Genomic DNA, 478465 nt, shown 5'->3' with positions numbered 1-478465 from the left:
TTTAGTTCGTCGCTACGTTTATATGTAATATTCGTAGCCAAGAGTGTCGCTTTTTTCGTTTCACTTTTTCTCAAATCACTCCCAACGATTCTAAAGAAGTTTTCACTTCAATAGCTAGTTTTACTAACAGCTAATTAAATTTTGGGCGGGGGAAATCACAAAAAGTACAAAAAAGTTCAGTTGAGCTACCTCGTATTGAATTAAAAAAAAAATATAGAGAGAAATAAAATGCAAAAAATGAGCTCAGCATCACACGATTTTATTTTGCCTACAATACTTTGCTTCATTTCATTTCAGCTAAAGAACATTCCATTAGCTATTGCGTTGTTGTGGCGTGGCAATCAAAGCTTTCTTCATATTTTCCTTGCTTTCTTCTATTGCCAAATCAATTCATAACCAAGAAGTACAAGCATAGAACACAAAATATACCTTCAATGCTTTGATTTGTGTACTCACCTCTACTTAATAAAGTTTATCTAAAATATATTTACTTACATTTTACATTTTAATCACCATTTTGGTTTAAATTTAGAACTTTGACGCAATTCGCAAATTTTAATTCTTGTTATTTTTACTTTGCGATCACTTGCGAATTCTTACAAGTAAAAATGTATCCGGTAAGAACTTGCAACTTCCCCTGAAACTGAAATGCCATTTTGCTCTCTCACTTTCCCCTACTTTGCAAGTTTTTTGGATACCTGAACGGTCGATTATTGAATGCCTATTAGTTGAAGAGTCGATGATGTTGAGATATCGATGTTGCAGGTTGTTCAGCCATGCTTTGCGGTACAGCAGCAATACTCCCAACAGATCGTCCAGTTTCTGCCAGTCCTTTTAGTATCCTGGACAGAACCAGTTTCTCGATATTGTTTCACCAACCTTTGAATTATTCATTCATTTGAATGATTATTTCCACCAAAAAAGTACGAATTTTGCGAACTTTGTTGTTCTTAATGATCAACGAATTTCAATAAATTTAAGGCGTTGTTATATCGTCTAAAATTGTACAACTCTTAACTTGACAAATGTCTAAGATGACATAAAAAAGGTACCAACTAGGAATTATCCACTACTGACATCTAGGCGCCACTTTTGAAATTCACTTTGTAAGCAGTAGAGGGTCTACAGTTACGTATGTACGTATTCTTTTGTTCAAATTCGCTATGATTTTTTCGACTGTTATCTTTTAAAACTTCAATCGTTTCTGGTTTATTCGGACAAATACTATTTTTGAGATAGTCTCTCAAGAATAGTCCAAAGGCTTCAAATTCTGCGGCCTTGGCGTCCAAATTGCAGCGATTCTGAAATTATTCTTCCCGGAAATTGTGTTCGCTATAACTCGATTGTTTTGTTGTCAGTCTGGCGTGTCACACCATTCTTTTAAAACCACACATCAACAATAGGTTACGATAAATGGCTGCCCTTGGGAGGGGCCCACTTGGATAAATAATCAAAATTCGTCCATTGTGATGCTACACAGAGGAAAAGTAGCGGGAAAAGAACTAAGTAGGGGGAAAAAGGAGAAGGGAATTTAAATTGGATGAAGACGAGTAACTTTGGCTAATTACATTTGATGCTTTCCATTTCAATTCAACCGGGCTATTCGGGTCATGTTCTTCGATTTCGATGAAACTTAAATATGTTGCTCTCTGGTCAAAATAATGAGACACGTATTTTTTTGTTCGCCCGAAAAAAAATTTTTTCAAAAGTTATCGGCAATTTTGTTTTTCGGCTCAAACTCGATTTTTTTTAATTATATAAGAAAAATTTTTTTTTAAACGCCCATAACTTAGTCAAATATGAACCGATTTTAATAATTCTTAGTTCAAAATGATCGTAATTACTTACACGAGCGACTTCATGTACAAACAATTGCAAAAAAGTAGTTGAAAATTTTTTATTTAGCAAAAAAGAAAAAAATTGAAATTTTTTTGAAATTCAATATTTCAAAAAGTGTATTTTTGTTTTTTTTATAACTTTTTCCAAATCAAGAGGACACCTCAAACTTCAATTAAGCTGAATGCCCAGTAGCTAAAATGAGTTGTTATTGAGTAATGAATTTTTGAGTAAAAAACCTGTTTCGCACTTTTTGTTTTTTGCAAAATAAAAAATTTTCAACTAATTTTTTGCAACTGTTTCTACATGAAATCGCTCGTGTAAGTAATGATGATCATTTTGAACCCAAAATTATTAAAATCGGTTCATTTTTGACTAAGTTATGAGCATTTAAAAAAAAATTTTCTTATATTATTAAAAAAAAATCGATTTTGAGCCAAAAACAAAATTGCCGATAAAGCTTGAAAAAAATTTTTTTCGGGCGAACAAAAAAATACGTGTCTCATTATTTTAACGAGAGAGCAACATATTTGAGTTACATCGAAATCGAAGAACATGTCCCGAATAGCCCTTTTGAATTGAAATGGAAAGAATCTATATAAGAAAATATTTTTTAATTACTCATAACTTAGTCAAAAATAAGCCGATTTCAATGATTCTGGGTTCAAAATAATCGTCATTACTTACACGAGCGATTTCATGTAGAAACAGTTGCAAAAAATTAGTTGAAATTTTTTTATTTTGCAAAAAACAAAAAGTGCGAAACAGGGTTTTTACTCAAAAATTCATTATTCAATAACAACTCATTTTAGCTACTGGGCATTCAGCTTAATTGAAGTTTGAGGTGTCCTCTTGATTTGGAAAAAGTTATAAAAAAAACAAAAATACACTTTTTGAAATATTGAATTTCGAAAAAATTTGAATTTTTTTCTTTTTTGCTAAATAAAAAAATTTCAACTACTTTTTTGCAATTGTTTGTACATCAAGTCGCTCGTGTAAGTAATTACGATCATTTTGAACCCAGAATTATTAAAATCGGTTCATATTTGACTAAGTTATGGGCGTTTAAAAAATTTTTTTCTTATATAATTAAAAAAAATCGAGTTTGAGCCGAAAAACAAAATTGCCGATAACTTTTGAAAAAATTTTTTTTCGGGCGAACAAAAAAATACGTGTCTCATTATTTTGACCAGAGAGCAACATATTTAAGTTTCATCGAAATCGAAGAACATGACCCGAATAGCCCGGTTGAATTGAAATGGAAAGCATCATTTGTATTAAGCGCTTCAAGCTACTAATGAAATTTACCGAGTGTGTGATAACTAAACTTGCTACATATATCCACAGGTGTAGCAAACAAGTGAAAGCCCAGATGTCTGAATCTTAATCCGGCGAGAGCACAGGGTAGCTGATCAGAAGGTGCTGAGATGATTCCTCTTCATTCTCCATACAGCTGCTACTGAAAGGATTTGAAGCAATACTCCGAAAAGAGTCTCAGCGCATGAATACCCAACGGACAATGCACGGTAAGGAAAGCCACCAAATTCGAACGCACCACCCAGCGCTCCATCTTTCAAGGAGTAGAACACAGGTGTCATTGGCGTACAATTTACAAATTTTGATCTTTTTCAAAGCTTCTCAATTGTACGGCTGCGATGAATGTGCACTGGTGTTGTTAGGGCACCTTTCTCTTCCTCTGCTACCACCGCATCTGCTGTACCATCTGCTGGTACCACATCGAATACTTTGAGAGCCGGAGCGATTGTATGCATTCGGACGACATGACCCAGCCAACGTACCCGTTGGATCTTTATTCGCTGCACTATGTCTATGGCGGCCGCCGTAGCCGAATGGGTTGGTGCGTGATTACCATTCGGAATTCACAGAGAGGTCGTTGGTTCGAATCTCGGTGAAAGCAAAATTAATAAAAAACATTTTTCTAATAGCGGTCGCCCCTCGGCAGGCAATGGCAAACCTCCGAGTGTATTTCTGCCATGAAAAAGCTCCTCATAAAAATATCTGCCGTTCGGAGTCGGCTTGAAACTGTAGGTCCCTCCATTTGTGGAACAACATCAAAGACGCACACCACAAATAGGAGGAGGAGCTCGGCCAAACACCTAACAGAAGTGTAAGCGCCAATTATTTATTTATTTTATGTCTATGTCGTCGTAAAGTTCATACAGCTCATCGATTCATCGCGTGCGATACTCGCCGTTGCTAATGTGCAAGCAGGTCTAAAACTCTTCCGCAGAATCTTATTTTGATTTTCTTCAAGGCTTTCCAATTGAACGGCTGCGACGAATGTGCGCTGGTGTTTTTATGTCTTGTATCGAACCAGTCCACTCAACATTGTTTTGTCCACTTTTTTATTCCTGGTTCTGTCGGGCGACTATAACAACCGAAAATAAATATAAACAATTTTGCAAAATTTTCGTAGTGGTTTTGGTTTTTTACTTTTTTAAAGCTACCGAATAAAATTGAACTTAGGTAGTTTTAGTAAATTTGTAATTTTTTTAAATAACGTTGGTTGAAAAGGTGGTCATTAAACTGTGGCAGCTGTCAAAACATAACATTACTAAAACAGAAACTCTAATTTGCAGCGCCCTGTACACGCCAGGCTCTGGCGCACCGCTCGCCCTTTGTTGGAAACATTTTTGTTCGACTAAAATGTTCGACAACAATGTTGTGCTCGCTCAAACGTGTTCGACAGTGTTGCAGCGGAGCGTACGCACTAACTTTGGGTGGCTATGCAAGAAATATATTTAGTCAGCAGCTCCGCCACACTGATACTTTTGTAGAGACGTAGGATTTTCTCTGCCAGATACTCGCCACTGAGATGAAACCCTTTTACCCCACAAGAGTACTTTTTTCACCTCGAGCAATTGGCGCTCTCAACAACAGCCAGCTGTATGGCATAGATACTTTTGGCGTAGATAAATATGTACATATGTTCGTACTCAGTTGGAATGGTAAAAGCGGCAGGTAGTACCTGCATATGTACACACATACATATCTACGTATAAATTCACGAGTAAAATCATTGACTTTAGTCAATCTCTTGCAGGTTTGAGTTAGTTTGGGTTTAGTTTTACGAGATCTGCTGCCGTCGACGGACGAGTGTGTACGGACCAATAACGGGAAATAAGAAAATTCATTGTTTTGTGGGCGTAACGACGAAAACGATTTGTACAGCGTGCGTGTGAATGTGTGTGCGCGCGTATATTATTTTCTATACGTGTTTTTGTTTTTGCCTTTCAGTATCATTTGAAGTGTAATTTGTTTAGCCAAATCATTACCTAAAATACAATACTTTAACACTTTTCGTTAAGCCAAACGACTTTTCATATTTGTCCAAAAATGCTAAAGTAAAAGGAAGAACAACAAATGTTGTGCATATACGGAGCAAGAAGATTATAGCAGCCGAATATGAGTAGCGAAGAAACGGATTTCATAGCAGAAAATTAAAAAAAATAAATATAAAAAAAATTATTGCGAAATTTTTAATTAAGAATCGAAGAATACCTACATATGTACATACATAAATAAATCAGCTTCAAGCCTAGTTGATATAAAAAATTGTTAAAAAAAATATATGTACATCATAGAAGAAAAAATATTTATAAAAAAATCATTTAGAAAATCTGTATGTTGTGAAAAAAGAAACGTGCAAGTGCTAGTGTTGAATTTCCTGTTTGAAATTCTTTGCTTACTTTTTTCTCTCGCCAACAACACAACTACGTTTTACGGTATTCTTGGCTTGCTGTGCCGCTTTCGGAGTGCAACTTATCTAGCCAACAGCTTCATCAGCTAGAGCCGAACGTGGAAGCCACCTAAAAGGTAGTTAAAAAAATCTATTTAGTAAAATATATAAAGAACTACGTAATATAATAAAGTTGGGAAAAACATTTGGAGAGAAAATAGATAGAATTAGACTACAATTTATTTTGCTCTTCTGTCTATTTGTTTAGTGGAATACTTGAACGTGTTTTTGGGAGTGGGGCACAATTGGCAAACAATGAGAAAAAATTATGAAATTAGATAAACAAATTTCAGTAAAATAAAATAAATAAATAATTAACGCGCACACTTCTGCTAGGTCTTCGGCCGAGCTCCTTCTCCTATTTGGTGTCGTGCGTCTTGGCCATTTGTTCTATAATACAAATGGAGTTACCTACGGTTTTAAGCCGACTCCAAACGGCTCAGATTTTTTTATGAACAGCTTTTTCATGGCAGAAATGCATTCAGAGGTTTGCCATTCCCTGCCGAGGAGCGATCGCTATTAGAAAAAAACTTGTGACGACCATTCGAGAGTGCGTAGGTTCGAATCTCCGTGCTTGAAACAACAAAATGATAGAAAACAAATTACAATATTGACAGACTTAGACCAAAATCCTGTACCAATGCTTGGCTTTTCTTGCATACATAAACGGAGGATTCTGCACCCTTTTGGCGCATCCCAGAGGCAAATGATTTTTTGATGTGGAAAAGCAATCGGAAATCTACTTATGACTGTGGTTGGGCAACTGCTCTTCGATTACAATCTGATAGACGCATTTTGATGATTAATGAATGATTAATTAATGATTTGATACATAATGAACGAAGTAGACTCAAATCCAAATATTGTAAAGGGTGATTAAAATACAATATAAGTTGAAATAAATCAACGAAAATTCAAATTGATTGGAGAATCTTTATTATTCTTGTGTAGAACCATTCATGAACCATTTTTTAAAGACAAACTCCTTCAAATGTTGGCCGCAACTGTGCCAAAATTCGGCCATCCGTAAACATAAATTTTGAATGACTCGCTGGAGCACTTCGGTCGATATCTCCTGAATAATTTTGGTAAATATGGGCTTCCAATGCCTCAATCGAAGTTGGTTTATCCTCAAAGTATTTAGACTTTGCATACACCCACAAATAAAAGTCCAAAGGTGTGATATCACACGATCTTGGTGACCAATCCACTGGTCCGAGACGAGCGATAAATTGGTCATCGAAATAACGACGCAGTAAATCCATCCAATTCTTGTGGAGATCATGGATTTCAATTTGCAGCATCAAAAAGTCGTTTGTCATAGGGCAATAGCGTTCGCCATTCACTGTTACTTTGGCGCCAGCCTCGTTTTTGAATAAATATGCGCCGATGATTCCTCCAGCTCATAAGTCGCACCAAACGGTAGTTTTCAGTGGATGTAGTGGCTGTTCTTCAGTCCACATCAAGTAATTTTGCTTATTGACGTAACCATTAAACCAAAAATGGGCCTCATCGTTGAACACCATAAGTTGGCCTGAACGCGCGATGAAGGCTTTGCACAGAGCGTTGATTTTCGTTATACATTTGTACGATTTGTAAACGTTGTTGAGCCGCAAGTCTTTGCATGATTAAATGTCAATGAATACTGAAAAAAATTATGTATTTAGTTTGATAGTAGTCACGCGTGATCTGTCAGAAAAACCTTATTGGAAAAAGTACCTCCAATCTGATCTGAATATCGCTACCAAGGTTTGAATAAAAATTGACATATTTTATTACAGGAAAAATTTAAAAAATGTATTTTGAACACAATCGAAATTGGAAAAATCTATTACTTTCAGTGAGAATTGTTATTGGTCAAATTTTCGTCGACGGGCAAGGTTCCTTCTAAAGTGACGTGTAGATGTTAGTTGGTTGGTGGTTAAAGTGGTGATCCGTCCATAATCCAACTAGCGCTTCCGCAACATCTCCACATCCATACCCAGGCCCGACGAGAGGGGGGGAGGGATCGGGTACTTTTTCCCCCGGGCCCGGAGTTTTCAGAGGGGCCCGGACTCGAGATTATACGTATTTATATGAATTAGACATCATTGGAAAGGGCCCGCATTTGCAACTTTGCCCCGGGGCCCGGGTATGCTCTCTACGACCCTGTCCATACCAAATCCTCGCTACCAACTTGTTTAATACTTACTTACAGCATGACTGTATCCTGTCTGTGCGGTTTAAGAACCTTATTAGGTTGTTGACGTATAAACCAGACAGTTCCTCGAGACTCTTGAGCAATGATTTGCCAAGGGTTGTGAATAATTTCCAGACGTTTGACATTTGCCAAGAAGACAGATGTACAATTTTACACTATAGCTAACGCCCTAAATTTATTGAAACTTATTATAAAAATTGTCGATCTTTAAGAACGCCAAAATTCGTAATTTTTTTGGTGGAAATAATTGTTCGAATGAGTCGACAATTCAAATGTTGGTGAAAAAATTTGTAGAAACTGATTCTGTCGAGGATACAAAAAGGACTGGCAAAAACTGGATGATCTGCTTGATGTTGATGTGTCCTCCGCCGCTTCAGTAATCGACATAAATACCGCTCTGCAAAAGGTGTTGAAGAAGTCTCTAATCGCTGATCGTTTGGTTCATGGCATGCAAAGCTTTGGACAAGCGCCATCCGTTCTATGCATCCTCACCGATTCAACGGATGTCGACTTGTACTCGTACAAGAAACTTGTAACAGCACTCTGCCACAAACATCAAATTTCACTTGTCCGTGTGGATTCACACAAGAAATTGCGTGAATGGTCTGTACTTTGCAAGATAAATGCCGTTTGTTTTTTGGGCCGTAAATCTTTTTATAAATAAAAAAACTAAAATATCGCTGCTGTAGCGCAAGGCATGGCTGAACAATCTTCAACCTCGATATCTCGACGTTCTCAACAATTAGGCATTCATGAATCAACTGTTTGGCGGATTTTACTTCTGGACGTGTTCATGGTAGACATTTAAATTATAAACTTTTCACATATAATTGTTAAGAGTCGTAATTTGAATGGAGTTAGTGGAACCTGAAATAAATTTTTACATTTTTTATTTTAAACCAACGTCTATGCAGTCTTTGAAAGACCATTTACAGGATTTCATAAAATTATTACATACCTTACAAGAAAAAATTTTTTACAACTGACCTATACATTCAAATAAAGTCCAAAAATAATGCAAACACTCCTTTGTGATTGATCAGATCCAGTCCAAGACAGCTTTGGGATTTTCAATTGCCGTGTTTCGAAAACCTTTTTCACCACTTGTGGTGACTGAAATCTGACTTGTCATGTAGCTAAACAAAGGTAATAATCAACTACACACTTTTGCTCACATAATTAATTCATTTAAATTTTTTTTGAATATTAATTTTCCAAAAATGTGTTTTATATGGTGGAAAATTCTCAATAACGTAGAACAAAAAACATTTTAAAAAATTAACGCAATTTTTGAGCAACGTAAAACTTTCACCTTTCACCACTAAAATTAAATGGACTATAAAACTGTATATCCAGAAGTTTTCCTGAAAATCCTGATTAAATAGTGAAAATTGTTATGACATATCTTTAAAATTTGTTAAATTTTTTTGAATTTTCTACAAAAGCGGAAATGGCTTTATATGCCTTTAAACGTATGCTTGGAAAAATATGGGGTCTTCAACCTAAGCATACATTATGACTGTTTAAGGCGGTTATACGACCTACATATTTTATCGTATTGTTCGGTAGTTTGGTGGAAAGCTCTAGGGAGAGCTTAAAATACCAAATTACTCGGCAGAATACAAAGATCAGCCTGTGCAATAACGGTCGGCGCAATCAGATCATGTCCTAGAGAGGCTCTCAATGCACTGACACACGTTATTCCAATAGACCTATATATAAAGAAGACGGCAACCATGAGTGCATTTAGGCTAAATGAAGCGGGTCGCAGGAGAGAAAAACTTATGGTCATGCCAGTCTATTATTGCGACAAACTCAGTTAACCTCGGTAAGGACTGGCTACATCGTCCCGACGGTAACATTCAATATGAATTTTGCCACTCTCTTTCCATCTAAGGAGGAATGGAATAAGGGATTCTCACTAAACAACTTCGACACTACAATCTATACAGATGGTAGTCAAATGGATTGTGGTGTTGGAGCTGGTATATATTATCATAGACTTGGAATTGAAAAATCTGTGCGTCTCCCTAATACCAGCAGTGTCTTCCAGGCGGAAGTACTGGCAATTGGGGAAGCTTGTAGGCTACTAATCACAGATTTCTCTTTTAAGGGCAGTATCGCTATTCTTACGGATAGCCAAGCTGTAATCCAGGCACTGAATTCGGCTCCGACAACATCTAAAGTGGTAAAACACAGCGGAAATAACCTTACCACCTTGAATGAAAACCATAACGTTACCTTAATCTGGGTCTCAGGACACCGGCACATTGAAGGTAACGAAAAAGCACATGGGGGGATCTGCCCTATTAGATGCAGTCAAGAATGCAATTTCCCTAAAATACTTTCGGATCGCGGATTGTAGATGGAGAGACCAGACGAAATGCAAAATAAGCAGGACGTTACGGCCCGCCTACAACCTCGAGCAATCGTCGACATTGATAAAAATGAAGCGACGGGACGCTTGTAGACTAACGGCAGTCATAACTGGCTTTTGATTTACCGGAGAACACGCCTCCAAAATGGGCATCCTTCACAACACATACTGTCATAGTTGTAAATAACCGGTGAAGAAGGGAACAATTTTCCATTTCCTCTGTGAATGCCCGGCCTATGGAAGGACAGAATGTTAACCCTGGGCAAACCGCTGTTCGAGAGTCTCGAACAACTGTCTGGCTTAGACGTCAACAGCCTAAGAAGGTACTTTAACCATACAGACTGGATATAGTCTTGTTGTAAATAACTGTTAAACAAGCTGGTAACGAGGATGTGGCAACAAAATGGTGTGGAAGCGCTAGTTGGATTCTGGAGGAATCACCACTCTAACCAACGAACCAACCAACAAGGAATGGAATTTTAATTTATAAGGTTTTTGTTATCCGATGAGCTAAATTTGTACATTTCTTATTTTAAAACAACTTCTAGACTCATCTTTTGCAAGACTCTTTAGGTTGTTTAAATACTTTAAAAGTAACTATTGACAAGACTCAAATTAAAACTTGCACATTTTTGCAGTTCTTTGCAATTTTTTGTTAATTGCTTTGTTTGCAAAATAGTTATAAAAATACCTGTGAGTGCACTGCGAAATAGTCAAGTAAAATTGTACTTAATTCATGAACTTGTTTTTGTTGTTGCTTTTTTGTTATTATATAAAATATGTTATATAAAAAAAAAATAAAATGAAGGTTTTTTTACATTAAAATCTTCAAAAAAAGGTATTCCTAAAACAGATTTTGCCAGTTTCATTGATCTTTTATTGGTTGTTTTTTTGAGATTTTATCTTCATTTTATCATTTTGAACGTCATTTTTCTGGCAACACTGGTCGTAGCATCAAAATTTAGAAAAAACAAATTTGGTTTTGGAGAACAAAAGAAGTAACGAAAAACAGGTGAGACGGTCGGACGGCTACGTAGCTGGACAGCCAGTAAGCCATGTAGACACTCTGTGATTCAGGCACTCACTCAATCAGACAGTGCGTCAGTTTTGTGTGCCGCTTTGCTTTTGGGCAACAGGCAGGCGGCGAGCAGCAGATACACAAATAGCCAAACAAGCAACGACTGGGCATTAGCGTGTGTAAAAATATAACATATGTATGGGTGTATGTGTGTATGTATGTATGTTCTCTGTATGTGCTCTAATGGTATTGTATTTAGAACTGAAAATATCGTTTCTATAAGAAAAATTATTTCAATTTTAATGATGCAACACAGAAACGTATAAAAATCAAATTTGATCGAATGTTGGCACCCATATGCACATACGTATGTACATATGTGGGCAAGTGTGAACTACTTAAGTAATATAATATAATAAAAATTATACAGAATAAATGTAAACTACAACTTTTTTGAATGCAGTTATTAATTGGGGATCTGTTTTGTATTACTATTTATACATACATACGAAGTGCATAAAATATATACATACATGCATACAGTTGCAAAATCCATATTTCATATCACTGTAGCGCTTCTCGTTTCTTCAGCCAATAGTAAAAATATGTTACGAAAATGTTGGGCGAATCAATAAAAAAGTCAGAAAGCAAAACAGGTTGCTTTTAAAACGGCGATTCCAATCGGCTATTCGACGCGAAATTAGAAAGGATGGGAAAGGATAAGTGTTGTAAAACTTGCTGTGATTTTACATTCCCGCTTCGAAATATGGATGGAAGTGTTATTGCGCAAACAAATTACAATCGAAAAATTAGCGAAATTACATTCAAAAAATGAGATTTCGATGCACAACAACTGGAAGAAAATCATATATGTACATACGTATGTATGTACTTGTATAAATAGCATTAATCGAAAGCATCGAATAACTTTTGCAAGGCGGTATACAGTCACCCACACCTTATTGATACGGATACAATTTTTGTTTGCGAAAGTGCAGTAACAGAGTAAGCAGGCTTCTTATTTATGTTTGCTTTATTTAATTTCACAACATAAAATACAAAAACTGTCCACCCATTTCATTGTAATGAACAAAAAAAAAAAAAAAACGAGAGGATTGACGCCACAGTTTAAATGACACGGCTAAAAACGAGCAACTATTTATTTCTAATTTTTAAAATTTTAAGAAATTTAGTATTTTGTTGGGTATAGAAATTCGTTACTTTTAGCGATGATTGCAAATTTTAGTTTAAAAATATCAGCTGGCCGGACTAAAGTGTGAATATACATAAGTGGATACTTGATTAGATCGACGCAGTCTCCTATCCACAAATAAACACGGAGTTTCACCTCACGGGCGGATTTGGGGATATCTTAGTGCCTCGGGTGTAAGAAATCTGGACTGATGAAATAATAAATACGACACAATAAACATATATACAAGGTGGCGCAAAATTAATCATCCAATTTTGGTTTGGAATAACTTTTTTACTGAATACAAAAAATATGATTTTGTTACTCTGCAAGAAACTTCTGTGTGCTTAAATAAATAAATAAAAAATGTATAATACAAGGTGGCGCAAAATAAATCATTCAATTTTGTTTTGAATAACTTTTTTACTGAATAAAAAAATATGATGAGTCTGAACGAAACTTCTGTAAATAAATGAATAAAAAATGTGAAATACAAGGGGGCACAAAATTAATCATACAATTTTGCTTTTGAATTACTTTTCTACTAAATAAAAAAAATGATTTTATTAATCTGTAAGAAACTACTGTATGCTGAAATAAGTAAATAATTAAAGAATATGTATAGGGTTTTTCAGTAAGAGCGCCTCAACTTTTGAACTTTTTTGAATAAAACACAAACAGTTTGACTTTTTTAACTAATTTTTTTTTTATTATCGAGTTTGAACATATACATTTAAGTATGAAATTCGATTTCTTTTGCATGACCACCACCTGCACATTTTACGAAGTCCAATCGTTGAACCAAATTTTCGACCACTCTTTTGCATAAATCGGCCGAAATTCCAGCAATTTCGCGTTCAATATTGGCTCTGAGCTCACAAAACGGGACGGCTTGTTAAATGGACCGTAAAATGGCCGTAATGCTCTTAAAGTAGTAGCAACAGAACGATTATTTTCATAAAAAATTTGCACGATTTGCAATCGTTGCTGAAGTGTGTAGCGTTCCATGATGAAATGTATGCTAATGAAGTTTACAAATGACAAGCGAAAAATAAAAAATATTGCGTCGTTCGCCCTCCCTATCGGAAAAAAGTTGAAGCGCACCTATTGAATAACCCTATAATACAAGGTGGCGCAAAATTAATCATCCAATATTGGTTTTGAATAACTTTTTTTCTGAACAAAAAAAATATGATTTTGTTAGTCTGCAAGAAACTTCTGTATGCTGAAATAAATAATTAAAAAATATGGAATACAAGGTGGCGCCACACTAATCATCCAATTTTATTTTTCAATAATTTTTTACTAAATAAAAAAATGATTTTATTAGTCTGTATGAAACTTCCGTGGGCTCAATAAATAAATGATTGAATAAACAAAAAATGTATAATACAAGGTGGCGCAAAATTAATCACCCGATTATGTTCCTGAAATTTTTTTTGTATTTAGTAAATATGCTTATATCTCGAATAAATAAATAAATGCATTAGTAAATAAAATATGTACAATACAAGGTGGCGCAAAATTAATCATACAATTTTGTTTTTGAATAAATTTTTTACTGAATACAAAAAAATGATTTTGAGTGATGGAAACCTTTATTTTCATCTTTCCGCGCTCCATTCATTAATAAATTCGATTCAATTAATAAAGTTTTGCTTACTTGTGGCATTCGATTTTTGACACACCCTCACAAAAGGTTGCATTTAAGGGATAGCCAGAGGACCGAAAAAATGATGACTTTCAATAATTTTTTTTTGCAGTAAATTTCTTTATTTTACAAAAATAAAAACACAGCATTAATACATCATGTTTCGACTTGACTTAAGCAAAAATTCAACAAAAAAAATTGGAAAAGTTATCGATGTTTGTGTGGAGCCCGTTTCTCCAGAAGTCCCTTGCGGTGATCATAACAAGTCCTTGGAGATTCAGCTAAAATCAATCAGACAAGAGAAATTAGTTTTATTAATAGATAATTTTGTGCCTGACCGAAGCTTGTTTTCAAAATTAACCACATGGCGGCCTCAGGAAATATTTTTCAGATTTTCGAGAAAAAAACCGACAATTAATTGTTTAAAAAAATCAAAATCTTTGAAAAAATAATTCTTCGATCAGGCACGAGTTTTTCATGTTTTTCAAAAGCAGTATACATTTTATTGAAATCTAGCAAGCGGCTTTTAAGTTACAGTGATCACCAGTTCTAAAAACATAGTTTTGAAAAACCTCCGGAGCGCCCGAGTGCCCTTTGTTAATTGTTGAGCAACTCGAAAAGTATTTGTCGGATTTACTTCAAACTTTCACAGAATATTTCTCAGATATTATACTTTAAGAAAATGCAAAAAAACGAAATCCAATTTTTTGAAAATTCTGATTACCCCTAACCGCTTAAAGCCTTCGGTTGTGCTTAGTTTCTTGTTCTTGATTTCTTTTTATTTCAATTACAATTTCTTTGTTATTATTTATAAATTCCCAATCCAGTTTTAGTATCAAACCCACAGCCTGATTAGCACAGCGGCTTTGATTCCCTTTGGCCTGAGAACTTTGATTATTTCCTAGTTGACTTCGGTGCTTTGCTATATTTTTAAAACAAATATTTGCTGCTCTTCTTACAATTTACACTTGAATCATCCAAAATTAAGAAGCGCTAAGCGTTGAGTGGCTGCATGGAAAATGAGAAATTGTGTTCCTATGATTATTTATAGGTCAATGCTTTAGTTAAGTATATACAGTCCAATAAACAGTAAAGCTGTATATATGTAGATATGTATGCATGCATTGTTAGTTCAAATGAGTGTATGAACTAGAATATAAATATTTTTACGTGTATGTGTGTATATATGAGATGCCTCAACCGAAAACGCTCGTTGGACTTCTACTAAATTAAGCCAATTAAAATCAAGATCACTGAATAAGCCAACGCCATAAATATAGTATTGTGCTAAATTCATTAACAATACATTTGCCGATAAGATTATTTTATTTATAATTCACGCACACACGTACACATGAATGTACATACTTATTATTCTGAGTCAACAAATAATAATCGAAAATATTTACTAAAGCAAGCCGGTCACAAGCAGACCAGAGGAGAAAGAGAGAGAGAGAGAGAAGAAGATCATACAGAGACAAACTTTTGAAAAGGCATTCATTTGATGCAATCATTTGAAAATAGGCAAGCATGTCCCGTATAAACACGACCGAGTCAAAAAAAAGTTTACGTATTACGTCATATAGTCAATTCAACTTCCTGACTATGCCAGCGTGTTCCAGGAAGAACTTTTAACGATCAGAGAAGCATGCAAATCACTGAAACTCTAGAAGGAAGTTAGTGCAAGAGTAGCTATCAAGGCCTTAGACTCCAACTCCATTTCATCCAAACTAGTCTTACAGTGTAGAGAGGAACTAGAATTGCTTAGTTATTGGCTTGAAATTACTTTGATATGGGTTCTCGGTCATAGAAACCTACGGGGTAATGAGATAGCGGATGAGCCTGCAAGAAAAGATTCGACACTAGACATTAGAGAGGCGGTGGCAGTCTCCACTCCACTCAACACAATAAAAGCATCCATTGCTTCACACTACCATGCCTTAGCCGAAAGAAGATGGAAACAATTAACTACATGTATTACAACAAAAAACACATGGCCGTTGTACAAAATCCAAAGGACGAATCACCTGTTAAGATGTGCTCGACCAAACATTTCGCGCATCACTGCAACCCTTACAGGTCATTGGAAAGTAGGGGATCATGCAGCCAGACTCAACCTCCACTTCAATCCCATCTGCAGAATCTGTCAAGCGGAAGGGGTGAGGGAAAGTCTTTTCCACTACCTATGTGAATGTCCAGGACTAGCTAGGGCACGACTTCGCTCGTTTGGTAAGGCTTTCTTACAGCAAATTAATGAGATCTCAGACATCGAGATAAAGAAAGAATGAGATAAAGAAACTAATTGGATCTGACTTAGAAGCAAAAAAGAAAGAGACATCATCAAACGAGGACAATGTTAGTATGTAAAACGGTGCTGGTCAGTAATTAGAATTATTTCAGTGGAAATATTCAACCACTTCAACAACAACAACAACAATAACAACAACAACGACATTTAGTACCGGTATCCAGCACCTCGAATACCGCGGCTCCTTTGCACTTTTCCTCATTCCGAGATCTCAGATTTAAGCCTCCGGTATACCGGAATTCGTGAATGCGTAATTTGTTTTAAAACAAAAGTAAATTTTTCATTATTTAATGAAATTTTTCATTATTAAATGGAATTACCACCTTGAATAAAGTGAATATTTTATTCTAACTCTTGTAACTCTTTGTGTTCAATGAATAGAGATTTTGATAAACATATTTTTAAATTGTAATAATTCACGAGGTTCAACAAGATGCACGGGTCACGAACGGGAATTTTCCGGTGTAGCTACTCGCAAATATTGTCCTTAGATAAAAATTAAAGTTAATGTTAAAGATGCAATGGAAGAATGCCTCTCTGCGTTCTTTTACACGGAGCTGAACTGTGGGCAAATGCGCCGCAGGCAAATCACCGGTGTAAGCTCCTGGCATCTACCATCGACCAAATATTTACAACACATCAAATCTTGGAAAAGGCCTATGAAAGGAGGATCGACACACACCATCTTTTCGTCGACTTCAAAGCTGCATTCAAAAGTAGGAAAAGAAGTCTCTGTATGCCGCGATATCTGAAATTGGTATCCCCGCAAAACTAATACGGCTATGCAAGATGACGTTGCTCAACACCAGCAGCGCCGTCAGAATTGGGAAGGACCTCTCCGAGCCGTTTGATACCAAACGAGGTTTCAGGTGACTCGCTGTCGTGTGACTTCTTTAACCTGATGTTGGAGAGGATCGTACGAGCCGCAGAACTTAATCGCTCAGGCGCAATTTTTATAAGAGCGTACAATTGTTGGCGTATGCCGATGATATTGACATCATCGGCCATAACAACCGCGCTGTTAGTTCTGCCTTCTCCAAACTGGATAAAGAGGTAAAGCGAAGAGGTCTGGTGGCGAACGAGGACAAAATGTCTGTCTTCAAACAAACAGTCGGCGCACTCGCGTATCGGCACTCCCGTCACCTACGTTGACAATTATGATTTCGAGGTTGTATTTTCTTATGCTGGAATCTGGTGTTGCAAACTACCATGTTTCGGGCCCCGGCAAAGTCGATCCACCTCTGTCCGTTACCGGATGCTTCGTTGTGCAGGCTGAATTTTTCGACTGTGAGACTAAAAATTCCCTCCTTGCCCACCATGGCGTTGAAGTCGCCAAGCACGATTTTTATGTCGTGGTGGGGGCAGCGCTCATAGGAACGTTGCAAGCGCTCATAGAAGGAATCTATGGTCGCATCGTCCTTTTCTTCCGTCGGGACGTGGGCGCAAATGAGACAGATGTTAAAAAATCGGGCTTTGATGCGGATTATTGCGAGATGCTCGTCCACCGGAGTGAACGACACTACTTGGCGACGAAGGTCCTATCTAATAAAAGACTAAAGTGTCTTAATAATACAAAATATGTAACTATAAAATGAATTGAAATTAAATTGAAAGGAAAACTTTGCAATATGTCGCAGTGCTATTTATGTGCCTGCCACTGTAAACGGAATATCTACAAGTAAAACTAAGAAATTGAGCAGCAGATAATGAAGAAACTTGGAAACGTGTGCGACGTGTACGGGCTTCTCTTGTTGCTTTTGTTGAATGGCTAGCCTTAATACTGGCTAGCGGTGTTAACGCTGGTGATATACCTACCATAATCACATTAGTAATAATGACGATTGCGATGATGAACAAAAAGATGCTGCTACTGCTATTCTTAATGCTGTCCGCTGGCTTCATTTCATCATAATGATGTGCCATGTATAGTACTTATGTATCTACTATATATAGATATGCATGTAGATACAATATATTTTTAGTAAAGAAAAACGCGATGTATGTAAAAATGGAATAAAAGTTTTTCTTCAAAGAAAATGATGCAAAAGTCGACGACGAAATAATAGATTAGTAATGTTTGTTTGCGTCGAGGCTGAGAGAGAGAGAGAGTGAGAGAGAAAATATTTATGTTGAGTGTTGATGGATGGATGCGGTCCTATCTAAATACATGGAAGCACGCGGCCCCAACACTTTGTAAATAAGTATGTATGCGTGTGTGTATATATGTGTACGACAAAATGTGTATGGAGATGCACCTATGATGCCAGCGTTGAAAGCATGAATTAAAAATAGTGAAAAGATCTGAAGATGTGTGAGGCAGAATAAAATGAGTTGCGCGTACATAGAACAGGCAGATAAGTTGAAACAAAAATTTATGGTTGATGCTACTGCCGTGTTAACAAAGACGATTTGTACATAAATATGAGCATGAAGTTGAAAATGAGCGGAGTTGGTTAATGAAAAGCGAATAACAAAAGTTAACGACATCAGGTGGCCTGGCAAATAAGAATAAAATTGATAACGCATGAATCTGTGTGAGTAATATTAACACATACGTACATACATATCCATGCATATGCTTGTGTGTGGTAGAAAAGAAGTAATTAAAGAAATTTATGATGTTAACTTCGCTTGGTGTTCTAGTTAATAATACTTAATTTTATAATCAAATAATAACCACAATAAAATAAAAAAAACGCATCAAAATTTAAAATGAACTTCTTAAAAAAAAGAATATTGCGATTGAATGAGTTGAAATCTGCACACAAATCCTCACATAATATTAACTCAAGAACCGTGGGTGTCTAAGGAACAAATACAGAGCTTATAGAGGTATAAAGTGGGAGTCTAACCGTTAAAAAGAGGGAGACGTCCGTCCGCGTACGTGTATTATTATGCCAAAAGCGATTGATTGCATTTTGTTAAGACAATTCTGCGGTCAAGACGTAGTTGCAGTCGAGATAAAGTATCGATTAGAGGGGAAAGAGGTAGATACAATCGTCATCTCGGCCTATTTTCCTTGCGACTCCATTCTTCCTCCCCCTACGAGGGAGTTGGTGGAAGTTGTAAGATATGCTGAATCCATGGGATTAGGTTTAATTGTGGGATGTGACGCAAATTCACAGAACACACTCTGGTGTGTAAACTCATGGACTTCATTCTGTTATCTCGCTTGGTTATACAGAACGTTGGTATCAGTCCGTCTTTTGTAACCACCAAAAGGCAGGAAGTGATTGATATGACATTATCTAACAATAAAATATTAGATCATATCACTGGTTGGGAAGTACTCAATAAAGATTTCCCGTCGGACCATTGTTATAAAGAGTTTAGGCTTGCGGCCGAGACAACCTCGACCCCGCAGGGCGGAATCCCCGAAAAGCGGATTGGACACGATATGAGGATCTCACTAAAGAGCAAATCTTTGATGCTCTCGAACTCCGAACAATAACTGCATTTGAAGAAGCCACAAACTCATTGGGGCGAACTTTAATCGAGTATGTGCCCGGAACGTAGGAGAAGAGAGGGTAAGGGACTGCCCCTTGGGGAACGCGGAACTCTCGAAACTCCGGAAAACTTCCAAGAAACTTTTTAACAGAGCTCTTAAAACTCAGTTGGAAGCGGATTGGACTGGCTACCGTAAACTGAACTCTTATAGAACCTTCTGCAGTGAACTGGAGGAACGGAAGAGTTCAGCGCTGTTATGCGAGGTCCTCCAAAGGGACCGGACAGGTAGGCTGGCCTCGCTGTTCAAACCTGATGGTACTTAGTGTTTTGTGGATTGTAGATAATACCTTACTTTGGATGACTGCAGCGCATCGTTTAGGCATTAAAGCTATTAAGATGTCAATAACGTCTTGCGATATGCCTTCCGATGCTTCTTTTACAGCTTCAAACAGTTTGTCACTGGTGCTACGGTTTTCCCTATTAATTTTCATATTAACGACATCCCATAAATTCTCAATGGACTTAAAGTCAGGGGACTTTCCCACTTTCCACTTTAAAACTTCTATACTAATACGGGGCAACCAAGTTTTAGAATGCTTGTTTTTAGGATTGTTATTCTGCTGGAACCTCCATCTTAATGGCATCTCCTCTTCAGCGGTTTATTATTCCTATTATTCGATGAATTGGTCCGATCTCTTGGCTTGAAAAACGACTCCATATCATTATGTTACCACCACCGTATTTGGTAGTTGCAATACAATACTAAGGGTTGAGTCGGTCTCGGCTTGAGTCGGTCCTCCGACATGTCTTATAGCATTGGCATATTTTTTATTGCACTTTCATTCAACCGAGAACCCAGTCTTCGATTTTTGGATCGTCCAATCAAGTTGAGCTTTCGCAAATTCTAGTCTGGCCCTTCTATTTTTTGCTGAAATGAATGGTTCCTTAGCCGGCCGCCGACTGAGCAACCCTGCTTCAACTGCTCGCCTTCTAATAGTTCGTTCACTAACTGATTACGTCTTGTTCAACTATTATTAATCTACTGCAGCGTGAAACTGCTTCCTACTCCACTTGCGTTATCTTCATCAAGCGAAAAATCGTGACCCCAAAGGTTGGAGTCGCTTCGATTACCACTCTGAACATCCAAATGGAAGGTGATGTATCGATTCGAGCTTTTGTTCCAGCTGACAATTTCCACAGAGTAGATATTGTGGGTATGTGTCATTGGATCTTGGCTCCGTTTTACTCGGTCTTACGAGAACGTTCGCCCTTTAGCGCTTAACCCAGAACGTAACAACACTGAGACCTAGCAATTACTGCGTTTAGTCCACGGGTTATTAGCCGTGGTGGAGGAGTGCACGAAATTCTTTTAAAGCTCTTGGTTTCTTTACCTTGGATTGCCTGTAATGCAGCTTGCCTGTCAACCAATATCTGCTCCTTTGCAGAAGACACATCGGTTGCTTTAAAAACGATGTGACTGACTAATCTGCAGAACGTCTGAGTAGAAAATGACTACTTTTTCTCCATCTTTCTTTAATGTATATGGTAATAACGCCTGCTGGAATCTGCGCAATCGTCTAAGCCAACTTTTATAGGTTGGATTCCTTAAGCCAGCCGGCTTCTTTAGACTTGCAGTGGTTGAAAAGTCCATATACCATCGCTGTACACCGGAAGTGAGATACTGTGTCTTTCTAGTTATTTTCCGACTGGTAGTCAATTTTGCTAATGAGCATTCAGAGGCTACGGGTTTTCTTGGGAACAAGCTCAGTTTAAGTTCACGAAATCTTAAATAGTTAACTTCTAATCCATCCTGCATTATTTCCATTACCCCATTAACCGTTGGCGGAACTTCCCTGAGATTAGTGAAGTTAAATCATAGAGGTAGGCGATGACTTTCGTTGTATGTACCTTGCACGGTTTCAAGATTTCATTCACAACTAAATTTATTGGGAGATGAGATAACAAGCCCACATAACGTGCATCCATAGCTGCGTTCATAACTCTGCTCTAGTTGGTGTCCCTAAAACAACCATTTAGTGAGTCTGCTGGTTACCAAAAGGAATACTGGTAACTGGTTCTGGGTTTGATTCTATTCAGCGAAAAAGTCACATGAAGGGCTCATCGACTGCTTAGTGCTTCTCCTAGGGCAAAAACCACAAATCAACTTCAGCTCCTTCCAGTCTAACCCAGCCTCACTACCATATTTTCTTAAATCTAGCTAAGATATCTGCGTTATTTTTTTGGTTCGACCACTTTTATATGAAAATATCGCGAAGTTGTCTTTCCAGATCTCCCTGCTTTCCATGACAGCTATTAGCTACTGGATCCGCAAGTTTGGTGAAAACAAAATTCAGACTTCAGTAAGAGTTCCTATGAGATGCTTTAAGATTTTTGCGAGAAGACGGATCTAAAACTTCCCATGTTTTAACGGAGTTTCATAGTCTGCCGTAATTCTATTCAAAGGGGAAATACGTTTGCGGACAAATCAGTTGTCATTTGTCAAATTAACTGTCACTTGCCCTAAAGAAACACCCTATACATACATATATATGCGCATTAATTTGTGTACACCCATTTAATAATATTACAAAATTAAACAAATTTATTTGAGTGATAAGCATTTGTTTGTTTAACAACAATAACAACAACAATTAGGTTAGCTTTTGCACCGTATCTGAGGTAAAAAATGTTGACTCAACTCCTAGCGGGTATGTGCGCTTGCATGCTGTTAAACGTGTTGTTGCCGCTGAGTTGTCATTTAGTCAGTTGCTTCAGTAAACAGATAACTGTCAAATAAACTGATTACTTAGAAAAAACTAACAATAAGTCAAACAGCGTACAAATCCATCATTGGAAAGTTGTTGTGGTTGCGGCATACTGGTAAAATCAACAACAACAACAACAACAACCGCAACAGCATCAGCATCAGCAAACATATTTAGTTGCGGCAAAAGCAACAGCAGCAGCTGCTGCGAAAAACTGCATTGAAAATGTCGCATGCGATTTTACAGACACGATTATCGCCGCTTCAACAGCCGAAGCCACAACCGAAGCCGCAGCCGCAGCCGCAGCCGCAGCACTAAAACAGTATGAGTGACACAGCAAAATGTTTTGCCATCAATTGCCAGCATTATCGGGAGCATTAAACAACAGCAACAGAGTAACTACAGCAACACTAATCTGTTGCTCTGGCTGCGAATTTTTTTCCCCCTTTTTGTCCAAATTTGAACTTTCGTTTTTCAACATTCGTGTGATTTGCTCTTAGGTTGTTGTTGCTGTCGTTGCCAACAAAGGTGCTCCACCACCTCTCGCGTCAGCCCCACTGATGCTGCTTTTTGCTGTAGCGCAGCAGGGCGCGCCGCCGCCGCTGAATGACTCGGTGGCTGCCCCATTATGTTGCCACATTATTTTTCTGGTATTTCAACTTAATTTGTTTTTCCATTTTTTCTTCAATCTTGTGCTTCTAGCTCGCTATTTGCTGTTTTTTCTACTTTTTATATAAAAAAAAAAGTTGCGACTGTCGTACATAACTGCTTACAAATCTAACTGTTTGGCTTTTGTTTTTGGCGATGGTGTGTTTTGTTTTATTATTGACTGTAAATTAGCCGCAAATTGAAAAATTTTGTAAACTTTTGTTTTGTTGTATTTTTCTTCTTCATTGTAATCCTCATTTTTTTTTCATTTTAAATGAAAAATTCAATCACTTGTTGTGCTGCCTTGGATTCTTCTAATTGTTGTTGCTAATTTTTTTTATAATTCGTTTGCATTAGTGAATTTTCTTTGAACATATTTGAAAACTAAATTTTTCACTCCAGCATACAGCAGAAAATTTGTTTAAAATACTTTTATCAGTGAACCAACAGCCATCCCTGTTAGCATTTGACAGACCAGCATACAGGTTTACAGACTTCAAATTACGAGACATAAAGGGCCACTCACAGAAGGACAATTAAACGACACATCAAGTGAGCCAAATATTTGGTCAAGCACCGATATGAAACACATAGAGTCAAATTTGAAAATACAGTGAAGACTATAAGTAACTGGTATTACATCTCAAACAAGTTGGGATTCGCATTGTGTGCATATCTAGTGGCCGCGAATCTGTTTACTACAGCAAGACCTGCAGACACTAAGAGGAAACTTAACAAAAAAAGTGTCTCAAAACGTTGATAAATTCCTTTTTCGAATTTTTCTACACTCATGATGAAGAGTATTCAGGAGGTGTGGCCAATATTAGACCGTTAACCGTCTCTCAACGGGTCGTGACGGCGGTTTGTTTCCGACAAAACTGAGGTTATGTTGGTGATATGAGAAAAAATCAACACATCCGCTACTCAAATTACTGCTTCGCCGTCTGACGTGTGAATGAGCGGACTGAATTCTGCTGCCGAATACCCGGTGACGTGGCAGCCGAAGTTATGAAGCTTTGAATGGTCAAACGCATGACGGAAAAAATAATGAGATGGCGCTTATCGTGGTACCGTTAGTTTGCTCTCAGTGAATTTGATAACCAGTGTGGCCAGATTACCATTTTCGTAACTTGATTTAGTTTTTTTTTGTTATTTAGTCTCGGAGTTTTAGTTCTTTCTTCATGACATTTTTCTAGCCTGTTCTAATTAAAATGCAATGTTTATATAATAATTTTGTAAAATTAATTAGTTCAATAATTCACTCAGTTTTTTACTTTTCTTAACATCTAGGCACACTGCCCGCGATTGCGGTTATTGTTGGTGTTCTTCTGTTTTCAGCAGTCAAATCCCTCTCTCACTAGCGCAGTGTTGCCTAGCTTTGGATCTAAAAACGCACTAAAATGCCCATTTAATGAAAATAAAATACCAAATTTGTATTGAATTACTTCAAGAATTTTGTATGCGTGACAAATTGTCTTTAAAATATGCTTTTTTTTTAATAAAAGTTTTATGGTTATGTACAATTTAATTTATGAGCTTTTTGTTAAGAGAATAACTTGTTTGCTATATTTGAGATTATGTAACAAGATAAGGTACTATTTTTCAAAAAATGTCGTTATGGTTTCTTCAGTATTTTCTGGTATTTTGTTGCTTATTTTAACTATGAATACACCTCTTGATGCCCTATGCCCCACTAAGGATTGAGGACCGGACGAAACGATTACACCTCTATGGTTTTAATTCGCATTCAGTAAATTCAAACGCTTTTTAAAATGTGTAAAAAGGTTTTCAATGTTAAGAAGAGTTGAGAGAAGAAGATTTAATATTTTAACATAACCTTAAAAGGAGCAAACAATTAAATTTTCACTATCAAAATACCAAATTTTATAAGAATTAACACATTTTCATTAACACTAAAATCTTCTCAGAGTGACCTTTTTAACATTCTTTTTTTTAATAATACAGTTTTTTTTAACTTACAGTTTCAGTAGTTTTATATAATATTAAAAAAAAAAAACTCCAAACTTAAAAATTTTTGTATTTTGGGTATAAAAAAGCACTAAATTTATTGCGAAGAGCAAATGGTTGGCAACACTGCTTAACTCGGCCAATGTGACGTCACGCACTCTCTGATGGGCGCAATCTTTATTTCTATCATTCTTGGGTCAAACCTGGTAATCTATCATCCTTGAATGAGATACTGATCTAAGCGGCAGAGTCAGGCGTCGTCACGTCGCCACTCTCACTGAGAGAGGATCGCAGAGTTCCAGACCAATGAAATAGGGTGAATTTTTTCAAATGCTCTTATTTTCTTCACATTTCATATGAGTGACTCTGTTCAATCTGATTTTAGTTAAAAGCTCGTTTTATTATTTACAAAAATATAAAATCGCTTTTGAGTTAAATTTTGATGCAATGGCAAATAGCATCGGCTAGTTTCTGAATGAGTTTTGCTGCCCAGTATAAGCATCTCGTTAAACTTTCCAAAGCGAGATTGTCTACCAACTTTTTGTGTTCGGTTGGTTATCATATAAATCGTTTTTTTTTTTTTGCGACTTTCAGATGTTAGTAAACAGCAAACAACTCCAATATGGGTACGCTCAAAGTACAGTTAGAGAGCAACGAAAAAATTTATCTAATTAAAAACGACTGCGGAACTTTTACGTTCCAGTTAAGCGAAGAAACTGTGCTAAATTACCAAAACCATAATAGTGAATTGTAAATGCATAAATACATGTATACATGTATGTATGTGTGTGTTATTCAAGTGGCAAACGCTTTTTCTCTCAAATCAATTTCAAATGAAATGGTGCTAATATTTCTTTAGAGCAAAAAACAAGAATAGGAAGAAAAAATCATTTCCAGCCAATTGGCTAACTGGCTGGCTGGTTGACTGCTTGGTTGACGGAATGTCTGCTTGCTTTATTGGTTGAATAAGTGGCAGCCTAAGTGCCAGTTACTTTTGCCTTTTCTGCTATTTTTAAGTTGTATTCTTTTTTACTTTATTGTTTTTTTCTTTGAATCACTAAATCTGCGCGTTGCACGAACAAAATCATCGGGTTTTTGTTTTTGGTACAGTTTTTCTTTTCATTTTCTTTCATTTAGTATTTGGCACTACGTAAACCAATACATACATACGAGTATGTACAGCCACACACATGTCGGTATATTTTCTTTCATTTGTATTTCCATTTCTCTTGTTAAATGTGGCCAACTTAAAGTTATTGCCTCGTTTAAGCGAAATGTTACACAAATTTTGCTGCTGCTACTGCGCTGCTGCGGCGATGCAATCGGTGAAAATACACCAGCTCAAGAGCAACAACATTGGTAACAACAATCATACTAATATACCATTCATTGCCTTTCCTTTCTCATGTTGCTATTCATTTTGAAAATAAATCGTAGTCGCGTGCGAAGTCTTAGAAAAAAAATCCGACAAAAACTCAGCTTTGCGAACTCTTAGACTGCTTACTTCCCTATTTTTTCTATTCGGTTTTAGCCAAACTAAATATTTTCCAGTTTCACATTTTTGTATGTTTGCAGTTCCATTTTTCCTTCTGGAACGCATTGTTTTATTTACAGAAATTCACAGCTTTGGGAATTTGAGCGCGTCCCTCGGAAGTGTTGCTTTCCTACATAGAAATATACTCACACGAGAGAAAAAATGCAAGTAATACCGTAATAAGTAGGTATTTTATTAACTCAACAGAAGTAATGAAGCAGAAATTGCAAGTGTAAAAAAATATGTGAAGAGAAAAAAAATATAAGTAGAAAAAAAAAGAAAATAAATTTAAAAAAAATAGTAAAAATAATAACAAAAACAAAATTAAAAAATAAATAAAAACAAGTAAAAATAATAACTAAAACAAAATTAATATAAAAAAAATTAAAAAATTAGTTCACCATTATTTTGTCACACTGTTGTTTCTCTTTTCTTGGTTCAAAAAAACAGAGCTAAGCAAATATGTCAGTAGTTTTATTGTTGTAAAAATCACAAGTGGCGCCCATTTGTGCTCCTTTCTAACATTTTCCATAACATTTTGGAATGTTTCTCTCTTCAAAAACTCGAAAGTTTGAGTTTTTTAGCGTACACCTTTTCCTTTAAGGAGCTCCACACGAAAAAGTCCGTTGCAATTGGAGCAGTTGTTCACAGGCGAAAAAACGACGTTCAACATCCCTTGGTTTTAACTCATAAGGAACCCAAGTCCCCTGTTTCTGAATCATTCCCAAAGCATGCAATCGCTTGGAAATGGATTGGCGGTTAACTCCTAATACTGAAGCAAGCTCTTCTTGCGTTTGACATGGATCCTTATTGAGCAATGCCTCCAATTCAGCGTCTTCGAAGGTTTTTGGCCTTCCTTCACGCGGACAGTCATCAACATTAAAATCACCGTCTTTGAAGTGACGGAACCAATCTCGGCACGTTGTTTCACTTAAAGCAGCATCTCCATAAACTTTTTGTAGCTATCGATGCGCTTCAGCCGCCGTTTTTTTCGAATGAAAGAGGAAAATCAACACTTCCCGCAAATGACGATTATTTGGCACAAAATCAGACATTTTCACAAAACCAAAAGTATATGATACCGAAACAAAATCACTAATGTGTCGAAGCAGTTTGTTTACCATATGTCTAAGCTTGGTTTATGATGTTTAGGTTAAGTTAGAATTGACTAGCACTCACTGCTGGCGACATCTATTGACAAACAGCGAGAACTTAGTTGTACACCTAATAATTTTTTGTCGAAGCCAAGCATGACTTTGTCATACGAGGGGTGCCTTTTATAGGTCGGGATTAGAGAACAAAAACAAATTTTAATTATCGAAAATCACTTTATTGTTTTTCAAAATATTCTCCATGAAGATCTATACACTTTTGCATGCTTTTGAACTAATTGTCGAAGCACTTTTGCCACTCTGAATGAGGTACCTCCAAAACATGCATTCTGAATGCCGCAACCGCTTCTTCAGGTGTCGAAAAACGTTGACCTCTCAGTTTGTTTTTTACGTACGGGAATAAAAGGAAGTCATTCGGTGCCAAGTCAGGACTATACCCATTAATTCGATGTTTTCGGTGCTCAAAAATGCAGTTGTTTCAGCCGATGTGTGAGAGCTCGCATTGTCCTGGTGAAGAGTGATCCGTCTTTTGCGATTGGTTTTCCTAATTTCTTGGAAGACAACTGGCAAACAAATGGTTGTCTACCACTTAGAATTTGCTGTTCTGCATTGTTCTAGTGGTACGGTTGCGACATGTCCAGTTTTTCCGAAAAAACAGGCGACCATTTGCTTGGAAGTGCTTCGTGCGCGAACAACTTTTGTTGGATTTGGCTCATCTTGAAACACCCATACAGTCGACTGCGGTTTACTTTCGGGCTCATACGCGTAAATCCATAATTCATCACCTTTCACGATGTCATAGACGTGTTTCGAAGCCCCGCGATCGTATTTTTTGAGCATTTCCTTCGACCAATCGACACCTGTTTTTGAGCGATTGACAAAATTGTGTGGGATCCAACGCGAACAAATTTTTTTGACAGTCAAATGTTTATGCAATATTGAATGTATGCTGGTCCCACTAATGCCTAAGATTGTCTCAATCTCACGACAGGTCACATGACGATCTTGCAATATCAGTTCGCGCACAGCATCAATGGTTTTCGGAACAACAACTGATTTTGGACGACCTTCACGAAATTCGTCTTGGAGTGAACTACGACCACGATTGAATTCACTATACCATCGATAAACACTGGCCCTTGATGGAGCTTCATCGCCAAAAAATGAATTAAGTTCATCCATGCAATGTTGCTGAGTTAATCCACGACGAAAGTTGTAAAAAATAATCGCACGAAAATGTTCACGATTTAATTCCATTTTTGGACCGAGATGAATCTTTTAAGTTACTGTAAACAACACAAATAGCGCTGGTATTTCAAAACGTTCTGAGTACGCCAAAAAATGTCAAACTTTGTGATACAGCTGTCAGTTGCCAGATTGCAACACCAGGGTTGCCAAGTCCCGACATATAAAAGGCACCCCTCGTAGTTATCCGTACCTGATGCTTGTAAAAATGTTGAAAATTTGTTCATCCATAATTTGAGCAAAATTTCGAAAGTTATCAAAAATAATGTTCAATGACCAGCTGACTAAAACTTTTATAACAAACAACCACATAATACATTATTTTATATGATTAAGTATTATAGTTTATGTGAAAACTAAACTTCCACACGCACTTCCCAGCTGCAACGGAGCTGAAATGAGCGTTTACTGGCGTTAGAGATGGCGCGAAAAATGGCCGGGGAAATGGAAAAACAAAGAGACTAGGAAAAATTGTTATATTGGAAAAATACAAAAGCAGTAAAATAGGCAGAAATAAAAGGAAAATAAAATGAAAAAAGGAATGGGTGTGCAATAACGCTGAAACTGGTCTCGACTGACGCGGCAATAGTGCAGGTGGTGGAGGTCGATGTCGCATAGCACTGGTGGCATAGGCAAGTTTATGGCGTGTTTAGTGGCTACCCCACTCCTGCTCTGCCACCGAGTCAAGTTAGTTTTCCAAACCACGTACATACATATGAACACACACACATAAGTTGGTGCATATGTCGCAATGTTGCACGAACAATAGTAAAGCCGAGAAACATGAAATTCAGTCTCTCGGGCAACACAAGTAAACAAATGCATGTGTAATAAATAAAATAGTAGACTATGAACTTTTCATAAGCATGGAAGGGTTTATGAATAGGCGAGAAGGTCGCTAGAATTGTATTGACATGTTTGCAGTGTTGTAGACTTTTTTCCGACTATTTACTTATAATTTTAGATGGATAAAATTCGAGTTGCTTTAGCTGACACTAATGAATACATTTAAAGTGGCAACGTTTGAAAAGCCAAATCGAAAGTAAAAAATTCTCACGTTTATTGGGTATATTTTACCACTCTTTCTCTACCACCAGTCTTTTGCCCTCTCATTTCTGTGCGCTCTCCTCCGCTCATATCAAAGAATGCCGTAAATGAGGGGCAGTCCTAAACTGCAAATATTCGTCATTGCTTTTATTTCACAATTTAATGGTTTTGAGGATATCTTCAGTGCAGCAAGTGGCGCAACGAATTAATGTCTTTTGTATAATAAAAACGAAGGTCACTACTAACAACTAAGCATCTGTTAGAATCCACAGCCAACTGACTGCCTAAGGTGGAAATTTAGAAAACGCTCGCCCAAATGCATTAATAATTGCAGCAGAGTATTTCCAGGAAGACAACTACCGAGTTTATATGATTTACTATCCCTTTATGTGCGTGAGAATTTTCCTTCTTATGAGTGACTGAAAATTTTCGTAGTACATAATCGAAAACAGCGGAAAACACATACGCGTACAAATATATAAGTATCTATGCACTTCAAGAATGTTTGCTCTTCGAAGACAAGCCTACCACTTATTACCTGTCTGTATTGTGATTTTTGTTTTTTGTTTCGTTGGTAGTCCTACGATTTTCATTCATGTTTTTACTCTCGTGTTGTTTTTTTGTTCATATGCGCCATTTCATGACGTTGTCGAATTGTGCATTGACTAAACGGAAATACCGTAGGTTTGTTGTTTTTTTTTTAGGCTCAATGAGATTATCATGCCTTTTCTCCTACCAAGCACATTCGTGTGAGTATCGTACACAACAAAAGTGAAGGAAGAATCAAATGCGGCTTAGTTCTATAAAACCCATTACATAACTAGTTACATACTAGTGCTAAATGGTTGATGAATTTTACGGAATAATTAGTGTATGTTTTAATGATAATAAGTTAATAATAAGAACCACAATTACACAATGCAGGGGCGTGGCTAAAATCAGACCGTTAACCGGCTCTTAGACGTAACTGGGTTCATGACAGCGGTTTGTTTAAGAAAAAATTGTGATTGTGTTGGTGATATACGAAAGAAATCAACGCAGTCACCTCTCATGTTACTTAGTTGCCGTCTGAAGAATGACAGATTCATTGTACTAAATTACAAGTAAACACACTCTTCTTCTTCGTATTTTTTTGACAGGCACTTGGGGGTGTATGGTGAGAATGCTTGGCCTTTTTGCTTGAACGTTTCGGCGGGATTGGTAATATTAAAAATAATAGAATATCGACAAAAAAAAAAAAAAAAAATAGAAAATAATATAGGTATTTGATCTGGTAAATTAACAATAACAAATATTTTTGATAGATTACTCGGCTATAATAATCCTTGTTTTGAGAAATATCTAAATGTATAAGACATTTTTTAAACTTTTTGACACGATTTTTTATGAGATTTTATCATTTTTCGGCAACTTATGTTTTTTTCGTCTGTCATCTGTCACCAATATTCAGTTCATTGTTTGTTACGTTTCATACCACAATGCATTTTTGTCGCTCTTAAAAATATCGAATTTCCTGCCTTCAAAGTACGATTTGCAGACATCGAAAAACCACTTGTGAAATGCTGCTCTCCCGGTTCAAAAGGAAGTCTTTTTTGCATCGAATCGTGACGGTGATGAAAAATGGGTGTATTTCTCCAATCCCAAGCGTAAACGAGCGTATGGTCCGCCCGGCCACAAGCCAAAAACAACGGCCAAACCAAATCGCTTCGGCCGCAAGGCAATGCTGTGTGTTTTCTGGGATCAGTGTGGTATGATTTGGTACGACCTATTAAAACCAGATGCACGCTACCAACGACAATTGGCCGATTTGAACAGCGCTATACACTGAAAACGCCCAGAATATGCCGATCGGCGTCACAAAGTAATTTTTCTTGATGACAATGCGCCCCCACATCGAACAAGAGCGACCCAGGAATTGGTGGAGACGTCCGATTGGGAACCGCTGGTGCATGCGGCTTCCTCACCAGACTTTGACTTCAATTCTCACGATGAAGCTAAAAAATGGCTCGATGATTGGATCGCGGCCAAAGACGGCCAATTTTTTTGGCGCGGTATCCACAAATTGTCTGAGAGATGGGAAAAATGTGTCGCTAGCGATGGCTATTATTTTGAAGATTAAATTTGTAACCATTTTTTGTTAATAAACGTTTGAAATTGAAAAAAAGTCACATTTCATAAGTACATATACATCTAAGGTACATAAAAGAGCGTTTTGGAATTTGGTGATCTCAGCTGTGGGCATTTTTCCACCAACAGCTGAGAGTGTTTTTACTAATGGATCTGTACAGTCGTCTGATTGGACGAGTGTGTGAATATGAGCGGGCAGCACTCTGTTGCCGAGTACTCGTTGGTCCGGCAGCCGAAGTTACTCTCACAATTTTGCTTCGGATGGCCAAACCAAAAACTATTTCTCATCATCATTGTAAAAAAGGGGCATAATGAAAAAAAAGAGGTGGTAATCTTGGAGTTTGGAGAGTAATTTAGGTATTTGACCCCATGTATACAAGAACAGATCGTTACATAAAACTAGGCAGTGGAAGGTTTTTCTTTTTCATCTGAGCGCACTTATTCGTTTGGTTTTGGTGCTACTTTTGTACACGTATATTCCAATTTACTGCAGGGTAACAGCAAATAACTAAATATTTGTGTGTATTCGTTATAGACAAATATCATTGTGTTTGGCGCTTTGTTTTCTCTTGTTTTTTTTTTTTTTTTTTGCTTTAATATTTCTTTCGCCCTAAGAACAAATGTTATCCACATAATACTCGCTTCAAAACCAACTGGGCAATAGCCAAATGGCAGTCTTGTAGGCCTTTCAGCCACTTAAGTATCATACCAACATACATATGTACGTATGTGTGGCTGTGGTGGTTTTGCACGTGTATACTGTATGACAGTTAACATGGCCTAGATGTCAGGAAAACTGTCATTAGCAGTGTGTTACACCCTTCACTTTGCACGTTCATATTCCACGCTGTCTGCCCTTTTACCGAAGCGATTATCTTTGAAATGTTTTTTTCTTCTTCTTTTTTTATCGCACTAATTTATTTCTCGTTTTTCTTTTCCTTGGTAGTGTTTTTAGCTTCTCTCTTCTTTTGCTATTTTTAGCCAATATGCTCGTACTTTGTATGCGATTTAGTCAAAGTGAGATTTGTGTAGTTATTGCACTTAGCTGGATTAAAGACATCGGCTGCGGTCTGATCAAAGTCGGGGTATTTCGTTCGTTGTTGTTGGTACTGTTTTGATGTTCGTCAGCATAAGAGGATATATACTCGTATATGTACATAGCTGTGTGTATTTATTGCTTTTTAGATGTCAAGGTGTTGACAAAATCGTTAACAGGTCGTTTGTTTGACTGATTGCCCTTAAAATCGATAGTTTTTGTTTAACGAGTTTGTAGAAGCTAAAATAATATGAATAGTTTTGGTATGAGATGATATTCTCTCTTTCCTAAAGTCAGAAGGCATAAACTGACATTGAATGAGTAGCAGCAGTTGTAGTAAGTGCTTTAAGAACGGTACTTCAGGTATTCCCCATCCACACTCATTTCTCCTCTATTCTCAGCATAATTCGTGCAATGAGAAAGCATTACGTCACCAGCATACCTATTCGCTTAGCTTGCCAGTGATGGCCGAGCAGGCAGTGGTAATATTTGTGGCTAGAACCGAATAACGAACCGAATAACATGCCAGGTGTGCAATTTCAGCTTTTGTTCTTACAATTGGCGCAAAAGCCTAACACATGTCGTGAAGCAAAGCGCCATTAGGTAGTTTGCGGAGAAAATGTTGTAGAGACTGAATTTTTGGAGTTACTACAGAGTTCTTTCTGGTGCGCCCTGATGTTAAATATAGTACAACACTGTCTTTTTGCCGTTGGATTGTGAGTGGAATGAGAGAGTGGACTCATTCCCGCATTACTGCGAATCAAGCTGAATGCTTATTATTTAAATCATCTGATACTCAAATTAAAAGGTTTTCGAAATGATTTTTTTATTTCGGGGATTTTTTAGGCTGCATGATGGTTTGGACAGTTGAGAATGTCAAATTGTGTCGACATTTCTGTTCAATAAGGTTTGGCAAGCCATCAGGAATCGTTTAATGCCAGAACAACGTTGCTAAATGGTGGAAATTTACTTCGAAAAAAAAAGAAATCTGTTCGCGAGGTTTTTAGAGACTTTGGCAGCCTCAACGGTCATTATTTCCATCGAAATGAGGAAGGAGCTGACGATGAATGGCGAGCGCTATCGAGATTATATATGATTGAGAACATATTTTGTTTTATTAAAAGATTTAATAATTATTTTTCGCTGCATTAAATTTCATATGAAAATCGGCTTACTTATTATGACACTTAAGTGCAATAATAAAGGAATATTTTGTGTTTTATTTTCCCTGCAGGAAAATCCACTAGTTCTGAACTGCTTCTACTCAATTTGGTAGGTGAACTGCTCTCTAGATTTATGATATAAGTCCTAGCACACTTTTCATGCCTTTTCTAATTGCTTCGAGAATTGCAGTTCACAAACCATGCCAATGAGAAAAAACTCTAGTCCAGTTCAAGATTTTACTGAGGTAATATTCTACAGAAATATACGAGGGGCATTCCATAAGTCATTTGAAAAATGAAAAGGTGACGTCTGTTTGCTTCGAGAGCTGTTAGTTTTTACTCTTTACTTGGTTGGTTAAAATTTCAGTTACATCGATCACAAAGTTTTATTGAAGGGAAACTTCTTAGGCGTCGATGGACGAGCGAGAATGGAGAGTAAAATTTCAAGGCCATGCAACGTTTTGGGCATTTTCGTTCCGCGAGAGAGCAAAAAGAAATATAACTTAGAGGAAAAGGAGAGAGAGAGCTATAACTTATGTATATACATATATCTTAGATACACTATAGGCTATCTTTCCTGAGTTTTTCCTTGTGGTTGCTAATTTCTAGTGAGAAATAACACTGCCTACTTTTTGGTGCTTGTTTGTTGGTGCAAACTTGTAGGAAATATATTTTTGGTGCCTACTTTTTGGCGTTATATTTCCTTGGCTCCAACTGTTTGGGGCGTTTTTTGGGGCCAATTTTTTTGGCGTTATATTTCCTTGGCTCCAACTGTTTGCCATGGTTTGTGTCCGGCGTTTACCTACACCGGTCGATCCTTCTCCGTTTTTTGTAAATTTTGTCTATTTGTATTCTCTGGAAATGTTGTGAATTTATTTAGACATATATTCTTTCTCTCTCTCTCTCTCTCCCTCATTCTCTCCAGGGGTACTCCTTCTTTCTCTTTTTGCCTTGAAAGTTTCACTTCTGTTATGTGTATTACGCTACACGCACTTTTTTTTATTGTCGGTTGAGGCAAGAAGCTTTTGCTTATTTTGAAGAATGGAAAAAACTGAGTTTCAGGTGGTGATTAATTAGGCCTGTGCAGTTTCAATGACTCAAATCAGCGATTTAGGGTTTGAATTATAAAAGCATCCATTGGATTTGGCCTTAAGCGGCTTTTTTTATTTCCAAACTTAAAAAAATGGGCGCAGTGGACAATGGCTCATCGCCCAAATAAACACCTATTTCGACGACCTTCCGAAATCTTACTTTTTAGATGGCTTACAAAGTTGGAAAAGCGCATGAAAAACCGAAAACAGCTAAAAGGCGATTATGTTGCAAAAACAAAAAAAAATTATCTAAACCAATTTGATTTTCGAACTTTTTCCAAGACTTATTGAACGACCGTCGTACATTTTTGAGAGGAAATTTAAATCTTAAAAAGTTTCGAATTTCATTACCCACTGAAGAACTAAATTTTATACAATATATGGATGTATGTGTGTATGCATGTAATTTATTGGAAAACTTATAGCGATGTTGGACAAGAATAGTGGACATAAGGAAAAGCTAAATTAATACTCTTAAATTCGATATCTCTACGGCGCTCCTTTTGGCTAGAACTCTTTATACGTATTTTGATATTTTTTATAGCTTTTTGGTATTACCGTTATACCATTTATACAGATTTATGTAGCAAGAAATAGTTTAAAGAAGAAATAACAGCAATAACCCGTCATTAAATGTGACATTGCAGTAATAAAGGGGAATAGCGCTTGCCAGATTTGACTACAGAGTGCAGCCGTCAAAACGTTAGATTGACGACAGAGTGGGACAGAAGTGTGCGCGCCAATTATTTATTTTTTTTATTTGTTTAATCAGTACAAATTAAAAAAAAAAATCTTTCGGAAATAATCTCAATTCACTATACGTGACATCAAAATCAGAAAATACTTATGTAAGAATTCGTGCAATCAAAGCACTTTCCTCCACCTAATGGAGATCTCATTTAAACATTTGCATTTAACATTAAATTTTATTTATTTATGTTTTTTATAACATTAAATATGTAGTATCGACTTACAACTCGCATGACATATAGCGCCCACTCTGTCGCTAGCCTTAGACTGTTAACTTTAATTGTAATGTATAAAACTCAACATGCACAGGCGCAACTCGATAGCATAACGTGCTTGAAAATCGTAAATCTCGCCTAATACTATGCTTAAATAACAAATTTATTACTTTTAAGTTTCAAATTATATAATTCGTTTTTCAAATAATGGATAGCGCAAGACCATGTAGGAAATTTCAAGGGGAAATTAAACAAAAACTAAACTGAATAAGCTCACAGCGGCTGTGGCAATACAAGTGACAAGGCTTAATTTTGCGGCTTGCTTTGTTGCTGCTATGCTCGCGAACATAGAAGTGCACGAAGTACAAGCGCTTGAATCGTAACTCGGCCAAAGGGGAAAATGTATTAAATTGGCGCCCCCTCAAATGGTGGTGAAATCTGATAGATATGGCAGGCCTCATGATTGGCTATGCGGCTCACCTCTAAGCATTCCCGCATTGGCTTTGGCTTTTCTCACAAGAACAAGAACAAGAAAATCAGATACTCAGAGTGCAATCTTTATTCCCCCTTCGTTAGGGAAAATTGTCACTATATATATTTATTAAAATGTCCCGGTTTTGATACGGAAAATGGTTCGCGGTATTCAGGATCAAATTAACTATTTCGGCGGCCGCTAGGCAATGCAGTTCTTCTTTTACTCTTTTCTAACTTTTCTAAAATAAATTTTTTCTTTTACCATGTAATTATATTCATAATTACGCAATTTTTTGAAAAAAGGTGTTTCGAATATTTTATATGCAACGAATCGGCAACTCTGATACTGATAGTTTTGCCAACCTTATAAAATTGACGTGGCCACAGAGCAGATCAATACGTAGTACCAGTAATTGTGCACCCACAATGTAGAACTTTTGAAGTGGTTTCCGTTAAAAAGATGCTTTTGTTCTTGCTTGTCGTACTTTTGCCTGATTGGCAGCGAAAAATCGAATATCATTCTAAAGTAACTGGAAACTAGAGGCAGCCTTCGACAACGCAAATTACAAATCCATGGAAACAGCACTCGAGAAAAGAGGTGCAAACCCTATACTAACACATTGGATAAGCCAAATGCTTAATCAGAGGATTATTAAAGCCTCGCTAGGCCGAGCTGAACTTAATGTAACAACAGTAAAGGGATGTCCGCAAGGAGGAGTTCTTTCTCCACTGATATGGTCCCTACTAGTTGATGAGTTGGTGCAGCACCTAAACAATAAGGGATTTATAACCATTGGTTATGCAGATGACATATAATATCTGTTATAATAAAAGGCAATCATGAAAGGACACTAACAGACTTAATGCAAAATGCCTTGAACGCAACAGGGGAATGGTGTAAATGGGGCTGTCGATCAACCTTAACAAAACCACAAGAAAAAGAAAGTTGGAGTTTCCTATATTGAAAATAAATGAAACAGTGATAGAACTAAAGGAAGAGGTCAAGTATCTAGGTTTAACCTGAGATAAAAAACTCACTTGGGAGTCACATATAAATAATATAACAAAAAAAGCCACGAAATCTTTGTGGACAACCAAACAATTACTAGGGAGATCCTGGGGCCTCAGCCCTAGTATGGCCCTCTGGATATACACCCGAATGGTTAGACCAATCATACTGTATGGGGCACTAGTATGGTGGAGCAAATCTATTCGAAAAACAGCGGCAACCAAACTGGGAAAAGTACAAAGGCTTGCTTGCCTATGCATCACAGGGGCTATGAGAACTACCCCAACAGCTGGCATGGAAGCACTCCTTAACCTCCCACCACTTCATATAGCAATTCAAGAGGGAGCAGCTACACGTGAAAGAAAATTTCAAATTAGGCAACCTCACCGGTCACTTAAGTATCCTAAATAAAGTCAAAAACACCATAAGCATGGCTCAAGTTTCAGGCCACTTTGGCCCAACCCTCTGTTTCACAAAAGGATACACAGTTACCTTTGCTGAGAGGATCGAGTGGAAAACAAACCCAAAATGGATGAATGATGATTCACAAAAATTGTACACTGATGGATCAAAAACACCTTATGGTGTAGGAGCAGGAGTAGTGGGGCCTAGAATCCACAAATCATTCACTCTCACCAGGGACACCACCATCTTCCAAGCGGAATTATACGCAATAATGGAAGCAGCAAACATCATGCAACGTAGAAAGCACAAGATGGTAAAGATTAGAATACTCTCGGACAGCCAATCAGTTCTAAAAGCTTTAGATAGCTATACTTACAACTCAAAAACTCTCTTAGAATGCCACAAGGCACTCAATAACCTGGCATCCAAAAAACAATGTCTCATTAATTTGGGTACCAGGACATGAGGGATATATGACGGCAACGAAAAGGCAGACTTTCAAGTCAAAAAAAGGGCAGATGTAAACTTCATCGGACCTAGTCCCATGTTTGGATTTAACAAAAACAGCCTAAAACAAAAAGTAAAATACTGGGCCCAAACTCTAATAAATCAGCATTGGAACAACGTAGAGGGTCTTAGACACTCCAAAAAGTACACCAGCACCTGCAGATTTTGCTGCGAAGATGAGGAGTCTATAGAACATCTCATCATCGAATGTCCGGGGTTGGCGCATAGAAGGAAAAAGTTTTTAAACCAGTTCATGCTTATAGATGAAGACCTTCAATCACTCCCTCAGAAGGAGCTGGTACAATTCATAAGCATACTTAACAGTCAATAGACAGCATAGGGTGCACAATAGATCAATATGGTCGCAGTGCTAAAGGCCCATACCTTAACCCTTTACTACCATTAACCATTAACTGGAAACTCACAAGCGAATTTAGTAGGCTGAGAGAGACTGCAGATGGACAAAACTGGTGTTACCTGCCATGTCTGACAGACTGTTGCAGATCCTCCTGTCATTAAGTAGAAGGGACTGTAGGCAGTTGGTTGGACCTTATGATGGCCACTTTCTATGGGCGAGGCATATGGAAAAAGTAGGCATCTCAGACAGTGCACTCTGCCCAGCATGTGGAGAAGAGGATGAGACGGCGGACCGTTTTCTGTGCGTCTGCCCGGCCTTCGCTCGAATCAGGCTTGAGGTCTTTGTCACTGATCTGTTAAGAAGGGACCACCTTGGTTCCTTGGAAAGAGTTACTTCCGCGCTCAATTCTGCTTGAGATTAAATTCAATTTGGTTAGAGTGGCGATTCATCCAGAATCCAACTAGCCCTTCCGCACCAATTTGTTGAAATTCAATTTACTTCACATTAAAGTATTTTGTAAGTTTAAAAATTAATTTTTTTTTTAATTTTTTTTTCGCTGGGGGCTCTAGAGTCTGGACGATTGCTTTATAGAAAATTATGCCCTATTGCTATGACAGCTGGTGTAATGATAGACTAAATAAAAGTGATTTTTCGCAGGCGATGTGGCACCGCTGATAGATGTGAAGTTTTTAGTAATTCATAATTTTTAGAGCAAAAGGACTTTGACATTTGGTGTGCGGCATATCAGATTACTTGCAAAGGCACGTATTTACACTTGTATAAGCACATTTGTAAGCAAATATCTCAAATATAAGTGCACATAAATGTATACACACATACATTTGTTGAACAGACTTTGAGCACAAGAATAACAGTATCTTATTCTTGCTTTTCTCAGCCCCAAATTAATTAAAATCGAATTGTACTACAATCTACATTCGTCACAATCAACAATATTGATTTATGCTGTTTTTTATCGCTGCCATTTTCTGTTTTTTGCTTGTCCAAAAGCAAATTATGTACCATAAATCACGCGGAAAATTAGCTCGCAACGGCAATGAAACGTACCGCTAAACAATTTCCCCACCTCACAACTCCTGAGTGGTTCTAATTGCAACTATCAAAATTTTGCAGTTAGGAATTTCCCCTTTGTAACGAGAGCCATTCAAACGACATTTACCGCTGTGAGTGTTTGTGGACTCTTCATCGTAAGTGTTGATAGCAGCGACAAAATGACTGCATTAATACTATAGTTATGCTTCGCAGTAGGTGCCGATCTAAATTTCGCTGCGTGCCGATGTATTTACATACATATTTGGTGTGCAGTTGTGGGTGAGCATTGTCCGCTATAAATTCTGTAGGAACTGAACAGCTGACTAATATGGGTGGGTGCGGCTGTTGGTGATGTCGGATTTTCACTTTCAAACATCGGGCGGTGTATGTATGTGTAAGTAGCACAGCATTATTTACTTAGGCAAATATGTGCATACACTAGACATATACATACATAAATTTATATACAAGTATGCACTTACTAGATGGCACACAGAAGTACATATGTATATGTGTGTATGTAGGGGAAACTTTCCGATATTGCCAACATGTTGCTATCCTGTTGTCGGCTGTATACCAACTGTAGCGCAAAGGATACACCAGAAATGGGGCAACAGCACTTGGGACGAGAGCGCAACCTCTGGGCAAGCGACGTGTTGAACGCGTTGGTGCCGCGTGGGCAGTTGGAGTTCGTGTACTCAGCAGCCGAAAGATGATTGACCCAGTTTAAAGCTCGCTAAAATGTTGGTATATGGTTGAAGATGTTGACGCCAACATACTCGTATGTACGATTATGTGTATATACATATATATATATATATGTATGTATGTAGCTACGTAAATAGTATATATGTACGAACTCGTACATAGCTAAGAACATATTTATAGGCTCTTCTATTCAAATGTGTATCCAACACTCGAGTACTTAAACGAGTGCACACAGTCTGATAGCTGATCCAAGTTTTGTTTTTCTAAACTTCAAATATGGAAAGTAGAGCAAATTTAGATTAATATACAAATTCATATACATACTTATACATACATACATACTTAATGTCTATGTAAGCAACTTCTATATAAACTTAGTTAAATTTTTAACAGAGTTGAAATTACTACATACAATAAAAAAATGAAGAAAAATTAAAAACAACATTAAGAAAAAAATAGTTCTGGAAATATGGATTCTACTATCTCCACTTTCGATGGGTTTTAACTTTTGTCGATCTATCGATAATTTTTAGCACTATCGCGACCTTTCTCCTTCTTGTGTTTTTTACTCCGAAGCATTTAGCATTATGTATTTACTTAAACTGTTTAAATGGGCATTCCTCAAATCAAACTGGAGAACACAAACATTAATTCTTCGTTGTTTTTGGAACGTACGTCGGCATGTCTCTCATTTGCTTTTAAATTGTTGGTGGCTACCAAACAAAGCACTTAAATTACATAAAAATTTACGACGGAAGCTCTTTACTGATCACAATGTAGGCAGCTATCGGTCATAACTAACATTCATTCATATTCACATAGGATTTTTGCAATGCCATTTTCGTGAGTTATGATCATCGAAGAAAAAAAGTTTGAAGTTGATAAAAATCCGGTTGATTTTTCATTTTTTTTTTCTGATGGTGTTGTGCACCTTCTTTCATATAAAAAAATTTAATTATAGATAAAACTGCATACGAAAGGTTTTTCTAGAAATTCTGTCTATAATGTTTGACATTTTGTTGATTGTTTTTTTTTTTTTTTAATTTTTGTACAACATTTGAAATGTAGATTTGTTTTGTTTTGTTATAATATGAGCTTTACATGCATAAAAAAATTAATGAACGCTCAGCAATCAAAATTGGAATGAAAAAGCGGGTAAATTAGCCGGGAAAGAAGCGACCTCCCCATTTATAGGGCTAGATCTATTTTTTGGCCTAGGAAAGTGTAATTTTTTCTCCGTTATTAAGTAAGTAGAGGAAAGACAGTAAGGCGGAAAGAGAGAAAATAGTAGGAAAGATGGCCGCCGTAGGCCTGCTGCGTGATAGCCATTCGGTAGGGCGCGAGCTCGAATCTCCAGGCATGAAAAACCAAATGATAAGCATTTTGTTTTCTAATGGCAGTCGCCTCTCGGTAATCAATCGCAAACGTCAGACTGTATTTCTGCCATGAAAAAGCTCCTCATAGAAATGCATGTGCCGTTCGTAGACGGCATACAACTGTAGGTCCATCTATTTGTGAGAAAACTTAACGACCCTCACCAAAGTAGCATCTGCCTACACCTTTAAAAAAGTCCTAAAACTCATGTACGTCGAAATTTGAGTAAAAAAGGAATACATTTAAACAACCCTTAAATCATGATTAAGTGGCAACACCTCGCACGAGTCTCATAACACTTTTCTGTATAAATATTTTATGTCTGCATAGTGCAAATAATAGTTAGTAAAGAATAATCAGTCCATTACACGCACACATCCACACACACCTGCACTTCAAATTCCTGTAGATTATTGCTATGTATGTACATATGTATGTATGGGAGTAAGTGAAAGCCCAGTGTTAGTTTTATGATTTTGCTATAGTAAACAGTTGATGGTGTTGTTGTACTGCATTATTGTTATTATTATTTGTTCACGCATGGGCTTAATCTTTTTAGCCTTCAATAAAACTTTGACACTGCAATATCATAAAAATGTTGAAAAGGCAAAAAATTAAAAAGCTAAGTTAAGTGAATATTTGTCGCATTATTTACTACGTTTTTTATATGTATTTCACTTAATATCCAAGTATACATTTACATATATACAGTGCAAGTGGACACTTTTGAGTTTATCTGCACTTCTCAGAGTACTATTGTATTACGTTATAGGGATGCGAAGGGGAAAAATTACAACACTACAACATGCAAGCTTTATATGTATTTGGTAGGGGTGCAGCCCATACATTTTTGACTGCACTAGCTTATCTGAATTGTTGGGAAGCATTAAAGCGCGACTGGACGACTGGCGCAAAATTAATCATCCGATGTTGTTTTGTGAATAGTTTTTTACTAAAAAAAATATTTTTTATTAAATTGGAAGGAAACTGCAGTATGCTCAAATAAATAAATCAATAAATAATGTATAATAGAGGGTGGCGCAAAATTAATCATTCAATTATGTTTTTGAATAACGGTTTTACAAAATAAATATATAATGTATAATACAGGGTGGCGCAAAATTAATCATTAAATTATGTTTTTGAATAACATTTTAACAAAATAAATAAATAATGTATAATTCAGGGTGGCACAAAATTATTCATCCAATTTTGTTTTTGTATAACTTTTTACAAAATAAATGGATAATGTATAATACAGGGTGGCGCAAAATTAGTCATTAAATTTTGTTGTTGAATAAATTTTTTACAAAATAAATAAATAATGTATAATACAGAGTGTCGCAAAATTATTCATCCAATTTTGTTTTTGAATAACTTTTTACGAAATAAATGGATAATGTATAATACAGGGTGGCGCAAAATTAATCATTAAATTATATTTTTGAATAACTTTTTTACAAAATAAATATATAATGTATAATACAGGGTGGTGCAAAATTAATCATTAAATTATGGTTTTGAAGAACATTTTAACAAAATAAATAAATAATGTATAATTCAGGGTGGCACAAAATTATTCATCCAATTTTGTTTTTGTATAACTTTTTACGAAATAAATGGATAATGTATAATACAGGGTGGCGCAAAATTAGTCATTAAATTTTGTTGTTGAATAATTTTTTTACAAAATAAATAAATAATGTATAATACAGAGTGGCACAAAATTATTCATGAAATTTTGTTTTTGTATAACTTTTTACGAAATAAATGGATAATGTATAATACAGGGTGGAGCAAAATTAGTCATTCAATTTTGTTATAGTAATGTTATAAATAATGTACATATAATACAGGGTAGCGCAAAATTAATCATCGAATTTTGTTCTCGAATAACTTTTTACGAAATAAATGGATAATGTATAATACAGAGTGGCGCAAAATTAATCATACAATTTTTATGTTGAACAAAAAGTTTACTAATTAAAAAGAATAATTTTGAAAGATGGAAATCTTATTACAACCTTTAAGCGCTCCATTGCTTGTCTGTTTGTATGCTGCAGCTGTCTAGCTCACAAGTGTCAAATATGATTGCCGTAGGACGATATATGCAAAAATTATACATCTTTCCATAGGGTGATTAATTTTGCGCCACCTTGTATAAATTTAATAAGTTATGAAACTGCATACCAAATATTTTTCTAGAAAAACGTTGAAAAAGTATTGTAAGTTGAAACGTTTGTGAGATTTTCTAATTTTTGATTAAGTTTTAAAATTAGATTTATATGGGTTTTGTTAGACAAAGAGCTATACTTTTATACAAAAATATTGAACAACGAAAAAATAAATGAAAAATCAAAATTTGTGAAATTGTTGAAGTCCATCGAATATTTAAATATTTTTTTTTTAATATTATTATTTTTATTTTTAATTTTTAATTTAATTTAATTTTATTTTTTTTGCGTTATATATGTCCATATGTTTTTGGCGGTGTTAGGGGATTTTCAAAATCTAGAAATCTGAATTGCTGTGTGGAAATTAATCTTGCAATATTTTTCTTTCAAAACCCTTGCTTACTAAAATTTAAGTTCAGGAAACCAAGAATTGGGTTAAATGTAAAACATTAAAACATTTTTTTTCCATTTGAGACATAATTTATAAATAAAAAACAGAAAAACAAATCTCTTCAAAATGTCATGCAATTATTTAGTTCTACCCTGGCTGAGCTACCCAAATTATTAAGTGCATTTACGGTCGCTTGTGGCGGGTAAATATGCCAAGTAACCATAGCAATGACTGCCGTGTTGCGCCTTTAGAAGGGCGCCTACTACTTGGGCCACGCGCCTGTAATTCTGCCTCAAGAGTTAACTGCATTTTTCATCCGTTTTTTCTTGCAAAAAATACAAGCAAGAATTAACAAATAACGCATAAATCAAACTCAAATGTAGCAGCTTGTGGCACGTTGAATGTTCTGTGGCTGCTGTGTGGCAGCAACAACACAGCGCAATTAATTTTTATTGATAACCACAATTAATCGCAGTTTGCTGCTGTGCGGTCGATAATTTGTCAAATGTGGCCTCATTTCGACAAACGATTTTTATTTTTCAGCAACAAAGAATTTCAGTTTCCTTTTGTAATTTGCGATTTTTCTGGTTTACTTGGTTTAGTGGTGCACTCGTATATATATAAATACATATCTACTATTTACTCGTGTATGCGTTTTAGTGAGTATTCTTAGAAGGCAGGTTTCCTTTTCTTTTTTTTTAAATTAATTTTCATTAACTTTATTTTTGTTATTTATTTCCAACGAATAGCCTGAAAAGGTCCTCTTTAAAGAAAATCATTTACTGGTGCACATTTTTTCATTTAAATAAAAATAAGTTACCACAATAGTTTTTTAAATTTTACAATTACTTCAAGTTTGTTATTATGTTAAAACTTTAAGTTTTAAGTAATGAATTCCCATACTCTCGAAATTTGGTTGCCTTACTAATTTGCATTTTTTACTCTTTTCAGGTTTGTGCGAATTCGTAATTTAATTATCAAAGAAATGAGAATATTTAAAGCGATTCGGTAACGTAATAATACTTATATATATAATTATATAAATATGTATGTTTACAAGGTGGCGCAAAATTAATCACCCTAGATAGACCTTTGAGCTATATACGTGAGACAAGTATTTTACCTTCAAAATAAAGATTTCCATCACTCAAAATAATTTTTTTGTTTAATAAAAAGTGGCGCAAAATGAATCACCCTATATAGACTTGTGAGCTATACTCGTGAGACAAGTATTTGAACTTCAAGATAAAGATTTCCATCACTCAAAATGATTTTTTTATTTAATAAAAAGTTATTAAAGAAACGGATGATTAATACGGCTATGCATTGCAGGCATCGAAATCTTTTAGAGCAGGTTTTTTAGTTATAAAAAGTAAGCCTTTTAACTAATTGAATTTTGTTATCCAAATTTTTTAGTTAATTTAAGTGTTTTTGACATTTAGCAGTCCTACTCGGGAAAAGTTTAGTATACTACGAAACTACTTGTTTGTCTTTCCTTTATTGTAGAGGTACAATTCTAGAATTGTTCAGGTTCAGGGAACTAGAAAAGGACATTCCAATGGTAGCCCGTTCTATGTATCGGAATGACTCGGATTTTTACCGACCAAAGGAAACTAGACCTGTGGAGGCTGAGCCACAAACTCTGGAGGGTCGAGAGGCATTTATTCAATTACAGGATAGAATACGAGAACGAGATCCAAGACAGAATATAACTGCAACTACTGGATCGTGTAGTTTTTTTCTCCTTCTGCATCCAACTCGGCGAAACAGCGTATTTCCCCTGGGCCTACCGTTAAATGAGATATACGGTGATGATCGGTGACTACACCGTACTCTCAGGGCTTTATGGACTGCTACAAGAGCAAAAACTACTCGTAGGAAAAGAAAGAGTTTGAGTTTCATGCATCGGTTTTCGGGCTGGGCAATATGCTGCAACTCTTAATACATCGTCCGACCTACCTGGTCCACCACAGACTGTGATGCTAAAGGGGGAAGAGAGAGAGAGAGAGAGGGGCTAAACCTTGTAATAACTACATACTGCAGAACTAATATTTACTAGTACAAGGTGGCGCAAAATTGGTCATCATTTTGTTTTTGAATAACTTTTCTACTAAATAAAAAAAGTGATTTGAGTGATGGAAATCTTTATTTTGATCTTAATTTGCAAAAAATTATAAATGTTGTTGGTGTAGTATATATATAAGGGGAATGCTGCTGAAGTAACAATCCTTGCTCGAATATAAGCCGGGATCGTATCGGTTACGCATAATCAAGTGTCGAGGGAACATTGATAAATTTTCGGATAGGGTGATTAATTTTGCGCCACCTTGAACTTGTACTTACGATATTTATTATCTATTCCTCATAGTGCTGACTCTGAAAGGCTAACAAAGCTGGGAGCCCAAAAAAACTTAGTTTCCATTTCAACCAAAATAATTGAAATTAATCGCAGCTGACTGTATGAAATCATAGCCGGTCTCCTTCTTCCTTATTGGCGCGCTAACCGCTTATCGACTCCGAACGGCAGATATTTTTTGCGAGGAGTTTTTTCATGGCAAAAATACACTCGGAGGTTTGCCATTGTCTGCCGAGGGGCGACCGCTATTAGAAAAGACTTTTTCTTAATTTTGGTGTTTCACCGAGATTCGAACCTACGTTCTCTCTTGATTCCGAATGGTAGTCACCACCAACCCATTCGGCTACGGCGGTCGATTTCAATTTAGTAATTGAAAATACTTGCAAGATTTACGAAAACAATCTTTAATGGCATTCCTCCTGAAATATGTTGTAAAACTGAAAATGAAAAACTGTCTACTTTTAAAAAAAGCGATAGGCATTAAACATTTTCCCTTCCATGCAATTGAATTGAATCGGGCACCTCGTTCATACCACATTTTTTACATGCTGACTATCAAGCAAAAGAAAAATGCATAATTTTCCACGCGTCTTAATGCCATTAAAAGGAAAATTTCACTTTTTACTAAAAAATCCCGTACGACGACAACTGAACGCCAAAAGTGCAGCAGTTGCCAGTAGATGAGAGAGGCTGGAGCAAGGCAGTGCAGGGATGGGGGCAGCAGTTGCGTCCGATTATGATGACTTGCAATAAACGCGTTAAGTGGCAATAAAAAAAGTTTGGTAACGGCAGCGCTTTTGGGAGGGAAAACTCGATGATTGAGGCGGCGGTGGCGGCGGCGCCGGCGACGACAGGCATAGGGTAGGCAATCTGATGCTGGCGCTTTCAATAGACTTTAGCGTGTATTTGTGGCGCTTGCTGAAGAGGCTGGAAAAACATGTTACAGCTGCACAACAAAGTTTCAATGTTGCAACATTACCAGCGCTTGCATGCGTCTCCTCACTAGTCATTATTCATTTTTGACACCCCCATCCTCCCTTATGCCGCACGTCGTCCCGCAACCCGTCCTATGCACTAGTACGAGTATTCATAGCTAACACGCGCGCGAAATGATGGCAGTTGCTCATGTTTTTGTGACTGTTGCCTGTGTGGTGTGTCGCGTTGTGGCAACATGAAAATGGTGAATTGCCGCTGCTGCTGGTTGGAAAATGCAGGCGATTCGAGTTGAAGTTGCTCTTCTGCCACTTATTTGCTTTTACTGGGCCCCCCCTCACTCCTGCGGCCTGTGGGTCAACTTAAGTGTAAACGTGGATTACAAACGTGCCGTTGTTTGCAAATAGTGTTGCCATGTGCTTGACGGCGATTTTTTGTTTGTTTGTTGTTTTTATTTTTGAGCTGCTAACAGCCTTATTATTTTTGTTGTTGCTGTTGTTTTATCTTAAGCAAAGTGACTGTGACGCCAAAGAAAGGGCGCGAAGCAAATCAAAAACTGTGTAACTAAGAAAGTAAAGAAATAGCAAAAATGCCGCAGACATGCAAAGAAAAAGCAAAGAATTGCCAGCATAAAAGAAATAAAAAAACATTTTTGGTGCAAATACATTATTCTGCCGCTGGTGATGGCTGTTGAGAGTTGCGCTTTGTACATAGAGGGTGCTCCATTGCGGCTGATTTGGAAAAAATGGTAGTGTTTATTTGAGAAATTCGGAATTTTTTTTTTGTTAAAAATAAAGAGTGTGGAGATGGAGGTTATTTATGAAGGATCTTTCAACAGACGCGCCCAGGCGCAATTTGAAGGGGTTAGGGGCAGTCAAAGGCCGGAAAAAATGATGATTTTCAACAATTTTTTTTTTTGCTAGTCAATTGTTTTATTTTACAAAAATTAAAAACATAGCATTAATACATCATGTTTGGACTTGACTTTAGTAAAAATTAAAAAAAATTAATAATTGTAAAAGTTATCGCTGTTTGTGTGGAGCCCGTTTCTCCAGAAGTCCCTTGCGGTGATCATCACAAGTCCTTGGAGATAATCTTTTTTTTTCAAAATTAACAATATGTCGGCCTCAGGAAATATTTTTTAGATTTTCGAAAAAAACCGACAATTAATTGTTAACAAAAAATAGAAATTTAAAAAAAAATCCTTCGATTAGGCACGAGTTTTTTATGTTTTTCAAAAGCAGTATAAATTTTATTGAAATCTACCAAGCGGTTTTTAATTTACAGTGATCACCACTTCAAAAAACGTAGTTTTGAGGAAAACGCATTAAAAGTTTTGCTATCAGCTCCGGAGCGCCCGAGTGCCCTTTGTTAGTTGTTGAATAACTCGAAAAGTATTTGTCGGACTCAATTCAAATTTGAACACAATATTTTAAAGGTATTTTACTTTAAGAAAATGTGAAAAAACTTAAATTTTTTGAATATTCGGACTATCTCTAACCCCTTAAACTATTACAGTTAACTATTTTTATTCAAAATACGGCTCTTGACAATTTGTGAAAATTGGCGTCATTCAAAGATGTCGTAAAAAAGCTACGGTCTAGAAACTATTCACCACTAACATCTGGACGTCACTTTTGAAAGGCCTTCACATAGGTGGACAAAATTATTACGAGGCTTTTACCTCGACCTCATGACCGTTTGTGCCCTCTGCTCATCACATTACCTCATCCATACCCACTCTTCTTATTAAACTCAGGATGGAGCTGGGATGGGTTGGGCGTTTATGTCTTTCTTCTGGCTGCAACTGGCCGAGAAGTATCAACCTTTTTGCCGCTTTAGCACTACATTCGAAGGTGTATTGGAGTTTCCTGGGACTGGTCGCAGAAATGACAATAATCAGCGGTTCATGTACCGATCATGTGCAGATGACTATGCAGTCTGCAGCGGCCTGTGAAAATGTGTGCGACCATTCTCAGTTTGTCCTAGGGGAGGGTTATTATTTTTTGAAACCAATAAGGATTTCACCTGGCGTAGCCCAATAGTTTGTTGCCAGCAAAACTCCCTTAGGCTTAGCTCTTCACTCCTAAGCATCTCCTTGATGGTGCGCAAGGAGCGATAGCAAGGAACGGCTCGGGTCCTTTAGGACACCATATCTCTTTCCTCTTTATGACGTATTTTTTATCGAAATTCATGACGAAATTTAGCATAGCGCCATCTTAGAGGCCCAAAAAGGGAACGAGTCCATGGAAACTCGTTTATCGGAACAGAAGTTGTTTCTTGGGTTATTCGAAAAACCCCAAAGAAAGAAAACCAATGGCAAAAATTGCATGAAACTGGCTTTGCGTCGTGAATATCCATGACTCAACCTGACGAAGTTCCTACAACAACGCACAAAGTAGACAGTCTTAATGGCACACCGAGTATTTATGCACTCGTTTGTGTGTGTGTATGTGTGTGTGCATATTTCTTGGCGCATTTTTGCGCGACGAAGTAAGCGCCGCAAGGCGACTATAAGCTCGACATGACCAGCTGGTTGAAGAAAGGCTGCAAAAACAACAACAATAACAACTACTACTACGATACATAACAACAGCAAACCCTGCTAGTAAGCTGCGACAAGCCGGCATTTTTATTTTTACTTTTATTTGGCTTTTTCTTTATTTACTAAGTTTTTATTTTTTTTTTATTTTTTATTTTTATTTTTTTTTGTAAGTGCAAAAGTATGAAAAAGCGGGAGGCGCGGCAGTGAATGTAACGTTGGCAGTGCTTGGATAGCATGGAATGTGGTTTGCTAGTTATAAAATGCGCATTTTTGCAATTTCGTTGCGCCTCAAGCCGCCTGACGCGTCCAACATTGGTGGAAAAAAGTTTAAGAGAAGTAAAAAATATTACAAACGCATCTGAAGATGTGTGAAATTTCTATATTTGTTACGATGTGTATGTATTTATGCGCAAATGCACACTGGCAGGCAGGTCTGTTGTTTGGTATGCGGTCCAGGAGGTTAAATCCGCTAAAGATACTTGCAGCCCGTACAATAAGCATGCCCTAAAATCACCCATCCACCGCTTAGTCCCGCTGCTTCTTCCGGGGCCGTCAGTTAAGATACTTCATGCTAAGGCGGGCTATTTTGACGTTTCATCCCCTCAGTTGTTTCTCAGACATTGCTCATCTTGTCAAAGTCTCTCCATTATTGTCTTCACAAATTCGTTTCCTCTGCCCCGCTTCTCAATCGAGGAAATCATTTGTCGGGCTTGTTCTTTGGCGCTCATTGTACACTTAATTGCGCTCCTCTCTAAGATAAACTCAGAATGCTCAGACATCTGCACAGGATTGATCCACTGACTCTTGAGGTTGCTGTGACAAATCCCCGGAGACTCCAATACACCTTCTTCTTGAATGTGGCACTTTAGCGCGGAAAAGGTTCATACTCGTTCATCTCGGCCAGTTGCAGCCAGAGAAGAAAGGCATATACGCTCAGTCCAACCCAGCTCCATCTTAAGTTTATTAAGGGAACTGGTTTTTGATGAGGTACTGTGAAGAGTAGAGGAGGCTCGAAAGATGCCCATGAGGGCAATGTGCTAACCTCAAGTTTTATTCTATTCTATTCTATGTAAGTGATATGCATTAATGGTTGACCTTCGTCGATTCCACGAACGCTGATGCTCTTTTCTTAGTTTTTTTTGCATACGCTTGTCTAGTGGACTCTCTGTTCTTTCTTGTTATTATTGCTATTAAAAGTACTGTGGCAAACTTTTATGCTACATTTTTTATAAAATGAAAAAAAAAAAAAATAACTACGACGCCGATATGACGAAGATTACGTTTAGAATACATAAAATACGCTAACCAATAGGGTTAGGGTTAGAAGCCAAATCCGGCCACAAATACGAATTTTATAAGTATCTCGAATTTAGCGCTACCCAGCCGGTCCAAATAAACTTACGAACCAGAAAAGTTTCATCAAAGTCAATTCAGTGGTTTTGGAGTCCAGGCATTCTCTGTGCTCGTTTCCGTGTTGCTGCTTTCAGACAAAAAATTTTAACTCGGCCTAAGGTCTGAAGTGTAATTCCATAAAGAGATTCCCTCGCTGAAAGAAATTGATCGTTATACTCATATAAGCATCAATGCCGGAGGTGAGGACAACTCGGCTCCTTAACCGTCATTTAGTTTTCCTCAGGATCATCATTCTAATGTGACTGATTGTTGACTTTATGGGCCTCTTAAACACACATATATCCTCAAAGGAAGAGCTGGCCGTAAGCGTTTTTGAAGAATTTCCATCGTCCTCTTATGCCAAGAGCTTTTTTCTTTTCTGCGCATTTTGGGCACGACTTTTAATCTTTACTAAGATCTTTACTAAGATAGCTATACACGCTAAAAAAGGTGCATTTCCACTAGAGTGAGTACTATTTCGGCTTATTTATAAATATTATATATATATAACACATTTTTACCGGTATCGTCACTACTTCATACTGCCGAGTCAGTGACTTGTAAATCACCATTTTGTAGTCTTATCTTCAAATCTTTAGGTGCTCCCTATAACTCTCATTTTGATGTAGATTGTCCACCTCCAGTTTCGGGTTGACTTCATACGAAGCAGAACAGTATAACATCTAGAAGTTGCTTTGGAGTACACGTCACTTTGTTTTCAGACCTTAATTGTGGTGCTTCTACTACTTGTGGTACTAAAATCCTAAAAGTTCGAGTCCAGGAGCTTCTATGGTACCAAAACTACTTCTAAAGTACCAATCCTTATAATTCTACCTTTTAATGAACACAGCTTCACAGGATCGACGCAATTAAGTTCCTTGTCTAAGACTTCCTCTGCAAACCAACACTTTTTGCGCCTAACAGAGGAATGCTTGGCATGTGAGCGGGAAACTTATGAGTTGTTGCTGTTGTTTTTGCATAGATGCGAGCTTCAAAGCAACTCAGTAATAATGTTGGTTGATGGTTGTTGTAAAGGGTGTTTTTTTTAGAGGTTAGGTTTTCAAGATGAAATAAAACGTATATAATTTAATGTTATGGCCAAGAATTTAGCTTTATTATAAAGATAAGGGTTTGCCATTATGTTTTAAAAATGATTTCGGGCAAGTGGCCGCCGCGGCTGGCTCGAATAAATTCCAGCCGAGAGGCCCAATTTTCGACCACTTTTTGCAGCAATTGGGGCCGTATGTCAGCAATAACGCGCCGAATATTCTCTTCCAAGACGTCAATCGTCTCGGGCTTATCTGCGTAGACAAGCGACTTCACATAGCCCCACAAGAAATAGTCCAGCGGTGTTATATCGCACGATCTTGAAGGTCGCGCCACAGGTCCACGGCGCGAGATAATGCGCTCACCAAAAGTTTCCTTCAATAAATTGATTGTTGCGTTGGCTGTATGGCATGTAGCGCCGTCTTGTTGGAACCAAAGGTCGTCCACATCAACATCGTCCAATTCAGGCACGAAAAAGTCATTAATCATGGCTCTATAGCGCTCTCCATTGACTGTAACATTATGGCCGGCTTCATTTTTAAAGAAATATGGACCAATGATTCCCTCTGCCCATAGAGCACACCAAACAGTGACTTTTTGAGGATGTAACGGCGTCTCAGCAATGGCTTGTGGATTATTGACATACCCATTCAACCAAAAGTGAGCTTCATCGCTGAACAAAATTTTCTTCGATGCGTCGCGCGAACCGAACCATTATTTTCGTAATAAATTTGCACGATTTGCAAACGTTGTTCAGGTGTAAGTCTATTCAATATGAAATGGCAAACCAAACTGAGCATAAATCAAGTGACAGCTGTCAAAAAGACCATCTACGAAAAAAGTAGTGCCAACTTGAAAACCTAACCTCTAAAAAAAACACCCTTTACACGATGCTAGTGCTGCTGGTAAAGATGATGATGAAAATAGTTACTCTGTTCGCCTGGGAATCCCAAACTAAGCAGGCGCGCTAACATTTGCTGGAGATCACCGGAACACGCCACCCTGCAGGGAAAACACCATTAGTGATCTGTGTTTAATACGGAATTGAATCCTTATATTATACTCGTATAAGGTGGTGCAAAATTTATCATCCAATTTTTTGTTTACTAAATAAATAAAAATATTTTGAGTGATCGAAATCCTTATTTTGAGCTTTACGCTCTCCAGTGATTGCTCAGATAAGCAGCGTGTCAAATATGAGTGACGTACGACACCATTTGCAAAAATTATAAATCTTCCGATAGGGTGATTAATTTTGCGCCACCTTGAATAATTAGTGCATATACCCTTTTTTTGGAGTTTCACCGAGCTCCTCCTCCTTTTTGTGGTATGTGTCTTGATGTTTTCCTCAAAAGGAGGGACCAACAATTTTATGCCGCCCCCAAACGGTAGATGATTTTTTTTTATGAGGAGCTGTTTTCATAGCAAAAGTACACTCGGAGGCTTGCCAAAGCTTGTCGAGAGCAACCGACATTAGGGAAACTCTTTCTATCATTTTTGCTGTGCCATGCACGGAGATTCGAACAGAGGCACTTCTGAATGGTGAGCTCCGCAGCGACGGCGGCCAAACAGTGATTTGCAAAGCAACATTATGACCAAGAAAAAGCGAGCTATAAAATTTTCATGCCAAAATAAATCTTCTGATAGGGTGATTAATTTTGCTTTACCATGTGCATATTACAGCATTATACAAGGGAGTTAGAAAGCTTCGAGAGGAGGAAAGGACTTTGCTTTACTTAGCACTCATTGACGACTCAATACACCTCCATCCTGCATACATCCTCAAATTCCTGCATGAGCAACTCGTTCGGTGAATATGGTTGTAAGGAAGGAAAAACACCACGGATGCGAGGGTCGTTTTAAAAGTCCATGCAAAGTCAGAGAGATGGTACTACTGGCGCATAACGAGGTTTCACCAAACTTTCAGCCAGATCGGTCTATTTCTCTGTGCTTGGCATTCGTTTGAATCGCGGAAGTCGAATGATTTTCCATTCCCATCACAACCACGCACCAGCTCACGCCTCAGCAGTTGTGGTCTCAAAATTAATGGAAATAGGACTCCAACTCGTTTCATATTCCTTCTATTCTCCAGATTTGGCTTCCTCGCACTGCTAGGCGGAGAAAAGATTTTATTCATAAGAGGGGGTGATTTCAGACACAACTGGCTATTTTTCAGACGTGGGCAAATCCTTTTATTCGAAAGGGATCAACAAACTAGAAGATCATTGGACGAAGTGTGAAAGGAGACTAAGTCGAAAAATAAAAAAGGTTTACCACAAATAATTAAGTAGTTTTTTGAAGTGAAAACTTCTTTAGAATCGTTGGGAGTGATTTGGGAAAAAGTGAAACGAAAAAAGCGACCAACTTGGCTACGAAGCGTTATATTATATGTTGATATAAACGTAGCGACGAACTAAATAACTTTTAGGCCAGCGACGACAGCATGACGCGGTAGCCGAGCGACTAGCAATGTGAGCTTCCGATCCAAAATCCTTGGTTCGAATCACAAGAAAAAAATTTTTTTAAACAGATATTTTATTTTATTTTATGATATGTTTATGAGGAGCTTTTTTTCATGGCAGAAATACACTCGGTGTTTTGCCATTGCCTGCTGAGGGGTGAGCGCTATTAGAAAAATAGTTTTCCTTAATTTTGGTGTTTTCACCGAGATTCGAACTGACGTTCTCTCTGTGAATTCTGAATAGTAGTCACGCACCAACCCATTCGGCTACGGCGTTTGTTTAATTTTACTGATGCAAAAATGAGGGAAAATATTTGAATAAAGTTTGCTTACTGTTTACACATTTTCCAAAGGTGACGGAGAACCAAAAAAAAAGTCGATTTTCAAACAAATACGAGTGCATATGTGTAATTGTGTTAGAGTTTCGGTCACGCCCCAGCAAAACCTGCGTGCATATGTGTTTGTAACATTCAAAAAAATGTAATTGTGTTAGAGTTTCGGTCACGCAGGTTTTGCTGGGGACGCTCATAATAGCAACCGCGTGTGTATTTTTATATTCGTAAATATTTTCATTTTTAAATATTTACCGCAATTATGCCGAAAAACAATGCAGAAAAGTGTCGTGAATATCGACAGAAAAAAAAATCAATAAATAGCATCACGGAATTCATTCACGAAAATTTAATAAAGTATACACCAGAAGTATCGCGGATACTTAGAAAAGATTACGATAAAGTTCCAATGATTTTAAGTGGCGATTTTAACGTAAATTTTGCATTAGACACAGCGGTTCCTTCAATTGACTTTCTCAATACAACATTCAATTTAAAAATGTGTAACAATCGCACTGAATCGACAACACGATCAAAAACAACAATTGACGCGGTATTTCAAAGATATGTTGACTACATCGAAACCAAAGCATTTGTATCATATTTTAGCTATCATAAGCCACTCATATCATTTGTTGAAATTGAAAACATTGAGGATGAATAATAATAAAATAAAGAAAATAAAATATGAACTTTATAGCAATATTATATTATAATGAACCTATAATTATCCCGCCCCTAATGCTGCTTTCGTCTCATTCTCTCTCAGTTTGTCTTACGGAAGGTTTCACTTCTATCCCGTCTAACCGTTAGACTGGTATTTGTTTTTTTTTTTTTTGGACATACTTTTCAAACGATTCTTGTGTTACAATCCGTCTGGTTACGGTGACTTTTGACTTTGAAAAACAATGATTTATAAGTGGCATAGCTTATTGAAGCAAGTTAGAGAGTCAAGTGAAGACAATCAACATTCCAAGCAGATTTATGGTAAAAGGCAAAAAACGTGGTCCAGAAGTTATGCGTTTGAAAACAAGCAAATCGTTTACTAGCATTTGAAACATCCCCCATGCTTATTTTGATATATCTAAGGCCAGCACAAGATGCCCGTCGAGAATGCGAGTTTTGAATCTGTGTAATGAGGGCAGAGATGAACTTATTAATCGGATTATTTCTGCAAGAGTCTATGCAGTGAAACCAAAAGTTGCATCAACGCCTAAGTAGTTCAAGTTGTTTAAATCGGTTGAGAAGATGACAGCTACTATTTGTTTGGGATGCAATAGAAATCTCAATGTAAAATAACATTACATTAAGGAGAAAATACTATGCAACCAACAATACACAACACCAGAAGGGGACACCGCGCGCCATCACAATCCTCTTGTGCATCACATCCTAAATAAGGATGCCATGAATAGTGCAAATGCTTCGAAATAGTCCGAGTGCTGAACCAGAATTTTCTTTCACTGGCTTAGTTATTTCCTGCTGGGTAGGAGATACGCGTTCGCCCGTATAGTCGAGTTTACTGTTTATGTTTTCATTGCTTACAAGCTACCAATATTTGTTAGTGGCCGTGTGCAAATACATACACATGTATGTATGTATGAATGTTTATGTGTGTACTCATTTGTTCATGTGATTGTTGTTGCATTCTAGCTACTGTTTTTTATTGGCGCTGCCTAGCTATTGCTAAGACTCCTGTTGTAACTCGATATTGTGCATGTTTTGCAAAAACAATGCATGAGCTGCAAAAAGATGCTGCAAGAAAACACTGCACTCTTTGTTGGCTACCCATATGCGCCTAGAAATGTGTACATATGCGTTTGTATGTATGCATGCCAGTAAAGTTGCTCCACTCTCAAAGCGCATTCAAACATGACAAAAACAACAACATGTCAGTCATTAGAGATATGTTGCAGAAACCTATGCAGCACCACTGATAACAACAAAAGCTGCTTTTGTCGGCCATACACACATGAACATGCATACATATCTACATACATACCCTTTTATGTACGCCCGTGTATGGTTAGCCCGCTTCTGGTAGCAGAGTGTGACGCACCAGTGCCGACTCAGTGCAGCAACAGCAACTACAACTACAACTACAACAATAACTAAAAAACACGTCGCACCAATCTGACCATATGTGATTTTTCCGCCTCTCAAACCTACACCCCTCTCGCTAACAATATCCGAAAAGGAGAAACGTCAGCTCACTTCAATGCGATCTATTGGCGTGCTCTGTTAGCTGATCCGCCAGCATTGCAACAGATGTTGCTGTATTTAATAATAATGATGTTGATGTTGATGTTGCTGTTGTTGTTTTTGCAGCTTCTTTTGTCGATTGCAGTTGTTGCAAATTTCGTTGGAATTTTGCAATTTGATGCTGCAGTTCACTAGCGTTCACATTCGCCTCAACACACTGACAGCCAGTGCGCTGGGGCAAGGGGTTGACGGCAGTAAGGGCGGCTATTGCTTCAGGTCGATTATTTGTTGCTGCTGCTACTGCTGCTGGCTTTGCTGGCGGCAGTGTTAGCAGGAGATGTGCATGATCGGTTGCTTGCAATTTTCCTTCACTCATAACAATTTGTTGTTCTTTGTTGCTTGTTGGCTGTTATTTTACGTTGTGTTGTGTTGTGTTGTACTTGTTGCTGTTGCCTGGCATCGGATACATTACAGTAAAGTAAACAATAACATAAAATTGTTTGCCGTTCACCACCCAGAGGGGGAAGAGCGCGTTGTCGAAGTACAACGAGTGGGCGAATAATAACAATGAAGAAGGGTATATCGTATGAGCGCGAGCGGAAAGCAGAGAGTAAGAGAGTAAGTGCAGAAGAGGTGCGTAAGGCCGTTGTGTGCTTCGTTGATGTGAAGTTCATTGCACGATCGTCATTATACGCAGCGGCGCCGGCAGATATAACAAAAATTGGCTTTTTTCGTATTTATATGTTTCTTAGCTGCTGCTGAGCATCAATAACAAAATCACTGCGCAAATGTTATGCTTCATTGACGAAGATAAATCTCGGCTTCACTATTTTGTGGCATAAGTTCATAATGATCGCATGATCGGTTCATTAGTTGTTTAGTTATTTGGTTGCTCGCTTGATCGTATGATCATCGAAGCATCGAAGTAGCAGTTGGCGCATAACTAACTAAATGCTTTTCCTATGTTCATTGACGCTGCTCATCATGAGCACATCATTAATGTTTGCGGTTCGGTTTCAGTTCCCAGCTGTCTTTTGGCATGCCCTTATTTCACTTACATACATACATATGTACATGCACTCGTATACAAACATATTTCCATACATATGTATATGTGAACACATATTCATATCCGAACACATTCCTTGAGTATCTTCTCATACTGAGCAAATGTTTTTGCGCTTTTTCTGCTTTGGTTTTTTGGTTGCTGCCTGTAGTTGGGTTGCTGACTTGTAGGTGGGCTTCTGCAACTGCCGTTAGCCATGATGGGTCATTTGATCTCGGCCGCTTGTTGGTGCGTGTTGGGAATTCGGATTACAATTTTTTAAATTCTTATGTACGTATATTCACACATACATATGCGCATAATATAGGCGCGGTAAGAGCTGCCCCTTCTACGTTGCTTTGGTTGATTGATTTCCGATTTTGTGTTGTGTATCGACTCGCATATTTTTAGTAATTTTGTTCTAGTTTAACTATGACTACACCGGAAGGGAAGAATATTTATGCGCGAACATACTGGAGATTTGAAACCATCGTTGGCATTGTCATGACTATTTATGGTATTTTTTTATCGCGAATCCATCGACTGTTTTCAGTGTTAAGCTCCACCTTTATAGCTGTTTATTTTTGGCCTTGATCACTTCTAGTATTGTCAGGCGCCGTCTTGCTTCGCCAAAGTGCTTCGAAAATTTGTGCAAACGTATTCAAATCATCATAGAGAATATTTTGGAAAATAAAAACATAGTAAAATAATAATTTTTCAATATCAACCCTCGTAGCTTAACACAGGAGAGGCTAGAACATTGACATGCATAACCGAAAAGGTGAAACAAACGCTAGAAAATTGCAATATTTTCATTGACAATTGTTCTACACCCTTCATTTGAATACCGTACTTTGATTGCCATATTAGAAGGCTTCGCCCTCCGATCGCCGAATTTTGTAGACCCGATCCTATCGTAAATTGACAGATGTAAGCTAATCAAAATCATTAAACTGCAGGAATACTATTCTCTTCCTCTTATTTGTCTTCGATATTATTAATGGCATCATTGATTGCCACTTTTTCCTAGAATGCAAACATTTTCATATCGGATTAACGAACTGTTTTTTTAAAGTGGCCTTAGTAGCAATGCTTCAATTTATTGAGTCTTAAGAGACAAGAATTCCTTCTCAAACCTCTAGCTTTTGATTTATTTGAAATTTGTAATAGTCTTAGACGAAATTTAAAGTTAATTTTATGGAATAATAATTTTAGTGGTACATTAATTCTCGTAGCTTAAGCAGAGAACTCTCAATAGTCTGTAGGTGAACTAAAAAAATAGTTTTCAATGAATGTTGGAGAACCAGTTCAAGTTCTTGAAGAGCGGTGAAATAGAAGTTGGTACATTAGAAGAAGTTTATCAAAGCTCGCCGCTTGGCAGTAGTCAGTGAAAACAGCTCAGTTCGAGCCTTTAGGCCGACCAGAAGCAAAGCCATTCTGACTATGACAAATAAAATACTGAAAGACTTAAAAACAGCTCATCTTTTAGCTCGAAATAGAAGAAATTGAAGAAGTGGAGATTGTTGAAGACACTGGAAGTTTGATTGAAGAAGAGCCTTACCATCAGATACCTACATATGGCACTCTCCTAACAAGAAGTGATCAATGTGTTTTTTTCAAATTCGTTGGAAAAAATTCTTTGTGATTTAGCTTGAGATTTTTCCATACACAAAGTGGCGCAAAATTAAGCAATTTATTTTGAGTAACATTTTTACTAAATCTAAAAAAAAAGGATTTTATTAGCCTGTAAGCAACATTATTATGCTAAAATAAATAAAAATACAAGGCAAAATTAATCATGCACATTTATTTTTTTATTTACTTTTTTACTAAATCACGAAAAAAATGATTTTATTAGTCTGTAAGAAATTTCAGTACGCTCAAATAAATAAATAAAAAAATTATAATACAAGCTGGCGCAAAATTAATCATTCAATTTTGTTTTTAAGTAACTTTTTTACCAACTCAAAAAACAAAAAAATGATTTTATTAGTCTGCAAGAAACTAAAATAAATAAAAGATGTATAATACAATTATGTTTTTAAATAACTTTTTCACCATATAAAACAAGTTATTTTGCGTGATGGAAGTCTTTATTTTGACCATTACGCGCTCCATTGCTTGTCTGTTTATATAGAGCAGCTGTATAGATGACAAGTATCAAATATGATTGACGTACGACGTCATTTGCAATTATTATATATATTTGTTTAGGGTTTTTACATTTGAGTCACCTTGTATAGGTATGACGTGCCCTACAAAGAGCGTGATAACTTGAAAATGGGTGCAGCTTGACTTCAAAATCAAATAAGTAAAGGGAAAATGTTCTTGCTCTCGAATTTGCTAACTCCAAAGTAAATTTGTATTTCGATCTTAGTATAGCTTTTATACTTAGCTCTAACGCTCGTAGGAACAAGGGAGGTGTTCGGATTTTGAATTTTTCATATGTGCAATTTTATCATTTTAATATTTACTTATGAGGTTTCGCGAGTTGAAGCGGGTATTAACCAGTAATTTTGCTAAAATTTTGCTTGTCACGAACGACATTACCCAGTTACTTGAAGCTACTTTTTAGTGTTGGCTACTGCGAAAAGTGTAAATGGCGGCATCTTTTGCCTTTTGCATAACAACCTGAACGAAATTCCATTATACTATAAAATACTACAAGCGAATCTAAAAATATTTTTTAATTAACAGCCATTAATGGCATGCCATATGTGTATACATACTCGTATATTCCCATTTACGCAGCGAAATTATTGGAGTTTATTTGTTTATGCACGTACTTTTATTATATTTGCTTTTAAAGTAAAGAGTTTCGTTGGCCAGTTGTTTGACCCTCTATTGAAGACGTTAAGTATGTATTTATAAAAGTTAATTTGTTGATTGTTGCTTTTTTTAACTGCCTCTTCTACTCAATTGGCTCATTGTGCCTTTTGCTCAGCTCTCCTGTTCGACATTTATTGTTATTAATTTAATTTATTTGTAGCTGACACTTATTCACACAATAAACTATTTATTTTTACCTTAATTTGCTTTCGTTCACTTGCTTGTTGGTGTTCCACTTCAGTTTTTGCCATTTTGCCACGCGTAAAAGTGTGTCAGCCTTATTATTCGCCACATTCATTAGCTAAAGAATGTTTTATTTCATTTTTTTTACTCTCTACACTCTGTTGTAGTTAGTACTCTGGTTAGTAGCTGGCGGAGTTATTCTGATTCTCCGTATTCTACATAGGACGTCGGATGATTGGCTGGCCTTTGTTAGCGCCAAAGCAACACTACTTTGCAAATGTTTTTGTGAGTACTCACTTGTATTTTGGTGGTACTCTATTTAAAAGCAATAACAAACTACTACTTTCTATACATACACATACGAACATGTAAATGTGTGTAGTAATTGTTGTTGTGTTTTGCTCTTACACTTCGCTGTATTTGGAATGCCCAGAAGCGCGCAGATGGACGCTAATTAAATGCTCATATTACAAGTGCTCGAGTGGACAACCCGTCGGGGCAGCAACAACACATATAAAAACAACAATAACAATACATAACAGTGAGCGCACAAGTTGACGCTCGGCAATAATAATAATAATAATGAGGTAAAATACACAAATAAAATAATTGTATAAAAGAACAACTACAACCACTCACAATTATCAAAGCGATCAGCTATTTTAACTGATTGTTGCAATTTCAGCGTGATTGTTAGGTTTTCGCGTATTGTTGGTATTTTTGCAACTATTTTTATAAACTAGAACTGTGTATTCTTTGCACTTCACAGTGAAAGCCTGCACATTGTGTTGCAAATATTATCGAAAACTTCGCCTATAGAAAGTAATAAAATCGGCGTTGAAGAAAAGCTTAAATTTTCATTATTCCAGATTTGTATTCTTTGATTTTGAAATTGTTTTTTATGCCGACTTATTTCATGGCAATTTGTGTGAAAGTATTGATGAAGCAAAATTTTAGAAAGAATTTAGTAGAATTAGAAATAAAATAAAAAATATCGTTCATACATAAATAATTAAAAAGTTAATGGAATAGTTGTGAAAGCTGCACTTTCTAATTTAAACACTTTTATACCTACAACTACATATATATACCATACATACATGTGTTTGTATGTATGCACATTTCATTGTAAATATCAAGTCATAAAGCAGGCATATTGGAACGACTTGGCAGTCTAAATTTTTCATTCCCAACTTCTCGGAAAGATGTACAATAGTTATACTAAAATATATGTACATACATACATATACAAGTATGTTCACTAAAGAGTTCGTCGAGTAGTTATAAAAATAAATGAACCCGATTTTCTTCGATCCAACTTATACGAGTATGCATCCATATGTCTGTACCTCTAAGGATGGGTCAATAATTCGCTAAAAAACTAAATTGAATTAAATAAGAAACCAAGAAGTCAATTTTTTTCAATTATAAAGCCTCTAGATAGGACGACATCAGTTAAGAAGCTGGAGAGGGTCCAAAGGCCTGCCCTCATCGGAATCAGAGGGGCGCTTCGGACCATTCCTACTCTAGCGCTTAACACTATGCTGAATGTGGTACCCGTGGACAGCGCAGAGAAAACTGCCGCTGCACGCGCCGCAATTAGATTGAGGTGTTCGGGCCATAAGCTCCTAAGCGGACACTCTAATATTCTCAAAAACTTTGAGTTCACCCCTATGGTGCTGGATCACTGTACACCCTCGCCAGCGATATTTTTTACATTTATATTCCCTCAAGAGAGAAGTGAGAGGGGTGCAACATATTGAGACAGGGCACGGCAGACATGTTTACGGATGGCTCGAAGTTGGGCGGAACAATTGATGGGGGAGTATTCTGCGGGAGCTCCGCATCAAGCTCCAATTTAGGCTTCTAGACCACTGTAACGTTTTTTAAACGGAGATGGCCGCAATCAGGGAAGCAGTGGATTGGTTGCTTACTGTAAAGGACGTAAATATTTACTCTGATAGCTAAGCGGCAATTAGGACCTTGGGCACGTTGTTTGTGTGTTGGAAATTAGTCGAGCAATGCCTTGTCTGTCGATTACAGCCGAATACTTCGATATTTTTGATATTAGGGTCAGTTCGGTTCCCGGTCACAGCGACATAGCGGGAAACTGCTAGTCTGCTAAGCTGGCTAGACATGGAACACTGGGGACGGGTTGATCGCAAAACGAGAGGATTGGAGTTCCCTTGAGAACCCGTGTACTACCTCTGGATGAGCCTCGTTCTAACAACAGCGAGCGCTCGATCCTTCTGGTTATGCGGTGATCGGGGGCGCCCGAGAGAACTTCTGAGGCTAACAAAGGTCTCGAATTTGGTAGGTATGCTTAGCGGACGTTGTCCATAAGGTGTCCATGCGGTGAGACTTGAGATTGCCTCAATTAATTGCTGCAGAAACTGTCTGGAGGATGAGTCCGAATCATCTTAGCATCTTCTTTTCAGCTGTCCTGCCTTTTCGGGCAAAGATTTAAACATCTGGGCGCTCACTTTTTGGCTACACCAGCGGATATTGCGGGTGTAAATATCACACGCCTGGTGAAGTTCATCAGTAGATTGACGCGGTTACTAAGATTAGATTAGATTTATGGGAGGCTGGACAAGTCCAAGCACTCAGTCAGTAGACCATTGTACTACACCCGAATAGATATCAGTAGAAAGAATAGAGATAGGAAAGATAAAAAGTGGATGGTTAAACGGACAAATAAGTTTGAGGTCACTCTTCCACAAATCTCTTGGATTCATTGATGAATTTTAAGAGATCCGGAAGAGGAAGAGTATGAACTTTGACCATACTCAGTGCATCGCAACCCAATATCCTCAGTCTGATTCTGGAAAATGTAGAACAGCTGCGGAGAAAATGCTCTGCAGTGTCGTCATTCTCAAGACAGGCTAGGCATATCGGGCTGTCTACGACCCCCATGGTAGCCATATGCTGATCCCAGACGTTGTGCCCTGTGATTACACCTACCAGTACTCTCAGGTCCTTTCTGCTGAGTTTTGGGAGAAAGGTCGCTGTTTTCCTGTTTGGTTCTTTCACAAAGCACTTGGCTACTCTGCATGAGTTCAACTCAGACCAACGACTTCTGTGGGTAGGCCTCATGAAGTCGTCAATCCATAGTTGAATCGATGCAGAACTAACGCCTAGAAAGGGTTCAGGGCCCAGTGGTGTGCTTGCTGAGCCTTCATTAGCCAATTTGTCAGCTAACTCGTTCCACTGTAATACCACAATGTCCAGGCACCCAAATAAGACTAACTTTGTTGTGTTTTGCAACACTGTTCAGTTTTGTCTTAGCCAGTACGCCACATTCAAGATTGCATAGACTTCCGTAAGGAATACCGTGGCCGTCTGTCCTGTGGCATAGGAGCACTTAGTGTCTTCGTCTAAGTACCATCCATATCCGCTTCCATCACTGGTTTTGGATCCGTCGGTGTAGAAAGTATGCTGATATCCCATTAATAGGTTCTCTGGACTTAACCATTGATCTCTATCTGTGATCAAAACATCATACTTCCTACCGAAGCCAACGACAGGCATCCGATTGTCCACCGGCATCGAGAACAGTGTGCACCGCTCCGACAACTGGTGGTATAACTGACAGTGGCCAGTGCTTACTTCATTTCCCCAGAATCCGTTTACATTGAGCCTGTACGCCACCTTCATTGCTTCCTTTCGAATTTGAAGATCTAGAGGTTGCAAGTTCAGATTGGCATTAAGGACATTACCAGATGTACTCATGGCACCTGTGATACCCAAGCACACGCACACCCAAGCGGTTACTACAAACGTAATTAGCCACTGTTGGTCGTCATCCTCTAATTCAAAGTCCCTTCTTCCTCTTTCCACCTGTTTGGTTTTTTTTCTTGGCTCTATGAAAATCTTCTATTATTCCAAACAGCGCTGGAATCCTTCTTCTTTTGACCGCCCCTCCACGTGTGCTGCTTTCTCTTTCACAGCTTTGATGTACTCAAATCGTCTTCTTCCTAACACAATTTTTACTATAGAAAAAAGGAAGAAGTCGCGCGTCACAATATTCGGCGGGCAGGGCGAAAGGGATGCTACAGTACTTGACTCATGTGAGCTTCAATTCGACTTGTAATGCCAAGTTTGTTTTTAGTACCAGCTGGCCTAACGACGCCGTATGCCACTTAAATTCTCGTAATGCATTCTTCGACATTTTTTCAAGCTTACCTTAAATCACTGCCTGCCGCTTACAGGTAATTCTCCATTAAACAATTAACTGCAGCTGTTATTGGCATCGCTAATTGTGATTGCTGACTAAGCCTGTGACTACGTCGACTAGGCACGCAAGGAAGATTTACAAGTACCCGCAGCAGCAGCAAAAGTAATTGCAATTTGTAAATTAATAGTATTGGCATTTCTAGATAAAATGAATATAATTGATGTAAGTAAAGTAACAACCAACAACAAATTAGGAAAATGCAGTATATTTAAGAGATGTAAAGAGTTGGAAAAAATAGATAATCACAAAAATAAACGCTACACTTAACTTTAAAATCTCCGCTAATGAAGAGCAAACAAATGGGGAAGCGAGTGTTAATTACTTAGAAATAAAACTTACACACATACACACGTCCGAATGGAAGTAAAAATATGAGAATAGAATCTTACTGATGTGCGTGAGTGTATGTACGTATATGTGTATGTGTATGTATATGTGTACATGTGTAAAGACACGAGCAAAACAATTATCCCCTTGTTAAATGAAAAATAAATCCTAGTCAACAACTTTCTGAGCAAATAAATATTTTTTTTATTAAAAAAGAAAAATATAAAAAATAAAATTTCTAAAATAGTGCAGAACAAAGCGAAGTATTGCAATACTTTTCTATTTGACCCTGGGCGGAAAATTACGAGGTTCTAAATATGAGTACGTCGCGTGAACTGTGTTCCCTGTGTAATTTGGGTTGATGGAGTGCATCTGTCGGGTTTATTTTTATCATTAGCGGACGAATTTCGTACACTTAAGGGGTTATATACAGTTAGAAGGCCGAAAAAAGCGAATTTTCCAAATTTTTTTCTGAGAAAACTTTTAAATTTATTGATCTAAAATTTTTTACACACTTTTAACTGTATTTTAAGGTTTAGTATTAGTAAACATATTTATTTGGAAAGGAGCTACAACTGATCTCCGGGAGCTCCTCTCCAAAAAGACGTTTTGCGGTGACCATTATATCACTGAACTGGATCCTCTGAATTAAAAAAACCAAACAGATTTCATTAAAGTAATGTTAAATCTAGTAATTAATCGAAGGAATAACAAAATAAATTTTTTTGACAAAATCGCGGTTTCTCCAAAAAAAAAATCGATTTTTGACCAAAATTTCGGCCTTAAACTGTTTATAAAAAAAATATTTCGGCGAGAAAAAATCTTCAATTAGTTACTAAAAAATATAAGAAGAAGCTCGCGTTAAAATTTGAGACTAATCGGTTTAGCCGTTTTCGAGTAATATTGGTCCCCGACTTTGAAAACACCATTTTGAGAAAAACGCGTTTAAAGTTCGGCCTTGTACTTTCAAGCACTCTGAAACGCGTTTCCAAATTTGCGTGTAATTTCGAAAATATTCCTCGGAACGATATTAAATTTTCTGTGTGTATTTTTAAATAAAGGGTTTTCCACTAACAGGTATTACAGGTGAATAGATTGCGCTTTTTATGGCCGGATGGTATTGATCTGGACAACGTTTATTTTCAACAAGACGACGCTACGTGCCACGAAACCATAAATATTTACCGGAAAAGTTTCCGAACCGTCTTATCTCTCGAAGAGGTGATCACAATTGGCCACCGAGATCTTGTGATTTAACACCTTGAGACTTTTTTCTTTGGGGCCACGTGAAAGAGAAGGTCTACGCCTACAGTCCAGGGTCGATTCAAGACCTCAAAGATGGGATTCGTGAGGCTATCGAGGACATAGGGCAGCCACTTTGCAATTCGGTTATGAAAAATTTCATGAAAACGATATTGTCCTGTAAGCGTGGTTTAAATTTCAAGGGCCGGAGTTGATTTTGAATAAAATACAATTTTTTTAAGAAATTAATAGGTCTATGAATAAATTCGTGTGGTTTTTTTTCGAAATTTGAATTTCGGATCATTCCCATGGCTTTTAAACGTTTGGAAATGGTTGATTGATCAACTCCCAAAGTTTTTGCAACCTCTTCTTGCGTTTGAGCCGGATCTTGATCGAGCAATTCCTCCAATTCGGTATCCATGAACTTTGGCGGCGCGGCGAAAATCACCACTTTTAAAGCGTGCAAACCACTTCTGGCACGTTCGCTCAGCTAGAGCATGCTCACCATAAACTTCCACCAAGATACGATGACTTTCGGCTGCTTTTTTCTTCATATTAAAGAATTCCCCGCAAAAACACATTATTTGGCACGAAATTCGACATTTTCAAGTGTGGTAAAAATATTGTTGTTTACGCTTCAAATAAAAAACTTATACTGACGTTTGTGCCTTACGACAGTAGCTCTCCAATGAATGTTTGGAAATGTGGATCGATGGAATAATAATCAAGTTACGCCATCTGTTGTAAAACCGCACGAACTTATCCATAGACCATTATTATCACATCTCTTTATTATGATAATATTGGAATGACTCAATTACGTACGCAACAAAATATCGACCAAATGGCCGTCCCGGCCTCGGCGGCGCACCTCCGAGGCCCAATGGTCCAAATTTTCGATGACTCGGAGGCATAATTGAGGTTCTATGCCGTTAATGTGCCGAATTATCTCATGCTTTAGCTCTTGAATTGTTGCTGGCTTATCGACGTACACCTTTTTTTTCAAATAACCCCAAAGATCTTGGCGGCCAATTGACATCGCCGCGACGTGAGATTATTCGGCCATCAAATTTCTCGCGCAAAAGAGCCATTGTTTCGTTAGCTGTGTGACAAGCGGCACCGTCCTGTTGAAACCACATATCGTCCACATCCATATCTTCCAATTCGGGTCATAAAAAGTTCGTTATCATCTTACGAAAGCGAACACTATTCACAGTAACTGCCTGACCGGCCTCATTTTGGAAAAAATACGGTCCAATGATGCCGCCGGCCCATAAACCGCACCAAACAGTCAGTCTTTGTGGGTGCATTGGTTTTTCGGCAATCACTCTCGGATTATCATTCGCCCAAATGCGGAATTTCTGCTTATTGACGAATCCACTGAGGTGAAAATGTGCCTCATCACTGAAGATGATTTTCTTCACGAAGTGCGCGACATGCATTTTGATTTGAACGCTCGTTTTCATAATAAGCTTGAATAACCTTAACGCGTTCCTCGATTATGTATCTTTCCATGTTTGAAATTGAGTTAATCTGAAATTGAAAAATGTCAAATGAAATGCAGAAAAAAGCTTGACGTTTAGGTGTGGTTCACATTCAACATCGGCCCTTAAATTTTAACCACCCTTTACATATATACATATTTTGCTCCTTTTGTTTTTGTGTCAAATTTCTTCTCAGAGTCGTCAAAAACAAAAAATTGTTTTTGCCAATAATTAAATTATGTTTTAAGAAAAGTTAGTAAGCAAAAATCCATTTTTCTGAATGAAAATTAAAATATATTTTACCTCGAAATAGGTTCTAAATGAAAAAAAGTTAAGCTGTAGATTTACATCTATTTTACCTCGAAATAGGTTTTAAATGAAAAAAAAAACAATTTTGTTTGTGAACTTTTATTAATAAAATGTATTTAATTATTAATAAAATTTCATGCTGAAACTGTTTTCCCTTTTCAATACCTATTTTCTTTCATTCTTCCAGGTTGTTATGGGAAGAATTTCTCTAATTTTGTTCCAATTTTGTTTTTGAATAACTTTTTACTGAATATAAATCATGATTTTGAGTGATGGAAATCTTTATTTTGACCTTAACGTACCTCATTATTTGTTTGTTTTTACGCTGCAGGTGTCACGACGTACGACGCAATTTACAAAAATTATAAATCTTCCTATAGGGTGATTAATTTTGCGCCACCTTGCATTTGGTAGTGTCTCTTTTCTGCAAAGTTCAATGGTTTTAAAGAATGTTTTTATCTTTTGCCTCGAACTTCATATTACAAATAGTTGTATGCCAAAGATTTAATTCCATCTGTGTTGCCCCAAAATCTCCGTCTCAGTCAGCGCTATAAGAGATATGAAATTATACATATAATATATTATTATACACACATACATAATTCGCGCTTACCCCTTTTTGGGTGGCCGAGCTCTTTCTCCTATTTCTTGTGTGCGTCTTCAAATTTGTCTGCCAAGCAGCGACCGCCATTAGAAAAAAATGTTCCCCTATTTGGTGTTTGGTGCCCGATGTTTTGAAACGGGACTCTTCTGAATGGTAGTCACACAAAAACATCACATCGTTAGCGTTGTTGTAAAAACACGAAGACAAATTGCAATATTTTTGTCCGGCACAATTTTATATTTTTCGGAGTACGATTTTTGAACTCCGAAAATTCCCATTGCTTGCGCGCCTGGCCCATTCCCATTGACCTTAAACAGCAGTCTGCACTTAATACAGTTGGATATCGCTCTGAAATGCCCATACAGTTGTTGTATTAGTGCTCGTAAACTCACTTTCAGAGCGGAGTTAATTCAATTTTGTAAGTGAGAGCCGCATTGGAAATATAAGCATATTTTACAAAAGCAAAATGGCGTAATAGACAATCAAAAGATGTTCCCTAATTTCTTAAATTTTGTGTGAAAGAATTTTTGTGCAGAAAATTACTTTCCACTGTATTTGTAGCAAACATATGCATGTATGCCTGAGTTTAATAACAAATACTCATTAAACTAAAATAAAACTAGGTTAGGTTGTATCGGACGCATTCAGGCTCATAGACCTTCGTGATGCCGCGTAGAAAGATGAAATTTGCATATGATCTTCGTTATTGTAAAATTCAAGTAAAAAACAAATTGAAATCTGTTGTCATAAAATCTCAAATTTAAACTAAAATTAGCTGTTTACGTAGACTCTTTTGCTATGGAAAGATAATAAGTGCGTTTTCTTCATGGAAATAAGATATGTTTTATGTTTTTCTCGGTTGTTTAATATATTAGCATTTTTTAACATTAGTATAGCCTTCCTACAGGGTAGGCTCACACATATTCTTAAACGCCTTCACGCCTGTACTTGTGTTTACTTGAGACAGAGCTTAGTACTCTGCTATGTCGTTGAAGAATGTCAAGTGCACTTAAGGTTGGTGATACTCGAGGGAATAGACGCAAGGACAAATTTCTTAGAACGAAAGTATTGCAAGAAGATAAACACTTGCATGAACTCAAGTTCATAAAATAATATTTTTATTTCCACAGCACCATACCAATTATACATTTTTAGTTTTAATTTGTGTTTGTACATGAAATGCAAGACTCATTTCGAAGTAGACAGGACTTTTTAATTTGTTTGAAAGACAGGTTAGAGGAAAACGTGAATAGCTCAGCGAAATCTTTAGCGACTTAGACTGCTAAAGCATCACTGCAAAGGGATTTCTTCTAAACTTTCATTACTTGGATATTTAACCCGTTTAGGATCAAAATATTTATTTTGCAAATATCGCCTTCATTCTGTGGATAAAATTTGTAAATATTTGTATGTACACTTTTTAAGCTTAAACTCTTCTTTAAATTCTTTTTAAAAACTAATTTCATTCATATTTCTGCCATGAAAAAGTTACTCATAAAAATTTATCTGCCGTTCGGAGTCGGCTTGAAACTCTAGGTCCTTCCATTTGTGGAACAACATCAAGACGCACGCCACAAATAGGAGGAGGAGCTCGCCCAAACACCCAAAAAGGGTGTACGCGCCATATATATGTATATACATATATATAATTTGATAAAAACTGGATTTTTGGTAGTACTGTCAAATCGTTCTAGCATACATAAATCTCTATATCTTTCCGAAATTGTTAATTTTATAATTCCACTGTATATTCCGTTGCATTGTTTTTTTAGTTAAGGGGGGTGCCTGCTTTAGAGGCTTCCAAAAATTGATATTTTCGTGGATTTTTTTGGGAAGGAAGAAATATTCGATTGAAACGAAACTTTCTGGGTTTATAGTTAAATATTTCAACAGTCTTCCCAAATTTTTTCATTAAAATAATATATATGTCATATTATGCCTGGTACAAGCATTTTGCCGAGGCGCCTCGAGTGTGCATGTGTCGTGCGGCGGGAATGATGCATGTCGCAATTTTCATCTGAAACCAAAAACCCAAAAAGTTTTTTATTTTGGTATAGTATAGCTTCTAGTTAAACCAAGAAAGTTAAACAAAAAGGGAGAAATTCAACAATTTTTCGCTAATTAAAAAATTTAATTTTTGGGAAAAACAAATTCACTTCAGATTGTGTAAAAAGTGGGTTAATCATAACTTTCTTAAGGCTTTTTAGATTCAACTAGAAGAGAATTTACTTCCGAATACAATCAATGTTATCTCATTTCGATAGGACGTTTAACTTTTTCCCCATCTTTCCCGCCAATTAGGAAAAATCGCAAAAATAAAAAACCGAGAAATCACACTGCGAGCGATTCGGCCGCTCGTATACCTGCTCGACGCTTGCTCACAATTTCTTCTGTAACTCCGAAAATATTTTGAATTTGCTTCTGAAATTTTGAGGACACATTCTTGGATAGTTTGGGAAGACATTTATGCAAAAAAAAAATCGATTTTTTGAAGCCTCTAAAGCAGGCTCCCCCTTTAATGTGCTGCATTCTTACGTTTAGATTTTGCCAGTTCATATAAAAAATCTGAAACTGAGTTGTTAATTAAATAAAACAATTTTATGTCTCTACTAAAAAACTCTTTATTTGAAATTTATTTAAACATATTGCGTTATACTTCTCTCAAAATCAATTAAGAGCATGTAAAATTTTACAAAGTGCTTTTGAAATCCGCTATATTTAGACGTCATGCGCATACACATTTGAATACTGAAAAATACAATAAAAAATTTCAAAATATATATTTGTTAAATGTATCTCTCGATTTCTTAAACTGCCGCACAAGAAAAAATATAAATAATTGCATTCAAAAACTCACACAACGTTTTAATTCGACCAAAATACACATGACTCAGGACAAATGAGCTATAGAATGGCGAAAAATATTTATGTCGTGAGTGAAAACGACATACTCAGTTAAATTGATGCTACAACAAAATAAAAATTCAAATCAAATTTAAAAATAAATTTCTGAAGCAGGCATAACGAATCATCACACGGTGCATTATCATTAGCGACAAGCCAACAATTCGAAACGAACACAACAAAACCACCCACACTACTAGAAGGATGAAGAAACCAAGAAGATAACAGTTGTTGTAGAAAATAGCAAATAAAAACAACAACTGCTGCTAATGCATGCATTGAGGAATTTTGCCTAGAATTAATAGCTTATTTTAATATTTCTACATGAAATATAGACGTGCGTGTAGGCACAAACATAAATTATGCGAAATGCAAAAATATATACATAAATCCATACATATATTTAATGTATGTATGTATATTGCAAAACCGAATAGATTGCGTTTATTAAATTCACGCAATAAATGCATAATGAGAATGCTTCGTCGTCATGTGAGCGCCAAGTACCGTTATAATGCGAAGCCAAATTGCGAAACGCAACTATGTATTTGTTGGCGATGTGTCTGAGAGTAGAAGAAATTTTGAATACTATATATTGAGCTGACTAATAGTAAAGAGCGCAAAAACTAGAAATATAAGAAAAGTAAAAAATAAGAACAGAAATAAAAAATGGAATAAACAATGTTTACAGGAACGCATAAAATTGGCGGGGAAATTGAAGATACCTTTGTACTCATATACACATATACATATATATGTATGTACATATGTATGTACATGAATGTATGCATGCAAATACGAGTATGAGCAGGCTAACAAGAACAAACGGGAGCAACAAATCTTGGCATGTGCATCCCAGAGTTTAAAGAAAAAAAAAACAAAAAAAAAAAAAAAACTACAATATATTGCACGCACACTATTGGGCATGCCAGGAATCGGGATGCAGCTTTAGTGCATTAATTCTCTATTTTATTTCTCTCTTTTTCTGGGTATTTTTCAATGCTGAAAATGCGTATAAATCTGTATTGGGCTCTGTGGTGTTTTTTGTGCTTTTCTTCGTGTTTTTGAGGAAAAATGTCTGATGTGCAGATGTTTGGCTGCTGTTGCTCGGAAAATGGGGAAATGGCGCAGCCCCTTGCTGCTCGAAAATGTGCGTTCAGCATTCGGCAGTCGGATGTGTGCTGTCTGCTTTCAACTGATTTTAGAACTTCTTTTAAAAAAATTGTCAGTTTGAGCGATTCGAAAGTTTTGTATGTGCGTTGCCCATGATAGTTTTGTTGCTTTGAGATGTTTGTATGTGCGTAAATAGCAGAAATTTATTTCTGGATGGATTTTTTTATTTTAGAATTTGTTTAAGGAATAACATTTTTATTCTATTATCTTGCGTTGAATTATTATATGGAACGAGTGAATTTATTTTCAAATTGTATTTTTGATTATTTCGCTTGCTGGTATTGCCCACGCAAAATGATGAAATTAGGATTATCGGATTTAAATTAAATAGCCACCGTTTTGTTCGATAATTTGTGTCCATTTTAGGGGCATTCTTCGTAGCTTACTGATGGGAGAAATTGGTTAAAAACTTGGCCAGTTAATTTTATAAGAGATGTAAGGCTAATAGCATCAAGCAAATACTTGCAAAGCTAATAGCAGCTTGGTGCGAAGCCTGGATGGTCGTGACTTAATGGAGCACAATACCTTTATTATTTGCCTATTGTAGCCATTCGATATTAGTAGTCCGAATAAAATCGTTTCACACGTCCAATCAGTCATTGTTCAGACGGCAACTAAGTAATATAAGCGGGGTCCATGTTGATTTTTTTGGTATGTCTCAATTTTTTTTAAACATTTCTCCTGTTTCGTCAGCCCTTCCTCTGATTCTGCCAAATTTGCTGAAAGCCAGTTAACGATCTGATATTGGCCAGACTCTAAAATATTTTCACTATGCCACGATCGGTTGTCTTCGGCTTTTGTTCTCGCATGCTCTCCATTTTTCATTCCCCGTTACCATTCGCTTCGATTACATTTCGCTTATGAGCTCTAGGATGGCTTAACAAAACTAAATTATTCTGATTATTTATTTGTCGTTATTTCAACCTCAATTAGAAGTCATTTCAGGAACTCTTGTGTTGTGTGACACGCCCGAACAGAAAACTGATTTGCCTGTCTTGCTTAGAGGGCCCGGAAGCAATGAGCATTTTCTCTGTGAGTGTTCTGTCTATGCTAGAACAAGGCTACGAATTTTGGGTGCCGATGCCATGAGAATGAATAAAATTCGTTTTTTCAAACTGGAGGATATTTTTAGATTTGCGAAAGAATCTGAAAAATTCTCACAGGACTAGCTATCTCTTTCTCTGTCTCTGTTCTATCCTATCTCTCCCTCTCTGTCTCTGTTCTTTGCTATCCTATATCTCTCTCTCTCTCTCTCTGTCTGTATTCTATCCTATCCTATCTCTCTCTCTCTCTCTCTCTCTCTCTCTATTCTATCCTATCCTATCTCTCTCTCTTTATTCTATCCTATTTCTTTTTCTATGTCACTTCTCTTCTTTCCTCCTTGACTATCTACCCTTTTACTTTACTTGGTTATTTGGCAGGCATTCCTTGAGACTAGAAGTTTTCGCCTAAGCATATTGTAGAAGAAACAGTTAAGCACTTCCCTTCCAATTGTCAAGCCTTAGTTAAAATCAGAGGAGGTTTTCTGGGTAGACACTTTTTCAATTCTCTTATGAGGGTGGACCAATTCTGCGCTTTATAAGAGCCACAAAATGGTTTCACGAAAAAAACTAAATGAGGTTCGCGCGTCGCACAGTGGTATCACAGTGGACCGGTAAGGTCTAAGTGAGCTGGTCGTACAGACCGATTACAGGTGTAACCTAAACTAACCACGGATCTGAGAAGTTTGAGCTTTTACGTCTAACAAAACCTAAGGTTCTGAAGTTGATGTGACTCAAGAGCGAAAATTTTTGTCAAAAATTACGCCAAGGTTCTCGATTTCAAGCAAAAGTATTGAAATACCTCTATTAGAGTTATGGGATGACCATTGTAGAAATTTTACGAAATTTTAAAATATTTCTTTAAACTTAAAGATAATAATTAAGGTCAGCCTGAAGCCTAAGTACATCCTCTGATTTTCTTAATGTACCACAAATTTTCAGGTTGACTACTAGTTGACTAGACTGTAAAGTACTAATATCATTTCTAAATATGACGCAAAGTAGGGATTAGTTGTCCCTACTCATGAGATAAGTAGACAGGTGCGGCCTAGAAGGAATGAACACAGAATTAGGTTCTAACTTTAGAAGGTTTGACCTTCCGTTAGTACAGTGATTTATGTCACAACCGGATACTGCCTAATCGAAGCACATGGGAAGGAGTTTTTCTCTAACGAATTCTGTTGCAGCTGCTGAAACAAGGCGGAAGTGTAGAGGGTTGAACACTTCCCCTATCACAGCTTCACTTTTGCCAGAACACGACACATTGTCCAAATTTCCACTTCTGTGAGTGTCTGGTAGACTTGGAACCGGAAACCATCCATAATATTTCATGGCTTATCAGTGAAATGTAGTGGTTTCACGAGATCGGAAATTAGATCGGACGACTTGAGCCCCAACAGGTGGTTTCACAATGGGCGGCCTAGCTGGTCCCTTCTATATACCTATCACAAAGTCAGTAGTTCTAGGTGGTTTGTCGTTGGTATCATAGTTACTATTAAAGCAATGCGTTCTCCATAATACATTGGGCATCGCTTATGAGCCAAGCTACTCATAAACAAATTAATATATTTTTCCAATAGGCAGATAGGAAATTTAATCAACCTTGTGCCAGTATATATTCGTGACGTTTTAACTCATTTATTGTATATATTTAACTACTAGTCTCCCCCTTTTCAGTTCTGCATATGCAAGGTTGACTAGGGCCCACCTTGTAAATTGTGCACTTAAAGCCTCCTTTAGGTCTTGCATTTATTAAAAACCTCCACTTCTGAGTTGTTAACGATATGAGTGTATATATGCAAATGTATGTGTCATACTTAGGTATGCAGGTATATAAATTAGTTGCAAACCTTATCTGCACAAGGCAAATGTTGGCCTTTTTATCGATTGCTTCAATAAGCGAAATGCAAATATTTACAAAAAATAAGAGCGCAAAATATATTGTACATCTGATAAAATTCCTTTGCAGTTACATAAACTCATTCGTAGATGAATTTGAGTACATGAAATTGCTTTAAAAATAATAGACAGGCATGGAATTGCTAACAGAAAGATAAGGGAATAGTTGGCGAATTCACAACAAAAGTGTAAATATTAAAAAAAATGCTAAAAATATTGACTTGCGTACAAAAATTTATTTGCACATCGCGCAAAAATATTAGATAATCGATAGAAAAACACTGTACGAATGTGTACATATAGTACATACAGGTATGTTTATGGCACTTGTAACTGATAGGTTAGTCACGCCCTATTTTCACAGGAAATCAATCAAATTAGCATTTCGGTTTTTGTTTTTTCTTATATGGAAAAGCAATACCCACTAACGAGTACTTGAGATAACAAAAAAAAAAAAACGTAAATTTAGCAAAAAGCAAAGTTGTATGAACAGTGAAGGAAGATCCATCATCTCCAAGCACTGAAACATGCGATGCTTTTTATTTATTTATTTCTTTATTAAGCCAATGAATATAGTAAATTCTTATCGGCTAAGAAGACATATTGTAAGTTTTATACAAGGTGAAGTCCAAAATAAACAAGACTGAGCTAAAATAGAAACGACGGGAGCCTTGTTCTGATAACTTCCAAGTTCTTCATACAAAATAGTCCCCTCTGGCCTCGATACACTGTTTTGCGCGATCTAAAAGCTTTTCAGAAGAGTGTTTCAGGTCATTGACAGGAATGTCCTTTAGGATGCCGGTACAATTTGACCTCCTTTCATGGCCAAATGCAATTTTCCGAATAGGTAGAAGTCACAGGGAGCCATATCAGGCGAATACGGTGAGTGATTGATGGTTCAAATGCGATTTCTAGTCAAAAAAAATCAGTCACAAGAGTGGATCGATGAGATGGTGCATTATCATGCAATAAGCGCCAGTTCCTCCTTCGCGGTATTCACGGTGAATTCGACGAATATGATGTAACAAACGCTTCAAAACGCCAAGATAGAAAATTGCATTGACAGTTCGGCCCATTGGCACGAACTTCTTGTGGACAATTCCCTTGGAATCGTAAAAACAAATGAGCAGCGACTTGATCTTTGATATCTCCAAACGCGGGTTTTTGGGTGGTGGCTCGTCTGGGGCCTCCTATTTGGCACTTTGACATTTAGTTTTAGGTTCATGTTGGAAAAACCCACGTTTCATCATCAGTTACAATGTTGTAAATGAAGTTCTCGTCTTTTCTTGCCTCTTTAATGAGGTCTTTCGAATGAGGAGTTCTGAGCAATTTTTGGTTCTCAGTTAACTTGTGCGGAATGAAACGTGCACAGAACTTTCGTAAGCTCAAATGATCAGTTAAAACGCGATAAATCGATGTTTTGGAGATATTCAACTCCGATTCCATGAATTTCAACGATGATTTCAGTTAATTTTTGATAAATTTATGAACAATTTCGATGAAGTTTTTGGTGATTACTGATTTTGAGTGGCGCGTATGTTCATTGTCATTTATGTCTTTACAACCACTCTGAAACGTGTAAACCACTCATGAACTCTGGCACGAGATAGACAATCGTCGCCATAAACTTTTTTCATCAATTTATATGTTTCGATAAACGTTTTACCGATTTTAAAACAAAATTTGATATTAGCTCTTTGTTCGAAACTCATTTTTTACCGATGACACAAACATACTGACACTTTAGACGCAATAACTTCGCTTCCACTAAGCCGAATGTCACCAAGCTTTCACTGGAAATCAGCTAGGGATGTAACTTCCAACGCACTAACTCATTAAAAAGATGGCGTCATCAAAATCATTTTTATGACGCCAGTCTTGTTTATTTTGGACTTCACCTTGTAGGCATTAAAAAAAGTACAAATACACTTTTTATGTATAATTAATATTCAAAAATTTCAATAGGCGTCTTTTGCACATGCGAAATCTATCTCAACAAATTCTGAGATTTTATTGAACTCAATTAAGGCTTTAGCAATAGGAACATTTCCAGTTTAAAGAGATTTTGTGAGACCAACCTAGAAAAACTCCGAACTGCGAAGAGCTCTAACCAGAATATTGAAGAAAATCCTCTCAAGAAGCACCAGGCAGCCAACAGCACCACGGATCAGACTAGTGGAAATGTTTTTTTTTTCTAAAAAAAAAATTTTTCTCTAAATTTTCGGCATAACTTGAAGGGACTCCAAATTTTTAAACAACTTATTAGCCTTTAATTTATTGTTTCATACAACACACTCTGTGCCGTTTGTGTGTTTGTTACGGTTCCGGAAGTTCCGATCATCTGACAGTTGCGCTACTAGGAAACGTATACTTTGACAATTGTTTTAAGTTCTGTTGCGCGAAAACGTCTTTCTGTATATTTCATCTTGGATCGTGAGGGCGAGGCGATTGCAAGTTTGCGGAATATTTTTCCGAAACGGAGCGGCGCAAAGATTCATGCAGGTATTTTTTTTTACGAAGGCTTTTAGTAACTTTATTTTTTTAATGATGTGTATAATTTAAGGTGTTTTCAGTGGTCCGGAGATAAAAAAATAGTTGTAAGTTATGAATTTTCATCAAAATTGAATGCTATCGAATAACGTGCATGGAAAGGCACAGTTGCCGTTATTGAGTAGTTTCTTGGCAACAAACGAGCTGACAATTATAAAAATATTGTTGCAGAAATGATTTCGGCATATGGCGAAATGGGCATATTAATGTCGCTAAAGATCCATTTCCTTCACAATCATTTAGATTGTTTCCCTGGTGATTTAGGAGCTGGTAGCGATGAACATGGCGAAAGGTTCCATCAGGACATTGCGCTTTAAGGACAAGACATTACGCATGCTTGCCGAATACTGTTGGTCTATTTGTCTAAAAGGCCTAAGTTTCTTTAAAAGCATTAAAATTTTTAATGTAACAATTTTTAATTTTAATATAATAAAATTAATAAAAAATTCGGGGTTTTATATCTCTATTGTAATGCGGGGTGAAATACCTTTCTTTTGATACCCACATCGGCAGATCTCATGCAATTTTTTATTTCGAACAGGTGGCAACCCTGTGAAACATTGTCAGTGGCCACACCTAGGTGATAAGTCTAGAAATGTGATACACTATCTGTGTGCCCAATTTCATTCAAATCCGTTAAGCTAATCCTGAGATCGTGTGGCTATACAGATATGCATACAAGAATTGCTCGTTTAAAGTTATAAAAAACCAAAAAAAAAAAAATTATGACGTGTACATGAAAATCGCCGATAGACGTGTATTTTTATTTTTTATCCCCTTTCCGAAAAAGTATATTTGGTTCATAGGACAGAATGTGTGTAACGCGGTGTAAGTAATGCACTCCATAGGTATGGATAGGATCAGAGAAATGTAGGAATACTTTTTGCAAAAGCATTATGAGACATTCACACGAAGCAATTCGAAAGAGCTTGTGGAAAAAGAACTCGTGGACTTTGCATCAGGATAACGCATTATCGCACAGTGCATTTAGTACTCGCGAATTCTTGATTAAGAACGAAAGGAATGCCAACAGTCATCGAATTTCCCTGATAGTGGTTCCTTGCGATTAATTTCTGTTGGATCAAGTTAAAAAACCACTACGGGAAACGAGTTTTAACAGCCGAAATGAAGTAAAGGAAAAATTGAGGACAGTTCTTTTGGCTATACTGAAAATAGAGTTCCAAAAATGTTTCGAGATTTGGATCAAACCCTGGCATAAGTGCGTTGCAGTTCATGGGGAGTACTTTGAAGGCGATAATATCATTTTTGAGGACGACCATAAACTTGCATTACAGTTTTCCGAATATATTCCGAGAACTTTTTGATCAAAGTGGTATTTCCAATTGTCTTCAGAGCATTTTTTTGTGTTACAAGGTAAGACAAAAGAACGCAAATAGCCATACAGTTGATCCGCGTTCGATTTCCGGCCTATGCACAACTCGCTTTTTTTTTTCTTTAGACAGAAAGGAGATTTAAAATAACAAATAAAGAAAACGAATCACATGAAAGAACTTTTAATTATTAGTTCACTAAACTAATACCATCATTTTTCGTATCGGCTGTGAGAGAAAAAAAACTTGAACTTCAGTTGGCATTTTTATTCAGATAACACTGGGAAAAATGCTATCGAAAAATAGCCTAAATAATGGCAAAATAGTGATATTATTCGCTTTTGATTAATGAAGACAGCAATGCAGCGCTAAGATCTGGATAGCGCTTTCATTGGCAGCCTCCTGAAACTCCTCCTGTTCACAGCGGCACAGAGAGACGGGATGTCAAAGTGCTTTAGCAAACAATCTGTCACTTTAAAGAGGAGAGTCATCGACACCCAAGAGTCTGATATAACACTCTGATGAGAGTGTCGATGCGCAGTGAGATTAACCCAGTCAATACCGGTAGGGTTTCTCAAATGACCCTGTTATTTTGTACACAGACAGGTTTTTGACGGAATTCTGCTTTGTTATCACACGAGGTTGACAATTGAGCAAAGTCTGTATAATCTTACCATCCGCGACACTGAGGAAATATCGTTACATAAAGCCAAAAGTTGACAGTACGTCTGGAAGCTAAGTCGGCAACCGGACACCAGAATCGTTAAGGTAGGATGTTAACCTGCTAATCTTAAATTGATTTTGCCAACGAAACGCTAGGCGTCTTTTGCTCCCCCGCGGAACAATAAAATGTTATAAAAACTACTTTGTTTAATAAGTTTTGCGATTCGATAAGAAAAACACAATTTTATAGTTTGAAATACACTTAATTATTCAGTATAGTTTCCCTGAACAGCAATACACTTTTTCCTACGAGATTCCATTTTATGAATTCCAGTGAGAGGTGAGAATCTGGAAGGCTTGTAAAATTCGCTTCACAGCCTCTACGCCTTATGGCCTCATCATTTCATGAAAAAAGCTTTTTACGCATGATTTTTTTTGGGTCTGGAAACAAATGGAAGTCGCTAGGGGCCAAAAACTGGTGAATACGGTGAGTGCTCTAACAATTCGAACTTCAATTCATAGATTTGAGCCATTGTCGATATGCTCGTGTGACGCAGTGCATTGTCCTGATGAAAAATAATTTTTCCTTCGCAAACTCGGTCTTATTTCAAAAATTTTTTTCTTTCAGCTGGTCTTGAAAGTTTCAATAATATTCAGAATTTATTATTTTAACAGTTTGCAGGTAATCCACAAACAAAATTCTTCTTGCATCCCAAAAAACTGATGCTAACATCTTCTTAGACGATTTCTGGTCACGAACTTATTTTAGAGCCGAAGCATCAGGTTCGGACCACTTTTTAGTCTCTTGTTTTGATTTAGAATCTCATCAACAGTGATGAATCGGCGCACAAACTTCACTTTACCCTTTCGAAAAAGTTCTAAATGTTGCTGAGAAAGTCGCATTCGAATGTGTTTTTGTTCCATTGTTATCGAATGTAGCACCCTTTGTGCACACAATACTTCAGTCAAAATATTGCAATGAGATGCCTAGGGCTTCTACTAAATCTTTGTCAGCACTCGAGGATTTTCCAATGCGATATCCTGTATTTTTTCTACGATTTCTGGTGTTGTTACTGTTTTTGAACATCCTTGGCGTGGATCGTCTTCGAGCCGTCTTAGAGCAATTTATTCGCTTCTAGCGGTCACATCAAGCGTTTAACAAGCTTTTTCTAGAAAGTGAATGTACTCTTCGGCGGTTATTTGGAGGTCGAATAAGAAAAAAAGTACTTTTTGCTGATACGAATAACAAAGATTTGGAGCAACAATTCCTGGTTTATTTCTAACTCCTTAGATGGTTTATATGTTCCGTAGTTAACTTAGTTGTGGTCGCAATGGTCACCATTCTAATTGTGATGGATTTGCTCTTAAGGTTGCGTTTAGAGTAAGAGTGGTGCCTTTATATCCCATTCGGAGAAATAAGGAACAGGGCATTGCCATTGTCCATACGACACCACGGATGCGAGATGATTCGAATATCGTAGGTCCTGTATCCTGCCCTCGACCATCGTTGCACTGGAACCCAACACTGCACTGTTTTGCCAATCACGAATCAATTCACTGAAAATACGTCCCTTGATCAGCCATTTTGGACCTTCCTAAATCTTTTCCAGATTACCTCGTCGGGCCATTCTGCACATATTTGCACTTATTTTTTTGTTTTTTTTTTTTTTTTTGCATGCGTAGGCGCCAGAATCACATACCTATTTCCGAGTCAATTAAGCCGCTGACATAATTCAAAAACTGAAATGTAAGAAATTGTTTACCCCAGCAATAAATACGCGAACACTTCAGGTGTTTTTATGAAGCCATAAATTCACAAAACATTAAATTAACTGAGAATGTGTATAATAACTAGATTTAGAATCGTGTTTTATCTGGCAGCAATTAAATTTTATTGCAACTTGAAATATGCATTCAGAGAGAAATAAAGAAGAAAAAAAAAACACACCAAAGCGATGTTGCAAAGACATGTTGCAAGTGAGGCGACACAGCAGAAGCAACGATGGATTCCATCCTGCATGTGAATGGCGCTGCACTTCGGAGTGCGGCGTGGAGGGGCATGCGATACGCTTTGAAATACTTATTTCATAGACGTTGCAACGTTGCATGCGAAGCTGCGAGTGCTGCAATCGAAAGCGCACAATAATTCTTCTACTTTTCGGCTATGCATTAAACATTTTATTTAGAGTGACGCGACTGTGGCTATAATTCAGTGAAATTCCGCGCAGACTGAGGAAATTCCTTAGCGAGTAGAGGCGCGAAGGCGCTGAACGAGAGCAAACGGCTGATGGCTGCTGAGTGCTGGCCACTATGCACATGCATGTGCGTGTGTGTGTGTATGTAATAGAGTCAAATGCATGCATATGCAACGGCTTGTTGCCACCAAAATTTGCCATCGTCAGATGTTAGCGTAGCATGGAATATGCGAGTGTATGTGTAGGTATGGCTGTAACGCACGGCTTCGAATGTGGATGAGAAGAGGTGTTTGCCGTAAAAATAGTTGCATTCGCCGCTATTTTTGTTCATCAGCCAAGCAGCCAGCGCGCAAGAGTGGCGTTAGGAAAATACTCTAAAAAATTTGTGTATTCATTTTTAGAAGGGGGCAAAACAATGCAATAAAAATACAAAAAAAATTAAAATTAGTGTAATTGCATTGAATGCGTGTGCATGTACAATATGTATGTATGTGTGCGCCACAGATGCTGTAATCAGACTGCCGGCATAGCGATTTGCTTTTCTGTTGGCTGAGATTATCAAATCGTCAAATTTTAATTCCAAATAATATTTTTTTATAGCTTTTTTGGGCAGCATTAATTCAGAAATTACTCAATACCGTTCACTGAAATATTTGATGATGCCATAAAAAATATTACACAATAGGAATTGGAAAAGTAAAGGAAATTTTTATACCTTCTACGAAGCGGTTTTTAATGAGACGTTATAGCTTGGCATTTGGAAGGGAGTAAATGGTGGGAATTTCTGGCCTTTAATGAAGTAGTGGGTTTTGAGGTAGGAACTCAAGCGATTGATCGATGTAGTTAAACTTTAAAATTAGCTTGAGGCAGTAATGAGTTTAAATATTTGCTGCCTGGAAATTTTCTCATCAGTAGGCGTCTTGATATTTTTCCACAAATAGCCGACTCCGAACGTCAAATGTCGGCATGCAAATATGTGACATGTCCCGAGTCCCTCAAAAAGCACTGAAATACCTGGACATTCAATTTGATTACAGGTTTACGTTCTGGGCCCAGATACGGCACGAGGTTACCAAAGCGGCGAAGGTCACGGGAGTGTTAAGCAGACTAACGGCGGACCAACACGGAGCAAAAGAAGGCTGATCATGGCTACCACAAACAGTATTGACTGTTGTACGGCGGCGAGTCATGGGAAGTTGCGCTAAATTGCAAAACTAAGTGCAAAGCACTGAAGGCTGTACAACGAAAAGCGGCATTAAGAGTTGCTTCAGCCCTGCGGTAGGATGTCCCAGTCGCGGCAGTTTTTGTAATCAGCGGGGAGATACCCATCGACCCTATGGCGCGGGAACAAATGGATGCGTGGGACTCCAAGAAGAAACACGCCACCACGAAACAGAGATGTCAAATCATGCAACGGGGGCAAAGCCGATGGGACACTGAATCGAGTGGCAGATGGACGGCGAAACTCATTCCAACAATTGGCGAATGGGCTCAATTGGAACTTCGATAAAGTCAACTATTTCAACACTCAATTCCTCTCGAGCCATGAATACTTCCGGAAATACTTATACCGCATGGGTAAGGTAACCGACCTCAGGTGTATATATTGCGAAGCAGCGAGCGATGATGCCGAACACACGTTCTTAAGTTGCGACAGATGGCTCGTGGAAAGAGATGCTCTGAGGGCGCAGATTGGCGACATCGCGCCGAACAATATAATCAGCAGAATGCTTGAACGCCAGTTTAGTTGGGATGTAGTTAAAAGATACATTGAAGATGTATTACGAAAAACAAGATAGACCTCGACACAGTACAGCAAAGCGAAACCTCACAGACAGAGACATATGTAAGAAGACAAGTCTATAGCATGGGGAGGGAAAATTTGTACCAAGTGTGGTACCTCTGTCTTCACTGACGGTTCCAAGATGGTATCGAGAGTCAGACCAGAGGTTTTCTCTAAATCAGCCAATTTATCTATTTCCTCAAAATACTGCTAGTATTTTTCAGGCAGAAGTCTTTGCGATCGTGCAGGCATGGAAAATGCTTAGGGAACGTGGGAGCGAGGAAGATATTAACATTTTTCTGATAGCCAAGCCGCGATCAAGGCTCTGACGGCACCAAATTAGTCAACTCTTATAAGGAGGAGATCAAATCTCTTGGGTGTGCGGGTAACATTTCTCTGATCTGGATTCCAGGACATAGCAACATAGAGGAAAAAGGGGATTGCTGATGAGCTTGTCAGGAAGGGGACTGAGTTGGTCTCAGAGATCTCTTACCTGGTCATCGGCATTCCACAGACTGTTGATAAGGGGAATTGCACCACTTATTTGTCAGGAAAGCGCGGAAAAAATGGAGCTCCGTTTCTTCATGTGCTATTTTGAAAACACCTTGCCTCTAGTACAATAGATGCAGGACTCAAAAAGTTCTAGGGACTCCACGCCATTCAATTTCCAAACTCGTAGCTGTGTTTACCGGTCATTGGACGATCGGCTCACTCGCGGGAAAGCTAGGTCTATCATATAGCTGCGGGAACCTTTCGGAGAGGGTTCCTGTAAATGTCCAGTTTTGGCAACTAGACGATTAAGGTCAATGGGTGCTCCTTTCTTCGATAGCCTTCGGTAGTGCACCAACTAAATCCCATCAATTTTCACCATTACATTAACGGCTCTGGCTGGCTGTAGATATCTGCTTATTGGAGGTCTCATAACGGCTAGACTCGTTGGAGATATTTATTAGGTTTGCCAAAAGTTCGTAATGGTTCAGCGAAAAGTATCATAAGATACAGAAACGTACTCATGCGGTATTGCAGTGAACCTTTGATACCTTTATACGTTTTTCATCATGAGCGCTCTGCGGTAGGAGGCGATCGTTAGAGAGTTCGAGAGAAAAGGAGATTTATGAACCTTTGCACTTTCCAACGGCGAATAGCGTAAACGATGGAAAAATTAGCTTTACGGAGATACAGCCAACGTGCAGTTCATATATATCTAGCAGCTCTAACCCTAGCAGTGTGAATACGTTGCCTTCTGATGGTAGCAGTGGTTGAGGAAGACCTTCATTTCATTGGAAAAATCAAGCAAGAAGTACTTGGCTTCACTTGGTGTGTCTAATTGGCGAAATTATTGGCTCGCTTATGGAAAAAGTTCATATTGACTTAAGCGATTGCCGCGCCAGTCAAAGAGGAGTAGGAATTCTAATCACTTTTAGCAACAATTTGGAATTCCTATACGTTAAGGGCATAAGAACTGAGATTAAAACACAAAAAAATATAAACAAAATAATTAAATATTTTCGTGTGTACACATTGAGTTCAATATGTACGAGATTACTTTTCAATTTTTTAATATATGACAATTTTTTGTAATCGTTTTTTATGTCAATTTTTTATATTCAATTTGTATGTCAATTTTTTATATCGGTTTTTCTTTTACAACTCACAAATGTCTAAACTATTAAACATAATCAATTTTAATTGTCACCAGCATAACAAGTTGACAGGCTGCGTATAAAAAGAGATGAAGGCCCGAAAAATGGTAAGAAAAAAACCAATAACAAGTAGAATTAATCGCTCCTTTTGGACAATTTGTTGATGTCATCAAGTCGCAAAAGGCGTCAGTCAGTGCGCCAACAACACGAACATACTCGCACAATAGGGCTCTTCAAATAATGTAAAGCTTTTTTTGTTTTTTTTTTTTATTTTTTAATTTTTTTGCCTTACACCCACCCTTCCTCGCTGTCTACCGCTATGTACTGCTGGCTGGCTGGTCGTTGTACCCACATAGAAAATGATTTAATCATTAAATAGTTGCCTGGCAGCATTAATTACTCACTGCGTTGTTGTTGTTGTTATTGCTGCTGTGTATGCTGTAGCTGTAGCTTTTAGCGGCATAATGGCGCTTTAAAGTGAGTGTCTCTGATGCTGAAAAAAATAAAATTTGAAAAAAATCTAATGGCGCTTTTATGGCGCATTTGAGGCGCCACTTGATGCTCACTTGCATTTGGCTTTTTCGTATTTTTTTTTGTTTTTTTCGTTACGAAAAATTGTTTGCGGTGTCTTTGTTTTTATAAATTGCTCTGCGTTTCAATTCGTTCGCTATTTTCACGCATTTCAATTATTAATTGCATGCCATTTGAAATTTAGCTGTGCTAAATTGGGGAGTGATGACTTTCTCAACTATTTACGATTATCAATTTTAGCAAATTGAATAGTTTATATCGTTTTTATTGCTTTTAATTTTTTATAAAGTTGCCGCGTTTTTATCGCTCGCCTCTGGTAAAAACCTTAGACAACAACAAATTTAATCCCATAGAAATACTTTCGTTTTTTTTTCTTAAGGAAAAAATTATCAATTTATGAGTTGTACGGCGCATTTAAAAATAATTATTAGTTAAAAAAATTAAACTCAAAATAAGACATTTCTCGCATAAACGTAGCGTTCAACATGCAATGCGTCGTGCTTGCTAATAGCTGCCTGCCATTTGCTGTGGCCAATTCTTGCCGCGTGCAATTTCGTCTATAGGGCGCGCAACATAAATGTATGTGTTGGGGATGTCAATCCTGAGGTTCTGGTGTTTTCGGGATTTGTTGTTATAAGCTCGGGACATTTTTAAATGTTAAATGTTTTATATATGTATGTATAATGTTTTTTATACTCGGGATCCCGAAAATTTGAAAATATTGAAGTAAACGCAGAAAAAATGTGTTCATTACAAACCTTGATTGCAATAAAAGTTTTTTAATTTATAAGTTGCTTGTTTTAATTTACCTACGCAATTTGCTACAAATTGATTTGAACTGAAAGCTGCATCATTCATATTTATGAATAAATCAACTCACTCCGTGAAACTGATTACTTTAGGACTTGTTTATATGTGATTTTTATTTTATTAATTTTTTTTTTAACAAAACTGGTAAATAAAAACAAAATTAACATACAAATTAGAAAACGCAGCGCTAACAACGAAGGCTTTCAGCTGATTGGTGATTTTTTAAATCAGTTCAAATTAACCCAAATTGTGAAATATTGAAATTTATTAATGCAAGGGTTGCCATTTACATTTTGCGCCCGGTATTAATGAAAATACACTTTTACATCCTTTAAGTCCTTTTGCCACTCACAAGTGGATACCTGTAAAACGAGCTGTTTAAAGGTACAACAGCTTCTTTAAGCAGTGAAAAACGTTGATCTCACTTATTATTTTTGATGCCTGGGAGCAAAAAGAAATAATTAGGTGTCAAATCAAATCTGTAACGCAGGCGGTCCCTTAATTTGACCTTTTGAGTGCTCAAACACTCTTTTGTGTGAGCCGATACGTGAGAGCTCGCTTTGTCTTGGTGAAGTATGATTAATTTCCGGCGGTGGTTTTGCTTGAGTTTATGCGAAAAAACACATGACAATTTGGTTTATGGTGTTTCTTCCGTGAACAACTTTTGTTGGATTAAGATTATTAGGTCGAAGGTTGATCAATGCACTCCTGTCCCGATAATCCATGTCGAAAATCGTAATAAGTCATCACGAAAATGTTGACGAGATAATTCCATCTTTTCGGCGAGATGAATTTTTCAACTCACTGAAAAAAGAACAAATAAAGTTCGTAAGTTAAATCGCTATATTTAGGTTATGCTAAAAAATACCAAACTTCTCGATAAAAATATCAAATTACAGCTCATCACACGTAGTGTTGCAAAGACGACCCTGTTAATTAACAAGTTCCAACTTCAAGAAATTATACATTAGTATTTTCTTGCTACTGAATAAAAATAAACAATTTGCAACTCGAAAGGCAATGGTAAACCTCAGGGTTTATTTTCGCCATGAAAAAACTCTTCATAAAAAGCTATTAAAACCAGAAATTGCTGGAGGAGTTCGGCCAGTGTACTCTCTCGTACTACCTGAGTATGGACACCTGAGGGCATGAAAAAAGTGTCTGCAAATGAAAGATGCCCGGTGAAGTCCAAAATAAACAAGATTGAGCTGAAATAGAAACGACAGGAGCCTTGTTCTGATAGTCCCCTCCGGCCTCGATACACTGTTTTGCGCGATCTAAAAGCTTTCCGAAAGAGTGTTTCAGGTCATTGACCGGAATGTTCTTCCAGATGTCGGTACGAGCATTTAAGATGGCCTCCACGGCCGCAAAACGTTTTCCTTTCATGGCCAAATACAATTTTCCGAATAGGTAGAAGTAACAGAGAGGCGAATACCCTGAGTGATTGATGATTTAAATGCGATTTCTAGTCAAAAAATCTGTCACAAGAGTGGATCGATGAGATGGTGCATTATCATGCAATAAGCGCCAGCTTCCTTCTTCGCGGTATTCAGGGTGAATTCGACGAATGCGATGCAATAAACGCTTCAAACACGAACTCCTTGTGGACAATTCCCTTGGAATCGTAAAACCATATGAGCATCGACTTGATTTTTGACTTCTCCAAATGCGACTTTTTGGATGGTGGCTCGTCTGGGGCCTTCCATTCGGCATTTTAACGCTTTGTTTCAGGTTCATGTTGGAAACACCTCGTTTCATCATCAGTTACAATGTTGTAAAGGAAGTTCTCGTCTTTTCTTGCCTCTTTAATGAAGTCTTTCGAATGTTGAGTTTTGAACAATTTTTGGTCCTCAGTTAACTTGTGCGGAATGAAACGTGTACGGACCTTTCTTAAGCCTAAATGACCAGCTAAAATGCGATAAATCGATGTTTTGGAGATATTCAACTCCGATTCCATGAATTTCAATGATGATTTCGGTTACTTTGTGATAAATTTTACGAACAACTTCGATGGAGTTTTCGGTGGTTACTGATTTTGGGCAGCCCGTATGTTCATTGTCATTTATGTCCTCACAACCATCTCTGAAACGTGTAAGCCACTCATGAACTTTGGCACGAGATAGACAGTCATCGCCATAAATTTTCAAATGTTTCGGTAAACGTTTTACTGATTTTAAAACACAATTTGATATTAGCTCTTTGTTCGAAACTCATTTTTGTACCGATGACACAAACATACCGACACTTTAGACGCAAGAACTTCGCTTCCACTCAACCGAATGTCACCAAGCTTTCAGCTAGGGATGTAACTTCCAACGCACTAACTCATTAAAAAGATGGCGCCATCAAAAACATTTTTATGACGGCAGTCTTGTTTAGTTTGGACTTCACTTTGTATATCTAATTTCAGCAAAAAATTTTTAATATCATGACATGCCACGTAAAAATGAAATCTGCCTATTGAAGTTTTCATGAATTTAGATAAGTAATGTTCCGATACAAATTCCGTGATCACTTGACTAGATTAGCAAATAAAAATCGGGACTCACAGTTTGACCAACAGCTCATATTTGCATCCCTAGTGTATATGTATGTGGTCGTATGTTGTTTCTGCATTTGTACAAAATCTCCAATTCTTTAGTGATACAGCGCACATTCGGCGCCAAGCAATTTCTTCAAATGTTTTTAATTTATTTATTTATTAAGTCAATTTTTAATTATGCGCGCTAATAATTTCGTGCACGATTATAAAAATAAGTTTGCTTGCAATAATTTTGATTTGAAGTTTTTGTCTTTATTGTAGTACAAATGCGCGAATTCCGTCACGTAACGGTTTAGCACTGCTAACCACGTACTCGTATTAAATATATTTCAGTGCAATATCTAATTTTTCTTTCTAATGTTGAACAGAGTAACTAATGAGGATTAACTGTTTTAATATTAATTATTCAATTATTAGCCATTTTAATTGCAAATAAAAAATACAATAAAAAGTTCTTTTAATACGCAGCAAAATTTGTAACGATGATTGCTTTGTATGAGCAATTTATTTTTCGGTATTTCGTGTTAAAAATGTTTTTTTTTTCACCGTGGGCATGAAGCAAAAAATAATAGAAAAATGTTTTACTAAAAGCAGTCGTCCCCTGCAGTCAATGACAAACCTCCGATTGTATTTCTGCTGTGAAAAAGTTCCACATAAAAAAACGATCTGCTGTTTGGAGGCCGCATAAAACTGTAGGTCCCTCCGTTTGAGGAAAAATATATTAAGACTCACAACACAAATTGGAGGAGGAGCTCTGTCAAAGCTCTTACAAAGATGTACGCCCAACACATGAAAAATTAATCACCCTATTGGAAGATTTACAATTTTTGGAAGATTACAATGGCGTCGTACGAGGTGTGTTCAAAAAATATCGCGAATTTTGCGTTTTTTTCAAAAATTATTTATTTATTCATTAATATCTACTTTGTCCCCTTCAAAGTAATCCCCATGAGATATTATGCACTTGTGCCAATGGGCCCATGGGCCTCTTCAGTTTCGGGAACAAGAAAAAGTCAGGGGAACAGGGGGCCAGATCTGGGGAATACGGTGGCTGTGCCATCATTAGTATGTTGTTTTTGGCCAAAAAGTCGCGCACAAGCAACGATGTGTGAGCAGGGGCGTGATCGTGATGCAAGAGCCAATTTTTGTTCTTCCACAAATCCGGGCGTTTCTGGCGTATTGCTTCGCGCAAATTGCGCATAACTTGCAGGTAATATTTCTTATTGACCGTTTTACCCTGTGGCAAGAACTCATGATGCACAACGCCCAAGCAATCGAAGAAAACGGTAAGCAAAACTTTTACATTCGACCAAACTTGTCGCGCTTTTTTCGGACTTGGTTCGTGCAGCAGCTTCCATTGAGATGATTGAGCTTTGGTTTCCACGTCATAATCATAAACCCACGATTCGTCACCAGTTATGATCCTCTGGAGCAAATTTGGGTCGTCGCGGGCAGAGTCCAAGAACTTATTAGCAATGTTCATGCGATGCTGCTTTTGGTCGAAATTGAACAGTTTTGGTATGAATTTTGCATCGACCCGTGTCATGTCCAAATCATTGGAAAAAATCGAATGGCACGAGCCAATCGATATGTCTAGGTTCTCAGCAACTTCTCTAACGGTGATTCGATGATTGGCCAATACCATTTTCTTTACTTCATCAATTTTTTCGTCTGTTGTTGAAGTGCGAAGAAATCTGTTGTTGAAGTGTTCGGGCGTCCGGCACGCGTTTCGTCGGCCTTTTCTTCTCGGCCTTCTAAAAACATTTTGTACCACCGGTAAACGTTGCTTTGGTCCAAAGCTGCCTAGCTTCTGCATATGACACAGTCAACATTCAGAATGCATCCGCGCACTCAATTTCGTTTTTCACACAAAATTTGATACAGGTTCTTTGATCCATCTTTTTGCATAGATAAAAATCGAAGACGAGCCGAAACACGTGCAAGCAAAGCAGCTGTGAACAATTAACTGAACATTCAAAATGGCCGAACTCGTCGGCATGACGCCACAAAAAAATCGAAATTCGAATATACGTAACCTGCGAAAATTCAAAATTCGCGATACTTTTTGAACACACCTGGTATGTCAATAATATTTGACACTTGTGAGCTGGACAGCTGGTGTATGTTTGTAGTGAAGTGCGCAAAGGTAAAAAAAAAAAAAGATTTCCATCACTCACAATCTTTTTTTTATTTAATGAAAAAGTTATTAAAAAAAGGATGATTAATTTTGCGCCACCTTAATGATAAAATTCAGTGTCGGCACGAGGGATGTTCAAACCGTTCAATTGAATGGAACGTCTCTTCGTAGCACATCTGTATATGTGTATTTGCTTTTTTTTTTGGTTGCCTAAGCCGAAGAGAACATCTAACAAGCAACGAAGAGGTGTTCAAAAGATTTCTCTTGAACCTAAAGAAATGAGAAAGATTCGATTGAAAGCCGAAAATCTGATATCGATTGGTGCAGTTTATTCTTTGATTCGAGAAGCAACGAGGAGTACTTCAAAATGAATCAGAAGGTTGTTTTGAACTTCAACTTTAAAAATACATTCGAAGATTTGTACCCCAATATTTGTATTTGTCTGAGAGTATTTTTGACTACTCCTACCATTGTAGCAAGTGGGATATGATGATTTTCAAGTCAAGCCATTTAAAGATTCGTTCTTTTCCGAATAAAATGGTCCGAAGTTGTGATTTGTTAAAAGTTTTGTGGTTGTTGTAGCAGAGTTCTTCAAGACCTGCAAATCTTCAGCGTCTATCTCATCAAACAGTAGGCCGTGAAAACATGCTGTTTCGACGGGTTGGGTCTAAAAGGGACGGTGGCCTAGGTGAGTGGGTCTAAGCGCGCATGTGTTTACGTGTTTGGTATCGTGCGGGTTACCTTTACATACCAGAAAAGGCGGGGTCACTTCTATAAAGTTAGGATTTTAACCTTCTACAATATCGTGAACGGAATTGGGTCAAGGTAGCGCCGCTTAAAGCATTCGAGATTTTTGCTATCCAGTAAGCGAGCAGAAATTTTTTCGAGCCTTGAATGCAAGGCGCATTTATTAAAGGTAGTGGCACTAGAACAACAACACTGTTCTGTACGTTTGATTGTCAAAGCTTTCTGAGCTGACAGCCACATGGACACGGTGAAAGAAAAAAAAAAACAATTCAGCTGATTTACCAATACCCTGTTTAATAGAATCGCCTTGCTTGAATGTTTGAAACAAAAAAACACTCATGTGCTTTATATATGTACAGCTGTGTTCAAAATAATACTAGCGCAAGTTTTTACTCTGTACAAAATTCACACAAATTTTAAAAAATGTATTAACATTTTCAACTTTTAAATCAGAAACTTTAGAAATCTTCTGGTTTTGTATGGGCTATAAACCATTAAATTAAAAAAAATGCAACAAAATTTCGAAAATTCTGGGTATGCAGTTTTATAGCCCATTCCATTTTAGTATAATAAAGTGCAAGTTTAAAGCTACTAAAAAATCGTTGATTTTTTATGATTTTTTTTGGCATGCGATCATGAGAATTTTCTTCCATACAAAGCAGATAGAAGAGAATACTCAACACCTGTGGGGGGAAAATTCTCAAAAATCAACGGGAATTTCGAGCTATTTAAAATTTGCACTTTGTTATACTAAAATTGAATGTTCTATAAAACTGCGTACCCAGAGCTTTCGAAATTTTACTGTAGGCATTTTTTATGCTTTTTGAAATTTGTTGAATTTTTGTGAATTTTGTAATAAGTTTGAAGCTTTGAGTTACGTGATTTTTTGTTATAAAAATATGACAAAAAGAATAAAGTACAAAATAAAAATAAAAAATTAAAAATTAAAAAATAGTCGAAACTCGGTAATTCGTCGTGGTAAAAAAATATTGGCGCAGCGCATTCATGCTCCTGTATGTATAGTATGTACTTTTTTGTATGCATGAGCATGCTTTGGTATGCGAATGAGAAACGAGTTTGCAAGAAATATTTGAATAGCATAAAGTTTATGACAAATTACTTGACAAACTGAATGACACGTGTGTGAGTCAACAAGCAAGTCAGAACGCGCAGAAGAATCGCAAACAAATGCGGAGAAATTGTAAACTATTTTGTAAGAAGAGAGGAAAAAATTAAACAATGCCCTGCGCAAATCAACACGAAGGCAAAACAAAAAAATACAGACAAAACAGGTAGTCACAATGAATTCATATTTTTATGTGATTCATTAGAAAATTATGTTAATAAAAACTCATATTCAGCAGCAGTAAAATTAATAGTGAGAATTAAAAAGATTCAACTTTAAAATAAACAAAAACGCGAAAATTCAGCAAAAATTATACCAAAAAATATTAATTGAACAAAAATGAACAAAAGTAAAATTGAACAAAAAATAAACTGTAGTCGTTTGAAGAGTAAGAAAAATAACAAAACAATAGAAACGTGACTCTGGTGGAATTTCTAAGCTTTGCGAAAAAGAAGACAACAAAAGTAAAGCTTTAATTTTGGTATTTGCTGACAGTTTCTGCTGTTTTTTTTTCTTTTTTATTTTACTCACTTTTGTATTTAAGAAACAGTTTTTGGATGGGTACTTAGAAAAAAAAAACTTTTACATCAACAAATTTTTGAAAATTCTAAATTTTTGTGAGTTTTACTGAATTTTAAAGCCGTCATATGTTAAAAGTGGCAAAATTTCCCTATCGGGTGATTAAAAGTTACAAGTTTTTCAAGAAAAAATAAACTAATATAAATAAATAGAATTTACAGTAAATCCTTCAAAAATTTTACTAGAAAAAAAATTAAAAAAAAATGAAATTTTCAATAAATTTTATTAGAAAAAAAAATTTAAAAAATAAAATTTTCAATAAATTTTATTAGAAAAAAAAATTAAAAAAATAAAATTTTCAATAAATTTTTCAAAAACTTTTGAAGAAAATGCAAACTTCAAAAAATGTAAAAAATTAAATTTTCAATACATTTTTAAAAAACTTTTCAAGAAAAAACAAACTTTTTAAAACCCTTGAACAAATTTTGAAAATTTCAAAAAAATTTAAAAAGTTAAAAACTTTTCAAAAAAGTACAAATTTTTCAAGAAAATAGAAACTTAAAAAAAAAAATAAGAAAATACAAACCTGAGAAAAAATACAAAAAAATTTAATTTTCAATAAATTTTTCAAAACTTTTTGGTATGAGGCACATGGTCTATACATTTATAGAAAAAAGTGCAAGTAAGAAAACCTAAATTACAATAAACCGACATTTCTTGGGGCCGTTAGTGTCATGAGTGTAATTGGGGTCTCTTACTATGGCGTCGAAATTTACGACTTAGGAGGTTTTCAGCTGACAGCCCTGCGTATTTCCACTTCACGCAAATAAAAAGAACATATAAAAAGAAGAGAAAAGTTACTATGGTAAATATGGACAAAACACACAGGACTATTTAAAAATTTACAATTTTTTTTTGAAATTTTCTCGTGTTTTGCATGTTTTTGAAAAAAATTAGGAATTTGATTTATGACGTTTTTGTTAGAATATAAACCAAATTTTTAAAAATAATAAGTAAAAAAATGTAAACATTGCAAAAACAAAAGTAACTGCACGATATTCAGTGATACTGATATTTAACACCTTGAGTGCCACCTGAGTGAGTGCCATTGGCTGAGATCACTTAATTTTAATGGGATGACGAGGGAGCCGCCGGCAATGAGACTTATAGCTAAATGCAAAGCTATTATTTTCGGTAGCACTATGCGGATATTGGTGGTTAACACGTTGAGTGCCATATGAATGGTATGAGTAAAGTTTATTTTTACTAAGGTGACGTGGCATGTTTTATTATATTATTTTATGCAGCAGTCACTTAAAAAAAATACAGATACAAACAAAAATTAAGTGTATTTATAGGCTTCAGAAGGCAACGGTGAATTTATTGTAATTTTTTTTTAATTTTTTTTAATGTCAGAGACAAGATTTTATCCTATTATTTTCTGGAAGCCTTAGAGATTAAGAAAAAAATATATTAATATAGTTATCTGCATTTATGGTCTTCGGAAGGCTACGGGAAATTTATTTTTATTTTTATTTTTTGTTTTTTAATTTTTATTTTTTTTCAATTTTTTTTTAATATCAAAGAAAATTAGATATTAGATATACAATAACATATTATAACAACACAAATCTATTATTTTTTGCAGTTTTTTACTGATATTGATGATTAGCACGTTGAGCGCTATGTGTATCGCCGGCTCAATAAACTTTATTTGTACTAATGTGACGTCACATAATTTGTTCCATGCAAATAACAGTTGCATTATTCAAAAATACAAGCAATGGAGCGCGTAAATCTTTACCCAAATACATTTTTTTTATTTAGTAAAAATAATTTGGCGCCACCTTGTATTATTATTATCAGTTGTTATCCGAAACAAATGTTTGCCAAGTTGTTACTTCTCGCCTTCGTCTTAATTTGAGTCGATGAGAGAAATTCGTAAATTTCTAAAAATGTCTCATTAACGCTGCGCCGCCAAGATTCTTTAAAGCGTCCCCTGCTGCGCGATCCTTGTGGCTGGTTCCAGTCTAGCGCCATTCTACTTATGTCAGTCGCTGGCTTGTGCAGTGTATGACCAATCCATTTGCATTTTCGCTGGTTTTTGTCTGTTTCGCTCAAGCAGTTGTTCGTTTAAAATCCAGTTGTCGGGCCACATCCATACAGTAGGACAGATTTAACATTCGAATTAAAAATTCGTAGCTTCGTGCGCCATTTGTCAGCGCTTTGGAAAACCAGATCTTTTTGAGGCTTGCAAAGGCTAGCTTGGCTTTTCTGGTTCTGGAATCAGTACCGTCTTTTGCTTCACCATCCAATGTGATATGGCTTCCTAGATAGTTCAAGCTACGTTTCAATTTGCTATCCATAAATTGTGAACCTGTTTCGGAGCAAGGTGTTGATTTCCTTGGATTTAGTTTTCCCTAGCTTGATTCACACTTGATTCATACATTTTTAACTTGGAAGCTTAAGTCATTAAGTTTCTTTTGCATGTGACCGCCATGCCGTGATAAGAAAGCTATGCAATCAGCGTAGTTAAGGTCGTCTGGATGTTTCATACTGGTACGATTCCAAAGGATTTTCTTTGCCTTAGCTGGTATCGAAAACGTTGTTCAGTACATCGTCAATGACGTCGGCAATTCGTTAACTTGCTCGGCAATAATTCGAATAACGGCTATTTGATCTATAGATGATTTCCCTGGTCTAAAACCAGCCTGTTGCTTGAGTAGTGTGTGGCCGATTTTGTTGTCTACGCAGCTAATAATTTCCTTACAGAAGACTTTGCTCTGCTACTTAGAACAGTGTAGTTTGCCGTACTAGGTGGAGCTCCATTTTTTGGGGATTTTCTCGAGTATCCTCTACATCCAGTCGTCTGGCAGTGCTCCCGACTCCCATATAGATTGAAATTGGGGGAACAGGATTTCTGCTGATGTTTTCGGGTCCAGGCTTAATATATCTGCAGCCCGCTAGATTATCCAGATTTCGTGTTTTTAATGGTGGTTTCTATTTCATCAAAGGTGGGTGTTGGTAGTTGACGTGAGAGATTCTTTGTTCTTGGGAATCTGTTATAATTCAATTCCTTTTATAATTCAATTAACAAACTTTAGGAGAGCAACTCCGGATTGTTAACGGAAAGCAAATGAACATAAAAATTGCGGAAGATTTTCAAAATTAACGAGACTAGAATTTTTTTATCTCAGGATTACAAGCTGATAGATTTAGAGGCACACTTACATAGTTATTGAATTCCAAATAGCCAAGAAACACGCACAACAGCGGTGTTTTAAAAAAAAATAATGCTTAATTAGCATTTCTGTTAACCCCCTAATACTCTAGAATCAGAAAGCAGTTGCAAGGGTCTGCGACGTCTAAAGACCGAGTGCTGAGAAAAAATTAAAAATTACACCTTAAAAAATAGTAAAAGCGTAAAACGCAATCGTGAAGAAAAAGAAAAAAGTACGTTTCGACACAAATGCTCCCAAAAAGTTAGGAAAGGCAAAATGAACAGATACCCTGCAGGGAAATCCGCTAGTACCTAATACCGGGTGCTTCTTGACGATTAAGGATCATGACTAAATTGAGTCAGTTTCTTATAGGCAATCGGTGAATTTTGGGTTGGCCTAGTAGGTGCGAATTTTCCACCAATTCGTTTTCCAATAGTGCGGAACTAGTACTACATTGCTCAAATGGGTGGGACGCTCCGCAACCTTCACGGTTGTCTCGAATCAGTGCTAGTCAATCATGGATTTTGTGCGTTGATTCATCACTATGGATAAGACTTGGGTCTATCAGCAGGATCCTAAATCAAAACAAGAGGCGAAAGAGTGGTATGAAACTGGATCTTCGGCACCGAAACGAGTTCGTGTCCAGAAATCGGCCAAGAAGGGTTTTCTGCGGTGCGCCAAGAATTTTGTTGTGGTGGACTACTTGCAAACTGATAAAACATAACATAAACAGAAATTGTGAATATTATTGTAACCTTCTAGACCAGCTGAAGGAGAGAATTCGTGAAAAAATACCCTGTTTGAAAAGGAAAAAAATTATTTGCACTGTGTCACACGAGCATATCGACAATGGCTCAAATCCATGAATTAAAGTTCGAATTGTTGGAGCATTCATTGTATTCACCAGTTTTTGGCCCCTAGGAACTTCCATCTGTTTCCAGACCTAAAAAATGCAGGCGTGGAAAGGGTTTTCCATCAAATGATGAGGTCATAACAGCTGCGGGGGAGTGTTTTACAGCCCTTTCTGATTCTCGCTTTAGGTATGGTATTTATAAATTAGCAGCTCGTTGGAACAAGTGTATTGATGTTCAGGGAGACTTTACTGAATAAGAAACTGTATTTCAAACCATAAAATTGAGTTTTTCTTATCGAACAGCAAAACTTATTGAACAACCTAGTAAGAGAACAAAACTACATTTAATCTGAAACACCAAATGAAAGAAAAATTTGTCTACTAACGTCGCTCCTCAGGCTGGCAATGGCAAATCTTTCAGTGTACGTCTGTTATGAAAAAGTTCCTACTGAAAAACCATCGGTCGTTCGGAGTCGGCTTGAAACTGTATGTCCCTCCAATTGTGGGAAAACAACAAGGCGTTCACCATAAATAGAAGGAACAGTGTGGCCAAACAACCAAATTAAAAAGTGTTAGCGCCAATTATATAAGGTGGCGTAAAAAGAATAATCCTATCGGAAAAGTAATAATTTTTGAAAAATGGCAGCGTAAAGCTCAACATAAGGTCTTCTGTCCCTCAAAATATTTTTGCCGTAAAAAAAAGTACTTTAAATAATGATTTAATGTTACGCTTATATTTCCATAATTATTATAAAAACTACTAAGTGTCGAAATGTGACAGATGTAATAAATCGGAATAAAAAAAAAATTTAGTAAAAAAGTTGTTCAAAAATTTGTTGATTAATTTTGCGCCACCTCTTGTCACATTTTCTCTACAGTCCTATTTCAATTATTTCGCTACTTCATCAGAAGCCTTAGTCACCTCAATAGGATACAGTCGCAATGCGTGAAAATAGGGATGTTTCGCTTCTCAGCGAAGTACCTCAAAGTGGTCTCAGTAATACATAAGGAATTCGTTTCACTCGCTCAGATTTTTCCTACAGTGAAGTTAATAAAGAGTTGCATGCCCAGTCAAATTTTAACACGCCACTTTGGGCCACACCAGTAACGCTTGTTCTTTTCATTAACTTAGCCGTTCGAGTGTATTTCCTAGAAACTCTTACAACACTAAATTGCCGCTAGTTTTCATTTCCAAAAGTTTTCGTACAAAAGTAAACAATTGGTAACCAACATTTTCTGTGAATGGAAACAAACCCAGAACAACTACACGTTTCTGATTGCACCTACATATGCATATACTATATATGTATTGTTTGTATGTATGCGTATGTATGTACATATTAGCAGCGTAAGTGCCCAGCGTTTTGTTGCTTCTGGGTCATGCCGACTTGTGTGTGACATACCGGAAAGAAAGCTAATTGTTACACACGTAATTTCAAGGAAGACCGGTCGGTCATCGTGTACCTGATTTTGGTCGTACAGTTATGAGTAAATATTATATATACACACGCATTTACTATCTTGTCTAGGCACTGGCGGGTGTTCTAATGTGGATTTGAGTGGCGGTGATGGGATTTGAACGATTGGGTGTGAATTCGGTTTTATTGTGTAAGAAACTGCTAATAGATTTGATTAGATTTGGGTGTTATTTTTAGTACCACTGTGTCTAAGTTTATTTGTAAATAAATAGCCTAACAAGAACTAATATATTTTTTCTTTTGTTTTCTTATTTACAGTTATGGTAGGGAGTCAGCTGAATATAAGTGGAATATAAGAAAAAAGGTAAGATACATATTTTTCAGTAGTTTTATTTGTTATTTTCAAAGATACTTCTAACTATGTATGTAGTTCAGATTGTTTTTTTTTTGTTTCTTTAGATGGTTTTTTAGTACTATTCTTACGGTTTTAGGGAACTTATAGGGTAACTTATATGACCAAATGTATGTTTGTATACAAATATTTTGAATTTCAAAATTCTATTGAAAGTTAAAAAATGTAACAAAATACGATTTTTTTATTTATTTTAAAAAATGTATGTGTTTCTTAGATACAAGACTGATAGAGATTGAAAACAGTTTAAATTTAGGTGCGCAACTAAGTTCTCGCTGTTTTTTTGATGAAAATACAACTTTATTCTGGAAAAATGGTTACAAGTGAATCATTGAAAGTATTGCCCATCACTGGCTACTACTTTTTCCCATCTTTCTGGTAGATCTCGTATACCGTCCCGGTAAAACTGTTCATATTTTGAGGCTAGACCACCATTTTTTGATGTCTTCATATGAATGGAACTGCTGGTCAGCTGGACCATGCGCCATCGATCGGAGCAGGGGATAAGCGGAGGGCGCAATATCTGGAGAATATGGCGGGTGGGGTAGGATTTCCCATTTCGGTGTTTCCAGATAGGTTTTAACGGGTTTGGCAATGGGAGGCCGTGCGTTGTCATGCCTTAGAATCACTTTTTCATGCCTCTCCGCGTATCGCGGCCGCTTCTCGCGCAGTGCTTGGCACAAACGCATCAATTGAAGTCGACACCGATCTCCAGTGATGGTTTCGCTTGGTTTTAACAGTTCACAATAAATAACACCAACTTGGTCCCATCAAACACGTAGCATAACCTTCACAGCATGAGTAATCGGCAGAGGCGACGATGTAGAAGCATAACCGGGCAGTCCCCATGATTTTCTTTTCTTTGGATTGCTGTGTTAAGAAGCAACCACCTTGGCCCCTTGGCACCACAAGATCTACTCAGATTTCTTCGGAGGTCGAGTTTTTAAATCTAAAATTAAAAGGAAATCCGAGTGCAGTACAATGGATTTAATTGTGCCTGAGTGCTCTACTTGCTAGTCTGTCCCAACGAAAAACAAAAACAAAAAAAACCGTACCACGATAGGCGTACTTTTCTTTCTTCTCTACGTCGTGTGTAATTTGCTTTAGCTTCAAATTTTAATCACCACGTGCTCATAAAAAATCAAATATTTTAAAACAATATTAAAAAAAAAAACAAAATCACACATTCGTTACTTGGGTGATAGAAGCGAATAGTGAATTGTAAGTGAATAAGTAGCATCCGAATCTTTATTAAGCATTTATATATGTAAGTCTCAAGGCGGCTTAGAGCTCCTTACTAAGTTCTAAGTCCCTTACACACACTTCTCTAGCACCATTAGTACATAAGTATGTGTGTATGGGTGTATTCAACTAACTTAATGACCATTTATTATATCAGACTGCTACTGATTTTCTATTTTGTTTTTATTGCTTTTCACTCTTGGGTTTCATGCAAGAATTGTGCAAATATTAAACACTTTTTTATTAAGTGAAGTTGGAGACTGCTGTGTTACACCCTGCTTAACTTTGCTTCAACAAGACTACGTACGTAAATACATAGATACATAGGCACAAATGTATATATATGTATGCATGTACCTATATCTAGTCCGCAAATATAGAACTTATGAATTTAAAATAAAATTTTTCAGTTTTAGAGAACTCGAGCACAGAAGTTGAACAATTCCAAGGCATAGCAAAAAGCTACAGCTCGTAAATATCCAATACACAGAAGCCACTGCAGTTAGTTACTCCTACTCGCGTTTAGGTGCAATACTCGCGTAGATCGGTGCCTTCGTCGGCTTCGCGGGTCATGGCTGATTTTACAAGTACAATTACAATACTCATGGGCTTTGCACTCGACTCCATTGCCCGAGGGATTGGCAATGCTCGAGCTATGTGTGCCTGTGTGTTTTTTGTGGAAGTCATTGAGACTGAAACCGCAAATTTACTTAATTTACTTTGTAAGACGGTGACGAGTGGTGGTCGGAGGCGAAGAAGTACAGGGGGCAAAGGTAAACAGCGACAATCAATGTATGCAGCTTATTTGTAGCTGCATAAGAAATTGTTGGTGCGATTGCGTTTGTTGTTGACGTTGGCGAACGCATGTAAATTGAACTCCGGACGCGGATGACTTGAAAGTTGAAAAAAGGGCGTGAATATGTAAAAAAAACACCAAAGTACACGTTTTCATACCTACTTATTTTTATTTATTATGCACATGCATAAGTATGTTAGTATGTATGTGTGCATGTATGATAACGTGTGAGTGTTTTTATTATTGTTATTAAGAGTGGAGGAGGAAGTGTAAAAGTAGCAATGACTTGTGACTTCTTGGTTGTCTATTAGCGGTAGAGTTGCCAAATAATTTTATATTCACAATTTCATTCAAACCTTTTTTTGTATTTTCATATCAGCGCGCGCTTTCGCACTAAGTTTTTTTAGATAACGGTTGTTTGTAGTAGTATAAAGGAATCGAGATAAATACTTAAAGAACTCAATAGGAAATATTTGTCTCAGCTGTGTTGAACTAAGATTTTGTTCAGGCAGCATCATAGAAACATTTTTTTGGTTTCAAGTTTCTTGACTTTTGGACTCTTTTGGCATCTTTGGGTGTGCAAGTTTCTCCGAACAGGATACTAATAATTTTTACGGCATTTGCACGGAATTTGAAATGCTTCGCGAGCATATGAAATTCCATATTCATTGCAAAAATTATGTACATTTTGCTTAGATACGTGGCGTCTTGAAATCTTTGAAATAATAACGGAAGGTTGACTAACTAATCAAAGCAACATAGATCACGCTTTCCAAGTGCTCCCATCTCGTTATGATCAGACGCATGATTTGCAAAACATCGTGAATTAGAGGTGCGCAGCTCCTTTTCCTCTTTCCTCTTATAATAGAAAGAGTTTATTGAGTCTCAGTCTCGGTATCTCTTACAAAAAAAAATATTTCCTGACAATACGCCTTTGCTGGTCCGAACACGCCACGGTGACCCCAAAAATGGGAAATAAAGGGTGATCAATTAAGAGGTATCGGATCTTGAATTGAAATAAAACAACCAAATTCAAATTGTAGAATAATTCATGACATTTACTTTTAAAAGATAATCCCTTTCAAATGGTGGCCACAACTGCGCCGTAATTCGGCCATCCGTAAACACCAATTCTTTACTCCGAGACGAGGGATAAATTGCTCACGGAAACTACGACGCTGTAAATCCATTGTTTCGTGGGATGCTTGCCAAGTACCGCCGTCTTGTTGAAACCACTGTGGTAGAGATCACAGGCCTCAATTTCCGGCATCAAAAAGTCGTTTATCATAACGCAATAGCGTTCGCCATTCAGTGTTACATTGGCGCCAGCCTCGTCTTTGAAGCCATAAGCCCATAAGCCACACTAATGGTTGTTTTGAATGGATGTAATGGCTGTTCTTGAATGGCTTCGGGTTGCTCTTCAGCCAAAGTTCGGCGATTTTGCTTATCGACGTAGCCATTAAGCCAAAAATGGGCCTCATTCGGATCGTCAGCGAGTTTTTCACGAGCCCAACGACGGAAATTATGACGCTTTGGAAGATCGGCATGGTTCAAGTCTTGGTATTGCTGTATTTTATACGTTTTCAAACCAAGGTCTTTTGCGTTAAATCGTCCAAGTAGTGCCATAAAATAGGTTAAATTGTTGAGACCGGCGCCGAATCTATTTTTCCGGGTCCTCATTCGGGCTGTAACGTAAAGTTATATTATTGCCGATGGTTTACCGAATAGTGCGTTCGGTAGGACGGATAGCGCTTGAGCGCGCGATGAACACTGTGCACAGAGCGTCGATTTTCGTAATACGAGTACATTTGTAGGATTTGTAAACGTTGTTGAGCAGTAAGTTCTTCCAGGATGAAATGTCAATGAATATTGATTACAAATTATTAAAATTTAAATTTAGTTTGACAAGAGTCACGCGGGATCTGTCGAGTAAACCCTATTCGCAAAGCACCTTCACTCTGATCACCCTTTATTTATTTTATGTTTTCTCAAGAGACCAATCATTTTACTTTATGGGGCCAATAGCGGCACTGAACTTCCAAAAAATATTTGTTTCATTTGCACGCAGAATTTCATATACATATCTGGCAACACTGTTTCCATCTTTTCTTATATTTTGCCTGTTCGGCAAGGAGTTCTTATGACTTTCTGCATCTTATTGAACTTTTCTCGTTGTTTTGTATGTATGTATGTATGTATTACTTCGTATGTCTGTTGTTTGTGTTTCTCCAACGCTTTTCTCGTACGGTAGCTGGCTGAGACGTTTTTTGTTATTTTTATTTCTCATTCTCATTCTGCAGCACTGCCCAACCTCATTTATTTATTTTTGTTGTAATTTACAATATCATTTACGCTCATTTCATCTTGCGGTTACGTCTTGTAAATGGTTAATACAGAAAATTCATGAAATTCCCACGCAAATCACAGTCGTGGCTCCCTTGTCGCCTTGAAATAATAAGCGTTAATATTTATTTTCACTACTAATGCAGTTGCAATTGTCACGAGCAAAGATGAGTGGTTTGTGTTGAATAAAATGCTTGAAAATTTATATTATACTCATACACACCGCACACATACATACATACCTACCTAACGTACGTTTATTATGGCCCCAACACGGCTTCGTCTTCGCTTTGCTTTTCAGTGCCATTTCTCGCTTCTTTGAAGACCAGTAGTCGCTGCGTCACTTAGTGTTGTTTTGCTTCGATTGTTGTGTTTGTTTTTCAACACTCTATTTAGTTTTTGCTGTTTAAAGTTTTTACATTTTTACTTATATAGCCTAACTATGTTCTATGGTTCTTCCTCGCCGAGCCGACACTCGAGTGTTTGTTGCGCGTTCTTTCGCAGAAATTCTTTGCGCTACTGCATTTACCAGCCACTCCAATACACGCCATACCACTTCACTCTACTCCACTTCACTACACTACATCAACGCTGCACTCCACATACCAATCCACCGCCGCGCTAGCCTTTTTATGTCGAGCGCGTCTTTTACACCGCCTTGCACATCTCCACTCTCCACTTGTGTCCACTTTACGACTCAAGCTACTGCCAGCCGTTTGTCAACACATTGCCTACCTTCCTATCTATCCCTTCTCTATGTAATCCTCCTATCTTCCATGTCATCTTTAGCACATTTCCACTTCTAATTTCAACGCATCTTGGTCTCCATTTACTATCCGCCTTTGCCTCGGGTCCACCAGCTCTAATTGCGTGTTAACATAATAAGTGGAAAATGTTAGAAGCACTAATACCTAAGCGCATTTTCACACTACTGCCATACAAACATACGTACTCGTATAATAGATCTGTAGTTACTTCTGTAGCGTGGAAAAAGTAGCAGTAAGTGCATCGGGAGATTTTGGAACTGCTTTTGCTTGCAATACGCAGAAAATGAAGTGCGTTGCTGTTGGCCTGCGCTCCTCTCCATCCTCCACCCTCCATCCATGAAGTGGCTCAGCGCGTCAGTGGTGTGCTGCTTCTTCAGCATTTTCCAACACTTTAATGCTCTTAAGTGTTGCATCAGAAAGTAGTAAATAATTCAGCACTATTTTGCGCCTCCCACTTCGCCCAGCGCTTCTGCCCACTAGCTGGCTCATCTTTTCGTATTTTATTTATTTTCCTGGCGCCATTGCTTAACCGGTTGGTGCGCTGGCCGGCTAATCAGTTCGCCAGTTTGTGTTCGCGCTCAGTGGCATTGATGTCGATCGGTGTGTGGTATGATCATGTGTTAAATTGTTGTAAAAGCAGCTACCGGAATGTGAAGGAAAAAAGAAAAAAACACCATTTGACCTTGTTTCGTGAGAATCCAATAAGGAGGTGTAATTGTTGTTGAAGATAAGCACGTGAACAGTGCGCGTATGTGTTAATTAATTTTCCTCACAATTTATTTAAGTTTTTCAGTGATTGCTGAGATTTATGACATTTTTTTTGGTGTTTACAACGCCTTTTTGTCATTTGCGGTGATTAAATTGGAAATAGCTCACATTTTGGTTGAGTTTTGTGAATATTTTATTTTCATAAATTTAATCTGCATTAGGATAAGGATTAAATAGAGTGGCCGAGCCTGTGGCAAATCTGAAAACTCTAACTGGGTATGTAAATTTTATATTTTATGATATGAACCAAAATGCTTTCGAAAGCAATAAAAAAAGTGTAGTAAGAATTTCAAGTAAAATATTATTATGTAGGTATTTGTATTAACAGTAGCGGTCGCCATAGCCGAATGGGTTGGTGCGTGACTATCTTTTGAAAGTACGCAGGCTCGAATCTCCGTGCATGAAATACCAAATGATAGGAAATGCTTTTCCTAGTAGCGAGCGTCCTTCGGGAGGCAATGGCATAAAAAAGCTCTTCCCGTTCGGAGTCGGCTTAGAGCTGTCGGACCTTCCTTTTGAGGAACAACACAAAGACGAACGCTACAAATAGGAGAAGGCCAAACATATTAACGTGAACATCACCGTAGAGTTTTGGTTGAAAATTTTAATTTCTAGACCCAGAAACCGCGCTGACGGCTCTGGTGTTTACGTCAATGTGCGTACGCCACAAGGCTGCTTTACATTTCGTTGCCCAAGATTGGAGGCAATTAATATACCTTCTAACTTCAGGCTGAAGAAGTTGCACGAAAAAGGGTTGACTTGTTTAAACTTCATTTGGTTTCGACCGGCTTGGTGTGCTCCAGACCGATAGCCGAGCATCCCCAAAATTAGACTTGGGGTTGTTGTTGTGGCAGCATAAAGATTTCCTGTACATATACGGGAAGTGCCGCTGAAGTGATCGTCTTTGACCGAATATAAATCCGGGTCGTTTCGGTTACGTAGAACTGACTGTCATGGGAACGTCAGACATGGCGTCGTATAGGTGGCTTCTCTTCGTTCAGTCAAGAATGATACCTCTCAGTGCGCTTTGTTTCGACGGACTGTAAGAATTAGGTAAATGGTGGATCTGGTAGGTCTCTCCAACGTCTTATCTGTAATGCCTGCAATGTCTCAGACTGTCTGGACGATGAGTTTCAGTATTTCACACATTATCGCCGAAAGAATTTCATAGGCGATGTTGAGAAGGCTTATCACGCGGTAGTTGGCGCAAAAATGCGAATCGCCTCTCTAATGGATTGAGCAGAGTAAAATTCGAGAGCATTCCAAACTTTGGTTATGTATTTATCAGATCAAATTTAGCGAAAAACTGATAAATGCACCCTCACCAGCTATTCGGTACCGTCTCAGATATACCTCATTTGGTATGCCGTCAGCTTCAGAAGCTTTGTTGTTGTTAAGGCTCGGTATTACTATGCTTATCTCGTTGTAGAAATGCTGAAGGTGGCTCATACTACGGTATCGTTCTTCTCTCCTCAATGAATTTGATAGTATAGTTTGCCATCGCTTGTTTGATTATTTTGTTTCCAAACATCTCTTTTCCATCTACTCACTTTTGAATTTTAGTCCATATTTACACCAATCTAAACCAGTTATTCAATTTATCCAGGAGTGAGCTATTTTGACCCTTTCTCCGCAGTTCACTCCGTAGCTCATCGAAAATTACGTCGCAGTAAAGCTACTCTCGAATTTTCATTTGAATATGCGGATTCTTATGTAATTGATGTGCGTCTTGATGTTCTTCCATAAATAATAGGACTATGAATAAGTTCGTGCGGTTTTACAACAGATGGCGTAACTTGATTATTATTCCATCGATCCACATTTCCAAACATTCATTGGAGAGCTACTGTCGTAAGGCACAAACGTCAGTATAAGTTTTTTATTTGAAGCGTAAACAACAATATTTTTACCACACTTGAAAATGTCGAATTTCGTGCCAAATAATGTGTTTTTGCGGGGAATTCTTTAATATGAAGAAAAAAGCAGCCGAAAGTCATCGTATCTTGGTGGAAGTTTATGGTGAGCATGCTCTAGCTGAGCGAACGTGCCAGAAGTGGTTTGCACGCTTTAAAAGTGGTGATTTTGGCTTGGAAGACGAAGAACGCGAGGGTGCGCCGCCAAAGTTCATGGATACCGAATTGGAGGAATTGCTCGATCAAGATCCGGCTCAAACGCAAGAAGAGGTTGCAAAAACTTTGGGAGTTGATCAATCAACCATTTCCAAACGTTTAAAAGCCATGGGAATGATCCGAAAGGTAGGCCATTGGGTGCCGTATGAATTGAAGCCAAGAGACGTTGAACGCCGTTTTATGGCATGCGAACAACTGCTTCAACGGCACAAAAGAAAGGGTTTTTTGCATCGAATTGTGACTGGCGATGAAAAGTGGGACCATTACGACAATCCAAAACGTCGGGCAACGTATGGATACCCTGGCCATGCTTCAACATCGACGTCGGCGCAGAATATTCATGGCCTGAAGGTTATGCTGTGTATCTGGTGGGACCAGCTGGGTGTTGTGTATTATGAAATTAAATTAATTAAATGGAGATTTCTACAATTTCACGCCGACTTCGTACAGCAAATGGTCTTTATGATCAGCTTTTTCATGGCGGAAATACTTTCGGAGGTTTGCCATTGTCTGTCGAGGAGCCACTGCTATTAGGAAAATCGTTGGACCTAGATTATTCGTGTTATACATTATTGGGTATCAACGAACTATATAAACTTTCCCTCTACAAGGCTCTCCTTATCCGCTAAGTGCTCTCATTTGGCTTTAAATTCAATGAGCAATATTGTCTTAGTGCTAGGAAGATTTCGGGCAACCAAAAGTTCTATTCCATTCCAAAATAATCATACTCACTTTTATGTTTGCAAATATTTTTGAGTTTTTAAAAATTTCCCAGAAAAAGTACTTATTTATAGATTTGTGAGTGACAGATTAGTAAAAATTTGTTTTTAATATGATTTTTTCAAGAAACTCTCTGTGAAACGTCCATTAGCTGACCTTGAATTTTCACTCTCAGTCATGTCACAGTTTCTAGTCCACAAAATTAAATACAAAATCTTAGCAAAGCACTGCTGGAATGATTCTGATATTAAATCTTTAATGCTGGTTGTCAACCAAAAAAAAACAAAAAACAAAAAAATAGAAAAGTTAAGGTAGCAAAACAGAAGAAAAACAAATTGCATGCTACGCAATAACCCAAAAATAAAACCATCAGTAAGTATTTTTTTAATCTTAAACATGTTTTTTTTTAAATAACCACAAACTGAGTCATCCAAACAAAAGCGATGCGATCGATGAACACAAAAGACGCGACAAATTGGCAAGGCTAAAAGAAATGAGCATACCTGCATGCACATACATACATACATATGCACATATGTAGGTGCGTGCCCATGCAAATTTGTTAAACAAATTAATGCGGTGAGTGAGGTAAGAAAAAAGTGGAGCAAAACAATCGAAATCAAAACAAAAAAAACCTTGTAAAAACCAAGAAAATCAACAAAGGCACTGCAGAGCAGATCGTAAATAAACGAAAAAAAAAAACAATGAGGCATTTAGCATTTAAAATGAATGTGTAAAAATGGCGAGCAATCTGCGCAAAAATAAGACACACGCCAAAAAACCACACAAACAATGCTAAAGCAAAAGAACAGCTGAAATGCAGAGCAATGCAAAAAGGAAAAAATCTTTAATGCGAAAAGCTACTGTCAATGTCAAAGAAAGGCCAGAAGCGATCATAAAAAATAAAAACATGAAATATGCAAATGCAATAAAAGCAACGTGAAATAAAATTAAATAAAGAGCCAAGTGAAACAAGCCTCGGTGACCTAACGGCAGAATGCGAGAACCAAAATAACGAAAATGGAAAGCTATAAAAAATACAAAAAAAAGTAATACAGAAATACAAAAATTATAAAAATACAAAAACAAAAAAAAAAAAAAATTCAAAAACAAATAAAAAAATACAAAGAAAAAAAATCACGGTGTTCGTAAGACATGAGTAACGCGCGGCATGCTTGGGTGTGGGCGTTTACTGTGTAGAATTAAAAAATAATATGAAGCAAGAATAATGTTGTAGAAACTGCATATTAAAGCAAAAATAATTGTCTTGGAAAAATAAGAAACAAAAACTAAAAGGCTGTTGAAAAAATAATACTCGTAAAGCCAGCAGAAAAATACAAAAATGTTTACCCGCGCTGACACAGCGAAAACTGAAATTTAGAAGAAATAAAAAATATTCTTTGTGTCATGGAGTGAATAATGTCGTGGCGCAGTGGCAGATAAAAAGCCGTTACAGACGTTGAAACGGGAACCTTTTTAGGTTATATTCGGCGCACTTACTTTTATGTAGCTACCAAAAATATTTAAGCCCTGCTGAATTTTGTATGCTTTCAGATTGGCACGATTGAGAAAAATTAAAGTTTTCAAATAAAAAAAAATTAACAGTATTTTGATTTATTTTCATCTTAAATCGATCTTTATAAATTTAGGTTAAAGGAGCAAGTCGATAACCATGATAACCCTCCGTTCGACACCTTTTTTAAAACCTTCGGTTGGGCACCCTATTCTGGCCCTTTTTTGTCCTGTTCGCGGATCCTTTTTAAAAGTTTATATCCATAAATTGTTAAAAAATTAAATTTTAGGAAGCTAAGTGGAAGCTCAAGTCGTTAGCTATAATAGAAATATGTTAAATTCACGTCAAATCCAGTCGAAAAAACCAGTCTTGCCAGACTCGGGAGGGTTAAAGATGATGTAAAATATCTAATTTTCGCGCAGTAAGCCATCTTTAGCTACTTAATAAATCTGTGACGTCCTCTTTGAAAAGCTAATTTTTATTTCAGAGCAAATTCTAAAGAAAAAGTACAAAAAACAGCATAGGAATGAAAACTTTTGTTAAAAAATTAGCGGGCCTTTGTTGTGCCACAAAACGTGGAACGTCAAGTTTGTTCATGTCTCAAAAGGCAAAATGAAAAGAAAAGATTGGGTAAAAACGTGCGGCACTTCATTGAAACCAGGCGAAAAATTTAACCTGCATCATTTTTCGGCAACAGATTTCGAGATCGGGCCTGTGCGGAAGAGAGCCCTCTGTGTGTAGGTTAGTGGTAATCTTCTAATTCCTATCGAAATTTTGCATTCCTGGAATGAGCCGAGAAAATAATGTGATGCTTGCATTTTAGATTGAAATTTTACTAAAACAGTGATTTCAATACACACTAACGAAATTAACCCATACACATTTTCCGTTTCGACCTATTTCTGGGATTAAAGTTGAATTTTGAGTTCTTTCGCCTTGAGAGACTTATAATAGAATTGTATAGTTTTGTGGTATATTTTTACCTAATCAATACTGTCGATATGCGTATTTTTTGCACTTAAAAAACAAAAAAAAAAAACCATCTATCGAGGAGTTAAAATGTTCACGGTTGTTTCTTACATGGACCCGCTGAACACATCAAATATCGGGAATGTAAAGATCACATAGTTTCCTATGCCAATTCACCGTACGAGTGCGCAAAAAGTGGAAAATTTGGCACTGCTAAAAAAATTCACTCGTAAACCATCAAATCGCACATACAAAAATATTTTTTTTTACTCCCTCTGCCAGAATCTGCTAGATTTCTGTTATTTTGGAAAAAAATTCATTTTGTCGTCTTGTCTAACTTAGAACAGTTTTGAGGCAGCTTAAGAATACGAGTATAAGATTTGAAAATAACATTCAGTTTTATTTTTCAATAATTTTTTTACTAAATAAAAGAAAAAATGTTTTTATTAGTGTGTAAGAGACTTTTGTATGCTTAAATAAACAAATAAATAAAAAATGTGTAATACAAAGTGGCGCAAAATTATTCATCCCATTGCGTTTTTGAATAACTTTTTTACTAAATAAGAAAAAATGATTTTATTAGTTTATAAATCTGTAATACAAGGTGGCGCAAAATTAGTCATCCAATTTAGTTTTTTAATAACTTCTTTACTAAATAAAAAAAAAATGATTTTATTAGTCTGTAAGAGACTTTTGGATGCTCATATAAATAAATAAATAAAATATGTGTAATACGAAGTGGCCCAAAATTAGTCATCCAATTGGGTTTTTGAATACCTTTTTTAATTAACAAAAAATATTTTATTAGTCTGTAAGAGACTTTTGTATGCTCAAATAAATAAATAAATACATATTTAAAAAATACAAAATATAAGGTGGCGCAAAATTAATCACCCAATGTTGTTTTTAAATAACTTTTGAATAAATAAAAAGAAATTATTCTAAATGATGGAAATCTTTATTTCAATCTTCTTTGACGTCAATCTTTTCTGACGTTTGACGCCATTCGCAAAAGTTAGAAATCTTCGATAGGGTGATTAATTTTGTGCCACCAAAAAAAATTAGTTAAATCTTTTTATTTTGTAAATTCCTAATTCTTAATTTAATATAAGTTTTACCTTAAATTCAATTTTTTATTGTAATATCGATTTAATAAATATTGTTATTAAAACAAAAAAATTATGAAAAAAACATACTACTAATATACTAGAGTATAATTTTAAAGTTGCCCGCTTGTGGTGTTTGTCTCCTTCTGGTGTGATATTATTGTTCTGCAAATGCTCTGCTCTGCGACTTGATTTTCTTTCATTGTGTTTCCCGTTTTTTATGCGCATAATCTTTTTGAAAGCACTCCTTTCATTTACATTCTATTTTTTTATTATTTTCGGCTCATAAACCGTTTGCTTGCCTTTTCGTGTTTTTGATTACCCTTTTTTCTCCACTTTTATGTGCCTTATTTCTGTGATCTTTTCTCTTTGTTTTTGTTAAAATTTAACCGAAATACCATAACGCCTATGTTCGTTTTGACAATGTTGCAGCATAATGTGGCAACACATGCATACTCGTAAAAGATAGTGCGAGAGCCTATATAAGGGTTCCATTTCTGCTGCGTCTTCTACTGCTCTCGCCTAAACCCGCTGATCTTTTATTGTTATTGTTTTTTAATGCATTTATTTTGGTCTTTTCTTGATTGCTGTTTTGCCGGTTATTTGGTTAGTCATGACCTTGTTCCGTGGGCATTGTGACTCCCTTTGAAGCTGACATACATTTGTGCAGGTTCCATACATATGTACATAAATACAAACAAAGGCACATAATTGGTCATGCATTATTCAGAATGTGCATATGTGTGTGTGGAGGGTATGTTGACGTTATTCACAAAACCACAATAGGGCACATTTAAATGCTAATAAGTCAACAAAAACAAAAAAACAAAAAATGGAATGGTGAGAGGAAATGAATGAAGCTACTAAATTTGTGCTTACAAACTCTGTTTAAATTATATTTGAGTGTATGTGTATATATAAGTAGTATTACAGTAATGACCAAAACTGAAACACCACGTGCAAACGTTTTTTTTTTAATATAATTTTGTTTTAGAATCGCCGTTATTCATTTTTAGGTTAGGTTAGGTTAGCCTACTGAAAGTAGACATCATGTAGGACGTCAGCGCTTTTGGCGAATCTAAGCAGAGCTGGGAGATCCGCTTTTGAGACATCCTCCAGACCCTCAAGCAATGGGGCTCCCAGGCTCCCCTATCTTGTACGCTTACGCTCTTATTTCTTTTTTAATGTAAACTTATTTTATTTATGTCTAACTATGTTTGTTGTTGAGAAACAAAAACTTTTAAATTTCGGATTTTGTAAATGAATAAGTGATGTGGAAAAAAAAAAATGTAAAACGCCGAGGAGAATAGAACTAATGCACAATTTGTACAGACGTTCACGGAGTTGCTGCGATTTTGCAGTACTGTTGTTTTTAATGTCTTCTATAAGATGAGAAGGCCGTCATAGCCGAATGGTTGGGTTCGTGACTACAACTGGGAAGTGCGTTGGTTCGAAACCCCGTGCACGAAACAACAATTGATAGAAAAAGTTCTTTCTAACAGTCGTCGCTCCTTGACTGGCAATGCCAAATCCACGAGTTTATTTGTGCTATAAAAAAGATCCTCTTAAAAAACTATCTGCCGATCGGAGGCAGGGTAAAACTGTAGGCCTTTCCATTTGTGGAAAAACTTCAAGATGTACACCACAAATGAGAAGAGGAGTTCGACCAAAGACCCACAAAGGGCGAAACTGCCACCTCGGTTTTTAATACAAGCAAAATGACGGAACGATTGGAGCAGCGTTACTGCATCAAATTCTATAACATACATAACAGTGATCCTGACTTCATGAACACCATTATCACTGATGATGAGTCCTGGGTGTACCGGTACGACCCGGAAACCAAAATGCAGTCGTCACAGTGGAAGCATTCCACGTCACCAAGACGTATTCAAAAACCGACGAGAGCACTAAATACCATGTTACGTTGACACTGCTTGACTGCAACTGACGCTAGCGGCAGGCAGGAAAAAATTCACACATTCAAATTTGTCAGGTGTTAGAAATAAAAAAACAAAGTCGGAAACTTTTCTGACAGACCTCGTAAGTGGCGTAAAAAGTCGTGTTGATTTTTGACAATTTTTTTGTATGCAAGTTGTTTTTTTGAATTTCCCCGTGCTCGGCAGTTTTTTTGTATGAAAGAAAGCATCGTCACAACACCGTCAGCAAAAAAAATTCTTAAAAACCAAGAATTTTTGGAGGATTTTTAAAGCCACTTCAAACTTGCACTTTATTATATCAAAATTCAATGGGCTATAAAACTGCGTACTTATAATTTGTCTATAGATTCTGATTAAAAACTATGAAACTTAATATAAAAAATTTGTTGAATTTCTTGAAATTTTCGCATAATTTGAAACCTGTACTTATATGGAGGAGATGAATCATATTTTCATACAATAATTATTAAAATTACATAAAAAACAAATAATTTATAAAAACTTGTCCATAAATCACTATTATAGTTATTTAACACAGTGTACTTCTGTATACAATGTGGCGCAAAATTAATCACCCTATCTTCCGATCTATATTGTTTTGCAAATGACATCATACGTAAATCATTTTCGACACTTGTGAGCTAGACAATTTATTTATTTTAATTTTTCATTTATTGGTACATCTCTTTCGACGTGTTCCTATTGTTGGGATGTGTCTTGGCATTGCGGTTTCCATGCAGCGGGCACAAGTGTTGCTCAAGGATCGTTGTAATAGATGACATGGGTTATAATTGAATGGCCAAGCCGCAGACGAGTAAAGGGTCGTAGCACATAGTGAATTATGTTTGGTTCGCATACTGGCCTCTTTCTACTCGGGTTGATTGCAGAGCAGTGGTGGGCGTGCGTTACCCAGTCCATGGTTAGTGAAGTTCGTCTGTGTCTTCTTATCTCGGCACAAATGTTTCGCTTGGATACAAAGTCATATATTAGTGAGGGCGGGTTGGTGATGTTTTCAGCGCATTCATTCTCGGCAATGGGTACGTGACCGGGGAACCACATAAGTTTAATTTTCATGGAACAGCGTATTAATGTGTTGCGCATGGCCCCAAATTCACTCTGAGTGACGACGGCGACGAGCCACAAGTAGCTATCTGTACAGACAATGAATTTGCCTTTGTTTATTTTGGTCTAGATGACTGCTTCGAGCTGCTAAGGCTGCTATAAAAGCCAAGCATATCGAGTGCAGTATGTCATGTTTGATTTTGTCCCCATTTTGTGCAACTACTGCATAGAAGGTGTTAGTTTCAGTCTTGCACCCGTCGGTGTATATATATTTCTAACCAAGATTTTGAGATTTTTCGTCCTCTGGGGCAATGAGCTTTGTAATAAAAATAAAATATAGGTAATAAATTCTTATTGTTGTAAAGCACCTTTCACTTAACTGACGTCGTAATGGAAAGATAAAAGTTCTTATTGGCTCTCCCAATAACCTTATTTAAGTAGTATTAAGATAGAGGAAGATCTATTCGAAGATATAAAAATAGCCTTTAAAGAGAAATCTCAGAATCAGGGTTAGGCATAGTGCACTAAATAATTAATGCAATAAGCGGATAGTTATATATGTATATATAATTGGTGCGTACACTCTTTCTGTGTGTTTGGCCGAGCTCCACAAATGGAAATACCTACAGTTTCAAGCCGACTCCGAACGGCAGATATTTTTTATGAGGAGCTTTTTCATGGCAGAAATACACTTGGAGGTTTGCCATTGCCTGCCGAGGGGCAACCGCTATCAGAAAAAACTTTTTTCTTTATTTTGATCTTCTACCGAGATTCGAACGTACGTTCTCTCTGAATTCCGAATGGTAGTCACGCACCAAACCATTTGGCGGCCGCGGATAGTTAAGACACTGAAAAACTGACGATTTAGTGATGATGAAACCTGTATTTGAACCACCACTAAAAAAGAGTGGTTGTGCAAAATGCTCAACCTTGCTCAGGATATACTAATTTAGCTAAATGCCTCAAATTGCCTACAGAAGTGCAAGCGTAATTGGCTCTTACACTCTTTGCTAGTGGTTTTGGCCAAACTCTTCCTTTTTCCCCTACGTGGAGTTGATGTGGCTTGATGTTTTTCCACAAAAAGAAGTCTAAGTATCAACGAGAAAAATATATTCGTTAATGATTCATTGCTTCCTTTTTGTTGCTTATATTAAAGCAGCAAAAAATGTTCTCTTAAAACTTGTGAGGAATGCTGCTAGAACGACAGCCCTCAGCCAGTTATAAATCTGGGTGATTCTGGTATTCTAAGCTCAGCTTGCGGGGTAGTATATTATTGGTATAAAAAATTGCTTTACCGTTGTTCACAAAATTTTTTTATTTCGAATTTTTGTTTTTTTATTTCAACTTTTTTGGTGAAGCTGTGATTTACTTTCTAATTTCCTATTTCAATTGTTAAAATTAAAGGTATGAGAAAAAATAACAATTAAAAAATTCCAATATCAAATTTTATTTTAAAGGGAATATTATGATTTGACTAAACTGTACCATGAATGGAGTGCATAAATTTTGGCCGCTACTGTGCATTGGTATGATAATATCTGAAAGGTGTTGCTGTGGTTGTAAATTTTTCGCATCCTCGAATGCTACCCAATTTTCCAATTTTCTGCACTTAGTGGTGATGCATATGATATGTCTGTACGTGTGAGTGTATGTAGGGCTACGTATCATCTAAAGATGATGAAGTAATACCTGAGAGTTGGACTATTTTTACGCTGCGCTAATTTTTTATGTGGCATGTGAAAAAATGTCGTTTAAATGGCAGCGCAAAAATTGCATTATGTCATCCTAGTCAGCGGCGAAATTTTAAACCTGTTTAACTTGGATGATTGCTGGATTGATTTTTACTTAATATTTTTCAATCAATTTTGTAATCAATGAATGTTAAATTCTTTTCTTTTTAATTTTACGTTTTTTCATTGCAGTACTCGTTTGACTGCATTTACTTGTCTGTTGGTTGGCAAAATATTTATTCATTTATTTGTTGTTTTTAATGTACTACTGTGTCCAAAAAATAAGGTGACATTGTATTTATTTTGAAAATTCTTTATTTATTCTTCCAAATCAATTTCATCCCCTTCAAAGTAATCCCCTCCCGACACAATGCACTTATGCCAACGTTTTTTCCAATTTTCGAAACACTGGTTGTAGTCACTTTCCGGGATGGCCTTCAGTTCCGTCTTCGTTGCGGCTTGAATCTCCTCTATCGTGTCAAAACGGTGTCCCCGGAGCGGTCTTTTGAGTCTGCTGAACAGCCAGAAGTCGCACGGTGCCAGATCAGGTGAATACGGTGGTTGCGGAACGATATGGGTTGAGTTTTTGATGAAATGATCACGAATTACGAGTCCAAAAAATTCAATGTTTTCGGTACCAGTCGAGATTTGACGCGCTTGAGGCCCAAAACATCCTTCAAAATGGTATTGACTGAGCCTTTCGATATGCCAACATCATCAGCAAGGTCTCTAATCGTTAATCGACGGTTTTTCAACACCAAATCTTTGATTTGTTGGACGTGAGCTTCGTCAGTTGAGGTTGATGGTCGCCCAGGACGCTCTTCGTCTTCGACACGTTCACGACCGGCTTGGAACTCACTATACCACTTGTAAACATTTTTTTTAGACATAGCCTCATCACCAAAGGCTTTCTGCACCATCCTCAACGTATCCGAAAATTGATTCCGCAAACAAAATTTAATGCAAATTCTTTGCTCAACAAATTTCGACATTGCAAAAAACGAGAAACTCACTTTTAGCAGCTCACAAAACGACGCGTATCTCAAACAGTAAATGAATATTTCACATGAAATTTGACATAGATGTCACTCACAGTACTACCAACCTAAAAAAAAAAGAATTCTCCTAATCCTTCAAAGCGCGCAGTTTAAAATCAAATGTCACCTTATTTTTTGGACACAGTAGTATGTACATCAATGTTTTATTATACAATTCAATTAATTTCAGCCCTATTGGTGGTTCCCTTGACTGATGCGTCACTTTTAATAACTTCCGAGTGATTAATTTTTCTACATAAATTTATTTTCGATTCACTTGCAGTGTCTGTATTGTAAATGCTTACCTAACAAAACGGAGGGTGTGAAGTGTACATACATATTTTCTTTTAATGTTTCTGAGAGTCATTGCCTTCACTTCTTTTGAAATGAGTAGTGTTCGCGCTGCAACTGAAAAGGCGGATAAGCACAAGGATGATCTTGGTTTTGACAGAGATTTAATGATATTCGCTTCGCTTAGCAATCCATTTTTTGTTCTCTTATGCTTTTGACCATGGCTTGTCAAATTTTTTCGTGTCAACTACGGCGGTTCATATTTTATTGCTAACTGATTGAGTTGTAAATTGGAATGGTAATATTTTCGACTTTTCTGCTCAATCAACCGACAACCCAAGCCAATAGCGAAAAATATATTGAGATTGTTGACGGTGTAAAACATTTTTGGTCTCATAGCGGAATAAGTTTTTCGATATTCTTATTCTTATTCTTGATTGGCGCGATAACTGCTTAAGCGATTTTGACCGAGTTTAACAAAGAGCCCAAGTCGTTTCTTTTTCTTGCTAACAGGTGCCAGTTGGACACGCCAAGTGAAGCGAAATCCTTCTCCACCTGATCTTTATACCACAGCGAAGGCCTTCCTCTTTCTTTGCTACCACCTACTAGTACCGCTTTGAATATTTTCCGGAGCGTCTGTATCAACTCTGACGACATGACCTAGCCAACGGAGCCGCTGGATCTGTATTCACTGCCTTTCGTCTATGGCGCCGTAAAGCTCATACAGCTTATTGTTGCATCACCATCCAGATTACTACCTCCGTTTGGTACTATGCCATGCGAACCGCCAAGTAGGACTCCGGTGAGCTAATGTGATTTGTTGAATCACATTTCATAAGCCCACTGAGAATTGTAGATATCAGAAGCTGACTAATGAAGCGGTAGCGCATGAGCTCTAAGCAGGTCATATTTGTGAGGCTGTTGGTATAAACGAGAAGCTCCGGATACCTCGGTTAATGCCTTTATTGAGATGAGCGAGGCATAGTGCTGGGCATTGAAGTAAGTGGAGGTAAAGGGCGGTTAAATTTCAAGGGCCGATGTTGAATGTGAACCACACCTAAACGTCAACGACACCATTGAACTTCTTTCTTTGGGGTTATTTGAAAGAAAAGGTGTCCGTCGATAAGCCAGCAACAATTCAAGAGCTAAAGGATGAGATAATTCGGCACATTAATGGCATAGAACCTCAATTATGCCTCAGCGTCATCGAAAATTTAGACCATCGGATGGAGGTGTGCCGCTGAGGCCGCGGCGGCTATTTGGCCAATATTTTGTTCTATGCGTAATTGAGCCATACCAATATTATCATAATAAAGAGAAACGACAATAATTTCCTAAAAAAATTGTGTTTTATGCAAAATCAATACCGGCCCTTGAAACTTAATCACCCTTTATATAACATGCAAGCGATGAATTATGTCTCAATCACGTTAAGTGTCACTGATATATGGGCTGGACGAAAGAAATGAAAAGCAAGTAGGGCAACTCATCTAAAAAGAGATTCAGGATTTGGGCTGCTAGTATTTTCTTTAGGATATAGCTTCCTTCTGAAGTTGCTGATTTGGTCAGCTTTGGAAAGAGCTTTTGTCACTTTCGATTCATAAACAACTTACGTTACCTACAGAAATTCTATACCTACTGGGCAAACCAGCGCTTTTTGTTTTTCTATTAATTTAAGCCGTGTCACACCTTTGACGATGAATAAACTGTTGAATCAAGCTACAAATGGTTGGTCATAATGCAATTAATTAGCGGCTGATGTGAGTATTACGATCGCTAATTATACAATGGGTTTGGTTGTATGACAATCGCGATGCGATCATCGCGATCACGAAACAACCTTCATTAAAAAGATAAGACAAATTTAAAAGTAATGATCGAAAATTAATATGTAAATAGGTTTAGTGGACATTAGAAACCATGTTCGTATGTGCGCGTTGAATGAATATAAAAATATCTCATTAGACTGATTTGAAAAGCTTAAATAAAAGCGACTGCGGACATAAAAAAATGCCGGGCATGTAATTAAAGCTAACTTTAACGACGGTGGCAAGCGGCATTCGAATCTCGCACGTGGAAGTTATTTGGCTTTGAAAAAGGCATAGCATTTCATGGCTCACCTTAAGCTTCTGTATTGGGTGTCTAAGTAAGACTAATTATTTCGCATTTTGCGTAATTTGTTTGCTGATCTTTTGAATGTAATTTGGTGCCAGCTAACCTCTCTTAACCTTACCTCTTCACTCCTAAGTTTCTCCTTGATGGTGTGTTGCCCAGTAGCAAGGAAGGGCTCGGGTCCTATTAGTAATGAAGCCGTAGTTTCTCTTACCAATGCGACCGATACTTCGCTCCTAGTAATACTCCTGTGTCTTGAGACCCAAATTAGCCGGATGCGATTGTGCGTTCGTAACAAATTCAGTTTCTCGATATATTCAAGCACCAGTGAGGACTTAAGCTCACAGAATGACAGTGCTTTGAGTGCCGACTGATTGTCGCTCAGACTGGCAATTCGCTCATTCCGGAGATTCCTGTTTAAATTGATACCTGCACATAGACCGATGGCATACACTTCCGCTTGGAAGATGCTTGGAAAGCCACGCATGGGCGCAGTACTACCATCGGTTCTGGGACCATATATTCCAGCGCCCATGCCTTCTGGTGCCTTCGAGCCATCTGTGTACCAATGCAGGGTCCACTCTTGGAGTTTCCTTTCAAATTTTGGTGTACTTCAGCTTATCTTGTCGCCCCGTTCAATTCTGAACTTCCTTTCAAATTTTATGAATTTAGTGATATCATTCCTGGGTAGCTGGGCAAGTGGGCGCTGCAGATTCAACAATTCTAAGTTCTTAGATGGCATCACTTTTCCTTTACAGTTTTTTATAAATTTTTCAAAAATAATATTAGCTGCTTTCGATTCCCAAAACTAAGCGAGTAGTGAATAAACCAAAAATTCTACTGAGTCCATCGTTGCAAATAAAAGTAATTGGCAGCACCGCATTATTCTTGTTTTCACAAATTATTTTATGATATAATAGCGTTCCTTTCAAAGTGTCGCCCGTGAAAGTATACAAAATGGTTTGATTCCGTAGTAGGATCAAAGAGACAAGCGTCCCGCTCTTCACAACAAGTCGCTCAAATTTTAAGGAATTCCATTGCTTTTCAGAGCGACTCACCTGAAGTAAGCAAAATACAACAAAATCCCTATTTATACTTGCAAGTACTGGCCTAAGCATAACCCCTGTGAGCTAAGCGACTATCAAGAATGATGGAATACAATCTGCGTGTAAAATCGCGTAAAATAAAGCAAAGGTTTTCGGAAGGCGCTTCCTTCTCTATGCTATTCGCCTTGAGCGACTATAAATAAAGTAGATGGATCATCGCTAAATTGTTGTTACTTTCTCATACAAATTTTGCATTTGGCGAGCAGCAGAATTCTTTAGAGAGTAGAGAAGTGGTGAATCGATAGCGGCACTTATCTCACACATCAGGAATAGGGGTTGGCTAGCAAGATCATCCCATTCTGTTCGATGCGCCATCGATAAAAATAAGTCGGCGAATAGCAAAATGTCAGCGAGGTTTTGTTCTGCAATCAAGGGAGCATAAAAACTGCAACTTTTTACGCGATCTTAATTTCACACTCCATACTACAAGATTTATATACATCCACTCAGTATAACGAAACGCGGAATCGGAACTTGTCGCCTCAATTGCTTTGTAAATTACTTCAATACATACGCAATGAATAAAGCGCAAGCGCCCGGGGCGTTTTATAGACTTACCCATGATTTCGTTTTTGCGCCTCATTTAATAATCGGACACAACGAACAAGGATTGCCTTTGCCTTCCAGCAAGTTCAGACGAAAATTATAACCTTTTCTTATTTACCTGCTTTGAGCCGAATTGGTGCGTGCTCTTAATGCGATTAAACCTTCATGAAGTGCTCATATTTACGCATGCGCGCAAGGTCGTTCGCCAACTCACTGCCAAGCTCTCTGCCGAAATATCTGATGGCATCTGTCTGTCTGCCTGTTTGTTTGTTTCACTATTTGTATGTCTGCTTGTCGTGGTTTTCAGCATTTCAAACCAGTCAAAACCTGAATCATTTTAAATTAATGCAGTGCATAAATTATCTGCGGCTGCGGCTGTGGGTCGATCCTGTGCGTTCTGCAAAGCCTACGAGGGCTAAGATGAGTATGACGATGATGATAATTTTCAGCTTGTATATTAAACATTAATAAAAAATAAATATAGAGGTGTGAGATTGAAGAGTTAAGAAGCAAAAATATGAAGAAAAAAAAAATTTAAATCAAGCAAAAATACTTCCTTCTGCGCAATCGTCTTAAAAACGTCAAAGTTTTTGCTATTTAATACTTACTATGTCACTAATAGCTTTACCTCGAAGAATATTTCTTCTTTTTCAAGCCGGCTTATCCATCGTCTGCATGTTGCCCGAGGGTGGGCTGTGATCGCCACGTTAATGTTGCTGCTGTTCATGTTGCTGATCGTTGAGGTTATTTAGTTTCATTGCTGACCTTTAATGTTGTGTTTACGAGCCCGTGATAAACAAATTGACTTCAATGAAGAGTAGGGGGAAACAAAACGAAAAAAAGAAAACCATAAACGCAGCTGTAAATGGGAAGGGCGACATTAACTTTTTTTAAGTATCCTTTACTAGTAAGCTGTGCTTACCGAGCATTGGACCGTCGACACTCACGCAGAAAAGCTGGGTATACCATTTAATCCCCATTGCAGAAGCTGTGTGGACCTTTCAGACAAGGAGAATATTGAGCCTTTTCTCAATAAATGTTCGGGTTTGGCAGCTAGACATCACTGAGTACTCTTTTCTTCGACAGCCTGGGGCAGTGCTCCAACAAAAGTCTCATCAACTTTCTCTGTTACATCAACAGCGCTTACAGCTACTTGGGGAGTGCCAAAAAAAAAGATTTCCATCACTAAAAAATAATTGTTTTTATTTAGTAAAAGTTATTCAAGAATGATTAATTTTGGGCCACCTTGTATATATTTGTTACAAATGGGAGGGAATATGAATATGAGGAATATTATTAGGGTTGTTGTTTATGGTATCAACGAAATGAATTCAAACGTCTTATTTCCATTTGTGATAGTCAAATTCTAGAAGGATATTCTTTACAATTTTTGGGAATGTTTTTTTTTTTAATTTTTTTTGTTTGCAATTTTTGAGAAATTTTTTTGTCACTTTTTTCCGTCAAAAAAATTGTAAAAAAAATTTTACAAAAACACAAATTATAAAAAATGTGAATAAAAAAAAATCATCTTAACATCTCGATCATTTTTTTATTGCTTAGGATAAAATGCATTGAAAAAATTAAAAAACAAAATTTAGAAAAAAAAATCTCCCAAAAATTGTAAACAAAATTTGTTTTTTAACGGCAAAACTTTTTTCTTCTAAAACTGTTTTTTTTCTAAAATGTTTTTTTTATAAATTTTGTTTTCTAAAATTGTTTTTTAACATTTCTTTTCTAAAATTTTTTTTCGGTTAAAATTTTGTTTGTCATTTTCATTGACAGTTATTTTCTTTCTATTCCCGTTATTTAACAGTAAAGAGTAATTCCTGAAATTTTCATAGTAGGATTTCATTAACTTTTCGAGTTATATTCAAGCCTACAAATAAGCCAAAATTTAAGACGATAACGAAAATACTTCGATGGCATAGCTGATGATGAATTAAGGTTTCAATTTCGTATTGATTTATTTGGATTGTTGTGCCTAATCCCCCAGCTTGACTTGGTGATCCTGATGAATTTCATCAGCCCTTTAGAGTATTTACAAATGATTTCCTATAAACCGCAGCCTGCTTCTAAACTTCCGCTTCTATTGCTGATGGCATCAGACTACATAAATTTCCGCATTCTGAGCACCGATGAAGGCAAAAGTTTTTGACATCAGGGTTTTTTATTTTATTTTTCATATATTTTTTATTTCCTTTTTTGCATACCACTTCTTTCAGCGAGTGCCTGTCATTGCTGCTGCTGTTGTTGCTGCCGATCATCACTTTGACAACAACTTGCGTGCTGTGTCGCTGTGCTGCAATTCATAAACTCATAAATATACTTACCATATGGTTATGCCTGAATGCACAAATGAAATTTATAGCGCTTTGCACCTAAGTAGCTGTGTGTGTGTGTGTATGTGTGCGTGTGTGCTTGTTGGTACGCATGCTTTGAGCGCTGCATTGTATTCGTCCCATACGCTTCAACGATGTATGCGATGCCTCAACAAGCGGGCTGTCATGCTGGCCAGCAGCGACACCGGGACCAGCACTTCAACGGCAATCACATCAAAACGTCAAAGGAAGAGCAACAATGTTGCATTCTCTCTGATATTTTATTTAACTTGTTTTTTGCTGTTGCAAGTTGGATATTGGCTGCACTTACCGTGAACTTTGTGTATGCACCCTGTAGGGTAAAATACAAGTTGTGAATTAGAATAGTACCAGCTCACTTTTTAGCTTAACCAGTTCGTGTTCTGTCTTTTTTTCCAAGTTTGCATGTGGTATTTTTAACACAGCAATATCCTACGAAATGTTAATTTCACTGCTTTACATCAGAAAAATGCCAGTTCATACTAGCCAAAGAATTCTAGTCCATTATGCTTCTAAAGTAACCAGTTTCGAACCAGTTGAAATACATTTCATTAAATACCTAAAGTACTAGATTTATTGACAAGTTTTAACAATTTATTTGTTTTTAAATTAATTTTAATAATTTTTGTATGAAAATATAGTTCATTCTCCTACAAAAGTTATATAATTCCAAGTTTCAAACATTGTGTAAATTAAGAAAAAATCCAAAAATTTTCTTTAGAATTTCACACATTTTAACCAGAATTTTTAGAACAATTTTGAGTACGCAGTTTTGTAGCTCTTTGAATTTAAATATACAGGGTACTCACGACTTTTGAGACAACTTGAGATTTTATAGTTATATACAGCAACTATTCTGTATGTATCTATAAATTCATTCAATAAAATTTCCATTAGCTAAAATACGCTCCTCGATCCGGGTCCGAATCAAATGCCACTTAGTCATGTTGACATTAACGATATTAATTGCAGCCTGCAGAGAAGAAATGGTGTTATGAGAATGCTTATTGGTTTCACGCTCAACTACGCCCCATACATAGTAATTCAGAGGATTAAGGTCTGGGGATTTGGGTGACTATAAGTTTCGTCTTGTGTCGTCATCGCTATGTGTGAAGGAGCAGAGCCTTGAGGAAATATGTATGGACATGGGCTGTCATCGCATGCACTATCAATCCAGGGTTTCATTACTGTCTCTAGAACCTCGATATATGGAGCAAAACTCACTCGAAATCCTTGAGTAAAAAAACATGTCCTTTGATGCTCAGAACACCTAAAAACATAACAGTGGCTGGAAACTTCATGTGCATGACAACAGGAACCTTTGCTCGATTGGAACATAGCCATCTGTCATATCTCCGGTTGGCCTTTTAGTCTTGGTCATTTAATTATATTTAGACGGCGTTTTCATCGGATTATTCGCTGTTCTCGTGTTTGCTCCGACATTAACTGTATTCTGCGCATGACGCAGGATTTATGCTTGCGATCTTCATGAACAACTCGGCGGATAAGACGCTCAGAAACATTAAGTTCCCTCGCAAGGGCCCTCATTGATTCTCAAAGGTCCTCGTCAATGATCGCTTGCAGTTGTTGCATAATTTCTGCAGATCAAGCAGTGCCAGAACTTTCCTCGTGTTTTTTTTGCGTTTTGCAACAGATTCTGCATCGTCGCCTGATGCTTCCAATTCACGGCGATTGATTAATTGATGATTACTCAAAATAATTTTTGACAAAATCAACTTATTTGCAGAGCGATCGATCATTTTACTACTGGCATTATTCTAGTCAATGGTGGACTAGTATGATTTCTTCTTCTAGTGCGCTAGAATGTTTCCGTACTACTTCGTGTGGCTTTTCCCTGCAGGGTATGTACTATAATTTTAGGTTTGGCTGTGTGTGTGCGTAAGCAAACTTCCGGTTAACCATATTAACGACAACAAATTTGAATTTTTTCTTTGGTTACTTCACACATGGATTGCTGGTTTTTTATTTTAATTTTTTGTAGCTGTTGACTTGTTTGACAAACCTGCAGCATACACGCTCACACACGCACGCACATATACATACTTATAATATGATCATTTGTAGTGTGGAATATCAAGCAACTCAGTGGAGCTCAACAACTTTGACAATTTTATGTCGCTGATATGCTGAAAGCGAAAAGGGCTCACTTGCCAATAACAACAAATCACAAACGAATAACGAATTCTAGGAATAGGTTTTTTTTTGTTTTTGCAATTCATTCTTTGCATGTACTCATACGCAGTTGTTGTTGTTAGTTTAACTAATTTATTTTTATGGTTTTTTTTCTCGTTCTGTGAGCATTGAACAGTTTTAGAGCTTTTTGTTTTTTCTGGCTTCGAATTGCGGCTGTACCAAGCCTTTTAATTAAATGCTCACTAAATTCACTCTGAATGCGTTTCACTGAAACTTGTCGTAAATTTGCCGAAGTAACAACAACAATTGCAAGAAGTAAATAATAAGAAATTTAATAGCAACTTTTGTTGGTTTTAAAAAAGGAGTAGCGTTAAAGAACAGCATTAAGCGCTCAGCTACCGGCTTGACATTGTCCTACAACAGCCTTTGCAGTTCGATTTTACGCTTTTGGCATCGAATTAAAAGTTATAACAAAAAAACAACACATTTATAAACTTTTATTGGTGTGTAGTTTCCATCTTTTTCGTTTTTAAATTGCGCTGCACACACGTACACACACACACATACAAGCCATGCGAATATAAGTTAGCCTGTATTTCCGGAACCTTTTACACTTTTATGCCCGTTCTACTAACTGTACTTTTATTAGCAATGATTTCTCTTAATTTTATGGTTTGTGTTTAGTTCTGCCAAATTTTATTTGCTCAAATTATCATGGCATAAATTTCTATTTATATTACTTTCTTTATTTCTTGTATTTTTGGTATTCTGGTTTTTGCGAAACTACATTAGAGCGGGTTTTTGCAACTTCATTTCGAACTTTTTTCACACTACCTGCGGGAATTGCCAATTCTTGTTGTTTTATGTCATAAAAAATTATGTAATATATTAAAAAAATATGTATTTACTTATTTTTAAGTGTTGGGATTTGACAACTAGAAATATGCTTAGCTTTTAATGTGGCGGTGTAGCGATAATTTCATAATTTTATTTCCTACAAAATTAAGGGGGCAATAAATTCTTGGTTACGTTTGGCTTTTAACTTGGAGTGGACATTTATTTTACTTTTATATGCGTAAAACGCTAATTGGGGTCTTCGAGTATATTAGAGAATATGAATTGTAGGACTAAAGAATGGTCTGAGGTGATTTTCTGCGACGAAGCTGTGCTAATACTTCTCAGCAAAGAGCAATCCATTAAAATTTGAGGAAAACCTATACCAACTACAGAAAAAATTAAGCCATACCAAGATAGAAATTTAGCAAATTAACTGTGGGTGTGAATTAAGAGGAAAGCCGGAGAAGCTATTGATACTACACTGGCATCAAATCTATTAGAACTTGTGAGAAGAAGAACTTAAGGAAGAAAGTAGAAAAGAGGGTGTACTAAAAGCAAAAATCAACTAATTCGTACTGAAGAATATCATCGTTCATCATTCATCAATTCATCATTGAGAAATGCATGAATATTGAATGCAAATTTATTGAATCCTGCATAGAAAACTGCAGAGTTGACAACTCTCTAAACTGAGGGCTGGCAAAGGCCCAGAAAAATAGTAGCAAAAAATAAAGAATCGTAGTAAAAGATACAAGGAAGTGAAGTAAAAAATACAAGTATTAATAAGGGAGCTGGGTCTGGATAAGGTACTGTGATGAGTAGAGGGCACGGAAGACCATAAGGTCGAAGTGCAAATCTCGAAGTAATCTAATCTCATCTAAAAGATACAAGTGGATTTTGTTCAAAATAATAGGAGCGCGATGAATTACCAAGTTTTAGCTACTTTTTTTTAAATGTCTTATTTAATTTTTTTCTTATTTTTTATAAAAGTATGATGCATTCCACAACATAAGTCATATAACTCAAAGCTCCAAACTTTATACAAAATTCACAAAAATTTAAAAAATTCAAATAAATTCCCATCAAAACTCACTAAAAATTTAAAAATTAAAAAAAAAATTGCTATCAAAATTGAAAAAATTAAAAAAAATTGCCATCAAAATTCACAAAAATTGAAAAAAATTAAAATAATTATAAAAATATAATTAAAAAAAAAAATTCCCATCAAAATTAAAACACATTACCATTACAATTCAAAAAAATTGAAAAAATTAAAATAAATTGCCTTCAAAACTCATGAAAATTGAAAAAATTACAAAAAAAAAATTGCAATCAAAATTTAAAAAAATTTTAAAAATTTAAGAAATGTGTCATCAAAACTCACTCGCATTAAAATTCACAAAAATTTAAAAGAATTAGAATAATTTGCCCTCAAAATTCACAAAAAATTTTAAAATTAAAATAAATTTCCATCAAAATTCACAAAAATTAAAAAAATTTGAAAAAAATTGCCGTCAAAATTCACAAAAATTGAAAATATTAAAATAAATGGCCATCAAAATTCATAAAAATTTAAAAAATTAAAATAAATTGCCATCAAAAAACACAAAAATTAAAATAAACTGCTATTAAAATTCACAAAAAATTAAAATAAATATGAAAATAAAATTAAAAACATTAAAAAAAAGATCCCATCAAAATTTAAAAGAATTAAAATAAATTACCATTACAATTCAGAAAAATTGAAAAAATAAAATAACTTGCCATCGAAATTCGCAAAAATTAAAAAAAAAATTGCTGTCAAAATTTACAAAAATTAAAAAAAATACAAAAAAATTGCCATCAAAATTAAAAAAAAATTAAAAGAAGTGTCATCAAAACTCACAAAAATTTAAAAAAATTAAATTAATTGGCATTAAAATTCACAAAAATTAAAAAAAATTAAAATAGTTTGCCCTCAAAATTCACAAATATTTTTATATATTAAATTAAAATTAATTTCCATCAAAATGCACAAAAATTAAAAAAAATTGGACTCAAAATTCATAAAAATTTAAAAAATTTAAATAAATTGCCATCAAAAATTCACAAAAATTAAAATAAATATCCCCTTAAAATTCACAACAAATTTTCAAAATTAAAAAAAGTTGCCATCAAAATTCACAAAAACTTAAAAAATTAAAATAAATGGACATGAAAATTCATAGAAATTTAAAAAATTAAAATAAAGTGCCATCAAAACAAAGATTGAAAAAAATTAAAAAAATTGCCAGCAAAATTCACAAAAATTTCAAAAATTCAAATAAATTGCTAGCAATCACAAAAATAAAAAAAATTAAAAGAAATTGCCATACAAATTCACAAAAAGTATAAAAAAAAAATTTGCCAACAAAATTCACAAAAATTTTGAATTTTTTGTTTAATTTTCTTCGAAATTTACAAAAATAAAAAAATTCCCGTCAAAATTTCACACAATTTTTTCATAATTTTTAGAAAAATAATGGGTATGCTAAACAACGTGCAAATTTCATGAGGCCAAAACTTTTTGTACATTTTTCAATTTTTTTTAGCTGATGTTATGAGCATTTTCTTCCATGTAAAAGACTTCCAAACATACGGTTTATATGAAAGAAAATTCTCAAAAATCAGCGCAATTTTTCAGCGACTTCAAACATACACTTTAATTTAAATAATATACCAAAATTGAATGGGCTGTAAAACTGTATACTGAAAATTTTTCTAAAAGTTCTGCATAAAAAGTTGCGAATGTTCAGGTATTTTTGTATTCGTTAAATGCTTGTGATTTTTGCACACAGTTGGGCACTTTGAGTTTTGTGGTTTTCGGTGTAGAATGCACTATACATTTATGAAAAAAATTTTAAACAAAAATGAAAAAAAATTATAAAAAGGAAACATTGTTGAAACTTGGTTATTCACAAGTGTACATATTTAAAACGAAAAAATAACAATAAAAGCACAAACAATTAATTTTCCATTATATTTCTACTTTTATGAAAGGATTTAAATATGATACAAGGTGGCGCAAAATTAATCACCCTATCGGAAGATTTATAATTTTTGCAAATACAACGGCATTTCATTTTCATTTCAATCATATTTGACACTTGGGAACTATATAGCCGAAGTATACAAACAGACAAGCAATGGAGCGCTTAAAAGTTAAAATAAGATTTCGATCTTTCAATATTATTATTTTTATTTAGTAAAAAAATTATTCAATAACAAAATAGCATGATTAATTTTGAGCCACCTCGTTTTATATATTTGAGATTTATTTATTTGAGCACACGAAAGTTTCTTATAAACTAGTAACGTATTTTTTTTTATTTAGTAAAAAAACCATTTTTTAAACTAATATATATAGGATGAATTATTTTGTGCCGCCTTGTGTAATACATTTTTCTTATTTATTTATTTGATTATACTAAAGTTTTTTGCAGATTAACAAAATATTTTATTTTTTATTCGGTAAAAAATGATTTAAAAACGAAATCGGGTGATTAATTTTGCGCCAGTTTGTCTATACATGCATATATGTATATTAGGGCGGGTCGATTTAACAATCGCCCATTGCTCTGTGAAAATCGTATTCTAGGGATCAAAATAAGGAACTTTTCCGAAGGAACCATACCTCTAAAACGAATTCTGATGTCCCCCAATTTGGGTCGAACGAAAAATCCCACTTTGACCCATTTAGAGTGCTCCAATCGAGTCCAAATGTATGACCGACCCCCACTAATTTTGGAGGGCGGATCCACCCATGCCAGTGGCACACCCCCTGGAACTCCCCTGGGGGGTTCCCCATACAATCATTTCAAAATATCACCATTTTTGGAACTAAAAAGTTTTACCCAAATTGGGGGAATCAGAATTCGTTTTAGAGGTATGGTTCCTCCGGCAAAGTTTCTTATTTTGATCCCTAGAATATGATTTTCACAGAGCAATGGGCGATTTTTTTGCCTCCCCACAAATCGACCCAGCCTAATGTATATATACCTTGATTATTTTTTTAACTACAAAATACTACAAGAGAGCAGAGACGCGATTCCCCTAGATTTTGGTTCCTAGAAAGTCCTCACTCTAAATTCTCTTTTCTTTTTCTTAGAATTCACTACTACAATTCACTAACCGACCCTTGACAAGTTCGACTGCGATATCCTTTATTTCACTTACAAACACAAACACAGTGGCAATAAATATCGTTCGCCTTGACAGCAGATGGACCATTTTGGAGGCATTTACTTGCTTTTGCTGCCATTACTGCGCCGACATATGATGCCGTTATTGCTGTTGTTGTTTTTATTAATTTATACTTCACTACATTTTTGTAGTTGTTGTGATGCCTTCAAGTGGCGCATGCGCAGTCGGCGCGAAGCAGTCATAGCGGGGAAAAGAAGAAAAAGAAATTGGAAAAATTTTCAAACCAACAACTAAAATCGCGATACTATCGGCAACGACTAACGAGCCCACTAACGCCTACAAAGTGCAAAAGGAAAAATAAGCAAAAATGAAAGAAAAAAGTGCTTTGTGGCCGCGTGCTTTGAACGAAAAACATATTTGGTTGTATATTTTATTTGATTTTAGCAAAATGTGCCGACAACAATGCACACTTTGGGCATTTCTCGAACACTACGTGCCACTCATGGGGAAGGGGGGACGCCGTAGCTGTTGGATAGCGCGAAAGTTACGGCACACTTGGACAAAAATTCAAGCGCAATGCCACAAAGTATAGCAAAGTTACGACGCAAGGCTGCACAGGCAACAACAAACGGCTGGCAACCTGGGCAGCACAAAAAAAAGAGCAAGAATAACAAAGTGACGCCAGGCGAGTGTTGCTGTTACATTGTTGGCGCGCAATCTCGGCCACGTATGCACACAGTTGCTGTTACTTTGGTTTTTAGTTTTTTATTCTTGCAATTATGTGTTTTTGTTGCTGCATTTCCTTTGGAGCCAAGCGTCATATCGCATCGATATGCTATTTGCAGAATTTATGATAAATGTGCCAAATATCTCAACTATTTGTAATCATAAATGAAAATTGCACAGCGACATGCCGCCGCCGCCGCCACCGTTACATATGAATCCAACAATGGAAACGGGAACTTTTTACCGCACACACATACATATGAGTGTACATATGAACACATTGTTGCTATTTCGCTATCATCACCAACAACTCTGCCACCGCCTCCACCATCACCAAAGCTGCTGCAAATCGCAACTGACTGACTGACATTTCGTTGTGCAGCTGCGCAGACACGGCAGCCTTCACAAAAGAGTTGGGATTTTCTGGAGCAGAAACGTTGAAAAGGTCGAGAGAAATGCCTTGCAACACAACAACAGTGATGCATCTTTAGGTATAAGTGCTGGCATACATGCACACATACATAGGCACATTTGCATGTCCATATGCTTGCAGCCAGTATGTTGGAAAATAGTATTGCTGGCTTGCGGCTGAACGCACTCTTCGGCGGCGTTATTGATAGCGACAGAAATGTGTCGCGCGCATTTGGGTTGGGCGCTCGTGGCATGATGCAAATGAAATGTTGCACACACGCACGTACACGGCATGCCGCTGCCTGCTATCGCTGCGCGTCTAATGAATATTCGCTTGTGACTTTGGAGACTGCCGCTAATTTACATACATACATACGCGCATATATAGGGTTTTTTAATAAGTGCGCTTCAACTTTTTTCCGATAGGGAGGGCGAACGACGCAATATTTTTTATTTTTCGCTTGTCATTTGTAAACTTCATTAGTATACATTTCATCATGGAACGCTACACACTTGAGCAACGATTGCAAATCGTGCAAATTTTTTATGAAAATAATCGTTCTGTTGCTGCTAAATACTTTAAGAGTATTACGGCCATTTTACGGTCCATTTAACAAGTCGTCCCGTTTTGGGGTTATGTGAAGTCATTGGTCTACAGCCGGCGACGATTTGTGAGCTCAGAGCCAATATTGAACGCGAAATTGCTGGAATTTCGGCCGATTTATGCAAAAGAGTGGTCGAAAATTGGGTTCAACGATTGGACTTCGTAAAACGTGCACGCGGTGGTCATGCAAAAGAAATCGAATTTCATACTTAAATGTATATGTTCAAACTCGATAGTAAAAAAAAAATTAGTTGAAAAAGTCAAACTGTTTGTGTTTTATTCAAAAAAGTTCAAAAGTTGAAGCGCTCTTACTGAAAACCCCTTTATGTGCACGTATAACCATTATAGCGTCAAATTTCCGACCAACACCAACACCTACATATTTGCCTCTTTAATAGCACATCATATTCCACGCTGCTGCCCCTCTGTTGCACACATACAGGCATATTGTATGGATATGCGTTCGACATTCTGTCCGCTTCAATGCCACAAACACGCAATAAATTATATTTTCTCTTAATCAACTGTCGGAAACTGTTTTAGATTAGATTTTTTTGTTTTTGCGCGCTATGCTGGCTCTGTTCTTGCTTTCGAAAGTTTTTTAGAAAGTGTAGCATTCGCGTATTTGTGTAGGTGTCAGCTTGATGGATAAAAACCATGCAGCTGCCAGCCAATACTCCACCAAACATATGTACATATATGCGCACGTACACTGTGCCATCGCTTGGGTCAAGATGTCGCTCAGATGGGTTTTTTGACTGCCTGTCCATAGATGAAGTTGCGCAATAAATTCTATGCGACTGAAATTTATTTGTAATTGGGGCGCCTTTAGTGGCAGGAATTTCAAACTCCATTAAACATAAAATGTGGCATGCCATTAAATGTAAGATAAATAATGCCATCGATGCAGCTGAAGCGTGTGACAAATACTCAGAATTTTATTTGCAAGAAATATTAAAATGTGATTTTGAGATCGTTTTTCAATGGGGACATTGTGTGAGATGTTTTGCGCGTCATGCCGAATTTTGCTCGCAGCGAAACAAAGGCGAAACAACAACTACCGCTATGGACTATTTCGGTACCTAATGATTCATTGCTCATAAAAGTGTGTCAACATTGTGTGGAGGACCTCTAGTCTCAGTCTAGACTAATCTCAGCATACTGGTAGCGATTTTTTGCAGTGATTTTAAACATTCATTGGATTCCATTTTCTAGCCCTCATTTTTATTTAATCAATTAGAGACCAAACGTGAATCTCGTTTTAGTCTGTAAGAAACTTCAAATAAATAAATAAAAAAAATTTATGACACAAGGTGGCACAAAATTAATCATCCAATTTTGTTATTGTATAATTTTTTTTTACTAAATTGAAAAGAAAAACATTTTATTAGTATTCAACAAACGACTGTGCTCAAATAGATAATAAAATTAAAAAGTATAAAATTTACAATGTGGCGCAAAATTAATCATTCAATTTTGATTTCCAATAATTTTTTACTAAATAAAAAAAAATGATTTTATTAGTCTGTATGAAACTTCCGTGTGCTCAAAGAAATGATTAAATAAACAAAAAATTTATAATACACGGTGGCGCAAAATTAATCGCCCGATTTTGTTCCTGACTAATTTTTTTGTATTTAGTAAATATGCTCCATTCTCAAATAAATAAAAAAATGTATTATAATATTATACAAGGTGGCGCTTAATCAATCATCCAGTTTTGTTTCTGAATAAATTTTTTTATTTAGTAAAAATTCTTTGTAGAAACTTCTGTATATTCAGATAAATTAATAAATAAATAAAAGGTATATATAATATATGATGTCGTAAAATTAGTCATCCAGTTTTGTTTTCGAATAATTTTTTTACTACTAAAAAAAAAAAGTTATTCTTTTAGTCTGTAAGAAACTTTATGATGCTCAAATAAATAAATGAAAATTATAATACAAGGTGGCACAAAATTTATCATCCAATTTTGTTGTTGAGTAACTTTATACCTAAATAAAAAACACAAACATTTTGAGTAATTTTTATTTTGTCCTTTACGCGTTCCATTTGTATACTGCAGCTGTACAGTTTACTAGTGTCAAATATGATTGACGTACGACGCCCTTTGCAAAAGTTATAAATCTTCCGATAGGGCTGTTTTGTTGGACTACCTGAGCAAGGCAACAGCTATTTCACTTTTGGAAATCAGCATTAAGTGCCACATTTGTGAGAAACCTTTCAGAGAGGGAAACTATCTTCTTTCTTTCCAGACGATTAAGGCCACTGGTGCTTCTTTCTTCGACAGCCTCCAATCGACAGTGCTCCAACCTAAATCCCATTAGCCTTCTACATTATATGGTTGGCTGCAGATAGCTGCGCGAAATGCTATCAAAACGGCGCTTTAGTGCTACTTCGAGAGTGCCAGACTGGTACTTCAACCACTTCACCTGCCTAACTACCTGAAATGCTAGAAAAAAATGGTTAAAAACTTTTGTTCCAGGGTGAGGTATTCCATATATGTCTCAAACTATTTTTCATCTTAATGAAACTTTGTACCGGCTAAGAAAATTTTATTTCTCTCAAATTCTAAGGTAGTTTGTTATTCTAATTGTTCCAAGGAACATCAACCAAAAAATGAACCATTGTGTGCTGCAGAAAGTTTAGGTAAGCAGTGGCTCCTAATCGATTGGGTAACGCAACAGGGTCCAGAAACCTGACGCATACAATATCCAACAAGATTTATGACCTGTGCTGGCAAATTTATTGATGAATAAATTTTGCGCCACTTTGTAGGTCTAAACTTTGTACCAAATACACAAAAAATTAACAAATTCCAAAGAGATTTCACGAATGATTTCAACTTTTGAATCAGAATCTTTAGAAAACTTCTAGACATGCAGCTTTTTAGCTCAAACAATTGGTGTGATATAGTGCAAATTTCAAGTGGTACGAATATTGCGTTGATTTTTGACAATTTTTTCTGCTGACGATGTTGGGTATTTTCTTTCATATGAAATAAATGTGGAGTAGGCGTTAAATGGTGAAAATGCACAAGAACACGTCCGAAAAAAAGTATCAAAAATCAGTGGGATTCTTGATCTCCTTGAAACTTGAACTTTATTATACCAAAATTCAATGATCTATAAAACTGCACATCTGAAATTTTTCTAAACATTCTAAGTATTATATAATTTTGAAATATTGATGAAAATTTGCCGAGTTTCTGCAAAATAGTCAAAACTTATCAATATGTGGTGTGTACCTTATTTTGGCGCTGACTGTATATGATATATAGAGAGTTGATGGACTTACATACATACGTGTGTATATGTTTAAAAATTGAAATGATATGTAAATTAAAAAAAATATTCATATAATATAATGCTCAGCTTTGATTGATGCTGTCAAACAACATTCGGCATTCTGTAATAAAAAGTTACACGCAAGTATTTTTCCAACAAATATTTATAAAATATTTCACACTGAAATGCTAATGAAACGCGCAATTAAGGCATATTAAAGTTATAATTTCGTGAGAAAAAACGTATTAAGTATTAACAATGCAAACATACGAAAACAAAAGCGAAACTCTCAGGCCTTACTTGCCCCTGGCATCGATAAGCAAACGATTAAGAAAAAAAAAAGAAAAAAAAAACACTAATAAGTAAAGAGAAGGAAACGAAAAAAACCACAATTAAATAAAAGGCAAAGAAAAAATATTATTTATTATAAAAAAAAAATTGCAAAATAACTTCATGAAATATGCGCCAAAGTGAGCAATTAATTGGTTAATGCGACCGACTGCACACTCAAGTTTTTGCTTTATTTTTGTAATACCTGTAAAAGTGCTCAACATCAACGAATGTGTGCCGATTTGCGCAGTCGGCAATCACTCGCCAATCGATTCATTTGATTAAATTGAATGCGATGAAAATCGAATGCATCTGTGTGTGTGTGTATGCGAAGTTTAAATTAAAAGTGCGTGCAACAAAAAAATTATTTATGCAATAAATAAAATAAATGCTTGAAAAAGAAACACGAAAACAGCTGTAGAACAATGAAATAATAAACGAATTAAGAAAGGAAAAATGCGGAGGCTCCAACAAGCAACCAACAATAAAATGGCAAAAAGTCAGGAAAATATAATTAAATTATGATTACAGTTTGATTGGCGCGGGAGAAAGGAAGTTGCGGCACTATAATGCGGCAGCGCAATGCAATAAAGCGCAAAAACAACGACAATGAAGAAGGCAAAAATGCCGCTCATAAAACAATGCTGGGAGGTGGTTATACAACGAATGCCGTTGATGAGCATTTTCACATACAGGCACACAGGGGCACACACATATGCACACAACCATACTCGTATGCCAGATCTGGCAAAATATGCTTCCCAGTTGGCATTTGCGAAAGAGCTTCTCCAACAAAGTGTTTCCTGAGAAGTTGAATTGGAAGTTATTTGCTCCAATGCATTCCTGTTCAACCTGCAAACATTTTTTGAGTTTATAATTATTTTCTTGTTATTTGAATTTTTTTATATTTGCTCAGACAATTTATGTAATAAGTCACATACCATCTTGATCGAAAAGTTCCCGGAATATATTCTGCAAATTCAAAAGCTGATTCCTTAAAATTGGTATTATCAGCTTCAAAGTATGCCCCATCAACTGCAACTAGAGTTGGGTTTCGGGAATTTCCCGACGGGAATTCTCGAGAAATTCTCGATATTTTTCCATCCCGAATCTCGAGAATTGAAATTTTTAGCATTTCGGGAAATCCCGAATCTCGAGAATGTTTCAAGATTTCTCGAGAAATCCATTTTTTTTTTAATTTTTGTTGTCAAATATTAAGAGAAAAAACAATTCTTTCAAAAGTAAAAGAATACACATACATATGATTAATACCTGGAAACACCAAACTGTAACGTTTATGTTTACAAAGTATCGCACACTACATACTGTTTCGCAGAATCACATACAATTCACACCATAGTTTCAATTGCTATGCGAAAAGCCACAACAGTATAACTGTTCCATTTGTTTGTTTGTTTGTTTTTTTTTTGTTTTAGGGTGACTACAGAGTAAATGCTAGATGCGTTGCTGTGCTATGTCGAGGGAAAGCACTGTAACATCAAGCTAATGAAGTTTAGTTTTATGTGTTTCTTATATGTAGCAGCAGTTAAGCAATTAGAAATGCTTTGAAAATAGTCAAGCTATTTCAATTTGTTCGCAGACTGCACAGATGACGTTTGTAAATTTATTTTTTGTAGTGAGCGGGTGCATTTCATTTTGTGGTACCTGATTAAGTGTAAATTATACACCGTATAATAAAATATTTTGTGGTCCAAATATTACTTATTTTTAAGTTTTGAATCGACGTATCGTTGACTGTGAGTACCGGTTAGTTACTTCCTTTAAAAAACAAAATTTAAAACAAATTTTGAATTTTTAGCATTAAAAATCATGAGTTCAGAATACGAATACGACCAAGTGTGGCAGCTTTTCAAGCGATTTGACGACGAAGCAACATGTTTGAAATGCAATAAAATCATTAAATGCAAGTCATCGTCAACATCTGGACTTCACCGTCACATGAAGAGGATACACAACATGAAACGAAGGGAACATGAGGCTCCAAAAGAACAGCCACCAGCCAAGAAGCCCCGAACTCTTCACAACTTTTTCAATACTTCTTCCTCGCCTGAATCGCTTGAACAAATTGTTGCAAAATTGGCTGCAAAAGATGGAATTCGAATAAACGCGATAACAAAAAGTGAGTTCATTCGTAATAGTATCAGCCGCTTAGGATTTCATCTTCCAAAGTGTCACAAAGCTGTTCTGGGTTTGGTTATGAAGTACTGCGCGAAAATAAAAAGCGATTTGAAGATCAAAATTGAAAATTTTAAATCTGCACAGCGTAAGTTCAGCTTGAGCATCGACGAGTGGACAAGCGTGCGAAACCGACGTTACATGAACATCCATATATATTATGACGATGGACAATCTGACAACCTTGGCCTGGTTCGCATTCAGGAATCATGTCCCGCTGAAAAAGTATATGAACTCGTAAATGCAAAGCTTTCAGACTTCAATATAAAACTACAGTCCGACATCGTGGCTATTACAAGTGATGGTGCCAGTGTCATGATCAAATTTGGGAGACTATCACCAGCGCATCAACAGATTTGCTACAATCACGGCATACATTTGGCGGTCATGGAGGTAATGTACCAGAAACGAAAAGTCGCAAACAGGATATACGATAGTGACGTAAGCGATGGAGACGATTCGGATGATAGAGGCTCCGATGAAAATGAAAACAATGCAGCCAGTACTTCATTTTCTGACATTAATGCGGAAAACGCTTCCGATGACGAGGACGACAATATCGTATTTGTTGCTGACAAGACGGTCACTATAAAGTCTGCATTTGAAATCGTAAAAAAGGTTCGCAAGATAGTTTTGAAATTCAAGAACTCGCCTGTACGGAATGCCATCTTGCAGGATTATGTTAAAGAGGTCGAGAAGAAAGAGCTTTTCTTGCTGTTGGATTGCAAAACACGTTGGAATAGCCTGGAAACTATGCTGGCCAGATACATTTGCATCAGCAAGCATGTTCGTAAGGCGCTCGACACTCTTAATTTAAATTTTATGGCCACTACTGACGCAGAAGAAAAGTATTGCGAGGATATCATAAATGCTCTTAAACCTATACGTGTTGCTGTAGAAGTACTTAGTCGCCAAAATGTGAACTTACTTGCTGCGGATTCTATTCTCAAATTTTTGTTCACAAAATTGGAGAATCAGCACACCGAATTGGGCAATGAATTCTTATCCAGCCTAAAAAAAAACTTAACAGCTCGTAGATCTAGCCGTTTGTTATCGGCCTTTAAATATTTACACGATCCAGTTAACAGCTCTAGTGACAAATCTGAATTTTTCCACACCTGTTCTAAAACAGAATTGATAAAAGAAGCCGAAAACTACTTGGTTCGTCTATTTTCTACGAGCATTCAAGAAGACCAAGCAGTGTCTAGTTCTGACGATGATGACGTATTTGCAACCAACAACGTCGATGAAGAAGATATGGCGAAACAGTTCGAAAAATACGTTCAGCAATGCTCAAAACCGAAAGCAGACATTGCGCAACATGCGGCGAACCAGATGTTTTCGTCGCTTAGAAACGAGCTAAAACTATATGAAAAAACTGGAGAGAAAACACAAAATGTTGAAAGACTGATCGGGGCTTTTAACACTGTTAAGCCAACATCGACTCAAAATGAGAGGAATTTTTCTACAGCGGGTAATTTTGTGTCCAAAAAGCGTACGTGATTGTCAGACGAAGCCATTGACAGTCTGTGTTTTTTAAAACACCATTTTGGGAAATATTGTTTACAATCACTTTTTCCCCCTATTTTAATAAGTATAATCTTGAATTATTTTTGTTTTCAATTTTTTTGTAATTATTTTTGTTTCACTTTTTTGTTTGCAATAATTGAAATAGTAATATTTTCAAATATTTTTTTATGTAATTTATACTTTAATAAAAATAAATAAAAATAATATTTTATGAAATTCATTGCTCTTACACAGGTTTTAGTTTTTTTTTTTAATTTTTTTGGAATTTTTCCCGAATTTTCGAGAATTCTCGAGAAACCTCAAAAATTATTTTCGGGAAATCCCGCATCTCGAGAATTGAAATTTTCGTTATTTCGGGAAATCCCGATTCTCGAGATTGGGATTTTCTCGGGAAATACCCAACTCTAACTGCAACGCACTTACATATGATAGAATTTGACCAGCTCTTTTTCTGGAACTCTATTTTCGGTATAGCAGTCAGACCCGTCTTCGATTTTTCCATTACTTCCTTTCAGCTGTTAAAACGCATTCGCCGTAGTGGGTTTTTAACTCGATCAATTAGAAGAAAAAAATCGCAGGGAGGCATATCAGGTGAACTCAATGCTTGTTGGATGGTATGTGTTTCTTTCTTCGACAAAAATTCATAGATAATGATGACACTGTGCGACGGTACAAAGTTAGAAACTTTGTTCATGGTCCAAAGTCCACAAGTTATTTTCTCACGAGTCTTTTCTCTTCAGACGAATCGCTTACGTAAACGCCCATAGTCCTTAATAATTATCTGAACTTCTGGCATAAGTTCGTTGTGCAAATTACCATTATAATCCATAAAACTCGCGAGCATCGCTTTCTTTTTCGATTGAAAACGACGTTGGTTTTTTGGTCTTGGCCATTCGGAGCTCTCCACTTACACGTCGAATATCTGTATTGTGTTTCATACTCATAAACCTACGTCTCGTCTCCAGTAATGATGTATTTGATGAATGTTGGGTGGGATTCAGCATTGGAAATCATGTATTTAACGATATCAATGCAGTCTATTTTTTGCATGAAATTCAGGTCCTTTGGAACCAACTTTGCAGTAACACGGCACAAGACCAAAGAATTATGGGCAATGTCCTGGACGGATCCATAAACAATGTTCAAGTCCTCTGCCAGCTCACTGTTGTTTAATTTGCGGTTATTTACCAATCTTTCTTTCATTTTATAGTTTCGATGTCGACTGCCTGCCACTACGTTTGCCGTTCTCGATGGACTCACGATCTCTTCTGAGGCATTCAGGCCGCTCGTTTTTCTTTAGAATATCATTACCGAAACATTTTCCATCCATTTTGTCCTCAAAATTTAATACAAACTCGTTGGTGCAAATTCCAATCTATTTTTAAAACTGTAAAAAATCAAAAACACGTGCGAAGAAGACGGCGTAGATAACGGTTGTTCTGGGAACTTTTTGATCAAGGTGGTATACAGGCTGTTTTGCTACCCACTACAAATACTTTAAGGCTACATTCTGTGGTTAATTTCATGAAGAAACAGACTTAAAATTTAAGGTCCAACTCGATCACACTGAAAATGGCAGACATTTCTATTTTGCCTCACTACGAAGCTGTGTCAAAAAAGCCTATTGGTTTTTACGTAGTTACTATAGCTTTTTACAAATTAACAAAGAGCTGACACTCACCCCTTTTTTTGAAATTTTTTTAAATGATGAGTGATTTATTTTCAAGCCAAACTTGATTGCCCCGCTAATAAAAACTGCAAAACTTAGGGAGCTTTGCAAAGCAAGTTCAAGTTCAAACAACTACAGCTGATGCTGGTCTTAAGTTTAGATAACCGACTGTCGGAAAATTTTGAAATAGTTGTGGGTTAACTCTTTATTTTTTTTTTTTTAATTAAATTTTTTTTAATTTTTACTTTTTTCTGTTTTTTCTTTGCTCGTTCGTTTTAAGTGTCTAATAAGAAACAAAAACAATTTGAACGTTATATAGTAGATAATTTTATTGGCTTTCAAATTACATGCCCCATTAGATCAGTCCAATTTTTGACTACTTCTTGCAATAAATTTGAATAATAAATATAAATAAGCGAAATCAACAAAAATGCGACGTAAACTATGGTCATTTGGTTTCAGTTCTTGTACGAGCTATATTTTATAAGCACGTAAGCCAATATCTCGACGTAAAATTATCCACGTAGTCGAAGGGTCGAAGTTGAGAACGCCCACGCATCGACCCTTTGGTGTCTTCTTCAATACTTCGCTTTATGAACTTCGCGAATAGATTTATTTTTATTCAAAGTAAGATTGTCTGTAAAACAGAATTCTTTTTGCAAGTCCTTACCCAAATTAAACAAAAGGACATTGAAATACAACTAATCAACAAAGGGTTCTAGAATATTTCTTAAAGCAGACTATTTTTGTACGGCAGCCCTTCTCAGCGAAATGCAGCCTAAAGCCTTACCAAGTGAACCATCTCAAAAAAAAAAAAACGAAGAGAGAACGCCATTCTTGGAGTCTGAGAAAGGAAGGCTTAGAATTACTTCTAGAAGCGATTTCAGTTCCTGCCATTACCAACTGGGATAATAAATGCACGTATATCAAATCAAGCGTGTGTGTATGTATGTACTTATACTCCATTCAAGTTGCATTTCAGTGCAACATAGCAACTGACAGCGAACTGGCAGTGAACAACATCAAAATGACTTCGAAATTCCCCAAGCAACATATCGCATGCGACAGCAACACTTCTTTTGCGCTACATACAAACATAAATTAAAATGAAATTGTGCAAAAACCAGAGATATTTAAATTGAAAATGTTTTTATATGTTGATATGTTTAAGGCGCGGGTGTCGCCTTCTGTGGCCATCACTTGGGAGTACAATGACTAGGAAGCAAATTTGTATGTTTGTAAGAAATTTGCTAGAGCAGATGTTCAGGCGATAAGGCGCTTAACAATTTGGTAAACACTGTAGTAATGAGGCAGCTCTATAAACATATTTATGTCTTATACAGTCGTAGCCGAATGAGTTTGTTTCATTACTATTTAGTAGAAACTTTTTTCTCTAATAGCGGTCGTGCCTCGGCATTCAGTTACAAACCCCTGCGACGAGAAAAGCTTCTGATAAAAAAAAAAATCATCACCCGTTCAGAGACGGCACACAAATGGAAGTTCACAAATTGAAGGAGTAGCTCGACCAACCAGTCACACGAAAAAATTATAAGACCAACTAACTTTCTTATATTTTTATTACTAGTTTAGGGCCAACAATTTATATTTTTAATATATAAAATTTTAATGATTTTTTTTCTCCTTATTCACTCCTCTCGGGAGCATAGGGCTTCAGTCTTGCGTTGGTTTCGTTGATCTGTTTTGATTTCTGACAGGGGAGGTGATTAGCCTATCCTAAGTAGTTGGAATGCCCACCTGTCGTTGCTTAGGAACAACGCCTTCTTACTATTTACTTGAAGCGCCATCTGTGTTTCACATTTTTCTGCCGGAAGGATCGCACAGATGGTTGAGGACTTCGCTAAAGTGGTGTGTCTGCGCTGTTACCGCGACTCCCCGCTTCCTGTTGCTGGCGCCACTGATGCAATGTGTAGTGCGAGACCGTGCTTTATGTGGGATTCGAACCCACAACCTCTGGGATTGCATGCTAGTGTACTTACTCTAGACTACCGAGGCCGCACAGATTTCACGACATCTAAATTTATTATTAAGTAAAACCTAAATTAATTATTAAAAAGGGAACTATATAGAACGAAAATAGAACGGGCTTAGCGCGATTAAACTGTCTTTCATTTTGGAAAGTATTGCCCTTACATTTTCGATTGGGTTAAGGACAAGGTTGCAGTCAGGTCATTCTAAAATTGGTATTTTCTTCGTTGTTAAAAACTCTTGAGTTGCTTTAGAAGCATGAACGGCTGCGTTGTCATGCTGGAGAATCCACTCTTCATCGAAATTATCATCAAAAAGTAATAAGTACTTCATCTAGAAGTTCTATATAAAGGGTTTTCCAATAACAGGTGTTACAGGTAAATGGATTGCGCTATCGAGAGATGATTAACGATTTTTTATGGGCGAAATTGGATGGTATTGATCTGGACAACGTTTATTTTCAACAAGACGGTGCTACGTGCCAAACAAGCGTTTACGGGATCTTTTACGGGAACAGTTTCCGGACCGTCTTATCTCTCGAAGAGCTCTTGTGATTTAACACCTTGTGACTTTTTTCTTTGAGGCCACGTGAAAAAGAAGGTCTACGCCAATAGCCCAAGGTCGATTCATGACCTGAAAGATTGAATTCGTGAGGCTATCGAGGACATAGGGCAGTCACTTTGCAATTCGGTTATGGAAAATTTCATGAAAAGGATATTGTCCTGTAAACGTGGTCATGGTGGTCATTTGCCTGATGTTATTTTCCACTATAAACGGCTTACCTTCCTCTTTATAATGAAAGAAACATCCCATAATTTATATTTAAAAATAGCATTTTCTTTGAATATCAAAATAAAACCTCTTATTAAAAACACCCATTACTTGACGCTATTCATTTTTATGGATATGAAACATAAAAGCGTTTAGCCTTTGACACTAATGGCTACCCAAACCATGAGAGAACCCAGCCCGAAATGATGAGCCATTCTTTCTCCTTTTTTTCCGTTTATCATGTCAATACATTTGGGAATCATTAGATCCGTCTAGTTGCACGACCCATTTGATCAGTCTAATTATTGACTACTTTTTCCAATAAATCTGGCTGTATGGCGTCAAATGTGCCTTGAATATCACAATAAATTGATTCAATTTTTGGAAACGAAAATTCAGTCAGCATGGCTCAACAGCGCTCGTTATTCGTCGTAACGGCAGCTCCTTCCTCATTTCAAAAGAAATAAGGGTCGATGATGCCGCCAGTACTCTGCGAACTTCGCGAACACTTTTTTTTCAAAGTGAATTTCCACAGTTTGGATACGTTGTTCTGGCGTTAAGCGATTCCTGCTGACTAGAGATCGGATTCTTATGCAAGTGCATATTTTGTTTAATATCACATGAAGTTCGCACCTAGGTAGAAACTCATCATAATAAAATATTCAATTTGCATAAAAATCCGATCTCTACTGATGTCTTACCAAGCTTTACGAAACCGAAATGTCGACACAGTTTGCCATTCTCAGCTGTCAAACCACAGTTGTCAGCAGCTAAAAAGAATGATATTTCTGTGTCTCATCAGTAAATTCAAAGATATTTCCTCTAACTCCCCAAGAAGACAGCCAGGGTAGGCTATACGGCAGCTTTCAAGCAGAAATAGCTTGTCAAGCTCTGTATTTTACTCGTATATTTCAGGTACCTCAGAAGGCATCCCTTTTGGGTCTTACATGCCACATTGTGACAAGTCTACAGCCGCATCCACTTCTTTCCATCCAATGTCTACAGCTTTATTCACTTTTGTACATTAGTTTCCGGTGGTTCAATTGACGTTGTGCAGTTTAGATCGATAATTTACCGATCGTTTTGTATGTTGCCAGCAAAATCTGTTTGTCCCAGGTGATACTAACCAGCAGCTTCAAAAATGCTGGTAACTAGCGACTCCAAAAATCTCAGAGTGTTCAGTTCGATGAGCTTATCTCAGCTGATTACTTTTTCGTCCTCGTATGGAATCCGTCAAACAAAATAAAAAGAAAAAATTAAAAAAAATGAATTTTTTATTCTTCTCTAATTTCTCTAAAATGCCGAGATGTCTCAAATTTCAGCTAGTGCCATAGCAGAAAAAAGAGTTCAAAAACGCAACATTTCAGCTGAACACGTCGAAACAAATCAGCCGGCAACGCCACTTTCTGGGAGCATTGAACTCCAAGTTGTTTTTGTTGCATTCACAGTTGTTGCTGCTACAGCAGCAACCGTTAGCTGTGGTTTCATTTGCTGCTGCATATTGTGTCATTACAGTTCGAAATTGTTTTACGGTTTCACATTTGGTTTCGGTCATTCAAAAATAAAGTTTACCCGTTGGTGTGTCGGATTAGCTGGCACTCGTTTGAGAAAAAAATAAATAATAATAATAAATTGTAAGACCAATTGAAGTTCAAATTCAGGGTGAAATTGTATGCACTGCCATGGCTCAAATTATTATACAATAGCTGAACCTAATTAAAACAGGTGAATAAACAAATGAGTGCGTCAAGCAGAGAATGGGGGGAAAAAATGTACCAAATAAACCTAAAAAACTACTTTCCAACTTAGCTAAAAATAAAAATTAATTTACTAAATGCATAAACGTCACTCACAAACCATAACAATGGCCACAACAAAGCTGCGACGGCAAATGGTTGTGGAGCAAATGCTGCAGTAAAAAAACATTCGAAAATGCATTTGGGTGCCTGCCGATAGCATTCAAAGTCAAATACAAAATTCATTGTAAACAAAAATTTATGATCGATGATGCTCCCTAACAGCTTGGCTCTGCTCTGCAAGGAGTAATTAGACGGCAAGCGGTAAATCACAGCCAACAACAAGGAATTAAAATAACACAAATTTATTACGTTGTCTTATCGACGTTTACTGCCACACAAATGCGCCTTTGCTTATAATAAACCGGCAAATGTGGTACGTATTGTATATTTCAAGTTTACATGTCTCTGCGGTGGTTGGGAGTTGCACCATCGTCTTCGGTAGCAGAGCATAGAGTGCAGCGCCTAAATCGGCTGACTGGTTTTGCTTGGCCGCTTACGAATGTTTAATATTTCATAATATGCACATTTGATTAATTAATAAACATTTCTGTTAATGTTGCAATTGTGCAATTATGCAAGTATTTATTGTTATTGCTCGTTGTCGTCGTCGTTAAAATGTCAGCAACATGTTGCGAAGGCGCAGAACATTCGATCGCTGCAGCTTTTGTAATTGTAAATGATGTTTGGTGGTTGTGCAATCGTTGTCACCGATCAGTGAAACCTAGACTAGTTGAAAATGTCTTAAAAAACATACGAGTCGTAAAATATAATTTTAATTTGTTTTGAAGGCGCTGCAGTGATTTAAAATTTCGTATTAGCTTCAAACCAAGGCGGCATGTTGCGCAACATTTGATAGAACAGAATAGAAAAGAGTAGAATAGAATATCAAATTAGCTTACAGAGAGCACAGGCCCACTGAGGGGAAGAAGAGAGAGAATTTGTGAGTTGCTGCCATTCTGATATGAGAATTTATAAAGCTCTGATATGAGCCTATATACATAACTTCGGGGCGGTCGCTGGAGCCGAATAGGTTGGTGTGTGACTACCATGTGGAATTGTACGGGTTCGAATCTCCGTGCATTAAACATTAATTAATAATATAGAAAACGTTTTTTCTAACAGCGGTTGCACCTCGGCAGGCGACGGTAATCTTTAGTTCTTAAGTAAGTTATAAAAGATATTTTTAAAATGTTTGACCTTGAAAAGTAGATAAAGTAATAATAAATACGAAGATTGCCTTTGAAGTGGGGGTTACAACAGATGAAAGTGTCAGGATATGGGAATAACGGGAACCGGTAGTGCAGATTCGAGGCGGCTATGGTCAGAAGGCGGAAGGGATTAAAGTAGAAGCTCACAACGTACCTTCCAAATAACGTAACGTACCGTAAAGGAACTTAACGTAACGCAATATAACTTAATGAAACGTTACGTAAACGTAATTTAACGTAACATAATGTAATTAACTTAATGTAACGTACTGTAATGGAATTTAGCGTAACGTAACGCAGAAACTGATTTTATTGTTTTTCAAAATATTTTCGTTGGAAGCCAATACTTGTACCATACACTGCTGCATTCGCTTGAAGCAATTTTCAAAGTACTTATGCCACTCAGAAGTGAATACTTCCAAAACGAGTTGTTTAAAGGCTTCAACAGCTTTTTCAGGCGGTGAAAAACATTGAGCTCGCATGTTATATTTAATTCTCGGGAACAAAAAAAAATATTTAGGTGCCAAATCAGAGTTGTTAGGAAAATAACGTATTAATGCGATCGTTTGGGTGCTCAAAAACTCAAAATAAAGTAACGAATTTTCATATCTGAAGCACATATTCCCCTTTATGTTTCTAATTTTTAGGAGTAAAATGTTCCAGAATAAAAGAACAAAAATGAGAACGGGGTTCAAAAAAATTTGCCTGTTAATACCAATAAAAATGAAAAACTAAACAAAAAATAAAACCAGAAAATGAAAACAAATATCCATTATTACGTCAGTAAATCAGCTGTTCCTATCAAAATCACTCATAATAGTGGTTATGGGGAATCACCGCCTCTGTGTTATTTCCACCGTGATATATAAATTGTGTGAACCTTGCGAGCCTGGGACGCCATGCGAAGAGTGGATCGGATGCAAGCTCTTAAAGCGATGTATTGACCATGGTTCCAGGGTGCATACAATTTGCGTTCCCAAGAGTCCATTTTATATGCCATTTGAGAATTGCAGACATCAGCCCGATGAATAAAATTACAGGCAAGCAGTTCACCGTCAAGTCACCGCACGGCTTATATGCAAAAATGGCAAATTTTCGTTTTTTTGGAAAGCCCGATAAGAAATTATGGTTAAAGATAAATACGTACATAAACTGTTAAATGTGCCGATAGTTGCATAATTTTCGAAATGTCTTTAAGTCATTCAAAATTGCTTTACACAAGCACTCTCAGTAGCGAAGTCATAAAAAATAAAACAATAGGTTGGAAATTGCTAATCACTTGCGGTGGCGCCTCAAAAAGACATTTGGCACTGAAATTAAAAAGAGAAGCGAACGATAAAAGACGCTAAGGGGCGATGCAAAAATACACAAAATTTTTAAGTAAAAATTATATATAAGTAGCTAAAAAATCTGAAATTGACTGCCATTAAAATTGGAATACGTAATAGCAAAAAAAAAAGATAAAAAAAATTAAAAACAAAATAAAACAAATGTCAACACTCATTAGATTTTTGTAATAGTACACACATATGGTACCTCTATACCAAATACTAAATAGAAGCAAGTTTCCGATGCGCAAGAAATAAGTAATTAAAATTCATAGTAACCCTGTAGTGGAAACCGGAACTAGTGAAGCAAATGTGGCGGGCACAACTAGTATGATTTCACCAATTTCAAACTACTTCGCGACCAGTAACATTTGTCTTCAGCACATTTTTGTGATCTCTAAGAGGTTGGAGTTCTATGAAATTGGATTTTTTCGTTTATCATCCAAGAGATCCCGGTCGAAGACAAAAATTCGTTTCATTGAAAACTGGGAAATACAGGCCTCTACATATTAACATATTTACATATTTTTTCATATATCATATTTTGCAGAATACTTATGCCTATTTTTCTAGATGTTTCATAACAGCATGGGCTACTTGACTGAATTCAGCTATTTTGTATGTCACCAATTTTAATTAAAGAAAAGAGTCAATAACTAAAAGCAACAACAACAAAAAAACCGAAGCTGCTTTAAAATAATGTTTTATTTTTTTTTAAAAATGCCCCTCAGAAGCGAATTGCGTAAAAACTTCACAGAACGCAGTTTAAAATCCTCAAATATATGGATCTCCTTTTTTTATCAAAAGCTATTTATTGCTGAATTATTATTTTGCTGAACACTCAGAGAACGAGCAAGGAAAATTGAGAAACAAAAGAAATGCGACTAATCGAATCATAAGAGTTGTGTTGGACTGTGAACATTTCCTTGAAAATATCCATGGAAAATATGGCAAGTCTATGAGAGAAAAACTCTTTAAGTTTTTAGTAAAATACTATTTTTTCCGAATTTCGATTCCTTAATTTTGCTTTACACAATCTTAAAGATGGCTCTATTTCAATGTCATCATTCATTTTTGTTTCACCATCATTGATTATATTTGTTATCCTTGAAAACCAGTGGTCAGCTTCTGGAAAGATGGGCTTAGATATTGGAGACTTGGTATTGCTTCAAGTCCTTTCTGCAGTAGCTGTTTTGGAATCATCTTAATACTTTCGCTTCAGCTGTCCTGCTCCCACTGAACGTCTTGACTCTTACTTTTTTGCTACACTTCAGCGGTAGCTTGAAACGGTTAACGCGATAGACGAATTTTATGTTTTGGCCAAGTGAGCTTTTGGGCAGCCATATCACCAAATCTTTCCAATGCCGCTTGTATTTCTTTCAATAACACAATGCTACGAAGCGGGGGTTTTTATGATTGAAAGCAAAAGTACGTGAAATTTTACACCTCCCGTAACAAAATCCCAAAAGAATTGTCAGCCTGTAGGTCTGTTTTTTTTTAATTTATTTTATTTGATCATTAAATTTTTTTTTTAAATCTTCAAAATACCTGCCTACGTATTTTTATTATGTGTGCTCTAAGCCAGTTTAACTTTTAATTGAGGACGAAATATCGACAAACAAAGAAATAAAAATCTTAATTAAATTTTATTGTTAAACCGGCCTTGAGCTCATAAAATAAGAATACGAAAAATAAATATTTGGGGTTAGTAAGACAGTTTAAATTATATCTGCATACAGGAAAAGTTTTGTAAAATTCGAGAAAGTAATGATTTTTGTTTTGGAATTCTTGTGGATCTAATTTTCATTGTTTTTTCGCGATTTTTTTTTGTACTTCTCCAATTTATTCGTTTCTTTTAATAAAAAAACGCATTTTGTAATAAAAAATATTAGTTTATGAATGAGAAACGTAATTTTCTCTATAAAAATTTAATATTTTTCATTAAACATTTAATATAAATATTTTTTCTCATGACAATAATAATTTTTCGAACAAAAAGTAATAAAGTGATTTTTGTAACATCGCCTGATGCAAGCTTTGCAATTCAAACAGGCATCGAAAAAGGGATTTCTGAGCCTCAAAAACAAACATTTGCAAAAAAATCAGTTTTTTATTTAGTAAAAAGGTTACACAAAAACAAAATTGGGTGATTAATTTTGCGCCACCTTGTATTAAAAATTTATTTCAGCATTCCGAAGTTTCTTGCAGACTCAAAAATTCATTTTTTTATATAGTAAAAAAATTTTCCTATTCAAAATTGGATGATTAATTTTGAGCCACCTTGTATCTTATATGTATATATATAATTGGCGCGTATACCCTTTTTGGGTGTTTGGCCGAGCTCTTCCTCCTATTTGTGGTGTGCGTCTTGATGATGTTCCACAATTGGAGGGACCTACAGTTTCAAGCTGACTCCTAACGGCAGATATTTTTATGAGGAGCTTTTTCATGGCAGAAATACACTCGGAGGTTTGCCATTGCCTGGCGAGGGGCGACCGCTATTGGAAACATGTTTTTCTTAATTTTGGTGTTTCACCGAGATTCGAAACGACGTTCTCTCTGTGAATTCCGAATGGTAGTCACGCACCAACCCATTCGGCTACGGTGGCGGCCGCCACTTATCTTACATTATTTATCTATTTGATACTGTTGTTTCTTGCAGACTAATAAAATCATTTTTTTTATGTAGTAAAAAAATCATTTCGAAACAAGTGATTAATTTTGCGCCACCCTGTATTATACAACTTTTATTTATTTATTGTCTTTATATGAGCATACTGAGGTTTCCTACAGATGAATAAAATGATTTGATATATGTAGTAAAAAAGTTATTCAAAAACAAATTTGAATGAATGATTTTGCGCCAACTTGTATTATACAATTTTTTATTTATTTATTTTAGCATGCGAAAATTTCTTACAGACTAATAAAGTAATTTTTTTTATAATATTTAGTAGAAAAGTTACTCAAAAACAAAATTGGATGACTAATTTTGCGCCGCTTCATTTTATACATTTCTTGCTTATTTATTTGAGCATACAAAAGTTTCTTACAGACTCGTAAGCTACTTTTTTATTTAATAAAAAAAAATATTGAAAATCAATATTGGATGATTAATTTTGCGCCACCTTATATAAAACATTTTGTTTTATTTATTCATTTACTTATTTGAGCATACTGAAATTTCTTACAAACTAACGAAATCATTATTTTAATTGGTGAAAAAGTTATTCAAAACCAAATTTGATGATTAATTTTGCGCCACCTTGTACAAGTATATTACTATTTAAAAATAATTAGAGAGCTCATTTTACCGGCATTAGGCTTGGCAACCAAATGAAATAGCATATCAACTTGTGTCAACTAGCGGCGGCGGCGTGTATCTAAACATTTGTTCTCTATTTAGCGGCGGTTGTTTGTCATTTGCTGGTTTTGCGGTGCCTTTGTTGGTACTGTTTATTTACCTTTTTAACATTCTAATTCTCTTCGCCGGAATTATTTGCCTTAAGGTTTGCCCTCTTATTTATTTTTTTATTGTTTTTACTTTTTTTTTTCTATGTACTTGAGTTTCTTTGATTTTGCTCCAACACTTCAATGCTGCTCGCCACTCATTTCTCTGCGTTCTTTAACTCGCCCTTCTCCTCTGTACAAACGCTCTTTGATGTGGATTTTGATGAATATCTTTGCGTTTAACATATTCTAATTGTTTTGTTGCTCTCAGCTACCGGCCATCTGTCTGTCCGTTCATCAATCTACCCAACCGATCAGCTAACAAATGAAGTAACTATTGGGTATACGAATTGTAGGAAACTAAATAGAGAGTTGTTGTTGTAGGCATCTTTGATCACTGCGAGAAGCGTACATTTGCGTGTGTCTTTCTTTTTATTGATTTGCTCCGCAGATCTTCAAAGTTCAAGAAACTTTTCACAAAAACAACAGTTAAAAAACGCCGATTTGTTAAGCATAATTAGCTACATATATATATACATAAGTAAATACACATGCATATGTATGTAGGGACGTGTGAATATATATATTATTGGGGAGTAAATTCTTTAGTAGGTGTTTGACCGCCATTTTCCTCTAGTTTGCGTTGTGCATCTGAAAATTCTGCTACGCATGCGGAGGCCTACGGGTTTATGACGATGTTTCATGCCCACAGTGTATTTCGAAACGCGGACCCACCGAATAGTAGGGCCCTTAACAATCGATTTCTTGCAATATTTAAGCCACCAATGACGCCATAAAGCCAGCATTATTGGAAAAAGTAGTCGAAAATTGGTCGATGGAATGAATTGACGATGTAAATCGTACCCACGGCGGACATATGCCGGATATCATTTCAAAAGTAAATGCTATGAAATTATCTACCATATCATATCAACAATATTTCCTTTTCGCATTATCATTTTAAGTTCTCAAGTTCTTAAAAAAAGCACCCGGTATGCATTAGCAAAGAATGCTGGGTCCTTGTTCAGCACTAGTACTTACCTAGCGTCTAATTTTGTTAATGAATTTAACACAGACATATCCTAGGACGCTCAGCCCTGATTCTTAGCAATAGCATTCAGTTGTGAATTCATGGATGAATTGTTTCTAAAATCTAAGTGGTGATTTCAAAGGTGATTTCGATGTTCTTCTTTGCTAGTAAAATTATCCATACATAAGATTTTATTTTGTATTTTACTTTTAATTACTTTTCTATGGATCGCCTAACGCTTTGACGGCTTTTTGATGCCATTCGCGCGAGGCGTAACATAAAAGTATGCGAATACATAGTAAAAAACTTGCAAACATTTTATAGTTGCGCAAATTATATTCCCTACTTGCTTTTGTTTTATTTTATTCGTTTTTCTGATTTGTTTTCATATTTTTCCCATAAAATTTTCCAATAGGAAAATATTTTAATTATGTTGGCAATCGAAAATTTGTGGTTGTCCGACAAGCGATGCTTGACTGCTTTTCAGTTATTTTAATGCCGCAAAAATTGCCAAAAATGCTGTAAAATTCTGCAGACAAAGTTGCCGATAGCCATTGAGAAGAGTGAAAGAAAAAAGAGGTCTGTCATGAATTTCGATGAAAATATTCAAGTTCCTATCAGGAAAAATTTATTCGTTATTTGTTAAAAAAAAATCAAGATTTATTCGTTAAAAAAAATCAAGATTTCTATACAAAGGGTGGTCCATAAAGCAGTTTAGCAAGTAAGTTAATTGTTTGCTTAAGACAGCGGATTGCCGAATGTAGTTGGAGGGGAGACGCGAGTAGTAAAGCTGAGACGGAATAACTTAGCTTGTTTCTCGGAAAACTCGCCATGCGCCTGAGGCAGTTGGCATTTAGGTACCGCCATTAAATTTCTTTTATTTAGTTTCTATAAAGAAGAAATATTTGATATTCTTGTATGGCTCTGGGTCTATAGGTCAGTTCATAAGTTCGTGCGTTTTTAAAAGTGGTTTTAAAATTAATAAAAAAGATGTTTAAAGTATTTATTAATCAATAATATATATATTTTCCTTCATTATTTACGATGTCTTCCCAACGTTAAGGCAAATTTTTAATTCCCTGCTCAAAAAATTGTTTGTCCTTGGAGCCAAAATACGCTTCGATATTCCCTTTTATAGCTTCTTTTGAGGAGTAGGTCTTGTTACTCATATGGGATTGAAGTCCACGGAAAAGGTGATAATCACAAGGTGCAATATCCGGAGAGTATGGTGGATGCGGCATTAGCTCCCATCCGAGCTCGTTCGGCTTGTCTAATGCTTGCCTTGCGGTATGAGGTCTTGCGTTGTCGTGGGGAAACAAAACTTTGCGTCTATTCACTAAAGACGATCGATTTTTGTTAAGGGCCTCATTCAGGTTTGATAGCTGATGGGAATAATAATCAGCAATTATCGTCTGGTTGGGTTCCAGAAGTTCATAATAAACAATATGGGCATATTCCACCAAATAGACAGGAGAATCTTCTTGGGGTGAAGGCCATCTCTAGTGGTCGGTTCTGGTGTTTCATCTTTATCTAACCTGATACTAAGCAACAAGCTTCAAAGATCAAGATTACGATCATTAAATAAAGCTTTACCACCCTGTACTAGTCATAGCTCCTTGCCCTAGAAAAAATAATGCGTTTCTTAGTGAAATTGCAAAATACCATAAAAACGCGCATTTGTCATTTGATGAAAATTTCTGGGTGTGCCGCACTTCTCATGCCAAATATCTAAAATCGACGACAACGCCACATATCTACCTATGCATAGTTTAACACATATCCGCATTTAAATCCTTGGCGCACTTAAGTAATTTTATAATTTGCAGATTTTATTGACGTCTTTGCCTACCGCCCGAACGTTGCCAATGCCATTAATAAAATGTTTGATTTAAATTTAAACGATTTGTAATTGACAACTATGCGAGTGTGCCTCTCATACCGAAACAAATAAAAAGAAAACAACAGCAAATGAGAGCAAACAACTTTTTGCATTCCAACAAATAGAACCAAGGCCCCTTACTGCTCAAATTTCAGCAAAAAGAATTAAAACTGTTTCAACAGCAACTAGCAGGGGAGACTACAAACATAAGCACATTAGGGCCATACATTTTTTTTCGACATCATTCACAGCAGGTGCGGGTTAGGATTTAATACAAACTTTTACTTTGTCTGCCTCCCATCGGACGCGTTCCCAGGCGATGGATCGAGTAAGGCTCGGCACCATGCAGAGTAAGTAGGAAATGAAATACCACTCGCGGACCAAAGCGGACAAGCACCTGCTTGGAGGTGCGGATAATTCAACTATCAGCATGCTAGGGTAGGGCGGCTAGCAACGTACTTACTTAAAACTCAATATGCTAACGAATCGTCTAACAAGCAGCCTCCTATAACGAAACCAAATCAATCGTCGACGACATTTGGCTACCGTACAAGCACTAAGATTGGACTATATTCGTCTCGAAACATTCATTAATCGCTGCTTCACGGCGTAATGCGAATTTCCTGGTCTCGAACTATATTTAATACTGAACTATTGAGCAAGTCAAATCAAACCGATGTGAGGACTGGAATCCGCTGAAGGAAATGACAATGGATCGGCCATACCCTGCGGAAGACTGACGGTAACATCGTCAAGAGCCCTTCGCCAATCGTTAGAGCCCTTGCACAAATCCGGGTTCGATGGTGAAGAGGAGTTGTTGACGACCTATGCTCCAACTAGGAATTAGAGAATCTTCTATATAGGGGAGTGTTCTTGCAGTTTTTTTGGTACGAAGATATAATTTTCGATACTATGTTGTGTTTAAAGAATCTTCAGATGTCGCTAAAAAGCAAAGTGGCTGTATGTAAATATGTAATGCAAAAATTTACTTTTAAATATTTTTTGTTACAATTAAAAACGTATGTGGAATTACTTTGGTTTTAGATCCTTTTAAAAAACTTGTACTTGGAGATTTTTTGGCACAAAGAATTTGTTTGGATGTGTGCCATTTTTTTTGTATTAAAAACTTTTTATTTAAAAAAAAAATAGATTAAAAAATGTTTTTGTTTTAATTTTTTTTCTTACAATTAAAAACGTATGTGGAATTATTTGGATTTTGATCCTTTTAAAAACTTGTACTTGGATATTTCTCGGCGCAAAGAATTTGTTTTGTATGTGTGCCATTTTTTTATATTAAAAGCTTTTTATTTTTAAATAAAAAAATATTGGGATTAAAAAACGTTTTTTTTTTTTAATTTTTGTTCACAATTTACAGAAAAAAAATTACATATATACAAAATAAATTTTTCCTGCCGAAAAATCTCTATCTTATTAAAAATACAAAATTTTAAATAAAAAATATTTTTTTTTTAATTTCTTAAAAAGTTGTTTTTGAAAATTTTTGTTTTGAACCATACATTTTTTTTTCTTACAACTTACAAAAGAAAAATTACACACATACAAAATAAATTCTTCGCAGCAAAAAATCTGTACCTTATTTAAAAATAAAAAATTTTAAATACATTTTTTTTTTTAATTTTTTAAAAAGTTATTTTTAGTGTTCTTAAAATTTTTTATTTTGAATCATAAATTTTGTTTCTTACAATTAACAACGTTTTTAAAATTATAATTTTTTTAGTTCCTCTTTACTTTTAACAGGAGCTGCATTTATTCTACTTTCCAGCTCCATAACTCCCTCTCAATTCTTGTATTAAGTAAAAAAAGCATTATTTTAAAATGTGGGGCGAGGTGTCTCGAAATTGACTTTAAGTTATGCTCTAATATACCTTTTGTCTTAGAGTTTAATGTAAAATCCGCATCTGCTAGCAACAAAATCGACAAAATTGTTCCATACAAACTGACCCACCCTAATGTGCATGCATATCGAAATTGTTCATAAAAATACCTATCTGAAAACATAGAACTGACAAAATGAACAAATGTTTTCTCATTTGTTGCTAAGTTGTGTAATAAATATTTCAGAAAAAAAATCTGGCAATTTTTCAATCAACGCTGGTATTAATTAACCTTTTTCATGATGGTTTTATAAGATATCGCATAACGGCATTGCTACAAACCAAATACACCAATAAAATACTTGCCTACCAAAAGAATAGAAAATCTGCTCGTTTTGATGGGCCATTATTAAAAAAAATCCGAAAATCAAAAATTATTCTCCCATAATTTATTTCATCTTCTTGCGCTAATGCATAAATTAAAAAAATGCTTTTAAACGAATATCATCCGCTTTGCATATTTTATAAGTAAATTTATTTTACGACACAATTTAGATTGTGTCTTAATATATGGCTGAGATCAGGAATTTGGGCAAGCGATATGTGAATATTAAATATTTATTAAGTGACTTTTCATTCAAAAAAGGAAAAAATAAGGCGAAGATGAAACGAGTTTTTATCTGTTACTCGCTTAAGTCTATTTATTGCTGTCAAAAAAGCGTTTGTCTAAATCGCGGCCTGAAAACGAGATTTTAGGCCTTCGAAAAACTAGTTAAATGTGACGCGAAAAATTGGTAAAAATAAAAATGTTAAAAGCGCATACAACCATATTTTTTACAATAAAACAAAAACGTTTTGCTAAATTCCAATGAATTTAAAATTGACTCCAAAGTAAGTTTTAGGTTAAGTTTTGATTAGGTTAGGCAGACTTCTTTTAAAGATTTGGTACCAAGGCACTGAGAGCCCTTGCTAACCTAAGCTAAGCTCTTCGAAATTGGTCGGTGAATGTAAGACAAAACTGAACAGTGTTGCAAAACACAACAAAGTTTGCTTTACTTGGGTGCCTGGACACTGCGGTATTACAGGGAACGAGTTGGCTGATAAACTGGCTAATGAAGGCTCAGCAAGCACACCACTGGGCCCTGAACCCTTCTTAGAGGTCAATTCTGCATCGGTTCAATTACGGATTGACGACTTCATGAGGTCTACCGGCGTTGGTTCGGAGTTGGGCTTCTGCAGAGTAGTTAAGTGCTTTGTGAAAGAACCAAACAGGAAATTAAAAACCTTTCTCTTAAAAAAAGGACCTAAGAGTACTGGTAGGTGTTATCACAAGACACAACGCCTGTGGTCAGCATATGGCTACCATGGGAATCATCGGCGACCCATTATGCCTGTGAAAACGAGAACACTGCAGAGCTCTTTCTCTGCAGCTGTCCGGCGTTCTCTAGAATCAGACTTAGATTGTTGAGGGGCGATGCCCTGAGCATGGATAGTGTTCATACTTTTTCTATTCCGGATCTCTTAAGATTCATCAATGAATCCAAAAGATTCGCGGAAGAGTGACCTCCAACCAATTTGCCCGTCTTACCATCCATATTGTCTCTATCCAGTCTCTCTATTCCTTCTACTGTAATTTATCCGGATGTAGTACAATGGTCTTTCTGACTGAGAGCTTGGACTTGTCAAACCCCCCACAAATCTAATCTAAACTAAAAAGTAAACTAAAAGATGACCAGAGAGGTGCATTGTAATGCCTAGATTGGAAATATTTCCCAAATTCCGACGAGTCTGTGTCTGAACTACCCAGCATACAGATTCCAGCATTCGCTATCGCTAAAACTCAATCACCAAATATCTCTAAATGAATTATAGCGACTTTGTCAATTTTTGCTCAAGAAAAAAAACTCTAAAGATTAAAGTGGATAAAAATTCTTGGTTTTTAATAATTTTTTTTTAATGGTTTTGCACATTTTCCTCATTTGAAAAAAATATCGCGCATTTGTTATATTATATATAGAAAATGAGCAACACGATGAAGGAAAACAATTATAAAAAATTAATAGAATTCGAATCGCGCTTTATTATACTGAACTGCATAGCAAAAATATTTATACATATTTCAATTAAAAGTCGAGAAGTTGGAATGCAAAGTTTGTTGAATGTTTTTTATTTTTGTATAAAATTTGGGAAATAAATGTATGACGTTTTTTTTTTAATCAATAAACTATTATACAAAAAGCATGAGTATACAAAAAAGAAAAAAAAAAGGATATAGAAAAATAGTCAAAACTGTTCAAAATGTGGATGTGCTAATATATTATTTTGCCGCGCAATGCATCTTTTTAACACACTTTTATTAGGACGGGTTGTATGTATGTATGTATGTATGTATGTATGTAACGGAATCTTTCAGCTTAATTTTCACTGGCTTCTAAACATCAGATCGACTTGAAATTTTGCACACCTATCAAGGACCGATGACAATGCAATAATTTGATAAAAATTTTCCATTATCCTTATTGGGATTGCCAGGATTAATATTTTCTTTTTTTACCTGTGGGCAAAAAGTAAGGTGAATTTGGTTGTAAAATGAAAAATCGTCATTTATTCTTGTAAATCAATTTCATCCCCTTCAAAATAATGCGCTCTCGATGAAATACACTTATGCCAACGAGTTTTCCAATCCCCGAAACATGCCAAATAGTCCATTTCCGGTAGTGGTCTCTTGAGTTTTGGGAATAGCCAGAAATCACACGGAGCCAAATCAGGCGAATACGGTGGTTGCGGAACGATATGCGTGGAATTTTTGGCCAAATAGTCACGAAGAACGAGTGCAGTGTGAGACATGTGAGATAAATTTTCCATTATCCTTATTAGGATTGCCAGGATTAATATTTTATTTTTTTAACACACTTTTATTAGCTCGGGTTGTATGTATGAATGACTGTAACGGAATCTTTGAGCTTAATTTTCACTGGCTTCTAAAAATCTGATCGACTCGGAACACACAACATAGATGACTAGATGGGATACTCTTTTTCTCGTGAGAGCGCTGAAAAATGTGCATTTTTTATAACATTTGCCAATATTGCCATACCGGTAGAAACATGAATTGGGTATTTTTTTAAACAAAAATTGGGAATTTTTAGTTTCCACACCACCATTGAGGTTAGTATTTAGTGTGCGGTTGTGTAATAGTATATTACTCGTAAACACCTACATATACTAAAAATAAAAAATAGTTAAAAAAAAAAAAACTAAAAAACACGCTTTTATTGCTAATCGAACTAAAAAGTAGAAAATAAAATATAGCTTAAAAAAACTAAAAAACACGCTTTTATTGCTAATCAAACTAAAAAGTATAAAATAAATTTTAATGACAAAGGGACCTATAATGAAGTAATAGCAAATCGAAGGATCAGTCATAGTCAACTACCTCAGAACAGAATTATAACAAAAATTAAGATACAAATAGAGTAATTCAAATTAGAGTTAAAAGCGTGGGATGCATTTTGCTTCACTTTCATAACCCTCTGTACATAGGTAGTTGCCAATAGAATGATTGTAATATTTACTATATCAAGCATCCCACGCTTTTAACTCTAATTTGAATTACTCTATTTGTATCTTAATTTTTGTTATAATTCTGGTCTGAGGTAGTTGACTATGACTGATCCTTCGATTTGCTATTACTTCATTATAGGTCCCTTTGTCATTAAAATTTATTTTATACTTTTTAGTTTGATTAGCAATAAAAGCGTGTTTTTTAGTTTTTTTAAGCTATATTTTTTTTATAGCTGATTACCGATCAGCTGAAGCGTATTTTCTCAAATAAGTTCTCGAGCGTAAGAGTGCCAATTGCTCCAAAGGGGCTCTAAATGCTGGGCGGTCAAGATGATTCACAGACTGCTGAGATGGTTAATTAACATTTATTTCAACCAGTCAGTCAGCCCGCAGAACTCGTTAACTGGCTATTGATTTTTCGCATTAACTTCACATATGAAGAAAGTTACTAAGGTGCAAATGTTGAATCCGGTTTTTAAATTCTGAGACAATGAAATGAAAAAAAGTCGCTAACATTTTTTTAATTACCTCAAAAATATATTTTTAATAGCTCGCTAAAACCAGAGCTGTGTTCATTATAAAGTGGATATCTATACCCGTACATACATAAATATTTATTTGTCCAAACGCTTAATTTGTGGCTTCATAAAAATTCATTTCAATGTCAACATTTGTGCAAATATTTATTTTGGCCATAAAGCACCAGTGAGGAAAAAATGAAGACTAACAAATTTCGCAACAATAAAATTGTATTATTTCATTTCGTTAATAGTGACAGTATTTAAAATTTTTATTTTTTTTATTTTGCATTTCGCAATGCTTGGCTTGTCTTCCTACAAACTTCTGCCGAATTGCGATCGTGTTTTTCTAGACCGTTAAATGCAAATTATGTAAACAGCCAGATATATAATTTTTTGAAATTTTAAAATTTTATTTCTTTTTTTCTTGTTATGCCATTTCATTATTTATGTATACATATAGACATGAGCATATCTTGTCATCGCTGCCCTTGACTTATAAACGAGAATGTGAAGGAAAGTGTACGCATATTTAGCTCGCAACGCCAGAACGGAAATGAAACGAGGCGTGTCATAATGAGCGAAAAATGAAATGCGTAAACAGTGAATGAGCAAATTTATGCGAAATCCGAAATGCGGAATGCCAATGGAAAGTGAGTGAATGCCAGTGCTCTATTCGAAATTTCTTTAGACAGTTCGGTGTTTTCTAAATTACGATTTTAAGTGCTAGAATATGAAAAAATATGCAAGTGTCAGCTTTTTAGCTTACAGATTTATTTGACACTGACATTCTTTTGCTAACTGAAATCTTGGCTGCCGGTTAGATTCATATTCTAAGTGTGTCACTGCGACAGCCACCCCACCTACCTACCTATCTAGAATCATATTGGGTCCGTAATTAGAAGAAAATGGCTTTTTCCTTAACACACCAATGAGTACATTATTTTAATTAGTGCCCTCAGGAATTCATAACTTTATTCCATATCTTTGGTAATGTAAGGGCATCTATCAAAGGAAAATGTGTCATCTTTTGAGATCGAAAAAGAATAAGTACGATTGTTGCATGTTTCATTTGAAGTGAGCCGCATTCTTGAAATACGATTCTACTTCGAATTAACTGAAACAAGTGAAAATCAGTAGCGCAGGCTTTGACATTACGGCGGGTGCATTAAGACAACCTAACCACAGTTTAGTAAATAGCTTTAACCGGTTCCAATTGCCCCGTATTAGTTTTACTAGGTCTAAACAGCTCATAGTCTTATCAGCAATCCATCACCTAAATAGTCTCGATTTACCCACGGAGACTTCTTGAAGTGAGACACTGGAATTTCTCTTTTGATTTCACGGTCACACGGGCAAAATTGTTTTCGGCAACAATAGTTGCTTTTGACAAACTCTCTCTCTCGCTTCCCCGTCCGTCCTTCTCCCACGACCAATTTATTTACCTTCCAAATGTTTCCCTGTGTAAATCGGGACATATTCGTTTTCGGAGTCGTTGTGCCGAGTTGGATGACAGAAGCCTTCCTGCACTTATAATTATTTTAATACATAAATTTTGCGTCATCAGTTGTTCTTCGAGACACAAATTGATTTTCGTGGCGTTGAAGCGGGTTTTGACCGCTTTTCGCCCTTGCGAGGCTTATAGTCTTATTCCATTCAATTTCCTTGCATTTGTATGAATCTCAATGCTTCCAGAAGTCCCTAATGATAGTTGGAAGTTTGGGATAATTCTTCACTGAGTAATTCCCAGTTTTCAGCGTAGCTAAGAAATGGAATACCATTTCGGTTCAAGGTGTTCGTTACTTTACAGATTCATACCACACACCCTTTTGCTAAGCTCAGTGGTAGTGTTGCCGAGTTGTTTGGTGATGTTAATTGACTGCCTCGAATATGCAATTTTCCTTTGTCAGCGTTTTTTGTAGGGCAGTTTGAAAGATGGATTTTAGACGGACAACCTATAAACTTGTCGGTCACCTCAGGCGCATGAGTTGGTGCGTGACTACCATTTGGTAGTGCTCGGGTTCGAAACACCAAGGGTGTGAGACACCAATTAATATAAAATACTTTTTCTAATAGCGGTCGCACCTCGGCAGGCAATGGTTAACCTCCGCGTGCACTTCTGCCATGAAAAAGCTACTCATAAAATATATCTGAAATATTTTCAGAGGGTGTAAGTCGTACTCTCTACCTGCTAGAAGTACTTACGAACGCTTGCACACCTTGGACATTGCAGCGGGAGATGAAGAACATTGTATTTTGCGAGAGTAGAACAGCAGTGTGGAGTATCTCACGGTCTCTGTGACTATGCTGTTGAATCCAACAGCCAGGTTAGCGTTAGCTCCGAGGGTGAAAACGGTATTTGGAGGCGGATGAATGCCAGCCTTCTTATTTTCCTATTCTGAGCTTCTTTAACAGATTGGAAGCCGAGGATAGGATAGGTACTAAGTTCTACACTAGACTCTTTGGTCATTTGGAAATTGCAGCGGCAGAGAAGTTCCCTCTGGGTAAACGGTAGCGTTCTAAGCTCCGGCGGAAGGTTGCTGGTAAGTCAACCTGGAGTCAATAGGAAGGACAAGTTCCGCCAGGAGAATAGAGGTAAATAAGTTAGTGTCCTATTTTCTTTAAAATTTTTGTGCCAACGAAACTTCAGATGTCCTCTCATAGGGCGCGCAGAAGAAGAAGATAATATGAGAAGAATATGTATAATAATTTTTGTGAATTGTTTTTTATTTCTCCTTAAATAAACTTGTATGTGGGCCACCCTTTAAATTTATTTTTTTATATGCGAAGTGTTTTAACTCATAAAAGCTCTAAAGAAAAGTGTGTCAGGTCTATTGATAAGCTTCAAATAATTCGAACTGTCAGATGTAGCCAATGCAATGAAATTCTTTTTCAACTAAAGTCGTAAAAATAAAATAATGAACAAGCAAAGGAAATAAGTGCAGCGTGCGTATATGCACGAGTATCTATGTGTGTGTACGCATGCAAAGCGAAAGTAATGCATAGTTTATGGCTTTTTTTATACTCGATTTGTGCTAATTCTGGAAATCTCCGCATTTAAAGAGTTTTACTGCTGCTGCTCCCATATGAAAAGAAGCCTTTTGTGTGTGCCACTCTAATGCGTATAGAAGTTTATGAACACCACTTAAGTGCTGAAGTTAATTCAGATTCTGTTTTATGAAAATAAAAGTACAGTCTGCTATAGGTTTTGTATTTTTATAACTGTTCAAATGTTTCTATTATTCTACTCACTTTTTTGTGCCATTTTACTTGGTCCATACTTGGTCATTTTTTTGGTTTTCTTTTTTTTTTCAATTAGTCTCGCCTCATTTCCTCCACTGAGTACCTCATTTATACGCTCGTTTACGTGCACACTTACTGGCACATATTATTTTCTCATTTAGCTGATGAGTTCGCATTTGAAAATTTACTTTAAATAAATATATTAAATTGCGTTTAATGTTTTTTGTTTGCTACCCAAAGCTATTAACATTTTCCGTTTTCTCAGCTTCGTATATTTTCATTTTCCAGTCAACAACAACGTTGGCCTTTTTCGTTCAACAGCTGCGCTGATTTCACTTTTCTGCTTCGTATTTGCAACAAAATGACTTAGGAAAAACTTGTATGCACACATGTACATTTTACGTATGTATGCGTGTATGTTGTTTTCAATTAAATAAAGCTATTTCACTTTTAGTACCCCAAACTATTAGCGCTGAGCAAACGCGCACAATGCAAACTTCAAAAAAAAAAAAATAAATAAATAAATAAAAATTGTGAAAACCTCACACTTCTGCAACAACAGCTGGACGCGTACCATATTCTCCATCAAGTCGTGAAAAGCGAACGGTCAATGCCAAATGCTGGCGATTAAATTTACACACTTCCATTTTCACTCATAAACAAAATGGCCAGTCGTAAATCGGAAATTATAAATTATGGATTTTTATGATATTTTTGTTCTTCCGTTTTTGTTTTTTGATTTTTCATTTTCATGCGGCTCAATGAATTTACGCGGAATGCTTGTTTTATTTAGCCACGCACTGAAATCTGTGGCACTAAGCGAATATGCCAAATGGTTACAGCCGGAGTTGTTGATAAAAGTTTCGTTTTTTTTAGTAATTATTTTTTCTTCTTGATTTTCCATAACTGTTTTCTTTATACCCACTTTCTTCCGATGCATGCAGATTCATATTAAATTATTTCATTAAAAGTCTCTGTTCACTGGGTATTGATTATTTTGCTTCGGAGGCCTATTTTTTATTTTTTACACCAGCATAAAATTCTGCATAAATGTCGCCGTATGATGATGTGCCAAAAAAGTAAAGCGTCTTTCAAAAGTGACGCCTAGATGTCAGTAGTGAATAATTCCTAGACGGTACTTCTTTTGTGTCATTTTTGACGTTTGTCAAGTCGACAGATGTATAATTTGACAATAGAACAATAAGTTAAAACTATTGAAACTTATTACATATGAAAGTGGTCGATCTTTAATAACAATATATCACAAAATTCGTAATTTTTTTATGGAATTAATTGCCCGAATGATTCGACAATTCAAAGGTAGATGAAAATTTTTCTTTGCCTTCCATTCTTCTTGTGTCTTTAGTGTGGAAGGAAAAAAATAAACTGTCTTACGGCAAACCCTGATCACGTATTTATCTATCTACAATGTAATGGCGATTGACCCCAGCGAACGCTTTATTCTATTTACGAAACGACAATCGCTACCGCGCGTACTAGTTCGAAAGTTGGGCTTTGCGATGTGTGATTCTGTTGGAGAAGATGTGCTCTTGGAGTGTATTCGTATTATTAATAAAACAGGGATTGTGAAAATATAAAATTACTTGAATGTTGCTACAGAAAACTCAATTTCTTTTCTATGCAAACTTATGCCAACAATGAGGTGGAAAGGTGTTGGTATCGAAGAAATTTACATACAATGCCAGTGTCATGAAATAAATTTGTTTCAGGGTCGTCAGCCTTGACAGGCCGCGGAATTCAAACTGTTTGTTAAAACTCACCAATACATGTATCACAAAGTATGTTTAACACGACTCCAACAACACTGGTCGTCTATGTGAGAGATCTATTCAGATCAGCCAGAGATACCTTACCTAATCTACAGACTACGAACAAAATAAAGCACCTCAATATTTTGATTATTTTTCTTATTTTTAATGGTCATTATTTTTTATAAAATAACAAGTCTAACAAAACCCATATAAATCCAAATTTAAAATTTTATAGCAAAAATTAAAAAAATTCCACAAACTTTTCATAACAATTCCACAATTTTTAATTACAATTTCTAGAAAATTTTTTGATAAGCTCATTTGTTGCTTATTAAATTATGTTATAATAAAATGCAAGTTTGAAATTGCGTACAAATCGCGCTGATTTTTTATAATTTTTTTGCTTGACGGTGTTGTGCATACGACTTTTTTATTCTCAGGAAAAGAATTATCAAAAATCGCCGAGAACTTTTATTTACTTTAAACTCGCACTTTATTATAATTAAGATTATAAATTATAAAATTTAATGAAAGTAATGAAAAAGATTAACAAAAAAGTTAATAAACCAAATTTATTAAACTTCAAGGCGTATTCATTAAAGGTGGTGGCACTAGGCCAACAACAATGTTCTGTGCGTTTGATTGTCAAAGCAAAGTATTGGCAAAGTAGAAAACAAATAATGAATTCGCCTTGTTTCATTCTGGGCTGACAGCCATATGGACACGGCGAAAGAACAAAAAAAAAAAAAAATAAGTCAGCTGATTCACCTTGTAATACTTCGTACAGAGACTTCGTGCCAAATTTTTCGTTTTTTTTTTAAACTCTGATTGAAAAGTTTGAAATTGTTATAATAATTTTTATTAATTTTGTACACAGTTTGAAACTTTGATTTGTATGATCTTTTTCATGGAATGAGAAAGAAAAGATGTGTTTTCATGAAAAAATTAATAAAATGAAAAATAAATAAATAAATAGTCAAAACATGTCAAAATGTTGAAGGGCAATAGTATTTGGTGCACTGTGGATATAAGGATTTTTTATATATTTAGTAAATAATAATAACAAATTTTTTTCTGAAATTTTCACCAAATCTTCCTTATACAATCAAAAATGTTAGATTTGAGTCATGATTCCATAATAAAAGGTTTGCTCAGTAATCCGTAATCATTTGTATAATTCGATACATGGGCCCAAACGGGCGGGTTATGCGCTGCTTGTGGTAACTTACAGGTGGGCGACGTAACGTAGGGTGGTGATGAGGTGACTTTGCAGAAATTCACGTTTTGCAATGAGCTGGCATTTTACAAGGGCCTGAAATGGGGTGAAGAGGTGGACACTCTCCACGGGAACGCCATGGCATTACATTATAGGCTTCATTATAAGAAAGCTGATATTACCGCAACATATTTCCAATGAGTGTACTTTCCCAAGGGTGAATGAAATGTTCAGAGTAAGTGCACGCCAGCGCCGAAGTCAAAAAGATTTTTCCAAAACAAGAATGCATGAATATTTATTATTAAATAAATTATAAATTAAAAAAAAACCTCTAAATATAATAGTAATTAATTTAAATAGGTAGTTGGGAATTTAAAAATAATCGTGACTTGGGGTGAGCACTCCAAACTTACGTGAGCAAAGCACTGCCAAGTAAGACGTGAATTCGTTCAAAGTTTGTTTTTAGCCACTAAATTTATGATAAATGCGCTTCTTCTGCAAAAGAATTCATAATGCTTATGCAACATCAAAGCGTCGTATTGGCGAAACTTCGCAACTTCGCGATCAGTTTTAATTTTTTAAATTAATTTATAAAATATAATTCTTGGATTAAGTTAATTTTTTTTTTAAACACTTGACAATTTATACCATATATTAATTTATACATACACGATCCGGGATGCGAAGTGCAACCAATTAAAAACGCTATAAATTTAGTTTGGAAAATTACTTTTATTCAATTCAAAGTAAAAAATGTGTGAAAATAATGCAAAATTAAGAAACAATTTGCTTTTGCTCGATATGATCACCTTTTGCCTTGACTATGGTCTTGTGATGGTCCAGAAATGAACTGGTGAATCTTTTAGCTCGGACCTTGCGCTCCAAAATAGCCCAAAGAGAATAATCCATCGGATTCGCGTCTGGTGAATTTGAGAGCCATTGTGTGGACGTTATGAAGTTCCGAACGTTGTTTTTTAGCGATTCTTGGTTCACGCGAGCTTTGTGCGACGTCCTGTTGAAACGTCCATGGTCTGCCACCGAAATGTTTGTCTGCCCATGGCTTCAAAGTAACCTCCAGAATACTTTCCCGTTAATATTTCGCATTTACCTTGACGCCAGGCGCGTTGAAAACGATGGGAGAGCGTCCATCTGCAGTTACAGCGGCCCAAACCATTACCTGTAGCCGGTGCGGCCTCCTGGTGGCCAATCGATAACTCAAATTCTCGCATGAGCGGTCGCTTAAATAAATCCTATCGTTTTGGAAGTTTACGAATTGCTCAATTTGAAAAATTTTCTCGTCAGAAAACACAATGTGCGGAGATTGACCGCTTTCGGCCAAGCGAAGCAACTACTTCGCTCTCTCAAGTCTGACTTGTTGGTGCTTTGGTGTGAGATCATGCGCCATTTGGTTCTGTAAGGCTTGACTTTGATATCAATTTTCAGTATGCGGCGGATGGTACGGTCAGATATTTTCAGTTCTTTCGCCATTTGATTGGCCTTTTCGTCGGGGATTTCACTCAAGTCACTTCTTCACTTTTTTAACTATTTCACGTGACGTTGCAGTCTTTTGATGGCCACCTCTACGACGTCTCGCGATGCTACCAGTATCATTGTGATGAGTAATGGTGGGATAAACAAAAACTTTATTTACTTTGAGGTGCTCGAGCTCAGGAACAATCTCTGGTTGTGATTTTCTAGCCAAATATTATGTAATCACACTTTTACGTTTAGAACCCATTAATGATTTTCTTTTTTCGCGTTTACTCTCGGCAAAATGCTTCCGCGCATTTGTAAACAATACTCTGGACTGTCATTTAGCCAACTAACAGACAGCTGATGCCCGTGCATCATCTCGCAGGTGTGCGAGCGGTCTGAAGTTGGTTACACTTCGAGTGTCGGACCCTGTATAAATTTGTGCATATACGAAATACACGTATTTACATTGTCCATAAAATATGATATTTATCTTCAAATATTAATTTAAATTTATTTTTTAAACCGTTCGCAGTTTGTATCCATTTAAGTAAAAAACCCTTTTTTGCTACCATTTTTAAAAAAGGGATTTATTTTTTCCACCTTCTTCACCCTTTTAAATGCAACCTTTTGTAAGGGAGTGTTAAAATTCTAATGAGTGATCAGAAAAGTTTGTGATGCACTTTTGGTTTTATTTATTTTTGAAATTTTCATTTCAAAATTCCAAACGTCTAAGCCAGTAATCAGATTTCAAAATAGGCAAACATTTGTGAAATAACTAATGGTAGTGAATTAACTAAAATAATCGCAATTTTCCGCATCGCTGTACTTGCATATAAATATCATAAATACACACATAAGCACAGTTATCACTTTACATAATATAATTCATTAACTATGGATCAATCAATTTTAATAACTCCATTTTTCCTTTTCATTTGCAGGTATGTTAAAAAATTTCCGGTCCAATTCGTAAGTAATACAATAACTTTTATAATTGCATCAAAACAAAGCCATGCATATAAACATATCAACTAATAATAATACAAAAACAAAATGGAAAATGTTGCATCATCGACGGGAAAGTGCACAAGTAGCTTGCATTGTTCGCTTTTGCCAACTTCTTCTGTTTCAAAGCGATTGACTTGTGTGCGTCGAGTACGCACCGCTCCAATACTTAGGAATTAAATTTAAAGAAAACATGTATAAGTACGTATGTATGTATGTATGTGGCTTAAGGCTGTGCACCGCGAACTATGAATTATCTATGTACTTACATACACACAAACAGACGTACATAAATATGAACAAACTGACACGCATTCATTCAATCGATCCACTTTTCTCAGTTATACAATCGCCCTGCTTTACGACTCGAACAACAAATCAATACAATTTTACATAAGCACTGCTTGTGAATATAAATATGTAGGCACGCATTCGTTTGTGCGTGAATTGGCTGCATTTGAAATGCTTGAATGTTTAACAGCGGCTTTGTTATTTTTTTTTTTTTTGGCTATTAAGTAGTGAGTAGTTATTTGCTGCAGTAGCTGTTGCAACTAGAGAAAAATGCTATGCTCGTTGCACTTGAAAAATTCACGAAAATTGGGGTTTACCACAAAACATGAAAAATTCAAAATCAATTTTTCGAAAGTCATAGCTTCTTCTTCTTGATTGGCGCGATAAACGCTTAAGCGATTCTTGCCGAGTTTAGTTAATCGCGCATGTCGTTTCTTTCTTGTGCTAACCGGCGTCAGTTGGACACATCACGTGAATCCATATTCTTCTCCACCTGATCTTTCCAACGCAAAGGAGGCCTTACTCTTCCTCTGCTACCACCAGCTGGTACCGTATCGAATAATTTCAGAGTCATCGGATATTGTCATGGTCTTCAATGCTTCTAACGATGCACAGGAGAATTTATTTATATTAATTTTATTTACCTAATTAATGTTCGATTCGATGGAATTAAGGGCCCGCTCAAGAATGTCGCTGAATTTGGTTGCTGTTGTTATCCCTCTGTGCACCTTTGACTTTTTTCTTACACTCACGTTCTTTTTTTGCATGTGATAATTAAGTTTACAATGTCCTATTAATTGTTCAGTGTAAAGTTTTATGTCATTCCTGCTAAGACTGAATTAATGAGTCTTTTTGATTGCCGCATGTCCATTTAGGCTCTTCAGTGCTCGATTAAGCCTGGTTGTTACCGCTCACGTAGAGAGGCACTTTTGAAGCTTTTATTTAGCCCGCAGAACTGTTTAGGACCCATGAAGGGAGTGTTTACATTCTTTTTCGCTAAAGTTTCCGCAATTTGATTCCCTTCATGGGGGGCACATGACCTGGTACCCACATCAGAGTAACAAAGTATTTTGATGCTAGAGTATCGAGAATTTTAAAACCTTCCCAGGCAAACATTCATTGGGCCTTTATGCACTGCGACCAGATTGATCTATTGTGCGCCCCTAATTACTTAATTATAATTATTTAGTATACCGAGAAATCGAACTATCTTCTTAGGAGGGAGCAATTGTAGGTCTTCCTCCTCTAGTAGATACGAGCCCAGGATTCTGTGTCTCCTGTGACCTAATGCCTCACAGTTGAGGATTAAGTGTTTAGACTCCTCTTCATCACAGCAGAACCTGCATAATCTTGTACTAGAATCCTATTGTGTTAAAATGTTTATTACAGGCAAAGTGATCTGTAAGTGCTCCACAGAGTAAACTGAGGCCCTTTTTATCTAGGGTTAGAGCAGATTTTGCTCTGTTAGCATTGAAGTTAAAAAACTTTTTGGAGTGATTAAGGCCACTCGTGCCGTTCCAGTGTTCCCTGATTTTAGCTTGGTTCAATTTTTGGTTTCCTGTTTTATATTATTTTTGTTAAAGCCGAAAAATGGGGTTGACCCATTAAATAGCCCTTCTGGCCCTTTTTTGGCACAAAAGTCTGCCTTCTAGTTTCCTTCGAGTCTCTCATGTCCTGGTACCCAAATCAGTGAGACCTGATTATGAGTGGCCAGTTTGTTGAGTGCACTCTATTACGACTTTTGACTTGAATGTGAAGCTATTGAAGGCTTTGAGAACCGTTTGGCTATACGAAAGTATTTTAATTTTTACTTTCTCGAACCCTCTTTTGCATATGATTTCCACTGTTTCCCTTATGGGGAAGAGCCCCGCATAGAAAATTGTGATATCTGCACTTAGTGTTAGGGATTTGTGTACTCTAGGTCCCACTATTCTTGCTCCTATCCTTTGAGCGTTTTGGAATCATCAGAGTACCATTTTTGTGAGTCATCATTTATCCATGTTGGGTTAGTGTTCCACTACAGTGTTCCCTAAACGGAAATGGAATGAAAAGCTTTCAGGCGATTTTAGAGCTGCTTGACTGTCAGGGAGAGTGTTGATATTGGCACACATTCTCTGACACATAGTTCTAAGGCGTTTGAAATGTGGTCCGACAATTCCAGCCCCGTCCCTGCCGTCTTCCATTTTGGACCCATATCAGTAAACCACACCTGTGCGCACTGTATTAAAAATAGTTCATTATTTCGCAACGCTGAGCGGTCACTGATGAGCACCTTGAAATTCTTGGAGAGCTCTAATTTTCTTTATATCTTGTTACAGATCGTCAGGCACGAAAGTTCTGGATTGAGCCCAGAGTTCTAACATGCCCTGTAAAATTTCCTTCTTTGAGATGAAATAGATTAGGAAGCCTTAGCGCTGCACTAGCTGCCGACCGTTTGGCTAGAAGATGGAGTGGAATGAGTCTAGTGACTATTCCTAAAACCTTTGGGGGGTAAGCTCGTAATGCTTCCGTTACGCTCAGACAGGCTATTTCGTGTACCTTGTTAAATGTCTTCTGAGTCTTAATTTGGTCTACTTTTGACCAACATACCAAAGAGGCGTAGGTGATCATTGGCGCTATTATTGTCTTATAAGACCAACCCGCAACCCCATTTTTTACCGCAAAGCCTTTGGCACATTTATTTGTATGTTGCTCTCAAAGCTTTATTTCTACATCACAACAAATGATTTTTCTAGGTCAAGGTTTTATCAAGGATTACTCCCAGATACTTCATATCCCCGGATATTTAAGTTTGCGTCACCTATAATAGTTTTAAGGTACCTAAACCTAGCTTCTTTCTTCCGGTGAAGGGTGCCACACACGTATTGTTCGGATTTATCGAACGTCAGTTCTCTTGACACCAGTCTTGCGATCAGTTATAGTAGTGTCAAACTTGCCTCCAACTATAATAACTAGACCGTCAGCAAAGCCCTAAACTTCGTATCCGAGATCATCGAGAGTTTGTAAAAGCTCGTCAATGACCAATGATTTCACTTTTTATTTGACCATTGACCATTTTATATTACCAATAACCAATTTACAACTAGTACAGCTCTAGTTAATAAAACACCAGCATGAATTTTATCACAAAATTTTAGTTCAACCACCAGAACTCTTGCACACCAGTGGGGCATATAAAATCGTGCATATTTGCAAAAACATTCACATGTTTTCAGCACCCACATATCCGCACACATTCATAAAGCACTCATACATACACATAGTGCATAGAATGCCACAATTCGTTGTGGGCACCCAGCTTCAATATAAAAGAAAAAAGCACAAAAGTCACGCGCTAGACTCTACTTAAAACTTATAAATAAAAAATCTTTGATGGAAATTGCAATGGCAACAATTTACAACAACCAACTTGCAACGTATAGCGGCGACCAAGTGTAACGAAAATATGAAAATATGAAAATAGCAACAGCCATATTTAAGGTCTATGTTAAATTGGTGGCAATACGAAAAACAGAAAAAAAGAAGAAAAAAAAACTACAAAAACAACAAAGTTGCAAGCGAAATAACAGTAGCAACAAACCGCGCAAAATGAGTTGCTCAAGCAATTTTTATGTTACGCCTGCGCATGAGCCTGCCAGCAATAGTAGGAAGCAGCAACGGCAAAGGCCGACAACAACAACAACAACAACCAACCAACAGCATAGAGCGTGTAAATCTCGTCAGGTTACTATGCTGCATCAACAAAGTCAGACATCAAAGCTCGAATATCCGCTTGCTTGAGTTTGCACACACACACACACACACACACATGCAAATGCTTCTTTGGCTTCTATTTATATGCTTGCGCGTGCAGCATGTCCCGTTTGGCCGCAAAGTGGAGCGCGCGCATGGAGGGAACACTGACACGCACACACTTGGAAAGTGCTCATGTATGGGTAGGCGTCTGCTTGCATGCCCATCTATCGTATTCATAACGCGTAATTGTTACACCCTGATTACGCTACCGAAACGTTGCGATGCGCTATGCTGCACTGTGCTGTGCTGCGGCTATTGCCATTTTTAGTGTAGTCATCATAATTTTTTCTTTTATTTTCATTTTTATTTATTTTTTATGTTATTCTCCTGCGTCTGCTGCACCTGCTCGGTCTAATTTGTACGTTACTGCTAGTATGCGCATACATTAGGGTGCGCCACTCTACATACGAAAAAAAACTGGTACTGCATTTTCATCAAAATATTAAAATTTATTATATTTTAAGATATGCGGCAAAATACTTGGCAAAAACATAAAAATTTATATGAGCTGCTCTGATGTGGAAGTATCGTCAAAAATAGAGATTTGTATAAATACAATTTTTTTTTAAAGTATTTCTTCCAAAATATCAGCTCAGCTGATAGAAGAGTTTGAGCTTAAAAGGTCTGCACAAAAATGTTAAAAAATTTGTATCAACAGAGAGATGGTCAGGCACCCTAGTGTACATACTTACATACACACATCTACATTCAAATTGACTTCATATAAAGCAACAGTATTATATTCATTGTGGCAGCTTAAATTGCAGTGTTTCATAGCTGCAGGCGCTCGCTACTGTAGCTACGGACGCACAGCTGCTTTTTAATGTGTGTATGTGTGTATGCATGCGATAGTGTTATTCTTGCTGTGCCATTTATGCACTGTAAATGACTTTGCTTCCACACCTCGAACACATGTTTGAGTCTTCTCTTAAGGTGTGCATTATGAGCGCTGCTTTGTTGTTGGTTTTGGAAAAAAGAATTGAAAAGTTGAGTAAAAAAATTGTAAATTGTATCTCCAAACCAATGTAAAGAATTAATATAACAATAAAAAAGATTCATATAAATTCAATTTTCAAAGTTTATACAAAAATTAAAAAAAATTTCACAAACTTTTCATCACAATTAAACGGTTTTTAATTAGATGATCTAGCTTAATTTAAATTCTTCAGATAATCAGATGTAGCGTCGTATAGGTAGCTTTCCTTCGTGTTGTCACAATCTAAAATCTATGAAAACTGGTGCCAATAAGCTGATCCCGGTCTCCTCTATGACTGCTATATAAATCTGCTCAATAGAGAAGTTGCCAGGCCTGAAGCCACACTGATAAGGCCCAATCCGTTTGTTGGCGATGGACTTAAAATTTTCACCAGTATCTGCGATAGCACTGTGTAGGCGATGATGACAGTGGTGAATTTCTCATAGTGACTATGAAACACTATCGGGAATAGTTATTGGTTTGTAAAAACTATGTTTTTATGTTTAACTCCTAAATAAGTACTTGCGAATAATGGCACTGATGATTTTTTAGTAAAGAAAGACCAAACAATAAAAGCAAAGAATAAAGTTGGAAAGTATTTGAAATGCTGCTTAGATGACAGTTTATTTATTTAAACATTCTTGTAACAAAAAATATTTAACAAGCAAAACTAATTTTTTTTTTAATTTTAAACCAAAAAAGTTTTTTAACAAAAACAAACTTTTAACCAAAAAAAAAATGAATTTAAAAAACAACCAAATTTTTTTACATCTCTTTAAAAAAAAATTTAACAAAAAAAAAATGTTTACAAAAAAGCAAACTTAACACATTTTCTTACATATCTTTAAACAAAAACAATGTTTACAAAAACAATATTAATAAAAAAAAACAACAAAATTTGTTGGAAAGTATTTGAAATGGTGCTTAGATGAAATTTTTTGAAACATTTAGCAAACAAAACAAAACCGCATTTTTTACAAGTACGTTTTTTACATATGTATCTTAAAAAAAAGTTTCCACAATTTCGTTTTTACATATCTTTACAAATTTTTACAAATCTTTTACAAATTTTGTACCTATCTTTAAACAAAGAAAATGTTAACAAAAAAAGAAACAAAAATAACAAAAATTATTTTTAACAAAAACAATGTTTAATAAAAACATATCTTTCCACAATTTCGTTTTTTACATATCTTTACAAAACAACAGTTCACAAAAACAAAAGCAACAAAATTTTGTGCATTCATATCTTTAAGCAAAGCAAAATGTTTCCCAACAAAAACTTTTGTAACAAAAAAAATGTTTAACAAAACAAGTTCATTTTTTACATATCTTTTATCACAAAAAAATTTTTTAACACATCTTTAATTTATTTAAACATTTAAAGAAAAGTTTTTAATAAAAAATGTTTACAAATCATACCTTTTTGACAATCGTTTACATAAATTTTAACAAAAACAATTTTTTTTTAACAAAAACAACAAAGTTTTTTTACATACCTTTTTACAAGAGATTTTTTACGAAGATTCAGACCATTAGTCTCATAAGCCTCTGTTAACTAAACTACTTTGGATGGAGCTATGCTTTGAAGGGAACTTTTCAAGGCAAATCTATTAAAGGTGATGTTGGTATATCAGCTGATTTTTTTACTTTCGCCGTGTCCATGTGGCTGTCTGCTCAGAATGAAACAAGGCGAATTCATTATTTGTTTTCAAGTTTCCCAATACTTTGCTTTGACAACCAAAGGCCCAGAACATTGTTGTTGGTCTAGTGCCAACACCTTTAATGAATGCGCATTGTAACTTTTCTTTTGTGACTTCATATTTTGTAAAGAATAAAAAGTTCAGTAAACTAAAATCTATCTCGAATAGTGCCTCTTTCATTGAATTTCATTTCATTTCATTTCCAATTTGCCTTACCGATATGATTTTTTTTTGAAATTAGTGCGGCGGATTGCACAAATATCGCATATTCGTTTATTGCCTATCTATAGAGTAATGTGAATAGTAATTTACCTAGCGGCCGATAGCCAAAGTCGCTGGTGTCTTTCCGGTTGTTATGTAATTATTTATAATTATACTTCATTTGTAAATAAATAAATAAATTTACTTTACTTTAACGACCCAGTTGCTTGTGAAGCCACAAAAGCTTAAGAAAAATCAAACATAACAAAAAAAGAGACTAATTATGTTGTTACCGTTAACACCAGTTACGACATTCAGGGTAGTACGAGTATAAATATCAAGCCTTTTTTGTTTCACTCATAAACCATTGAATTGGGGAACAATAAACTTTATCAAGTCGACCGAAATTGAAAATTATCGCAGTTAATGCCAAGTGAGGTTGAAATTGCCGTGAATAAACCAATCGTTTTGAAAGCGAATATGCCGAAAGATATTTCTGAAGTGACGTCACCGGTTCCACAGGATGGCTCGTCGGCAATAAAATTCAAAGTCGAAAAGACGGCGTGGCGTCTAAGCTCATGGGTACCATTTTCTGAGATGGAAATGAATAATAAATTTATGAAAATTTTTTGGCACTTTGTATGCTGTTTTTGGAGGGTTGTGGAGGCTGTTATAAAAACTAAAACAAGGTGCTGTGGGGACGAATCTGACCGTCTTTTTCAAACACCCTAAGCCTTATGTGCCAAATGTATTTCATTTCTGTTAGATTACAAGGAAAAATAAAAGCAAAATCTAACGCCAAACGTTTTTTCTTCATTAAGTACTTCTGGTCATGTACTCATTAGACATACTTCGTACGTTTGTATGCCTGTATTAAAAATATAACCAGACACATTGGGCTATTCATGTAATAAGCCTGTGTGTATGTAATGCATCCATTCATTCATTCATTTCGACACCCATTCACTGAGTGGCTGAGGCTGAGAGCAATTCAGTTCAGACAATTAATCAGCTCATACCACAGCGTTTATTAAACCATCCTTTCAACACATTAGTGCGCAGCTATTAACCATTCGTTCGGCTTTCTGTCTAGCCAATTTCATTTAGCAGCAGCTTTCAAAGTTTGTTTTGCATTTCTTGCTGCTATTCGAGTGAATTATTTCCTTTTTATACAAAAACACGGTGAATTTTCTATTTCTTTTTTTAAGTACAAACGTTCTTATGTGTTTTAAGCACTCACGCCGACTCAATTAGGTAGACAGTAGACGTTACGTGTTCTGGCACTTAGTAATAGGGCTTAAACACTTGATAATCTAGATTAATCAAGCACGTATTAACTTGGATCAAGGGCATTTGATAAACCGAAATAATTAAAATGTTTTGCATAGAAATTGAATAAAAAAGGGGATCAGGAGGATTTTCTCAATACGCGTCGCGACAAAATGATAGCGCATCAACATTTGGATACATATTGACTGTTTTCGATACGACAATTCAGTGCAATTTCAACCATGGATGGCTTTACACCGAAACAACGCGCTGAAATGGTGATGCTATATACCGAAAATAGTCGTTCTATTGTTTCAACTCAACGCGCATATCGCAAAAAGTATAGCGGCAAACAGGTACCGTCTGACAATACTATTCGTCGTTTGGTGTCGAAATTTTTTGAGCACGGAACAGTAGGAGATCGTCAACATGTTGTTCATCAAGGACCAAAATGTTCTAATGAACTTGTTGAAGCAGTGAGGAAGAGCGTTGCCCAGGAGCCAACAGTGTCGTATCGTCGTCGCTCTCAGTATTTTGGCGTCATGAAACCACAATGTGGCGCATTTTAAAGGATGATTTAAATTTGTTTCCGTATAAAGTGTAATTGACACAAATAATATTGCCGACAGACCATTCACGTCGCTTGGAATACGGCCAAACACTCACTCGAATGGTTGACACTGAACCCAATTTTTGGAAGCAAATTTTAATGACTGACGAGGCACATTTTAACCTCTCTGGCAGCGTGAATAACAAAATTGCCGCATTTGGGGAACTGAGAACCCGCATGAGATCCATGAAACGCCATTGCATCACCGGAAAGTGACTGTTTGGCCCGGCATTTGCGCCAAAACCATCATTGGGCCATATTTTTACCGAGAAAACGAAACGGTCGATGGAAACCGATATCGATGGATGTTGGCTCATTATGTCTGCCCACAAATGCGTGAGAAAGGTTCAGACGGTTACTGGTTTCAATAAGATGGTGCGCCATGCCACACTGCGAATGCAACAATTGAATTTCTGCAACAAGAATTCCTGGGACGCCTAGTGTCAAAAAGAGGCGACATCGACTGGCCCCCCAGATCACCTGACTTAACCCTCCGGACTTCTTTTTGTGGGGTTATCTCAAAAGTAAGGTTTACGCCAACAAGCCGCAGACTATTGACCAGCATTGACGCTATAAAACCCGAAATGCTTGACAAGTTGTTGACAAACGCAGAAAAAAGTGATTCAATGTTTTCATACCGACATAAAAAATGGGGCATCCTGTACAAAAATACAGCTCATTGTCTAAGGAAAACCATATAAAAACAAGTTAAAAAATATATATGTTTTTATTAAAAATTGTATGCAAAAATTAGAGAAATTCCACAAACTGCCACAGTTTTTAATTGGAGTTCCCAGAATGATGTTTGGTACGCCGCTTTATAGCTTATTAAATTTTAGGATAATAAAGTGCAAGTTTGAAGTTTCTAAAAAGTCCGGTTGATTTTTTCCTCTAGGATTTTCCCCATATAACGACCAAATGCCTAGCCGCGTCTAAAACTCTAATAATCGCTAACTAACACTTTCTGGAAACGTTTTTCTATAAACTTATTTAAAACTTTTTATCAATAGAGCGCAGTGTGTGTTGTTTATCGTTATTAAAAAGTTTTATGTCAGCCAGAAATGGACCTAATGAATAGAGATTACGATTTTTAATGTGGATTACACAGGCCGAGACAAATTTTGCACCAAAAACCAGACATTCTTCCAAAGGCTTATACTGTACTGAATCAGAATCTGAAGTCAGAATAGCGTCAGCATGTCAGGTTTAATAGAATAAAAAGTACTATTCTTGGCTTTATTTGAGGTTATATAACATCGCCACTTATAACTGGTAACTGGTCGTCACAGTTTTTTAAAGTAAAGAGAATTTCAAAAGTGACGCCTACATGTTAGTAGTGAATAATTCCTAGATGATACTTATAGATAGAGATAGATCTTTTTTTGTGTCATCGTTGGCACTTGTCAAGTAGACAGATGTAAATTTTTACACGTCACAACGCGTTAAAGTTATTGAAACTTATTATGAAAATAGTTGATTTTTAAGTGCTACTACGCGAAAATCGTCTGTACACAGAATGCAGATAAAGTCCGATTCGTACTAGCTCTGTCCAGAAAAGAAAGCAGAGTATGCTGACAGGCCACAATTTGCTAGCGGCGCACGCATACAAGATAGGAATTACGAACAACGATAGCTGCAGATTTTTCAATGAGCTGGAAGAGAGGGAAACGTTAGAACACCTTCTATGTGCTTGCCCTGCATTAGCTAGAACCCGAATGAAATGCTTAGGAGCTCTACAATATGAAAGGTTAGAATGTCTCTCGGGGTTAGAGCTTACATAGATTCGCAAAAGACGCAGGCTTATTACAAAATGTCTACTACAAAGAAACGTAAAGGTCTAGTTCCATTTGGTCACATTAAAGATCACAAGATCTATGTGATGGCTTTCAGCCAGCCAGGTCAACCAACCTAAGTTTAACATATCACAAAATTTGTGAATTTTTTGGTGGAAATAATCGTCCGAATGAGTCGACAATTCAAATATTTATGGAAAAATTTCAGGAAACTGGTTCTGTCGAGGATAGAAAAAGGACTGGCAGACCCAAAACTGTATTAAAAAAACACCTAGGTGCGTTTTTTGAAGCACCCTTCGCAACTCTTTGCCTTCTAAGCCCATTTTGGTGAGAAAAACATTATTTGTCTTTATTTTCCTGTTGAACTTAAGGGGTAAGGAAGGGGTAGTCAGAATTAAAAAAAAATTATATTAGAATTTTTTTCGGACTTTCTTAAAGAATAAATAATTTTCTTAAAAATGTTGTGGGAAAATTTGAATTCAATCTGTCAAATACTTTTCCAGTTATTCAACAATTAACAAAGGGCACTCGGGCGCTCGCGAGCGTTCAAACAAAACTTTAATTGCGTTTTTCTCAAAACTATGTTTTTTGAACTGGTGATCACTGTTACTTATAAACCGTTTCGTAGATTTCAATAAAATTTCTACTGTTTTTGAAAAACATATAAAACTCATGAATGATTGCAGGATTTTTTTTTCAAAAATTTCGATTTTTTTAAGCAATTAATTGTAGATTTTTTTCTCGAAAATCTGAAAAATATTTCCTAAGGCCGCCATATTGTTAATTTTGAAAAAAAGCTTCGATCAGGCACAAAATTATCTATTAATAAAACTAGTTCCTCTTGCCCGATTGATTTTAGCTGAATCTCCAAGGACTTGTGATGATCACCGCAAGGGACTTCTGGAGAAACGGGCTCCACACAAACAGCGATAACTGTTACAATTATTAATTTTGTTTTTTGAAATTTTGAAAAAGTCAAGCCGAAACATGATGTATTATGCTACGTTTTTATTTTTGTAAAATAAAGCAACTGACTAGCAAAAAAAAAAAAATATTGAAAATCATCATTTTATCGGGCCTCTGACTACCCCTTAAGAATTTGCAAATTGAAATTTTATAGTCTTGAGAGATTCATTTCACGGATTTTCGTCTAGTTCCAACCTCTTCAACGTACACATATTGATGTTTTTCACCAGTCGCTCGAAATGAGTATTAGGTATCAAAAATTATTCACTTCTTGTATAAATAGCCTATGTAACGGTACCTTTTGAAAGCTGGCATCTCTTTGAACTGCCATTTCAGTGTTTTATTGCGCAACATTTCAAATTAGTTGCTAAAACATAGTTAATTATGTGTCTAACGAACTGTTTAATGAAGTCAAAAACATTTAGAAAATCCATAGAAATCATAAGGACTTTAATTTTTGAGTCATCAAAGATTCTCTATTACTTTTTGGTTTGGTAGGAAAAGCTCTTGATTGTAGTCTGTGAACATTAGAAAATCCTTCGCAAATCAATGCATCGATGTATGTCCACCGATATATCAAATTTAAAAAAAATTAACGCTGTATTTTTGCCTCTGATATCCTAAATGAAAATCTTTGTAAACTTTGGCCAAACTATATGGAAGCCAACCAGAGCGGCTTCCGTAGCCAAATGTGCATGACTAACATTCGGTAGTTCTCGGGGACATGTACACATGAAATATATTTATGACGGAGAAAGTTTTTTATAATAGCGGTCGCCCTTCTTCTGGTAATGGCAAACCTCCGAGTGTATTTCTTGCATGAAAAATCTCGTCTTAAAAAAACGTCTGCCGTTCGGAGGCAGCATAAAACTGCAGACTCCACCATTGGAAGAAAAACACCAAGACGCACACCACAAATTCGAACAGGAGCTCGGCCAAATAACTAGCAAAGGATTTAAATTTACTTCCAAGCAATTCTATGCCGAAATTTTACACCTCTCAGGAAACATGATGAAGCAATTTTCCATTACGCTAAGCACTCAAATCCGGACTCACGTAAAAAAACAAAAACAGTTACAATACAAAAAATATTAAATTCTTTTTGGGTGTATTGTCATTAATTATGTTAATGCCATATTCATTATCTCTCGTTCATCTGTCGACTATGAAGACTATCTTTTGTAATCAGCAAAACAATAATCGCCAATTTCCAGAGCGAATAGATCAATAAATAGTTTTTTATATTAACTTTTATAGTAGTTGTTGCAGTTCAAGCACCGGCTTACATTTATAATAACAGTATTTTTGTATTGTTAAGTGTTTAAGCAATGCTTAATAGCCACTTACATAAATTGAATGAGTTTCTATGACGCAAAATGAGTTTTCAAAATTAAGCATTATCATTTGCGAATGTGTGTCCATATGTATGTATGTACGAGTATATGTAAGACGCTCCACAGTGAACAATGTTTTTTTTTTAAATATAAGTACATATTACATGGACATATTTGAATTCCTGAACAATTTCGAAAATGTTGGGACGTATTTTAAGTCTCTGGTCGATGTTCTTCACTCCTTGTCCTGGTGGTGATGACACCATTGCCTTCGTCTTGTCTACATTAGGTGATAATCCCTTTATTCTTGCCGTTTTATCAAATTTTATAAAGGCTTCTTTAAGGTCGCCAAGGGATGTTGCGATAATGTCCAAATCATCTGCATATGCTGGGATTTGTACCGATATAAAGATTTTAGTTCCGTCTGTAGTTATGCCAGCTACGCTCTCTACTTTTTCAAGGGCGAGATAAAACAGCAGACATGAAAAACCATCCCCTTATCGCACGCCTTTTCTTGATATGAATTCCGATGATAGCAAATTTCTAATTTTGCGACGCTTCTAAAATTTGCTAGTGTTGATTTTATTGAATTGTTGATTGAATTGAAATTTGAAAGAAAGCCAAGAAGCACAGCAAAGCTCTGGAAAGTAAAAGGGTAGATAGTAAAGGAGGAAAGGAGAGAAGTAATAGAAAAAAAGAAATAGGATAGAAAAGATACAGATCCCGAGATAGCTAGTCCTGTGAGAATTTTCCAGATTCTTTGGCAAAGCTGGAAATAACCTCCAGTTTGAGAGAATGGATATTACAAATTCTCATGACATTGAAACCCAAAGCTGCGGCTCTAGCATAGGCAGAACACTCACAGATAAAATGTTCAGAGCTATCCGCCTCCTCTAAGCAAGACACGCAAATTGGGTCCTCAATGATTCCAATGGTGATCATATTTTTACCCCATCAGTTGTGTTCTGTAATAATATCGACCGTAAACCGAACGTGTTTTCATCCAAATTTTAGATGAAAGTTTGACAGTTTTCTATTTAGACTTGTCACAAAACACTTTCCAGTTCCGCAGAGTTCTAGACTTTACCATCGCTCTTTATGTAAATTGCATACAAAAGCGCTGATCTAATTCATGATTTCTGTACAGCTACTGCCGATTATTGGCTCTGTGGTGCAACCGCTGATCCACAGTTGGCCAATTCATCGGCAATTTTTCAATTTCATCGGTTAATTTTGTTAGTCGAATAAGTTTGTGTGGGTTTCCAAATTCGTGCATAGCAGCGATGAGATGGGTTCGTAGAATACTATCATTTGGAGCTTTGAAGTCAATAAACAAATGAAATATGGTTACTCGGTTTTCTTGGGTTTTTTCAAAGATTTGTCTTAGAGTAAAATTTGGTCTATAATGCACTTTCCTGATTTGAAACCAGCCTGATAATTTCCTACTCGCTCATCAGCAAATGGGCGCTGCTGTTCATACAATATATTAGAGAATATTTTATAGCAAATTTTAGGGAGTTTTATTGGTCTATAGTTTTCATTGATTGATCATACAAAAACCGTCATAATATATAATAGAACAGAAGAAAACTGGCGTAAACTACTTTCCGTATTCGCTGCCTTTGGGCGCGTGCTACTATTAGTTTCCGAATAAATATCTTTAGCCATGAAAGGAAGTCGTTTTGGAAATGTAGAAACTATCAAAATATTTTTCTACTTTTATTTTTAAAAATTACTGTTTGCTTTGAAATGAAAAATAATTGTATTAGTCTGTAAAAAACTACATTATAATCAATGAAGTACATAAATAAAAATTATAATAACAGGTGGCGCAAAATTAATCACCGAATTTTGTTTTTGAATAACTTTTTTACTAAAAAACCCAAATTATTTTGAGTGATGGAATTCCTTATTTTTGCCTTTACGCGCTCCATTGCTTGTCTGTTATTTTCCTGCAGCTGTCTAGTTGACAAGTGTCAAAAATGATTGACGTATGATGCTATTTGCAAAAATTATAAATCTTCCGTTAGACCGACTAATTTTGCGCCACTTTGGTCATTATAATGTAATTAAGAATTTTTCTTATTCGGTTGTTGTGTATACAAATATGAGTCATTGAAATCTTTTTGTTAGTTATTTGCTTTTATTTCTCCATTGTTGCTTTTGTCAACTAAATTATTACAAATACATGCATACATATAAGCATTTGTATGTATAAAAGAATGCGAATATGTAACTTAATTAATTATTGATTGGACTTCGCAAAGTCTCTGTGCATTACAGCAGGTTTTTAGTGTCTAATCAGTTGGATTTTTTTCAATAGAATTCTAAAAAAGGCAGTGGACTTATCTGCTGTATTTACATATATTAATTAATACAAATTATTAGGTAAATGTAAAAATGATTGAAGCGAATTTCGCAACTAGTTTGTTTTTCTGGACAAAACTTTAAAATGAAAAAAAAAATACAACTCCTCTGAAAACCAACTGCACAAATGGTTCCAATGCTTTGAAAAGAAAAAAGAAGACACGACCTTTGCCTGCTGTGAAGGAATTGTCGCTTACATCTGTTTTCGTTCTGCGTTCCACATTCATTAAGGGGTTATATACCTTGTGTTTTTCAAAAAAATCAAAATAAATTTTATTTCTTTATCGTAAAGTACAATCCCTTGAGAACATTTTCCAAAAATTTCATAGAGATCTGAGCAATAGATCGAAAGTTACAGCCTTTTAAATTGTGCGTCGTCACGTCCTGAGCGTACGGCCTCATGCGGCGCTTGAAACTTTAAACGCGATTATCTCAAAAAATGCTTTTGCGATGGACGCGATTGCAAAAAAAGTATTCAACCGATTTTTATAATTTTTTTTTAAATTGTTCGTAATTGATGTCGCCTCTTAGTGAACGATCAACTTTTTATGTATAAATTTTTATTTTGCAGATATGAATTTTTTAATGCCAATTTTAGGACTGTAGAAGTGGAGTTTTTTAAAAACATGTTCCTATTTTCACAAAAATCAAAATATTTAATATATTGATCGTTCACTAAGAAGATATAACCCTATACTAATGAAATCTTTTCGATTTTTTGATTTCAGTTGACTTGGTGGACTTGAATCGCGTCCACCGCAAGCCTCTTCCAAAAAAAGGGTCTAGGGGGAAAACGCCATAACTCCGCCATTTTTAAATATTTTTACACAAACAAAGCCCTTTTTTTCTTTAAACATTGTAATATCCAATAATAAAAACTTTTATACAATAAAATTATTGCTACATATCTTTAAAAAAACCCAACTTTCGCTAATTTCACCGGACCACAAGGTATATAACCCCTTAATTGCATGAGTTGAATCATTATTTTTTTAAATAATTTAATTTTTATTTAAACTTGCGAAAAGATGCAGTCTACGTTTCCGCGCACCAATTCTGGTCTATATGCAATCTGGGGCAACGTCCATTGAGGATGGACTCGTCTAAAGATGCAGTGGTGCTTTCAGACGGCAGGCGCATACACTACATGCGTTTTCCGTTCATACTCTACAATCAGACCAGAGCGCGCTGATCTTTAATAACGGCTTTTGCAGGCCCTAATTCATATTCTAGCTTCTCTTAAGTTCTGTCTACTCATCTTAGTTGGTTGGTACTGAAAGTAGCCTTTTTAATGCGTTTGTATCAGTTGATGCCAAAAGTAAGGAGTCTCGCTTTATTAGTGCAAAAAAAAATGTTTTTCAAATTAAATTTCAAGTTCGATTGCTTACGGTTCGCAAAATTAGTCACCCTCTCGAAAAATTTATAACTTTTGCAAATGCCGTCGTACGTCAATCATATATGACACTTGTGAACTAGACAGCTGCCGTATACTAAATGAAAGGCAATGGATTGCGTAATGATAAAAATAAATATTTCTATCACTCAAAATAATTTTGGCTTTTATTTAGTAAAAAAGTTATTCAAAAACAAAATTGGATGAATAATGTTGCGCCACCTTGGATTATAAATTCCTTTTATTTATTTACTTCATTGAGCATAATGAAGTTTCTTAAAGAGTATTAAAATCTTATTTTTTTATTTAGTAAAAAAGTTATTCAAAAACCAAATTGAATGATTAATTTTGCGCCACCTTGTATTACAAATGTTTTTCATTTATTTGCGTAATTGAACAACCTTAAGTGTCTTAAAGACTAATAAAATCATTTTTTTATTAAGTAAGAAAGTTATTAAAATAGTGTATAATTAATTTTGCGCCACCTTGTAGTACACGTTTTTTATTAATTTACTTCATTAAGCATACTGAAGTTTCTTAAAGACTAATAAAATCATTTGTTTTATTTAGTAAGAAAGTTATAATATTAAAAAGTGTATGATTAATTTTGCGCCACCTTGTATTATAAGTTTTTTTATTTATTTGCTTAATTGTTTATACTGAAGTTTTTTACAGACTAATAAAATCTTGTTCTTTTTGTATTTAGCTAAAAAGTTATTAAAAACCAAATTGGATGGTTAATTTTGTGCCACCTTGTATTATACTTTTTTTATTTATTTACTCAATTGTTTATACTGAAGTTTTTTACAGACTAATAAAATCTTTTTTTATTTAGTATAAAAGTTATTCAAAAACAAGATTGGTTGATTAATTTTGCGCCACCTTGTATTGTAAGTTTTTTTATTTATTTACTTAATTGAGTATACTGAGGTTTCTTACAGACTAATAAAATTATTTCTTTTTTGTTTAGTAAAAAAGTTATTTAAAAACGGAATTGGATGTTTAAATTTGCGCCACCTTGTATTATAAGTTTTTTACTTATTTACTTAATTGAGCATACTGAAGTTTCTTACGGACTAATAATATAATTTTTTTGGTTTACTAAAAAAGTTATTCAAAAACGGAATTGGATGATTAAATTTGCGCCACCTTGTATAGCTTACTATTAACGGTGTAGGCATACATACTCCTCCTGTACAGCATACATATTCCATTTGGCAGAGAATTTGTAAAAACAATTGTCAGTCTATTTATATTTTCTTAGTAGTAGTAATCTTTTAATAGATTCTTTCTCAGAAATTTTGAAAGAAAGCAGTGACCTTGGTGTATATAAATGTATATACTATATGTATGTACAGCAAAACGTATTTTATATGGACATGTATAGTATGTATGCATGTATTATTTTTTTTCTTCAGATCTGCTATCTCAGCGTAATTACTTATAAATTTAGTGAATCAGTTCACCAATTCATTCATTATTCATTAGGACTAATAAATTCAAGTGCTGCCTGCAGGCACATAGACACATACTTATTTATATAACTGTATAATACATATGAATGTATATTAGTGTTGGGCCGTATCCGTTTACGCCCAAACGCCCGAAAACACCCGCCCGAATCCACACGCCCGAATGTATATTTCCCCGAATTGACAGTTTCCCGAATTTTTTTGCCCGAACGTCTTCGCCCGAACCCATTTGCCCGAATCCTTTTACCCGAAAAGAAAAAAAAATTTAAAATAATTAAGAATTAGTATACACTTGAAGTACATGCAAGAAAAGAACAAAAGAGTGCTATTCCTTTATTTATTCATAACAAATGTTGTCAAAATTCTTGTGTCAAATTCATCAGTCAGTCATTCGTTCTTAATTATTCATAAAAATGGAAGACACTGGACAAGACACTGAAACGAGCCTCACAGAGCTGAGTCTTGGACGCAAAGTTAGAGCGACACCACGTCAAACCTGGATATCACTCCAAAAACGATTACGCACAATAACGGAAGAATACCAAAGATATAAAGAAGAAAACAAAATTTTGGAATACTTAACTAATTTAGCATACAACATTCAAATATCCTAAATTCACACAATTCAATTTCTTTCACACCATGCCATATAATTAAAACTTGTTTACAAAATTTTGAATTTTAATTATTTATTAACATTTTTATATAAAATTTATTTTTATTTTTTCGGGCATTTTTCGGGAAAATTAATAAGATTCGGGTATTCGTATTCGGGCAAATTTATTCGGGTAAATTATTTTCGGGTGATTGGGTTTCGGGTGAATGTCCATTCGGGCATGTGTTTTCGGGATTTTGACCTGGAATCGGCCGTATCGATACTTAAAGTAAGAAGTACTCGATACTTAGAAGAACCGGCTGTACCCGATTTTAAAAGTGTCGATACTGAGTACACAAAGTACTCGTAAAAACTCCAGTCATGTAAGTTCAATAACGTCCCGGCTTGGTGTGATAAAAATCAGCTGAAGCTATTAATAAATGCTTTCAGCTTAATAAATACTTTCAGATAGCGTTTTTTTAGTCTAGTCAGTTACTTGGTACCTCGTATTTAATTAATAAATCTCGTCCCACGTCTTAGGAATGCAGTTTCAGATCCGGGTTCAATGTTTGTTTATATTTCTGAGTAATTTAAATGATATGTAATTTTCATGTCATATTCTTTATTTAACTTTATTCGACGATTTGGTTCAGAATTTATTGAACCATATATTCTGAAATTATTATTTACATACCTCACTTCCACGTCCTAAGTTGGAATATGGTGTGCGGTCTTTATATTGAGGCCGCACCACCTTTGCCCTGTTAATAGGCTTGAATGAATTCGAAAGTATTTTCTGCGCTTCACTTTGTGATCCCTTAATTTTTGTTGATCCGATTTTTGCGCGTCCCACAAGATGTGCATTAATAAATTTGAAGCCGTTGCAAAATAGAAGAATTATTCTTTCTTTTTTTGATATCAGCAGTGGTGTAATTGACTGCCCTGCAAAAAAAAAGAAAAACAAAAAATGCAGAGTAATGGCTTATCAATGGGGCAACTATAGACGCAAATAAATTCAAGGATTACTTTAAAGATCTCTTAAACCAAATACAGACGGCAAAAGACATACTGCGATGAAGGTTTAAAGAAGTAAGGAACTACAAAATACAATGGGCTCTTTAGGCTGAGTGTTTTAGGAGCCAGAAAATCTCCTGGTGCTCCTTGGCTCGACCTTTTCAAGGAACTACCGAGGAATTTTTTTATGAATTGCGTAGCTAAAATCTGAATAGGAACTTTAAGTACAAGTTTGATTCACTGGGTAGAAGAAAATCGAATTTCACAATAATTTCTAGCAGGACTTTGAAAGTATTACTCGATGGTTGATAAATTACAATCTGGCGTCAATAGCTCACTTAAAGTTGAATGAGACGTGTATGGGTTTTTTTTTTGTTGACTCTAAAACCCCTTTGACAAGGTACCTGGGAAACTGCTAAATCACAAATTATACGCAATGAGACTTTGAACAAAATTTGCTACCTTTATTGTGAAAATATATCAGAAACCTGGATCAATCATTTGGTCGGGCTTATTATTGAACAATTTGAAACAACTTCTGGCATTAAACAAGGTTGTCTATTGCCTCCAATGCTTTTCGCCTTATGCCTCAATGACCTGCATGAAGAATTAGAAGGAGGCTTGTTAATTGATAATTACAATACCGATAAGGCTTTTACTTTATGCGGATGATATACTCGTATATATAACGAAAAATTATAAAAAATTTAAAAAGGAATTGCAAAAAATAGAATATAACGGTGAATCTTGCAGAGTCGGCGATATTGGTTTTCAGACAAGGCGAAAAGAAGAAAAATGGCAGTACATCGGGGAAAAAAGTAACAATCGTAAATGAGTATTGGTATTTAAGAGTGTTATTTAAACCAAAAATTAACTTTAAAAAACATTTCGAAAATAAAAAAGTGGCGATAGCAAGCATAAATAGCTTATAGAAAATTTTTTTTGGGAAAAAGAAAATAGATCTAAGCTCTAAGTGAAAGATGTTACAGGCTGAACATCATCACTGTGAAAGATGTTGAAGACCTTGCAGTCATCCACAATCAACTCTTGTTAACAATAAAGTGTTACCACATTAAGAATAAAGTATTTCCTACTTTTAAAAATACCCAATACTTAAAAGAATCGTTACCGAAGTACTCGATTCTCAAAAGCTCTCACTATCTTCCATCACTAATGAAGAAAAAAATAAATATATACAATTTTTTGTGAGTTTAAAAATATTTACATTCAAGCTACTCGTCAGCAATTTAAAGGTAGCAAATTCCTTATATGATCTATTGCTTTAGTAAGTTTGTTTTTCCTCTTTTTTTTCCTTTTGGCCTTCAATCGAGCGTAACGCCAAATGAGCGCACAAAGAACTCAATCCATTGCCCCCTCGCCTTCCTGCCACCAAACACTTGAATTGAAACAATTATAGAATTTACGTAATATGGCAAAAATAAGTTGAGCAATTCAAAAGGCAGCACAAAGCAAAAGTATGCATAAAGGCGATGAATAGAGGTAAGAGGACAGAAGAGCGGACCAGCACGACAATGCAATTTTGCGCTAAAATAAAAATAAAAACAATAAGCAACGTAGAGCATCGATTTAATTTGCTCAATAGCTAGAAAAATAGCTGCATATAATTCGAGTATTATGCCCGTCAAAGGAGCTGAAGGAAATAATAGAATATGCCATTATTACATATATAGAATGCAAATAGTAAAAAATTGTGGGACAAAGTGCACGATATAGAAGCAGAGGCAGATATACTAAAAATTGCTCGGTAAGACGGTGGGTTTTCCCACCGTCTAAAAAAACTATGTATGAGCTCTGCAAAAGCAATTAAAACCAATGGCACAACCAGGCAAAAGCTATAGGTAGAGTACGTATTATACAAAAATATTGGAAAAATGTATAAATTCTTATATAAGAATCATAATTATAATGTATTCGATATTTCCTTGCCGTTAACAAGAACATACATATAAACCGAATCTTGATTCGATTAGTATCTAGGAGCAGTGCCTGAATGAATACTGCAGTAGCCTTTTTATCGCTCAAGGGATCGGATTCAAAGTTAATCGATTTATAAGAGGTGAGGTGGGGGAAAACATTATAAAAAACCATAATGTTTCGGCTAGATAAACGCTCGATTGCAGGATCGGTGTGTTCATAGAGGACACTCTTCCCGTTTTCGTTAGGAAGCTGGAGTATCGAGAGCTTCTAGTTAATATTGTTGGTCAAATGGTTCCAGAAAATATACAGTTGTCGGATATGTAGAAATATGTGTACATACATATATACAAAATAAATAATAGGAATGCCCACAAAAAAATAGGAGTTGCGGCATGAAAAATATGCATGGTTAAATTTTCACTAAATGAACCTTTCTATTTAAAAATTTGTGGAACAAAATAAATCTCATTCTTGCATTTATCTTTCAGGAGTTCAAATATTTCAATCAAACATAAACAAAAATTAAAATTTCAATTTAAGTAAAACAAATTAAAAATTAGTTCTACATATAAATTGGAGTTATTTTCGTAATACACGATTTTCCCCTTCAAGGCTTTATAAAAAAAAAATAACACTAACATTCCGTTGAATACCCTCGAATTTTCAGCACTGCATCCTGACAACGGGATTCCTTTCCTAGACTCTTTTACTTCCTTCCATACATCACTAGAATTGGTTGGTTTCCGTTCGCCAACACTTTTTTTATATCGATTCAGAAGTTTTCTATGGGGCTGAGGTCAGGAGATTGAGCAGGCCAACTCATAACCTCAACACCATTGGTCCTAAACCATTCTTTTGAGGCCGTAAGGCTTGTTTGGAATCCTTATCCTGCTGGAATACGCATTTCAGTGTCATATTCCATGTTGCTTATGGTAACTTAACCTCGTCTAATATCTTCACATACATATGGCCTGGGGGCCATGATGCGTTCAATCAAATGATTTGGGCCGAGTCCGCTATATGAAAACCTGCCCCATATTATTAACTTAGAGCCGCCATGTTTGACTGTTAGTCGGGGATTATATTTCTGGGGCTTGCACTTCAAAACAACTCGATTCTGTTTTCATTTGACCACAATATATTATATATCATATTTCATGTATTTTTGTTAGTAGCTGTACTTTGTGGATTTCTTGGGAATAATTTGTGGTGCACTAAACGTCTACGCATAGTTTCGGCGCTTATTGGCAAGCTAAGGTCGTCGCGGATGACCCTGGTTGATGCAAATGGATTACTTTTCCAGTAACTTATTATATTGCGATTGTCTTTAGCGTATATTTTGTGCTTTTGTCCGCGAGTTCCATGCTTATTTTTACATTTTAAGACATTTTTATCAATCTGAGTAGAATCTTCTTTGGAATCTTGAATTTCCTTAAATGTTTCCCCCTGATTTCTTAGCCTATTGATAATTTTTCGCTTTGCTATGTGCAGAGCATTCTTTCACGTCTTAGAACCAAAAAAGCAATGAATAGCTTATGATCAAAAAGTACCGGGAATGTTTAATTTAAACGGTCCGTACCATCGAACCGAGCCAAAATTGTGCTGGGTTATTTGACCAAACACTAAGTAAATACAATCGTGTAAGCACCGTATTCACCTGATACGGCCCCGTGCGAGTGCTTTATGTTTCCCTAGTTGAAATTACCACTTCGTGGAAGGAGATTTCATTCCATAGAGGAGCTCAAAGAGAATGTGACCAAGAGAATTCACACATTCCCGGTACTTTCTGAGCATAGGTAAGTTAAAAATAGTTTATTAAAAATGCTGATAGGCAAATTAAAAGTTATTTTTATTAAAAAACGTAAGCACAAACAAGTAATTCTACTCTAAAATAACTATTCAGCCGACAACGAAGTAACAATGGCTGTGTTGATTTTTTCTTATTTCACACAATCTCTGTTTTACCGTAAACAAACCACCGTAACATACCCTGTAACGTCAAGAAATCAGTTGATTCCTTAAAATTCGCTAAGAGCCGGTTAACGGCCTGATATTGGACAAATCTCCTGAACTCTTCACCAAGACCAATAGTACGATAGTAAAAAATTATAAAGAGAATTTTTAGAGCTTCAATTTGATGAAAGTTATTGACTCTAAGCCAACGCATCATAGTCGCTTATTTGTGACGAGGAGCATTGTCTTGTTCGGAGTTGACCTCTACCTAAATTAGTGTCGCGGAAAACGCGCGTTAACGAAGTACAGTTTCTAATATATTTAAGTACTTTTGCCTGCCTGCATGCGACACCCGCAAATGAACATTTCGCCAACACCATCAGCATCCATACAGCCCCAGATAATAATGCTGCCTCTCCATGCTTAACAAAGTGTACCACGAAATCTGGAAATCCTCGGCAACCTGTCACTCACGAACGTCACACCAGGTTTTCAAATACCTGTAGGAAAAGAAAAAAATCGTTTGTAGTTATTTAAAATTATGTAAACTAAGGCTCCCTCAAAGTTCGATTAATCAGACCAAAGAACATTCGACCAATCTTCCTCCATAAAATATTGCTATCGGATAGCCCATTTGAAACGCTTTTTTTTGATTTTATTCTGAAACCCATGGCTTCTTTCGGGCTTTGCTTTTGAACCTGCCTTTTTCTAGCTGTTCGAGCACTAAAGGATTTTCTAATTTCATTCGACAGGCTAGCTACAAGGGCAGAAGAGAAATTTTTTACGATGTACAAGTTTTCGGTCTTCCCTTACACTAGTAAGGCGTAATGGGCGCCTAATACTTTTGGCCAAGCCGTACAGCTACGAGGCGTATGAGTCTCAAGTAAATTTGAAATCGAACTCTTTTCCTCTTTCAGGGAATATTCTCTGGTGTAAAATTTTCATTCAAGTGCGAATCCAGCGAATCTTGCAAAGCTTTAAAGTGTATGCCAGCATGCACTTACTTTTGCTAAAAACGGAATAAACAAATCTTTGAATAAACAAATCCAAAGTAGTTGTGTTTGTAAACAATAACGAAAAAAGGCGCATTGCAAGCGTTGGAATTGGCGGCATCCGAAAAGAAACCATGGCACGCCTGAAGGCCATTTGGCAAGCCAAGGTGACAGTCATGGCGTTTGTGCGGGCACTTGGGGAACGGGAATGGAAAAATCAGCTAGCGTATACACACGCATGCACACATACAGTGCATTGGGTTGGGTATTTACCCAGCAGACCTTTTTGTTTGATATCAACTTGTAACATCGCACAGCTTTCTCAAATCTCGAACGTTAAATCACGGCAGTTTTCCAACAAGCGGCGTGTAGTGTTCTCAATTTAAAAGTCACATTTTTTAGCTGGAGATTTTCTTAAAGTGTTTTCTTTTCTCGCAATAATGTCACATTCATTTCGCCTTGCGTCGGAGTTGCACAATTTTCGGTGTCTTTTTCCAAACTGTTTTACTCTGACTAGGCGAATGTGCGGCAATTTTTAGCTATACAAAAAGTGAAGGTTGTTGAGGCGTTGCCCAGCTGATTTTTATTTACCTGTCTGTATAAGTTTTCCCCGACAGTTGTATGGAAACTTTAATTCTTACAAAAAGTTTAAGTAAATCGCTCTTTTTCAAAAGTGGTACAAAATTAATCATCCAATTTTGTTTTTGAATAATTTTTTTACTTAATAAAAAAAAAAGTTATTTTGAGAGATTAAGATTAGAATTGTTTGTTGATATATTATAAATAAATAAAAATTAAGTAAATAAATAAGAAAAATTATAATATAAGGTGGCACAAAATTAATCATCCAATATTGTTTTTGAATAATTTTTTTACTAAATCAAAATCAATAAATAAAAAACTTACAATACAAAGTGGCACAAAATTAATCATCCAATTTTGTCTTAAATAACTTTTACGAAATAAGAAAAAAGGATTTTATTAGTCTGTAAGACTCAAATAAATAAAAAATACATAATGCAAAGTGGGGCAAAATTAATCATCCCATTTAGTTTTTGAAAAACTTTTTTACTGAATTTTTATTTGATTTTGAGTGATGAAAATTTTTATTTGGACCTTCAGCGCCATGCTCCTTTACTAGTATCTTTGCATACCATAGCTGTTTAGTTCACAAGTGTCAAATATGACGTCATTCGCAAAAATTATAACATTTTCCGATAGGACACTTAATTTTGCGCCATTATAATTTTTCTTGCTTTATTCTCATATGAAACATTTTCGTAGGGCATGTGACAATATTTTCGAAATGTCGACTTATAATGCGGTGACATTTTTTTCGAGAAAAGGAAAGACGATTAGAATTCAAGTTGAAAAATTAGTAATTTTCCGCTTGAACTCAAAGGGGTTTCTCCGATTGCTATCAAATAAAATTATATTTTTATTTTTTTTTATTTTATAATTTTAATTAATTTTTTATATTTTCTTACTTTCAATAAATGCGATGCTTAAATTTAAAATGTAATGCTTTTCTACTTAATAAAACTAATTTCACTGAATAAATTATTTAGATTAAAAATTAATTATATACATTTTTTTAAGTAAATTTAAAGTAAATTTGTAAAATAAAATTCATTCCATTTTCTACATAAAATTGGTATGAAAACTTATCAGTTAATCGAGAAGTTCATTTACTAAGCGACGACAAAAATAAAACTTAAAGTAAATACACTAGCAGGCTTCGAACAAAAATATCAGCCACTTTTTGAGTGAATTATATAAACTTTTTTCAATACGCTTTGTCAAAAGCTCAGGATGGTTTAATATGGAGAGGGAAATGTAGCTCAGCCCCCGCGGCTTCACAACGGACCCATTTTGTGGTCTAAGTGGCATCGTTGTCTCTATGTGCGATGCGGCTGCCAAACCTAACCTAACCTTTGTATATAAAATAAGAGCCCAGGAAAATAAAAGTGCTGCCAGAAAGTTGTTAACGATTTCTCAAATATTTCACACACAGCACAAGCTGAGGAATAAGGTTTAAAAAAATATTTGATGCCAAATGATAAACAGTGCTGAAACTCAACTCGAGAGCTCAGGTTTTATCAAATGTAGAAGAATATTTTTTCTTGTGTTTGCTGGGATGTACGTCCATATTTTAAAATGCGAAATGTGCAACTGCTGCAATATCTGCTAGAGAATGTTTGCGAAGCAAGGGAAACTGGTCAGGAAGATGGGTGGCAGGGAGGATATACAGAAGATATGCAAACTGAGGGAAGCAGACAGCCCAACAAACGGGCAGACAGACAGTTTGTCAGTCATGCCGTCTGTTTATAAAAGTTACTAGCAAATAAACTAAGCTAAGTAAATATGCAACATTTGCGAATTTGCAATTTGTAATTTGCCGACGACGGCGTCGCCGACGGAGCTCATTGTCAGCTGCAGTTAGCCAGAAAAGCGAGAGTTAGTTGTAGAATGGATGGCAGAGTGCGGTTGTGAAAATTCGAAGCGGAGTGCAGTTGGTGGAGTGACGTGCGGCGTTGTCGGCTCTGCGAATTGCAATCAGAGACGATTTACTTAATTCTTTTCGCTAATGGAAAAAAATAAAATTAAATGAAAACAGCAAGCAAAGCAAACGCAAACCAAAGCAAAAGTGATGTGGGCAGAAATTGCGTATTTTATATTGTATATAAAATGTACAGTGGCGATCAAAGAATTAACACCTCGAAAGTAAAGTATCGATATTTGCAAGACATTCGGTTCAATAAAAGGACTATTAAAGGGAGTGTTCAAATTCGAAAAATAACTAATAAAAGATCAAACGGGTAAATAAAGCATATTATCTAGGTGTTTGAGCGTGCAAATTTGCCGAAAAAGCCAAATTTTGGAAGAAAAACACTCAACAAAGTTTTTTTCATATATAAGTCTTAAAATTTAAAAAACTCGACCTATATAACTCCATAATACCTCATTATCTTCACCATCATCATAACAATTACAACTCGGGCTGAGCCAGTCTTTCGGGCTTTGCATCCTTTTGAACCTGCTTCTTTCTAGCTGTTCGAGCACTAACGGATTTTCTAATTTCTTCGGACAGGGCAGCAACAATGGCAGAAGAGGATTTTTTACGATCCTTGTGAGCCTTGCGTACAAGTTCTCGGTCTTCCCTTACACTAGTGAGGCCTAATGGGGTGCCTAATAATTTTGGCCAAGGCGTACAGTTACGAGACGCTTGAGTCTCAAGTAAATTTGAAATCAAACTTTTTTACTCTTTCAGGGAATATTCTCTGGTATAAAATTTTCATTCAAGTTCGGAGTGACCCAATACAATATCTCTCCATACGTCTAGATTTATTGCATCGCTTGGATATAAACAATCTATGTTCGTGGGTGTCTTCCGCGTTTTCTATTGCCCATCGCATAAGAGTTGAAGGTCTTTTTCGTAATCCTGATGTCGTACATTCTGAGTAGATGCCCAAAGCATCGTAACTTTTGCGCCTTAGCAAAGCGCACAGTGTTTTGAGTCGTTATCAGTTGTTCTATTTTGCTGGTATATCTTTTTCTATAAGTCCCATCAACTTCCTTTACTGCCCCAAATGTTCTCCTTATTATCTTTCGCTCAAAGTGTAGGCTGTTGTTCTTAATGTTGGTGGTTGCTATTGGTTTATTAGGCTCTTATAGATTTGCAGCTTACACAACCATGAGAAAAGTTTGTTTTGGAACAGCTTGAGATGTAAAAAGTGACTTCCATTGGCAGCTTGGATTCTAACGCTAACCCAGATTAGGAGGTCCGCTATGCTGCCAAGGTTTATACCCAGGTATTTGAATGTTTCTACTTTTTGAAAAGTTTGCGGACCAATTTCCAGCTGCTGTAGGGAATGGTATTGTTTGACTTTACGAAGTATTTCACCTTATCGACGTTAACTTCCAAGCCCACCGGCTTTGCTTTATTAATGAGTTTTAGTGTATAGTACCTATACTCGTACCTATATACTTATTCAAATCAATTCGACTTTTTGGCTATGCCAACGTGTTCCAGGCAGAACTACTAGCAATCGGGGAAGCATGCAAATTACTAAATGACTACAATAAATTTGGTGGAAGAGTAGCTATATTTTCAGACAGTCAAGCAGCTATCAAAGCCTTAGATTCCAATTCCATTTCAGCGAAACTAGAGAGGAACTAGAATTGATTGGTCATTGGCTTCAAATTACTTTGATATGGGTTCCCGGATACAGGAATATAGAGGGTAATGAAAAAGCAGACGACCTAGCAAGAAAAGGTTCGGCACTAAACATAGCAGAGCCGGTGGCAGTTGCTACCCCATTCAATAGAATAAAAATATCCATGCGTCATACTACTATGCTTTAGCTGAAAGAAGGTGGAAGCAATTAACTACATACATCATAACAAGAAAAAAATGGCCGTCGTAAAACATCCAAAGGACGAATTACCTGTTAAGATGTTCTTGCCCAAGCATCCTACGTATCACTGCCACTGCTACAGGTCACTGGAAGGTAGGGAATCTTGCAGTCAGACTCAACCTTCCTTTCAATTCCATCTGCAGAAGCTGTCCGGCGGAGCCAGAACAGGTTTAGCCAGAACAAGACTTCGCTCTTTTGGCAAGCCTTTGCTACAACAAATTAATGAAATCTCAGATGTAGAGATAAACATTTTACTGTTATATCTGGATCTCACGAAATTGATCTGACTTAATAAAAAACAAAGAAAACAAGACATCACACGAGAACAGTGGTAATAAAATGGCGCTAGTCGCTAATTAGGATTATTTAAGTAGACATACTCAACCACTTCAAAACAACAACTGATGTATTTATATACTTTTAGAACCACCGCAATCAGCTGATAGACTCACGGCTGACTCCTTTTTTCCAAGGATCAAATTATCATCAATTATCAAATCATTATCGTTCTCAGTTGAAAGAAGGCATAAAAGAGATATAGTAGAGAGAAATGAAGTGCATTCCGGAAAATGCTTTGGAGTTTGAAAAATATTTTGTTGGAATGTGAATGAGTGGTACCTTTTGTGTTTTCTTGGCCAATTTCTCATATGTTTTTGGCAGAATGTACCAGTATATGTTAATAGACGTAGAAAAGCTAAACTAACATTAATTTCAATAAGTAGATATTTTCTAGAACATTTCAATCCTCTAACGCCTTTTCAATTTTGTTTTTAGAGACGTTGCTTGAAGTAAGGGTCAAAACGACCTTTTTAGCTGAGAGCTAACGCTTAAAAATGTTCTGCGAAAATATTCCTCGCGAAATTCTACTGTACATTTCTTAATCTTTTATTTCATTCGGGCATATATCACAGTGCGACATCAAAAATCAAACCGCACCGGACCTTTTTTTTCTGAAAGTATACCTATTCAATAGCAAAACCCTCGCTGGGTTTTTAAAAGTTAGCTCGATTTTTTTTTTTATAGCGTTTTGAAGTTTTCTATTTTCATGAGATTTTGGAGTTTTACCTGTACGCTAAATTTGACTTATAAATCGACCTTTGTTTGATTTAATCGATTTATTTTGTCATAGCTTGATGCAGAAATTTCGTACATGTACAAATAAACTTATTTTGAGAAGAACCTATATCTCAATACGCAATTTTGAATACCAAAATTTCGAAAAATTGTATGTTTTTACCATTTTTTACTGTAATTATGAAAATAATTTTATACGTAACCACCCGTTATACACATTTTCAGATTTTTCTATTTTTGCTAGTATTTTTTCCAGATACGGTTTTCCAATGAATATTGGATGTAACAAAATGTGATCGTGAGTAGTGAAAAGCAAGATTAGTCTCACAAGACTTTTAGCCTGTTAAGTACATAGAAAAGTGGCTAGCACACATTCCAAAATAAAAAGTATAAAGAAGGTTGTAGTCTGTCTTATCAGGAAATGTTTGTTTTAGAAATTCCAAAATTTGTTCCCAACGATTTGACCTGTTCTAAGATCGCAGCAGTCTTGCGAGATCAGGTTCGTGCATAACAACTCCTAAAACACATTTGACGCGCTAAATATTTTGTGAACAATACGGTTTTTGTTAACATATTTGAATTTATTAATTTCATTTACGTGAGCGCTACCATCAAACTGCGATGCCATTTGAGTCAAGATACCGAGGAAAACGAGCTCCAGGTGCCATACTAGCCGAAATATGTTGGTGGAGTAAACATATTTTTCAATACGACCAGGAAGAAAATGAAGGAAAATGGAGTAACCAGGAGGAAAAAGAATATGAGGTAGAAGAAGAAGAGACAGGCATGGAATTCTTTACTGATGAATCTGATTACTCTGATAATGATGATGTTGAAATTCAATCATTGTCGAAAAGAGCTCGTCTCTAAGGTTTTAGTACGTAAAAATTCTTTATTTTAATAAAAAAAAAAAATTATAAGAATTCAAGTCTATATTCTTTTTACTTAATCTATTTAATATTTTTACCTACAGAGTTTTTAGATATTTAAAAAAAAATTAAAGCAGAGTATAAAAAAATTATTTTTATGAAGAAAAATCTTGTTAAAAATTTATTTTTGTAGAAAATAACAAACTTAAAGTTCAGTTTTATGTTTTTATCTTATAAATGACTTTTTTAGTACGTTTTGCAACATTTTTGCTAGAAGAAATAGTGAGAAATTTTAATTATTTTCATAATTACAGTAAAAAATGGTAAAAACATACAATTTTTCGAAATTTTGGTATTCAAAATTGCGTATTGAGATATAGGTTCTTCTCAAAATAAGTTTATTTGTACATGTACGAAATTTCTGCATCAAGCTATGACAAAATAAATCGATTAAATCAAACAAAGGTCGATTTATAAGTCAAATTTAGCGTACAGGTAAAACTCCAAAATCTCATGAAAATAGAAAACTTCAAAACGCCATAAAAAAAAAATCGAGCTAACTTTTAAAAACCCAGCGAGAGTTTTGCTATTGAATAGGTATATTTTCAGAAAAAAAAGGTCCGGTGCGGTTTGATTTTGATGACCCCAAAATTGTCTCACAGTGTATTTTAACCATTTTTCCACTTTTATGAAAACTGCTTAGGTCGAGACGTGAAAAGTTCAGGAGGCCGCAAAAAAAAAAATTGAGCTAACTGAAACGAAACATGAATTGATTTAGCTCCAGTGATTTATTACTGGATAATACCTACCCTTTCAAAAAATAATAACAAAATCCGGGGTGGTTTCTGTTGTTGCACAGCCTTATCTGTATGGAATTTTGTCAGAGACGCTAGTAGTGTTAAGTAACAGGTTCACAGAAAGAAGTGAATCCCTAACAAACATACCAAAATTATTTAGTAGTATTAACATAAGCACGCAAAATTTTGTATATTTAAATGTTATATAAATATTTTGACGATTTTTTTTTACATAACAGATACATAAATGTTTTTATTGTAAAACTGACCTTAAACAAGAGTTGTGAAGGAAAAACGCATTAAATATTCACTTTTCCGTATTTGAAGGCATTGGACCTAAGCAAAAACTTAATTTTCTTCCGTTTACTAGGCTTCTTCCTAATACTAACTGTTGCTGAATTTTTTAGTGTTATTACAAAGCAAGCAACAGCGCTGACTTGCAATACCATAAAGTTCATGTTATTGCGATGTTGCAATTGTCATACTGGTATATATTAATAGTTTTTGTTGTTGTCACTACACCACATTGACTTGACTCGCCTCATTATAGCCCACTTAGTCACTCAGTCTCTTAGTCAGTTGATCAGATCAACAATAGGCACAAATATACGCTTACATAGCTCAAACCTACACACATTGTTGTTGTTGTAGTTTAGATCACCGCGGGTACAATTATATGTAAGTAATTAATTCACTAGTTAAACGCCATGCTCTCTCTCGTATTACTCTCAAAATCTTACTCATTAATTTATCATGCACAAGTGGTATTAGCGCGACGACTCTGTGATTCTCTGTGTACGCCTGTTGGGGTACTGTTGGTGTATGCCTGTATACGGTCTATGTACATATGTATGTATGCCCATGTCGTATACTCGACATTTTATGATTACTATTACAATGTGTATGTTTGAATGTGTGTACAATGACGTTTCAGTATTGTAAAATTTTCTGCGGAACAAGTGCATTGAGGCATAAGGCACAAATTGCTCGCAGCTGTGACGGAGATTAAAAATACTAGCAAATACACATACGAGGGGGGATTAAAAAGAGCGCCGAATGGAGGGATTACAGAAAGGAAGGGGAAATGTTATGTCACTAAGCATTACATACAACCAAGCATAAACACTAAGTTTCGGTCTAGTCGGCGCTCCTTAAACTTTGAGTTATTCTAGGATAATCAATCAGGGTGGCAAAAAATTGAGTTTCGTTCTAGGTTTAATTCGCTTACCAACAACACAAATCATTTTGATAAAGATTTGCCCAGTTTATAGGGACTTTTGTGTAAAAACAAGAAAATTAATAATTATTTATATGTGAGGTAGTGATCTATTTAATCAAGTTATAATGACAATTCAAGACTATCCGTGCTCAGCCCACCCAATTCAGGCGATGTTCTCACGCATTGCTGTAAATATTGGAAAAATTGTTCTAGAAGAAAGAAATAAATTGTTGGGAAAGAAATAAATTGTAAAAAATGTTGAAGTATTATTTTTGCCTATTTTGTGTGTTCTCAGTGATCACTTTCGTATATCTGATGAGGGATGCCCAGAATGCTCTCTTCAGTTCAGAAGCAATAGCGCGGGATATGTTCACGAGAGTTTTGAAACAAAAAACTATGCCAATGCTATAGAGGAACGCTGCGCCACATATTAGGAAAAACTAAAATATGTTATTAATGGTAAAACAAATTTCGAAGGCTGTCCTATTTAAACATGATCAACTTTAAATCACTTACTATAGCTTCTGCTCAAATATGAACGAGACGTTATCAATAAAACGGTCTGCGGATGACATATGGCAAAAATAAATTTTTTGTTTTTTTGGTAGGACTGTTATAAGCTTACATAGCAAATTTCAGCGTGATATTATATGTCACATAGTTTGTTTTCTGTGCTACTGTAAACAAGTCAAGCTCGAGTGTGTTCTTCGAATTCTCTTTTATGACTTCAATTGTCTCAAAATCAACTTGAGCTTGGGAAACAGGAAAAAGTCATATGGAGCCATATCAGGCGAATACGGTGCTTGCGGAACGATATTAACATTATTTTTGTTCAAATAATCGCGAACAAGACGTGATGTGTGAGCTGGTGCATCATCGTGATGCAAGAACCATGACTTGTTGTCCCACAATTATTTCCTTGTAAGACGAATGTTCTCGCGCAAACGCTTTAAAACGTCTAAATAATATTCAGCGTTAACCGATCGGCCTTGCGGAAGGAACTCCGAGTGCACCACACCTTCGCAATCGAAAAAAAAAAACAGTCAGCATAACCTTAATTTTTGAGCGACTTTGGCGTGGTTTTTTGGGTTGATGTACGGTCCTCTTTGAACGATTTGTACCACTGGAAAACACGTGCACGCGATAGAGCAGAGTCCCCATAGGTTGTCTGCAACATTTTTAAGGCGTCTGAAGCCGAAATTTTGTTGGAATAACAAAATTTCAGAAAAATTCTTTGTTCAACTTGAATTTCCATCGTTAAATTCGAAGAACACACTCGAGCTTGACTTGTTTACAGTAGCACAGAAAACAAACTATGTGACATATCACGCTGAAATTTGCCATGTAAGCTTATAACAGTCCTACCAAAAAACAAAAAATGTATTTTTGCCATATGCCATCCGCGGACCGTTTTATTGATAACGTCTCGTTCATATTTGAGTAGAAGGTACATCTACACCTTTTACTAAATGTACCTTAACACCTGACAAATTTCTGTTTTGACTTTGACGCAGTAAAACCAAAATTGAGTTGTCGAAATACGAAATGGCAGCTGATATTAAGACAGTGGCAACAAGAAATGCTGTAAGACAGATACCTTTTAACCCTTTTGCATTCAACGGAGTAATTCGCGAACAAAAACTCTTTTCACCAAAAGCGGAATAATCCGAATTAAATTTCTTGTTTGTTAAAATTTGAGGAAAATAAATAATTTTAGAAATCCTATAACATTATCTTTCATTAGAACAAACAGTAAAAGTAAAATCTACAGAAGGTGGAGGTGTGAGGTTAACACGGAGCGTTGTTAGTCCAAATATAGTTCATTCGGCTTATTATTTATTTTCATAAATTTAACAAGAACTTCGAGAAAAAAGTTTGCTTGTTGAACTACTTGGCAATTTTTGCATATTTTGAAGGCTTCAGCAAAACATTTTACTTCAATAGTAGAAGGTGGCGCAAAATTAATCATCCTAATGGGAGATTTCTAATTTTTCCATTTGGCAATCATATTTGACACTTGTGAACTAGACAGCCGCAATGTAAAGAGACAAGCAATCGAACGTGCAATGTAATCAAAATAAAGATTTCCATCATCCACATTTTTTTTTGCTGTGTTTTGTAGAACCATTCATGACATTTATTTTTTAAAGATAATGCCTTTCAAATGATGGCTGCAACTGCATCGTAATTTGGCCATTCGTAAGCACCAATTTTCATAACACGCTGGAGGATCTCGGTCGGTATCTCGAGATTAATCAGAGTAATGTTGGCTTTCAATGCCTCAATCGAAGCTGGGTTATCCACAAAGCGTTTAGACTTTACATGCTCCCACAAATAAGAGTCCAAAGATGTGATATCACATGACTTCGGGTTGCTCTTCAGCCCAAGTACGGCGATTTTGCTTATCGACATAGCCATTAAAAGAAAAATGGGGCTCATTCGGATCTTCGGCGAGTTTTTTAAGAGCCCAACGACGGAAATTATGACGCTTTGGTAGGTCGGCATGCTTCAAGTCTTGGACTTGCTGTATTTAATACGCTTTCAAACCAAGATCTTTGTGTAAAATCGTCCAAGTAGTGCCATAAGATAGGCCAAATTGTTGAGATTGGCACCGAATTGATTTTTCCGGGTCCTCGGTACCACTCTCATATACAGCCACAATATTCCCTTTATTCCGGGCTGTAATGTTAAATTATTCTCAATTTTGCCGATGGTTCGCCGAATAGTGCGTTCAGTAGGACGGATATGTACATAATAAGTTGGCCTGAGCGCGCGATGAACACTTTTAACAGAGCGTCGATTTTCGTAATAGAGTTCTACGATTTGTAAACGTTGTTGTGGCGTAAGTCTTTCCATGTTCAAATGTCAATGAATACCGAAAAAAAATATGTATTTAGTTTGACAGTAGTTACGCGAGATTTGTTAAAAAAGTATTGAGAAACGTACCTTCAATTCGATCAACATTTATTATTAAATTTTTTAAAGAGGTTACGTGTGTGAATTGTATATTTATTTTAAAAGTTGCAGTAACGTACGATTGCGATGAATTGTAGATGCAGTCATATTTATATTTATAAAAAAAAGTTTTGCTCATTCAATGACAATTTTTTGTTTTTTTTTCTATTATTTTTTTCTTAATTTTTTCAGTTCAATTTTCGTCAGTTTTACTTTACAAATTTTAAATCTTTTTCCTTTACTCGTATTTTTAATTTTTAAATTTTTTCTTTTATTACTCAGCAGCTACGCCCTCACATCTGTTCACTTGCCATCTCAAGCATTACTTTTTAATCTTGAAGATGAAGCAAAAAAAGAAAAAAATCAAAACAAAAAAATAATAATTGTTTATCCAATCCGAAATGAAAATATGAACTTTTGCAAACTCAGCAAACAGCAACAACAACAAATTGATCCCCAACAACTGGCCACTCGTTTGTTCGTTCATTTCAATTGCCCGCCTTTGCACTCCATTCAATATTCTTTGTTTATATTTTTCTCTTGCGCTCGTGGGCCGCAGAAGGCGTGGATTAAATATCTCACATTTTCTTTCACATTGTTTTCAATTCGGTCCATTTGACAGCGCAAAATTCTGCGGTCTCGAAATCTTTATTTATAAACTTTATTTCCTCTGCTAAACATTTCCATCGTTGAAATTGGAAATGACTCTTTTTTTCGTCCATGCAAGGCAATAATTTGTTTATTTGCAGCAAATAATTACCGGAAATGGCAAAATGTTTTTTTCTCTTCATTTAGTCACATGTGACTTTGCCATTTTAGCAAATAAACGGGAATGAGTTTATGTGCTCAAGGAAAAAGTGGTTCAGGCAATTGGCTGTGTAAAATCTCCTGTGTGGCTTCGGCAACTGTGTTGCGCGCTCAATTCAAGTAGTGAAAACCGATGTTGAAGGCCTGCTGAGGTTCATCAGAAGCACTCGGATACAAATTGAAACGCGTTATTAGTTGCAGTAGTCCCCTTATAAATATTTTAAGCGCCACTAAACTTGCTTCCAGTAGATTTGCGTGCAAAAAATATATCTCTAGCAGTAAGGCAATAAGATTGAGTACCTTAAGTAAGTAGTCAAACGTGGGCTATGGCCACGGTAAGATCCTAACTGGTATTTCAGAAGTTCCCGGACTGGTAGACTATTTCATATATTCTACACTCAAGAAAAGTGTCAACGGATAGTAAAATAGTGCGAGTCTATCCTCAAAGCTCGACTGTAAATTTCGAACACCTGCGGATCTCTTTTAATTTTCGGTTCTCCGGCTACTGCAGTGTGTTTCAGATGATATCTACATTTTCAATGCCTAACAAAGTAGTCAAAAACCTATAATGTAACTCTGAAATGCCGGACATCTCCTAACAAGATAGCTGAGCCATTTCACTCAAAAGTAACATGGGTTACTGTCCATTGCGATATCGAGCGGAACTGCAGGGCCTATGAACTAGCAAGACTTGGCAAGTTGACTGATGAATATACAGACAATGACATAGGCATACCCTTACAAACATAGCTTTAAGGAAATCGTAAGAGCAGTGAATGAAAGAAGGCGTTACGAACCCACCTGCCGATTCACCCGACAATTGTGGCCGACTTTCAATGCTAAACGCACAGAAACTCTACTAAGCCAAAATAAGCATAGCTTTAGCACACTGATTTCCGCTATAGCGAGGTACTCCCTAAAAGGCAGATACGCACAGAGGTTGGACGTGCAGACACATGACGCCTGCAGAAACTGTTTAATGCGGAAGAAATTTTTTTAATGAGTTGGAAGATCTCAATACTGTGGAAATCAGGGATCTTCAAAGTTTTTGAAAAGTTCACACAGGTTTTAGGGGAGATAAGGCCAAGTTTAGTTTTTCATTCGGGGAGAATTTTTATGTGGTGGGTCCCAAAGCCAACGCACAACCAGATATCCTGGGTTGCTTCATCTTCTCACATTGTCCCGCTCTCAAACGGATGGTCGGAAGCTAACCAGAGGATATTTGAGCAAATCCCGGAAGCTTTGAGCTGCTTGAATCGTATGCAGAAGAATTGTCCTGGTCACTCCCTTAGAGTGTTTGAGAGAAAGACATTTAGACCTTTGCATATTGGAGACGGCGCGTGTCATAGGCAATGGAACAATCAGCTGTATGAGCTTTACGACGCCATAGACATAGCGCAGCGAATACTGATACAGGAACTTCGGTGGCTGGGCCATGTCGTCGGACTGGATACAAAAGTTTCGACTCTGAAAGTAATCAATGCGGTACCAGCTGCTGATACCAGAGGAAGAGGAAGGCCTCCTCTGCGTTGGACAGATCAGATGGAGAAGGACTTGGCTTCAATTGATGTATCAAACTGGCGCTGGTTAGCACGAGAAAGAAACGACTGGCGTACTTTGTTAAACTCGGCCAAAACCGCGCGGCATCAAAATGGGTTACGAGCATGAGTGTGCCCCATGGTCAAAAGCTACTACAAGCTAACCTTACCTAACCTATGCTATGGCAAAATAAAGACTTACAAGTACTTTTCTATAGGTTTTTGATGGACATACTGCCCTAGTCATGGGGTTAAAGTAAAAGAAAAAGAAAAAAAAAAATGTTTGCGTAAACATAAAAAATAATTTAATGAAGAGATGTATTTAAAATGAATCAGCAGTATTCTTCATTCCTCAACTGATTTCTTAAATCCCTTAAAGAGTATAACTTTAAAGGGAGTTAACCCTGTTTCTCCTAGTTTTTTCATTAAAACGTGCAGCGTTTGAGTGTTTGTATTGCCGCTGAGTCGCCTGGCTTACACAAACCCACAAAAAATTACAACTTAAGACCGGCGAAATCTTTTTGTTAAAACTAGCAAGGAGAGATACTGCGTAAAGTAATGAATTGCATGAAAGGTTGCGAAATGGCCGCACTATAGTAGCAGAAAGTTCCATTTCACAGCGCTTTGCTGGCATTTCAATATCTCGCGTTACTCCAAACGCTTTGCCATTTGGGTTTTGGGCGACTAAAATATGGTCACCATAATAATTGAAAACAAAGGCATGCGTGAATAAAACACTTATCTCAAATATAAAATTACCCCGTGCGATCTGCAAGAACCAGCCACTTCTTGCTATCAGCCGCGCAAGACCAGCCAAAGTACGCAACGCAGGCAGAGCTTCTGTGTACTGAGTCATGCCTGCCGGATGACTCACTGTTAGGCCTTCACGCATTTTTTCACTCACTTAAATTTTGCCTATTCCACCACTTGTCCACCACGAACTAAGTTAATGTGCTAATTTTTTTCTTTGAACACAGACGCAGCTTGAATACCAGTGCTGGAATACTATGGGCATTTAAAAAGCTTGCCAAGTGACAGTATGTGGCAGCAGATGGCAGTAAATCATGTGGCGCGAATGGCAAGAATGTTGTCTTGCATGAATTTCACAAAGCAGACAGGGCCAGTTTTGCAAGCATTTGGTTGTGTGGCCAACTTTATTTGCCTATCGTTAAGTGGTTTCTCAATTAAAAATTCACATAACGTAAATTTATCAATTTGAATATTCAGCTACCGCACAAAATGCCGCCACAGTTCAAGGGGGGTGGAATGAAAAGCAAAAAAAAAAACATATTAATTGGGCGTTCAATACAGGCGCACTGCCGGAGCTAAGCCATACTGGACGCAGTCTTTCAAATGGCGAACGAGGAAGCATTAGATGTGTCTGTATACTATATGTGTGTGTGTAGTGCATGCGCATTTACTACTTATATATGTATTTGCTTACATCCATACATACACTAACACACACACACACACTTGCATATGGAAGCGAAAATATTCTCAAGCGAGGCAGCGCCTTAACCGCAAGACTCATCAGTCGCGTGTGGTTCATTTAATTAACATAAAAGGCCAGTCATCAGGCTGCGCAAAGTGCGATCGCGCTCGCCACATCCCGGCACGCTGGATGATGATTGCCCGGTTGCCTGGTTGCCGGGTTGTCAGACAAACATTCCATTTAACCAACTCTTTACATTCTTGCAGACATTTATCGTCTTCATTCTACTTACAATGAAGTTGTTGATTGACTATTATTGCCAGTTGGTTGTTGATGGAAAATTTGCATTCTTGCGGGCAACCAACAACCCATTGACAGTCACATACAAACATTTGCACGTTCGTATGTAGGGGCGTATGTGTGGAGAGTTGCGAAACCAAAATCCCATTGAATGATAATACTAATGGCGGTTTAGGTTTTGCGCAAATTAATGTTATTAAGCTAATGACGATTCTTTTGCTAGTTTGAATTAAAATTTTTTTTGCTGGTTCCTTGGAAATGTATGAAAAATACTTTGCATATACAAACATGCATATATTTTTTAAACCCACAAATATTCTGGGGGGCATCAATGCAAAGTTGAGTAGAAGTGCTATTCAGTAGACTCAAAAAAAAGTACTTTAAAGTTTACTGAAACACCAAATGATGAAACATTTTTTTCTAATATCTTTCGACTCTCGGCAGGTAAGGGGAAACCTTCGAGTGAATTTCTGCAATGAAAAGGCTTCTCATAAAAATCATCTGGCGTACGGAGATCACACCATAAATAGGAGGAGAAGCTCGGCCAAACAGCCAACAAAGTGCTCAGCAATTACGAGTATTTTTATTAGGTTTTACGCCTCAAAATCGATTGGTTACAAAACCCAAAATATCCTTCTAGGGATTAATGGGGTGCAAACAAGAATATTTAAATTTCAATCTTACAAAAGTAGAGTAACTCCCGGAAAGGGTTTGTCGCACAAAATGAATTGTCAATTGGTGGTAATCTATTACAGGGTCCAGCACTCGAGTTGTAACCAACTTCAGATCGCCCTCGCAGCTAATCACGGGCATCAGCTGTCTATTAGTTGGCTAAACGACAGTCCAGAGTATTGTTTACAAGAGCGCGAAAGCATTTTGCTGAGAGTAATCGAGGAAAAAGAAAATCAGTAATGGATTTCAAACGTAACAGTGTGATTTGGCTGGAGCACTAAACGTCATGGAAGTGGTCATCAAAAGACTGCAACGTCAGGTGAAATGGTCCGAAAAGTGAAGAAGCGACTTGAGCGAAATCCCCAACGGAGTGTCAACCAAATGTAAAAGAGAAAGAACTGAAAATATCTGACCGTAGCATCCGCGGCATACTGAAAAATTATCTCAAAGTCAAGCCTTACAAGATCGAAAGCAGCAACAAGTCAGACTTGAGAGAGCGAAGGAGTTGCTTCGCTTGGCCGAAAGCGGTCAATATCCGAACATTGTGTTGTGTGACGAGAAAATGTTTAAAATTGGGCAATTCGTGAACTTTTAAACTGATAAGGTTTATTTGACCGACCGGTTTGGACCGCTGTAACCGTAGATGGATGCGCCCCAATCGTTTTTATCGATCTTGGTGTCAAGTTGAATGCGAAATGTTATCGGGAAAGTATTCTGGAGGTTGTTTTGAAGTCGTGGGCAGACAAACATTTCAGTGGCAGACCATGGACGTTTCAACAGGACTCGGCACCGTCTCACAAAGCTCGAGTGAACCAAGAATGGCTAAAAAACAACGTTTCGAACTTCAGAACTCCACAAAATGGCTCTCAAATTCACCAGACGCGTATCCGATGGATTATTCTCTTTGAGCCTTTTTGGGGCGCAAGGTCCGAACTAAAAGGTTCACCAGTCTCGAGGCGCTGAAAAAAGCCATTGTCCGCGAGTGGGCCAAAATACCTGCAAGTCACATTCGGGCAGCTTGCGATACGTTTCTGGACCGTCTCAAGGCCATAGTCAAAGCAAAAAGTGGCCATATCGAGCAACAGTAAATTAATTCTTAATTGTACATTAATTTCACATATTTTTTACTTTGAATTGAATAAAAATAATTTTCCAAACTAAATTTATGCCCTTTTTAATTGACTATACTTCGAGCACCGGACCCTGTATAACCTTCATATTATCGTTTGGGGAAAGAGAAAACCATTAATTTCTCGGTAGACAGCTGTAGTGTTCGATATCTCGTAAAGTATCGATCAAACAATTGAAAGTCTATGCGCGTTGTCAAGGTGACACCTCACATTAAAAATTCTTTTGCTGTGTTTTGTTTGTTCCATTCAGTTGTGAGTTACAGGGTGTTAACAATTGAATTCAACAAAGAAAAAGTTCGGTACATCTAACAGTTTTTCTTTGATAAAGGCCAAAATGCAAGCCAGGTCGCTGAAATTGTGAATGGTGTTAATGGTGCCGATACTGCAACAGCTAGTTACGTGGTTGGTTTTGGCGATTCCGTTCAGCCATTTTTGGTGTTAAAGGAAATATCGATGAAATCACAAAAATAATCAAAGTTGACCGTAATATTAATAGTTGCAGCATCTCCCAGAAGCTAAAGATCGACCATAAAAGAGTAAGCCATTTCGGCAAAGCTCGCAAAATCTGGATTCAAAAAGAAGCTCTATGTTTGGGTGTTACACCAATAAACCCAAAAAAGATGATGGATCGTATTTCCGTCTGCAAAGCCTTGGCTAAACGGAATGAAATCGACCCATTTCTTAAGCGGGTGGTGACTGGCGATGGGAAATGGGTCACATATGACAATATTGTGCGAAAGCGAACGCGGTCAAGCGTGATGAAGCAACTCAAACGGTAACCACATCAGGACTAACGGCCAGGAAGTTTTTACTGAGTATTTAGTGGGACTTGAAAGGAATCATTTATTATGAGTTGCTTCCGTATGGCCAAACACTAAATTCAGATCTCTACTGTCAACAATTGGACCGTTTGAAGCTAGCGATTGACCAGAAATGACCAGAATTAGCCAACAGAAGAGGTGTTGTCTTCCATCAGGACAACATAAGGCCACACTTGTCTGTAGTAACTCACCGAAAATCCGGGAGCTGGGATGGTTTTAATGCATTCACCATATAGTTTGGACCTAGCCCCAAACGATTACCACCTTTTCTCTCATTGCAAAACTTCCTGAGTGACAAGAAATTGGTTTAAGAGAAGATTGTGAAAATCGTTAAATAGAGTTTTTTTAGCGGACCAAGATTTGTACGATAGATGCATTATGAAACTCCTTTTCAAATGAGAACAAATTATACAACAAAACAGGTTACATTTCACCCGGATTGGACAATCCGAAACATCTTAAATAAAATTTGAATTTTACGTAAGACTAATGGATTTCTTTTTCCACAAACTATTATTTTAGAATTCACTTAGATGTTTTTAAATTTTCCCCTAGGTTTACAACAAAAGTAATAAATGTGTAATTAAAATTATTTTCAGCAAACGATGAATCAAATATTTATTGAAGGAAATACAGTTTCGACCAAATTTTATACCACCATTGCCCGAATTCGCTCACAAGTAACTTTCTATAGCGCTCAGATAGGCGTGGTGACTTGCATTTTTGTCTAGACAGGAAGAAATTTCAAGTCAAATTAACCAAAATCGGCGTCAAAAGGGTAAAACCTGTTTGTTTAGTCTTTTAGTTTATTTGAACGCCTAGTGGATCCCATAACTGGTAGTCGCATAGCGCTTGCTGAGCTGGTTCGTCGCCCATCTATCCACATTACTCCGCAAATGACCAGATACGTCCGGCATATACACATTTATATAGGGGTTTCCAATAAGAAGTGTTAATTTGATATACAAAGAAAAATGCTATTTTTTAATTTAAATTATCGGATGTTTATTTCATTATAAAGAGGAAGGTGTGCCGTTAATAGCGGAAAATAACATCAGGCAAATGACCACCACGACCACGCTTACAGCACAATAGCCTTTTCATGAAATTTTCCATAACCGAATTGAGTGGCTGCCCTATGTCCTCGATAGCCTCACGAATTCCATCTTTGAGGTCTTGACCTTGGACCGTTGGCGTAGACCTTCTCTTTCACGTGGCCTTAAAGAAAAAAGTCACAAAGTGTTAAGTCACACAATCTTGTTGGCCAATTGTGATCACCTCTTCGAGAGATAAGACGGTCCGGAAACTTTTCCCGTAAAAGATCAATGGTTTCGTTGCTTGTGTGGCATGCAGCGCCGTCTTGTTGAAAGTTAACGTTGTCCAGATCAATACCCTCCAATTCCGGCCATAAAAAATCGTTAATCATCCCTCCATCCATCCATTCCATTCGCCAATAACACCTGTTATTGGGAAAACCCTTTATAATTGGCGCTTACAATCTTTTTGGGTGTTTGGCAGAGTTCGTCTTCCTATTTCTGGCGCGCGTCCTGATATAATATTTTTCCACAACTGCGAAACTCTCTTTAAGGCAGTGAAATTTCAGAATTTCTTTTCTAGGCATCTTTGTTTTTGATCAAACTTCAATACTCGCACATGACAATTTTTAAGCAATAACGCTCTACGATCGATACAACAACAAAAAGTTTCGCTACTTTCAAAATTGGCGATCTTCATAGAACTCGTAACAGTTTGTTAGCTGGCCATAGTCTCGCTTGTGTATACTTTGGCTAATAATATTTGTTTTAATAGGCAACTCCCAAATCAATAAATAATCCCCAAGTGCGAGCCAAGCCCTAAAATACAGCAAACAAGCAAATAAAAAAAACAACGACGCCTACACTAAGAACTACTCACCGTGAATTGGCGCCAAAACACTTCGAATTTAAAATTTAAATTACAAACTCAATTTTATATGACACAGAAAAAAGACAAGCAGAAAAAAAATCATAAATACCCTTGAAGTAAAGCTGTTGAAACTGTGACAGAAAATTTTGTAAATAAAAGTTTTAGTAATGAAATTTTGAAGTATTTTTTACATAAAACTTTACTAAAAAAAACGTACGCGCTATCGAACGATTATCATTTAAAAACTGCCACAGACGCTGGCGCAGTCACAAACTCAACCCTAAATGTGGATATTTTTTATTCTGGGCATTGTTTTTATCTCACTGCTAACTGTAGCGTCGTGGCTGCTTGTTTGTTTCGATGGCTGACAAAGACAATTACCATATTACCAATTGGCCAATTGTCGCTTGTCGGTCGCTGGTTGGTATTTATTAAATAACCAATTCGATGGATGGCGTAATTTGTGCATACTTTTTTTTCGTTCGGTTTCTAGTCTGGTGCTGTGCAAAGCAAGAGCGTGTGGATGTGTGTACGACCGTGTTTTTGTAATGGTGCCAATGTCTCTTGCCGGCGTTAGTATACCAACTAGTGGCTGGGTTTAGTTGTTCTCCAAAGTTGCTGCAATAATTCAACAATTCAGTGATTTGTCAATATGCAGGTTTTTGCAAAAACAAAGCAAAAATACCAACAAAATGTCAAATAGAAATAAAATCAAAAATAAACAACAAACAAAAATAACAAAAAAAAAAAAAATAGTCAACAACTGGTAATTGCGCGACTGCTCACAAATGCGGCCAATAAGTCGCCTAAAGACAGAGAATCATAACAACGCACAACCACAAACTAAGTAGCATAAGCAACAACAACAACCATTAGCATTGAAATGTATGAGATCTCCATAAGAAGCTTGCATTCCATTCCATAAGCCAACAACAACCACCAACTAATCATGCCGCACGTCCGATTTGGCTTTGGTTCGCGCAAAGCTCAGCTCAGCCTTAATCAGATTCAAATGTCGTCGTCCCACCAACAGCCAAAAGCCACCCATTCCACCTGCGCCGAGCAGCACACGAAATATAATATTAGCAACAACATGTCTGTGGCCAGGTTGTAGATGCTGCTCTTTTTGGTGTGGCTGCTGGCAGCTGAGCGCAGTGCAGTGTGTCGCCGTTGGGGTTGTTGTACGTGTAATTATTTGGTTGTGGTTTTTTATAATGCCATCTACATACATACATACATAAATACGTATTTTTTCATAAAACTCGATTTTTGCAAAGCTTCGTAATGCAAGAAAAAATTACTTTAAATCTCTTTGTTGGTAATCCAATCTACAGAAAACGAGTAGTTTTAGTTGTTTATTGTAATAATAATTATTTGTTTGTTTGAAATTACCAAATTATATTTAGCATATTATAAAATACACCTCCTTGCCATGTAATAATGTTTCTCCTCGTCTTGCTCTTCTTTTCATTGCAGGTAAGCCATCTACCATTGTAATTCCATTGAAAATTCACAATGACATCTCAAGCCTTCATTGTTCGGGTGTTGAAGCGTTGAAGCCATTTATTTGTTATTGTTGTAATTGTGTTTGTATCGAGAGCGAAACCAACTCGAGGTCAGCAACTTTGGTTTGTTGTTTACATACAAATAATTTTATTTTATTTGCTATTTTTCTTTACATACCCCCACACATACACACGCACCTAAACGCCCCCTGTAGGGAAATTAACTAGCACCGAACCACTGCGCGTCGATTTTCTTATATTTTTCATGCTGAATTATAACAGCGGCATCTAAGGAATAGTGAGTGTACCGCACTGAATTAAAAGGTGGCCTGCCTTAGTTTCTTTTTAAAGGCAAATGAAATAAAAATAAATGAAAGGAACCCCGCGCAGTATTTTTGAATGGCTTAAACTGGTTTAGAAAGAGTTAACCAATTAGTGTTCCGAATAGTTGGGACCTAAAGACGGCTGTGTAGGTTTATTTTGCTCATAAACCTATCCTGTCGATCCAATATAGGTATATATATATCTACACAAGGTGAAACAAAATTAATCACCCTATCGGAAAGTTTATAATTTATTCGAATTGCGCTGTACATCAATCATATTTGTCACTTGTGAACTAGACAGCTCTAGAATACAAGCATTGGAGGTCAAAATAAAAATTTCAGAGCTCAAAATCATTTTTTTATTTAATACAAAAGGTATTCAAACACACAATTGAATGATTGTGCCACCTTCTGTTGTATATTTTTTATTTATTTGATTCTAGTGAAGTTTCTTACTGACTAAAAAATCATTTTTTGTATTTAGTACAAAAGATATTGAACAACACAATCGGATGATTAATTTTGCGCCACCTTGTATTGCATATTTTTTATTTATTTGATCATAGTGAAGTTTCTTACCTACTAAAAAATCATTTTTTTTATTTAGTAAATGAGATATTCAACGACACAATTGGGTGATTAATTTTGTGCCACCTCGTAATATACATACATTGCGTATTAATTTATTGATTTATTTGAGCATACAAAAGTCTCTTACAGACTAATAAACTAATTTTTTTTATTTAATAAAAAAGTTATAGAAACAAAAAATTGGATGTTTAATATTGCGCCACTTTGTAAAATAAAAATTAATGAAAGGCAGTATTTTTGTATAACTTAAGCTGATTCAGAAAAAGTAAACCGATTAGTTTTCTGACTAGTTTTGACACAAAGGTATCTGCTAGCCCATTTCGCAGCTTCTGATTCTATCTCAGGTATCTCTCTTTCGATATTCATCTCTTGTTTCTATCGATATTTGACTGCAACTCACAAAACATATTTAATATTTAAAATATAAGATATTTAATTTATCTAATCGCGGCCTATAAGGTTTTATGAGCTAAGTGACATAGCGCGAAATCTCATATATTTCTTGGCGCTTGCATCCCTTTTTGGTTGTTTGACCGAGCTCCGCCTCCAATTTTAAATTGTATGTTTTACTTGTTTTCCACAAATGGAGAGACTTACAGTTTTATGCCACCTCCGAATGGCAGATTAATTTTTATGAGGAGCTTTTCACTCGAAGATTTTCTATTACTTTCCGGACGACGTCCGCTATTGGAAACCACTTTTTCTATGACTTGGTGTATCTTGTGCGACTCAAGTTAAAAGTCGTCCCAGTTCATATCGGCAATTTGAGCCCACAAGAAGACAATAATTACGACTCCAAGCGTTGTGTAATTTACAGTTTTCGGATCCTATCCCTACCTATGGAACGCGTTGCTTATTGATTAACTTATAATCGTTGCAGAACAGTAGAATAATCTTATCCTAACCTTTCTTTTTTTATTTGACCGGTGGTGTTGTTCACTGTCGGGTACTTCTTCAAAGGATTTTCTTTAATATTCCGGCCAGAGCTTTTCGTAGTTCGGCAGTTTTTTATGTTGGTCTCTCAAAATCTCTTTAGACGCAAAATGCTCCTATTACTAGCCTTAGTTTAATAAAATCTCTAAATTTGTTGACATACATATATAATATTTTTCATGTTCACAAATCGCCTATTGAAATTTTTGAATATTTATTATAAATAGTTTATTTCCACTTTTTTTCTAATGTCTATGAACCTTAATGCTTACTTAGACTATAAGAATATATTGTGTTCATTGCCTTAATAAATATATAAATAAAAATGGTGCTTACAACAACAAAATAAAAACTATGGCCAACTATGGATGGATTACTTTCTTCACTTGCGTGTTTCCCGATCAGCTGATGTCGCAATTTTGTTCCTTATCATAGCCACCGAAATGAAAATGTGCCTCTTTAAAACCTTATTTTCAATACACGCATAGTTTGGGAAATTGAGAATTCACTCTCGAAGTAAGTTTTTAATGTTTGGAAACGTTCGAGCGTAAAGTGATCCATTTCGTAACGCAGTTTCGGTTTTAAACCTGAATCTCGGTAAACTTTTTTGAACGCAAAATTACTGACAATTTTGCGATTGGCATTCATTGTCAAACTAAGATGCGATTTAAAACAAAACAGCTGGTGGATCTTCAGCCATTTACCTATAATAAAATATTCGACAGGTGAAACTTGGTGTAAAGCGTCGATGAAAAACAAAGCCTTCTTAATATAACAAAATCGTAAATGGTTTCTGCCAAAATAGTCACAAAAAGTAGCAGAATCCATGCTAGGACGCTAGGTCCAATTATTGTAACAAGCACACAAATTTGCATTATTTTCTTTTAATCATTGAGTTATAATTTATAAGTTCTAAATTTGATCATACGCACTTTATTATAAATCAAATGGGACACCTTCGACCAAACACGAACCAGAAATTTACTGTATCAAAAGCTACAGTAATCAGTGCTGTAACGTGCGATGGGGAAATATGCTTTGGAACTGTCACAGTCTGCAGACGTTCCTCGTGCAGTGAGTAGCATAGTTACACACCTTTAGCGAAATCGCACTACTTCAGAGCTGGACAATGTCTTGACATAGGTTCAGCTTTTCCCTACAGGGTTTTTCTTACAGTCTTTGCTCGCCACAAGAAAAAAAATATTGTGCTGCAGCTTAGCCAAACTTAAACCTTCTGCATTGACATTTACAATACTTAAGTATAGTGAGCTGGACGTGCTTAAGCAATTTAATAGAGTACTTAAGCGCTTGAGTGTTAGTTCAAGTTCTTGGAATTTCTTCTATTTTCTCGTCCATGGCAGATTAGATAAGTAAGATGCGTATTTGCAGTAGAAGATATGCTACTTTTCGCAGTTACCAGCTTTTGTTCACAGCAAATTTCCTTTGCGGAAGTGTTAAAAGCATTAACGGTTTACCGCTACAAAGTGCTGTTAAGTGATTGAACTGTTAAGCCGGGGAACCCATAACTGTTATTCAATTTCGCATTCCCATAGGAGGAGTGTAAAAGTATTCTTCGAATGTCATAAGCCATCGTTTTTTAGCCTCTTTCCTGAAGATTAAGTTCGGCGTTGGTTGATAATTCGTATCGCTCTACCTTAGGCCACCGTTGCATTATATATTTGACTGTCTGCATTTATTCAGCACACAACTGACAAATTTAATATTCTACACTAAAATTAGTTTGGTCAAGCATCTCTTGAAATTGTAATATCGCAGCTTTGACATATTATCAGCTCATTTTAACCACTCACATCTGAAATTTCCGATCCCTTTGTGTCAGCTGAGCATAGAAAATCTAGAATACGGTTGTGAAGGTTCACATGAGTCCATTCTTTGTAGAACTCTGAGTTCTCTACATGTTGAGGAATTTTAAGTTACAATAATCCCAATAAACGGAACAGTGAAGAAATTTGAAGACATGCCTTCTTCTTCAGTCGGTTCTACGTTACCGGAACGATCCGGATTTATATCCGGCCAAGGACTGTCACAGCCTTGAAATCCAACTCTTGGCAACAACTGCTACCTTGGACTAAGTAGGCAATTGAGCAGTAAAGTCCTCTCTTGAAAAACAAAACTAATACTTTCTGGCTTGCATGGCTTTTTTATGAGTTCATACCCCTTTTCGATTGTAACCTGAGCTGATCATGGCTTTTTCTATTCATTTTGGGAGTCTGAAGTAGCGGAGCGCGCTTTCCTGTTGCATATCGGCCAGAAAACAGATTTCTTAACATCCGTTGCCGTTCAGAGGTGACATAAACCTGTGATACACCTAAAGGACAGAACAATTGGTCCGCTTATGAGAGGTGTCGGCTTATGAGGAAAGTGTAAAAGAGTTAATAATATTTTATGAGAAGGTTAACGTGCTATGGGAGGGTTGTCCACTTGAGATAAAGTAATTTATAAAAATTCTTAAGGATTTTTGGTATGTACTGAAAAAATGTCCGCTTAAGAGGAGTCTCCGTTAGGAGGGAGTACACTGTAATTTGTAGAAAAAATCTCCACATCACAAATAAATTGTATGCTTATAACAATTCTTTGCATCGGGCAATACTTATTTGAGTTCCAAAGTCTGTGATGCGTTTTTTATCTTCTTACCCGCAGGTGTGAGTATATAAATAAGAGAACCTCGAAGACCAACTCAAATGCCCTCAATGAAAATACCATTCACATAATTGGAGTATATTCACTTTTCGAAGAAAATTTAAGATCTAAAGTTGAGAACTACTAACTGAATCTGTTTATGCGCATATCAATAAACTTATTTCTTTACACTGCCAGTCTTTCTCTTTCATTTTACGCATTTCCATACTAACTCCACGTTCCCCTTCTGCGTACATTCCGCGGTCTTAATTGCATCTCTTTTGGCATTTCAGTTAAGAATTCTAAGCCGCTTTCGATTCCAGTTCGTTCATGGCAAACTCAACTATCGTAAATTCAACCAACTGACCGACTTACACGTTTATCGACAGCGATACTCGTCCAGTTAGCGGCAGCCAAGCTCGAAGCCTGAAGTCTGAAGTCTGTAATTGCTGTTTACCTTTTTCTAGCTGGTTTATTTCTGTTCTAACCAGTTTTCTTCTCATTCATAATGACTTGTTGTAATTGTTATTGAGCTACTATATTTAACGTCAGAAAGCAAGTAGTTTAATATTTCAAGTTTTCTATTCGAAGCTGTCAAGCGCAATTGCATTTCTTTCGATATTCTGCATTTTTGTTTTTTATTTATTTGCAATCTTATTCTAAGTAATTTTAATTATTTGTCAATAAAGTGCTCTGAGTGCTTTTTTTCATTTTAATAACAATTTTTTTTAGGAGTTGAGTAAATCATCAAGCGCAGAATGAAGTGGAAAGCTTTTGCTGGACACACTTTGCATTCGTGTGCGTATCCAGCGTGATCCAGCTTATTGCCTCCTAGCACTGAGTAGCAATTAAGCGAAATTTTGGCGGTAAAAGCCATAGAGAACCAAGTAATATTTATGTGTCTGTATCTTCACAGCTTCTTAAAAAAAGCACTGAAAGAAATTCAGTAGTTTTCGCTTAGCACCTCTCACTGAGTGATCTTAAGAGATCTCCAAGCCTATGCAATATTACAGCTTGATTGACCTTTCTCCTTCAAACTCAGCTCGTAGACATTCATGCCTTTATATCAGTAATGACGAATTCGAAATGCGTTTAAGAATGTCAATTATTTCTTAGCTTAGTGACGCTTTGAGAATGGGCATGTCTAGCAAGACAGTGTTTCTTGCTCTCAGACTATTAAGATCAGTGAAGCATTTCTCAACAAGTTTAGGTTTAGAACCATCTCCTTTCACTTTCACCCAATACTGTCCGTAGTTGGCTGGCTTTCACATATTCGTCTTAGTTTAAGGCCTCCTTTTACGGTCACTGGGAATGGAAAGATGTAGCGATAGAAAATTTAGGCTAAGTTAGCCAGGTTGCTTGTCTAAAACAAGACACTCGGAGGTCCATTGTGATACCTGCATTTGATTTCCATCCCGGAACTAAGTTGCTTAAACCACTTAGATGTTTTTAAGAAGGTAACTACTCCCTCCAGTGAGACATTTTGCAAATTTCTCAGGTCTTCAAAGTAATAATCACCAAAGAATTTAGCGCGGCTTCTTTTAAGTATAGAACATTCACAGAGGAGGTGTTATACCGACTCAATTTCTTCTTCGTCTTCAGAACTCCTGCAGAAGTCATTGTAAGGTATATGAATTTTACTGGCGAGAGTGTCAATAGTGCAGTGACCCGTTATAACACCTGTGAGGACGTTGGTAGTTGATCTGTTGAATGCAAGCAGATATTTTCTGCTTTTAAGATTCAGTTTAGGCCAGAGCGCTTTGGAGACCCGACAGTTAGTAGTCAAAGGCCGTTTTCTATTATCAAGTCAATCGCAGTGTACAGTTCGTCCAGAGGAATGCTTTTGTCCTCTACCACTCGCTGAAGGTCAAGGTAAGAGCCTTTTCTTACACCTCTCATTCCCTTCACTCCAAAGTGGCCGGGGCCCCAACAAAGTGTGGTCTTCTATTGTTGGATAAGCGAGAGCAAGCTCCTGCATTCTTTAACACATCTTAAGTTGATGCGCGTGGAGGCCAGTGCCTTCATCGCTGCTTGACTATCAACAAAAATGGTGGAGGTAAGTCCATTAGCCTAAGCTGCTTTGTCTATAGCGTAGATCTCAGATTGGAAGACGTTGCATTGGTTTGGAAGCCTAAAAATTGTGGGAAATTCAAATTCAGCTCACAGCTTTAGATATGACGAAGCGCTCGAGTCTAGGTACCCCTTCAACTCAAAATGGAGACGGAAAAATTTCTTATAAATACTTTCCTATTATTCACTCAATACCCGCGCATGTGAATCATGTAACGCAGACTTAGGGAAAGGTTGCGAGTCTTGTCGAATGCAAGGCCAGTCGAAAGATTATTTTTCAGTGAATATTAGTAAATATTTTAATTTTCCACTTGAGCAATAATGCAACTCAATCCACTCTTATCTGATAAACTTTAGCCTTTTCAAAATCACTCTACGCGTGTGTATGTGTGTATGTAACAACAGAACTTATAATTATATATTCACTTGTATATGTACATATATACGTGTATGCATGTCTGTCCACATTCAGTTACCCACTTAGCAACCGCTCAAGATTAATGGCATACAACAGTGCTTTTAGACACCGAAAGCGTATAAGTGAAAAGTTGACGGTTCTAGTTGTTATTTGATTTACAACCACTCTGAAATATTTGTGCATTACCATGTATTATATTTTTCAAAATTTTTTTCATATTTCTTTTTTGATTTTATGAAAAACAAAAACATGTTTTTCTCGTTGCTTTGCAAGTTACGAAATTTTGAGGCACCTTTGACATTCAAAATGCTCACAACACCGGCGTCACCTTCAGCGGCAGCCAATTTCAGCAACAGCCATAGCTCATTCTCTAGCTTTGAAGTGGGTGTGCGTTGCAGTAACGCTACTGATGACGGAGACGATACCATGGGTACATGTGCGCGTGTGTATGTAGTTGTTATTATACGTGTTTCGATACTGTCTTCCAGCCGCCTACCTGCCTACTTAACGTCTATGGTGTGGCTTATCAAACGCTTTTAATAACACTTCAATTTTTGTTTTCTGTTGCTTGCGCCCACAATCGTCAACGGCGTCGGCAGCGTTTCGCACTAGCCAGGTGATTGCAGCAATTTTTCTTAACGTTTTTTTACGAACTTTTACTGCAATGTTTGTATGTGTTGCTGTAGGAGCATTGCCTAAATGCTGTATTTTAATAAAAGCTGAAGCTATGAAAATAACAATAAAACAATATAAATCTAACGCCTTCACAGTGGCTATCAATCAATTTTTGACGCTCTTTCGCCATTCTTGAATGTTGTATGCATAAGGTGGCGCAAAATTAGTCATCCGATTTTGTTATTGAAAAACTTTTTTACTAAATCAAAAAAAAACAAATGATTTTTTTAGTTTGTAAGAGACTTTTGCATGCTCAAATAAATAAATAAAAAATAAATTTATAATACAAAGTGGCGCAAAATTAATCATCCGATTATGTTATTGAAAACCTTTTTTACTAAATAAAAAAAAAATGATTTTTTTAGTTTGTAAGAGACTTTTGCATGCTCAAATAAATAAATAAACAATAAATTTATAATACAAAGTGGCGCAAAATTAATCATCCGATTATGTTATTGAAAACCTTTTTTACTAAATTAAAAAAAAATGATTTTATTAGTTTGTAAGAGACTTTTGCATGCTCAAATAAATAAATTAACAAAAAATTTATAATACAAGGTGACGCAAAATTAATCAGCCAATTTTGTTTTTGAACAATTTTTTAATTATTATTTTTAATTTTTATTTTTATTAATGATTTATTAGCCTATAAGGCACTTTTACATGCTCAAATAAATAAATAAAAAAAAAAATTTATAGTACTAGGTGGCGCAAAATTAATCATCCAATTTTATTTTTGAATAACTTTTTTACTAAATAAAAAAAGATTTTATCAGTCTGTAAGAGACTTTTGTATGCTCAAATAAATAATGTGTCATACAAGGTGGCGCAAAATTAATCATCCGATTTTGTTTTTGAATAACTTGTTTACTAAATTAAAAAAGAAATAATTTTTTTTAGTCTGTAAGAGACTTTTGCATATTCAAATAAATAAAAAATGTATAATACAAGGTGGCGCAAAATTGATCATCCAATTTTGTTTTTCGACCACTTTTTTCTAAAATTTTAAAAATTATTTGAGTGATCAAAATCTTTATTTTGACCTTTGCGCGCTCCATTGCTTGTCTGTTTATGTACTGCAGCGTCAAATATGGATTACAAATATTTCGATAGGGCGTCTAATTTTGCGCCACCTTGTATAAGTTTCCTACTAAGGTATCATATTAGACAAGTTTTGCCTGATGCAATCTCTGCTTTTATTACTTGACAATTTGCTTTTGTTTTTATATTCCATACAATTTTGAACTAATTTTTTAAGTTTATAGACTTTCATTCCACTTTTTATTGCGCATTTATTGCGTTCCATATTTGTTTATAGCCGCTAACTTTTTGTGGTTGTTTTATTATTCGCTTTCGGAACTCTGCATATCCTCCACGATCGTTCTTTTTTTAATTTGATTGATATTGTCATATTTAAAGAGTTGAGTAAAAAATTCCGAATAGTTATGAAACTAATTACAAAAACAGCTCTGTTTTAAATACGAGGATTCCCTTTTATATTTTGCGCCTTCGCAGCACTGCGTGTGATGAGTTGCAATTCGATATAGTTATCAAAAAGTTTGGTATAATTCAGCCTAAACCTCCAAATAATGTTTTTACTTCCGAGCTTTATTTGTTCTTTTTTGAGTGAGTTGAAAAATTCTTCTCGCCCGAACTTGGGTAATAACTCCTGAAAATTTTAATACGATGACATTACCTTGAGTAAGTTCATCATTTACCGCGCGGTATGACATCTTGCACCATCCTGCTGCAACCAATAATCCCCTCAAATGATTTTCGTCTATGAATGGACCGATATCGGACACCATTGGCAGTTACGGTGGGGCTTTCGTCTTCCTCGAAATAGAATAATAATAATTTTAGTATCTGTAGTTTGCCCAATGGCCGACACCTCGACTAAAACACTACTTGTTTTAGAAGTAGTTAATATTAGTCCTATTGTCTGAAACTACTACCTTAAAAGTATTACAAAGGCTCTATTTAACCTAGATGTTCCTTGTATCAGTTTGGGAATTGGTTGAAAGCCAAATTCTTTGTGTTAACTTGCAACCTTGCTTACGTATTTCAGAATATGAGCAACTTGATTTCATTGGAATCCATTTGATCTCGATGAAAGATGAGCAGTCTTGTCTTCGCAAAGGCAAGTTGCAGAAGATATGCTCCGTGGTTTTATCAACCTCCAGACAATGTCTGCAATCCCAATGTGAATTTTGTTATTTTTTATTATTATTAGTTTCATTTCCATTTTATTCTATTTTTTATCTCAATGCTAATTTAAGTAATACTAACCTGTTAGGGGCCGCCGTAGCCGAATGGGTTGGCGCGTGACTACCATTCGCAATTCACAGAGAGAACGTCGGTTCGAATCTCGGTGAAAACGCCAAAATTAAGAAAAACCTTTTTCTAATAGCGGTCGCCCCTCGGCAGACAATGGCAAACCTCCGAGTGTATTTCTGCCATGAAAAACCTGCTCATAAAAATATCTGCCATTCGGAGTCGGCTTTAAACTGTAGGTCACTCCATTTGTGGAACAACAGCAAGACGCACACCATAAATAGGAGCTCCTCGGCTAAACACCCATAAAGGGTGTACGCGTCAATTATATATACATATATATATAACCTGTTAGAAAACCAACTATTTTCCTGATGTCTATAAGTACTCTACGCTTGTTGTGCAATTCCTCATTGTAGATAAAAGGTCATTTAAGCCGTTTGGCTTGACGGAGTTCTTGTGTGACTTCAAAGTAGGTAATTCTTTGAGTACTCGAAAAAAAGTGGTCCGATAATGTTCGCAGCGCCCTTACCACACCAAATAGCAACTTTAACATCATGCAGAGGTTGTTCATGCACGAGTCGAGGATTTTCAGTACCCCAATTTAAAATTTTGTTTATTTACCCCTCCGCTGAGAGCGAAATGTGCTCATCACTCATGATGAGTCGATTTCAAAATCTTGTTAATTTTGAGCCAATGCAAGCATCTTTCTGTTATATTTCAAGCGACTCGCCTTAACCGGAGACAACAAACATAGAAGCAACTGCAATCAAAATAGGAAAAATGCAAGTATTTCTTCATATTGTAATTCCCTATGAAGTGGTTTTTTGCGCTGTTCAATTACGTTGAATGATTGAGAAATGTGATTTCGTTGTTCTCATGGAGATGCCATATTCACGAACAGCCTCCTCGTTGGTTCACAGTTGAAATATTCCTGCAAGCCACGAATTTTCGCACAAGAGACTTTATTACGACTAAGGCAATGGGCGACTGCTGTGGTTTCGCCGGTACCCACGCTGAGTTAAGATATTCGAAGAATTATTTGCAAAAATAAATTTCAGTTGCGTAACGCATTTTGGTTGAATCTTTGCTGCCCAAACGTTTCCAAAATTATTTAGAAGAATCAAGTTGAGGTGCAACTATAAAAACACTGTCACCTCTCTGGGTAAAAATAGAAACCTGCAGAGCCATTTGCGGGCATAAGCATTGCTTGTTCCAAGTAAAAAGAGTATCAAACTGTAAGAACGGCACATCACAGTCAATAAAAAAAGGGGAATGAAGAGGAAAGCTGCGGTGAAATAATTGTTTCAGCTTTTGGAGTAAACAAAGTTATAAAGTAATTAAAGTATTTTGCGTTAAAAAATATTTTGCGAAATATCTTTAAACCCCAAATGAAAAAATTTAATAAAATATATTGTAGTACTATTTACAATATGAATGTACAAAAGTATGTTTTAAGTATATAAAAAGTTCAACCTATTTTTACATACGCAAACCAAAACCACAAAAAATGTAATAAAAACTAAAATAAACTGAAATGTTTGCAAAGGTCATTGCGGCGATCAAGTCTTTGCATTCGCTTATTAAAATTCAAGTTTCAACAGCCAATATTCACAAGCCAATAAAAATTTGATAAACTTTTTGTACACGTTTTCGAATTAATTACTATGCGCTTTTACATGCAGATGCATAGTGAGAGAGAGAGGGAGAGATAGGTAGAGGCAGCTCTACTGCCTTTGGAAGCTTTGCATATTTTTTCTGCATTCAAATCCATGCCGGTTCTTGCAGTTTGAAAGTTTGGGCATAATTCGCATTTGATGACGTATGGCAACCTTCAGTCAACTTGTTATTATTTTTATGTTTGCTACCGAATTTTGTTGCTTGTTTTTTTCTCACGTTGAGACTGGTTTGTCATTAAGCGCAAGTGCAGATTAATTCAAAGATATCAAAATGACACAAAAGGCCACAAGAATTTTTGCAGTTCATCCAAAAAAGATTTTGATGGTTTTTAAAATCTTCAAATGAGATCTTGAAACTTTATAGCTGCCATCAAAGAGAAGGTCTCGTTAAATACTTGACATAATGTCAGAGCATTGCTTAATATTTTTTGTGTAATTACTTGATGCGGTTTCATTTTCCAGGCTCATGCGACGAGTTGAATGCGTTTATGAAGATGTTAAAGGTTCAAGTGGTTTCTATGAAATAAGGGGACTTACAAAATGGTAAATATATTAGTCCGCCATGCGCCGCAAAGATGCTTTCCATTTCAATTCAACCGGGCTATTCGGGTCATGTTCTTCGATTTCGATGTAACTGAAATATGTTGCTCTCTGGTCAAAATAATGAGACACGTATTTTTTTGTTCGCCCGAAAAAAATTTTTTTCAAGAGTTATCGGCAATTTTGTTTTTCGGCTCAAACTCGATTTTTTTTAATTATATAAATTATAGCAAAAAAGAAAAAAAATTTAAATTTTTTCGAAATTCAATATTTCAAAAAGTGTATTTTTTTTTTTTATAACTTTTTCCAAATCAAAAGGACATCTCAAACTTTAATTAAGCTGAATGCCTAGTAGCTAAAATTAGTTGTTTTTGAGTAATGAGTTTTTAAGTAAAAACCCTGTTTCGCACTTTTTGTTTTTTGGAAAATAAAAAATGTTCAACTACTTTTTTGCAATTGTTTCTACATGAAGTCATTCGTGTACGTAATGGTGATCATTTTGAACCCAGAATCATTAAAATCGGTTCATTTTCGACTAAGTTATGGGCATTTAAAAAAACAATTCTAATATAGATGCTTTCCATTTCAATTCAACCGGGCTATTCGGGACATGTTCTTCGATTTCGATGTAACTCAAATATGGCTCAAAATCGATTTTTTTTAGTAATATAAGAAAATTTTTTTTTAAATGCTCATAACTTAGTCAAAAATTTACCGATTTTAATAATTTGGGGTTCAAAATGATTACCATTACTTACACGAGCGGCACATGGTCTGCCATCGATCGGAACAGGTGATAATCGGACGGCGCAATATCTGGAGAATATGGCGAATGGGGTATCAATTGCCATTTCAGTGTTTCCAGGTAGGTTTTAACGGGCTTGGCAGCGTGAGGCCGAGCGTTGTCATGCTGTAGAATTACTTTTTCATGCCTCTGCGCGTATTGTGGCCGCTTCTCGCGCAGTGCTCGGCTCAATCGCATCAATTGAAGTCGATACCGATCCCCATTGATGGTTTCGCTTGGTTTTAACAGTTCATAATAAATAACACCAACTTGGTCCCACCAAATACATAGCATAACCTTCGCAGAGTAAATATTCGGCCGCGGCGACGACGTAGAAGCACGACCGGGATGTCCCCATGTCTTTCTTTTCTTCGGATTGCTGTAATGAATCCATTTTTCATCAAGCGTCACGATACGATGAAGAAAACCCATCCTTTTTTGCCGCTGGATCAGTTTTTCACAGGCGAAAAAGCGACGTTCAATATCCCTTGCTTTTAACTCATAAGGAACCCAAGTTCCCTGTTTCTGAATCATTCCCAAAGCATGCAATCGTTTTAAAATGGATGGCGGGTAACTCCTAATACTGAAACAAGCTCTTCTTGCGTTTGACACGGATCCTTATTGAGCAATTTCATTGCCTTCCATTCAGCATCTTTGAAGGTTTTTGGACTTCCTTCACGCAGACGGTCGTCAACATTAAAATAACCATCTTTGAAGCGACGGAACCAATCTCGGCACGTTGTTTCACTTAAAGCAGCATCTCCATAAACTTTTTGTAGCTATAGATGCGCGTCAGCCGCCGTTTTTTTTCGAATGAAAGAGTAAAATCACCACTTCCCGCAAATGACGATTATTCGACACAAAGTCAGACATTTTCACAAAACCAAAAGTATATGATACCGAAACAAAATTACTAATGTGTCGAAGCAGTTTTTTTACCATATGTCTAAGCTTGGTTTATGACGTTTCGGTTATGTTAGAATCGACTAGCACACACTGCTGGTGGCATCTATTGACAAACAATGAGAACTTAGTACGTAAGTATCTAATAATTTTCCAAATTCACACATATGAGCATACTCGTACTCATACGTATTTTTGGTAGAAATTAAACAATTCGGCAATATTTTTATTTTTACAATTTTTAGTTCTTTTTCACGTTATCTCATTCACATTAACTCGCTTGTTTATCTGTACTCTAGTAAATTAGGCGACTAATGGCAATCGCATTTCCGTTTCCAATCACCAAAACCCATTACAAACTTCAAGCACTAATATTTTGATCGATATCGACACAGAGGCACACAAATGAACGCGGACAATTCAATGGCAAATAAGTTTAAAAAACACAACTTCCTCTTCTAAAAGCGTCATCAAGCTAACAAAGAGATAACAACACCAATAACAAATTCTTGCTACATACATTCCATAAATAAAAATAAAAAAAATGTTGCCGCAATGGCTAAACAATTTAATGTGTCCAGTTGTTTTTCAGCCGCATTGCCGCATCGCTGAGCAGAATTTTTTATGCGCTCATTATTACGAGTGCTAGTTAGTATTTGTGTTTGCTTGTTCTCCACGCCACCTATGTGACATTCTCACAAAAAAAATAATACATATTTGCTGTCTACATTAACCAAAAAATTATTCAAATGCTGCAATCGCCTGACTGGTCACCACTGGCCGCCAACGCAGGAGAAACACAGCTCAGGGGCAGTGAATTAGACACGCACGACTTCGGCGCTCGCGGTATAGTTGTTATGGTTGTATTTATGTGTGTGGTGTCGACTAACGCCCGCTCGCCACCAACAAACACTCTTGTATATGTAAGCGTGTAATGATTAAATATAGCAATAATTATATATAACACTAATTACAATCCAAAGTTATAAATCTTTGAAATATTCCGAGCACGCGCGGAGCGCTCAATATAGAGGTTGGTGAGAGATATACATCTGCATGCATGTATACACAAACTCTCCTGCTATGTTGGTGGCACTTCGCTACATACACAAATACACAGGCATGCAGTTGTTTGGTCAAATGAGCTTCTATAAAGGAAACAATAAAAAAGTCAACCTCATAAATATTAAGTTAATTTCATTTCACCCGTCATTTTTTCTGCTGCTCACACCTCTCAGCTGTGCGTTGGCTCAGTGCAGTTGAGTTTAGTTCGTTGTCTCTCTTAGCTTAGCTTAGTACAGATCATCGGGGCGTATACGCACCACAGTCATTTATGTAGTGTTGAGCGCATAATTATAATGCGAACGCGTATTTACCTGTGCGGCCACATTCGTCATGCCTCAAAAGTACAATAAAGGCAAACAGCATTGTAACCGAAAAGTGCAACAACAAAAACACAGTTAGCCAGCGCGAATGTTGCCACAAATGCCAAATGAACTCATTCATTTGCGGGTTGTTGGAGACTTTTTTTTTATTTGTTTGTATTTGTATTTGTATGCTTTTATTTTATGTTGTTTTTATTGTAATTTGTATTTCGGTACGCTGTATTGCGCTCATAGCTATCAAGGTGGACACCGCGTTACGCCTCAACGATTATTTTGTTGGCTTTTTAAGTTTGTTTGCCACCGGTGCGAAGTAACCGTTGTGGCTGCAGATGTTTGTGCGATTGTAGGTGCATATGTATGTTTATTCGCTTGTGTCGTGCATGCGTGCCACATACACGTGTACATATGTACAGATATCTACCATATCGAATCAGTGTTGATATGTGTTTTATAGCTTATTTGTGTTGTGTTTTTGTTTTTGTTTTTACTATTGCATTAATTCATTAATTTTCGCCTGCAGCACTTGTATTGCATGCGCCGTTCAGTAAGCCAGTCGTTCGGCCATTCGCATAGCCAAATAAAAACAAAAAAAAACCGCTCAAAAGTGGTTGGCCAGCCGGCCGCATTCTTCTTTTATACGCAAATAAATACCTTCAGACAAATATGTTTGTATGCAGACGTATGTACATACTTGCATACATACAAACATACATGCGTACACACATAAGTAAACTTATGCACAAATAGGCACACATACGAGCGGCTACGTGTGTTCTGATTTCCCTTAACGCCTCTTTTGATGCGATTATCCATGAGGTATAAGCGTGCAAATGGCTGTGTGTACTACCTGTATGTACTATACATACATATATGTATACATGGGTAGGCCTGGAGTTCTTTGTGAGTAGCAGAGCCCCAAAATTGTTTACTTGTTGCTTTCGCTCGTTACTCGGTTTAATGTTACTTATGTACATAAATGTACTTAAAAAAGTAAGTACAAGCATAAATATCTACAAACAATTAATTACATTACAATTTAGCGAAGTCTTAACTGTGAAAAGATTTTAACACATACAAAATTTTTGTAGGTTTCAATTAAAAGACTTCCTTATCGGTCGTCGTGGCCGAATGGGTTGTTTGTGTGACTGCCAATCGGAAATGCCCGGGCTCGAAACCTCAGATATGAAACACTAGATTATAGTAAAAGTGTTTTCTAATAGTGTTCGACCCTCGGCACGCAATGGCAAACATCCGAGAGTATTTGTGTCATGAAAAAGTTCTTCATAAAAAACCAAAAATACTAAGCTGTTAAATAAGTTTAGTGATTAAATAAAAAAACACAATTTTATGGTTCGAAATACACTTTATTATTCAGTATAGCCTCCCTAAACAGCAATACACTTGGTTCAACACTGTAGATTCCAATTTATGATTCCATCTGTGAAGCAAGAATCTGGAAGGGCGGCAAAATACGCTTCCACAGCTGTTATAACCTCATCATTTGATGAAAAACGCTTTCCTTGCATGCATTTTTTTAGCTCTGGAAACAGATGCAAGTCCCCAAGGTCCAAATTTGAACAGTGGATGCTCCAACAATTCGAACTTCAATTCATGGATTTTAGACATTGTCAAAATGCTCTTGTGACACGACGGTCCTGATGCCCTGATGAAACAACATGTTGTTCTTTGCAAACTAGGTCTCTCTTCTTGAAATGTCCCTAGACCCTGGTCTAAAAGGTTACAATAATAATCAGATTTTTTTTTTTACCAGTTTGCAAGTAATAAACAAACAAAACTCCTTTGGCATCCTAACAAAATAACGCCTACACTTTTTTGGCACATTTCGGAGCCGAAATTCCAATTTCACAGCATTCTTTAGCCTCTTGTTTTGATCTAGGATCATGGTAATGGACCCAAATCTCATGTATAGTGTTGAAGCGGCGCACAAAGCCCCATTTATCCTTTCGAAAACGCTCTAAATGTTGATGAGAAAGTCGCATTCGAATGTGTTTTGTTCCATTCTTAGCGAATGCGGTCCCCATCGAGCACACAGCTTTCTGAAACTTCAGTGAAAATATTTCTTACACTGCCCAATAAGATGCCTCGAGCTTCTATTAAATCTCTTTGAACCACTCGATGATTTTCCAATGCGACAACCTGTATTTTTCATATGATTTATGGTGTTTGGACGTCCTTGAGGTGGATCGTCTTCAAGACTTGCCACGTTTCGTTTTCGACCACGTTTAATTTTATGAACTCATCTTTGTACTGTTTTAATTGATGGCCAAAAGTCCTTAAATAAATTTCCTTAGCTTATAAAACTTCCAAAAATAAAAATTAAATCATTGCACGATACTTGTTTTTTTCTATTGTAGAAAATACATTGACACGTCGATACTGAATGCCTTGTAAACAAAGAATGAATTGACAGATTGAAATTAAATTCTCATTCGTTCATATAAGGGGTAAGGTGTAGTTAGTATTTTCAACAAATTTAATTTTTTTTTTGCATTTTCTTAAAAGTATAATGTCTTAAAAATATTGTGTAAAAATTTTAAGTAAATCGTGCCTGATCGGAGGATTTTTTTTTCAACATAACAAAAAAAAAAATTAGGTTAGTACCAACGACCTGTCTTATCGAACCGCAAATCGTGTTGAATAACCTAGTATTTATAGGTAAACTGCGTACAGAGTCAATTTCTAGCCCGTTTCTTCTACCAAAAACTAAACTTATGTCACCTCTCGAGTATCAAGGCACCTTACACAACTTTTTAAAAATTTTGTTTAGATAAATTACCACCCTAATGAACCATTTCGATCCTTTGGCAAGATTTTAACTCTCATTCCAGCAATTTTGATGCTTCGCTCCCGCCTTTTACCATCAAGAAAACGATACCATCCTTTCTCAACAAATGACTGATGAGCGTATAATTCGAATTTTTTATTCAGTTCATAAATGTTTTCTATAGCTGCACATTTTTAATCAAAAAACTGATATAACTCACTTTTTTTGATGCTGCCAAATCTTTCTTCTGATATTAGGCGAGTTTGATTAGACCGCGTGCATACAGAGCAAATTATATTGGATCAACATTGCCAATTCTCTTTCGGTGTTGCTAGTCGTGCTCACACATAGCAACTCATTTGCTTGTAATTGTTCAGGTTATGGTCTGCAGTCAACAATAACATTGAGAAGAACAAGAACACAAAGGGTATTTACTGAGCACGAACATCATAAGTAAGGAGTTGAAGCAACAAATGTCTCCCCCCTGTATGGCCGATTCTCTCTACTAGGCCTAAATAAGCACTGTCTTAGCCCACTGATTTCAGTAATAACGGAGCACTGCCTAATAGGCAGTCAGGCCCAGAGGATGGGTGGGCAAACACATCCCTTCTGCTGAAGCTCTGTCTAAATGCGGATGAGGAAGAGACGATGTCACACCTTCTGTGTCATTGTCCTCTATTCAGAAGAAGATTAACCATTTGACGTAGACAATCCTTTAATGAATTGGAAGAACTCAGTACTGTTAAAATCCGGGATCTTCTAAAATGTTTGAGAAGTACACACTGGATAAGGACAAGTTCCACACGTGGCATCACAAATGGCAATGAGCCTGATAGAATCCCACAGTGGACAACTATTTCAATCCAACCCAGCCTAACGCGGTCTTACTTATACTCATTTAGTGCTTCCAAACAAATGTAATTTTTGGCACATCTGTCCAGTGCTACCACCTTATTCTTATTTATGCCATTTGCTTCGTTTATTCGCCACTTCTGTCCAGTGCTACCACCTTATTCTTATTTATGCCATTTGCTTCGTTTATTCGCCACTTGCTTAACGTATCGAAGACGCCTTATTTCAACATAAAAATCCGATAGCCTTCAATATCAATAAAGCAGATTTTGGGGAGTTTAAATAATTTTTCATTTTATATTTAAATTATATTGCAACTTTTACTAAAGGGTTTTCCAATAAGAGGTGTTATTCGCGTAAAAGATCAATGGTTTCGTTGCTTGTGTGGCATGTAGCGCCATCTTGTCGAAAATAAATGTTGTCCAGATCAATCCAATTTCGGCCATAAAAAATCATTAATCATCTCCCGATAGCGCAATCCATTCACCGTTACTGTTGCTTCAGCTTCATTTTCGAAAAAGTAAGGTCCAATGACTCCACTGGACTATAAACCACACCAAACAGTCACACGTTAAGGATAGAGAGGCTTTTCAACAATAACTCTTGAATTTTCTGAGCCCCAGATATGAAAATTTTGCTTGTTGACGAAGCCACCGAGGTGGAAATGGGCCTCATCACTCAAGATGATTTTTCGATGGAATGATCCCGATCATTCTCATGCATTTCAACGACCCAATCAGCAAAGACACGACGTTGTTGATGATCGGCCGGCTTGAGTTCTTGTGTTAACTGGACTCTATAAGCCTTAAGCCCTAAATCTTTATGCAAAATACGGTGTAATGACGTTTGTGGAATGCCTAATTCCAAAGAACTGCGAGGAATGTACCAACTTGGGTTTTTCTTCAAAACTTTCTGCTACAACAGCAATATTTTCGGCTGTTCGACGTGCACGGGATTTTTTCTTCACATCACTAACTTGTCCTAACAGGTCGAATTTTTTCACCAATTTCTGTATTGCGGTCCGACAAGATGCTTCACGATGACCCAAAAATGTTCGAGTTTTACGAACCGTCTCTGCCAAATTTTCACAATTTTTATAGTGAATTTTAATAATTTCAATGCGTTGTTTAAGCGCTCCATTTTTATCAATGGCGTAGTTTCTACTTGTCAAATATCAAAAAATGACAGCTTCAAAAGTGGCATCTACCGAAATAGCGGGCTATTCAAAATAACACCTGTTAAAAAATTGTAAGCTTTGAGAAAGAGTTCGATTTTTCTTTATATCCAAAACTGGCAACATTTCAGATTTTTTCAATATTTAAGATTTTTTTGTTTCGGCTTACAACTGTATGAACAATTATGGGAGTCACTGCTGTCATCAACATTTAGCATTTCATTCATTATTTAATTGCTGCCGCTCGCATGCCTGCTGCATACCTTCATGTGTGTCATTCTTAACTTTCTTCATACTTCTGACGCCTTTCATAATTTTTTTTTTTTTTGCAATATTGAGGCGTCGACTAGTGGGTGTGGAAATATGCCAAGCTGACGCAAGTGTGTATAAGAGCATGTGTGTGTTTGTAAATGCATGTGTGTGCGTACATATGTACCTGCGTAATTACAAATGCGTGCGCGTGTAACTGTTGTACCTGCCAGTGTACGCACGCCGCTTAATGCTTTTGTTTTTCAGCCAGTAATGCCCTGACAACTCTTTTATGTAAATTGCATACTTAAATAACTAATTTCTTCTATTTTACATTTTTCAGCGACTTGAAATGGGTCAATGTGCAAGTCGCTTCAATTTTTGTTGAATTCATTGTTTTTTTTTAATTGATTTTTATTTTTTAAGGAAAAAAATCTTCAGGCATATTTTCGCCTCAGACACCTGTGCTGAATATTTAATTATTAATTATTTACTTACGTGAATAAATATTTGTGTTGCATTTCAAATGAAATTCCCGTAGAAATAAATAAATTTCTCTTCTTTTTTTGTAACATATTTGCTTCTGCCTAAGGCCGCCACTGGATTTAGGCTGCGAAAAACTCAATAGGTTTTCTCGCGCGTTGAATGCGTGCTTTATGACTACAAAATTAGATAAATCAAAGCGTGGTGAAATCGCCTACAAATGCGCTAATTGATGGTTACCTAATAATAGGTTTGTATACAGTTATTGATTGCATCAGATGGTCGTGGTGCATTTGTAGTTGGAATGGGGAAGGGGAGGTTCTTGTAAGGGAAGGAGTAATTAGTTACATTAATAACCAAAATTGGTTATGATTCGAAAATGCGTTTTATACCCATGTTTCCATAAGCTGAATTGCATTTTAATTGGTGGCTTTATGGTTCATTTTCGTTTGTTAGCTTAAGCTAAGTTTTCACTACTGAGAGTCACTTGCGAAATATCAGGTTATCTGCGTAGCCTGGAGTTAATTCTTAAAGAGTGGTTAAATCGATAAATTGGCTTGGTTAGCCAAAATTTTATATACATACATGAAGTGCGTTTCATTACACCGCGTTACACACATTCTGTCCTATGAATCAAATATACTTCTTCGGAAAGGGGATAAAAAATAAAAATACACGTGTATCGGCGATTTTCATGTAAACGTCACAATTTTTTTTTTTTGTATTTTATATCTTTAAACGAGCAATTCTTGTATGCATATCTGTATAGCCACACGATCTCAGGATTAGCTTAACGGATTTGAATGAAATTGGGCACACAGATAGTGTATCACATTTCTAGACTTTTCACTTAGGTGTTGCCACTGACAATGCTTCACAGGGTTGCCACCTGTTCGAAATTAAAGAAAAAAATTGCATGAGATATGCCGATGTGGGTATCAAAAGAAAGGTATTTCACTCCGCATTACAATAGAGATATAAAACCCCGATTTTTTTTATTAATTTTATTATATTAAAATTAAAAATTGTTACATTAAAAATTTTAATGCTTTTAAAGAAGCTTAGGTCTTTTATTTTTGCGTTTGTAAACATCACGAGCGGCTGTTATTTTAAAGTCAGCCGCCACTATATTCCACTGCTTAAAGCGTGATGCAAAGAGTTCGGCTGTTCTCTGTGACAAATTTCCTTCTCGTACAAGGTCATTGAAGTCGGCTTGCGTTACTAAATGCGGGACTGCAGTCCCAAGTTCACTGGGTGTTGGTACAAATACCGATACTTCTGGTTCCCCGCATCTCGCATTCGATGCAAGAAATGTTGATAGCATTGTTGATGTTACTGTTCGTTCTCCATCCCTTAATTCGGGAACATCATCAAAAATCTCCATTGAAGCCACCATACGTTCTTCTGGTGAGTACAGAACCGCTGGAATAACCGATTCTACATTAGCGTAGCAATTTTGTTGCGGCGAAAGTATTGGTCCCCTTTAGTTTGAGTAAAAGTTACGCAAAAGTAGCACAGTACACAGCAGTGCTCCGTACGTGGTAGCCAAATTGTTGGTACAGAGTACTTTATTGTTGACCTTCCATCAGTAAACTTGCATAAATTTCTATAGCAATAGTCGCACACGACTTCCGGAGTATACCACAAGTAAAGAACATAAGCAGTCTTGAATATTTTCTGAAACGAATTAACCACTGTTTTCGTAATATTTTTAAAATTTTTACTTGGTGCGAATAAGCCACAAACGTAACAAAAGTTATTTCGAGTCGGGCACTGCATTTTTCGTAAGATGAAATATACAGAAAGACGTTTTCGCGCAACAGAACTTAAAACAATTGTCAAAGTATTTTAGAAAAAAAAAATTCAAGAAAATCTGAGAATTGATAAATTTTTTTTTTTTAATTTTACATAATAAAAACATTTCCACGAGTCTGCCTGATTGATCCAAAGTTTTTCACACAGGCGGACTCTATATTTTATACATAAAAAAAAAATTCTGACGTGTGCATGAAAATCGCCGATACACGTGTATTTTTATTTTGCTTTTCTTTCCGAAAAAGTATATTTGGTTCATAGGACAGAAAAAAAGTTCGTTTTTGTAACGCAGTGTTATCATAGGACACTCCTAATTTTTCAAAGTATTTTAATTTATAGATTTCAGAGGAAAATAAAAATTTTGCACATCGATTAAAGTAACAAAAGTTGTCTGTTTCATTATAGAATTTAGAACTTTTTTTAATAAATAAAGAAAATTTTTAGCAAAAAACTAATTTCCAGACGCTCAAATACTGCCTTGTTTCCCCGCTTATGTGTATTCGGGCGTTGTCTTGCTGAAAAGCGAAGGGCACTTCCCGATTAGCCTGAATAAAAGGAAGGAGACTATTTTTCAAAACGTTTTTGTAGTCACCTTTATTCATTCGCGATGATGTTAACTGTATAATAAGAGTTGCTTTCGATGTAAATGCACCCCAAACCATAACAGAACCTCCACCGAAGTTGCGCTTAGAAAGTAAGAGGGGGCTCTTGCGCAAATCTTTCCAATAATGTAAAAAACCATCGGGTCCATCATTTTTTTCATCCGAAAATATAACCTTTTTAAAAAATAATACAATATGAATTCGGGCAACATAAAAAATATTCCAAATATCTTACTGCGCCCCAGTTGGTGTCTAGGAGTTTTTCTGCCAACTGAAGACGCGCCAGCTTGTGCCGTGGCAAAAGATGGCGTCCTTTTCTTATTTTTGATAATTTTAAATGATTGCAGCTCTGTAATGTGCGCCAAACTGTTGTTTCTGAAACCTTATTTTGAACAACAGCGGCCAAGTTGGCGCAAGACTTAGTTGAGTTAGAAGATTTTCTTATGATTGCTCGCTATTCTCGAGTTGATAGTGATAATTTTCTTCCAACGGGCTTCAAACTTTTGTAATTCTTCAGCACTCCGTAAAAAATTCCGGTTAACACAACGCCTGTTTTTTTACAATTAATTTAATTGATAAGCCTAAGTCCTTGTAGGCCAAACTTTTCCCACGCTCCTCTTGTGATAATATTGAACCCCTCGGCATTTTATGTTTCTAATTGAATAAAATTATAATTAAAGTCATCCAAAACAACAATCAGCACCTTCTATATCTTCAGAAACTTATTTTCCACTAGTGTCTTATCATTATGAAACGCCGAAAAGACTAGCAAAAGTGCAGCTGCTTGCAAAAAAGATAACGGTTCTACAAAATGCAGTTAGCTTTCGCATCAGAAACTGTTCAAATGACGCCAAATAAAAGCTACTCCGGAAAGTAAAAGCGAGCTCAAGGTAGTTAAAAAATTGTATACCAAAGGTGTCTTATGATTATGAAACGCACTTTATAATTGGCGCTTACACCCTTATTGGGTCGGGCTCCTCCTGTTTTTCCACAAAGGGAGGTTTAATAGTTTTTATGTAAATAGCATTTTTTATTGAGATTTTTGTCTAGTTAACTACAAATCATAATGAGCTTATAGGTGTGGCTACTGTGGCCTTAAATGAAATTTTATTGGTAAAATAAAAAACGAAGAAGCGAAAATGTAATCGTTTCCTGCCGATTTACTTTAACAACCCAGTAGTTAACAGCATTAATTCAGATCACAAAATTACACTTTTAGAATTATAAGGTATCAATAAATAAATCAATATAAATAACTAGCTCTTTTTTTATTGTTATTACAGGTACGAAAATTGCTTACAAAGCATATGAAAATACCTTAGAGGAAGAACCTTGGGCTAGCATTGGTGAGCTTGCACGGAAAATAAAATTACAATTATAATTATTTTTTATAAATATAAAGCTTTTATAATTTATATTCTAAATAACTGTTATAAATTCCAACTGGAAACAGTTAAACACCTGCGACAACACTAGACAAACGTGGCCCACTTGGAGCAGGGGTCGCACTAAGAGTCTACTTAAATTCAAAAGGAAGGATTTAAGAATCGTAGTAGTTAACCTATCTGTGCACTGCCTAATTCGAAGACATGCTAGTAGATTAGGGGCACCATCCAATGATTATTGCAGAAGCTGTCATGATATAAAATAGGACGAGACAGTCGAACACCTTCTATGTGGCTGCATGGCTTTGTGTAGAAGACGGTTGAGATTGTTCGGTATCGCTTTTCCGGACAGCATTGTGGATGTTGTGAATATTAAACTAACTATTGTAATATAACCAGCTTTTTAAAGCCCACACAATGGTTTAAACAGGACCAATTAGAGTAAGGATAGGATAGTTCCGGTGGTTTCACAAGGTGCATCTAACTGGCCTACGTGCTTCGAAGGCAGCCACTTCTCCTAGCCTAACCTCTGTTTCGAATCACAAAATGTTGATTAGATGTCCCTTAATTCTTCGCCTATCTGTGTATGAACCTTACATCTGCGATTCTACAGTGGTTTTTATAAAAAGAAAGTAAGAAACTGTTGGAATTTTTTGTAGAATGTTGTCTTATTGCCAAAGGATTAGAGCATGTTTCATGTTCCCTTTATTAAATACTGAGTTCAACCGTCTCTTTATTTAATAGTCCCAGTGTTTTGTCTCCATCTTGAAGGCTGGATGGAACTTGCAGGTTCTGTAGAGAGGAAGATGAAACCGCTAAACAATTGCTGGCAACAACAATGTAGGGTGTCCATATAGTTCCGCAAATCTTAAGCATTCAACTACTACATTCAGGCATTCAACTACATACTTAAAACAATATATATTTACAGTTATATATATGTATTAGGGCGGGTCGATTTAAAAATCGCTCATTGCTCTGTGAAAATCGAATTCTGACGTCCCCCAATTTGGGTCGAACGAAAAATCCCACTTTGACCCATTTAAAGTGCCCCAATCGAGTCCAAATGTGTGACCGACCCCCACTAACTTTGGACGGCCGATCCACCCATGCCAGTGCCCCAATCGAGTCCAAATGTGTGACCGACCCCCACTAACTTTGGACGGCCGATCCACCCATGCCAGTGGCACACCCCCTGGAACTCCCCTGGGGGGTTCCCCATACAATCATTTCAAAATATCACCATTTTTGACCTTTACATGAGAAAAGAAACTAAAAAGTTCCACCCAAATTGGGGGACATCAGAATTCGTTTTAGAGTTTCTTATTCTGATCCCTAGAATATGATTTTCACAGAGCAATGGGCGAGTTTTTTGCCTCCCCACAAAAGACACTAAAAGTTCGACCCAAATTGGGGGACATCAGAATTCGTTTTAGAGGTATGGTTTCTTCGGCAAAGTTTCTTATTTTGATCCCTAGAATATGATTTTCACAGAGCAATGGGCGAGTTTTTTGCCTCCCCAAAAATCGACCCGGTCTAATATGCATATATAATATAAGGTATATATTGCTACGTACATCCGATTCTAGAAAGAAATAAACCTTTAGTTTTGGGCTAAAATTGGGCTATTGGGATAAAATTTTCATGCCCACATTCGGAATTGAGCGCGGAACAAATCGAATGTCAGTCAGCGTAGTTTTTACACTTAATATCGTTGAAAAATTCCAACTGAATACGAAAAAGCGTAATAGTTCAGCACAGCAACCATTCCGCAAAATCGCTTATATGAGTTGTGCTCCCAGTAGACATTTGGCCAAACTAGGCAGACGATTTATTGTCTATTCAACTTTGTTTACTTTAGTTGTTAAATTGAAAATTAATAGAAAAAGATGAATAAATCCATGATTCAGTGATAAAAAGTTTGCTCAGTAATCAGCTTTCTTGTTTTCTCTTGACAAATCGGCTCCCTTAGCAAGGTACGGGTTGCTAGCTCTAGATATTTTAAGTAAAAGTGGAGGAAAAGTAAAATTTGTAGAAAAACATTTCATTTTCAAAATGGTCTGCTTACGAAAAATTACTCGTTAAAGAGTTTTCATCGGTATGTAAAGGACTATGGTAGTACGACATCAAGTACATACCACTTAAGTCAGGACATGATAGATTGACGCAATCCAAGATCGATGAGTGGAGAATTTTCAAAGCTTTATTTCTTATGATTTGGTGATTTAGACGGAATTCATGTTTTGCAAAGAGCTAGCATTTCCCAAAGAGTTACAACAGGGAGAATAATTGGATAGTCCCGACGCGATCGGTAACATTGCAGACCTCATTATAAAAAAGATGGGATTAACGAAATTTGTTTCCAATGAGCCCACCTTCCCCTGGATGGATGAGGTGTCCTCATAAAAAACCATCTGCCGGAATCGGCTTAAAACTGTAGGTCCTTCCATTTGTGGGACAACATCAAGACGCGCGCTACAAATAGGAGGAGGATCTCGGCCAAACACCTAACAGAACTGTGCGTGCCAATTATTTATTTATTGTGAACAAAATAGTTTCATATTGACGAAGCTTTGCAACTTCGCGATCGGATGTAAATTTAATAATTAATTCACAAAATAAAATCTTGGATTAAGTGAAATGATTTCTTGTTTTAATATTAGATTTGGCAGTTTCGCCCAATAACTTCTATTACATTCAAATATTAATTAAAATTTATTTTTTAAACCATTCGTAGTTTGTTTCCATTTAAGTAAAAAAATACTTTTTTGCTACCACTTTTACCAAAATGGATTTAATTTGTTCCCTTTATTCAACTTCTTAAATACAACCTTTTGCAAGGGAGTGACAAAAATCTAACGTCACAAGTGAGCAAACCTTTAATAATTGAATCATGGAATAAATCTTTGTATTTTCCGGTTTATCAAAATGTAAACACGCTGAAAACTTCACTGCACTTGTCCGACTTTTTTGCCTCTGTAAATGCCTTTGGTAAGCAGCATCAGAGGTGTCTTATCAGCTGATATTGAATCACTTAGAAAATCGCCTTATGTAAACGCAGCTTTAGTCGCGGTGAGAAAAAGAAAATCACTCAACTTCCTCGTTTCAAACGAATGTAATAAAGTCAAATTTCAAATTGCAAAATATTGAAATAATTGCAGTCGCCTCGACAAATGTGCATAATCAAAAGCAAAATTATTTCAAGGAATTCCATGATAAAAGTAAAACTTTCCTTCTCTATAGTATCTTAACAAAAATAAAACAAAATAAAAGCTACCTGGTAAAAAAAGCTTCGGAAAGAAGTAATCAATCATTGTTTTGGCTTGAAATAACGGCCGATGTACTAAAACGAAATCCAGAAAGTCATTTAAAATAAAGCATAACGGCATCTTATCAGTGTTATTGATAAAATAAACAACAAACATAGTTGTGTCGGTGGAGGGTGTGAATTGGGTGAGTAAAAAAATCACCTGTGCAAATCATCACCGGTAAAACCAATATAAATACGTAAAGCAAATAATAAAATAGCATAGCATAGCATAGCACAGCGATAGTCGTTTATCGAATAGCGGCTTTAAGTGGACAAATAAAAAATTAATATAAACAATTTCTATTCATAAATACACACATACATATTTGCAAGCGTATTTGTGCGAGTACGTACATATATCTATATTTGAAAATGCTTATACATATTTACGTGCAAAAGCTAATAATAAAATTTATCGCATATACCCGCGCCATCGGCCAATGTGATCACTTCGATAAGCGCAAAAGCAGCGACAGCGACAGCGGCAGTGGCAGCGCTTAACGGCTGCGATGACAAAAGAAAAGTTGACTAAGCAAATGGTTTGTGGCCGCCGAGCTGTTGAGATCAGTCGTCATCCAGTCAGTTAGTTTGCTGGTTGCCGCGTTAGTGTAATGAGCTGTTGGCAGCACAATTGAAGGCTGCTCAGTGCCGATGAACGCGTAAGTGGTGAGTGAGAGGAAACAAAAAGCAAAATACGAAAAAAATTAAATATTTCTGCAATCAGATAAAATTAAAGAAAACGTGATAGATAGTGAAATGGAAAGGAAACTCAAATTATCGCGGTTAAAGTGAGTGCAGTTTGAAAATGAAAAAAAAAATGTACAAAAAAAAAAGAATTAAAAAAAAAACAAATGCAACAAATTTTGAACTGAAATGTCGAAAGAGGTTATATAGTGATATCGAGCTATTGCGCCCCAGCTGAACTTCAGCAAAGTGATTATGCAAAAAATGCACGTATGTGCCTATGTATGCATGTATGTGTGTAAATTTGTTGCTCCATATGTGAAAATCACTTCTGTCTGTCTGCTGATTGTCTGTTACAGACCAATTTGACTGGCAGTTTGATTGAGTGAATACGACACGATATTGCCGACCGCCGACCACCAAATTATTGCCAAATCAGAAATTGTAATAACAAAAATAACTGAAAAAGTGAAGAAAAAGGAAAATGTTATGAATTCAACAAAATTTACATATTAAGCAACTTTGAAAAATTGCAGAAACAAAAAACAAAAAAAAAAAAAATCAGAAGAAAAAGAAAATACAAAGCAATTATTTTTTTCAACAAAAAGATTTTCTTTCAATAAAATCTGCAAATGGCAGCAATTGAAAAATTGTTCGCATTTAACGCTGACGTGATGCAAGTGATAGTGATTCAGTTGATGATTTTTTTTCTTGGTTTTGCTTTTGGTAAAGATTTTGATATCGACAACCAAGTAGTTATATAATTCCAGACTTACGTGTAATGAATCGGCTAATAGGTTGCCTGAATTATGCTATGAAGGAGAGAGCAACTCGATGCAGCAAAAATTTTTAGTGGTGTTTATAATTTTTTGGCAATGCAGTTTTTGAAGTAATAAACAAATAAATTATTTAAATTGAGAAATATGTTAAAATAAATATAATTGTGAAATAATGAATCAATAAATAATTCAATTAATTAAAATAAAAATAATTTTGAAACAATAAGCGAATACATTGAAAAAAATTAATTAATTAAAATGAAAAAAGTTTTTAAATAATAAGTGAACAATTTTGGTTAAAACAAATAAATAAATTAAAATAAAATGTCGAAATAATAAACAAATAAATAAAAATAAAAATAATTTTGAAATAACAAATAAAAAAAATTAAATAAATTATTAAAATAAAAGTAATTTTGAAATAATAAACAAATAAATTATTGAAATTAATTAATTAATAAAATGAATTTGGAAATAATAAATAAAAAAATTAAATTAAATAATTAATATAATTAAATCTATTCTATAAAGGTGAATGTCTGTACGTTGTCCGCTCATCATTACGAAACGACAACACCAAATGACGTAAAAATTTGTATACATTCATATTTTCACCCAATGAAGGTTATAGGCAAGTTTTTATGATGGAACTCTCTTCCCACAGCACCCAGGCCGCACCTCTACTCTCATTCGTCACTAATAATCGAATATTTGCTTAAATTTAATCTAAAAAATCTTAGTTTTTCCTATTTCCTACTATTTATAGCACACTCTAGACTTCATAATCCGCATAAGCTGTTCAACTATGACCCAAATGCAAAGTTCAAAAACGGTTTGAGATAGAAAATTAATAAAAATAATTTTGCTTGATATTTTTCTGATTGGTTGTTTTGATTTTATTCAACGAGGCATGGCAACGGATTCTGGGTATTGTAATATTATGGTTATTAATAAAAAATTATTTTCTATGAAATTATTCTTTGTATTCTTCTTTTATATACATATCCTAAATCCCCTTAAAGCTAGTTAAAAATAATTTTGAAATAATAAGTGAATGCATTTTTTAAATACATAAATTAACTAATTAAAATGAAAATAATTTTTAAATAATAACTGAACAATTTTTGTAAAAACAAACGAATTAATTAAAATAAAATTTTTAAGTAAAAAACAAATAAATTATTTAAATAAATTTATAAAAATAAAATTAAAATTTAAATAATAAACTACTTAAATAAATAAATTAATACAAATAATTTTTAAATAATAAGTAACATAAAATTTAGAAATAATAAATAAATAAATTATTGAAAAATATAAATTAAAATTAAAAAAAATTGAAATAATAAACAAATAAATTAATTAATTAAAATAAAAAGAATGTTTAAATAATAAGCGAACAGTTTTTGTAAAACCAAATAAATAAACTAAAGTAAAATTTCCAAATAATAAACAAATAAATTTTTTAAATAAATTTATAAAAATAAAACTATATAAATATTTATGAAATAATAAAAATATAAATTTTTGAAATAAATTAATTAATTAAAATAAAAATAATTTTGAAATAATAGGCAAATAAAGTATGTGGTACTTTGTGGAAGAAAAATCGAGACCCATTTGATTTGAAAGCGAAAAAAATTCTCTCAAAGTTCTAGAAATCGGAGCATTGGAAGCATAATTCGTTCTAACCATCCCCAACCAGAAATTATCATGATTTCGTAAGCTTCGCTGAGGAGTATTGGAATTAATTTTCTCGAGTAGCGATGGGTAGTCAATCGCCCCGCCTATCAAATCAAAAACAAAAGTGAGGGAGAGAATAATCCTTCTAATATCGATTGTTTTTAGATTAAGGAACAAACACCGGCTTTTATAGAATGGAAATGGTTTAGTGAAACTCAAAAAACGCAAAGCATAACGCACAAAGGTGGTCTGGACACGTTCAAGCCACTAATTTGCATTGTCTGGAAGTCCGTCGTTGACGGTTGGGTTTTCTAATTTCTCTAAATACTTTCCGCAAAAAATTTGTCCATGTTTTTAGAGTAGGCTAATATTTGCGGGCGAGCAACAGGGCCATACAACAATTTGCGGCACAAAAAATAAGCAACAAATCAGAAGGGATAATGCTCAGATATCATATTACTTTACCATCGCTTTTTAACCAAAAAGCGTGCTTGGCCGCCAGTGCAGATTTTCGTCAAATCCGCTTGACACTCAATGTGTCATACAGCGACTGCGTATCATTTCGCACCATAAGTTGATCCTTAGCCGAGCTCATCTTCAGAGATCTCGCGACCTTCTTTTGCTGGGCAACAAGTCAAATTTCATGAAATTCTTGAAGTTTTCTTAACATTGTAGCCTTTCCATATCTACTCCACTTTCGCTGATCGAAACAGTCCCACATTTTCAGTGCCACGACATGACCGCTTTCGTAGGGCTTAGATGCCTCTCTTTTGATATGTTTACCCTACCACTTGCAATAAATTTATTTGCATTTCTTTCCATCTGTTTCTGTGTTTTTTTATTATCTTTTCGTAGTCATATGAAAAATCAAATAAATACTTACTTAAGTCCACAGATTGTATAATGGGGCCCCTATTGCACTTGGAATTTATTTCAATTGTGACTAAAATGCGCACGAATATTTTTCAATGTGTTTTTTTTTCATTACAAGGTGGCGCAAAGTTAATCGTCCAATTTGTTTTTGAATAATTCTTTTACTAAATGAGAAAAAAGGATTTTATTAGTCTGTCAGGCGAATTTTGTGTGCTAAAATAAATCAAAATGTATTATAACACAAGGTGGGGCAAAATTAATAACCGATTTGGTTTTCGAATAAATTTTTTACTATTGTAAATACTAAAAAAAAATGATTTTATAAGTCTGTAAGAGACTTTTGCATGCTCAAATAAATAAATAAACCAAAACAATTAGCACAAGGTGGCGCAAAATTAATCACCCGATTTTATTTTTGAATAATTTTTTCTCTAAATAAAAAAGATTTATTAGTCTATAAGAGATTTTTGCATGCTCAAGTAAATAAATAAATAAATAAAAAATGTGTAATACAAGGTGGCGCAAAATTAGTCATCCGAGTTTGTTTTTAAATAACTTCTTTTACTAAATAAAAGAAATTATTTTATTAGTCAGTAAGAGACTCAAATAAATAAATAAATTCAAAATGTACAGGGTGGAAATCCTTATTTTGCCCTTCACGCGCTCCATTACGCGTTTTTTTTTTTGTTTTTTCTTTTATATACTGCAGCTGTCTAGTTCTCAAGTGTCAAATATGATTGATGTTCGACGCCGCTAGCATTATGGTACACAATTTCATTAAAATGACTTCCGCTGGCTTGATTTTATTTGTTGATTTAATTTTCCAGAACATTTCCGTGAGTTTCGGCAATTGTCCCACCAAAGGCCGCTTTGATTTATTTATTTATTTTTCTTTCAACTCTTCAGTCATGTCTGCAAGGTTGGTCCAACACTTATCCTTAACTACTACACCTTTATAGTATTTCCAAAAATAGTCGAATGGCCAGTTGATATCACCTTTTCGTCTGATTCGATTATTCGATAAAGGATTTCAATATTTCCCAACATTGTTCAAGCAAAAAGCCACACAACCTAATTTTCTGACAGAGCAGTGATGTCATTTAGTAGTCAAAGTCAAAAACATCTATAGCTCCAAATACAAACTTTTGTTGGGCCACCCTGTATATGCAGCTTTTACACTTATACTAGGCTTTTGTTTCAAATTGAAATTGAAATGTTAATAAACTGCAAGGAATGCAATTAACTTATCAGCGTGTCGGCGTGACGGCGACAAACAATTGGATATTGACAGTAACAATGTGGCTTCGCTTACAATTATCTACACACACACACATATGTACATTGCCTCAGAGTATCTATGCACTGCTTGGCTATGTGCCGCGCGCTCGTAACTAGATACAATTGAATAGATTGGCGTGGAGTTTTTACTGAACACAAACGTATTCGCTTTTGCCATTGTTTATTTGCGCTATCCCGCTGAGCGGCAGCAATGTGCGTCCAGCTGTCGAATTGCAGCAAATGGAAGAAGTATCTGACAGATACCAACTACTTTTTTGTGCCAACACGTATCTCGAAATCACATACTTTCTTTTCAATGCCATAAAATGGAAAACAAATCCAAATCAAAATTAATAAAAATTTCGTGAGTCAATACTCGCTGAAAATTGGATTGTAGAAATCATTTTGATTAATTATAGTCTCTATGTACCTTTTCCCCCCCTTCTTGATAGTATTAATTAATAAACGAATGTATGACAGCATACAGAAAGTAGGATCACCAGTTCAAATATCCAAAAATGTTTCACTCGCAGGTTCTTAATACCAAACCACTATCTTTGTGCCATTCCGATACTGCATTATGTTTAAGCCACCCACTTACTAAAATCTGTTGATAGACGCCCTGTAGGAAATGCACCGTTACTACACTACTACGATTATACTGAATTTGTACTATTTAACCTGCTCTAAGGTCTGCACATATCAATATTTAAGGGAAAATACATTGTTCCAGAGCAGTTTCCGAATTTTCTCGTGAGCACTGGCACCCTTTATTGGGTGCTTTTCCGAGCTCCTCCTCTCATTTGTGGTCTGCGTCTTGATGTTGTTCCACGAATGGAGGTACCAACAATTTTAAGCCTATTCCGAACGGCAGATGGTCGCAGTAGCCAAATAGGTTGGTGCGTGATTACCCTTTGGAAGTGCACTGATTCGAGTTTCAGAGTATGAAACATCAAATGATAGAAAAAGTGTTTTCTAATAGTGACAGACCCTCGGTAGGCAATGGCAAACCTCCGACTGTATTTCTGCCTTGAAAAAGCTCCTAACGAAACAAAATCGTCTACTATGTCCCGCTAAAACGATGCTGGTCGCTAACTAAGATTATTTCAGTAGAAATATTCAATCACTTCAACAACAACAATAACATGTCTCGCTACACAGTTAAAATTGGTGCAGTGCTGCCGCTAAAAATCGTAGGATTCTGCGAAATTCTTAAACGCACTTACGAGTTATGCGCTACCAGCTGAAGGTCTACAAAAGTCAAAAAGCCTACAAAAATGTGCGTTGTGAAAGATTTACAACCTGCTCACCAGCTTTGCTGCCATGTCAATTGCTTAAACGAGAAGCATTACATCGATCTACAAGTCTATGAGCTTCTATAAGTGAGAATACCAGTTCCATTTTGGAGCCATCTGGGAAAATTGAAAAATTCTTAGAATAATATCAAATTCGCTGTCACTTCTGAGATTCTGTGGAGTAGAAGAACATCGATTCAAGAACTGAATTCAACAACTGATAGTCTCTGCATTCACCATACCTTTAATCTGAAGGGGTGCATGACAGGTGTGCGTCAACCACAGCCTGTTAGAGCCTTAATCATTAGAGCTCACTTAGCAGCAGTTCATGTATAATTTACGGGGCTACATCGTATGCCGAAAATCAGTTAAGTGCTGGAGATACTTTACTAGCTGGACGTAATATTCGATTGCATACAGTAAATCTGAAAATTTCATTACAATTTGTAAATCGTCCATATAAATGTAAATTTCATATCCGTTATCAAATGTAGTAAGAAAATGTAGTAAGTAGGAAAATATCATTCCATTCCATTTTCCATTCACGAAAGCTACCCTCAGCCAAATATCACTTTTTAAATAATTTTCCACAATTTCAACATCGAGCTTTGCTAATTTTACTGTAATCATACTTTTCTAATTGTTGTAATTGCTATAAACAATTCACAGCACGTTTCTGAACAACTTTTTTTTTCTTTGCTATGTTTTTTCGTGTCATAACTCCGAGTATAATAGAACCACCAGCTGGTTAATTTCCTCTGGATCATTTCGCGCCGTTTAGCTCCACTTATTTGTTAGCTTTCGTGAACTATTGTTGTTATTGTTGTTTGCGTTTTGTTATGCTTGGAGTCGCTGTCACAATTATGCAACAAAATATTAACACGGAGTCGCTTGCAACACCGTATCACATATGATAATAATCGAAATTGGGAAAAAACAATAGAAAGAATAAGTTGGTGAAAAGGAAATGTCGAAAAAGAAACCAAAAGATAGTGAAAATGCATGGCAGTGATAAAATTTTAAAAATATATACAAACAAGCAATAAGCAGTCATATGCACCAACAAACTCCAGAAAATACTACCGTAGTTGAAATTGCAACAGCAGTAGCAACAATAACAACAGGTTGCTGCAACGCAAATGGAATTCAAATTCGACGACGCTTTGAATGCAAATCAGCGGAAACGCGTACATGTGCTTGTATGTATGTGTTTACATACGCGCATGTGTAGGTAATATATGTCTAAGTGTTAACGGATGTGTGTAATTACTGCCGCAACATTATCCACAACAAATGTGCCGCGACAATCGGCTAACAATTTTTGCTGCCACAGGGGCCGCACTTAGAGCGTCGCAGGATTGGATGTGAATGGGAATGAAGTTTATGTAGTAGTTTTGGGTGCATTTGCACTAAATTTCAATTGGCAGAATGGAGAATGGATTTGGCAGGGTTTGCCAGATTTTAGCGAGCAACAACAATAACAAAGAAAACATTTTGGTATAAGTTTCTACAAGTGACCGATTCATAGTCAAATGATTCAAGTTGTTTGGTCATTGTCGTAAATTTTTCTGAAAATTGGTTTGTTTAAGGGCTTGAGTGAAATAAGAAGTAATATGAAAAATTTTTGAAAAATATTTATAATTTTGAAATTTATTCAATGTTGAAAATTTGTGAGTAAAATTTTTTAAAGTGAAATACCTTCAGTTCTTTTGAGCCTTAAAATGTTTTTGTTTTTAATTTTTTAAGATAAAATATTTTTTGGAAAATTTTTTTTCATTTATTAAAAAAAAAATGTTTTTTAATGTTTTAAGATTAATATTTTTTGGGAAAAAAAAAATTTTTGAAAAAATCTTATTTTCTTTATTAAATTTTTTTGGAACTTTAATAAGGAAAAATATCTGAAATATCTTCATTTCTTTTCAGCATTAAAATTTTTTTTTTTAATTTTTTAAGATAAAATATTTTTTGGAAAATGTTTTTTTTTTATTTAAAAATTAAAAAAAGGCTTTTTAAAAAATGTTTCTTAATTTTTTAAGGTATTTTTTGGAAAAAATTTATTTTTGAAAAAATCTAAATGAAAAGTTTTTGAAAAATATTTATAATTTTGAGATTTATTCAATGTTGAAAATTTGTAAGTAAAATTTTTTTAAAGTAAAATATCTTCAGTTCTTTTCAGCATTAAAATATTTTGTTTTTTTCAGATAAAATATTTTTTGAAAAAAAAAGTTTTTTTGAAAAAGTCTTATTTTCTTTATTAAAGTTTTTTGGAACTTTGATGAACAAAAATATCTGAAAAATCTTTAGTTCTTATAAGCATTAAATTTTTTAAGAAAAAACATTTTTTTTTGTTTTAAATGTTACTTTGTTTATTAAAGTTTTTTGTAACTTTAATAAGGAAAAATAGTTATATGAAAAATCTTCAGTTCTTTTCAGCATTAAAATTTTTTTTTTTGTTTGAAAAGTTTTTGAAAAATATTTATAATTTTGAGATTTATTCAATGTTGAAAATTTGTAAGTAAAGTTTTTTAAAGTGAAATATCTTCAGTTTTTTTTTTTTGAAAGTCTTATTTTCTTTATTAAAGTTTTTTGGAACTTTAATAAAGAAAACATCTGAAATATCTTCAGTTCTTATGAGCATTAATTTTTTTGTTTAATTTTTTAAGATAAAATATTTTTTTGAAAAACTGTTATTTGGTTATTAAAGTTTTTTGGAAAAATATCTGAAATGTGTTCATTTTTTTTGCAGCATTAAATTTTTTTTTTAGTTTTTTTTGTGAATTTTTTTTATTTAAAAATTAAAAATAATTTTTTTAATTAAAATAAAAAAATTGTTTTTTAATTTTTTAAGATAAAATATTTTTTGGAATTTTTTTATTTAATCTTATTTTCTTTATTAAAATTTTTTGGGAACTTTTTTTGTCATTTTTGATTCGCTGTACGTAATTGAATATAATTCGAAAAGTTGTGGGAATATCACTATGCAACTTAATTATTGAGAGCTTAGTCTCAGCTATTTATTAATGAAAAAATCTTTTATTTGCTAAAAATGGCAATAAACAATCCAAAGTCAATCCATAGCTGGTATTACTGGATAAAAGACTGGAAGCAAATAATAAAGAATTATACAAACAATGTTAGTCCATAGCCATAAAGCAGATGGTGTTTATGGAAATATTTTTCATGGCAGAAATGCCATCTAATATTTTAGAATTATTTTCCACTTGGAAAAAAAAAATACTGTGCTACCGTACTTCATTCATAGGCTATCACTGAACGGAAGTACTTCTAACTTTACAGAATTGCAACTACGCCCTCAAACAAGTCAATCAATATGAAATACACTCTTACCAATAGCTTTTTTGCATTACCTCCTTTTTATTATTGCAAATGTTTCTTTGCTGCCATTTCCCAGTGTTCCTTTCCAGTCTTCGGGTTGGTTCTCAACACGTCGTTTGATTGATTGTCGATATGCCTGACAGCTGATGCTCTTACCACTCCTCGCTTCAGCACCGCAACAAATCATTTCTGTCCTCCATCTTTGCCTCGAACTGCACTCGCCTTCCAGATCCATCCTTAGACTTTTCCACATTGCTGACTGTGAATTTCTCTACATTCTGTTTGGTAATTCATCACTTCACCTTTCCAGTTGTCTATATTTTGCACTAACCTCAAACCTTCACTGCTCTCTGTCCATTCCTTTGTAGTCATCCACCGTCTGCTGTCGGCCTGCTGTTGTCTGTTGTCAATTGTCTGCTTTGAGTATTTGTTGTTTATTTGTCTGCAACTCGGATAATTGAATTACAATCAATTTTTATTTAAGTATTTTTCGCTTTTTCTTTTGCGAAAGCCATTAATTCACTTTTCATCTGCAATTTTTTAAAGTGTTTGCAGTCAATGCAATTTATTCGCAAAGTGCTGCGTGCAAGGCAACACATAAATCTACATATTCGCCATCTTCACTAGTTTATTTTGTGCTACTTTGCTCCTGATTGATACTTTGTTGCCTCACTTTATTTTTTTTTTGTTCAAGTATTCTCACCACAAAAGTAGAGCTTTTGCGCATTTTATGCACGAATTTATGCCGTTTATTAAATTTTTTCATTTTATTTATTATTTTTAGTCCTTGAAGCTTTTAATGGGTTTGGTTTTCAACGCGACAGCTGTTGTGTTGGACAATTTATTAATTCTTTGTTGGATGTAAATTCGTAAATTATTATATCAATGAAGTTCCACGGCCGTGATATCGGTATCAAGTGGATACTTTCCTATTCGTCAGTACGTTACAGAAAATCTCATAAATACTGGGAAACACTCCACAGTTCTTAGCTTGCATAGTCAGAGCACTCATAAGAGGGAGGTTTACAATGAATGGCTAATCTACAGGTTTTCTAAAAGTTTACAAAATAGTAAAGAAACTCAGCTAGAGTTTAATTTCTTATAAGACCCTCTACCTTTTAAAAACTTGCTACAAGGTACCATGACTGTATGATACGATTTTTCGCAAAATTAGGTTAGGTTAGGATATGAAAAGGGGGAAGCACTAAACACCGAAGTTGCTTATGTGTCTGGTGGATATGTTAGGTCGATTAGCGTAATTTATGGAGTCTGTTAACTTGCGCAGATTTTGCAGAGTACAGTATATACCATATATATGTATGTAAATGGTCTTTCAAAATTGACGCCTAGATGTACATAAGTAGGTACTTTTTTTATGTCATCATTGGCTTTTGTCAAGTGGGCAGATGTATAATTTTACACGTCAGAAAAACGCGCGTAGCCCGAGAAAAATTGAGTTAAGAAGTAGTTTACTTCCCCGAAGTTCCTTTGGACCCATTTGTCAATTGATGGAATAAGTTTCGCTGTCCATCTGCCACTCGGTTCAGTGTCCCATCACCTGCTCTGCCACCGCAGCATGGTTTGGCATCTCCGTTCCGAGAAGCTAGTGATGACGTGTTTCTTGTTGGAGTCCATTAGTTATTGGACCATGAGGTCGACGGGTATCTGCCCACTGATCACGAAAATTGCTGCGCCTGAGACTGTGCGGTAGGCTGAGGCAACTCTGAGTGCCGCTGTTCGTTGCACAGTCTCCAGTGCTTTGCGCTTGGCTTTGTAGTTTAGCACAATTCCCCATACTTCGCTGCCGTACAGGAGAATTGAACCGCATGGTAGCCGCCATAGTTAATTTTCTTTTGCTCTGTGTTGGCCCACCGATGCTTGCCATTGATCCGCTTAGCGTACTCGTGACCTTTGCTGCTTTGGTAGCCGCATGCCGTATCTGGGTCCAGAAAATAAGTCTGCAGTCAAGTTGAATACCTAAGTATTTCACTACTACTTTGACTATTTGCTGCTGTAGCGCAAAGTGTTGCCGGTATAAGCTTCAACCTCGATATCTCGATACTCTCACCAATGAGGCATTCAAGAATTAACTGTTTGGCGGATTTCACCTGCAGAAGTGCCTATTATGGAAATGATGTCGGAAGACCCTTTACAAGCTCCTATGTTGTTGTTGTTGTTGTAGTAGCATAAGCACTCCCTATACATGTGCGGAGAATGCTGCTGGAGTGACAGTCCTTGGCCGGATATAAATCAGGGTCGTTTCAATAAGCAGCACCGACTGACGTCGGAACGTATAAGCTCCCATGATGGAGCTCCGTTTCTGTATAAAGGTTGGCTTCTCCATCAACTGTCTCTTGTTGATTTTTACGCACTCAGCTTCTACAATAATCTCGTAGATTTTTGTGGTGAGTAATGGCAACTAAAAAGTCATGAAATACCTTTACGTATTGTAGAATCTGGCTGTGCCAAGTAAATGTATCTTTTCTTAAAACTACAATCGGACCAAGTGAGTTTGACTCTCCTATTACATGATGTAATACCTATCACTTACACCCTTTGTTTTTTGTTTGGTCGAGCACTTCCTTCTATTTTTGCGTGCGTCAGATGGTTTTTATGAGGAGCTTGTCATTGTCTGCTGAGGGACGATCGCTATTGGAAAACCTTTCTCCATGATTTGTTGCTTCCGGTTCAGTGTTTTTAACCCGGTCACTGCCAAATGGTTGTCACGCACCGGCATGACATTACCTGATGGAATATAGTGCCGTAGCGTCGGCACAGAAATAAACAGAACACAAAAAGAAGAGGAAGAATAAGCGAAAGTGACTGGAAAAGTGACAAGAATATAGAATTATGCGCACAAAGATTTGCAAAAATAAAGTAGCGGTCTGTAGAAGGTGCCACCTTCAGTACTCTTTATATCGTGGACGCAACATATACTCTCTGGTGTAAAGAAAAGCTGAGGTCAAATTTGGGGTCCGATGAAATTTACTTAGCTTCAAAAGAGGACAGTTTTCGACGAAGTGCGCAGGTTCGAGTCTCCGTGTATCAAACACCCAAATTATAGGAAAAGTTGTTTTCTAATAGCAATCGCCTCTCGTCAGGTAATGGCAAAACCCCGAGCGTATTTCTGTCATGAAAAAGCTATTCATAAAAAACCATCTACCGTTCGTAGTCGGCTTAAAACTGTATGCCCATCCATTTGTGGAAAAACATCTAAACGCACAACACAAATCAGAGAAGGAGCTCGGCCCTTTTTGGCCATGTAAAAGGGCTTGAGCGACAATTATTCATTTGTTTTAAGAGAGCATAAAATGGTTCACAAAATCCTCAAATACAAATTCGCTGAACATCTCTATTTGCCTTAAACCCCTTTTCCATGGCAGTAGCTTTGGCAGTTAGTAACCGTGCATCAAAAAAGTATATAAAACAGACGTCAACATTGTTTGCATATGTACCGTTGTACAATATTGTACTCTTGTCAATGTGTTTGTACATTTATGCAGCAGCAACATTAGCCGCCTTATCAGCCGCTTAAACGTTACGAGCGAATTTAATTCGACGCCATTGCATTGGGTAGCGGTGAAATCTTTCTACGGCAATTAATTAACGCCACACGCATTGTAGCTGTGTTTGCCATATGTGAAGGCATTTAAGTAAATATGGCAGTGTGTGCATATATGTGTGTATGTTTATTATAAAGAAAGCACACATACACATACACGTGTATGCATATAAAAACAAAAGCGTGTGTCTCTTAGATGCGCAAAAACTCAGATCCACAGATGCGAGCCGAGGAGTCTTTGAACTCGCATTTTGTGGCACACATGTGTGGCCCGTCGCAGCAGCAGCAACAATAGCAAAAACTGTAACTACCACAATTAATACTGCGACTACGAGTATTTCTGTCATATAACACACTGGTAACAGGGGATTAGCTCTCACAACGTCTCACTACACCACTTTTTCGGTTGAGAGCGATGCGCTGCTTACTTGTTTTTTTTTATATATATTTTTTTTGCCTCATATCTTTTATTTGCCTTTTTCGCAAAATGATAATAATAATAATTTTCACATTCCAAGCGATAGCATAAAAGTCAATGCGCACACTTGGCTGTGGGGCTCGGCCTACGCTCCCACAAACAAATAGCATCGATGGTGGAAAAAATGTATTTGAAGTGCTGCTGCTGCTGGTGCTGTGGCAACACCGCTAGACTCACCGAGATTATATAAAAGTGGCTAAAAAACACATATTTCCATATTACAAGTATATATTAAATTTTTTATAGGTAATAAATGGAATATGCAATTTTTTGGCATTATAATAATTCGCATAAAATTATGAAATGTGAAGTGAGTGGCAGTTCGTTTTTATTATTTTTGTTTATTTGTTTTGTTGTGACTGTAAAATCAAAATGTCAGAAACATCATCAAAGGTGCCGTCGCACCAGTAGTATGTGGGGCATGCTCCAACTAACACTGTAACAATTCTCCTTCTCGGCTGAATTCCACCCTGGGACCGTGATAATATTTCATCCAGGTGAAGCCGCGTTTATTTCTAGTGAGTCAACAGGTTCCCGCGTATGGAGGTTATACGCTATCGATAGCATCCATTGCTTACGCTTCATAAGGGATTCTACAGCAAATGGAACATTAAAAAAATTTCGTAACTATTACCGACATGTCGTGGTCGGACGCCGTCGTGAGCATTTGGCTAAGACGTCTGTAATTTGTCGACAGTTAGTAGGCAGTCCACTTCCAGTTGAAAGCTGCTGTGATGCATTGCCACTCTGCGCGTTGAAGGTATAGCTCTATCATTGTTGCAAAATTTTGTACTGCATTCTCGCAAGTATTTGATGCGATCATCTTGGTTATTCGCTTTTCCGGCTACAGCTGTCCACCCAGAAGTTCTTTAAGCATTAGATGCTTCTCTCTGAGACGATCGCAGTAGAATAACACGTGTTCCGCACTTTCAATCGCTTTGTGGCAGTTTGCGCAGAACGAGGTATTCTTCAGATTAAACCGTTGGAATTACTCCAAAAAACAACCGCGGCCACTCAGTATTTGAGTCAGATAGTAATCAACGTCTCCGTGTTTCCTGGTCACGCATTGACTAATATTTGGGATAAGCGTATGAGTCCAGCGTCCGTTAGTTGACACGATTCCCATCTGCTTTGCCAATCTTCTATCGAATGCAGTTACACTGCAACTTCTTCTTCTAACAACGGCTTAGCTCCTCGCCTGCTATAGAGACAGGTCAATTCCTTTGCCTGAATGTCAGCTGTTAGTTTGCCTGCGATAATGCCTATTGCGTCACTTGAGACCGTTCTGTATTTACAAACCACCCTTACTGCACTTCAGCGTAGTGCAGGTGCTGCGTATTATATGCTGGACGTTTGGGTTCCGGCCTAAATTGTGGCAGCATAAAAGACTACGGAGTCTAGAGCCGTCGAAAATAGATGTCTTCTGCTGCCTTGCGGCCAGCCAATATTAGGCAGTGTTCGTGTTAGCGCTCCACTGAGAGCATCAGCTCTTGCGCTTGCCGCAGATAAGTGCTGCTTGTAGCTAAGTCGCCTGTCTATTATCACGTCAAGATACTTAATCGACTCCTTAGAGAGTATTTCAGCGGTGGTGATACGTAGTTTTATTTGCTTCTTTTTTCTTCCCCTCGGTTTTTTGGGCTGCCAACTCCTATCCGGCCTTTGCCAACCATAGTGTCACCCTTGCTGTGGCATCATTGCTTTTTGCTGCCAGATACGTAGACCATGTATCTATCCGTGACTCAAAGCGCAATATCATCAGCATAGACCGTTGTACATGGCATTCTATAGTGTTGGACCAAGGACAGATCCTTGGACAGATTCAAGGGCAGTCAGTGGCACTGAAAGACGCACAGCTATGGTTGATTGTATGTTTGCAATGTTTACTCTTTCGGTTGATATATTGTAAACATATAGTTCATGCGCTAACAAACCCAGTAATAATCATCATTAATCATTAAAACTTAAAACCTGCTGAAAACAGCAGTAATCATCACCATCACCGTCGAACAGCGACCACAGCTCAGAGTAAGCTTTAGTTTCGCCAACAATCCCATTCCATTCTGTTCGATTCATAGCAATAGACCTTCAGCTTCTGATTCGTAACTTCTTCAGGTTGGCTATGAATTGGTCAAGCCCGGTTAATCTTGGACGTTTTCGGACCCGAATCGTCAGGAAATTTGTTGCTAAAAAATTTGCTAATTTTTGAGGGCGGCTGTCCACCATGCGCGGCTCTCTCCCAATATTCTATGGGATTTTATGTGTTTAACGATGTCTTCCCGGCATAAGTTCAGAAGTTCGTCACTGCAGCGTATTCAGTGCAAGGTGGGGGGCCAAACACTTTTCGGCGTACTTTTTTTCGAAAACTCTTAAGCTAATTTCGTCTTTGGTTATCATTGTGTCCAGCACTCGTAGTAGTAAAAGAGCTTTTTCTCTGCTAGATTGGCGCGTTAACCGCTTAAGCGATTTTGGCCGACTTTCCCAAAGTGCGCCAGTCGTTTCTTTTTCATATTAAACGACATCAGTTGGAAACACCAAGTGAAACCAAGTCCTTCCCCACCTGATCTTTCCAATGCAGAGGAGGCCTTCCTCTTCCTCTGCTACCACCAGCTGGTACCGCATCGAATACTTTCAGAGCCGGAGCGCTTGCGAAAAATTGCAAATTTCATCAAAAATATTATTCAAACCTTTTTTCGAGTACGAGCTCTGTAGCCAAATCAATTTAAGTGGCATTTAATGCAAGTATTAGTGGTAGTCATTTGTCCAATGGACCCGCATGAGATTTTATTCTATTCCCTTATCAATATCTAATGTTTTTAACTTTGTTTTTGGATGTTTTGTGTACAATTTTATTATTTTTAATTTTTAATTTTTTTAATATTAATTTAAATTTTAACTGGCATTGCTAGTACAAATTTTCTTTGGTGAAGTACCATCCGAGCGGTAGTTCTTTTTACATTGGCGGTAAACAAATTTAACCCTTTGTAGGTAGGTAGGCAATGGCAAGCCTCCGAGTGTATTTCTGCCATGAAAAAGCTCCTCATAAAAATATCTGCCGTTCGGAGTCGGCTTTAAACTGTAGGTCCCTCCATTTGTGGAACAACACCAAGACGCACACCACAAATAGGAGGAGGAGCTCGGCCAAACACCTAACAGAAGTGTACGCGCCAATTATTTATTTTTTTTTAGGTAGGATTTTCATATTCCTTCACAGATAGCAACTTGAAAACTACGCATTGCATACCCTCATTGGTGATATTTCAATAATTTAGAAAGACAATTTTTACACTAATTACGAATATACGCAAAACAAAGCTCGATCGCTTAGATGTTTTCTTTATTTTCACACATTTTCAGTATTTGAAATGAAAGATGCATCTGCACTACCGCATATTTTTTTTGACCCATTCACGCACACTGCCCTCAGGTATAAGTGTGTGCCTATGTATGTGTAAATACTTTACTCTCACTTCTTATACAAATTCCGCCATTCGCGCACTAACTGCATTTTCCATTTGTTCGGCATTCTTTGCAATTAAATCATAATTGCCTGTTGGCAGCACTTGGCAATTATTGCAGACAAGATTAAAATGAATTTGCTATGCAAAAGACAAATCGACAAGCAACTGGTACTACTGGATTTACAAAAGACCACTGCATGTAAATGATAGTAAATGAAATATGCAGATAAATATGGACGTAAATATGTGTGCATGTATGTAAGGTTATTAATAAACACTCAAATCAATAGCATTTTTCCATTATACTCTTTCAAACTCCCTTCACTTTTTTGTCGGTAATTCACATTCAAAACCTTTGTCATCCTTACTGAGTGGAAAATTAGATTTAGTTACGAAGGCATATACAGGGTTATTTTAAAAACTAGAACGTCTTTTTACGAGTAGATATCCAAAAAGGTATAATATTGAAATGAACGAAGTAACCCGTAGGCGGATTGCCGACTCAAGTAGGGAAGGGTAAAATTTCATAGGAAGAAAAAGTTTAACTTTCAATTTACTTATTCATTAGAGCTCGTTCTCGATATCAACGTCCCTGTTCCTAATCAAAATTTTCATTACTTACTATATATATACAATTGACGCTTACACCCATCGTTGGGTGTTTGGCCGAGCTCGTCCTCCTATTTGTGATTATTTTCTTTGTTTTTTTTTGTGGTGCTGAGGTAGGATTTAAAATACCCTCGCACCATACTTGTATAGTGGCCGTCGTCTCCCTCCTCTTCGAGTCCTGGATTTATACTCTGCCCCGGAACTAAGATATCATTTCATGGCAGGCAAGGAAGATCCAAGTAGGCGTTCTGATAAAGACTGCCTTTTCTACTCTCACTGCGTCCAGAAACGCCAGTTTTGGAGCCACCACGATGTTCTAGACCCATCTTCTAATTAGATAGGTAGGTTAGCATGTCGCTTAAGCATCTCTGTCCATGTAAAGTTTTTTGGCGCCCAGGACTCGCTCTATGTACGTGCCAATAAGCTGCGAATTTTCTGCGCTTTCCACCATTTTTTCGGTGATGTTGTCTGCTCTTGAGGGACCTAGTCTACCTTCGACAAATTTGTGATCCAATTTCAATCTCTCACATATGCAGAATGTGTGATCTGCATCATCAATGGGTGCATCTCCGTAAATGCATTCAGTGGTCTCAGATTTCCCTATTTCGTTTAGATATTTACTAAAATACCCATGTCCAGATAGCACCTGATTAATATAGAAGTTCACCTCTCCGGTATAAGTCTCGCCTTTCATCTCTGACTCCCAGCGCTCTTGCCATATTTGTAGTTTGTTTGCACTAATGTGGTGTGCGTTTTGATGTTGTTAAACAAATGCAGGGAGCCTTAGTTGTAAGTCGACTCCGAACGGCAAATGATTGTTTTATGAGGAGCTTTTTCATGGCAGAAATAAGCTCGGGGACTGCCATTGATTACAAAAAAAATGTTCTATCATTTGATGTTTTGTGCCCGAGGTTTCGAGTCCGAATCGTAGTCACTCAGCAACCCAGGCGGCTACGTTGAAACTTGCACCCACACACGCAAAAGAAGCCCAGATAATAGAGAAACCTATGTCAAGAATCTTGAAGAACACTGTGTGCTTGCTGATTGGGTTCTGTAGCGCCAAAACTAGTATCGTTAGCCCTTCTTGAGCGTCGGCATGAACTGTCCACCGGGTTTGTTCGATGTAATGGTTGAAATTAGTTAATGCCGCAATGTTAAAGGCAGTTCTATCTTAAGTTTATTAAGGGGACTGAGTTTGACTGAGAAACTGTGATGAGTAGAGGGCACAAAAAATCATGAGGTCGGAGTGCAAACTTCAACTTTATTCTATCTCAAATCGCAGATCTACACAAATGAACCACAAACAATCAATTCCCTTAAGGACAATATAGCGCATGCCATCCAACTAAGTCCGTCAGATTTATACCACAAAACCATCAACACTTAGACCCATCGAGTTCATGACACCAAGCAAGCCAATAATGGACATATCAGCGATATAAAACTCTCTTTCAAATAAGAGCAAAGAAATATTAGTTTTTTCACATAGTCTCGTGACCTTATTGAAAGACCCTTTAACATAAAATTGTCTGTCGACCGCCATTTATGCAACTGTCTTTACTTTATTTACATTCATTTATTACCACCTCAAAGCAGCATACACTCGTATGTATGTGTTCATATACACAATGGCCAGTTTCCTATTGTAAACTTCTTACAAAGTCTGCAGGTGGATTAAAAACAACTATTACAATAATAAAGTAACAAATCAATTAAAAGTGAAGTAATTAGAAAAGTCTAAAGCAATAAATTTAAAAGTGCAAGTCAAAGTAGAAATCAATATTCATATTAATTAGCAGCGAACTTGGCAAGGTTAAGCATTTTTTATGAAACAAAACAAAGTATGATTTAATGGTTTTTTGGGACCACGAACTTCTTATTGATTTAACCCGCCAAGCGATATTAGGCACCTGTCACTTGACCTCTCAGTCATTACCAAAGAATGTTTCTTCCATCCGGAAGATGCGATTTTGTCATCAGGGCGAATATATTTGTATCCGATTATACGCACTTATAGAGTCGCAAATTTCATCTGACTGGAGTATTCGTAATGCGTAACGTTCCATAAATTCGATATTTTTTGTTGATTGCCCGAAATATGTTGGCGTCGCTTCAAGCTTCGGCGTCAAATAATGAGAGATTTTAAATATATCGTTTTATTGAAAGAGAGAGCTTTAGTATTCAATAGTTGAACTTATAATCTAGACAATTCTGTTTCGAGGGCATTTATTAAAGGTGGTGGCATTAGACCAACGACAATGTTTTGTACGTTTGATTGTCACGGTAATTCGCTTTGTTTCATTCCGTACTGACAGCCACATGAACACGGCGAAAGAAGAGAACAAATCAGCTGACTTTCCGATACCAGCTTTAATAGATTCGCCTTGATTTCGAACTTTTGAAGATGAAAAAGGTTTTCTTCCCACAATATTTTTTTCTGCAAGAAGGAGAAAGAAAAATTGTGGCCGGTTTTTTCATCTTCTCCTATGTATACCGAAATTGTTGAGCATGATTTTTGTTTATTTTTCTGTACTTATATTGTCTTATTTGTGTTAGTAGTCCGAATTTTGGCTCGTTGTTTGCGCGTTCGAAATTAGTCAGGGAAAGCCTGACTTCTCTCTCGACAGCATCCAAATACTTCCACATTAGACTCATTTGGATCCACGGTCACAGTAGCATAGCGGGAAACTGCTGCACTGATGAGCTGGCCAGAAAGAAGACGCTAGAGAAGGTTTCACAGCAAAACGACAGGATTGGTGCTCCCTTGACCTACGGTCTGCTCCTGAAAAAATGGGCTCTCGCGTCAACCTTTGTGAGCGCTGGATTATTGCACAGACGTGCAAACTCGCGATATTCTTCTGACCATGGGTAAATCGTGGGCACTCGAGGGAACTTCTGAGGCTAGCAAAGCCGCAGATCTCAAATTTGGTGGGTGTCCTTACCCGTTAGGTGTCTATGCAGTCCGAATTGGTATATCGCCTCAAGTTCTTTCTACAGAAGCTGTTAGAAGAACAAGGTGGTATTATCTCAGCACCTTCTTCTCAGTTGCTCTACTCTTGTCGCGCTAAAATTCAGATATCTGAGCTCTCACTTTTCTGCTACACCTGCGGATATAGCAGATTTAAGCGTTGCGCACCTGATGAATTTCATCAGCAAATTGGAGTGATTAAAGTAGTTAGTCACCGTTTGGTCATCATCCTCCTTCTCTGTATGGCAGCAGAATGGACGAATTTGATTATTTGCTCAAGTAGGCCCACGACTGGGCAGCAAATTATCCTAGCCTAATCTCGTAGTCTGTAAGAATTTGTTGCTCATAGACTTTATACAAATACAATCTGTGTCAGAAAAAAGGAACCGCGATTATTTATAAAGTATAAAAGATATTTTTGCAGCCCACCGGCGTAAGATAATTACGGCCCTTTCGAGTGCGTGCATAAAATTCCGCATCGAAACGTTTCGCGTCCTTCTCTCTCATTTTTGTTTGGTTGCGTTTAAGGGAAAGTTTCGAACGACACTAACCTGAATTAGCACTGGCGTCGTAGCTCTTGAGTAAGACTATTACGCAGCAAAAAGCAGAACGAAATATATCTTGAAGTTACAAGAAAAAAAACCGGTTCTTTTCTTCTGACACAGACTGTAAATAAAAGATTTGTGTCAAAGCTGGTTCTTACGGAAACATTGTAGTAAATTAGCTATGGTGGTAAAGAAAATAAGCCCAGTTCTAAATAAAGTATAAAAATTAGTCCCTATTTATTATGCGCCTTTATTTTTAGCCTTTTTTCTGCATTTCCGCTAGCGTCTACCTTGATTTCTTCACTGCCAAGCAAATCTCACTTGGAATTCGTCTCGTTGTCCAATGATAAAATCTTGTAAATTAATTATTCACATTTCATTGGCTCAACACATCTTAATTTATTCTTGATATTTTATACTTCAACAGGCGATTTGCATTGGCAGACATTTATTGTATCTACTCACAACCAGAAGCTAGTCCAACGGACGCCTACTTGGCATAACCAGCCCACACTCGGGCTTTGCTAATTGTTTGCAAAAACTATTATTAATTTTCAAAGACAGGTTTATTGCGTTAGTGCAGGTGTTTAAGAACAGTTAGTTAGGCTCAACGGAATATTTTTTTTAATCTCATATATTTTTTTCGCCCTGAATACAAAACAGATCTCAGTGAGTATGAATTTTGGAAAAACACAAATAATAAAGTCTCAAAAAGTATTTGAAATGAGAATTAGCACTTGAAATCTGTTTAATATAGGGTGTCACATTTTTTAATTCAAAATTGATGTGTTTTGTATACACATATCCAATATGTGATCACCGCGTTACATTGGTATTTCCAAGGCATTTTCGCCGTTTCAAGCTCGTGCTTCAGTTCAGAAATAGTTCTTGGCATAAAGTTTAATTTTTGAAAATTTAAAAAACCCCAAAATATCTTTTTCAACGGCAATAAATTACATACTTTTTTTTAGCTCATTGACAACGATGAAAATAATGTATAATGAAATTTTTGAAACTTCCCAGAAAATTTTTCTTTGAGCGAGTATTTGGTAAAGGGACCAGGATGATCTCATAGATAGCGACTTGAACAAACTTCAAAAAAAAAAAAAAAATATTGTAAATAAAATTAAAATTGATTATCATCAGTAAAGTAAAGACTTTTCCATACTTAAATTTAAATATTATTTAGAGGCCCTGTCTTATCCTTAATTGACTCTGGAGTAATTTTTTTAAATCTCACTAAAGGACGGCTTAAGTGATCGTTAAACGACTCTGTGTGCGGCAGTAAGGCTCGTAAAATTCTAAAGACTATTCATTTGCGCTTCGATTTTTCCATCTACGAAAACAGTCGTAGTCAGAGATATGAATCTTCAAAACCGCCCCCTGGAATAAAGTTGGGTATGCCCCGATAAGCTAGCTTTTTATCAGTCCACGTCGGAACTACAACACTTCTTCACTTGCTGCTTGTATGTATGTATGTTTGTACAAAAGTTGTAAATTTTTTCAGACCTGCTGTAACTTTGAAAAATTAACCTTGATTTATCAACATTTTTATTTACTGTTGTTTCTCATACGCTGTCCGCCATGGTCTGTTGGCAAACTAAGTGGTTTTGCGGGTAATGTTAATTAGAAAGGCCAAAGATTTTTGGGCCATTTTTTTTTTCAGGTGTGAAAAGCGAATTAGAAGTGCAAAGCAAAAAAAACAGAAACAGAAGTAGAAAAAACAGTAATTGGATTGTTGCTGCTGTTGCGTGGTAACTGTGCGCGTGGCTGTGTGCCTGTACAGCGCCAACAGGCAAAAGCAGCAACAAATACACACATAATTTGCGGCAAGTAGCAACTCTTAGAGCAGCAGCAACAATTATGAGCGAAAAAAGCATGCGATAATAACAATAAAAGCACTGTTCCGCTGAAAATGAGACAAAAAATAATCAACATAATCAACACCAACAATTACAACTACAATAAAGCGCAAAAAGGTGGCAATGACGCTCACAGTTAATGATAATAGTGTCGTGCGCATGCGCAACCAGCAAACGATAGCAATGATGGCAGATTGGCGACACATGAGCGTGCGCACACTAGCACACGCACATACCCCGCAGAGAAAATCTGAGCTAATGTGAAAAGATCGTGGCTCAGAAATAGAACGATTTCGCACTCGGCAAATCAATTCGCCACTCAACTGTTGGTTCGAATGCAATTGAAAGGCGATGCAATTTTTCGAGCTCACTAAATTTGTTGTAGAATATTTCGACAAATTTGAGAAATAAGTTGTGTTCGCGTTCGATAATTATTAAAAACTGTTAGCTGTTAGCATTCGCGTACGAAAAACGCCAGTTCCTTGATCGCAGCAGATGGTTGTGAAACTTGCAAATTTTTACTGATTTTCTATTCATTTACTATTTCGAATATTTTACGCTTAATGAGAAATCAGATGCCTATGCGCCAGAATTTCGCTGTTGGATAATATTTACTGCAAAACTAAGCGAAAAAATCTATAATAAAAAAGAAAAATACAATTTTTTTGACTTCTCGAAGAATCGAACCAAAACGGCTTGAAAGCTCAACCCAGCACAAGTTGGGTTCCACTTTTATTTATGATAAAAATATTAACCCGAATAAGTTTCAATGAACGAACGAGAGATGTAGCGGAAGGCGAACTAACTGTGTTTCACAAAATTTAGCTATAGCTTAGTGAAACACAAAATAAATGTCTTCGGCACATCTGTCAAATTCACTCAGAGCCGAATAACGGTCTGCTAGGTAGTACACCTCTAAAAATCTTTTCACCATGGAATCACGCCAATACAGTACCAGTGCGATTCTCTCCAGGGTGCATGCCCACACACTTACATGATCTTTATTATAGTTGTGTTTTTTCGTATTTTTGCTGCGTACAACCTGTTGCAATTACGCGCCTGCCACAGGTGCCTGCTATTAAAATGTATATATAAATACGTGCATATGTGGCTGACTACTCCGTTGCGCGCTTTATTAGCGTGGTTATCATAATTGAAGTTGTTGGTATCACAGAGTTGCTGGCTACTCGTTAACTAGTTTTTGTTGTTGTTGTTGCCGCGCTATCATAATTGTTTGCGCTTTTCCTTTTTTCGCTGCGTACTAATGCCATTATAGTTAATTTGAGCCGACGGTCAGTGCTTCTAGTCATTTTGTACCTGCAGTCACTGCGCGTATCTCCGCATAGCTGGGTTGGTATCTTTGCCGCTTATCTAAGCATCTCAAATGTGCGGCATACCACAATTGCACTGTCTCAGTGGCTCGGCAGAGTGCATTGCCTCTATCGTTAATGCCCACTGCGTTGCCGCCTCCCTCACTTTTTGTGGAGTATGAATTCCATTACACACACACAAATTATGCACTTAGATAACCTATGTTTTTAACAATCTGTGGCAGCGAGCGCTGGCAGTTAAATAAATAAAATAGCAGGCTGCGCATGCGCAAACGCACCGATGCGTAGGGACTGTCGGACAATGGAAATAAAAGTGCATCTTTGAAATTTACATACGCTTGTTTATCAGTAGGCTTGTAATTATAGATATTCACATGCGATATGCAGTAGGCAATTGAACAATGACCTCTATTATTGTAATTGTTTGATTAGCATGGATGTTTTTCTAAAAAGTTTCTTTCTTTATATTATCAACATTTGATTTTTTGTTATAGAAAGAGAGCTTTCATAACTCTCTGGGTGGTTTATTCAGGTTGCCCCAATGCTTAGTAAAAAAAGCAGTCATACCAACTTAATCAAAAAGTTCCCGGAATATATTCAGAAAATTTATAATACAATTTTATTCCTCAAAAGTGGTATTATCACTGTTCAATATTTCAAACAGTAATTCATTCATGACAAATAAATAAATATTGAAAAATATTTTAATTTGAAATATTGATTTTATTTAAATATATTATTTAGTTGTAATTAATAATTATTAATTTTAATTTAATGCTAAGTTTTTATGTTTCCTTAACTGTGAGAACAGGGCAACAGCTAGACTCTGACCACCATCAACGCGTAAGAGTGAGAGTATTCCGTTGCCCCTTTGGCTGCCAATTACAGGGAAGGATGATAGATAACAGGTTTGTTCCTTAAGTATGGTGAAAAAAAAATTTTCAGGAGAACTTTGGATTCCTTCAAAAAAAAAAAAATTCAGGGAACTTTGAATTCTACTTGTACTGGATAGGAAGTTAAACTCGGGGGCCACAGTCACAGATAGAGTACGCAAATCTATGATGGCGTTGTACTCCTGCGGAAGGCTATTTGGAAAGTGATGGGGATTGGACCCCAGAATGATACATTGGCTCTACACAGCAGTGGTTAGGCCAATTCTCTACTATAGTATTGTAATATGATGAGAAGGAGGTAAACATCAAAAAACTTGACAAGGTTCAGAGACTAGCATCTGTTCTCATAACGGGATGTCAACTACACCATCGAAAGCATTATATGCGACATTAAACTTCCTGCAGGTAGATCTGCAGGCAAAATAAATCGCGCGTAACACGGCAATAAGGCTGAACACTATAAGTAAGTGGTCAAATAAGAGCTACGGTCACGGCAAAATCCTGGCTGGCACTTCGGAGATTCCCGGAATGGTGGACTATGCACTCCCGCCCACACTTGCCATTACATCGTTTACGACCCTCCTACCCTCAAGGGAAGAATGGAAACGGGACGATGTAAGACAGGGCGAGTCCATCCATGTATACACAGATGGGTCACAGCTCGAGGGCAGGGTGGGCAGAGGTGTATACTCCGAGCATCTGGGGATCTCCTTCATTTTTCCGCTCCTCGACTACTGTAGTGTCTTTCAGGCTGAACTGATGGCAATAACGAAAGCCGCGACACTGGTACAGTGTGGTGCAATATCCGGAATGACATCTACATTTTCACTGACAGCCATGCGGCGATAAAATCCCTCACAAAACAGTCGACAACCTCCAAGGTAGCCATGAAATGCCGCACATCTCTTAACAAGATGGCTGAGTCAATTTCGCGACATTGAGGGTAATTGTAGTGCCGATGAACCAGCGAGACTCGGCACCAAATTGACCGATGAGTACAAAGACAATGACATAGGGATACCCTTACAAACATGTAAGCTGCTCATCCTTAAAGAAAACATAAGGAAATCAAACGAAAGATGGCGTAATGAAGCCACCTGCAAAATCGCCCAACAACTGTTGCCAACTCCCAATGCTAAACGCACCGAATCTCTGCTAAGCCAAAATAAACACAGTCTTAGCACACTGATTTCAGTCATAACGGGACATTGTCTAATAGGTAGGCACGCCCAAAGGATGGGTGTGCAAGCACATGACTTCTGTAGAAGTTATCTTGATGAGGAAGAGACCATCTTACACCTTCTGTGCCATTGTGCTGCTCTATCCAGACGGAGATTAGCTATTCTTGGCAGACAATTTTTTAACGAATTGGAAGATCTCAGTTCCGCAGAAATAGGAAAATTTTAGAAAAGCACACAATGGTTTTAGGAGAAATAGGAAAAGCTCCCCACGCGGCATCACAATGGGCTATGAGCCTGAGTGTCTCCCACAGGACAACCGCTTCAACCTAACCTAACCTAACTTTGGATTCTACGTCATTCGTTTTGTATTTCACTAAACTAAGGCTAAATTTTCTGAAACACAAAAAGAATGACGTTGGCATATCTATCAATTCGCTCAGAGCCGAATAACGGTATGCTGGGTAGTACATCTCTAAAAATCTTTTCACCATGTGAGCACCCAGCATTGAGCTAAGTACATTAATCGGTTACATGCCTCAAGCCCTCACCAATCACCGTCAAAGTACTCTCTTTCAATTGCAACGCACTTGAGCCAGCGTTTGATCTAACTCTGCAAACATTTCTCCAACTCTATTTTCGGTATAGCCATCAGAGCCGGCTTCGAAAATCGCATTGATTTTTGCCAAGTTTTGACGCCATTGTTTGTTGTTTTTTTTTCATACAAAAATAAATCGAGCGTTCAACAAAAAAAAAAAAAATAGAATGAAAATAGGATAATGCCGACATAAGCTGCCTTGGAGCAATTTAGTTATATTTAAAAACAGCTTAGACTGTCTTTACATATTTTTGCAAAAAATGATTAGCAAAAGCTGGGGAAGCAGAGCGATTGAGATGCGGCAAAATGCACTTTTATAATTTTTAACTTGGTAACTGGTACTATAAATTGTAATTTGCAATTTTACCATAAATAAAAAACACGATTTTATATTTACGAGTTTGAACGAGAATTTATAATGTATCAGTTTTCTTCAAATATTGCCCTCCGTCGGTTCTCTGTTCATTTTGCATTATTTAAAAACTCACTTTCTATAAAACTGGTCAAAACGATTTACAAAGATAGAAATAATATAAATAACAGAAGCAATGGTAAAAGAACCCAATTAATGTCAATGTACGAATATGTAAAATATGAAACGTTTTTCGACATTATGCTTTTTATGACATTTTTATTGCCTGCCACCTGTGTACTATTAACCACTTCTTTTGCTGGCATAGCTGACACTTTTCGAGTGACAACGAACTCTAAAACATCAACACAAATAACAGCTTAAGCAGACAATGAGACGGAGAATTGTAAACATAATTTACATTAGAATCAAATGGCATAAAATTTTCTCTTCTACACAAAAAAAAAGTATTAACGACACTAGCATTCAAATCGACCGACATATGCATAAGTACGAATACGAGTTGAAGTCACTTTGAGTGACTACACCTATTAAACTGTCGTTGGTTTGAATCGGTCACTGGTTTAATAACTTGATATTTGAAGTAACTTCATGTGGAGGTCAAAGGAGCTACTTTTATGATGATTTTTTATTTTTATTTTTATGTGAGCTTTATTTATGCATTACAATGAGTTTTTTTTTAGTTTTTTTTTTTTGACAAGTCATTGTTAATTTCACCGTAATGTTTTGACTTAATCACCTGAAACAGTTATAATTTACCATGAAGGTCTCTTTGGCTTTCTTTTACTCGTTAAGTTTGTCAAGCTTTTTTTCATAACCAAATAATTATTATTTATCAACTACTTTTTATGATATTTTTATGTGGTTTTTTATTATTTCATATTTATAAGTTTTTATTTCTATTTGCTTAAGTAGTTTTAGAGCTTCGAACTTACAGCACTGCTCACAGCTGTACTTTTCTTTTCCTCTTTTTTGAATACTCCAATAATTACCTCTGAGTATGTGTGTAAATATGTATGTCGTGACAGTACAATATAATTATGGGTATAATCTCACAGATCTCTTTTGGCGGATAATGTCGCCTCGTTTTATGCAAAGTGAAGTTTTTGATTTTTTTTTTATTTTTTATTTGCTCCTTTTGTTTTTCCTTTAAGTCTAACTCTTTAAATAGCATACAAAGAAATGTGCATATGTATGTGTGTATGTATGGCTGTGTTATAGTGATTTTTTTTTGCCTCTGTTACATTTTCTCATATTTCCTTTGTTGTTATTCCCCATTGTTATTAACATTTGTCGTTCTGTGCTGCTGCACTGTTAATTTTTTTTATTTTTCCCAAACTCGTGCTTAGGGTGCCAGTTATTCAAATTCAAATTAGCCATCCAGATAAGTAGTTAATTTATATTTTGACATTTTACAAGATATTAAAAATTCGTAAAGGCTGGATTGCGGTTAAAAACACAAATTTGCATGATAGTTGTTGTCACTGACCAAATTAGTAGTGAGAAAATGTTCGCTGTCGTAAAATTAACTCTTCCGCTGCTTTTGTACTTTGAGAATGGCTGGCGATGAGTTAGTAAAAATCTTAAAACCTTAGCGTTATTGAGCTGAAAAAGGTCAAGCACTTATTGAGTTATTTAAAGATTGAGAAACAAACAAATTATTACCTTTTTTTCTTAATCCATTGATTACGGCCATATTGAAGGTATGCTAATCTGTTCAGCGAAAGAAACTTGCTCGACAATTTGCAAGCGCTTTGTTAAAGAGTAGAAATATATGTACAAAAATATGTGCATACGTAATAAAAAAAAGAAATAAACGAAAATATTAAAAAAGGTTTACAAAAAGATTTCACAAAATTTAAATTAAAAAAAAAAATAAAAATTAATTTTTTTTTAATATTCGCGGGCCATTAACAATTTTACCAATTTTTGTTTTTGTTTTTTGAATGTTCCCTATTTTTGTAAAAAAGTATAAAATTCTATCTCATTGTCTAACAAAATCCATATAAAACGAGTTTTTAAACTTTATGCAAAATTTAGAAAAATTCCACAAACTTTTCAACTTGTTTTATAATCTCTTAGAATCTCTAGAAAAATGGCTGGTATTCAGTTTTATTGCTTATTAAATTTAAACCAGGTGGCACAAAATTAATCACCCTATCGGAAGATTTATATTTGTTTGCAGATGTGGCCATAGGTCATTCATGTTTGACACTTCTGAGCTAGACAGCTGCAGCACACAGACAAGCAATGGAGCACGTAAGGGTCTAATTACAGATTTAAATCATTCAAAATTATTTTTCCTTTTTTCAAAAAATAAATTGGATGATTAGTTTTGCGCCACAGATTTTAATCATTCAAAATTATTTTTCCTTTATTCAAAAACTAAATTGGATGATTAGTTTTGCGCCGTCACCCTGTATTATGCATTATCTATTAGGTGCGCAACTAAGTTCACTCTTTTTTTTGATGAAAATACAACTTTATTCTAAAAGTATTGCCCATCGCTGGCTACTACTTTTTCCCATCTTTCTGGTAGATCTCGTATACCGTCGCGGTAAAACTGTTCATCTTTTGAGGCTATCCACGGATCAAACAATTTTTTTATGTCTTCATATGAATGGAACTGCTGGTCAGCTAGACCATGTGCCATCGATCGGAACACGTGATAATCGGACGGCGCAATATCTGGAGAATATGGCGGGTGGGGCAGGATTTCCCATTTCAGTGTTTCCAGGTAGGTTTTAACGGGTTTGGCAACGTGAGGGCGAGCGTTGTCATGCTGTAGAATCACTTTTTCATGCCTCTCCGCGTGTTGCGGCCGCTTATCGCGCAGTGCTCGGCTCAATTGCATCAATTGAAGTTGATACCGATCCCCAGTGATGGTTTTGCTTGGTTTTAACAGTTCATAATAAATAACACCAACTTCGTCCCACCAAATACATATCATACATAACCTTCGCAGCGTGAATATTCGGCCGAGGCGACGGCGTAGAAGCATGACCGGGCAGTCCCCATGTCTTTCTTTTCTTTGGATTCCTGTAATGAATCCATTTTTCATCACCCGTCACGATGCGATGAAGAAAATCCTTCCTTTTTTGCCGCTGGAGCAGACGAGGAAAAAGGACGTTCTCGTTTGGTTTTAACTCATAGGGAACCCAAGTTCCCTGTTTCTGAATCATTCCTAAAGCATGCAATCGCTTGGGAATGGATTGGCGGGTAACTCGTAATACTGAAGCAAGCTCTGCTTGCGTTTGACAAGGATCCTCATTGAGCAATGCCTCCAATTCAGCGTATTCGAAGGTTTTTGGACTTCCTTCACGCGGACGGTTAACATTAAAATCACCGTCTTTGAAGCGACGGAACCAATCTCGGCACGTTCTTTCACTTAAAGCAGCATCTCCATAAAGTTTTTGTAGCTCTCGATGCGCTTCAGCCGCCGTTTTTTTTCGAATGAAAGAGGAAAATCAACACTTCCCGCAAATAACGATTATTCGCCACAAGAAAATCACTAATGTGTCGAAGCAGTTGGCTTACCATATGTCTAAGCTTAGTTTATGACGTTTAAGTTATGTTAGAATCGACTAGCACATACTGATGTCGGCATCTATTGACAAACAGCGCACCTAACATTTATTTTGTAAAAAAGTTCTTTTAAAACAAAATTGGATGATTAATTTTGCGCCACCTTGCATTATATATTTTTTTATTTATTTGAGCGTAAAAAGTTTCTTACAGACTAATAAAAACCTTTTTCTTCCATTTCGTAAAAAAGTTATTGAAAGACAAAGTTGGATGATTAATTTTGTGCCACCCTGTAGATATTATCTATTAGGGCAGATTATGTCGTTTCTGCACATGTCAATGCTTCTTGCCATTTATGAGTTCTTTACGTAGGTGACGGTCGTGCCAGAGGTATTTCAAAGTTAAGGCGACTTGTTTAGTTGTGGAAACTTACACCTTAAATTTTTTGTCGCTATTTTGAAATTTTATGATTTTTTCCGTGTAATTTTCTCCAATTTTCTGTAACGTACGCACGACAATTTTTATTTTTATTTTTGCTTTGTTTTTATATAAAAAAATTGCGCAACACCATCAGCTGTATGTATATACCTGTATGCACATAAATGGTTTTCAATTATTATTTCGAAAGCTCAAATATGTCATCACTCTAAAGAATTTATCGGTCACCCGTTAAAAGGATCATAAGCCGTAAATGTGGTCACTTTTTAGAAAGGAAGTTTAGCGCGCGTTAATTAATGATGGCAATTAACACAGTGCAAAGAGGTTATTTATTTACCATTGTTCTATTTTTCACACTCATTTTTACACACAAAAAAATCTCCTATGCATTTCATGGCTGTAAATCTGAACAAAAAGTAAAGCAAGATATCCGCTTACCGAGACAAATTCCAATTGCACTTCGACCACATATTTCAGACACTTTATTTTTCAATAATTTTCCATTTGAATTCACATTAACTGCATGCATTCAATAAAACTTCAAAGCGTATAAAGACCCACAACAGCAACAGCAATGATGAATTGCTCAAAAAAAAGTTCAACATTTTCACCATTGCAATGAATGCAATGAAATGCGTGTGTGGTCATTATTATTAGCTAATGCTTTATTGCTGTTGTTGTACGCTAAAGTTGAAGTTGTGGTGGAGTGTTGTTGCAATGCAAGTAGTATAGCATAGGCCTTCTGCCGCCACCTCCCAACGTCTTTCGTGTTATGCAGGTCAAGCTTATTAAGAAAATGAGTTGGCATTGTTCGGCATGAACAGAGAGCCGGGGCGCTGCTGAAACAGGGCGTTGCAGCGGGAATGTGAATGCTTTGTAATGTGACCAGATCGTCTACTATTACCACCCCATCACGCACAATAAAAAATACAATTAACGCCACCAACAGCAGTCACCAACTACAAGCGAACGCGACCGAAAGTCAATTGCCTTTCTCAAGAAAGAGTAGCGAATAGATTTTATTGAAAAAACTGTCGTTTCATCATTACGTACTTCGCTGGCCGCACTTCTCAGATGTCAGCAAGGAGTCCAGCGGAAATTATATGCAAGTAGCTGCTGTCGCACAGCTATCGTTTACAAGACGCAACGCGCGCTCGCTGTGCATAAGCTTTGGACTTCTGTTGAAGCAACTTAAGTTTACTTAGCACTTTCTCTATGTTAGGGACTACATTTTGTATGTGGAGAACCTGATTGATTTGCTAAGAGCAACAAATTTTAAATTTGCCTAAATTTCTCAAATACCTCAGAAGACCATAAATATGTATGCACCAAAGATATGCATGCAGGAAAATCTGAACTCATAATCAAGTAGGCATTACAGCTCAGGGGGAGCTTTAGCGTCATCTACAATCCTCTTCCAATCTGCACGGTTCATAGCAATAGACTTCCAGTTCCTAACTCGTAGCTTTTTCAGGTCGGATATGACTTGGTCAAGCTAGGTTAACCTTAAAAAGGATTTTTGAGGACGGTTTTCCGCCATGCGCGCAGTGAAAACCTGAACTACTGCAAAAAATGTCTGTTTAAGTTTGCATTCTAACTGGCGCTGCTTAGTGCCGCTATTAGCTAGAACTTCATGAATTGGAAAGTATTTGAATTTTTTAACGAACTGCTTGAAATGGAACTGTACAAATATGTGTTTAATTTTTAATCAAAAACTTCGGAACAATGATGCTGCTTAAGAAGGCAGCAGATAGCTTTCAGCAATGATGAATTGCTCAAAAAAAGTTCAACATTTTCATTATATTAAAATGCAGTCTTCCAGAAAGTAAATGCACTCCGCGTATAAAACAACAAGCGATAGAAAAAGTTTTTCCCAAAAGCAGTCGACAGGCAATGGCAAACACCCAAGTGTTTTTCTGCCATGAAAAAGCTGCTCATAAAAAACATTTGCCATTCGGAATCGGCATAAAACTATTGGACTGTAGGTCCCTCCATTTGTGGAACAACATCAAGACACGCACCACAAATAAGAGGAGGTGCTCGACCAAACATCCAAAAGGGTGTAACTATTTTTTTAATAATTTTTAAAGGGTTGTAATGGATGTAAAATTCATAGTCTCTAGGTCATCTTAGAGACCTGGCTAGTTATTTATACATAGAAAAAAAAAACGATACGACATGTATCAAACTTCTTCTTCCTTGCTTTCATCGCGTTTCACTTGAGTTCAGCTTTCCTGATTCGTAATCGTCAGATTTTTCGATCTTGGCTCGTCTCGGTCTTTAAATTCGCAGGTTTCGCTTTCCAACAGCTTCGTCCATGATTGTTGGCCTTGGCGTGGTAATAATGTCTAGAACTTTCTTTGCCTTATCTGGGCATGCCCACACCAGCTAAAATGGTTTACTTGCATTTTTTGCTCACTCGACCCGATTTGAAACCTTCCACGAATATATCGATTTGATACTTTGTTCAGCACTGTTGATCATCTGAGCATTTTAATTTTTGCCGTTTGAAGTTTTCTCTCGTGTAGCTTTTTTAGAGACCAGCATTCGGCTCCATATAATGGAGTGGGGCACATAGCCATTTTATAGATTTTGCCTTTCTGCCATCTGTCGCATTCTTCCGGTCCTCAATCCCTTGTGGCACATAGGGCATCAACCATGCATACACGCCATGTTGTTGTTGTTGTAACAGCATAAACATTCCTCATACATATGCAGGGAACGCTGTAAAAGGGATATATATCCGGGTCATTCCGGTTACGTAGAATCGACTGCGGGACTGCGACTGAGGGATGAATGCAGGCCGTCTTGTGCAATTCTTGGCAATGTACTTTCGTTCGCTCCAGCTATACCTGATGCTTCTATCTTCCTATCCTATCTTCCCTTTCGACTGTTCGCCTCTAAGTTCCGCTTGATCTACCAGGCATTCACTAGAAGATTCTACTCCAGTACCTTTCGGGCAGTGCATTTTTCATCTTTGCTTATCCTGCTGGTCATACTCAATCCACCGCCGGTTAGGATTTTTCATTCCGTCTTCATTAACTACTCCGGTACTTGTTATAGTAGAGCCCAGCTACTTAAACATGGCGATCTCGTTTAGCGGGCTGCCATCCAGCAGAATCTGCGATCTGCGTATTTGTGTTGCAATTGGTAGAAAACATACAACGCATGGCCTCTATCTTTTTCCTGCTAATTTACAGCTCATGTCACTCGAGGATGACACTGCTTGAGTGTGGCTTGACTTTCTTCAGACCAGAATCCGAATTTTTAAGTGCAACGCAGCAGTTCAGATAGGGTAGATTTTCCTGCTGGGTGCATATGAAGCTTAACATCTCTATTTGGTCGCAGCACACAGTTTGTTGGTTTGAAAATATTTAATTTGCCCCCTGATGTTTTATCATATTTTTGTTGTTCGTTGTTGTCACTCCTCGCTAGTTAAAAATGAATTTATGTTATTTCATCTTAATTAATTATTAATTGCTTGTTTCATAGTAAACTTATTCAAATGCTTACAGCTACACATACTTTAACACACATACAGATGTAAATGAATGTACTTGCATGCGTTGGTAGTTGTGTTTGTGTCTGTCATAAAACTCTCATGCAACAATGTGTCCATTTATTTGCTTTCATGCACTGTCGGCCACTTCTTTATTTATTTTTGGTATCCTCCTTCTGCAATTACTCGTGCGGCTGCTTTGCACTGAGTAGTATTACGAAGAATTGAATTGTTGAAGTATGCCGCCAATTAATTGCAATTGATCAGATAGGGTTAATTAATTCAACGATAGGCGGATTAAGATGAAACAGTTGTGCTTATTTGAAGGGCAGTCAATCAGACTCTTTGGTTTTTACATACGAGTACAAATTTGACTATAAAATAATTTGAATATAACTTCTTGCGAAAAAATTGCCAATAAAGGCAGAGTAAAGTGGAACTGCTACCTAGGAACTGTCTGCGAGCAGATGAGTCTTAATCAGAGAGCGCTAGACCAACACCAGTGCATGTTGTGTACTTCTTATGGCCAGAGATAGATCAGAAATGGTCGAGGGGTCATCTGGGCTTCTTAAGAAACTAGTTTCGTTAATAGTGGGACATTAAATCCATTACCCATTTTTTTATTTTTTTTTAATCTACTCGACCTACGAAGAAATCTGAGTAGATCTTGTGGTGTCAAAGAGCCAAGGTGGTCGCTTCTTAACACATCAGTGCCAAAGACGTCAAGCCTGATTCGAGCGAAGGCGGGGCAGATGCACAGCCGCCTCATCCTCCTCTTCGCAAGCCGCGTAGAATACACTGTCTAAGATGCCTACCTTCTCCATGTGCTTCGCCCACAGAAAGTGGCCCATCATCAGTCCAACCAGCTGCAGCCCTTTCTGCTTTATGACAGAAGGGTTTGCGACAGTCGATCGAACATGACATATAACATCAGTTTAGTCCATCTGTAGCCTCTCTCAGCCTGCCAAACTCGGTTGTGGGTCGTATGTAGTAACCCGTTTGCTAACCGTAGCTTTGATGACTACAGAAAGGAGTGGCAAAACAGGCTCCGGGTCAAGGAAGTAGGCCTCAGAGCCCATTCTGGCTAAAGAGTCATAGATCTCCTTACCCGCGATACCCACGTGTCCCAGAACCCATGTTAGCATCAGGCTATTATTTCTACCGACATAGTTCAGCCTGAATTTACAGGACTCGACTACCCTTGAAATGGTTGGGGGGCTATCTAAGGCCATAAGCGCAGCTTGGCTGTGATTCTCACTACCAGCTTAGGTTAGGTTGAATGCTTGCCAAAGAGAAGACCCACTTGGACGATAAATCAAAAATACTTTGTAGGGTATTTTCCATTAACACTTAATTTGTTGTTATTTATAACTATTGTCCATTTCTATGTAAGCTACAAAGTAGATTAATGTTCAAAACTGGTCACTTGAAAAAAAAAAAAAAAAAAAAATACGCATTTCAAAAGTGATCTTTTTCAAACTTTTATGTACCTAAGTTTCAGTTACTCAAAAATCCATTACTCACAAATAGAAAACATAAACATAAACTTGCATATATACATATGTATAGAGTTGGGTTTCGGGAATTTCCCGACGGGAATTCTCGAGAAATTCTCGATATTTTTCTATCCCGAATCTCGAGAATTGAAATTTTTAGCATTTCGGGAAATCCCGAATCTCGAGAATGTTTCAAGATTTCTCGAGAAATCCATTTTTTTTTTTTTAATTTTTGTTGTCAAATATTAAGAGAAAAAACAATTCTTTCAAAATTAAAAGAATACACATACATATGATTAATACCTGGAAACACCAAACTGTAACGGCCATTATGTTACAAAGAATCGCACACTACATACTGTTTCGCAGAATCACATACAATTCACACCATAGTTTCAATTGCTATGCGAAAAGCCACAACAGTATAACTGTTCCATTTGTTTGTTTGTTTGTTTTTTTTTTTTGTTTTAGGGTGACTACAGAGTAAATGCTAGATGCGTTGCTATGCTATGTCGAGGGAAAGCACTGTAACATCAAGCTAATGAAGTTTAGTTTTATGTGTTTCTTATATGTAGCAGCAGTTAAGCAATTAGAAATGCTTTGAAAATAGTCAAGCAATTTCAATTTGTTCGCAGACTGCACAGACGACGTTTGTAAATTTATTTTTTGTAGTGACGGGGTGCATTTCATTTTGTGGTACCTGATTAAGTATAAATTATACGTTACGTTAAGTATAAATTATACGGTTTGTTACTTCCTTTAAAAAACAAAATTTAAAACAAATTTTGAATTTTTAGCATTAAAAATCATGAGTTCAGAATACGAATACGACCAAGTGTGGCAGCTTTTCAAGCGATTTGACGACGAAGCAACATGTTTGAAATGCAATAAAATCATTAAATGCAAGTCATCGTCAACATCTGGACTTCACCGTCACATGGAGAGGATACACAACATGAAGCGAAGGGAACATGAGGCTCCAAAAGAACAGCCACCAGCCAAGAAGACCCGAACTCTTCACAACTTTTTCAATACTTCTTCCTCGCCTGAATCGCTTGAACAAATTGTTGCAAAATTGGCTGCAAAAAATGAAATTCCAATAGCCGCTTCAGCCGCTTAGGATTTCATCTTCCAAAGTGTCACAAAGCTGTTCTGGGTTTGGTTATGAAGTACTGCACGAAAATAAAAAGCCATTTGAAGATCAAAATTGAAAATTTTAAATCTGCACAGCGTAAGTTCAGCTTGAGCATCGACGAGTGGACAAGCGTGCGAAACCGACGTTACATGAACATCCATATATATTATGACGATGAACAATCTGACAACCTTGGCCTGGTTCGCATTCAGGAATCATGTCCCGCTGAAAAAGTATATGAGCTCGTAAATGCAAAGCTTTCAGACTTCAATATAAAACTACAGTCCGACATCGTGGCTATTACAAGTGATGGTGCCAGTGTCATGATCAAATTTGGGAGACTATCACCAGCGCATCAACAGATTTGCTACAATCACGGCATACATTTGGCGGTCATGGAGGTAATGTACCAGAAACGAAAAGTCGCAAACAGGATATACGATAGTGACGTAAGCGATGGAGACAATTCGGATGATAGAGGCTCCGATGAAAATGAAAACAATGCAGCCAGTACTTCATTTTCCGACATTAATGCGGAAAACGCTTCCGATGACGAGGACGACAATATCGTATCTGTTGCTGACAAGACGGTCACTATAAAGTCTGCATTTGAAATCGTAAAAAAGGTTCGCAAGATAGTTTTGAAATTCAAGAACTCGCCTGTACGGAATGCCATCTTGCAGGATTGTGTTAAAGAGGTCGAGAAGAAAGAGCTTTTCTTGCTGTTGGATTGCAAAACACGTTGGAATAGCCTGGAAACTATGCTGGCCAGATACATTTGCATCAGCAAGCATGTTCGTAAGGCGCTCGGCACTCTTAATTTAAATTTTATGGCCACTACTGACGCAGAAGAAAAGTATTGCGAGGATATCATATGTAAATGCTCTTAAACCTATACGTGTTGCTGCAGAAGCACTTAGTCGCCAAAATGTGAACTTACTTGCTGCGGATTCTATTCCCAAATTTTTGTTCACAAAATTGGAGAATCAGCACACCGAATTGGGCAAAGAATTCTCATCCAGCCTAAAAAAAAACTTAACAGCTCGTAGATCTAGCCGTTTGTTATCGGCCTTTAAATATTTACACGATCCAGTTAACAGCTCTAGTGACAAATCTGAATTTTTCCACACCTGTTCTAAGACAGAATTGATAAAAGAAGCCGAAAACTACTTGGTTCGTCTATTTTCTACGAGCATTCAAGAAGACCAAGCAGTGTCTAGTTCTGACGATGATGACATATTTGCAACCAACAACGTCGATGAAGAAGATATGGCGAAACAGCTTGAAAAATACGTTCAGCAATGCTCAAAACCGAAAGCAGACAATGCGCAACATGCGGCGAACCAGATGTTTTCGTCGCTTAGAAACGAGCTAAAACTATATGAAAAAGCTGGAGAGAAAACACAAAATGTTTAAAGACTGATCGGGGCTTTTAACACTGTTAAGCCAACATCGACTCAAAATGAGAGGATTTTTTCTGCAGCGGGTAATTTTGTGTTCAAAAAGCGTACGCGATTATCAGACGAAGCCATTGACAGTCTGTGTTTTTTAAAACACCATTTTGGGAAATAATGTTTACAATCACTTTTTCCCCCTATTTTAATAAGTATAATCCTGAATTATTTTTGTTTTGAATTTTTTTGTAATTATTTTTGTTTCACTTTTTTGTTTGCAATAATTGAAATAGTAATATTTTCAAATATTTTTTTATGTAATTTATACATTAATAAAAATAAATAGAAATAATATTTTATTGTATGAAATTCATTGCTCTTACACTGGTTTTAGATTTTTTTTTTTAATTTTTTGGAATTTTTCCCGAATTTTCGAGAATTCTCGAGAAATCTCAAAAATTATTTTCGGGAAATCCCGCATCTCGAGAATTAAAATTTTCGTTATTTCGGGAAATCCCGATTCTCGAGATTGGGATTTTCTCGGGAAATACCCAACTCTACATATGTATATACTCATACATATCTACATACATACATTAATTTAACTTTCTAACAAATTTTCAAAGCAATGCCCATAGTTGCATACGGCAATAGGGCCTAATGATTAGGCCAATGGCACTTTTGCCAAGTTTTACAATCGCAAATTTAATTCCACAGAAAATACTATTTTTCACTCTTTTTAGTGCCTCTCTAATAGTAATTAAGTCATTAAAATGTCTAAGTGCTAAAATACAGCTTTGACCATTTCTGTTTTTTTTTTTTGTTTTTTGTTTTTTGTTTGTTCGTTTTTGTTTTTGATAGTTCGGAATAAATATCGGCTATAAAAGCTTGTCGCTGATACTCCACTGCCTGCCTACGTATGCACATGAGCCATGATTGGCATTAAAAAGCATTTTATTAGAAATTTAACACGCACTTCTTTTGATGGTGATTGATGTTTCTTTTACTTTCTGGCCCTTTTCGGCCTATTTATGTGGTACGCCCACACCAACTAGCGATACTTTGTATTTATTAAATGATTTCCGCCTTCGAGCGATTTATACGGGCGCATAGCCATGTTTGCAATAAAGTAACTACAAATGCAGCTGAAAAATTAAACAAATTTGTATTAATAAAAACATAAAATTTTTTATGTAAGACATCCTCACATATCTACCGTTCAATCTGTTCGATAATTTAAGCACTCACCTTTTCGTTTTTCTCTTATCATTCGCAGATATTGAAAATCGTAGCTAAATGCAGCACAAACAATACTATGTAAGTTAACAACAAAAACAAGCAAGCATACAACAGCTGAGTAAACAACGAGACGTGCATAAGCGGGCAGTTGAGAACGCAACGCAGTCAAGCTCCGGCAACAGTGGCGGTAATCGAAAACTTGACACCCCGGAAAAGAGAAGGAAATCAAAAATAATTTAGAAAAAATAATTATTAAAAACGTTGGATTTCGTAAAAAGCACGTGCCAAAGAGAAAAAGGAAAATATATACCAAAATCCCAACAACAAAAAATAAAGAAATAAGATTCTTTTCTATTTTAAATAAGCGTGAAAAACTATAGTACATACAACTCAAATTATCGAAAGAAGTAAATCGAAATTTGTTTGTGTTTTGTGGCACGCGACGTGATTTTTATGATGTTGCACATGCAGAAAAACAAACGAAAAAGGAAATAAAAATACCAAGAATAATTGCAAGCAAAAGCAAAACAAAGTAAAATTCAAGTCAGGAAAAACGCATAGCGCAGCAAGTATTTTTAGCTGAACTTGAAATGCCTACAGAATGTGAACGTACGACCGCCAACACGAGCCAAAACGTGCAACAGACGCAGCAGCAGCAGCAACAGCAACAACAGCAGCAGCTACAAGAAGAAGAGCAACTGCAAGCCGATCATTTGCAAGCAGAAGAAGCAGCAGCGGCAGCAGCTCAGCTTGAGTTTTATGACGACATGGAGGGCAAAGAGTTGAATGGTGGCAAAATGTCAACGTCCGCGACAAATGGTCACAATGGCAGCAACAACACAAATGGTGTTGGAAAGAAAACGGTAAGTTGCGTGGCAGACATCCTGCAGAATTTACCGCGTTTTTCTGTTTTTTTATTTTTGTTATTTCACTGTTTGGTGTTTTCTTGCATGTTAAACAAATATTGAGTGATGGGCACTTAAAATTGTACAACTACAGGGTCCGCCATATAACTTTACGGAATTAAATTTGCTATAAAAAAGAAACTACTCAATATTTTTCCAAACTGTTTTTTTATTTTTAAGTACAATCCTTCCGGTTAATGATGGAACACAACTTCATTCATATGGCTGCATCGGCTAGCCATGCACCATCCCATAGGATCGGTCCAATTTTTCAACACATTTTCGATTGTATGCGGCTGCATTTCAGCTGAGAACGACGGTGAACTGATATTCCTGGTGATTCACGAACACTCTCGGCCACAGCAGCAATATTTTCGGGCGTACGCACGGTTTTTGGTCGGTCACGCGTTGGTTTGTCAATAAGCAACCCAGTTTCTCTTACTTTTTTCGCAAAGTAACGCACATACGCTTCATTCGGTGCTTTTCTTCTTCCCATTGCCGTACGTAATTTTCGTACACATTCTGCAACATTACCATGATTTTCAAAGTAATGCCGCAATATTTCCCAGTGTTCTTTGAGCGTATACACAACCATTTTCGTTCAGCGGAAGAATAAAACTAATTTTCTGTCAAATCAGATGACAGCTAAGTGTTGCCATTCTTCAAATAATACCTAGTTCAAATCCGTAACGATAGATGGCGGGCCCTTTATTTGTTGCAATGTTTACTTTTTTCACGCACTTATTATAAAAATAGATCCTTCTAGCAAAAAGAGTCGAAGCCAAAGTATCAAACTTTTTGAAAAAAGTATATGAAAATTTGATAGAAAATCATCAAAACTTATCAGATTTTTTTAGAATTATTTTCGATAGGCTCATTCAATTCTACAAGGTAGCGCAACATTATATATATAATTGGCGCATACACCCTTTTTGTGTATTTGGCCGAGTTCCTCCTCCTATTTGTGGCGTGCGTCTTGATGTTCCACAAATGGAGGGACCAACAGTTTCAAGCCGAACGGTTTGCCACTGCCTGCCGAGGGGCGATCGCTATTAGAAAAAACTTTTTCTTAATTTTGGTGTTTCACCGCACCAACCCATTCGGCTACGGCGGCCAACCATTAGTCAATTTTATTTTTGAATAACTTTTTACTAAATGAAACAAAAAACATATTAAGTGATGGAAATATTTATTTTGTCCTTTACGCACTGCGTCGGTTGTCTTCTTGTCTGTTTGTGTACTGCAGCTGTCTAGTTCACAAGTGTCAAATATGATTGAGGTTTGATGCCATTTGCAAAAAATATAAATATTCCGATAGGGTGATTAATTGTGTGCCACTTGTGGTTTCATCTTCTTCCGGACAGAGTCTACATCCTGACTCATTTCCAATCTGAATTTTAGAGACATGTTAGAAAACAGGTCCTGATGTCTACTTTACGCATGTTAAGCATTTCCCTATTGTAGGTAAAAGGCCTTTGGCTTAGCGTATTTCTTGTATGGCTTCCTAATGAATAATTCTTTGAGTATATATTCTCCCAACTATTTACCCCTCATTTAGCTTCTGCCACGATGACATCGCCCTATCGAGTTCATCAGCAATTTCATTACCTTTTATACCAGCGTGACCCGGAATATGGCAAAGTACAATTTTGTTTGTTGCACTAAGTTGGTTTAGGTTGTTAAGGCATTCGTACGTTAGGGTCGATAGCACAGAATGAGAAGCTGGTGCTTTTGTGCAGCTGGTCTGTATGACTATATGACTATGTGTGCCGCCTTGTTGCATCTCATATGATTTATTATCGCACAGATTAAAACTGCTTGAATTTCAGCCTGAAATACGTTAGGCTTTTTGTTCATTGCTTCGGAGACTTCCGTCTTTGGATCACAGATTCCCACACCGAGTCCAGTATTTGTTTCCGAATCGTCTATAAACCAATCGAGACTTATGGGATAGTCCCAAGATCCTCCCAGTTCCCATTCATCGCGGTCTGAGATTATGATTTCAAACCTACGGTTAAAAACACATTTTGGAATCATATAGTCTATTAATGATATGTATAGTCTATTCTAACCCAGTATATCTGTACTGATACTTGTATGACTTAAGTCAGGAGCATCTTTCCCAAGTAAGATTTGCATTTTTATTGCACTCCTGACTGCACAATTTTTGCGGAAAATATGCAGTGGAAATAATCCTACTATCGCTTCTATAGCAACAGTGGAATAGCTCTCCATCCATCAGTTATTGCCAAGCAGGCTTGTCTTTGAAAACTACCAAGCAGTTTTTAATGGTTAATTGATTGACTTTCTGCCCGCAAACTAGGGAGGCGCCAGTAATGATCGGTCTAGTCATCATTGCATGCTTCCAATGAATTAATCAATTTTGAAATCTAGGCTCCATGTTCTGCCATAAAGGCTTCGGCAGTCCCACATTGCTCCAGTGACTTTTTCTTTCTCCATTTCGAGGTGAGAGTTCCTATTTAGATATTTATCTAAGATCACATTTAGATATTTTACTTCGTTGGAATAGCTCATAGCAATTCCTTCTAAAATTATTGTACCAAGGTCCAACTTTAATTTGTTTGTGAAAGGAACAATGTCTTGTTAGGATTGAAGACACCGGTCTGAAACAATGGCCGTTAAATCGCAGCATATCTAACAGTTTCAAATCTTGTCTTCTGTAGATTTATTAGGAGATCATCAATAACTAAAGACCACAAAACATCTCCTTGTGGGCAGCCTTTCATTGCCTTAACTGAGACAGTTTCAGTCGCTAGAGTTGAGCTAATTATTGAGTGAGTTGAGCTAATAATGCCGCCAAGCATCGTTTTCACCCACCCTACAGTTGGTGTATCGGATTTCCTATTAAAAAGAGTTCTTTCTATAGAGCGATAAACTGTGTTATCAAAGGCGCCTTCAATATCTAAAATGCACATAATGCGCCTAGAATTTAGCGCCTTTTCTATTCTTATTACAACTTAGTGAAGTGCTCCTTCCGTGGATTTTCCTTTATTATATACAAATTGAGATCGATACAGTGGTGAAGGCTGCTCCCAGTTTCTCTCTAGTATCCATTCATCTTTCCATAATTTTTAGGAGAAAGATGTTAGACTAACGCCATACTAATCAAAGGTCAAAATAAAGATTTCCATCACTCAAAATCTGCTTTCTTTTGAATTAGTAGACATTTATTGGAAAACGAAATCGGATGATTAATTTTCCGTCACCTGTTATACTAATATATATCCTTTTGTGAGCTATTTAGCCAATCTCCTCCTATGTTTGCTTACGAGGAGCTTTTTCATGGCCGAAATACACTCGAAAACTTGCCATTGACTGCCGAGAAGCAACCGCTTTTAGAAAAATCGTTTTCTTCATTTTGGTGTTTCATGCTCCTCTATTAGAAAAAACTTTTTTTTATCAATTTGCTGTTTTCTTGCACGAGGTTTCGAACCTGTACACTTGCGAATGTCAGTCACGTACCAGCCCTTTCGACTTCGGCGGCCAAAAATACCTAATAAATCTTTAGATGCCCTTCGTGGGAGCATCTATCACTTGATTTTTCATGACTGCTGTGAGCTTCCAACCCGAGGCTACCGAATGGCAATCACGCACCAATCCTTTCGGCCACGGCGATTAACTAATAACTAAAGAAAAATATGCCTAATTATTTCTTTATTTTTTTATTAAAGATTTTTTAAATTTCGTTTTGAGGGTCTCGCGTTTTTGCCTAAAGCAATTATTCTTAATTTACATTAATAGAAGCAGATTTCGGTGCTGGAAATTTGCATAAATAAACTACTGAAATGCAAATAATTTACTTAGCACAACAACTTAAAAATCAAAGTTTTTCGAATGAATTGACTTATGCAAAGAGGCAAATGTAAATTTTACAAAACAACAATGTATCATAGCCTTCCGTTAGACTCTAACAGTTGCCTTCACGAACAGCAAACCATTTTCCCACATTCATAAAATTTGGCAACTGTTTATAAATCGATTTATTGACTTCATTTTGAATTGTAAAAGTGACTCTAAAAGGCAGCCGAAACTTCACTGCTATGTTGCCATCACATCTTTTTTTTTTGTTTTTTTTTTTTTATACAACGTTGTCACTTTTCACAAAAAGTCATTAAGATTTTTTGCGACTCTCTTGCGGCTAAACGATTGACGTAGATAATTAATAGAACTTTGAGGCAATTAGTGCTGCTCTTGCCACATACATATGTACATCTTTTTCGGTGTATCCAAATTTCAAAATTTCACTTGTGGCTTTGCCCATCAGCGTTAATAAGCTGCCATTAGCAATCATTTAAATTAGTCAAGCGCAGTAAAAGAAGTACAAACACACGATTAATTTATTTATTTGTGCAATTAGATATTAAAGCCAGCTGCCGGGCAGTTCATTTCCCCTTAGGCTGAGTAGCGAAAGATAATGCAAAACTAATATTGATAAAATGACTGCTGTAATGCAAGTAATTCCAACAAATGTCGTTAACTTGCGGAATTTTTTTTCACTCTTGGAAATGTTTGCTTTTTAAAATCTGTTTGTCAATATGCTCGTATGCATGTATGTATGTATGTGCATAAGTAGGTAAAAGAGTCATCAGAGTCTCACTTGACAAAACTTCGTCGGCAGCACTTCTTAAGTACCGGTATCCGCAGACAGCTTGGGCCAAGAAGATACCAGCGCCAAGAAGCAGAAACCGTTGAGCAGGAAAAGAAGCACTCGAAAAGTCAATAAACCACATTAAAACGGTGCACTGAGACGCCTCCATCGCAACGACCGATCGACCGGCACTTTAACTGCAGCCATTAACTTAGCTACGTGAAGGTGTATGTGTGTATACATACATGCATATGATGGTGGGCTTTGCGAGTAGGTACCCTGCAGGAAAATTCATTTGTGCTAAACTGATGAGTTCGCAAACACGCTGCTTTCTTATTTTATGAATCATAAAAATTGTTTGACTCATTATCTGATTGGAAATATCTATCAGATGTTATGAATGAATGGATTGCGCTATCGAGAGATGATTAACGATTTTTTATGACCGGAATTGGATGGTATTGATCTGGACAACGTTTATTTTCAACAAGACGGCGCTACGTGCCACACAAGCAACAAAACCATTGATCTTTTACGGGAAAAGTTTCCGGACCGTCATATCTCTCGAAGAGGTGATCACAATTGGCCACCGAAATCTTGTGAAACAAAACAGAAAAACGTTAGATTTAGGGAAAGGCGAACTTTCATGTATCGCTACTTAGTTCCTCTCAATTCAGTGATGATGAAATACTAAAGTTTCTGTATTAAAAATAGTTTTGGGCTTCCCATGAGCAATCCGCTTAATATTAGATTAATTTGATACGAAAAGTAGCCAGCACCAGCAAGCAATGAAAATCAAGTGCCTAAGCAAGAATCCTCCCTGGAAAGCAAGAATATGTACCAAAAATTCTTAACGAATCCAAGATTTAATTAGCAAAAGCAAATGGAAGTCTAACAAGTTGATAATCTAGTTTGTTTTAAGTCAATTCAAATTTGCTGTGGAAGGAAAAAGGTAGCTGAACGTTAAAAGTTCACCGGGAACATTACAGAAAGCAGTAATTGGTTCATGATGACGTTTTTGATTATAAAACGCAAATTGTAAAGTCTCACAGCAAACAGCCAAAAGGCACACAGAAATTCAAATTTCACAAAACTCAAATCTGTTCATTATTAGCACAATCGTACGGGGGTTGCCTTTTATATTTAGCGCCCAATATTGAAAACACAGTAAAAAAAATAGGTAAAATTACTTGCGTCTTATTTTCAAAAATAACTTTCTTCGATTTTCAAAATATTCTTCTTGGAAGTCAATATATGTAGTTCTGCATTCGCGTGAACCAATTTTCAAAGCACGTTTGATACTCAGAAGTGGATACCTCCAAAATAAGGCGTTTAAGGCTTCTTCAGACATTGAAAATCGTTGACTTTTTATTTTTTGATTGTTCATGTTCAGGAGCAAACAGAAATCATTACGTGCCAAATCAGGGCTGTAAGGCGGATGACATATTAATTCGGTAGTTTGAGTGCTCAAAATCTCTCTTGTGAGCCGATATGTGAGAGCTCCCAGTGTCTTGGTGAAGGACGATTCGTCTTCGGTGGTTGGTTTTCGTTAATTCTCTAAAAACTTGTAGTAATAAATTATTGTGTACAACTCAGAGTTATATATATGAGTATATATATATATATAATTGGTGCTTACACTCCTCCTGTGTGTTTGGCCGACCTCCTCCTTTTATTTGTGGCGTGCGTCTTAATGTTGTTCCACAAATGGAGAGACCTACAGTTTCACTTGGAGGTTTCCATTGCCTGCCGAAGGGCGAGCGCTATTAGAAAAAACGTTTTCTTCATTTTGGTGTTTCACCGAGACTCGAACCTACATTCTCTCTGAATTCCGAATGGTGCTCACGCACCAATCCATTCGCCTACGGCGGCCACCGGGGAGACTCAGAGTTGACTGTTTTTAATTTTTCTATTAGAGCAGTGGCGACATTACCAGATTATCCAGTTTATGCGAAAAAACAGGCGATCATTTGCTTTGAGATGCTTCTTACACGAACAAATTTTGTTGGATGAAGCTCGTCGTGGAACATCCAAACTGTCGATTGCTGTTTGGCAGCGGAAATATTTCTAGCACAAAATTGTCGTTCCTCTCAAATCGTACTGTGGTATTGCTACCTCGATTTCTGGTTACTGGCAAATTTTTGGTATTAACGAATGGACATATCGGCCTGTTCGTGTTGATCTTAGAGCCAAGTGCATAGGATTCTTGGTATTTTTATTATCCCTGTATTATTTCTTACATCTCTGTGCTACCGCTAAGAATTCATTTAGACAGGGATTCATGCTATACTATTTAGCTATTCATCCGATCTCTGATTTCCTTGTTCTGAAATAAAATAAATAACAATCGAGTTAAGCAACGCAATTCCATATTACATTTCCTAACTAGCTTGGATGTAGTTAGAGAAGAAGATATTGGCCATATTGCCTGCCTGGTTGTGGGAATATATTGGACCTTCATTTCTATTCGTAAACATATTTCTTAAGATCTTGTTGACTACGCAAAAACACTTGACACTTCCGCTTAGAAGATGCTCCTGTAGCTTCTTAGACGCAGTGACGCCATCAAGTTTCTCGTAATAAATAGTTACCCCAATACCAAAGTCCAGCTTTCACCTGCCGGAGGAGAGAGAGTCGGCTTTCTATTGGCAATTCTCGACAAATATAACTCATGGGCCTTCTTATCTTTCAATAGGAGTCATGTGCTGCAACACGTTTAGTGCTTCCTTATGGCAAAATCTGATTGCACTCCACAACTGCTACTATTTGTAATCTACTTATTTTGCTGACATTACTTCTGTGCTGTCTGCTTAAGCCAAGCGACCACACTAGGAAGTCACATCCAGTTAATAAACATAGGTTTCAACCCCAGTAGTCTGCTGAAGAGTTTTTTACAGAAATTTAGGCTCTCATCCTGCAGGAGCTGGCAATTGTAGACAGAGAAATTATATTACCGCCGCATGAAGGATGCTCGATCTGCGGTATTTTATTTCAATTAGTGACTAGTAATCTCCTAGTACTTAGGTTTGCATTTAAGCCACTTCTTGAGGCCTATGTGTATGTATAACCCTCCATGCGCTCCCAAAGGAATTAATTGAGCCAAACGATAATGTAACAAAACAAGCCTACAACGGCATCGTCACTTCTCTCAGATTTGTATAGCTGAATAATCGAAAAGCAAAGAGCAGTTGTAGACCGAAAGTAGGGAGAGAAAGTGCACATACAGAGTTCTCTAATGTTGACGGAGAGATGTAAAGAGTGGTAAAATTTCTTTTTATTGGGTTGTTGAACACTTAAGTGGCTAACAAAGGGTTAAAGCGCATATGTGCCACATCAAACTTGCAACCAACCAACCAACCAAGTATCCAAGCGATAAGCCCTCGCGCCAATAGGGCGTTAAAGGCCATATTGTCATAACTGTATGTTGCACACAATATTGAATGAATGAATAAATGTCTCAGTGAAGGAAAGAGTGTGCGGCTAAATGCTCGAGTGCCCGTCGAAGTGCACTTGAAGGTGACAATAGGGCAAGCGTTTGCACTGAAGTGGAAGGTGAGTGAAATAATGTCGGAAACAACAAGGTATCAACGTACCCTGTGCTATACAAAATAAGAGTGAGCAAAGATAATAATGCAAAATGTAGATTCGCTGTCACTTCGAACACTACAACACGTTCTGCTAATAAAAAATGCAAATCATAGCAAAGAAAATTCCGTAGCGCCTACTCAAACCCGCCACACACACCCAACCGCATGGAATGACTACTGGCTGACTGGCTGGCTGTCTGGCTGGTGCCACCCATATCTTGGTTGAACTCCTACAAGGCAACTATGAAGATAGAATGCATAATTCAAATAAAATTTAATTAATGTACTGTGGGAATTCCATTATCATATTGTGTGTGGCTCATTAATATTTGCATTTAATTCCGATTTTATTTATACAAATTTTTCTCATTGCGTCTCTATTTTTATATTTGTATTTTACAGTCCATAATATCGCCGGATCCCACCCCTTACGTGACCAAGGCGCGCGTCACACGTCCGACTCCGCCGCCACCGTCCTACAATCCAATGCAATTTGTACAGATCAAACCATGTAATCTCTATCAGACCGCACAGGAGCAGCTTAAGAAGGCTGAGGAAGTGAAAAAGATAAAGGAGATAAAGAAGGAGGATCCCGAAGATTGGCAAAATGTAAGTAAAATGATTTCAATTTGTAAAAAGTATTTAGTAATAGCAGATGAAGTCAGATTTATTCTGGGTCAGCTACATAAGAAAACTCAATAGCTCTAAGCTGCACGATTACATCAAAACTCTATTTTAAGTGGAAGCAATACAGGGGAAAGAAAAGGTTTTCAATATTTTTTTTTTGCTTTATTTCGACCAAGGATGATAGATTTACGCGGTTTAGCCAATAACTATGGTGAAAAAGAAAATTGTGAGGGGAACTTCGGCTGCCACGTCACGAGGAATTCGGCAGCCGAAATCTAAACGATCATTTCACATGCATTCACTCTTTCATCCAATCATTCGTTGTTCAGATAACAAAAAAGTGGCATTGTGTTGATTTTTCCCCCAATTTTTCGTAAACCAACCGCTTCGTAACTCCAGTTACGTCAGCCTATCAGCTGAGCCTCTCAAATTCGTGGAGAGCCGTCTAACGGTCTGTTATTGGCCCAACCTTCTCAAATCTTTTCAACATAATTTCAATGACGAAATTAGCACAGTAATAAATTTTCTAATGCAAATAATTCCAAACAATTTACCAAGTAATCTTCAATTACTCAGCAATGGAATAAGTCCCCGGATGGAATAAGTGCCAGTCCAACTCGCCGATTTCCATAATATTATGGACATGATTTTCGATGTTTGGCCAGCCAGAACAGATTTGTTAGAATTGCCGCATTTCTAGTGTACTCGTTGCTGTAGCGGGTCCATTACCAAGAAACGTCTTTACCCTTTTTGTCGGCTTTCTACTATGACTTTTCACCTTAACCGTCGTGAAGAATGAATCCGAATTTTCTTTTTATACCAATTTTGTGAAAATTGCCACACTTAATCTTTAATATAATAGAATCGAATCTGCAGACGTGACAATAGTAACCGAGGAAGGGAGAAGAGGCATAAGGTAATACCTCCTTTTACCCGTTTTATTATAATAGTTTTTACTGAAATTTTGTGATTTTGAATTTTAATATAAAAAAACATCCCCCCCTCATGCATACATTTGTGTAAATGGTAAATAACATAGGTTGACAAAAAATCTTTTTTTGTGGTATTCTATGTATTTTGATGTGTGCTCCAGGCAAACTATCGGAGTCATTCAAAGTTCGAAACGGATTTCGCCAAGCATGAGTTCTTTCGTGCCTAGTAATAGGAGACGTCCTCGAAGCAGCCTTAAGCCCTCTTCACAATGGGTGATGATCTTAAATGGGCGATGACAAGCACGCTACAACACATCAATTATGCTGGCGACATATGCCTCCCGGCACATCGCCTAACCGAACTTGGGGAAATAGGTTCTGCGCTTCATAGGGAAGCTAAGTCTGACAGCCTTAAAATCCATTTTCACATGACGATGGTGATGAGTCTGGCAAATAAGAAGGGTGGGTGTGTGGACATTGCAGGTAACCCTATCGAAACAGCAGAGGAATTTACTTACCACGTCAGCAAAGTTGCCCCGGGTGGTGTGCCACGGATGTAGACATACGCCCCCGAATCAAAAAAGCCAGAGAGGCATTCCGAATGTTGTACTCTGTATGGCAAAACAACAACTTGAGTTCCAGTTTAAAGGTTAGGCTCTTCAGATCGAATATGCTGTCGGTACTGCTGTACAGTAGCTCTACCTGGATCAGCCATCACCTCCGCTTTAACTAGTCGCTTACAAGCTTTTATCAACCGCTGTCCAAGGATTATATTCCGAAATTTCTGACCAAAAATAATGAAATAAAGAATTGCTGGAAAAAGCAAACATGAACAGTGGATTAGAAGAGCCTCTGAATTAGAAGACAGAAATGGAAGTGAATTGGTCACACTTTACGCAAGGAAGACGAAGAAGGCAATGGAATGGAACTCACTCACAGCGAGTAAGAGCGCCTGCCAGGCCAAGAGAAACCTGAAAAAAACTGGGGATAGCGAAACGGCTCAGATAGGGTAAAGCTGAAAGCAGCTGAAGGCGTTATCCAGTAATCGGAAGAGATGGCGCATAGTTGCTGTTGGTGCCTTATGTCCAACTAGGGATTCTAAGATACAATGATTATGATGGTGATGTATTTCAATGCATAAATTCTGGTCACAGTAGCATGGAAGAGAATTGACTTTTTGTTGGTCGATGATAACCGAAAAATAGAAAACAATATAAAGGGTCCGCCATATAACTTTACGGAATTAAAAATGCTATAAAAAAGAAACTACTCAATATTTTTCCAAACTGTTTTTTTTATTTTGAAGTACAATCCTTCCGGTTAATGATAGAACACAACTTCATTGATATGGCTGCCTCGGCTAGCCATGCACCATCCCATACGATCGGTCCAATTTTTCAACACATTTTCGATTGTATGCGTATTTCAGCTATGACATCGCGTATGTTGGTCTTCAGTGCATCAATTGTTGCTGGTTTGTTGGCATAACACTGGTCTTTGACGGCACCCCAAAGATAATAATCCAACGGTGTCAAATCGCAGCTAAGAGGCGGCCAAACGCTATCAGAATTTCGGGTGATAATGCGATCTTCGAAGACAGTGCGCAAAAGATTGATCGTAGCATTCGCTGTGTGGCAAGTAGCGCCATCTTGTTGGAACCAAATGCCACCAATATCCTCCTCTTCAATTTCTCGGAACAAAAATTCGTTCAACATGGCCTGGTAACGCTCTCCATTGACGGTTACGGCCACTCCTCGTTCATTTTCGAAGAAAAATGGACCAATGATGCCTCTAGACCAAAAGCCGCCCCAAACAGTGACTCGTTGTGAATGCACCGGCTTTTCTTCGAGTGCGTGCGGGTTTTCTGAGCCACAAATGCGGCAATTTTGCTTGTTAACATACCCGCCCAGATGGAAATGAGCTTCATCCGAAAAGATGATTTTTCGGTAAAAGTCTTCATCTTCTTCAAGTTGATCCCAAGCCCATGAAGCGATGCGAAAACGCATTGGGTGGTCGGTCCTTTGAGCGTATACACAACCATTTTCGTTCAGCGGAAGAATAAAACTAATTTTCTGTCAAATCAGATGACAGCTAAGTGTTACCATTCTTCAAATAATACCTAGTTCAAATCCGTAACGATAGATGGCGGGCCCTGTAGAATCATTTTTCTACGCGGTAAATTGAAAACGTTGTTTTTGTTCAAAAAAAAAAATGCAAAATATAAAAAATTTAAACAAAAATCTTGTAGAAATAGGTGAAAAAATATCGAGCATTGGAAACAAAAATGTGTTTTAATCCATTGTGAATGCACAGGCTCTTTGTTAGTATTGAACTTTGAAAATCATAATACATAATAACAAACTGCTCACACACACACTCTCTTCCGTCATATCAAAGCTAGCCAGCTTTGAGATTAATGATGATAAGACAAAATACCTCGTTAGGTCTTTAAGCTCCACGCACTTTAGCAACCTGGAGATCGGACCATATATTTTTCACAAAGTGGAGAGTTTTAAATACCTGGGAGTAGGCTTTATCAGCACTGCAGGCCCCCTAATCGGCGTGAAAGATAGACTACAAGCTGCTAATTGAAGTTATTTTGCTCTCCTGAACTTTTCAAAATTAAATTACTATCGAAGTCGTGTAAGCTACAAATCTACAGAACGCTAATAAGACCAATAGGTACTGACATCTAACATAAAGAACTACCTTCTCCGCTTTGAGCGTAAAACCCTGAGAAGAATATTTTTAACCAGTAAAGGAAGCTGATGGATCTTACAGAATAAGATACAATGATGAGATCGAATAGCTGATATCAGGTCGCTTAAGGTCAGCGGCTGAGATAGTTTGGACACCTACTCAAGCTGGACGATAGCGGGATTACGAAAAAGACCTTCGACTCTCTTATGGCAGTAAAAGGCAGTAAAAAGCGTAGAAGACCGAAGATAGGCAGATGATGTTGAGACAGAATTACGCCTCATAAATGCTAGGAGAAGCGCCGCAATGAACTGAGTCGTATGGAGCGCGATTGTGAAGTAAACACTGGCTCACGCCGAGTTGTAATTGCTATGATGATGATGATGAATAAAAGAACCTCCAGTTTTATGCCTCCTTCGAATGGCAGATGGTTTTTTATGAGAATATTTTTCATAGCAGAGTGAATTTCTGCGTGAGTCAGGTTTGTCATTAACTGCCGAGAGGCAGCCGCTATTTTATCATTTGGAGTTTGATGGTCGGCCGCCGTAGCCGAATAGTTGGTGCGTGATTACCATTCGGAATTCATAGAGCGAACGTAGGTTTGAATCTCGGTGAAACGCAAAAATTAAGAAAAACATTTTTCTAATAGCAGTCGCCCCTCGGCAGGCAATGGCAAACCTCCGAGTGAATTTCTGCTATGAAAAATATTCTCATAAAAAACCATCTGCCATTCGGAGTCGGCTTGAAACTGTAGGGGTCTCCATTTGTGGAACAACATCAAGACGCACGCCACAAATAGGAGGAGAAGCTAGGTCAAACACCCAAAAAGGGTATACGCGCCAATTATATATATATAATATATATATGTATATGTATATATATATATATATATGTTTGATGCTCGTAATTTCGAACCTGGACACTTCCGAAGGAAAGTCATGCACCAACCCATTCGGCTATGGCAGCCGCCGTAATAATAATATCCATAATTTGTTGCTTATAAGAACTCAAATGTTTTAAAAATACTTAAAAAAAATTAAATTTTATCTTAACCTCATTCGCATTTAATTTTTGTTGTTTTTTTTTCTTATTTGCTCGTCATTTCACCAGAATGAATGCATAAATAAGGAAATGACAGAAATGAAGGCAGCAACAAACTAATTTTGAATGCTCACGAATTACGGTATTTACGATCGAAATAATTTGGGTGTGTATAATTTAAAATTTGCCAACGAAAATCGCATTAGCCGATGGACGCTTTGAAATGTATTGGAGTTGTGTAATTACGCGCAGCTATGCATTTGCTTAACTATTTTTTTCTTTTTCGAGTTGGTATCTTTGTTTAAAGTGAAGTAAGTTAGATAAAAAAATGTTAATAAAAATTGAAAGGCAGCCGGCGGACACAATGCGAACATAGAAATCATAAACGCGAGTCGTGACAAATTTTCGAAAATAGCAGACAAATACGCACAAAAATGGCGATAAAAGACGGTAATTTGTATGTTGAGCTTATTTTCATTTTTTCAACTTTTATTTTTTTAGTTTTGTTTTTGTAATTTGTCACATTAAACATTAAGCTGGTATAAAACAGTTTGAATGCAAACACAGCATTTCATGGCATTTGAGCGACTGAGTTATCGCCATCGAAATTTGGTCAACTCATTCGTATACAGCAACAATAATTATTCAATACCGGCGCTTGCGCTTGTGCTAAACGCTTTGAATTGAAAAACGAATGTTATTGCATTTTGCTGCTGCATGAAAAATTCCGCTCAGGTATCAAAGACTCGGCAATATAATTTGTTATTGTACTTTGTATCGTAGTTTCAAAAAGGGGACTCGTATTTGTACTAGTAACTACTCGTTTGTGTATACCTACGTTACAGTTTTCAGTTTTCTACAAAAAGGAGAAACACATATATGGGGCGTGGTTGGCATACTAGCACAAACATTTGCATACAAACATGGACAAGAGCGCTTTGTTGCAGTTTATGGCATTTTTCTGTAGTTTGCTCACAGCACTCACAGTGGGTACTTGCAGTTGTTATGTAATTTTTCTACACAAAATTTCTACCAGACATCATGACTGCAAATTTTACCGAAATTCATGCAATTACACAATAACATTAGTCCAACTGATATATGTATGTATGTGCGGATACACAGAGTAATAAATTTAGTGCTCGTAATCCGCTCATGAGTTACTTTCTTTGTTGGGCAATCATTTCGTGTTATTGCATGCAGTTGACACCTCAAACGCTTATTTAAACTCGTTGGTACTCTTTTAAAGTTAATCGTGGTAATTTACTAAGGCAAATTTTGTAAGTCAATTGTCAAAAACATTTATATTATTGGCGTGTACTTGCATTTTACAGCAGCGGCGGCAATAGTATCCTCATTAGCCATAAATGTGCATACATACCTTCAATATACATGCACACATACATACATATATTCGTACAAGCATTTACGTAATCATGATTAGTTATTAGTCAAGCAAGCTGTCAACATTTACTTCCTTCTTTTTGCTTTATTGCTACGTTAGTTATTACATTTTTTAAATTTATTTCACTTTATAACATTTTCTACGGGTGGGTTTGTGCATAACTACCATATCCTGTTTGGAGGCCCGATAGAAAATATTTTTTCGCCCCGCCGCAAGCAATGGCAAAGCACCGAATGCTGGAAAAAGCTGCTCTTAAATTTATAAAATCCTCAATCCACCATAGGGAGGCGGCATAAAAAACTGTAGGTGTCTCAAGTTGCAGCGCAAGGCATATTCCTAATGGGGCAAAATTAATCATCCAATTTTGTTTTTGAATAATGGAAATCTTTACTTAGAGATTTACGCGCTCCACTGCTTGTCTGTTTGTATGCTGCAGCTGTCTACAGGGTCCGATACTGGATGTATAACCAATTAAAAAGGCCATACATTTAGGTTGGAAAATTATTTTGATTCAATTCAAAGTAAAAGTACTTTTACTCGATATGACTACCTTTTGTCCTGACTATGGCCTTGAGATGGTCCAGAAACGAATCGCAAGCTGCCCGAATGTGACTTGCGGGTATTTTGGCCCATTCGCGAACATGGCTGTTTCCAGCGCCTCGAGACTGCTGAATCTTTTAGTTCGGACCTTGCTTTCCAAAATGTCTCAAAGAGAATAATCCGTCGAATTCGCGTCTGGTGAATTTGAGAGCCATTGTGTGGACGTTATGAAGTTGGGAACGTTGTGTTTTATCCATTCTTGGCTCACTCGAGTTTTGTGAGACGGTGCCGAGTCCTGTTGAAACGTTTATGGTCTGCCACTGAAATGTTTGTCTGCCCACGGCTTCAAAGCAACCTCCAGAATACTTTCCCGATAATATTTCGCATTCAACTGGACACCAAGCTCGATAAAAACGATTGGGGCGCGCCCATCTGCGGTTACAACGGCCCAAACCATCACCTGCGGCGGGTGCTGCCTCCTGGTGGCCAATCGATAACTCAAATTCTCGTATGAACGGTACGAATTGCTCAATTTGAAAAATTATCTCGTTAGAAAACACAATGTTCGGAAATTGACCGCTTTCTGCCAAGCGAAGCAACTCCTTCGCTCTCTCAAGTCTACCTTGTTGCTGCTTTGGTTTAAGGTCATGCGCCTTTTCGATCTTGTAAGGCTTGACTTTGAGATTATTTTTCAGTATGCGGCGGATGCTACGATCAGATATTTTCATTGCTTTCGTTTTTGCATTTGATTGGCACTTCGTCGGAGATTTCACTCAAGTCGTTCCTTCACTTGTTGAACCATTTCATGAGATGTTGCAATTTTTTAATGACCACCTCCATGACGTTTCGCGATGCTACCAGTATCATTGTAACGAGTAATGGTGCGATAAACAAAAACTTTATTTACTTTGAGGTGCTCGAGGTCTCGAACAATCGCTGGTTGTGATTTTCCAGCAAAATATAATATAATGCAATCCCACTATTGTGTTTAAAATCCATTACTGATTTTCTTTTTTCGCGTTTACTCTCAGCTAAATGCGACCGCGCGCTTGTAAACAACACTCTGGACTATAATTTAGCCAACTAACAGACAGGTGATGCCCGTGCATCAGTTGCCTCTATGTTATGGGCTCGAAACGTAATCCTTTGGGTCTGTTGAATATCCAGTAGTCGTCGTCGTTCTCTAAATCCGATGAATTTGGTGGTTATGCTAGAGTTACGCCGCCTCCTACCGGCCTACTGTCTCCCCCGCCTACAGTTTTACACCGCCTCCAAACGACAGATAAATATTTATGAGGAGCGGAAATTCACTTGGAGGTTTGCCATTGCGGCGGAGAAGCGACCACTAATAGAAAAACTTTTTCTATCAAATGGTGCTTCATACCCGGTGTTTTGCACCTGTGCGGCTCCGATTAGTTGTCACGCACCAACCACGGCCTTACTAAAGTACGCATAACTTCGTCAATTTTGCGCCGATCGAATTGAAATTTCGACACAATATTCTTAAGATACTATACTTAATCCTGCCATAAGTTCTGTTATAAATTAAGTTCGTTATAGATATGAAATTATAATAAATTTTGCAATGAAATTAAATTTATTTATCAAGTAAATATTTAAAAAAAATTTGCTTTTACACAAGCCTTCAAAGTGATAGGCCATTCAGCTAATGCACGTCGCTACTCGAACCCAACATTGTTTGAGACTCGCAAAATTTCTGTGAGTTCTTCGACAGGCCACGTTCTCAAATTCTGACCACAAACTATAGTCCAATGAATTCAGATCTGGGCTTCCAGACAGCCAATCTTCTGCGACTATGAACCCAGGCATTTTTTTTTTTTAGCCACTGCTGGGTGGTTTTTGTCTCATGGGCTGGAGCGAAATATTTCTGTTTCTGTTTCACCACGCCTTCTAAGACATCCTTCTGGTACACCTTTGCCCCGGTCTAAGCTCTTATTCGTAGAAATGAAGAGCGGCAACGCCTTTACAAGACACCCCAACCAAACCATTATGGAGGCTGGATGGTGGCCACGCAAAACCCTTGGAACAACATTTTTTGCGGCTTTAGAAGTTTTAGCACAGATTTCGTCGTTTTGCTGATTAAAAACTTTTCCAATAATGCAAATTTTCTCATCTGGAAAAACAATATTTTCTTGGCCGTTGACCGCGTGCCACCGAAGAAGCTGTTTTCATCTGTCGAGTATAATTTTCTTCAAGTGCGTTGTCAAAAGATGACCAGATGAGCGACGGAAAGCTTTCATCTGAAGATCATCTCTAATTAGTCTTGACATGGATCTAGTCGATACATTTTTTGATTCAGTTGATTTTCTGCTTTCTAAGGTTATTCCTGCGAATTATTTCACGAACGGCTTTTATGGCTGCAATGGTTCGAACCACGCGAGAACGGCCACTTCTTTTTCTGCGAGTGACTTCAGACGTTTGGACGATTGATAGTGCGATAGTCAAAAGATTTTCGCAATATTAAGTTTTTCAGCAATTCATATAACTCACCTGGAAAAATTTAAGCAAATATGAAAATTCACATAAAAGTTTTAATACCTTAAGCCCGTAAGATTGAACACATTTTGCGAAAGTGGGCCAGTGGTAAAATTTTTTTTTTTTAATTTTTTTTCAAATGCAACATAGTTTTTTAAATTATCTTTAGACACTTTTAGAATTTCCATTCACGCATATTCGTGCAAGAATTCAATGCAGGCATATGAGCATGCCCCGCTTTTTATGATTTCGATTTTTTATTTTTCTTACTTTTGGTTTTCCTGCTACCCGATTACTTTCTCTTCACCAGCAACACTTGACCCATTCTTAAATTCTGTTTCTTTTTCTTTCTTTTTTTTTTGTTTGTGTTAATCAGTTCATATTGAACACTGAATTGATGGGATATAAATGAATATTTAACTTTTTAATAAATACAAACGGAAAGTCATCCTCTGCTGAGCACAATTCCTTATCTCTTTCATTTTAATTTTCCAATTTTTTTTTTCTTCCCCCTTTTCTGCTTGTAATCACACGATTTGCAGCTACTGTTTATGCGTGTGAAAATCAATTAATACGCGCCCAGCATTGTTTGTTCGATTGGTCTATTGGCCCATTGGATATTTCTTCTGTTTGGTCTTCTGATTCGGCTCACCTGGCATTCTCAATACACTGATACATGCTTTGTGTGTATGTATGTATGTATATATGGTACATACGTGCATATGCACTTGTTTGCTTAAATAGTATGAAACTGATTTGAGTATTTGAGTAAATTTTCTTACTTGGCCAACTGGTGGGAAAGGAAGTCGTTATCGGCTAAAAAACTATGCATACAGGTACTTAAACCAGCGTTTAGTAAGCATTGCATAAGTTAACTGTAGTTTTTGTAATACTAATTTTTTGATCGCTACATTTTGCTGTTTATCTTAAAGTATTTACTTGATTTTTTTTTTGTGCTTGTGGTTTTATATTTATTTTATTTGTTTGTCATTACTGCCGTATTGTTACATGTTTTTGGAGAAAGTTCGGATATTTATTTGTATGTATGAATGTAATTTATTTTTAATTCACATTCATATGAGGTAAGCAGGAAAATGCATTGACTACAAGTTCACAAATGCAACAAACGTGCGCATGTGCGTATACATACACACACATACATATGTACGCACTCATACGCACAAAAATTTATTAATAGTCGTCAATGACTCAAGACAAGAGATTTAATAAAAAAAAAATATACATTGAAAACGACAACAAGGCATTCATATTTTATCCACCACTTCATCTATTGCTCAATCGACTGCTCGTTTGCAGTTCACATTTGTCTCGAATAGATTTCTTAACTAGAAACAACTTACAAAGTAAAAACGTTTTCGCTTCATAGTTTTGATTACGACTTCTTCGAGAGTTTCTTTTTGTGTTGGAGATATTTCAAAAAATTATTCTTGAGTGCATTTAGTTCATAGTCGGAATATGCAAGATGACGCAAAATACCCTTATTCAAAGTGGCATGCGAGCAATCTTTGATGGCGAAAGTGTCTAAGCTGAATGCATGTACCTATTGCACTTATACGTACAAGGTGGCGCAAAATTAATCACCTTATACGTATAATATATAATTATAACTTTTGCCAATAGGGGCGTACGTCAATCATATTTGACACTTGTGAAGTAGACAGCTGCAGTACAAAAATCGACAAGCAGTGGAGCGCGTAAAGGTCAATATAAAGATTTCGACCTCTTTTTTTTTTTTGTTTATAAAAAAATTCTTTTATTTTGTTTTCCAGAAAAGAATTTTTTTGTTTTTGTTTTAAGAAAAAAAATTTTTTTGTTGTTTTTAAGAAACAAATTCCTTTTTGTTTTCTGTATTAAGAAAGAATTTCTTTCTTCGATTTTGTTTTTAAGAAATAATTTTTTTTTTTTTGTTGTTAAGAAAAACATTTCATTTTTTCTTGGTTTTAAAGAAACAAAATCGCCTCTTTTGTTTAAAAAAAAAATCTTTTTTTTTTGTTTTCCAGAAAAGAATTTTTGTTTTAGTTGTTTTAAAAAAAATTGCTTTTTGATTTCTGTTTTAAGAAAATAATTTCTTTGTTTGTTTTTGTTTCTAAGAAATAAAATTTTTTTTGTTATTAAGAAAAAAAGTTCTTTTTTTAACTTTGTTTTTATGAACCAAAATCCTCTTTTTTTTGTTTTGTTTTTAAGAAAAAAAAAAACAATAAGAAATAAGAAATAAATTTCTTTTCTTTTGTCTATAAGAAACAATTTTTTTATTGTTTTTACAAAAACAATTTTTGTTTCTGTTCTTAAGAAAATAATTTATTTCTTTATTTTTGTTTTTAAGAAATACATTTCTTTTTATTTTGTTCTTAAGAAAAAAATTTGTTGTTTTGTATGTTTTTAAGATAAAAATCTTTTTTTTAAGAAACATTTTTGTTTTTGCTTTTGTTTTTAACAAAAAAAATTTCTTTTCTTTGTTTTTAAGGAAAAAATTTCTTTGTTTGTTTTTGTTTTTAAAAAATAAATTTCTTGTTAAGAAAAGAACTTGTTTTTCTTTTGTTCTTAAGAAAAAACTTTCTAAGTTTCTAAGAAAAAAATTTTTTTTTGTTATTCCTTTTAATAAAAATAATATAAGTTTTTAAGAAAATAATTTCCTTTTTTGAGTTTTTAAGGATTTTTTTTGCTTTTGTTAAAAAACAAACTATTTTCTTTGTTTTTAAGGAAAACATTTCTTTATTTGTTTTTGTTACAAAAAAAATTTTTTTTTGTTGTGAAGAAAAAAAACAAAAGAAAAGTTTTAAGGAAAAAATTTCAAGGAGAAAATAACTGTTTTTTTAAGAAACCAATTTTTTGTTCTTTAGAAAAAAAAATTGTTTTTGTTTTGCAGAAAAACAAAACGTATTGGTTGATTAATCTTGCGCCACTTTATATGTGTGTATATTAGCAACTTGAAAGGAAATATTTTGTAAAAAAAAAGTGAAACAGCCAGGCGCGCTGCATTCAAAAAATTAAAAAAGAAAAACGTCCCTATATCTCCTTAAAATAATATGCACACGTAAAACTTTGAATTCGCCGATGCGCATTCGTATATTTTCTTTTGCCGCCTCTACCAGAAAAAATTGTCGGATTTTTTTTATTTTAGAAAAAGTTTGACTCTGCCCCAAAGTGTTATTTGTAGTCGATTAGTATGGCACAATATCATAATTATTCTAGTAATAATATGGCAACGTTGGTAATAGAAAATAAGTGAAATGTTGCTACCAACTAAATGCCATTGCTTTGTGAATCTTCAAGATATTTGGATGTTTCTTTCATATATCAAATTACCATTAAATTTCCATCAAATTTACTTTTATACACTAAAACTTATTTTTCTCTACTAAAAATGTTTTTTGTTTTCAATTCTTTACAGAACTTGGACAATTGGAAATCGTCGCGTAGAAAACGTGTCGAGCACATCATCGATCGAGTTGTAGAAGTTAAAAAACTCGAATTAGAAGAACACGACCGTACACGAAGAAAATCGAAAACGTTCTCCGAAATGATCGAAGAGAGGTAGGCATACAAATTTTAAATATTATATTTTAACGCATTAGAATATGGTTATTTAGGCTTAAAAAGTATACGAAGGTTACCTTATATATTTTGCGCCCAATAATGAAAACGCAGTGAAAAAACAATGAAAATGTCTATGATTTATTGTTTTTCAATATATTCTTCTCTGAAATCAATACTCTTCTACATTTGCTTGAACCACTTTTCAAAGCACTTATGGCACTCAGAAGTGCATACCTCCAAAACGAGCTGTTTAAAGGATTCAACGGCTTTTTCAGGCGTTGAAAAACGTTGACCTCGTATCTTAGTTTTGATGTTGTAACTGTGATTAAAAACTAGGTATACATACTATATTCATTGTGTTTGTTGCCATTATTAATTTGGCATATTCACTTTTTGAAACTGCTACGTATTCCTCTAAATCTATTCGGTTAAGTGTGAGCTTACGGAGAAAATTGTGCGCAAAAAGCAAGCTTGTAAATGGTCATCTGTCGCCAAAGCAAAATTTCCCAAAAAGTATGGTAACTCGTCTGATAAAAAAGTTTAATGAAACTTTGTCGGTGAAACAAAGGCCCATTAGTGGAAAAAAAAGGATTTGCATCGGAAACAAAAACCAAACAGGTGTCATTATTTCGGAAAAAAGCTGACCTTTTACTTCTAGATGCTACAAAAGAAGTGTGAAAAAGTGAATGTTTCAAAAGTAACTTCTCAGTGAAAACTCCTTCTAGACTGGCATGGCTTGAAAAGGATCCATCACCCAAAACACCTGTTAAGACGGATTTAAAATGGATAATCATGTAGGATCAGGGTTATATTGCGAAGAGCTTTTTATCAGTAAACGCTCAAACTACCGGATCACTGTAGTGTTTTTCAAGCGGAAATAAACGCTCCTCATAAATTCTTAAGATGTTTAGAGATAAACAAAATATGATCAAAAGATATCTTAATTCTATCAGACAGCCAAGCTACCCTACAGGCTTTGGATGCATTCCAAACAACATCAAGGAATTTCTTACATTGTCGCCAATCTCTTAGTTAAATGGCTAAATAATATTGTATTATCTTATGCTGGGTTCCAGGCCACAGAGATATACAAGGGAACTGTAGGGCTAACCAACTTGCAAGAGAAGGTACCTGTAGGCCAAACATAAGATGGATTAGTACCAATACCTTGACTTGAGTAGACCTCAAATTAGGACCTTAGTAGAGGCCCTCACAGGTCTTTGTCTCATAGAAAATCACGCTAGAGGAATAGGCGTTTGCATGCATTATATCTGTCATAGCTGTAGGAACAAGGAGGATTTGGAAACAATTCAATTCCTTTTTTGCATATACCCGGCTCTAGCCAGAAACAGAAACCGTTATTTAAGATCCTATTTCTTAATGAATATAGATAATCTATACACTTTAGGTATCAACAACCTTTTATGCTTTGTCACAACGGGCGCACTTTGTGATCTAAGTGGAATCGCTGTCTCTATGTGCGACACGGCTGCCAATCCTAACCTTACCTAAGGCGAAGTTTAGTAAGATGTCAAAAATAAACTTTTTTAAGTCGAAAAAGTGGATCAATTGACTCAAATATTTAAGGGCCTATATGCACATACCTTAAATCCTTAACAATTATTCTCTATCTCTTTTGTGTACCTCATATGAATATATTAACAAAGCAACAAAAACAATTGTCTTTGCAGAGGTGAACGTGGTGGTCGCGGACGCGTCAAATTGGCCTCATTAGCTGTTTACAATGAAGATGAATCGAACGATTTAAGCGATCTTGGCATTGGGACAAGCAGCGCCAGCGGCAAGAGCAGCCAATCGGAGGACTACGACAACAACAGTGTTCTGGTAAGTGGGCGAATGCAAAGCAAATTAAATTTAGCGTAGCTTTTACAAAGCGTTTATAGACATATCTACATATAAACTTACATATATATTTATAGTATATAAATAATTTAGCATTACAAAAGTTATTGAAAATACAAGACGATCAAGTCGACTAAATAGGTAAAAGAAGGTATAAGCTTATGTGTGTATGTAGGTGTGTGCATATTAATTACAGTGGTAGCCACGGGCGGCCCTTTTAAACTTTTTGTGATTCTGGAATTAGCCAGCATCTTTACGGCATCTGATTAATTTTAATTTTCTTTTGCTGTATATTCTTCAAACTTGGAGCTGCTAAATTCCATTTAGCAAGTGACCGCATTTTTTCAATAATTTGAAAGTTTCTGCTGTTGCTGATTGTTTTTATTTTTTGCTAACTACCGTGAAATGTTCTCATTGTCTTTAAAATGGCCACAAATTTGGGCCAGTGCTGGAAAAGTATTAGTTATGTTTATTTCACACATATTTCTTATTAAAAAAAAGTGGAGACAAATCGGAAGTTCTGCACAAAGACAAATTAGCAGCAGTTTGTTTGCCTAAATGGGCCGGAGACTCATTAGCGAATGGTTAATTGCTCTTGCTGCTAACCACTAACCACTTTTCTAACTTCATAATCACATCTACCTGATTTTCACCAAACAGTTAAATATTTATGTATATTAGGGTGTCTCACGGTTATAAAATTTATTATACAGAGTCCGCCACTCGAAGTGTAACCAATGAAAAAGGCCATACATTTAGTTTGAAAAATTTATTTTATTCAATTCAAAGTAAAAAATGTGTGAAAATAATGCAAAATTAAGAATCTAATATATTTACTTTTGCTCGATATGGCCACCTTTTGTTTTGACTATGGCCTTGTGACGGTACAGAAACGAATCGCAAGCTACCCGAATGTGACTTGCAAGTATTTTGGCCCACTCGCGGACAATGGCTTTTTTCAGCATCTCAAGACTGGTGAATCTTTTAGTTCGGACCTTGCTTTCCAAAATGGCTCACAGAGAATAATCCATCGGATTCGCGTCTGGTGAATTTGAGAGCCATTGTGTGAACGTTATAAATTTCGGAACGTTGGTTTTTAGCGATTCTTGGTTCACTCGCGCTTTGTGAGACGGTGCCGAGTCCTGTTGAAACGTCCATGGTCTGCCACTGAAATGTTTGCCTGCTCGCGGCTTCAAAGCAACCTCCAAAATACTTTCCCGATAATATTTTGCTTTTACCTTGACGCCAGACTTGATGAAAACGATCGGAGATCGCCCATCTGCGGTTACAGCGGCCCAAACCATTACTTGCGGCGGGTGCTGCCTCCTCGTGGCCAATCGATGACTCAAATTCTCGTATGAACAGTCGCTCAAACAAACCTTATCGTTTTGGAAGTTTACGAATTGCTCAATTTGAAAAATTGTCTTGTCGGAAAGCATAATGTTCGGCAATTGACCGCTTTCGGCCAAGCGAAGCAACTCCTTCGCTCTCTCAAGTTTGACTTGTTGCTGCTTTGGTGTGAGGTCATGCGCCTTTTCGATCTTGTAAGGCTTGACTTTGAGATTATTTTTCAGTATGCGGCGGATGCTATGGTCAGATATTTTCATTGCTTTCGTTTTTGCATTTGATTGGCACTTCGTCGGAGATTTCACTCAAGTCGTTCCTTCACTTGTTGAACCATTTCATGAGATGTTGCAATTTTTTAATGACCACCTCCATGACGTTTCGCGATGCTACCAGTATCATTGTAACGAGTAATGGTGCGATAAACAAAAACTTTATTTACTTTGAGGTGCTCGAGCTCACGAACAATCGCTGCATTACGTTTGAAATCCATTACTGATTTTATTTTTTCGAATTATTCTCGGCAAATTGTTTCCGCGCGCTTATAAACAATACTCTGGACTATCATTTAGCCAACTCGACATGTTGGCTCCACATTTTTGTGTTTTTTTTAAGAAAAACACCCAACACCGTGAACAGAAAATAATGTCAAAAATCAGCGCGAATTTGGAGTCATTTGAAACTTGCACCTCCAACTTCAATGAGCTATAAAACTGGCGTACCGGAAATTTTCCCAGAAAATCTGTTAAAAAATTTGAAATTTTAATGAAAATTTGCAGAATTTTTAAAAAATTTTGTACAAAGTATGAATTTTTGTTATAAGGCGAATGGTGTAAGACTAAGATGCTGGAATTGCCTAGAAGCTTTTTGATAGAAAATACGGAATGAACCTGCATATTAGCTTGCTGTGCTGTTAAAAATATATATATATATACAGTTTCAAGCCGACTCCGAACGGCAGATATTTTTATGAGGAGCTTTTTCATGGCAGAAATATAATCTGAGGTTTACCATTGTCTGCCGAGGGGCGACCGCTATTAGAAAAAACGTTTTCTTCATTTTAGTGTTTCACTGAGGTAGGAACCTACGTTCTCTCTGCATTCCGAATGGTAGTAACGCACCAACTATTTCGACTACGGCGGGTAAATGAGAGTCAAATCTGTCTTTGTTAGAGCTGTCGATTTTGTTCCCCCTATTTTTGAGCAACCCGAACTATTTGGGTTTAGCACCGAGTGCTCGGACACCTGTTTAATGTGCACTACTCGAAAATTTTCGGCCGCAAGCTTGAGTATATCAAGTTTTTCGAGTAATTCAAGGAGTACTTGTTTTGATTATTTTGACTTTTTTGTCAGCAATTTTTTTTAAGTGTTGAAATTGAAATTTGAAAAAGGCGAGCTAAGAAGCACCGAAAGATTGGTAACTCCTAAAATACTCAGGCTAAAAAGCCCTTTGTATTCAAAGCTCTGGAAAATAAAGGGTAGATAGTCAAGGAGGAAAGGAGAGAAGTAACAGAGGGTTTGAGATAGGATAGAATAAAAACAAATACAGAGATAACTAGTCCTGTGAGAATTTTCCAGATTCTTTGGCAAAGCAGAAAATATCCTCCAGTTTAAGAGAACGAATATTATTCATTCTCATGACATCGGAACCCAAAATTCGTAGTCTTGCTCTAGCAAAGGCAGGACAATCACAGAGAAATAGAGAAAATGCTCAGTGTTATCCGCCTCCTCTAAGCAAGACAGGCAAATCGGGTCCTCAATGATTCTAATGGTGGTCATTTGCTGACCCCATGGGTTGTGTCCTATATTAATGCCTACCATCAACTGAACGTCTTTTCTTCCATGTCTTACAAGAAAGTTTGAAAGTTTTCTGTTGTCACAAACCACTTTCCACTTCTGCAACGTTATAGGCTGGAACATCGCTCTTCCTGTAGAACTGATTCCAATTATTGGTTGAGCCGCAGCTGGCAAATTCATCTGCAATTTCATTTCCCTTTTTTAAGTTTTACAAATTGCTCAAACGCAGTGCTAACATCGCTGAAAAACTAAAGAAATGTTGACGAATAAAATTTACAATTCGTTTTAGCTTCTCAAATTATTCGAAACTCCAAAATTTCGGGCAAACATTTCGGCAGTTGATCAATGAACGACTTTCAAGCACCTATAAAGCTATTCGCTCTGTTCGATACCCGGGCACTAAGAGTTCTAATAACTCCCGCCTTGATGAAGAAGTTCTTGGATTATATTCAGAAAATTCAAAATACAAATTTATCTATCCTCAAAAGTGATATTATCGCCCTCAAAGTACTCACCATCAACTGCAGCGCACTTATGCCAGCTGCACTCGATTCAGCTCCCGAACCATTTCTGGAACTCTATAATACTTTCGGTATAACCATCAGAGCCGTCTTCGGTTTTTCCATTACTTCTTTTCGGCTGTTGAAACGCATTCCCCGTAGTGGTTTTGGACTCGATCAAACGGAAAAAAATCGCATGGAGCCAAATCAGGTGAATTCGATGGCTGTTGGCTGATACCCGTTTCATTCTTGCTCAAAAATTCACGGATAACGATGACACTGTGCGCCGGTGCGTTATCACGGTGCAAAATCGAAAAGTTGTTTTCCCACAAATCCTTGCTTTTTTAGCGAATTGCTTCACGAAAACGTCTCATAACGCCCAAATAATAGTCCTTATTAACTGTTTGACCTTCTAGCAAAATTTCGTCCATTGAAATCCATAAAAACCGTGAGCATCTCTTTCTGTTGTGACTGAAAACAAGATGGTTTTTTAGTATTAGTTCATTCGTTCATTCGAAGTTCTTCACTCACTCGCCTGATATCTGGAACGTGTGTCGCACTCATAACCCTACGTCTCGTCTCCAGTAATGATGCATTTGATAAATGTTGGGTCGGCTTCAGCCTTGGAAATCAAGTCTTTGGCGATATCAACGCGGTCCATTTTGAATATGAAATCCAGGTTCTTTGGGACCAACTTTAGGTTAGGTTAGATTGGACTTCGTTGATACTGTAGATCGCACATAGACCAGAAATTGATCCATAGTGATACAAAGTGTTTGTACGGAGAGTTTAAGAACTTTATATTTTGACTTTAATATACAGTTTAGATAATTTAAGTACGCTGCATAAATCAAAAAATTTCCCGAGAAGAAATAAAATTTATAAATCGACATCGATTTAATAGCGTAAAACCAATTACCACAATTCAACAAAGTTTCAGAACGTTTTCTCTTTCATCTTCAATTTGTTCTCTGCTTTTCCCCCTTATTTTCTAAATGCTGCCCTAATTTTTTTTGTTTTTTTTTTGTTTTGTTTGGTTTTTTTGGTTTCAATTTCATTGCATTGTTTATTGTGTTCAAAATTCGATTTTAGTGTCAAAGTCATGTCGCACACGTCAGCTGCGCACGTTGAACGTTCGCTTCATTCAATCTTTGCATGTTTTTGTTTTTATTTTGTGAACATAAATTCACTTGTAATGCGATTGCCGAACATTTGTTCTGATTGATCTTTTGTTGTTCACAACAGCTGAGAACGCGTCGACCAGCTTAGCGACCTTACGTTCTACCCGCATGTCAGTGTTGATGCTACAACAACAACCACACCAAATAAAGTTCTCATAAATGCTGTGAAAATTAACAACAACAAAAATATAAGTACAAACGATTTTAACGATCATTCTCCTGTCAATGGATGCGACATGCGTTTACAGCCGGGGAGGGGCTTCCATGTATCGCAGATCAACGCCAGATGGTTTCGCTTTAAAGTTCTTTTCCCTGCTTCTACTTTCTTCCTACTTACGTACTCAAGCTTGTCACTTCGATCAGTAGACAGTTAGACACTTTGTGCCCCACTGCCATTTGTGATCGTCTCATTCATCGCTGGATGACTGCAAATTATATGGGGAGCGCACATACGAATAGGTGACTTAAACGTATCGAATGGTGATTCGGGTGGGACCGAGGGTATCCCTTAGAGTCTGACGTGTGACAGCTTACATAGTCCAGTCATGCAAACTCACAAGGCTAATTTGTTGAGACACATTGCTCAAGGATGCTGCTTTCTTATTCCAATTTTAGGCTTGCTTGTAATGTAAAACCTAGTCAGGGCAAATAATATTTTCATGTGTACTTGAATGAAAATAAATGATTTTTCTTATTCTCTCTACTTTCTTTCAGAGCGACAACGCCGAACTGGATAAGGCCATATTCGAGAACAACCAAAAACCGAGCAGCATTCCTGCACGCGAATACATCTCCTCACCCGGTTACGCTACCTCATCCAGCACCGCCCCCGGCAGCTCTCCCGACCCATGCGAATACACCTATGAGGGCGCAATCCAAGACTATAAACAACGCGTATCGCGCGCTAGTGGCGGCAACACTTTAGCAAATTTCAAGCTCAATAGCGTCAATACAAGCGCAGGGCTAAATTCTAAAAGCGCCTCCTCGAAAGAAACGTCACCGGACTGCGGCAATGCCGCTGTGAGCGATGCATATCCCACACGCCGAGGCAGTAAAATTGAAGATCGTCTAATCGGCTTCGAAGTTACCTCACCTAGTGATAGTCAAGAGGGTTTAGAAAAGAAAGTTGATGTACCAAAAATTGATATTTCGAAACGTAAGGAGATTTTCGAAAATCAAAATGCCAATTCAGAACCAAAGTCACTGAGCACCAGTGGCGGTGGTGGCGTTGCCGTGCCGCGCGTTACATTGCGCGATCGCTTTAAGTTGGACGAAAGTGCGTCCGGCAATGGCGAGGTACAAGATTCGACGCTGAAGCGCGAGGTCAAACGTCTATCGGGTGACATTACAAGCATACGTTCGCGTATGCAAAGTCTCGAACAACAACAGAACTTAGTCAATACAACAAATGGTGGCAGCACTGGCAAGGCGACCAGCGCAAAGTTGGTCGATATACCAGTGCCACCGCTAAAGGATCGTTTATCAAGTTTACAAAATGCCGTTACCAAAGAAGAAGTGAAGAAGGCGCCCGTAGCACTTGTTGATGCCCGTCAACTGGAGATAATGAAGAACGAGGATGAGCAACGCATTAAATTAATAGCGAGTGAGAAGAAGATAGAGGAGGAGCAGGAGGAACAAAGTAACGCGAAAAAGATTGAAGTAGCAGCGCTGACAAATGAAACCCCAATGCCACAGGAACTAATCGTGAAAATCGATGCCCCCGATGAAGAAGTCGATCGCGACGACAGCGGAATCCACACTGCCGACGGTGAAATCACATCAACTGAAGATGGACTCTCCGAGCAGGAGCAGCAACTTAATGCGGCAATTGCAGCACTGGCGCTGGAGGAACAACAGCTAACTGAAGCGGCCAATGCGGTAAACCAAATAGAGGCGGAATTCGATGAACTCTCCACCAGCGCAGTGAACGCCATCGCCAGCGACCTCACGGCAGTGTCAGCAAAAACAACCAACGAACAGCCATGCGAAATGGAATTTAGTGTAAGTTCTACTAACAAGTCCTTGCTTGAACCCTCTATAAGTAGTTTTACAAGTAGTTTTGCAAATACTAGTGATGATAATAGTAGTCGTAGTCTTGGTGAAAAAGTAGCTAATACCGAAAAAGAACAACAAAAAGTGAACAATACAGTTAGTGCTAAAACTGAGCAGGAGGTGTTGGGAAATAATTTAACTGTGGCTTCACCTTCCAATTTACAAAGAAAACCGTCGAACGAGATGGTGCACGCGCGCAACCTCTTGCGCATGTTCAAAGAGACATTTAAGAGTGACATTGAGCTAGATGAGGCGCAGGAGCATGAGGTGAAGGCAATAGTTGAACCTTCAAGCAGCGGTGCCATACCCAAAGTTAGACCACTAAACTCAAAAGAGTTGCAACTTTCTCCAAAATCACCACCAATCAGTGGGGAAATGGAACGGGCGCAAACGCCCACAGCGTTTACACTAACAACTGACGATCCAATAAGTACACAAATATTTCAATCTTCCACCATACCCCATTCACCCTTGTCTCCGACCTCTACTTTGCCCTTCACCCATTCTACTTCTCCAATTGCAATACCACAAAAGCCGTCGTCTCCCTCAGCCGCTCGTGCTCCCACACCTCCACCACGCTCTTCGCCCAGCGTGCTTATGTCTAACGGTTTCTCAATGATTCCGCGTGCCGTTAATCCAATCGGCAAACCACCCATGTCACCAAAGTCGACACGTTATACCGTGAAGAGTCCCGTCAACAGTCCACCGCCCGCACGCAAATCACCGGAGAACAGCCCGTTCAGCATCAATGGACGTGTGGAGATTTTCAATTCAAAGAATTTGAGCTCAAATCCGACTGGTAAACCGCCAACGCCAACGATGAGTGCGAAAAAATCATATGTGCCACATTTGAATGCAGCAACAGCAACGTCACCATTACTTGGTCGTTCGCCATCACCCGTGAATGCTACGCACAACAGCGGTGTCGGGTTTCCTAAGCAACAGCAGCAACAATCACCAACAACAGTGACCGCATTACCCGCGAGCGCCGAGACGCTGTCGGAGTCTAATCAAATGCTGCAAATGGCAGCCGCTGCAAATGTGGAGAAATCAATGCCAAGCGCGCATGTAGTCAATGAACCTTCAGATGAAAAACGATTACCCAATGCGACAACTGTGCAGCATTCGCCGCAACAACAGCAACAAAACCATGCTGAGATTGTTATGTGTGCACCACCGGTAACTATCTTAAATCCGGATGAGCTGCCGAAACCCAACACCGTCAAAGCTCTTTCCAGCTGCTTCTCACAAGACGCAGCGTCTAATCAACAACCTGGTAAGGCGACACCACCAGTACCGGGACCGAAGCCTTTGCCACGCTGTCGCATACCACAAACACCTCCTCATTCGCCCACACCGGCAAAGAGAAATTTCCTCAACTCACCAACAACCACTACCGAAGTAACGGTGAAAGAGTGCGCAAAAACGGCAAATAATGCATTAGAGCAGCAACGGCAGGCTAAGCTGACAGCAGCAGCTGAAGCCACAACTAATTTGACACAAAATGCAGATGAGCTGAAAAAACTTTCTATTATCTCAGAAACTTCGACGGTGTCGAGTGACTCCACCACCTATACAGGCCCCTTTGAAACCACGGCACAAATACACACAGCACCAGTTGTGGTTGAGAAAAGCAAAGAGCCACACCGCTCAAGTCTTAAGCCATTACCACTCGTACGCAATATACCCAACAGCGCAAATAAGCCAGCGGTGGCCGTGCGCCCCACTGGAGATCCGCTAACGCCCAATGACTCGTTAACCCCCGTTATAACAGTACCCTCTGAGATGCCCCCGCTCGTGGCGTGCAAGCCAAATCAGTCAACGCTATTTAAACTAGCCACGCCACCGGCGTCACCCCGCTCACCCCACTCGCCCCTCTCCCCTACCGATATCACACTTTGCAGCAATTTTTTGAACTCTTTCGAACCCACAAACTCTTTTTTGCCTACAAAACAGAAATCCGTTGATGAGTCCCCATGCGATAAGCTAGACGTTAATGATTTACCACCTAATAAGCGTCCACCTTGCACCTTCTATTCAGACATCAGTCACAAAAAGGTGAAAGAATGCGATGACTCAGGTAAGCCAACTGAAATTGTACTCAAGTCTGCACCAACTCATACACAGCGCCAGCACACCGTGGAGGAAAAGATTTGCCAAAAGATCGACGTGAATGATCTTCCGCCATTCGATCAGATACCATTGACTGGCTACGACGAGGTCACCGCCGAACAAGTACGACGTTGTGACGGTCTCTATTCGAAACCACCAAATACGGCTAGCCCCCCAAATACACCTACATCTGCTAAAAGTACGAGCACAGTCAGTACACCGGATACACCAGCTACTGTGAAGAACATAACTTCCGCTACTAGCAACTTTACAAATAACTCCAAATCCAATAATTCACGTCCCAACTCCAAACCGAATTCACCAATTATGGTAGCGCGCGCCGCACACTCGCGTGCGCTGATAGAGACCTGCGAGCGTATTATCGCCGAGGAGCGTCTACACAGCAGCCAAATAAAGTCTGCACTACCAACAACTGTGCCCAAGAGCAGTGGCACACCCATTTTACAACGCAAATCGAAGATACCCAAACCGATCCCATGCTGTATTAGCGGTTCCGATTCAATGAATCAGGCCGATCAGCCCGAGAAACCTATACTCAAACAAAGCAGCGGACCATCTACACCTGAATCGATTGATGAAAATATGATAATCGGACGCCTGCATGTGGTGGAAACACAAATTAAAGTCACCACCACCACACCGCCGGCTTCACCAATCGTAACACCAAAAGCAAACTCAAAAGCAACAACGAATCAAAATACAAAGAAAACGAAGAATATTTTCGACTTCTTGCGTAAAAATTTCGGACTTGGCGATGATAACCCACCGGCGGCCGAAATTGATGCGGTTGCCGCAAAGGAAGTAACGCCGATAGTATTGGCACCGGTGGCCGAGAAGGATGTGGTGAAAGTGGATGAGATATTTACAGTGGATAACTCAAAATTCTACATATCTGCAGATGATACGCCACCGCCACCATTGCCAAAGACACCGGCGCCTGTGAACATCGAAATAACAAAAACTTTCACCACAGATGAGTTAGTAGAGGAGGGCACTAGCGAGCAGGCTTTAGTGCAGGAGATTAACGATATGTTGGACGATGAGCTGAATAGGTTAACTTTGGAGAGTGGTTCGAGTGTAAGCGGTGGAACGATGGGAGCGATTGGAGGAGGTGCAAGCAAATAGTTGTTACTTTTCTATTGATGTTGATGTTGGTGTGAAGTGGAGAAGCGGTGCCGGTGCTACTTATGATTGTGAGTGAGTGTGCTACTTACATATTAAGGGCTATAAATGTCTTTATGAAGGTTAGCAAAATTTAAATACCTTTCATTTAAGGCTCTTTAGATATGCCCTATTTGTATGAGCTGCAGCTGTAGATACAGAGGTTGCAAATGCTATTTACTGCAAATTTCTCTGAGCACCTACCAACTAGCCTGTGTAATTGTAAATCAGCTCTAAGTCTCTCTAATCAATACGTTGCTTATACTTTTAAGCCTCTAGAAAAGGAGCGCAAGAAATTTACGCCTTTGTGTGACTGACTACATTACATAATTAAAAAAGGATGTATTTTAAATCCTAAACTATTTTCAATGGATTTTTTTCTTTTGACTTTTAACACCTAATACAGCACCCAAAATATTCCTTATCTCAAATCCACCACTTCAGTTCACGCAGCTTTGGTTAAAAGCTTTTTCTTGCACTTCTCGGTGAGCGTGTTTAAAAGTTTCTTTACCCCTCAACTGCTCACCAAATAGTGAATTTTGCAAAAACAAAAAAAAAAACAAAAAATACTGATTCCCTCAGTCAGCCACGCTCTCACTCGTTTATTCCCCCACTCAGTCGTGCGACCACACTCTCTCGTTCGTGCGTTCATTAGGATATATTTATACATATATATATATGTATTTACCGCTATTCTTTTGTATATTATTTTCTGTATATGTTTCGTGAAAGATTTAATTTTTTCTACTTCTACTTCTACTTTATTTTATGCTGTAACGCAATACAATAAAATGTTGAAGCTTTTTTGCAAACTCGAATATATTCTGTAACAGGGCATTAACATACGAAAAATGTACCGGAATCAGAAAAAAGTTTAATTTGGAAGGCAAAATTTTAACATCTCAAGCAGGTACTAAATTCTTAAATACTCAATAAACATATTTTCGCACCGAAGGCATTTTAATTACTCACAACTGAATTGTATTTTTTTCTTACATGCCAAGCTGTCATATGTCAGAGTGTGCACGTTGTGGCGCACAATAGCAATGATATATTCGTATTGCAATAAATGTATATGTATGTACCTTCAAACAAAAAAAAAATGCAACAAAATAAACGTTTTTCTTTATAATTATTTTTCTAAAAACTGAAAACGTTTTTCTTTTTTTCACCTAAAAACACATCTCCCATTTTTCATATCATGCAAACACAAGCTCATGCACATTCTCGCCCACTCTGGCGCTCATCCACACGTTTTCATTCCCATTTGTTTCATATTCTTATCATTTCAACCACTTAAGCTCAATTTTTCACTTCTAGAAAGCTTTTGAGAGCGGTGCCGATTCGCTTAAGCTTTCCGTTGGTGCCAACATTTTATTTTTTATTTTTTTGTATACGTTTACTGATGCGATACACTGTAGCGGAGTGTAAAGCATTTAGGATAAAACTGAAATTAATAAAAGAAGAAAAGAATAAAATAAATTTCATCACTTCAGGTAAAATCGGTTAGGAGCTTGCTATTAAATTAAAATTAAGATAAGCGGCATTTGTGCGATAATTGACGAAAAAAACAGTATTACGATTTATCAATAAAATGCGTTTTTTTTGCGAAATAACCTGCTTAAAGATTCATGCCGCTTTGGTATATTGGACCCTATTTAAGGTATTAATTTGGGTACCTCCAAACAAAAATTGTTTTTTCTGGCTTAGTATTTCATCATTTTAAAATTTATCGTACTTGAAATTGTAAGCTTTCAACGATTTCTGTCCAGGTTAAAACCACCGGACTTCAAACAACAAATAACAGAAATTTTTTTTCTAATAGCGTTCGCTTCTTCGTGGTCAGGTGAGGCGTTAAACACACCTACAGGATGTTATACCCCCACTGTTATTTCTACTATCATCTAAATAAATTTAGCCGCACACATTTTCTGTAAAAGTCCGCGTAAGTGCTAACACTAACAGTCGAGAAAGGTAAACTAATAAAACAACACCTAGGAAACATAGTGAAAAGATTTTTAGAGGTGTACTACCTAGCAGGCGGCCGCCGTAGCCGACTACCATTCGAAATTCACAGAGCGAACGTAGGTTCGAATCTCGGTCAAACAACAAAATTAAGAAAAACCTTTTTCTAATAGCGGACGCCGCTCCGCAGGCAATGGCAAACCTCCGAGTGTATTTCTGCCATGAAAAAGCTCCTCATAAAAATATCGGCCGTTCGGAGTCAACTTGAAATTGTAGGTCTCTCCATTGGTGGAACATCATCAAGATGCACACCACAAATAGGAGGAGGAGTGCGGCCAAACACCCAAAAAGGGTGTACGCGCCAATTATATATATATATATATATATGTATATATTAGGGCGGGTCGATTTAAAAATCGCTCATTGCTCTGTGAAAATCGTATTGTAGGGATCAAAATAAGAAACTTTGCCGAAGGAACTAAACCTCTAAAACGAATTCTGATGTCCCCCAATTTAAAAATATCACCATTTTTGGCCTTTACATGAAAAAATCAGCTAAATGGCTATGTTTTTTCTTTATTTTTATTTATTTATAATAATATTTATTATTTATTTATAATAATATCTATTTTTTCTCTTAAGAAATTTATTTAGTCATAACATATGTAAACGGAATAATTAATTTAAGTGAGTTATAGAAAAGAAACTAAAAAGTTCGACCCAAATTGGGGGACATCAGAATTCGTTTTAGAGGTATGGTTCCTTCGACAAAGTTTCTTATTTTGATCCCTAGAATATGATTTTCACAGAGCAATGGGCGATTTTTTTGCCTCCCCCACAAATCGACCCGGCCTAGTATATATATATATAACTACCTAGCAGACCGTTACTCGGCTCTGAGCGAATTTTACAGATATTTAGCTTTAGCTTAGTGAAACACAAAACGAATGACGTAGAATCCAAAGTTCCCCTCAAACCTGGTATGTACTTCCTCGCCTAACAAATACAGTTGTTGTTGTTGCAACATAACAGAGATAATGATTTACCAGGTTTGCCTTTTAACTATGGTGAAAAAGAAAGTTATGGGGGTGCGGGGGAGCTTTTGCAGCCACGTCACTCGGGAATTCGGCACGATCATTTAACATGTACTCACACACTCGTCCAATCAGTCGTTGTTAAGATGGCAACGAAGTGTTGTTATTGGTTGAGTTTTTTCATATAACACCAACATAATCTCAGTTTTTTTGTAAACACACCCCCAAGCGACATTAGCTGATTCTGAGTTAAATTCGCTGAGAGCCGAATAACGATCTACATCTCTATAATCTTTTCACCATGCGTAAGGGGAATGCTGCTGGAGTGAGGATCTCAGGTCAGATATAAATCAGGGTCGTTTCAGTAATGTGGTATCGACTGTCGTAAATATAATGCAAAGTGTCAAATTCACCTACCAAACACAGTCTACTACGGCCCCTTTGATAATAATATTCAAAAGCAGTTTAATTCGAATTGATTCTTTGCGTTGAAGAGAAATTCCGGCATTGAATTGTAAAAAAATATTTAAAGAATTTGGTGATAGTTTAGGGTAGGCATAACCTGGATGTGAGGCCGTTTTAGTATTACTTATGCTGAAAACAATCACCGACGTAAACGCAATCCCGACTCAGCTGTTACGATCAAATTAATGAGGGCCCCATGTAAATGAAAAATTATGTCCCTTCCTTATCGTAGTATCGTAGATTTTATAGCAGGATTTTTGAAAATTCCTCTCAGGATTGCTCTCTCACCACACAGTGTTGCCAAACAGTGCATTTCGAAATCATTCACAAAATAAACTGGGAAAAATTTTAATTTTTGTTAAAATAACTTAAAAATATTATTATTATTCTTTATTTATTAAATTATAATTAAAGTTATAAAGTAATATATTTACAGCACTAGCTACCAGGGCTATTGGCTAAACTTAAAAATAATATTGATTAATGTTAATTATATATAAATGAACTATTTGCATTTGTTGGTTTTTGGCTTTGGTTTATTAAACAATGAAAAATTTTAACTGATAACGCGGATGTGTGAAAAAGTGTGTACGCAAAAATATTAATGGCAACATTGTGTAGATACAACCAAACACATACACACGCAAACCGATGTATTGTGTAAATATGTAATTAAAAGAACGCAGTTGTTCTCTACGGGATAAGTTTATGCTCTCTGCGGGCTGCGGTAAGGGACTACGTACGTCGGTGACTGTTTCCAGCATAACTTGGCCTCCGTTGGTATTCACCTCATCTATCAGTTGATAGTGAACATTTTTTAACTTTATCTTTGCGTTGAATTAATTAGTTATTTTTTTATATTACTTTTTTATACATATAAACGTGCAGTTTATACGATGCGCGTTAATTAATGATTGAATGGCAGGACTTACAATTTTCTTGCCACTTGTTGATTATTATAGAACTATTTTAGATATTATTTGTGTATGTGTTAATTATAATCAATCATATCTGTTCAAACATGCGCTAATTGATTTGCACTCAATATAATTTTTAGATAAATTTAGGTTTATAGTACACATTTACTGTACATACATATTTGCATATGTATGCGTGTGTATCTGCATAATAACTTAATCTAATGTACGGTAGTGTAGTTTACTGCATAAAGTCTGCTCTATATATATGTATACATACATACAAACATATGTATTTCTTGTATCTCTCTTTACATGCCTGCGCATAATGTGCTCGTTCGTTCGTATGTTCGTTCGTTAAACGCCCAAATGTATGCTAAAAAATGTCGAAAAACTTTTCACTTCTGCAACGCTTATGACTTGAAAAATATAAACAAAATATATATATATGTATGTGTAACATTTATAAAATCTGCCCGCGTTCTGCTCTCGCAACATTTCTTCTCGCTCTATGTTCTGCACTGCTGCGCTGCATTCTACCGCTTGAAAAAATTAAAAAAAAATATATGACACATACGGAAAATACGAATTGAAAAAATTTGCGAAAATTTTCCAACATTTGGAATAACGGTGTCACAAAAAAAATACAAAAAAATTGCATTGACTATTTTCGGTTGCTCGCCTCAACTACTTTTGCGTTAAAGTAGTTAAATTTGCAAAATTTCTGTCAGCAAAAGCTTTTATGCAATGCCAAAGGTAAGCGGATTTATTGAAAGAAAAACTATGTGTGCATTTACCAGAAAATTCTATATATTTATGTGTGTGCTTTGCCTTGTGTTTTGTTATTGTCCCTTTCCGTTAAGTTTCCTCTATGTGTTTTCATTGCTATTTACCTTCTCTTCTACTTGTTTCCATTGCTAAAATTTAATTTTTTTTTATTTAAAAATGTTTGCCTCTTCCCTTTGTTCTCTTTGTATGTACCCCTCTTGTATGTAATTTATAACTTGGCGCTTCTTTTGCGTTTTATTGCATGCCTTTGAAATGTTTAACTGCCAGCACACAAATTGCATTCATTTGCGCTGTTCTTTTTATGTTTTTCATACCAAAGCATACCCACACATGTACGTATGCGTGGTATGTATTTATCTTATGGCCATCTTTTTTTACAATTTTCTTCACCCATTTCTTTCGAACGTCAAATGTCATGTTTGTAATGCGAGAAACCCGCTTAGGGGCTGCGTTTAGTGAACCTCAACGACCATTTAATGCCACCTCTAGACGCATAAGACAAAATACAATATGCACCCAGCACGTAGCAATGGCAAATGCACAAATAAATAATATTATAGTACAACGCAAATTAGAAGAAAAAGTTAAAAATTAAAAAAAAATCAACGCACAAAATGCAAAAATAAGTTTATTTCCTCAGCTCATTGCATACTGGCAGGCGCATAACCCGTCGTCATCATCATTGCCGTACGTTGCCGTTTGCTATGCTAAGTGCCGCTGCTAGTAGCATACTTGTAGGCGCATTTGAAAATAGCGCAAAACACCTACTAAAATAACCTTTTCAACTACCCCAACGGCACATTTGTGCACTCAACCTACGCTCACACACATACACTTGTATGTCCATTGAATTTTCGCAACTCTTAATTTCATTACTCATTGTCGTAAAAAGCAAAAAAGCAAATATCATTTGTGCTATTGCTATGTTTCTCTATTTGTTCGTCATATGTCAACAGCAATTTGCTTTATCTAAATGCCCATTTAATGCCCTACTGAAATAGTTTAGTTGCATTCATTCATTCACTCACCCAGCCAGTCGCCTTCGAACTGCCGCTGATGTAGTGCCAGATTCTTTTGCTGGGTCATTCGTGCGCTAGCCATTTCAAGAAGTGCGACGTATTCTTGGTAAAAATATCCAACTGCGGTGTAGTGTATAATTTCTTGGCTTGTGTTTTACTATATGAAAGATGAGCCACGCAAGTGTCTACTAACAAATGCAAAAACTGACTTTATCTTAATTAATCCACTATACCGTTAAAAAACGTAAACAGTGTAAATTTTTAGATTTTCAAGCGTTAAGCAAATTACGAAAAGTATTTGTGTGCAAAAGTTTACACAGCGTCTCTTCTTTAGATTGGATGGATCGCAAACCAATGGTAAGCTGGTGAAATTTTTATCCTACTTTTCATCGGAGTTTATTTTCCAGCAACAAACTTAGCGCTAATAAATTTTTATCGTCATTGGGCTTAATCTAATTAGCTCTTTTTATTTCTTCATTTTACTCACTCATTGCATTTCGTCGCGTATCTCTCATATCTGTCCTATCATTGTATGATTCGCACAAAAAAAAAACAAAAAAAATTAATTAAGGTGTACTCAGTTAAGCTGATAAGTTTCATGTATGTGAAAATAGACAACTTCGCATCATGAAATCGTATTACATGTAAGCAGCTGTGTACCTATGAATGGGTTGTGCAAATTTTGACGTAGTGTCTCAATCAGGTATTTGCTATTTTAAATGAAAGTTTAATAGTTAATTATGAATTTATAAAATCCTCAGGATTTTCAGTTTATTCTTTTATTTCAAGCTTTGAATTCTTACAGACAACACAGCTAACTTTAATCTAAGTAAAATTAGGACAAATATTAAAGACATGAAGTAAGATAAAAAAGTCAGTCCCCCTCGGCAAACCTGCGAGTGTATTTCTGCCATGAAAAAGTTGCTCATAAAAAATAATGTGGCGTTGGGAGTCGCCTTAAGGGGGGAGCCGGGTTTATGAGGTCTAAAAATTGCATCTCTTTGCAATCTTTTTTTTTTTAAAGAAAAAATTAACTTAGCACTGCAAAGTTTTTTCTATCTTTATTATTTAAAAGTATAAAAAATTTTTGTACTGGTTAAAATAAGTTGAAAAATATGTTTAACATAGAAATTAGTATAGCGCTGCAACGCTTGAGTTTCCAACTGGCGTACAAGATACAGCTCGTAATTATTATAATATCTAAAGCAAAAAATTCAAATGGATTTCTAATTATAATGATTTTTTATTCTAGATGAACTAAGACAACTGAGAGAAATTCCAAAATTTCAACTTTTTTGAGGTTTTAAAGACAAAAATGTCTTTCTATAAAAAAAATTCACTTCAACTTGGTATAAAAATCTTGAAAAATTTTTTTTTATATTATCTATTTTGTTAGTTCAAATAGAAGAGAATTTAATACTGAAGGGAACAAGCTATGATTCATTTCAAAAGGTTCATTAGTTTTTTTTCATTCATGTACGCCAATTCAAAGAAATCATAAAAATGAAAAGTCGAGAAAAGAAGATAAAGTTTGTACTATAGCTGTCCGGTCACAGCGTAACTACCTAACGCTCGCCTACCTTTGGCTTTGTATCTACGGAAATATTGAGAATTAGGCTCTTTAACTTTGTGTGAATATTCTGAAATATATTAGGAATCGCTTAAAACGAAAAAAAAATTGATTTTTTTGACCTTATAAGCCAGGCTCCCCTCTTAAAACTGCAGGTCCCTCCATTTGTGGAAAAACATCTAAACCCACACCACAAATAGGAGAAGGAGTTCGGTCAAACATCTAAAAGAAGTGTAGGCGCCAATTATTTATTTATATTTTTTAATAAAGCACTAGTGATTTGGCGCAGAGAAAAACATACGCAAATATTTAACTAAAGTGGGTCTTGATTGCGTGAAATCAAAATCTAAAGCATTAAAGACTAAGTTTAATTCAGCACAGGTTCTAGACACACAGGCGTTGACACCATCACTATTTCTTCGAGAAAATCAATTTAAAATAAGGTCTACATTCGAGCCTTACTCATAGTGTTTCTTACTCACTTCAATGGGAATTGTACACGCCCTTCGCCCATTTAGCCTTTGTAATACTTCAGAGTACGTTTCTGTGTCGAGTTTCGTGTAAATTACAATGCCTCATGCGCGCGAAAAGATAAAGCGGATGGTTTGCCGACATGTGGTCATGCTACTTATAATTGACCGTGAGAGAAACATTCATTTTTAGGCCACTCATGCAGCCCACGAACATTGAAGGATTAGTTTTGTTATTTGTTGATCGTGTCCGATTCACTTCGTTCAGACGCGTAGGACAGATCGGTCCTCGGAATGAGAACTGCCTCACGTCTGAATTTTCCTTTCAGTGTTGTCGCATGAATCACATCGTCAGTTACTTTTCTCACGACCAAGAGCTTTTCTTTACATAGTTTTAATAGAGCTTTGACAAGCTTTGCAGATTCAATGAGTTTAGAAATTCTATTGGATAGTTGCTTAGATTTGAAGGAATGCAGAAATCCAGTTGCCGAGGAATGATTTTGAATTGTGATCCACATCTTTATACTTCGAATAGCTCGTTCACTCTAATCGAGATTTTTGTGGTTAGCAATGATATTCAGGAGTACTTTGTTGATGTTGTCCGTCTGCGTTGAGATAAAATTGCAAAAATTTGGCGGATCAATCCGTTCGATTCATCCAAAATATCGTGATTGTGGTATTGTACCGCCAAGCAATGAATGTAGTGACTCAGATGGCTCAGGCATTAATGGCAATTTCATCTTGCTACTATTCGTTTTCGAAATATCCTCAAAAGGCCGTTCCACAAACAATCTAAGAAACAAGTGATATTTTTCGCATAACGCAGCGAATTAAAATCCAGCGGCTACGTTGGCTGGGTCATGTCGTCCGAATGGATACAAACGCTCCGGCACAGAAAGTATTCGATGCGGTACCAGCTGGTGGTAGTAGAGGAAGAGGAAGGCCTCCTCTGCGTTGGAAACATCAGGTGGAGAAGGACTTGGCTTCACTTGGTGTGTCCAATTGACGCCGGTTAGCACGAGAAAGAAACGACTGGCGCGCTTTGTTAAACTCGGCCAAAATCGCGTAAACGGTTATCGCGCCAATTAATAAGAAGAAGACTGTTTCCGTTATTATTCCATAGTTATTCCGCTATTCAGAGCGGAGAAAAAGTAAACAAATCAAATTTCATAAAACTCGGTCCAGCCATCCTTGAGTTATAAATGGTGTAACTAACCGGATTTAATTTCATATATAAAGTTTTCATGATTGGTGTCTAATAAAAAATTTTTAAACAAAAGAAAATAATATTATATCATAACCATTCAACTATTACATGATGATCCGACTAGGAGCGATGTAATATGCATTAAGAAGTTTTTCTCAAATAGTGTTTTATTTTCAACTGAGAATATCACCTACTTGTATAATTCAACAAGGAATAAAAAATTGAATTAATTTAGCTACATAATTATATAATGAAATAATTTACTTGTGCAATATTTTTTTCCATATATTTTATTATCAGAAAATAGCCAAACCCTCAATCGGGTCACTTGGAATTAGCTAATTATTTTACTATTCTATCTTTTCAATTATTTTATTTCACCCCTTTGTCATAAAATATTTACTTTACTGAGCAAATAAACTGAAATTGAAAGAAAACAAGAAATGCTTATCAGCCGCTGTAAAGTTGCAAAACCTTATTCCACAGGCATTGTAGGTACAGTTGCGAACATAACTGAGCGCATGATGATGTAATGTAATTGCAATGTTTCTGCAAATGGATTTTTTTTTATTTTTTTAATATTGTTTATTCTTTTACAAAAATCATGTTAAACAAAATTTCCAACTTCAACTTTCAAATTTAGAAAAATTTGGACAGAAGTTCTGTTCAACAATATTGCGGAGGTATCCCTACAAAGCAGCCCCGTACGGTTAATTAAAGACCTTTTTCGTCTTCTTCTTCATCTTTATTTACAAATATTATCCTATTTCTAACAAAAGCTTATACATTCTATCAAAAAAGTACGGTGAATTATTCAATAAAACGCAAAATAATTGTTCAGTTATCAAAAATTGATTTTATCGCCTTCAAAATAGGCTCCATTCGAAGCAATAGGTATACATACATATGCCAACAATTATTCATCAAAGCATCTTTTAAACGCGTTTGAAGAGATCTTCTTCAGCTCCTTCAGCGAATTATCCCTAATGGCCTCTATCGACTCAAAGCGGCGTCCCACGTCTCACCACCTGTTATGATGCGCTGCATAAACGTTGGGTCTGAATTCACTTGCTCAAGCATGTCTTCAGCCACCTTCTTCCGATGAATTTTTTTAAAGAAATTCAACTCTCTTGGATCGAGTCGAGCAGCCACGCGTCTCATGCCCAATTGATGGTGTAAAATATTGCGAATTGATTCGTGAGGTACGCTAAGGTCTCGAGCTACCTCCCTCAAATTTAAATGATAGTTGTCCAGCACCATTTCCTTGACTTTGGCCCTCTGCAAAAGCCTCGCCATAGGCTTTCTGCTGCATTTTCAACGATTCGGCACACGAAATCCCGTTCAAAACATAAAATTTAAGACAAATTCTGTGTTCCATATTTTTATCCATAGTGAAAATCTCAGAGCACTCCTGCGGTTGACTGATATACTACAATAGAGGACAGTTGTAAGTTTGACATATGTGTAACGCGCTGTTTTAAAGGAACAATTCCCCAAATTTGTTTGACACAATGTATACACATTAATATGCAATACAAAAGTCAATGTTATTATTGATCGGATGTTGATCGCTATGTCTAGCACTCTTTAGTGGTCTTCTTCGCGGGCGTATTTTGCCAAGCGGTCGTCGGTCATTCTGAGGATATGTTGCTCCCAATCTCGTCTTCTTTTGTGGCTCCATTTTACTATATCGAGCATTTCACACATTTCTCTTATGCTTTAATTCCTCATAAAATCTCATAGAATTTGACCGGTTATAGCTCTAATAGTTCGCATTTCGTTAGTTGAGATGGCACGTTCTGTAACTGTTTTGTCTGCGCGTGTCTCAATGGCATTCGCTATAAGCGGTTGTTTTGCCATTTGACGTCATGTAAACAACCAGGGACACGAGCTTGTTTTGGGCACTGACATCGCACTTCAGCTATCAAGAACCACTTTCACTTTACTTTACTATTAAGTATCTTTTCGCTGCACACTTTCTTTATAAAAATAAAGCGGACGTTTGCGAAAGATTTCAATTCTTATCCTCATCCATTACATACAAAAATACCAAAAAAATGTGTTAAACATCTCTTGGATTCTTAATTAAATTTTTATTTCAATTATAAAAAATCCGCAGCGCACCATTAACAGACGGATCTTAAAGTATGATATATCAATGTTTTTGCTTCAAGACGACTGTTTTGTTTTCGTTATAATCTTCATTGGTCTCAAGTACCCCGTTCTAGTACTTACCCACCAGATCCTAGTTACTATCACGCAAAGGTATGACCGTGACGCTCATAATGCCTATTAAAGCTCGCCGAAACTCAGTCAACTTTTGCTAATGAAGTTTTTCGATTAAAAAACAAATTTAATTTTTCCACCCAAACTTAGGGACCGCCATTTCTCGTCAAATCTCGCTGGTTTTGTCTGAAGGAGGCAATTTTTTTGTTCCAGAATTAATTGAGATGAAGTATGATACACCATTTTAGTACTTATCCTTCATACCGCAATTCTATCACCCTAGGTAGGTAGGTGGGTAGGTATAGTGGTTGTCGTTTGACACACCTAGGCCTGCTGTAGGCCCATTGTGATACCACCGGGGATGTCCCCTCTCCTCACTCTACATTGTCCTGATTGAAGCAACCTGTGGCTTTGATATATCTAACAGGACTTGTTATTTTTATATTGGCTACTTCTGCCAAGTTTTTCAGCAAGCTTTGTCTTAAAATATTGAGCCTTCTTCTATCCAGAGCTTTGCACCCGCAAAGAAAGTGTTCTATAGTCTCTTTTTCTTCAATGTCGTTACAGCTTCTGCAATAGTCGTTATGGGGCGCTCCCAGTCTACTGGCATGCCTGCCAATCAGACAATGTCCAGTTAGGACCCCGAGAAGATTTCTCATGTTTTTCCTGTTTAGTTTCAACAGTCGGTTTGTACGGCCCATGTTCCACTCCGGCCACGTCATTCTACTAGTTACACAGGTCAGGGACTGAGACCATAGCCTGTTGGCAGCACTGATAGTGTGTTGATCTATAAGCATCTTGCAAGTTACTAAAGGTATAGGTATCAGTTCATCTGCTTTGCAGTTGCCTTCTATGTCTCTATGACCTAGCACCCAGAGCAGGTTTATTACAAAGTACTGTGATAGTTCTGTCAAAACATCGATACATTCTTTTACTGTCTTCGATTTAATATTAGGCGATTTTAAAGCTTTCAGGGCCGATTGACTATCTGAATATATGTTTATATCTCTTGTTGTGAGGACACTTTTATTTAGCCAACCCGGTAACCGGAATGAGATGTTGGCATTCATTCCTTCAGAATGAAGGCCTCCGCCTACTTGATCATGTAGCTTGATACCATCAGTATATGTAGATGCTGATTCCGCTTTTATTGTCCATTACCCCATTGTCCGAATCTTCTTTCGTTGGAAAAGTTGTGGTAAAGGATGTGTTTAAATGCAACTCCACTGAATTACAATATTCTGTCGTTTGATGTAGGAAGGGGTATTCGTCTAGTATTCTTGCATGACCTCTTCTGTTAGTGGCTAAGTTGGAAGATTCCTTTAACCTAAGTGCCGATTTCGCCGCCAGCTGTTTGCTGTAGGCCACAATCGGTAATAGGTGCAGCATGACATTCATCGCTGCCGTGGGTGTAGTCTTTAATGCCCCGCTTATGCAGAGACTAGCACCCCTTTCAATACTTTCTAGGCATTTTACTGTTGTTCTTATCACCCTAACGGCAGTAGGTATGAACTATTAAAGTGATCTCTAACTGAATGATTTCTAGAACAATTCCAAAACTACTCGCTTTTTTCGGTACAGTCTAATGTACATACGGAGGTGTGTATTTACATGCATTTAGGTGTGCATACTCGTATGTAAGTATGTATGTGCTCACATAAAGTATTGCAGTGAAAACCCAGCCTGGCATTAGAAGGGATTTCAAAGAAGCCACTCGCCAATTAATCCAGCCAAATGTTAGCTTGCCATTTAATTAAATAAGCACCTGCATACGTACTTACGTATTTGTATGTATAGGTATACATATGTGTGACTACCTGTGTGCAAAGTAAATCCAAATAAATCCATATTCACATACATGAGCGTGTTTGTGTGTGTGTGCAAATAATTGCATTTACATTTGTTATATTTAGTCTGATGCAAACAGCCTGATTGATTAAAAGCTTTAAGGCTTATTTTTTCTTCGTGGAATTTGCATTGATTTTAGTGCTACGCAAAGTTTGTGTAAGCTGCAGAAATAAGAATAAAATACAAATAAAAACTATGTAGGCTGGTATTGAAAAGTTTATTTGCAAATTATTTGAATATTTTTGACAAATCTTAAATAACAAAATAATTCTGATGACGACTTGAAGTTTTTATTTTTTCTTTTTATTTAATTGGGTATGGAAATAAGTTTTGGCGGCCGCCGTAGCCGAATGGGTTGGTGCGTGATTACCATTCGGAATTCACAGAGAGAACGTTGGTTCGAATCTCGGTGAAGCACCAAAATTAAGAAAAACATTTTTCTAATAGCGGTCGTCCCTCGGCAGGCAATGGCAAACCTCCGAGTGTATTTTTGCCATGAAAAAGCTCCTCATAAAAATATCTGTCGTTCGGAGTCGGCTTGAAGCTGTAGGTTCCTCCATTTGTGGAACAACATCAACAACGCGCCAATTATATATATGTATATATGGAAATAAGTTTGCGTCCTTTCTTAGTTATGAATTATTTAAACAATTAAATAACACAGGAAAGTACAACTTTACTCCATCTTTCAGGCAGCATACGAATTCCTCTGACGAAAAATTCGAGTTTTTTTTACTTGATCCACTCATTGAGCCACTTTGCGATGCTCTCGTAAGAAAACCGCTCTCCAATAAGGATTGACTGCATTGATCAGAGCAGATGGTAATCCGAAGATGCAATGTCTGCCGAATACGGCGGATGGGGCAAGTTTTCCCAATTCAGTCTCTAAATATTTCTGAACCGCTTTAGCAACGTGTGGCCTGGCGTTGTCATGCAGCAAAATCAGTTTGTCATATCTACCGTCCCATTCCGGCCACTTTTCTTCGAGAGCTGGACGCTCTAACGCATTAGCTGCAGTCGGTAACGATCGCCAGTGATGGTTGCAGATGGTTTAAGGAGTTCATAATAGATGACACCCTTCTGGTCTCACCAGATACACAACATAATCTTTGCAGCATGCATTTTTTTCGTTGTCGATGGACTTGGTTCACCTGGTAGGCCCATAATATCATAATAGTTCCATTTTTCCAGAAATTTTCAGAAACCCTTTTCTTTTCTGCCGTTCAAGATATATCTCACACGTCACCAAACGTCTCTCGATACCCCTCTTTCTCTCAATTGATGTGGCACCCAAGTACCTGCTTCCTGGACCATTCCCATCGCGTGCAAACATTTACCGACTGCTGATCTGTCAACATCCAACTCTTTCAAATATAATTTAGGGTTCGACATACAAACATATCATCAAGGGTTCCACATTCGTCTTCATCAAATAATTCTTGTAGTTGTGTATCTTTCAATTTTTTCGGTGCCCCATTCTCGATCTTTATCACTCACTTTGAAATTGCCACTTTAAACGCGTCGAAATCACTCTTTACAAGTTGTATTTGATGGAGTGTATTACAGTAAATATTGATCAATATACGAGGTGTGTTCAAAAAGTATCGCGAATTTTGTGTTTTTCAAAAATTATTTATTTATTCATTAATATCTATTTTTCCCCCTTCAAAGTAATACCCATGAGAAACTTGAGCCAACGTTTTTTCCAATCTTCGAAGCACTTAAAAAAATTATTTTTTATCTTGTTCCGCTCCTCCTTCGATGCCGACTTTATCTCGTCAATCGTGGCGTAGCGACGTCCTTTCATGGGCCTCTTTAGTTTCGCCAGCAAGAAAAAGTCACAGGGGGGCAGATCGGGGGAATACGGTGGCTGTGGCATCATTAGTGTGTTGTTTTTGGCCAAAAAGTCGCGCACAAGCAACGATGTGTGAGCAGTGGCGTTACCGTGATGCAAGAGCCAATTATTGTTCTTCGACAAATTCGGGCATTTCTGGCGGATTGCTTCGCGCAAATTGCGCATAACTCGCAGGTAATATTCTTTATTGACCGTTTTACCATGTGGCAAGAATTCATGATGCACAACGCCCCTGCAATCGAAGTAAACGGTAAGCAAAACTTTTACATTCGACCGAACTTGGCGCGCTTTTTTCTGTCTTGGTTCGTGCGGCAGCTTCCATTGAGATGATTGAGCTTTGGTTTCCATGTCATAACCATAAACCCACGATTCGTTACCCGTTATGACCCTCAAATGCAAATTTGGGTCGTCGCGGACAGAGTCCAACATCGCATTAGCAATGTTCATGCGATGCTGCTTTTGGTCGAAATTGAGCAGTTTTGGTACGAATTTTGCGACAACCCGTCTCATTCCCGAATCATTGAAAAAAATTGAATTGCACGGGCCAATCGATATATCTAGGTCCTCAGCAACTTCTATAACGGTGATTCGACGATTGGCCAATACCATTTTCTTCACTTCATCAATTTTTTCGTCTGTTGTTGAAGTGCTAGGGCGTCCGGCACGTTCACATCTTCTCGACCTTCTGAGAACATTTTGTACCACCGATAAACGTTGCTTTGGTCCAAAGTAGCTTGTCCGTATAACGCAGTCAACATTCGGAATGCATCCGCGCACTTAATTTAATTTTTCACACAAAATTTGATACAGAACTTCAACTACTGCGATTGAGACCTCACATATACACCTTCCAATCACCAGTCTATTGCTAAAGTGAACACAAAAATAGTATCAGCAGCAACACCTCTTTTACGAAAAACTTATTCCTATGCCCAATATTTTATTTTATTTTTATTTGTACATTTCACGCACTTCTTTGAGGCGAATTTTTAACAAAGATCTCAGTATGAAGCTATGAGGCAAGCCCAGCCGTGCAAATAATTTGAATGAAATGGTAATCCTTAATTTACAGTCAGGACTGTGCTTTCAAATAAAAAGAAAAACCGCATTCAAAAAAAATCATTACTTGAAGTTTCAAACGTCGGATGGGCCACCCTGTTTACCCTGCAGAATCATTCAATTAAGATATTTCAATAATTTCAACACATCCTTGCTGTATTCGACTTTCTTAATAAATTATTGCTGATTATCCTCTACTATGGATAAATGTCAGCCAATCAAAAATAGCAGCAAACAAAATGTATCTGGATCATAAAAGTCTTGATTTTTATTTGTCCCTAATCGAGCGATTTTGATTATTGTCTAATCAATATCAATCAGTCAATTTTGTGGAATATATGTGGGAAAATTATTTGGTATCTCAATTTATTATTGCACGTGCATGATTTCGTGTCTAAAGAGGCGCAAAATTAATCATCAATTTTTTTACTAAATAACCAAAAACAAAAAATTGATGAATGAAATGACTTTGAGTGATGGAAATCTTTCTTTTAAGCTTTACGCGCTCTATTGCTCCTCTGTTTGTATACTGCAGCTGGTAGTTGACAAGCGTCAAAAATGATTGGCGTACGACGCTTTTTGCAATAGTTATAAATCTTGCGATATAAATACTTATATACCCTATGCTCTGAAAGTACCGGAAATGTTGAAATAAAACAAAACAGAGTAAAATTTCAACCAATTTTTGTTTATCTCCCTCAAAATATGACCCGTTTGAAGCAATACACGTGTGCCAACTTTTAGCCCAGTCCTCAATGCACCCCTGGTACGCCGACGAAGGGATGGCCTTCAGCTCCTCCGTCGCATTCTCTTTGATCTCCTCTATCGACTGAATTCTCCTTCCACGAAATGGTAACTTCAACTTGGGAAAGAAAACGAAGTCGCACGGGGCCATATCAGGTGAATACGGTGCTTGTACGCTGGTATTTACTTGGTGTTTGGTCAAATAATCCTGCACAATTTGGGCTCGGTGCGATGGCGCGTTATCATCATGCGAAGTCCAAGAATTGTTTGCCCACATTTCCGGCCGTTTGCGACGTACAGGCAGACACTTATGATCCGATGGCGCTAAAAAGTGGCAATTAAAAGTGTGTCTTACAGCCCTACCAACATAAGAAAAAAATATGGATCGGTTCACACGTGCGCGGTTCGTTTAAATTAAACATTCCCCCGGTACTTTCTGATCATAGGGTATGTCCATATAGTGGTATTATTCCATTAAGGAGCAAAGGGCCAATTAAACTTTCGAAAGAGTGATTAATTTTGCGCCACCTTGTACTATTACTTTTATTGTTTTCTTGTGAAATTTCTACTAACATAATATCTAGAATACATATAATTATTCTCATATTTCACTTACATTGGGATTTGTGTGTCTCTCTCTGTCACCGTGCTACGTTTGCATGTGTTTGTATTTATTGGCTGCCTCCCTTATTGCCTCTTTTTTAATTTTTCCAAAACTAATTTCTTACTTGTCTGTCCACCTGCTCACATTGAAGTCAAATTGATTACAGTTGCATATTTGCATAGTGACATGGACAGATGCGCCTATGCATATACACATACTCGTATATGTATGTATGTATTTGCACTTGTGTCATATTTTTAATTGAGCTTCAGTACTCGTTGCGCCTTCCCCATCTTTTAATTGATTTTTTGTTTGCTCTCTGTGAATGTCTCTAAAGCTTTTGTAATACCTATCGCTTAAAGCACGTAACGCAGTTTTATTGAAATTTTATTTAAAGGTTTTGCACGCTGTTAATAATTATTATTAATTATTATTATTTTTCATATTTAATAAATGCATTAATTGTACTTAGAATGCGTACTTGCATGCCATTTTGCTTTCATTTATTTGTAATTAATTTTAAGTTCTTTGATTCATTTGATGGAAAATATGTATTTAACAACTAATGAATTTATTAATTTCATGATTTCGTCTTTTTTCCATATACTCATTGTGCTTGTTGACTGGCTAATTTGAATTATTCAATTAATGTGCGATTGAAATTGCAAAACTGAAATCTAAATTGAATTCGAAATTGAATTTGAAATGGCTATGAATATGAATTGTGTGACTGTGCCGGTAAACCAATTAAAATTAATAATAAATAAATGCAAAATTTTTAATAATATTAATGCAAAATTGAAAAAAATAACGCAAATGAAACTAAAAACCAACAACAACAAAAAAAAAAAAAAAAAAAAACCAACGGTATCCCTGCAGATCAACGAAGCACTTGAATTGGCGCTGGAAGCAATTGACAAAGAGAGCAAATTCACCATGAATGATACAGTAATAAAAGCAACAACCAAATCATTGAACACTGCTAAGAGCAATCATAAAATCACAGAAAAACTAACTACAACAACAACAATAATATCATCAACAGAAATGGCAACAACAATTTCAAGCAATAATGCACAAGTCACTTGCTTGAGTCCAAAGGATAATGCGAACAAAACCGACGAAGAGAAGAAACTCAAATACAAACAAGAAACTGCAGCAACTCTACAAAACTACGTAAACAGCAGCAATAGCAACACAACAAATAACTATGATGAACTGAGCAATAAACTCACTTGTAATGCTAATAACAATAACAATAACAACAGCAACAGCAATGCTGTTGATAATGCGGACGAAGTAGCTCGCGAGTTGCTCATCGCGCAGGAACCAATTTACGAGAATATCTCAGCCGCATCTACGCGACAAGTAGATGCTGAAGCGACACGAATCATTCCGGTGAGCGCAATGTATGACACCAACAACAAGGTGAACAATGACATCAATAATCAAACTGTTAATCAAATCAATCAAGTAAACAAGTATAATAATAGCAACAACAACAACAATAATAATAATAGTAATCATATTAGTGATAATTCAATAGCTAATAACGCCAATAATTTGCTAAGTACTCTGACTAACAGCAACAATAGCTATAACACTAGCGATAACAACAACACAAATAATGTCAATGAAACTCTTATTGATCTAACAAATGCTTGCGCTAATGCTACAACAATAACAACAGCCAACGGCATAGCTGCGAAAGCCACAGCAACAGCAACAACCACAAACACAACAGCTTCTGCTACTGCTACTGCTTCGCTCATAGCCAGCGAAAAACCGCATGCTACTCTCAACAGTGTTGCATCAATGGCAGCAACGCAAGTTGCAACAACTACGCCAACAACCGTATTTACTCAAATTACACCAACAACACAGCAATCCGAGTGTAATTTAGCAACCATGACTTCCTCAAATCTGCCAAATGTCAACAACCCTTCAGCCTTAGCCTCAGATTCGTTAGTGCACAACCCAACGGAGCTGGTAGATCATGAACCCTACTATCAAGTGCCCAAGTCTAGCGAGCCCTACTACGACGCACCCAAACATCTGCGCCCGGTGCCGCTTTACGAGAATATCGAAGTTTTCTACACTGGGTTGGAAAACTCCACTTTGGCCGGTGGCACTGGTGCCGTACTTAATGGCAGCTTCAATTTGGAGCCGCCAAAAGAGAAGCCACCACCGCCGCCCGTTGAGTCTCCGCCGCCATTCGATGATGTCGACAGCATTGACAATAACACAGACACTTGGTCTTCGGACAATACATATGAGACGATTTCATCGCGCCTACCACACGTAAACGGTCTAGCTGGTGATCATCCTTCGCCACCCATCAAGCGCATGAACTCGACGAAGCGCATCAAGAAGGAGTTACGCAATAAACGTTCGAGTTTCTTGGGTATCGACACGACGAATATTGATGATGAGGAGAGCTATTTGGAGTTGACGGTGGCGCCGCCGCCAGACATGGCTCAGTTATTGCAGGAGGAGCGTCGCTTGGAGAAGCAATTGTACCTGAAGGCGGGACTGTGCGACAGCTCAGATACAGGTGAGTGCTGAAATTTGTTCTACAGTCTGATGAATCAAAAAATACTTAAATCGTATTTATTCAATCTTTGCATTTCAGGCGAGAGTCGCGATTCGGGTGTCTCCGAGAATCATTCGCGCCAGAGTAGCGAACACTACACGAACTCTTCCGAGGACAACGATCGGCAAATGGACTCACCGCCTCATAGTCTTAAATCGAATGAACTCATCTACCAGAATGAAGCGCTGCTCACTGCTGCACAGACACCGCTTTTGCAAACAGTGAAGGGCAACTCCGCCGAATCATGGACCGAGTCCGCCACCGTCGCTGCTGCGGCCACCAAATCGCTGACAGAGGCCACCGCCACAGCCACTGCCAAAATGCTTTCTATCGAGGAGAAGATACGCGAGCAAGAGGAGGTATTGCGCGTAGAACGCGAACTGCTGCAACTGGAGCAGGAAGAGTTGAAGCGTCAACGCGAGAATTTGATGCTACGCGAAAATATGGCACGTCGAGAGCTACAACATGGCGCCAAAATGCTAATGTCCGCCAATCGTCGTTCATTGCAGGACCTCAATGGCGTGGGCATGTCAGTGGCCGGTGGACTACCACTACCAAATGGCGGCACAAATTTGGCCTACCACACAGCCGTGCCGCAGTATGCGCTTGCCGCACATCACAGCATTCAACAACAGCCACAACAACAATTCGGCGTACCGTTGATAGCTGCGCAACAGCCGCAGCAGATCTATGCAAATGTGCCAAATCTACAAGAACAGTACTATCAGGTAGACATTGACTATCGCAAGTCCATGTCCGACCTGCAAGAATTCTCCAAACGACACATGTTGCCGCCCACACCGCCAACCAAACCAATGCGTGCCATGCACGTGGCTACTTCAGCCAACGCGCTTGCAACCAATGCACCCGATCACTTTGTAGCGCAACGGCACAGCTTAAACGCACAGGGTTACGGCGGATCGCTGGTAAAAATTGCCGCTCCCACTGCAGCGCCGCGCGGACATACCGTTTACACCAATCACCAATACCACCATCAGTCCACGCAGAATTTGAGCAACAGCAGTGGCAGCGGTAGCAGCAACAGCATTAGCGCCATAACTACAGCAACGCTAGCACCCGTCGCCAATGGACATGCAGCGCTGCCTGGCAACATGTCGCGCAACACGCTGCATGCGCTCAGCGCCACACCAAAGCCCAAGTACACCGACGGCTGGGTGCAAGTGCAGCAGCGCAAATCGTACGACTCGAATCTAGCCAACGATCCCGCTTGGCTGTCCGCATACCAGCAAAAGCGCAAATCCATGCCAGAAGCCTACCACGCCTACAACAACCACTGGCTAGTTCAGGAGGCCGAACAGCGCCGCATTACTGAGCAGCGTTGCGGTGGTTCGACCGGCACAACGCCGGTTCACAAGCAGAATAGCAGCGCTGTAGGTGGTGGTGGTGGCATGAAGAACGCCACCAGCGCTAATGGCAACGGCAAACCACTGCCTGATTCAATTATACAAACGCTCACAGAGCGAGTGCAGAGCAAGGGCATTGGTGAGCGAAAACGGTAAGCTAAATGCAATCAACTACAAACTCCAATTTTTTTTTTAATTGTTTATGCTTTAATTTTACAGATTTGACAACTACAACACACAGAGCGCGGTTTCAGATAAAAGTCCGCTGCATGCTGCCTCCACTTACTACCAGCATCAGCACCAGCTGTCACAGCCGCTAACGCCGTCACACCAGCGCCATCTTAGCGGTGGTGGTGGTGGCGTTGGCGCGCCCATTGCCGCAATACCACCACAAGCCAATGTGAACGCTTCGCCGGCGCATCAGCAAGCACAAGCACAGCAGCAACAACAACAGCAACAACAGCTGCAACAACAAGACAAAGTGTTGAGTGTCAGCGGCAAGAAGAAGTGTTCGCATTGTGGTGACGAATTAGGTAAAATTTGCTACTACGTTGGTTGTGAGTGTTTAAATTTCAAATTCCTTTAAAAAGTAAAAAAATCGAGTTGAATCAAGTATTTTCGTAGTTGACATTAATCGCTCACCGAGCATCACTTCTTTCGAAGCTGTCATTCTAGATGAGTTAATATAATATTTAGTCAATAGAAATCATTCATTGGGACATCCATACATACAGATATCAATACGATCGGCTTCAAAGTCATTATCGCTCTTCGGTGTACCCAAGTGCATATGTATATGTGGAGTAATTCGTGTTTGATATGCGTACATAAGTTTTTCTTGAATTTTTCTTGATTGTACATATTTTTATCTTTGTTTTTCTGCCTTCATTGTGTAGTCAATAGAGTTGCCGCTGCATTTGCCAATTTCAAACGATCGTAAGATTTCTGTTTACAATTTTCTAATGCAAACATTTCTTCTTTACATGCCTTTCCGCAATGCGCAGACGCCAACGGTTGCACGGAGACAACTTGCCGTCGCGTACATAAAGCTCTCAAATACATAGTTTGGGTGTAATGTTCATCTTAAAAAAACGCAATGTATGTTTTCGAATTTTTGGTGGCATAGTTCTTATAAGGATTGCTAGTACGGGAAACGTAAAAGCAAAAAATGTATATATCAAAATTAGGAACTACACTTTTGAAAGGTAGTGAGATAGTAAAAATAGTGAGCTTTAAATAGAGACCAACGATAAACTCGTATTTCCAAGGCGCGATATAGCAGTTGCTTAAGAGGAGTAGAGGATAAGGCTAATTCGGTAAAAAATGCGTGTTTGAAAATTTTTCTCTGGCGGTACAGAGCCTGAGCCGCCTCCCAGGCACGTCAGGAAACTTCTCTTAAACTACGCTGACGCAATCCAGGACAAAACTGACCGTAATCTACTGGACCTGACAGTGTTTAGACAGTCAATAAACCACATTCACCGTGAGTCCGTCACCACCTTCTTAAGCTCCCGTCCTGTGAATGCCGTAATCGGAGTCCAACCACCACCTATAGCAGATGAAGAGCTCCAGCTTCTTCGTGAGACACGTGTAACACTGGCACAATTACGTTCTGGATATTGTAGCAGGTTAAACTCCTACTTATCCAGAATCAACCCCGACATACCAAACATACACATATGTCCGGCATGTGAAGGCACCCCGCACGACACTAACCACCTTTTCACATGCCCCCTAAAACCGACTCATCTAACACCCCTCTCCCCCTGGACCCAACCCGTCGAAACAGCATGTTTCCTGGGCCTACCTTTAGCTGAACTAGACGAAGATGACCGGTAATATGCCCGACACTGGCGGGACTACTCTTACTGTTAACAAACAAACAAACTGGGTTGGTGCGTGCTGACCATTCGATAGTGGATGAAAATCAAAAATACAATAATAGAATTTTTTTTTCTATGTAATACAGGTCAGCCCTCGGCAGACAATGGTAAGCCTCTGAATATATTTCTGCTTCATAAAAAACCAGCTGCCGTCCGGAGGCGGCATAGAAATGTAGGTCCCTCCGTTTGTGGAAAAAACAAAATCAAGCCGCACACAACAAATACGAGGAGAAGGTCAGCCAAACACTCAGCATAGGGTGTAAGCGCTAATTATATCGGGTGTTTTTTAACTGCGTTAGAACTATTGATATCGATAACTGTGGTTTGATAGCTAATAATGGCAAACTATGCTGACTTTTCTGTTCAGTAAGGTATGCAGTAGCGGCAGGCTAATCACCTACCCTATCAGAAATCAAACAGATTAACGAAACCAACGCAAGACAAGCCTTGTCGAGGCCCAATGCTCCCGAGTGGAGTGAACAAGGAGAAAAAAAATCGTACGCAAATCATCATGAATCGTTTAGTGCCAGAGCAAACCTTCCAAATTATGGAAATTTACTTTTAAAATAAATAAATCTGTGCGGGAAACTCATAGAGCGAATTGTTGGAGAAGAGGCCGAAATCTCGATTCGTCGTCGTTCTCAATTTGTTGGGCTTTGCTCTTCAACTATGTGGAAAATTTTAAGTGAAGATCGTAACTTACATGCCTATAATATACACGTCGTGCAAGCATTGGAGCGAAGTAACTCGATTGCGTCCCTTTTTGCTAATTGGGCTCATTTAGATTTATTGCAAAAAGTAGTCAAAAATTGGTCTGATTGAATGGACGAACCATGTAAAGACTCATTCCAGCAATATTTCCGTTTTGTAGCTTGTGAGTTCTCAAGCTCTTAAATATTTGCAAATGGCGTCGTGGGTCAAATCCAAGGCGCATTCACTAAAGGTGGTGGCACTAGGCCAACGACATTGTTCTGTAAGTTTGATTGTCAACTAGAAAACAAATAATGAATTCGCCTTGTTTCATTCCGGGCTGACAGTCACATGGACACGGCGAAAGAAAACAACAAATCAGCTGATTTACCAACACCACCTTTAATAGATTCGCCTTAATCAAGTCTTATTTGGCACTTGTCAACTAGACAGCCGCAGTATATAAACAGATGAGCGCATGAAGATCAAAATAAAGATTTTCAGCAATCAAAATCATTTTTTTTTTTGCATTTAGCAACAAAGTTATTAAAAAACAAAGTGGGTTGATTGATTTTGCGCAACCTTGTGATTGCCTGCTATGCCAAAGATAACGAAAAAGGGCCGTCATGTCTGCGTGCTTGATTCAATTATGCCTGGTAGAACTCAAAGCACTGCAAAAAGGGTATTAGGGAATTATTGTCAAATTTATTTAATTATGTTATTTATTTTAAGCAGTCAAGAAAACATGAACTCGGGTTGACTGCTAAAACTAGAGAATAATGAAACTATGTACAAATTTAAATTACAAACTTCTTCATAAATTTCTAGACTGCCAGTGTGGAGCACAGGGCCAAACTTATATCTAAATAAACTAAAAGATAGACTTCAATAGTACAGAAAATTATTTCTTCGAGACTGAGAAATCTAGGAAGCAAGAATTGAAGATCTGATAAAAATCACAATCAAATGCAGCTGTAAACTTACATACTTACCTTCGAAGTTGGTTTTACTTATAAGTCGCAGCAAAACACAATGAATTTTATTTTGTGCCAAATTTATTTCAATACTACACAGCAGTTAGCTTTTGTGGTGTGCATATATTGAACAGGAATTGAAGGAACAACAACTAATTTAATGAATTCTCACAAACTACATAGTATTTTACACACACACACAAACATACAAACATACATGCATCCTCTCTCCAAAGTGCATAAATAAACTAACTTTTCTTTTACTACTCTCCCACATAAACCAGGACGTGGCGCCGCTATGATCATCGAATCTCTGCTGCTCTTCTATCACATCAATTGCTTCAAATGTTGCGTGTGTCATGTACAGCTCGGCGACGGACTTAACGGAACGGATGTGCGCGTACGCAATCACAAATTACACTGCCAGAATTGTTACTCCAGCGACGATGGCATCAAATTCAGCTGCGTCTGAGGGGAAAAGAGAAAAAACTATAAATCGAGCCATAACTTAATGCAGCTGCCAATGAATTAGAGCGAAATGTTGGTGGAATGTTTGAGAAAAGTGGGGGTGGAGAAAAAAGACGTTCCTGAAATAGCAACACTTACGAGCATTTCAGCGAGTGGTTGGTTGATTGGTTGAGAGTGGCCTTAAGCACTGAAATGCCGTTGAATGTGACAAGTCAAATATACATACATACGAGTACTATGTTTCAGCTTGTGCTGAAAATATTAAATAATTAGTGAAAGTTAATTATTTGCATGTTTATATTTACAACAAACACTTTTTAAAAGTGAGAATGTTTGAAATTTTACTTTAAATGAATTTTACAAAAATTTTAGGTATAAATTTAACAAATTCGCGCTAATTGCTTATGAATCAAAGAAAAATCAAAAAGATGGAAATTATTCAACAATAATATGTGTAAAACGCAAAATACATACATATGTACAATTATACGTATACCATACTTACATACAAACATATATGCAGCTAATAACGAAAGACGAATTGTTCAAAAATTATACGCTAATCGATTTTTTTTTTGTTTTTTCACTTTTGAAAAAATGTTCATCGATGCCGAATAGCAATTGCAACTATCATATCCAATAGTAGTTATGTATTTATGAATATTAAATTGTTGAAAACAAACGAGCAATGCTAGTTGGAAAATCAAATTGAATAAAATAAATTAATAAAAAGCGAACGCAATTACACACACATAGCCCGAACGAGTAGGAGATTAGGCATATGTATGTTCATGCACATACACACCTACACGTACTATATACTATGTCTAATGCAGTAGTTGTGCAAAAGAGGAAAATACAAAACAAAAACAAAATACATTTGCATGGGTACATTTTATGCTCTTTACGGTAAATTGTAAATTTTTATGCTCTGAATGAATGTTGAATTTGAAAATCTCTCGATTGTTGTTACATGTTGAACAAAAGTATGGTAAGAAGTACTTTTTGCTTTATCGATAAAAACAATGCGAAAAACTGAAACTGAACTAAGGCAGTCAATTCAAGAAGAAAATTTAATCAAAAAATGAAATTTAAAAAACCGAAAATTAAAAAAAAATTTATTCAATACTTTATAATTTTTTTTTCTAAATTGTAATATACACATACATACATATGTATGTACACTGTATTTCTTTGCATTGCATGTGCAAGAAAAATTGAAAACAAGCAAAAAACAAAAACAATTATACATATATAATATTTTCAATTTGTATTTAAGCCGCTTATTTAACACTATGTAATTAAACACATATGCATACATATATACTGACATTTACATATATACACATATATACATACATACATGCATACAAGCAAACATACACATATTAGCACATATGCACACACATTTTATTTACTCCGCTGTTACTATAGGTTTAATGATTTTTTTTTTGTAAATAATTTTTCGCTGAATATATTTATTTATAATCTCTACGTGCAACCAATAAAAATAGTAAAAAAAATGTTTAAAATAAAAGTGCATAGATTGTTTTTTTGTAATTGACAAACACAACAACTTTTTATGTTTTATAGCAAGACAAAACTTTGTTCTCGAAATTGGCTACTTTGGAATTCGCTGTGCTACAATAAAATTTGCAATAATTTACTTACAACAAAGGATTTTAAATTTAAAATTCCTTTCTTCAGTGTTTTTTCTACCCAATAAACTTTTTTTAATTGAAAAGTATTTGCGAAAACAAAGAATATTTGCGTTTATAAAATTGCTTAGCATTTGAATTTTACAAAAGTTTAGGCCTGTAGCGCTTTCAGTGTAAAACCACTTTTTTTTTGGTTTTTTTCCAATCAATCGGACATAATTTTTTGAGCGCTATCCTCGTATAGACTACAAAAACAAAAACTCAATTCATGGCGCAACTAATTACCTAAGCATGCAATTGTTGTTTCGAGTGAAAAAAATTAAAGCTTATTGAAAAACAAAATAAAAATGGAGTTAAATGTACCTAAATATACAAACCAAGTCCCCAAACACATACCCACGCATATATGTATATGTATCTGCACGTTCATAATTACATTATGAAAAGCAAATACATTTTATCTTAAATATAAAATTAAATAATTTTTAATAAATTAATGTTTTTCGTCTTTTCTAATAATTTTAAGTAATTTTTAAAATTGTAATTAATTAAGTAAACGTATAAAATTTATAAAAAAAACAGCAAAAAAGCATAATTTAAAAGTAATTTGTAAATTTAAATTTTTTTCTGAGCATTTCAAATCCAAATCCATTTTCTAACTCTACTTGGCACAAACTCTTTTAAAAAAATACAGGCTAACGACACTTCCTACATTTTTTTCTTAACACGCTTTTTTCATTTTACGCTCCTTCAATACTTTTCGCGCTCACTTCACATATATGTATGAGTGGCATACTCGCACATGAATTCATATACACCCACATATCATTTAACAGCCTTGTACATACACTTACTTACTTACTTACTTACGTACACACATATCTGCAAGCGCATACTTACTCACGCGTATTTTTGTTTACTAACAACACCCGGTACACTTTGCGTACACACTTTGTAATTGCGAAAACTGTTACTTAACTTACACATTTTTCTCTCAGTTTCGATGCTAATTTGTTTGCATAATTTTTTCTGTATAAAGGTAACCATTGTTGTACTGGCTATTCTTAGTTTGTAAACGAGTTTTTATTATATGAAACGATAAAATTTTATTACAAAAATTATAATAATAAATATATTTAAAATATATATTATATGTATACACACACAATCGATGCTTAAGCAAATTAATTTTAAATTTAATTATGTGGTTTTCCTTATTTCGCAAACTCTGTGGGCAGCGCAAAGGATAAGTATACGCCGTGGGGTCCGCGTCTGTTAAGTTAAGTTAAAATAACGGATCGTATGAGTAATTTATAGTAATTTCTACTCCTATTACTCCTCAAACACAACGCCTAAAGCATAGTATTTAGTTCGCGTTTCACTTGAAATGACTGTCAAAATCCATACGCGAGTCCATGCGCGAAATTTCGTATGTATTTCACGGCAAAGTAGTACTCAGTTCACGTCGTGAAAGCAACGCGCAACTTGCTTTCAGACCTTTTTGAAATGCAAATGTCAATTAATAATGAGCGAAAACTGTCATTTCGTTATCGAGTGAAGTGCCTGAGTTTAAATACTCCAAAGACATGGTATTTTTATGCAAAACGTGCTCGCAAAAAGTGAAAGTAAATTTTCTTACATTTTTTGTGTGTCAAAATAAATGTCTATTAATTTGTTTAAAAACACCTTTTTCTCAAACCTGCCATTGGTTCTTGAGTGATTTTCGTAAATTCGACAATAAATGCGGCTAGCAACATTTCACGCCTCAGCAGTTAATACTAGCTGTTTCTCCTTAAATGCAAAGCCTAAGCAAGCAGTTACCTCACACAAACGTAGTTAGACACATGTTTTTGTTGCTAACGGCCGTTTCATGCAATATTGTTGCGCATTATTCATTCAGCAACATATACACTTGAGCCATTGATCGTCTGGTGCACTCGCAGGGGTTCGTTGTTGGAATGGCTGCTGCTGCTGGATGTCGCATAGATTACAGGCATTTTCAGCTGTGGTGTACATTTAGGCGCAACTGTCCAATGAGCATAGAGCACGAAAATGTGGTTCCCTATTCAATTAATTCACAAATGGAGTGCGTTGAATGCACAGGAATTTTTGTGTGTACCAAAAAAAAGTTTTTAATTTTTTGAAACTGAGGATTAAAAAATGTGTTAATTTGTTTGTTAAATTTACATGTCCAACGAGTTTCAATTAAATATATTCATTAATAATGCACCCAAACGAGCAACTATGTATTTTTCGAACTCAAACAAATAAATATCAGGCTTAATTGAAACGTATTTTGGACAAGCATTATGCAACGACGTAACGTATCATAGTGGCGGATAGCGAGTGCTTCCCAGATATAGGTGGTAGGAGAGCATTGGAAAAACTTCCGCGGACCAAACCAGCCCGAAGAAGGAAAACTTCGTTAAAAAACATTCTAAACCTGAGCATCTGTCACCATCTGTTAGGTGCGGCTGGAGCGGGTGTCGGCCTTGAATCAAGCGGCTCGCTATGTAAATGTGCCCAACGGTTCTTGAACTCATCAAATATTGACTGTTTACCCAAAACTGATTTTTAGGCATGAATCCGAATTCTAATGCAAATATGTCTGTACGGGGTAATCGGCTAATTCGTGGAAACTCCACTGCACGAAATGCAGCCGCAACATAATGAAAAAGCCATACAGACGCTATGCTCCACGAGGTGATCAGCGCTTGCAGTAAGTAAGTAGATGCAAACTACAGGGTGGGTCAAATAAGACCTACTAATGTTAAGCAGAAATTACTTTTTTATTTTTTGACATATTTATTTTTCTCTTTTTGTGGGTTATAATTGAATTGTTGGGAATTTATTATGGAACCCTACAGTACAACACAACGCGTTAAAATTATCGAGTTTTTCTAATCTTGTCAACGATCAATTGTTTTAACGCAGCGTAAATATCGGCAACATTTGAATTCCAAATCAATTCCCACAGCCTTCATGATTAGGAGGTTGGTCGGTCGTTTGGAGGAACTGGGTTCAGTGGCCGACCGTCCTGGACGAGGTGCCCATCGAAATATTCGCACTGAAAACAACGTGGAAACTGTGCGGCAGAGTGTTGCAGATGATCCATCTGTGTCAACTCGCCGTAGTTGATGGTTACCCAGAGAGTGGGCCCATTTGGACGAGAGACGTTTAGTTCAACCTTTGCTATACCATTGCAAGAGGGGAAAAAGAGGTGAAGGAAAAGGTCGATAGGACGAAAGGGAAAAGGTTGGGGAGGGTTGAGTGTTTGTGGACTATGAACGGTGACTGGTCTGTGGTTGTGTTAACCTCTCTATGCTGCTGATGAAGTTCATCAGATTTTTGATATCAGGACCTACTATCCTACCTATCAGCTGGCGCAGGAAAGAAGTGAGAACCAAGATGCTTGAATCTTAGTCCCGCGAGAGCTGGGCAGCTAAGGAGCAGGTGCTGAGATGATTCCACCTCATCCTCCATACAGCTGATGGGAAAAGAACTCGAAATAATTCCGAGTCTCACGGCATGTACATGTATCCCGCGAATAGTGCCCCGTGAGGATGTCCACGAAATTTGAGAGATGAGATTTCGTCATCCTCAGAATATTCCTCGAACGCCTCCTATCCAAACGTGGCCAGAAGGACTTCGCGACCCTACACGTTCGTGTACTTACCCAGCGCTCGCTGAGTTGGTGCAAAGCCCATCCTTCCAGGAGTAGAGCGCAGGTTGTCAAGGGGGTCCCGATCCTCTCCTTTCGCAGGCACACCGCCTCACAGGTCCCTTGTCTGGCCAGCTCGTCGGCTTCCCAGTTTCCAGCAATGTCACTGTGACCAAGTACCGAAATTATCTTTATGTACCCATAAAAAATTCAAATTGTGCAAGCACTGCTACTGCAAGACCACCAACAATGACTACAAAATGCTATTCGTTTTACACAATTAGCCACACAAATTGATTTTTTAAATCATGTTTTGATGACGGATGAAGCGCATTTCCATTTAAATGGTTATGTCAACAAACAAAACTGTAGATTGGGGGGCTCTGAAAATCCAAGGGCAACACACCAACATCAGTTGCACCCTTCTAAATGTACTGTTTGGTGCGGTGTTATGGTCACTATGTAGAGTTATCGGTCCATATTTCTTCGAAAATGAGGATGAAATGTCGGAATCGACTTCAGGAGCTTCTTACAGAACATTGATTGAAAACTTTTTGCAGCCAATGGCGGAGATGGAGCAACTGCGCATACTGCTAGGCAAACCATGGACTTGCTGCGTTAAATTTTTGGCGAACGTCTAATTTCCAAAAATTCAGATTTCCCTTGGCTACCTCGTTCGCCAGATTTGACTGCGCCCGACTTCTTTTTATGGGGATATTTAAAAGACAAAGTGTATCTTAATAGACCAGAGACTATTAGACAGCTGAAGCAAAATATTTGAGAGGAAATACTGAGCCTTCAACCAGAAACATTATGTGGTGTAATGGAAAACGCGCCAATCTTTGTATCGAGAAAAATGGTGGACATTTGTCCGATGTAATATTTCATACATAATTTCCATAAAATATATTCAATGTACAAAAACAATTAACCAAAATAAATGATTATTGCAAAAGTTATTTGTCATGATTCAATTATACAAGGTTAAGTAAAGTTTGACAACTGATTTCGGATGCTACTTAATCCATTGATGCAATTTGGAAGCAAGGGAAAAAAGGGCATAAGTTTATCCCCTTTCTGAAAATGTAATATAGTAAAAAATTGAAAAAGCTCGTTGTAAGCCATAGAATAATTTTATGTTATTTTATAAGTGGTACTTAATTATTTATATTTTTAACTTAACTATTCCCATGGATTTGTGTCATATATAATATGTATTTTGACCATGCATCGGATTGAAATCTATATGTGCCACTTGTAAACCTACACTGAAGTAATAAATAAAACAAATAGTGGAAACTCTTAACAAGGAAAAACCACTTTTATTTCGTCACGTCGGCTAATCATACATTTGATTTTTTAACGAGATTACCTGCAAAGTTACAAGTATAAAATCTGTGTTAAAAAAGATAAATTTATATATACGCAGAAACACAAGTAGACGCCCAAACAATAAAAGCGTAGCTCCAATTATAATCAAATTGAGCTCTGCTGCAGATCGCTCTCAACTGCTGAAAGCTGTAGCTAAATTCTGCAAAGATAAGAGACGAGCACTTTCTCTTAGTGATGTCGGCGTCAGTATTGAAGGGAAGCTATTTATCCACGAATGTTTTACAAGAAAAAATCGCGAACTAATGCGTTTGGCTATGCAGTATAAAAAGCAAAAGCGTCTAACGTCAGTTTTCTCTCGTGGGCAAGTGTTTGTTAGAGCTCGACCCCAAACTGATGCTGATGCTTTCCATTTCAATTCAACCGGGCTGTTCGGGTCATGTTCTTCGATTTCGATGTAACTGAAATATGTTGCTCTCTGCTCAAAATAATGAGACACGTATTTTTTTGTTCGCCCGAAAAAAATTTTTTTCAAGAGTTATCGGCAATTTTGTTTTTCGGCTCAAACTCGATTTTTTTTAATTATATAAGAAAAAAAAATTTTTAAATGCCCATAACTTAGTCAAAAATGAACCGATTTTAATAATTTTGGGTTCAAAATGATCGTAATTACTTACACGAGCGACTTTATGCAGAAACAATTGCAAAAAAATAGTTGAAAATTTTTTATTTTGCATTCGAGCCGAAAAACAAAATTGCCGATAACTCTTGAAAAAAATTTTTTTCGGGCGAACAAAAAAATACGTGTCTCATTATTTTGAGCAGAGAGCAACATATTTCAGTTACATCGAAATCGAAGAACATGAGCCGAATAGCCCGGTTGAATTGAAATGGAAAGCATCTGCTGTAATTATAACTGAAAAAACGAGCATGGCAACTGCTAATATGTAAAAACAAAAACATTTATGCGTTATATTATTAATGTTATGTCTGCGTTAAATTTATTCTCTTATTTATCATTTATGTTTTTCAAACTCTTTGCTTTGCATTGTAATCATTTTTATTTTACTATCATTTCTATTTCGTTCATCTCATTGTTACTTTTCATATTCTTGGCTTTACAATGTAATCTTTTTTATTTTGATCTCATTCCTATCTATCTCATTATCCCCTTGCTTTATTTAAACTCCTTCACCTTGCGTATACTCCCAACCATAAACTGTCAATGTGTAATGCAATAGCAAAACAAGTAGACAAAGAACATGCAAGAGGATTGCTTAAACTCATTTGTAATCGCTACAATGGGTTTAATGTCTGTCAGTTGAATGCGCGAAGTTTAAATGCTGAAAAAATTGACTATCTAAATTTTGTTTTTGATAATTTGAGCATTGACTTAATATGTATTACAGAGACATGGTTTTAAGACTATATTGATAATAATGTATATTCCCTGTTAGGACTACGAAGACTCGAGGAGGTGGCATTGCTTTATATTTTAAAAATAATTTTAAATGGAAAGAGATCTGTAGATCAGATCATTTTCAAGAAGTCGAATACATTTTTGTTGAATTTTATGATAACAATACCAAATGTCTTGTTGCATGCATTTACAACCCTAGCAATAGAAATGACCTCTCAGTGATATTTTATAAATTAGCGGAATTCCACATCTCCTATGAACATATTATTGTGTGTGGTGATTTAAATGTAGACCTTCTTTGTGATAATTTTTCTTCCAGAAGTTTGATAGATAGTTTCCAATCATTAGGAATTTCCTTAATCAATGAATATGCTACTCGCTTTGCACCCCACTGCAAACCAAGTCTTTTGGATGTATTTTGCGTCAGTGACAGAGATTACGGCAGTCATATTGATCAGCTTCCTATGGCTGGAGTTTCCGACCACGAGTTGATATTCTTATCTTACAACATCCAGTTCAACAGACACAATCAAGTAAAGTAGATATTTTTTAGAGACTTTAAGCTTATTCAGCATGATCTCTTAAATAAGGAGGCTGCCGAGCTTAATTGGAATATGTGTCGGTTATTCACAACAGTGGATGAAAAACTGCAACATTTCAATGCTTTAGTCAGCTATCTATTTGATAGATTTGTTCCGATGCGTAAAGTTAAATTAAAACTTGTTAGATTACTCATTGTCCCTCATGTATCATACGCTGAATTAGTATATTGCAGGCTTGATAATAATTCGAAGCAAAAATTGCAAATCGCTTTAAATAATGCAGCGCGTTTCGTGTTTGAAAAAAAAAATCAAATAAATTGAAATTGAAATTGAAAGATGCGAAAGTCTAAGCAAAATGGAATAGGCAAAACAGTATTGCCTGCTAACTTTTTCAGCAAAAGTTTTAATTTCTACGCTTTTGAGTACTTTTTCTTTAGAATTTGCTCTGAAATAAAAAGTAGCTTTTCCAAGAGGACAACACGGATTTATTACAATAAGTAGCTTCAAGATTGCTAACACAGGGTGAAATTAGGCTACTTACATCACCTTTAATTATTGCTTCATGATTATTTGTGTTTAATATTAGTAGGTCTTATTTGGCCCACCCTGTATTACAAGTAAAAGAAAGTACCAATGTAGAGACCAGATTAGGAGCTACTATCGTAACAAGTAATCAAAATGAGAAAGTAATTTGAGCTGTCTTAACTATATGTAGTTGCTAATACAAAGTGGCGCAAAATTAATCACCCAATATTTTTTTTAATAACTTTTTTATACTAAATAAAAAAATTATTTTAAGTGATGTAAATCTTTATTTTGTGCTTTTCGCGCTCCTTTGCTTGGCTCTGTGTATACTGCAGCACTTTAGTTCTCAAATGGCAAAAATTATAAATCTTCCGATAGAGTGATTAATTTTGCGCCACCTTGTGTATGACATGGTACTACAAACATCAAACGCGTTCTTCTTACTTTTTTCTATAAACGTACATAAGATTAGTTGAGCTTCCCCTCCATCAAATTACGTATACGCAATGGATAACTCTGCCTACACTTAGAAACTTTAAAGTCCTTTAAAACTTTAAGTTGTTGCGAATATAAAAACTGAGTGTGCAACATTACTATATAAAATATTTGTATTTTAGTATTACAAAACAAATATTCAATAAATATTCATTTCGCATTAAATAAAACAAGTGCTGCCACCATTTATGGGGAGTATGTAACGTTAAAATTTATTTTATTCAAATTTAATCAAAATCTTAAAATCACTCTGCCATACAATTTTCAGAGTGTATCAACATTCTTTCCTTTTGAGTTTTATTAGTTTTTAAACTACGTTTTCGTGTAATAATTAATGCAATTAAAATCACTTGTACGCCAATACAACTGGCAATACAACTTTTAGATTTATATATATACGCACGTACATATAATATGCACGTGCCACTAATATGTAGTGCCTTAAATAACTATAGCAGAAGGACTTATTGACGAATTTTGGTAATTAATTTCCTTCTTGGTAATTATAATAATTTTTTAGGAAAATCTAATTCATTTTCCTAGCAAATTTATGAAAAAAATCAACAAATTTTCATCAATATTTCACACCTTTTAATCCAAATTTTAAGAAAAATTTCGAGTACGCAGTCTTATATATATACATATATATAATTGGCGCGTACACCCTTCTTGCGTGTTTGGCTCATCCTCCTATTTGTGGTGTACGTCTTGATGTTGTTGCAGAAATGGAGGGGCCTACAGTTTCAAGCCGACTCCGAACAGCAGCTATTTTTTATGAGGAGCTTTTTCATGGCAGAAATACACTCGGAGGTTCGCCATTGCCTGCTGAGGGGCGACCGCTATGAGAAACAACTTTTTCTTTATTTTGATCTTCCACCGAGATTCGAGCCTGCGTTCTCTCTAAACTCCAGCCCATTCGGCTACGGCGGCGTCTTATAGTTCATCAAATTTTGCTAGTGTAATTTTGAAGTGCCCCAAAAATTGTTCTGATTTTTGGATTTTTTTTTTTTTTGCAAGCGGTGCTGCGCTTTTTCTCTATATCATTAACAATAATTAAAAGCGATGTTAGATGTCCAATTTTCACTCAGTATCAGTCATCTTGAGGTACTTGATAAATCCGTGGCGTGCGCTTGGAAAAGCTACTCTTTATTTCAGAGCAAATTATAAAGAAAAGGTACTCAAAAGCGTAGAAAAGAAAACTTTTGCAGAAAAACAAAATTATCATAAAGCAACGCGACTCTTTAGCCATTTGGAACTTGTCCTTTATTGTAGTAAAACTCAATGACTATAAGACTATGTACTCGATTTTTTTCCTAAAAATTCTGATTTTTTTTCCTTGTTCACTCCTCTCGGGAGCATAGGGCCCCGACAAGACTCAGTCTTTCGTTGGTTTCGTTAATCTGTTTTGATTTCTGACAGGGTAAGTGATTAGCCTGCCGCTGATTACAAAGTTTAAAAATTTTTGTAATGCAAATTTGTTGAATTTTATTTGAAACTCGGATTTTAGAGAAAATTACTAGAAAAATTACTAAAATTAAATGAGACTTATTTGAGTCAAGTATTTTAAATAAATCCCAGTGCTATAGCTTTTTAACGCAGTGTATGTATGTTTATGTATATTCTTAGTAAATAACTATTAAGGATACATTTTAAAGTGCATTCGCTTCGAATGCACAACACAACAAAAATAGAAATTCGGTCGAGCACCTAAAAATGTCATTTCGCATTTTTTTGTCAAAAAAAGTAAACACCTTTCTGCTACTTTTACTAATTTTATTACACAAAAGTTGTTACCACATCAATCTTCACAGCAAAAGCTGCATAGCAGATAATATTGGTGTTACTTTTTTCCGGCGCCCACTTTTTTTGTATGTGGATTCACTTACCAATTACCAGCTACCAATCAAACTTTTCTCTCTCTCTATTACTTTGCTACTTTTAATTTCTAAGAAATCTTAGAGTCGCAAATAGTTGACCATTTGCAAGCCGATGGCTGTGTCCCATTCGCGCGATTCCGTGAATTTAAATTCGCACTGCCATTTGTTCTCCGTCTCATCGTAGCGTGAGATGGCCTCACCCGAAACGCTATACAACTTATTGTCCACAGCGAAGATTTCATAGAACTCGCGCTCTTCCCAAAAATTGATGACATCCCAACGATTGGCGCGCAAATCGAAACGTTCCATACAACTGCCTAGACCCTCGCAGCAATAAATATGCGAACCAATGGCGGCACTCGAGCAATAGCTGTTCACCTCACGCATGGCGGGCATCTCGTGCCACTGACCCAAGCGCGGATCATAGCGTTCCACCGAGTAAAGTGAACGATGATCCGTCTCGCCGCCCATCACATAGAGCGTGTGATCTGTGTGAATAAATGTTTGAGATATTGAGCCCCCTTTCGCCTACGCACAAACTCACCACACACCACCGCTCCCATTGCATTGCGTTTCGCCAGCATATTCTCCCGGAAAGTCGCCTTGTTTGTCACCAAATTCAAACATTCCACTGAGCAGGTTGCTCCTTGCAAAGTATTCCCGCCAAGCGCATACAAACACCCGTTCAATACGACCGATCGATGATGCGAACGCTCCATCAGCAGTGGATGCAACTCATGCCACTGATCACGATAGATGTTGTAATAGAAACACTCGCATGTGCTGCGACCCACACTGCCACCTTGGGCGTACAAAATATTCTTATGTGCCGTCAAACTCACTGCAAATGCTGGACGTGGCAGCGGTTGTAGCTGCGTGGCCTCATTGAATGTCAAGTCGAAGCGTTGCAGATCTGGTGTGCGACCCATTTTATCGAGCACAAAAATTTGCCATTCCACACTGTCGGCGCTGTGCAGCACATCGCGCAGCCAATTCTGACTCTCCGCGCTCTGTTTGAGAATGGGCAGTGAGCGTGCCACCTCAGCTGTTACGCAGGCGGGGTGTATGTAACGAAGCAGCGGCGCCAAGTTAGCTGTGCGCTCTGCAGGCCGATGCTCAGTCCAGCGTGTCAAGCCGCAAAGCACAGCGTCATCGGAGTGTACGTAGAGCGCATCGTTGGCCAAAATATTGCTGAGCTGAAAATAAAATAACAAAAAAGATAACAAAATATGTAGATAATAAATATTGGATATTTAATACTCCTGTGGGCAGCATACAAATGGGAGCTTTAGCAGCATTCTATTGGGTTGGCAACTAAGTAATTGCGGATTTCACTCATAGATGGCTTCAGTTAAATTTTTAGGTTTGCAGACGTAGTACAAATGTAAAACACATTTTGTTATTTGATAGTTGGTAATTCAGTTGTCAATCAGTAAAAAAAGTTTTTTGATCGGTTGCGTAATTTTCATTTGGCGTTCGTTGAAAATTGGAAAATCAAAAGGATCATTTTCGTCATATTTTGCTTTTTTATTTCCACAAAGGGAAAACCGCATCGCGAGCTCATAAAAAGTTATGTGATGTTTATGGTGACGAAGCCTTAAAAGAACGGCAGTGTCAAAATTGGTTTGCCAAATTTCGTTCTGGTGATTTTTTACTCAAAGAGGTAAAACGCTCTGGTCGTCCAGTTGAAGTTGATGACGCTTTAATCAAAGCAATAATCGATTCGCATCATCACAATACAACACGTGAGATTGCAGAGCAGCTTCATGTATCACATACATGCATTGAAAATCACTTCAAAGAACTTGGCTATGTTCGAAAACTCGATATATCGCACCCTAAATACAAAAGGGTCACAACTCAAAATTTTCCACACTCGAGCTTGACTTGTTTACAGTAACACAGAAAACAAACTATGTGACATATCACGCTGAAATTTGCCATGTAAGCTTATAACAGTCCTACCAAAAAACAAAAAAATTATTTTTGCCATATGTCATCCGCGGACCGTTTTATTGATAACGTCTCGTTCATATTTGAGCAGAAGGGACATTTTGAGTTGTGACCCTTTTGTATTTAGGGTGCGATATGAGCTCCTCACGAACTGCAAGAAACGCATTTAACGCAACGCATTAACAGCTGTGATTTGCTAAAGAAACGTAATGAAAATGATCCATTTTTAAAACGTCTGAGAACTGGCCATGAAAAATAGGTTGTTTACAACAATATCAAGCGCAAAAGATCGTGGAGCAGGCCAGGTGAACCAACTCAAACAACATCAAAAGCTGATATTCATCAAAAGAAGGTTTTGTTATCAATTTGGTGGGATTACAAAGAAATTGTTTAGTTTGAACTCTTATCACCCAACCGAACGATCAATTCTGATGTCTACATTGAGCAACTAACGAAATTAAACAACATGACAGAATAAAGTTATTTAGTACCATGAAAAAATTTTCTTTGATTTTCTAAAAAAAAATTCCCAATTACTTAGTACTTCTTAGTTCACGGCCTAGTATGATATCAAAGACTGGTTCTCTTAAGTCTAGAAAATTCAAAACATTGATTTATTGTTTTTTCGATATTTCGAAAGTATTGTATCTTAAGAAATTTTCATACAGAAATTCCCAATATTGTAGCTTCTACAGCCCATTAACTAGGTAGAGAGCGGTCCGCGCACTCCTGTACCTCAAAACTTTTTACTCATTTATCTCGAAACGACTTTTTTCGGCCTATTCAACCGAATCATCTGAATCGTCTGAATAGTAATTTGTTTTTCACAACGTCAATGGCTATCGCCTGTACTAAAATCATATTATTATTTCAATTATTTGGTATTTTTTTATTAAAAAACTGAAAAACCCCCAACTTTTAGAATGCAAAGTTCAAGACCACGCCAGTTTATCAAATTTTTTTGTTTTTGAAGTGAAAACTTCTTTAGAATCGTTGGGAGTGATTTGAGAAAAAGTGAAACGAAAAAAGCGACACTCTTGGCTACGAAGCGTTATATTATATGTTGATATAAACGTAGCGACGAACTAAATAACTTTTAGGCCAGCGCCGACAGCATGGCGCGGTAGCCGAGCGACTAGCAATGTGAGCTTCCGATCCAAAATCCTTGGTTCGAATCACAAGAAAAAAATTTTTTTTGAATTCTGAATAGTAGTCACGCACCAACCCATTCGGCTACGGCGTTTGTTTAATTTTACTGATGCAAAAATGAGGGAAAATATTTGAATAAAGTTTGCTTACTGTTTACACATTTTCCAAAGGTGACGGAGAACCAAAAAAAAAAGTCGATTTTCAAACAAATACGAGTGCATATGTGTAATTGTGTTAGAGTTTCGGTCACGCCCCAGCAAAACCTGCGTGCATATGTGTTTGTAACATTCAAAAAAATGTAATTGTGTTAGAGTTTCGGTCACGCAGGTTTTGCTGGGGACGCTCATAATAGCAACCGCGTGTGTATTTTTATATTCGTAAATATTTGCATTTTTAAATATTTACCGCAATTATGCCAAAAAATAATGCAGAAAAGTGTCGTGAATATCGACAGAAAAAAAAAATCAATAAATAGCATCACGGAATTCATTCACGAAAATTTAATAAAGTATACACCAGAAGTATCGCGGATACTTAGAAAAGATTACGATAAAGTTCCAATGATTTTAAGTGGCGATTTTAACGTAAATTTTGCATTGGACACAGCGGTTCCTTCAATTGACTTTCTCAATACAACATTCAATTTAAAAATGTGTAACAATCGCACTGAATCGACAACACGATCAAAAACAACAATTGACGCGGTATTTCAAAGATATGTTGACAACATCGAAACCAAAGCATTTGTATCATATTTTAGCTATCATAAGCCACTCGTATCATTTGTTGAAATTGAAAACATTGAGGATGAATAATAATAAAATGAAGAAAATAAAATATGAACTTTATAGCAATATTATAATGAACCTATAATTATCCCGCCCCTAATGCTGCTTTCGTCTCATTCTCTCTCAGTTTGTTTTACGGAAGGTTTCACTTCTATCGCGTCTAACCGTTAGACTGGTATTTTTTTTTTTTTTTATTCTAGTAGGGGACATAGCTAAAGTCATACCGATTAATAATTTTTTTGGTTCTTGTGTTTCAGGTAAATAGAAGAGCCAAAATGGACAGCGCCGTCCAGATCCAACTTTTTAGGACCATTTCAAAAATTATTAAATTTTTAAAATTATTGAAATTAATGCTTTTTTCATTCTTGTATGTTAAAGATATGAAAACCTAAAAAATTAAAATATCGTCTTTCATTTTTCTTTTCTTGTAAAAAAATTTCCTGAAAATACCCTAAATTTTCAAGCTCGGGACCACCGGGACCGCTAAACTAAAAAATAAGTAAACTACTCTAGCTTTAACCAAAGATTGAAATTCTATTCAGTTGACCAAGAGACGAACAATGGCCCAAAGCTTAATTGGCGAGTTCAGTCTGCCCTCCGAAAATCCACGTGGCTTGAGATCAAGGCGACAGTTAGTAAATTTTACATTCGGGTTAAGGGCTCTACAGAGTCTGCAATGTGTACAAGAAGAGAACACCGACCAAAAAATTAAAATTCCAAATTAATCTCATGAGTCAAAGAAGCGCCAATTTGAATCATTACCCGGTTGCAGCTAAGATGGTGGTAATGGAGGTGTTGTCTGAGTGACACAGCCCAGACCCAATTAGCACAAAAGTTGTTATTTTGATACTCCACTTGTACAACCACGGCTTTTTATTAGTCGAACCTTCTTGATTTCACTATAAATCTGCCTATGTCGTCTATTTTCTTTTCTGCAATTTCTTTCAGGTTATTCATCGAGAAATCCCCCAGCATTCTATGCCATAGAGCACCCAGCTTTTGAGGTACTCACACAGATTATGAAAGACTGTTTCCTTAGATTCTTTTTGATTGCAGCTTCCACATCTATCGTTGTGCGGCCACTCATCTTCCTGGCACAGTCTCCCAGAGGCCACTGACCGGTTATTCTTGACGTAATTCTGAATATATCTGCTCGTAGCTTTCTTAACAACTCGTCAATTCTGGGTTTGTTAAAATTGGACCACGTTTGTTTAGTTATTTTGCAGTTATCCATATTAGTCCATCTTTAGACGGCCTGCTTTTGGAATAGCGATAAAATCTCCGTTTTTCAGCTAAAGTACTTCTGAAGTTCTTTGTAACAAAAACCCAGCGAAAACTTTACGTCGAGAAAAGGGGAGTTTGCACACTCGGTTCCCATCAACTCCGATTCCGATTTAACAATCAACTCTTCATCACTCAGATAGGTGCGAGTAGTGCGACTCCATCGTCAAGAATGATAGCCAGAATTGAACAATATCGAGAGACGAACTAGGACGGAAGCTCTTTACTAAAAACGATGAAAGTGCTACCGAAAGTACCTGGTGCTGAGCACTTGATAGCCTGGCAAGCAGATAAGTAGCGCAAAGTTCTGTTGAAAATAAGGCAGAAAGCAAATGGTTTCAAGACTAAAACTATATTTCCCATAAAGATATGTAGGTAAAGAAATTTTGCAACAGACGGCCGCAGTACACTTATGCACATATCGGAAAACACTCCAAGATACTATGTAACGCACAATGACACCCATTCCAGCGGTTCACATACCACCAAACGACTCATGAGCAAAGCGGCTTTAAAACGATAAAACCATTGAATCCGCTGTTGTATCATCTAAACTATTGAAAGCCAGTAGCGAAGAGCTGATAACTTGCTGTGTTACTTCAGCAATCCTGCGTCAAAATTTCAATCAATTCAAAGAAAAATTTACAGAGATATTGAAATTTAACCGGAAAGGTCTCGCAATGAACGAATTTTTTAACTTATTATATTTTACTTATTTCTAAAGCCTGCCTCTTCCTGCGGCCGCCTTAGCCGAATGGGTTGGTGCGTGAAATTCGAAGAGAACGAAATTCAGAGAGAACGTAGGTTCGAATCTCGGTGAAACAGCAAAATGAAGAAAAACATTTTTATAATAGCGGTCGCGTCTCGGCAGGCAATGGCAAACCTCCGAGTGTATTTCTGCCATGAAAAAGCTGCTCATGAAAAGTATCTGCCGATCGGAGTCCATCTGTCGAGCAACATCAAGACGCACACAGAACTGCATTTACTGAGTTACATCTCCAGGATCGCTAAGTACTAACTGCATAATAGGAGCACAACAGACCAAGAGGTCGAAGAGCAAACCTTCACTAAATCTAACTCCTTAACGGAGAGCAGCAAGACTGACGAAGAGTAAAGATATCAAAGTAGATATTTGATAAATTTGGATCGGCTCTGACAGAAACTACGATCCGTTTGACCACGGAAGAAGAATGCAAAGAAACTGGGCTCCAAAGAAGCTTCAACATCCAATGGGGCTATCCCAAAGCCAAGCCTGAGTACTGGGCAGGTTTCTGTGTAAACTTCCAGCTTCGGGGAGGCCAGAAACCATACTTGTCTGAGTAGATTAGGTTAGGTTAGCCTGGTTGGCAACAAGCCACGCATAGAGCTTTTGGTCCCTAGCGATACCAGATGAAGACCGACCTCTATGAATACCGAAAGTAGACATCATGTAGAATGTCAGCGCTTTTGGCGAATCTAAGCAGCGCTGGGAGATCCCGACAATGGGGCTCCCAGGCATTTTAAACGCGTTTTTAATAATGCCCCATAATACCTTTGTGACTAGGTACACAGTAGATATGCAGGGCACTGCTTGCGGCTAGCCTTTCTATGGTCTCCCTGGTCCGTCGAACATTTTTGGACTTAATACAATATGAGCATATTGCTGCTTGACTGTCCACGTATATATTAATTATTAAGTTCTTTCTTGTTCTAGTGTAGGCCAGCTCCGCGGCTTTCCCCACAGCAAAAACATCCGCTTGGAAAATACTGCTGTGGTCTGGCAGCTTGATAGGATGCCTTATCCCTATTTTATCCGTCTAAAGTTTTAGAGCCGTCTGTATAGATGTGAAAAGTTCTATGGCCAGGCTTCATGCCTTTGTGCCATCGCTCCTCTTCAACTGTAGTGCGCAACCTTCTCTCCCAACTAAAGTACAGAGTCATGTAGTCTGTGCAACCTGAGCTCCACTTTCCCATTGAGCTGTGACCAAAGGTTCTGCAGGTGAATACTCCAACCTCCTCGCGGATTTCGCTGCCAGGTTTTCCGCCATAAGGTCAATAGGCAGCATGCTGAGTATCATTTCCAGCGCCGCCGTTGGAGTGGTTTTCATCACTCCTGTTATGCACAGAGCAGCGATTCGTTGAATCCTTTCCAGTGGCATTAAGTATGTCAGTTTTCTTGTCGCAGTCCACCATACTAAGGCCCCATAGTAGATCAGGCCCCAAATAGTATCGACGCATCTCAAAGAAGGCTTAACTCCAAAGGACGCCAAGCAGGCCACGCCATGTGTGCTCCAAAGGCAAGGAAACCTAGCGTAACGTGAAACAGCCCAGAATGAAGGGCATAACCCTTAGGGAAAGTAGAAGTGTCCGAAGCTTCGAAATCAGTAAATTCTGGATCAAAAACTGCGCAGAAAACCAATTTAAGCTCCAATCTACCAGAATATACATATTTCAGGGCCTTGTTGTCCCCTTGTTGTTGCACAGTATTACTTATGATATTTGTGAATATTACTTATTATAATTATCACACTCTACCCATGAATTTCCGCCTAAATATGCTCAAATCATTAGCTCTTAGATTCTTACCTCTGAGTAGGTCATCTCCAAAAACTCTTCACTCTGAACCACCTCCTTAAAATGCGTAATAATGTATTGACAAGCCGAGTCAAGCAGCGTGAAGTTGTTTTGCTTTTCTGAAATCAAAAGAAAAGATGGATTGCGAATTTAATTTGATGGTTTTTATAAAAAACTAAACTAGCATAGCTTTCACCTGCGAAATGTTTGAAGCCCAGACAATTGTCTGCGTCCAGCTGCGCGCACATATAATCTGTACACAAATCGAGCAAGTGCTCCAGCTGCAGAAAGGCAGCTGTCTCAAGAAGCTGCTGCACACAATCGACGTAGTTATCCAAATGACCGGTGTAAATGAAGTCCACCGCCAGTTCCAAGCAGCGCGGATCCATTTCATGAATATGCACCTCACGCTGAGAGCTCTCCGGGAAGTTGCCTAAGCAAGCAATAAAAGTGATGAAACAAAAACGTTAAAACTTGTGCAGACACTCGTGAGAAACGCACTTACCGCCAAACATCGCCTGGAAATAGGGACTCGCAGCGGCGAGTATATTTCGATGGGCCATAATCCGCACATCGCCGCAAATCAAGCAAACATCCGTGTACTACAAAAATGAAACAAGCAACAAATGAAAAGTATTTAGAACATTTAACAATTTGGGCGTGGCAACTGCCAGTCAGCTGCATTGCCAATTACGCCCCCTTTTTGGCGCTATTCCCCTTAGCACACTTTACCTGCTCACTTTTGCGGAACTCATTAAGCTGCACCAGTAGCGCTTCGGCGTGCTCATTTTGCAGTGATTGAGCTGCCGCCAAACGTCCGCTGCCGCCGCCGCCACCACCACCCCCACCGCTACCACTCATTTTCCACAACAAATTTCTACGTCTTCTGCAAATTATGCTGTGCCCGTTATTGGTATTATTGCCGTTGTTGATGTTGTTGTAGTTATTGCTACGAATACTGCGTTCGCCGAATTTCGCTCTGATTATTCGATTTAATTAGCTGCATTTGTTTTTCAATTTAGCGCACAAATTTTTTACTGACCACATTTTCTGCTGCTCTCTTTGCTTCTGCTGCTAAATGGCACTTTTTTATTTTGCTATTTTGATTTGAAGTTGTCCGGAGATTCTTATTTACACTGTTATTGATAGCGATTGTTATTACAACTGCTCATACATACATACATATTTCCACTGTCATGTAAAATGAAACGCCAAAAAATGCGGGCATGCGCTTTGGTGTTTAAATAGTAAATATTTCCAGCCACTGGAAGGCAAAGTAATGTCAAGATAAGCAACGGCAACAGCTATTGCTTTCGCAGAGATTTGGCTTCAGTGCATAGATACGAATACGAATGTTTTAATGTTAATACGGCAGATATCGATAATAACTGCTTTCTGTAATAACCGTTATTTTCAACTATTAGTATTTGGTTTGGTTGGCCGCCGCAGCCAAATGAGTTGGTGCGCGACTACCATTCGGAATTCACAGAGAGAACGTTGGTTCGAATCTCGGTGAATCACCAAAATTAAGAAAAATATTTTTCTAATAGCGGTCGCCCCTCGGCAGGCAATGGCAAACCTCCGAGTGTATTTCTGCCATGAAAAAGCTCCTCATAAAAAATATTTGCCGTTCGGAGTCGGCTTGAAACTGTAGGTTCCTCCATTTGTGGAACAACATCAAGACGCACGCCACAAATAGGAGGAGGCCTCGGCTAAACACCCAAAAAGAGTGTACGCGTATATATACAGGGTTGGCCATATTAAAGTGACCCATGTGATTATTAAAAAAATATGGAAAAAGAAACATTTTTTTGTGTTTCATTGTGAAAAACATTTAATTTAGTTCAAGGAGATTCGTTTACATCACTTTTTGAATATGATATCGCGCAAGTGGTCGCCCTTAGCTCGTATAGCGTAATGTGCCCGTTTTTCGGCGTTTTCCATAGTTTTGGCCAGCGTCTCGGCCGATATGGCGGCTATTTCCCGTCGGATATTGGCCTTAAGTGCGCCTAGTGTCTTTGGCTTGTTGACGTAAACCTTAGATTTCAAATAGCCCCAAAGAAAAAAGTCCGGTGGCGTCAAATCCGGTGATCGTGGCGGCCAGTCAAAATCGCCGCTTTTTGATATCAAACGGCCAGGGAACAAAGTCTTCAATAAGTTGACGGTGGCTCGTGCTGTGTGTGGTGGTGCGCCATCTTGCTGAAACCAGAAGTGCTCCATACCATTTTCACGAACAATCGGCATCACAAAATCGGTTATCATGGCCCGATAACGCTCTTGATTGACGGTCAATGGTTGGTGTTGACCATTTTCAAAGAAGAACGGCCCAATGACCATATCAGCGCAAATGCCACACCAGACTGTAACTTTTTGGTCGTGGAGAGGTACCTCTTCAATAATTTGAGGGTTTTCAGTGGCGTAGAAACGGTTTGGGCCATTCGGACGACAAAATTGGCATATTCCAAGCGACGAGGCTTATCGGCCGGCAACAGTTGTTGATTTAGTTGTATTTTGTACGGGAATATCCCCAAATCCAAACGAATGATACGTCGTAGAGTGGTCCGAGGGATGTCCAACTAAGCAGAACGACGATTACCTGACGTTCGCGGCGATGACTCGATACTGGCTCGTACGGCCGCGATATTTTCGTTAGATCGTCTTGGCCGCTTTTTATTTGGACGTCGGGTATTAGCCACAGTGCCGGAATCTTTTGTGCATTTGCTTGATTGCGTTCTTTGACGGCGCACTTTTCACTTTATTTTTTTTTTCTCCACGCACGTTGCGTTTTTACAATCGAGAAGGAATTTTGAATGTACAGCTGAACAATTTCAGCGCGTTCTATTGGGGTGTACTGTTTCATGGTATAAATCTCCTTCGACTGACGCTTCCAACGCGGTATGTCATTAGCTGATCTGAAATTACAGTAAAAAGTTATAGGGTTACTCAATGGGTCAGTTTAATATGGCCAACCCTGTATATATATATATTATATTATTTGGTTGTCGAGCTTTAATACTTCTAAGCGGATTTACCATAGGTTATAGAGCAGAAAGGAATAAGAGAGGAATGCCAATAATTTGAACTTGATTACTCAGTTGGCTTTTAGCACCACACCAAACCACAGACAACAGATTGAGCGGACAGTATCGGATGATGCAATTTGCGGGATTTCGGGAAAAATTCTACTGGATCTAAGCCGTCTCTATCCAACGCAAGGTGCAAAACCTACAGGGGACCAAAAGTTGGCACAGCGAATGACGTCACTTGTCGAATGGCAGGGAAGATGTGATCATTCTTCTAAAGGCCGCTGGACGCACGAATTTATCCCTAACCTTGACAAATGGTTACGGCGAAGACACGGAGAAGTGCATTATTTCTTCTCCCTGATGCTGAGCGGACACGGGTGTTTTCAGTATTATCTGCATAGGTTTGGTGTCTCCGCTTCATCACTCTGCCCTACCTGCCCAGAGAAGGTTGAAGACGCGCGACACGTACTCTTCTACTGTCCAAGATTTGCAAGAGAACGTGAGGAGTTAGCCACTATCTTTGGAAAACAGCCAAGTGAAACTAATTTAACTGGCAGTATGTGCATTTCAAAACATTGCTGGGATGCTGCATGCAAGTTTTCCAAGCAAGTATTGCTTACGCTCCACAAGCAGGACGAAGAAAGGCGAACATTAGAGCTGTTTTAGTACCGGCAGCTGGAAAAAAATAATATTAGCGCCCTGTGCCGCGTCTGATCACACCGAACTTCCCGACAAGTGCTAAAATTAACATGAATTAGTGTTCCAGAGGAGGTCGACTCAGACATACCGACAACAATTCCGGACGCTTGAGTTAACGACTCACGACCATATCACACGCAGACAAGACGGTAATGCACATGGCATTACCGCACACTTTCGCAGTTTCATTTACTTCTTAATGGAGTAATGAAGACTATCAGCGACGTATAACCTCCATACGTCAGAGAGCCTAGACCAGGTTTCTTTTGTGATTGTTATCCACAATCACGGCTCCACCCTCGATGTGGTGCAAATGCGATCCCGGGGTGGAAGTCAGCCGAAGAGGAACGGTCTATTTTAGTGGGAGCGCTTCGAACATATCATTGGTGCGACGGCATCAATTGAATGTTTGTGACATTTTTATCCTCCCTTCTCCTAAAAAAAAAAATAAAATAAAACTAAAAAGTGAGCATAACAACGCATCTTACACTGACAGCCAACTGCAATCCAACCATGGAGCTGTGAAAAAATGTTAGCTATCGAATGCATGACGGATCGTTACGAGCAGGCCGCGCGAAGCATTACGATTCAAGTAACATCATCAAGGAAAGTGACTTCAGTATTCCCATCGCCTTATAGCTACCCCAGGCCGAGCGGTAGCAGAATTAGGAATTAAAAGCTAAATTATTATAAAAACAGGATAGCTAATGATACAAGTTTATATTCAAATAAACAAATGGAAAGAAGACAAATGAAAATTTTTTTTAAATTATTTCCTAAATGCTGACCATTACGACAGTTACACTCTTACAACCTGACCTTCATACTGCGTGTCACTCGCTGAGGATGTGATGCCGGGATGTCATTAACCAGGCCTTGGTTGTTGTTTGTGTTTCATAGACTTTACTTTTAACCTTCAGTTTCGTGAGGGGCTGAAAGTAAACAAGACCAAGACAAAGTTCAGGCGGATGGAGACAACGGTGGCAGAACCTCTAACCCTCTGTTTGGGTGCCGACTCTATTATAATAGATGGCGTTGAACGGTTCACTTATCTGGGCAGTTTAATAGCGCAGGATGGCTGGCATACTCTCACGCATTAGCAAACCTCGCGCAGCCCTATCCAAGATGAAAAAATGTAGAACTCGAACTCTATATCTGGGAACACCAAATCTAAGGATCTTGGACAAAGGCATCAAATCAGTCCTTCTCTACGGCTCAGATACATGGACAGTCACTGATGCGATCTGCAATAAATTACTCGTTTTTTATTAACAAATGCCTACGAATAATTTGCCGAGTTTTCTGGCCAAACACCATTGCAAATGACGACCTCTACGCGTTCACAAACAGTAGGCCCATCAACGCAGAAATCAAAAGGAGAAAATTAAACTAGATTGGCCATACGCTTCGAGAAGACAACACTGATATTGCGAGAATTGCGATATTTGAGTGGAATCCACAAAGGAAAATAGGGCGTGTCGACCAAAGATGATGTGCTTGCGAAGAGTGCATACTGAAGGAGCGCGCTTTGGTTTTGGGGAGTCTGATTAAGGAGTTATATATATGACAGAAGACGTTGGACCATGCTAGTCTCCGCCCTATGTTTTGACTAAGAGCGGAACTCTTTTAAACTACAGATGCAATTACTTATTGAATGTATTACTTTGAATTGCTCCAGGGAATAAATAAACTTTTAACGTACTCGCACAGAAAAAAATCCATAGAGGGAGAATCGAGCGACCTGGGTGGCCTAGAATATGTCGGTGGTTTATGAAACGGTTTATCAGTTGGCCAGGGAACAAACCACGCAGTATCGCCATGGTCTCTCTGGCCGTAAGCGGTATGACGCCATCCTACTGAACCCATGTGTATACTGAAGGTAGGAAGTTCTCTCATTCTTGACAGAAAATAAAGGTTCAGCTTGAGCCTGTAAGAGACACCGTCCACAGAAATAGTTTGGCGAAAAAATATGGTCCAATTAATTCACTGTTTGACAATGCACACCAAACCGTCACTTGGACACTGTGAAGAGACTGCTGATGTTTTAATAGTTGGTTCTGTACTTTAGGTAACCAACAACGCCAATTTCGCTTATTTGCACTTCCATTTAAGTGAAAATGGGCTTTATCACACCAAAAAACAATTTAAGCTAGTAGCAACGCCTTCTTTTATCGAACTGCAATACTTATTGAACAACCTAGTACTAATAGAACTTTCCCTACACAACGCTATTGAGCTCTAATATATTTAAGAGAGTAAGTAAGAGGGAGTAAGACTCAGAATTAGAAGTGTTGCTCTCGCGGAACTCTTTCCTGTTTTTTGTTTTTGTTGGGACAGACTAACAAGTACAGCACTCAGACACAATTAAGTCCATTGTACTGCACTCGAATTGCCTTTTTAAATTTCTTTAAATCTACTCGACCTCCGAAGAAATCTGAGTAGATCTTATGGTGCCAAGGAGCCAAGGTGGTCGCTTCTTAACACATCAGTGCCAAAGACCTCAAGCCTGATTCGAGCGAAGGCGGGAAGATGCATAGAAAGTGGTCCGCCGTCTCATCCTAATCTCGACATGCTGGGCAGAGTGCACTGTATAAAATACCCACCTTTTCCAAGTGCTTCGCCCACAGAAAGTGGCCCGTCATCAGTCCAACCAGCCTCCTGCAGTCCCCCCTGCTTAGTGACAGGAGGAACTGCGACAGTAGGTCGTACATGACAGGTGATGCTTTCCATTTAAATTCAACCGGGCTATTCGGGTCATGTTCTTCGATTTCGATGTAACTTAAATATGTTGCTCTCTGGCCAAAATAATGAGACACGTATTTTTTTGTTCGCCCGAAAAAATTTTTTTTCAAGAGTTATCGGCAATTTTGTTTTTCGCCTCAAACTCGATTTTTTTTAATTATATAAGAAAATTTTTTTTTTAAATGCCCATAACTTAGTCAAAAATGAACCGATTTTAATAATTTTGGGTTCAAAATGATCGTAATTACATACACAAGCGACTTCATGTAGAAACAATTGCAAAAAAGTAGTTGAAATTTTTTTATTTAGCAAAAAAGAAAAAAAATTGAAATTTTTTCGAAATTCAATATTTCAAAAAGTGTATTTTTTTTTTTTTATAACTTTTTCCAAATCAAAAGGACATCTCAAACTTTAATTGAGCTGCATGCCTAGTAGCTAAAATGAGTTGTTTTTGAGTAATGAATTTTTGAGTAAACACCCTGTTTCGCACTTTTTGTTTTTCGCAAAATAAAAAATTTTCAACTACTTTTTTGCAACTATTTCTATATGAAATCGCTCGTGTAAGTAATGACGATCATTTTGAACCCAAAATTATTAAAATCGGTTCATTTTTGACTAAGTTATGAGCATTTAAAAAAAAAAAAATCTTATATTATTAAAAAAAATCGATTTTGAGCCGAAAAACAAAATTGCCGATAAAGCTAGAAAAAAATTTTTTTTGGGCGAAAAAAAAATACGTGTCTCATTATTTTGACCAGAGAGCAACATATTTGAGTTACATCGAAATCGAAGAACATGTCCCGAAAAGCCCTTTTGAATTGAAATGGAAAGAATCTATATAAGAAATTTTTTTTTAATTGCTCATAGCTTAGTCAAAAATAAGCCGATTTGAATGATTCTGGGTTCAAAATAATCGTAATTACTTACATAAGCGATTTCATGGAGAAATAGTTGCAAAAAGTAGTTGAAAATTTTTTCTTTTGCAAAAAACAAAAACTGCGAAACAGGGTGTTTACTCAAAAATTCATTACTCAAAAACAACTCATTTTAGCTACTAGGCATGCAGCTCAATTAAAGTTTGAGATGTCCTTTTGATTTGGAAAAAGTTATAAAAAAAAAAAAATACACTTTTTGAAATATTGAATTTCGAAAAAATTTCAATTTTTTTCTTTTTTGCTAAATAAAAAAATTTCAACTACTTTTTTGCAATTGTTTCTACATGAAGTCGCTTGTGTATGTAATTACGATCATTTTGAACCCAAAATTATTAAAATCGGTTCATTTTTGACTAAGTTATGGGCATTTAAAAAAAAAATTTTCTTATATAATTAAAAAAAATCGAGTTTGAGGCGAAAAACAAAATTGCCGATAACTCTTGAAAAAAAATTTTTTCGGGCGAACAAAAAAATACGTGTCTCATTATTTTGGCCAGAGAGCAACATATTTAAGTTACATCGAAATCGAAGAACATGACCCGAATAGCCCGGTTGAATTTAAATGGAAAGCATCAGGTAACATCAGTTTTGTCCATCTGCAGCCTGTCTCAGCCTGCCAAGCTCACTTGTGGGTTAGAGTGGCCCGTTTGCTAACCGTGGCTTTGATGACTGCAGAAAGGAATGGCAAAACAGGCTCCGGGTCAAGGAAGTAGGCCTCAGAGCCCATTCTGGCTAAAGAGTCATAGAGCTCGTTACCCGTGATACCCACGTGTCCCGGGGCCCAGCATCAGGCTATTATGACTACCGACATAGTTCAGCCTGGATTTACAGGACACGACTACCCCTGATGTGTTTGAGGGGCTGTCTAAGGCCATGAGTGTAGCTTGGCTGTCGCTGCAGACACATATAGATCTGCCGCTCCATCTGTATTCCGCAACAAAGTTCATCGCTTCTTGAACAGCATACACCTTCGCTTGAAACACAGATGCATGCATTCTAAGTCAATGCCAACTCTGTTGCCCAATGCCGGACAGGGGCCGTACCAATTCCCATTGTGTTTCAGCCTGCAGATGGCCTTCAAAGCCTCTTCTTGGATCAAAACATCCCTTTGTTGCCTGAGCATTGTTCTCTTAATAACTCATACAAGTAAATACACAAAACAGTTAGGTAGTTAATTTATTATTTTATTTTTAACACAATGTAATACATTAAAACTTACAACGAACACTGTTTTTAGTGTAGAAAAAGAAAGCATTAGAGTGAGTAGCAAATCAGAAACAAATATTTGCTACTGCTTTTGTTTTTGCAATTACACAAAATTAACTAAATACATTAAAAACAAATTTAAGCTTCGAAAATAAAGCAAATTGCAACTAATCACTACAGACATACATAAATAATAAGTATATTTTTATTTATTTTATTTTTAATTTTTTTTTCTTTGTTGTAATAAAAACAGAAGTTGCAAACTTTTTGCACCGCCGTCACTGCCAGTAACAGAGATAGCGCGTGCAGTGCAAGTGTATGTATGTGAGTGTGTGCGTATGTATGAGTATGTCACCATGCTGGCATGTGCGCTAATGAACTATTGCTTTTGTTGCGGCGCGGCTCTGTTTACCAGACCTCACACTTCTGTATCGGATTCATTCGCGAGCCTTCGGGACAATTGAAATCGCGCGCGAAATCTTTCATATTGCTGAATGTGCCCATGACGCGGAATTGCGAGGGCGAATGAACGCCAGTTGTGATGCGCATTTTGAGCGTTTCTGAGAAAGAAATTGGCAAATATGAATTTTTAAAAATGTCCAATATGAAAGAAACAAAAAATTACAAAATTCAAATTGAATTCATAAAATTCAAACAAACCTGCACGATATTTGGCACACCACGTTTGCCCCGCCGATATCCAAAACATCTGCTCGGGCGTGTATTCCAAGCCGGGCAACTTCGGTTCTGGGCCATTCTTTTCCGCCCATTGGCGATAAGCTCTGTAAGACTCCTTCGCGCCACCATTGTCGGCAATATTCTCACCTTGAGTATTGACGCCATTGAGCTTCAAAGAAAAATTAGTTGGATTAGTAAAAAATGGATGGATAGAGTAAAAAACTGAAATTAAAAATGAAACTATGGAGAAAGTTTTTATGTATGAAATTATTTTCTAAAAGATGCAAAAATTACATTTTTTATTTATAGTATTAATGGGATTTCGGTATGCGCCTATTGCAACATATTGCGCAAAAGACCATCCGAATCTTTGATAAGTAAAGTTAGCAAAGTAGTACAGGGTGCGCCATCTTTTATGTCGGTATGTAAACGCTGAATAACTTCGTCATTTATAAACCGATCAACTTCAACATACATGTTTTCGATACATCAATGCAGTACAATTCTAACAATGGATCGCTTTACACCGAAACAACGCGGTGAAATAGTGACGCTATACATCGAAACTAGTCATTCTATTGTTCTAACTCAACGCGCATATCGCAAAAAGTATCGCGGCAAACAGGCACCGTCTGACAATAATACGTTTGGTGTCGAATTTTTTTGAGCACGGGACAGTAGGAGATCGTCAACATGCTGTTCATCAACGACCAAAACGTTCCAATGAACTTAAAGCAGTGAGGGAGAGCGTTGCCCAGAGCCAACAGTGTCCTATCGTTGTTGATTTCAGCATTTTGGCGTCAGTGAATGATTTAAATTTGTTTCCGCTTAAAGTGCAATTGACACAAAGAATATTGCCGACAGACGATTCACGTCGCTTGGAATACGGTCAAACAGTCGCTCGAATGGTTAACACTGAACCCAATTTTTGGAAGCAAATTTTAATGACTGACGAGGCACAATTTAACCTCTCTGGCAGTGTGAATAAACAAAATTGCCGCATTTGGGGAACTGAGAGTCCACACGAGATCCATGAAATATCATTGTATGGCCGGAAAGTAACTGTTTAATTCAAATTTTGGCTTGCTTATATTCGAATTCACACCAGGAATAAAATCTTCTTTTTCGACCCCAAACATAAGTCTTTAAGACAGGAAACTTCTTACTTCTTCTACGATGAACTGCTTTCCGACCTAAAGGATGATCAGTATTCATTGACATTTCATCATGGAAAGAGCTACGCCTCAACAACGTTTACAAATAGTAAAATTTCATTATGAAAATCGACGCTCTGTGAAAAATGTTCATCGCGCGCTGAGGCCAAATTATGCTGTTTAGCGATGAGGCCCATTTTTGACTTACTGGCTGCGTCAATAAGCAAAATTTACGCATTTGGACTGAAGATCAAACCGAAGCCCGAAGCCAAGCAAGAACAGCCATTACATCCATTGAAAACAACCGTTTTATGCGACCTGTGGGCTGGAGGAATCATCGCCCCATATTTCTTCAAAGAAGAGGCTGGCGCCAATGTAACGTTGAATGGCGAACACTATCGCGCCATGATAAATGGCTTTTTGATACCGAAAATTTAAGCCTGTCATCTCCACAACATTTGGTTCCATCAAGACGGTGGAAGGCGCTACTTGCCATACAGCCAGTGAAATAATGGATTTAATGCGTCGTTGTTTGGGTGATCAATTTATCTCCCCTCTCTGACGAGTGGTTTGGCCCCCAAGATCGTGTGATATACACCTTTGGACTTTTATTTGTGAGGGTATGTAAAGTCTAAATGCTTTGTGGATAAATCAGCTTTGATTGAGGTATTGGAGGCCAATATCACTAAAGTTATTCACGAAATACCACCAAAGTCCTTCAAAATTGGAGTTTATGGACTACGGCGCAGTTGCGGCCAACATTTGAACGGGGGTTTTGTTTAAAAAATAAATGTCTTGAATGGTTCCACACAAAAATAATAAAGATTGCCCAATCAATTTGAATTTTCGTTGTTTTATCTCAATTAAAAATCCAATATCTCTAAATTTAATAGTGTACTGCCTCCACATTGCATTGTTCAAAATGAGTCTAAGTATTGAGACTCATTATTGTTTCAAGTATTTTCTGTAGTCGCTATTTGGTGAACTCATTGTTATCATCTCAGCATATTTTGCTCAGTTTCCTTGCTTTTGCGAGGTTAAGACTCGAACATCTTGGTGCTCTCTTCACTAACACTCCTGCGGATGTGAATTGGCAACGGTCTAAGTGAATTGGTTGAGAGACCGACTGCCACTTCTACCTACCTAACCACCTACCTAATAAAACTTTCTAATCGAGACGCCTGGTTTCTATAAAGACTTAAAAATCGTTACCATTCAATATTTATTTTAGTATATTTTTCTTCTTTCAATTTTTTTCTTAGTTGTACTGCAAGAGAATCGCCCACATATGACTAGGTTAGTTTAGATTGAAGCGGCTTCATTACGCCATCTTTCGTTTGCTTTCCTTACAATTTCTTCAAGGACGAGTAGCTTACACGTTTGTAAGGGTATCCCTATGTCATTATCTATGTACTCATCAGCCAATTAGGTGCCGAGTCTCGCTGGTTCATCGGCTCTACAGCTACCCTCAATATCGCGATGGTCAGGAACCCATGTTACCTTTAGGTAAAATAACTCAGCCATCTCGTTAAGAGATGTGTGGCATTTCACGACTACTTTGGACGTTGTCGACTATTTTGTGAGGGATTTTATCGCCACTTGGATATCAGTGAAAATGTAGATATCCTTTCCGGATAACGCAACACACTGTTTCAGTGTCGCGGTTTTTATTATTGCCATCAGTTCTGCCTGAAAGACACTACAGTAGTCGGGGAGCCGAAAACTGAAGGAGATCTCCAGATGTTCGGAATATACACCTCCACCCACTCTGCCCTCGAGCTTTGAGCCATCTGTGTATACATGGATGAACTCGCCCTGTCTTACATCGTCTCGTTCCCACTCTTCCCTTGAGGGTAGGAGGGTCATAAACGTTGTAATGCCAAATATAGGCGGGAGTGCATATTCCATCAGTCCAGCAAACCCCAAAGAGCCAGTCAGGATTTTACCGTGACCATAATCCGTGTTTGACCACTTACTTAGAATGTTCAGCCTTATTGCCGCATTGCGTGCGTTATATATTGTTTACAGATCCACCGGAAGGAAGTTTAGTGTCGCATATAATGCTTTCAATGGTGTGGTTGACACCGGTTATCAGAACAGATGCCAGTCTTTGAACCTTGTCAAGTTTTTTGATGTTCACACCCTTCTCAAGGGCATCCCACCATATTACAATACCATAGTAGAGAACTAGCCTAACCACTGCTGTGTAGAGCCAATGTATCATTCTAGGTTCCAATCCCCATTTCTTCCAAATAAGACTTCCGCAGGAGTACAATGCGGTCATATGTAGATTTGCGTGCTCTGTCTGCGACTGTGAGCCCCCAATTTAGCTTCCTATCTAGTACAAGACCTAGATATTTTGCCCTTTCTGTTACTCTAAGTGGCTTCCCTCCTAGGACACATATGACTAAGTGGATTCGCCCTGTTACATCGCAACTCATCGCAGCATCCAGCTATTCTCAAAAAGCGCGACTTATTACAAGAGTCCCCCGAGCCACAAGACTGAATTTCTACATTCGTACCAGAGCTCATCCCGAAGCTTAAATAATGCATTGCACCTCCTCGCAGCATCCAGCTCTAACTAAGCGCAAGACAATTTACTAGATTTCATTCACATTTCTCAAAAGGTGATTAGAGGCACCAAGCTGGTCTGCGCCAACATCTTATGAGCTATGAAGCTCAAATAAATAAATCTGTAAACGAGCTCATCCAGAAGCTCAGGTAAGACTTCCTCAATACTCGTTCTAAGCTAAGCTGAATACAAAATTAGATCTTGGAATGTGCACAAAATATCTCCCTCCATTCCTTCATTTGAAATTCTACTTACATTCAAACCCGTTTGCTGATCCGTGAAGTTGCCATACTGCTCAATGACACACTTGGCCTTATCCAGGTAGGCCTTCTGCGTATTATCCGCCCACCAGTCTAACAAGTTGCCCTGCAAATCGAAACGACGTCCCTGATCGTCAAAGCCGTGTGTAATCTCATGGCCAATAACAAAACCGATAGCACCGTAGTTCATGTACTTAGGACGCGCAGCGTGGAAGAAGTGACCTTGCAGAATACCAGCGGGGAATTCTAAAAGCAGAGAAATTTAGTTGAAAACCTTAATATCATTAGACAAGACAACTATCAACTTACGTATGCTATTCTCAATCGACGAGTAGTAAGCATTCACAACGGCTGGCCGGGCATGACGCACCCAATCCGTTTTGTTGACCGGCAAGCGCAGCTTATTGAACGAGTAATCGGTGCCGAAGACATTCATCTTAAGGAAGGACTCAAAATACTTGCTGGGATCAATATCCAAGTTGCGATAGTATTCCTCCAATTTTGAATTATCCAACATCTCATCTGGATAGCCGATGTGTGTAGTCATCGAGTGCAACTTCTTCTTAGCCTCCTTCTTGGTCGCCTCATCCATCCAATCAACCTCGCTGAGTATATTGTCGAAGACGCCACGAATTTGGTTTACCATATCCAACGCAATGGCTTTGGAATCTTGTTTGAAGTGTTTGCGCACATACAGCGAACCAACGGCAATGGCCAAGCTGTGCGCCAAATGGAGCCATGTGAGGTGATGATGGTGGTAGGCAAAATATTGGCGCAAAGAGATGGATAATACATGGGCGCATGAGGAAACGAACGTGGAGAGGTGGGGTATGTTAATTAAAAACAATAATGATAACAACAATAAAAGGCGATGTTTAACGGTGGCAAACGATGTGAGATGATAAAATACGTTGTGGAACAATGAGAGACGATTATATACGATGTGGCACGATGAAGGACCATGAGGAACGAACGATGTGTCCATATGGACGTTGTTCAAATATGTTAGAAATTGGACATAAAAAAGAATAATAAAATACAATAAGTAAATTTTAATTGGTAAAAATAAAAAATAATTTTAAAAATATTCAAAAACGAAAAATTTGAAAATTTTGTAATTGCAAATCCTATAAAAATGCGAATGCTATTATATATAATGGAGGCAATCGAACAAATGGGTGAAGCGTTGTTAGTCTTTTGCATAAATAGACTGGAAAGCCGATCGTTTGAACAAAAGTGCAAGAAGTGGTGCATAAATTTTAAAACCGTGCCAAAATCGGAGTAAAAAATTCGTCTGAAAAGCGCGAAAGTGCCTAGCAAAATACAAGCACAAACACTATATGAATGCAAAATAATAAAGTTTGAAATATTTCAAAAATTTTCAGACAAAAAAAATTCAAAAATGTGAGTTGATGCAAATTTCAAAGCCTAAATATGTATTTCTAAAACTAGACTTATTCTAAAATTTGTAATGAAATCCGCCACTGATGCGTACTGGATGAGAGTACACCTAACCATACCCACAAAGCAATGAACAAAAGCAAATACGTGTATTATGGGGTTAGGGGTAGTCAGAATTTTCCAAAAATTGGATTTTTTTGCATTTTCTTAAAACATTATATCTTAAAAATATTTTGTGAAAATTTGAAGTGAATCCGACAAATACTTTTCGAATTATTCAAGAATTAACAAAGGGCGCTCAGGCGAATCGGCAATCGATAGCAAAACTTTAACTACGTTTTTTGAACTGTTGATCACTGTAACTTAAAAACCACTTGCTAGATTTCAACAAAATTTACACTGCTTTTGAAAAACATGAAAAACTCGTGCTAATCGAAGGTTTTTTTTTAAATTTTTTGATTTTTTTTAAACAATTAATTGTCGGGTTTTTTCTCGAAAATCTGAAAAACATTTCCTGAAGGCCGCCATATTGTTAATTTTGAAAAAAATAAAAAGCTTCGATCAAGCACAAAATTATCTATTAATAAAATTAGTTTCTCTTGTCCGATTGATTTTAGCTGAATCTCCAAACACTTGTGATGATCACCGCAAGAGACTTCTGGAGAAACGGGCTCCACACAAACAGCGATAACTTTTACAATTATATAAATTTTTTTTATTTTGCTTAAGTCAAGTCGTAATGATGTATTATTACTATATTTTTATTTTTGTAAAATAAAACAACTGACTAGCAAAAAAAAATTATTCAAAATCATAATTTTTTCGGGCCTCTGACTATCCTCAACCCCTTATGGCGGGGTAATTCCAACGTAAAATAATTGATGCAATGCCAGTAGAAACTCCGCCAGCGTCGCAGTGGGAAATTCGTTACTCCACACTGTACAACTTTCGATGTCAACTCACGAATTACACCAAAAATGATATGTAGTGAATTCGACTTGAATGCTATGGCAGTAGCGCAATATTGCATAATAATTTGAATGAGAATCGAAATTTGAATGAGAGTCAAAAAGAAGCTAAAGTAAATTTTGCTCAATTTTGTTTAAGAAAATGCGAAAACAGAGAATGTAGAAACTTTAATATGATTGTAATAGTTGACTAAAGTTGGTTTTTTAGTCACAAAAACTATCACTCCGAAAACCAAACAGCAGTCCATGGCATAGCGCCCAAAAGGAGCAAATCCGCCTGTGAAAGCCAGACAGCAAAAGTCAGCAACAAAAGTGATGATCTCAGTTTACTTCACCAGCGCAAAAATTTTTGCTGCTATTGTCAGACAGTGACTACCAAATGATATAATGAAAACTGCTTACCAAAGGTGTTTAAAAATGTATTTGAAAATGGGAAAAACGAGCGATAATAAATGCTGTTAAGCTGAACTTAAGAAGCTGCAAGCTGCGATTTTGAGTCCTTTGTTAAACAGAGCACTTACAGATTAAAAAAAATGTATTGAAATTATTGGTGATTATGCGGAGTAGATAAAAAATAATGAAGATTAAAATTAAAACGTTTCCTTTTTCAATTCAATTTACCGAACTTTTGTTAGCCCCTACGTGCATTTTCTACACACTTCCCTTTGTGAAAAGTCTTTCAGAGTTGAGCTCTTTAACAGACCTTTATTCAGTTCTGAACGAATTTGACAGAATCAGCTGAAGGGCTGACGTCAAATGGGCTGTATTTAGAAAAAAACCGAGATTGTGTTGGTGATATGCGAAAACAAATCAACCAATGACACTTGATGGCTATCTGAACAACGACTGACTGGACGAGTGTGTGATTATGTGTGAAATGAATGTGCAGAATACGGCTGAATCTCCCAAGTGACGTGGTAGCCGAAGCTATCATCACTAATTTCTTTTTCGCCACAGTCAAAGAGGAAACGTGGTAAATCTATCATCATTGCATACTTTCTAATCCATGCAATATTTATTCAAGGTAACAACGACATTCGGTTTTAGTAAGCAAACTTCATAACCAAACAGTTTTTTCCCCCTTATTCTGCCTCCTTCTTCCAAAAAAACACTCTAAAATGAAAATAAAGAAACTTCAACTGTGCGTTCGTCAAACTGGCTGGCACAATTTGTTAATCCCTAGCAAAATTATTGGAAACATCACCACGCAACATTCGCTTTGATTTAAGTCCGCCCTTGTTTACTCTATGCCTCTCTCTCTCTCTCTTGATATGACTCTTAGATATCTGCACTCGTATGAATATTATTACTAAAGTTAGATCATTAACATTTGTAAGCTTCAAGCCCTGAATAGCATAACTATTTTTTAATAGTCGTCTCTAAACTATCCAAACTTTCACACTGCTGAGTAAAAAGATAGATGATGTCTGATATTTTCCTTGCTTTCAAAGACCTCTTTCTACGAATTGGGGTATGAAAATGACTTTGTATGAAAATTAAGAAAGCTGAAGCCAACTTATAAAATCTTAGGCAATATAAAAGCAATAACTTTGAATAGATAATTTGAAACGGTTAAGCGATTAAAGTAAAGCAATATAGTACGGCATAAACGATTAGCGAGAGCAGAGTTTAAATTAGTAAAACTCAATACCCATCTACATCAAATTCGATTTCATTTACTCCGCTGTAAAACAAAGAAATAGAGATAAAAGATATAACTTATATACAAATTATTAATTTTCATTAGTTAAACTATTAAATGGTGACGAATAGAACACAGCTAAAGCGAGTGCCAAAATACGTGCGAGAGATCACAAAAGTGCACTAATAATTGCCTATTAGAAGAGGATTAGAAGCTATGAGTCCATACAGGAAGAAAGGTGATAGGTCAAGTTAAAGAAGCAAACGCGTGCCTTAGTTCGAATGTAACTCAAACTAAATACACTGCTAGTGATTTTAGTGAAATGTCCCAGACATAAGAAAAGAATACGAGTTCACATCATTAAAATTGCAAAGTCCAATATGTATACTAAGCTTGGATTAGCATACGGCGGTTTTCACACTACATGAGAATGTAGAGAGGCCCACTTAAGCCTGGAGGCCCATTATGATACAACTTGTTTGGGCTCAAGGCTCTCTCGTCAATTCACTATGAGGTTAAAAGGCCTCGGCATATCTAATAAATGATAAAATGTGAATGGCTGCGCCTTAGAAACCTGCCAGACATCCAAAAGAAATATGAGTTTCAACAGCGATATCGCATTCTGGGAAGAACGGAATAGTGACAGCGTCGTGTACATTGAGCGAAAGTTAGATTTATCTGGATACCTCTATATTATATGGACAAACCTATGCTTCATAAGAGAGAAATCTCAGTTCTCTCCCGACTTATCGTTGTACACAGCCTGGCGAAAAGACTTGCGTAGCTCAATCGATTCCTCTCGTCATCCTGAACGTTTAGGTATGTCCCTATACATTAGTTTATATCTCGCTAAATTCTGGTGATAGTTACAAGTAACTATTATATAAGTATGAGCAAGTTATAGCTGCCTAGTGTTCCAGTGCGCATGCCCATATACATTTGATATCTTCTAGGCTAAATTACGAAGCAATAGCACTGACTTCATCTTTAAAAGTTGAAACGTGTTATATTTTTTATCACACTGCAATACGAATTTTATGGAATTAAAAAAAAAATGAAAAATGTGTCGCTTAGCATTGCTTTATACTACGTTTACACTGACGAGCTATATTTAATGTGTATCGCGCTGCAATAAGAATTTTAGGTTTTTTTTCAATTGAAAAGTGTGCCCCCTAGTATAACCTTACACTACGTTTACACTGACGAGCTATATATTTCTCGCACTCTAATAAGAGTTCTACGAAAACTAAAAAAAAAAAATAATAACAAAGTGTGGTACCTAAAATAGCCTTATACTACGTTTACACTGACAAGTTACGTAATACATGTTATCACACTAAAATAAGAATTTTATGAAAAGTGTTCCGCCTAACATAACCTTATACCACGTTTACAATGACTAAAAATGGAAAGGTGTGCCGCCTAGCATTGCCTTACACTAAGTTTACACCGACGAGCTATATATTTATCGCACTCTAATAAGAGTTCTATGAAAATTAAAAAAAAAAATAACAAAGTGTGGTACCTAACTTAGCCTTATACTACGTTTACGCTAACAAGCTACTTAGTACATTTTATCACACTACAATAAGAATTTTATGAAAAGTTTTCAAAAGTTGAAAAGTGATCCTCCTAACATAACCTTAAACCACGTTTACAATGACTAAAAATTGAAAAGTATGCCGCCTAGCATTGCTTTATACTACGTTTACACCGACGAACTATATATTTATCGCACTACAATAAGACTTTTATGAAAATTTAAAAAAAATAACAAAGTGTGCCCCCTAACTTAGCCTTATATTACCTTTACACTGACAAGCTACGTAGTACATGTTATCACACTAAAATATGAATTTTATGAAATGTTTTAAAAATTGAAAAGAGTTCCGCCTAACACAACCTTATATCACGTTTACATTGACTAAAAATTGAAAAGTGTGCCGCCTAGCATTGCCTTACACTATGTTTACACCGACGACCTATATATTTATCGCACTCTAATACGAGTTTTATGAAAAAAAAAAACAAAGTGTGCCCCCTAACTTAGCCTTATACTATGTTTTCACGGACAAGCTACTTAGTACATTTTATCACACTAAAATAAGAATTTTATGAAATTAAAAAAAAAAATTGAACGTTATACTACGTTTATGCTGATATAGTTTATGCATTTTATCACACTGCAATAAGAATTTTACGCAGCAGATTGAAAGTATTTCACAAAAAATTTGCATTGTTTACTTTGAGTAAAAATTTTACAAATGTTAAAAAAGCTAAGCACGCTTCAAAACTGTTTAGCCTATAAAACGTGGCAGTGTAAGCATAATATGCAGTTATTAGACCTATATCTAATACAAAACAGATTTTTTACAGGCCCTACAAATCTTCTTCTGTTAAATAGTGCTAAAATTTGTGAGTTCATTACCATTCCGCTAGTGCTAATAACAAAAGTGAGTGTAAATATGCTATTAGGATCGAATTGTGAATAACCATAATCATAAAAACCAACACAAACAGTTAAAACAAAAAAAAAAAAACAACGAAACTAAGAAAAACAAAAACAAATCAAATCAAAAGAAAAGCAGATAATTCTGTTAATAATTTTAATACCCATCTACTTCTTCTTCGATATCACCGAAATCGCTGCAAAATAAAAATAGAAACAAAACAAATACTGATATATATTTACAAATTATTAGCATAGAATCAGATTAAGACAGAATACAAGTAAATGCATAAAACACATACAGACGTAAGTAAAATAAATGACAAGGAACAATTTTTAATTCGTTGCAAAAAACACCAATGCGACTAGTAATCACCAATTGGAATCGCGCTTTCAGGGGGGGAATATGTATTTTAACGTGAAAAATATATATTTGTATAAATTCATAAGATTCACAACTAACTACGGACCGAAGCATCAGGTAACAAGTGCATAGCAACATTTATCTACGTATTGACGAGCAGCACACACCTAAACATTTCTGCTGCATTCACAATTTCTAGAAGTCATATGGCTAAACAACCACCTACCTGCCACTAGTGATATCCACGCACTCCTTCCAGCGCGCCTCCTGTTCCTGACGACCCGACAAAGCGGTCGCATATTGCAATTGTCGCTTGCGGAACTGTTCGGAGAGGAAGACTACGGAGAAAGCGTGAATGCGCCACATCATATAATTCGCAATCACACGATTGGGTGTACGCTCCAATAAAGGACCTAAAGCCTCAAAGAAACTGGGCACAGATAGATTCACAGGCTCATCTTCGTCCACTGTTAACTTATCCGGCAGCAAGGCGTTCGTGTAGTCCACCCATTGCACGTAAGGATAGGTCTCTTGCAGTTCCTTCAGCGTGCGTATGTTGTAGAGATCATTTGTGTTGCGACGCTTCTCAGCAGGCCACGAGATCTGAAGAACATAAAAAGCAATTTGAGAATTGAGAATCCATATGAGTTATCAACAAATTTGCAACGCTCACATTAGCCAACGCCATCTCGAACTCAAGCGACTCACGCAATTCCTGTTTCGCTTTTTTCTTATCAGCGCCGAACAGCACTGCCATATCGACCATGTAATCATAGTAAGAGCTCACCAGAGTTTCATTAAAGCCCTTCACAAGATATTCGCGGCTCAAGCCAATAGCCGACTGATCAAACTGAGGAAGTAAAACAATATAAAATTAAAAAAAGTTACATTTCGCAGAGCCCCCACAAAGATATGCAGATCTCACTCACATCAATAATACGCGTTACACTATTTTTCAGATCCACACTAATCGAGAAATCCATTATGTAATCCATGCTGAAACCTATCTTGCGGAACTTCTTCACAGTCTCTTGCCAGTTCCAGCTGTTGTCTTCATCCCAAGAATCGCCGACAATTACAGGCCAGCCGCCAAGTGATTTGGCAATATTGGCAATAGGTGAGGCGTCCAGTTGTTCAATAAGCGCTAGGGGGAGTTTTGAAAGTGCGAAGAGAAAAAAAAATTATATTAAATAAATCCAAATGCTTCTGCAGTCTCTTACTTTTGTTCATGCACGCCATGTAAAGCGCATTCGGCAGCTGGAAGTGCTTGGGCTCAGTTACCGGTCGCTTTTCGGTAATAATCTCCTTCAATTGTTCATGCAGTTTATCCGAGATGAGCGAGAACGTATTCAGGGAATCTTTGTCATCGGGTATTAGCTGTTCCTCAATGTAAGTGCCGCAAACGAATTGGTAGAAATCATCACAAGGTTCCACCTCCGGTTTCATTTTGCTCAATACCGCAGAAGCGGTGTGTATGCACTCGGCTGAGAGACAGACATCTTCTTTCGGTGACTTTTGTGGTGGTACAATGACTTCATTGTCTGAAGGTCGGCTAGGGCCTTGTAGCGCTTCTGGGGGACTGGTGGATGTTTTCAGCTCTAATAGGCAAAAAGAGGAGGAGAGAATACAATTTTCTTCATTTTAAAACTATATTTGAAAGCATTGTGTGTGCGAGTTGTGTCATTTCCTTCATATTTTACGCGCTGAACACACACATACATATGTATGGATCTGTAATTTTCAACAGTCATGTGAAAAAAAATCAATTGAAAATTCGCGTTAAGTTAGGTTAGGTTTTTATGGCAGCCGGTTTAGAACAGCCAACTCACTTAGACCATATAGGCCCATTATGGTACCATTGTGCAGCAGCGAAACCTAAGTGCTTATTCATCAAGGAACCATTTAGATGCTCTTATGAAACGTAGGATAGGTTTTATCGCAACACCGGATAGTTCCGTAAGAGAGTCAAAAGAGTATTTTTCTAAAAACCTTGCTCTACTCCCAGCTAAGGCTGGACAATTACAGAGCAAGTGTTCTATTGTTTCTTCCTCTTCCTAACCTCTACAACTTCTGCAGTATTCATGAGCCTACCTAACAGCCAATTATACATTGCTAAGCCAGTGATACGAGATGTTCTCTCTTGAGAGGTTGAGTAATTCTACTCACCTTTTCTTATCTATTCCCTGCCAAATTAGCCTGTTTGAAATATTATATAAGTATTTTCTTCTCTCCATGACCTATTGGCCTCCTGGAGAATATATTTTTCTGTCCTTAATTTGGAAATTGCCATAGGAATTCCAATATTGCCTCTTTTTACAAGCAGTGGAAGGTTAGTACCCTTTCTAGCCTCTGGCACCCACATAAGGCTGGCCTTGGAAACTGTGCTAAAATCATTTAGAGCTGCCGGGCATTCCTGTACAACCTTTGATCTTAGTATAAGTACCTCCATTGATATGATGGCCAACTGGCTGTCCGAGAAGATATTTATCGTAGTTTTTACTACAGCGTTTGTGTTAAGGTACAATGTTATTCTCCTTTATGGCTAAGACTTCTCCTCCTAGACGCTACAGTAGTCCGGAAGTCGGACAGATGATTCTATTCCTAGTTCTTTTGAAAAAAAAAACTCCATAGCCGACTTTATTTTCTAGCTTGGTTCCATTCATGTAAATATTTATTTTCTCCCTTCTCCATGGTCTTTAACTTTCCCACTCTCCCCTTGACGAGTTATTAGTCTTGAAGATATAAGCGCTGAAGCGGCGGCCGCTTGTTTTCCTATGAGCTTTGGGGCAGGTAAGTTGACCAGCACATCGAGCGCTTTATATGGGATAGTCCCAAAAATGTCGATGATACACAAAATAGCAATCTTTGGACCTTACTCGCAGTTTCATATAACTTGCCTATTGATTTGATGGCCACCAGGCAAGTATTCCATATTGCAAATAGGCTGAACTGCCGAAGTGTAACGCCAATCTCTCATACGAGGTATTAATGCCCATTCGCTTCGGACCGCTTTTTTTGCCTGTATGCAATGCAATGTTGGCCTTTTGAACCCTATTCTCAAACGCGTGTACCTACATATTATAATACCGCTCTTGCCGACGACTTCCTGAACTTTCAACTCAAGGCAACATCCTGGGCATATCTTTCATTCATAAATGAGAGTTAGTCGCATCTTGCGCTATTTTTTATTCTCCCCTCTCCCCAACTAATGTATGCAATTGTCTTCAGGCTTCTGAAACGCACTTTCTGTATACGTACAAATCATATGGGCACATCTCTGAGCTCTCCCTGATAGTCTGCAAGACCTACAAACCAAGTGGCCCACTTGAGTTATCCGGCTCAGATCATTAATTTTTCGAGCCTCAATGATCGATGAACAGACACAATTAATAAAAAGGTAAAACTTCTCTACATTCTTCTATTAGGAATATTTTTTGTTATTTCACTCACCTTCGGCCAAACGATTTGAGAGTATTACAGAAACCAGTCCAATGACTAGACCAATCACTGCGATCAACGCAATAATACTGATCAGTACAAGGCATCGCTCCAGTGTAGTACGTCTACGCCACCAATTGGGATTTCTAAAAAGAAAAAAACAAAGAAATACAAATTTAATATGAGTGCATAAATATTTCATATTTTATTTTAAAAGTTGCTTGATTTCAAGCCTTGATTTTCGGTAGTTAATAACATCAAAGCCAAATAGCAAATACTGATTTCAATTAAAGGAGTTTTCGTTTCTTGGCAATTGAAGACGAGTAATGAGAAGTTATGTAAAAAGAAAACACAGAAAATTGCCTGCTTTGCTTGTTTTTCTGCTTGCAATAATTCAAGTTCAACCTCCAACCAAACAACTCAGCCCGTAAGCAAATCACACTTTTTATTCAATTACAGTCAAGCCATACGCACAGGAGGAGTGAGGTACACACATATGCATGTATGCACACACACACACTTCTATATAAGGTCTGATAGTGAATGGGAAGATAGCAGAAGGGGAAGTGGCAGCGGAAACATAAGTAGGAAGTCAAACCAACTCACGTGCGGACATTAATTTATGCTTTGGCAAATTAACTCCTGCTGAGGCCAGAAACGGTAGTTACTACGCGTATCTCCTAAAGGGGACGGCTTTTAAACGAGTATGGGGTATAGGATAGGTATGTTTGGCGGTAGTTAAACAAGGAGTACACATAGAAACTTGTTTATTTTATTTATTTACCACGTATGTAAAAGCACATGCCAAACACTTGAAAAAATTTTGGGTAACTGGTAGAAAAATATAAAATAATTTTTTTTTTATTTTTGCGATACATTTTTTTTTTCAAAAAACTTTTAATAACTGAAAATAAAAATATATTTATTGTCATGCTAGAAATGAGCTAAAATGGTGAAGTTTAATGTTATTATATTACAAAGCAAAACACTAAATATAGAGGGTATTGCAAGTTCGAATTTCTGTTTAGGATTTATTTTTTTTATATTGACACAAGATGGCGCAAAATTATTCATCCAATATTGTTTTTGAGTAACTTTTTTACTAAATAAAACCAAAATCATTTTATTAGTCTGTGAGAAATTTCAGTATGCACAATTAATTAAATAAATACAAAACATATTGTATAATATAAGGTGGCCCAAAATTAATCAACCAACTTTGTTTTTGAACAACTTTTTTACTAAATAAAATAAGTTAACAATGTTGAGTAATGGAAGCCCTTATTTTGAACTTTATGCGCCCCATTGCTTGTCTGTTTGTATACGGCAGCTGTCTAGTTCACAAACGTCAAATATGATTGACGTACGAGGCCAGTGATTATTTTTGCGCCGCCATGCATTTAAAAAACCGCATCACTCAAAAATCACTCCACCGATTTTAAATTTTTTTTCCGCCGCTGGAAATCCAACAGGTCGTAGATGCTTTATGTGTGACACGCATTTTATTGGATTCATAGCGTTTTTATATTTTCTTTTATTTTACAACGATTGGTTAGCTGTTTGGCAAAGGGTAAGTATTCATTCGATAGAACTCTTTCTGCTCTACAAAACTATGTTAATTGCATTTTTGAGTTATTTAATTTTTTATTAATTTTGAGGCTTAGAAATGGAATACCCAGCAGGTAAAAATCAACATTTTCGACACCTGCTCTTCTTTGCTTTTCATCGAGGTCAAAAAGCTGGAGAAGCAGCACGGGACATTTGCGACGTGTATGGAGAAGGTATCATAGGCGATTCTATACCACGGAAATAGTTTTCAAAGTTCAAACATGGCGACTTTGACGTCGACAACACGTCTCCCAGCGGAAGGCCTTCTGAATTCGATGAAGAACGTCTCAACTCACTTTTGAAGGCGAACGGTCGTCAAACCAGAACCAAAAAATGCGCTGCGATCATAAAACGATTCTCAATCACCTTCATTCAATGGGGTTTTGCCAAAAAATTGGAGCCTGGGTGTCTCACGACAAAAACAAAGAAAGTCGCCTTCAAACTACTTCGCAGCATCTCGCCCGCCATCGAGCAACACGCGGTAATAAAAAGTGCTTTTTGCACCGAATCGTCACAAGAAATGAGATATGGTGCCAAAACATCAAAGAAAGGAGTGGCTGGCTCCGGGAGATACGTAAAAGGCGAGAGTCAAGCCGCATCTTCATCCAAAGAAAATCATGATATGTGTTTGGTGGGACTGGGAGGGCATCGTGCGCTGGAAACTGTTCGAGAAGAATGCCGCGGTCAACAAGCAGCTCTACATTGCCCGGCTTCACCGCGTGAATGAGGCTATTATACTGAAAAGACCTGATCAACATGATCAAACCATACTCCTTGAAGAAGTGGTCAAAGCCGCATTCCAAGAGATTGAATGGAAGGTCCTTCAGCATCCGCCGTATTCTTCGGACCTTCCACCGACCGATTACCATCTTTTTTGCTCCCAGTCAAAGAATATGAAGGGCGTCACCTTCGATAGCAAAGAGTTTCTTAAAAACTGGCTCAGCAACTTCTTTGACACCAGACCAGGCGATTTTTGGCGAAACGGCATCAACAAATTGGTCGAGAGGTGGTAAATAAAAGTCTTCGGTTAAAACGCCACAAACCTATTCCCCAAGCCAATATATCCTGGTAGTGACAATACCTTTGAATTGAGGGAATACTTTGAAGGCGATGGTAAAAGCTTAGAAGAATAAATAAAATTTTACGGGTTGTAAGCAATTACGTATTTTTTCTTCTTCTTTCTTGTCGGGACAGACAAGCAAGTACAGCACTCAGACACAATTAAGTCCACTCTGCTGCACTCGGGCTCCCTTTTTAATTTTCTTTAAATCTAGTCGACCTCCGAAGAAATCTGAGTGTGGCGCCATGGAGCCAAGGTGGTCGCTTCTGAACACATCAGTGCCAAAGACCTCAAGCCTGTTTCGAGCGAAGACGGGGCAGACGCACAGAAAGTGGTCCGCTGTCTCATCCTCCTCCCCACGTGCTGGGCAGAATGCACTGTCTGAGATGTCCATCTTTTCCATGTGCTTTGCCCATAGAAAGTGGCCCGTCATCACTCCAACCAGCTGCCTACAGTCCCTCTGCTTAGTGACAGGAGGAACTGCGACAGTCGGTCGGACATGACAGGTAACATCAGTTTTGTCCATCTGCAGCCTCTCTCAGCCTGCCAAGCTCACTTGTGGGTTAGAGTAACCCGTTTGCTAACGGTGGCTTTGATTACTGCAGAAGGGAGTGGCAGAACGGGCTCCGGGCCAATAAAGATGTCCTCAGAGCCCATTCTGGCTAAAGAATCAGAGATTTCGTTACCCGCGATACCCAAGTGTCCCGGGGCCCATATTAGCATCTACCGACAAAATTCAGCCTAGATTTACAGGACTCGACTACCTTAAAGTGGTTGGGGGGCTGTCTAAGGCTATGAGCGCAGCTTGGCTGTCGCTGCAGGCCCATATAGAACTGCCTCTCCACCTGTTTTCGCTTCTTGAACAGCATACACCTCCGCTTGAAACACAGATCCATGCATTCCAAGAGCACAGTGCACTTGTGTCCCGCTGGTTTCCACGTAGACCCCAGAACCGGAGCCGTGCTCGGCTTACTTTTTGCTAAGCAAAGGTATAAATTTAAAAGAAAAATCATGACTTTAACTTCGAAAACAATAATTACCTGCGTCTAGTGAAAATATTTATCTTAATTAGTCGGGATTAGCGACAAGCTGTGTTGATGCGCAATCAAAGCAATAGGCGCACATTCAAAGGTATTTTTGTTGTTGTCTCTTTTGCAATTTGCTATTGTAGCATTTATTTATTTTACTACACAACTTCAGCTACCCACAATCTGATCTCCAGCTTACTCCTAGTGAAGTGAGTACTTACATATGTACATAAATCTTACAAATACACGCACACACACACTGGCATGTGCGCATTTGGGCGTTGCAAACTTCCAAATTGCGGCAGCAATCATTGCTTTGGCGCCTGCCTTTACAGCTGCCGGTTGTGGTTTAAAAATAGAAATATGTAGCAACATGTAATCAGTAACAAAAAAAGCATTGTAAGCTGTGTTTAATTGCAAAAAACAGTGAAAAAACACATTAAGTAGCAAAGCTAAAACTGAAACTGGCTTCCACTCCCGTTCAAAGAGCCAACAGCAGTCGCTGGCAAGGAATTGGCTGCATGCAACAGATGCTTTTTCAACACTACTACATGCATATATACAGATACATTTTCATGTGCAGCGGTGCATTTGCACTCTTGTAAGGCTCGCGACTTTGCCACAGAAATGTTGCTAGCCATTGTTGGAAACTTGTTTGGCAATATTTATAATTTGCAGCTTCCTTTTTATGTGTAGAGCCGAAAAAAACAGTCGTTTCATTTCAGTTTATTTTAAGCCATAATTTTTTGCGTTAATTGCATGCACGTTAACATGTGTAAGTCGTTAGATGAATACCCAGCAGGAAAAGAGCAACCAGAGTTTTACCAATGGCGAACCACTTGGCCTTCAATTCCGCAAGTAGTGACATTTGTGTTCACTATATGACGGAGTCTCAGCCGAAATCACAGGCAAACTATTTTCTTACTCGAACATTGCGACCGTTGCGCATGGCTACCGATGCAACTTCTGTGGGCAGCTGAGTTTTTTTTTCAAATACAATAAATGTAACAATGTAAGTTAAAGTACTACAATTAAATATTTATTTAAATTAATCTCTCTTTCTTAACGGTTTTTATCTCCGTCTTGATGTCATATTAAAAGAGGAGGAGTCAACTTGTGGTACTTCCAAACAGCGGAAAAAGGCTCGCTGGTCTGAAAATTCATTTCAATTGATGTTTCATGCCAGCAGTGAGCATAGAACCTGACAGCAACCGAATAGTAGTTACGCTCGCAACCACTTGTCACGGCGGTTCAGATTGCACCTTCCGCCCATTTGGCCAATTACTGAATGCCAACGGATCCAATATGGAATCTGCAATGAGAGCGGCGCTTTTCTCTAAATCAGCCAGCATTTCGATCTCCTTTAAACTGCCGGAAATAAGCAGCGTTTTTCAAGCAGAGGTCTTCACGATCCTGCAAGCATGCAAAATGCTTAGGAATCGCTGTTGGGAGGGAGACATTAATATTTTTTCCGATAGTCAAGCCGCGATCAAGGCCCTGTCGTTGCCGTATTGCAGCTCTCTTCTAAACTCTCTGATAAACTCCTGTAGGGAGGAACTCAAACATCCCGAACGTGCAGGAAACATTTCCCTTATCTGGGTTCCTGGGCACAGGAATATAGAGAGGAATGAAATTGCCGATGAGCTTGCCAGGAAGGGGTCGACAGAACCGGTTTCAGTCGTCCCCTTCTCAGACATCTGTGTCCCCTTGACCGTTGTTAAAGGGAAACTGCACCATTTCTTTCTAAACAAAAGCGCAAGACAGATGCAGGTCTGTCTCATCGTGTGCTATTTCGAAAACACTATGGCCTCAATACGATATAAACAGAACCCTTAAGGTGATGAGAATCCCCCGCCATTCAATTTCCAAACTCATTGCGGTGTTCACTGATCACTGGGTGATTGTTACTCATGCGGAGAAGCTTGGAATTCCGTACAACAACTATTGCAGAAGCTGTGGGGATCTTGCAGAGAAAGAGACTGTTGAATACTTTCTCTGCCATCTAGTCGCTTGAGATTCCTTAGCGTGCCCTTTGGGGATGGTTTGCAGAAATTCTCCTCCCTAGACCCATTTTCTCTCCTCCACTACATAAACAGCACTGGATGGCTATAAACGGTTTTGTCTGCCCTAAATTTTTTTTGTCGCAGGTAGTGGTCCACATTATGGTATCAAAACGCCACGTAAGTGTTACTTGTAGTGTACCTGGGGTACTCTTACCATCTAACCTACCTACCTGCCAACATGTCTTTAGAGCTCGCTTTTGAGAGGCTCACTAATTTCTGTGTCCAGATTAGCTGACCTTCTGGTCCTCGGAAAATCGTCTATTTGATCGTTTTTTGGAGCAAACCAATGTCTCGAGGACGAGTATAGATTGAATTTATTAAAAAATATGTGTGGCGCAAAATCAGTCGTCCAATTTTGCTTTTGAATAACTCTCTTACTAAATAAAAAATATTTTTGAATGGCGAAAATCTTTATTTTGGCCTTTACGCACGCCATTGTTTCTTTTTGCCTTTGATAGCCCGATTCTACCAACTATATATTGCAGAATGTCTGCGTTCGATATTTCTGCTAAGCTGATACGGCTGTGCAGAATGACGTTGAGCGACACACAAAGCTCCGTGAAGATAGGAAAAGACTTCTCCGAACCGTTTGATGCCATTTGAGGCTTCAGGCAAGGTGACTCATTGTCATGCGAACTTTTCAACTTTATTATGGAGAGTGTGGTTCGAGTGTGAAAAGACGGAAACGGAACTTTTTTTCTATTAAAGTGTTCAGCTCTTTGCGTATGCTGATGGCTTCCCATCATCGGTCATACCAAGCGGGATGGCGCCGTCGAAGATCGAAATTAACATCTATAAATTCGATGTGGTCAAGGACTTCGTTTATCTTGGTTCCGCTATTACCAACAACAACGATGTCAGCATTGAAAACAAGCTAAGGATAGCTCTTGCCAACAGGTGCTACTTTGAAGCCTGGTATTTCTTTATATTAATGGAAACACCTAAAATTGTTTCATTTCCTAGAATGGCATGGAATGTTTTACCCCATCGACTAGTGATACAGCGGATGGGCTATAAATTTGTTTATCATGTATAAATACCGTTTGTTGAACGCAAAATTGCTTCCAAACTTTGTGGAAACTGCCAATTCTTATTCTTCTTAATTGGCGCGATAACCACTTACGCGATTTTGGCAGAGTTTAACAAAACGCGCCAGTCGTTTCTTTCTCGTGCTAACCGGCGCCAGTTGGTCACACCATGTGAAGCCAAGTCCTTCTCCATCTGATCTTTCCAACGCAAAGGAGGCCTTCCTCTTCCTCTGCTACCACCAGCTGGAACCGCATTCAGACGACATGACCGAGCCAGCGTAGCCGCTGGATCTTTATTCGCTGCGCTATGTCTATGCCGTCGTAAAGCTCATACAGCTCATCGTTCCATCCCCTGCGATACTCGCCGTTGCCAACGTGCAAAGGTCCAAAAATCTTGCGCGGAATCTTTCTGCCAAACATTCCAAGCGTCGCTTCATCGGATGTTGTCATCGTCCACACTTCTGCGCCATACGTTAAGACAGGCGTGATGAGAGCCTTGTAGAGTGTTAGTTGTGTTCGTCGAGAGGATCTTTACTACTCAGTTGCCTACTTAGTCCAAAGAAGCACTTGTTGGCAAGAGAGATTCTACGTTGGATTTTCAGGCTGACATTATTTTCGGCGTCATCCGCCAATTTCTTCCATAAAAAAGAGAAGTGAGTGGTCTTACTTTGGCTTTAAATTCACTAGAGGTACACCGCTTCGGTACCACTCAATTTCCCTGCAGGGTCTAGTAAGTTACTACTTATACTTACATAAATATATGTATGTATGTGTATAAAAGTATGTGTGTACGCCGATCGCAAATATTGTTTCCCAACAAAACAACAAAAAACGAAGCATAGCAATTTGTCAATTTGAATTTACTTCCTCTGTGATTTTATTTTGCCGTGGCTACTGTAGTTATTATTTCCATTACACCTACATATGTGCGAGTATGTATTATATGTATGTATGTAAACGTACGAATGAATTTTATATTTACAATATTAGCCACTTATTATTTTCTCAACTCTGCTGTCATCTCTAAATTTCCTTACTATTTGAATATCATTTAGCAATTGAGGCAGGCCCCTCAGCATTTCGCATGTCAACTTGGCTTTTGCGTTAAGTGTGCACAACAGGTAACAAGCCAACAACAAGAACAAGAATATCAACAGCAAATTCACAAACAACAAACAAAACATGGGAAAGTACACAGGGAACATGATTTTGAAATCAAGAATCACTGCATTTCTTGTTAACTTGCGAGAATATATTTATATTGCACAGGGTCTTTCAAGTTCGAGTTTCTCTTTCGTGCAAAGAAATCTATTATCTTTTTATTAAGAGTCCACATTTTTTGAATGCTCAATGGTATTTTCCACATGAACCTCGCGTTCACACTTACAGGTGTCGATTCTTTGGGTGAAATCTTTGATGTTTTGTTTCTAGTTGATTCTTATAGTTTTCCTGGCAAAAAAATATATATATTACGCCAACAACAACAGGTTGCAGATATCGTAACAGTATTCAACCATTCTGAGCTGCACTTCAATATTTTTCTATTAGAGCCAAGATATTTTCAATTAAGCGGCCAATGTGAATGTGCACTGGTGTTTTTATGTCTTGCCCCAAGGGGCCCGGCTAAAAATTTCGAACTAACTTTTTTAACCCTTTTTCCCCGCCATCAGATTCTTTAAAAGTGGGTGCGCAAGTCTTTGAAAGCGTATATAATTTCTATTACTAGGAATGTATAATCGCCGCAGATGGAGCAAGTGAGTCTGACGTTGAAAGCAGAATTACCAAAGCCAAAGCGAGGTTCGGCACTCTCGCACCACTTTGGCCAATAATAACATAATTACGCACACCAAACTGCGAATTTTTAACGCATGCGTGAAGTCGGTCCTACTATAAAGCTGTACAACGTCGAAAGTCCCCGCAACGATCACAAGGCGTCTTCAAGCGTTCATCAACCGCTGCTTGCGTCACATAATGCGAATTTTCTGGGCTCGAACTACATATATCAAACACCGATTTACGGAAGAAGGCTAATCAATCCGATGTGGCGACTGAAATGCGCAGAAGAAAATGGCAATAGATCGGTCACACCCTGAGGAAGAGAGACGGAAACATCGCCAAACAGACGCTAAGATGGAACCCCTCCCAACAGACAGGACGAAGTGCAGGTAGCTCACGAACCACCTGGCGCCGCTCAACGGAGGCGGAAATGAGGTCCGTAAATAGGACCTAGAACGAACTGAGAGCCCTTGCACAAACCCGTATTCGATGGTGAAGAGCAGTTGTTGACGCCCTACGCTTCAACTAGGAGTTGGAGTACCTTATATAATATATATATATATAATATATACATATGTATATATTAGGGTGGTCCAAAAAAAAATTTGTATGCTGCCGCCCCCCAAAATAGTAAAGAATGAAAAATAAAAAGACCCGTATTTTTTTTTTTAATCAGACCATATTTAATGGTGCCGGAGGGGCTTTGAAATATCCCATGTATTTTGCATGGGAAAAAAATACTTTTTCGTAGATTTCATGTAAAAACCTGGAAAATGAATATATTTTAACCGGATAACTCAGTTTCTCTTCATAATTGGTCAGGGAATAACAACCAATTATGAAATAATTAATTTTTTTTGTATTAACTATTTTCATAAAAGTAATATAAAATATTGTTTTTCGATTTTTTCTTAGATTTTCGTTTTATGGGGGCTTTTTGGGGTTCTATAAAAAATAGTTAATACAAAAAAATTAATTATTTCATAATTGGTTGTTATTCCCTGACCAATTATGAAAAGAAACTGAGGTATCCGGTTAAAATATATTCATTTTCCAGGTTTTTACATGAAATCTACGAAAAAGTATTTTTTCCCATGCAAAATACATGGGATATTTCAAAGCCCCGACGGCACCATTAAATATGGTCTGATTAAAAAAAAAAAATACGGGTCTTTTTATTTTTCATTCTTTACCATTATGGGGGGCGGCAGCATAAAAATTTAAATATAAATTTTTTCCCATGCATTTTTGGACCACCCTAGTATATATATATATTTATCCCTGGCTCAGTTCAATAATAATACTACGAAAATTTTTTCGCAATTTGTTAGATTTTTATTCTCACATATTCCTCTTTTCATAGGGAACTATAATTATTTTTATATAGTAAGTTTTTTAGAAGATTACACATTTTTCTACTTAACATCTGACAGAAAAGATATCTTCTAAAATCGATCGCACCTCGTTAGACAAAAGCAAACTTTCTGCATTTCTGTCATGAAAAAGCTTGTCACCGAAAATCATCTGCAGTTCGATTGCGGCGTAAAACTGTAGGTCTCTCCATTGGAGCAACATCATCAAGACGCATACCACAAATTGCAGGATATACTTATACGAAGTGTGCTCACCAAGTGACTTCTTTATTTTTCCCGAAAAATATTTATTTATTCAACTATATCTATTTAATCACCCTCAGATATAATAAACTTGTGCCAATATTTTTCCCCAATTCTCGAACCAACTCTGACCCCAAAACGCGCTTTGGATTGGCCTGAGTTCTTGAAACGATGCCCGCAAGAGGGCAAATGCGGTGAGTAGAGCGGTTAAAGCAAGATTATGGTGATATTTTTTGCCTAATTGGACGGTTATAAATCCGGGCATTCTTGTACAAGTATGATAGATTACAAGATTTTGTCATCTGAAGCAAAATTGTGAGAGTAAATTGAGGATTCCGCAGCAGAATTGTGCCCGCTCATTTCACGAGAATTCATACACTCTTCCAATCAGTCGTTGTTCAGACGTCAACGAAGTAAGCAACAAAGGCTCAGTTTTGTCGTAAACACACCGCTGTTCCATCCCCTGTTACATAAGCAGATCAGCTGATATCTTCAAAATCGCTTAGAGTTGGTTCACGATCTGATGCTGATCGTACCTTCCGAATTCTCTCAACCGTGTGTCCTGTAGCATGGCAGCAGGCCAATACAGACATTCATCTCAGTTAAATGAAGCTCGTCGCCATCTTTACGCCACTTTTATGTATACAATTTTGATACACTGGGGCATTTTTTCTTGGATAGGAAATAATCCTTACAGACTTATTTAACACTCTCGCTAGAGTGACCAATGCAATTCGCCAAAACAACGGTTTTGTTTAAAAACACTTAAGAACAGAAATATGGCAATCTTTCCTAGATATCATAAAGGGCTTCTGTGGCAATCGAGTAAACTGTTCAAATCCTCAGTCCGTAGTGACCAAAATTACACATTTTATTAGTTATTTATGTCATTTTAATTTTTTATTATTTAGGTAAAAATTACTGGAATACTAATAATGATCCTTTCATAATATAAAGGGTGATTAAATTTCAAGGGTCGATGTTGAATGTGAACCACACCTAAACGTCAAGTTTTTTTCTGCATTTCATTTGACATTTTTCAATTTCAGACTAACCCAATTTCAACCATGGAAAGATACACAATCGAGCAACGCGTTAAAGTTATTCAGGCTTATTATGAAAAAGGGCGTTCAAGTCAAAATGCATATCGCACACTTCGTGAAGAAAACCATCTTCAGTGATGAGGCACATTTTCACCTCAGTGGATTCGTCAATAAGCAGAATTGCCGCATTTGGCAAATGATAATTCAAGAGTGATTGCCGAAAAACCAAAGCACCCACAAAGAGCGACTGTTTGGCGCGGTTTATGGGCCGGCGGCATCATTGGGCCGTATTTTTTCCAAAATGAGGCCGGTCAGGCAGTTACTGTGAATAGTGTTCCCTAATGAGATGATAACGAACTTTTTATGGCCTGAATTGGAAGATATGGATGTGGACGATATGTGGTTTCAACAGGACGGTGCCACTTGTCACACAGCTAACGAAACAATGGCTCTTTTGTGCGAAAAATTTGATGGCCAAATAATCTCACGTCGCGGCGATGTCAATTGGCCGCCAAGATCATGTGATTTGACACCGTTGGACTTCTTTCTTTGGAGTTATTTGAAAAAAAAGGTGTACGTCGATAAACCAGCAACAATTCAAGGGCTAAAGGATGCGATAATACGGCACATTAATGGCATAGAACCTCAATTATACCTCAGCGACATCGAAAATTTGGACCATCGGGTGGACGTGTGCCGCCGAGGCCGCGGCGGCTATTTGGCCAATATTTTGTTCCATACATAATTGAGCTATAGCAATATTATCATAATAAAGAGAAATGATAATCATTTCCTAAAAAAATTGTATTTTATTCAAAATCAACACCGGCCCTTAAAACTTAACCACCCTTTATATAAACAAACTAACCTTTATATTCGTTCTTATTTTTTGTTTATCTTGTGCCAAGCAACGCATTTTTGTCACACTCACAATTAATACAATTAATTCATTTTGCAAAAGAAGATCTATTGAATTTGTATACTTAGTTGTTTCTCAGGACGCATTGCTTTCCAAACGCATAGTTTCCTATGGGCACAATTTTTCCATATTCAAATTCAATTCGCATTCGTGGAATTCGCCCTTAATACCGCGCAGGAGGAAGTTGACGCTTACTGCATGATAATGCACCATCTCATCGATCCACTCTCGTGACTGATTTTTTGACTAGAAATCGCATTTTAACCATCAATCACTCACCACTGTTATGACTTCCTACGACTTCTACGTATTCAGAAAATTGCATTTGACTATGAAAGGAAAACGTTTTGTGCCCGTAGAGGCCATCTAAAAGGCGTGTACCGACATCCTGAAGGACATTCCGGTCAATGACTTGAAATACTCTTTCGAAAAGCTTTTAGAACGCGTAAAACAGTGAATCGAGGCCAGAGGAGACTATTTTGAGTAAATAAACTCGAAGTTATCAGAGCAAAGTTCCAGTCGTTTCTATTTTAGCTCAGTCTTTTTAATTTTGGACTTCACCTTATATATGTATGTATATCGCAAACGAGTTGCTCAACTATATTAATATTTATAAAAGCTACATTGCGCAAAAGAGGCCGTCCATTATCGCCTCTCACAATTTGCAAGTCAAGCTCTGTCATTACCCACTACCAATTCCTTTATCTCCAGCTGTTGCTGCTGACGCAGCACCAGAATCTCAAACGTCTAAGTGATATAAAATCAGATACTTCGGTAGAGGCAAAACCCATACGATTCCAGCAAATCGATTATTTGTTTAAATGAGAAGCGAAGGGCAGTTGCAGGCCTTATTGCACCGATCAGTGACGCTCTAAAGGGAAGGAAGAGAGCGAAAGCTTCCAAGAGGGAGCAGAACGGCTCGTAACGGCTCTGCGTATAGTATTTTAATCAGATAATAATATTAAATCGATGAATGAAGAGCGCATCCACTTTTTTATTAAAAGCTAATCTAAGAAAAAACCCACTGATGGCGTTTATATGTTGTATATAAACAATTATTGTATACACGCAGATGTACATTAGAGTGGGACGAAAAAAAGTTGGAAAAGTCCCTGTGTGTTATTTGAAGTTTATGGTGAGAGGATTTTGCCAACATGAAAAAATTATTTTTTTTGTACACCTGAAGGCAATATGTGTGTACATACATTAGATAGGGTCGGTTGTCATAAAAAAACGTTAGAAAAGTGCACCCCTTTATTTGAAGCTTATGTTCAGAAGAATGCGGCAACAAAAGCAATAAATTATTTTTTATATTACATATGACCACAACGGGTAGACACATTAGACCGGGTCGGTTTCCATACAAAAAACAAATGATTGGAAAAGTCTATTAATGATGAGAGGATTTCGGCACCGTAAAAAACAATTTTTTTGATACTTTTAAAAACCGCCGAAATAATTTTTTTTTATTGTAAGCGGATTATTTGTTAACCGATTTTCAAAAGCATAAATTCTAGTTTTTGTATTTGTAGCAGCATAAACATTCCCTATAAATGTTTGAGGAATGCTGCTGGAATCACAGTCCTCGGACGAACATTAATCCGGGTCGTTCCGATTATGTAGAACCGGTTGCCATTATTCAAGTCTTCTGAATTATTTGAATTTGAATTAATAAAATATTTTTGTTTATGAATTTAGCAAAGCAGTTTAAAAGCTAACTTTTAATAAATTTTTAAGTGCTTGAGACTGATGAAACAAAAAACATATGTTAGAGTGGTAGTTACATCATTGCAGAACTTAGTCAACTATGTGAAAACGACTACGGAGCTTAAAAAGGCATAACAGCGAAATATACAACTTTTCAAAACTAGACTAAACTAGAAATTATACTGAAAGCCCCCATTTCGGCAATTTGTAAAAGTATGAGAAAATTTTTTTTTATGATACCGAAATCCTCTCCTCATTAATAGACTTTTCCAATCCTTTTTTTTTTATTAATGCAACCGACCTGGTCTAATGTGTCTACGCCTTGTGGTCAGATGTAAAAATATGTATTGTTTATGTTGCCAAAATCCTCTGATTATTAGCTTCAAATACAGGGGTGGATATTTCCAATTTTTTTGTTGGCAACCGACCCGGTCTAATATCTGTATATTTTGCATTCCGATGTCCAAAAAAAAACAAATTGTTTATGGTGCCGAAAGTCTTCTCCACTTACATCTTTAAATACAGGGGTAGTCTTTTCCGAGTTTGTTTTTTGTTTTTGTAATGCATCTGACCCAGTCTAATATGTGTTTATATCTGGCGTTCAGATGTAAAAAACAAAAAACAAAATATTTATGGTGCCGAAATCCTCTCAACATTAGCTTCAAATGCAAGGTTAGAAATTTCCAAGTTTTTTTTTTTTGTTTTTTTTTTCTATATGGCAACCGTCCCAGTCTAATGTATATAAATATAAACCAAAAAGCTTCTCTTGATTCCGAAATCCTCTCAACTAAGTTTTAAATAATTTTTTGTTTGTTTTAATGGCGACCGACCCGGTCTAATGCACTTATATACAAATTGCGTTCAGACGAAGATGCAAATATATGAACACTGTTTCGCTAATTGGTGACATACGGAGAAAATAAGTAGATGAACAGCATTATTGAAATGTAAATTCTTAATAAAACCATACACTACAACAACAAAACAATTACCAATGCTAAGCAATCATTTTAAGCGTGTAAAAGATTCGCGCTACTTAGTGCAAAGAGGAGCGCAATCAGAATCACTGTTACTACTATGATAATAATAGTTATTAAACACTGCACACTTTTATAATTTTAATTGTTTAATTTCTTTTTTGTTTTTTTTTTTGTTTTTGGTCTCGCGCTCTCAAATGATCGCATGCAGTTACTTGTATATTGAAACCGTTAAAAAAATAATACTGAGCATTATTTTTGCATTACCTACAACACAAAAGATGATATCGCATCTCAACTCATACTTTGCAGATTTTTTGTTGTTTTTTTATTATTATTTTTTGTTTTTATATTAGAGATATTTGGTGCTCTCTGTTTACTATTGTTTTTGATAATGATAATGACACACCAATTACACGTCTGCACCGCGTCGGAAAATAAATACGAGTGAATTTGTTAAAAGGCGCAACCACAGCGATTCCCCTGCATACTCCTATCTACATATGAATATATTTGCACATATGTTCGCATCTCCCCCTGCGCCGCTGAGTGGTGATTTTTTCTCACAAGCTAACATGCATATGCACATACTTGTAAACACTTCACTCGTACTAGAATTCTGAGAAGAGGTGAAGGCTTTCAACAAGTATTAAAACATGTTGCAGTTTTTGCAATTTCTGATGGCCGCTTATAGAATGAATGTAAATGGGGGTGAATGAATAAATGACGCGGGTAACTAAGGATCGATATGAAAGTGATTGACTGTATGAGGCCGTGCTTAAAATGCGCATCTGGCATTTGGTTAATTTACAAAATATTTTAAATAACTGGAAATAGCCATGAAAAGAATTTGGCAACTTCAGCAACCTTTTGTTGCCTGACGGGGAGCAGCTGAGGGGTACTTACTTCTTGGTTCATTTTCATAACGTTCGTTTAATTTTCGTTCCCTTCTGAGTAGCTCAACAAACATAATGAATTGAATTCGTTTCGTTAACGAGTAAAAATAACTTTACAAAAGAATTTCATTATTTTCTCGGTAGATGGTTGTGGTGATCGATAAGTCGTAAAGTATCGATCAAACAATTTAAAGTTTTTGCGCGTTGTCAAAGTGACATTTCATACTAAAAACAATCGCTTGCTGATTTTTGTTCCTTACATTCGGTTATGAGTTACATTCGGTTGTGAGTTACAGGGTGTTAACAACAGAAGTCAACAAAGAGAAAATTCTGTACATTTAATATTTTTTTTTTTTTTGATAAAGGCGAAAATGCAAGCCAGGCTGCTGAAATGGTGAATGTTGTCTTGGGTGCCAATACTTTCGATTCTGTTTAGGCATTTTTTGATGTTAAAGAAAACGTCGATAATATCGAAAATGTCGATAAAAACACAAAAATAAGCGATGTTAACCGGCATATTAGTAGTCGAAGCATCGCCTATGAGCTAAAGATCGGCCATAAAACAGTTTTAAGCCATTAACGCAAAATAAAAATAAAAATGATGGGTTTCTATTTCTCTGTCCGTAGCTGTATGTATTCATAAGTGACTAATCGCTAGTTAAGGCGCAGCCAGTGCACTAAATTTAACATTTAATATAAACGTTTCGATTCCGTTTACGGTAGAAACCAAAATGTAATTATTTTGATATTGTCGCTGTGCCGCTTTTTTGGGTTTCTAATTTATTTTTTTATTCAAAAAATAAAAAATTTGATGATTTTAATGCGTTGTCTAAGTAGTCTAAATTCTGCGCTACTAAAACAATAGATATTTCATATTAATACGAGTAATGCACCAGAGTTGTATCTGCTATTTTTACTGTCGTCACAAGCACGATTTCGAATTAATCTCAAATGTAAGTATGTTTGTATGTAGACATTTGAATGCGAAGCAGAATTAATATTAATTTTATTTAGCAAATCACAGCTTGAAATTTCTTAAAATGCCCGGAGACCGGTTTAGAGCTTATCGATTGAGAAGTATTGTGATTTTGCGCGTAAACACAATTGATCAGCTTGAAAGCTTCAAGAGGAGAGCATTACTCATAAATATATGTATGTATGTATATGCACATAAATATACTACTATACTGTCGTATGCGGGCAGCAGCCAAAGTCAAATGAATTTGTGCTTGATAATCAATTTGTTGGCACCAGATTCTGCAAAGGAGTTCATATGAAATGATAGAAAAGGTTTTGCGCCTCAGACAGCCTTTTCGCCAAGAACAAATTTTCTGCCGCTCGAAATTTGCATAAAACTGCAGCTCTCTCTTTTTGGGGAACAACAACCAAATGCACAACACAAATTGGAGGAGAAGCACGGCCAAACTCCTAACAAAGGATATACATGCATTTGTGGATATTTGAAGATACATATGTGTGCGTATGTATATGTCGCCTACAACTGAATGGAGAGTGCAGCGTACAACAGCTCAGAGCGAAAATTTATTCAACACTTTCTCGAGAAAAGTTGTTGTTGAAACGCGTTAAAAATGTGTGTGTGTGTGTGTAAGAATGTGTGTTCCGATTATAGGCGTTTAATTGCTAATCTAAGCAAATAGCACTCAGTTCTAGCTGGTATTTCAATATCTCATTAAGGTTACCAGCTTTAACACTCAGCGGGTTGTGTATAATTTATTGAAATTGAGGTAAATAGAAAAATTGGAGAGTATGAAATGAAACAAGTGTAAAATGTGTGAAAAAATTGGGTTTTAGTGCTCTTCAGTTCAAGGACTTGCGTATCAGCAATTCAATTATCCAAATTCATTCATTAAAATAGACACTATGCTAATTTTGTATATTGTTTGTTGTTTTTTTTTTTATTTATTTATTTATTTTTTTTTTTTGCCTTGTGCCCATACCAGAGGTTTCCATTGTTATGTCGCGCACTCGTACTCTAATTTCGCCGAATTATTTCAACGCTTCACCAACCCCTAATGGGCAATCATTTGAATTAATGCAGCTGAAATAATGGCGGTCGGAACATTTTAGCAATCATTTGCATTAAACACAAATAACGTATTAAATATATAAATATTAAATAAATAGTTGGTTCAATATGTGACTAAAAGCCGTGACTTTTGTATCTACAATAACAATAACAATAAAGACAACAACAACAGCAATTAAGAATGAAATATGCGTAGCAATAGAAATAGAAAGGTGAGTTTTAGGTATTTAGGAAACGCAGAGCGTTGCATAATAAACAGCGAGTGGCATAACGATATTGATAAATTTCGACTATATACCTACATATAGCCTCGGTGGTCTAGCGTAAGTGCATGCCATCCCAGAGGTTATGTGTTCGAATCCCACCTAAAGCACGTCCCCGCACTTTTTCAAATTTACTAACTTGCCTGCTTCTAAAAAAAAATCTCAGACAAGTCTTGCCTTAGACCCTCTGCTGCCGAGAGGAGTGAACAAGGAAAAAAAAATTTACTTTTAATTAATTTGAGCTACTTTTTTTGTTATAAAATTATATTTCATGCTACAACAAAAACCACATAAATCAAACTTTGAAATTTTACGCAAATTTCCAAACATTCAGCCAACTTCCATCATATTTTCACACTTCATTTAGAATTTTTAGAAAATTTTTGGATATGCAGCTTCATAGTCTATTTAATAGTAGTAAAATAAAGAGCAAGTTTGAATTTGTTAAAAAGTCCCATTGATTTTTGATAATTTTTTTTCTCTACAGAGTTGCGGATTTCCTTCATATAACGAATTTTTTTTATTATTATTATATCCTATGGCTCCAGAAAGGAACAAAAGGCCACAATAAATTCCTCCCCTTCAGATCTACTCTGCGCCAGTCTCTTAGCGTAATTTCTGGTTAATTTCAGGGCGCTCGTTTCCAATTCCAACAATTGCGTTCTTTCCAAGTGCATGATGGCCTGCCTCGTCTATGGCTGTACCTCATCTTTTTCTTTTTTTTTTTTTGAGAAAAAACGTAGCACCGTCAGCGAATAAAAGTTATTAAAAATCAACGAAATTTTTTAACATTTTCAAGCTTGCTTATACAAAACTAGCCACTAACTATTAAACAGCGTACGAAAATTTTTTCTAGAAATTCTAATTTAAAAAAACTCTAATTAAAAAAATGTTATACATTTTTTTTTTAATTAATTTTTGAAATTTTCGCATAATGTTTGAAATTGGGCTGTAAAAGGTGGAGGTACAAATAATCATCCAATTTGTTTTTGAATAACTTTTTTACTAAAGGAATTAGCTGATATTTTATAAAAAAATAAACACGAAATTATATCAACAATCAGCAACAAAACTAGCACTGCTGTGAAAGAAGTCCGCTTGCGCCGAACGCTAACGACTGTTTACGGTTTAGTGTGAAACCTTTTCCTTCACACGGAGATCTCGCTTCTATGAGCAAATAAGTGTAGCCCTAACTTAGTGCTCTTGGGAATTTTGTTTCTTTATTTTGGAATTTCACACGGAACTTGAAATATGCCCTACTGAAACTGCAAATTATTAGTCAACAAGATGGTTGAAGACGTTCGTATTTAACTCCGCACAAAATAGGGGAAAAAACGATCCGAAGTCACGTGCAAAAAGCTGCATTCAAGCGCAGGTGGGGGCCTTATTCACCGGTTCTTGATCTGCTTCCTAAAATGAGATCTGCATTAAAAAGAATAAGATTTGAGTTCGTTAAAGCTGTGAACGGCGCACGTGAAGGGGTTAACAGAAAAAGGCTGCCATCACTGCTTCGATTAATGGAAGATGCGCATTTGAAGGGCATATAAGGGATATATACATACTTGTATTGAGGATTTAAATAAGCAAATATATGTGAAATTTAAATAAAATATTCTACAGTGTCAGCCTCGTTATTTAATAGCAGCACCTCGTACACTACTAATGAAAAATACGTACATATAAGATAAATAAAACTTTTCAACCACACCATTACGGGCACAAAGTAACACGGAATTTTTCATATCATAATAAAATCAGTTGCATTAAAAAACTAGGAAACTTGTAAACTTGCAAAGCACACGTCTGTTGTCAAAACTCGCTTCGATCACAGAAATAAAAGACCCACACACACACATACATACCTATCTTCATCTTAAACCCTCTTTGAGCACGATTTCAGACAATAAACACAAGCAAAGTGGTAGTGAGGAAATTTTCATTTTCATCTACCTGGGTACCCTCTGTACCTCAAGTCAAATAAATATAATTAGCGTATTTTACCTATATCTGCATAATTTTGTAGGTGGCGGCAAGCAGGCTTTGAACAAATTGACTTTCATTGTTTAATTAAGAATTATTGAGATTCAACGTACATATGGCATTAATTGCAATCGAATAAATAAAAATATCCGTACGTAGATATGTACTTATGTATGTATGTATGTAACTACAAAAAATGAATACAAGACAAATAGTAAACAGATAATTGAATAGGTACGTAAATCGCAGCAAATGAATCTGCGGCCAACTAAGTGAGTGGCATCGACTGGAGGGGCAAACCACTTGAGGGCTATCAAAGGCCAATTAAAAAGCGTAGTAAAAAGCTAAAAGGAATAAAAGAAGGTAGCAGATAAGAATCTTGACAATCGAATTAACAACTTTTGTAACTTTTGTTGCTTAACGAAAAAAATAGAAAAAAACACAATAAGTACCCGTAATAACAAAATAATTTACATACATACATACGTAGTTAGTAAAGAATTTAGTGAGACGCGCACAAGGCTTCAAATTAGAAGGCAAAGCAACATACAACATACAGCCATGGTCATATAAATAGCACATGTATACTTTGAAAGCAAAGAGTTGAATATGATTTTAAATAATTTCTTTTTATTGGGAAATGAGCAACATAAAAAATAAAAAACTTATTTACTTCCACTTTGAAACAAAAAAAAATGGTCAAAAAGAGTTTCAGTTCTGATTTAATTTACGAAAACGTTGATAACTCACGAACCTCCTGGACACATAAATAGCACAGCCTAAAAAATTCCAAATAAAAGCAAACATAGTAAACAAATCAGATAGTTAAGTAATAATAGTATTTATCAGATTAGTATTTTGAACTATATCCACCGTTTTTGATTACTTCTTCAAGCCGTCGCTCCATACTTTCTACAAGCTTGTGGCATCTTTCCTTTGGAATCGAGTACCAAGCCTTCTCAACTGCGGGCCACAAATCATCAATCTTCTTAAAATTTTTGTTAGCGATTTTGACCTTAACGTCATTACACAAATTTTCTATTGGATTGAGATCAGGGCTCTGCGCCGGCCAATCCAATACATTAACTTTTTCTCTTCTGAGCCATTGCTTCACTGTTTTGCAGTATGTTTTGGATCATTGTCCTGCATAAATGTCCAATTTACTGGCATAAATTCAAACACAAATGGTTCCATTTTATTCTGGAGTATATTCAGATATTGAAATCTATCCATTTTACCAACCACGCGAACAATCGGCCCAACACCATGTCAGGTAAAAGCTCCCCAAACCATGATGCTTCCGCCGCCGTGTTTAATCGTCTTTTTTGTGAACCTACGATTTAGCGCTTGACGACGTACAATAGTTTTCCCATCTGGATCCAACCTATTTATTTTGGCTTCGTCGGTCCAAAGTACGTTTTTCCAAAACTGAATAGATTTGTCTTTGTGGGCTCTTGCAAAGGCAAGTTGGTATGTATTTTTGAGAGCAATGGTTTTTTTCTGCTTATGCGGCCAAACAGCTGGGCTTCGTTAAGTCGCCTTCCTACAAGCTTCCTGAACACCTGTAGACCAGATTCTTGGTTTATTTCAAGCATTATTTGCCGTGCCGACTTAAAAGGATCTGCTTTGCCTCTACGTATTATAGATCTATTCCCATTAACATCAGTTTTTCGCGGCTTTGGTTTTTTTTTTCGTTTTTTTTGCTTAGATAAGATGAATCTTTTTTAACTAAATTAAGAGCATTATAAACCATTTTCCGAGAGCACATCATCATTTCAGCTATTTCTGCATAGCTTTTTCAGTTTTGACTCATACGGTATATAAGAGCTCTTTTCTCCGGAGTGCAATATTTTCCACGTCCCATTTTAGTAATTACTTTAAAATTTTATCTAAGAACCAAAAAATTATACTAAAAATCGCTGAAACCATATTAAAGTTTTACTCTCCGCTGCACAAGTAAAAATGTGCTATTTTTGTGTCCACTTCAAAAAAAATAAAATAGAACGCAAAAAATTCCATCGAAAAAAAACGTTAAATTCCTAGCATATATGTAAGCTTAATAACGGTAATAAATGTAAACAAACACATTTATTTGATCAAAGCAGAGTTCGTACTAAAAACTTAACTTAAGCTATAAGATTCACATTTGTGCTATTTATCTGTCCATGGCTGTACATACAGACATCACACACATTGAAAATATTTTTGATTAATCCATTAAATCCATAAAATCGTGGCCAAGAATGTGCGCATCTCGCTACTCGACCAGGTCAGACTCATACATGCATACATACATACATATATACGTACATCACCTCAAGATTTTGACAGGCTTTGATTACTTATTTGTTTATTTTTTAATTGAAATTTTTTCAAGTGGCAAACTTTGTAGAAGATTCATAAAAATTCGAAAAATGTTCTTGAAAACTTCAAAATTTTTTATTTGAATTGCATATGCAGTTTTACAGCGCATTAAATTTTATTGTAATAAAAAGCAAGTGGTTCAAAACTATCGTTACTGTGAATAGTGTTCGCTATCGTGAGATGATAACGATCTATTTATGGCCCGAATTGGAAGATATGGATGTGGACGATATGTGGTTTCAACAGGACGGTGCCACTTGTCACACAGCTAACGAAACAATGGCTTTTTTGCGCGAAAAATTTGATGGTCGCGGCGATGTCAATTGGCCGCCAAGATCACGTGATTTGACACCGTTGGGCTTCTTTCTTTGGGGTTATTTGAAAGAAAAGGTGTACGTCGATAAGCTAGTAACATTTCAAGAGCTAAAGGATGAGATAATTCGGCATATTAACGGCATAGAACCTTATGCCTCAGCGTCATCGAACATTTGGACCATCGGATGGAGGTGTGCCGCCGAAGCCGCGGCGGCCATTTGGCCGATATTTTGTTCCATACGTAATTGAGCCATACCAATATTATCATAGTAAAGAAAAATTACAATAATTTCCTAAAAAAATTCCAAATCAATACCGGCCCTTGAAACTTAACCACCCTTTATAAAGAAATAGGCCGATCTGGCTGAAACTTGGTGTATGTTCTTGCAAGAGATGCTACTACCCAAACATAACCTCGATACGCACCAGTTGTGGCATCTCTCTGACTTTGCATGGGCTTTTCAAACGACCCTCATACCTACATTAAATATGTAAGTGAAGGTATTTGTAAAGAAAACGAAACCGTTGACTAGGTTTATAGTTGACTTTAAAGTGGTATTCACGGTCAGAATTACGAGTATCAAAGTATAAACTAGAATTTTTTGACAACTTCTTCTCAATTGCAGCAATACGTGATTTCAGTAGAAAAAAGCTAGGGATTCGGTTATATCTAGGAGCGGCTGACTAAAGTGCGATATCCCCTATACTAGAGAGTAAAAGCTTCACATATAAAATGACTTTTGAACACCCAGAAGAATACTCGTACGTGATCTTCAAGTGAAAAGAAATATAATAATGCAATTCAGAACTAAGAGAAAATAGACTGGCATCATCAGGCAAAAGGAGGGAACATTTTTTTTACTTTCTACAGACACTAAGATTACGCTCTTACGCACGGTCCTATGGAACAGACGTTACATAGAATTTGGAGAAATTTCAGAAGGTTAGAAATTTCATCAATCAGTTGCCTAATAGTCAGTTATTTAATTAAGCCTGGCAATATGGCATTTTCAAATTAAGATATCCATATATAAGATCACAAAAAAATTCTTCGAAAGAGCATCTCTCAAAAACTTCGAGTACTAAACAGTTGGTCTACGTTGAACTGTGGTGTGGGAGCGAGCTGGCCTCTATTCGGAGTCTCTCAAATTATCCAAGTTAATTCGACTTCCTAACTAAGCCAGCGTGTTCCAGGCAGAACTATTAGCAATCAGAGAAGCATGCAAATCACCAAAACACTACAAAGAAATTGGTGGAGGAGTAGCTATATTTTCTGACAATCAAGCAGGTATCAATCCTCTAGATTCTACTTCCATTTCATCAAAACTAGAGAGGAACTAGAATTGCTTGGTCAATGGCTTCAAATTACTCTGATATGGGTCCGCGCACACAGGAAATTAGAGGATAATGAGAAGGCAGTCTAGCTAGCAAGAAAAGTTTCGGCACTAGACATAGCAGAGGCGGTGGCAGTTGCTACCCCATTCAATACAATAAAAACATCCACTGCTTCACATTACTATACTTTACCCGAAATAAGGTGGAAGCAGTTAACTACATACATCACAACAAGAAAAACATCGCCGTCGTACAACATCCAGAGGACGAATTACCTGTTATGATGCTCTCGCTCAAGCACCTCACGTATCACTTCTACCCTTACAGGTTACTGGAAGGTAGGGCATCATGCAGCCAGACTCAATCTTCCTTTCAATCCCATCTGCAGAAGCTGTGAAGGAAAATCTTTTTCACTATTTATATGAATGTCCAGGTCCAGCTTGAGCAAGACGTCGCTCCTTGGCTATTTCTTTCTTACAGCAAATTAAAGAAATCTCAGACATAGGGATACAAAGTTTGCTACTTGGATCTCACGAAGTTGATCTGACTTAAAAAACAAAAAACAAGACATCACATGAGAACAGTGGTAGTAAAATGTCGCGAGTCGCTTATTCGGGTTATTTCAGTAGAAATACTCAACCACCTGAACAACAACAAAAACCACCGTTGGTAAGCCTATTGGTCGTAGACGGTTTGAGTGTTGCCAGCTGTTTGCATATAAAAAAAGAAGAAGAAAATAGACTTAATCTATGCCAAAACAAATTTTTGATAAGGTTCTCACCTAGTTTTTATTGCGAAAATCGCAGCTTATCGCAAGTTTCACTTAAATATTAACAAATTACCTGCCGCTAATGTCTGCAAAAAATGTTTCTCTGGTGCCGGGTGAAATACAAAAGAACCAAAAACGGGATGTACCGATTTTCATGGGACCGTGTACTTTGGCGGTAGGAACCAAAAATGGTATGTGAGCGGAAGGGTGAAATGCTTCATTTCGGAGGTAGGGGGGATTTTGTAATTTTAGGTACTTTTTTTGCTAACACCCTATAATTTCCTTGGTGCAGATTCTATGAAGATTATATTTATCTCTAATAATAGCTAATAATCTAGGTTCTTCAACAAATGCTTCGTCAACTCCCGACTTCTCTTCTGCCAGGAGTTGTGGGATGTGAAATTGAAAAAATTGAAAGAAATTTCTTAAATTTTTTAAATTTTTACGATTTTTTTGCCATGATGCCCGATAACCGTTACATTTTCTTTCAAGTTTTGATATTCTAACGGTTTTGCAACAACTTTTTAACCCTGCCTAAAGTAGTTTCCAAGTAACAGTGGAAATATGTGCTAACCCTTACCGCATAGAGATTCTAGACAAAGAATTATTCGACGTGACAAAAGTACAACTGAAAAATGCCATTCTGTAGAATTTTAGCTGAAACAAAGGAATCACATTTTATTTCATTCGAAATTAAAATTAACGGATATCGGCACATTCAATGCATGCACACGGGAGTTTCGTGAAATTCAACGAAAAGTACAAATATGTGCACACGGTAGGTACTGTGTTAGGACCTATGTAGGTTTCAAAGGTAAGGTATTAAACCAAGGTTTCATAAAACACAAAATTCACCTGATGTTGTCATCTAGTTTTTTTAAATTTTTAAAGGTAAGAAATTTAATATACTCGTAAAAATATATTAATTGTAAATAAATATGTGTGCGCATATTAGAGCGGGTCACTTTTTTCAACATTTTTCCTGGAATACTCGAATTATACATATAATATAATTTTATGAAAAAAGTGCCATAGAGCGCAGCCCTAAAGCCTTTTGCGAACCCGCCAAATTTTAAAATAAATAATTTTTGATGTCGAAAAAATCCTTTCATACAAGTCGGTCCATCCTAATATACTTATACATATGCATATATAAAAATAAAAATAAAAAAACTAGCTTTATTCGATTAAATTTTAAATGGCATTGCCACCTAATTTTGAAGAAAAAATTTAAAATAATTAGAAAATTTAATTATAGGTTAGGACATGGGTGTCAAATAAAATGTGTCCAAATGAGTGAACAAAGCTTTAATCAAAATGATTTGCTGAAACAAAGGAATCAAATTGGGTGGTGTTGTCACCTAACTCTTAAGGCGCCAATGGTGAATAATAGCACAAATGCATTAAATATTCGGTTGGGGGTATCACACAGGCAAATTAAGATTGACAACATTTTTGAAAGGCGCTGCCATTTACTTTTTATATCAAAAAGTATTCGAATTGTTTCATAATATGAAGTATGTAAAAGGTGGCGCAAAATTAATCACCCTATCGGAAGGTTTATAATTTTTACAAATGGCGTCGTACGTCAGTCATATTTGACACTCGTCAACTAGACAGCCGCAGTATACAAACAGACGAGCAGTAGAGCGCAGAAAGCTCAAATGAAAAATTTCCATCACTTGATAATTTGTTTTTTTTTGTTTGTAATTTTTTTGTTGTGTATAGGTACCTCTGTTTTCACTTACGGATCCAAGATGGAATCTGGAACGGGAGCGGGGGCTTTCTCTAAATCAGCCAGCATTTCGGTCTCCTTTAAACTGCCGGAAACGAGCAGCGTTTTTCAAGCAGAGGTCTTCGCGATCCTGCAAGCATGCAAAATGCTTAGAGATCGCTGTTGGGAAGGAGACATTAACATTTTTTGCGAATTCCCATTGCAGTGAGATCGCTTCCTACTGCGTCTATGCATCGGTTTCTCGGTCATCCCTTCGCCTTCGCACCAATTATCTTTCCAGTCATAGCTTTCCTTACAGAGGATTCAGCAGGCATACGGAGCACGTGACCTAGCCACCGCATACGCTGCGCCTATAAAAAACGTCTCGTCTCGTCTTGGATAAGTTCGTTCATTTCCGAGTTGTACCTAATTCTGTGCATTTGAGTGCCGTCTGGATTTCAGCATGTATTTCGTTTTACACTCGTTAACGAAGAGGCCAATATCGTTGACAATTTTGTCAATTTTTAAAAAGGTTTCATTTAAGTCGTTCGTGTTCCTCGGAAAAATGGCGATATCGTCTGCATAGGCACATATTTGCGTTGTTTTAATTAGTAATGTACCACCTTTGTCGACTTCTTTTATAACAAAATGCAGCATCAAATTGAATATGGCAGAGGATAGTGCATCACCTTGTTTGACACCAGATTCAATTGCGAATGACTCTGTAAGCTTCCCTTGAATGATTACTTTTGCTTTTGTATCCGTGAGCGTAACGATGATTAGCCTTGTAAGTTTAGCTGGAATTCCTAGGCTAAGCGACCGACCTCTATGAATACCTAAAGTAGATATCATGTAGGATGTCAGCGCTTTTGGCGAATCTAAGTAGAGCTGGGAGCTCCGCTTTTGAGACGTCCTCCAGACCCTCAAACAGTGGGGCTCCCAGGCATTTTAGTCGCGTTTTTAATTCTGCCGGACAAAAGCACAGAAGGTGTTCTAAAGATTCCTCAACATCCTCTCTGCATTTCCTGCATTTGTCCGTGTTAGCAATCCCTATCTTGTACGCATGTGCAGCCAATAGATTTTGATCTGTTAGCATACCTATAATAGTTCTGCAATCCTTTCGCGAGAGCATAAATACGAATTGAGTCAGTTTTTTCTTGTTGGTTCTACACATAACTTTTGCTGTTTTGCGTGTGGTCAGATTGGTCCACCTAGCTTCCACTCGCCTTCACATGTGGTCGTCCATTTCATTGTATATTGTATTTAGCGGTTTTGGTATGTCGTTCTCTTGCTCAAAAGGTAGTCTAACAGCACTTTTTGCTATCTCATCTACTATTGCGTTCCCGATAATGCCTTTGTGACCAGGTACCCAGTAGATATGCAGCCTACTGTTTGCAGCTAGTCTTTCTATGGACTCCCTGCTCCGTTGAACATTTTTGGACTTAATACAATAGGGGCTTATTGCTTTTATTGCTGCTTGACTGTCCACGTATATATTATATTAATTGTTGAGTTCTTTCTTGTTCTAGTGTGGGCTATCTCTGCGGCTTTACCCACAGGAAAAAATTCCGCTTGGAAAATACTGCTGTGGTCTGGCAGCTTGATAGGCTGCCTTATCCCTAGTATTGAGCAGTAAATACCCGCCCCCACTCCGTCTAAAGTTTTAGAGCCGTCTGTATAGATGTGAAAAGTTCTATGGCCAGGCTTCATGCCTTTGCGCCATCCCTCCTCTTCAATTGTAGTGCGAAACTCCAATTAAAGGACGGAGTCATGTAGTCTGTGCAACCTGTCTCTTCGAGAGATAACACGGTCCGGAAACTTTTAACGTAAAAGATCAATGGTTTCATTGCTTGTTATTGGAAGACCCTTTACTTCATTTTATATGCCGCATATTCGCTTTCATAATTTAGATACAAACGCCATTTTCACAGAATTGTAAATTACCCAAATGCGTTTTTAAAATGTTTAGCCTTTTGGGCAATTCATCAGACAATCAAGCAGTTCAGTCAGCCAAACGGTATGTCACTCAGTGAGTCGGTCAGCCCATCAGTTTGACTGTAAGCAGTCGAACACACTGCCCATCGGCCGCTTTTTATTTACTTTGGAAATGTTTTCCTTGCTTCGCTTCGCATTTGCTGCTTTAATTTTTGTGCAACAGTAATTAAAACTAGTTTTTATCTTGTTGACATATAATTTATTTTTATTTTTTTATTTTTTCATTTTCTTTATGTATTATTTAAAATAGCAACAACTGCTCCTTTTGTTGCCGTTGCGTAATAAAAAAGTTGATTAATTTTGTTGTCTGTTGCCTTAATGACCTGTCGCCGTAGCATCGTTGTGTCTGAGTAGCGTGCAACTTGAGTAACCACGAAGCTTGAATAATCACAGAGAAATTGCTACCTAAATTCATAACTTGATAGACGCCGACACAACCTACGCATGCGTAGGCATTTCATTGTAGCAGCAACAACAAAGTACAGTCAAGTGTAGCTACACGTTGCATGCACGCTGACATCACTGACTTATTTGTCACTGAAATACTAAAAAACGCGGCGAATGCAATCCTAGCGGCGACTATCGCTGCCACCAGAATACGATCAGTTTGACAAAAGCACGCTAACGCTTGTATTTCACGGTACACTCGCAACTGACAAGCGGAATCTCATGCGGATATAGTCATAAATTAAAATTTAAGCGCAGTATTTAGTTATAAAGCAGCTAGAATTTTATTCCGCCTTTTGTAATTCGGCTACTTAACTACGAGTTCGTGACTGTAGAGTTGCTTTTTTCTAAATTACAAATATTATCATTTCCTAAGTTACATGCAAGCCGACATTGAAAGAGAAAGCTTATGCGCTTTTGCAAATTTGCTATTCTTATCGCTGCATTGTTGCTTGTAATGCCCGCTAAAATTAATTAAAATTTTCCAACAATTTGTCACTATGCCAAAAAAATGGTGTAAATCAATCAGTCGGATAATAAATTAATCATCATTTGCACTTTTATTGTTAAAATGCACTTTTGTTTATTTATCTTTGCCCGGCTTATTGCTTTTTTGTGGCCTCATTAATCGATATAATCGATTTTAAAATCGACAAATTTATTGAGCATGCAAATTCACAAGTTTTAACAATTTCCTTGGCGCTGTAAAAAGGCGAATATGCGTTTCAATATTCGCCGATGCGGGGTGAATGTCGTGCGTTCGCTGGCGCGTCTCTAAAAACGTGCGTAAAATACCCAAAATAGTGTTTACAATGAATTTTATAATTAAATCTTAATAATACTTCTACATACGTACATACGCACGCACGCGTGTACCTTTGTTTTATTATATGTAAAGCAGAATCCAATGAACTGTAATCATATTTTACGTGTGCATTACCTCGAAAACGCTTGGAATAGTAATGAAATTGGGCGTGACAAAATTCATTAAAACTATTCAGTTTTTTAGAGCAATGACCAATTTTTTGCTGCTTTACCACAAAATGTATCCTTGCCTGTGTTGGCGACTGGCTGCGAAGTTTGAAATTTTGTTCTGATTCATAGGACTGCGAAAGCAAGTGTCACTACACTAAGCGAAATGGGACTATATGGAACAAGCCAACTTGAAAATTCTTCTCCTAAAATAGCGAAATAATATAATATTTCCTTTCTTCTAATATCGCTGCTCGAACTAGTGGTAGTTTTAAATTATTTTGCCTTTTGCTTCAAGACGGGCCACCTTTCCGCGTTGCCCGAAATTCATTTCGCGAATTTTTGGTTTTTCGAAAAGCTGCAATCACAACAGACAGCCAGAAGATTCGCCACTCGATTCTCACTCCTGCTGACAGAGAGTACTGCCCAACAAACCGGCATGCACGAGCAATGGAGCAACATTTCTCGTTCTCTACGTACCGCCGCCGAAGAAGATATTGGATTCCGGCGAGCCCGGAAAAACTGTTTGTACGACGGGGAATGTCATGCTGCCGCAGAAAGAAAAGATGCTACCAATAGAACCACGCCGCGATCGGGCGCAACGCGAGCCATGTGAGATCGCTACCGAGAGCTAAGAAAGAGTCGTATTATCCGAAAGAAGAAACGGGAGGCCGAAATACGTAAGTGAAAGGAGCTTGAGCTGCTTCCATAAGAAAGGCGATCCTGCAATCGGTGCCAATTACTGCGGGATTAGTCTTCTTAATATCGTCTATAAGGTTCCAGCGAGCGTATTGTGTGAAAGGTTGAAGCCCACCATCAACCAACTGATTGGACCTTATCAAAGTGGCTTTAGGCCTGGAAAGTCTACCATCGACCAAATATTCACAATACGCCAAATCTTGGAAAAGACCCATAAAAGGAGAATCGACACACACCATCTTTTCGTTGATTTCAAAGCTGCATTCAACAGTACGAAAAGGAGTTACCTGTATGCCGCGATGTCTAAACTTGGTATCCCCGCAAAACTAATACGGCTATGCAGATGACGTTGCTCAATACGAGCAGCACCATCAGAATTGGGAAGGACCACTCCGAGCCGTTTTATACCAAACGCGGTTTCAGACAGGCTGACTCGCTGTCGTGTGACTTTTTAACCTGATGTTGGAGAGCGTCGTACGAGTCGCAGAACTTAATCGCTCAGCAAAATTTTTTTAAAAGAGCATACAATTGTCGGCGTGTGCCGATGATATTGACATCATCGGCCTTAACAACCGAGCTGTTAATTCTGCCTTCTCCAAACTGGATAAAGAGGCAAAGCGAATGGGTCTGGTGGTGAAAGAGGACAAAACGAAGTACCTCCTGTCTTCAATAACAATGTCAGCCTTGAAATCCAACGTAGAATCTCTCTTCCTAACAAGTGCTATAGGGTGGGCCATATAGCGTTTGCTTTTTGAACCACCAATTTTTTTGAGAATGGTAACACAAATGACATGTCAAATGTATTCATAATTTACTTAAAGGTTTGACATTTACGAAATGAGACGCAAAACGCTTGAACAAAATTAGGAAATATTGAAAACCTATTTCCAAAGTGGTGAGTCTTCTTCTTTTCCGATTTTCACATCGGTGGCTACGTCAATAAGCAAAATTGCCGGATTTAGGGCTCAGAAAATCCACACGTTACTGTAGAGAAGCAAATGCATCCACAACGAGTCACTGTTTGGTGCGGTTTTTGGTCTGGCGGCATCATCGGGCCATTTTTTTCGAAAATGAGCGAGGAGCCGCGGTTACAGTAAATGGCGAGCGTTTCCGTGACATGCTCAACGAGTTTTTGTTTCCAAAAATTGAAGAGGTTGACATGGACGACATTTGGTTTCAACAGGACGGTGCAACTTCGTCTCACTTGCAAAGTTACACTCGAACTTTTGGCTACCGTTTTTGAAAACCGAATAATCAGCCAAAATTCGATATCAATTGGCCACCTCGGAGCTGTGATTTAAGCCCGTTGGACTATTTTTTGCGGGGAGCCGTTAATGACAAATGCTATGCGAACCATCCAGAGACGATTGATGCTTTAAAACACGAAATCGAAGTTGCCATTCATGAAATTGGAGCCCAAACAATCGAAAATGTGCCTTAAAATTGGGTTGATCAAATGGCCTACTGTAAAGCCAGTCATGGCAGTCATTTGAACGATATTATTTTTCATTCATAAATGACAATGTTCAATCTTCCAAATAAAAAAAAAGTTATAAAAAAATATTTATTAGTTTTTTTTTTATAGCCGATTCAAAAAGCAAATTTTACATGGCCCACCCTGTACTTTGGACTAAGTAGGCAAATTAGTAGTAAAGTCCTCTCTCTCTCTCGAACAAAAACTACCACTCTACAAGGCTCTCATCATGTCCGTCTTAACGTATGGCGCAGAAGCGTGGACGATAACAACATCTGACTAAAAGGTTTGATATTTTGATAAAAATTTGTTGATTTTTTTTTTTAATTTTGTACATAATTTGCACCTTTGAGTTACATGGTTTTTGTTGTAGAATAAACTAAATTTTCATAAAAATATTAACAAATTAAAAAAAAAATTTGCAACTTTAGGTTAGCTGCTTTTTGTTGTAGAATGAACTAAATTTTTATAAAAAATAAAAAAAATTAAATACAAAATAAATAAGCAGGCAAAACTTTGCAATACGCAGCAGTGCTATTATTTTGCGCGCTACTGCATGCATCACACACAACATAAGTCCATTCAGCTCTACTTTCATAACTTGGAAGACTCACAACAGTCGGTCTCTTAGTTGGATCTTCAAGCATTTTAAAAATGTAACCTTCAGTTTGATACAAATTTGGAGCCTCACCTCTGCAGTCAGGTCAAAAGCAATGAAAACTTATGTAAAATCGCTGTTGCATGAACCACACCTTAGCCAATTTGGCATCGGTGAATGTAGTTGTTCATGGCACTCTGCACTCAATTCATAATTTTCGATTGTTGCCTCATTACATGTGTATGTATGTATGTATGTGTGCATGTATGTATGGGAGCTTGAACATGTAAGTGTCTGTGTGCATGTGTGCCGTTTACAGTGCCCCGCTTTCTCCTTGCAGTTTGCCACATTTTGCAGGTTTCAGCATGCGGCTGCAACAAATCAGCTGTCAACACGCAAAAGTTCATTGACTACTATTCGCATATTAGCGCAGCGATCGCCGTGTCAATCACCATTTAATAATTATAAAAATATAAAAGCACAAAATAATTAATTAATTAGTTTGCATTAAATAGCTATAAATAATTGATTAGTTCCAATTTTTGAACTTAACTCATTTTACAACGATAAAAAGTGTTGTTACAAAAAAATTTCTTACAGACTCCTCATTTACATATCGATTGTAATTTTTCAGCGTCGCATATGTAAAAGTAATTATTGTTGCTTCCTGTTTTAAGTTTAATGAGATCACTGGCTGTAATTATGCGCACAAATCCCATAACCAAATACGTAGTTAATTGAACCGATAAATCTTGCGCATCATAAACAGAGCAACAAACAAAAAAGGAGACAAAATCGGCTGACGTTGAAAATATTTACATTGGCATTCCAGTTCATGTTATCTTATTTTTTGCATTTTTTGTTATTGTAATGTTGTCATGTTAGCGTAGTTGCCTTTTTGTGCTCGCTTGCATGTGGATAAGATCGCACAATAACAACAAAAGAAAGCCCGCGAACCCATTTAACCTCAGTGCGTTTAGTGGGTGCTTCGACCTCGATTTTTGCCACTACCCTTTGAATTCATGCAATTTGAATATGAACTTTGGCTTCGGCTAAAGATTTGCAGCTTTCAGTACGCAGACGAAAATTTGATTTTTTTTTTACATTTTAACAAAATAAATCGATGTGAAAGGTTTTGGAGAAAATCACTTATTCTAGAGCTCACTTGACCCACAAATCGATTTCAAGTTTTCGTTTGAAGCTGTGGAACTGAATTTTTGTCAATAAGCAATGTGTCGCCTTAGCTACTAAATAGGTATAGATGCATGTCTATGTATGTATGTGTACATTAGGGTGGCTCATCAAAAAAAGTTGCAGTTTTCCTGCGGAATTATAAAATATTATATATAATACTTTATCTTATGACTTCCACCAAAATATTTCGGAGAAAAAGTAAGATTTCCGTGATCTGGACCGATTTGAAAGTGCTTTCCAAATACCAGCTTTTTATAAGCAAAAATTAGTTTTCAAAAATATTTAAAAAAAAATCACTTTAGATAGCAGGGTTATACTTAAGACCGTTTAAGTAAAAAAATAAAAATAAAATAAAAAATAAAAAAATTAAAAAAATTAAAAAATCTTTATCATTTTATCACAAAAATTTAAGTAATGAAATTTTTGAAAGTACTTGGGTCGTTTGAAATTTCCGTGCGAAAGTAAAAACTACTTAATTGTTTGGGTTAAACCTTTTTTAAGTTTTTGATACAGTTTGCTTTTGGGCTTATACACCTCGTCCAACGTTCTAATTTGTTGATCCTTTCCGAATATTAGAATTTGTCCAATTTTTTCAAACAGCATTTGATTCTGAAATCATGTCCTCGTTTGAATGAAATTTTTTTTTGTCTGCCATTTCTTCGAATTAGTGAACAAATAGTGATTCCAGCAATCCGAGGGAGCCACTTTTGGAGATTAAGTGAGTTGTAAAACGTTTTGTGTCCACACTGCTGACGCATGAAGCGGTGCGTTGTAGTGATGGAAAAAATAAACGAAAATACAAAAAAGAAGATCACTCGACTTCCTCGATTCAAACGAACGCCAAACAAAAAGAAGTAGAACGATCTGCCTGAAACTTGGTGTTCTCTTCCAATTTTTTTTTAATTTTTTTCTTTTTTAATTTTTAAATTTTTTTTTATATATTTTTTATTGTTTTTATTTGCGCCCTAATGTACATATGTGCAAGCGTACAAAAATGTGTAGTAGAATGCCTACAGTGAACTTTACTAGTTCCAGACTGGTAACCTCTGAGTGAATTTGTAATACTCGTAGTAACTGCTTTTTTCATATGCCACATATCCACAGTAAATCGGTTTTGCCTGCCAGATACCTATATGGCATAACAGGACAAATTTTTGTGCGTAAGCATTTGAAATCTTGAATAAGCATTTGTGAGATGGAATCAACTGGGTACATTTATTCTTTGCATTGAAGCGCTTAAAAATGAAGCACAAATGAATGAATTTACTAGAGAAAAGCTAAGAAACAAACCAATATAAAAAAAAACAAACCTCCACGCATTTGCACACAAAATTATCAGAAGCGTGCGTATTTTTCCCATAATTTCACTTTCGTACGATTTTTGCATACAAAAAATTATTCGCAGAACATAACAGAACTATTTATATTTTCTTTGATATATTGTGCATTCAACAAGTGATTTCAATCGCGGATAGAAGCACGTGTTGTTAAAAAATAAAATGGAATTTTCGAACGCGTATAAGAGACATATTTTGTATTTTTTTTATAAAAGTGGCAAAAATACTATAACTGCTGCTGCAGAAATAAACACTGTTCACGGAGAAGATACCGTGAGTGTAAGGACTGCGCAAAAGTGGTTTTTAAAATTCCGAAGTGGTAACCCGGCGCTGGTCGTCCTGAAGTCTTTAACTCCGACGCCTTGCTCGAACTCGTGGAAGCTCAGCCAAATTTGACAGTCGATATAATAGCTCAGAGGTTAAATTCATCGCATGGTACAGTTCACAGACACCTAGTTCAGTTGGGAAAGGTTACAAACCTGGGAAAATGGGTTCCGCATAGACTTTCCGTCGCCAACCTTCAGCAAACGCCAATGTTTAGATAAAGATGAAACACCAGAACCGGCCCCTAGAAATGGCCTTCATCCCAAGAAGATTCTCCTGTCTATTTGGTGGCATATGTCCGGTATTGTTTATTATGAACTTCTGGAGCCAAACCAGACGATAACTGCTGATTATTATTCCCATCAGCTATCAAACCTGAATGAGGCACTTAACAAAAATCGATCGTCTTTAGTGAATAGACGCAAAGTTTTGTTTCACCACGACAACGCAAGACCTCATACCGCAAGGCAAACATTAAGCAATCTGAACGAGCTCGGATGGGAGCTAATGCCGCATCCACCATACTCTTCGGATATTGCACCTGCTGATTATCACCTTTTCCGTGGACTTCAATCCCATATGATAAACAAGAACTACTCCTCAAAAGAAGCTATAAAAATTGATATCGAAGCGTATTTTGGCGCCAAGGACAAACAATTTTTTGAGCAGGGATTTAAAAATTTGCCTTAACGTTGGGAAGACATTGTAAATAATGAAGGAAAATATATTATTGATTAACAAATACTTTAAACATATTTTTTATTAATTTTAAAATCACCTTTAAAAAACGCACGAACTTATGGACTGACCTCACGACTCACACGAATAAATTTTGAAAAAATTCACATTGTTTTTTCTCAACTTTTTTTGCATGCGATGTGGAAAATTTTCACCCATATAAATCCCATTGTTAGTAAATCTTGAATGCACTCAAAAATGCTCAACACCTCAGCGAAAAAAAACTGTCAAAATGCAACGAGAATTTTGAGTCACTTTAAACTTGTTGTTTAATATTGAATGGGCTATAAAACTGCAAGCCCACAATTTTTTAAAATATTCTGAATAAAAAGTTTGATGAATCAATTTTGATGGGTCAAAATAAAGATTTCCATCACTCGAAATATTTTTTTTTGTTCATTTAGTAAAAAAGTTATTCAAAAACAAAATTCGATGAGAAATTTTGCGCCACTTTGTACTTAAATTTGTATGCCAAGTCGCATACAAATTTGTGTTTTACATACAAATTTGTGTTTCACTTCCAAATTTATCACAGTTTTTCGTGACTTTCTGAAATTGCCAAAATAACGGGTTTGGTTGTAAATAGCCGTTGCTAATTCTAATTAAAACACAGCCAGTGAGCATTCAAAGCGCTCGCGGTTATTTCAGTGTTGGTCGTTTATCATCTCATTTTCATTTTTTCACATCAAAAAAATGGTGTCACCCACTTTAATTTTGTTGGGACCCTCTGCCACATTTTTAAGCGCTCACATAAAAAGTGCAGCGTTTTTGAACAACAAAAACAATGACAATAACAACAACAACATTACTAAAACGTCCCGACAACAAATTCAGTTTTTTTATTGTATATTAAGATTTTAATTTTGCGATTTAATGTGACACTTTAGCGCTTAACAGGAAACTACTTGAACAGTTAATCAAAAACGAAGCCAAATAATAAGCAAACGGTGGGATTAGAGGTGGTGACAGATCTCATGGCGCATCAGTTTTTGAAACAATCGTAAACGCTAATTCTGAAAAATTTATTTCCACTATTTAAACAGGAAGGAACTTGTTGGCGCCACATCGCCACATTTTACCCCCCAACGGCAATGGGTCGCCTTTGCGTTTGTCGTTTATTTAATTCACTTTTTGTTGCAGTCGCAAACGCTTGAACGGAGCGCAGGCGAACGGAAATAAGGCAATAAAATGAGTGAAATCTAATAAAAAAAATAGACGCAAAAATAAAAATATTAAATGGACTCACTTCGGTGACTGCAGCGCCTATTAGCAGCATAATTTTTTGTTTTGCTTTTTTACCTGTTTTGAAGGATGTTGCCACTCAACAGTTTTGGGCAACCTCACTCCCGACGAAGGCCGCACAGAGCCATCCGTGTACGCCTTGCCAAGTGTGCGCAAAATGGAATGGAATTTCTCTGCCAGCGAACTCAAATATTTTTTCTTGGCCATTTGGCCATTTAACATTCGCTCAGTCAATGCTCAGCGTTCGCCTTTTATGACTAAATTATGTTTAGTGTAATGGAATGATTTTTATTGCTGCCATTTGTTTTTTTTTTCATTATAATATTTTTTGTTTGTTTAATTTTCTTGCACTCCTATTGGCTGTTGCTGTCGTTACAGTCAGAGTTCGGCTGCTGTGCCTTATACCCCTCATTTCTCTTATTTTATTTAGTAGCGCCGATAAAAATTGGCCTGGTCATAATATTAAAATGCACTCGCACTCGGTTGCAATATTTCGCATGTTGCTGTTACTTTGTTTGTTGCTGTTTTGTGTGTCGCTGACATTTTTACGCGCACACCAACATATTTTGCCTATTGTTTACAAAAGCCTTGAGCTTTTAGTGCGGGCGATTGACTGCTGTGCGAGCGCACCCGTGTGTGCGTGTGTGTGATGCGAAAGTTATGTATTTAATCGAAAAAAGGAGAAATTTCACTTAATCTTAATGCTGGTGTAGAAGCCATTACCAAAGCAATTCCAAGTTGTTCAGCTACAATAAATATTTCAATATTTTTGACGCAAAAAAGTGCCTTTCGACAAATGGAAAGCCAATAATTCAGGAAAACTAACTTCTTTTTCAATAAAACACAGAATTATGGAGCTCAAGTTACTTCAGGTTCAGCAGATATATTAAATTTTTATTTTAAATATTGATTTTAAGGGTGGAACTCCATAAGCTAGAGCTTTTGCAGAGATCAGTTCTTTGGGACACTTTTCCACTCCACCAGCTATTGACAATCTCGCATGCAATTTTTTTATCACTCCTGAGCTCCTCTAGCATTGCTATCTTAACATAAATTAATATAGAAATCTAACAGCGCTAAATCGCATAAGCGATGCGCATCATTTTCAGACCTTTTCACGTTGGCCACGGCGAGTGTCATAGGCGATGGAGCCTACAACGACATACACATAAAGATCTAGCAAACAACTCATGTCGTCCGGTGCCAGCTGATGGTGGGAGAGGAAGAGGAAGGGCTCCTCTGCATTGGAAAGATAAGGTGGAGAAGAACTTGACTTCACTTGATGTGTCCAACTGGCGCTGGTTAGCACAAAAGAAGAAACGACTGGTGCGCTTTGTTAAACTCGGCCAAAATCGTATAAACGGTTAGTGCGCCACTCAAGGAGAAGATGAAAAAGAATTAAATCAAAAATGAGCTTCACCGCTGAAGATGATATTTCGCTGCAATTTAGGATTTTCTTAAAACTTTTGCAGAGCCCCACAAAGAGGAGTTTTCGATGCTTTAACTCATCAAAAGATTTCACTTCATGAGTTGATTTGCTTTTGTGTGGTGTAAAACAAGGGGATTAATCGAAATTTAACGAAATTTGGACAGATTCAAGGATATAGAATGGCAGCAATTATTTGTGATATGCTAATTTTTCCCAGACAACTGGCACTACCGGTTTCGACAAACTTAGTTGTGGAGTGTTATTTAGTTGAACAATGCGCAAAAGTGATCCAAAAGATTTATGAAGAAAGTCGTTCTGCAAGAAGTGCATTTCACGCACTGGGGGATTTTTCCAGTCAAAATTTTTATCTAAACGGTTAGGTTAACAAGCAAAACTGTTACACTTGAGGTGCTGAAAATCCACATTTTATGCACGAAAAAGCTATGCACCTACAAGGAGAACCGATTTTTGCCGTGGCAGAACTTGTTGGCAAAAACAATTTCCTAATGAATATCCCGACACTAAAATTGATTTCTAATTAACGAACCTTTTCTTTTACTCAAAATTGAAGACGGCAAAGTGAGCTTGGGCGTAGGAAGCGCGCATACGTTGCCTATTTTTCCCCCTTATTCACTCCTCTCGGGAGCAAAGGGCCTCGACAAGACTTGTCTTGCGTTGGTTTCATTAATCTATTTGATTTCTGACAGTGCAGGTGATTGGCCTGCCTATTAAAAGAGACCATTTAATTCATGCCATCCACTTTCATCATCTCTCACAAATTTTTCTACCGATTTCGAGTGCCTATTTCTATTAAGCTTTTATTAATTAATAAAGTAAATGACGCGTAATTTTTTAACTCTCTTGTAGACATTTTACGGAAATTTGGGCTAACACCAATTTTCGCACAGCATCCAATCCATTAATATTAGTATAAGCTCAGGCATGCACACACATGCTTACATTCATACACACACAGGTAGCGGCAAACGTGCATGATCACAATTAACTGCAACAAATTACTGTTGTTAATTGTTTTCTTTAATGTGCCGTTTGCTTAGATTTATGGGCAAATATTTGAAAATTATTACACATACCTACGCCAGTTAATAACTGGTATTTACATATACATAAAAACTCATGCATGCACATTTTTATAGATTTAACTTAACTTAAACACAGCAAACAAAGCTATCGCAAAGCGATAAACGGATGAAGGAGTAGATATAAGGGTAAGGAAAGAAGTATACTTACACTTATATATATATGTGTATGTATATATAAAGCATATGGTAATTAATTTTTATAGTCCACATGCAAACGTGCAATCAAATGTACTACCACTGTGCAAACAAGGTATATAACGTAAATATGTAAATGTATGAACTTTAACCCATTGCTCATCAGCACCTGCAATCAGCCTCGGGCGTATGAGTAACCTTTGATGGCGAAAGTGCCTCAGCTGAGTGCCTGTTTGTTGGATATGTGAGAAAGCTATTCCATATCAAATGATCTTAAGTTGATATCAAACAAAAAGGTTTGTTGAGTATGTACAAGGTGGCGCAAGATTAATCATAAGTTTTTCTTAAATGGTCTTCCGAAAAAAGGAAAAAAAGGAAAAAAAGAAACTTAAAAAGAAAAAATGGTTAAAAATCTTACAAAAAATATAAAGCTTAAAACGCAAAATTAATCACCCTATAGGCAGATTTATGATTTTTGCGAATGCCATTGTACGCCAATCATATTCGACGCTTGTGAACTAGACAGCTGCAGCATAGAAACAAGCAATGGAGTATGTGAAGCTCAAAATAAAGATTTCTGTCACTTAAACTTTTTTTTGTTTTGGTATTTAGTAAAAAAGTTATTAAAAAAATTGTATGATTAATTTTGTGACACCTTGTATTTTAAGGTCAGATTGTAAAATTTTAAGTTTTTTGATCTTTCTTTCCTTTTTTGGGAGACAAATTTAAGAAAAACTTGAATAAATAATTAATCCGGCACCACCTTGTGCAACAAATCTTTTTGTTTGATATCAACTTAAGATCATTTGATATGGGATAGCTTTCACACATATCTAACGTTAACTCTCAACAGCATCTCAACAAGTGCTAGGCCAAAAAGACGGTGTAATGAGGTAGACATTTTAAATTACATTGCTGAGAGTCCGGAAACAGTAGAAGAAGCTTTGTCTCTGCCAGAGCCCGAATATTGGGAGGAAGCCATGCAAATAGAGTTCGATTCACTTACTAAACATAATACGTGGGTGTTGGTGGACCGACCAAAGCATAAAAACGTCATTGGTTGTAGATGGGTGTTGACTAAGCAGCGAAAACCATGTAGTCGTATCGAAAAGTACAAAGCGAGATTGGTAGCTCAGGGGTGCGCAACATTGATTACACCGAAACTTACGCGCCTGTTGTACGGTATTCGACTATTCGATTGTTGTTGGCTTTAGCAACGAAGTACCAGCTTGTGGTTAATCATGTCGATGTAGTGTCAGCGTATTTAGATAATGATTTGAACGAAGAAGTCTACATGGTGCAACCATTAGCGTTTGAAAGTTCGAGATACCCTACCCAGGTGTGCAAATTAATGAAACTCTTCTACGGCCTGCCGCGACTGGAATAAAAAGATCTCGGAAATCCTCACGACCATTGGCTTCAAAAGATGTCAAGCAGATAGTTGTGTATATTTTAAGAAGGAGTACGCTTCCATGTGTCTTATTGGTTTATATGTGAATGATATGCTGTTAGCTTGCTCTAATGCAGGACAGACGAAAATTATTTGAAAGCAACTAAATGAGTTTGTTGAAGCTGTAGATAAAGAGCCGGCATCGTTTTATTTAGGTATGGAGCGGGCGCAATATCAATTCTTCAAGAACATTATGTGAAGCAACTTCTTAAAACATGGGGAATGGATTCATGCAAATCGGCAACTACATCGTGGGTTGATGGTACAGTGCTCAAGAAGTGTGAGAAGCAATGTAGCTACATTGACGCGATGCGATACCTAAGTTTAATCGGAGGGTTGATGTACCTGGCGGTAATATCTGGGCCAGATATCGCCTATGTTGTATCTAAATTATCACAATTTAATAATCATCCACATGAAGAACATTTTAAAGCCGCGAGGCACGTCTTACGCTATTTGAAGCAGAGTTCAGCAGCGAAAATTACTTATTCATCTACAGGCGAATATTTGGTTTGCTATACAGATTCCGACTGGGGGGTGACATATCTGATCGCAAATCATACGGCGGTTATGTGGTATTCATGTCTGATGGTATGGGGTCTTGGGACTTAAAAAAAGCAGTCTATCGTTGCCCCCAGTACAATTGAGGCAGAATATATAGCTCTATGTCTCCTTGTATTTTTGTGTATATTTTTTGAGTTGAAATAAAGCAATCGTAGCGTTTACATGTGCGTTTTCATTTTGTGACATATAAAGGTAACATAACCTTACACGTCCTTTATTCAATACTTTCAATAAATTATTTATGTAGATTGAAAATTAATTATATTACAATATATAAATTAAAAACAAAAGAGAAATTATATAATATAATAACGGTCGATCCTTGGCAGGCTATGGCAGGCCTGCGAGTGTATTCTGCCATGAAAAAGCTCCTCATAAAAAACCATTTGGCGTTCGGTGTCGGCTTGAAACTGTAGGTCCCTCCATTTGTGGAACAACATCAAGGCGCACACCACAAATAGGAGGAGGAGCTCGGCCAAACACCCTAAAAGGGTGTACTCGCCAATTATATATATATGTATTTTTATTTATTTTTTTTTTTTAATAAAAATTAAATGATTACAATCGAGCCATTTCATTGATATCAAAACTTACAAGTTATTCTAGAAGTAAATTTTTTTAGCAATGACATAAAAAATGTAAGTAAATACGTAAGGTACGATCCGTAGCCAAATGGCAGCCACTTTTTGAGTAAATTATAAAAGCTTTTTTAAATAAAAATTTTGTATATAAAATTCAATAGCTAGGAAAATAAGAGGTGGCGCAAAATTAATCATGAAATCAAATCAAGCGTTATAGAATATTTTCCCTCTGTTTGCCGGGTATGTACATATTTGCATATATATGTATGTATGTGTGTATGCATTGCGAGTGTGCGGTAAATGAAATTGTCAATTTGCTTTCCAACAAAGCCAATTACGGCTAGCGGAAGTTATAACTTTTTTGCTCACAAGTGTCTTTGCGGACATAAATACGTTTTCGTACTTGCATACATACACACATACATACTTACGTGCGTACGTACGCACATAAACAATTACTTGTCGAAATGCCAAAATGAGTTGTTGAAAGCGTGAAATGTGTTGTTGTTTTTTAATATTGTTATAAGAGCCTCTATCGCAGTTTTTTTTTTTTGTTTTTGTTGCATCTGTTCGCAATAATTTTATGATCATATACACGCACATACACACATGCATACGTCATTAACACTACGTCGCGTTAGTGTATTTGTTTTTCTTCTTTCTCCTGCACTGCCAGCGGGTGCTTCACAATTTGACGAATTAGAGCGCACACACTTAGACATACACACATATGCGTATCGATATGACTTTTTGTAGATTTTTAAGACATTAATGTCTTCGTGTTTACTTTTCATATTATTATTATTTTGTTATTTTTATTACTTATGCCGTTATTTCGGTTTTTAAAACATTTTTACTATCTAGACAGTTTTTTTTAATTGTGTTAATGAAAAACGTGCATGAATATGCGCTGTATAAAAATTTAGTATTAACTATTTTTATATTTTCCAGATTTTATCAATAAAAAAATTGAAATATGTTAATTTTTACGACTCTTTTACACATCAACTACTTATTTAGCATTTTAGTGCAAATCAAATGCGTCAAACTTCAATTTCAGTGAAAACGCGAGATTGAGCAAAAAAGAGAATTTATTAAAATATATATATATATGTATAAACATAAATTTAAGTTTACAGTAAATATTTTTTTGGTGCTATGAAAAATGCTTTATATTTGCCACAAAAATTTTGCTGTTTCAGAAAAGCGGCTAACATTATTTTTCGATTTGTAGGACCGAACTCAGACTGCACAAAAATATTATGACATTTTTCACATAACGGTTGTTTGTAATAACCTAACTGTATCGAAATATGTATTTATGTGTATAGAATTAGCGCTTAAATCCTTTGGTGTTTATTTGGCCGAGCTTTCGATTTGAGTTACGACTCTGGATGTTTTTCTACAAATGGAGGGACCTACATTTTTATGTCGCCTCCGAACGGCAAATGGTTTTTTATGAGGAGTTTTTTCATGGCAAATGTTAAGGGTGTAAGGATGATTGCTTTGAAGGGTGCCGAAATAGATTTAAAAGACCAAACAAAGAATGCAAAATTTATAAACCAATTCCCCTTTACATTTTATTTAATTAGTGGCACTAGTTTTCAGCTAACTAATATAATTCTTACTTGCAAGTGTTGACGAATTAAAATTTAAAATTCTAAATTTTATAGGGAGTGTAATTTAAATTCAATGCTACATTCTGTTTAGATTTTTGTCTCACCAAGTAAACATAACTTTATGGTAGTAGGTACATACATACTTATGTGCATTTAAGCAACAACAATACAATCAAACGCAACCAATTGCGAAAACAAAACCCCAATTGCAGGGTTATTGAACCGGGCTGAAAATGATGATACGTGTTTGCGTACTGCAAGAATAATTGTTTAAGATACACAATATAGCTGATCTTTAGTTGAAAATCGTATGCCTTTCATGATTAACAAGGCTTGCACTTACAGTGATTTACCAGCATGCTGTAGACAATCTTTGCAACTTATTGCAAACTTTAGTTTGAAAAAATTATATCCGATTGTGATCAATTATAAAATTTGCGATCAATTATAAATTAAAAACTAACAAACAAATAATTTCACGTACATTTCTTACGCTATAAAACAAGCAACTAAGTAACTGCTGTGGAATAAAGCTAATTAAATTATACGTATATATGTATGCATGCACATGTATATATATATGTATATGTATGCTAATGTAGCTTATCTCAGGGAGAGTAGTGCGCGATTGTGGGAGGGTGATGCACCGTTCGTACAAGTGGAAAAGAGAAGGGAGAGCTTAGTATGAGAACATTTTCTACATGTATGTATGTATGTGCATTTCGTTTCTAACCACTTTAGAGTTTTTGTTTATTGAGCTCTGAGGCACCCTATGTATTTATTTCAGTTTGCTGAGAGCATAAGATCTCTTGTTATCAGTGAGCAGCCTAGCAATACACTAGGAAGGCGATTAAAGTCATATTAACAGCTCTGCATAGTTTGTAAGTCATACTCCGCCCAGCTAAACATTACATTAGAGAAAAAAATACATACATACATGAGAAAAATTAGTGGAAATAGGGCAGGTGAAGGTGTCGTATATTTGTTTGGTCTTTCTAGAAATTCTTTTAGAAATCTATTGAGAAATGTATGCATGCATGCTTGTTGAATGAGATAATTGAAAGGAACCACGCCTGGCTTAAATACTAATAATAAATGGAGAAAAATTCTCTCTGCAAATCGGTCTACTGAGAAGATCTTTGAAATTTTCTCTTAACAAAATTGAGAATGGTATAAAAAATGACTGAAATCGACTTCGCAGCCAAAAATACACAAAACCCCAAAACAATCATTGCTTCTGTTTTCGGCATTGTTTACCACAACTGTTGCCGTTTGTTTCGAAATATGGTATTACTGTGATAAGTCAGGCTGACGATTAATGTCATGATCGTTATTATTGTTGTTGAAAGGCATTCGTGTTAAAATGCTGCCTGTAAGGGGAAATATGCCTGCGTGAGTGTGTGCTTGCACTCAATTGTGAACAAATTTGGCTGCGTCAAGCCGGCAAGGCTTACCTGGAGAATGAGTAATAGCAACAAAAACAATAGTGGCATAATTTCTACAACCGCAACAATAACAAGAGGCGATATAACAGCATATAAGTAAAGAATTGCAAACAATAAAAGTTTCAACGAAGGCACAAAACAACAAATTCTTTTAGAAAAAAGCAACACTACCCTGCCAATGCACATTGCATTGTCTTGCTGCGCGGTCACTTCACATCAACACCGATCACCTTGTAATTCGCATTGACATTTTTACGATCATTTCGGCATTTTGCCTTGCCAACTCGCAAATCACTTTTACAACTCTTATTATTGCAAGTTATTTGAATGCATTTAGAGCATTAAAGCAGTTACATGAAAAAAAGCAAAAACAACACACAATTTTTGTGAATTTACGATACAATTCAGGAGTGCAATGCCATGAAATCGAATTATCATGGAGAAAAAAAAATTACAAAAATCGCCACTTTGCATTAGGATAACAAGGAAGACGAGATACATATGTGGGTATGTATGTATGCGCATATGTAACGCTGTCAGCTGTCAGGCACACGTACATGTTTGTGCATCTTGCTAGCCGATTTCTCATGCCATTCCAAGCACTGCACGCTCGCTGCCACTTTGCAGCTATGCAAGCGAGCACGCACTTATATGCATTTTCAGTTAATCTATTTTTAGCGCATTTCAAAAGTGATTTTGCAAATCATTTTCTTTTAATTACATATTCATTGCATATTAACAGTTTCCGCTTGCTGCCTACATGCATACAAAAATAAAGTTATAGTACGACTGTACATACATACATACATACATATATACGACAGTACTTGCATACAGTTGGCCGGCTGACATACTGCTTGACTGGCCATTCACTCGCCTGCCGCCTGGCCTGCGCTGTTGGCGAGTTGTCTGAGTGTATTTTGGCGTAAATTATTATTCAATCAACGCTTAACACGCGACTTGACGCTTTCATTTCGTCTGAGTCTACGTTTTTATTTTGCTATCAAGTGCAATACTTCATCAAAAATGTTACAGTTCTGTACTATTGTACTTTTGTATGCTGTTAGAGTAAACGTAAATTTCATGGCTTTTTTTAATCCATTTTTGGGCTTATTTATTCATTTTTGGAAAACAAATGAGAAAGTGCCTTATTTGAATGCTTGTGTATGTACATATGTATATATGTATTTACATATGCACTTATATTGTACTATTTGGGTATGTATGCATGTGGGCCTCAAATACATTCGTATAATTCCGTTATCTAATTTTTATCTGCGCGCAATTAGTCTCAGAGCTCATTACTACATTTACAAGAACAAAAATCAGTACTCCAATTACTCTTGAAAAATAATTTAAGTAAACAAACTCTGCGACGGAAAGATATTATCAGTTACTTAGTTATGTAGCAGATTGAATATTTAAATTTTGTTAATGTGCGACAAAATTTCAGACTGATTTGTTTTAAATTACAATTTGCTTTAAACTATTTTAATGTATTTTACATGCTTCTTCTTATTATTGTTATTATTGTGCTTCCTTTTCTTCTTCTACTTCTTATTCTTCTTCTTCATCTTCTTGATTGGCCCAGAAGCCGTTTGAACGATTTCTTTCAGTCTCGATTTTTCTAATATATGTTAGCGGAGCGACTCCGGCAAAGGACAGTAATTCCAGTAGCATTCCCCGTACATGTAAGGAGAATGTTTATGCCGCCACAACAACAACAACTAAACGATTTTAGTCGCACTCGCCATAGTGCATCAGTCATGCCTTCCTCCGAGTGCTAATTCACGCCAAAACCTTCCTCTCGGTCACTTGGACTTTCCAAACCAGTTCACTGGTTCGCGATACGAATTTGAATATAACTCGGAAATTTATGAGAATCAGAATACGAGACTTTCAAGGATGACTGAGCATAGTCTTAGCTATTAAAAAAAAAAGTAAAAAAATCTAGTGGGGATTCTTTTTCAAAAATTACAAAAAAAATATGCCCCCAAAAATATGAAAAAAAAAATTTTTTAAAGAGTTAATTTATTATGGGGTTAGGAGTAGTCAGAATTTTCAAAAACTTGATTTTTTTGCGTTTTCTTAAAGTATAATATCTTAAAAATATTGTGTGAAAATTTGAAGTGAGTTCGAGTTTCGAGTTATTCAACAATTAACAAAGGACGCTCGGGCGCTCCGGAATCGATAGCCCAACTTTAAATGTGGTTTTCTCAAAACTATGTTTTTTGAACTGGTGACCACTGTAACTTAAAAACCGCTTGGTAGATTTCAATAAAATTTATACTGCTTTTGAAAAACATAAAAACTCGTGCCTGATTGAATTTTTAATTCCAATTTTTTGGTTTTTAACAATTAATTTGTCGCCTTTTTGCTCGAAAATCTGAAAAATATTTCCATATTATTAATTTTGAAAAATAAAAAGGCACAAGATTATCTATTAATAAAACTAATTTCTCTTGTCCGATTGATTTGAGCTGAATCTCCAAACACTTTTGATAATCACCTCAAGGGACTTCTGGAGAAATGGGCTCCACACAAACAGCGCTAACTTTACAATTATTAATTTTTTTTTGGAAATTTTGCTTAAGTCATGGATGGTAGGGTTGGAGGAGGAGTATTCCGCAAAGAGCTTCCCATCAAACTCAATTTCAGGTTACCGGATCACTGCAGTGTGTTCCAAGCAGAGGTGACCGAAATCAAAGAAGCAGCTGACTGGCAACTCACTTGCGTAATAACTGTTAAGAAGGTAAATATTTACTCCGATAGCCAAGCGGCAATTGGGGCCTTAGGGTCTATTATGGTGCATTCGAAACTGGTCAGAGAAAGCCTGGTCTCTCTCTCTCTCGATTGCATTAGAATTCTTCGACATAAAGACAATTTGGTTACCTGGTCATGGTGACATCGCTGGAAACTGCGAAGCCGACGAGTGTGCCTGGGAAATGAGAGGATCGAGATCCCATTGACAACCTGCGCTCTACTTCTGGAAGGATGGGCTTTGCACCAACTCAGTGAGCGCTGGGCAAGTACACGAACGTGTAAGGTCGCAAAGTCCTTCTGGCCACGTTTGGATAGGAGGCGTTCGAGGGAAATTCTGAGGAGGACAAAATCCCATCTCTCAAATTTCGTGGGCATCCTCACGGGGCACTATCCGCGGGGCTATATGTACATACCGTGAGACTCGGAATTATTTCGAGTTCTTTTTGCGTCAGCTGTATGGAGGATGAGGTGGAATCATCTCAGCACCTGCTCCTTAGCTGCCCAGCTCTAGCGGGACTAAGATTCAAGCATCTTGGTTCTCACTTCTTTCCTGCGCCTGCTGATAGGTAGGATAGTAGGTCCTGATATCAAAAATCTGATGAACTTCATCAGCAGCATAAAGAGGCTAGCACAACCGCGAATTCAGTCACCGTACTCAAAACCCTCCACACCCCTCTCCTTTTCGTCCTATCGTTTTTTCCTGCTCCTCTTTTTCCCCTCTTGCAATAGTATAACAGAGGATCAACCAAACTTTTCTCGTCCAAGTGGGCCCACTCTCTGGGCAACCATTACTACCTAATATTACGTTTCCACCAAAAGCAAACACCGTGTTTGCAGGAGTTGTGTTTGGGAGAACTGTCAACTGTTTCCACCGAAATGTGTTTTCAAAGTGTATGGTCTTTGGTATGGTAAGCAGATTTATGATACATTATTTTGCGGCGACAGCACAGCGCGATAGCCCAGCGGCTAGCAATGTGGGCTTCCGATCCGAAATCCTTGGTTCGAATCACAAAAAAATTTTTTTTTTTTTATACATTTATTTCATTTTGTTTTATGATATGTTTATGAGCAGATTTTTTTCATGGCAGAAATACACTCGGAGGTTTGCCATTGCCTGCCGAGGGGCGACCGCTATTAGAAAAATGTTTTTATTAATTTTGCTTTCACCGAGATTCGAACCAACGACCTCTCTGTGAATTCCGAATGGTGATCACGCACCAACCCACTCGGCTACGGCGGCCGTCAATCAAATGTCATATTGACAAATTGCAATCATTGTTGCCATGTTTCGATAAGAATGCAATAATAAATGAGGAAAATGAGCAACATTGCCACCACTTAATAATTAAATTAGACGCAAACCCAACAAAACACGCTTTAAATTAGACGCAAACCCACAAAACACGCTTTGAAAGTGAGTTTAGGTATGGAGTTGTGTTTTAATTTTGTATGGGATTTGACAGGAGTTTTGTTTCGTGTTTGCGCTAAGAACACGATAGCGGCAGAGAACACGATAGCGGGTGCGGTGGAAACTTAGCATAACCTAACCTTGCCTAAGTCAAGTCGAAAAATGATGTATTGATGCTATGTTTTAATTTTTGCAAAATGAAGCAACTGACTAGCAAAAACAAATTTTGAAAATCATCATTTTTTCGGACCTCTGACTACCCCTAACCCCTTAAATTTATAAAAAATATTAAAAAAAAGAATAACGCATGGTAATTTACTTAAAAAACTATATCCGAAATTTTCAACATTGAATACCTACAATATAAAGATTATAAATTTTTTTCAAAACTGTTACAATCTACTTCTTATTACACTCAAGCAATTTTCGGCAAAACTTACGACAATGCCCACATTTTTGTCCAATAACTCGGTAATGGCTTACAGTTTCTTTTCACTGGCCTTCACCCAAATTCTTCCTTATCACTTTGTGCTTGCAAATACGATTTATTTGCAAATCCGTTATAAAATACATATACTTATACATACATATACTATATGTATGTAAACATAAATACGCTTTTTTTCAAACATTTACTTTTGCAATTAAAAGCGCTTTTTTCCAAAAGTAGCATGCACCATAAATCATAGAAACAGCAAGCAATATCACCGAGTCGATTACAGCAAGTCAATTTTTTTTTTGTGTGCCAACACGTTTCAATGTCACGCCAACCAAAAATAACTGTGTCGACCGCTTTCGCGCTTAGAGGCTTAAATGGCGGCAAACGCTTAGCTTAAACTGAGCTAAGTGCCAAAATACTCATATGTTCACACACACATATGTATGTATGTATGCATAAGTAGGTGTGTGCTTGTCCTGCAATAAGACATTGTATGCGGCAGTCTCTTAATGGCCTGGTCCTATACTGCACACTCGGTGACTATTTGCGAACTGGTGCGGAACGGGTGTGGTGGGTGAAATTAGCTGGCGAACTAAAAACTGGACGCTCTGTTCAAAAAATCGCTGCTATTTCGCAAAATGTTGCTGAACAACCTTCAACATCGATATCTCGACGTTCTCAGCGACTATTCATTCATGAATCGATTGTTTGCTGGATTTTTCCTATAGACGTGGCCATGGTGAACATTTCAATGATGTAATTTTTCACATATAATTTTTAAGGGCCGTATTTTAAACACAAATAGTGAAATTTTATCCAATTTTGGCATGTTTTATTTTGAAGGAACATCTAGGCGCGTCTTTTGAAAGACCCTTTAGTTCACGCTGTATGTGTAATTAGTGTAACGGCACTTGAAAGAAGAAGTTCAAAAGAATCCAGATTCTTATATTTCGTTACGAAGTAATCAGTGATTCCAGTTCTGAACTTCTCGCGCTGATTACTACCCAGCAAACCTCTTCGTGTTCAGAATTGAATTTATCTCCATGTGCTAGCAGTTAATTTCTCATGTGGTTATAAGTGCACTTTTGGAATATAATAAAACTTCAAAACAAAACTGATTTTTCATTTCCGAAAACTCCTTTTAAATCACCTATTAACGATCTGTTAGATTAGATTAGATTAGATTTGTGGGGGGTTGAACAAGTCCAAGCACAAGCCAGACCATTGTACTACACCCGGTTAGATTGCAGTGGGAGGAATAGAGAGATAGGATAGATATTATATAGATGGTAAGACGGAAAAATTTCTTTTGAGATCACTCTTCGCAAGTTGTCTGGATTCATTGATAAATCTTAAGAGATCCGGAAAGGAAGATTATGAACCTTATCCATACTAAGTACGAGTACATGAAGCGGGTCGCTGGAAAGAAAAAACTTATGGTCACGCAAGTCTATTATTGCGACAAACTCAGTTAACTTCGGAGCGGACTGATTGCATCGTACCAACGGTAAATTTCAGCACAAATTTTGCCACTCTCTTTCCATCTAAGGAGGAATAGAATAAGGGATTCTCACTAAACAACTTCGATACTACAGTATATACAGATGGCAGTAAAATGGATTGTGGTTTTGGAGCTGGTATATATTATCATAGACTTGGAATTGAAAAATCTGTGCGTCTCCCTAATACTAGCAGTGTCTTCCAGGCGGAAGTACTGGCAATTGGGGAAGCCTGTAGGTTACTAATCGCAGATTTCTCTTTTAAGGGCAATATCGCTATTCTTTCGTATAGCTAAGCAGCAATCCAGGCACTGGATTCGGCTACAACAACCTCTAAAGGGGTAGAACAAAGTAGGAATAGCCTCACCACTTTGAGTGAAAACCAAAAAGTTACCTTAATCTGGGTATCGGGACACCGTCACATTGAAGGTAACGAAAAGGCAGATGAACTGGCAAGAGGGGGATCTGCCATGAATAACGTTCTTGCATTAGGTGCAGTCAAGAATGCAATTTCCCTAAAATACCTTTGAATCGCGGATTGTAGATGAAGAGGCCAGACGAAATGCAAAATCAGCAGGACGATATGGCCCTCCTACAACCTCGAGCAATCGTCGACATTGATAAACATGAAACGACGGGACGCCTGTAGACTAACGTCAGTCATAACTGGCTTCTGGTCTATCGGAGAACAAGCCTCCAAAATGGGCATCCCTCACAAGTATGTGTTGTGTCATAGTTGTACAACCGGAGAAATAGGAAACAATGTTCCATTTCCTCTGTGAATGCCCTGCTCTATGGAAGAACAGAATGTTAACCCTGGGCAAACCGTTGTTCGAGAGTCTCGAGCAACTGCCTAGCTTAGACGTCAACAGCCTAATAAGATTCCGAAACCACACAGACTGGATATAGTCTTGCTGTAAATAACTGTTAAACAAATTGGTAACGAGGATGTGGCAACAAAATGCTGCGGAAGCGCTAGTTGGATTCAGGATCAATCACCACCCTTACCAACCAACCAACCAACGAGTACATCGCAACCCAGCAGCCTAAGCCTGATTCTAGAAAACGCCGGACAATTACGGAGAAAATGCTTTGCAGTGTTCTCATTCTCGCGACATGATAGGGCTATTGGGTCCTCAATGATTCCCAGGTAGCCATATGCTGACCAGAGGCGTTGCTCCCTGTGATTACACCCACCAGTACTGTCAGGTCCTTTCTACTAAGTTTTAGGAAGAAGGTTGCTAATTTCACAAAGCACTTGGCTACTCAGCAGGAGTTCTACTCAGACAAACGTCTTCTATGGTTAGTCTTCTATGCTCGCTGTAGTTAATTGGATGCAGAATCGACACATAGAAGGGGTTCAGGACCCAGTGGTATGCTTTCAGAGCCTTCATTCGCCAGCGAACTCGTTCACTGTAATACCACAATGACCAGGCATCCAAATAACATAAACTTTATTGTGTTTTGCAACACTGTTCAGTTTTGTCTTACATTCACCGACTAATTTCGAAGCGCAGCGTGGATTAGCAAGGACGCTCTGTACTGCTAGATTCTCTTGCCCTGTTATGGCAGATGTTATTCACCTGTTATGGAAGATGTTATTACCTTAGTTGTAAGTAAAATTGTATTCTTCTAGTCTGTCAGACAAAATGAATTGAAAAGAAACTGAAATGAATAACTACATACTTTTGAGTCTTATCTTCATTTTGTGCCTTTAGGTTAGGTAAGGGTGACATGGATGGCTGAAAGCCATCACATAGACCTATTGGTCCTTAGTGGTACCAGATGGAGCTTCACCCTTACGTTTCCTTGTAGTAGACTTCTTGTAATAGGCCTGCGTCTTCTGCGAATCTGAGTAAGCTCTGAAGCTCTAGCACCGAGAGACATTCTAACCTCTCATATTTTGTACCTTTAGTCTGCAAAAGTCTGTAACCATAGATTTAATAATATTAAAATAAAATGAAAATTAAACTAACTGTATTTCAACCAAAATTTTTTGCACTCAACCTATGCAAGCTTTCTATTTGACATCGATGGCTAAATTTACGCCCTAATAATTTTCAGGTGTTCATATGGGAATGTAAGCATTTTGAGTTGAAAAAGTACTCTTCTTGCCATGGCTGATTGCACCTTAAGCGTAACCAGTACTGTAGCCTTGAATGCTAGTTCTGCGCCAGTTCCATACTCGCACCAATTCGTTTTACTACAGGGCATCTATGCATGTATTTGTTAAAAGTCATGCAACACCAGACCGCATGCTTCGCAGTGAGAACGCCGAAAGTGTATTAAATAACCGAAAATTCCTTGATAGTAAAAAGGCGTAAGGGTAAGCGCCAAATTTGGCGACGTATTCCTTTATTGGCGGTGGTGCTGAGTCACGCGTGCGCTCTTACGTGTAAGTGTGTGCATTAGGCATGCGAATTATACGCTGCTGGTGAGTGTAATGATTATTCCTTCGATTTTACTTTACAATTTGGATATAAACTCATTTGTATTTGCTGGTACTCGCTCGAAAATGCAGGCGCCTTGAAGTGCCAACTGTTGTTGCGGCCATCAGCAAGGTGGCGTGTGCTAATGTGACGTATGTAGGGCCTCTACAAAGGCACACTAAGACACACAAAATGAAATGTAGAAACTAAAAGTACAACAAGAAAAAAAATGTAACCTCTGTGGCGCAAAATGCCATATTCGATTAAGCCGCAACTTGTTGTACTGCACGCTGCCTGTAATTTGCGGTTTGTAACCAAAAAACAAATGAAACAGAAAAAAAAAAAACAAAATAAAAGAAAACATAAAGTGGCATTACGCTGTAAAATATTAACTCGGTTAGAAAAAAGGAGAGACCATAAACTCAATGGCGCTGCATAAAAGCAGTTCACAACAATCGAAATCATGTAATCGCTTTGTGAAGGTAACACCCGCCCGCCGGACCAAACGTCGCAACCAACCGTCGGCAAAGAGACCAAACATAAGCCAAAGTCTTTTTTGGACATGGATTTCCAAGTTGGCTCTACTAAGCTTGTGCGGCTGTCAGCCCCAACTCAATGCCCCATTGTTGGCTCGCCTCCTCATAGCGCGCCGCTTGTCACTTGTCGCTTATCTCGCCAATGTTTGCAGCCACGCCATTTATGGACGCGCGAAATATTAAAAAAATTATCCCATAAAAGCGCAAAGGCCAAATAGCAATAATAATAATAATATGCTGGCAGCAACACCAACAACAATGCATGCGATTTCAAAACACGAACACACTTCAAGGAAGCCATTACATTGTAACAGCATAGGTAATGAGAACACAAGCATGCAGAAGGAGAAGAAGAAGCAGAAAGAGAAGCAGAAGCAAAAAAAAAGAAGCAGAGGCAGAAACATCCGCGTAGAAGAAAACAAAACTGAATTATTTTATATCCTTTTTTGAATGTGAGAATATTTAGACAAAAATATTTAGGAATTTGGCAGGTTGCGTATTTTTTTGAATTATATCGATTATACAAGGTGACGCCAAATTAATTATCCAATTTTGTTTTGAAAAACTTGTTTACTAAGTAAACAAGAAAAATGATTTTGAGTAATGGAAATCTTTATTTTGACCTTTCGCGCTCCACTACAACCAGATACCAGCCACTTAGTTCACAAGTGTCAAAATTATAGATCTATTATAGATCCTATAGGGTAATTCATTTTGCGCCACCTTGTATATATTATCTTTAAGTCATTTCGTACCTCTAGTCTGTAAGTCACAAATTTAGTAAATGCAATGAAACGAAATGAATTAAAAAAACTGCAATGAATCATAAAGAAACGGGACTTTGTGACTTTGCTTGGCTTATTACCCGTAACTGCTTCAAATTATCGTAATTCAGGGAATTTATTATTGGATTTTATTTAAAAAATTCTTTTGAAACAATAAATTGACTAAGAGCTGGTTAGTTCATATAAAAAAATGGGAATATATATGTAAACATGCAGAGAAAGTGATTTTAATTAAGGGTGTCCCATGGTAGAATTATAGAGGTAACGTAATAAGAGCAGTACGATAGATTTGGCACTGCCTTATCGGAAGTGTGTGCCTCTAATATTTTCTAAAAGGGTAAAGAACAGAAATTTGAAAAAATTGTTACCCTTTCTAACTATTAACCCTTTCGGGACGAGTGTCGGCATATAGCCGCCCAAATTAGTTCATAGCTGCAAGGCTCGTGACGACTGTCGTTCTGAGCGATAAGATACGCATATCTTCCCTATAATGTAAACTTACGATGTGAGACGGCGGTAGAGTCAGAAAGAATTTCACTGCCAGAGGAACCAGCAGGTTTTTTATATATTTCATATTTTATCCTAAGCACGATGGCTAAGCGCTCTAGAGATGATACGTTAGATAGTGACAGTTCTGACGAATATTACTTTGAATCTGATAAGACAGAAGATGACGGCATTACTTCGTCAATTTAAACGATACCACACAATGACGGAATATAAAATGTTTACATAAATACAACCAAACTTCTTTTTTTTCAATTAGTTTGTTTATAATTATTTTTTTGATTTTATGAAAATGTTTTCTTGTGTTAAATAAAGCCTTAGTTTTTATAACGTTCAACGTATTTATTTTTTTAATGCGCACTCCAATACCTCTCGTTCTCAGCGACGCTCGCCGGTCGAGCGGCTCCATCTCCAACAGGTTAACCTCTTCCGTCAATTTATAACGAGCTCTTGCTTGGATAAATATTTAACAAAGCTTTTAGCAGAGTGTATTCAACAAATTCATATAGTCACAATATTTAAATGAATATAAATCAAATGTATGCTATTTTAAAGAATTTTATTAATAATGTTGTACAGTGTGACATATTTCAAAACAATCAAGAATGTGCAGTGCAACAAGTCATTTCTTACATTCCCATACAGTTTCACTGCGTTTATCCTGTTTCGCGCATACCTGAGGCATTTTTCTTGGTAATTGTTCCCACTCTTTTGCCCGCAAATGCAATGGTGCGTCATCTAAAGAAGTCCTTGCGTGTTGGGTATTCACGAATATAAAAATTTTGTAGAATTTCTTCAGCAATGTCCAGCCGAAGTTTTGAAAATGCATTTTTTTTATTTGATTTATTCTTGAAATTTGATTTACTTTTCGAACTAAACAACAAGTTTTTTACAGTCAATTCAGCAGGCGCACATCGCACAGCATTGCCAGTGTACAGGGCCCGACACCCGAAGTGTAACAAACTTCAGACCGCTCGCGCAGCTGACTCATGTACATCAGCTGTCTGTTAATTGGCTAAATGACAATCCAGAGTATTGATTACAAGCGCGCGAAAGCATTTTGCCGAGAGTAAACGCGAAAAAACAAAATCAGTAATGGATCTCAAACGTAATAGTGGGATTGCATTAAATTTGGCTGGAAAATCCCAACCAGCGATTGATCGTGAGCTCGAGCTCCTTAAAGTGAATAAAGTTTTTTTTTACCGCACCATTACTCGTTACAATGATACTAGAATAATCGCGAAACGTCATGGAGGTGGTCATCAAAAGACTGCAACGTCTCGGGAAATGGTTCAAAAAGTGAGGAAGCGACTAGAGCGAAATCCCCGACGAAGTACGAATCAAATGCCGATAGAACTGAAAATATCTGACCGTAGCATTCGCCGTATCGTGAAAAATGATCTCAAAGTCAAGCCTTACAAGAACCAAAAGGCGCATGATCTCACACCAAATCAGCAACCAGTCAGACTTGTGAGAGCGAAGGAGTTGCTTCGCTTGGCCGAATGCGGTCAATTTCCGAACATTGTGTTTTCTGACGAGAAAATTTTTCAAATTGAGCAATTCGTAAACTCACAAAACGATAGAGGTTATTTGACCGTCCGTTCATACGAGAATTTGAGTTATCGATTGGCCACCAGGCGGCAGCACCCGCTACAGGTAATAATTTGGGCCGCTGTAACCGCAGATGGACGCTCTTCAATCGTTTTCATCGAGCTTGGCGTCAAGGTAAATGTGAAATATTATCGGGAAAGTATTCTGAAGGCTGCTTTGAAGCCCTGGACAGACAAACATTTCGTTGGCAGACCGTGAACGTTTCAACAGGACTCGGCGCCGTCTCACAAAGCGCGAGTGAACCAAGAATGGCTTAAAAATAGCGTTCTGAACTTCAAAACATCCACAAAATGGCTCTCAAATTCACCAGACGCGAAACCGATGGATTATTCTTTTTGGGCCATTGCGGAGAGCACGGTCCGAACTAAAAGGTTGATCAGTCTCGAGACGCTGAAAAAAGCCATTATCCTGCACTTGAAAGATAGCCTTTTCACATTTATTGGAAGGTCTATTTCATGACTGTGGCAGAAGTTGGCAGTGCCAGAAATTATTTCGCCATTGAACATTAGAAATATCCCCTTCAATAGATTTAAAAAAAAGAAACAATGATCAATGAAAAGTGACGCTCGTATACTTTCGAATGCTGGGTAAGTGGCACACCGCTGATAAAAACTTACTAAAAAAAATTGGAGGACTAATTTTGCGCCACCTATTAAACATATGTAAAAGCCTCCTATCATGCCTCTAACAGAGGCACACAGAGGCTACAAACCTTCGTCAACAAATGCCTCCGCATCATCTGCAGAATATGCTGGCCAAACACCATCAGTAACGACGCACTGTGGAGATTAACGAATGAGAAACCCATCCCAGGCAAATCAAACGCAGAAAGTGGCGATGGATAGGTCACACGTTGAGAAAACCACCAGATAGCATCACGAGAACAGCACTCGGCTGGCACGCGCAAGGCAGCAATGGGCGCGGTCGACCAAAAAACACTTGGAGGAGGTCGATGTTGTGCGAACTAGCAGATGCCGACATCTCATGGGACGGTGCAAAAACCACAGCACAGAACCGTGTACGATGGAAGAATCTTGTCGAGGCCCTATGATCTCGGGAGGAGTAAACAAGGAAACCAAAAAATGCCCCCAAAAAGCAACACATGAAACAGCCAACGAATTAAGGCAACATTCTAAAATAGAAAGCAGCCGAATGTCAGAATATGAACAGAGAAAGCTGGCTTATTACATCGCCTTTATTACTACGCTAAGAAGGTATCGTATCTTAAGATTTTTACTACCAATTCTTCATGGCATTTGTTTTCAGGAAAATTTTACATGTCTTTACGAAGCTACGGGCCAGAAGCCACTCACTCACAAGTGGCGCGAATTCGCCGAAATCAAGTTCCGCACTTGACTAAATGGACTAGACTACCATATCACATAAAAGTAAAGGCCCGTCAAGAATGATAGAAAGAAGATTGCGCCCATTGCGTGGCGTCACGTTTTTCCGAGTTGTGCAGTGTTGCCAACCATTTGCTCTTCGCAATAAATTTAGTGCTTTTTTATACCGAAAATGCGAAAATTTTGAAGTTTCGTATTTGTTTCTTTTTTTTTTAATTTAAAACAACCGAAACTTTAAGTTAAAAAAAAACTGTATTATTATACAAAAGAAGGTTAAAAAAGGCCACTCTGAGAAGGTTTTAGTACTAATGAAAATTTGTTGGTTCTAACAAAATTTTATATTTTGAAAGTGTAAATTTAATGTTTGCTCCTTTTAAGGTTATGCAATAATATTAAATGTCCCTCTCTCAGCTCTTCATATTGAAAACCGTTTTACACATTTTAAAAGGCGTTTGAATTTACTGAATGCGGATTAAAACCATAGAGGTGTAATCGTTTCTTCCGGCCATCAATCCTTAGAGACATAGGGCATCAAGAGGTGTATTCATTGTAATAATAAGCCACAAAATACCAGAAAATACTAAAGAAACCACACTGACATTTTTACAAAAAGAATACATTATCTAGTTAATATACATAACCTCAAATATAGCAAATAAGTCGTTCCCTTAACAAAAGAGTCTCGCTTAACAAAAAAAACTCATAAATTGAATTGTACATAACCAAAACACATTTATTTAAAAAACGCACATTATTAAGACAATTTGTCACGCATGCAAAGTTCTTTAAGTGATTCAATAAAAATTTGGTGTTTTATTTTCTTTAAATGGGCATTTTAGTGCGTTTTTATATCCAAAGCAAGGCAACACTGCAGTAGGATTTGAGTGCCGAATGCAGAAGAACACCAAGAACTTCTGCAATCGCGGGCAATGCCACCAGATATTAAAAAAATATAGCTAAATAAAACTGAGCGAATTATTTAACTAATTATTAAAAAATGTATATTTTACAAAATTATAAACATTACATTTTAATTAGAACAGGCTAGAAAACTGTCATGAAGAAAGAACTAAAACTCCATTATTCTTTTCATCATGGCTGGGAATCATATATCGGTTTGTATTTTTTTTTTTTAATTATAATATTGTTTGGATTATAAAGGTAATTATAAGCCTCGGAATCAAACATAAGACCGCTACCTAGCCGTGGAAGTTCAATTAATCTCAGAATTTTAATTTGCCAGCATCAAAACTAAAACTAAACTAAAAATTGTGTTTTCGTTTTTCCCATTTCGTTTCCCATATTTTTCTTATTCAGTCTTTTAAGTTCAGGTACATTCGACTTTGTTTTTATTTTATTTCGTTTCATTTCTGTTTTGGTTTTTCGTTTAATTTTTGTCTTTTTGCTTGTTTATACTATATAAATATTTTTTTTATCGTCTGAGATAATTTGAACGAGACGTACAACGACTTTCATGCAAATATTTTCGTTTACACGAAGGTTATTTTTAACAAAACAAAAAAACGGAAAAAATAAAATTAATTAAAACGAAAGAACTAGCATAAAAAAGACCGCACGTTTCACTTTCGAAAAAAAAAGAAACTAAGTGGTTAGATTTATTTTTTTTTTTTTTTGCTTTTGACGCATATAAACGGTTGTTTTTAAATTTTTACTATAAAGCCTACATGAAGTTCAACTGCTGGGATTGGCAATTCACTGGTTTCACTGATGTGAGTTGCTCAAGAATTAAGGAATTTAAATTCTTTGATATTTTTTGTTTACAGTTAAACCTGGATATATTTATTTCGTTTGTTGCACAGTGAGGCATAGAGCCTGGATAAAAGTTATAAAATTGACTGTGAAAATAAATAAGAGGTTTTGCCTATAATTTTGTTGCATATTCAGGCTTGCCACATGATTTTCTACATTCAACACATCCGTTGGTTTACTGTCAATATCATCCATACATTTTGCTCTTGCTTTGATTCTACATTGATTGGATCAGTCTGTTGAGCCGCCAAAGCAAACCTCTGGATGTATTTCTGCGGAACAATGATTATAAAATCAATCTACTACGAGTATTCAAAGTCGGCGTACTATCTACTATAGATCCCTCCATTAATAAGTAAAGGGTGATCAAATTGGAGATAAAAAATAAATAAATAATTGGCGGGTACACTTCTGTTAGGTGTTTGGCCGAGCTCCTCCTCCTATTTGTGGTGTGCGTCTTGATGTTGTTCCACAAATGGAGGGACCTACAGTTTCAAGCCGACTCCGAACGGCAGATATTTTTATGAGGAGCTTTTTCATGGCAGAAATACACTCGGAGGTTTGCCATTGCCTGCCGAGGGGCGACCGCTATTAGAAAAATGTTTTTATTAATTTTGCTTACACCGAGATTCGAACCAACGACCTCTCTGTGAATTCCGAATGGTAATCACGCACCAATCCATTCGGCTACAGCGGCGGTGGAGATAGTTTTAGTTTTTAGACAGATCACGCGGGACTACTGTCAAATTAAATACATAATTTTTTTCAGTATTCATTGACATTTCATCATGGAAAGACTTATGGCTCAACAACGTTTACAAATCATACGAAAATCGACGCTTTGTGAAACAGTGTACATCGCGCGCTCAGGTCAACTGATGGTGTTCAGCGATGAGGCCCATTTTTGGCTCAATAAGCAAAATTGCCGGATTTGGGCTGAAGAGCAACGCGAAGTCATTCAAGAACAACCATTACATCCATTGAAAATAAACGGTTGGCTGAAGAAATCATCAGACGAAGCGATTAACGACTTTTTGATACCGGAGATTGAAGCCCGCGATCTCCACAGTATTTGGTTCCAACAAGAGGGACCTAAAGGGTTTTCCAATAGCAGGTGTTATTCGGTGCTATCGAGAGCTGATTAATGATTTTTTATGGCCGGAATTGGATGGTATTGATCCGGACAACGTTTGTTTTCGGCAAGACGGCGCTACGTGTCACACAAGCAACGAAACCATTGATATTTTACGCAAAAAGTTTCCGGACCGTCTTATCTCTCGAAGAGGTGATCACAATTGGCCACCGAGATCTTGTGATTAAACACTTTGTGACTTTTTTCTTTGGGGCCACGTGAAAGAGAAGGTCTACGCCAACAGCCCAGGGACGATTCAAGACCTCAAAGATGGAATTCGTGAGGATATCGAGGACATAGGTCAGCCACTTTGCAATTCGGTTATGGAAAATTTCATGAAAAGGATAATGTCCTGTAAGCGTGGTCGTGGTGGTCATTTGCCCGATGTTATTTTCCACTATTAACGGCACACTTCCCTCTTGATAATGAAATAAACATCCGATCATTTATATTAAAAAATAGCATTTTTCTTTGAATATCAAAATAACACCTCTTATTGGAAAACTCTTTACTTGCCATACACCCATACACCCCGTGAAACGAGGGACTTACTACGTCGTCGTTTCGGTGAGCAGTTTATCACTCGTCTCGTACCAGTGGATTGGCCACCAAGATCGTGTGATATCACACCTTTGGACTTTTATTTGCGGGAGCATGTAAAGTCGAACTATTTTGTGAATAAAGCCAACGTTATTAAAGTTTTTTATGAGATACCGACCAAAGTGCTCCAGCGAGTCATTCAAAATTTTACGGCGCAGTTGCGACCAACATTTGAAAGAGATTATTTTTAAAAAATAAATGTCGTGAATGGTTTTACTCAAAAATAATAAAGATTGCCAATCATTTTGAATTTTCGTTGCTTTGTTTTAATTTAAAATCGCATACCTCTAAATTAATCACCCTTTATAGATGAATACCAAGTGAGACCAAGTCGCTTAGCCGATCTTCAGTCATTGCTGATCTAAGGTATGCTTTCAAAATGCATAACAGCGCTCAAAATATTTGCTAGACATCCAGCGCATCCAATGAATTTGGTTGTCTTTGTCAACAATGCGTAAAGTTTGCTGCGTCAGACGTTCTGAAGGTCATCGTGCGAAATTCTCATTTTATCTGAATATAGGCTAGGAAAATTCGATAAGATATTGCAATGATTCCGAAAGCGGGCTTGCATGTGAGCGTTAAACAAATCGAGATATGGCTAAGTTTGCTGACTGAAGTGTGGTTTGTGCCGTGCATGTCTTGATTTTCATATTTTCAATGTCAAAGTTACTGTTTGCTTACGGTGCTCACAAATTCGAACAATCTCTTGAATTTTTGTGTTTTATCTTATCTTCATAAATTCCACTTTGCATTGTCAGCCAATTTAATTGCCTCTCTCCGGTCTTGAACTACTCGACAATGTCAATGGGTTGTAATCCGCAAAAGATGGTCAAACTATTGGTAATTGCAAGCTGCGGCAATTTAAAATGGCGGATCCTATATAGTGGACGGATTTTAAAAATAGTCATCCGACTTTAATGAAATTTCGTATAGAGGGGTTTTTGAGGTTGCTGATTACGAATCTGAAGTAGGTTTTTCAAAATTCAAAATGGCGAATACAATATGGCGGACGGGTTTTAAAAATATTTTTTTGAATTTAATGAGACTTTGTATAGAGGGGTTTTTGAGGTTGGTGATTACGAATCTGAACTTAGTTTACCAAAATTCAAAATGGCGAACCCAATATGGCGGACGACTTTAAAAACTAAACTTTTGAATTTAATGAGACTTCGTATAGAGGGGTTTTCGAGGTTGGTGATTACGAATCTGAAGTTAGTTTTTCAACATTCAAAATGGCGAATCCAATATGGCGGACGACTTTTAAAAATAAACTTTTGAATTTAATGAGACTTCGTATAGAGGGGTTTTTGAGGTTGCTGATTACGAATCTGGAGTTAGTTTTCCAAAATTCAAAATGGTGAATCCAATATGGCGGACGACTTTTAAAAATAACCATTCGATTTATATTTCGAATAGTATGAAATGTTTTGAAGTCTCCTCGGAAGATCATCCGAATCCAACTAATTGCTATGAAACATAGAAAATTTATACACATGACACAACGAAAAAAGCCAAATGCAAGAATGCAAAATATTATTTATATATATAAATTTTTTTTTTCTAACTTTAAATTGCCAAAATTCAAAATATTTTTTGTAGATGACTTTTTTTATAGATTAGGCAAATACAAAATTCAAATGAAATAAATTAAGTTAAAAATGGCTGCTATAATGAGTTTTATAATTACTTAATCAATGCCATTCTATGCAGTGTCATTGTTCAAAACAACTTGTTTTTATAATTAAAAAACACAAAACCAAAGTCACCCATTAAAACGTTTTAATGCCAAATCGCAGTTTTTTATGTTAATATAATTTAAATATCACGCAATTAAAAGGCATATGAATTCATATGAAAATTATAAATAAAAAATTTTTAAATTTTGGAGACGGTAAAAAAAATTGCAGTAGCTTTCTGAATTTTTAAAATTGTAAATTTTGAATTTTTAAATTAACTCTTTTTTGATATTTTTAATATTTAAAGCACGCTAATAATTTGCAAAATGAAAAATTTTCTTCTTTCTGAATTTATATTTCAGCTTATCAAAAACCATAAATTTTTTTTTTGTAATTTCTAAAATCAATATCGTGCATGTTTCTAAACATTTTAATAAGCGGTTTTGCGAGTGATTATATAAATTAGCTCACAAGACTGGAGTTGACGAAAGAAACTTGAAATGAAATATTTCTTAACGTCATTTCAGGTGAATTATTTTTTGTTTTTGTTAATTTTTTTTAGTGTTTTTTTCATAAGTAATTTCAGGCAACTTGTCTTCATTATAATTTTTATTTTTTTTCATTATTAGTGACAAAATAAAAATTAATGTTCACTTTTAAGTTTGATTTCTTTTTAATTCTCCACTAAATATTCTGGGTAAAAAGTTACAATTAAGTTCGCCACCTCTTACTCACGCAGATATGAGTTTGATCTTGTACGCAGAGTTTCAACTCAACCAAACAAAGCCCAGCCAGCCCAGCAGCGAGCATTCCGATCGAGGATAAAACAGACCGACATATGTCCGGCATGTGATGGCACCCCGCACGACACTAACCACCTTTTTACATGCCCCATCAAACCCACTAACACCCCTCTCGCTCTGGATCCAACCTGTCGAAACAGCAAGTTTCCTGACCCTGCCGTTAGATGAGCTAGACGAAGACAACCACTGATTACACTACACTGACAGAGCAAAGATACTGCTGCAACAACAACAACAACAACAACAACAGAGCATTTCGAAATAAGGATCCGAAAGTAGTATTATTTTTAAGTTTTTTTTCGAGTGTTTTTTGCGAAGTTCAAAATATTAACCTTTCCCTGAAGAGTTTTGGACTATTGTGAAGGTAAATTCTCATTTATGGGAGCATTTCAGAGCATTTTTTTAGCATCCGTCTAACGGAGGAATCCTAAAATGCTCGGTAGACGATGGCAAACCTTCGAGTGTATTTCTACCATGAAAAAGCACCTCACAAAAAACAAAAAAATATCCGCCATTCGGAGTCGACTTAAAGCTTAATTCGCGTAATAACCGTCTGTCACACTACGTTTTAATCGGATTAACTGCCCCTGTAATACGGATTAACAGCGCGTCTGGCAATGTCATTATGAAGTAGAAAATGTTGTGAATGATTGCCGAGTCTAAGTCTATTAGGTATTCAAACAAATATTTATATAAACTACGGTTCGTCCAGTGCTGGAAGTTCAACCGGTTTTATCTTCATTTTTGCCTTTGTCTTTTTTTTCCACTCGGAATTTTTGACTTTGTATTTTTTTTCCTCGACAAGACTCAGTCTTGCGTTGGTTTCGTTAATCTATTCTATATTCTTTCTGGAAGGGTTGGTGATTAGCCTGCCGCTACCAGTTCTAAATAGTGGGAATGAATGCCCACCTGTCGTTACTTAGGAACAACGCCTTCTAATTCATTAGAGCTGCATCTGTGTTTCACATTTTGCTGCCAGAAAGATCACACAGATGGTTGAGGACTTCGCTAAATTTGATGTGTATGCGCTATTACCGCGATTGCCCGCTTCATCTGGCTGGCGCCACTGATGCAAAGTGTAACTGTGTCTTTTTCTTTGTTTTTTTGCTTGTTTTAGCGACCACAATGCAAGTAATGCGCTGACTTTTGTGCGGTAGTAAGGATTGGAAGGATAAGGTTTTTGGGGTTGAGGAATGAAATTTAATTTTTTGTTTGTGTTTTAGAAGCTAGGAAAGTAGGTAACTTTGGAAAAGTGCAAGGACTGTGCTTTACGTGGGATTCGAGCCCACAACCTTTGTGATGGCAGGCTAGTGCACTTACGCTAGACTACCGAGGCCTTTGTCCTTATTTATTTTTATTTTTTATTTTTATCTTTATATTTGCCCTGGCCATCTCTCCATAATCTAGCTTTGTCTCTAGAATGCTCTTTATCCATATCCTTATCCTCACTCACCTATTTCTACCTTTATTTGTTTCTTTCCTCTGTCACATTCACCTAATCACCTTCACTTTTGTCTTTATACTCGTATCAAGTAATTAAATTTACCTCCATCTTTGTATTTATTCCTTGTTGGCATATCTTTATTTTTATTTTAATCTTTGCTTTTATCCTTTTCTTCATCTGCATATTTATCTTTACCTTCTTCCTTGCATTAGTCGTAAACTAAATCTTATTCTTAAGGCGCTCGTGTCCTCAATTCCTTATCAGTCTTGAAGCATACATTTAGGAGGCATATGCACATGTTTTGTCACTTGTATTAGTGATATTTTAAATTGATTTGCCCGCTTTACACCGAACTAATTTGAAATCGTTAAATGGGCAGCACATCCCCTCCCTATGTATGTACATACATCCGTTAGACAATGCCTGACTACTTTGCCACCACTGAACGCATTGAGGAGGATTAGCGATTTGACATTTTGTGTGCGACCTTTGGCCAGATATGTTTGCCCAAACTTGCAAACGAAATGTGAGATGGCACTTTTTCCTTTCGGAAATACCTATATCTCCTATTCCCTGATTGCCATGCAAAAGCTTTCGGCAGACAGCACGACCAGCCCGTTCAAGGCGCTCTTACATACACACAAGCACTTCGCTGAGGTATTGTTGGATTGAAGGGATTTATTAGCAGCTTGACTCTAGAATAAATTTGAATGAATTTTATCACTGTGGTAACACTTTTGAGCCAAGTCACATGGCAGCCGAAAAATTAAAAAAAAAATGTATGTAAACATTCCATAAGAAAAAAAACATGCAGAAAACTACGAACTCAGCAAAAGAATTTTTTGTTATTTTTCAAAACGTTTGCAAAATCAAACGAATTTAATCAGTTATCAAGCCGCTTTTTTGTTGAAATTCAATATCTTTGATAAATATTTCAAAATTCTAATGGAAATTGTGCTTACTGTATTTTTCATTTAACACAAAGTTAACTGAGAGGTTTATCATGAAAAAAGTATTAAAAATAGACTTTAATTAAAACAAAACGTAACCGTACATTGTTCTGTAGTTGTTCTTGTTTATTAAAGGTGTTGAAGCACCCCAGTCTCAAGTATACTCGAAAAGTACTCGAAAAGTACTCGAAAAGTACTCGACTATACTTTATTTACTTTACATACCCTTCACTTTGAAAAAGTGTAAAAAGCAAAAAACAAGAAAGAAATCAATGAGACAAAGAAGACTCTTTAGTAAGCCAACGATTCTTGACTTGACGTTTCTCTTCAAAAAAGGTGTCACACGATTATTAATGCAGCTCTGCTGCCTACTGGTGAATGACCTTAAGGTGCGTGCATACGTACATATTTAAATGCATGCATACCTTTTATCCTTTGGAGGTCTTCTTATGAGTTCGTTTTTCGCAACTTTAAACATTGTTTATCGCTTTTGCTGCAAAAATTTAGTGGAAACCGAAAAACATGTTTCTTATAATTTTCTATTGTAGATAAAATTCGCTGTGGGGTAGTCCAATAAAACGGTTCTTTTATTTAAAAATTTAAATTTTTTTTATAAAATTTTTTTTTTATTTAAAATTACAAAAAAATTTTAATAAAAAAACTTTTAAATTTTAAACTTAAAAAAAAACTTATTTGCAAAGCAAATTTTTTAATATATTATATTAAAAAAAATATTTATTTATTTTTTTTTTTTTTGTTTTTAATAAAAATTTTAGTTTTTTAATTTAAATATTAAATTCGGCACCAGCTCATAGAAAATATTTTACCATTCACTTATTGCATGATCTTTCGGTGAATCGCACAAAAAGTACCTTTTCACTAGGAAACGCAATATGGAAGGCCTGTTACTACCCACATTGAAAAGGGTAACACTGCAACTATATTCTGAGGTTAAATACTCAGGAGTAATCCTAGATAGTAAGCTTACCTGGAAGAAGCACGTCGAGTAGAAGGTCTCTCGAACCCTAAAAGTCTTCTGGCAGTGTAAGAGAACCTTTGGCAACACATCGGGTCTAAGACCGGTGATAGTACACTGGTTGTACATCACCCTGATTAGACCCATTATTACATACGTCTCTGCAGTATAGTGGAAGGCTACAATGGTTAATTCCAGAGTAAAACCCCTAAACAGGCTACAGAAAAGTGTGTGCTTGGGTATAACAGGTGCCATGAGTACGACATCTGGTGATACCTTAATGCCATTCTGAACTTGCAACCTCTAGGTCTTCAAATTCGAAAGAAAGCGAGGAAGGCGGCGTACAGGCTCAAGTTAAACGAAGTCTGGGCAAATGCAGAAAGCACTGGTCACTATCAGATATACCACCTAACGAAGTGTTCTCTTACAGGCCAATAGCTCTGTTACCTGTAATGTCGAAGCTTTTTGACAAAAAAAAAACACTTTTAAAACGTATACAGTCACTCATTGAAAATAAACATCTGATTCCCATTTACCAATTTGGTTTCAGAAACGATCTCGCCACACTCGACCAAATACACAGAGTCGTAAGCACCAGAGAAAACGCTATGGAAAAGAAAAAAGTATGTTCAGGCGTTTTGTTTTCTAGCATGGCGGAAAGATCTCCACCAAGGTGATCTCGTCATATCTGAATGACAGGCACTTTTGCGTAAAACATGAAAATTCGTATTCTTCTCTAAAAAATATAAACGCAGGCGTTCTAGAGGGAAGCATTTTGGCTCTACTGCTATATCTCTTGTATATCCATGACCTACCATCGACAAATTAGGCGAAAATCTGCATCGAAGCTGGTACCTCTGTCTTCACTGACGGCTCCCAGATGGAATCGGGTTTTCTCTAAATCAGCCCATTTATATATTTCCTTAAAATTGCCGAATACTGCTGTTTTTCAGATGGCAGTCTTTGCGATCCTGCAGCCATGCAAAATGCTTAGAGAACGTGAGAGCGCGGGAAATAGGTGGCTGGTGAAAGCCGCTACCAAAAAAAAATTGAATAACTTTTTTTCTTTTTAAGTTATCTGTTCCATTTTTGTTTTAATTTGCAGATTGATCTTTAAAATTTATTAAAATGGATAACTGGGACACGCAAACAAGAATTTGGATAGTCCGCCGCTATCACGCACTGGAGTCCGTAGTTTTGGTACAGAGAGAGTACAGGCGGATGTTTGGCGGCGATCCCCCGAGCAGATGGACCATAATGAGACTGGTGAATAATTTTGCTGAGCAAGGAACAGTCGCAAGAAGGCCTTATCATCGAAACCCACCAGTTCGGACGGAGGAAACGATCGCTGCTGTAGCTGCAGCTATACAAAGCAATCCAAGGGTTTCAACAAGAAGCTTATCTGCTCAACTTGGTGTCAGCCGACAGTCTTTGCAAACAATAATGCACAAAGATTTAGACTTATTTCCCTTCAACATTCAAATGGTTAACAAACTGAATGCAGCAGACTTGCCGATTCGCTTGGAATTTTGCCAGAAGATCCTGCAAATGGTGGAAGAAGACCAAAACATGTTAAACTGCCTTTTCATGTCTGATGAGGCCCATTTCGATTTAAACGGCAATGTGAGCGAACAAAATTGTCGAATATGGAGTACTTCTAACCCACAGATACTCCACGAGACGGAATTGCATCCTCTTCGCGTGACAGTGTGGTGTGCGGTTTCTTCACGCTGTATTGTCGGGCCTTATTTTTTTAAAGAAAATGGTCACACCGTTACGGTTACTGGAGACCGTTATTTGAAAATGCTGAAAGAATTTTTCTATCCAGAACTACGACGAAAGAGAATTCCTTTCAACTCTGTGTGGTTTCAACAAGATGGGGCAACGTCTCACATAGCCCAGACTGTTATGACAGAGTTGCGACGAAAATTTCCCAATAAACTGATTTCAAGAAACTCCGAATTTCGTTGGCCCCCCAGGTCGCCTGACCTTACTGCACCTGACTTTTTCTTGTGGGGTTTATGTAAACAAGAAGTTTATAAAACAAAGCCAACAAATTTGGATGAACTAAAACAATCCATTCGGGCAACAATTGCGGCTATTCCTGTCGCAACTCTCAAAGCAGCAATGAACAACTTTTTACTAAGATGCCGCACTTGTGTCAACGAGCATGGGGCGCATTTAAATTCAATTATTTTTAAAACTAGTTAAGCTACATTTAATAAAATTTAATGACCTTCAACTTGAAAAAAAAATAAATGAATTCCATACACTAAAAAACAGTTATTTGAGTTTCTTAATGTAGCAAAATTCATCAGCCACCCTATATCAACATTTCTTCCGATAGTCAATCTGCGATCAAGGCTCTGATGTCGCTGTGTGTAGATCCAAACTAGTCAACTCCTGCAATTGGGAGATCAAATCTCTTGGATGTGCAGGTAACATTTATCTAATCTTTGTTCCAAGGCATAGGAACATAGAGGGGTAAACTGAATTGGTTTCAGAGATCTCCTATCCGGTCATTGGCATAACCTTAACTGTCGTTAGAGGGGAATTGCACAACTTACCCCTCAGGAGAGCGCAGAAAAGTAGAGCTCCATTTCGTCGAGTGCTATTGGGAAAACTCTTTGGTGTCAGTACAATAGACGCAGGACGCAGAAAGTTCTCAAACTCATAGCTCATAGCTGTGTTTGCCAGTCATTGGGCGGTCGGTAAGTTTAGGCTTACCATTTAACCTCTATTGCGGAAGCAGTGGAAACCTTTCAGAGAAAGAGGCTATTCAGCACTTTCTCTGTAAATGTTCGAGTTTGGCAGTTAAACAATTACGTCACTGGGTATTCCTTTCTTCGACAGCCTGCGGCAGTGCGCCAACCTAAATCTCATCTAGCTTCCCCATTACATCAATAGCTCTGGCTGGCTGTATATATCTGCCTGTTGGAGGTCTCATAATGGTATCAAAACGGCGCTTTAGTGCTAATTGAGGAGTGCCAGAGTGGTACTTGAACCATTTCACCTGCCTAGCTCATATAGGAACTTTATTGTACAATGCATGTATTGCTACAATGGGAACATTTTTTTGAAAATTAACAAAATGGCGGAGTTTTGAAAAAAGGTATGTTTTTTTTTGGTGGAAATCAGACTGTAGTATGGAAAGTTAGGGCTGAAAAGAAAACGAAAGTAGCACCTGCCAGAATGACAAGTCTACAGAATAATAATCAGTTTAACCTTTTCGTTTCAGATGTCCTGAAGAGCCAAATCCTGTTGACAAGCCACCTATCTTTTTTTTTAAGACTTTGATGCCACACTACTACAAAAAAATATGTCCAAAAAAAAAATTGTGTTTATATACTATTTGATGTCAATAATAACATACTATAAAATCAAAACGATCGCATTTTAATTTCTTAAAAAAAAAAATTCCTACAAAATATTTATAAAAAATGAGTATTTGACCAGCCTACTACCTAAAACCTCGAGACAAGTTACCAATCAAGGGTACATGCCTATTTTATTATTGTACAAGGTGGTACAAAATTAATCATCCAATTTTTTTTTCGAATCATTTTTTAATAAATAAAAAACTGATTTTTAGTGTTGGAAATCTTTGCTTGGACCTTTACGCGCTCCATTGCTTGTCTCTTTGTATACTGAGGCTATCCAGTTCATAAGTGTCAAATAAGTATGATTGAACTACGCGACCATCTGCAAAAATTATGTATCTTACGATAGGGTGATGAATTTTGCGCCACTTTGTACATACATACATTATGTGTACATAAAATAATGTCACTCGTATACTTTTAATAAAAATTCACACCAGATAACTTTTGAGTATAAAAAACAAAAACATACCTAAATTTTCGGAAATCGTATTTTAAAAATCTACAAGCATTCCACTACCAGCTAAGCGTGCAAATAAATTATCAATGAAAGCAGAAAAAGGTAGAAAAAGCGGAGAATTAAAGCAGTTTCACCTATTCATTAACAACCAACGCGTCTCATACCGGTTACATGGCGATCACGCGACAGGGTGGCAAACAGACCGACCAGCGCCATTTGATTAGCACCCAAGCGACGTTGCACTGACGCATTTTAAAGATATGGGAAAAAGAAAACCAAGGAAAACGGTAAATAAAATACTTGTCGAAAAAGAGCGATAGAAAAAATATGGACGGTGAAAGAGGTGTGAATATCAAGTATGGCCATTCCAGTACCGAAAATTTAGTGATCGCCAATGATCAGCAACATGTTAGAAAGTGGTTTGGGCGAGAGCGTTAAAACGGCCATGGCAGTGACACTACGAACTGAATAAATAAAATATTTTGTTAAGCTAAATTAAATTTAAAGCGAAAAGCTCTACGTAAAAAGCTCAAAAATATAGATTTGGGTAAATAGCAGCCGACAAAGGCGTGCATTATTCAATTTGCTTTCTTAATGTACTTCGATTTACATACATAGATTTTCATTATTCCAAAAATGCTGTATCACACCGAAAATTGATTATGTAAATATCGTGAACCAGTAAGATGCTTTAACAGTATATGCCTACATGCCACATGCACTCAACGACACAACTTTATGTATGTATCTTAGCTGGCCGCAGGCTAAGAAGCCTTAGATGCATAGCAAAAAAAAATAAATAAAAAGTCAATAAAAACTTGTACATTGAACTCTGCAACTTGCCTACGAACGTGGCTGCGATAAAACCTAACCTGACTAGTTTACACGATCGGCGGTTTCGCCGCCTGCCTGTTCGACTTAAAGGCAATTTTATTGATCACAGCACAATGAAAATCGGCGATACTCAACAAAGGCAATGTGATGGGTTGTTGGAAGATGTTGCCATCGCTAGTAGAAACTGGTTTAGTCTATGGCGTAAAAAATATACACAATTCACCATTTCTATACCATTTATGAGGAGTATAATATTTTATAGATTATTTTTTGATGGTGAGTGATATCGGCTCACCAATAAGAAAATCTCAAAATGTGCAGAGTGAGGAGGTGAAGCGATGAAGAGATAAGAAGAAGTCGTATGTCTACATAAACTTGTGTTAATTCCTCGTTTTTACAGTTTTCAGTTACCAAAGGATCGGATATTAATTACTGTAGTAATAATGAAATAAAAATGTAATTATAAAATTGACAACTTCAAGAATTAATGAGGTTTCTGCTAAATGTAATGAGAAAAATAGCCAAGTCAGCAGAAGCTCCTCCGTGGGCGATAACAGAAAATAATAGAGGATAAACACTTCAACTTTTACCAGCAACAGTTCTTACTCGTGGGAGTGCAATAGCATTGACAGACGGCGGCGTTAATCGGTATTACCGGCGCAGTTAATTCTGATTAAAAGTGAAAGTGAAGAGTAGTGCGAAAGACGCAAGGCGAATCTATTAAAGGTGATAGGTAAATCAGCTGATTTTGTTTTTTTCTTTCGCCGTGTCTATGTGGCTGTCAGCCAAGACTCAAACAAGGCGAATTCATTATTTGTTTTCTACTTTGCCAATACTTTGCTTTGACAATCAAATGTACAAAACATTGTTGTTGGGCTAGTGTCACCCCACCTTTAATGAATGCGCCTTGGAAAGACGGTTGTTACGTGAATTAGTGAACAGCTGATTTGTTTATTGAATAGTTTTGTCAGTAAAAGAAATAATTATTTATTATTTTTTTATTTTAATTAAAAATCTTAAATAGGAATTTGTCAAACTGCTCCGAAATATCAAAACAATTAATATAATTACGAACCTGTTAGTGCAAACTGACATTGCACTCAGTCTTTCTTTCTTTTTTTTAAGTTTATTATTTTTCATTCACAATAGTTATTAGCTGTAATTTTTCGGCAGGTTTGTCATCGAAGATTCTTCTAATCCGCTTCAACTATGGTAATTAAGTCTAGTTGTTGATGCGGATTAGTTGCACTTAATTCCTGAGATAGGTCCGAATTAAGTATTTAATCCCGATTAACGTCTCTGTTTGTCTATACTATTAGAAAATGAGATAATAATGAGAATCTTCTATAAAGGCTTTTCCAATAACAGCTGTTATTGGTGAATGGATTACGCTATCGAGAGATGATTAACGATTTTTTATGGCCGAAATTGGATGGTATTGATCTGATGTTAAATCTCGAAGAGGTGATCACAATTTGCCACCGAAAACTTGTGATTTAACACCACGTGAAAGAGAAAGTCTATGCCAACAGCCCAGGGTCGATTCATGACCTCAAAGATGGAATTCGTGAGGCTATCGAGCACATAGGGCAGCCACTTTGCAATTCGGTTATGGAAAATTTTATGAAAAGGATATTGACTTGTAAGCGTAATCGTGGTGGTCATTTGTCTGATGTTATTTTCCACTGATAACGGCATACCTTCCTAATGTATAATGAAATAAACATACGATCATTTATATTAAAAAATATCATTTTTCTTTGAATATCAAAACAACATCTCTGTTTGGAAAACCCTATATATTATTCGGTTAAAACTCTGTCATATTCGCCATTCGGAGACGGCAGCAAACTATAGGAGTTCGAGTTGTGTAGTTCGAAGATGGAGATGTTTTTTCGTATGTATATGGACATGAGTTATAGTAATTTTCAACGGAAAAAGGCACGAATGAAGTGCACGAGGAGAGAGTGTGAGGCAGAACTTAGAGAATCCAGTCGATAATTTCTGTATTCACTAGAAAAGTCTAGTACAATAGTTAGTCGCAGGCGGTTTTGGCCAGCACTTAACGAATAGCAACTCAAGTTGATACTAAACGAGGCATTTAGAGCTCCGTATAACGAATTTCGCAGCAGCTGTTGGGATGAGTAAGGACAGAATTCATTCACTTACCTCCAGTGCAAATGGCCCCCATTTCAAAGAATGCGCTTCGAATTACTGAGGAAACGCTTCCTCGAGAACTTAAGCATAGGCTCGTCTGAGTGGCTACTTGTATTCCTGGTCAGAATGCTTGGAGAACAAGTAGAATACAGACAGAGGAAATCTACCATAGTAAACCTGTGTAGCCTCCGTGTGAATTATTTTGAGCAAACTTAGGGGGTTGACACTTCCTCGTTTCCATCATAGCCGAAGGGGTTAGTGCGTGACTGCCATTCGGAAGTGCGCCTGTTCGAATCTCCGTGCATGAAACACCAAAATGATATAAAAAGTTTTTTTTTCTAATTGCGGCTGTCCCTTGGCAGGCAATGCCAAACCTCCGAGTGTATTTCTGAGATGAAAAAGCTGCCATTCGGAGTTGGCTTAAAACTGTAGGTCCCTCCATTTGTGGAGCAACATCAAGACGCACGCCACAAATAGGAGGAGGAGCTCGGCCAAGCACCTAACAGAAGTGTACGCGCCAATTTTTAGTTTTATATACAGTGAAAATGATTTAAATTCTAAATCTAAACCGCTTTTTCTTTTGATCTTCAACAAATATTTAAAGCCTTTTACACAGCCGAAGGCTAGGACGTCCCTTATTATAATTTTTTTTTTTTTTTTTGTGGTTTAAGTTTTCTAAAACCCAAATTATGTGGATTTGCATAAGTTTCCCATTTGTTGTAGTGAAAATGTTAAATTTTAACGAAGTTTTTGTGTGTTCTGTGTGTCTGCTGCGACTTACATTGACCCCTTGATCCAGCTAACTGAATAGCCTCTATTGTATTGTCGTAATTCAAAATAATTGGTTAAACGCGTAAAAAATAATTGAATTCCTATTAGCTTATTTTCAACCATTAGAAATAAATCGCGTGATTTTTCGTGATTCGTTTTTTGATAAAAGGGAATTAATTATAATAGCCTAAATCATGATTCATTACGCTAACTACTTATACATACATATACACTGCATTTATACAGAATACAAATTTTTTTTAATATTTCAAACGAACGCACCGATCAAAATCTTGAAGTTAAAAAACTTGTTGAGACTTTATTTACATGCATTTGTATATGATTTTAATTTATAGCAGGGCTGCCTTTTTTTATTTAAATTGTTGTTTCTATTCATTAACTTTCTCAGCTTTATTGATATTCAACATCTTGTGTCAGTGTGCTGGAGAAATAGAAGGAGAGTGACACAATTTTTTTTTTTTTTTTTGTTATTTATACTAGACAAGCAAAAAATATCAACGCTGCAGTGAAGAGCACCTTAGCAGTGTACAATTAGAGCAGCCAACAGGTCGCGAATATCCCACAGAGTACAAGAGAGGATAGAGCGCGGATTGAACGAATAAGTTGTGGCTATCATAACTCGGTGAGCGACTTTTTCTACAGGTGACTGATGGGCCCAATATGGGAAAAGGGAAAGAAGAACAAAGGAAATTTTAGTCTTTACACAGGTGTGTCTTTTTAACAGGCCAACAGCTATCGTTCTTGAAAACAAGATAGGAAACAATGTTTTATAGGAGCATTTCGATTTCAAATAATCGATTCAAGTTTCGTTGGGCCTTCCAAAGTCGTGAAAAACGCAAGAATACTTAATTATAGGCAGAAATTAAACTAATCTGGACATCAATAAAGTATTGCGATGCATTTTCAACAGCACACAGCAAACGTAGTACAGCAAACTTAACATAATGTATGGTAGTTTAAGGGAGCGATAAGCCAACTATTAATATCAAGAGGCCACTAGAATTATTGATTATATGTGACAAGTAATCTCAAGAAGGGGTTGTAGAGATAAAAAAAAGGGAATAGACTACACTTTATTTCCTATTTTAATTTAATAAAGAAAACACTTTTCTTTGAGACCATATTTTAGGTATAACCACGAGCTGAGTGTTTTAATCGCGGGAGGAAATGTTACGCGATTCATAAAATACCAAAGATTACGGTGGCATGAACTCGATTGAAAATTGAGCAGCGAAAGAACGACCAAAAACGTATTTAAAGCAAACCCTGAAGGAGCAAGAAGGAGAGGCCGACCAAGGAGACGATGGTTGTAAGACGTAGAAGACAATAACGAAAGATAAAAATCTCACAACATAGAGCGAAAGCAGACTATCGAAAAGAATGGATATTAATTTCAATATTTCTCAGAAATTACGAAATTATGATGTTTTCTATGATAGGTAAAACTATGCCTCCAATGTTCCAAGTTCTATAGCTTTGAGAGAATTCAATTCGCATTCAATTCATATTGGTCTAGACTTTTCTTCAACAAAGAACAACTTCAAATTGTTACAAAATGAATTTTTAATTAGTTTCTAAGTGTTCTTCTAGGAGGTATTCTAGATAGGAAGTTGAGTTGGAAATTGAATATTGAAAACAGACGTAAAAAAGCTTTCATAGCTCTTTATACTTGTAACAAAGCTATAGGCAACACCTGGGGTTTTTCACCTCGGATCATTTATTGGATATATACCTCGATCATAAAACTGATACTCTTCTACGGTGTGGTTGTATGGTGGTCAGCACTCGAAAAACGGTGTAGAGTAGCCACAATTGATCGAGTCCAAAGAACAGCCTGCCTCCTGATAACAGGATGCTAATACCTACTAAGGCTCTAAATACGTTGCTTCACTTGTTCCCTATCGATCTAGCTGGCAAAGTGATTGCAGCGAAAGCAGCGACATGCATGAATGCCATATCGAAATGGAAAAAGTATATTGGCCATTCGGCCATACTGAACAGGAACACTGTTATCTCTTCCGACATAGACTATCATGTAAGTCTTCCATCACCACACTTGCTATTCTCCTATACACTCCCAACCAGGGAAGAATGGAAGACAAATCTTACCGAAATCGATAGCCCTCTGATTATATATACAGATGGTTCAAAACAAGACGGTAAAGTGGGATTTGGAATATTTTCCACTTCCCCTCACATCAATCTATCATTTAGATTACCCGACTACTGTAGTGTATTCCAAGCGGAAGTATGCGCTATCTGGTATGCTGTGAAAACTATCTTAGAAAAGAGAATATCACTTGAGGATATCCGCTTTTTCACTGACAGTCAAGCGGCCGTTCGAGCACTCAGCTCCTCTTACACCCACTCAGATGTGGTTCGATCCTGTATCTTACCTCTTAACGAGATAAGTGTTCAGAATTCTGTCCAAGTTATCTGGATACCGGGCCACAGTGGATTCAAAGGTAACTGCAAAGCTGATGAGCTCGCGAGAGCTGAAGCTGCGCAATCAAATATTAGTAACTTACCCACAATCCACATTCCGCTCGCAACATGTAAAATGATCATTGATCGAGAATTTCACAGCATTGCTGATCGGAGGTGGCGAGTGGAAACTACTTGCGTTACGACCAGACAAATCTGGCCATCCTACAATGTGAAACAGACAAAAACCCTTATAAGTCAGGGTAAGGAAGTATCGAGCAGGCATTTGCTGTGCAGTTGTCCCGACCTAGCCAGAAGTCGACTCGCTCTTCTAGGCTCTCCAACAATTGACAATCTTTCAGCACTCTCGGACCTGAAAATCGAATCTCTCATTAAATTCTCGAAACGAATTAATATTTTCATATAAAATAATGAGCTCTAGGGCAACACAAGGGACCCAACTTGCGGTCTATGTGGCATTCCGATGCGGGGTCACCCTTAAACCAACCAAGCAACCAACCAAGTATACTTTAATTCTCTGTAAATTATAAGAAATGTTACATTTTCGTTAATTCATTACAATGAATCTAGTAAATTAAAAGTTTAATTTTGATTTTGTTTGAATTATTTGGCATTAATCTGTTTTCCATAGTCTGTAAGATGTACTGCCTTTTTAGATTATTAAATGAATAAATAAGAAAAGCAAATGCCAAAATTCAACAGTCACTAGGCCCAGCATTTTCTATATATTTCTACTAAGTATCTGTAGTACATTTCTACTACATATCTAAGGGGTTAGGGGTAGTCAGAATTTTCAAAAAGTTGGATTGGTTTTTTTTGCATTTTCTTAAAGTATATTATCTTAAAAATATTGTGTAAAAATTTAAGTGAATCCAACAAATACTTTTCGAGTTATTCAACAATTAACAAAGAGCGCTCGGGCAAATCGACAATCAATAACAAAACTTTAACTAAGTTCAAAAAACTGGTGATCACTGTAACTTAAAAACCGCTTGGTAGATTTCAATAAAATTGATACTGCTGATTGATACATAAAAAATTAGTGCCTGATCGAAGGATTTTTTTTTCAAAAATTTCAAATTTTTTTAAACAATTAATTGTCGGTTTTTTTCTCGAAAATCTGAAAAATATTTTCTGGCTGAACTACGGCAAAGAAGGCTGCAAAATGTTGGAATAAGCACTGAACAATGTTATCGAGGCCACAATTTTGACTGGAAAATTCAAAGGTGAAGACATACTGTTGCCACGAATCCCAATGATCCCGACAGATATGCCATTGGAATTCAAACGTTTACAGTTCCCAGTGCGACTCGCTTTCGGACAAGGACAATCGTTACAAGTGTGGGGATTAAATTTGGAGAATCCATGCTTCTCACATGGACAGCTCTATGTGGCTTGCTCACTTGTCGGAAAATCTTCTGATTTATTCGTCTACGCACCAGATGGAAAAACAAGAAAGATTTTGTATCCCACAGCACTTCACTAAACATCGAATTGAAATTAAACTTTGTAATATCACAATTTTTTCGAATCAATAAAATGGTGTAGAATGAATTGAATATTTGTGTACTGATTTTTCTTTAAAATTATTTTTCTTAAATCTTTTTTCTCTTGTCCGATTGATTTTAGCTGAATCTCCAAGGACTTGTGATGATCAGCGCAAGGGACTTCTGGAGAAACGGGCTCCAAACAAACAGCGACAACTTTTACAGTTATTAATTTTTTTTTTTTTTTGAAATTTGTCTAAAGTCAAGTCGAAACATGATGTATTAATACTATATTTTTATTTAAATAAAGCAAGTAACTGCAAAAAAAAATTATTGCCTCTGACTACCCCTAACCCCTTAAGAAATTTTAAATGGTAATGAAATTCTTTTGAATTTTTTTTTTTTTTGGACTAAGTTTGTACCTTGGTTTTGTATGATTTTTTAGTAGAATGAACTGCATATAACGGGTGATTTTTTAGCTATTATATTTTTAAACAGTTGCTTTAAACAGCTGACGCACGTTTCGTGTTTTGTCTCACTATCAAACATATTCAGTTTGGTCTATAATTTAACCATAAATCGCCTTACAAACGAACAACGCTTGCAAATCATTGAATTTTATTATAAAAATGGGTGTTTTGTTAAGAAAGTTTATCGCGCGCTTCTTCCATTTTATGGTCAGTTTAATCGACCAACTGAAGCGGCTATTCGAGCTATTGTGACTAAATTTAGAACCAAATTTACATTATTGGACATCAAACCACCAACTCGCTTACGTAGAGTGCGAACTGAAGAAAATATCGCAGCTGTTTCGGCCAGTGTTAATGATGACCATCAGTTCTCGATTCGTCGCCGTTCGCAGTAATTGGGCCTCTGTTACTCAACAACGTGGAAAATTTTGCGAAAGGATTTAGGTGTGAAGCCTTTTCGAAATACAGCTGGTGCAAGAATTGAAGCCGAACGACCTACCGCAACGCAGAATTTATGGTGGATGGGCTCTTGGAAAGTTGGCCGAAGATCCACTTTTTTATCGAAAAATTGTGTACAGCGACGAAGCTCATTTTTGGATCAATGGGTACGTAAATAGGTAGAATTGTCGATTTTGGAGTGAAGATCAGCTAGAAGAATTGCAAGAGCTACCAATGCATCCAGAAAAAGTCACAGTTTGGTGCGGTTTATGGGCTGGAGGTATCATTGGACCGTACTTCTTCAAAGATGCTGCGAATCGTAACGTAACTGTGAATGGTGAGCGCTACCGTGAAATGATATCCAACTTTTTTTTGCCCAAAATGCAAGAGCTTGACTTGCATGACATGTGGTTTCAGCAAGACGGTGCCACATGCCACACAGCACGCGTAACAATGGACTTGTTGAGAGGCGAGTTCGGTGAATATTTTATTTCACGTTCGGAACCTGTCAATTGGCCACCCAGATCCTGCGATATAACGCCTTTAGACTATTTTTTGTGGGACTATGTTAAAGCTCATGCCTATTCAGACAAGCCTGCTTCAATTAACGCATTGAAATACAACATTAAAGCATTTATATGTGAGATACCGGCCGAAACATTAGAAAGAGTATGCCAAAATTGGACTAAGCGGATGGACCATTTGAAGCGCAGTCGCGGTCAACATTTGCATGAAATAATCTTCAAACATTAAAATATATGGACTGTACTATCGATTTAAATAAAAATTTCATGCATTTTTCTGAATTTTATGTGTGTTTTTTTGAAAAACTTTCCTATAGCTCTTAAAAAGTCACCCTTTATTTTCATAAAGAAAAGTACTAAAATTAAATAAGAAACAAAGAAATTGTCAAACCTAGTCAATAGGTCCCTGTGCCATACTTATTTTAATTTTTAATTTTTTTTAACGCCCTGTAAAAAATATTTTACACAGCTCCAGCGCCTGTTGTAAACAATTTTGTTTGTCTACCTTAAAATACCTAAAAATGCCAATATTTGCTTAGACTAGCAAAAAGTTTTAAATTTTTCTGCATTTGATTTCTGCATTACAAACCAGCCGTCCACACTGCACGCCTTCACTCGCGTGAGTCGCTGGCGTTAGCAATTAAATTATATTTAACTAGAGACATTTTTGTTTTCACTTTTAAACCTTGAACTTTTTTTTTGTTTTTTTTTTTCTTTTGTTTTGCAACAAATACGCGCAATTAAAATCGAAATCAGACAGAATTAAAAAAAAATTATAAAAATTTGAAAATTGTAAAAATTGAGATTTGAGACTTACTTAATTACGGTCTGCATGTTTGTTCGCTTATGAATTGCGGTCGAACACTGCTGCTGCCTTTAAATGCAATACGCCACACAAAAAAAATTAAATTCGTAGATATTTCTTAGCGCGAAACTGTAAAAAAAATTGTTTATGCGGATTAGCAGTAATTAATAAAATGTATTAATATGAAATCACGCAATGGCTGTAATGAATTCTATGTATAGATATACAGTTTTTTGTTATTGTTTGTGCTATTTTTAGTTTTAAGTTATTCACTTTTTTATTTGTTTCAATGTTTCAATGCAAAAACTTTGCCAATTTACTTCTGCGCGCACAGTTTGCAATTTCGTTACAACCACAACCGTCGCCTTTGCTTGTCTAAATATTTAATTACTTTTTTTATTCTGTTTTATCTTTGCGGTGGCTTTTTTTAGTTTTTTATAACTTTTTTTCTCTTTTGCGCTTTTTGTTTAAACAAATTTGTTGACAAATGTTCAAATTCGGAATACGGTTCTCTATTTGAACTGTTAAACAGCAGCGCGCGCATATGTGCACCTACACACGCACATGTATAGAAGTATAGAATCAGCACGCACTTCTTGGAGCACCAACCCCAATCAAATAACGAGTGAAAAAGCTTAAGCGAAGCGTTTATAGTGAATATTTAGAAAATTGTTACCTAAATATTAGCGTTAAACAACAACCGTTCGACAACACTGGCAGCGATCAACTGAAGTTGGTGCTACAATCAAGCAACGGTTTTATATGCGAATTTCACAGACGAGAGCTAAACGCAACAAAAGCAAAAACAATAGTTAAATATTGCTGCCGCAGCAGCAGCAGCAGTACCAGCAATAAGAGCCAACAGCAAGTAGTGCTTTATCCAGCAGCAGCAGCAACAACAAAAATAAAAACAACGACAGGCTGTCAACGACTCATCCAACGGATAAGACATCGGCCTCACGGCAATACAAACGTGAAATGGGCGAACGTGAACGCGTTGCTTATGCCACGTGTGTGTGTGTGGGTGTGTGTATGCATATAGTGTGTATGTATAGTTGTATACAGGTATGCACATCAGCCAATTCGTGTAGTTCACTTGTTCAGTGGAGTAGCTTAGCAGTTACTATTACCGATAACTGTTGATAGTGGATGCCTAAGTATGCATGTATGTATGTATGTATGTATGTATGTATGTATGTATGAATAGGCGCTTGGAGCATATCAGACATTGATGAGCGACGCTGAGCGCATCCACACCATAGGAATATTACTAAAATACACGTACGTATGTATGTATTTGGCCATTGGTAAATTTGCTGGTAGGCAGTAAAATTATTGCCTGCTTCTTGTTAAGTTTACAGGTTACTGTTGATGGTCCAGTAAAAATGTGTTTGTATTTTTTTTTTCTCAATATACATGTATACATATATGCGAGACTGCAAATAATTTGAATTTAAATTTTTGTGAGTTTGCGCAAATTGGGGAGTTTGTGCAAACAGTTTGCCCAAAGAGGATTTCAATCATTAAAAATATAACTTAGTTAGTTGTGGCTCCCTGTACTATTGTTTCACTATTCAACTCATTTCATTTTTAGTATAGGGTACCTTTAATATTACAGTTCGACGGTTTTTAAAAAACTTTAAGTTTAAATAAAAAATTTTAATTTATCTTTTATCGATTGACTAACTGATCACAGCGAACACGGTTCCTCATATCTAAAATGGTTTTAATTTTATTTTGATGCTAGAAGCAAAGCCAATGCCAAAGCCAAAGCCATTAAGGGGAATTCACTATAGCAGCTGATTTGTTTTTTTTTCTTGTGATTTGTTGGTGTGAATATCGTTATTGTTGTTGTAACAGCATAAATATTTCCAATGCATGTAGGAGGAATGCTGCTGGAGTGGCAGTACTTAGCATGGTGAAAAAAATTTATACCGTTAACCGGCTCTCAGCGAATTTAAAAGAACCAACTGATTGGCTAACGTAGCTGGAGTCATGACAGCGGTTTTTCACAAGGATGATAGATACCAGGTTTGCTCGTTAGGTATGTTTTTGGAGGGAAACTTTGGATTTACGTCATTCGTTTTGTGTTTCACAAAATTTAGCTTTAGCTTAGTGAAACACAAAACGAATGACGTCGGCATATCTATCAAATTCGCTCAGAGCCGAATAACGGCCTGCTAGGTAGAAAACCTCTAAGAATCTTTTCACCATGGGTTTTTTACCAAAAAACTGAGATTGTGGTGGTGATATATGAAAAAAAAAATAAACACAGTCATCACGCATTTTGCTTCGTTGTCAACTGAACAACGACTGATTGGACGAGTGTATGAATACGTGTGAAATGAAGGCCAAGCGTCGGTACTGTTCTTTCCCATAGAAATATAGCCAGAGATTTTTGATACATTAAGGTTCTAAATAACTAACTCATCCTATAAAAATGGCTGAAGTATGTAAGGTTAGCGTAAAGTGGCCTACATAGAGGCCCACTGTGATACCATTTGCTTATGCTCAAGTCTCACCCTCTAATTTCCCATGTTGTGCAACCACATCGCCTCTCTAATAAACGATGAAATATTGCGGACGACTGCGAATTTTAAGTCTACCAGGCATGCAAAGAAGTAACAGTTTAGACAGCGAGGTTGTGTTCTGGCAAAAGCGAGACAGTGGTTGAGAAAATATCCAACACCCTCCTGCCGCTGTGACAGAAGCCATAAGAGGAAGCCTCAATAATCTCTTTTTCTTATACACTTCAACCAACGGTCTTCTAATTTATTGGTCCCTTCCGAATATTACATAGGATTTGTCCAAGTCAGAAAAAGAGTCATTCGTCTCTGCAATCAACTCTCCGTTTGAATGAAATCTTTTACCCGTCAGCCATTTCTTCAAATTGGGGAACAAATAGTAGTCCGAGGGAGCCACATCTGGAGAATAGGGGGGATGTGAATGAGTTGACATCCTATTTCCATTAATTTTGCGACCACAACTGGTGAGGCGTGAGTTGAGCCAAACCCAAAGAAATAGACCGATCTGGCTGAAACTTGGTGTGTGTTCTTTGAAGAGATGTTACTAATCAAACATAACCTCGTAGTGCCATCTCTCTGGCTTTGCACGTACTTTTCAAACGGCCCACGTAGTTAAAGCAAAGCAGGTTTTTCTGCAGCTTCCTTCCATTCAATGATATTCATCATGAAGAATTTTGATATTCTCTTACCTCGTTGTAGAGAATATAAACGTCATAGATGACTAGATGTGAAACTTATTCATTTTGAGAGAGAGCGCGCCCATGAGGACGTTTCAAAACTTGGCAGCACTCACACATTATGGGATTTTGAACAGCTGATAGGCGAAATGGCTGGCTGCCAGAAGAAACGCGCCAAAAATAACTGACGAAAACAGTTCCTTTTTGCTTAATGGAGAAATGGTGCGTTGAAATGTTTATAATTATTTGTCTTAAAATTAATTCAATTGAAATGTAATAATTTGAATTTAAGTGAGTTTGTAGAATCCAAAGCTCGTTATATCCTTTTCGACTTCTACTTTTAATTAGTCTTATGTACATAATGTAATTTTATTCAAAACTGTGTGTTGGCTTATGTAAATTTGTATAAGTTAACGCAACAACTTATAAAATTTCAACAAAGTTGACACTTAACAATGGTCAACTACCCTGCACGCGCATCAGCATAACCGCTGACGCTTCAACCCAGTTGCGTAAGCAACGATCAGCAAATTACCAATCAATACGGGTCAACAACAGTCAGCATATTGTACGAGTCAACAACAGTCAGCATATTGTACAAGTCAACAACAGTCAGCACATTGATGACCATTATAGGTGTAATGTAGAAGTAAGAAATATAATGTAATTAATCTTAAGTTTGATTCACTTTAATAAAGTCAAAAGCGGACACAAGTCCGCTAGCTTTTTTAAAAACTAAAATAAATCTATGATTTATTAACTGGCGCCCGAGCAGGGACCAGTAGTGTCAAAGGATCAGTCGGTAAACGTCCCAGTAAAAATTGCATAAGTCGGCCTAAAGTAGCCCGCCGCAATCGGTAAAAAAAACGAGTGTGAAAATAATAAAAAGAAAATATTTTCTCCGCATAAGTCGGCCTAAAGCAGCCCGCCGCAGATAATCACCCGTAACCGCAGGACAACCGACCGAGGACAACTTCCAAATCGCGTAACTCGGACTACAAGGATATCCTGCAGCGAAAAAAAGGAGGAGACATCTACTGGTCCAACCAACAAAAAAATCCACGGGAAACGAGGCACCTGAGTAGAGCAGCAAAAGGGGAGTGGAAGCAAACACTAGCCGCCCGAGGTTCCAGAAAGGATGATATTCCTACTAATAATGTAAGACACACTAAACTTTTTTTTATTATTAAAATTTCATTAGAAATATATTAAAATTAGAATTAATTTTACATACTAAGAAGTGAAAGTGATCAAAAAAAAAAAAATTCAATAACTAAAACTAAATTTACATACAGAAGTGAAAAAAAATATATCAGGAAAACTGAAACTTTATGTAATTGATTAAAATAAAATTATTTAAAATTTGAAGAAAAAAAGAGATTAGATTAGAAAATCTGTAAAACATTTTAGACAAATTTAAGGAAATTTCTACAATTGCAAAGAATTTTTTACAATCTAAGAAAAAGTAATATCTAAATTAGAAAAAAATATGACCAACCCCGAAAACCTAATTAGACCCCCTGTCCTAAACGCCCCCAACCCACCAACAGTAGCGAACCAGAGGTCTATGGACCAATATGTGACACAACTAGTTGACAGACTGTTTAGCGAACGAATAGACGGACGGAATACATTTGAAGAAGACGAACTCATTAGCGGAAATAATAATTTAGGAGAATTAGACAAAATTCCCGACATAGTACGATGTCTACGGGAATTCACAGGAAATCCAGCAGACTATGGTTCCTGGAAGAAGAGCGTAGAACGTATACTAAACCTATACGAATCGATACGCGGCTCAGCAAAGTATTATGGCATTTTAAGTGTCATAAGAAATAAAATAATAGGACATGCAGACATAGTGTTAGAATCATACAACACACCTTTAAACTGGACGGCAATTTCTCGTTGTTTAAATACCCATTATGGAGACAAACGCGACTTACGAACACTAGAGTATCAAATGACATCTCTCACCCAAGGCCACCTTAGTATACAAGACTTCTACCAAAAAGTATACTCTAATTTTTCACTTATATTAAACAAAATTTCTTGCCTCGAAGCAGGAAGAGAATCGCGTAATCTACTGATATCTACTTATCGAGATAAAGCTCTCGATACTTTTATAAGAGGTTTGAATGGAGATTTACCTAGGCTTCTTGCAATGCGAGAACCTCAAGATCTTCCAGAAGCACTTCAACTCTGTATAAAACTGGAAAATCAAAATTTTAGATCAGGTTTTGTTCATAACAACTTCAACCCAAGGAAAAATAACATAGGGCAAACAGCACCTCCTATTCCACCACGACGATTTAACCAACAACCAAATCGCCAACCATTTTATCCCCAACTTACTAACTGGGCACAACCAGCCCACAGAAATTATACAGAATATCCTATCTATAGAGCACCCTTGCCACCAAAACATTTTCAGCAATATCCAAATAACCAACCACGTTTTCAAAGATTTAATGAGCATAATCAATCAGCACCTCCTCGACCGTTTGGTACAAAACCACTTCCAAAACCACAACCAATGGAAGTTGACCAGAGTATGCAGACTCGTCACATAAATTACATGAATCGACCAGCCCAACTTCAACAGTTTCAAGGAAAAAGGCCAGCACCTCATCCAAATGCAGACAAAAGGCAGCGAAACTTCAATATCGAGATAAAGGAATATGAAGACATGATGGAAGCAGCAGTTAACCAAGAATTCGATCAACCACTTTCAGAATATACAGGCCCCTATCAAACGGAATACTACGAAGGAAATCAAAACCAGAATACCCACATCGATACCGCGGAAGAATTTGATTTCACAGACGTTCATTTTTTAGAATGAGCGGCTCTTCATTACCGTATATTGAAAGCATATTAAGTAATGGAGAGATTATCAAAATATTGATAGACACCGGTTCTAACAAAAATTACGTACAACCACACCTTGCGAAAAAAGTAATAGAAAATAAAAATCCATTTTATGCATTTTCCGTAGGAGGAAACATAAAAATAACCCACCATACATTTG

General features: G+C 36.9%; 4 protein-coding genes and 1 long non-coding RNA gene across 13 annotated transcripts; 2 read left to right on the top strand and 3 right to left on the bottom strand.

Annotated features, from left to right (window-relative positions):
• Positions 1–608: 608 nt before the first annotated feature.
• LOC129243792 (40S ribosomal protein S12-like) lies at positions 609–22886 on the top strand. Its single transcript, XM_054881147.1, has 3 exons — positions 609–617; positions 8119–8424; positions 22707–22886. Exons 1-3 carry the CDS (start codon positions 609–611, stop codon positions 22884–22886), a joined length of 495 nt encoding a protein of 164 aa, XP_054737122.1.
• An 83304-nt stretch (positions 22887–106190) lies between these two features.
• LOC129240495 (uncharacterized) lies at positions 106191–107503 on the bottom strand. Its single transcript, XR_008582075.1, has 3 exons — positions 107302–107503; positions 106596–107211; positions 106191–106451 (listed from the first exon to the last, which is right to left on the bottom strand). It is a non-coding gene; the product is annotated as an uncharacterized LOC129240495 (long non-coding RNA).
• A 109720-nt stretch (positions 107504–217223) lies between these two features.
• LOC129240465 (uncharacterized) lies at positions 217224–348025 on the top strand. 6 transcript variants are annotated; one of them, XM_054876307.1, is made up of 13 exons: positions 217224–217512; positions 217586–217977; positions 218569–218707; positions 243059–243121; positions 287017–287842; positions 296483–296689; positions 309231–309373; positions 311068–311221; positions 316775–318061; positions 340058–341732; positions 341811–343287; positions 343355–343668; positions 346967–348025. In XM_054876307.1, exons 5-13 carry the CDS (start codon positions 287570–287572, stop codon positions 347152–347154), a joined length of 5718 nt encoding a protein of 1905 aa, XP_054732282.1. In that variant the 5' UTR covers positions 217224–217512; positions 217586–217977; positions 218569–218707; positions 243059–243121; positions 287017–287569; the 3' UTR covers positions 347155–348025. The 6 variants fall into 6 exon arrangements, with proteins under 6 accessions (XP_054732282.1, XP_054732258.1, XP_054732267.1 ...); XM_054876283.1 differs by having other exon boundaries at positions 217586–218273; XM_054876292.1 differs by having other exon boundaries at positions 217224–217516; positions 217586–218273.
• Positions 348026–356965: 8940 nt separating this feature from the next.
• Positions 356966–367529, bottom strand: LOC129248129 (kelch-like protein diablo). Of its 2 annotated transcripts, XM_054887579.1 has the most exons (7): positions 367424–367529; positions 367114–367360; positions 366887–366983; positions 366578–366814; positions 366394–366500; positions 359202–359853; positions 356966–359145 (listed from the first exon to the last, which is right to left on the bottom strand). In XM_054887579.1, exons 2-7 carry the CDS (start codon positions 367240–367242, stop codon positions 358736–358738), a joined length of 1632 nt encoding a protein of 543 aa, XP_054743554.1. In that variant the 5' UTR covers positions 367243–367360; positions 367424–367529; the 3' UTR covers positions 356966–358735. The 2 variants fall into 2 exon arrangements, with proteins under 2 accessions (XP_054743554.1, XP_054743546.1); XM_054887571.1 differs by having other exon boundaries at positions 367114–367529.
• A 7662-nt stretch (positions 367530–375191) lies between these two features.
• LOC129244546 (neprilysin-2) lies at positions 375192–472999 on the bottom strand. Of its 3 annotated transcripts, XM_054882246.1 has the most exons (12): positions 472909–472999; positions 472245–472361; positions 389928–390061; positions 387698–388075; positions 387407–387621; positions 387151–387327; positions 386704–387080; positions 386278–386310; positions 379963–380372; positions 379649–379899; positions 375650–375836; positions 375192–375549 (listed from the first exon to the last, which is right to left on the bottom strand). In XM_054882246.1, the coding sequence occupies exons 2-12, from the start codon at positions 472259–472261 to the stop codon at positions 375398–375400; spliced, it is 2331 nt and encodes a 776-aa protein (XP_054738221.1). In that variant the 5' UTR covers positions 472262–472361; positions 472909–472999; the 3' UTR covers positions 375192–375397. The 3 variants fall into 3 exon arrangements, with proteins under 3 accessions (XP_054738221.1, XP_054738212.1, XP_054738229.1); XM_054882237.1 differs by lacking the exons at positions 472245–472361; positions 472909–472999 and adding an exon at positions 405008–405169; XM_054882254.1 differs by lacking the exons at positions 386278–386310; positions 472245–472361; positions 472909–472999 and adding an exon at positions 405008–405169.
• Positions 473000–478465: the final 5466 nt, after the last annotated feature.

The sequence above is a fragment of the Anastrepha obliqua genome, chromosome 1, assembly GCF_027943255.1.
Source record: "Anastrepha obliqua isolate idAnaObli1 chromosome 1, idAnaObli1_1.0, whole genome shotgun sequence".
NCBI lineage: Eukaryota > Metazoa > Arthropoda > Insecta > Diptera > Tephritidae > Anastrepha > Anastrepha obliqua.
This window is presented reverse-complemented; position numbering and strand designations above follow the sequence as displayed.

Excerpts from the sequence above, each read along its gene's own strand:
- LOC129243792 (XM_054881147.1), top strand. Across the intron at positions 8,425-22,706 it reads TACTTTGCAAGATAAATGCC|CATCAGCATCAGCAAACATA; the intron begins GTTTGTTTTTTG and ends CAACCGCAACAG.
- LOC129240465 (XM_054876307.1), top strand. The coding sequence starts at position 287,570 with ATGCCTACAGAATGTGAACGTACGACCGCCAACACGAGCCAAAACGTG. Across the intron at positions 318,062-340,057 it reads CATGCGAAATGGAATTTAGT|ATCAACGAAGCACTTGAATT; the intron begins GTAAGTTCTACT and ends GTATCCCTGCAG. Across the intron at positions 343,669-346,966 it reads GCATTGTGGTGACGAATTAG|GACGTGGCGCCGCTATGATC; the intron begins GTAAAATTTGCT and ends CACATAAACCAG.
- LOC129248129 (XM_054887571.1), bottom strand. The coding sequence starts at position 367,242 with ATGAGTGGTAGCGGTGGGGGTGGTGGTGGCGGCGGCGGCAGCGGACGT. Across the intron at positions 366,501-366,577 it reads GGGCTTCAAACATTTCGCAG|AAAAGCAAAACAACTTCACG; the intron begins GTGAAAGCTATG and ends TTTTGATTTCAG. Across the intron at positions 359,146-359,201 it reads AATGGGAGCGGTGGTGTGTG|ATCACACGCTCTATGTGATG; the intron begins GTGAGTTTGTGC and ends TTATTCACACAG.
- LOC129244546 (XM_054882237.1), bottom strand. The coding sequence starts at position 405,033 with ATGCGATATCATCTTTTGTGTTGTAG. Across the intron at positions 388,076-389,927 it reads CTCAAATCGTTTGGCCGAAG|AGCTGAAAACATCCACCAGT; the intron begins GTGAGTGAAATA and ends TTTGCCTATTAG. Across the intron at positions 375,550-375,649 it reads GTGTGCCAAATATCGTGCAG|AAACGCTCAAAATGCGCATC; the intron begins GTTTGTTTGAAT and ends TTTCTTTCTCAG.